Consider the following 576716-nt stretch of genomic DNA (forward strand, 5'->3'; position numbering starts at 1 on the left):
TCCATTGGTTCAAGATTCAAAACTTAGACTAAACTAAAAATCATAAAATAACACCAAACATCAGACTTTGCTCTGATTAACTTATAAACAGCAAATTTTCAATATTGTCCTCAACTAACATGAATGGAAGTTCTCCCAAGTTATAGTTGATTCTGGCTCAAGGAAAAAAAAATTAATTCTCTTGGAATATTCACTGTGTAAGAAATTGCTTGATGCATGATCAGTTATGTAAAAGCACACAGGAGTCAATGAAGTTCCCATTGACCAAGTGTGGTATAGTCTAAACATTAGAATAATGGCAGTAGTAGATAAAATGGAAACTTACGAGTTCACACTAACACAGAGTACAAAGCTCAATAAGGAACTGGGTATCTATGAATACGATACATATTCCTCATAATACTTATGAAGAAGAATAGCTTCACAGCAAAGAAGCCTGCTCTCACCACCATCAACAAGCTATCTAATAGAAAACATCCAGACTGAGACAAATAAGACCATCTACCAGCTGGTGCCCTGGGAACTGGTACAGCCCCTGAGAGCTTCCTGTGAAAGACACAGCTATGTCTTTAACTATGAAGAGACATCAGATGTGCTCACATTGAATGATGTTCTATGAGTGCAGAGTATCAGATGACTTCTGCCTTAGTCACAGAAGTAAGATAGAATAAGTTCATTCAGATTTGCACATCTGGCTTGTTGTGTTCCACAGATAGAAACGGAGGGCATGTGTGCTCATCTCTGTTCTAGATTCTGAAGATTCATCTTTAGCGGAGAGTGGGAAAAACTTTGTCCTTAAGGAACTCATTCCAGGGTAGGTAATCTGATATTCCACTAGTAGAAAATAGAAGGTAATGTTTAAAGCTGAACAATTCCATAAAGAAAATGAAACCAGCACAAGTGAAGCCTTAGAAATCTGTTTTCATGTTATCCACATTCTACAGTGTTTTTACAATATAGGCTCAGAATTCTGCCACTCATTATAATAAGAACTGGAATCTGCATCTCCACCCTTAAATTCTGGCAGATTTTTGTGACTCATTCTTCTGTCAGCACAAAAGGGAATAGAAGTTGTGAGGCTTGAGATGTATTGGCAAAGACTACAATGCAGCTTCCTCCTGGGTCTCTCTGCTGGGATGATTGCTCTTTGTACCCAGGCAAGGTGTGATGAAGTCAGGCAATGGGGAGAGGTCATGCACAGATGTACTAGCTAGCAGCCCAATGCTGACTGGAGAGCATATTGATATCCTGTTTCTGTGGAAGCTTCCAATAGAACTCCAAATTCAGACAGTGTAAGGCTGCAAATACTTAAGGGACCCAGAATCAGACCCAGTCGTCAACATCCAGAGCTATGAGAGATAATGATAAAGCGAGAGTTGTCTCCTAAAGCCACAAAGTTTTGGTGTAATTTAGTACAAGACATCGCTATTATCTTCATCAATAGAATGTTCATTAAGAATACAGATAACTGAGAAATGAGTGGAATGGAAACAGAAATACAGAAGATGTTGGGGGAGTAGGCGAGTTTGTGACTGGGCAACGGTTTTTTATTTTTATTTTTTTGAGTGGTTACCTTAATTTAGCTATGTAATTTTTTTTAATTCATTAGTTCATTAAAGTACAGTGATTTTATTTAATTAAATTAAAAACAAAATCAGGGGGCTGGAGAGATGGCCAGTTGTTAGGAACATCTGTTCTTCTTACAGAGGACCCACATTTGATTTCCAGCACCTATGTGTCATGGCTTACAACTGTTTGGACTTCAGTTTCAGGGAATCGGATGCCCTGCCCTTCATGGGCACCTAACACACATGTGGTCCACATACATACAGTTAGGGAAAACACTGACCTTCATTGGCACCTAACACACATGTGGTCCACATTATACAGACAGGCAAAACACTCAGACACAAAGTAATAAAATGAATAATCTAAAAAAATCTTGTTATATCATTTAGGCTGGTTATAGATTTTAGGTTATAGATTATGTAATTTATAATCTCATCTGCCTCACCTCCCAAGTGCTAACACTACAGGTTACCATGCCTGTGTCCTGAAAAGCACGAACATTACAAGGTTGTGAATGAGCACAGTATGTAGAAAACCTTTTTCTCAGTGCTTTTCTGCTCAACTAAAAAATCTCAGCTTCTGAAACTCTCTCTCTCTCTCTCTGTCTCTGTCACTGTATCTCTTACTCTCACATACACAGACACACACATACACAGGCACACAGACACACACACAGGCACACACACAGACACACACATACACAGGCACACACACAGACACACACACACACACATATACAGGCACACACAGACACAGACACACACATACACAGGCACACACACAGACACACACACACATATACAGGCACACACAGACACAGACACACACATACACAGGCACACACACAGACACACACATACAGGCACACAGACACACAGATACACATACAGAGACACATGAACACAAGAATGTCTTTCCTGCTCTTAGGAAAACAGAATCTGTATATTCCAAAAGTTTTAGATGATATGAAAACACTGCAACTGCCAGGCATAAATCTCTATTGAACACTGTTTAATCTTTAGTCCAAAAACTGAATATTTGGAAATAGATTTGTTGTGTCTGAATAGACTTTAATTTCTTAAATCTGAGCTAAATTGCCTTTAAGGTCCTTTTTTTTTTTTTTTTTTTTTTTGCATTATAAACGATGTTCAGTTTGATTTTTACTGAACGTTGCATTGAAATAAAACCAAAGCCAAATGAGAAAAAAGAAATGACTTCCCTGCATCTTAGACACTCTGTCTCAGGACTAATAAACAGGAAGGCTTGTTCATGCCTCTTCACCAGCATCCTCTCAGCGGGAACTTGCAAGGCAAATATCTTGCTTGCAGGAAAAACAGAAATTATCTGTTTTTCTCTATATATAAAATGCATGTTCTTTATTGAAACTTAGAACAAGGCTTCCACCACATGGGACCCGGGGATCACGCTTAGATAGATCATCAGGTTTTGTGCCTTTACCCAATAAACCATATTACCAGCCCACGTAGGACATTTTAAAGAGTGGATTTCAGGAAAGTTAAATGAACCCCTACTGTACAAGCATTGATTTGAGGCAGGCTGCAAACACCAGGAAATGGTGGGGTCATGGGAAGTTAAGGGAGTTTCTTGCTCAGAGTCTGCCTGGGGCTCCCACCAGCTGAGATGCATGAGTTCCCAGCACAGTTCACAATATTTGCTGTGAAAGCGGCTACCATAAAATATAATCCACTTTGGCTGGAGAAAATGGCTCGGAAGTTAAAAATACTAGCTGTTCTACCAGGTTGAATTTTCAGCACACACAGTACAGCTCACAACTCTGTAATTCCAGTTCCGGGGGATCTGGCACACAGACATACATGCAGGCAAAATATCAAGGCATATAAAAATAACTTATAAGAGAAAGTCATTGGGTTAAAAAAAAAGCAACCAAGAATGTTGAAATATATATATATATATATATATATATATATATATATATATATATATATAGTTTTTTGGGTTTTTTTTGTTTTGTTTTGTTTTGGAGACAGGGTTTCTCTGTGTAGCCCTGGCTGTCCTGGAACTCACTCTGTAGACCAGGCTGGCCTTGAACTCAGAAATCCACCTGCCTCTGCCTCCCAAGTGCTGGGATTAAAGGCGTGCACCACCACCGCCCGGCGAAAAATATTTTTAAGAAGATTTACTTATTTTATGAATATGTAGCTGTCTTTAGGCACACCAGAAGAGGACATCAGATCCCATTACAGATGGTTGTGAGCCACCATGTGGTTGCTGGGAATTGAACTCAGGACCTCTGGAGGAGCAGTCAGTGTTCTTAACCATTGATCCCTCTCTCCAGCCCCTGAAAAATATTGTTAATCATCAAAGCTGAAGATGTGTAGAGACTTACCACTTCATTATCTATATTAAAAGGTATTATCCACTTACATTATCCACATATATCTCTAGGTGGGGATGGTGGCACACTTTTAATTCCGGCATTTGGGAGGCAGAAGCAGGCCCATCTCTGAGTTCCAGACCAGTGTGGGCTACATAGTGAAACACTGTCTCAAAACCATAATTTAGAAAAACATAGACAAATAATATATATGGCAAAATCTAAAATATTCATAATCTCATCATTCACTTGAATGGTTAAGTATGTCTTCTTCAACTCTGGCAGTGTCTGTATTGTGCATTATTCTTCCATCCATAATTCACACATGACACTCATCACATCCTGGGTTTGACTGTGTTTCCCTAAGTGATGTTAAACATCCTTTTGTGTATTTGATGGCTACCAGGACTCTGGAAGATCCTTGTGTCCTTTGGTGTGATTTCAATACAAACCTTTGTCCAGGTATATTCTGGATGCCTGGCCATTGTAAGACACATGGTTGACAAATATGTTCTCTTATTTTGTATGTCATTGAAAGGGTTAAAAATTTTCAAAAACTCTTAGCAGGCTGAGCAGAACCAAGAGTGCAGGTCAGCTTGGTCATGAGCTCTGTGTTTCAGGAACTTGGCTGACCACAAGATAGATGGTTGGTTACAAATAGGCTCTTAGAGAATAGCCTATACAAAATGTTCCCCATGACTGTTCTTTGGACCCTGTCACAAACTGAATAATGGGCTGGGACTTTCCACAGGTACTCTCCAGTAACCCTCCTTTACTCCCCCTGGGTTGTAGTTTCTCCCCTGAGTTGTGGTTTTGGCTTTAAATTCTCTCTGTCTCCAAAGCCCTGGGGTCAAACCCCACTGCCCCTGTGTGGGTCATGGGTCTTGACCTCAACATGTTGATCAAAATATACCTCTTGCTGATTGCATCAAGTTCAGTGTCTGTATACCACTGTGTACCTGCTGTCACTGGAGGCCAGCAATAGGTGTCAAATCTCCTAGAACTAGAGTTGCAGATGGTTTTTAGCACCCTGTGGGCATTGGTAATTGAACCTGGGTCCTCTGAAAATACAGCCAGGGCTCTTAGCTGCTGACCCATCTGAGAAAGGGACTTAACACCCATTCTTTTGAGTAGACATTCCATTTGATCTGAATCAGGCATTGAAGAAACTGCAGGGCCCTGGTGGCATTGTGGAACATGTCTTAAACTAACAGCACTTGTTCAGGAAGATGAAAAAAGATCTCTGTGGGTTTCTGGCTAGCATGGTGTACATAGCAAGCTCCAGGACATCCAGAGCTATGTAAAGAGAAATGGGCCCTCTAACAGGCCCTGGTAGGTCTTGCTCTCTCCCCTTTCCTCTCCCTTGCTAAACCATTAGATTACATGACTAAGGTTAGCCCTCAAGGTCTATTCCCTTATTTGGCCACTTCCTTATGCTTGAATAAAACTTCAGGATCCAACTATTGACACACCAAGGTGAGCAATCAAAATTCATCATTGGCCTACACTGGCTAAAGTGTCCAATCACAACTTACCAACTTTTTCTAACACAGATGCATGTACATCCCTTTTTTCTCCTTAAAATCTACTGCTGCAGAAACACCTGCTGCCATCTTACCCAGAGCCAGTGCCTCCACTTCCCATCCCTCCATCCCCCCAACTGAATGGCCTTGGCAGTCTTGTAAAAAAAAATTAAGCCTGGCACACACTTTTAATCTAAGCACTTGTGAGGCAGAGGCAAACAAATCTCTGAGTTAGAAGCCAGCATGGTCTACAGAGCAAATTTCAGGACAGCCAGGGCTACATATAAAAAATGCTATCTCAGCATTGGTTCCTTCCTGTTTGCTCCTGAGCACTGAGCAGATCTTGGGCCCCAGCTCTAACCCCATTAGTAACAACCACCCCACACAGTTCTGTTACAACCAAGACAATAGGAAAGATGGGCTCCAGTCAGAGACAGGACAGGTAGCACTAAGGAGATCCAGATGGCAAAAGTCAAGCGCAAGAACATAAGCATCAGCAACCCAGGGTACTTGGCATCATTAGAACCTAGTTCTCCCACACTAGAAAGTCCTGAATTCCCCATAGTACTAGGAAAGCAAGATTCAGATGTAAAATCACTTCTAATGATGATGATAGAGGACTTTAAGAAGGACATAAATAACACTCTCAAAGAATTGGAGAACACACGTAAACAGGTAGAAGCCCTTAAAGAGAAAAAACAAAAGTCCCTTAAAGAATTATAAGAGAACACAGCCAAACAGGTGAAGGAATTGAACAAAATCATCCAGGACATAAAAATGGAAGTAGAAACAATAAAGAAATCACAAAGGGAGACTACCCTGGAGATAAAAAACCTAGGAAAGAAATCAGGAGTCATAGACACAAGCATCACCAACAGAATACAAGAGATAGAAGAGAGAATCTTAGGTGCAGAAGATACCATAGAAAATATTGACACAACTATCAAAGAAAACACAAAATGCAAAAAGTTCTTAACACAAAATATCCAGGAAATCCAGGACACAATGAGGAGACCAAACCTAAGGATAATAGGTATAGATGAGAGTGAAGACTCCCAACTTAAAGGGCCAATAAATATCTTCAACAAAATTATAGAAGAAAACTTTCCTAATCTAAAGAATGAGATGCCCATAAATGTACAAGAAGCCTATAGAATGCCAAATAGACTAGAACAGAAAAGAAATACCTTCTGTCACATAATAATCAAAACACCAAGTGCACAAAAGAAAGAAAGAATATTAAATGCAGTAAGGGAAAAAGGCCAAGTAACATATAAAGGCAGACCTATCAGAATTACACCAGACTTCTCACCAGATACTATAAAAGCTAGAAGATGCTGGAAAGATGTCATACAGACCCTAAGAGATCACAAATGCCAGTCCAGGCTACTATCCCCAGCAAAACTCTCAATTACCATAGACGGGGTTGAAGACTTATAGTCTCATAGCCAATCCCAGTTATTTACTTTGAAAGAAAAGATTTGAGAGGATGGTTTTCAGCTTACATTTATTCTAAAGCCAAGAAAAAAAGCCAGGTTCAGACCTAAGTCTTTCAGTTAGGAGGGATGACAGAGGTTCTGTTTAGTCAACAAAATGACGGACTGGGTATTAGGTCTATCTTGCACCTTACTGACATAAATTGGTATAGTTATGCTCTAACTGTACTTTGAGAGAAAAGTTTTATTTTAACAGGAAGGGTGATATGTAGGAGGAGCTAAGGTGGGAGGAGTAAGGAGAGGAAGAGGAGGAGTAAAGAGAGGAGGAGGAGAAGGAGAGGAGGAGCTAGGTGACAAGTGGGGGGACATGGAGGCAGATTTTCTCGTGTCTCTGACAGTCAAAGATAGTTGATATATCTAGGTTGTGTATTGGGTTACACTTCAGATTGTATGGGCATCTTGTTATTAAGCATTACCAAACTTATAAAGCCTTTGATTAACCTTTAAAAAATTGCATAAAAGCAAAAAGGAGAAGGGGGCATAAAATAGGGGTTTTCTAGGGAGGGGAAATGGGGAAAGGGGATGGCATCTGAAATGTAAATAAAATATCCAATAAAAATAAATAAAAAAAAGATTTTTAAATCCAGAGAAAGACAAATGAAGCAAAGGCTAGAACAGAATATGAAATGTTGATGTTTGTTTGTTTATATAAAAACAAACTTGTATGTGTAAAAACAAAATTGTATGTGTAAAGCACATACAATTTCTACCAATTTTCTCTACTATCACATAAAGTGTTGACATTATTTCACAAGTAAACACATTCAGAGAGTTAAAATACCCACAAGGCACTTGGTTAAATATCTCCAGGAACTTGCAAATAACTAAGATACTCATTAAAAATTACATTAAACTTTTATAAAAAAATACTGTCTCAAAACCACCAATAAATAAATAGATAAGTAGGATCCTAGATGCCTGTGTTTTATTCTTTTGATATAAACATATGGAAGTATCACACTGTGACCACTATACCATAGCTGTCAGAATTGAAATCAGAATTCCTGCAACCTTAAAAATAAAATATCTCAGCTATCCAGACCCTGTGAAATTTCATATGAAGTTGAGGGTTGCCTTTTCTAATTTTATAGGGATTACCCTGGATCTATAGATTGCTATGAGTGGTATTGAAATCTTAGGGATAATATCTTCTAGTCCACAAAGATGAGATTTTCTTGGTTTTACCATTGATTTTGGTCTACCTGAATTTCTTTCAAGATTTTTGTAGTTTTAGTACACAAGTAAATTGACTTCCTTGGCTGAATCTACCCTTAATATTGTATTCTTTTGGATGTTATAGCATGTGGAATTGTTTTGTTAACACATTATCATATAGATTAGTCTGTATCGACATTCATTAGCTCGAGTTGCATCTTTCACATATTTTTTCTTTTGGAACTTTCGACATGTGCACAGTGTATTTTGATCATATCCACTCTCTCCCCATTCCTTCTCCTCCAACATTTGTTCCCTCACATCTCTGTTCCAACTTTGTGTTCCCTTTTTATTTATTTATTATAAATAAATACTACTGAGTTTAGTTCATACTCTCTATGTGCATGGATGTAGAGCCATCCACTGGAGATAAGCTATAACATACCAGGGACCATATCTCTGAAGAAAACCAACTTTCTATCTCCCACTATCAACTACCAGTAATTCCTAATTCCTCAGTTAAGGGGGGCTTTGTGAGCCTCCCCCCAGCCATGCTGGAATGTTGACTGACCAGATCTTGCACAGGTCTCCGGTCAGCTATTGTGAGCGCATGTTCCAACAGCTCTGTAGTATCCAGAAGTCACTATTTTGCTGCAGTCCTCTGATCTTCTGGCTCTTACAATCTTCCTGTTCCCTCTTCTGGGATGTTCCATAGGTCTTGAGGGTAGGGGATGTGATATGAAAAAAAAAATCCCCGTTTAGGGCTGAGAACTCTACACTTACTTATTCTTTTCATTTTGACCAGTTGTATCTCTGTATTATTTTCTGTCTACCCCCCCCCAAAGAAGAGTCTCTGATGATGGGTGAGATTTGCACCAATCCATGGCTATTTCGATAAGTACTTAGAAGGTAGCTTGATACTGTGTTCGTTTAGTAGAATTACTACTGTGGATTCTTCCCCAGAGCCTATGAATTCCTAGCCATGGATTCTTGGTTAGTGTTACAGTGCCACACATGCATTCCTCCTGTGGGATAGGTCTTACATACCTATCCAGGTGATTGGTAGCTCCCATGACATTCATGCTTGTCTTTTGATATGATTACATTTATATCTTTTGATATATTTTTCCTGAGCCAATGATTATTGCAGCTTGCAAGGTTCATATCTAGTAGGTAAGATGACTGATGACCTACTACTGTCTAGGAGCCTGCATGGAAGTTTCTAGGACTCAGGGAGTTAGGCAACCAAGACAGAGTCGAGATCAGTACCAGTTTGATTTTTCTCTGTCCTGAGACCAAGGTATGGTATGTCCTGACCAATAGCTTCTTACTACCAAGTTCTGGTGGGTAATCAAGACCCATCACAACAGCTGTATTATATTGGAGAGATTCGGAACTTTCTAGTCAGATTCTTTGACCTTTTCTCTATAGGGTCACTTCATCTGCCAACTATTTTACTTATCTCTTCCCAGCTTGATTGCCCTCTCTCTTCTTGCCTGACTGCATTGCTGGAACCTCTGATACAGCTGTAAACAATGATAACAGAATCAGACATTCTGTGTTTCCTAGCTAAAGAAAAAAGTGTTCCACCTCATGTTAAGTCCTTCTGGAGGCTCAGGGACAGAGAGTCCCTCAGGTTTCTCCCTTGCAAGTGGTTTCTGTTACTACTCATTAACTTCCCAAAATGCTCATTTCCCCTTTATTGGAAAGTTTATTTATTTATTTATTTATTTATTTATTTAACTTTGGATCCTTCAAACAAAAATGATGTGGTTTTTATGTATTAGTGGAGCTTTGGGATGACCTGGAGATAAATGTATCTCTTCTTTAATCTTGGTCTGTATGAAGTTGGTATTGTTTCTACTTTTGGACAAGGAAACTAAGCTTAGGAAACCCACCATCATAGAAACAGTAGATAATTGAACGCAGGTTTAGTGGTCCTCAGGCTGCTAAGATAATCTTGTTAAATGTAGTATTACACAGCTTTTTTCTAATGTCATTTGGCTTCAAGCAAGTGTTCTGAAACAAATATTTTATTCTATTACAGTTTGTTTGTCTTTGTTTGTACATATGTAAGGGGGGCACATGTCACAGTGCATATGCAGAGGTCAGTGGACAATCTGTGGGAATCGGTTCTCTCCTTCCACCAGGAGGATCCTGGGAACCCGACTCAGGTCATCAGGCTTGGTAGCAGGTTCCTTTTTTCCACTCAGCCATTTCACCAGCCCTGAAACAATCTGATCTCAGAGTTCCTTCAATTCTATGGTAAAAACCCAGCAAGCTCATCTTCCTGGTAATTGTATGTACCTCAAGAACACATAACTTCATTAGTTTAATTAATTGCAGTCCTCCTATATAAACAAAACAATCTCTGCTGGAAGATTGCCAGCAAACGTTCAAAAAGACACTAAAAGAGGAAGGTGGAGACGGCGGCTAATAGTGAAGGGCTTTCAGAGCATGGAGAAAGCCAAAGGCGACTTGGATCTATCCAACTTTCTCTCCACAGCTGCTAGCGAATTCTATGGCCTCCAAAAGTCATACTTCAGAAACCTCATCCTCAATGTGGTGATTCTGTGCAGTAGGGACTAAAAGGTGGTTTAGACCATGAGAACTCTACCCTGTACACAATAGCTACACTGTACAAAGAATTTGTGGGAAAACGAAACATTTCAAATAGTCTACTTACTGCTTTCTACTTGAAATGTATCCTTTGTTGTCTCTGCTGCAGTGTTAAGACTTGACCCCTTTAAATGTGACAGCACATTTCAGGCCGGCGCAATGCAAAGCTTCATCACTAGAAGATGCTAGACAAAGAATGAAGAGTTTTTCTCTTGGGACCCAGTTTTAGTGTATGCACATGAGGTCTTTGCAGCATCCTGACTTCTCCAGCAGGAGGAGCTCCAGCATCACCATCTGTCAAATGCCAGGCCCCTGCAGTGTGCAGTGGTCAGCAGCTTGGTGGCTGAGGGCTTCTCTCTTCCTGCTCTGAGCAACTCAGCCAGTCTCTGTTAGTTTCTCTCAGGGGATGTCTTTTCTGAATAGCTTTCCTTGGAACTCCAGAGGACAGCACACTTCCAGTAAGATCCTCTGTAGTGATTTAGTGAGTCCTCTGCATTCTACTGAGGTGCAGTGTGCCCTCCACAGTCTAGATCTCAGTTCTCAGGCCTGACAGAGGAGGAGGTGGGCGGTCCAATGGGGTCTCAGCTGGGGGTGCTGACTGCTTCCTAAATAGATGGTTCCTGCAGGTCTTTTTTGGTTTTGTTCTCTCTCTCTCTCTCTCTCTCTCTCTCTCTCTCTCTCTCTCTCTCTCTCTCATAGCTCTACTTCATTTTCACCTAAAAGATCACTTGGCCCATCTCTTGAACCTCCTCCCTGTCCGAATGCTTCCTAGCCAGGGTTCTGTTCCCTCTGTGGTTGTGCTCCGCACTCTGAAGCTGAGAGCAACCTCTGCGATTTTAGCCTTGTGGGAAGTAGCCTTGGTTTATCCTTAGCCGTGGCTTCCACTCAGAAAGCTGCTTCCCTCGGCAGACAGAATCTTTGCCCAGCTTGTGCTGAAAGGTCCGGGACTCCCCAGAAAGGGGTCCACTTAAGTCACAGGATAGCACGCACCCAAAGGACACACGAGAGACCGTCTTGCTGTAAAGCACATGAGGTGGTTTATTAAATCAGAGCTCTGGGCCAGTCCATATCCCCATATCTCACATAGGGGATAAAGGGACTGACCTCGTGGCTCAGGGGTCTAGGGCTTATATATGGGCAGGGTGGGGAAAAAGCGAACTTTCGCGTGGGTGCACAGGATTGGTTGTTTTACCTTTTTTGAACACTAGTAGGCCGTACCATGGGGCAGGGTGTAGTTCCTCCCTTGGCCAGTCAGTTTCTGGGATGTTCTTAACAGGCCTTTGTCCTGTAACTCCCCCTCCTCTGTAACTAATTAGATGGGCCCAAACCTGCTGGCAGGTGCTTTTCTACCCAAGGTCTAAGGCGAAAAATTCACACATATTTCATAAAATGGCCTTTATAATTTTTCACTCTACAGAGCTATGTCCCTTTGTGGAGTTGGCACTTTCCATATTTCTTGCAAAAAGTGCAACAAGTTTTAAGAATTCATTCCTCAAGTTAGTTTGTAGGAGTTCTGCCAGTGCAGGAAGAAGCAAATCCCCACCCCCCTCTCCCCTCCTGTTGTGCTCTGCTCCCCCTCCTGCTCCCCCCCCTCCCTTTCTCCCTCCCTCTGTCCCTTTTCCTCCCCCTCTTCCCTCCCCGCCCCAATCTCGTTCAATCCATAATTACCCCAATCCTCTTACAAACTTCTGTCTCTTGCCTGGACCCCGAATGCAGGTACATTTTGCTTTCTGGTCTTTGCATTTTCTCAATAGCAACACTCCGTATAGTACATCAGTCACAGCCTTTAAAAAGATAAACGTCTATTGAGTAAGTATTTAGATATGAGGAAGAGTATGCTGTACTCAACTGCCAATGATCAATGGACATAGTGGCACACGCCTGAAATCACGACATTCAGGAGGTTGAGGCAGGGGATTCCACATTCAAGGGCAGCATGGGAAACCTTTCATTTGGGGGGTGGGGGGAGCTGGGGTAGGAGTGGGAACTAGGAGGAAAATATTTTAAGCCGTACTATTGACTTAGGCCATAATGATCTTACAGTATAGGAAAGGCAAAAGCATTTCATCTTTAAATCCAACTGTGACAAACCAGATGGGGCTCTCTGGATTAATGAGGACTTAAAGTCCAGAACGGAATCTGGTTTGTCAGGCCCAGTATAAGGCATGGAGTGGTGGGTACACATTCCTAGTTTTCAGCCAAAGGTCATGGCTTGGACACTTCATTCCCAGTGCAACGATGTTAGGAGATAGGCGCTAAAATAGAGGAAGGAGAGACAGATGTAAGAACTTTGTCCCCTTAAATGGTTTTAGAAATGAATCTTAATTATATATGTCTGTGTGGGTCTTGGTTCTGTGCACATGTGAGTACAGGTGCATCCAGAGTCCAGGAGAGAGCATCAAATTCCAGAGCTGGAGTTACAGGTGGTTATAAGCCACCTGAAATCCAGCCTATTATATTATATTATAAATTATATTATTTGTCTGTTTGTTTATTTTGAGATGGGGTCTCTACATATCTCTGGCTTTGTAAAGCAGGCTGGCCTTGAACTCATAGAGATCCACCTGTGTCTGCCTCCCAGGTGCTGGAACTCAAGGCATGTGTCAGCACGCCCAGCTCCAGCCTTTTAAATAAGAAAAAAGACTTCTGAAACACTAGTGAGGCATATGCTCCTGGCCTTTGCCCATAGTAGGTTTCTAGGGTAGTAAGTATGACAAGACACAGCCTGTAGCATTAAGGGTAAGTTAAAAAAAGAAAACAAAAAACAAAAACAAAAAACAAGCTGGTGGAGGAGGCTGAGGCAGGAGGATTGTAAGTGTGACGTTGAGCTTCTCATTTTTTCAAATAAGTGGTTTGTTTTGATTGTTCCCGGTGGTTTCCTCTCTGGAAGGAAGATGTCTTTGTCAAGTACAAGCAGGGTTGGTTTGTTTATTTATTTATTTATTTAATGTTTTGTTTTGTTTGGGGGCAGGGCCTTACTGTGTCCTAGGCTGGTCTGGAGCTTGATTTTCCTGTCCTCTCCTGAGCGCTGACTAGCATGTAAGGCTCCATACATGGCTTAGTTTTGATGGCATTCACTGCCTCTCTGCCTGCTCAGTGAACAGCTAGTGTTTGAACTCGGTGTTTTGAGTGCCACATGGCTGCCAAGTGACCCTTGAAATATTGATTTCTGAAGAGAGAAAAAGATGATGTGTTAGACGTCACAATGTTAAAAATATAGCCTTAGGTTTCAGTCATAGTTTTGTTTTGCTTGTTCCTAAACACAAAGCACAGGACATAAGCCAGAACTAGCCAAAGCCCATTCATAACTTTGGGTTTGTTTGTTTGTTTGTTTTCTAAGGGGTTTATTTTGTTATTTAAGAATATATATAATATATAATATATAATATATATATATAATATATCCATTTTCAATATTTAGAATAAAATACTCTTAATTATGAACAAATAGATTATCATCCATGAGTACACTCTCATTTATCCAGTCAAGACTTTGTGGAGCTGGGGAGCCTAAACCAGGCCTTGTTGGTGGGCAGACACCCTCCCACCTCTCACTCATAACTCTATTCAAAGATTCAGTAACAGCAGCTGTGGGACAGCATGTCAATTCCCTTAAATATCGATTTCACCATATTAACTTGAATTGCTGGGAACGTCTCTCCATTCTCCATTATGTATGTTAGCATGTTCTAATCCTGCCAAAATAAAAATTATTTTGACACTAATGTTCAGTTCTACTCGACTTCCAATTAAGAAAATTCACAAATAACTATTTGCCATCAGATACAGTGCTTTCTGGATGTAAACTTGGAAATTTGTGTAACAATTATTTGATTTACCAAAAAAACTTCCATCAGTACCCAAAGTAAACTGTACATTCAAAAGAATCTTGGGTTGGGGATTCAGTTGAGTGGTTGGGCACTTGCCTGGCAAGCTCTTGGTTATGCCCTCAGATCCAGAAAAGAAGTACCTTAGGAAGGTGCTTCCGTTTACTGCAGAACATACAAAATTTAACTTTTTTATGGGGAGACACTGCCATCTTGTGGCCAGATAGCAGAAAAGCACTGGAACGGCTTGGAAAGTGGTGGACTTCCTTAGTGAATTTCCCACTCCGACGTTTACATGACTACGATCATAAATAGTAAAAATAGTCATATTTTCCTTGACCCACTAGACAATCATTTTCCCTGAGATTATAACTAGTCAATTACTAGGAGATTAGTATTTCCATAAATTTGCCCAAATTCATTCATTTCCTAAAGGAAACAATGCCTCAGAGGGTTGCTTCTGTATGTACCAATTTCTATTGATTTGAAATCAGAAGGCATCAATTTGCAACAAAAGCTCAAAACCAGCCCATCTGGTATCGATTAAACCACCTGAAAGTGAACTTTTTCCTCACACCATTCCAGAACTTTTTACCTTGTTACTGTGTTTGCAGTGTTACATAGATATTTACTTGAATCTCACAATGAACTCAACAGGAAACAGTATCTCTTTCTCCTTTTAAGTAACCATCAGGGTGATGTTTTCTAGTTCCATCAATTTGCCTGCAGATTTCACAATGTCTTTGTTTTTAATAGCTAAGTAGTACTCTATTCTGTAAATGAACCACATTTTCTTCATCCGTCCTTTGGTTGCGGGACACCTAGGTGGTTTCCAGTTTCTGGTTATTCTGAATAAAGCTGCTATGAACATAGCTGAGCAGATTTCCCTGTGGACTGGTGGAGTGTATTTTCAGTTTAGGCACACAGGAGATAATTTGCATGAGATGCCAGTGAAGGGCTCCAGGGCTAAAAAGATGATGGCTCAATGGGTGAAGCACTGGCCATGCAAGTACCAGGATCAGAGCCTCAACAGCCATGTAAATACTAGACAGATATGGCAGCTTACCCATAATTCCACCACTTGGGAAGAAAGAGAGGAGTTATTTTGACTGTAACCCTGCTACAGTCAAATCAGTGAGCTCTGAGTTAGAATGAGAGCTAGCCTTATCTCAGGTGGAGAGTGACCAAGGAAGACAAGAGACTCAATGTGAACTTCTGGTCTCCATATGTATCTGCATTCATGTGGATGTACACCCGTACGGGTGTGTACCTACACATGGAAATGTGTACACAAACACACACAAATAAATATTAAATAGATTAGCCGCTGGGAGACTTCTGGTAGCTTTCTAGAGGGACAGGTTAGTTACAATTTACAATGTTGGTTTAGAACACTATGTCCTGGAGAAAGGAGAAACTCTTAAGCGCAAAGCAGTAACATCTTCTTCGTAAGTGATTGGATTTCCAAGCTGGAGTCTTTGTCTTTTTTAATCTTTGTAATTTTTAAGGAGGCAAGAATGTAGCTGACTGTGACTTTCTCTTTCCATATGACTCTTCCAGACCACCGTTGGTCTTGGCAGTGGGGCTCTTACCCATATAAATGGAAGGAAACTAGTCGTACCATTTCAGCACTCCTGAACTATATGACTGGGTTCTAAAGAACAGGAGTGTAGAGCATTATTGTGTTGGAATTAACTGGTTGTAGTTATCAGAAACTTTTATCCACAAGGCTCAGTGTTCAAATACCCTTGAAGGCAGCCATTGCTCTGATGTACCAAGTTTCACGAATTTCTTCCCCGGGATAGAATTTAAATAATTGAACATTGTTTTTACAGAAAGGCACATGTCACATGCCTCACATTTTCCCTTGGTTGTTGTTGTTTTTGAGACAGGGTCTCTCTAAGTAGCTGGCTGTCCTGAAGCTTGCTTTGTAGCTCAGGCTGACCTCAGACTCACAGAGATCTATCTGTGTCTGCCTCCTATGTGCTGCGATTAAAGGTGTGGCATACAACTTCTTTCCTTTCAGCTTTTGATATGACCTTGACAATTTTCCACGACCTCAGATGATAAGGTGGCATTTACAGCATTCATTCACAAGTGTCATTTAACTGTCCCTTACAGAAAACTTAAATTGTTTTAGTATTACATGACAGAATCTTCTGAATCATATGTATATAAATGTCTATTTTCCCCCAAATGAAGTGCTGAATTCTATTAGTAATCTTAACAATGTAAAATTAAGCACAAGAAATTATTTTAATCTACCTGTGGTGGTTTGTGTAGGTAATGACCTGGTAGAACTAATGGACCATCCTAGTAAGAGTATGTTGCTGCTCATGCTTTGAACTGTGGAGGCCTGGCTCAAGATTGAGATTTCAGAGGAGAATTTTAACATATTGCCTAGAGATTGTACTTGTGATATTTTGGTGAAGAATGGGTGCTTTTTGCCATTTGTTCAAAGAGTCTGCCTGAGGCTAAAATGAAGACATTTAGATGACATTCCTTGCATTGGCAAAGGAAATCTCAGAAAAGCCTAATTTAGACTTTGTCCTGTGGTTCACTCTTATGAGGAGCGTTTTCATCAAGCATAGAAAGCTTAGGAAGGAAAAATACAAAATGTATGGTTCAAGGATTAAAGGGACACCAGGAAGTAGAACAGAGCTCGATTCTTTGTCCAAGGAGATAAACAAATTAAGGATATTAAGTGGAATTAAGGGAGTGGTGATCTTGGTGCGAGATCCCAACCAGTTAAGCTTCCATCTTATAAAAAGTAATTAATGGGGCTATACAGAGAAACCAACCCTGTCTCGAAAAACCAAAAACAACAACAACAAAAAAAAGTAATTAAAGGAAAGCTTACATCCAGGCATGTTGGTACAGACCTTCATTTTTTTTTTTTAATTTATTTTATGTATATGAGTACACTGTTGCTGTCTTCAGACACACCAGAAAAGGGCACTGGATTTCACTACAGATGGTTGTGAGCCACCATGTGGTTGCTGGGAATTGAACTCAGGACCTCTGGAAGAGCAATCAGTACTCTTAACCACTGAGCCATCTTTCCAGCCCCAGTACACACCTTTAATCCCAGCACCCAGGAGATACAGGCATGTGACCTCTGAGTTCAAGGCCAGCCTGGTTTATAGAGCAAATTCCATGTCAGCCAAGCTTAGGCAGTAAAGTAAACCATGGAAAACAGAAAGTTGATGAATATGTAATTGAACGAGGGGAGCATATTTTAGCCCAAGCAAGCAGCAGAATTTAGAAGATTTGATCATTTGGTTCCGGCATTAGAATCAAGGATAGAAGAAAGGGATTATGGGATTTCTCTCTACAATTAAGGAAAGCTGCTGAGGCTGGGAATGTGTCTGGGATGTCTCTGCATGGAGGCCCAGAGAGGCCAGTGTGTGGAGCTGTGAAGATGAAGCTTGGGTTGCCTTGGAGACCCCAAGAAGTTAGAGGCATCTGAGCCATGGAATACCTGTCGAGGAGAGCTGCTGACAGTGAATGGACCCTGCCCAGGAAAAGAAGTGTCTTGCAGTTAATAAAGCTAAAAGGAGTTGGAGATCTGAAGAACATTTTGACATCAGACATGGAGATGCAGAGTTTGCCAAGCTGGTTTTCATTCTTGCTTTGGTCCAGTATTTCCTCACCATGTTCCCTTCCATATGTTTTGTAATGGTAATGATTCTCCTGTGTCATTGTATGTTGGAATTAGGTGATTTGGTTTTGATTCTGATTGTACAGGGAAGTTAAGAGATTGCATGAATCTCAGAAGAGATTTTGGACTTTCAAACATTGCTGAAACTGTGATAAACTATGTGTACTTTTGAAGTTAGACTAAATGCATTTTGTACTATACTATGGGTATAAGACTATGGGTGCCAGGGTGTGGAATGTGGTGGTTTGAATAGGTATGATCCCCAGACACGTGTTTGAATGTTTGGCCCATAGGTAGTGGCATTATTATGTGTGGTCTTGTAGTAGGTGTGTCTTTGTTGGAGGAAGTATGTCACTGTGGGGGCGGACTTTGTAGTAGGTGTGGCTTTGTTAGAGGAAGTGTGTCCCTGCGGGGGCAGGCTTTGAGGTCTCCTATGCTCAAGTTCATCTTAGTGCAGAACAGTCTCCTTCTGCTCTCTGCTGACCAAGTCCTTGTCTACCTGCAAGCCATGCTTCTTACCATGATAATGGACTGAACTTATGAAAGCCAGTCTCAATTATACATTTTCCTTTATAAGAGTTACCTTGGCCATGGTGTCTTTTCCTAAGACACCAAACTTCATGGGTCTCATTGAACTCTTGTCCAGTTTCACCTCTCTTCAGTTAACATGTATGGGTGTTTTACACTTGTGTGCCTGGTACTCAAAGGCCAGAAATGGGTGTCAGAGCCTTAGATGGGTGTGAGCAGCTATGTGGGTTCTTGGAATCAAACCTGGATCCTCCCTAAGAGCCACAAATATTCCTAACCACTGAATTTTCTACTTTCTTGCCAAAACCAACCAACCAACCAACCAAAAACTACATTTTAAAAATAAAGTTCTTTCAAGTGGAATAAATCAACTACAGCTTCCACACCTTACTTTGTTTCTGCTGGTCTAGAGAACTTCTGTTAAGTATGTATCTTATGTGGGGTTTGGTGTCAAGCTTTGATCTTCTTCACTTCTGAAAAACTCTCACGGCTTTTACAAGTTTTTGTTTTGTTGTTTTTCTAATTATAACTCTCATTCTTGTGATGGAAAAATGAACTTTTCCTCCCTTCACCTGGTTCTCGTTATTCCCTGTTTTGCGTTTTCGACCTTTGTCCCTGCAGACGGTCTATTATTGACTCTCACCTTACTCACTATGCACAGAATCAGTTTTACACTCTTAGAAGTCGTGATCACTGCTACGTAAAGGAGCCTTTGTGCTTCCAGACAACGCGGGCTGTGGTTTGACTTTACAAATCACTGGGATTGGTGTATTTCTACCATCCCAAATCACTTGTTCTGAAACTGCTTTAGTTTCACAGGCTTAAAACACGAAACCAGAACCTACCAGATCCAGCCAAGGAAACTCACTGTGGCATCTAAGACATGATTCTAGTAGATTCATACATCAGAACTTAACACACAGTAATTATTGTGCCACATGTGGCAGAAGGCAGATCACAACACCGAATGAAGTGTGCAAGTGATATGCTTTGTTTCACGAACACGACACACTGAATAGTCTCTGTAATGAAGGGACCCTGCTTCCTTAGTCATTGTCAGGAGTATTGACTCCTGACAAATACATAGCAAAAGGGGCAAAATCACAAACATGAAGCCTTTGAACCTCAGGACAGTGTAAGAACATTCTCCACAATACTGCCTTCTACCAGTCTGTGCTCCTAATCTCAAAATAAGCAACCTGGATCTAGCAAGTAGAATGATATCACCAACTTTGGCAAATTCTTAAAAACATTCTTTTCTACACATTGGGAGCAGAAACTCCATTTGTGGGTCTTCTATCACAACAATGTGTGAGTTTAGGTGAAAACACTTAAAATTCTATTCAGCTGCAGTGATTACCAAAATCTCAATGCCAAAGCATGCCGTTTTACTTCTAGAGTAGAAACCCTGGTTGTGATCATACTACAGGACAAGGACCAGATTTTGCTAGCTGGTTCATCTTACACGGACATCACAAGAGGGTATGTTTCTATAGCCTACAGTCTTTTGTGTATATGTGAATGGTTAGGGTACAAACAGTTGTCCCACCCAATCAGGCTTTCTCTCTCTCTCTCTCTCTCTCTCTCTCTGTGTGTGTGTGTGTGTGTGTGTCTGTCTGTCTCTTTCTCTCTCTCACATCGCACACACTGCTTCCCTTTTGGTCCCCTCTCCCCTTCTACCCTGAGCCACTGGGCCTGAGTGCCCCCCCCCCCCCCATCAAGTCTTTGAGGCTAGGTGAATCCTTTCCCATTGAGGCCAGATAAGGCAGCCCAGCTGGAAGATATGCAGACAGGCAACAGCTTTTGGCACAGCCCCCTCTTCAGTTGTTTGGGACCCACATGAAGACCAAGCTTCACATCTGCTATATATAGGTGGAGAAGCCCACTTATCTTCTTTGGTGGTTCACTCTCTGAGAGCCACAAAGGTCCAGGGTAGTTGACTCTGTTGGTCTTCCTGTGGAGTTCCTATCTCCTTAGGGGGCCATTTCAGGATTTCACCTTCCTCCTATGCTTCCATAAGAGTCCCCAAGCTCCATCTACTGTTGGCCTGTGAGTATCTGCATCTGTCTGAGTCAGCTGCTGGGTGGAGCCTCTCAAAGGACAGCCATTCTAGGCTTTTGTCTGCAAGCAAAAAAGTATTATTACTAGGGTCAGGGATTGGTGCTTGCCCATGGGATAGGTCTCAAGTTGGGCCAGTTATTGGTTGGACAGGCTTCTTTTTCAATTCACAATTTCCAATTTCTGAGTATTTGATTCAGTTCAAAAATAATTCCTTCATCCCAACTACAAAGTTTATGAATTTTGGAAATAATTTACGAAGTCCTAGTCTTCCCGACACTGGCTGAGCTATACAAAGTGACACAGTGTTATTTTTACTGCAATAAGAAACACCTATTAGAGCAAGTAAGCACTGTATAGATGCAGGGATGGTCTCTGACACTGAAATCACCTTCGGGTTGTTTCAGTCTTACAGACCATCAAGTCACTGGCTTGGAAAAAAGCCTTCATAATAAACAGACAAAAGACGATCCAAGTACAATTTTTTAATAAAGATAATTACAAAAGATGGAAAAATCAGCTCAGAAAGGCCAATTGTTTCTTTAATAGATCCGGTTGTTGACATAATAACACATCAATTTAAATACAATCACATAAAGCATGGTGGGAAAAAAAATTTGCTTCATAATTAGAAAAACTCACAATAAAACTTGCCAAGAAAAACAAAACCAAGCCATTTTGAAAATAAATACAGTCCATGCCAAAACAGTATAAAATGAAGCCAATGTCCTCAAACAGCGAAGGTTTATCCCAGACTCCTCTCACTTCGAGGTTCCTAAAGTTGGAGGTCAAATTCAAGGGTTGCTGAGTTGTTCTGATTTGGCTCTGTTGAAAGAGGATCATAAAATATTAAAAATAAGTCTTGGTTTAAGACCGCTGACCTAGCTACTTACGCAGTCTTGTAGATTCACACCAAGTAATTCAGTGTTTTTTTCCTCCAAACAATAAAAGCCTTAAAATAAAAGTTGTTTTATAACTGAGCATTCCAAGTTTTCCTTAAATATCAGCATTCAACTGTGTGTGACCAAGCACATAGGCTTGCTTCTAACAGACTCTCACTCTTCAGCCCAGAGTGACGATTTAAAATTCACTATGTAGTTTAGTGTGGATTTAAATTCATGGCAATCCTTTGGCCTCAGCCTCCCCAGTGTGGTGAGATTATGGACTCAAGCCTTCACCTACCTAGCCATACATGCATAAAATTCTGACCATAAAATTCTCACCCCGGCTCTCACTTAAGCCAGTGTTTCTCCCTTAACCCAGCCTGTCTCCTAACAGGAAGTGCTCCAGGCACAAGCTTATGAGCACTGAGAAAACCATGATCGCACACATAAAGGCCACATGTCGAACAGTCTAGGACACATTGCCCACACTCAGACTGGCACTTACAATAATGTTCTCAAGCTGAGCCATTATTTCTCAAGTATACATGCCCTTCCTCCAACCCCCAAGACATGCATGACCTTTGCACAGAGACAGAAGTGTCACTCACCCTTTGGTGTCTGTTTTCTCACCACTACTGTCCTTGGATTTGTCCTCTTCCTTAACATCTAAAGACAGAAGAGAAAGATGAATACCTCTTGTGAAATATAAGACACATATACATTGCTGTGCTCCGCAATCTCACTCCTTATGAACTGTGTCACTAGACAGTGTCCTGTCTGCTTCAGAGCTGAGTGCCGCCGTGCTCCCATAGCTTTTAGCTTTAGTTCAGAAGCATCACAGTGTTACCGGTACTGTCAAGAATTTCAGAATACAGAGGAATATAGCGCAGGTCAGGACAGCTGAAGTAGGGAAGGACACTGGAATGTGGGAAGCTAAATTATGTTTTCTAAAAAAAACATTTATTTATTTGGAGTGTGTGTGTATGTTTGAGCATGCTTGGCATGACATCCATAGGGAGATCAAAAGACAGCTCGTAGAAGTCAGCAGTACTCTCCAACATGCAGATCCTGGTGATCACATGTCATCAGGCTTGGCAGCAAGCACCTTTACCTGCTGAGCCACGTTGCTGGCCCACAATAGATAAATCCCATTGTTCTGACCTTAAAATCTTAATTACCACTACATCGAACTCTGTAAGTTAAACACAGTAATAGAAGTAACTGTTGCAGCTACTCCGAGAACTTTCTCCGTATAAATCAGTTATGAAGCAGTGGCCTGAGGGTCAGGCGCAGGACAGCAGCATGCTGTCGTACAAATCTACCCGCCAACAATGGAGGCTGCACACTTTAGTGTCTTGGCTAATTTTGGCTAAATTTTTACTCATAGTGCCGAAGAGGAGGTGGTGGTGGTTCTTACTTTAGGTTCGGATCAATAGATTTTTGTGTGTTTTTTGTCTAAAAGAGAACTAATTTTGCCTAAAATAGTAAGAGTCAATTTACCTCATCACTTTCCTATGTGGAAAACAAATAAAATGCAGAAGATATTTTAAAATAAAAAGAAACTGAGTTAGATTTCTGGAACTTCTGTAATCCCAGCACCCAGGTATCCAAGAAAGGACAACAGTGTGAGTCCAAGGACAGCCCAGTAAGTAGCCAGAGCAGACAGGTCTAGACAGTGAGCCCGTTTCACTTGACTAACAGGGCAACCAAACCTATATTATTATCATGTTTAAGAGGCTACCTCCAATTCCTTACCCCTGCATAGCTCAGCACAGCAACGAGACCTGTAAGATCTCTAACGAGGTGCTATAATGGCATGCTAAATAAAACACTCTGAAATACAGTAAGACACCAGAAACTATCCTCCTAAGCTCCTTCCTATCTTTTCTGTTTTATTTTCTTCAGTTCCTGAAGAGTCTTCACTTTTAAAGCAACTTTTCAAAGGATATGGAGCTTAACTTTTGCGTAATGAAGTCAACTTTAACCAGTTATAAATGATTTACAATTTTAGCCAGGTGTATTAACACGCGTCTACTCCTGGAATATTAGTGGACAAGACAGAAGACCGCTGAGTCCAAGCCCTCCTAAGCTACAGCAAATGTTCTGAGGCCCAACATCTGTAACCACTGTCATTCCCTTAACCCCATTCTTTGACATGTAACATCTACTATTTTTGTCTATATTATTAAGAGGAGATATTTCTACACCACAAAGAAAATGTGAGCTCACACTTTAAAAAGGTTTACGTCAACTCTGAAGCATTAAACAGCAAGTGTAAGTTGTACATATCACTTACACCAGGAAACGTTACCTGCCCAATGCCCCCACTGACCCTGTGTGACTGTAGGCTCTCTAAGAGACACAGTGAACCCTTAAGTCGTGAAACATCAACTGACCTGTCTTCCTGTCCTCTGCCTCCTTCTTGTCGTCTTCCATCCTAGCCTTCTTTGCGCCCTTCTTATGATCAGCGACATTCCTGCGACCTCCTTCACCTTCATCCTCAGAATCTGAAAACTCTTCATCGCAAGCTATCCTCTTGTCTGATGCTCGAACTGATACACAAACATTTTTTATAAATGTGGTAACAGCCACAGGCTCCACAATCATTACATAGATAGATAGATATAGATATATCAAGTGCCTACTTTCTGGACACAGCCATGTCTGTGTAGTCACACAAAATGAAACTGGTGATATTAATTCAGGCTTTGAGACATCAGGAAGCTAAATCTATATGTAATTAAAATGGAGAGAAGGAAAATCACAACATGTGCTGTGAACCATGACCTGTGTACCTTCAATTTTAAATCTTATTTTGATATACAAGAAAAATTTAAAAAGACACGGCAAGGGTTTTCTTACTGGAAATTCTCTTGTCTGGGTCTTCTCCATCCTCATCTCCACTGTCTTCGTGAACAGCATCTTCTGGAATAGCTTGCATTTGAACACCAGGTGCATGTGGTAACATACGTAGATTTTCAAATAAACGCTGTCTAAACAACACAATTTATTAGACAAAATCCACTGTATGTAAATTTCCTGTTGTACACAGGAGGAACTAAACAAAAGCCAGCGTTCATTTAGCTAACCACTGAATGGAACACCATTCAAGCATCAGATCATTGCATATATTAACTGACTGAACCCACAGGACACAAATAGGTTCCATTTCACCCCCATTTGACAATGAAGCATCAAATGTACTTGTCAATGTCATGCAACTGTCTATGGGAGAGAGGACACAGCTCGTTCTGATCAATATTTCTACATTCTGTAGACAGAAAGCATTTGATCTAATAAAAATGTGTTAACATAGCAGATTAAAAACACGAATATCCTTAAGCTTTCAAATCCTTCTATTAAAACAAAGGAAGTATCTGATGTATGCATCAACACAGCTTCCTTTATTTGACCTTCTACAGCCTCCTGAAATTTCAATAAGCCAAGGTGATTTCTTACTTTATCTTTTCCATATATTCTGGAGTGTTCTGGTTTGTCATGTTTGAAGGACTAATATGTAGCTTGAAGTCTGGTCCAAAATACTCAAAGTAATCATTATACGGTAACTCTATTAAAAACAATGAAAAGCAAGTTATACATTGAAAGCTTAGCTTCCAGATAAGCTCAGAAACATAATCCAGCAGATCCCGATAGAAGAGCAATTCCCAAAGGAAAGCTTGAAAGTGAGCACGGAATGCTCTCTCACAGATCTGCAACCTACCCACTCAACCATCAGAGGGATCACACGCTCCAGGGTGCAGCTGTAGACTCGCCCACTCACCCCTTTCTACACACCGGCTGTTCCTCTGGATGCTGCAACCTCAGACCTACCATTGGGGATTTCACAGTCAAGGGCGACCGCAGTCTCGTATGTCCAACATCGCGCGACGTTGCGGATGGTGTAGCCTCCTCCACCGAGCATCAGCAACGGCAAGTTAAAAGTTTTTACTACTTCTACACACTTAGCATGACCTAAGACAAACGAGATTTGCGTAAAAATTAAATATGTCGGTTGGGTATTTAGCTCAGTGGTAGACTGCTTGCTTTGCAGGCCCTGGGTTCAGTCCTTAGCTATGAAAAAAAAATGTATTCTTTAGCAGTTTAAAATGGGACCTTAAAAAGGATAAATACTAACAATTTTACTCAACCAAAAAAAGGTCTGTAGACAGCCAAGCAGAGTAGTATATACCAACAATCCCAGCTCAAGAGGCGAAGGAGGTGGATCAGAATGTGTAGGCCCGTCTAGACTATAAAGCATGACTACATGGCAGGCCACCTCACCCCAAGGTGGGGGCAGGGGGGACAATGATAGGGATGATGACAGGGACTGTATCCAGACAATAACTTAATTAGTAAAATAAACACACATGTATTTTACTAACATACAAGACATTCATGAGTGATCACAAAAGAGAAAACACTATGCAAATGCTAAATTTTGTATCTCCCACACAGACATGTGTGGCTTAACTACAGAAGGCAGTAACAAAAAGTTTGTCCACAGAGTATCTTTAGTGCTGGTATTATGGATACTTTTCTTAATTTACTTAAGAGTATAAACCTAATATGAGAACAAGTTATGAGTTATTAGTAACCTCAGTGCCATTATCACTCAGGCACAGAAGTCAATCATTAAACAAAGAAAGCCCCAGTGGCAACAGCACAGAATCAGCCATTTTTCTCCCCACACTTCCTCTTCATGGGTTTTAGCCTTAATTTAAAAAAAAAAAAAATCATTTTGCAGTGGGCTTTCACCTGGTATAGAGATGCTGGTTGCTCTAAGCATAGAAGCTATTGAATCTTAGGGTATGGTTAATTTCAGTGTGTAATTTTATTTTTGTTTGTTTTGTTTTTGTTACTTTTTAAATATCAGAGCTTAAAGTATTTGGAAAAAATTAAAATGGCACAAAAGAAAAAAATCCTCATTACCTAATGTGAGTTTATAGGGTCTAATTATTTGTTTTCTTCATGTAATTATCAACCAGGCATCTTCTACTAGAGCTGTGTTTCTCAGACAAAACCACCCGGCTATTTTTAAGGACAGAAGTTAACTTTCAGACAAGACCAACATTCTACCACCCAACAGCAGGCAAAATCACTACAAAGGGGTTTTATAAAATGGAGGCTAGAGCCCATAACAGGGAGCATGGAAAAGAACACCACGAGAAATAATTAAGGCGGCAAGGTGGACAGCAGCTGGCTGCTTGGCTTCACCAGGCCAAGTCACAGAAGTGCACCCTAAATCAGAAAACGGAAACTGCAAACCCACAAATGAACTTCTACCTGCTGAGAAATGGTGCAGATGTACAGAGTCAACGCAGTCTATCATGAAAGCTACCACTTAGATATAAGCATTATAAACGTTCAGTTACAAAAGAGAACACTGCCAACCTACACCGCTGGGGTCACAGCTCCTAGAAAGCAGGGAACTGGTGGTTGATGACTTCCAGAAAGTCTAATCTGCTCTGAAACACTAGACAGCTGTGAACACTTTATGGTCAACCTTAGGGCTATCAACTGAATGCTGACCTACAGGAAAGTGGGCAACTAATTTTGTGTGGCCCAACTCAATACAAAGGAGAGTACCAGGGCATGCCACAGTGCTGAGGCTGGTCTGCAGAGTACAATCATAAGTAGTTCTTAATATTTATATTTAGTTATTTTAAAAGTTCTGTAAGAGAATTCAAAGCAAGATGTCAACTTACTACTTCAACGTTCGCACAGAAAAAAGTAAAGCACGCAATGTGCATGCTAAGTCATTCCTAGTAAATATTATTAACTTTACTAGAAACATTTTTTTTTTTCTTTATGAGACAAGGTTTTACCATAAAGCCTTAGCTGGTCTGGAGCTTGCTATGCAAACCTGGCCAGACTCCAACTGCTTGTGCTGTCCCAATCCCGGTTTAAAAGCATGTGCTGCCACACCCAACTGTTTCATTCTTACACCCACAACAGCAATTTAAGACTGTTATTCCGCATTTGACTGCAGCCCTTTGTAAGGACTTAACAATTACAACTAAGGACACAGAGTACACAAGGATTGGAAGACATACAAAATAGAAGCAGAGAGCTCTCTGTCCTATTAAAGCCATGAAGATACTAACCCCAAACAGGAGATCAGGTCAGTGACAGAGCACCTGAGATAGTTGAGCAGAATATATTATAAATTCACAATTTGCCGGGCGGTGGTGGCGCACGCCTATAATCCCAGCACTTGGGAGGCAGAAGCAGGCGAATTTCTGAGTTCGAGGCCAGCCTGGTCTACAGAGTGAGTTCCAGGACAGCCAAGGCTATACAGAGAAACCCTGTCTCGAAAAACCAAAAAAAAAAAAAAAAAAAAGTACCCAAAGACCGCCAGGACTACACAAGAGAAACCCTGTCTTGAAAAACCAGAAATAAATAAATAAATAAATAAATAAATAAATAAATATCACAATTTAGTAATAGGCAAAGCGAAAACTAAGCAAGCAAAAAATTCAGAGAAAAAAAAAAAAGGTGAGTCTTACCAGGAAAGAAGACTGCTAAGCTAAAAACCGCTGCTGTTGAGCACTGACCACAGCAACGTCCTTACGTGTTGGGTATGGGAAGAGTAAGCATGCTAGGATAAAGAATGCCAAGCTAAATCCTCATACTCTGCAACAGTAATTTAATCAGACAACAAGGTATAGGTCTTCTGAAAAAAATGATAAAAACACTGACAACTCCCACCAGTGTTGAAATGGCAACAAACTATTCATGGGTAAATGTATAAACATAAATATGGTAACACATAAGAGACTTGGGGGTGGGGGGAACAACCAAAAAAAAGAAGGATAAAAATCCACCAATAATACAAGTAGAGAGTTTGGCATCAAGTTGGCAAGCAAAAGATAACAGTGAGAAATTAAAAATACTGTTTAAAACATGTATGGTATGCACCACATGCATGCAAATCCTTGTGCAAATCAGAAGGAGGTGCTGGATGACCTGAAACTGGAGTTACATATGGTTGTGAGCCACCATGTGGGAGCTGGGATCAACCCAGGTCTTCTGCAGAAGGAACACATGTTCGTAACCATGTATCTAGCCCTCAACAATAAACACTTTTACGGGAAGTTCTTGGGGAGAAGAAAAAGCACTCCAGAGGAACAGGAACTGCTTACCTTTGACAGTTAGATTGAAACATCCCAGCCTGTCCCCAGACAGGGAGTCTGCACCACACTGCAGCACCACGGCGCTAGGCTGGTACATCTCCATCACCTTTGAGATTATCTGGCCACAGAAGAAGACACCTTAGTAGCGAAGGATATTTTAAAACTCCATTTTATTTCTGAAAGCAGTACTTACAGGCTTAAAAATCTGTCCATATGATTCATCATCAATACCATCTCTCATGGGAAAATTGACAGCATAGTATTTTCCCTTTCCAGCACCAATATCCTAAAACACAAAAGTAGATCTTAAAAGACTATTTCATAACAAAAATCCTGACACGTTTTAAAATGACTAATGACTACAAGACCAGGTAACACACAATTCTGAAAAAATAAATAAAAAATAAGCAACTACATGGTCCAGTATTTGTAGAAGTACCTTTTTAAGCTCTAAGGCAGTTTTTAGAGAAGAAAGTTAACAGTGACATACAGTTAATACAAACCACACAGGTACTGTAGCTTAGGCTGATGAAATGACTGGGCAGATAAAGTGCAACAAGTTAGACCCCAAGTTTGATCTCCAGGATCCACCCACACGGCAGGAGCGAACTGACTCCTGTACGTTATCCCGTAATATGGCACGGGTATGCCCTGCCCAGGATCCACCCACACAGCAGAAGGACTCCTGCATGTTTAACACGGCACACATATGCTCCTACCTGCCACACAAAATAAACTAAAAAGTTCTTACAAACCTCAGTTTGATGAGGCATGAAATAATTTTATAGATGTAAAAGCGGAGACCACTTATTCCATCATTCTCAAACTGAGAGGAGTCCTGTGATGCAGACGCACAGGTAGGGGTGCTCAGAGCTTCTACATCCATTGCAACACTCTGGGACAACATGGAATCCTGTGACCACAACCCCAGGTAGGGACCCCCAAAATCAGCCTTCTACACTGCCCACCAGGACACCCTGGGACCCTGTGGTACTCTATGCCTTTGATCTCGGATAACGACCCTGCTTGACCTCACCCAACCCTCCACAAGATAGTGTGATATCCTGCATCCCACACCTATAGAACACAGTCCATTCCCATTGTGACCCCAGCCCCTGATACCCAATGACAACCTATGCATCTAGGAGAGGCCATCAAACTTTTCTAGGATCAGCACTTATGCCTAGCTGGGCTGAGACTATGTCCAATCCCTCGTTTCTACATAAACAAAGTAATCAAAACTGAACAATAAGCAGCATTCAGCAGATCCGCAGCCTGACAAATCCTAACAGTGAACAACAATCCAAGGAACTGCTCAACTAAGGTGAGGCCACATCTCCACAATCAGACAGACAGACAGACAGACAGACAGACAAACATACAGACAGACACCACATCCACCAGATGACTGGTCCCATCACAAATACACAAACAAAATGAACAAGATAACATGGCTCCTGCAGAAATTAGCAACCTCTTATATTCATCCTGTATTTATTCTGACAGAATTTGGTCTTACCCTCAAGTCTCCTGTTCCAGGAAAGTATTCCCCGTATTTATGGAATGAGACGGTCATCACTCGATCTGTTGTATAAAAAGCTTCCTCAACACCATCACCATGGTGAATGTCTATGTCAATATATAAGACTCTCTGATGATACCTGAAAAGGAAGCCAAGATTCAGAAATGGGTTCTTCATCTTACAATGAATGCTCAACCTTCTTATCCCATAGCCAGACTTCAGAACATCACGTCTCCTTTGGCTAACCAAGACAATCTAGTACTCTCTGAGAGCTACCCTGTTCTTTACACTTTAAAAACAGGCATACATTATCTATATATTCACAACTAAAGATTATGCCAATTGCTACATTAGAGAATTTCAGAATTGCTGGGCTTGGTGGCATATACCTTTAATGCCAGCCATCGGGAGTACAGGCAGGTGGATCTCTTGTGTTTGAGGTCAACCTGATATATAGAGCAAATTCTAGGAGACCCAGGGCTACATGGAGAAACCCTGTCGCAAACAAAACAAAACAAAACAAAACAAAACCAAAACAAACAAAGTGGGAGGAAGGGAGGGCCTGGAGATAGCTCAGTAGTTGGCAGTGATGGCCACTCTTTCAGAGGTACCAGGTTCAGTCCCCAGCATCCACAGAGCAGGCTCACAACTATCTGCAACTCCAGTTCCAGGGCACCCAACACCTTACAGACATATGTATAGGCAAAACACCATGCACATAAAAGGAAAATAAATCATTAAAAAAATTTCAGCAATATAAAATAATCCAGGGGCAACTGTATCCTACGTAGTGCAGCTACTGTCTTTATTCTTTAAGCAGCTTTGAAGTGAGCAGAGCTGTTGGTCAACTTCCTTTTCCTTGTGGTTGTTTGGATGGTTGTGCTCTCATCCAGGCTCATCTCAACCCTACCTGCCTCTGGAATACAGGTGTGTGCCACCCCAGCTCCCCAGTTTCCAATGGTTCAAGAATACAATCAACCTAAGAGTATTTTATAACATGACAGTTCTGTGACTTCAAATGTCCATATCCATAAACACCTTGTACAGCAAGATGAGCACGTACTCATTTAGACACCTCATACAGCACCCTCTGCCCTATACGTAAGACTCATGACTGTGACAGACCACAAGTGCCCCATCTTTCCCTGATGCTCTGTGCACCACCACACAGCAACAACTCAAATGGACTTCTGGAGTCATTCCGCCACAGAATGACATGACATTAGTTCCATACCTATGTCAGGTGACAATAGAAAAAAACTATGTATTAAAACAAAAGTTGGCCTAGTAGTTAAGAGCACTGGCTACTCTTCTAGGAAATCCAGGTTAAATTCCCAGCACCCGCAGGGTGACTCACAACTGTCTCTTACACCAGTTCTTAGGGATCAATTATTGGCTTCTGGCCTCCAGTGGGCACTGCACACGTGTGGTGCATAGACACACACATAGGCAAAACACGAATACATATAGAATTGAAATTCACTGTTTAAGGTAGTAAAATGACTATCTTGTCACTGCGGCTGACTTAAAACATTTTATTTCTTATCTAATGATGCCATGGCTGTGCTCAGACAATGACAGGTGGCATCATCAAGCCAGGCATTTATGCTCTCAAGGCACAGATATGCAACACTAAGAAAATCTAAAAGACTGCCAACAGCGGGCTTCATCATAGCAGAATATCGTCACAAAAATCAAACCTGATCCAACTGGGCAATGTGTTTTGATGTGCATGGAGAGCTGCTTGCCAAGCCAATGAAATCACGTCAAATCTTACCAGGTGAAGAAGTGGACAGAGCTGAGCTCGCTCAAGACTAAGCTCCAAAAGAAAAAGCAGCAAACCTCTCAGCGCTGAAGCCAGTGGAATAAGCTTGGACTCAATTAAGGTGATTTCAGGGATCTGTTGGTTTTGGTGAGTCAAAGCTGTGTCGCACAGACAGCATGTAGCTGCTGTTTGTTTAAGGTATAAATCAGTAAGTTAACTCCTGGAATGTACACAGGGAGCAAAAGCCTTCTCAAAGCCTACAGAACACAAACACAACTCACTACAGTATAACAGCTAACAGTGGACAATCCTCTAGTGTTATAACTGTCACATTCCTATGGACCTTCACACTTCTGAAACACCAGTGAAGAATAACTTCCAAACCCCTTCAGCAACTGGGCATCACTGTGTGTCTACGCGTCTATGTGTACCTGTGTGTCTGTGTAGAAGACAGAACCTCACTGGGTGAGGGAGCTGGGGTCAGCCAGGCTACTAAACGGCTACTAAATGGCTACAAACTTCTTATAACACGTTTCAAAGTTTTGTCTTCAAGTTACTTTAGCATTCACATTTCTGGAGTCCAAGCAGTCCGTTTCATTAGCTCAGACTACTGCAAACCTAAATCCACAGAGGCCATTTACCGTGGTCTCAGGCGCTGTCTGCCTCCTCACTCTCCCACAGCAGTGGTCTACTTCTCACACTTCTGCAGTGGCTCATAACGAGCCCGGGAAGACTTAGCATTAGTCTATTATCATTTATCTGATAACTTACTTTAGTAATTCGAGGATGGCAAGCACAATATCATTAACATAGCAGAATCCTGATGCTTCTGACTTCTTGGCATGATGTAATCCTCCAGCCCAGTTGACAGCCATATCAGTTTGTTGCCGGTTTAACTTCACAGCCCCAGCTATGAAGGAGATACATGTTGGGTATTTATAAAATATTTAGAATTAAAAAAAAAAAAAACAAGATTGCACAAAATACATATAAGCGAAGCCCTATTAAATATGCCATGTATGAGCAGAAAAGGTTTTGATATCCAAAAGCAAAGGATTATAATTTAGGAGTCTAAGCTTTCCTCAGATAACTATTTTCCTACAGTTTACCCAATTAAATCGCAGTACACATGGAAAGTCTTAGCAAAAATGGCAGAAGGAAAAAAGAGAGAAAAAAGGTCTCTGACTAAAAATATACCAACATAAAAACTGTGTTCAAGTATTGCTACTTTGAACCTGAAATGCCTCCTAAGAACCCCAGAGACCATTTAGTCACCAGGGTGGTACCATTGGAAGGTCATCTCTCTAAAAGAGCTGAGGTCTGATTTTAGTTTCCTGGAGGTCTGATCTTCCTTGAAAGGGATACTGGAATCCTCTTTTCTCCATTCAGCAGTCACAAAGTGAACTGGCTTTCCCCCCTAAATGTACATACCATAATGTGCTATCACAGTCCCAAAGAACAGGGCCAGTTAAGCCCCAGACTGTGAACCTAAGTAAACCATTCTTTTAAAAGTTGCCTCAGGTTTTGTTACATTAACAGAAGAGTGTCAGGAGCCACAATGGGACAAGCTAATAATTAGCAGGTGATCATCCTGAAATGCTTGCCTTGGATTATTATATAATCTGTGACAAGTGAGCCTTTATTCAGCAAGGCTGTGAGGGACTTATTTTAGGAAAGATTCTTGCTATTAATATGCTTTTCCTATTATTATTATTATTATTATTATTATTATTAAACATATGTAACAATCACTAAGCAATAGCACACCCCTTTGGAGCAAATCTCTGTAGATCCATGAAGATGTACTGTCTTTTGATGCTGTGTAGACAAACAGATGACTTCTTAAGTCTTAATGATGATCCTGTAAGAATTCCTAAAATTATATCAGTGATTATTAAGCTCTTTTATAACGGGACTGCTATTAGGTGATTTTCTGATAGTCAAAACTGCAGTGAGAACTCTGCCAGTCTCCCAAGTGTCATCAGTTTATTGCTCTTAGATAGTAACCAGACTTTCTCCTACTCAGAGCACATTCCAAGAGATTGTAAAACAATTAACCAAAGGTCACTAATAGGGAACTCACAATTTATTACAGGTGCTAGGACAGAAGATAAACTATTGCTTGGGTTTATCTATACAAAACTTCACTAGTTTCTTAGTTATGGTTTTAAACCTTCAGTGAACCTGTGGAGCTAGACAGGTGATGGATGTTTAGCCAGATAATTACTCCTAATGGATATGCATGTAAACATTCTCTGTTGTAAACTTCTGTTTCAATTTATGATTTTAATTTTTGGTGTGAACCTGTGATGAACTTTGTAACATGTGACCATGTGCTCTGAAAGATGCGTAAGTACTGAAGACAGAGTAGTAGCTGTAGTTAGCCATTCTTCCTTCCTTCCTTTTCCCCTGCCTAGAATTTTTTCCCTTAGAACTTTTCCCTTACTAGATTTTTTTCCTTTCCCCACTTAGGACCTTTCTGCTTTTCCCCTTAGATAGCTTTCCTTTTCTTTTCTTTTTTTCTTTTTTTGGTTTTTTCCGAGACAGGGTTTCTCTGTGTAGTCCTGGCTGTCTTGGACTCACTCTGTAGACCAGGCTGGCCTCGAACTTAGAAATCCGCCTGCTTCTGCCTCCCAAGTGCTGGGATTAAAGGCTAAAGGCGTGGGCCACCACTGCCTGGCCTTAGATAGCTTTCACAGAAAACTTTTTACACTTAGTAATAAACTCTATAATCACTTCTCTAAGTGTTTTTTCTTCCTCAGGCTAGCAGGCACAAAGTTAGGGCCCAGCAGTTCCTGCTGAGAGAGTACAAAGGCTATTTAATCCTTTGCTGTTTTGGGGCTGAGGTGCTAAGTGCAAGAAACTGCAGTTTCTGGCCTCAGGATCACAGAAGGCAGGTCAGCTACAGTAGCATAGTTATGTAGATAAGTAAACTTTTAATATACAGAAACCCTAAATATCTCATAAGACCAAGTCTTACCCCCTCCCCTCCCCACCCCTGCCGACGCTCATCCCCCTCGGCTGCCTCAAGAAGAACCAAGACACCTCCACCCACACTGGGGCTGGCCCCTGGCAGAAGAGTGAATAGCAATATCATAACCATCCACACCTCTAATCCCAATGATTGAGAGGCTAAGGCAGGAGGATTCCCACAATATCAAGGTAAGCCTGGGCTCCAGAGTGAACTACAAGACAGTGAACTACAAGAACTAGGCTACTGGGTGAGACTGTTTCAAAAACAAAACAACATATTGATCACCATTAAGTTGGAATGACAGCTCATGTCTGTAACCAAGCATTTGGGAGGTAGCCACAGCGGATGATGAGCTTGAGATAGCCCATGTCTGTAACCAAGCATTTGGGAGGTAGCCACAGCGGATGATGAGCTTGAGATAGCCCATGTCTGTAACCAAGCATTTGGGAGGTAGCCACAGAGCATGATGAGCTTGAGGCCCACATAGGAGATATAGCCTAATAAAAGCAAGATAAAGCAAACAAACCTTTACTACCATTACAACTTCTGCTTTAGACAGAAACTACAAGACACCGTAATCCCTTCAGGTCTTCTTCAAGTCTGACTAATTCAGGATACTCACCAACCGAGCCACCGGTGGAAAGCTGGCAAAACTCAAAGAGTCCATCAAACACCGGACAATCTTCTCCAACATTAACTGTAGAAGGTGAATTTCATTAAGTCAACCTATTACCAAGTCATTGAAGGCTTTTTCTTATAAACTATTAAAAATATTTCTTTCAGGCAATCATAGGTAGTAATATAATAAATATTTTATGATAGTAATATAAAACTTGTAAGTTTAAAACATTTCCTATGAATTTTAAAATTCACAGGGAATAATCTAAAACTTATAATTTTACAATATGGAATACCATTACCAAATCTTATTCGGATATTTGTTAAGTAACTCAACCCAACCACCATTAACAACAACAAAATAATCAAACGCCTTTATTAAAGTAAAATAGGCACAAATCTGATTTCCTCTTTAAATATGATAGTGAATTTAAACATTACAGATCAGGTGGCTGCAACTCCTTTCTAACTTATTTCACAGCCCCTTACACACTGTCCCAACCTTGAAGCATATCTGATGAATACCAAAATATTAACAGTTACTTTGTTTTTTTCTGTGGTTAAAACTGACTTTAGAAGATATTATGAAATTTCTTCTTTGTTCTATCCTAAGATTTAGATTTTTGCCTGAAATTACTTCTTTGTTCTAGCCTAGTGTCAGCAGTATTTCAGGCAGGAATCTAAATTTTAGGCTAGAACAAAAAAAAGTAGGCTTCAGGCATGAAAATGACTTTGGGCTAGGACAGGGAAATAGGCTCAGATACTTTGGTCATCCTGGTAAGTCTTTAGAAACAGTCATCACGGTAGTGTTCATGGAATTTTCCTTATTGCCTTGCTTGTTCTTTGACTATTTGTGTTTACTGTCTCACTTGTTCCTTGACTATGTCCATCTATTGTACTGCTAGTTCTTCATCCTAGAACTGACCTTAATACTTGCATGTAATTAAAATGGCATGAAAGCAAAAAGGAGAGGGGATGACATAAGGGGGGGTTCTAGAGAGGGGAAATGGGAAAAGGGGATGGCATCTGAAATGTAAATAAACAAAATAGCCAATTAAAAAAAAAGAAGATGCTATGAATTATTCAGTCCCATGGAACAAAGATACAGAAGGAAGGGTAGGTAAGACAGATGACATGACACACACAGGTAGGCCACCTGTACTGACAGGAAGGTGTGTGTGGCCCATTCCCAGTCACTCTTCACAAAGTGGGTAGGTGTTTTACAGACATACAAATTACAGGTACTATGAAAAAATCAGTTTTAGTTTTTTGTTGCTCAAATATGATTTAATATAAATCATCATTGTAACAGTTTAAACAAATCTTGTCATTTACCCAAAGGCTACCCATAACTCACTGTGTAAATCCCAAATTAAAAAAAAAAAAAAATAGCATCCGTTCTATTACAGTCCTGAATCAACCAAATGGGATAATCTATGGTAGGGAAATATGTAGGATCGTGAAAGGCAGCCTGATTTCTAGCCAAGGCTAGAAAACCCAGTGACTCTGAAGGGATGGTAGGCGTTTCGCCTGATTCCCCAGACACTAGGCTCCCGTTACTAGCCACAGCCCTCCATAGATTTGTGGCCATCAGTCACATAAAGGCAACATCCTAAGCCCTTCCACTTATAAAAGAGGTGACCCGTGGTCATGAAGGCTCAAGACAGATCTCCATAAAAGACTGGAGGATTTAACCAATAAGCTTTCCTTCCCAGACACTCCTCCCTGCAAAAGGTATTTCACCTCAGGCCCACCCTGAGAAATGGAGTTCTGTTTTACTCATCCACCTTTTGCCATGACAATAAATGTCTTAAAACCATGGACTGCCTCTTTTCATCAGGATCCACAGTGGGGAGCAATGGAGAAGACCTTGCCTACAGAGCTGCCTTCTAGTCTCCCATAAAAAAAATCCTCTCTGCGCTCCCAGCCACAAGGGCCACCCCTGAGCCAGCTCCCTGCTGTCCTGTGCCTCAGACTGTGCTTCCTTACCCCCAGCGGTGTCCCAGGGCTCCCTACAGCCCGACACCCAGGGTGGGGTAAACATGGTTGAAAGACCACATTCTGCCTCCCTGAGCCACCTAGCCCTGTGGCGGAATGGATGCCGAACCCCGCACCCCTACAGAAATATGACGTTCAATCAACTTGAGAAATCCTTATCACTGAAATAAATCCACCTCTCCCTGAGGAAGTGGACTCCAGCATTAAGCTTCAAAAGACAGCATCCCACATGGTTCAGGAGACTCGGCAACATTTCTTTCTTCAATACAACTGACTACCAGTCTCTAATAACAATACACTTTTACCTATTCAGGAAAACACGCAGAAAAATACAAAGAAACACTAACAGGCCAACAAAAGGCAACATCTCACATTACAGGATGATGTGCCTGGAGCACACGGAAGGTGAGACGGAGGGCTGTTAATGCAGCAGAGTCTGAGGCCACCCTGGTCTCCATTAGCACGCTCCAGGACAGCAGGTTATGAAGTCAGACTCTGTCTCAAAAAACTTATTAAAAAAAGAATGAATATATATATATATATGTAAAGCTCTGTGATCTCCCTACCAAGCCCAAATTTATCATGTGTGCAAAATAAAAAGTAAAAGAACTCAAATAGGTCTATTTTTTAAAGTAACATTAAGATAGGTCCAATGACCTTCTGAATTAATTCTTATACTAATATTTTAAATTACTAGGAAAAATACCTATTCAGGCAACTCTGAACAGAAACCTTAAAAAGACTGATTTACATTCAGAACTAGTAAAGTAATTATGTATGGCGTACATCTCTGCATCTGCTTACTGTACTCAGACATGTTATCTGGTCTTATTGATCGTAGAAACTTGATATACTCATCGCTGTGGTATTTTGTCATTTCTTCAGCAGTGGCTTTATGAGGCCTCTGAAAAGAAAAACATCAGGATGTTGGAAGTATCAGTCGTTAAATCAGAATTATCAAATGATTGTATTAGTTTCCACGATCAGCCTCTCCAAATGAACCAGATGCACCTGAGTAACAAGTTACAAAGCTAATTCAAAATTCAAACATCCGTCTCCCAGGAAGCAGGAAGCCCTTCTCCAAGCTGATGCCACTCTAGTTTAACAGAAACAGGTCACATGTTCACAGACTCTTTCCCACCACACCCTCGCTGCTCTCTGCCCGATGACTTTCATCACAGGTGTCTAAGAACATCAGAAACTTAGCCATAAGTTTCGTAAGCCTTAGCCTTCTTTTATTCCAATTTTTGTTCTGAAGAGCTCAATTTCATTTATCACAGACTTCTTCCACAAGACTTCCTATTTCTCCGAAATATCTGTATCTTAAAGAAATGCTTCCTGTCACACTGCCCAGCACTGTAACTGTTCAGGCCCTCTCTGCAGTAGTTTTGCACTGCCTTACTTGCACGTTTTATGTACACTCCTGCCTGTATTGTAAACAAAGGTGGCTGTGTATCTTACACTACTTTCTACTTACCTTGCTATTATTAACAGTATTTCAACCAAATATGTATTTTAACCAAATAAATATTTATGATTAATTTCTACCAAACGCTTGCAATAGTCCAGGTGAATTCTTTTTTCTCTTTTTAAAATTATACTGTGTTTACTTATTACTGGAGGTATGTCCTTATGCTCACGTGGAATTAGAAGACAACTTGGGGGAATTAGGTCTCTCCTTCCACTGTGAGAGTTCTGGGGGAGGAACACAGTTATCAAGTTGGTGGCAAGCACCTCTACCCATTAAATTATCTCACCAACCCGGGGCAATTGCTCTAGCAGCACAGGACTGTCACAACAGTACTTGTCTACCTGGGAGGTGTCTGAAGTGGTCAAAGCGAAGAGACTACTAATCCAATTCCTTAAGCTTTCTCTGAGGAACACAACCAAGAGACCTGTGTTTGTTTAGATCTTCTCACCCACTGCAGCCTAAGAGGAGCTCTTAAATACCAACGTAAAAGAACAGTGCCAATGAGTACTTACATATATTTCCATTTTTCGATACAACCCATAATTTAGCAGCAAGTTATGAGTCATCCGGATTCTATGTGGCTTCATGGGATGACCCTGGCCGTAATAATAATTTCCAATATCACCTAAAAGAGAAAAGATGCTCATTAAATACTACCACTGACCTGTGTCTAACATTAAAACATTTATTATTTAAGGAAGAGTTCTTAAAAATTATATTCTTGTAACATTCAAATTACATTAGAAATCTAATATACTATGCTGTCGGGCCATGGAAGGGTATCCTGGTTCTTGGGTTGTGGGTGTTCGGCCATGCCCCCAGAACCCAGGCTCCTGACGCGAGGTCTAATCTCCATTCAACCTGCACCCTTCAGTCATGTGGGGCACAGGTAGAGGGCGTGATTAACAGGCCTCAGGCCCTAGAGAGATTTACATACTAATGAGGTACCTGAAGGCCAGAGGGCAGAGCCAATTAAGCATTCTTTCCCAGCCTGTAGAAATCTCTTACAGTGGAGCTAGTACGACGGAAGGGCTTCAATGTTCAGTGACAACAAGAGGGGGACTCAAAGCATGTTTCAGGGTAATAAAGACACTCTTGTCCTCATTTCTCAGGACTACACAGTTGAGGCCTGTGCATTAAAACATCTTAGATGCTGTGGTGGTTTGAATATGCTTGGCCCTATTTAAAAGAACAGTGCCAGTGAGTACTGGGAAGTGGCAGTATTAGGAGGTAGGTGTGACCTTACTGAGGGAGCTGTGTCACTGTGTAGGTGGGCTTTGAGGCCTCTTATGATCAGGCTCTACCCAGTGTGGAAGAGACCTTCCTCTTGGCTGCCTGTGAAAGAGACTCCTGCTGCTGCCTTTGGATAAGGATGTAGAACTCTCAGCACCATGTCTGACTGGATGCTGCCATGCCTCCCACCATGATGATAATAGGCTGAACCTCTGAAACTGTAAGCCAGCCCCAAGTAAATGTTTGCATTTATAAGCGTTGCCTCTGTCATGGTATCTGTTCACAGCAGTAAAACCCAAACTAAGGCAGATGCCAATGCCTTAAAACACACAAAATAATGCCAAAATCTGATTTTCAACCACAAAATACTTTTAGGCAAGGTTTTACTACTTATCACAAAATGGTGACAGTGAGAAAGCTTGTCAACAAGCTTGGAAAAATTATGCATTACTTTTTCTAAGGTGAGGGACACTATTTACTTTTATGTGCTTGTGTGCTTGTGTGCTTGCTTATATGTACAAAAATAGACCGTATAGTCACCTGGTGCCTGTGGTGGTCAGAATGTATCAGATCCTCTGGAAATGGAGTTACAGATAGCTAGGTGCTAGGAACATGTGCCCTTCCCCCAGCCTTGAGCAGGCCTGAAAGACCTTGTTTACCACAATAGACCAAATAATATGACCTAGGTGGAGCTACCCACCTTGGCTGCATGCCTGCTACAGGAACCTAGAAAAATAGACCGCCCGCTGAGCTTGTCTTGAGATGTTGAGCTTGTCTTGAGATATCTCAGGCTGTGACAAAGGATGGGTTCCTCCACCCATCTCCTCATCCACCCATCTCTGACAGTGACCAAAGATGGGTTCCCCGACCCATCTCTGGCTGAAACCAGAAGGGTTATGGTGGGGCTTCCCCTTTAAATTGAGAGCTGAACATTAAACTTTAAGCTTTAATCAAAATACTTGTCTTGGCTCCATCTTTTCTCACCCTCCATCCTCCTTTCATTCCCAGCCTCACTTTCAGGTAAACCCAGTTGATGGTGGCCACAGGAGGCCACAGGAACAGAACCCTGGGTCCTTAGTAGGAGCCATGAGTTCTCTTAACGGCTGAGCAATTTCTCCATCTCTTATACTTTTACAATGGCCTTATCAAGTAAGAAATGAGAAATTACTATTAATATTGCAGTTTAACATAAGATATCCGTAACTTGTTAGGACAGGTGACCTGATTTTACCAGCCTGCAGAGCTTACTGTTTCTGCACAGGTTTAGACAACAAGACAGGCCCCAAGACCATGTATCTGCCCTTACAATGACAAAGCTTTAGCTGAGTACGGTGGTGCACACCTGCAAGCTAGTGTCTGGGGAAGCAGAAGCAGGGGAGTCTCTGAGCTCAAGGCAAGCCTTGTCTACCTGCACACAGAAATCCAGGCTGGCCAGACGACACAGTAAGACCCTCTCTCAATAGCAAACACCCCCGCCCCCTTTCAAACTCTCCTCTCATAATATCTTTTCATTTGTACAGTGGCAATCAAAAATGCAGAAAGTTTCATACTATCTACTTGACAATAATCCAGGAAACACTTGTTTTCTTTCCTCTTGAGACAAAATTCTAGTTATGCAGCCCAGGCAGGCACTGAACTGATCCTACTGCAAGACCACTTGCTTTTGCCAGTAGCCCCAGCTGAACATTCTGGTTTATGAAACCTGTCTTCTAGCAGTATGAATCTGTTGGTATAGTGCCTGAGATTTATTTAGTTTCATTTTCAACACAATGATTTACAAATTCGGGAGCATTCAGAATGCCAATTAGCTTTTCAAAGGTAAATGAAAACTACAGAGCCAGAAAACAATGCATCTTGTTGGCCTATGTAAAAATTTTGTTTCTTATTATATTACTTATTATTTAACTTTAAATTTAAATATAGTTTGATCCTATTTTCCCCTTCCCCAATCCTCCCAGATCCTCTCCCTACACAGCCAACTTGAAGTTGAAGTGTTTGAGAAGAGAAGTGAATATTTACCTAGTACTTAGCACGGGCCTTTATTTCTCAACTCTAGGATGTGCCACAATTTTATAACCGCCGAGAAGCATGTTAAATAATGTAGCCAAAGTTATACAACTAGCAGATCGGAGCTCCACTCAGATTCAGGAAGAGCAGAGCACAGGCAGTAAATATTCTTTTGTATTGTCATTGGCAGAGCAATGGCAGGGTCACAAGAAAGTAACAGCAGGACAAAGGCTAATGGGGAAAGAGTAGAGTATAAATGCTTTTCGTTATCATCTTTGTTCATTTAAAGAATATGAATTTAGGAAGGTAATTAATTGCCTTGTAACTATGAGGACCACAAACTTCTGTCATAATTTGAGGCTTCATTCTCACTAAGAACATTCATTCAGCCTAAAAGGCACATTCACAAGGGCAGCTGAGCCACACATGACAACTTTTTCAGAGAATCCCTCCCAAGGCCTGGGGTATATAAATCAGTGGTGGGACATTTCTCTAGCATGTACAGGCCTTTGGTTTAATTCCTCCACACAAAAGGGAAGAGGAGGGAAGGAAATGCAGAGGGGAAGAAGGAAGGGGAAGGAGAGGTAATGTAAGGGAAATGGAAGTGGGGCTTCTAACTAGGGAGCGAAAGGAGACAAACATAGGACAAGGAAGCAGGAGGGTACAGAAACAGTAAGGATATCTCAGTGATCAAGTACCATCATGCCATTGTCATACTGTTCCTATAATACACATAAGTCAGTGTATAAATATACACATGCTCCCTCCAGGAGTTATTATCCATAAAAATGCTAGGCGTGAGAAGCTGTCTTTGGAGTTGCTGGTCAGGACTGTCCAGGAGACTATTGCCCTTGGTTGCCCCATAGAGGTAAGTGCACGTTGCTGAAGGCATCATGTGCTTCAGACGCAGGGCCCAAAAGGCCCCTGAGCAGGACAGAACCAAAAGCCTAATCCTCCTTGAGGACTACCCTTCATACTATTAAACGGAGTCATACAAGGTTCCAGAGGATGGAAGCAACCAACAGTCCTACTCAGCTATGTCACCCGCGAACCACAGAAACAACTGCCATAGCACTGTAAATGTGCAGTAGTGGCATGCAGGCCTTTGCAGTAACCAATAGCTCTCTAATTAGACTTAATATCCATTCAGGAAGAGGGAAATCATGCCTAGTATGGAAACCTAGCCAACCCCTTTGGCCTACTGAAGTCATGGACCTTAGAACAGAATTTACAATTGCTATTTTACGAAACCAGCATAATCCCTATCTATATTCTACATACTTGTCCTTGTAAACACAGGTAAGTTTAGTCCTCACCCTTATAAGGGAAAACTTATCCTTGCAGCAGAGACCATTACAGAAAATCACAACCAACTGAAATGTTGAGTTGTGGAGCCCAGTACCAAGTGACACATCTGCAAAACAACCCCTGAACCTTAGGGTCTCGTCACTGGGTAAGAGGGAGAAGGGTTTAAACAACTTGAAGAACAAGAGTTTATGGTGAGACTGTGTCAACTAGACTGTCAGAAGCTACACCCTCAAAGCCTCACCAATAATAGGCAACACGGAGCCCTTGGTTCTGTACAATCTCAATGGACACTCTGAGGCCCATCTTATGCCCAGTCCAGAAATCACCATTCTCACCTCCAACCCCTTGTCCAAGCCACCAACAAGTATTTTTGATGTATTTTTTTCTTGCTTTATAAACCACTCTCAAATGTATCCAATTCTGTCTAAAGACAACCATTTCCTTTCTCTTTAAATAGACAAATATGTACTCAAGCCTTGCCTCTAGCCTACAGTCGACCTGTCACCAATTCTCTTAGGAGACTAGCCTCCACTTTAAAACCTTCAAGACACTCCCTATAGAAGACAAAATCTCTTTCAACCAAGCTTGCTGTACCTGTCCCCTTGGGGCTCAGCCCAGCGTCCCTATCTCTGGGTCTCCCTTCTCTTGGATATGACACATTCCAAGGACTTGGCCTCTGCGGTTTCGAAGGGAGGACTTTTTTAAGACTGGTGCATGTTCTTTCTTGAGATGCTTGTCTTATTACTCCACTAAGGGTGCCCTCTCTTACTCTATTACAAACATCCATTTCCTTCTTAAGTTATCTTTGTGTATACGGCACACAGCAGGGACTTACAACAATCTCATGTTTCTGAACCCCAAACTGACTTCATGTACGAGTATTCCAACCAGAGCGAGCCCGACTAATCAGCATGACCGCAGAACTTCAAAGTAATGGTAGTGGAGTGATGTCTCTGTACAGTGTGAAGCATGTCTCCGTCCTCCCCTGACTGCCTAAGGCACCTTCTGATGATTAAAATAAAAAGCCTATCGCCTATAGCAAAAGGCAGGGTGGTAAGGTGGGACATCTGGAAGACAGAGGGGAACTCTGGGAGAGAATTAGGCATGGGGATTCCCCACTCAGACTTGGAGGAAACTGAGACATATAACTGAGATAACTGGGCTGTGAGCCAGTTGGGAGCAGGCCCAGCTTAAGGCCTAGGCTTTCATTAATAAATATAAATAAGTCTCCGTGTCAGTATTTAGAGCAATGGCCGTTAGACTTAGAAAAGTCCAAACCGTTACAAAATAAAATACATTTTATTTTGCTAACATAAGAAATTTTGCTTTTCTTCACCAACTCTAAGTGTTTTAAGAATTTACTAACACTTAATTTTGCTAAGAAAAAAAAAACAATTATTAATACAGTTTTAGGGACAAAAGAACAAAACTCTACAAAAGAAAAAAAAAATCTGTATATTCTAGGTGCCATCTTTCCTTAGACATTAAAACAGAAACCCATGTGGGGAGTATGAAGTGTTTCCCTGTTTTTGTCTGTAAGTGGCAGAACCCTAACCATCCTCCTGGGAATGGAGGGGCTGGAGAGTAGGTTAAGAGCACTTACTGCTCTTCCAAAAGGCCCAAGTTTGGTGTCCAGCATCTATATGGTAGCTCACGACCACTCCTAACCAGCAAGGGCACCAGGCATACACAAGATGCACATACATCACGCAGGCAAAGCATTCATGTATTTCACTTCTTTTTGAAAAATAAAGAATATATATGAATTTTCATGTGAATGAGCTCTACCTACAATATTCACAAGAATTCACTAGTCATTTCTTCATCAGTAATTAAAAGTCCAGGTTTAGAAACTGTCCTCTTGAAACTTTAATTCTAGTGAAAAAAAGAAAAACCTCAGCCACAGAAGTGACAGGCAAAAAAACAAAAATGGTACCTGAGAACCAAGGAAAGCCTCTCTGGTGGGGTGAAATGTGAGGTGAGGCAAGGATCGGGGATTAGGTGGGAATTATCAACCAAATATGCATGCTATGTGTTAACAACATCAGTATTCACAGACTGCGGTATTAGTTCATTAGTCTGCAACCAAAAAACAATACTCCATTAAGAACAGTAAAGCAGTTAAAACCCCATGGAACTGTACTAGAAAGAACTACCCAGCCAGGTACTGATGCTGAGTGCCTTTAATCGCAGCACTTAGGCAGAGGCAGGTGGACCTCTGTGAGTTCAAGGTGAACCTGGTCTACAGAGTAAGTTCCAGGACTGCCAAGACTACACAGTGAAACCCTGTCTCAAAACAAAACAAAACAAAACCAAAAACAACAACAAACCTACCTAGCAAAAGACACTGACACAGTCCTTTCCGGTCTGGGCTCCAGCACTGAGCAGATCCCCTGCGGCAGCTCTGTCCCCAATCTCACAGAACCCAGAGGAAGCAGGCTTCCAAGGAGCTCTAACCTGGGCTGTATCTTAGGTAAGCAGTCAGCAACACCTGCCCCAAACAGGGAGGAACTGGGACCCACTAGGACCCAGGAAGTCACTCCTGGCCCCGAGCACTGAGCAGATTTTGGGCCCCAGCTCTAACCCCATTAGTAACACCTACCCCACACAGTTCTGATACAACGAAGACAATAGGAAAGACAGGCTTCAGTCAGAGACAGGGCAGGTAACACTAAGGAGATCCAGATGGCTAAAGGCAAGCACAAGAACATAAGCATCAGCAACCCAGGGTACTTGGCATCATTAGAACCTAGTTCTCCCACAATAGAAAGTCCTGAATTCCCAATATCAAAAGGAAAGCAATATTTAGATTTAAAATCACTTCTAATGATGATGATAGAGAACTTTAAGAAGGACATAAATAACACTCTCAAAGAAATTAAGGAGAACACAGGTAAACAGGTAGAAGCCCTTAAAGAGGAAACACAAAAATCCCTGAAAGACTTACAAGAGAACATAACCAAACAGGTGAAGGAATTGTACAAAACCATCCAGGACATAAAAATGGAAGTAGAAACAATCAAGAAATCACAAAGGGAGACTACCCTGGAGATAGAAAACCTAGGAAAGAGATCAGGAGTCATAGATACAAGTATCACCAACAGAATACAAGAGATAGAAGAGAGAATCTCAGGTGCAGAAGATACCATAGAAAATATTGACACAACTGTCAAAGAAAACACAAAATGCAAAAGTTCTTAACACACAATGTTCAGGAAATCCAGGACACAATGAGAAGACCAAACCTAAGAATAACAGGTATAGATGAGAGTGAAGATTCCCAACTTAAAGGGCCAATAAATATCTTCAACAAAATTATAGAAGAAAACTTCCCTAATCTAAAGAACAAGATGCCCATAAACATACAAGAAGCCTATAGAATGTCAAATAGACTAGAACAGAAAAGAAATACTTCCCGTCACATAATAATCAAAACACCAAGTACACAAAACAAAGAAAGAATATTAAATGCAGTAAGGGAGAAAGGCCAAGTAACATATAAAGGCAGACCTATCAGAATTACACCAGACTTCTCACCAAATACTATAAAAGCTAGAAGATCCTGAACAGATGTCATACAGACCCTAAGAAAACACAAATGCTAGCCCAGGCTATTATACCCAGCAAAACTCTCAATTACCATAGATGGAGAAACCAAGATATTCCACGACAAAACCAAATTTACACAATATCTTTCCACAAACCCAGCATTACAAAGGATAATAGCAGGAAAGCTCCAATACAAGGATGGAAATTATACCCTAGAAAGAGCATGAAAGTAATCCTCTTCCAACAAACCCCAAAGAAGATAGCCACACAAAGATAACTTCACCTCTAATAACAAAAATAACAGGAAGCAACAATCACTGTTCCTTAATATCTCTTAACATCAATGGACTCAATTTCCCAATTAAAAGACATAGGCTAATGGACTGGATACATAGACAGGATCCAACATTTTGCTGCAAACAGGAAACCTACCTCAGTGACAAAGACAGACTCTACCTTAGAGTAAAAGTCTGGAAAACATTTTTTCAAGCACATGGTCCTAAGAAACAAGCTGGAGTAGCCATTCTAAAATCTCCAGCCCAAGAACACAAAGGGAGGGACTCATGGCTCCACCTGTATAGGTAATTGAGAGTGGCCTTGCCAGGCATCAGTGGAAGTGTATGGCCTTAGTACCTGAAAGTTTGAATTCCCTAGTATTGGGGAATTTCAAGAGCAGGGAGGTAGGAATGGGAGGATGGGGTAAGGGGTTAGGCATCAGTGGAAGTGGAGGGCTTTGGTGCCTGAAAGTTTGGATTCCCTAGTGTTGGGGAATTTCAAGAGCAGGGAGGTGGGAATGGGAGGATGGTGGGAGCACACCCTCATAGAAACTCCCAGAATTATATGGATTAGACATGACAGAGGCAGGCTGCCAGAAGACTAGATTCCAGAATTCAAACAAAAAATTGTCTTAAAATTTGTTTTGAGAATTGTATACTGCAGACTACACAGCCTTGGTGTATCTACTCATCAGGCAAGCTGAGCAGACCTGCTAGAACCACTGATGTCCTGGAATTCAGCTGGATTCAGTGAAGACACAGCATCAGAGGCTTATCAATTTACTCTCCCCCCCCCCCCCCCTCTTCTAATATCTCAACGCCCTTAATCAGCTTGAAGAAGTTAATGAAGAGTCAATTCCCCTATTCCCTGGACTTGGGGACTGAGGTGGTTAATACTGGGCTGTCTTTCTAGGGGAAAGTAGTGGTTTTGTTGAAACAGGGAGGAATAGCTAGGATTTATTGCATAGCCATAACCTATTGGTAGAAATATGTATAATTGTTATTAAGATGAAGCTATAATTTCTTAAATGGTACAAAATTTACTTTGATTTCAAATTTAAGGTTTTCATTGGTACGAGCTTCTTACTGATATAAAAGTGAGATGAATATTGTTACTCTCATAGGCATTGAGCCTGTATAACACATTTTGGAATACAAGGCTTAGACCCAGTCCTTCTTTAACTTTTTTAACTGATTTGAGATGGTTAGCCTGTGAGTTAAGGGCCTATAGCAAATCCATGGCTTTGAGTTTATTGTTAGGGTGTTTTCTGTATTTTATTTAGAAATAGCTGAGAGGAGTTAACAGACAAAAGTCCAGATTGCCTTACATGAATAGTTGGTTTTCAAAACATCAGAAGTCCACAGAATTGACATTACAAACATTTCTGTAGTAATGTTCATTTTGATTAGAGATCTGTCAGCTCCTGACAGCTTCCTGTCTTGGATTCTAAGAAGAAATTGAGCATCTCTGGAGTTATTCCAGTTGTGGTGAGACAGCCACTAGGCAAGAATTGCCTCTTTCCATCTACAGACAAATTACTGTCCAGAAAAGGATACACTTGCAGAATTGTCGACTGATTATATCTGCCAAGACAGAGTAATCAGCCCATAATAATTCTGCATCACTAGGTCTGTCAGATGATCCTGGGCAAGAAGGTTGAAGATCGGATGCTCCAATGTTTTGTGGTATAGGGACTGTCCAGGTGTTCAATGGTCTCTATAAATTGGCTATGTTTTAGAAGCTACACTTTGTGCTTCCCATAATTTCAGTTAACTCAGTCATTCTGGATTTCTGATGGGGTATTTACTGGCTATTTACTTTGAGAGAAAAGATTTGATAGGATGGTTTTCAGCTGACATTCATTCTAAAGCCAAGAAAAAAGCCAGGTTCAGAACTAAGTCTTTTAGTTAGTAGAGATGACAGAGGCTCTATTTAGTCAACAAAATGATGGACTGGGTATTAGGTCTATCTTGCACCTTACTGACACAAATTGGTATAGTTATGCTCTAATTGTAATTTGAGAGGAAAGTTTTATTTTAACAGGAAGGGTGATATGTAGGAGGAGCTAAGGTGGGAGGAGTAAGGAGAGGAGGAGTAAAGAGAGGAAGAGGTGAAGGAGAGGAGGAGCTAGGTGATGAGAGAAAGAGGGGGGACAGACATGGAGGCAGATGTTCACATGTCTCCGACAGTCAAAGATAGTTGATATATCTAGGTTGGGTATTGGGTTACACTTCTGAATGATATTGAGCATTACCAAACTTATAAAGCCTTTGATTAACATTTAAAAAATTGTATAAAAGCAAGGAGAAGGGGGCATGGGATAGGGATTTTCTAGGGAGGGAAAATGGGGAAAGGGGATGGCATCTGAAATGTAAATAAAATATCCAATAAAAAATAAATTAAAAAGATACTGACATTACCATTTTAAATAAAAGTAAAATCAATCTGACAACAGATGGCCACTGTATAGAACTTGTATCTGCTAAGTGAGTTAGGAGGATGCTGGGAAGGATGATATTGGTAACTGCTATAGTCTGTATTTGTGATGCCAAGTGCTGTATCACTCTGGACTCTATCTCCAAACATTTTGATTATGATTATCTCTATCAGAGAAAATAAACAAAGCATAAAGCAATTGGTGTTTAATTATATAAATTATGCATACATTCAATTCTGTTATACAATATACATTAGAAGGCACTACATAATTGACCCCAAGCTTCACTCTAAACAACGCATAGTTTACATTTCTAGATAAAGTATTAAAAACATGAGTATTGCAATTAGAACTAAATGTGGCTCCATCTGCTAAATTACACTTAAGTAGAGAAAAAAAAAGAAAAAAAAACAGTGAGAAAGGATTGTAGTGTCCACATAATTAGCTTTATATCATTTGATGAAGCAAGCATTGGTCTTTTAGTAAAGTAAGAGATTAGCCAACATTCAGAAATGTGTTTCTGGGAATTATGATGACCAGTCAATAGTCACAGTCCACTAAGAACAACTCTGATTTCTCTTCTGAGGTTTAGGGATAGTTCATACTGAAAGTTCACAGATTAGCGGCACAGAGATCTAACAAGTACAGTTCTAAAGACTGCAGACACTTGGAGAAAACCATACTCATCTTCAGAAGCATTCTTCCTTAAGCACACAGAGCCAGCAGCAAAGCACTCGCTCTGAGTCGTCAAGAGGCTCTTTGGGTGTCCAGCACCCTGTTAAACCTACACTCCCTTCCTGTTTTCTTCCCCTACCAACCAAGTTAGAACCAACTTAGACTAGTATACTATTCAAGCCCAGTGCTACTGGCATGGTCCTCCACCAACCCAACGCGTGCATCTTCTGAAAGTCACGTACTTTCTTGGTACAAAAGCTACTTTACCTTTTGTTCAGAACTTAATGAAGACCAAGATCACTGCTACTCTTATAAACTAACAAGAAGCGGGTTTTGGTAATAAAGACAGATGTGTAGAGAATTTTCTGTAGTCTAGCATGTTATCACATGGTAATTTGTATATCTCAATTTATATATCCCTTCAATTTTTGTTAGCTTCCTCCAAATGCAAATATTCAGAATGAAAATAAGTCCCTTCCAAAAACAAGTAAGAACCACAGACAGATAACCCAGCAGACTTCCACCACCAATTGTTCAGCTAGTCACTCACAGCTAGGTGAAGCATGGGAGTAAGTCAAAAATCACATGACTGAAAAATACCTCCGTCTACTCATCGTCTGTGACCAGTGCCTAGCCCATCCTTCAGCAAAGGCTCATCCCTACACATGAACACAGAAAGAAGGAGCTGTTCAAGACACAGAGGACTCTGGTTCTCCATCAGGCCTGGTGAAAGCTGACAGCTGAAGAGACTGAGCTCAACCTTTCCCTTGACCCTAACATCTAGCAAGAGCAAACCTTTACTTTAGAAAGGCTGTCATTTCCAGTGGATCAGAGAATGCAGGTCAGGGGTTTGCCATGAATCCTACTTCTTAATGTAACTCATGTTTAAGCTGACATGATCTCCTATCTCTGCTCTCCATGATGGTGTAACTTCAAATAAACCTACACAATACAGTCCTCTCAAACTGTCAATTAAGCCAAGCCATGGTGGCACATGCCTTTAATCCCAGGATTTGTGAGACAGAGGCAAGGTAGATCTCTGTGACTTAGAGCCAGCCTGGTCTAGATATTGAGTTTCAGGATAGCCAGGTCAACTTAGTTAAAGCCTGTCTCAAAAACCAAAACAGCCATTTGAAATAGCCTTTTCCATTTTGACCTAGCTTTCTGTAAGGTTTTTGATTTTCCAGCCAATGACAGGTGGCTATATTATTTAAAGCTTGTATTAAAAGATTCTGCCAAATCAAGAAAACGCACGACTATTTTCAAGTTAAAGTCGGTTTCATTCAGTCTAGTTTCTCTAGACTCTAATCTACCTCTCCAAGACACTATGACTTCAAATACCACAACTACAGAAAACGCTCCCAACTTCGTATTGCTTTGTAGAGATCAAGCGTTGGGCCAATGAGATTGTCTAGTTCTGTCCAATGTCCTTATTCTCTCAATAGTTGTCTACTAATGTCTTGGGTGAAATCTGGAAGGCAGGGCACTACTCCTTTCAGTGGAACGGAACGTAGAGACTATTAACTGCTCATACTCCAAATTGGAGAACCTTACAATCACCTCGTACCGTTCACTGCATTGTGAGCTCAGCCCTGTTTGGAATATAAGTTTCCTGCAGCAAGGTCTCCACCACACTAGGACAGACTTCCTAAGCAAGATGCCCAGGCTCTTTACTAGACCCCTAGAGCAGGGTATAACTGCAGATCGAACAAAGAGCAACAAAGAAGTGGGTGATAATAACCTCCCATAGAGACACGTCAGGACCCATCAAACCAGAACAACTCCATTCCACTTCCCTCTCTCCTATCACTTCCCCACAGGCCTACCTCCTTCCAACTCAAAACCCCTTAATGGTCACCGAGGAAGTGCAGCCCTTCCATTTGAACCCTGAGAAAGTGGAGCTCGAAGAACACCACGAACAAAGGCGAGGGATGGAGTCCACGCAAAACACCGGCGAGACAGCGTCGCTCTGCGAACTTGGCCCCCGGCCAGCAGTAACTCCTCCGCAAGCCCCACCCGGGCGCCGGGGTCCCGGGTGAGGGTGGAAGCGCAGCGCGGACAGATCGGGGGCGAGAAGGGGGGAGGAGGGGGGATCGGGCGAGCGGGGGAGGGGACAGGGACGTGGGGCGGAGCTTCAGGCCGCCGGCTTTGTGCAGTCAGGCCGGGGGTGCCGACTGGGGTTCCTCAGAGACTGGTCCAAGGCAGTGCGCCCCAAACCTGCGCGTGCCCGAGCGGAGGACCCGAGAGGAGCGAAGGCGGGCGTCGCCGAGACGCGACCGCTGGGCAGGCCGTGTCCCCGCGGGCTGCCACCCTCGACACCCCACCGCGCCTTCCCCGAGTCCCCGCTGCAGACTCCCCGGCCACTCACCGTCATAGTAGTAGCACACTTTCTTCTTGCCGCCTCCTTGACTGTACGCCATGGGCTCCGGCCGCCGCCTCCCGGCTGCGGCTCCTCCTCCGGCTGCTCCCGCCCGCCGCGGCCCGGCGGCCAGACAAGAGGGCTGAGGGGGACAGCGGGCGCGGCGGCCCTCGGAGCAAGGGCAGCCCGGAGCGGGACGGCAGCGGGTGCCAGGAGGGCCGGAGGGCGCAGAGCGAGGTTGGCAGCGGCGCCGACGCGCGACACTCGGCAGGGGTAGGCCTCTGGGTGGTGGGGCTGCGAGGCGGGAGGGACCACTGCGGATGCCCGGAGGGGGGACAGAGCTACGGACAGAAGGAGGGACCGGATCAGAGTGGACGCCACCGGCCGGGGAAGCAGCAGTGCTCTGGTTAAAGTGTCACACACAGTCAGGAGGTGCGTACAAGGGGACTTTGGCCCCGCGTTCAGAGTCCAGGACGTGCAGCCGCCAGGCTTCCCCCTCGGTCTTGCGCGCATTGGTTGCGCCTGGGCCGAGCCTGCGCACTCCGCGCCTGCTCAAACGTATCCCGGGCAGTCTAGACCACTCCGTCTGGGCTCACGCCGCTCCCCTCCCCCACCGCCGCGACGCTCCAGCCGGAGCCCGCCACGTGCCGCAGGGACCCGAGGGGACACCCCGCTTAAGAGCTCCCCAGGGCTGCTCCCGGGCTACCTGGTGGTCGGGTATTCCCACGCGTTTTAATTCTCGTGTTCTCGTCGGCTCCTTATAACTACTCTTGAGTTACAGAGAGGTTAATGGCAGACTCCTGGTATCTCCTGGGTTTAATAAGCATTTCTTAGACTCAAGTATAAGTACGGGTCCCAGCATCGATACCTGTTTATAATAAACACCATGTAAAGCTGTCAGAAGTGCTGGGGGGCACATGCCATGTCCGTCTTCTAATAGGTGTGGGTAAATGAAGGAGTGTAGTTCTCTCAAGTGCTAAACAATAGTCAAATGAGGACCGAAGGGTTGTCGAACTTTTCCAGACTCCACGTGCTTTGTCTATTTTATTAGACTGGATGTGCTACTAGCCAGATAATCAAAAAGAATTGATTCCCTGTGTTTAATAGCTTGACGTTTATTGGACACCTGTCTAAGCCTGCCTGCTTAAAGGATGGGTAAAGGATGGAAGCTGTCTAATAAAACACTCACACATCTTAACTGTTATTATTTACAATTCCGGCTACATGCGCACACCGCTTCCTCCTTAAGACGAGGTGTTGAAGTAAGAACCGTACTGAGTCACTAACAAAAATAATTAGTTTTCTACTTTTTGATCCCTAGGACTCTTCATACTTAAAGCACCGATCTCCCAGACTTTACCCCCAAGAGACTTAGAATCCCTCCAAGGTACCCCTCACCACATCGCTTCTCTCCCAAGCCTGTATTTTTAACAAGACCCTGGGAGGTTAACACGGTTGGTTCAGGGACCACAGTGGTGAGACGATAGCTTTGATGTTAATGTTGACTACAGAGTGTCGCTTGCTTCGTTTTCTCTGTCAGTTTCCAAGTCAACTAGGGAAGGTTCTGAAAACAGAATGAGATTCTTATGCAGGCTCTGATGTTCTTCCACAGACCCAACACGGTGAAATATGAAATAAGACTTGATTTCTTCAGGGAGACTTCTAGCCCCTCTCCCTCCCCCATGTCTGTTTTCTGTGCTTTTTAAATACCACGTGCCCTTTTAGCTCACCAATTAACAAGTTACCGTTGCCCGTAACTCCTCAGCTTGTCTTAGTTGGACACAGTTCTACAAGAGAAGCCCACTTTACCCCGAACATAATTATTTCTCTAGTGCCTGTGACTTCCAGCAAGCCATTTGAATTTGTTATAAAGCGCTTTTCACTCATAAAATGAGAGACTTTCTTATGTGACTATTAAAACCTTCTTAAGAAAATCCACATGGAATAGTATTTAAACCATATGAGCAGATGCTATTGTGATCTGTAATATCCATTTTGATAAGAGCGATTACAGTCACTACTACACCTTGTATCAGGAGAACCCAACTTTAAATGTCAGGCGTGGTGGTACACACCTTTAATCTGGGCCACACCTTCTGCTGGAGACCCACATAAGGACATTGGACATAAGGACACTGGAAGAAGGAAGGCTCACTCCTTCACCTGCTTGCCCTGTGGGGCTGAGCAACTGCTAGATCCTTAGACTGCCATTCACAGCTGCTGCTGACCATTGGTGGGGAGTTGGACTAGAGACTGTCAGTCATCAACAAATTCCCTTACTATAGAGACTACCCATAAGTTCTGTGACTCTAGAGAACCCTGACTAATACAAGCCCCAAGAAGGCCTGTGGTGGCAGCAGCTGCTGGTAGTGGTTTATGCTGCTGCTTTTTCTGTTACTGGATTGCTGGTATACTGATGACAGAGACTGGGACTTATTCCAAGGAACCCTATGCCCCTAATCAGCAGGATGGAGTCTAAAGAGTTTTATGCCCCTTTCCCTCCACAACCTCCTTTCTCTCCTACCTAGTGTTGGGATTGGAAGAGATTAGGATGGAATAAGGGTTGGAAGGGTGGTAGTTAATAGAACCCAATAAAATAGCCCCCTAAATAGTCCCAAGCATACATTGTATCACTGATGAAATAATTATTGCTCAGATTCTTTTAGCGTGGTATAAAGTAAACCAGCCTTCCTGAGGGGTGGTCTCTTGGCTCAGATGATTGACAGGCTGCTGGATTAACTCTTAAGGGAGGCAGCAATAGAATGAAATGTCAGACCATAGGTCTGTAAGTGTAGCCCAGATCTCTCAGCCTGGATCAGGCCGTGTTTCCATACAGCTCTCCAGAGCAGAAAGTTAAGAGACTCCTGGAGGGCAGCTGGAGAGATGACTCAGTAGTTGAGGGCACTTGTTGCTCTTACAGATTACCAGAGTTGGTTCCCAGAACCCACAAAGTTGTTCATAATCATCGATAACCTCAGTTCAAAGGGAATCTAACAAGTATACATATGATGCACATGTATGCATGCAGGCAAACCACTAATACACATAGAATAAAATAAATCTTAGAAGAAGAGGAGGAAGATTATGATGATGAGAAGGAGGAACAAAGGGTGTAGGTGCCTATGGCCTTGGACAAACCAGGTTCTCCTGAAAGGGGGCCCTTTCTCCTTGCTCCTTTTTCCAGAAATTTTTGCCCTTGGCACTGAACTTCTCTTTTGCAATATAATTCATTATGCCTGTAGATATCATCTGGGCGTATTACATAGTCCACATGGGACTAGGAGTGAGGAAACTGTCACACATATGCTGATGTTCATGCTGCTCTCTGTGTTGTGAGTAGAAAATACTGACTCTCCCGCCCCAAATCTCCTGACTTCTGCCAGCATCCATGAATCTCTAGCAGGTTAGCTCAGTGGCTTGAAAGAAGGCTAAAAAAGAATCTTAGATGTTTTATAGCTCATGACAATAGAAAACCAAAGGCTCTCTACCCTGGTGGAATTCTTTTGTTATTCCCTGATCTCTGAGATAGGGTGGGAAATCCTTGAGTCTTCCTCCACACACTGAAGTTGCCAACAGAGTAGAAATTCTAGATTATTTTAACCACACAACTATGTTTTTAAAGTAGGTTCTGGAAATTTGAATTCAGATTCTCATGTTTGCTCAACAAGTCCTTTCACCCCATGAGACATCTCCAAGGCTCATTTTTTTTTTTACTCTTTTCATTGTATATTTAGGTGAATATATTCATTGTTGAAGTCAGCACCACCACCACCACCCCCCAGCATAGCTGTAGCCATTTTGTTCCATGCCTGCCAGCTGTTTCTTATTGTCATTGTAATATACCTGCCAGTCATTGACACAGAAAAATAACAATTCAGAGCAGGATCATCTTGACAATATACTGTGCTATATACTCTGTATGTTATGAGGCTTGTTAGTCTTAAGAAATTTGACAACTGTAAGCTCCACTTAGGACCAATCAGAAGAAAGATCAGATAGACCTGTTCTGTCTAGCTAGCCAAAATAGTTTGAATCAGAGCTGACCACTGGGCAGCACTTCCTGAACCTGCACAGGAGCTTATTGTGTGTGTGCTTTTTTTTCCTTTATAAGCTGGTCCTGAGAAATGTTTAGAGTCATAGCCTCTGTCCCTGAATTCTGAGCTATGGTCCTGATCAATCAGCTCTACTGTGTGTGTTCAATAAACCATCCTTGTCTGAGATAAGTGTTTGTGTGGTTTGTGGGGCAACTCCTGGACCTCAACATTCATAATCAATCCTGGATATTATGTTGTTTGGAGATGTGTTCAATTACTTTCAGATTTCACTCAAAATTTCAGGACACAAACAAAACACAGATGATTCTTCATAGGACTATAACATGACTATAACATGGTCTTTATCTGCATTCCCAGTAGAGTCTTTGTTCCTTTCTAAAACCACAAACATTCAGACTTGACTATCTGCATTTCTCTTGCTTTCTAATTCCCACCAGGATGAATGTTGAACTCCATGCACAGCATTCTAGGGCTTCTGTAGCCCAGAGCTCCAAACTCTTCAACATTACCCTCATAAAACAGTTCAGAAGAGCTAGGAACCTCATGGTCAGGATCCTTAGAGCAACAATGCTACTTCTTGCTACCAGTTCCCATATTAGCTACTTCTCTGATGGCTGTGATGAGCTACCTGGCAGAAGCAATTTCAAGGAGAGTTTGTTTTGGCTCACAGTTTAAGGGGATACAGTTCATCATGCTGAGAAAAAGATGGCAGTTAGAAAGTGAGCATCTGACCATGTTGCACCTTATAGCCATCAAGTAGAAAAGGATTATTGATGGTGCTTTGTCTGGCTTTCCCCTCTCTTTTTATTTTCAGTCTGTGTTCTTGGCACATGAGATGATATCACCCACACTGAGGATGTATCTCTCCTCCTCACTTAATTCTCTCCAGATATGCCCTTATAGATACACTCAGAGTATATCTTCCCAAATCTAGTCAAGTTGTCAGGACACGACTGATAATTGCAATGAAATTTCTTTATGTGAGGGATCTGATCATGATGCTGCTTTACACCGGACATTGTAAACTGCCAGTGTTAGCAGTGACATCACCTCCAGTGTCAGACTGTGGAATCATCTGACACCATCATTGTCAAAATAGATTCTTAGCTCCCTTCCTTTGCTGTGTTAGTCACTTCAGTATTAGCCATGGCAGGACCAGTCAATGAAAAGTTCTTAGATCATATTACCCTGCTGTTATGAATCACATGGAAAAGTGTGTGACCTCTTTAGTAGAAGACAAGATTTCTGGGTCACAGTAAAAAACATGCCACTGGCAAACTGCCCAGGCACGAGAGGATCAAGGTACTGGATAGTTAAAAAAAAAAAAAACAAAACAACAACAACAACAACAAAACTAGGTAGCTTGATTCAGATTGCTGAAAAGCTTATTATAAAAGCTTTGTATTATAAAAATATCCTGTTATAAAATTTTCAATCATAAACCCAATCATTTCTGGATTATACTTTGAAAAACTCACTGATTGACATCAGATCCAGGGTAGGTTATTTTAATGGCTGGATCATTGTGTCCATATAGATATGTCATCAAATATAACTCTGGGTATTACTGTGATATGGCCATTTTCAGATAACAGCTTGTTTGGGCCATGATATACTTAGACATTGGCCACAATATAAATAAATAAAATTTATTTAATGTCACAGTGCTATTCAGGAACAAAAATGAACTACTGATAAATGTGACAAATCTCAAAATTGTTTACAGTAACATAAAAGGCTGAATATAAGATGATGTTTTTAGATATTTTTGTTCCCACCTGCTTTGTTATAGTCTTCATCTTCTCTGGCTCCATCTTTGCATTTCATTCTCCATTTCAATGTTGAAAGCAAACGAGGCCAGGTAGGGTGGCACATGCCTTTAATCTCAGCATCAGGAGGTGTGGGGAAGAAGATTACAGATCTCTGTAACTTCCAGGCTAACCTAATCTACACAGCAAGTTCCAGGTCAGACAGGGCCATGTAGTGAGACCTTGTCTTTAAAAATAAATGTTACTATATGACATAATTCATCTGACACTCAAGAAAGTATAAAACTACACCAAAACAAATCAGTTCATTGCTGTCAACATCCATAGTTAAGAATAGGGTATTATTTTCAAAGGCTTTAAAGAACATTTTGAGTTAAGAAAAACAGTCTATATGTTGATTATGGGGATGATGTGTAAGTACACATGTATTGAAGTTCAGTGTGCCATAGCTCTCTGTATTAAAGCTTTTTTTCTGTCATCAGGACACTATAGAAAATAATGAAGGCAGTAACTGGATAGGTAGTCTAGTTTATATATTACATGTTGCTGCGGTACTATATTTCCAAGTACTTTAAAACAACAAACAATAGACAATAAAGGTTTTTGCTATCCCCAGTGGAAAATGACTCAGTACTTTTATAATAAGAATTTATCAGAATTTAGCTACTTTTAAATTTTTAAATATTTAATATTTATTATGATATTTTATTGTATATTATTAATATAATACATTATATCATATTAATATAACACAATAGATAATAGAGTTATTATTATATGTGCCATATATAATAGATTATAAGATATATTCTATATATTAAATATTTAATATTTAAAATAGAATATTATTTTTTCTATTTTTTTTAATTCTATCAAGGATCTTCAAGGCTGCTGCTGGATTTTCAGCACATTCTAGATCTCCCACTGCAAGGAAATGATTTCGCTGTGATAGAACAAATCTTTTGAATTCAGACTCCATTTTAGAGAACCTGACCTAAGGCTAAACTTGAGGTAGCTAACAAACTGGGACCTAGCACCAGTTTCCAGGTTAGCCCTCAGCAAGGCCTGTGTTTAACACCAGTTTCCAGGATATTCTCCAACAAATCTGTACCTCCAGGTTACAAGTCTGCTCCTAACACTTCACTTCTTAACAACCCCCAATCAGGTGGAAAGCAGAAGGTAAGTCTATGGTTTGGCTCCCAACACCAGCCAATTGTGTTAAAGGCCATTAATGGCTGCCCAGTCAGGTGTGTGCCACGCTAGATACCCCCTTCTTGCCGCTATAAATGCTTACCTAAAACTGGGCTCAAGGTTCTGCCTTCCCATCCTGCTGTGTCAGGGCTGGCAGGAGGGCCTAAGCTCAGGGTTATAATAAAGAGACCCTGATGTGATTACATCAGAGTCAGCTCCTTGGTGGTCTTCTGGGGCCTGATTGTCTAAAATGTTTCAATAACTAACTGTCTCTAGTGAAACACCACCCCACCCAGCTTTTCACTGCACACATAACATATTGGTGCCAAAGTATCCAAAGCTTGATAGATCACCATGCTCCCCATTGATCACATTATCAATTCCCAGTGCTGCATCAGCTGACAGTTCGGGCTTTGCCAAGACCAGCTTATAACCTCAAAGGTCCTTATGTAATCTATCTGGTAACTGGAGACATTTGGGCAAGTACACCACAACACCTCCTGTGCATACCATCCTCTTGTGGATGGATTCCACATCCCTTGTGGAAAGATTAACAAGTGACCAAATGCCATAGGATTATAAAAGGAATAGGCCTGCCTTTAGCCTCTGTGATGGGCCAGTTTCAACTGTAGGTAGGGCTGAGACTGATGCCCATAAATCTTTTGGGAACTACTTGCTAGTCTCTTATTCCATGTAGTTGTTTCTTTGGTTTCATTTTTTTTAACGTGTGTGTGTGTGTGTGTGTGTGTGTGTGTGTGTGTGAGAGAGAGAGAGAGAGAGAGAGAGAGAGAGAGAGAGAGAGAGAGAGATACAGAGAGAGAGATACAGAGAGAGAGAGATACAGAGAGAGAGAGATACAGAGGGAGAGATACAGAGAGAGACAGACAGACAGACAGACAGATCTCCCAGAATTTGAGTTATAGGTGGTTGTAATCTGTCCAATGTAGCTTCTGGGTACTAAACTCTGGTACCCTAGAAAGAGCAGCAAGTGCTCCATCCCAGTGCTGCATCAGCTGACAGTTCCTCTTAACAGCTGAGCCATTACTTCAGCCTCTTCCCCCTTTTTTTGACAGAGTCTTACTGTGTGGCTCTTGTTGCCCTTGAACTTCAGACTGGCCTCAAACTCACAGAGCTCTGCCTGCCTCTGCCAGGTATCAAAAGCAGGCAACCTTAAATGGCTTAAATGACTTAAATAACTTCTTTTTTTTTTTTTTTTAAATCATTTCTTCTCACACATATTACATCCTGGCAGCAGTTCCCCCTTTTTTACCCCACCCCCCACCCCAGTCCTCCTATGCCACCTGCCCTGTCCCCCAGATCCAGTCCTCTTCTGTTTCCCTTCAGAAAAGTACAGGCCTCCCAAGGATACCAAGAAAACATGGCATAACCAGTTACAATGAGACTAAGCATAGACTCATATAAAGGCTTGGGTAAGGCAATCCAGTAGGAGGAAAGGGGTCTCAAGAGCAGACAAAGACACCTCTGTGGTCCTTTGAATAGGAATGGCCCCCAGAGACTCATGTGTTTGAATGCTTGAACCATAGGAAGTAGCTCTTGTTGGAGTAGGTATGACTTTGTTAGAGGAAGTGTGTCACTAGGGGGTGGGCTTTGAGTTCACTTCTTTTTTGTTTTTAAAAAAAATTTTTTTTTGAGACAGGGTTTCTCTGTGTAGTCCTGGCTATCCTGGAACTCACTCTGTAGTCCAGGCTGGCCTCAAACTCAGAAATCCGCCTGCCTCTGCCTCCCAAGTGCTGGGATTAAAGGTGTGTGCCACCACTGCCCGGCTTAAAATTTTTTTATTGGATATTTTATTTACATTTCAGATGTTATCCCCTTTCCCCATTCCCCCAACCCAGAAATCCCCTATCCCATTTCCCCCTCCTCCTGCTCTATGAGGAATGGGTTCCTCCCTATGTGCTCCCAGGCTGGTGGTTTAGGCCCTGGTAGCTCTGGTTGGTTGGTATTGTTGCTCTCCCCATGGGGCTGCAAACCCTTTAAACTCCTTCAGTCTTCTCTCTAACTCCTCCATTGGGAACCCCATGATCAGTTCAATGGTTAGCTGTGAGCATCTACCTCTGTATATGTCAGGCTCTGGCAGACCTCTAAGGAGACAGCTGTATCAGGCTCCTGTCAGCATGCACTTCCTGGCATCCACATCAGTGTCTGCCTTTGGTGACTGCACATGGGATGGATGCTCAGGTGGAGCAATCTCTGGATACAATCTCCGGACAGCCCCTCCTTCAGTTTCTGTCAGTTCACTTTCTCACTGCCAAACTCTCAGCTATTTTCCAGGACCATGCCTGCACCATGACATTATTGAACTAAACCTCTGAATTGTAAGCCAGTCCCAAGTAAACGTTGTCCTTTATAAAAGTTGCCATGATCATGGTGTCTCTTTACAGCAATAGAAACCCTAAGACAACCCCCTCCCCCAAAAGCCAACTTCTACTCTTAGGACTCCCATAAAAACACGAAGCTACACAACCGTAACAAGTATGCAGGGGACCTAGGTCTGACTCATACAGGTTCAATGATGGTTTCTTTAGTCTCTGTGAGCCCCTGTGAGCCCTGCTTAGTTGATTCTGTGGGCCTTCTTCTCCTAGTGTTTTTTGACCCCTCTGGCTCCTATAATTAATCCTTTTCTCTCCCTCTTCTGCAGGATTCCTGAGCTTGGCTTAGTGTTTGGCTATGGGTCTCTGACATTTGGTTTTTGTTTGTTTGTTTGTGGTTTTTTTTTTTTTTTTTTTTTTTTTTTTTTGCCAGTTGTGCTTGTTTCTACTCTAAGTCTCTGGTTCCTGGTCATTTAGGCAGTGACAGGCATGGGCTCCCTCTTAATGGCTAGGGCCTCAAGTTGGATCAGTCACTGGCTGGCCACTCCCAGAAGTCTTTTGCCAGCATTACCCACAATGCATCTTGCAGGCAGGACCAAGTGTAGATGGAAGATTTTGTGGCCCAATTGGTGTATCAGGAAGCCTTGCCTGGTGGGCAGTGGAGACTCCCTGGAATCTACAAGGATGACTCTAGTGAAGATTCCTAGTAATGAAGAATATGAAGCCTGAATCAACTTACTTTCTATATAAACAAACAAACAGCCCTTGGAGGAGATCAGCTATGCTATCTATTATCCTTCTTAAGTTACTAAGCTCCTAACACTAAGCAGCCACAAGAAAGGGTAAGAAAAAAAAATCAGTTTCCTGGTACCTTCATTAAAAGTATAAACTCTGAAACCCTTCCCCATTTAGCTTCTTCTAAGATTGTAAAGAATTTCCTTTGCTAGATGGGGTGGTACTGGTCTCTACCAGGATCCAGGTTCCCCAGCTGCAATTGGCCAGTGTTATTAAAAAGCCCAATTGTAGGCATGTTTTTGCATACCCTGTAAAGTTTATCCTTGTGTTATTTAAATGCTAGTTTCTGTTGCAATCTGGACTTGGCATTGTAATGCTTGTTTCAAATATCTCCTGTGTCAAGGTTGTGTAAACAATGCTTATGATTTATTCTCTGCCTCGTCAATAAAAAGCTGATCAGCCAATGGCTGGGCAGAAGAGAGAATAGGGTGGGATTTTTGCCAGCCAGGGGGTGAGGGAGAAAGAGTAAAGGGAATTTGCCACAAGGAAGGGGTCCCAGAGACATGCTGAGAGAAAACACCTGAAGTCCAAAAAAACAAGATCAATTCTAAAATCTAAGTATTTGGGGGATTTTGGTTGGGAGTTAGCCAGATTAGCCTAGAGGATTAGAATAGGTCAATGACTGTCTGGGTTTTGTGCTGTAAAGATAGATTAAATACATCTAGTATTCTCAGTCTCATTCATTTGGGAACTAGCCAGGGTAAGGGTTAGAAAAAAAAAACGACACATTTTGAAAATTACTACTCTACCTAATTAACTCATAAAGCAGCAAATAAAACAAATGAATAAAAATAAAAACAAATAACAACAACCAACAAACTTTTCAATTAAATTATGCCCTTGGTCTATCACTGTTTCCCACTATAACAATTCAGGTGCTCACTCAGCTAGGTTAAGAGTGAAACCAGGTCCATTTGCTTACTTTTTGATCCTTATTTATCACTCTACTAAAATGTAGAATAGGTTGATATAAAGTGCTAGATTCCTTAACAGCTAACTTGTAAATTGAACGTAAAGATATTAATGTTACATGTTAAATCACTTAAAGAGTGACTTTGATGATATTTTCTGCTATCAAATTGTTTGCCATTTATACTCTTACCCCTTAGTTGACATCTAGCAAAACACCTATAAAATTCCCTTTCATCTCTTCTTTCTTCCTTTCTTTTACTGTAGCCGCCTGGGGCCACAGACCAACTGGGTTCACCTGAAAGGGGGGCTGGAAATGAAGAAAGGGACGGAAGGCAAGAAAAGATGAAGCCAAGACAAAGTTCTCTGATCAAGCCTCGGAGTTTAATGTTCAGCTCTTCTAATTTAAAGCCCCACCAAACCCCTTCTTGTTTCAGTCGGAGATAGGTGGGGGAACCCATCCTTAGTCACAGCCAGAGATGTCTCAAGGCAAGCTCAGTGGGCAGTTTATTCTTCTAAGTTCCTGTATCAGGTAGTTCGTGCAGCCAAGGTGGGTAACTCCACCTAGATCCTATTATTTGGTCTATTGTGGTAAACAAGGTCTTTCAAGCCTGCTCAAGGCTGGGGGGAGGATTTTACTATCTCTTTCAGAACTATCTGTACTTTCATTGCTCTTGTTAATATCAGATATGATTTTAGAATGTTTTCCTATATGATAAATTATTTAAATCTTTACATCTAAAATGTATACTAGGGATACATTTTATGATGCTAGGGAAATCATGGTGAACAGAATATAAAGAAAAATTATTATGTTTTTTAATTATTTTTTATTTTGAGAATTCCGTACATGTATGAAATGTGATCATATCTGCCCCTCTACTCTTTATAGATCTCAAGACAGCCCCTCCCAATTCCTTGTTGTAATTGTTTTGTAAACCACTAAGACCATGTCTTAGAGTTTCATTGCTATGAAGAGACAACATGAAGAAGGCAACTTTTATAAAAAAAATATTTTTTTTCATTTTGGCTGGCTATAGTTTCAGGTGTTTAGTCCATTATCACCATAGTGGGAAGCATGGCAGCTTCCAGGCAGACATGTACTCTAGAAGGAGCTGAGTGTTGTGCATCTTCATCCAAAGGTAGCCAGAGAAGGAGACTGTCTTCCCACATGTAGCCCGGAGAGTCTGTCTTCCACACTGTGTGGAACATGGGCACAGGACCTCAGAGATCACCCCTTCAGTAACACACTTCCTCCAACAAGGCCACACCTTCTAAAAGAGCCACTTCCCATGGGCCAGCCATATTCAAACCACTACATTCCACTCCCTGGCATCCATAGGCTTGTTCAAACACACGAGTTTAGTTTATGGGGGTCATACCTAGCTATAACATAATGGAAAATATATTAGTTCAACTTTAAAAGTACCCGTAGTCCATCACATCTCAACAATGTTTAAAAGTCTGATTTTCAATCCTTCCCAAGATTCATGCGATCTCTTAATTGTAATCCCCTATGAAATTAAAATCCAAAAGCAGATTGTGTACTTGCAACATCAAAGGATATATGTTACCATTCCAAAGTATCATAGTGAGGAAATGCTGGAGCAAACCAAGCTGGGCCAACTCCAACCTCTGCATCTCCCTGTCAGATGTCAAAATGCTCTTCAGATCTCCAATTTCTTCATCTTTGTTGATTGCAAAAAACTTCTTTCTCTTGGGCCGTTTCCACTCCCCATTAGCAGCTTTCCTCAGCAGGTATCCCATGGCTCTGACATCACTTACATCTTGGATACTCCAAGGTAACTTCATAATTTCTTATGCTAATGTCTAGGTCCACACATGATCTTCTGGGCTCCTCCAAAGGGCTGGGCCACTTTTCTGCTCTCTGTAGTACACTTAACTTCGGTTAATTCACTCCACTGTTGCTGCTGCTCTTGGCAATCATTCCATGGTACTGGCATCTACAATGCACTGGAGTCTTCTGCTGCAACTAGGCTTCACCTATATCCTTGCATAGGCTCTCTTCATGGTACCAAGCCTCAACTGTTTTGCATGCAGTAATCCCTTCAGTCCTGGGTTATCAACAGCAACTGAGGCTGTACCTTCACCAATGGCCTTTCCTGGCTTCCCACAATACCAAACCTTAGCTGCTCCCCATAATCCCTTCATGTCTTCAAACCTTGTACCACCTGGGTGACTCTTACACATTACTGAGTCTAACTGCTCGCATGAGATACAACCTTGGCTGGCTCTGGAATACAGCTTCTCTGTGCTCTCAGAAAACACTTCCAAGGAGATTTCACCTCAGTGCTGCTGGCCCTTTCTGAATCATTGTTAATTTCTTAGCTCCAGCTAAACAGCATAAATTGTCTCAGTAGCCCCATCTATTTTTGACTCTAAAACTAGAGTCATGTGGCTGAAGCTGCTGAATTCTCCTGCTTGCTGGGGCTGGAACATGTCACCACCCTCCCCTGTTCTATTACATGCTTCACTGCCTAAACTTGGCTGTCCTAGAACTTGCTCTGTAAATGACTTGGAACTCAGAGATCTACATGCCTCTGTCTCCTGAATGTTGGGATTAAAGGCATAGTCCATTACCCCTTGACCTAAGCTTTTCTCTACTTGGAACTTACTCTATACCAGGATGGTCTTAAATTCAGAGATCTGCTTATCTCTGCCTCCTGGGATTAAAGGCATATACCACCATGCCTGGACCTAAACTGTTCATGGCCACTATACCTCAATATTCCAATCAAAAGCATGTGTCATCTCATGTACAGTTCTGAATAAAAAGCCTGATCTTTCAGCCTCAACCAAGTAATAATAATGCCTAACATGATATAACTATCCTTTATTCAACTGGAAACACATAAACAATAAGCTTAGCTGGGTGGGATTTGCCCCATGGACACCATTTCCTTAATTTCTTTTAACATCCTCCAACACAGGATTTAGCTCCATTGCACTTCCTGGTTCTCTTTTAATACTTGGACCATACATTCTATAATTTTTCTTTCTATTCTTGCCATGCTTATTCAAAATGCTCCTCATAAGAGTTAACCACAGGACAGGGTCTAAACTTGGTTGATTTGAGACTTACTTTGTCAATGCAATTATTCTGAATCGCCTCGCCTTAACCTCAGGCAGACTGTTCAGACAAGGGCAAAAATAACCCATATTCTTCACCAAAATATCACAAAAACAGACTCATAGCATACTAAAATTCTACTCCTCTGAAGCATCTAGCACCAGATCTCCACATTTTCATCATCACTATCTTCCATGCTTCTACTAGTATGGCCCATTAAGCTCCACTTAAAGCTTTCTTCTGCTTTCCAAAGTTGCAAAATCCACATTCCTCCAAACAAAAACATGATCAAGCCTATCACAGCAACACCCAACTCCTGGTACCAATTGTCTTCATTAGGTTTCATTTTTGTGAAAAGACACTATGAGCAAGGGAATTCTTATAAAAAAAAACAAACAAAAAACACAAACAAACAAATAAACATTTAATTGAGGCTCGATTACAGTTTCAGAGATTCAGTCCATTATCATCATGGTGGGAAGCATGGCAGCTTCCAGGCAGATATGGTGCTCTAGAAGGAGCTGAGAGTTCTACATCTTGATCCAAAGGCAACCAAAGAAGGAGACTGTCTTCCCAAAGGCAGCCAGAAAGGACTCTTTTCTGCACTGCATGGTTCTTGAGCAAAAACCTGAAAGTCTACCCCCACAGTGACACATTTCCTCTAACAAGGCCGCACCTCTTAATAGTGCTACTTCTAATAAGCCAAGCATATTCAAACCACCACAACCAGTTAGTGCAGCCTGCATGTGCATGAAGGTGAAACATTGTAACCCAGAAGTAGTCACATCCTCAAAAAAGAATGATTCTCACTCTGTATATAGCTATGAGCTACTCATAGCTCTTCAGTAAAGACTTAAAGATCAACAATCGCACTCATGCTGAGATTTTTGGCTGCCTTGATCTTATACCATCTTGTGCAGATAACCACAGATGCTGTGGGTGTGTGAGTGTGACAGTACTGTCATGTTCAGATACTAACATTTCACTGCACTCACCTCTCCCTCCCCATCTTTCAGCTTTTAATTTCTGCCTCATTTTCTGTTCTGTTTCCTGGGCCTCAGTGGTAGGGAGGTGTGGGGAGCCAACAGAAGGCCTACAATAGCCTACAACAGCTGATCACACTCTGATAACATCTTGCTTTAGATACCCAAGATTTTCCCTTGGGTGTGTGAGACTTTAAGGTGTGTGACTTAAGGGTGTGACTTAGAGATCTGATTTAGAGACAAGACCCAAGGGCATGATTTAAAGGTGTGACTAAAAGGCGTGGCTTAGAAGTGAGACATATAAAAGGCAAGAGGCAGACAGAAGAGAGTAACAGAGAATCGGACACTTCGGAGTACAACTTACAGTCCAACCTGGGAGTAGGAATCAGACACTTCACAGAACAACTTGGAGTTAGTTATTAGACATTAGGCACTTGGCACTTGGAGGAAGAACTTGGAACTGAGAAAGAGACTAGCAACTGGAACTTGGAGGCACTAGGGACTAGGAACTAGGGACTAGGAACTTAAGACTTGGGACTTGGACTAGGAAGAGAGACTGAAGAATAAACGGGATTGAATCACACTCTGTCTGGACTCCATTCCTCATCTGTCCTCACTTTCTCTCTTGCTGAACCCCAACCCACGGACTGGAGCATCTTGGGGCAGTGCAGGCTCTAACAGTTTAGCCCCCAAAGCTTTTGGTAGTGCAGGTTCCAACATTGACAGAACGGTCCGAGACATTTCTGGCCCCCAAGTGTGGGGCAGCTTGGGCCACAACAGTGAGGTGTTGGGATTGGTCTGGGACTGCTGTGTATTCAAATGCTAAATACTGGCCTCTAAGATCTAGTTGACCCTTATGAAGAGATCCTCATGTACACCAAATGATGCTCTCACCACACATGTGCACAGCCTGCATTTGGGCACTTGCTGAGCAGTCAAAAGGTGTCAGGTCCCTGGTACTGGATTTACAGTCATTGTGAGCCACTCATTGTGGGTGCTAGGTACTGAATTCCTGTCTCCCAGAAGTCCAAAAACCACGTTTAATCATACCCTGGCTGGCTCAGAGCTCAATATCAATATATAGATCAAGCTGTCTTAGAACTCGCAGAGATCCACTTGCTTCTACTTCTGCCTCTGGAAGGATGGGGTCTAAGATCTGTGCCACAATACTGTGCTAAGTCTTGTTTTTTGAGACAAGATCTATTATTATTATTATTATTATTATTATTATTATTATTATTATTATTATTATTATTTTATGTATTCACTTTACATTCTATTCACTGCCCTCTCCCAGTCACCCTCTCACATAATCCTTTCCCCATTCCCCCTACCTTTCTGCTCTGAATGAGTGAGGAACCTCCTTCAATTCCCTCAATCCTGGCACATCAAATCTCTGTGAGGCTATGCATATCCTCTCCCACTGAGAACAGATGAAGCATCCCAGCTAGAAGAACATGTCCCACATACAGGCAACATCTTTTGGGATAGCCCCTGCTCCAGTTGTTCGGGACCCACATGAAGACAAAGCTGCACATCTGTTACATATGTGCCAGGAGGCCTAGGCCCAGTCATGTATGTTCTTTGGTTGATGGTTCAGTCTGTGAGAGCCACAAGAATCCAGGTTAGTTGACTCTGTTGGTCTTCCTGTGGAGTTCCTATCCACTTCAGGGCTGCAATTCTTCCTCCTATTCTTCCATAAGAGTCCCCAAGCTCCACCCACTGTTTGACTGTGGGTATCTGCATCTGTCTGAATCAGCTGCTGGGTGAGGCTTCTCAGAGGACAGCCATGCTAGATGCCTGTCTGCAAGCACGACTCTGTAATAGTGTCAGGGATTGGTGCTTGCCCATGGGATGAGTCTCAAATTGGTTTGGTTATTGGTTGACCATTCCCTCAGTCTTTGCTCCATCCCATTCCCGAATTTCTTGTAGACAGGATAAATTTTGGGTTGACCATATCCCCAATTCTGTGAGTCTCAGCTAAGAACACCCTTGGGTACCTCCCTTATCTCAGGTCTTTGTCTCTTCCTGGAGATGCCTCCCATCTCCTCACCCCAGTCAGTTGCAGATTTCCGTTCATTCTCAAGGCCCTCTGGCTATCTGTTCTGTCCCTCCCACACCTGATCCTGAACCTCCCATTCCCCTCCCTATTCCCTTTCCCACCCAGTTCCCTCCCTCCACCTGCCTTTTATGACTATTTTACTCTGCCTTCCAAGTGAGATTCATATATTTTTGTTTGTACCTTCCTTCTTGCTAAGCTTCTTTGGGTCTGTGGAGTGTAGCATGGTTATGTTGTATTTTATGGCTAATATTCACTTATTAGTGAGTACGTACCATGCATACTCTTTTGGAACTGGGTTACTTCATTCAGTATGATATTCTCAGGTTCCATCCATTTGCCTGCAAAATTAGTCATGTCTCAGTTTTTACTAGCTAAATAGTGTTCCATGTGTAGGTGTACTGCATTCACTCTATCCATTCTTCATTTGAGGGACATCTAGGTTGTTTCCAGTTTCTGGATACTACAAATAAAGATGCTAGAAACATAGTTGAGCAAGTGTCTTTGTAGGATGGTAGAATGTCTTTTGGGTATATGTTCAGGAGTGCTATAGCTGGGTCTTGAGGTAGAACTATTCCCAGTTGTCTGAGAAACTGCCAAATTGACGTCCAACTTGGTTCCAAAAGTTTCCACTTCCACCAGCAATGGAGGAGTGCTCTCACTTGAATTTTTGATCTTAGCCGTTCTGCTTGGTGTAAGGTGGAATTTCAGGGTCATTTTGATTTGTATTTCCCTAATGATGTTGAACATTTCTTTAGGTGCTTTTTGGCCATTTGAGATTCCTCTGTTGAGAATTTTGTGTTTAACCCTGTATCTCATCTTGAAATTGGGTTATTTGGGTTTTTGGAGTCTAACTTCTTGAATTTTTATATATTTTGGATATTAGCCCTCTATTGGATGTAGGGTTAGTGAAGATCTTTCCCCAATCTGTAGGTTGCCATTTTGTCCTATTAACAATGTCCTTTGTCTTACAGAAGCTTTTCAGTTTTGTGAGGTCCTATTTGTCAATTGTTGATCTTAGAGCCTGAGTTCTGTTCAGGAAAATTTCCCTTGCACTTCTTTTTATGGTGATTGAGAGGTTTGCTGGGTATAGTAGCCTGGGCTGGTATCTGTGGTCTCTTAGGGTCTGTACAACATCTGTCCAAGCTCTGCTGGCTTTTATCATTTCTTTTTAGAAGTCTGGTATAATTTTGATAGGTTGTCTTTATTTGTTACATGGTCTTTTTTTGTTCTGTACATTTTCTTTTTTATTATTATATGGCAGAAGGATTTTCTTTTCTTGCACAATCAGTTTGGTGTGGTATAGGCTTCTTGTAGATTCATCACCATCTCTTTCTTTAGGTTAGGGAAGTTTTCTTCTATTATTTTGATGAAGGTGTTTTCTGGCCCTTTGAGCTGGGAATTTTTACCCTCTTCTTTTCCTATTATTCTTATGTATGATCTTCTCATTGTGTCCTGAATTTCCTGTGTGTTTTGGGTTACGAACTTTTTACCCTTTGTATTTTCTTTGTCCAATGTGTCCATATCTTCTATGCATGAGATTCTCGCTTCCATCTCTTGTGTTCTGTTGGTGATGCATTTGTTGAGATAGGATTTTTACCTGGGCTCTCTGAGTAGGTTAGGCAGGCTGGCCAGCAACCCAATGATCTATTTCCTCAACCCCACTCGGCTCCTATTTTTTGGAGGGTGGGATTTTCTTCTGAAATCCTCAGGGTAGACTATGGCAGGTATTTTATCCACTGAACCATTTCTTCAGTCCTGTTTCCCCAATCTCCCATCCTTTTGTTTTTGCTTGTTTCTTACGGAACTTCTTTCCGCAGTAGTAGTTTCTCTGTTTGTAAGGAGTTAAACATTGTGTTTTGTCTTTTCTGAGAACTAGCGTCATTTGTCACACCTCTACAAGGATATGTAGAGAGGAAGTTGGATATCGTTACTTGATAAACTCAGGAAACAAGTACTCTTACATTACATATGTTTTCAGCTTTTTGTTTGTTTGATTGATTTTTGTGGGAAGGTCTCATGGTGTATCTGTGGTTGTCCTGCAACTCACTATGTATACTAGCCTGGCTTACAGCTCATTCCACCTACCTCTGTCTATTGAGTGCTGGTATTAAAGCACTACCATGGCCAGTTTATGTTACTATTTTTACAACTATCCAAGCAGCGCAAATTATTGGTTATTATTTATGGTTTACAATATTTGGTTTTTTTTTTTTTTAATGGAGCTTGGCTGCTTCAGCCTCTTTTGTGCTAGAACAGTTCTTGTGCATAGCCAGCTCCCAAAGGGATTTTATATCTTGTTTCTCTGCTGGTTCCAGATTGAATCCCAGATTGTCTGTAATTATACCTGCTTGTTCTCCTTTAGCAGGAGCCATTTCTCAATGTTACTTTTTCTCTCTTGTCCTTACCATTAAAGGATGATACAGTCTTTGTTTATTTCATCTTTGTAGAATGTCTTTCTATCTGTGTTTCTTTGTTTTCTTATAGTGAGACAGTGGGACCAATTGTTAGGTGATATCTGTGCTCACAGCATCACATCAGGAGCACCACATGTTAGCTTACAGATGACTTCACTAGGCCTCTACCAGGAACCTAGCAATGGCTTATGTCATCACCTGCCACCACCAGGTGCTTCAGGTGTGGGCCACATATAAAAGGACTGGCCTGCCACTGCAACGCACCTTCCCCCTCCATTTCCATATGTTCCTGGCCTGTCTCTATCCCCCTTTCTGTCCTTCTCTGTGCCTCATCCTCATCTCTACCCTCATGGCTCTGTTCAGATCTGTCGGCCTGTCTACATGTCTACTCATCTGCCTCTATCCATTCTCCAGGCCCTCACTCCCCTCTTTTTTCCCCAAATAAACCCCCTTTTATGTAGGAAGCTGTGGTCAGCGGTGATATATTCGCCATTCCAAGATGGCGCGGACATCGTGTCCTTCCCACTAGTAAACAATGGACTGCGCAGGTGCAAAGGCAGAAAGCCCGCCAAAGTCACTGGCCAATCCCGAGGTGTAATATTGGGTGATGAGTGAACAGCCAATCAGAAGTGAACACGTCACTCTAGGGTGTATTTAAGCTGTGCCTCTTCCTGTCTTTGGCCCTTCTGCGGTTTTGTCGCTTCTGCTGTTACAAGTAAAGCCTCGTCTGTGGTAATACCCGAATACTGTCCCACATGTCTCTCTTCCACGGGCGGAGGGGACACGGGAGGCACGCGGAACACTTTTACACCAGATCTGTTGCATGTCGTAATTTCTCAGCAACACACCTTGGCATGTGTCTGCCAGATATCTCCTTACCACAGCATTCTATTTCAAAACATTGGTGCTGAGACTTGGGGGTGTGGCTCTTCCAATATGTCTAGGCACGCTGAAATCCCTTGGCCCATATTTCATAATGCCATACCCTTATTTTCTCTAGTATTGGTCATGTGTAGTTGGCGTCCTTCAGTGTTTCAGTGAATGGTTTTTCAATTTTAACTTTTAAATATCAGGCCATCTGTGAGAAAATATGTTGTAATAAGTATTTAAATCCAAGCCCAAGGTTTCTTCTCCACCTTGGTTATTGAGTTCCTGGATAAAAAAAACCACACTCATAGTCTTTATATTTAAAATAAGCCTTAAGCACCACAAGAGCTGTGCAGATACCTAGCGTCTATGCTACTGGAATCTACTTTCCTATCGATAACCACGAATTATTACTTACTACTTACTATGTTTCTGGGCTGCTCTTAACCCCAGTTGGCTAGCCCACAGGGCCACGTTTTTAAGGCTCACCTAACACATGGTGGCACCTCCTTCTCCCTCGTGCACATTCTTCTTCTCAAGCTTCTCCTCTAATCCAAGCCAGGGGAAACCTAAACCCCACCTATGTCTCCTCTGCCTACTTATTGGCTGTTGGGATCTTTATTACCAATTGGAATTAACTTGTGGGTAGGGTCATAGGGACTATGAGCAGACTCCAGGTCTTGGGGGCATGCACTTAGCATTACAATGCCGGGCGGTGGTGGCGCAGGCCTTTAATCCCAGCACTTGGGAGGCAGAGGCAGGCAGATTTCTGAGTTCAAGGCCAGCCTGGTCTACAGAGTGGGTTCCAGGACAGCCAGGACTACACAGAGAAACCCTGTCTCGAAAAACCAAAAAAAAAAAAAAAAAAAAAAAAACCCAAAATAACAACAACAAAAAACCAATAGACAGTAAAAGATTACACTTCAATAAAAATACTTTAAGACTTCTTGTACAGTGCTCAGTGTTTCTAGATGTGGTTAGAATGGTTCTGAAAATGATGATGCCAAGAGAGCATGGGACAAAACAAACAAAAAACCAAAACAACAACAACAAAAAACCAATAGACAGTAAAAGATTACACTTCTGACAATTCTTATAACTACACTTGTATAGCAGCTTTATTCTGGTCATGGCACTTTGGTGTCATGGGACATAGAACCTATTTTCTGAATAATGGCATGAAAGTCACATTTGAGTAAGCCAGTTTAGATTTAAAGTATCACTAGTTATCTCTGAAAAATCCCACCTTTCTCACTGGGCAAGGAAGTGCATGCTAGCTTACTAGTACATCGTCCTAGCAGTGCCACAGGCTCGGCTCTGCCTCGGTCTGTTCACTTTCAGGCCTCTGTGAACACTATTGAGATAAAAGCTTTCAAGGAGTCCCAGCCTTCCCTTCCCTTCATCTTGTTGTGATATAATAAATGCATGTAACCATTGCTGCCTCCGTTCAGTGCAGATAAGATGCACCACACTCCGGTGAGCTGGGCCGACAAGGCAGAGAATGCAGACAAAAAGCCCCTTGTGTTCTTCTCTGTCCCAGAGCCACTTACAAACATGGCTTGACTTTCTAACATCTTTGATTTCCAATTCCCTTTACGCTTTTTTACTTTTGTATGAAAGGAATGTGTGCCCAGCAACAATTGATTTCTACCACTCTCTGGTCCAAGATGATTTGAATTCTACAGGGCTCCTGAGGCAGTATAGACTTGGGGAATTCTTATGTTCCAAACAGAATAGAACTTTCTATGCTCTATTCCTTATATGGGTGTCAAAGCCATAGCTTACAGAAAGCACCAAAGAAACCAGAATTGTTAAACATGCAGGCTTTCTTTTTTCAACAGAAGGGATACGCCTGCCTGTTTTCCATCCAGAATTCTGTGATTGTGACTGGAAGTGTTAATTGATACTTGCTGATCTTTTGCTATTCTATGGAGCCAGCCTTCACCTGAATTCCCCCCAATCCTGTGCATTGTTTAGGTGCTGATCCTGAGCATTGTCTCTTTGTGGACAAAACCCATCCCTTTTTTGTTTGTTTGTTTGTTTGTTTGTTTGTTTTGAGACAGGGTTTCTTTGTGTAGCCCTGGCTGTCCTGGAACTCACTTTGTAGACCAGGCTGGCCTTGAACTCAGAAATCCTCCTGCTTCTGGCTCCCAAGTGCTGGGATTAAAGGTGTGCACCACCACTGCCTGGCAACAGAACACATATTTATTGTTATTAGGAGTTCCACCTTAGGCCTACATTTCTGAGCGCCACTTGTCAGTCAGTAGAACTCATTCTTAGGGTTGAAAGTCACAGGTGCTTTGTATAGAGACACACTTTGCAAGGGCGTTTCAATGCAGTCACTCCTAACGCTTTGCTGTGAGAATTGTAACGTGGAAACTTTTTTCCTCAAAGTCTCACTGTGTGGAAATGTATAGGAAAAATCAACGGCTTGGTTAAACTCTAAAAGTTTTTGACCCAGCTCCGGCTAAAGTTGTTTTGTTCTTAACTTCACCCAGATTATTTCCCTGCTAGTTGTGATGCTTGCAGGCATTCCCTGCAAACAAGCTGATCATTTCCACATTTTATACTTGCCAAATACTTTAGCAGGTGTGGAGATATGGGATTTTGGGGGGCATTGATCTATCTTTCCATGTTGATCTTGTATGAATTAACAAAACATAAATCATTTTTGAGAGTATATATATATATATATATATATACATACATCTATATATGTATGTATATATATACATACATATATATTTGTATATATAACATATATATACATATATATATGTATATATAACAAATAGGCAAAAGATTTAAATCAAAGAAGACATGAATATGTTAATTAGGCAATCAAAAAAGTAATGTCTCCAAATAATCAATGAATTGACAATTAGAATTACCTGAAATTAAAACAACAAAGGAAATAAGGGTGAAGAGACAGCTTATAAAATGGGAGGAAGTCTGTCAGATATCTAACAAGATTAATATTTAGAACATGTAAAGAGATAAATTCCCTTTGTGGATGAAATGAGCCAATTCAAGCCAAATGAAAGTATATAAAGGCAGTTTTATTGGGAGACAGCTCATGGGTGGTTTTAGCAACCTTATATAGGAAGAGGTCAGTGAAGTCGCCATGGAGAGGGACACAAAGGGGACTGGGAAGAGAAAGAAAGAACATGCACAGGAAGGGAAGGAGAAAATGGGGGAAGGGAGGGAGGGAGAGAACGAGAGAGTGAGAGCGCACAAAATATGTGGGTTATATAGGGAAGATGTTAGTTTATAGGCAATTCTGATAGGTTCCTCCCAGGGACCTAGCAACGGCTGGCCGCTGTGGGTTGCAGGGCTGTAGGCAGAGTCCAATTCCGCCACATGGCTCTGGTCCTCTGCCTGCCAGTAGGGAACCACCCACCCTCTCCCATTCAGCTTCCTGGTTTCCTGCAGCTGGCCTGCCAGCACTAAGCTAAACACATTCTCCTTTCATAGACTCAGTTACAAATTGGCGTACCTGATTTTCAGATTCTCATGACCATAGACAAATGGTTTATATGTAAACTTGCCCTGCTCTATTCTAGAAGCTTTGCTTCCCCACTCTCAAAAGTCTTTTACCTCTTTCTTTAAACTCTGCTCTCAAAAGAAAAAAAAAATAGTAATATTTTAAGATCATGCTGTAAAGTCTTATCTAAGGATTTGTAAGTTGCTCATTGGGTATGGGTTAAAATTTATATATTCTGCAACAATATTTGGCTTTATTCAGTTCTGGTTAAAAATATGTGTATGTGTGCATGTAACTCAAATTCAACTCTGTGTAACTTGGATTTAACTTGGTAGTAACTTGAATTTAACTCTGTGTATGTGTGCATGTAATTTGCATATAACTCTCATGATATATATATATATATATATATATATATATATATATACACATACACACACACCCTGGTCTTAAACAGTATGCAAACACAAAGAGTGTTTTACTCCACAGAAGTCTAGCATGCTGGGGCCTCCCATTATGAAGATAGAGAGACAACCAAGTGAGCTTGCAGGCCTGATTTGAAGCACATTAGGGGATTGTGGGGTGGGTGACCTTTATCTTACTCTATCTCTAGGGACATTCCGTTACCTGGGCGTGGGGACTAGAAACTCTTGCTGACCCATTGCCCTTGCTTCAGGCCAGGTGGCAGGGGAGCTTCTGATGGCAGGGCAGTTTTTGACTAGCTGCCTGAAGCTTGGGGTTTTTCGTAGTAACTTACTTGCCTGGGCTTGGCTGGATTTGCCCAGTTCTTAGGCTTAGTTTTCTGGAATTCCAATTTAAAGCCTGTCATGGAGTCAGCCTGTCTCAATATATATGGAAAAACCAAATGTTTTTAAATAGCATCCATGTTGTTCACATGGCTTGCATCCTGCTGTGTGACTTCACCATCTTGGGATGACCACATAAAATAAAACACCAATTATAAAACATCTTAGTGCTAATGAATTCTTAGTTTATTACTGTATCTCCTCTCAGACTAAAAAAAGCAACAAGTCTCATATTTTAAGTTGGTAGTAATTTTTATATGATGATAGGGATTCAGTTATATCTTTACAACATACTGTGTATTTGATTCAATCCTGGTTTGAAATATTCTTATGATGATGAAATTTCAAGTTTATAAAGATCTATTCAGATTAACAAAAACTAATTTAAAATGTGTGTCAAACTACTTGTGTTTTGCTAACATGTAGCCAATGCCTGCTGTTTCAGTCCAGAATCACCTCACGAATCACACAATCACTGATCTCAGTCAGACAGGAATAGTTTATTAAGCATACTCCACAGGACTGTTCAAACCAGTACCATGGTCCAGGTTCAGGGACTAAATCATGATATTGAGTTAAAATCCTACCATGTTTTTAAGCCCCAAATCTACAAACATTGGTGCCAAGTTATTTCAACAATCAGGATTTAGGGATAGGGGATTTTTGTAGGAACATGTCTTTGTTGTATATTTATCCTGCTCCCACTGGTTGGGGTATTCAACTGTGTCAGGGGACTTGCCTTGTCCAACATTCATGTCTTGCCAACCAGAATGTCAGTTGCCCACATACATGTCTCTCTCTGCTAAGTAAGAAGTCAGTTCCCAGGGAGGTCTTTTGAACTTAAACTTTACTGGACCACTACTCAAAATGGAAATTTTATTCCAAATAGGTTCTTATGTTGGTGCCGGTCTCTCTTATGTTGGGGTCTATTCCAGGGGCAGTTTATACCATAAAGGCTTATAAAAAGATACAGGAAGTGCTGTTGGGTGGTTGGTTTAGGTCCAGGCTTATTGTGGGTTCTATTGTGATTAACATCCAAAGGCACAGAACATAACAGAATATGTAATTAATCTTAGCCTTAGAAAGTTTCCTAGTACCAGCAGAAGCATACGAAAAATGCTATCAGGCTAGCCAGGTAACAGTTCCTAGGCCTTAACATTTTACCTAGGCCTTAACATTTCATTTAGGTCTTAATGTTTTACCAAGTTCCTAACAGTGCTTGTTTCTGACTGGTCTTGAATGTGTGAATGGATGTTATTTCTTTCTCCTGCCACCAGCCACCTAGGCTCTCAGCTCACCTCTTGGTTTTCTGGCTACCGGATCAAATATAATAGGAATTCAAATATTATTTAAATATAGATAATTTTGAAGTTGTTTTATATTGTTCTACTTTATTGCCGGTTCTGAAAATGGGTTATTGTTCACCCTTTTGAAACACAAGGTCAAAAACATAATTAGCGACATAAATTACTGAATATGGTTAAAACTCATAACTTGGAGTTAATAATTAAAAGTCTGTGCTTAGATAATCTTAAGCCAAGTGACATGATTCCATTCTGGGGTATAAACAACACCTGGCTAGTTTCCATCTTTACTAAGGGCTGGAGAAGATGAATCATAACTTCACTGTCATATTGATAGCTGCACGACTGACAGCCATCTCTGTTAAGGGAAGTCATGGCTTCACCCTCATCTTGATGTGACATGAGAAGATCAGGGAAGCAGGTCTCTAAAGATGCTTTTAGATTGGGATAGCATTTTTGGATAATTTCTGCCCTGTCTTGATAAATTGTTTACACCGTTGCTCTATGTCTTTACTCTGAAAAGAGTACCTTATTTTAATTTTAGAAAAATGCAATTGAGAGGTTTTAAACTCCTTTTCTAAAAATTAGAAGCTTACAATATTAAAAAGGTTAAAAAAATCACTGCCTTAAAATATGTTTAGCCTTCTTTTTGTTAATGTTACTAAGCTATAATATAGCTTTAGATTTTTATAAAAGAAAGGTATCTTTTAGTGAAAGGAAAGTATTTTATTATAAAAGATTTTTATAAAATAAAAGTTTCAGCAAAGTTTCCAGTCTCTTTATGAACTAACTATGCTTATGGATTAAAAAGTTTTATTCGATACTAGAAGAGCTTCAATGCAAAAATCATGATTTTAAAGGTCAAACCTAACAGGAATAAAATCTAAAGGCCTAGCTTCATAAAGCTGCCATAATTAAGAAACGTAAGTTGATAGTAACTTTAATATATTTGATAAATGATCAAATCATTTAATGTGTTCAGAAATATATTTAACGTCATGCAAAGAACTGATGCCGTTAATTATAAGATTAAGCTTTATTTAGTCTCCTGTTTTATGTTTGCAAGGTACAGCTTAGAGCAGATAACTAAAAATAGACAAAGGTTGTTTAACTCAGATATGCTTAGTAGGTATCAGCCCTCAAATCTGTCAGAGATCTGTTGAGTATGGTATTTAATGTTTAACCTTACAGAGACTCCCAAATCCTAACAGTGATTCCCTCACCCACACCCCCAAGGTCTCCAAGAGGCTATGGGCACAACAACAAAGGATCCTACCTGGATTGAGGTACACCAACCACTGGGTGAGACTGTCCTAATGCCTTGTCTGCTGCCAGGGCCAGAACTGAACTGTGGACAAACAGACACACTCAGAGAGTTAACTGTCTCACATTGCCTAAGACAAGGTGAGGTCATCTTTCCCATGTTCCTCCTCCACAGAAAATCTCTCCTCTTCTGGGTGTGATGGCCAAAGACTGCTTCTGCCCGCATTGCCCTGGAGATCACAGGAAGCTGGGACAACTAGGTAGTATGCTATGAACTAATCGCTACCATCTTAATTAACATATGGCATTTAGATTATAATTTATTCTTCTCAGGTCTCTAATCACATTGACAGCTAACCTAAATATAGTTTGACAGCAAGAGAACAATAGTCAACTAGCTCCTTACCCCAAGGTAACCAACCCACTACCATGTCATTTCATTAGTCAATTTATTAGCTAGTTAAAACTACTAGATCTGTTATTTTAAAAGGAAAACAGGTTTGCTTTGCTCGAAGGCTTTATGTTAAAGACACACAGGTTTCAGATGTAACTTTTATTACTTCTTTATCTAAAGGGACTCTCTTTACAGTGACTGCTCCCAATGACCAACCACCTGTGTCTCATTCATGGTAAATAACTGGAGAGAAGAGATGTAAGTTTATGTAAGGTTTGAGGAGATGAAATGTTAGGTTATGAGGGTCTAAGAAAGTGTTTTAAGGTTGGTGAAAGCAAGTGAAAGTTTAAATGGTGGTAAAATGTGATTTAAGATACATAAAGAAGTGAAAAATGCTTTAGGGTTCTTTCTCCATGCTATGCTACTATTGTATTAAGACTTCAAAAGTTCAGAGTTCTACCACTGAGCAATGAAATTCTGATAAATTATTAGTCTAGCTCTAATAAAGACTTCCACCATATGATCCACTATCATAGACCCAAGATTTAAACTTTCCTCTGGTTGTCTTTTAAGTGTAGACTTAAAAATATTTCTCACTATACTAAAATTATATGGACCCAGTTTTTTTTTTTTTTTTTTTTGACAGAGGAAAGAAACCCCTCTTTCGCAGCAAGCAGTCATACTGAAAATCGAGACCATGTGAACTTTTGTCTCTTCTGCTCCACAGAAGGTCTCTGTCTTCCCTGAGCTCACCTTAAAGAGTGTTCACGCTTTTCACACACTGAAAATTGTTTAGCAAGCCTCTGTTATGACACAAATACGCATGTCAACTGCCTTTTTTTTCTATAATATGGATTTCAGTACAGATTGCAGACAATGGTAATGCTAACATAGCTAAAATGTATCTTTTTGTAAACTTAAAAAGATTCTTGTAAGCTTCAGGAAGTCCACTAGAGTCCACCTCTCATGGGTGAAATGGACTCCAGATAAGCAGCTCTGTCAAACAACAGCTTACGTTTCCTGTCTATTGCCTATTCCAGAGCGTGAGATTCCTGTCTCATTCCCTAGTTTTGGGATTCCTCTTCCCTCAGTTACCAAGACCATAGGCCTAACATTTCAATTGTACACCTGAGAAATGTTTTTTTCTCCCTGACCTGTTTAACTTTATCTTGTTCACGTACTTCCTTGAAATCTACATCCAGGAAGGCTCCAGTGTGGCTACCCACAGGTGCTCCAGTCTTGCCTTGAAGACAGCTTCAGGGGCACCTGCGCTTTCCTGGGAGCAGATACTCTTACTGATCCTGGACAGCAGGGAGGCAGCCAATGCTCCCAGGACTTTGGCCAGCATCCAATTTTTTTTTAGGGTCTCCAAAGACCACACCACCTTCAGTCAGGAGGAAGTTCCTCATTTTTAATTAAACAAAAAGAAAGGAATGTTAGCTTACAGGTGATTCTGCTTGGCTCATCCCAGGAACAGCTTCTGTCATCATTTGCCACCGTTATACTGTCAGGTGTCAGGTATGAGCCATGTATAAAGAACTGCTTACCACCCCAACTCTCCTTCTCCCCAGTGGTTCTTTCCATGTCCCTGTCCCTCTCCCTCCCTCTCTCTCTTTCTTCCTCCCTCCCCTTCTTTCCCTTCCTCACTCTCCCTCCCTCCCTTCCTTCCCCTCTTCCCCCCTGCCCTGTCCTTCTCTGCCGTCATGGCTCTGCTCCCATCTGTCTGCTTGTCTGTATGTCTGCTCATCTTCCTCTACCCCTTCTCTAGGCCCTTACTCCCTTCCCTTCCCCCAAATAAAACCCTTTTATACCAGATCCATTGCACAGTGTAATTTCTCAGGGGAATACTCTGGCATGGGCCTTCCAGGTAACCACTTGGTGCATTATGTTTTATAGCAATACGTCAAACAGAAGATTAATGTTCAGAATATAAAGTGATAAATTATCTCCACAGAAGAAATGAGCGAATTCAAGAAAAATTAAAGTATATAAAGGCAGGTTTATTGGAAAAACAGCTCTCAGGAAAATTCACCAACCTCATAGGAGAAGGGCAGTAAAGTCACCAAAAGGAGGAGGGAGACAGAAGAGAGGAGGAAGAGAAAGAGAGAAAGAACATGCACAAATGGAGGGAGAAAATACAAAGGGAGACAGTATGAGAGAGAAGGAGAGAGGAGGAAGAGAAAGAAGAGAGAGAGGGAGAGAGAGAAGAAGAAAGAGAGGGAGAGAGGGAGGTAGAGAGAGAACACAATTAAGCAAAATGTCTGGTTTATACAGGAAATTGCTTCTGGGGGAGGGGAAGCCTAGCTCCTGAGCTGTAAAGTTCAGCCAGCCATGCCCTGTAACAGGTAGGGACTGAGGGATGTTGAAGAACCTGAAGACAACGTCACCTTGTATGCTAAATAGGCACCTCAGCTGTTATTTTCTGGGTATGAAACCCAAGATAAAAAAACTAAAAAAAATAAAAAAATAAAAAATAAAAATAAAAGATAAATCAAACACTAAAATCCCCCAAATAATATAACCAATAAGTGGCTAAATGAATTGGTTAGACAATTCTCAAAAGAGGCAGAAATGATCAATAGTATATTAAAACACATTCAACATGCTCAGCCAGCAGCAAAGTGCAGGCCAAAACTACCATAGAACCCACCACACCCCAGTCAGAACCTGCTATCCTCAGGAACTAATGCCGGTAAGGTTGTGACAGAGGAAGAGCCCCCTTTTGTACCATTAGAAAGGATGTAAAGTAGAGAAGGCCCTGTGGAAGTCAACGGGGAAAGCCTAAGAACCAAACAAACGATCCAGCTGGATCACTCTGGGAATCTACCAGGACTGTCAGCATACCACAGAGAACACTGCATGTCAACACTTAGTGTGTCTACTCATAACAGTCAAGTTCTAGAGCCTGACTACATGCCCACCAACAGATAAATGGATAAAGGAAACGTGGCACACACAATGAATTTTATTCAGAGATGAAGAAGAATGAGAATTGTCACAGAGTTGGATCTGGAATGAAATAAGCTAGATTTAGAAAGACAAATATCATGTTTCCTTCATATGCAGAATACAGAGCCTAAAGTCATATACAAGACAGGAAGGGGACTAGCAGTGGGGAAGGGGTTGGGGTGGGGAACCAGGGAGGGTCTGGACTGAGTCTGATCAAAGAAACATATGAAAATGTCACTAAGAAGCCCGTTATTTTGTAAACTGAATATATCCTAATTTTAAAAGATCGATTTCATTAGTCTTTAGATTAATGTAAATCAAAGCCACAAGATGTCACTGCATGCATATTAGAACGGCCACACCGACTGGTGGGCTGTGGGTGAAGCTCAGTGGAAAAGGGCTTGCCTAGCGTATATAAAGTCTTGGATTTTTAAATGATCATTATTTCTTTTCTTTTCAAGATTCAAATATGATTACATCATTTCCCTTGTCCTTTCCTCCCTCCCAACCCTCCTACACATCTCTTTGTTCTCTTTCAAAGAAGTTCTTGAATTTTACTACCTGTATAGGATACAGAAAAACAAACAAACAAACAACAAGGATTGTCAGGGACAATGGTGGGACCCTGAAGCTCCACTGTTCTTTTTAGTGAGAGGAGAGTTGTGAGTTCAATCTCAGTGTGAATGACATAGTCAGACCTTATTTAAAGCCACAACCAAACAACCAATACAAAATCTGAGCACCCCAGGTTTTTGCACTCAGCCATTGCTGGTAATGTAAAATAATATAACCACTGCGTGCAAAACAATCTGACAGTTTCTTTAAAAGGTTATATAAATTTTATCTTTTGATCCGGTTATTATTATTCAGAAGAAATGAGAGCCTATAAAACTACAGGTATTTGCAGATAAGTAGTCATAAGGGCTAATTAATAATAGTCCCAAACTTGGAACAAACTGAACATTCATTGATGTGTGAATGAATGAACAAATTGAAATATGTCCACACAATAAAATACCAAATTATGGTTTATGGAGTAGCATGAGCGAGTGGCAAAATAATTGTTCTGAGAGAAAGAAGTCTTACAAAAATAAATAGGTGACTGACTCCACTTGGTAAAATTCTATAAGATTTACATGTACAGAAAGTAAATCAGGTGGGAAGGTGTTGGAAAGGAGCCTAGGAGAGGAGAATCTGGCGATGTTGTGAACATACACGTTCATTATCTCTCATGAGCATATAGAACCAAACTGATCAAAGTATATTTAGTAATATCAAAGTATATTATACGTATACATACACATATACACATGCAATAACAATGAGTCGAAGAAAAAGAGGCCATGAATTTGAAGGGAAATGGGAAAGGGTGTATGGGAGGGTTTGGAGGGAGGAAAAGGATGGGAGGGGAATGTTGTAATTCAATCATAATTTCAAAAGAAACAAAACAGAGACACCTGTACATCTAACCTTTAATGTTTCCAGGGTATGCATTGAGCTAAATTTACGAAATCTTCTTGGGAACTTGGTTCCAAAGGTCCAGAAATACCATTTTGGGGAAGCCAAATTGTTCACCTGGCCCCGTGTCCTAAGGCTGCTTACAGGAACAAGAAACAAATAAGGGAGGTTTAGACGTCAAGAGCCAAACTTCTTCAGCTCCTTAATGCTCGTCATGTTAACACAGTGTACTCATGCATGAGTGCATAGCAGTGCAGGTGTTAAGGAATTAAGTTAAAGAGATTAAGCAATCTAGCCCAGGTATCCTGCTTCTATGTAAACTCCGGAGTAGAAAAAGGGAAGGCTTCCTTTCCGGTGATTGCATCCACCACTGCCTGCAAACACAGGGACATCTGAAGGAACCTATGGGATTTCAGATCTGCTTCATTTTTGTCCCAATCATACGGACCTCTGTGTAAACATCTGACTCCCTCTTTGGTGCATGCTCAGATGCCGAGGCAGAGGCATATGCTGGGACTGGAATGGATGTGTGGTGAAGAAAGGCATCTCTAGGCTGTCTGATCCACTGCTGCCTACTGCAGATCTATAGGTCCAGTGATCAGCTGACACAGGTGCCTGCCCTGACTTTGTCCATCTGTGGTACCTGGTTTTGACACATTCAAGATGGATATACCACCAAAGCTGGTACAACCGGGCCATTTTGTAAGGTCTGAGTGTCACATATTCACAAAGAGCTGAAGCCCTGCAGGTCAGATCTCTCTGGACAAGAAGGCAAGGGGGGAGATGGGAAGAGCCTGGTGCAGAACTGTTTCCCTCCCATGAGCATCAGTGTTTATAAGAAGAGTTGAAGATGTCCCACAAGAGAGGGCAACATGAGAGCAATGGGAGAGAGGGAGCCATGGGATGTTGGGTGCATGATGGGTGGTTGCAAAGAGGGAGCAGCTGTATTTATGACTCCATCTCAGTGATGAAGATCTCCATTCACTCCATCACCATATCTCTGCCTCCTCTTCCTCCTCTTTCTCTTCTTCTCTTCCTTTTCCCTCTCCTCCTCCTTTTTCATTTCTTCTTTCCCCCCTCATTCTATGTGCAAGCATGTGTGTATGTATGTATGTTTGTGAGGTGTGAATGGATGATGGGGTGCATATGTAACTGTGTGCACATACAGCTATATGCACGAGGAGGTTGAAGGTTGATATTGAGTATCTTCCTTGCTTGTTCTCTACCTTATATATTGGAGCAGGGTATATCCTTGAACCTGGAGTTAACCGATTTGATTAACTTGTGCTGCTTTAAACTACACATTTGGCTGCCTCTCTTGGTTCACTTGCTGACTTCTGGGGCTCCAGGAGGCACAGTTCCACTTGAAATCCTACCTAGGCTTAGAGACAGATAGCCCACCAAGCCCTTGCCCCTGCTGAAAAGTTGGTACTTAATTCTTTCCATAGATCAGGTGCATATTTTACATTTTCAGGAATCTTTATTTAAAAAGAGGAAACATTTTGCTTCGTTTTGCAGATCTGAGATAGATAAAACAAAACAAAACAAACCCAAAAACCAATTACCCTTAGCAAACAACAATGCCAGGCAAGAATCCAGGTTTGCCCGGCCCTGAAGCAGAGATCTCCATACCTCACCCGTCTGCAGGGCCCCAAAAGGCCTTGGACTCATTCTCCATGCCCTGTTCTGTCCAGCTCTCACTGTCTAGATAGAGGGGGAAGTTGGGCAAATCAGAATCTCTGTCATTTCCTTCTCATCAAATCCGTCCATTTTTTTTTAAAGGAAAAAGAACTCTATACTTACATAAATATTATTAGAAACAATTTATAGCTAGAAAAATTAATTAAGGGATTAAGGATACTACCGCACCATTTAACTCAGAGACAGGTGCTGTCAATCCCAGGTCAGCATTGCTGGATGGCTGCCAAGTTCCTAAGCTTTTTCTCTGCTCACTGCCATGTGTTTCCTTCTCCATCCTCCTTACCAGCTGCCAGCGAGGTCCTCGGATGCTCTTGGCTAAACCTCCACATATTATGGTATTAAGGATTTAAATTGACCACGCAGCTCAATGTGTGATGAAAATATGAAATAGCTACCAGACAAGTGAAGGCAATTTTGGACTGCATTAATAAATAATTGTGCTGGAAAAGGTTCTGCAGTCGTTCAGATATGAAACTTTTATAAATAATTATAAAACAATGTGAGGCCATATGCTCAAATACAGTCACAAAGTAAAACAGAAAGACAAAGAGCCTAGAAGAGGAAATGACCTCGGAAAAAGGCACTGAAATATGGTTGGAAGTTTGACAGGTAGACAGTGAAGCCAGGCACCTTAGGCTGGGTTCACACTGATGGTCAAGGCAAAGCAAAAAAAAGAAAAAGAAAGAAAGAAAGAAAGAAAGAAAGAAAGAAAGAAAGAAAGAAAGAAAGAAAACCACACGTTGTATCTGTGGAAAAGTTAGATAGAGCCAGTATGATAGGTGTTTGCTGCCAAGCCTGATCTGAGGTTTGATCCCCAGAATTCACAAAAAGAGAATCAAGTCCCGAATGTTGTCCTCTCCCTCCTCATGGATACTATAGTTCTTGGCTACTTAGCTAACTAACTAACTAACTAGCTAACTAACTAAAAACTAACTAACTAACTGTGGTAGTTTAAATAGGTTTGACTTCCATAGACTCAGTGTTGAATCCTTGGCCCACAGGGCATGGTACTATTAGGAGGCGTGGCCTTGTTGGAGTAGGTGTGGCTCTACTTGAGGAAGTATGTCACTGTGGGGGTGGGCTTTGAGGTTTCCTATGCTCAAGCTCTACCTAGTGTGGAACATAGTCCCCTTCTGCTACCTGCAGATAAAAATTTAGAACTCTTGGCTCTTCCATGTCTGTCTGTATGCTGCCATGCTTCCCACCACAATGATAATGGACTGAATCTCTGAAACTGTAAGCCAATGCCAATTAAATACTTTCCTTTGTAAGAGTTGCCATGTTCATGGTGTCCCGTCACAGAAATGAAATCCCAACTAAGAAACTAACTAACTAAATATAAATGTTAATTTTAAAACGTTAAGAAATAATGTAAGATAAGTTTGGGTTGGGGTTATAGCTCACTTGGTAGAGTGCTTGAATAATAAGCATGAGACCTTAGGTCTGATCCCGGTGCCCAATAAACTTGGCATGTTATAAAGAGGCAGCTGTGGGGAGATCAGAAGTTCATGGCCATCCTTGGTTACATAGAAAATTCGAGGCTGGCTTTAACTACGTAAGATTTGATGTGTTAACTGCTTTTTAAATCGCTTCAATAAAGCACCATGAGCAAGATGACTTCTGAGAAAGAGTTTATTTGAGATTATGGTTCCACTGGGTTAGAGTCCATGATGGCAGAGTGGAGACACAGTAACAGGAGCAGGAAGCACAGAGTGCCGACTCCCAGAGACATACTTCCTCTCAGCAACTTCACATCCTCTAAACCTACCCAAACAGCGCCACCAACTGGAGACCAAGTATTCAATTCCCTGAGCAGATGGAGGACATTCTCATTCAAACCTCTACATGTTACCTGAAAACAGTAACATTAAAACCCCCAAACCAAAAATTCCAGGAGAGGTAAATGTGGTTTGGTGGCACATGCTTATAATTCTGGGACTCAAGAGAGATAAGGGCAGGAAGATTAGGAACTCACGGCCAGCAGAGGTGACAGGGAGAATTTGAGGCCAACTTGGGCTACATGACATTGGTTTTTTTGTTTGTTTGTTTGGTTGGTTGGTTTTTTTTTTTTTTTTTTTTGGTTTTGGTTTTTAAAGGTGGGAGAGGCCTTTTTGAAATTGGAAGATAATATTTTAAAGATTGCAATCTAATCATCCTTGTCCTTGAACACTGTTTCTTCTTAGTTGGGCAAGTGATAAATGGATGTTCTTGCTATCCTTAGTCATTCGTTAGTTTGGGAGATTGTCGATCTTTGCTGTTTGACTACCTCTAGCTGAACTGTAGAAAGCTATCCTTGCCCATGTGAGGCTAGCCCCATATATATTAGAGCTTTGGCTAACCTTCGTTTTACTGTCCCAAGCATCCACTGTGAGCACATCACTACCAGCCCCTGCAGCCAACCTCCTGCCACCATCACCCTGCTTGATTCACTCAAAGAATGCTTTCCTAAATCTTTTTTTGTTGTTGTTTTTAAAATAGAGCTTCCTCACTGAAGAAAAGGGAGCTTATTGAAAAGGGACTGTATTTTAATGGATTCGTATTAGAAGAACATAGGAATGATTGACAGGGCCAAGGGGCTAAGTAGCCTGGTGGTCCGGAGCTGAGACAGGAACCTGCCCTCTAGCTTTCTCTCTAGCCCCCTTGTTCCTTTCTTTCAGCTTCATTCATCTCCTTGTGGCCTGCCTTTCACTGCTCATTTGTATGTAGAATATATGGCTACCAGCAGCTCTTCTATCCAGGAGCAGGAGAAGAGCATCCTGTCCTTCCTGCAGCATTTGTGAAGAGACTCTGACTAGCCAGTTTTGGCACAACAACCATAGCAATTGTGACAGTCACCTCCTTATTACCCTGCCTGTGTAGTACCACCTGACTACATGTATGGAGGGGCAGTCATGGGGAAAGGAAGACCAGAGCAGAGACAGGCAGAAGACAGTCACATCTCTCTAGACTAAGCTACTTGTCAAATATGGCAGGCCCTGACCATAGGTGTGAGCTCTTGTTTTGTTTTGGCTGGTGTGACTGAAAATATGTTGTGGATTTGTGTGCAGGTCAGTGCACAAGTGTACTTATGCACATGGAGGTTGGAGGTCAGCCTTCATTTCTGTCTTTCAGCAGCTCTCCACTGGGAAAAAAAGGTGTGTGTGTGTGTGTGTGTGTGTGTGTGTGTATGTGTGTGTGTGTGTGTGTGTGTGTGTGTGTGTGTGAGAGAGAGAGAGAGAGAGAGAGAGAGAGAGAGAGAGAGAGAGAGAGAGAGAGAGAAATTCACCATGCATATACACAGCCTGAGTTTGGGTTCAAAAGAGTGTCAGATCCCCTGAAGCTGGAGTTACAGTCACTGTGAACCACCCAGGTTGGGTGCTAGAAACTGAACTCTTCTCTCCCAGAAGAGCTTAAAGCACTTTTAATCACTGGGCTATACCTTGGCTGGCTCAGAGTTCAGTCTCAGTATGTAGATCAGGCTGGCCTGGAACTCACAGAGATCCATTTGCTTCTGCATCTGCCTCCGGAGTGATGAGGTCCAAGGTCTGTGCCATTATGTTGTGCTGTATCTTGTTCTTTTGAGACAGGATCTTTCCCAGGACCTGGCTCACTGAGTAGGTTAGGCATGCTGGCCAGTAATCCCAATGATCTAGCTCCTCAATCCCCCTCTCCTCCTCCTCCTCCTCCTCCTCCTCTTCCTCCTCCTTCTTCTTCTTTTGGTTTTGTTTTCTTTTTTTTGGGGGGGGAGGGAGGTGAGTGTTGGGATTTACTTCTGATCTGCCTCCACAGATATGCACAGATGTGCATAGTCTCCTGGCTGAAGTAGAAGTTACTTAATTGTAGAGGCAAAGTTTTTAAAATTGTACATTCAGTTCCTTGGGTGCATTAACACCAACCCAAGGGCTGACGAGTGTTACACAGACTGGCTGCAGCACCGGGTAATGTGACAGAGAGAAAGCTCCCAGGATCGCAGTCCAACTACACAGGTTTCTTCCAGAATGCAGTCATTTCTGCTTCCACCTGAAGAAACCCTAGGCGTTGCAGCTTTGGACACAGCCTGTTCCTCATGGGTTGCGGAGTATGTAATCCAATCCCCTAGTAAGCTGGGGGAGAATTTCTAAATCCCATCTGAACACTGAGAGAGGACTTCTCATTACACCTCCATTTCTAGCCCTACTTATCTCAAAATGTCATTAGTAATTAATTCAATCACGTTTCTCCTTCTTGTCAGGTGGGGTCAGGAGGCTAGTGCAGTACTCCAGCCTGTGGGAACTGGCTGGTCCACTTCCCATATTATTTTTCCTGCGGCTGGTTCCTCCCCAGTCCTGTGTGTTTGTTATCCACATATCTTCTAGCTGCTCTGCAAAGTTGCATCTTTTTTCCATAGGATACAGAGAGATATTTCCAGGGATGGCAGCTGATCTAAAGCTTGGCCTCTCCAGCCCCTCCCATCTCCATATATGGTCCGGGAGCCAGTCCTCATCTGAATGTGGGAGACATTTATGTCACCTTTGGATTAAAATTTAAAAGCATCTCTGTTCTCCTGCTGTCTCACCCTGCCCAAATGCAAGAGTTTTTGCAGCTTCTGGGAACTGTGTAAGCAGAGGATGAAAGGAACTTGGATCTTCAGAGTATTCCACAGAGCACAGCTAGGGAGCAAGGACACCCACAAAGGAGGCTTGCCTGGGAGTGGGTGGGAAGCTGCCGAAACCTGGGGCTTACAGCCTTTGTGTAGCATCACCTCAAACAAAAACTAACCCCTTGCCTTCAACTCCCTCTGGTTGTTTGCTAGGGCCCATCCTTCCCTAGCCCTAGCCGATAGAAGAGAATCCTTCCACCACAGCACAGACCCCACCATGTTGGAACTTGGTCCTGGTGTTTCTTAGCTCCTTGTTGTATCTTTTAGGTCACTCTTCCTTTACAATTAATCCATCCAGCATTTCCCAGCATGAGGAACTGTCCTTGACATTATTATTTAGTCTGTGCTTAAAAAGAGAATTTGAAGGCAAATGTGACTATCAGCATCGGTATCCATAGCAACTATAAGAAATAGATGGAGTTATATGTACATCCATTTCTCTGATACCAAGTAGGAAACTACTAATCTTTTCCATGTGACCCCTCTCATTGTCTACACTCCTCTCCTTCATCCATCGTGTCTCTGGGGGATGTGAGGATGTGAGGCAGCATAAAAACCAAAGGCCAAGTGAAGGCTCACCTAGAAGTTACATTACTCCTTGCTTAAATCTACCCAAACTGCACTGCTCCAGTGTGTTAACCCTTTAAGTAAATATTTAATGATTTACTGACACTGCACTTTAGGACTGTAAAGAAATGAACCACATTTTCTCTCATATGTGGAGTCTAGCCCTATATGTATGTGTGTGTATAATATATATAATGTACATATATGTTATATATATATACTATATCTATCTATCTATCTATCTATCTATCTATCTAGTATATACACATGCGCACACACACACACATGCACAAACCAATGAATGTGTTCATACATAATAACATCATAGACAAAGAAACCAAGAGGGACTAAGTGTAAGGGGATGGTAACGGCAAGCATTAAGGGAAGATATGTAAAGCTAAGTGACCTCGAGTTCTAAGTCCTTCGTGGATTCCTTTGGCTCTGGCAGTGGCTAAGTGCATAACAATATATTTGATACCGAAAATGTAAAATTGAACACCAAGTTTCACAGCTTCTGTCTGGGACTCCAGTTCCATCTCTGTAAGCTCACTAAGTTGTATGGGTCTGCATAGTTTTAGTGTGTGATGATGTTTATTTATTTGCAAGGAGCTTTTGACTAATAGCTTATGTTTTAAAAGAAAGTCCTTGGAAGTTTATATTTTCAAAAGTTCTAAATGTATCTCCTCACAGCAATTCAACCCTAATGAAGACAATAGGTAAACATTTTTTGTTTGTTTTGTTTTTACAAGTCAATCACAATAGTCGGGGAAGTTGGTAATAGAGACAATCTGAGCCAAACATACAAGGGATGCGATTACTTCGGCCGGAGCATCTTTATCCAGTTCTGAGACTGTGTCTTGAGAGGGGAGTACTTCCTGTTCTTACACCTGTATTCTATCTGGGTCAGATACCTGCTATGTCTTTCACAAAGGAAGCTTAATTTATTCTTGAAAGGCAAGCTTTGTTCAAAGATCAGTGAGAAATACTCTGTACCACAGGCTCTTACCTCCTGAACGTCCCCGGGCTACCTTGTATCTTCCCACCAAGACCTTGCTGTATACGGTCTCAGAGGCGATTAGGCAAGCTTTTTCTGTTTGTTTTAATTTTACTTTATCTATCCTTTTGAGAATTTCATACATGTGTACAATGTATTTTTATCAAATCCCCCTCTCCTCCTTCTGACTTCTCTCACACCGTTCCCCACAACCTCTTTCTGACTTTGAATCTTTTCTTTTGCTTTAAACTCCTCTGAGTCCAATTAGAGCTGCCTCTATGCTCACCGGTGTAGGAAGCCATCTGCAGGTGCATGAGCAAAGCTGGAGGAGCCACACCCCTGAAGAAAGCTGATTCTTCCTCCTGTAGCCGCATAGACTGCCACAGCAATCAGCTAGGAATGGGGGCTTTGTGAGCCTTCCACCATCCATGTTAAGCAAGTTTTTTACTTATATATTTTAACTCTGTGTGTGTGTGTGTGTGTGTGTGTGTGTGTGTGTGTGTGTATCAGTGTGCATGTGAAGGCTAGGCTAGAAGACAACTTTCAGGGTCTTGCTACTGTATGGGTCCCAGGAATTGAACTCAGATCTTTAGGTTTGGTGGCAATTGCCTTTACCAGCTGAGACATTTGCTCAACCTGAAATAAGGTTTTTAAAGAACACTAAACCAAAGATTGACAGACGTCACCCTATGACCCTATGACTGTCACACATCTTGTGCACCACAGTCTAGGCGCTGTTGAAGCATGCTCTCTGAGGAGCTGATGATAATCACCTGTGCTGATGGGAAACTAACTCTGGAGATGGGACAGTGGGCTTGCATTATCAGCAGATCCCTTGACTGGGCTCTGGACAGCTTGCCTTCTGCCTTTTCAGTAAAGTTGTATTCATTTTTTGATATAGAACTTGGGGGTCATAACCTGTACTTCAAGTTGTTCTGGCCATCCATCCTCAATCGGCGAATTAGAAGAGCCAAATTAAAAGTGAACAGTAGAAAGAGGATATTTATTCAATGTGATCATGTTGGGAAGATGGATGGAGATCTAGGGAAACCCCAACTTCATCGGGAGACCCTAAAGTGAGAACAAATTTTAAATAGAGGGCCCATGTTATACACATCTAAGCAGTCCTGGTTAAGGTCTGGTCCTGCCTGTGAGGTGTGATGAGTTGTTAGAACTGGAAATCTCTTTCAGAGAGTCAAATGTGCTTAATTGTTGTCCCACCCCTACCCCCACCCCATCCCCACTCCCATCATGCTGCTGGCCATTGCCTTTTCCTCCTCCCAGCATGAGATTCCTAGTGAGAGTTTTATTTCTTTGGGGTTCATTGTTGTCTGATAGACAATGTCTTTTTAGAATATCCTCACTTCAGCCTGGCAGATTACATTGAAATCCTAGTCCATTGTAACTCTGCGGCTAGCCACTCTTGCTCCTCTCCTTACCCCCCAGCAGAGATCACCCTCAGCCTGCTACTTCTGGCAGATGTAGGCTGGCCATCCCTTGCACAGCTTTCTCTGGTATGGCTGGACAGATGAGCTATCTGCTTCTGGTTTCTCTTTTTTTCCCAAAAGGTCTGGTGTTTTTGGTCTGGCACTTGAAATTTACATTTGCGCCCTCTTTTTCTTCTGGGAAGGGCAACCATTGTAATTCTTAGCATTAAAAAAATTAAAAAAAAAATCACCACCAGTGAACTATACTAAAGCAGGTTTTATGCAGCACTGTTGACCACTGCTCAGAAACCATATGGGTCCTCAGCAGACATAGCCCACACCAGTAAAACCTGGGTATTCCCCAATTCTTAAAAAGGAAGGATGCTGAGCTAAGAGACCAATTTTACTTTTGTTTTTACAATTAATTTTTTCTAATATACTACCCAAATTAAGTTATATTGTTCCTGAAGACTTGTTTTCATAGCATTGAACAGAAATTTATCCATAGCTTTCTTACTATGGATTTGACTTTAGCTATATGACAGCAAATAACACCAAGAACATAGTGAGGGCGTTTGGACTTTGGATTTCCACCCTATTTCACGTGATTTATTATGAAACTAGCTATTTCCAAAGAGTTTTAGCTCCATTCTCCAGTCTTCAAGAAAATGATAATAGACTCTTTATTGCTTCCAGAAAGTTATCAGAAGATAGCCAATGGAAAAGCTTCAGCTGGGAAAAATCTTATGAAAAACCAAATGTGAATCAGAATAGCAGTTGGCAAGAGGAGAAAAGAAAGTGCTTCTGGTATTAGAGGAAGCAGGAAGCAGGAAGCAGGAAGCAGGAAGCAGGAAGCAGGAAGCAGGAAGCAGGAAGCTGGATGGACAGGCAGCCATTACAAAACTTAATAGTAAGAGGGTATGGTGGTTTGATGAGCACGACCTCCATCATCACGTTTATTTGAATACTTGGTCCCCAGTTAGTGGAACTGTTTGGGAAAGACTTGAGGGTATGGACTTGTTGGAGGTGTAGCCTTGTTAGAGGACATGTCATTGGGAATGGGCTTTGGGGTTTCAAAAGCCCATGTCAGTTCTGTGGAGTAGGATTTAAATTCTCAGCTACTGCCACAATGCCATCTGTTTGCCTCCTGTCATGATGATCATGGACCGACCCTCTAAAAGTGTAAGCAAGCCCCCAACAAAATGCTTTCTTTTATAGGAGTTCCCATGGTCATAGTGTCTCTTCACAGCAACAGAACAGTAACGAAGACAAGGGGTATATGCTCAAACATTAATACATTGTGTGCACTGATGTGCTCTGAACAGCTGCAGGAATTGACCTAACTGGGGCATGGAGGGAATGATGAAATGGCAGGTGCACATCTAGAGAGAAGCTGGGACCAGGTGGTTTTAGCTCTCAATGGGGAAGCCACGGCATCTGCCCCGACTCCCAGAAGTTAAGCATGTTTATCATATACAGTTGAAATGGCTCATGGTCTACAGCTGAATCAAGGAGGCAGGTTTGGTTAATCTTCTTAGGAGCAGTGACTACAGGAGAGAAGCCTTCAGGCCATAAATATTTGATGGTGGTGGTGGAGTGAGAAAGCTGTAGTGGATATTTTATGCTCCCACTGTTGGTGTTTACACATGGGCCAGAGGAAGGATTCATCATGTTTCTGAGCCTTACTGAAGGTCTTTGCCACTCACATGGGCTGAGACATGGAGGTCCTTGGCATGGCCATACCTGTGCCAACAATAGACATTCACATCCACTCTCTTCCTGCAGAGTGTGTGTGTGTGTGTGTGTGTGTGTGTGTGTGAGAGAGAGAGAGAGAGAGAGAGAGAGAGAGAGAGAGAGAGAGAGAGAGAGAGAGAGAGAGAGAGAATGCGATACAAGCACCTGTGCACGCACATGCAGACAGCAGGAGTAAATCAGGTGTCTCTGTATGTCTCTCTGTCCTATTCCCTTGAGATAGTTTTTTTTTTTTTTTCTTTTCCATGAACCCAAAGCTTCCTGTTTCATTCAGGCTGGTGGCTGGCCAGTGAGCTCTCAGGATTTTTGTCTCTGCCCTTTGATGCTCAGACTTTAGGCACACAGCACCATGTCTATTTTTTTCATGGGGCTCTGGGGATGGGAACTGAGGTTCTCATGCTTGCTCTTATCCACTGAGCCGTCTCCTGAGCTCTTACATTTTAATGAAGCAGAAGTAGATTACTTTTCATCATAGTACTCGATGCCACAAAACTACAAGAGGCAGATTCTTTATTAAAACCTGTTTTCCATAGCCCGATTCAGAGGCTATAAGCACACACTTCACCCTACACTAGATTTCACATGCAAAAATCAAGTTGAATGAAATCCATTTCTGTAGTCACAGCCTCACACCTTCAGAATTCAGATTTCTGAATCTTGGGCCAACTTAGAGCTAAAAGGAAAACTAGAAATAGATAGTAAAAGAACAAGGAAACCACATAGAGCCAGTCACATAAAGACAGGGACTTTGATGCATCCATACAAACACATGTAAGACTATAATACCGAATGCTCACCATTACCTATAAGTGGGGAGCCCAGCCTGTGTGACTCATTGGTCACAATTTTCTTGGTAGTAGGGACACGACAGCAGTGTTTACTTCACCTTGTCAGGCATTTCATCTCTATGCTGTCCCAAGGTAAATCAGAAACACACCTTCCAGCAGAACTTACCTAACCGTGCAACTCTGATGGAGTAGCTTCTACCCAGGCTCTTGTGGGACTTATCTTTTCACCTCATTCTGAGGATAAAAGACTCTTGATGATAATCAATAATGGTAGGTAGTAGTTTTCTACTGGATTTGTACTTCCATCTTCAATAAGCTGCAAGATACCTCAGACAGAAGGTACCTTGATTCTGGGCACTTGGGTATGCCTTTCTCTTTCTCTTCACATCTTATGACCTGTTGTCACTTATGAAGTACATGTGCAGCAGCACCAGACCTCCACTGTCTGTAGTTCCTGCCAGCAGGGGAGATGCTGGTCCCCTACTGCCTCAGTTTTGTTGCTTGGAGTGGGAGAAGGGTGTGGGGTAGGGGTGGGGAGTGATGTGAAACAACGTTCTGAGGACCAAGCATCAAACGTCACCTGGAGCCATTAAGAATTCATCAATCTTAGGAATCTGACTTAAGGCACCAGCCCTTGTGAGAAAGTATATTTTACACCAGATGCTTGAAGTGTCAAGTCAGCTCTGAGGCGTGACACACACCAGGGCAGTGTTGTTACCCACCTCCCTTGTGCCTTGTGGCAGACATTTGAACTTCAGGGATTGTCTTTTAAAGGGAATGTAGTAGTATTTAGGACAAAGGCAAATTTTTATTGTGGGTTCAGATTTAGTTTTCTTTATTTTAACCGCAGCGGCACTAGTTTGGTAGTTTGGTAGAGCTGTTTTGGGAACCCTCCCTGTTTAGAGATTCACTTTTGGGTGTCTGTTGAACAGTCTCTTTCCCTCTGTAGGTTGTGAGGGAGGCTTTGCAATGTGTTCCCGTGAGACTTCTCACAAGTGATAAATGAGATTCGTGCAATCTTCTCGTTCGCACAGTAACTGCCTGAAAAGCCAAGAAGTGGAATGAGGGGGTGGGGCTGAGCATGGCAGATTGATGAAGATGAGGAAAAATGAATCTGGAGAGGGAAGGTGGAGCAAACCCGGGAAGAGTGTAAAAACCAGAAAAGCAGTTCTAAATTGGATTTAGAAATGTCAGAATGACATGGTGAAGCTTTCTATGGGGACAAACTTGCTAGGTTGCTATGTCTGAGGCAGACTGGAGTTTCTGCAAAGTGGGAATCAAAAAAAGAGCTAGAACACATGTAGTTATTACAAAAGAGGCAGGGACTGTTACAGGTGAAGGCTGCCTATGGCAGCTTCTCCGGGTCTGCTGTCTTAGTTGAATATTGAGATTTGGACAAAGGAGCTGTTTGTTTACACATCATTAATTGCACATTAAGTGAATGAGTCCAACTTTTCCTGATGCTCCTGCTGGAATTTCAGATTTTAATGTACTTCACTTCTGGTCTCCTCCTGAAAGTTACTTAGTAGTGTTCCAGGTGATCCCTGTCTTTCAAACAACACCTCACACTGTATTCTTCCCCTTCTTCTTTGCACAGAGGAATTAAAGGAACAGTGACTAGAAACTTTATCTGGCCCTGAGAGAGAACCCTAGTATCTGGGTTCACTGGGATCTTGGGCTCCATATTTTTGTTTGGGGGTTTGGTTTTGGGGAGTGTGTGTGTGTGTGTGTCCATCATGAAACTATTGATACATTTGCTTCACCAGCCCTGTTGTCCTGGGCAAGGTAGGTATATTTAAATCTCAATTATGTCCAGGGGAATAGAATTAGGTGAACTCCATCACCTAGCTCTAAGGTTTCTATTGGGAACCAGATAAAATAATGAATACAAATATACACACACAGAACTGCTTTATAAAGTTGCAGAAAGACCATTTATATATAGGTATAATTATAACATTATTCTTACAAGCTGTGTACTGTATCACTCTTTATTTTAAAATTTCCCCTTTCTGTATATATTTATAGCATATGCATTTAAATCTTGGTAAGTATAATTGCGGCTTCCTCAGAAATTTTTTCTATATTGTCTTAAAACTTTTATACTGTTAAAGATTTCAATTAGCACCATTGTGTCTTTACAAATGTCTTCGGTATACATGAGGATTGAAAGATAGGATGTAACAAGAAACATCTATGAAGCTCAGGCTGACCTCAAACTCACAGCCCTCATACACAAGCCCCTGAATGCAGAGAGGCCAGGTATGGACCATCACATCCAGGAATTGCCCTTATAATGAGCATCTTTCTCCATCAGTTTCAGTATCCTCAGACAAACTGAATGTAGTAATCCCCAGAAGGCTCAAAGATGGACTTATTTTTTAAGACAAAGATGAACTTGATGTCAGGGTTGTGTGAGAATATTATTGCTGTCCTATCTATTATTACCATATATAGTATCTTCTCACTTAATAGCCAAAGGCATTTTACAAAATCTGATGATCCTCATCATGTCCCCATGGGCTGAAAGCTTCATTATAAATAATAAATAATAGCTGTGCTGTTTTGTGGAATGTCTCCTACAAAGCTATTTATCATGACCTCTCATGGATTTAGAGGGAAAGTTTATTCATGGAAATTAGGAGAGACTGAGGGCTTCTATCTGTTGGAGTTGTCTTTTTCCTGAAGAAGCAAATTGTTGAACACTCCTATACACTTGAAAGTTGTCTCTCAAAATTACCAGTTATCCTTTTAAGTTAAGAGAAATATAGACAATGGCTATAAAACATAAGGGAAATATGAACCAATCATTCCATTCACTGACTTTCTGTTGGTGGCCAATCCAAGCAAAGTTGACTACTGGTGTATCTAACAGAATTGAACAAACCTTGAACAGACACGCTTGCTACTGTGTATCCTGATCTCTGTGGACAAGATAGCTTCCTGAGGCAGATGCAGTCAGTACATGAGCCTGTTATTTAGACTTGTACAAAAGATGACCTTGGTTCTGTTTTAGGCATTGTTACTAGACTATTGTCAGGAGAATAGTGGGGTTAACTGTGGGAGGAAAATGTTAAAAAGAAATGGGGTTGATAGGCTGGATCAGATCGGATTGTGAATGAATTGCAATTCTATGTGATACTTGAGATGGGAGAATCACAGGTTAAAGGACAAAGAGGCCAGTTCATAGGAAAACAGGGTAGGGATGTGCTGATGAGCTGAAAATTGTAGGGCGTGGCAAAACAGATAGGCTGAGATAGCCAGGGAAGTCTTGGAGTAAGATCCACCTTTTAGTTCTACTTCCAAAGATGTGAGCATGGAGCCTATTGGGACTTCAGTTTCCATGTACTATGTCAACATTTCTTTCTCTTATTTGTATGTCCCACAAACTTTAATTTATTTAAATTTAGTTATTGGTATGTAGAAACCAAAAATACTCCCCCAAGAGTGGCTCTTCAGCCTTATATAACATATCACATGTTCACGTTACTCATGTCTGCATTGCCATCATATAAAAGCAAGCCATAGTTACTCACTTTGAAAACAACAAACACAACCACAAAAGCACTGCTACAAAATGATTCTTTCAAGGTCCTACTTCCAAGGTCCAAATAGCATCTTAAATTAGTATCTGCCCTGTAGATGCTTCAGTTTTTATCAGGGTATTACTGCCTTTTAGCTGTCAAGTGGGATTACATATTATCTTCATTATTATTTCTTTTTAATAGCATGGATAATGGAAGGGTCAAGAGTGCTTCCTGCTCTTACAGAGAAAAGGTGCTCTGTTTCCAGCATTCATGTTTGGTGACTCAAAATCTCCTGTCACTTCAGTTCCAGGGAATATGACACCCTCTTCTTCCCTCCTCAGACACAGATCCCCTCAGGCAGGCAGGTAGGCAGGCACGCATGCGCACACACGGACACAGACACACACACTGACACACACACTAAATCTTTCAGAAATGTATTTTACTAGTTCATTGAGTTTTTAATTTTATTTTTCCCAGCTCTTCCAAATCCACCCTCCCTATTCTATCTATCCACTTTTGTGCCATCTAAAAAGCAAGCAAACAAACAGACCTTTAAGATCAATTTGTGTTTTTCCCCAAATTTTTGGATGTATGCTCTTCCAATGGAGTATGATCAACTAACCAGGGACTACAAACTTAGAGAAAACTGACTACTTCTCAGCACCTAATGACTGCCAATTAGTCCATGGCCAGGAGTGCGACTTTCTGTACAGCTCAGAATGCATTTTGGAATTTGATCTGTCTTGGGTTGGCATAGGTCTTGTGCATGCTGTCACAATCTCTGTGGATTTATATATATGCAGCTGCAATGCTGTCTCCAGATGATGTTTCTTTATGTCATCTACTTCCTCTGGCTCTTAAATTCTCTATCCCCTATTCTGCAACTATCTCTGAGTCTTGGGAGAAGGGTACTGGATAGATGTTCCCTTTAGGACTGAAGACTCTGTTATTCTCTGAGCTTTGGCCAGTTGTGGATCTCTGTGTCGATCACAACCTACTGCAAATAGAAGTTTCTTTATTGAGGCTTCAGAGATGCATTTATCTATGGGTATAACAGTAAGTCGTTAGAAATTAGTTAAGACTGTGTCCATTTGGCAGCATAATAGTAGTAAATTCTTCCTTAGGACCCATTAGCTATCTATCCGTAGGTTAGAGATGTGGCTTTCATCTTGTAGAGAAGGCTGGGAATCCAAGCAGAATGTGGTTAACTACCCCCACAATATCCATGCCACTATTGTACCAGTGTCTTGCAGGGCCAGTCATCATAGCTTACAATGTTCACAGCTGGGTAGATTTGTTGATGACTTTTCTCCTCTGGTAGTGTGCATAACACCTTCCAGTACTATGAAAGCTATCCAGTAAGGAAGAAACTTCCCAGTCATTAACAGCATGAACTCATCATAGTTTATGACTTAGTCCTGGGGTGTCTTTAGCAACAGTGTATTACTATCAAATTCTGCAGGGTAGCCAAGAACAATGACAATAGCCTGTTTAGGGACCTATGGGATGTCACTGTTCTGTAACTTCAAAAGAGGTAACCACTTCCTGACTCTGAAGTATTTACTTGTTAGCCTCTGATATTAGTACAGATACTGTTGCCCTGTATTGGCTTTCTCTCTGTTTCTCTGTCTGTCTGTCTGTCTGTCTGTCTGTCTGTCTGTCTCTGTCTCTCTCTCTCTCTCTTCTTCCATTCATTCCTCCCCCTCTCTGTGTATATATGTGCTTTTATATCTTCTTATCTTTATATCTCTTGATGTTCTTACCTTTATATTTCACCCATATTTCATAGGTTTCCTTTTAAAAGATCTTTCTCTTCTTCTTCCTAAAATGACTAAAATTTATGATTCTACCAGGGCCAGCTCTTTATTCATGTGTTTATTTAAGAAATCTGGGTGATGTCATGAGTTAATGGAATGAGTGACTTCTGAGTATATAATCAGTTACTTTCCATTGCAGTGACAAACACCATGACCAAGGCAATTTATAAAATAAAATATTTAATTTGGGGTTCAGGGTTCCAGAGGGTAGTAGAGTTCTTGACCATCAGAGCAATAGCATGGCAGCATACAGACAGGCATGGTGCTGGAGCAATAGTTGAGAATTTACATCTTGAGATACAATCATGTGGTACAGAGAGCTAACTGAGAATGGCATTAGATTTGAACCTTCAAAGCCCACGACCAGTGACACCCTCTCCAACAAACCATACTTCCTAATTTTTCTTAAATTGTTCCACACACTATGGGCTAAATAGTCAAACTTTATCAGTTGGGGGGGGGGGGGCAGGAGGATTCTTATTCAAACCATCACAGATGGTGTTTTAGTTTCTTTTCCTATTACTGTGATAAAATATTCTGACCCAAGAAACTGGCAGAAGAAAGGGATTTTGGCTCATAGATTACAGTCTATCAAAGCAAGAAGGCTCTAGCAGCAGGAGGTTGAGGAAGCTGGTCACATCACATTCATAACCAGGACACAGAGCAATGATAACCACACATTTACCTTAGTTATTAGCTTATGCTCAGCTCAGTTTCCTTACCTTACATAGTCCAGGATTTTCAGCTTGAAGAACAGTCCAGTCCACAATTAAGATGAATATCACTGATCAGTCAATATAATCAAGATAATCACTGCAAGCATTCCCAGGCCTGTTTCCTAGGTGACTCTAGATACCGTCAGACTGACAGCGCAAACCATCATGATGTCTACAATGTATTATATGGTTTTCTTCCACCAATGATGCTTTTGAATAATTTTTCTTCCCTGAGTTTCTTAAGAGTCTTTTACATTTCAAAACTAACTTATATGTTTATATATTAATTTTTTTCTTAAGATTATGCTTGTAGTTCAGAATATAGCCAACAGCCAATATGAACTCCTGATTAGTGTGAGGGTGTTTTTCTTAGCATCCCAACTGAAGTCAACAAATACATCAGTTCCTGCTTACCTTTCTTCTGTTGAGTTCACAATATTAAGAATAGCTCAGAAATTCCATGAACACCATCTGGTATTTTGGGTACACAGGGTGTGAATCACTGCAGTTACTGTCTCTGTGGTGTTTTGAAATTTCCAGGGCAATCTTGATATTAAGATGCTCACTTCCCAGTAGCTGCACCTCAGGGTTTTGATAAAATGTTTGTTATCACCATAGCCAGAAGATTGTCCTGTCCTTTATTGCTGTCAGAATTTGTATTTGGTTCACTTTAGTCAAGGGAGCATCTGTTCCCTGGGAGACTGACTCCTTATCAGCCCTAATGAATGCTTTTTGAAGGGCCCAAGTTTGCTTCCCAGAAACCATGTTGATGGCTCACATCCTTGTGTTCTTCCAGGTCCAGGAGCATCCAAAAGTGCCAAAGGTGCTAAAGTTGTTGTGGCTTCTCTGGCACCTGAAGTACATACCACTCGTGTGCACGCAGACACACACACACACACACACACACACACACACACACACACACACAGAGACACACACACACTCATATATGCACACACTTAAACTAATAAAATAACTATTAACATTTCTTCATTCAAAATTTAATTGAAAAAGTTTAATTTAAAGATTCTCTATCCAAATTTTAAATAATAATTTTATTTTATGCATATGGGTTTTTGCTTGCATTCAAGAGAGACCCAGAAGGGGTTCAGGCAGCAAAGTGAGCCTATAAAGAGTGGAGAATGATAACCCAATTCAGATCAACTTTGTCAACTTAGATGAGATTTTTGAGGAGTCTAATGCCAGGTGGCTCATTGTTAGCATACTTAAAACACAGTAGAATTTGGGAAAAAGTTTTCAGACAACAGTCATTCAAATTCTAGGTGCACCATAAAGCTTAAGGTATGACTACATAGAAATTCCTTTACAATATACATATGACCATGAGGATGAGTTCTATAGCTAAAAGGCCTAGAATCTGGTGTAGTCGCTGACTAAGGTAGCATGGAGCTCAGCGGATGATAAAATGCATGTGACATCTTCCCTATGGATGAATTTAACTGTGAGCCAAAGATGACAGTCTAGGGAGGGAGACTCTGGAATAGGTATTCTAGGAAATTTGGGTTAGATCTGCCTCTATAGCAAAAGATAGGTAAGGTCTGCCTTTGTAGATAGCACAAAGGATAGAAAGTTCTTAAAGAACATCTACTCCCAGCTTTCTGGGTGGAAAAACAGTTATTTTATCTCCTCTATTGAGAAGAGTCTCCTGTGTGTTTAACATTCCTTGTTTCCCTAGTAATCTGTAGACAAAAGGACCTTTGTGCCTCCAATATGCATGTATGTTTCTGTACAACCTTAGAGCCCGAAGGAGAGTGTCAGATTCTGAGCTGCCATGTGGGTTCGGTGAATTGAATTCAAGATCTCTGAAAGAACAGTGTTCTTAACCACTGAGCCACCTCTATAATCCAGAAATTAAAACTAAAAAGATGTCTGTCAATCCATCCATCCATCCATCTATCTATCTATCTATCTATCTATCTATCTATCTATCTATCTATCTATCTGTTATCTATCATCCATATCTATCTATCATCTATCTATTATCTATCATCCATATCTATCTATCTATCTATCTATCTATCTATCTATCTATCTATCTACTTACCTACCTATCTACCTACCATCTATCTCTTTTATGCTCTTGCCTGCTAGGTGCACATGTAGAGATCAGTAGCTAACTTGAGGTAGCTGGTTCTCTCCTTCCACAATGTGATCCTGGGGTAGCACTCAAATAGAAAATTCCTGTATCTAGTTAGCCATCTTACTGATCCTTCTTTCATTTTGATTGACTTTATATGTGTGTTTGTGAGAAGCCGAATTTGCCATTAAAAGATGGCGCAGGCTTCTGCTTCCTGGTTCTTCACGGAAGCTTTACTTGAGAATGCGCCTGCGCATGGCGCGAAAACAGAGTATGACAATTGGATGAAAGATTTGAGCCAATGAGGGATCTGCACGTCTCACAAAGCTCTATTTAAGCAGCGGGCTTTCTAAGCTAGGGGTCCTTCCTCCACCTCACTATTAAGAGAGCTGTTTAATAAATGCTGTCAGAAGAATCCTGAAGTGTGGCGTGCTCCTTATCGGCGAGGCTGCGCGCTACATTTGGTGCCGAAACCCGGGGTTTGAAGCCGAAAGTCTCGGAGTTTTGACCAGTAACGAAGGACCCTGTAAGCTCGCAGAGGATTCAGAACTGGCAGCGCGGAGAGTCTAGACGCTTTTCTGCAAGGTATGGCAGATCTTGTTTGGCTTACCATTGCTCTTTCTGTTTGGGTGGCGATAGTCCTTGCTTGTTGTTTGTGTCTTAATGATTATCAAGAGGGGAAAGAGTGCACTTACCCCCTTCCCCCGCACCCCCCCCCGTGTTTATAGGAACTGTAAGTCACAGGTAGATAACTGTGCTAGTTCGCCCACTCCTGTAGATAAAGGAAGCATGGGGAAACAGCAAATAAAGCCATTTTTCGCAGTGATGCAGGCGTTGCTGCAGGAAAGTGGTTTGAAGATTCCGGGGAGGGTTTTGATTAATTTTTTAAAGGAAGTGGAACGAGTTGCTCCGTGGTTTATTACTACCACCGGATCCTTATCTAAGGACACCTGGGATAAACTCGGAGCTGACTTGATTAGTGAAAAGGAAAAAGGGAAGTTAAGACCAAGGACATGGCAAATATATAAAATGGTTAGAGCTTGCATAGAAGACGCTAATTGCCAAGAAAAAGTGAAAGAGAGACAGAAAGTTTTGGTGGAACAACAAGATAGCCTATCAGAAGCAGAAAAGGGAGAGAGCGCTAATAAGAATGAGAAGCGGAAAATTGGAAGCTGCTGTGAGAAGGAACCAGTTGTTGGGTTCCAGAACTCTCAGCGGAAAATTGGAAGCTGCTGTGAGAAGGAACCAGTTGTTGGGTTCCAGAACTCTCAGCGGAAAATTGGAAGCTGCTGTGAGAAGGAACCAGTTGTTGGGTTCCAGAACTCTCAGCGGAAAATTGGAAACTGCTGTGAGAAGGAACCGGTTGTTACGAAGGACGTTAAAGTCTTGGGGTTCCAGAACTCTCAGCGGATAGGGCGGTCAACCGCAAGCAGAGAAAAGGAGGATACCCCAAAAAGGGATCCTCATAATAAAGTGAAAAAACATGTAAAATTATTATATCCTGTTTTGAGTGAATTTAGTAACTTGAGAATAGATTCGTCCTATTCCTCATCTTCAGAGGAGACGTCCTCGGGGGAGGAGGAGGAGGACACATCATTAACTTCCTCATTGGAGGGGAGTTCCCCTGAGCCTTTCAATTCGGAGGAGCAGAGGGAACTAGAAGAGGAGGTGGCTCGTTATGAGTCCGAGAGATACGGACGGGATCCGCCTTACGCGCCAGGGTATGTCCCGTCTGCAGAGCTAAGCAGAATGATGATGATAATTGATTTAACTTTCAAAATGGGTGTGATTCTGAGTTATATAGTTATATTTTTCTGGATAAAAACTCAATGTAAAGGTTTTTCTGGTTACTGGCTTAAGGAAAAGTTAATTTGGAAAAAAAGGTTTTTCTATGTGTTTTCTGATGAGGTCATTAAGGTAGTAGTTATGTCTTCCAGAATTATATGGATCAGACATGACAGAGGTAGGCCTCCAGAACACTAGATTCCAGAGAATCAAACAAAATAATTATTTTGATACTAAACCTTGTTTTGAGATTTGTATATTGCAGAATACACAGCTGTGGAGAATGAATCTTATCACCTGCATGTTCATTGATGCCCTGGACTTCAGCTGGATGCAGTTAAGACAGACTTCAGATGCTTTCAATTTACCCTTCCCCTCATTCCTCTTCTAAAAATCAACGCCCATGTTCAGCTTGAAGTTAATGAGGAGTCAGCGCCCCAATTCCCTGGACTTGGGGACTGAGGTGGGGGTAGCGTTATTTGGCTGCATGATCTTTGGGGGAGTGCTGCTTACTCTCTGGTTGCTCTGCAAATTCAAACAACAACATCAAAAGGATAAAGTGATGATCACGCAAGCATTGCTTGTCATGGAGCAGGAATATCCCCTCAAGCCTGGTTGAATCTGCTTAAACAATGAGACACCATCACTTAATAGGATATCCTGAGGGCTCGTGTTCCCATTGCACCAGGTATCCTAGTGGTGGTCCTCCACACTTCCCAGGGCTCAGGTTCCCATTGCACGGGATAAAAGGTGTGGAGGGTCTCGTACTGTTTAACTGCCTTGAACGCCTACTGGTAGAACGGTGGGTTAGATCGGCGACCTAACAGACCTTGATTGTTGTTGCAGTTTAATAAGGAAGGGGGAGATGTGAGAAGCCGAATTTGCCATTAAAAGATGGCGCAGGCTTCTGCTTCCTGGTTCTTCACGGAAGCTTTACTTGAGAATGCGCCTGCGCATGGCGCGAAAACAGAGTATGACAATTGGATGAAAGATTTGAGCCAATGAGGGATCTGCACGTCTCACAAAGCTCTATTTAAGCAGCGGGCTTTCTAAGCTAGGGGTCCTTCCTCCACCTCACTATTAAGAGAGCTGTTTAATAAATGCTGTCAGAAGAATCCTGAAGTGTGGCGTGCTCCTTATCGGCGAGGCTGCACGCTACATGTGTTACTACTGCCAAACAAAAATGAAGAAGTCTGGTGATTTGCCTCTGTTATGCTAAGTGACGAAAGTTTCATCAACAAGGTGCTTTGAGGCTTGGGATGAGGACAGCCTAATGGCAAACTTTCCTTATTCTTAGAGACTGAAAGGAAGCAAAGGCCCCTTACCCTGCCTCGTCTGGTTTGCTTTGCCTGTGTGGGTGCTGTGCAATGATTTGATACCTACGTTGTTACTCTATAGGCTGCAAATAATTTTGACTCTGATGATTTAGATGGATTTATAACAAATATAGAACATCTGTTAACTCTGGACTTCACTTTCTCATGGCTCCACTGAAGCAAAATTTAGATTACATTTTCCTAGCTATTTCTAGTTCTCACAGCTAAATGTTATACTACACTGGCATTGTATAAGTAGTTCTGATTTGGGAGATATTAATGATAAAGAAGTATAACCACAGAATCTCAGAGGGGTGGGTGCTAAAGGCCATTTAATATGCTCATGCTATGCAAATTGAGAGTTTGGTGGGCAATCTAACCATCAAACTGTGACTGACAGCAGACTTCCATAGACCCACAGAATTGATGGACATCAACTGTAATAACTTCACATGTGGTGGTGTATTATTAATAATAAACAACCTGTTGAGGACAGAACTGTATCTGAATCATTGACACCTTGAAACGCTTAGGCATGTCCAACCTGCAACCTGCAGGCTACATGCAGCCAAGCATCGGTATGAAGTCAGCCCAGCACAAAACCACGAACTGAAAACACTGTGAGGCTTTTTCTTAGTTTGTCCTCTGTAACTCGATTGTGTGGCTCTGAAGATTAAACTTTGTGAATGACAGTATGCTGCAGTGCCAAAGGTCAAATCTTTAAAGTAAGAGGGTTTTAGGAAGCTAGGAAAGGCTCTGTTGTTTGGGCAAATTGGAGAGAGGGCTTAGACAGAGATAACCGAGACCAAACGAGTTCATGGAGATGAGATGGGGGTCTTAGTCTACATGTTAGACTCTACTGGGACTAGGGTCCTTCTGTAAGAGGAAGAAATGCTAGCTGGCTAGAGATACAGTTCAGGAAAGTACTGTGTAGCATGCCCAAGGTTCTAAGGTTAGATCACCAATGAGATGGGAGGGGGCTGTTTACACACAAAGAAAATGGTTTCTGGGGGACACAGCTTAAAATTGACTCTAAGAAAGGCCTCATAAAACTCAACCCACCAACATCTTGAACTTGAACTTCTTATTGCCAGAACTGTCTCTTGTTTAAGACACCTTATCTGTAGCATTTTGTTAAGGCAGCTCGAGAAGAGTTAAAAGAAAAAAAGGTTGCATAAATACCAGCAATGCTATATTCTCACATATCATTGAGAAGACATTTCCAGGGTTGATTAATTAACAGCTGAATAATAAGGACAGGGATGTGGGCTTTCCAGTCTTTCTGCTCTACTGTCTCAGCGGGTTGACTTTTAGCCTCGGCTTTATCTTTGCATGGAAAGAAGCGTTTGGTCAATTCCAGGCCTTATTTTGACACACAGTCCCATGCAACGGGAAAGCAGGCTTCTCATGAGAAACTCTTTAAGAGTGAAGCAGTCTCCTGGGAGCAGCCTCCTCAAACTCATTATCATAATATATGCTTCATTTATCTAAATTGTGTCATGTGCTTCTGCTGCCATACGCCTGATCCAGAGGAATGGGCTTACCAGGATCACATCAGTTGTGATTCATGGCCTAGGACCAGTGACTTGGCGGGAAGATGGCAGTGTCTTGGCTAGGCCACTGAAAGGGGCCTCCAGTGGTTGTTCTACTTCTTGCTCTGACCCAGTTGACTAACCTGGCATGTCTTCTGATCTGGGTAAGAAAGACAGGATGGCCAGGAATAGCCCACAAGGCTGCCAAAGTCACTTTGACCTCATTCCACATTTAGTAAGCACTTTCCCGATGATTACTCAGATTCCCTAACTACCTTGATATCTGATAGGAAGTACCCTGGATAGTGGCTGACGTAATTAAGTGTGATGGAGCCTTCCTGTGGTGAATTAATAACTTCACGTTCTGACCTCACACAATAGTCTTGTGAGTACAATTAGAGTAAGTCTGTATTTACCACCATTCAGAACAGCCTACTGTGTGTGTTCAAGACACACGGAGGAAGTCATAGCCTATGCCTCAGACTTGTGTTCTGTGGGATTGTCTTCCTACCAGAGCTCATGTCTCAGGGCAGCTGCTTAAGGGCACCATGTATGGAGTGTGTCCCAGGAAGCATGTTAAGAGCACACCTTGTTTTTCCACTTTGGCCCCTGATACTCCTCTTGTCTAACTTTCCCTTTCTCAATCTGCTTCAGTTACGTTTGTCCTTTAACTCATAAAGCAAATCGATTTCTCTTGTTATTCTGGGAGTAAGTTTCACAGAAGCAGGTAGCGCTGGGGGACAGTTCTGCTGAAGAGTTGGCTCTCTTTCTTTCTCTTCCAAAAATTAGTTGCATCTTAGTCTTATCACATATTTTAAAAGCCTGTTGAGCTTTTGTTACTGTTTTACTTTCCATACTGACCTGACCTTGAGTTTGATTTTTCTAGCCTTTCAGTTTGAGCTAACAGTTAGTCCATTATAATCCACCAGACCTGTGGGGAAGCAGGCACTTCCGTGTGCACAGATATTCAGAGACTTACTTCATTTGAATAAGGAAATGGTAGCTCTGACATTCCTCTCAACGTGATCTTGAAGTACCAGTTTATTAAAGACTACTTTTCCCTGCTCGTCCTGGTATTTGTCTGAAAGCATAGTCACCATGTCTCTCAAACATCGGCTCTCTTATCCTGCCAAGGGTGAGGATTCCGGTATCATGTTGATGCCTGTTCCTTTTAAGGCAAGCCATTTATAGCTTTGCTGCATGGACATAATTTTAACCTTTTCAAAAGCAGCAGGGCTGACTTCAGAGGAGAGGTGAAGTACATTACAGACAGCAGCTTCTTTCCTAGTCTGAACTGAACTGTGGTTTGGGTCAGACAGTTTTCTAATTGGTTTAGATTCTCAGTCCATTGCAGGAAAGTTCTGATTGCGTCTTACTGCAGTCCACTAAGCAAAAATCTGCTTCATCTGCACAGAGGCTGTAATTCCTTTACATATGACTACCCCTGGAGGACCGGGCAGCCAGCAGGGCATTCTCTCCAGCATAGCAGGCAGACTATTAGAGGGAGGCTACACAGTACTGTGGCTCATGCTTGTCTATCCACTTCATTATCAACAGCATCAGCCACTGATTCACAAACAGGGAAGGTGCTGCAGTAAGAAAGCAGCATTCATGCAGAAGGGTGCAGGTCAGTTGGCAGCATTCACATCAAGCTTACACAGCAAGCTCTGGGTTTGATCTGCAACCTTATATAAACTGGGTGTGGTAGCCCATGCCTGTAATCCCTGTGTGCAGTAAGTGTGGGAGTTCAAGGTCATCTTCAGCCTGGGACACATGAGACCTCATTCCACAAAAACAAAAAGTAAAACAAAGCAGTGTGCAACAAGATGTGCTAGTTCCCTTCTACAATGCCAGCATCCTCAGGTGTGCTAGTACCCGCCTATAACACCAGCATCCACAGGTGTGCTAGTACCCTCCTACAACACCAGCATCCACAGGTGTGCTAGTACCCTCCTACAATGCCAGCATCCACTGCTGTGCTAGTACCCTCCTATAACACCAGCATCCACAGGTGTGCTAGTACCCTCCTATAACAGCAGCATCCACAGGTGTGCTAGTACCCTCCTACAACACCAGAATCCACAGATGTGCTAGTACCCTCCTATAACACCAGCATCCACTGCTGTGCTAGTACCCGCCTATAACACCAGCATCCTCAGGTGTGCTAGTACCCTCCTATAACACCAGCATCCACAGGTGTGCTAGTACCCTCCTACAACACCAGCATCCACAGGTATGATAGTATACACCTGTAGTCCTGCATTCTGAGACGTGAGGAATGTGCATTCAACACAAGTCTTGACTACATAGTGAAGTTCCAGGCCAACCTGAGATGTACAGTGAGCCCCTACCTCAATAAACAACCAGACCAACTCAAAAAAAAAAAAAAAAAAAAAAAAAAAAAAGCAGCAGGTATTACAACTCAAGCCTAGTGTAAGCTTTTAAGCAACCCCTTGTCCATGTGGCAAAAGCCTGTATCATTCTATTGTCATAGCCGGCTGGCTGAGGAGTGGAGAGAGATGTTATAGGCTGGAAACACTGTACCGGAAAGCACACTTGCTGGACTGAATGATGAGCTGACATAATCAGAGATAACTGAAGATTGTACAGAATGGGAAGGAAAAGAAGTAAGGCCTTAAAAAATACAATCCTGTGAACCTGGAGGTTTTAGGAGGGTACCCTGAAATTCATAAACACCAATATCAATAAAAAATTATGTTCAAAAGTCACTTCCAAGTTTGACTCAGTGGTACACACTTACAATCTCAGCATTTAGGAGGATGAGACTGGAGGACCACTGTGAGTTTGATGACAGCCTGGGAAACAGTGAGTTAAAAGCCATCTTTGGTTATAGAGTGAGACTTTGTCTCAAAACAAAATCAGAAAGAAAAAAAAAACCCAACCAAACAAACAAACAACCGAAACAACAACAAAACAAAACAAAGAAAGATGTAGAAAACCTGAGTTAAGGAAAGGATACTGACGTCCAAGTGTGAAAATGTCATAGTAAACCCTAAATGTTGTATTGTAAATTTTAAAAAGTTAATAAAAAATACAAAAGAAATTGTTGATGGGGTTGGGGAGGGATGGGGAGACTTAGACACTGTTGGCAGGAATATGAATTATTATGGCTACAATAGAAGAAATTAAAGATGAGCCTAGTAAATCACTCAACAATCACACATGATGTGTGTGTGTCAGAGTGCTGTCTGCAGACATACATTTATTACGGTATTAGTCATAGTAGTTAAAACTTAGTAACATACACAGTAACTATGTTTAAAATGTGTATATTTATAGTCTATAATGTATATGTATTTCAACTAAGTATATTCTGAACAATAACTAAATTCAACAAATTTACATGTGTATTCAGCCACAGAGTTACTGAATGAAAAATGGAATAAAAGAAAAACAAAAAGGAAAGGAAAGGACTTTCCTGTGTATGATGGAGGAGGACGTTTATTATAGATAAGAAGGAGAGTGTACGTAGAGGCAGGGATGTCTGGGAGAATCCAGAGTAGATATGACCAGACTGAGGTGGGCCATGTGTGGGAGGTGAAGGGGAAGAGACAAGTGAGAAGCACCAGGTGCCACAGCCAAGAGTCAAAGGTACAAAAGGAGCAGTAACTGAAATGTCTGGATTATATAGAGAAGAGCCTCTGGGAGAAGGGCAGCCCAGACCGTTGCCTGGAGAGTTCAGCATAGAGGGTGGGATATGCCAGCCACACCTTGTAACAGGTAGACACTGAGGGATGCTGGGAGAACCTGGAGGCCAGATCCACTTTGATATTAGGCCTCAGTCGTTTCTCCTGGGTTTGAAACTTAACAGTTATCATTTCATAGTGAGAATTCATAGTATCCACTCTTTTAACATTTTTCTAGCCTGGAAGTTTACACCTGTAATCCCAGAACTCCAGAAGCTGGGGTAGGAGGCTCTTGAGTTTGAAACCAGCATGAGCTTCAAGGGGAACTTAAAAAGAAAAAAAACCACGTGTTATCATTAGCAGTGGTCACTTCGTTGTGCTGCAGTAGTGCAGGACACACTAACAGTGTCAGTGAAGGGGGACACAGAACATGGCATTCTGTGGCGAGAGCTGTCTTTCTTCTTCCTTCCACAGACTGTATTCTTTGAGGAGCTTTTCTTGTCCACTGACATCATTGTGTCTTCCATCTGAATGTGACAGCTTCACATGGTCACTTTCTATTGTAAATAAGAATGCAGTGCTGAGTAGTGCAGGCTAGAGTCTTCTGTGTGCACTTCAGCATGGCCCATCGCTGCCTCGCCTGTAGGGAGAAGGAGGCATGTTTTAGTGTGTGTGTGTGTGTGTGTGTGTGTGTGTGTGTGTGTGTGTGGTTTAATTTCCCAGAGACTTACCCTCATGAGACATAAGGCAGCTGGATAAATATTTGTAAAAAAAAAAAAAAAAAAAAAATTAAACCTTTTTAGATTAGGAGAGAAAGAGAGAGAGAGAGAGAGAGAGAGAGAGAGAGAGAGAGAGAGAGAGAGAGAGAGAGAGAGAGAGCCAAGCGGGGCAAAGTCTTATTAAAGTTGATACACGTGATGCCCATTACTGAAAATGGGGTCTTTTGTGGGCCATGCAAATGACTTTTGTCCTAATAACATTTTCATGGTGGTAATTTCAAACATTCTTGAAATAAATGCATTTCTTTGACTTTTACATTTTAAAAGGAAGCCTAATTTTAGGAATATACTTGATGATTAATTACACTGCCCTTTCTGTACTCTGATAATAAACCCACACACACTTTTTATACCCATGAAAATAATTACAGTGCTCAATTTCTCAACTGAGCCTTTTTTTCTGAAGCCGGTGTGCTTCAACGCCAGTGATATGCTACAAAGTTGCTGGTGCCAGCACGGGGCATTCCTTAGACTCTCCTCCAGGACTAATGCGTACTGTGTGCTTTAGAAGATAGAATGTGTCCTTCCTCAGATGCTGGCTGTGTGACACCAGGCTGCTACTGTGGCTGTGGGTAGAGATGGGGTGATTTCCAAGTCCTCCGTGGCTGCATATTCCCCACAGCCATCACTTTCTCTGTTTTTTTGTTTGTTTGTTTGTTTTTACCAAGGAAAGGCACAGGAGGCTCTCGGAGCATGGTGTAACCCCAGGACCCACTGGAGCCTATTCATCCCTTTCATTCATTTCAAATATCAGGTACCATGTCTAGAGATGTGTATGTGCGCTTGTGTGTGTGTGTGTGTGTGTGTGTGTGTGTGTGTGTGTGTGCGTGTGTGCGTGGAGGGGTGTTTTCCTGAAGTAGACACAGGTGAAAGACTAAGGCAGAGTCATGAAGGAATGTTTCGCTGAAGCAGACACAGGAGAGAGGATGTTCTGCTAAAGCAAGCCCCTGAAAGGACACGTAATGGAGGATTGTTTGTTAACTACAGGCATGTATTGGTCCGCTTTACCTTGTGTAATTGAGGTGCATAGTTTCATCTACAGACTCGGGCTGATTGGCAGAGTGATGTCAGCTGAGACAGACACTTGTGCTGAGGCAAGGCACATGCTGAGGCAAGACTCATGGAGGACCCATGATGTTTGGAGGGTATAAATAGGACTGGACGAACAAAGACAGAGGCTGAGCTTAACTTGCTTATCGAACTAGCTGCCAAATGTGCACCACAAAGGCCTTGAGGGTTTTGAAGCATGGGGCTGGTAGTGACCTGCCAGTGGGAATTTAGCAAGCTGGGTGAAGAGATTTTGGAGCTCTGAGTCAGAGAATATCCATGAGATAAGAACAGGCTGACCAGCCCACCAGGCAGAGAGTAGTTGCATGTAGCTCGGGAAATACTTGCTGTTTTTGTTTTGTTGTTGTTGTTTTTTTTTTTTTTTTTTACATTCCCCACAGCAGCTAGCTGTGTAACACTTGTCTCGAATCTTCACTGATCTTCCATTCTCTGAGAGAGGCACAGCTGAGAACTTCTCCTGGCATCCCCCTGGTCCCTCCTGCTGACTCGTGCTGAGGCTGAGGCCTGGCATTGTTGCTAATTTGTGTTTGCTATTCTGACTCTATAGAATTAGACTGCTGGTATATCCATGAAGTGTTTTTGAGTGGATTGAGCTGCCACTGCTAGCCTGTAAACTGAACCATTGATTTCTAGATAGCACAGGCAGGTGTTGCTCCAAAGAACCTTTTTAACTAGGTCCACTTCCCCCATTTCTAAAGTGTTTAAGAACCATCATTAAAAATAGGCGTTTGAAAAAAATCGAAGTTACAGGTGACTACTAACTTGTTTTAGACACCATAATGAATGTTCCCTTACTTAGAATTTTGTGTGAATTCAGCCTCATAACAAGTTCTCTTACTGGCTGGCCTCTAGGTTTTGGGTTTGTTTTTGCTCTACACCCTACCTCCCAACCCCAACTTTTGAGTTTTGTGTATTCCAGACTGGCCTCAAACTCACTATGTAGCCAAGGGTGACTTGAGCTTCTGATTTTCCTGTTTTCACTTTGAAAGTGCTTGGATCACAGGTGTGTGCTACCACACCTGGCTTATACAGTGCTGGGGTGGAACGCAGGACCTTGTGCATGCGAGGCAAACACTCTGCCACTTGAGCTATGCCTACACTCCTCAGTTTATCTTCATGGTTAGAATCAGAACACACTTTGTCATTCTCGTTGCTTATGTATTTTATTAACTTTGGTGTTTTCATACTACCATGAACTAACACAAGTAAAAGAACAAAATGCAATTTGCATATGGTTTATCTTCTTATACATCAGGCAAGATTTAGTATAGGCTATGGATAACTTAGACAGTTTGGTCCAATTTCTTTTGGGTCTATGAGCCCTTTGCCTTTAATGTACTCAGCGGTTGAGGGAGAGTTTGGATTGGGAAGAAAAATCCTTGTCACTGTCTTTGTTTCATGTCTTGGGCAACCTAATTTCTCTTTGCAAGACTATTTTAAAAATCCCATGTTCATGTTGTGAGGGCTCCTTTAGCTTAGCTAATATCAGCCATTAGTTCCAACTGGGTGTATCTTACTGACATATGCACTGTAAATCATGTGGGGTACGGGATGCCATTACCATATTTTAACATCCGAGAACTCTCTCCACTCCTCTGTCAGCACAAACACCTTGCAGCCCTCTGGCACACAAAGTGACAGTTCTCACATTCATTTGCATGTTAAACACTAGTGTGAGAGGAGAAAAATCAGGTTTAAAAAAAATCGATTGGGATCTACAGCCTGAAATATATATTCATCTTTTAGATAGAACCACAATAAAAAGCTACAGAGAACTGTAGTTCTCTGAAGTGGCCCTATCTGTATCAAACACTCTGCAGACTGCCACGTTGGCTGAGTGAAACATTATGACTGTGAAGAGATGGGAGGGTATAGGATAAGAGGCAAAGCTATCCTGGGTTGGTTTTTGGTTGCCTTTGATAACCATCAACCTTTAACTACCTGAATATCTACTCAACTTTAGATCAAACTTTTAAAACATATTGCTAAATTGGGACTATCACTGAGGCCCCACAAACTTCAAAGTTAAGACTACTAAACATAAAGTGTAAATACTATAGGTTTCACTATGATATGGTAGCCACCTCTGATAATACCACTTGTGGTTCTCTCGGAAGCAAGTTAATAGTTTTGGAGTTAAGTCTCACTTTATATGTTAGTGTTAGAGATGTTTTTCTGTGGGTATAAAAGGCTTTCCCATGGTAGGATATATAATTCAGGTCACCCTGTATCTATTTGCAGTCTTGGATTGTGGTCACTGATAGTCAGCCCAGAATAAAGTATGCTCTTAAAGGAGTGTCGGTGTGTATGTGTCAACACTGGCAAATCTTAGGTTTTGACTAAAGATATAATCAAAGCATATTAAAGGTTGTGATCTTCCTCATATTGTTTGGGATCCCTTCCTTCACCTCCTGTGTCACACATATCTCTCTTGAAGCACCACTGGTAAAACGAACATGACAGAGTACTCCAAACATTTGCTTTATTTTGGGGACTCATATTGTAACCACTGGGATTTATTGCAATCCTTCTGCCCCAGACTCCCAAGTGCTAAGATTACATAGTGAGCCACTATGCCTGGCTGTCTCCTAACATTTTGATAGCCACCTCCCCTACTTGAGTCCACCTTTCAGACTGCTTGGTTAACTTGGCAGAATTCAAATCTAATTAGTGTACTTTTCATGCCAACATTTCCTTGATATCACCACCCTTCTTTTCTGGCTCTTTAATCCTCCTGTTGCCTACATTGCCCTTCTTATTCTTAAAGAATTAATTTGTGTGTGTGTGTGTGTGTGTGTGTGTGTGTGTGTGTGCATGCATACACATAAGCATGTGTACATGCCACTGCTTACTGTGGAGGTCAGACAACAATCTTCAGGAGTCAGTTCTTTGTCCTGCAGATCTACCTAAGGTCACCAGGCTTGGAGGCCCCTGTCTCTTTTCTCTTTACTCTTGCACTTCATGCTGACTTGACTGCTGCCAGCTTTCCCTTTGTTGTCTTTACCCCTTAGGCTTGCTTGTTATCTGAGGACAAACCATGCCACCACAGCATTCTTGACTTGTTCATTTGGTTCCCCTGCTAAGAACGTCATCTTTCAAATTCTTTGCAAGGCAGACATTTTCTCTTCTTTCCCATCAGTTTTCAGAATCCATCTTTTCAGTGAAGGTTTCCCCTCCACAGTAGCATTTTAGTACCCATATCATGGAATTACAATCTGACCTCAAGAGTGACACCTACATTTGATCCAAACTGGATCTTTTTTTTTTTTCTTTCACAGTTGTCAAACCAATAATAACATTGAGCTCTGGTTCAAGAGTGGTGACTTTTATTCTTGCCCAAGAACAGGAGAAGCAAGAAGCAGGAAGACACACTCACAGATTAGCTTGTTAACCCCTGAAGGTCTAGATATAGGAATATAAAGTAAAAGAAAGAAGAGGCTAAGGAACGTTCATTTCCATCCACCCCAGCACCCATCCCCCACGCCGAGAATTGTAGTATAGCCCCTTTTGCTTTGTTGTTGTTGTTGTCCTTTACAATTGTCCTCATAGCAACTGGTAGCTACTGGCTGGTGAGATGCATCTCTCAACATTCAGATGGGATTAAAGTGACAGTAGAGAAGGTCTGCCTGGAAATTGGGTGGTCATTTTAGCATCATCCATGTTGTCTGCAGAGACGAACAAGCTTAGGGCAGCATGTAAGTCTATGGAGGTTAAATAGGTAGCACAAGGTCATGGCGAGGTAGCAAGACTGGGTCAGTTTCTGGCTCTGGTTCTTGCCATTCATGAGGCCTACCTGACCTGGGGTCAGTCAGACATCCCCAGTTTCTTAGCTTTCTTCTTTAAGATGGCTTTGCTGGGATTTTCTCTTTACAAGTCTAGAGCACTACTGGTCTCCTTTCTCATCTGTAACTATATTCCTAATGCCCCAACACTCCATCCAGACTACTTCCAGTGTCTCAGCACACATGTTCTCAGGCTTTTTCTCTGTGTAACTCTGAGTTGGAGGTCCATAAAATATAGATGTTATTTTTTAGCATAGAACTCAGAAGAAGATAAACATACAATTCTTCCCCCAGTGAATAATACTGGTCCTGAGATAACCAAGGCAGGATACTACAGGATGCTTCAATGGTTAAGAGTGCTTGCTGTTCTATGAGGACCAGAGTTCATATTCCAGCACTTATGGCAGCAGCTCACAGATGTCTATAATTTGTCTCTAAGAGATAGGGATATCTAAGGTAGCCATGTGAGTGCACACATACCTGTTACACAGGTACTAAAAATTAAAATAAATCTTTAAATAACCCAAATTATTTAGCACGATTTAGGGCCTGATCAGATGAACAGATGACTATACACACAGAAATTTTCTTTACTACTACTACAACCACTACTACTGTTGCGGCCCGCTCTGGCCCACGTTTGGGGGCCAAAATGTCTCGGACTGTTCTGTCAATGTTGGAACCCGCACTGCCAAAAGCCCTGGGGGGCTAAGTTGTTGACACCCACTGCCCCAAGCAGCTCCTGTCTGTGGGTCGGGGTTCAGCAAGAGAGAGAGAGAGTGAGGACAGACTGGAAGAATGAAGACCAAAGAGAGTGTGATTCAATCCCATTTATTCTTCAGTCTCTCTTCTTAGTCTAAGTCCCAAGTCTTGAGTTCCTAGTCCCTAGTTCCTAGTCCCTAGTGCCTCCAAGTTCCAAGTTACTTCTTCCAAGTGGTGTGCCTAATTCCTAATAACTAACTCCAAGTTGTACTCTCTGACCTAATTCCTAGTTCCAAGTTGTACTGTACTAATGTCTAATAACTAACTCTCTGTTCCAAGTTGTACTTCAGAGTGCCTAATAATCTGTTGCCTGATTCTCTGTTACTCCAAATTGTTCTGCTGAAGTGTCTGATTCTCTATTCTTCCTCCAAGTGTCTAATGTCTACTGATTCTCCTGTCTGCCTCTGCCTTTTATATGTCTCACTCCTAAGCCACGCCTTTTAGTCACACCTTTAATCATGCCCTTAGGTCTTGTCTCTAAATCTGATCTCTAAGTCACACTCTTAAGTCACACACCTTTAAGTCTCACACACCCAAGGGAAGATCCTGGGTATCTAAAGCAAGGTGTTATCAGAGTGTGCTCGACTGTTATAGGCTAATGTAATCAAATCTCTTGTCAGGGTATATGGCTCAAGATGGCTGCAAGCATGATAGCCGCCTTCTGTCGGCTCCCCACATACTACTACTAATTACTGTATAGTATTTTGTTTGTTTGTTTTTGAGAGATGGTTTTCTTGTGTAAAAGCTCTGGATGTCCTGGAACTTGCTTGGTAGATTAGCCTGGCCTTGAACTCATAGAGATCCACGTGCCTCTGCCTCCCAAGTTTTAGGTCTAAAGGCAAGTACCACCACAATATGCTTAATTACTCTATCTTAATACATTCATTTAGGAATTTTCTTGGTTGCATTGCTTCTGACTTATATGTCACAGAATCAAGCTAAGAAAATGGCTATGTTCTAGGCCTTGAAAATATACAGGAAAAAGTTTAATTTGCCAACAATGCAACAAGAACTTGTTAGCAATTTTTATTTTATAATAGTATTCATTCAATACCAACAGTATATGTTCTGAATTTAGAACCAAAAAATTCTAAATGAATAAGGTACATGTATGTGAAGGTTGGTATTGATCACCTTTGATACCTCTGAGTGTGTCTATCTGGATATTTCTAGAGAAGGTTAAATAAAGAAAGAAGACTCAACCTCAAAGCTGGTAGCACCTTCCAGTGGGTAGCCCAGATATAACAAGGTCCAGGAGGAAGCAGCAAGCTCTTGCCTGCCTTTGCTTCCCCTTTTGAGCTGGGGTGTCTATCACAGGTTGCTGCTGCTGCTGTCTTTCAGTGATAATGGCTCAGCTTCTTTTTTTTAGCCTAGACTCAATATCAGTGGCTCCCCAGGCATTGCCTTGACTTGCAATACCACATTGGGACTGTTGAGGTCAAAGTATCCAGAATCACGAATTGACGAGATGCTGGGATGTCTGCCTCTCCAACATGCATCCAAGTGCTGTTGTTGAACTGCCAACTTGTATGCCAATCTAATAGATCTGTTCTATCTATAATGCATGGATGAGGGCGCGCGCGCGCACGCGCACACACACACACACACACACACACACACACACACACACCATTGCTTCTTGTCCTCTAGAGATCTCCCCCTGCCTAGTGAAACAAAGTTTCCACCTTTGAGAAGCTGTAGTGTCATATGGGGATCATTATTTTATAAGCACAAGGCAGGACTCATTCTCCTAGAGCCCAGCCTAGTGGAATCACTCTTAATTTCCTGTTATCCCCTTTCTTCTGCCACCAGCACTTCCCTTTTTCCTCAGCACCTTCTCTAGCAGGGCACTCTTCAGGAAATGATGGCATTAAAATTGCCTGATGCACCACACTTAGAAACAGAGGCTTACTGGGTTTCAGACATCAGGATGCAAAGCAGTCACCTGGAAGGTTTTAACAACAGATTGCTGGATCTTACTCTCTCATCTTCTAATTTGGCTTTCTGTACCACCCAAAAGATTATTGCAGAAACATCTGTCAGGCCTCCCTTGGACTTGCATTGGTAGTGGTATAGCAAGCTGGTAGGGGTTTGGCTAGAGTAGTCATATATGGAATGATAATGCAAAGCATTTGTAAGAAAATGCTCCTTAGAAGCATTGGCAATCTATTTAACTCTAGCTAACTCTTTTGTAGAGCATTATCCTATGTCCTGAGAGATGCTGGAGGGTTTTTTAACTCATCCTCAGCCTGACTATTGCTTGCTTTTTGCAGTTTCATTCCTGAGTCTTTCCTCATCTTTCAATAATTTATGAATACTGAGCACACCCCCTGTCTCTGGATATAACCCCAAATGCCCCAAACATGTGTAAAACAACTTCTAGTTAGTTGCTACATACTATGCTATGAGGCTGACTTCAAAAGTAATTGATTAATTTGCCTGGTCGAAGAAATTTTATGACAGGATGGTATCCAGGTTGTCATGGTTACTGTTCTTGTCTTGGTTGGAAGAGGCACCACTAGGGGGACAGAAACAATACAAAATGCACATTTTGTGTAGAAAGAAGCAGGCAACTATAAAGTTGCAGATGGGGATGATTTGAGAGCAGCTGACCAGTTGTAATTCTTAAAAGATTAGCACTGTTCTCCTTAGGATTAGATACTATTGCTGTGATAAAACACCATAACCAACAGTGAGTTGAGAAGAAAGGGTTTATTTAGCTCACACTTCCACAGTGTAGTCCAACAATAAAGGAAGTCAGGGCAGGAACTCAAGCAGGGCAGAAATCTGAAGGCAGAGGACACGTAGAATGACTCATACTGGTTTGTTTTCCATACCTTGCCCAACCCATATTCTTATAGTACTCAGGACCACCACCCACAAGGGACTGATCCCTCTCACATAAATAACCAATTAAGAAAATGCCCTACAGACTGGTCTAGAGCCAGATCTTATAGAGACATTTTCTTACTTGAGGTTACCTTCTCTCAAAAGACTCTAATCTATGTCAAACTGACATAAAACTAGTCAGCACAATTGACCCCTTGTCAGTTCAACACAAAAACATATCACTGTTAAGCTATATTTCCTTTCTTGTTCACCCCCAAGATCACACATTAATATCAGCATTGTTATAAACATTCCCTCAGCCTTTAAAAATTCAAACACTTAAAGATGTAGTCTCTTTAATCTTTTAAAATCAAAGTTTCTTGAAATCAAATGTCTCTCAACTGTGGGTGCTTATAAAATCAAAAATAAATTAAAATGAAAAATTAAGTATTTCAAGAGGGAAGAAAGAAAGTAAGTCACAATCAAATCAAGCAAAACAAAACTCCAACTGTAAATAACTCAGTATCTAATATCTAGATCCACTCATTATCTTCTGGGCTCCTCTGAAGGCCCTTGGTGACTACAGCACACACAGCTTCTCTTCTAGGTACTGGCTGGCTACATTTCACCTCTGCTGCTGCTCTTAGTAGTCCTTTCATGCTACTGGCATCTCTGAAATACTGTAGTGTCTTGCTGAAACATTCACCAATAGACTCTCCTGAGCTCTCTTAAGGGACTCTTAACACAGTGCCACGCCTCAGCTGCTCTTCATGACCCCTTTATACCTTCAAAACCAGTACCACTTATATGACTATTATACAACCAAGTTTAGTTGCTAATCCAAGGTATAACCTTGGCCACCTCTAGAGCACAGATTTTGTGTGTTGATTTTAAAGAAACACTTCCCATAAGACTTCACTTCAATGATGCCAGATTCTTCTTAGTCACAGTGAATTCCTTAGCTCCAGTTGACCAGCATCCACTGTCCCAGCAAACCAAAGATTTTACTTTAGTGGTTCTGGTGTCTTGTTTATCACAACTGATTCATCAGCTCACCAGAACCACATATTTTTAACACAAAATAGAAAATGGCCCTGATTGAGTCATTAAAGTGTTGCTGCAGCAACAGCTGAACGGGTTCTGAAGACCTCCATACTCGGAGACCCTTCCTCAAATCTCAGGAAATCACGACCACCCAAAGATCACAAGAAACCATACCTGGATGCAATCAGCAGAGGTTTATTAGGGAAGAAACCTGGCACTACACACTCACGCAGGAGTGGAGTTCCACCCCAACATCCAGTCCGTGGAGGGTTTTAAAGAGAAAAACCACAAACCAGGGGAGTGGGAAGGGGGGTGAGGGGTTGTCAAGGATACATAACATAAGAATAGTGAAACATTCCAGAGAAACCCACCCTGAATGGTTTACCATGTCACTGTGTCCCACCCTGTCATTTACCAACTATTTCAGATTAACTATCTTCATTTCTTCCGGCTATAGCCCCACCTAGGGGGCAGCATCTTTATCTGTGGTCAGGAATGTGTCTTCCTGCCTTGGGCCTCTCCCACCCATAGGTTGGCCTACTGCCTGAGGCTTGAGGAATGTAATTCATCCAGCAAGTGTCCTGGGGGGGCCTGAAATCTTACTTTCAGTTCCGCATTCTGGGACCTGCATTTTTCTGCCCAGGTCTAAGGGCAAAGAAATCTACACATATTTCATAAAATGGCCTTTATAATTTTTTACTCTACAGTTCACCTGCAAGAGAGGCTGAGAATAGGGAAACGGGTGGGAAGAGATGAAGCCAAGACAAAGTTCTCTGATCAAGGCTCCAAGTTTAATAATTTGCTTTCACATATAAAGGGGAAGCCCCACCCCCAGAGTCTCTTCTCGGTTCAGCCCAGGGGCTGGGCAAGGAGATAGCAGTCTGGAAGGTGTCAAGGCTAGCTCAGCAGGCAGTCCATTCTTTTTAGCTCAGGTAGCAGGCTCCAAGGCACCAAGGCTGGTAATGCAATGCCTCTCCTAGGTCCTACTGTTGCTTGGTCTATTGTGGTAAATGACTTTGCAGGCCTGCTCAGGCCTGGGGGAAGGGCACATTAAAGGACTTTCAAACTTCCCTCTGAAACTTGACAAGCTAGGTTGCCATCATCTGCATTGTTCTCAACATTCATACTTTTCAAGCTTTCACAGAACAGTTCACCAAGATTTGAACATTGAGGGATTTTTTTTTTTTTTCAACCCAAAGATCCAGAAAGGGTTTGGATCTACAATTCTTCCCCAGACAACATGGTCAGGTCTTTTACATAAACACCCCACTCCTGGTGCCAATTCTTGTTCTAGTTAGTGTTGCTATTGCTGTGATGAAACATCATGACTAAAGCAACCGGGCAAAGAGAGGGTTTTGCCTTATACTTCCACATCAGAGTTCATCACTTAAGAAAGTCAGGGCAAGAAGTCAACTTGAAGGCAACAAGGTAGGAACATGAAGGTAGGAGTTGAAGAGGCCATGGAGGAGTTCTACTTAATTGCTTGCTTTCCATGGCTTTTCAGCCTGGTCTCTTATAGAATGTAAGTGCACCAACCCAAGGGTGAGCATACCCACAACGAACTAGGCCATCCCTCATCAATCACTAACTAAGAAAATGTTCTACAGATCTGCCTATAGCCTGATCTTATGGAGGAATTATCTCAGTCAAAGGTGCCTCCTCTCAGATGACTATAGGTTGTGCCAAGTTAACATAGGACTACTCAGGATACCTACTGAAGAAAAACCTCATGTTCTACAATAGAAAAGGCACCTGAGGGCAAAACAGTGAAGTGAAAAATTTCTGTTTTCTTTAGAGACTCAGTTGTGCCATATGATGTTTTTCTGGAAACCATCTTATGAGAGGATATTTTTGCTGAGAATAGACATGTGGTGTTTTTCTGGAAACAGCCTGGAAAAGGAGCATGTGATGTTTGATAGAGTGGACACTTGAGAGAACATATGATGCTTGGAAAGGGTATAAATATAATCCAACAGACAGTAGACATTGCTAGGTAGTATTGGTATGTCTTGCCATTTGCTGGTCATAGTTTGTCATGACTTTATAGAGAGAAATCCACCAAAGAACTTCTTGTAGTGTACTGGCAGCTTCTTGCTGCTTCTGCAGACTTGGGCTGATTGGCAGAGGCTTGTGGTTTCTTCTGGATAGAACTGCAGTTGCTCATTTGTGACTGCTGTTTGTGAGTAGACTGAGCTGCTGCTGCTGCTGATTTGTGTGAACTGAACTGCTGATATCCCGACAAGGCAGATTGTATTTGCTCCAAAGAACTATCCCTAAACCGGTTCACATTCTTCTTTGCTTTATTAACTCTTCCTTTCCACTACCTCTGGTGGATGGTGGGCTAGAATAAAGGCTCAAGCATTTAAGAACTCTTATTAAAAGTAGATTTTGAAAAATCTAAGCCTAAAGGACCTTAAATTTCTATTGATATACAATAGTTAAGCAAAAACAACCTTAAATATCTATCAATATACAATAATTAAACAAAACAACCCACTATGCCAGATGAAAACAGCCATAACGCATCAAATGACCAAAACTATACACCCCAACCTAAGGGATTGTCATGACAGTCTTCTTATATAATTCTTTTCTGTTGAATTGGTGTGAAGAATTCCTGTTTGGGGCACTAGAGGAAAAATGATTAGTTTAAAAAAAGCTAGCTGTAGCATGTTTTGCCCAGTTTCTGCATTATTTAGTCTCACTGTTATCTGTCCAGTCTATGTGTTGTCTGTCTGTCAAGTTTCTGTGTGATTGACCATTTGGGCCAGCTCTCTAGAAGTTGATTTGCATGCATATTTTGGAGAAATCACTAACTGAGACAGTCTTTGAGAGTAAATCACCTAGGTTGTTTGTTTGCTTTGGGAAGACATTCATGTTTCAGTGATAAGAGGTTTTCCCTCATCAGATCTAATTTTTTGTGAGTTTTGTTGGTAACTATATTTTTTCACTCCCTGTAGATAATAAGCATAACCACATCTCCAACTTAAAACTATTGCAAGTTTCCATTCTAATGTCAACACATCCTTATAGTATATTGTTTGGCTTAGTTCCTCAGTTTTTTCAATAACCCAGTGTCTCTCAGCTGCTGTTGTTCCCTTTTCACCAACATTAAGCAAATTTAGTTAACAAAGCATTATTTAGTTTATCCCAAGGGGTTTCTAGTTAATATAGAACTAGTCAGGAACCCACTGAAGAAAAACCTCATGTTCTACAACAGAAAAAGGTGCCCTGAGGGCAAAATCTCACTTTTTAAAATATCTACTTTGTAAAATTACAAATTTATGTGGCTTGAGAAAATGCCACAGAAGGGGGTCCCTGCTTTAGAACCATCAACTTCTCTGTACTTTTGTACATGTACATATTTTGCTATATGTATTAGTAATTTTTTTCATTGCTGTCACAAAATGGCTGAAAGAAATGGAGTTAAAGCAGAAAGTTTGCTTTGTTCTGTATAGTGAAAAATTATAAAGAACATTTTGTGAATTATATGCAGGCTTTTTCTTTGCCCTTAGACCTGAGCAAAAAAGAGTGCAGGTTCCAGAAAGCAGAACTGGATGTAAGATTTCAGGCCTTCACTGCCCCGGGATACATTCAGGGAAGAGCAACATTCCTCAAGCCTCAGGGTGGGAAGGCCCAAAGCAAGAAGACACATTCCTGACCACAGAGAAAGATGCAAGTCATCTGGGTAGTTCCAAGAACTAGCTAACTTTCCACTGTTCTTGGTTACCCCCCACCCCCTCAACTTGAGGTTTTCCCAGTGTTACAGCCTGCTGATGTTCAAAATTTGTAAAACAACCAATCATGTGTAACCACGTGAAAATTCCTCCCTTTCCCCACCCTGTGCTATAAAAAAAGCCCCTCAGTTTGCTGGCCTTTTGTCAAATTCTATTCCTGCATGGAAGAGCAGTTTGACTGTTGGCTAGCCAACTCTTCTGAATAAACCTCTGCTGATTGCATCCAGGTATGGTGTCTTGTGATTTTGTGGTGGTTGTGATTTTCTGAGACTTCAGTAAGGGTCTCCCGAGTTTGGGGGTCTTCATTTGGGGCTCGTCACGGATTTTGTGACCACCCTAATATCCAAGAACCCCACTGGGAGGTGAGGGAACACCCACAGTTTTCTGTCTGGTTGTTGTGTTACCATTTGTCTAAATTGTCTGATTTCTCGTGTGCCATTTTGTCTAGGTTTATCTAAGTTGTTTGGTTTCTAAGTTGTTTGTGCCCATCTGTGTGAATTATTTGGTTTCTGAAAAGTGTACTTTTGGTTTGGACTGGCAGCTGTTTCTGTCTCGTGAGGGGCAGTAAACTGTTTCTGTCTTTAGAGGAGATAAACGAGTGACTGGCATACGTGCTGTGGAGTCACTAGCTGCTGCACCCCCCAGAGACATCTAGGTGTCGGAGAGGATGTGGAATCCCTCTTGGCTGGCACTGGCGATTGAGACAGGCTTTTGCTAGTCTCTTTGTGTGTTAACAATGGGGCAGAGAGAAAAGATCAGAAATGGCCACCACAGCCTAGGGCAGCGGTTGTTGTGCTCTCGTGACAGTGTGTCTATTTTTGGGTTGTTCATTGCTGGCGTGTTAGAAATCTGGTAGACTTGGTCCAGCATAGGCTGGTCAAGTCGTCTGAATCTGTTAAATCTGAATCTGTGAAGACTGACCACGTTGTCTGGTTGTTATTGGAGTCTTACTTGAGAGGCAGAGGCAGGCGGATTTCTGGCTGTCTTTCTATGCTCTTATTGTGTAACTTGGTCTCTGTGCCTGTGGCAGGGGCAAGAACTGTCTGTATCACCTGGTTTATGTGCCGCCCGTGAGAGGGGTGAGCTATCTGTGTTGTTTGTGTGTGTGTGTGTGTGTGTGTGTGTGTGTGTGTGTGTTTTCTTGGCAAATTGTCTGTGTGTTAGCCATTAATCTGTGTTAAACATCCTGAGTTAAAAAGAGATAACATGATCCCCGGCAGAGAAAGAGATGAAGCCACCGGTACAAGAGTGCCGCTGCAGAGCAGAGAGGCAGGCAGGTCCTTTAGTAAGGGGCACCAACCTCGGTTTGGGTTTAGACAGCCCACCTACCACATGTAGGATGCTCTAGATAACACTACATGGAGGGCACCCTCACCCAGCCCGCACTTGGCGGAGACAGCTCGTGGTTCCCCAGCACAGCCCCCTTGAACCACCCAGCCACGCAAGTTGGCCAACACCTAATTTGGTGTGTATGACTGTACTGGGGACCTCAGGGTCACTGCTGTAACAAATCAGCGGCTTTCCATCTGCCACCTATGAAGATAGATAGGGCCCAGGTGATTAAAAACCTAGCAGTAGAGCCAGGGCATCTGGACAAACAGCCCCAGCAAGATTATTCACCTGAGAGTTATAATTATATATTTTTGAGTGAATAGCGCTGAGATTAAAAAAAAAAAAAAAAAAAAAGAAAAGTGAATAAGTAGCACTGAGACAAGTCACATAATGTGACTCCAGCTTAACGCTGAACCAACAAAACTGCCTGCAGACAGGTCAGACAGGTCAGACAGGTCAGACAGGTCAGACAGGTTGCCTACTACAAAAAGTTACAGGATGTCCTGAGGCAGAGAGCCAAAAGAATAGGCCTCTAGTTTGGTACAGATACAAATTTATAGTAAAATGTAATTTAGTTATCAAAGCAATAGATAGGCCAGGATCCCTCAGACACCTAGATCTAGTGCCCAATATAGTCACCTAGATAAATCTAGTGGAGGAATACCCTCCCCCCCCCCCCAAAAAAAAAAAAAGCCTTTCTTCTGCAAGACCCTGGTAGGTTCTGGTCTTCAGGAGTGAAGAACAAGAGAAGATACCAGAAAAAGAATGTTCCCTCAGACATGGGGACCCCATCAATTGATCAGGCTGTGGTCAACAGCAGGTTACAGAAGGTAAGGGACACCCAAAGGCCCACACCAGATCCCATTGATAGATCTTGAGAGAGAGAGCTACATGAGACCCCACTAATTTTCACCAAGGCACATGAGGTTAAGCAGGGATCAGATGAGTTGCCTACAACCTTTCTAGACATTCTGTCAGTATACGCAAGGCTTCAGAGGCTAGAGAGACTACAAGATAAGTCATTAAAAAGATTTAGTGTAAGTTGCTAAGAAAGTATAGAAGAAAGGAGTGGAAAAGAGGAGTGGAGAAGGTTTAGTGTAAGTCTAGAGGAGAGGAATAGAGAAGATAAAAGGTTTAGTGTAAGTTTCTGAGACTAGAGAGAGGTGAAGAAAAAGAAAGGTGACAGGAAAAGAATTTACTGAAAGCAGAGAAGAGGGACTCCAATCAAAGGAAGATAAAAAAACTCCTTGAAAAAGACCAGTGTGCACATTGCAAGTGAAGGAGCCAGTTTTGGGGTCCAAGAGGACCCCAACAAATAGAAGCCAAGGTTAGGAAATCCCAGGCCTTGAAAAAATGCCCCAAATGGCAAAGATATTAGCTCTGTATGAAGTGAAGACAGCGATTAAGATAGACAGGGTCCTCCTCCAGGCAAATGGGCCAAAATATATTAATGGACTACCTGAAAATGGTGGACTAAGAGATGGGCTGGGTATCCCATTCATTTATGGTCATCCTAGACTGTCCCTACCCTCTGTCAGGTCGAGACTTACTCCCCAGGATGGGGGCCCAGATACACTTCCTACCTGACTGGCTGCAACTAGCTGACAAGAACTCACAGGTAGAGGAAAGGCTTCTCCTACTGACTCCAGCCAGGAGCTGAGGTAACCAGCTTTACAGACTGGAGCAGTTTTCTCCATGCTGGTCAGAGACAAGCCAGAGCTACTGTGGTGGACACAAATGTCATCTGGGCTGACTCCCCAGCCCTGGAATCATCGGTGCAGAGAGCACTCTTGGAACTTGGGGCCGACAAGAAAATCAACATCTGCATGGACAGCAGGTATGCTTTTGCCACAGCCCATGTCTGCAGGGCTATATACCAAGAGAGGAAACCCTGATGAAGTCAGCAGCTATAAATATTCATTGCCCAGGACACCAAAAGGGAGGAGACTCAGTGGCCTGAGGCAATAACCGGACAGATCAAGTGGCTTGATACAGGAGCTCTTCCTGATTTTGGGCCTAAGAGATGGCCTCACTTAAAACACACAGTAAGAGAAAGAACTCAGATTACTAGCCATCCAGCCAGCTACTATCTAGAGGAAAAGAGGCAATGGTGCACACAAGAGGGGAGAACTATACTCCCCCCAAAACAAAAGACTTACCAGGCTAAATGCACAGATGGACTCTTAAGATATGAGTGCAACCAAACAGTCAAGAGATTTAAAGCATATAATGGACCTCAGGTTTTGGGCCAGAGAAATAATAAGACAGTGTAAGATATGCCAGCAAGCAAAGGCTTATGAGACTTAGAGTAAATAAGAAAATACCTAGGAGAAAACAGCCTAGAATAGAGACCTTCCCGAGGTTTCAAGTGTCCTAGGTAATTAGATCAGATAGCAGTTTTACTTTTGTTTTTAAGGTAAGTCAGGAATTGTCAGAGATATTAGAGACTAATTAAAGGCTCCACTGTTTGTACTGTCTCCAAAGCTCAGGACAGGTAGAGAGAATATACAGAACCCTAAAACTAAATTGCCCTTGGGAACTGGCACTGGCTAGAGTGTCCCTTGTCCTTGTTCCACACTCAGAATGTCCCTTTTGTGTGAAAAATGATTTTTCAGGCTACTAAGAGACTGTTCCTGGCACTGTTGACCATCTGACCTCCTTGAAGTTCACCAACACCTGTGCCTGATGCCAACAGGAGAACATCCAGAGACCTGAGCAACCCCCTGCTGTTTAGCTCAAGGTCACCTGCTATTCTACACGGCCAGAGAGCAGCAGGCCTTGACTCCTGAGACATCCCCACCCTAAAGACACAGGGGTAATGCAACCTTAGCAGGTGGGGCTTAGGGTGTGTACCCCCAAAGTTAAATGACAGCTTGTGATTCCAAGATTGAAATTGAAATGTGAATCTTGAGTTATATATATTTGTTCCTTTTGCAATTTCTCCTTATTATATATGTGATTATATGTGTATGTAGACAACTATGTGCCACAAAAGATGTAAAAGTCAGAGGACAACTTTGAAAGTGTGTTTGAAAGAAATAGAAACTTTTTGAGACCTCTGGCCAATAAAATAGAGCCCAGGGACCCCTGCTAACAGATTCTTAGTGCCTAAGATTGATAAATGGTGAGCTTGCAGTTCAAGATTAACCCTTTATATATCTACTTCTGTCTTAGATGAAGCCAAAGATTATTATATACTTGTCTAGCTAGTTCCTCGGGTTTACTACCACCTTACAGGTACTCTTGAATGTGAGTTTGAGATACACCCTAGATGCTTTCATAGAGAGCCTATTTCCTTGACACTAGCTGTCATACTGGGACTTGGAGTGGCCACAGGTATGGGAACAGGTACTGCTGCACTAATACAGACACCCCATTATTTCCATGAGCTAAGAGCTGCCATTGATATAGATTTAAGAGACCTAGAACAATCAGTATCAAGGTTAGAAGAGTCATTGACTTCCCTCTCAGAAGTTGTTCTACAAAATAAAAGAGGACTAGACTTGCTGTTTCTTAAAGAAGAAGGTTTGTGTGCTGCTCTAAGAGAAGAATGTTGCTTCTATGTAGACCATGTGGTTAGAGACCCTATGAGTAAACTCAGAGAAAGGTTAGACCAGAGACCGAAAGATAGAGAGGCGCAGCAAAGTTGGTTAGAGAGTTGGTTCAATAAGTCCCCTTGCATGACGACCCTATTATCCTCCCTTGCTAGACCTCTTGTGAATGTTTGTTAGAAAAAGGATAAGTGCTGTTCAGCTTTTTGTGTTGCGCCATCAATATTGAGCTTTAGGTCAAGAAAATGATAATTATGATGACACTGGAATTTAAACTTTTCTAAAGATCCACATCAGAAAAATTGGGGTGAGAATGGGCTTATTAATAATTGAGTTTTTATGATTAAAAACCTAACCTAATCAGAAAAAGTGGAGGATGTAGAGTGAAAAATTATAAAGACCATTTTGTGAATTATATGCAGGCTTTTTCTTTGCCCTTAGACCTGAGCAAAAAGAGTGCAGGTTCCAGAAAGTGGAACTGGATATAAGGTTTCAGGCCTTCACTGCCCCGGGATACATTCAGGGAAGAGCAACATTCCTCAAGCCTCAGGGTGGGGAAGACCCAAAGCAAGAAGACACATTCCTGACCACAGAGAAAGATGCAAGTCATCTGGGTGGTTCCAAGAACTAGCTAACTTTCCACTGTTCTTGGTTACCCCCCCCACCCCCTCAACTTGAGGTTTTCCCAGTGTTACAGCCTGCTGATGTTCAAAATTTGTAAAACAACCAATCATGTGTAACCACGTGAAAATTCCTCCCTTTCCCCACCCTGTGCTATAAAAAAAGCCCCTCAGTTTGCTGGCCTTTTGTCAAATTCTATTCCTGCATGGAAGAGCAGTTTGACTATTGGCTAGCCAACTCTTCTGAATAAACCTCTGCTGATTGCATCCAGGTATGGTGTCTTGTGATTTTGTGGTGGTTGTGATTTCCTGAGACTTGAGTAAGAGTCTCCCAAGTTTGGGGGTCTTCAGTTCCATCCTTTCAGAGCTTTCAGTCCATGGCAATCTGTCCCTGATGCTGAGGGAGGGCTGAACTATCAAGGTGGAAATACAGGATGGAACAAAACTGTCTACTTTATAATGGCCCAAATTGAGAATGGCCATTAATAGATAAATAGATTAATCTACTGACAGAACTATCCCTCTCATGATCTGGTCATTTCTCAATAGTACCACTATCTGGGTACAAGGCCTCCACCCTGAGTCTTTTGTTGGAATATTTTATTAGAAAATAATGTAAGCTTTGGTTCAGACCCGTATGTCTTCTAGAAAGTGGATGGAAATGCTAGATCGGGTGTTTGGGTTTCAGGGACTTAAAGTTTTAAGAGAAACTTGCTAAAGAAGCTCAGGTTATAGCATGAAATATGTATGTACCCTTTTCCCTGTTTTTAGAGATAAGATATTGTAAAGCTCAGACTGACTTTAAACTCCCTATATAGCTGAGGATGATCTTGATATTAAAGACATGTACTTATTGTTATGATTTCATGGGTGTCTCAGTATGACACTGTGCAGGCCATCTGGTGTATTTGGATGTCACAGGACAACTTTTTGTTCTCGAGTTCCACTTTGCTGAGCAGGGCCTCTCTCATGGCCTCTGCTGTGCTGTGTATTCTAGGCTAGCTGACCCGTGAGCGTTTACCTGATTCTTCGGTCTCTGCCTCTTGTTCGGTTATAAGAGTGCCAGGATTACAGAGGTATGCCACCACATCTGGCTTTTTATGTATCTTCTGAACATGGAACTCAAGTTGTTATGCTTTTTGGCAAACACTGTTACTCAACAAACCATCATAGGAGCTTTGATTTTGAGCTTCTGATTTTCCTACCTTCAGGTCCCAAGTTCTAGGATTACAAATTGTACCCTCATGCCTGGATGCTAGGCAAACACTCTACCCAGTTAGCCACATTTCCTACTCCAAATATTACAATTTTCAATGGTTTCAATTTAACTGAATTTTTCAAGAAGTATATTTAGGCATATGTTATTGCATACCATGTAAAGATTATCCTTGCATTATTCAAATGCTGATTCCTGTATCCTCATTGATTGCAATCCTTATTCTGAGAATCTCCTGTCTCAATGTTGTGCTACTCAATTATTCCCTTCCTGGTCAATAAAGAAGCTTAGTAGCCAATGACTGAGTGGGAGAGAATACAGCTTGACTTCCTCCTAGCCAGTGGAGTGGGGGTGAGGAGAGGGAGGAAGGTAGGGATTAGCCTTGAGGGAAGAGTCTAGGAGACACCATGAGAAAACACCTGGAGCCCAGAGAGTCAAATAACTACTGAAATGAAAGTATCACAGGGATTTTGACTGGGAGGTAGCCAGATTAGTTTAGAGGATTAGAGTAATACTGCTCTGTGGATGTGCCCTTGAGGGTTGTTAAATAAATATAATAGTTCAATCTCAATTATTTGGGAACTAGCTGGGTTAAGAGAAAAACTGCAATACTCTTTTACAATGACACTAACATGTAGGTAGGACAAAGAATCTCTTTAGGGACAGTAAATGAATGTAATTTGATTGTTTTGGATTCCTGAATAGTTTGCTTAGTGGTTTCTCTGTCTTCATTCTTTGAATTCAGCTTGTTTATTGCAATCTGCTTACTCTTTCTTAACCATCAGCTTTGAAAACAATTTTAAAAACTGATGTTGGGGATTGAACCTATGGGCTCACAAAAGTTGCTAAGTAGTTTACCCCTAAATCACATCCAAAATGACATTTTACTTACATTTTTCTTAATTAATTAATTAATTAATTTAGTGTGTGTGTGTGTTGCACGCATATATACCACAGCATGTCTAAGGGAGTTAGAGGAAAATTTACAGGTATCAGTTGTCTTCTTTCACCACATAAGTACTGGTGATCAAATTTAGATTGTTAGACTTGGGAGCAAGTACTGTACCCATGGAGCCATCTCCTGGCCCCCTATTCAACCTTTATTTGTGTGCACATATATGTGTGTTCATGTGGGTGTGTGCACATGTGCATGTGTGTGGAGAGCACTCAATGTTGAGTGTGAGTGCATTTCTTGCTCATTCTCCACATTATTTATTCATCATCATTATCATCATTTGTAGGGTTTTTTTTTTTTTTTTTTTTTGACAAAGTTTCTCTGTGTAGCCTCTGCTATTCTGCTCTGTAAACCATTCTGGCCTCAGTTATCAGAGATCCACCTGCCTCTGCCTCTGGGATTGAAGGGACACCACCACGACAAACTTTCTGCACTTTATTTCTTGAGAGTTTCTCACTGAACCCAGAGCTCATTGATTTTGCTAGACTAGACTAGACTAGACAATGAGCTCTAAGAATGTGCCTCTGCTCCTCTCTACTGCAGAGCTGGAATTATAAATACATACTGCTGTGCTCAGCTTTTTACATAGATACTGGGGATCCGAACTCTGCTTCATACTTGTACAGCAGGCCCTTTACTGACCAAAGCAATTCCTCAGTCCCCACTTTTATTTTTATTTTATTTTGGTGGATCTGGCTGGCCTTGAACTCACTCTGTAGTCCATGATAGCCTTCAGCTGGTTATCCTCTTGTGTCAGCTTCCTAAGTATCTGGCACTGCGGGCTTAATTTCATCAGCCTATTTACCTTCAGAATAAAGTATAGACTAAAACCTGATGTTCAAGAAACGACATCTTTTGTTAACTTGCTTTCTTCCTTTGTTTTCTGTCACACCTGCTATAGGAATTTGTATTATGTTTGATTTTGAGAAACCAGGTTAACTGATATCTCTAGACCCTTCCCCACACCCTAGCTTTTCATTTATTTAGGTCTTCGACATTTACAAATTCACTTCATGTCCTCATTGTTCATATGTTTCTTTCCTGGATCTCTTCAGACTACTGTTACCCCTCTCTGTGGTATTCATTGTCCTTCACATTCATTTTGTATGCACTTCAGAGTGCTTTGTTGTTTTATTACCTATTCTTTATGTGTGCTGGTTTTGTCTCAATAAATGTTTGGAGGTGGTGAAATATTTAGTGGCATATACTGCTTCAGAGTCTGGAAAATAAAAGAGCATGATCATCATAGATATACTGCTTAAGAAATCATTTGTGCCCTTGAATAATCCTGTGGCACTGTAATGAAATGTCAATACAGTTGGTAAGCCAGTCGCCTGGGTGCATCCTAAGACGTATGAGGCCGTGGGCTCAAACAGCTGGAAATGTTATTCCATGCTAAGATTATATTTGTAGAGTGAGTCTGTGACAAGAAAGACAAGATATTTATCTTTGTGTGGAAGCATCTAGATAAGTTCTTTTGCCTGCTTACATCTTCAGAAAAAAAAAAAATCACGGTTGAGAAACAGTTTCTATTTACCAAGTTGTTGGTTGGTTTGTTTCCCTACGCTTTATAGTTCTTAATATCATGTTGTCCGTCATACTGGAACATTTTAAAGGCAGCTTGTCATCTATTATTTATATTTAATAAGAACTGCTGCTCAGTATGTAAGAGTTTCACATCTAGGGTCTTGTGGTCCAAACCTTGTAAGATTCCAGTGTGATGACCTCTTCGTCCCCTCTACGTTCACACTAGTGCTGACCTAGTGTGCTTGGGGTCATCACCTGTATTTCCAAGGTGCTGCCGTTTGTTTCTATTCCCTGAGCGTGAAATGCTCCCATGCTCTTTGTGGAACTCTAATTACGATGTTGACTTTTTCTTTTTGTGGGTCCTAGCTCTAATATCTTCAGCTGACATTGCTTATTAACTCCATGAGTGAGAACAGCTGAGTTTTTTTTTTTTTTTTTCAGTCTGACTAGTTCTTTATAATGAGGTGAAACATTGTCTATTTGTATTTCTGGACAAGTTCCAAAAATAAAGCCTAATACTTTTTACAGGAAAGACTAAGACAGCGTACAATTTTTGAACACAGAGCATCCACTGTCCTTTATCTCTGGTCTTCATTTTCTCACGAATTTTTCTGCATCATCTCTTGCTTGGTTCCTCCAATTAAGTCACCTAGGTGATTAAGAGTTCTGCCAGGAATGTTCCAGTTTTATTGTATTCCATTATACTTTCACTTGAAGCTCTGAAGTCAGGGACTACAGGGTGGCAGCTTGAAACTATGATGGGAACATTTGCCCCACAAGTATCAGCAAATGTTGAAAATCTGGTCTAGTTATTACAAAGACAAATGGTGTTTGTTATTCATGTGCCACCATGCCCTTCAAACAAACAAACAAAACCACAAAACAATACTTTTCCTTCGTTTTTTTTCCTCATGAGACTTGCTAAGAGTCACATGGGGAGATTCGAACTCAGAAAGTCGGGCACAGTCTGCCCTCTGGTGGCAGGCGCCAAAGCTGTGCGCCACCAAACGCTGGCTCTTTTCTTTCATCTTAATGTATGTAAAAGTATCAGATAGAAAGTTGCACAGAATGTTTCTGGAGAAATTCAAGTCCACTTTGATCTTAAGTAGATTAATTTGACTCTTATGTAGTGAGAAGCAGCCTTAGGTACAATTCCCATGGATTTCCTAGAAGGTACTATCTTACTCAAGGTCATCCACTAATTGAGGGCAGCTATCATTACGGTTTGGATGTGAAACAAGCCCCACAGGTTTATATGCTTTAATGCTTGATCTCCAGTTGATGGCTTTCGTTGCATGCTTGTGAGATCTTAGGAGGTGGGGCCTAGCTGGAGAAAGTAAATCACTGGGCGGGGGTTGGCCCAACTTTTAGTACAGCTGTTTCCAGACTCAGTGGAATGTTTTGAAAAACTCTGAATTTCTTCTTGTTTTGTTTTTGTTTTTGTTTTTGGACAGTGTGGTGGTTTGATGTTGCTTCTCTATCCGACCCGCAGAAAGGAGCGATATAACACGGGATTCTTCTCAACGCAGTTTATTCAGGAACCTTTTACAACACCCCTCTCTGGAAGCCCCCGATTCCAGTTGCGTTTTTTTCCTTTTATCCCCAAGCCGTCCCCCTACAGCGCCTGCCACGTGGGGTAGTTTCATTGGTACACGTCAGGTGGCCTGATAATGCGGAGCAGCGAGACTGCGCTGTAGTTCTGAGGATGTGGCTCTTTGTGGGGTGTATAAGGAAGTCAGGTGCCAGTCCTGAGACTTGGCAGCCATCCTGGGTACCATCTTGGGTTGGCTGCCACACCCACTCCTCACACTTTGAATATGGTTGGCACTATTAGGAGAAGAAGCCTCGTTGGAGTAGGTGTGGCTTTGTTGGAGGAAGTGTATCACTTGTGAGGATGGGCTTCCTCCTAAATTCCTCAAAGCCAGTCTTCTTCTAGCTACCCTCACAACAAGAGTTAGAACTCTTAGCTCCTCCAGTGCCATGCCTGCCTGGACACTGCCATGTTTCCTGCCATAATGATAATGGGCTGAACACCTGAACCTGTAAGCAAGCTCCAATTAAATGCCATCTTTTATAAGAGTTGCCATGATCACAGTGTCTGTTCACAGTAGTAAAACCCAAACTATGACAGACAGGGTTTTGGTAGGTCTCAGTGTTGCTCACTCTGACCTCAAGCTCAGGAGCCACCTGCCTCTGTCCCTGTCTCTTCCTCTGCCTCCCAAATGCTGGGGTCATGAGCATGTAGCACATGGAGACACACCAGAGATTCTTCTACCATGCACAGGGACATTCTTCTGGTGCCCTTTCTTTAGACTGTTGTATCAAACAGCTTAATAGAACCGTGTTTCTCACATTCCAAAGTGGAAGTTGTACTGCTTTAGGTCTCTGGTGTTCTTTCAGTTCCTCAATCACATACAAGGACATCTTGTTTAGTTATCAATATGGCACACTCAAAAGGGGGCTCTATCTGTGCTATTTCTTTCTTTTCATATTTATTTTGTTAATTTTTTATTAATGGGTTATTTTATGTATCTACATTTCAAATGTCTCCCTTTCTGGTCTCCCCTCTGCAAACTCCCTATCCCATTCCCCATCTCCTGTCCTCTAAGAGGGTGTTCCCCCACCTACCCACTCACTTCTGCTCACCCCTCTAATATCCCCCTTTTCTGTGGCATCAAGCCTCTACAGAACCACTGATGCCAGATTAAGCAGTCCTCTGCTACATATATAGTGAGAGCCATGGACAGGCCCATGTATATACCTTTTGTTCTTGAATGGAACACTGTCAGCACAGATGAGAAATTTTCATTTAGAATATATCTTCAAATTTTATACTTAACATTTACTATAGTTTAATGTATATCAATACTAGAATGATTTATTATGAATTTTCACACACCTTTACTGTTATTTTATACTCATCTTCTATATTTATTTCTCTCCTTCCATTCTAACTTAATTGATCTCTCTATTTTTCTCAGTTCTTTGGTCAGATCACATACAGCCTGCTGTTCTTATCTTTTTTGCCCTCTCTGACCAAAACCTGAAATAGGCCATTTTTACTTTCCTAGTTTCTGTAGTTACTCCAGTATACACACTCACATCAGAACATTTGGGGCTAGACTCTTGGATGACAAGTAGCATTTCATATCATGTTTGTCTTTCTGGATTACAGCTAATTTATTCAACACCATCTTTTCCAGACCCATCCATTTATATGAAAAAAAAATCTTTCATAGGGCACTGCTTCCTTGTGTCTTAAAGTTTTCCTGCACCATGATCAAGGAACTCTTATAAGGATAACATTTAATTGGAGCTGGTTTATAGGCTCAGAGGTTCAGTCCATTATCATCAAGGTGGGAACATGGCAGCATCCAGGCAGGCATGGTGCAGGAGGAGCTTAGAGTTCTACATCTTCATTTGAAGGTTGCTGGTAGAAGACTGACTTCCAGGCAGCTAGGACAAGGGTCTTAAAGCTCATGCCCACAGTGAAACATTTTTTCCCAACAAGGCCACACCTACTCCAAATAGGCAATACCTCCTAATAGTGCCACTCCATGGGCAAAGCATATTCAAACAACCATACTTTGTAACACATCACACCAATAGTGGTTTTCAACAGATGCATTTTAGGTAAACCTACTAGCCAAGTTGCCAACAAGCATCTATCAAGTCTTCATGGTCCAGATGCTTCATGGATTATTTAAGAGCAGATGGTTGCAAACTGAAACCCACAGATAAAGTTCTGTTCCAAATACCTTTTGGAAAAAAAAAAATATTTCTTTTCTTAAACTTCAACTGCAATATGGCCATTCCCAACTGTTTGTGTCTTCACTGGTTGACTGCTTTCAGACAGTGCTGTGTCATTCTCACAAAGGCCACAGAGCATGCAGTACTCACTGTCCGCCCATTCCAGAAAAGAATGAGATGGCAACTGTTCTAGACACTGCAAGGGAAGTAAAACCTCTTGCTGCCTCCCTTCAGGAAAGCATAGAAACAACAGAGAAGCTGCACAAAGACAACAGGAGGAAGCCATAGAGCAATGTGACCCTTGAATATTGATGTTGTAAGTGGAAGATTAGCAAGTAAGTCCTCAGAAAACTCATTCATAGATTTGGACAGAAATTTAGTCATTTATTCAATGCCATATACTTCTTGGTTGTCATGTGGATTTTGGTTTGAGGTCACTTTGTTTAGTGTAAGAGATGCAAATAGAAATTGTAACTGATGCCCACAACTTGCTCATTGTCAGTCAAGGAAGTAGACACTGAAATAGCTCAGCCCCTGAGTAGTAGTACGTATTGGATTATCAGTGAAAGTAACTGTGAGACAGGGGTCAGGAAGTTTGCTTCTTAAGGACTAGGTCCCTTGCCCTGGGCATCATCATTTTGCCCATATCGATTCTGGCACATGGGTACTTAAGAGGAGACATTTTGTGCTGTGTACTACCACATCTCATGTGTCTAGCAGATAGCTTACTCTCAGCCTTTTTGGGGCTGGCATTTTGTTGACTGCCATTTTTCATGTGCCCAACAGGGAGTCTAGCAAAGACTGCCTTTGATGATAGGAGCTGCCCACTGTGAACTTTATGATTCTTGTGTGCAGCGCTGTGCCGACTCACACCAGTAAATGGAACAATTATCAGCTGAGCATTGGACAGTTAGCAAAGTTTACTCAGGTAAATGCAGAACACAAGAGATTATGGATAAAAAGGAGTAGCTTGCAAAAGATGTAGATACAATTGGTGAGACTTACATTCACATTTTGTGTTCATACTTCCCAGCTTTTCATTATTATTTACTATTATTAATTATTAGCTACTGTTTAAGTGGGTCATGAAAATATGTTGCTGGCAACATAGCTTCCAAGTTCCTTTGGAAGCTGTTTACATGGGCCCATAGTTGTTTGTTTTCTGATTGTATATTGAAATACCTGAGAAGGAGCACTTCCTGAAGAAGAGAGGTTTATCTAATTCATCATTCTGGAAGGTCTAGGTCATGGCACTCTCATTAGTTTTACTCTAGTGAAGTCATCAAGACAGTTGGGCTCACAATGGTGGGGATGTGGGCAGTAGAAAGAGCTCACATTGACAGGGGAGTTGAAACAATGGCTTCCCTTATAACAACTTGCTTTTGCAACAACTAACTTTAAGTCCTGTGAGAACTGCCTTAATTCCTTCTGAGGGTAGTACCTCCATTGGTCTAAGGGTATTCCTTTAGGCCCCACCACTTTAAAGATAATACTATCAGCAATCACATAGGATTAAGCTTTCAGTGTAGGGAACCACCCTTGGGAAATGAACCACATCCAAGCACAGCAGGGTTGCATTTCACACACAGTAGGATGTGTATCTTGTTCATTTTCCTTGAGACACAACTCAAGCAACCTTCTAGCAGGTGACTTGTTAGCCCAAGAAGAAGCCAACTTACTTTAACTCACTTTCACGTTTTCTCTCTGTTCTATCTGGAGAGAGATTTTTGTTATTTCATGGTTTGCTGATGAAAGATGTCACGGGTGGGAAAATCTTCAGCAGCCCTGAAAGTGTCAGAAACTTTCAAAGAGGAAGGAGAACATGCTTTGAAAGCTGAGTTAAAACCCTTCTCTTCTAAGCACCCTTCACAGCCTCAGGTCTGGTCTTTTCAATTTGGCTTTTGAAGTTCTGCTATCTTTCAAGCTTAATTCCTCTTGGAGTGTGACCAACTTACTAGAGAAGCTACATTTTTTTTTCAAAAGGAATATTGAAGTCAAAGTATTCCATGGGAATATGGATTAGCAACCCTGCATTTTTCTCTTGTTTGCTCTGTGCAAAAGTAGATTCTCTTGCTGGCCTGAGCTTCCCATGCTTTTGTTTCTTAAAATAATTGATAAAGATGAGCAAGGTGAACCTCTCCTACTACCCCACCCCCGCTCCCCACAAAAGGAGACCCCTTCCTTCCTTGAAATTCTGTTGTGAAAGAATTTATGACAAGAGATGACATTACGTATTCTCAGAGGTTAAAGAACAAATATCACTACAAGGTCAACACCTTGGATCCCAGGAAGGCCTTGAACGTTCAATCCTTCATCCTTCAGTTCCCTTGGATTACAGACCTACTCCAGTAGGCCTGGTTGCATCTGCTTTCAGTGTAGAGGCTTGATCCCAGGACTTGGCATGTGCAAGACAAGCACCTTCCTCCTGAGCTGTATCTCTGGAGCATGTGCTACCAGTTTTTGAAATCCAAAATGTGTTCAATTAAAGATTGGCATGTGTCAAGATGTGTGATGTCTTTGTAAGAAGATTAATGGAGCTTGGCTTGCAGACAATGCCAATAGTCAAAGTTTGGGCTCTTCGTTAATGTGAGGATTTAAGGGAATGGCTACCTCCATCTTCCTCCATACGAAGTGGGTATATTGAATACCAACCATAGCAGATACTCTCTGAATGCATTGTGCATTGGGTTCTGTTTTTCCTCAAGTAATGAATATTAGAGATTCTTGATACCATTTAATAGTAGATAATATTTTTATTTAAAATTTTATCATTTACTATGATCTAAGTTATGCATTAACTGAAGAAAGGGGGATACAGATGACATATTTGCTTGTAATACAGAAGAAATGTCAAATATGTCATTTTTATTAATTATGGTAAATTAATAAAATTATTGCCAAATCAGTAATGTCAATACTTACATTTTAGAATCTAGCTTTGAACCCAGGCTGTTTATCAGAATTATCTTGGGAGATTTAAAAATAAACATCACAATGACTAGGCTTTGTTCCAGATCAAGTATATCAAGTATATTTAAGAATGTACTTGAGGCATCAGTTTTCCAACATATCGAGAGTCAGGAACTGCTATTTTGACCATCAAGGCATCAGAGAAAAGCATTCACCCTTGTTTGGATAGCTTAAAGTTCTTATTTCTGAATTGTTCATACACCAAGAACCTCCTTATATTTTCTCATCTTTACATGTGTTTCCTCTACTTGGTATCTTTTTTCACATTTAATTCAAACAAGTAAAGGGATATTTAAATATGTTAGTTTCTTTAGATTAGGGAAGTTTTCTTCTATAATTTTGTTGAAGATATTTATTGGCCCTTTAAGTTGGGAATCTTCACCCTCATCTATACCTGTTATCCTTAGGTTTGGTCACCTCATTGTGTCTGGGATTTCCTGGATGTTTTGTGTTAAGAACTTTTTGCATTTTGAGTTTTCTTTGACAGTTGTGTCAATATTTTCTATGGTATCTTCTGCACCTGAGATTCTCTCTTCTATCTCTTGTATTCTGTTGGTGATACTTGTATCTATGACTCCTGATCTCTTTCCTAGGTTTTCTATCTCCAGGGTACTCTCCCTTTGTGATTTCTTTATTGTTTCTACTTTCATTTTTATGTCCTGGATGGTTTTGTTCAATTCCTTCACCTGTTTGGTTGTGTTCTCTTGTAATTCTTTCAGGTATTTTTGTGTTTCCTCTTTAAGGGCTTCTACCTGTTTACCTGTGTCCTCCTCACATTCTTTGAGAGTGTTATTTATGTCCTTCTTAAAGTCCTCTATCATCATCATTAGAAGTGATTTTACATCTGAATCTTGCTTTCCTGGTGATATGGGGAATTCAGGACTTTCTAGTGTGGGAGAACTAGGTTCTAATGATGCCAAGTAACCTGGGTTGCTGATGCTTATGTTCTTGTGCTTCACTTTTGCCATCTGGATCTCCTTAGTGCTACCTGTCCTGTCTCTGACTGAAGCCTGTCTTTCCTATTGTCTTGGTTGTATCAGAACTGTGTGGGGTGGGTGTTACTACTGGGGTTAGAGTTAGGGCCCAAGATCTGCTGAGTGCTCAGTTGCAGACAGGAAGGAACCAGTGCTCTGGGCCAAGAGTGACTTCCTGGGTCCTAGTGGGTCCCAGTTACTCCCTGTTTGGGGCCGGTGTTGCTTTCTTCTTACCTAAGATACTGCCCAGGTTAGAGCTCCTGGAAGGCCTGCTTCCTCTGGGTTCTGTGAGACTGGGGGCAGAGCTGCTGCCCAGGATCCACTCAGTGCTCGGGATCCGATATGCTAGTTTCTCACCTATGAGCCAAGGTGTCTGTGTGAGTTTTTGGTTACAGGTGTATCAAGAGGAGTTGGGCAGAGTCAGTCTACTAAGGAGGATCCAGAGCCTATGGTGACATCATTGACATGTGTTCTAGGTTTCTGAATGAATATGATCATGTTGTACACATGTTGCTACATTAAACAGTGTAAGAAGATTTTTCCCCCCACGTTGTGCTGTAAAACCAGGTTCTAAGGGCTCCTGCCTAACACTTTCAGGTTATAAATATGTCCTTTCTTAATGCTTGCTCCCTTTCTTTACCTATAATTTTGAGAAGAGTAGTTATTTCTGAGTGCAATCACAACCAGAAGATAAACTCAAGAAGAGAAGTGCTCCATTGATGGTGGGGCTCCATATTCTGAGGTCAGATCCCAGCCTTGTCACTGTCACCAAGCTTTCTGCCTCTTAGCTCTAACCTCTATCATATGAGGGGTAAAGTCTGATTTTAACACCTCTTTTCTTCTCTGAGAGAATTATCAACACAGGTCAATGAATAGATGCCAAGCTTACCTGCTTGCCTGTCTTGATAGATAAATGTAACTCTAGTGGCTTATGTGGCTACAGGTCAAGAGCTTTTCATGTATTCATAATTGTAGCTTCTTTATTTGGTGATTGTTCAAAATCATTCATGCATCCAAATCTGTTTCTAAAAGATTTGCCATATTGTCCAATCAGCCATCTGAGAGGCAGTAATCAACTAGACTGATTGATGGAACAATAATTTTAATTTGCAGCTAGCTTTACTATTGGAGAACAAGAATGAGTGGGTCATCCTTGGTTTGTTCACTTTATTCCCACACTTACAACTTTATTTCAATAATTACCTCCAGTCATTCTGTAATTATATTTTAATAGTTAGATTTCCTAAATGTGTCAAATTGAATATAAATGAAAAAGTTTCTCTTTTCTGATAATACCGGGGCATAGTGTATCTGTAGGTACCTGTCATTCTTTGGAGTATCTGCGTTCCCTTTTAGGCACTGCCCAGTTCTCATCTACCATCTTGTGTCTGGCACTTTCCCAGGAAAAGAGGCATTAACATGCAAAAGAGGTAGAATTCAAGTATAATTAACAACAAAAATGAGCTCTAATTTCTATGCCATTAGTGAACTAAGACTTTCCCTTGTAAAATTATAAAACAATGAATATTCAAAGCCTCGATTTAATGTGATGATAATGGCAATTACTTTATTGTTTTGGTCATTGTTTTTGAAACTTCAACTCATGCTTAATTAAGTATAAAATTTCGTAGTTTAATAGAGAGTATTTAAGGACCCATGTTACCGAGAGCCAAGAGTGCTAACATAAGGAGGTAGGTGTTGACATTTGCTGAATTGCTATTATATATCACAAATCATAGAGGACAATGCCATTTGGTAGATGACTCGAGAAAGTCTTAAAGAATTGGTTAGAATTTGCACCTTGCAATTTATTATAGTGGGCATTTAGAAGCCTAGAAAATTTTGCATTGAATCTAATGCTGGGGACCATGTCTGTTCAGTGAGTTGGCCCTCAAAGCCCAATTTGTATAAAGGATCTTAGAATCTCTTGGCTGAGAACCCATTACTGGGGAAGAAAGAAGTAGAGAAATAAGTTTAACACATCAGTAAAACTCTTATATCATAATGAACTAGTGTTTCATTCATTCAATGGAGCATTGCTTATTGGATATCTATCAACTTGTGACTGTAACACGTGGTCTATTACTCAGTTCTTCTTCTGCTACAGCCCAGCCTAGTCCTATCATGAAAGGATTCTGATTACTGACATGAAATGAGCTGCGTTGTTGAGTCTTCATTGGATGGCTGGGCTATTAGAAGGGACTTTCATACAAGGAAAGATGGCTTTGTGATCTCTCTCTCTCTCTCTCTCTCTCTCTCTCTCTCTCTCTCTGTGTGTGTGTATCTGTATGTGTGTGTGTATCTGTGTGTGTGTGTGTGTGTGTGTGTGTGCGCACGTGCGCTCATATGTGGGCACCCACATCTCCTGTCACAATGTACACTCATATGTGGGCACCCACATCTCCTGTCACAATATCTCTTTGAACATTTGGAAACTGGTGTGTCAACAGAGCTAACAGCTTTCAGGGGTTCCTAGGAACATTTTGGGACCACATTGCAGGGGCTGGGCCTGTGTAGTTATGAACCAGACAAAGAAAGTAAAAAAATAATTAAAATCATGAATTTTTATTGTATACTTTATTATTTTAAACATATTTGAAGGGGCTGGAGAGATGGCTCAGATGTTGAGAGCACTAACTGCTCTTCCAGATGTCCTGAGTTCACAACCACAGGTGGCTCACAACTATTTGTAGTGAGATCTGGTGCCCTCCTCAGGGATGCAGGCATATGTGCAGGCAGGTCACTATGTACACAATAAATAAATAAATCTTTAAAAATTATACTTTTAAAAGTGCTTAGAGAAAAATTGGGAAGAATAAAGTAATTTTTTGAGAATAGTCATAAAGTAAACAATAATTTGACCTTTAATTAAACAACACTCAAAATAATGGCTTGGCTAGGTTGTAGGTGTAGACCCTGAATATGTATTCAATTCTTTCTCTTACTTCAAGTTCTTTTGTTTTTGGTAATGTTTAGACCCTCAATTCGAGTTTCAAAGGCTATTTCTGAATTCCACAGGGATCTGTCAATTTCACACTCTCAGAATTAAAAACTATAAGTTTGTATCTTTAAAAGTTTTAATACCATTTTGGCATTAATGAGGGAAGCTTGAACATGAAAGATGGAGATGACCATAGCAAATAAAAACCTTGTTTGTTTTAAAATAACGGTGTTTTCAGAGAAACCTGATGCAATTCCAAGATGAAAAACATGTTCAGGTCAAGGCAAGAGTAATGTAATAGTCACCAAGGAACGAGCCACTATTAGTGAATTACTGGCAATCACACACACAAGATTGTATTTCCATGTGCACAGTCATACAATAATTATATACCACTGTGTCAGCATCCTTGGTTTGGATTTCAGGGCATATCTTTTCACTAGTGAAATTGCTTGTAGTATATAGATTGAAATTTTAGGCACGCTATGCCATTTTCCTTCGTTTGGTTTTTGTTTTGAGACATAGCCCATGCTGGCCTTGATCTTGAGATTTGGTCTCAACCTTCACAGTGCTGGGGTAACAGGAGCACATCATTAGTCCCCCTGGCTTGCAAGCTGTGTTCTGTTATCAAACTGTTTGTTACCAGGTTGATTAAGAAGGTTTTTGAAACATTAATATTCCGTGAATTTGGTTTTGTTTTTTTTCCTGTGCTCATCATTTGGCTGGACAACAGCTTTGGAATTAGCATTTGAAAGGCAGTTACGCAAATTTGACCAGTTATCATTAGCAAAAGAAACTCTTGGATTAGCCCCATAATGAGCTGTTATCATTAGCTTTTTTTTTCAATAGGCTTTCCAACACAAACACATATGTCAATAACTATTACCTGTGAATTAAGTCTGTGGATATTCTTACTGTAATGATAAGTCATATTTTTGTGTACACTCAATACATCTTAGTATTCAAGGCTTATTAAGTACAAGAAGTTGAAATGCATCCAGAAGAACATGATTAAAAACAATTTTTTTAATATACAGACTTCTTTATTTATGTATTTAAGATTTATTTATTTTATGCATATGAGTACACTATTGCTCTCTTCAGATGCACCAGAAGAGGGCATCAGATCCCATTACAGATGGTTGTGAGCCATCATGTGGTTGCTGGGAATTGAACTCAGGACCTCTGGAAGAGCAGTCAGTGCTCTTAAACACTGAGCCATCTCTCCAGCCCTAAAAAGAAATTTTAACAAGAAAATTGCCACTTGAAATCCTTTTAGGAACTAGATAAACATATACAATAAAAAGCAATTGTAAAGCTTTTCTTGACCAGTGGCCTTGGGCTGGAATTCTCCAGGGATGTTTTCTGTTTACATCCTCAACTCTTAAGCCTTCCTAGGTTTCTTTCCTAGTAACTGGTAAGTCTTTCACGAAGTAGGAACATATTAGATGATCAATAAGTGGTCTTGAATTCCATTAGCTTCAGGGAAAAGAACAAAGTACAGTGATTTCCTATAGAGCAGAGTTTTGAGGCCTTTTGGGCAAATGAAACAAAGCTGAAGTCTTGAGCACATCTTAATTTCTAGATTGTGTTTGGACTTATGGGCTTGAAAAAAAAGAAAGGACCCCCCAAATTTTTATATCTTTGAGATTAAAAAAAAAAAGCAATTTCAAATATGTTTAAAAATATTGGGCTAGAGAGACGTCTCAGTGGGTAATACATTTGCTGCTGCACAAGTGTGAGGTTCTAGGTTCAGATCCCCAGAACCCATGTAAATGTTGAATGGTCCTTGTAGTTCACCAGTAACTTCTATGATTGAGTCAGAGAAGATAGGGAATCCCAAGAGCAAGATGACTAGCCAGCCTATAATACATGAGTTCCGGGTTCAAGCAAGACCTCCTGTCTCAATGTTGAGAATAAACATGGAATAACATCTGATATCAATTTATGGCCTCCAATGTATGCATATACATGTGGTCCCATACACATGAGAACATGGGCACACGTACATGCAAAATAAAGAGGTATGTAAACCATACTTTGCCACAAAATTTTGTTACAGTCCCCATTATAACTATCTTTATATACTTTGAGGCTGAATGGAGAAGTCCAGAAGAAATAAAGTCTTTCCTTTTGTTTCTACCACAGGACATTGTTTCTGGAAGGGTCTCTATGTACATTTGATAGGCCCGGTCAACCTAGGAAGTGCTCAGGGTTCCTCCTATTTTTCAGAACTGCTGATTGCCATGTGTGGAAATGTCCTTGTGATCTATGTGTGAGAGCATAGACTGAATATGATCATATTGTGTGAGCATTAACTTCCCCTTGTGCTCTGGGTTAGTTTCATATGGCTGCTATAGCATACTGTCACAATTAGTGCATGAGAATGATACATTTGTTATCTTACATTTTTGTAGGTTTGTAAGTCCAGAACAGATTTCTCTGGGCTGAAATGAAGTTATTGTCCAGGCTGGGCTTCCATGTGGAGGCTCCAAAGAAAATTAATTTCCTTCTCCCCCAAACTCCCCACTTTAGTTGCTCAACATTCTCCTTGAGTAGGCACTGTCTTCCTCAACTTCAAAGCCTATAAATTCCACCTCTCTCTCATCATCCCTACCTCCTCTGTTGTCTTCTCATGCCTTGATCTTTCACTCTCAAGGACCCCTTTCATTTTATAAGGATGACTAAGATCCTCCGGGAGAGACGATACATGTTATTATCTTTAGCTCTACCAGTTTTTGAGTCCCTTGCCACGTGTCTTAATTTTGCTTTTAATGCTTGAAGAGATAGCATGGCCACCACAACTTTTATAAAGGAAAACATTTCATTGGGGCTGGCTTACAGTTTCAGAAGCTTAGTCCATTATCATCATGGAGAGAAACATGGCAACATGCAGGCAGACACTGTGCTGGAGATGAGCTGAAAGTGCTGCATCTTGATCTGCAGGCAGCCTGGAGGAAATTGGACTCACACTGGGTATAACTTGAGCGTAGGGGACCTGAAAGCCCACTTCCACAGTGACACACTTCCTTTAACAAGATCACACCTCCTAATAGTGCTAGTCTCTGTGAGTCAAGCCTTCAAACAGGAGTCTATAGGGGCCATTCCTATTAAACTGACACACTATGTAAGGGACTACAGTCATACGTTTCTGAGATTAAGGTAGATAGAGGCCTGATATGGGCCTCAGTAGCAAGGACATAGTATGACCTTTTGGTATGTGACCCTTCAGCATACCCACAGATTTGGTTTTGAAAATGGACATTTACCTCAGTCCAGGGAGAGATGAGGCAAAGACAGAAGACCTGTCAGTTACAGCGAAACACTAGATGAATAAATGAAGTGAGTGAAGAGAAGAAAGGGAAGAAAAATGCTCTTTTCTATTCAGCACTGATTATTTGATGATTTCCTCCTTGAAGAAAAACTTTTGGTCCTTTTACCATTTATTTTCTGTTGCCAAATCTCAATCTCATTTGGGTGCAGGCCTGGCCCGGGTCTGTCAGGGAACCCTCAGGGCTGTCTGTGGCAGTCAGACTCATTCAGGTCCTGGAATGCTCTAGTGGTAGTGTCACTTGTGAACCTTCACCTTAGTCTTGTTTGTGATTCTTGCCAGCTTTGCTGGCCTTGCAGTCACCTCACACCTCGCTTTTGCTCAGCTTTTTCTTCATCCTGCAGTTCACACTTCCTGGAGAGATGGAAGATCTTCCAGTGTGGCCTCAATCATGCCTTTCTGCATTCCTCCAAGCAACCTTTTGGCACTATTAATTCTACTTTTTGTGGCCAGACTGTCATCAGATATCACATGCATATATACATGTATATACATATACATGTACACGTGCACATATATGTATGCCATATTAATATAAAGAGCTATATTAAAATAATGGTCGGGATTTAAGTTCTCTTATCTGACAGGCAGTCATTCCAAGATTGTTTGTTTGTTTGTTTGGTTTGTTCCTGCTCTATGTCTAAACCTTTATGTGCGCCTGCCTTAGTGCTGATTTACCAAAGGAAAGGCAGTTTTGTCTGATCGGATTGTTCTCTGGTCTCTTGTTTGGGAAAGAAACACAATACTAATTCCTGTTGCTTTAGTAATGTTCAAGGCTAGCTTGTTCTTCAAAATTGTGCTACTTGCCAAGTTGAGTCTTCTTTCTAGAAGGTACTTTTAAAGGATAAATCCTTTCACCACAGATTTGGAAGCTTAGCAGCTCACGTGGTTCACAAACATCTGATAGAACCAGCCTGGGAAGAACAAACATGCTTCCTCTGCGAGACCGAGAGGACTTTCCTTTTTCACCAAGCTGCTTCAAAGAGATGTGATGTGATAATGAATCTGATGTTTTCTGTGGGGCATGCGTGTTGCTGTCCACTTTCAACTCTCCAGTCTATTTCCACTCACTATGAAATATAAGCGTGGATTCGTGGAAGGGACAATAACATTTAATAGCGTCTGGAGAGATGACTCAGTGTTTAAGAACACGTGTCACTCTTCCAGAGGACCCAGTTTTTGTTCCCAGCATCCACATGAACCTCTAGATTCAGGGGATCTGATGCCTTCACTGACTTCTGAGGATGCCAGGCAGGCACATGTTGGCATATACATTTATAAAGGCAAAATACTCACACACATAAAATAAAAAAAAAAACTTGAAAACTAAAGTTTTAATTTTCAACTAAAACTTGAAAATGTAAAGGAATTGTAAGGCATCATTAATTAGAAGCTTGTCATATGATCCTGTTTTGGAAACATGTCACCTTTGCACTTGCTGTTGGTGAGTGACTTACTATTAAAAATAGATCAGCAGATGTGAGGGGATCTGAGTATTTTCTTAAGAAGACACAGTGGTTTGAAATACCTGAATAATATCAATTTGGGCATTTGTTTTTTTTCCACTACACAGCTGTATAGCTTGACTCTCTTTGGCAAGATTTGCTCTAAATTTATTTTAAAATATTCTGCATTTCTATTTTACTGGCTTACATTGCTAAGATCTTGCTGCATTTTGTCAGTTTTAGAAGGGATGTTTCTGCAGTTTTCTGTTATGCTTAGACTGTAGACTCTTCTCCATTGTGAGAAATAGCCACTGAGTGTATTAAGAAAAAAATAAAAGAAGTACAAAAGTTTCCAGCAGCAAGATGCTGTCATCAGAACCCTAGCATTAGGGTTATGAAGACAATCTGATTCAACAAATAGCTAATGGGACACAACAGAAGCTTGTCAGCAGGGCTAGAATTTAGTTTGCCCTTGATTGCCATTATCGATCAAGGAGTCTGTAGGGTCCAGGTGAGAGTCTCTTAGTCCTCATCTTTCTACTCCAGGATAATTCTTACATCAGGTGCAACACCATGGACCATGTCCCTAGAAGGTTCTACTAGATCTGTGAGCCACCCACTGCCTGGCAAAAGACTATTGTTAATAGCCCATCAATATAAAACTAAATCTAAAGTCATAAATAATTATGAGGGACATATAACCCTTTGAGTCAGAAGTAGTAACTGTGGATCAAAGTATCTTAGCCATCTCCTTCATTGTTCTACAGTTAGTGGGCACTGTTAGTGCCTGAATCAAGTGTGGGTTTATGTGTGGTGGTTTTAGGGAGTGGGGGGATAGACTTGGGATTTGATGATATTTATCTTCAGGTTTGAGAGGCTCCTGCTCTCTCACCCTCTGCTTTGGGTTCTTTATATAATTATAATGGAAGTTACTTGGGTTCCAGAATGGCACTACAAGTTTATGATCCATTGGAAATGTCACCATTGCATAAATGCTTCCCTGTGTTTCCAGTTGAAACTGTCTGATAAAGCTGCAGTGTTGCCAAGCCTCTGGAAGGAATGTGGGGTTTTCATGATGGAAAAGCAGTAACTCATTAGTGAGAGCCCTAGCAGAGTGACCATAATGAGCTGTGGGTTTCTCTAGAGGTCTGCTGTCTGTCTGATGACAGCAGGACCCATTTTTCTAAACAGGGAGCCTTTTAGTTCACAGTGTAAGTGTACTATTAAGTCATATGTTCCTTATTTCTCTACCTGGCTTAATCACTGTTGCTGTCATTGCTTTTCTAGTGAAATGAGGCATGCCACCCACAAGTTCTGGCGTCTGAGACCCCAGCTTTGAAAGCATTGCATCAACTCATTTAAAGAGTGCAGCAACTAGAAATCACGGTGCGTTTGGTTTCCTGAACTGGTCGAGCTAAAACTAAAAGTTTAAATTTGGCTTAAGTCAGACAGAGTCTTAAAATAAGGTCTGATTATTCCACGTGTAGCATTTTAAACTTCCCTTAAGAGGAATAGTCTATCTGTTTTTTTTTTTTTAATCAAACACAGCATGCCAAATGGTATATACCAAATGGTACATTGGCACTGAGAGTAAGTTTCTAATAGTCTCACCATACAAATAGGAACAATTTGAGGTGATGGATATGTTAATTAGCTTAATTTGATCATTTTACAAAGCACTACAAACCCATAACATCATTTTGTATGTCCGAGGTATAACAGACCACAACTTGCCAACATATGACAAGAAATAAAAAGGAAGTGTAAAATGTGACACATTAGTACTGAGACATCTTAATTCATTAGCTGAGGCTGAATCTTAGACATGGCACCCATGGGACATAAGTCAGTATTCAGTCTACAGGTCCATGTTAGCGGGATGGTGCTCTTGGAGTAGTTCTGCGAGATTAATGCTAATCTAGTGATTACATCCTGAAATGGAAGGTTCAGAGAGTTTGCTGTGACAGCTGACAGTTGAGGGACAGGAAAGAACGAGGCAGGGTCTTTATATTGGCCCCCTTCCTGCCTAGGAAAGATATGAATGACATTTAGAAGTTCAGACTTACCCTCCAGAGTCATTATACAGTGAGGACCTGCTGTTGCTGTCCTGCCTGTGTCATTCTGGGGGACAAATATACTGGTAACTCAGACAGAAGAGGTGATGGCCAAAACTGTGGCTGGAGAGACTGTCTGTACTGATTACAGAGGGAAACGGGCTATTTATTTAGGGAAGATCACCATCAAGTCACTGGACAGGAGAAAGAGCTAAGAACACCAACTCTTATTACCAGAAGTGGAAACTCTTGTGATTCTCTATGCATCATGGCGTTAAGCAGAACATTCTCAAACATTTCCTCCCAGCTAAGAACCTACGAATGCAGACGAACCATTTGCTGATGCTGTTATAACTCTTTTTGTCCTTTTCTGAGTAGTGTTTATGTCAGGATTAGAGTCTCTGATGTTGTGGGGAGCACCTAATTTAGTGTTACTTTCTCTAGGTGGCAATGTGGGCCATCTCTTATTTTGTTTATGGCAATGTTGTGCGATTTGATCACGTTTGAGCAGATGTTGAAGAGAGTTCTGATTCCCGGCTTGCATCTGTTCTGCACCAGCAGCTCTCACGACAGAGACCACACAGGTGTTCTCTCTCTCTCTCTCTCTCTCTCTCTCTCTCTCTCTCTCTCTCTCTCTCTCTCTCTCTCTCTCCCTCTCTCTCTCTCTCAGCAGCATGTGAATTCTAAGAGCACACATAGAGGGAGAACAGCAGTGGGGTTCTCCGAGGTGGCTGTTGTGCCTTGATTTCCAGAGGGTTGAGATGTTTGTAAAGTGTTCTCAACCTCACTTTTTAAGTACATTTTCACAAGGGTTTGGAAATCCAGGCGTGCCCTCAAAAATCACACAGTTTCCTCGCTGGTGGCCAGCAGGGGGCGCACAAAGCAAAAGGCATTTTTAAGGAAAGTTGCACATTGTGTAATTTTAATCCATTCCGTTTTAAATACCACAATAAATTTAATTTTCACAATAAATTAAATAGCCATATTCAGTTTACAAAATAGAATTACTTAGTGTGAAACGGGTATTTACACCATTTACAAATATGTACAGGACATTTTTCTTTGTTGACATACAACATGGAAGTAAAAGAACGTGGTGATTCTCCAGCACGCGAGTGATTGACATGCTACAAATGACACCATGGTCCATATGAGGAAACAATAGTGCAAAAATCACCACAAGAACTTTGGAACAGTGTCAATTTTATGAGCTAAGACATTCATTTAAACTATAAGAAAATAGCATAATCTGTTTTCGTGGCAACAATCCACTATTTGAATTAAAGAGCTAATGTTAGCTTAGGACAAAAACAAAACAAAACAAAACAAAACAAAACAAAACAAATGAACCATAAAATTGAATCCTCTACTTCCTGAAGCTTTGTAGCCATTGGTACATTTTCACACATTCATCTTTTGGCTTAAATCTGACAATGGCGGGTGACAAGTTCTGAGTCAAAGGAAGACTAACTTGACACTATCTAAAGTCACTTTCCCCAGTCCCACCACCTCTTCTTTTTCCTTTTTTTTTTTCTTTCTTTCTGTAAATAGCTTAAAAGATGCAATTATGTAGACAGCCATTTATTATTTATTTATTTCTTGTAAATTTTCAGTAGAAAAACAATTGATCTTCTATTTGGTCACACACTGCGTATGTACAGCTATTCATGGAAAAATGAGTTGGGGGGCTGTGTCTGGGAAAGTGCATATTTTAATGTCGAGGGGACGCCATGCGTCTCTAGATACAACACATGGTGTTGTATGCTATATTATTTTAGGGCCAGTTCAATGTCCTCCCAGTGATCTGGTAAAATTTTTGATTAAAGGGATGAAAGAATTTGCGCAATTTGGTAACGACGGAGGGGTCTACCTCTGGATGGATGCGCCCCTTGCTGCCCGCCAGGCACTTATTAAAGATAATGTTAAATCGCAAACAGTAAAACCCTCTGGTAGCATTGAAATATAAATTGTACTGACTTATCCTTGGAGGAAGGTTTAAGAATTTCTCCACCAGCTGCAGTTCCGGCAGAGGCTCGGTGATGAGACGGTCTCCATCCACGATGTGGAACTGTTCAATGGGAAAGTACTTCAACCAGCGCTCCAGATGTTTCGTGTATATGCTGGTCCTAACCGCCTTGTATTTCGTGTTCACCTCGCAGGTATTAGGGTCTATGGCCAGTTTTTCAAACTTATAGTAGGTTTTGTTCTTCCGCTCCTTTCCTTCTAGCACCTGAGTGTAATCAGAAATCGCTCTTGTGGTGGGCTCCCTGACAATGATCAACAGCTTGATGGATGAGTTCATCTTGTAAATCCTTTCCGGAACCTCTTCTGTGATGAAATATGCCGGGCTCTTTTCAATTGTGATTTGCTGAGGGTAGGAAAAGGGCATCTTTTTCCTGTACCACTCAATGCCCTTGGCATAATTCTCATCATTGTCAAAGAAGTGGATCTCTTGGGAAGCTTTGACCACTGCAGGATGGAGGTTTAACATCTCTAGCAGGGCCCTTGTACCCCCTTTTCTCACCCCAATGATAATGGCTTTGGGGAGCTGTTGGACCAGGTCATGGAGGCGAACCTGCTCCTTGGAAGAGTTGCCCTTCCGGAACTCATGCAGCAGGCCTCTTTTAAACTGCAGGGCTCGGAGTGGGAATTCAACCTGGCTGTGTGCACCACCAAATCGACTTTCAACGGGACAAATGGGCTGGAGCCTGCAAGCAAAAGAGAAGGACTGTAAGGAACTTGTCACAAGGAACGTCTCCTAGTTCTGCATCTGTGCCAGACTCAAATTGAACATGCATAAATAAAGCCACCGGGTCCCAGGTTGCTGTAATCCATAATGAACATATGTTTGGGAATTTTTATGTTAAGTAACCTTGTATTCAGTGGAGCACACATAATTGATGGGATTTTTTTTTTTATTAGTGCTCCTTAAATTTTTTATTCACCAAGCACTTAATTAACTACAGCGTGTACTGATGCTCACAGTACAGGATAGACAAGTGACGCCAGCCATACTAATAGCTTTTAAACAGTTCACTAGTTAAAATCATTTAGAAAATCAGGAAGGCGGAAGATTATAATCTTCAGTTAGGATGCTGAAGGGCAAAGAGGAGATCATTTATTCCAGGCATTGTGTCTTAGCTCTTGTTTCCTTTCTCTCTTTCCTCTCTTCTGGCAGCCTGGCAGCATTCACATCGCCTGTAAACATCTTATCCTTTAGATATAATCTGAGAAGAGACTGTGGTCTCTGCCCTTGGCTTTCTGCACACCATCACATAGAACTTTATCCTTGCTGAACTTTCTGTTCTGTGAGAATTTCTGCCCCTTGGCCTTAGAGAGAGCAAAAGGAGCACTTTACTTCTGACTCTTTCCATTTCTGTCTGAAAGGGTCAAGGTTACACTTTCATCTTGCTGATTGTAGGAACGACCCCAAGCATCACTTTTCTGTGTATGACGAACTACTCCTGGGACCAGAAATCTGGATGAAAGACTCTTACGCGACCAGAAACCCCAAATCATAATCACCATGCAACTTAAGTCAGGAATTAGTAAAGAGTGCAATGGACAGAGTCAGAAAGGATGAACAGGCATTTATATTTTTCTGAGAGAGAAAGATGTGATAATAGCCACAATGACATCAGAACACAATGACTACGTTAACATGGCCTCTGTATATGGTTAGAAAATTGTGTTTACTTCTATACATAATCTGATGATACACTGTAATCAATGAATCAACTAGGTTGATTTAGGAAGTCATTTCAGGCTGCTTGGTGAAAGGGATAATAACAGTCAAATTGGAAATTAAAATACATCTTTCAGTTGAAATTTCTTAATGACTGTGGCGATTTTGAATCTTTCTCTGTTACAATGAGGGATCCTCTTGCTTTCCCAAGAGGTCCCATTGCATTCTTCAAGCTATGTTCAATTCATTATGTAGAACTTGGGAACAGTTTTGGGTTTGCCTTATTTATCTAGGTGTATATATAAGCTTTAAGGAAAATATAGATGTGTATTAATTTTTATTATTCATAAAACAACTCATACTCATTTCAGGAAGTTTGAAAACAGTGGAAATCTATTGGGAAAACAGGGCTTACCATAGTCTTGATTAGCATTCGTTTTGCTGTGATAAAACACCCATGGCCCACGGCAGACTTGGGGAGGAAAGGGTTTATTTCAGCTTACAGTCCTGACTCCTTTGGAAAGCAATTTACTGTCTTGTTCCTTACAGCTTTCCAAGCCTGCTTTCTGAGGACCGCCTACCCAGGGTGGCACTATCCACAATGGGGGTCCTCTGCATCAATCACTAATCAAGAAAATGTACTCACAGTTTGCCTATGGGCCAACTTTATGGAGGCACTTTTTTCAGTTAAGAGTCTCTCCTCCCAACTGACTCTATCTTGGGTCAAATTAACAAAATAAAACAAAGCCAATTATGCTTTGTTTTGTTAACACATTAGGGAAATGTAAATTTATGAACATATTTGGATTATTACACTAGGGTTCTAATTGGATCTTAAAAAGTTATCAACAAATAACATAGTTAAAAGTATTATTGGTTGTGACACCAATGAACATATTATAAATTAACTTCTCTGCTCTTCCTGGGTTTTGTCTATTAAGCTAGACCTAGTTCATTGAGGTATCCATTGATGGATGGACATTTCTTCTAAGCATCTACAAGGATGCTAGCTCTGTTTCTGTGAGTACTAACAAATTGTCTCTGAAATCATTTTCTGTAAGATTTAATTATCTTTCCCAAGGTTGGATAAAAGTGTTGACATGGAATCTCTTGGAAAGACTGGGTAGGGATGGAGTACCACACTCCAATGTGGAAAGGGCCACCTTCCTTCTGAACTTCTTTATTTCTGCTTCCTACTCTGGACTACCAAACTCTGTAGGAAAATTGCTTTCTGGACTTCAGCACTCAAGAGAACATCTAATGATAAGAGAAAACATTCCACTTCCATGTTCCCTGAAGAACAGTTCTTATCATGACTACCAGACCCTAAGCAGAGTTTAAACATTGTAATAGACAAGGGAAGTAACCCCAGCATCCCTCCCAGACAGCAGTCTTCAGTTTCTAAGGGCAAGCACAGGTCATTTCAAACACAATTTGTTTAAAATCTTCAACAAGGGATTGTGAGAAAGCCCACCAAAAGATGGAATTTCTTATACAAGCCATCCTACCAAGGAGTTAAGAAGGCTAGGGATGAAAACTATTATCAGCTGAATGATAAATGTGTTAACAACTATAAGACCAATCATCTAATAAAACATCAGTGATTGGAAGTTAACTAATGGTGTAAGCAAGACTTCCTGCTAAAGTTCTGTTGTGGACATAGGACAAATGTTGACCCTTTAAAGTTTCTCTTTATTAAATGACATGTCAAGAATAAACATTGGAGTGCCAGCACTCCAGTGATATGCTCTCAATTACATATGTCATGGTAACAAAGTGGAAGACATGAACTGAAAGGTAGCAGAGAGAGTTCATGTTTACAATTTAAGATGAACATTGAAGAAAAGCAGGGACTTTTGCTGGTTTATTTTAAAACATTTAAACTACAGGATACTGAGGAGAAAACTGAAGCAATTTTTATTTAAAAATGTAGATGCATTTTCATTGACTCTGGGAATGGAACTGAGAAAGAATCTAGTCTTTTCAGCACAAGAGTTAATTCTGAAGAGGATGGGTAGTGTGGTAAAAGCAGCTCTGTATTCCAGACTCCTCCATATTTACTATTCACCCTGACTGTAGAACCATTGAGGAACACTTTAGGGATGGATACTCAATTGTCATGACGGGGACTCCTGCAGGCTAGTACCTCTTAACTGTTTGTCTATCTAACTGTAGTATCCTCTTCATGGATTTTCCAGTGCCTCATGGCCAATCATTCTGTGTGACAGCATCCTTGCCAAGTACACTCAGTTCCCGAAAGCCAGAGCTAATTAACATAGTTAAAAATCCGTGCCTGTAGCCATCTTCCTAGGACAGAGGACTGCAAACTTGATGGGCTTCTTTATTAATGTGTACATAATTGTTCGCTCATAAATTTCAAAGCCAAGAGACATGGTCCTATCACTACTATGCTGTAATGGCTGAAGGTCAGCACTGGATGCACATAGGCTACATTGTGGTCTAGTCAGTGACAGTATTATTTATTCATTATTATTTATTGTTCACAGCTTTACGCCTTCTGTGAAAACAAGTAAGTGTCAGTACTCACAGAATACAGATGGATCTGGATGAAGAATCTTGGTCTGTGCAGTGTGGAGCGTGTTTCTATAAGGTCTCAATGAATCAAAATCAACAACACAGAAAAGTTTGTTTCTTGAGAGTTTTGAGGGACAAAGATGAATGGGTACACTAAAGATATAGCCCAAGGAAGTTGATATCAAGAGACACACAAAACTACATGGGTAGATCATACACTTAATCACCTACCTATCCAAGCTCCCAACTCTGGCAACTAGATACAGGAGGCTCCCAACGGCAAGACTTCCGAGCACCAGGAGCTTCTGTCTCAGCCACACCTGCTGTTTGAATAGCATGGCCCTCCATCAACCTTCAGGACTGCAGCAGCCTGAAGATAGAGAGAAAGCGCCCATCAGTAGTTGTCACAAAGCCAACCAGAGGTGGACACAGGCCATTAAGCAATGAGGAAATCGCATACCAACCATAACAGTTTTAATGGTGTACCTGATTTTAGTGAAACTTACCTTAAAAAACAAAAAACAAAACACACACACACACACACACACACACACACCTGGTCGATGCTATAAGAAAAACTATTAGTTCCATTGGAGAATTATACAGAATTTGCTTTGTCCTCAACAATTTCTACAGCACATAAAAATACATATATATGAGTATACATATTAAACTCTTAAATATAATTAGAGTTATAGATAGATAGATAGATAGATAGATGGATAGATAGATAGATGATAGATAGATAGATAGATAGATAGATAGGCAGGCAGATTGGTAGGGTATAGGCCATCTACAGAGTATTGAGAAAATGAGCACCCTGAGGTTTCACTGGTAAGATAACTAACTGGTAAACTGCAGTTAGAGCAGAGGCTGAAATTCTGGTTTAGTAAATGACCTTTCGAATATAGTGTGGCACCCTTAGCTTATACCACTTGCTTTGCTTCAGTTGTGAAGGAAAGAAAAGGACAGGATTCAAAGTGACTGCTTTCTGTCTAGCCCAGCTGTGTGCGAAGACACTGGCTCCAAGGGGCTTGTTGTTTGCTCTCATGTCTCCTCCCAGTCCATGATGATGGAAATACAGTTTGTCAGGGTGGCCCTTCCCCAGGCTCCTGGGAAAGTTGAATAGGTTGGGTGGTATCAGGCTTGCTTTTACCTTTCCAGCTTTGTTCTCTTATACATAAGAAGTGTAGTGTAAGGCTTTCCTTGTGCTGTTATTACATTCTGAAGAATATATATATCTCCCAATTCAGACTTCTTATTAAAAATAAATCCAATCCCCTTTCAAGATAAGATTGTTTGCTTCTTACTGAAACTGAAAATAGTAGTCTGAGAAGAAGGAGACTGAGTTCTGTCTGAAAGTGATCTTGCTTCAAAGGCATCTCTACGTTTTTTATGTGAAGACTCCCACTATGCAGAAGGGATATGCTGCAATGGTCAGGTTGGTGTATACTTGCATTTATCAAGAACCTGCTGAGAGACAATACCATTTTCTACTCTCAGAGTAGGTACATGGGAGATTTAAGAAATGTTCTGAAAGAGTTTCAGTCCTTGGACAACCAATCATGTGATCAGAAAATCATGGACTAACAGGAGAACACAACTCAATAATGTGTAAATAAGTGTCAGTGAAGGAGATTTAAGGAAAACACCAGAGAATATGGGCTCCATGAAATTCAGTTTGTATTTACCAGAAAGACTGCTGGAAGTCATCCTAAGAGCATGGATAAGAGCAGATGAAGGAGAATGTCCATGTGCCAAGTTCTGTGTTGGGTGCTACAGAGAATCATTGTCAAATAAATAGACACAGTTCTTAGCCACTGTGGAAAAGATATAACACACCTATATAAGATTGGAAAATACATTCAAATTGTATTAAATAGCACAAAAGAAAATTACAGGGAGGGGAGAGAAAAGGGTAGTCTGCTGGGAAATGGATGAGTTCACCTGTCGTTATGACTTATTAAGGTTTGGTTTGTAGGCAATAGCCTAGAAAAGAGAAAGAAGGTGAAAAGAAGTTTATTGAAGCCTTTTCTGTGGTAAGCACATTGTCAAGATGCTATTTTAGGAAATCCCAAAGAATAAACAAAAAAGACAAAACAAACAAACAAACAAACAAACAAACAAAAAGACCAACTGTGAGATAGAAGGAGTTTCATAGACTTGTAAAGGGAAGTCCACAGTTTGTCCCACTTCCTACGGCTACAGAATTGCCAGGCAATGAGAAGGCAAAGGTAGCGCCCATGGCATGTGTAGTAGTTTCTGGAATGTCTCTCTATATTAAGGGAATTAATATATTACAGTCTGCAGTTCAACTAACCCAACAATGGGCAGCTGTGAATGGGAAGTCCAAGAATCTAGTAGTTGCTTAGTCCCGTGAAACTAGGTGTTTCAGCTGGTCTTCTGTATAAGTTGGAATCCTGAAGAAGTAGGTTCCAACAGATGTTCTGCCAAGTAAGTGCAAGCAGGAGGAGGAGAATACAAAGTTCTTCCATTGTTCTAGGTAGGCCTTCAGATTAAAGGTGTGTACTACCTGGATCTAAGTTGTTCTGTCCCAGGTTGGCCTTGAGCTAAGAGATCTGCTTGGCTCATCTTCTGGGATTAAAGGTGTATACCACCTTTCGTGGGCCTAAGGTTTTCATGGCCACTGGATCTTCAGGATTCAGATCAAAAAGCATGCATCATCCCATGTCAAGATCCAGATCACGTGTGCCCTCCATTTATGGCTTGTAGTTAATTTCAGATACAGTCAAGTTGACAACTGGGAATAATCATCATAGCATGAGATTTAGAAGTATTCTGAAAGCACCGTTCGCCTTTCTCTGGGTTGATTCCCAAGGGTCTTAGAGACACAGCCTAAAGTGCAGTGCTCAAATGTGAACAGTGTTGCAGGATACACATCAGAGTGGAGAGCAAGGAGGTCCTGACATTCTCTGGACCTTTCTTTGCTTAGTCACAAGGTAGAACAGTTTGTGACGTCCCCACATGCACTGATTTGAATGAGAAATGTTCTTCACAGGCACAAACATCTGAATGCTTGGTACCCGGTTGGTGGCGTTGTCTGTGAAGGTTATAGAACATTTAGGTGGCAGAGGAGCCTCGCTGGAGGAAATATGTCCTTCTGGCTTTAAGGTTTTATAGCCTGGTCCCATTTCCTGTGTTGCCATGCCTCTGTGGACTCTACCCTCCACCGCCTATTAAATGATAAGCCAAAATAAATTCTTTTCTCCTCTAAGTTGCTTTTGGGTGACTGAATTTCACCACAGGAACAGAAAAGTAATGGATGCACCATGCTACAATGCTATAATAAGAAGGAAGTAAGGGTTCTGTAACAGCACTCCTCAAAGGCTTGTTTGCTTTCCTGTTTAAAGGATTACACATCCTCTGTGCTGTAGTATGAATGAACAAAACGTGCATTCAGAGAAGAACAGTGTGAGCCAAGGAGAGAAGCTGTAAATGTGCTTCATAGGAAAAGTTCATGGCTTCAGTGGGAGTCACCAGCCTTCCAGAGGAACAAGAGAGCAGGGTGAAGAAGCAGTTTGGCTTTTTCTGGGTATTTTCATATGCAGTCCACATCATATGCTCAAAAGGGTATAGGACAATGCTTTGTCTACTGTCCCAAATATCCTGTCCACCTTTGTGTTTTCGTTTTACATTTTAAATTTATTTATTTATTCACTTTACAACCCAGTACCAGCTCTTTCTCTCCTCCACCCAGTATCCCCTTATCCCCTCATGCATCTTCTCGTCCTATTCCAGTTCACCTTCCCTTTATCACTTGAGAAGGGGAAGCCTCTCTCTGGGTGTCACCCCCAGTTACCGCCCACCCCCATCAATTCGCTGCAAGACTAGGCACATTGTCTCCCACTGAGGCCAGGCAAAGCAGTCCATTTAGGGGCATGGGATCCACAGGCAGGCAGGCAGGCAGGCAGGCAGGCAGGCAGGCAGGCAGGCAGGCAACAGGCTCAGGGATAGCTCCTGCTCCAGTTGTTGGGAGACCCACAGGAAGACCGATCTGCACATCTGCTGCATGTATGCAGAGGCCCTAGGTCCAGCCTGTGCTCACATCTTTAAGTACACTCCACCTAACCTTTAAGAATCAAGATATGTCCTGGCTCTTCTATGAAGCATTCTCTGGTGGAGGCTGCTGTCCATCGTCTTCTTGAAGTGGCACCGATCTCTCCTTCCTGCACTCAAGCCACACAGACACTTCATTGTTCTTAAGTATTTGGCAGAAGTTAACCGTTGTCTTCTCTACATATCACTACCATGTTCTCGCAGGGACTAAGCCAATTGATGCAGTTTACAACTATTGGAAAGTTAACTGAAAGGCCTGGAGCCTGACTCAGTCTGCTGTGTTGTCTGGGCCAGCATACCTCTCAAGGAGCCTGACAGAGACATCTTTGAAACACACCTGCCCCCATCTTCAGGGGTCCTAAGCCAATGGGTCTCCATCAAGCTTGCATTTGCAATTCCAGGTTAGCAAACCACCTCACTTAATATTGCTCTCTATTACCATGTCTGGCCACTCTTGCCAGCGAGTTTCTTCATGCCTCCATCTGTCCAGGCGTTCAGCCACCCCCACATTTTTAATACTCACTTTTAAACACTTGTGCTCTCTGCACTCTTCCTATGGGATTACAACCCAGTTAATCTTCATAATGTAAGTTGTTTTGTCCCTGACCTGTTTGGGGTTTGTTTACTGGTCCCAGTCCAGTAGCCCAGACTGAGCATGATGGCCAGCTTCTTTCTCTTTCATGAGTTGTCCACATTCCCCTCTGTTCCCACTTGGCCACTTTTTTTTTTTTAACTGCTCTTCACTTTGTCCCTCTGTGCTTGATGTTCCCATTAGCTTCCTCACTGGCTCGGAACAGCTTTCCTATGTCTCTTCTTTAGGCAATCCTAAGTCTTACTGATTCTTTATAGGAGTGGAATTCATAGAGGAAGTATCTCAAGAAAGGTCCCATCAGTTGGTAGAAATGGATCTGGTCCATGATGCTGCTGGTTAGAGGGCCAAAGGGGTGTGTCTGGGCCTGGGACTTGAGCTTAGAGAGTATTTATATATGTGGGTGAGTGAAGGTCTAGCATGACCTCATGGTTGTTCCCTGCTTGAGAAGAGCAGGCAAGAAGAAGAAAGAGTGAAAGAGAGCGAGTGAATGCTGCTAAGGAGGTTGTCTGGGACTTAGGGGGTCAATCACATATTACATTTGTTAGTTTTCTGTAGAAGTGCTTACAGATGCCTTATGCATTAGGTTATTAACCTCACTGCCTTTGAGCCCATTTTTTTTGCTGTGACCCCCTTGGATCTTTCAATTTAGTCTATGCCCCAAGAACCTAAAATATAGACTCTGACCTCTGGACAAGCCCATATATTTTCATATAGGTTTTGCTTTATGGGATGTGCTGATACTACTGATATATGGACCAGTTCAGCCTCCTTGTGTGCAGGATGCCTTAAGCATGTCTGCTAGGATTGTCTCTAGTGTTTTTTTGTGAAGATCTAGTCTACTCCTCATACTGATTCCTTGTGTGCTCTCTGGGCCATCACACCAGTCATGTATGTTCAGGTCTGCTGTGATAGTGAGGAGGTCTGAATGTAAGATCTCAGCTTCTATGGGAGCTGCCAGGGATGCAGTGCAGATACCACAGTCTCAGCGCCAGGAGCACTTGTGAGCATTTTGGTTTAGTTTTGCCCTGAAAACCTTCGAAATATTGTTCTCTTCATCTATAGAGTAAAGACAGTAGTGTCTCTTTTGCAGGGTTATCATGACATGGACTCTGGGAGAGAACTTTGTGAACATCTTATTGTGTTACAATATTGAACCATAATGATTATCTTGAGGAGGCAAATAAATTAGTTCTTGCACTGCATTTTAAGGAGATGAAGAATAGAATAAATGTAGTTCTCATGAACAGTATAATTGGACTGTGAAAATATCGGTCCTTTTTTAAGCATAAAAACTTTTAACGGAATCTCCCATTAAATGTTCAAATACTAACACTGAAGTTTCTATTCAAACAAGATGGTGGTCATGGGCACGGGCTCATTCACACAGACCACACAGTCAAGGCTTGTCTTCACGCGCTAAACCGTCCTTGGACTTTTGAGGGACAGGGAAGTCTCATTAGCACATCCCGGTGAGACTCTTCAGTAGACACCTAAAGCAACATCTCCTGCTTTATAACCAATCTCAGGTGACAGGGATAATGAGAGCAGCCTCAGAATACATTTTCCTCAAGAAAAATAAAGATACTGGCTTACGAGTCAGGATGCATTTTTTTTTTCCCTATAGTATCAACAAGTGCTCAAGAGTCTACAAAAGTTGGAGGCTCAAAAGCTAGGAGTTGTACCTCTTAGTTTGGGAATACAACAAAATGGTATGAACTCAATCTTTATAGGTAATGATATTAAATGAGGTAGTTAACGATTTTTAGTAACAGCTCACCGGAGAAGTTGTGATGGTTAATTTTGGTTCTCAACACAGTTAGACCTGGTATTAACTAAGAGACAAGGCTCTGGGCAGATGTATGAAGATGTTTCCTGCAAGGATTGTCTAATGGGGAGAGAAGATCCTCCCTTAGAGAGGGCAACAGCCTAGACATAGAGGGGTCTGAGGGAAATGCAGTACTGTTTTTGCCTGCCTGACTTCACTCTGATGGTGAGAGCATGTACTCTGTTACTGCATTTGCAACCTTCATTAACATCAGAACCCAGCTTCCTCAGCCTTCCAATTTTGAGTGAAAAGGACTGGCTCATCAGGGGTCTTCTAGGACCTCAGCACCAGATTAGCAATCTGTGGTGTCCAGCCCCTTGGCCTGAGCAGCTCCCAGGAACCTACATATCTTGAACAACGAGGTTCTCAGCTTCTCTAGTGTGTAGACAGCCACTGTTGTAATGCCCAGTTAATACTGTACGGCTAATCTAATATGTCCCTTGTATAATCTACATTCATTCTATCAGTCTTGTTCCTCTAGAGAACTCTGCCTAAAGCTCTGTTATATTGGTAATGGGCAATTTAAAAAAGTTTTTAAGTGTTTATAAAGTATTTTTATGCACAAAAAGGCTAAAGGCTTACAGTGATATTTAAGCACTCGCGTGTCTCTAGTTTTTAATCTCTGTGTCTCATTTTGTGTTCAGCACAGTCACAGTTTCTCCAGACCATCAAAGTTTCCACAGACATAGTTTATTAGCTGAACACAACTGAGTATCTACAAGAGATTACGCAGCCAGAAATGACAAGCTGCAGAGACATCTGGCTGTTTTTGTAAAACAGCACTCAGCAAAGAAAGAAACAATTCCCAAGCTACAACAAAGAGACGAGGAGATTCAGAAATAATAATGTTATAGATATGTTCAAGTGTTGCTCAAAGGTTTGTTGACTAGGTTCCCACAAGCCTCTGGTAGCAGTCACAACAATAATGGGAATAGCAACACAGTTCATTAAAACAGCAGAACGAGTCCTGGAAAATCATAGCCCTCTTTTGAGTACTAGCTCAGTCGTCCCAAGCAACAACCTTCACAGGCAGACAAGACCCGTGTCTTTGGGGCACCAGGCTCTTCTGTTCACATTTATTTTCTGTCATAATGCAGCAGACTTGTAAAGTACAAGCTGGTTTATTTTATTTTATTTTTTGGATGGATAATGAGGAACAGAGAGATGTACGGATTTCTTACTCAGGGACCTGTAGCTAGCACACAGAGAAGGGCGGGGGGATAATCCGATTCAGAGTGATGTGATCTCAAAGGACAAGACCTCTTGACAGCAGTGCCACTTAAATCCTCAGATGCTCACCCAAGAGACTAGATAAATATTTGGTCACTGATGACCCATGCAAACAAAAAGAATTACTCCAAATAATATAACTTGTCCTTGAAACTTGAGATAGAGAATAAAGAGACATAAAAAAAAAAAACAATAAAGAAAGGCGTTTCTAAGGAGAAGAGAATTCGAAAGAGACACAATTGTGTGGTTTCAACTGGATTTAAGGAAGAGGAGTGTTGGTAAGCCAAGGCCAGCACTTCAATAGAAGGCGGCACGCCATATCTCTCAGGCAACTTCTCTTTCCCTGTGCTGTTCAGCATTACCATTCATCAGAACCATGAGACCTTTACTTGCCCTTTGCCTATCCTTATGAAAGATTTTATAGTTGCTGATGGAAACATTGCTTTTGACTGCCATCTGTTACTGACTTGGGTTATCATATTCTGACCTCCAGAAGAGCCTGTCGAAATCTGCTCAATACCTTGCTATACCTGCTCAGTCACTGCTATATCCTGTGGTCCCCACTTCCAGTCCTTCCTCTGAGTACTGTGGTCCATGGCTCTCCATCTGCTCACCAACTTGTCTTAGAAGAAGTCCTGGAGTTCGTCACCCTTGGCTTTTAGCTCAGTGCACTTGGTTCCATGTTTAATGCACTGTCAGGATCCACCTGCTTTTCTGCACTGTCATTTGTCACTGCTGTGGCTCAGGTCACTGTCTCTTTTAAACTAGCCATTATGGTCTCCTAAGTGGCCTCCTACTATTAGGTTTGTTTCTGGCTCAATTTATTTTTCACTCTGATGCCAGATGGATCTTTATAAATGGACATCCGATCTAGCTGCCTCCAGGCTTACTACTCTTTAATGGGTTCCTATCAGGGAGGTGGTTTTAAAGGGTCCTTTACCACTTTCCACTGCACCCCACCCCCAAATCTACACTGTGTAACTTCAGCAAGAAGAACAGCTTGCCATTCTTTTTAGTTGTGCATGGTCCCTGCAGTTTCAATGACTTTCTTCTGAGGATCTTATAGCCCCTAAACAGTAGCCCAGAGCTCTGTGAGGAGTACACCAGTCTTCACAGCCAGGCTAATGTTCCCTCTGTCTCCCCTAGGCCTAATGTTCTTATCTTAGTTCCTGGATTTCCTTTGTGGAAATCCAGGGTTGACTGAGGTGTTCTTTGCCTATGTCCCTACAGCATCCATCAGAGAATTCTATTTAACCACAAAATGGCTTACACGTCTGTCCTCTAGTGCCACTTTCCCAGATTAAGAGTGCGTCTTTTCATTACTGAATTATCACCAGCACTTAGAGCGGCAGATGCTCAGCAAACAATTGCTGAGTAATCAAATCAGTTAGATGGGGAAGGACTTTCATACCCTGAAAGCCCTGACACCTGGTTGCTGCCTCTCTTTAACTGAATAGAAACCCTTTATCCTTGTCCGGTGCCTGCAGGCTCATCAAGTGCTGTGCTTCTTCTGAAAGTGGCCTCATTTTCATGCCTTTTTGAGGAAACCTTATGTATCCTTTGTCTAGATTCCATAGTTGTTAACGTTTTTCCATATATCTGCTTTATGTCTCACTTATTGTTACGTAAACACATCAATTTTACTAAGCCATTTGAAAATAAATGGCCAATCTTAGCCTTGCAGGATCCAAAGGCCCCATATGATGACTACCAGACTTGGGCTGGAAGGAGGACAGTGACATTCCTGTCTCGGAGCCTTAGGGAGGTGACATGGCCGGGTTAGAGCTTCAAACTATGTCTTCTAATAACTGTAACCTGCCAGCCTTGGGATCCCTACAGCGCCACTCTTCCTTCCTCTTCCTTCCAGGAAAGCCGCAAACTTTACAGACCCCATTGGTAGAGTTGGTGTAGCCCCGCCTTTCCATAAATTCAACTTATCAAGTATGGTGAGGTGTGTTATAAAAATAAACAAAACAAAATTTAAAAAAGTAATGAAGATGAAAGTCAGGGATACAGAGTAGCATGGGATGGAGAAAATCGTCCCAGGAGAGTTTTTGTCTCGCACATTTTGCTTCCCCCTTTAATTTCTCTAGAGAAAGAAATCTGAAAAGGCAAGTTGCTATTCTAACATGAGTTACGAGGCAGGACAATAACCATCTATTGGCATTCTACAGCTGGCTCCTGCAGCAAGCCAGTTGATGTGTGTGTGTGTGTATGTATGTATGTGTGCGCACGCACATACACATGCACAACTCCATAGGCACGTGCATATTTTCCTTTCTGTCTCTGTCTCATTTTATCGGTCTCTTTCTTTGTGCGTGTCTGTGTGTCTGGTGTATGTGCAGGTCAGAAATAGACAATGGGTGTCTCAGCTGTTTTACATGTTATGTTTTCTCACACTGAACCTGGCACTCACTGATTCAGTAGTATAGCAGGCCAGAAAGCCCTGGGGATAGATCCTCCTGCCCCACCCCCCACCAGTGCTGGGATTGCAAGTAGGTTTTCATTTCACTTTAGGTTTCTACTTGGTGCTCGGGTTCTCATGCTTGTGTGCTAAGTACTTTACTGATGTAGTCTTATCCCCTGCCCCTTAAAGTCATTATTGAAATTAGATTATAGTCTGGTGAGGTGGCATACGCCTGTGATTCCAGCGCTCAGGAGACAGAGGCAGGAGGATTGGTAGCTAAAGTCCAGCTAAGGCAGCAGAAATTTAAAATGAAATAAATTGTAGAAGGCAGAAAGTACTGCAAGCTTGTCGTTGCTGAATCATCTTGGTGCATCTCACGAGCGTCTGTACTTTGGAGGTTAAGCCGATCTGTGTGGTGGAAAGACCAAAGATCTCCTTCCAACTCCACATCCAGTAAACTCATCCTCACCACTTAAAATTCCGCATTACTCCACTGGTGTTGGTAGAAGAGAAGTAGCAATGAGAAGATGGTCCTTGCAATAGAAATGGGTAAACATCCAAGCCATCCACCCTCGCTGAGGTCCACTTGAACAGCGGCAAGTACATCGTATCCGCATTACCTCTGTCTTTCATTATGTCTGTCTTTCTGAAGATCTAATTTCTAAACACACAGGGCAATACTGTTTGTATAAAAATGAGGCTGGGCTGCCCTCCCTTTCCTCCTCTCTTTACCCAGGTACTCATTCTCCTGACTTTTCCCATAGACCCACTCCCATTTCTAAGGCTCTTGTGATCCTTTCTTTTCCCCGCTGTGATCCTTTGTCCCTGCCTCCCTCTGACTCCATCTGTTTTCCCCTATATTGCCACTGAATGTGTTTTATAGAAGAGCTTAAAAAGCAAATAATGAAGAAAAGCAATTTTAAGACATTTATAGCAAAATGAAGTATAAATAAATACACTATAAACCTGTATTTAATAAACCTATAATAAGATCTATGGTTAGTTTGCATGCAGAATGATACTAAATCTCCTATTTATAATGTAGCAAGCTAATATTTCTTAAATTGAAATGTTCAATTTTATATTATTAATATGCTTCAAAAACTGAGGAGATGGCTCAGCAGATAAGAGAGCTTACTGCTATTTTAGAGGAGCTACTTTTGGTTTCCAGCACCCATCTCTAACTCTAGTTCCAGGGGATTTGCTGGCCACCACAGTACCAGGTATTCATATGATACACATACATAAATGAAAGGAAACATCCATATCTATAAAATAAAAAAAAACTAAATTTAAAAAAAATCAACTCCCCAGCCCTTTTCTTTTTTGTTACCAGGAGCACCTTCCCCTAAATGCCAGATCTCCCTTGACAGCTGTGAGAGCCCCATCAAATACTGAGTTAGGATAACCTCTTATGTTTCCAGTCATCAGCAAGCATCTAGTAAGTACCTACTATGTGTCAGGCACTGCAGTTGATGAAACAATATGGCATGAGTAAAGTGCTTGCTGCACAAACATGAGGACCTGAGCCTAGTAGATCCCTCAGCATCGCAGGTGCAGAACTGTTTTATCCTCAGTGTTGGGGAGATAAAGCTAGGCAGATTCCAGGGCCTTAATGGCCAGCAAGTTTATCCTAAACAATGAGTTCCAGGTTCAGTGAGAAACTATGAGAGAGAGAGAGAGAGAGAGAGAGAGAGAGAGAGAGAGAGAGAGAAAGAAACAGGGAAGTACAAGAACAATCTTTGTTCATGTACCTGCACACACAAGTACCCTCATGTGTATACCCACAGTTCCCCTTGAGAAATGATATTGAGAACAAGAGACATAAACACTGTTCCATTATTACACTCTTAAGTGTGAAGGAACACTATCTTCTGTTTTGTGCAGCGCTGACTCTTCTAGCCTGGCAGTGAAGAAAGGATCTCACAGGTCAGGGTCCAGTACATCTGCATGTTGCCCTCTGGCCTTCCGCTCTACATCTTGTTACCCAAGCAGCCGCCATCCAAGTACTTTCTCCAGCTACCGCTCTTCCCTCATAGCCTCTTGGGGAATGAAGATTATGCCGGGCACACGTGGACAAGGCTATGACAGTTGGCAGACCTGGGCTGTGACCTGGGTATCACATGGGATTCTCCGCTGCAAAGGGCACACTTGGCTTCCTCTTGGAACCACTAATCTCTGCTGGACTTCAGTGTTTTCTAATTGGTCCAAACCCCACGGTTGGTTATGTACACCCCGCTGCAGTCCCGGTGTTTGAAGACAGTTCCCTCTAACTTCACAGTGATGCTTCCTGCCTTGTCTCACACGTGACTTTAAAGGGCACACCCTGTCATAAGTCTATCACACAGGTCCATGACCTTTCCGCATCCTCTTCCAGAGCTGGATTCCCACTCCAGTGTTTCTCTGACTTAGTTCTGTGGTCCTCCCTGTGGCTCATGGCTTCCACCTCTGGGCCTGGGGTTGGAATCTGCCCACGGGGACAGAAGCAATTGGGTTTCCTATATGCACTCTTTAAAGTCGACTATGTGTCAATGAGGTTAGTGTGCGTGCGCGGGCACACACACACACACACACACACACACACACACACACACGCGCGCGTGCGCGCACACACATGCACTCACACTCACAAAGGGAGTTTCATTGTCACAAATTTACAGGGAAATTGCTTCGAGAGAAGTGAGAAGTAACTATCAGATAAGTAACAAACCACAGAAAGCTATCTCTGGACTTCCAGTTTCCTTTAAGGAAAAAAAAAAAAAAACTCAAACAGAAAGCTCAAACTATATCATAGACTTCCTGTGTGGATTTGAATAAATCGTGCCACTCCTAAAACCTTCTTGATTTTCTAAATTCCATGTTTAAAATTTTCCCCTAACATAATATTTTTATTAATTAGTTGGAAATCTTCCTGATTTTCACTTAAGAAACATGGGACTGGAAAAAGAGGAATGTAGTCAGTAATCCTTTTTTGGCCTAAAATTTTTTTTATTCGAAGAGATTTTTTATTACGATCAGCTCAGTTTGCACCTTCTGCTCCCATAATGAGATAGGGATACAGCAGGAGGGACACTACAAGGCTAGGGGTAGAATTCGTGCCTGAGGTCATTTTCAATTTTTAATGTCTTATTACCCCTCAGTTTTAAACAGAAGTAGCCTCGTTAAAGATGGTGCCATCACATCACACTGCCTATCACTGTGGAAAATAATCGTCGGCTCTGAGGCACGGCCTCTCTTCGAAAAGATCCTGACACTTGAGAAAGATTCTGCCGATTAGCTTTCAATTTGCCCTGCTGTCAGGAGCCCACTAGAAGCACATTCTGAGGAAATTAACTGAGGGTAGTTAGGAAAGACCGTCATAAAGAATCTGCTCTTATTGTATTCTGATAATCAAATAAGAGTGCAGCGAGGAGAAGAAATGTATGTTCCAGAGCACAAACCAGAGCAGGCCTGGGAAGCTCTGTTCGGCTTCAAGGCTATGCGCAGGTCTGTGTGGGTGCCGTTGGTTGGTTAATAGCTGAAGCAGAAAATGTCTCAGTGAAGATGTTGATAGTTGCCCTATCATACGGCCAAGGAGGGTATTAGTTCTTTTCAGTTAACCACAAAGGTGTCAAAGTTAGAAATGAAAAGGAAAAAGACTCCCACTGTAACGTGGGATGCGAGTTTGTGGTGTGTTGTGAACAGCTCTGAGCCTATTCTGACTTTTCCAATGATTCTTCACTCCATTCAGCATCTGATACCCTGCATCCATTATTTATCTCACTTCCCATCACCGAGTTATCGCGAGGCATCTGCGGGATCCACCTACAGCAGGATATTCAGGTTGCATTTGTAATAACCAAGCTTAAAGTCGGCTAGTTACTTGTGCAGGAGTCTTCTTTACTAGACAGGGAGGGAAACAGAATTCTGTTTTGGCCTGGAATCCTCATCTCTCTCAATCTCAGTGGCTCACTGGTGTATGCCACAGACATCTGCATCACTTTTAAAGGTCCAGGTTAAAATTTTACTGGGCTTTTACAACAAAGATATGAGGAACACAAGACCTTGTATCTTTCATCCTATAGGTGAAACAGCCCTGACTGGTTGAGTATGGCACTCATGCTCTTTCATCCTATAGGTGAAACAGCCCTGACTGGTTGAGTATGGCACTCATGCTCTTTCATCCTATAGGTGAAACAGCCCCGACTGGTTGAGTATGGCACTCATGCTCTTTCATCCTATAGGTGAAACAGCCCCGACTGGTTGAGTATGGCACTCATGCTCTTTCATCCTATAGGTGAAACAGCCCCGACTGGTTGAGTATGGCACTCATGCTCTTTCATCCTATAGGTGAAACAGCCCCGACTGGTTGAGTATGGCACTCATGCTCTTTCATCCTATAGGTGAAACAGCCCCGACTGGTTGAGTATAGCCCTCATGCTCTTTCATCCTATAGGTGAAACAGCCCCGACTGGTTGAGTATGGCACTCATGCTCTTTCATCCTATAGGTGAAACAGCCCCGACTGGTTGAGTATGGCACTCATGCTCTTTCATCCTATAGGTGAAACAGCCCCGACTGGTTGAGTATGGCACTCATGCTCTTTCATCCTATAGGTGAAACAGCCCCGACTGGTTGAGTATGGCACTCATGCTCTTTCATCCTATAGGTGAAACAGCCCCGACTGGTTGAGTATAGCACTCATGCTCTTTCATCCTATAGGTGAAACAGCCCCGACTGGTTGAGTATAGCCCTCATGCTCTTTCATCCTATAGGTGAAACAGCCCCGACTGGTTGAGTATAGCACTCATGCTCTTTCATCCTATAGGTGAAACAGCCCCAACTGGTTGAGTATAGCCCTCATGCTCTTTCATCCTATAGGTGAAACAGCCCCGACTGGTTGAGTATAGCCCTCATGCTCTTTCATCCTATAGGTGAAACAGCCCCGACTGGTTGAGTATAGCCCTCATGCTCTTTCATCCTATAGGTGAAACAGCCCCGACTGGTTGAGTATAGCACTCATGCTCTTTCATCCTATAGATGAAACAGCCCCGACTGGTTGAGTATAGCCCTCATGCTCTTTCATCCTATAGGTGAAACAGCCCCGACTGGTTGAGTATAGCCCTCATGCTCTTTCATCCTATAGGTGAAACAGCCCCGACTGGTTGAGTATAGCACTCATGCTCTTTCATCCTATAGGTGAAACAGCCCTGACTGGTTGAGTATAGCCCTCATGCTCTTTCATCCTATAGGTGAAACAGCCCCGACTGGTTGAGTATAGCACTCATGCCCACACAGCTAGTAATGGGCCATTAGTTTCAATGCTGGAAAAATAAATAATTTTTTTCTATGAAGATTAGGCCTTAATTTTTAGTTCTAGGACTCAGATACCTGTTAGTACACATCTAATCCTGGGATAATAAAGGGTTTGAAAGATCACCAAAATATGGGTCTCAGGACATGGTAAAGGACATGTAAACTAATTCTGAATTATTTTGATTCTCTCTGTCTCTCTGTCTCTGTTTCTCTGTCTCTCTGTCTCTGTTTCTCTCTCTCTTTCTCTCTCTCTCTCTCTCTCGCTCTCTCTCTCTCTTTCTCGCTCTCTCTTTCTCTTTCTCTCCCTTTCTGGCTGGTTCAGCAGTTTATCTCAGAAAAATATTCTTGTAGGATGAAAAGGATTATAAATACACTCACTGAGAGTAGCAAAATTAAAAAACCACTTAGCTGGATAATTTCCTAGAATAACAGTGTTGTAAAAGCTATGGGACCAGGGCACCGATTCTAGGTCCCCTCCCAACTAATACAACTTTGCCAGGAGTTTTAGTTTGCAATAACTTTGTACTTTTCCCTGAATTAGATATTATTATTTTATCCAATAATCATTTAGTTTTTTTTTTTTTAATGTTTCCTAATACTGCCCCTTGATATGATGCTTTGCCTTTTATTATTATCAGGTGCCCTGGGATACAGTCCACAGGGAATGAATCCATCCAAAGGGGTGGTTGGATGGGTTTTAAAATACTCATGGAAACAGAGTTTGTGTGGTCCTCATTACAGTCTGTTTAGATATTTGTATCTCTCCAGGAAACTTATACTTCCAGAAGTTTCTCTTCATGGAGCTCAACAATCAAAAGTTTTGCCATTGGAAACCAAATGCATATTTTGTTCCTACATTTCTTTTTCTCTCCCTCTAAATCCATAGAACTTTGGATAGTTTTTAATGGATGACCCAACCCCTGAAGGATTTGTTAGCTGTTAAAAGTAACAGTGAGCTAAAAATAGTAGTTTAAAAGAAAAACTGGCTAAAATTTTTCTCCTTAGAAAATTAGTCTTTCTGTGTCACTTCAGCACAGACTGGATGTTAAGATGGTTAGCATTCAGTGAAAACGCGTAACCTAGTAAGGAACCTGAGATGTGGTCCAAAGAGGCAGTGAAAGTCCCCAGGAGGCAAACTCTCATGCACTGAGGGTCAAGCCCAAAGCTGCATTACAGCTAGGGGCAGCAAAGAGATTTTCCTCCAGCATGGGGCAGAGTGACATCCATACTACAATTGTGTCACGGTGACAGTATCTCAAAGAGAAGATGAGGGCGGTGTGAGGTCAACTAAGGTAGAATTCCAGCAGTCAGGGAGTGGAAAGAGTAAGTTTTCCTTACAGAAAGTAAGAAGGGGGTGCTCAGAGTGATTTATGGCTTTACTAACTGTCATTTATCTTAAAGGATAAACAAGCTTCTCAGTATCCAGGACAATAGATTTGCAAATTGGAGAAGAAATCCATAGAAATTACATCCCTGCCCTGCCCTTTTCACAGGGACTGAGAAGGCATGAAAACAAGAAGGAGTTGAGGGGAGGAACTTGCTTGAGATGGCTCCCTGAGGTTCACATTTGAGAGAGACAGCTCTAGGTACTTGAGGAGACACTTGTGAGTGGTAGAAGATCTGTGTCTTAGACACTGGAGAGCAGAGAGAGGATCTAGCATCGCAAATTTCCTGAAATTACCACTCAAAGCTGGGTCTCCCGGGGACTGTTGTCAGTCAGAAACTCCTTTGGAGGCATCCAGCTGTCTCTGGCAGGCATTTTAAACAAGGCTTGTGTCATCCCGGAGACACAGGCTTCATCTAGTAGAAACATGCAGGATTTAAGTAATAGCTGTTCAGTGTCCTGTGCTCAATCCTGTATTTGAAAACTCTGGGGTCTGGGTGTTTGTTTGTTTGGTTCGTAGCCTGATCACTGTGCACACAGTGATCTGCTTGTTTGTTTGTGATTCATCTTAATTCTTATTTTATAAGGAATTGTATTGTTGGCGTTCCTTGGACTTGAGGTTCAACTGGATCCTTACGAGGATCCTTATGAAAACAGAAGGATTTTTATTGAGTAAACAGAAACCTAAACTCAGTTTCTTCAGGAATCTCCCGGGAGGTTTCTGTTTGTGGAGAAAGCCACTATTTCCTTTATCTGGTCCTAATGATCAAACACCTCTGGCCAAGGGCACCTAGTTCCAGATTAACTGAACAGCCTACAGCAAGCAGTCTGAAGTCCTCATGACACTTCTGGCTCCTACCTTCCCAATAAAACTAACAAAGTGTAAGAACCAAAGTTGACCTGTAAGCCCCATCCGCCCAAGGTATCTTAGTGGAATGCTAGAAGTTGCAGTTCCTGGAAAATTACAAAGCTACATGGGAAATGTGGTGGTCATATGGCTTTGTACTTAAGCTCCCACACACATGATGCGCTGCCACTTGCTGGGACTCCAAAGAGTGACCTGGCTCGAGTCCATCCAGGTCAGTGATTAAAGCTTTCTTCAAAGTTGACTCAAAATTGTGGAACTGGCTTTTCTCTTGCAAATCTCAGGTTTAACAAATGCTTTTCCTGTTGGGTGGACTTCTCTACTCTTTGACAGTTTGTCTCCCAATAAACTCTCTTTCTACCTACAAAGTGGTCTAGTTGGCTGGTTTCATTGTGCCTCACTTAAATTTTCTTCCGTCAGATGCCTTAGACCATGATCATCTGGGATCATGTGGGAAGCAAGGAGAGGGCACTGAAGTCCCAGAAGCTAGAGCCATAAGCAGTTGTAAGCTAACTGAAGTAGGTGCTGGGAATCGAACTTGGGTCATTCAGTACTTATTCTCAGCTGCTGAGCCATTGCTCCAAATACCACATCTTTTACAATGATTTATTTGTATTATTGTTAAATTATGAGTATATATGTCTCTGTGTGGGTATGCACACAAATGCCAGTTTCTATGAAGGCCTGAGGCTTTGAATGCCCCTGGACTTTAGTTACTGGTAGTTGTGAGGCCTCCCCTACCCCTGCCCCATGTAGATGTGAGAAACCAAACTCAGGTTCTTTGCAAGAACAGCACTCTATCTTAATTCTTGATCCAGCTCTCCAGACCTCTTTGCTTCATTTTAATCTTTTTATTACATTTACATATTTATGTATGTTGGGGGTGAGGAGGCCAATGATGTAGATGTCAAATGACAACTTGCAGATGTCTGCCCTCTTCCTCTACCTTGTGGTTACAGGGATTGAACTCAGATGGTTAGGTTTATTGCCTCCACAGGGAGGCAGGAATCTGTATGACCGTTACAACCTAAGCTTTTAGTGTTACTATGTCAACATGATACATTATCAGGCAAAAAGGAATGTGTATATGTATGTGCATGTGTGTCCATGCACGTACGTGTGTGTGTGTGTGTGTGTGTGTGTGTGTGTGTGTGTGATAGGTTCTCAATATGTAGCCCTGGGCTAGCCTGGAACTCATAGAGATCAGCCTACCTCTTGGCTCCTGGGTGATGAGATCAAAGTTGTTTGCCATCCCAGTGGGAAGGCAAAAGGATTTTGAAGCATGCTACGGCCGGGGCCGGCCGTTACTGATCAGTTGACCTTCTGATGGGGAGATCATCCAGGCGAGACTAGAATAATGAGAGGAGCCCTTGAATAGCAGGGTACTTTCTCTAGCCTGTAGCAGACATGGTTAGATTCAAAAGGCTAAGGCTAGATATACTTCTGCCAGCCTAGTGAGGCAAAGATGCAGAGAGCAGCCTCAAGGAGCAGAGAGCGGCCCCTGCCTGGCTAACACAGAGAACCAGGATTTCATTCTTTAGCCACGAGGACTGGATTGCATGCATTATGATAAGAGCCTAGAAGCATATTCTGTCCTGGTGTCTCCAGTGAACCTGAAACCTGACTCTCTAGCCTTGTGAGGCTCCCAGCACAGCATCCTCCTGAACCTGGGGGATTTCCTCACCCATAGAAGATGATAAGCCACAGGATGAAGGTTCTATTAAACTGGTATGGTCATGAGCCTTTTTTTTTCCATCAACAGATAATGAATACAGACCTATTTGTTAGTCATCTGTAGCTTTAAAGAGAAAATAAATCATCCTTTTTCTTGACGCTTCTTTCACAGAATACTAAGCATAGAAAAGAAAGCAGAAGCACACATTCAAGAGATACATTGTACCCACAACAACACCCAACAACACCAGTCCTTATGTTTAAACTATGAACAGAGAAGAGAATGCAATTGAGAGGGCTATTGGCAGGCAAAGGTCAATTCACTGAAATGTCAAATACTTTTTTCAGTGAACTGGCAGATCATTATATCTGACAAGTCAGTACTCCCAGTTATAATATTCAAGTCTCTGACTTTATCGTTCCTCTCTCAACAGCTGACCCCTTTGTCTCTTTTCTTCAGCCAAACCCATGTCCCTCAGTGCTGACCTGTGGATTCAGAAAGTACCACTCCATCCCATGATGCTCCAGGCTTCTGTACCAAAGTGGAGACTCTGAACATGTAGCTAACAGTTGATGCATCCTCATTTTTAACTTCTGCTTAATTTGTTTTCCAGCTTCATGTTTGTTTTTATTTTCATAATCTTGAACTTTTTTATTTTGAAACAGGGTCCCTAGTGGTCCAAGCTAGCTTTGAACTCACTATATAGCTGCATGACCTTGAACTGCTGATGCTCTTGCCTCCAACCCTTGACCAAAGGCAGTAGGTACTCATATGCCTGAGATGTGAACATCTCCACTGTGTTCTCTGCTCAGTGTGAACTGGTGTAAAAGGTCAACAACCACTAGGGGAATGAATGAATGAATGAATGGATGGATGAGTGAACAACGGGAAGTAACCTACTTAGTGGACTCAAAGTAGACTACATTTTGATTCATCAAGTAGTAGCATTTTCATTACCATACTCAGTGGGAAGCAAGGATAGGGAGCAATTGGTAATTATATTTAAAACAGTACTTCTATCTATTATTAACTAGCTTTTTTTTTTTTTTTTTTTTTTTTTTTTTTTCTCAAGACATGGTTTCTCTGTGTAGCCTTGGCTGTCCTGGAACTCACTCTGTAGATCAGGCTGGCCTTGAACTCAGAAATCCGCCTGCCTCTGCCTCCCAAGCGATGGGATTAAAGGCATGTGCCACCACTGCCCGGCTATTAACTAGCGTTTAAGAGAGCCCTTTAGCATTGATATGGAGGGCTAAAACATGGGTTTTAAGAGTGATACTCTTCCTCCTCAGTGGTCTCTCCAGCTGGTTACTGCTTTTTTCATTGTCCTTATCTGTGCAGAAGAAAGCACAATGTGGGTTCAGTAGTCTTCCTCATAGCAGTGATGATTTTTAATTGATTTCCTGTTTCTTTAATGTCCTGGACCCTTTCATATATTTCTTTATTGCTTGGTATTTTATAGAGTGCTCCACACACACACACAGACACACACACACACACACACACACACACACACACACACCATTGAACTCTCAAAGTAAATTTAGTTTTAATTTACACCCCTACTTTGAAATATGGAAACAAATAACTAAAGAACTTAACATATACTGACTTAACATCATGAAATGCTGAGGTGGAAAATTACCAAAAAGGACAGGAATTGTAGTTTCTTCTGTGTTTTTCCCAAGTATTCTGACAGTTTGCTCCAGTCCTGCTTAGGGGTTTCTATTCAGCTTATAGCTCCACAGCACAGTTCACCACCAAGACAAGCCAAAGCAGGGGAACTCCAGCATGGCAAGAGCTGGGAGACATGAACCTGGATCAGAACTGATGCAGACAGAATCCATGGAGGAGGCTTGGCTTGCTTCTCCTGCCTCAATTTGTTTACTATACCCCACAGGACCACCTGCTGAGGGCTAGTGCCACCCACAGTGGACAGGGCCCTCCCACATTAAAATCTGCCCCCCGCCCCCCAAAAATGCTCCTCTGGCAGACATGATAAGGGCATTTTCTCAACTGAAGTTCCTGTCTCTCAAATGACCCTAGCTTCTGTTAAGTTGACAGACAATGAGCCAGCACAACCCACTACTCCCCATTTTATTATTGAATAAGAACAGACATTCATCATAGCTGAGGGAGTGGGAATGACACTTGGCCCCTATAGAAAGGAAAGTTAATGGCATGATCTTTGTTACCAGCTAATTTCTTATTCTTCTGGATATTAATTCTCGTAGACTACTGCTTTTAAGGTTTAGTATAGAATAAGGAAAGAATACAAAGTTGACTGAGTTTATTAGAAATAACAGTAACCAGAATAATTGCTAAATTATTATGTATGCTGATAATTCTCTCTGCACTTACAGGATTCCACTGGTGGAAAAATCATTCATACACATGCACACACTGCTGAGGTACTTATGTGTGCCTCTCTTAACATCCACAGCGGATCCCATCCCTCTGGTAGTACACTGTCTTTCCCTTAATAACTGTCAGCAGCACTTTAAAAATAAGAAATTACGGATGCTAATATTGGTGGGAAGGATGCTGCCATTTGCTTAGAAACCTAACACAGGTAGAACTTACCCTGTGACAAAGATAAGGAGACTTGATTTTGAAACGTGGGACTTAGATTTCAAGATTTTCTCTTTCAAACAAGAGGCTAAACGAATGGCAACTGTGATTTTAAGCAGAACAAATATGTAGGACAAACTAATCTATAGTCTTAGTGGAGGTTGCCGACCACACGATGTGAGCGTCTCTCATGTTTTCCACCTGGATGAGGCCTTTTCCTTGTTGTTATTTCCAGGTGATTGGCATGAGCTGACAATCTGGGTTATTAGTATACTTTGCAACTAATTGTATGTAAAATCACAGCAATAGTTCACCAGCTGTAGCTTACCGAGGGGATTTATGGTGAAGTAGAAACTAGGGGGGGTAAAGGTTCTCTCTCTCTTCCCTTTCTCTCTACATTTGCCTTTAATTCACTGATGGAAGTGAAATGTAGAACTGGAGACACGGTGAGAAGATAGGTTGATGGGCCTGTCAGTTATGGGAATGCAGAGTTTTGTTTTTCAGTTTTAGGAGGCTTTAGTAACTGTCTCCCATTCCCCTGAGTTACCCTGCTCCTCCCTTCCCCCTTTCTTTGGTGTGTGAGGAGCAGATTGAAAATAAGTACACATGAAATAGAATGAGAAAATTCCAAGGTAAGCAGACCTGGATCAGGAAAGTGAGGCTATCTTCGTAAGGCTTTACTAAGTGAAAACCAAGAAAATAATAACGAAGCCGCCTTGCTCATTAGCTCCAGGAAAATGACTCCCTTCTCAGCAGTGTCCTCCACTAGCTCCACTGTTTCAAGAATGTTTATGCCAAGCGTGTGTTACAAATGCTAATACTTAGTTATTTAGAGAAAATAAAGCCATGAGTACTCTCCTCGTACAGAAAGAAGCATGCTCTCGGTTCAGGGAGCTTAATGAGAAAACCACTTTCTACTTCAGTCCCTATTTATTTTCCAATTCTTCAGGGACTAGATGGTATTTAACAATGAAACAAGTAGCGTTCCCATGTCTAATTAAGATTTTCTTGTCGGATTAATAAGTCATGTCTCATTAGACCGATGATCTGGAAGTCTTAATCTGCACCTTGGTTTGCTAATCTTGAAATGTGTTTGTGGATCAGTATTGAAGGATGTGGGACAGACAGATTGTCTCAGGTGCCACCCTCACATTGTTGATTCTGACGTAGCTCCGCCCACAAATGTTCCTTAGTGTCATTCCTGAAATGACTGTCGAGAGGAAGCCACAATCATGGATCACGTGCCCTTTCCAGGAAGCAGTGCAACCTGAAGCATCTTTCTGTTCTTCCTCCGTGACTTGTGTTTCTTTCTATGATGACATTCTTTTTTTTTTTTTTCCCTCTCTCTCTCACACAGGGAAACTCATAAAGTGGCCAGAGTATAGCTGCCGTAGAAAAATCATATTAGTTTTCTAATGGAGACTGGCAGGAAGCTATGCAACCACACCTATGCTGACGTTCTCTCAGAGGGGTGAACTTGATTTCAGTGACATAGTGGAAAGAAAAAAAAAAACCCAAGATATATTTCAATGTTCTATTTAGCCGACAATGTCCTAGACAGTTCTCCCATTGTTTTCTCAAGAGGACATGGATTTAGTAGGCCAAATATTGGCTGGTGGAGAGGAAAGCAAAACACAGTGTTATTTCCCTGATTCCAACCATACCATCATAATGTTGACAAGCAGGGCTATATTGTCTCCTAAGTGGATTCTCGTTTTAGAATATCTTTTCTTTAGTGAATTAATTTGTGCCTAGCTCCAGGAAGCCAAACATGTTGTTGTCTTCTCCTTCTCCTTCTCCTTCTCCTTCTCCTTCTCCTTCTCCTTCTCCTTCTCCTTCTCCTTCTCCTTCTCCTTCTCCTTCTCCTTCTCCTTCTCCTTCTCCTTCTCCATCTCCTCCTCCTCCTCCTCCTCCTCCTCCTCCTCCTCCTCCTCCTCCTCCTCCTCCTCCTCCTCCTCCTCCTCCTCCTCCTTCTCCTCTTCTTCTTCCTCCTCCTCCTCCTCCTCCTTCTTCTTTTGCTGTGATATCCCCAGTGAACCAGTAGGGTGAGTTCTTCACACAGATTTGTTGAACAACTGAGTGGAGCAGTATCTGCTCTGTAATTGCCAGAGCCAGCTGAGCCTTTACGATGAGTTCAACCCTAGGAAACCTGTCATTAAGGAGTTCACGCCATCATTTGGGAAATTAAAACAAGTAACCTGGAATGGAGCATGCCTATTCTGTCCGTGCTAAATTAGTGATGAAGGAATCGAATTTGGGGGATCCTAAGAAGTTGGAGGAGGTCGCACAGACCTCATGAAATGGCTGGCCAAAGGAATGTGATGGTTATCTGGATTGTCAACTTGATGGGATTTTAAATCACCATGAGTACAGATTTCTGGGCGTGTTCATGAATAATTATCTAGATTAGATTTACTGTGACTGGAAGACCAACCGTAAGTGTGGGTGGTACTGTGGCATGGCCTGGGACTGAAGACTGAATGAAAATGAGAAAGTGAGCTGAAGGCAGACGTTCATATCCTTGCTTCCTGTCTGAGGATGCAATGTGACCAGATGTCTCACCGTGCTACCACCCTGACTCCTGGTCATGAAGAACTATACCATCAATTACTAACCACCAAAACCAAACTGTCTTTTCATACATAGCTTTAGGTATTTGATCACAGAAATGTGCATAGTAACTCATATAAATTGTAATTTGGTAGCTGTTTTGGTTTTAATACCTGAAAAAATAAAAAAAATCAAATCATATTATATATATGTATATATATTCATATATATATATACATATATATATATATATATAATTTGATTTGAATTTAATATATATATATTATTCTTACAAGCTGCCTGGCATTTCATATGTACATAATCACATTTTGTTTTTATAACCTCATAAGACTGATGTGACTTTCCCCATTTGACAGAGCTAAGGCCTGGGCAAGCTTACCAGTGAGTTTAATGTTACATAGTAAACACAAGATGGAGTTGAATTTGAACTCTAAAAGATATAACTCTCATTTGGCTGACATCAAGTGCTGTGAAGCTTCACATACAATGTGCTGCTTAAACAAAACTATTCTGTATTATTGAAGAGCCTGGATCTCAGGCACAATGCCGAGTGTGCTTGGCACACATGCATCTCCTAACCTCGCTCTTCCCACAGAGCCTGAGAAGCTCCCCACCCTGAACATTTGTTTTTTAGGATTTTGTCTTCAGGATGCTTTGTTCTTTTTTTGTGTGACTCTTTTATGTCTGTCTGAGGTAACTCTCCTGGCTAGTGTTGGTTCTGACTTTTGGATGTCAAAATGTTCTTGCTCATCCCCCCCCCCCAATTGCTTCCTGAGTTCTGGCTCTATCTTGTCTTCTTCCTTTGTGTGTGGTCGTGGATCTGTCTGTGCCTCTCCGTTTCTGCTGTGCTGCTTTAGCTGTCTCGACTTATGATCTAGCCTCTTCATTCTACTATATCCATATCTTGTATCTTAAGTCATCTATGACAAAAGGAACACAGGCAACCCGAGATGAGATGGGGCTACGAGCTGAGCCACACTAAGGAAGTAGAAATAAGTTTACCTTAGGTAGGAGATGAAAGATGGTTTGGCTTGTGATAAAGGATAGAAATATGAGACTAGGGAAATAGCTTACACAGTGGCTAACATCTGATACCCCATTGCTGTGGGATGAAGAATAAGCAGGCAGATCCTAAAGGTTCTCTGGCCAACCAGTTGACACAAAATAGTAAATTCCAATTTCATTGAGAATGCATCTCAAAGAATAAAGTAGGAAGTGATTGAAGCACAGTCCTAGTAACAACCTCTGTGTGGAAGGACAAGCACACCCTCCTTCCCACATGAATATGCTAAACACAACCATGTGGGAAGCAGCTCTGCTCTTGCCATTACAAGGTGGCGCTTGGCATAGGCATCGCTTGAGAGAAAAGACAACTCCATATATGGAGTTGTATGCGCTGAGAGGTGTGGCCAATTAGTAGTGACATCATGGCAGCTGCTGATAGGATGAAGGCAATGCTTATAAGGGGCTGCGGGAGCTGGGGAGGAGAGAGAAGAGAGAGAGAAGAAGCTTGCTGTACAGGGATAGCTGAATAAACTACTTGAAGAAGAACACGGTTGCTGTTGCCTTATTCCGGACATGGGTAGCGACACAACCACACACACACAAACACACAAACACACATATGTGTGAGGAGGAGGAATGGAAACAAGAAGATGGGTGTGGTGGTAAAAGAAAATTTTATGGGTCCCATGAAAAACATATAAAAGAAAAGGGCCCTATAGATTTCTTCTCCCTAACCTGAGTAGCTAAAGCCGCCACCTTCAGGGTTTGCCAAGCAGAGGCCAGTTAATCCGTTAACAAAGAATGAAGAGTTACAGGACAAAGGGCTACTGAGTCATCCCAGGAATGAAGATAAGAGATAAACATCCGTCTGCAGGAACTGCTCCCTGCCCCCATGGACCTGTTTGGCCAGATGTTCAAAAATTGGAAAACAACCAATCATGTGCACCCATGCGAAAGTTTCTCCTTTTCCCCACCCTGAGCTTATATTAACCCTAAACCCCGGAGCCACGAGGTCAATGCCCCGTCTCCTACACTGAGACACGTGTCGGCCCGGAACGTTCCTCCATTAAACTACCTCGTGTTCTTGCAGCAAGTTGGTCTCTCATGTGTCCTTTGGGTGCGCGCCATCCTGTGACTCGAGTGGGGTCCCCTTTGGGAGCTTCCTGAGCCTTTCAGTGGCTTGTCTTAGGGATTTTTGTTGCTGTACAGAGACACAACGACCACAGCAACTCTTGAAGAGTAAAACATTTCATTGGGTCTGGCTTACAATTTCAGAGGTTTAGTCCATTAACGTCATGGAGGCAAGCATGGCAGTGCCCAGGCAGACATGGTGTCGAGAAGGAGATGAGAGTTCTACATCTTGATCCACAGTCAGCAGAAAAGGATTGTGTGCTACAATGGCAGTAGCTTGAGCATAGGAGATCCCAAAGTCCACCCCCACAGTGACACACTTTCTCTAACAAGGCCACACCTCCTAATAGTGCCACTCCTTATGGGCAAAGCATTCAAGCACGTGAGTTTACAAGGGCAGTTTCCACTCAAACTACCACATGGCTCATGCCTATAATTTTTGGAGGTTTAGGTGGAAGGACTGACAATGAGTTCAAGGCCAACCTGGGCAACATAGTCACAGGCTAGACAGTGCTTTGGGATTCGATCTCATCTCAGAAGAAAAGAAACAAAAAGAGGAAGTAACATTAGATAGATCTTTAGAAAGGTTAAACTCGAGAGTATGTGGGACAATGTAGGAATTAGAGCCAGAGTTCAAATGAGTGAATAAAAGCCCAGAAAAGCCCAATATGTTGAAGGAAATATGGTTCCTTAACAGCATTGACAGAGATGCAAGGAAAGATTATAATAAGGATATCAGATAGGGGACTGATTCTGATTTATCCAGACTGGGTACAACAACAGTTTGCTAGGTAGCAGCTGGGGAAAGAGATGTGCAAATGGAGAAACAGATGAGTACAGGAGTATTCTAAGGAAATGTCAGTGGGGCCCTGTAAAAATACAGTAAGATATGCACAATTTCATGGTTGCTACTAATTTTGAAAAAAAGATTTCGCTTTCTTTGGGAACATGTGGAAAGAGGTGTATAAAGAAAGACTAGCCAACTGAAGCATTCCGCCGAGTGTCTCCAGCAAGTGAGACTTCCTTGGGTGGGAGGACCCAAACAGGGTCAGCACACGTGGCTACAATGTCATTTGGGCTTAACTATTCTTGGATTTTTCTTCTTTTTAGTTTCAAACCCATGAGCTGAGATCTCTCAGAGGAATATGAAATGCTGCAAGACAAACTTTTATTGAAAACCTACAATAGAACTCTTTCTGTACAGGTATTAAATATAAAAAAGAACGGAGTTATTTTTACCTCTTCCCCAAATGGTAGATATATTTGGGATATACATTTTTATTGTAATAATCTTAGAAATGTGCCGTGATGATCCATGTTAAAGTGTAATAGCATTTTCTTGGAGGTTGGAGGTTGGAGGTTCCTTCCCTCAGAAACATTACATTCTGTACACATGAACTCTATGGAATGTTGGGGTGATGGCTATTTTTTTTTTTTTTATACCCTGCATTCCTTGAGTATGGGTGTGACCTATGACTATACCTGGCCAAGAGAATGTGGTAAATGTGATAGAGTATTGTAAGGCCGTGAGTGAAAGGGGTCTTGGTTTTGGTTGAAGCTCTGGCTGGAAAGCCCGGAGACCCAACAGGTGTCCATTGCCTGTAAGGGACGGGCATCTATTCTGCCAGGCTCCCAGAGTCCAGGCTCCTAACACATGGTGTGGAACTCCATTGACCCACACAGTTCAGTCAAGTTCAGGGCAATGCAGCCCCGCCCAAAGAGCACAGGTAGAGGGTGTAACTACAGGCCTCAGGCCCTAGAGAGATTTACATACTAATGAGATGCCTGAAGGCCAGAGGGCGGAGCCAATTAAACATTCTTCCCCAGCCCCCCCCCCCCTCCATTTAACTCAGGTCTGCCCTGTTCAGGGGATGCACATCCAGATTCAGCCATCATCCATCATGCCAATAAACCCGTTTTGGAAACCCAAGGACTTTCTTGTGTCATTGGGGCCATGCCTTGAGAACCGTAGAGAAGGCCTTTAATGACCCTCTGTAGCCACAGCTAACTTCTGTGCCTAACTTCCTGCCTGGAGGAACTTTCAGCGTTCCCAGCCACCCTACCCACAGAGTATCACTAGTCATTTTATGATATTGTATACAATTTTCTCTGTAATCGACTTGAATTCGTCTTCTTTGTTCATTGTTTTGTAAAAGAAAGTTCAAATGGACCTTTAGCTACAGGAAACTAAATGCTGTCATCAACCACATAAGGATAGATGGAATTCTCACCCATAGTTTAGATGCTAAGCAAGCCCTGGCCAATGCCTGGCTGGCAGTCCTGTGAGAACCTGAAGCAGGGACCCCAACTCAACCATGTCTAGGACTGCTGCAACCTCAAGTGCTCTGCATGCTTCCAGATCTGATTTCTTACTTGTTTCTTCTTTCCTATGATTCATCGACATTTTACCTCCAAAGAAGTGAGATTCAGACCTCACAATCCACGACTTTCTTCAAGGCTGAAGACTATTAGAGGCTCACGTGGACCCAGGCAGGGGGATGGAAAGAAGCGGGAGCTTTGTCAAGGACTGAAGAATGCAGGATGGGTGGGATGCTGACCTGAGGCAGGGTAGTATTTGGGCCTTTGATCAGCCCCAGTTAATTCTATTGTTGTTGGGGCCATCAGTGGTCCAGAAATTACCTTGCTTTACTACTGCAGGTGCACTTTAAAAACTCGAGTACCACTTCCTGCCTGAACTAAGTGTTAACCGCAGCTTGGATCTTATCTCCTCTCACTTTTCCTCCAGTAATTCCCTAGAATGAAGATCTGACTGATCCCATAATATTTCCCAGTGGCATCCAAAATAAATGAATCCAACCCAGTGTAGCACACAGAGGTTTTCCTCAGTCTGAGTGGCCCTTGTACTACTCGCCAGATTTCCTATGCTATGCAGCCACCACACAGACTATGTTTCTTTAAGGCCTAGTGAAAATTCATGCTATTTCCAGATTTCTATTCTTTCTAAAGTTGTTCCTCCCATGAGGCACACCCTTGTTCGTCATGTGTCAGGCTAAGTTCACCTTATTCTTTATTCTGAGTAAGCCTCAGAAAGACTCCACACACATTTTAAAGAAGATTCTAGGAGGTGGATGAAGAGGCTCGGTAGGGATCCAGCTGGAGGAGCATCAGAAGGACTAAGCATGGCTTGTTTCCTCCAAGTGGGCAACAACTAAGCGGTCTTAGTGAATACAAATGTAAACGAATTCCAAACACTGGGCCTGACTACCTCAGCCACAACGCTGTGAAGATACTATGTTTTTGTTTTTTACTCTGTGAACTTCTAATTGACTAGTGCATATTTTCTTTAAAGCTGTGAAGATACCATGTTTTTGTTTTTTACAGCCGTGAACTACTAATTGACTATGCACAGTTTCTTTAAAGTAGCAGATCTTTACATGACTTGGGGGATGACTGGGAATAGCACAAGATGAGAAAGGATTTAAAGACTCCAGCATCTGTGCAGTTGCCCAGCTGAAGATGTTATGGTTACATTTTTTGTTGCCACATTCTTGCCAGTGTGTGTGAGACGTAAAGGAGTCACCTTAGGCTAGGTAACTAAGTCTTTTGACTATGTTTAGACATGAAAACTGATCTAACTGATGAGTAAGGAAAAGGATCAACAGAGGCTGGAGATTTACTAGGAGTGTAGGTGCCACTAGGGGGCTGTCTCATATCCCACAGGTTCTGACCAACACGGCAAGGCAGCAAAATAATGACAAAGGGCTCTGTGACTGGCAGTATATGCCTTAGTCACATTACTTTTTGCATGTTCACATAAAACTTGAATATTCAACTTTATTATTTGAAGGTTTGCTATAGTTTAGAATGCATTTGTGCTGAATAATTTAGCAATGCAATGTAAATACGCCCCCGGCAGAGAATGGCACACTGCTGGGCTACACCCAGTCTCTTTGGCACAATAAAAACAAAAAGCAAGCAAACAAACAAAGCTTTATCTGGCTTCTGATTTCCTTTCTTCCTGAGTAACACACAGTAAAGTAATTAGAAAATTTCCCACCAGGATAATTCTGCCATAACAGTGAGTCCTTATTTGAAACACTCTTTACCGATATGAAATATTGACGTATCTGCATATTGAGACATATAAATCTATATGCAATTGAGGATTAAGTTAATTAATAAATACATGGAATAGATTTTAAGACTGATGTAGCATTTGGTGAATAAAGCTATGGAAAGCTGGACCTGCGTCACAGGGTTTGGGAAAAGGGTAACATGTTATTAGGAGTATTTCTCATCTGTTATTCTTAAACAACTCAAAAGAAAAATGTGCTTTAAACATTTCCCCCTACAACATTTAACCATATTTATGATCTTCTTTATTACAAAGGAATGAACTATTGGTTATTTATTTTTCTTTCTATACTATGATTTATGTTTGTTTCCACAGATTTTCAAATTATAAGAATTGAACTGTTTAATTTGTTACTATCCTAAGATCTTGTGGCATAAACACATTTTTAAAAACTGTGCATAGAATTGTAGAGTCCTTTGTGCTCTGAAAAGTGTGGATTCCTCAAATTGAATAAATCAAAGTTATTTAAGGCCAGGGGATATTAGAGATGAAAAAAGGAAGGCGATTTCCCCTGGATTTTCTTTTTAAATTCTTTTTTTTTCCTTTTTTTCTTTATTGCAGAATCTAGTTATACTCTTTTTTTGAGTTTGTTAATTATTAACAATTTTTTTTGTTTGTTTTTTGAGACAGGGTTTCTCTGTGTAGCCTTGGCTGTCCTGGAACTCACTCTGTAGACCAGGCTGGCCTCGAACTCAGAAATCTGCCTGCCTCTGCCTCCCAAGTGCTGGGATTAAAGGCGTGCACCACCACCGCCCAGCAATTATTAACAATTTTAATATCAAATTTAACTCTATTCAAAATGGAAGAAAAAGTCCTAGGGCAAAGTTTTGAGTCTGGTAAATGATCCTTTTTTTTTGTTTTTTCAAGTGTGAGTTTGTGAGAGTTTGTATATATGTGTGAGTGTGTGTGTGTGTGTGTGTGCACATGTTCACATGTGGGAGTGTGTGGTGTGTGCATGTTCACATGTACTAGTTCATGTATGTGTGTTTGTATATGAATGTTCAGATGTGTGAGTGTCTGGTGTGCATGTGAGTGATATATATATATATGCATGTTCCCATGTGCAAGTGTGTATGTGCAGGTTAACATGTGAAAGTGTAGGTGTGGTATGTGTATGTATGTATGTATGTATGCATGTTCACTTGTTTAAGTGTGTGCATGTGTGTGTGGTCTATATACATGTTTGCATGTGAGAGTGTGATGTGCATGTATGTATGTATGTATGTATGTACGTATGTTCACAAGTGGGATTGTGTTTGCATGTCTTTCTCACTCTTTGTGTGTGTGTGCACGTGTGCACATGCACATGCGCACCACGCTCATGCATGTAGAGACCAGACGTTGATGTTGGGTATCCCCCTTGACCATTCCTCATGATATTTACAGAGGTAGGCTGTTTTTACTCAGCACTTGCAGATTTGGCTGGCCTAGCTAGCCAGCTTCAACCCAGGTTCCTGTCTCTGGCTTTGAACAATGTGACTTACCATAGGGGCTTCTAGCATTTATATAGGTATTGGGGATTTGTATTCTGGTTATTTGGGGTTTATATTCATGTATTTGGTTTTAGTTTTACAAACACCAATGCAAGACTTGCTTGTGTGCCACCTTCTCCAGCCCTTTAAAATATGAGCATGTGTTCCAGAAGGCAGTGCTGGGAATTAAGTAGCAGCAGTTGCTTTCAAACTCGGACTTTTTTTGACAATCAAGAAAAGAACACTCTAAGACACTTAAGGTAGCTCATAGGTGGAATTATGATCTTTTGCTTAAGCTGGAGGGCTTTTTTTTTTTTTTTTTTTTGATGGTAGTTCTCTTGAAAAAATCTGGGTATTATAATATCAAACAGACAGACAAACTACCTAGGCCAAATAAACTTTCCACTTGATAACATAAGTCAAACGGAAAGATGAGATAGCTAGCTAAATCTTTGAAAACACAAGGTGGGCATTACATCTGATGGCAGAGATAAATGTCTAATCACTGACTGATACTGTATCAGATTGACTGATACTGTATCAGATTGACTGATACTGTATCAGATTGACTGATACTGTATCACACTGACTGATACTGTATCACACTGACTGATACTGTATCACACTGACTGATACTGTATCACATACACAATACTATATGCATTTTTCAGACTGCATGTACATTACACTGTAAAATAATTTTCATTCATTGTCTCAGACACATCTGAACAAATATTTTGAAACAATATTTGTATACTAAGCATTAGAAAAGGAAAACTAAGAATTACCTGACTAATGGCCATATTAAGCAGCTATGCCAATCATAACACCAAAGGAAAAGTATTTTTTTTTTAAATTCTGAACAGGATTTTCTGAGTAAGTTTGAGAATTTATTCTGAAATATACAATTATGTAATTTCATGGACACTCACTTTAGTGGTTTCAAAATGAAGAGTCACTACACAAGTTAGTGTTCCAGAAATGAGAATTCATCTTGAAGTTATGTATACACATACATATACCTAAGTCCACACTCACATGCATATTATGTATGGGTCCATATGGATGCCTTCCTCATTGTACAGTTTTGAAGTCATGTACTTCTGATAACACAGTGAATTGCAACCCACAGTCTCCATCTTATCAGAGCTGACTGTGCTGTAGGGTGTTTACAGATATGTATGACCACAAAGGTAGCAGCCCAGTGAATGACAGGAGACAGAGATGCCAGTGGCTGCTCTAGAATTTATGACAGGCAAAAGTGCCTGGCTCTGGCTTGCTTCCTTTCTGCAGGACTCCTCTTTCCAGCCCCAGGGAGATCCTGAAGAGCCACTGTAAGCCGTGGCATATTAGTTAACTACAGGGCCAGCAAATTCTTCTTGTCTTAAGAGCCATATGCTAATTGCAAGTATCTTAAGACAGGAGCCCATTCTAAAAGTCCTATGACTTAGGCCATGTGTCACATCATTTGCCTTCCCAGCTTCTAGAAATAAATGATCATCTGAAAGTTTCTACACATTCAGCAAAGTTTACAGATCCTAAAACTGAGGCCATTGCCAAGATCCTTGGCTAATCAACAAGAACAAAAAGTTTGAAAAAAATGAACCTTTCTTTGTGAGGAAGTGCCTAAGGCTGGAGAATCAAACTAGATAGATTTAGGTTCCCAAGCTACTGTTAAGGGGATGGCTGGGCCCCTTATTGGTTTATTAGGGTTTTCTCTAATCCCAATAGTTATTACAAATAATCCACACATATGGGTAGGTGATGACCTCTCTCCTCTTCCACACTAATTTCCCATTTTAATTACCTAATATTGGAGAGTACATACTGGCCAGCCTTGCCTTCACAGTAGAAATCCCTACAGATCTGCCCCAAAGCTTCATGATTATTATAACTCCTGGCCTTTTCTTCTATTGTTAGTCAATATTTGCAAGTGTCATGACCTATGAATAAGGCACAGCTTAGAAAAGTTCTATCAGAGAAGAGAAAATAGGGCCGTCTTTCTGAAGGGTAAAGGGGAAGTAAGACCATTTTGTGGTTTCTAACCTATACTGTCTTTGGCCTTTATTGTAGTTGTATATCAACAACAGCCTCTAAAAGGACAATTATTCTTCTATAGTGTTTTTTTTTTCTCTTGTGACATGAGATGAAAAATTTTATATTAGGGAAGTATGTATTATGAGCTATGTACAACGTATGTACAACAGGCTAATTGGCAAGTATGTAGCGTGAAGCTATTCTCACCCACACTCTTCCCTCTGACAGGAACTTTTCATTTTCTCTTGCATTTCTCCTGGACACAGGTACTCTGGGCCATTTCTTTCAAGCAGAGACTGCAGAAGATGGACTGACATTCTACCACACCTCTGCTAAAGAGAGCATTTTTGATGTCTGGACATGTTTAGTCTTGTGGAAAAGAACCTTATTTCCTTCATAGACAAGAGCAGCAGTATGGCTAGCGGTATTTCCCCAGAGATGGCCTGATTTAAAAAAAAAATCGATATCAACTCTTGACACATTTTCATTTACATCAGCACATGACTTTCAGTCGGGGTACAAATCAATATGTAGCTTTTAACACGACTCAACTCTTCCTATCCTGCTGCAGGCAGGCCATTTGCCTTAACATACCATGTTTCTGCAGGAGAAAGTTTAACTGTTTTTTTTTTTTCTTTTCTGTGACTAATCACAACAACCTAAACTGTGACATTAATCACATGACCGTTTCTTCATCCCCACTTACAGCCAATTGACTTTTTACTTAGTGAAACCATTTGCAGAAACTGACAGTTATTCTAAAAGGGTCAAGGGGCAGTGGGGAAAAGAAATGTCTAGTTCTAAAACATATATAATATATGGTTTCTTAGAGTAACGCGATGCCGGACAGTGTTACAAGCCTCAGACTTTGTGGGAACTACCTACAGGCAAGGTAGAGACTGAGACTTGTTTAAAATGGAAGTGTTACTGGGGGTCCTGGCGTTTGCTCTGAAGACAATTAACCTGTTCTTTTCTTGAAGCTACAAGTGGTGAAGGGTCACCAATGATTGGCAATGTGTTTTCTCTGACTTTTGAAACTGGGTTTTTTTTTTTTTTTTCTTTTGATTTTCAGGCTAGCTTAAAAATTCACTTAGATCTGATGCCACACGAACGTGGCAACCTCTGCAGTATTGGCAGTCTTCAGTAAATGTAACAAGTAGTTCATTACTGTAGCAACTCAGATTTCTAAATAATGAATCAAATTCGTACATTATTCAGAACCCACAACGGGGTCATTAAGCTGAATAAGCAGGGCCTTGCAGAGGTTTACAGCATATTTATCTAGGGCAGTTCCACAGCACCAAAGTAGCATGCTTTAAAAATATATGAAAAGGCAACCTCCTGTATTGCATCACGTTCTATTTGCAGTGGTATCTTTTAAGAGTGCTGCTCAGTAAGAGGTCTGTTCCCTTCTGATGCTCCCCCAGAGCACTTTGTTGATGAGTGCTGCATGTGGAACGCCCCTCCCATTGCTTTACAGGCCTGTTAAGTATGTAAAAGGAACACGCTACCTTTAGGAGGGAAAGTTGTGGGTGTTTCCTCTGTTGCCTCCATGTCCTGATATATGGATGAACTAGAGGCTTGCATATAGCTGGACTTAGCACATCTAACATCAGGTTTGGAACATTTACAAGTGGTGTAGACTCTGAGTTATGACATTGACTGAAACAGGAGATATTTAAAAAACAAAAACAAAAACAAAAACAAAAACGGCGCTCGGTCTGGTTTGTTCCTGGGTAGCTGCCATGTTCCCGCTGTTCTTGCTCAGACTGGGGTTCCAGCTAGCTAGACGAATCTGCCCTGGCACTCAAGAGATGCCAGCATGGCGGCTGGCTCTGCCAATCCATCACACTGCCCCCACAAAGCTCAGCTGAGCCCCTGATAATATCTTCCAGGCTCGGTACCCAGTAGAATGAAGACTCTTAAAACTTAAAGATTATCCAATAGATTTATATATTTGGAAATGCTCAATTAACAAGATGCCTACACTATTAGAATTGTTACCCAATATCTAACTTTTAGGTATAAATTGTTACCCAGGACTGCTTTCAACCCATCCATCTTCCTTCATGGTTGCTAACCCTCTTCTTTCCTCTCCTCCCTTCTCTCCTCCCTTCCTCTTTCCTTCTCCCAGCTCCACCTCCTCTTCTACTGCCCAATCATTGAGCTCCACTGCAAATACATGTAGCAAGAATCCTGCTACAATTGACATGGAACAGATCTGTTGACATCGGGAGTGTCCTCTGATGCTCCTGGTCTATCTTCTTGTCTTTCCACTCCAGAGATTGAGTGCTGCTGTTTCAGATGTTTGGACATCACCATGACAGGTGCCTTATGCCTGGGCACCTTGCCTGCATGAAGGAAGATGATGGCTGAGATAACTTAAGGTGATAAACCTTAACTAGAGTAACTACTCCCTAGGAATTACATATTACACTTCTGGCCTTGGTACTTATGTGTTATTCATTTCCCCATTTGGAAAGCTCAGTTTATGGCACTTGATACATGTGTCTAAAAGTAACACAATGTGCCTTTACTTCAACTCAATCTTTAAAGTTGTATCACCATGCCAACATCCTCATGTAGCTGTGACTATGTGTAAGAAGTCTGCCTTCTTAAATAGGCATTTTGAAAATTTCCTGAACTGCAGAGTGTAAGGCTCCCCTTTCTCTGAGAAACAGGAGTAGTCAGCCCAAGATAGATATTCCTTAAAAACCCCAACTCAAAGTTTTCTTCAGATTGCACACTTCCAGATGCCTGAATTATTTTGAAGGATTTTCAAAATAGTCTTTCAGCTCACCTTAACAACCAGTGCTGCCCTTGTAGGCGGAGTGAGTATGCTTGGAAAGAACCAAATAGCATATACTATGACCTCGGCCTCTGATGACTTCCATTCTTATCCCTGAGTCTTGTAACTTACTTCTCTATTAATGCCTTCTTATAAAGCAGTATTTAAGAGGCATGATATAGTGATTTTTTAGACATTTAATAAACATGCTTTAATTTTAACATGCTTTGAAATTATATAATAAACATAATAAGCTATGATTTTATGAATATCAGTTTCTGGATGAGACTGAAATAAGTACAGAGGAAAAAATGGGCTGATTTAAAGTGAAAGAAGTTTTTGGTAAAGATTTAGTTTGTGTGTGTGTTTGTATGTGCACCACATGCTTGCAATGACTGCAGAGGCCAGAAGAGGGCAGTAGAACCCTTGGAATTTGAGGTGCAGGTGATTATGCCACCATGTAAGTACTGGGTATTGAACTCCTGTCCTTTGCAAGAGCAGCAAGTGCTTTTAACTGTAGATCCATCTTTCCAGCCACACAGAGAAATTATTTTCTAAATAGGGTGTAGAGGGTAAGAAATTATCTGAACACTCTTGACCACTGAATGTAAAGAGAAAATTTGCAAGCCATTGTACAGTGAGTTCAGAGAACATGGGAGATGTTATTTGGGAAAGGGAGCAGGAGCCAGAGCGGGAGTGGGAGTGGGGGAGGGGGAGGGGGAGGGGGAGGGGGGGGGGGAGGGGGAGGGGGAGAGGGAGAGGGAGAGGGAGAGGGAGAGGGAGAGGGAGAAAGAGGGAGCGGGAGAGGAAAGGGAGAGGGAGAGGATTGTTGCTCTAGTTTCCAAATGATACCTACGCATTTTAATTTTTTTAATATTGAAAGATCCTGCTGTACAAAACAAGGTGCGGTTTTGACTTTTACTTTAAATTTACAGGTATTTCTTTATGTTATTCAAACATCATAGCAAGCAAATGAGAAGGCGTGGAACTGTACTCCATTTCCTCCAACCCTTACTAAGAGCTAGAGAAAAATGTACATTCAGATAGCCGGTGAACAGTCACATTTTCCCTCTAGTGAACAAGTATACTTTGAAGTTGGGTTTTGTGCTATGAGAATTTACTGTCTCTTTCCTGAGCACAGGGAGTGATAAATTAGCACTGTGTTTTAACTCCAGCCCCACAGCTCCTATACTATGGGCACTTTCTTTAAGTTTGCCCAGCCCTAGAATTTCCCAGCATTCCTCTAAATTCTGCTACTCCCTTGGACCTGCACTTGCACTCATGTCAACAGATTTCTTCAGAACTCATGTACAAGACTGATTTCATTTTAGTACTCCACTAGGTTTTGTTTGACTGTATGGAGGTCAGAACATGCTCTATGGAACATTCTGCTTCCCTGACGGCTACTGACATTTGACAAATATCTATACAAAGAAAATAGAGCATACATTGTCATTTAGATTACCCATAAAATAAACTTCATGTCATCACAGCATTTTTGTGGCCTGGAAGATTATGTTCCCATGTCAGACTTAGTTTAACCCAAACCTTATTTTCATCTTTTTAATCCATTCCCTTTGAAACCATAGGAGATCTTGGAGTGCATTCTCTGAGATCCTGCTCGTCCCTACAGTCCTCAAGAGCATTGTCCAAACACTGCATATCAGAGACAGAGGCAAGAAGAGTCTGTGTGAACAACCCAGTGAGCTTTAGAGAAGTACAATCCCTCTTGGTTGTCAAAGAAAGCTTCAAGGTCAACAGATGATTATGAGTGAAAATTAGTTTGCACGATGGACATATGTATTGGGAAAAGAAGGCAGGGTCTTGAATACTGATGGACAGCTCAGGAGAGCTGACATGCAGCATCCTCCATTCAAAGGCCTCCTAACAACAGAGTCAAAGAATGCGACTGAGATTTTCATTAAAACATGCTTCAGCTGATATGTACTACTTTCGGTTACCCCCAGGCATTAGCTACCTTTACGAAACATACACATGAATAACATTCCACATATCCTGTTTTATATGGGTCAAACATAATTCTACAACATTAGTTCACTAAGAATGGGCAACGGGCAAAGAGACACCTTGGTATTGTTGTTGCTCTTATATCAGTCAGGGGCAGAACAGATGTCAGTCCTTTGTTCATACTAGCTTGATGCTGGGTTTGGTAGATAAAACTGTTCTACTCCTTGGACACATAAAAATCAAATCAAATCAAATCAAATCAAATCAAATCAAATCAAATCAAATCCAGGCAACACAGCATAGGAGGAAGAAGATAGACAGAGACATGTTTTCCACCATGCCATGAGGTATAACAGAGGAAGATGCTCAAAGATTTTTCACCCCATAGTAAGGGCAGGCCATAGACACTCTGAGCCCTGCCTACCACCATACAGTGCAGTGCAGAAGGAGGCGGAGATCTGCAGACCACTCTATGCCACCCATAGATCTACCCTCTGGCCCACAGCACAGGTAGGCCAAGATGGGACTGAAAACACCAGTTTGCCACCACACCACAGCACCCTGCTTCTCACCAGAGTGGACCCAGCACCTTGCCTATACTACAGAGCACAGCAGAACTGAGCCTGGTGGTGAGAGCAGAGGTGAGCTGCACCGAGGGTGAGAGTGGAAGAGCTGGTCCTGCCACTTGTTTGCCATGAAGTAGTGTGGGTGTGGAAGTTATGCACTCCCCTCACCCTTCACCTCTTGCCAACTGCATCAGTTGGGAGAGCCGATTCCAAGGGCATGAAAGCAGGAGAGCTGGCTTTGAACTCATTATGCAGATCAGGCCGGGGTTTAATATACAGAGACCTATCTTTTTCTACTTCCCAAGTGCTAGGATTAAACTGTTTAACATTATACCATCTTGTTTTAAATTTATAAATGGGCCCAGGAGTCTTCTGCACTAAAAAATGCTGTATGATTCTGTACACATTTGCTGCCATACCTGGAACACAGCACATCCTCCACAAGGAGACTGTCCTGGGAAAATACTGTCTTAGTATCACAGAGCTGCCTTAGTGACAGCAAACTCTCATTAACTAGACAATACAGATTTGCGAAACAGGTTGCACACATGTTCTTTTACAAGTGGGTTTGATTACTTGTGGCATTAGCAAAATTTACATTGATTAACCAGTAAGCTGTAATGTTGTTTTCGATCTGGTCTGAACAAATCAATTTTACTTAACACTTTAAGTTTTTTTTTTTTTTTTTTGACATTGAGGTATTTAGGAGAAGTAGGTATTATATTGCCTGTGGGGAAACACTGCACTTGTAATTAAGCCAAGAAGGTAATTTTACCAAAAGTAGAGAAATCAAGTAAAGTTTCCCAGGTAATAGGAATCTCTGATATGCCAGGACTATTCCTACTTGAATGAAATCAATTACATTGTCATCTCTGATGCAGCTAATCTTAGTGTAGCCATCTCTCTGTTGAAGTTGGCCATGAGACAAAATGACTGTTCCATCATATAGGAGAGAAGAAAGGAAACTCAGAGACGCTGCTGATGAAAGAGCCTGGCATAGAGTCAGATTTTCATAAGCATCCCTTGATTCAAATGAGGCCTGTGTAAAACAGACCATCCATTCTCCACTCACAATATGTCATTTGTACTTTTCTAGAACCAACAATAGGGTTCAAAAACTCATATAATGGGTATGTTCTGCATTTCCATATGTATCTATAGCAACCTCTTGTGTGTGTGTGTGTGTGTGTGTGTGTGTATGTGTGTGTGCACATGTGCCTGTGTGTGGAGGGCAGAGATCAAACTTGTGTTATCTGTCAGGCATGCACTGTATATCTTTCTTTTGAGATGGAGTCTCATACTGTACTGGCTAATAATTCACTAAGTAGGGTAGGTTTATTGGTTGACAAGCTCCAGGGATCCATCTGACTCCATTTGCCCATGGGTGGTATCACATTCATGAGCTGTCATGCCTTGGCTTTATTTTTGGTGTATGTTTGGTTTATATTGGTGTATGTGTATTGGCACACTACATGGAGGCCAGAGGTTCATGTCTGGTGTCTTTCTCAATTTTCTTCCATCCAAATTTTTGAGACAAGATCCATATTGACCCCCAAGCTCTTTGATCCTGCTAGTCTGGCCAGCTAGCAAGCCCCAGGGACTAACCCTCCTGTTTCTACCTTCGTAGTGCTGAGATTACAGGTGTACACTGCTATACTTGGCTTTGTCATAGACTCCAAAGGCTGGCTCTTCTGCTTGCATAATAAGCAGCGGACCTATGGAGCCATTCCCCCAGTCCTACAGCTACCTTTTTTATGAGTACATATGATGTATTGATTTGGGGCAACTGTAGAATAGCTGTGTAGAGGCAAGTGTTCTAATTATGGGAGAATATTTAGGATGGAGTGGAACGTTTCACTTTGACAAAAACTCCCTCTTTACTGGCTTAGAGCAGATGCTTATGCTGTTACTGAAATAACACCCATGGTTATTTTGAAGGGCCAGGGACTGTGGAAAATTATAAAACTAAGACAAACTTCTATTCCTATAAATGACTAATGAGGAGAAGGTGCCTGGACACGATGGCTACTGGAAATCCATGTATGATACATATTCTATGATGTGTTCTTACCAACCCTTAGCTTTTGTTATTAGTGCTAGCGTCAGAAGACAAGTAGATAGTTTGCTGAAAAAAATGCCATGAAGCACATCTCAGAAATCTCATAAAAAAGGCTTTCACTAGAAGTAACAGTAAGAATAAATGAGAAGCAAACAGGTTTTATATGTTCTCTGAACCACATTACTTAAATGAGGAATTTTACAGCACTGTTAGAATATTCTTCTGTCTGTATTTTTCTTGATTTCCAAATCAAGAAAATATATTTAAAATATTAAAATATTTTACTTAATATTTATTAAAATACTAAAACATTTAAATTAAAATATTAAAACATTTTATTTAAAATATTAAGATATTTTAATCAAAATATTAAAAAAATAATTCCTGTGCATGTGAAAAAAGTCAGTTTAACATTTTAAAACCAAATAGTGTACTTGTCACAGTAATAGGCCAATATATATAATAATCACATAATCACAATTACTTCAGTAGATAGTATGAAAAGCATGTGACAAAATCCAGTGTTTTTTTCCCTAGAAACATTACCCAAATTAGGAACTGTAGGATATTTTCTTCTCTTAAATTTTATTATTGTGTTTTAATTTATGTGTTTGAGTGTTTTGCCTGCATGTATATCTGGGCACCACATGAGGGCCTGGTACCTGTAGAGGTAAGAAGGAGGCATTGGATTTGAAGTTACAGGTAGCAGTGAGCTACCTTGTGTTGAGAACTAAATCTGAGTCTTCTGGAAGAGCAGCCAGTGCTCTTAACTGCTGAGTCTTTGCTCCAGCTTCCCAAAGGAGCTTTTCTTGACTTGATCAATTTCATCCACATAATTGCAACAGCGAGGAAAAAAACACTAGCTACAAGCCTGGTGAGCAGAGCTTGACCCTCAGGTCTCACATGTGGAAAAGAGAAACCAGACTCCCACAACTTGTGGTTTCATCTTCTCCAGTACACTATGGCATATGCGAATCTCAGCAATGACTGACTGGATCCATGAAATAAAAAAAATACTTTAATATTCCAACTAACATTTTATGTATTAATGGTTTTCCCTTAAAATTAGAAATAAGATAAATATGCTGGCCATCTTTATTATGCCCACTTAATATTGGAATTTATAGCTAGTGAAGTGGGCCAAAAGAGGGAAGGAATATGGGAAAAGCAGAAGTAGACTGTCTCTTTATTTGATGATGGGATTATCTATGTAGACAAATGGATGGTGTCTGAGTTTCTACTCCTGCACAAAACGTTATGACCAAGAAGCAAGATGGGGAGCAAAGGTTTATTCAGCTTACACTTCCACATTGCTGTTCACCACCCAAGGACGTCAGGACTGGAACTCAAGCAGGTCAGGAAGCAGGAGGCCATGGAGGGATGTTACTTACTGGCTTGCTTTCACTGCCTTGCTCAGCTTGCTTTCTTATAGAACCCAAGACTACCAGTCCAGGGATGACACCACCCTCAATGGACCCTCCCTCCTTGCTCACTAATTGAGAAAATGCCTTACAGCTGGATCTCATGGAGGCATTTTCTCAACTGAAGTTCCTTTCTCTGTGATAACTCCAGCTTGTGTCGAGTTGACACACAGAACCAGCCAGTACAGATCGAACATAGGACGATGCTCTAAGAGGCTTTAGTGATGTTGCAGAATATAAATACAATTGTCTTGTACAGAATAGTAACCATAAGTAATATAAAATCAATGCCACTAAAATCGTATAAAATATATGGAAGATTTGGGAGATGATTTCTGTGAAACAGTTGCAATACTTTTCCAACAGTCACAAAACACTCAGAGAGAGGGTAAAGAGGAGCCAATAATGAATGAAGTAATGTAACCTAATTTTGTGATATGTAAGCTAATTTTGATTGTCACTTTCTCTGAATAAAGGGCCAACTAGGAGAGTACTAAAACACAGCCCTGTGTCCATTTCCAGGAATGAGGAGACTGTGAGGTTTCTTACATACCAGCATCCTTTTTACACCTTTTTATTTTATGTGTATGAGTCATTTGCCTACATGTATGTGCGTGTACTGTGTGAAAGACTGGTTTCTGTAAAGGTCATAAGATGAAGTCAAGTCCCTAGAAAGAGAGTTACTGACAGATGTGAGCCAACACATGGGTGTTGGGAACCCCAGTTTCCGTCAATCTCTGCTGTGCCTTCTGCCAACAGAGCTTAGTCTGCTGTTGAGGAAAAGTGGTAAAGGGTCCAGGTCCACTCTCACGGAGTAGACAGAAGAGCACTGGATCAGGAGCTAGCACAGACACGGTCGCAGAGGATGGTGGATGTGTCTTCATTGTGGTAATGGCTTCATAGATGGGTGTATATAAGACTGACCAAAGCTAACATGAAATATATGGAGTTTCTTTATGTCAATTATACCTCAACAAAGCAGTAAAGACATTTGTAAAATATCTTTTTTTTTTCTTTTTTGAGTAGATGTAACTCGTAGGGACTAAGCACTTAAGTAGAAGATAGTTGTATGCTTGTGTCTGAGTATGAATGTACAGATGTATTATATGCATGCATATATTTCAATTAAGTGACATGTTTGCTGACCATTAAGAAGCCGTCGACTTACTCAGAGTGAAATCTCCTAGGGGTCTGGCCAGTAGATTTACACTAATTATCACCCAGGAGTATAGTTTTAGGAAGTTGACTCTACCTGTCTGTCCAGTGGGGCAGGGATTTAGCTTCTCTTGTTAAAATTCAGTGTTTCAGGAGTTTGGCATGAGATCTAGTGCTCACAAACACTGACTGTCTGGCTCCCGCACAGAACCTCTTCCTCTGCCCTGATCTGTGTCTTGCTTTTTGGCTTGAATGGACAACCTAAACCCTAGTTTTCCTCTCAGGAGAATTGCTCAAGGTTGGCACTCACAGGGACATTTAGATATGCTGGACTACAGCTCAGTAGTGATAGTCGTTTACCTCACCTCCAGTCTCCTGGATGTTGATAATTTTACACCAATTCGATATTCATTTAGTTCCTATGATATGTGGGCATTCTGTTAGTTTAATTGGGCATAAATAAAAGACAGTACAAAAAGTCTTTAACTTTGTGGTACATACATTGTTCTTGGAAAAATAGCTGAAGAAAATATAAGCACAATACATAACATAGCTGATATAATATCACTTAAAATAATAGAAGATTCTTCTCCCAACATGCCATGTTAATCTTTAGCCAGGATTCTTCTAAGCTTCTAAGGGCAGGGACTTTGAAATGATGCCCCGTGGTGGTACCATTCACATGAGAACACTCAACTCTTCAGATAAGCTCAGGAGAGATGGATGCTTTTTGGAGATTTGTTTTTTTTTCTTCCTGTGGCCTAATTTAAATTTGACTGACATGTTTGTGAGCTCTGCAACGATAGCCTAGAGACTACTTACTGTCCCCATCGCTGTTACCATTGTTCTCATGAAGAAGATCAAGAGATGGAGAAAAGGGTTAAGATATGTATTAATTGTCAGTTCAATCAATCTTCAATTAATCAGTCAATCAAACATGTTTGTGTGTGTGTTCATTGTGATGTGTGTGTTTGTTCTGCATGTGTATCTGTGTGAACACATGTGGAGGCCAGTGGAAGGCATTGCATTTCTTTCTATTTTGCTTTCTACCTTATTCCCTTGAGATGAGATATCTCACTGAACCTAAAGCTCTTTGTTTCAATGATGCTGGCTGCCTAGTGAGCTCCTGAGTAATCTACCTGCCTCTCCTTTCTAGTGTTGGGGTTACAGGTATGCAGTGATGCCTAGTTCTTGCTAAACTTGGATCTAGGTGTTCATGATTTTGTGCAAGCACTCTTACTTCCTGGTTCAGCCCTCCAGCTCAAAATATGTTTTCGAACATGACTTTGTTCTTAGAATAAGGCCAGTCCTGTAAGGAGGTAGAAAAGCCTGTATAAATTCAGCTTGTCCTTACAGACCTTGGGTTGTTAAATGATAAAACTACTGGAGAGAGACTATCCATCTTTAGAACAGTGCTCGTAGCCTTGAGACCAAAACAAAATAAAAAAATGAGCACTGTGTTGGTCTCACAGTTCATGAAGTGTCTGAAGAGGTAGCTTCCCAGGATGTTCAAGAGATTAAAAATCTGAAAAGGATTTGAGGAAAGGTGGATTTGGATGTGTGAGTAAAGCCATGGGGAGACATATGTGGCAGACCACTAGAACATACATTAAGATAACAGTACAAACATTTAAGAAATTGCCACATGTATACTTCCTAGAATATAACAACTTCTACTCTTTCAGTAAAACATTTAAAAGGGGCGTGCAACTTAAGTACAAAGTTATAGCTACTAAAACAATTGAACATTTTGTAAACTCCTTTCAAAAGGAGTATGGCAAGTCCTTGCTTTCAGTATTATTTTGCAAAATGTTCATAGCAGTAATTATGTCAGTTAATAATTGAAATTAACCATAAAGTATCATTTTGTTGATCCTTTATTTTACTCAGTAAGTTTATTATACAACTTGTCTTCACCCCAAATTCTAGAGAACGTGGAAAACTGGCTGCTTGTTTTTAGTAAACTGTCATCTTGTACTGCCTTGGAAAAAGTAAACGTATGGGCCTGAAAGATGGTAATAATAATTTAGTAATATGGAAGCCATGCGCCTCTCAGACAATTCTGTAATGTTTGATAGAACAGCACCAATTCAATGCTTTCCAGGCACAGTGTGCCAAAGAGAAATCTCCTAATGAGCACAGAACGGAGATGACCTATATTTGTATTGGAAAATAAAGTATGAAACAGTTTCAGGTTCATAATAGAAACATCTTTAGCAAATTAGATAAACAATATTCTCCAGGTATTATAAAGACATTCCAGATAACTGTGGCACACCTTAATGAAATCATTTACACATTATTTTCGAAGTCATCTATTGGTCTGCAAATGGAATGGGCTGCCCCCACCTGAGTATCTGTCTTTGGATCCTGTACAGCTCCTCCAGCATCAGCGTCTGTCTCTCTCCATGCATAGCTCCCCCAGGCACTGTCTAGGTCAGGCTCAAGGAGAACTTATCTCAAGACAGAGCTAGAAGCTAAATCCTATTTAAAAGTGGCTTGTGATCCAAAACTGATCAGATATACTTATTTTCTCAAAAAATAAGTACACTAGACCTTTACTACTTTACTATAAATTTGAGGCCAATCATAGGTTTTCAACTTGTATGTGTGTGCCACCATGTACATGGATGTGTGAGTGTGTGTGTATGTGTGTTTGTGTGATCATGTGTGCACGCATGTGGTATGTATGAATGTGTGCCACATGAGGGTATGTGAGTACACGTGTGTGTGTGTGTGTATGTGTGTGTGTATATATCTGAATGTCTGCATGTGTATGACACACCAGGGTATGTGAGTACATGTGTGTGTGTGTATGTGTGTGTGTGTATATCTGAATATCTGCATGTGTATGACACACCAGGGTATGTGAGTACACATGTGTGTGTATGTGTGTGTGTATATATATCTGAATGTCTGCATGTGTATGACACACCAGGGTATGTGAGTACACATGTGTGTGTGTATATCTGAATGTCTGCATGTGTATGGCACACCAGGGTATGTGAGTACACATGTGTGTGTATGTGTGTGTGTATATATATCTGAATGTCTGCATGTGTATGACACACCAGGGTATGTGAGTACATGAATATGTATAGGCCAGAGACTAACATCAGTTGTCTTTCTTCTTCAAATGTTCCAAACCTTATTTTGAGGCAGGGTTATTCTCTTGAACTCAGAACTTACTGACTTGAGTAATCTATCCAGCCACTGTCTCTGCCTTCTAAATACTTAGATTACAGGCAGGACAGCCTACTTGTCTTCATTTGCATGGGTTCTGCTGATCCAAACTCTGGTTCTGATGCTTGTACAACAAGTGTTTCACCGCTGAGTCATCTCTCTACCTTCAGAGTCTTAGTTTGAAGAAAACTCATGAAACTTTTGGTCTCGAGAAACCATCATAACTGTGATAGTTCACTTAAAAATGCAAATTTCATGTGCCTGTGTGTGTGTGTGTGTATGTGTGTGTGTGTGTAAACCACAATAGTGCCATAGTCTACAGATGCCAGAAAAAAAGCATACATAAGATCCATTGGAACTTGAGTTAGGCAGTTGTTAGCCACTATGTGGGGGTCAGGAACTTGGTTCTTTGCAACAGCAGTAAACACTCTGAAATGTTAAATGATCATTCAGCACTTATTTTAAAATCTGTCTGTGGCCTTGACTTCCTTTTCCCTCTTTACCAAATCCAATATTCCTGCCCCAGCAATGTCTTTTTCTTCAACTTACAAAAAGTATTTATTTATTTATTTATTTACTTTTATTTTTTGAGACTGCATTTCATGATGTAGCCATGGAGAGCCTGGAACTTCCTATGAAGACCAGGCTAGACTTGAACTCTCATAGATTCTCCTGTTTCTGCTTCCTGAGTGGGTATTAAAAGCGTGTTCCATCGCTCATGGCAGGGATTATCTTTACGTTTATTTTATTTTGTTATTTATGTTTCTGTGTATCTGTATGTATACACATGTGTGTAGGTGGATATCCACAGAGATCAGAGGAGGGAGTCCCAGGAATTACAGGTACTTGTGAGCCTTCTGATGTGGATGCTTAGAACTGGACTCAGGTCTTCTGTAAGAGCAGCAACTATTCTCAATGACTAAGCCATCTCTCCAACCCAAATTCACAAATTTTCAATAAAACCCCCATTCTTTGGCACTGTTAATTTACCCTCTGATTATTCCTTCTTCTTGCCTCTTGATGTACATTATTCAGCTCTGTTATCTGGCCTTGGAAACACTATTAACATCTTCGCACTTCTCATTCTCCTTGCTCCATGTTACCTGGAAAAACCTCAACCCTGATGCAGTAGGGAGAATGCTGAATCTCTGAAGATGTTACTCTGTGGTCCTTAGATGTTAGCCTACGTGGTAAGAAGACTTGAAGCTGCAGGTAAGGCTAATGGTGCCAATGCACTGGGTTTGGGACGGAGAGTGTCCTGCATTACCCAGGTGAGAGAAGATGCAGATGCCTGGCAACCACTGTTATTTGAAGAAAGCAGGACGAACAGAGAACTCTAGAAGCTGAATGGACTCTTACCCAGAATGTCCAGAAGGGGGCAGCACCACTGACACACAAGGTTTTGCCCAGTGGCTCTTACCTACTTCTGGTGCTACACATGTGTTCAGTTTTCCACAGGTTCCAGTGGAAGAACTGTTTATGAGCCAATGAAAACCCAATCTCTTCCACTCCATCTTCCACTTCAAATTTATCTCTTTTATTTAGTACTTCTGAGGACCTCTCCCAAATGTGTTGATTTCTCACTTCCACTATTTCTTTCACTTTCCACCTCCAAATATACAGGTATCTGTCTTCATATCACAGTGTGCCCTGCCTCCAGTGTGCTTTCTCTTCTAGATATTACATCTGTCAACATTTCCTTCATCTGTCAGCTGGAGGGTGTGAAGACCTTTCTCCCTGTAGGTTCCATTATTCTTAAGGCTTCATAATCTTTTTCTAAAGATAAGAGTTAGCTTCTGTTTTAGTTACTATTTTATTGCCACGATAAAATGACACTACCATGGCAACTTATAAAAGAAGCATTTAATTGGGGGCTTACAGTTTCATAGTGAGAGTCCATGACCATTATGGAGGGAAGCATGGCAGTGGGCAGGTAGGCATGGTACTGGAGCAATAGCTGAGGGCTTATGCCCTGATTGCAGGCAGGAGGCAGAATGAGTGAGGCTGGGCCTGGCCTGTATGATTGAAACCTCAAAGCTTATTTCCAGTGACACACCTTCTCTAACAAGGTCATACCCCCTAATCCTTTCTAAACAGTTCTACTAGTTGGGAACTGAAGAGTCAAATACAGGAGCCTATAGTGGCCATTCTCATTCCAATTATCACTGGCCCTTCTGATCATAAGGTCCTTCCTCCACTTCCATGCTTGGGTATCGTTGTTTCCTCCTTATTGATATTTCAATTAAAGTGTTATCTGTCCTCAGAAGGATTGGCTTAGTTACCAAACAAGCCTTAATTCATTTTATTATACTACTCCTAAAATATACACTTGACATTTATCAATATCAAATTTCATTTCTCACCTAACATCCATTCATCTGTTTTTAATGTGTTTCCTACCACAATGCATATCAACATACATTTAAACTATTTTTTACAAGTAATTCTTCTCTGTTACTGTAATAGAATGATTAACATAAATAGTCCAGAAAGAGGAAATATTTATTTCTTTTTTCCAATAATTAATTTTCCCATTAATTAATTAATTTATTTATTCACTTTACATCCTGGTCACTGCCCCCCACCCCCAGTCTCTACCTCACTGCAGGCTAAGCGAATCCTCTTCTACTAAGGCCAGACAGGATGGCCCAGCCAGGGGAATGGATTCCACAGACAGGTAACCCCTTCAGGGACAGCTCCCACTCCTGTTGCTGGGGGACCCACATGAAGACCAAGCTGCACTTCCATTAAATATGTGCTGGGTGGTGGGGCTAAGTCCAGAGCATGTATGCTGAAAAGATTTACTTTATCTCATGTTTTTAGAACCTTCATTCTATTATAGCCAACTTTGACTCTGTGTCCATGGTAAGTACTATGTTGCTATTTCCCCTGAGTGACAACATTCCCTTGTGGAAAGAGGAAGGAGGCTCACAAAACCCAGAAAGCTGACGAAACTTACAAGGTTTAGGAAACTATGAAAACCTACAGGGATCAGTTAGCTCAGACAGTTATAAAATTAGTGAGCTCTCCACCTCCACCTTGTCAAACGCTATGCAAGAGTAAACAATTGCTGGGGCAGAGTTCAGTGGAACTGCCTGGGGATGGGTCAGAGAGACAGATCCAGGTGTGCATCTCTCATGAGTCATCACTCATGATGATGAGGGCTTTTGGGTAATAGTTGTCTGTAAGTCACCCACACTCCTATAGGAAACTTCAGTAAATTTCTTGGTTCATCAAGCAAGATTGAATGGGATTGCCTCTTTGGTCCTTCATTGGTTTCCTATCTGGGGTAAACAGACATGTTTGCTGTTTGGGAAACAGCACATAAAAATGATGTAGAACTGTGGTAGAAAATATTTAATCTCAATCTCAGGCTTCTACTCTGCCTCTGACCATTTATTTTCCAGATAAAAGACATACACAACCTTTTTATTTATAGTAAGCCTTAGTTAGCCTAAGAGCTGGGCAGATATCTATTCTTTATGCTATTAAGTCTATTTCCTAGTCAATTATTCCATTATACAATTTGCCATGTTTCATCTGGGCTGCTCTTAACTCCAATTAGCCAACTCACATGGCCATTATTTTAAGATTCTTACCCCATAATGCCTTCTCCCCTCTTCACCTTCTTTTTTCTACCTATGATTCTCCTCCAACCCCAAGCCCAGAAATCCTAAACCCTGTCTATGTCTCTTCTGCCCAACTATCAGCTGTCAGCATCTTTATTCACCAATCAGGTTAACTTGGGGGGCAAGGTCATATAGCACCACCTAGGTCTATATGCAGTCTCTGAGAGAAACCCGTATTTCACATAGCAAAGACCAAACCTCAGCATAGAATATCATGGTAGTGGCTCTGTGTGTGTGTGTGTGTGTGTGTGTGTGTGTGTGTGTGTGTGTGTGTGTATGTTGTTATCATACAACCAATAGGAAGAAGAGGAACACAGGAAGATGGAATCAGAGCAAGATAACATCAGAGATGTTTACCTCAACCTGACCCCACTGGCCACAGTTTTCTCCACCTCTGATAATCTATTTGAAATCTAAGCATCCTTTATTATCTAGACTCTAGAAAGAAGCTGGAACACACCTCTTAGTATGCTTTCTGATATGGGTGATTTTCAATCCAATCAAGTGGACAACACTAACCATCACTTCTCTTAGTGTATAGGTGAGTGGCCGTAGTTAGCTTTGGGGAGACAGGATGTGGGAAGGATTGCTGTCAAAGCCCTATTTATTCGATCACTTCCTTGTCTTTGGAAGCAGTTTGCCCTTAGGAGCCCTGTAACTCCTCCTATCTCTGCCCAACGTGGACACTCCTGGAAACCAAGCAGGACACATGCAGCAATTATCTTTGTTCAGCTTCTAATATTGAATCTATGACAAAACAAAAGATGGTAATAAGTACCCCAGAGGAGTAGCTTATGTCCTACTGAGAGCACTGTTTTACACTTCACCTTATGGTTACAACGGCTCGTTGTGCACTTCATCTGCACTCGGTACATATGCATTTGATTGGCCGCTTAGACTGAAATAGAGTAATCTCAATGGTGAATAAACTCTACTTAGTTCTTTAAACTGCCATTACACCAAGCATGTAGCAGGTTCGCTACAAATAGCTTGATTTGCTGATGGGCTTTCTAAGGAGTTGTGAATATTTCTTGTCTTACTGAAATTTCCTTTCCTCTGTGTGTTACAACACCCTCATTTCCACCTTATTCATCACCCTGTGATTTTTTAAGTGCCAGCAGTGAGCAAGGGGAATAATCATTCCCATTTCTGATTTATGGAGAATGTTACTGAAGTTTCCTCAGTGGTAAATGGTAATAGCATGAACTCTGAGAGGTTTTCCACAGAGTCTTAGCTACTGACGATCCAGCAGGACCCCATAATAAAGCGATCTCCCATGGCAAGGTTGCTCAAGGAACGCTACAGCAGGCTTCAGTATGCCCTTGGCATTAAAATCATATATTTCCAGTAAACTGCTTTTGTGAAACCTGATTACGTGCAAGTAATAGGTCTGTTTTGTTGTTAGACATGTGTTTTCCTGATTGATACAATATTCACGTTGTGATATTTCTTTTCTTCGCTGAGCTGTATAATACACAAATGAAGCAATAGATATTATTGAGGTGACAAGACAGAGTAAAGAAAAAGCTGCAGTTGAAGCACGGCTTCTGGAAGACGGTCTTATTGACCATTTAAGTTTAGATTCAACCCCAGGGAAACACGCTCCTTTTGTAGTAGGTGGGTATGTGAAGGCAGAAGTCTTTGGGTCATTGACTCATTCTGTAAAATGCAGTCTGCTATTGTTATTGCAGGCTTTATAAATGCAAGAATGGTATCAGCACAGCTATAAATGCAAAAGATATCTGCATAGCTCAATAGTGTTCCTTCTGTGAGCCACAGTGTCTGCACAAATGCTAAACACATATATGCCATGTAAAATGCATGTAAAATGTGCACTTTCTGTTGTTATCCATTCACAAACTAAGAGCTGCAGCATTTGCACTATGATATATTTGATTTTTTAAAAATTTCTTATAAACATCACTCTTTTTGTCCTGGAAAAGGTATGGAGTAACACACGAGGGTTAGCATGCTTGATGGTATGGGTATTCATGTGGTAAGGTTAAATTTTTCTTTAATTTTAATTCTTTTCTGACTAGACTAGAAGAGTGTCTCATATATACATTCAGGACCAGGAACAAAAGATATTCATTAAAGTTTGAGACTAAGTCTCTTCTGCAAGTATGTGTCACATGAAGCTGGAGGGTTTGACTCACACTGCTTTCTTTCTCTTATAAGCTAGCCAAATTTCCATTAGCTTGGGCTAGCTTTTCTGATAAGGATAAGAGTAATGTACTTTATCTGTCCTCTTATCATAGTAATGTACAATGACAATGGCTTATGCTTGGTGAAGTAAAGCAGAGAGCCACACTGGAATCCACCAGTTCAAAGCCCCAGCCTTGCCCCCAAGGCACACTCCTTCTACATTCAGTAAAGTACTCTGTGTGCTGTGATTTGATCCTATTTGTATTATTTCTCAAGTCCAAGGATGCTAAATAAGACCAGGGGCTGATCTTCAAAAAGGGAATTCTATTTTTGTGTTTGAAATTCTGTTAAGCACTGAAGCAGGCTTCCGTGACTGCAGGTAGTAAGTGACAGGCAGGGTTGAATAGCGGTCCACAGTGAAGACTGAGTATTTCAGTGTCTGTGACCTGATCCAAGGGCTATTTCTGGCAGTTTGTCATTTAGTGCAGAGAAGGTTAGTGAGGTCGTGCTGATATATGATCCTGTATGTGCTGAACTTCTCATTGTACTTGGCTTGTACAAGTCTCATTAAGAAACAGCCTTTGTCTTTTGATACTAAAGAACATAATAAAAAAACCCACAATTTTTTTCAGGTGGCTTTATTCTTAAAACTGCAATATAGAGAAAAGTCAAACTTGAATCTTAAAGTACTTAGCTAGAGGAATTTAGGGCGTCTTTATTTTTACCCACAGGAGGAGAAAGGAGCTTTAGAATTCTCAGAAGAAAATCAAATGAACTCGGGACCGTCAGAGAGAAGCATCTAAACACAAATGTCATGATAAATATTTGTCTCTAACAGGAAATGAAGTTTTCTTAAAAAAATTTTTAGTGTTTCAGCACACGTTCCAAAGGGAACAGAATTTGCTAAAGGAAGAAAAGTGGCTGAGGAGAGAGAAGACTGTGGGTGGGAGAAGAAACTTTTCAGTGTAGGGAATGGCAGTCCCAAGCTCTAGCTTGCCATGGATAGCTTAACCCTAGCACAGCAAAGTTGAACTCACTCGGCTCCTAATCTTGTCTTTTCATTACTCATATTCTCATGCTTGATTTCACTAAGGACCTCAAATACTGTTGTGTCAGACAGCCACAGTGCTAGGTCCTCAAGTCTGTCTGTCCCTAAGGCTTGTCTAAGTTGGCCAGCCACTCCAACATTAAGAAAGGCATTTACAGAAGGCCATAGACATCTGCCAGGTTGAGTTCCTGCTTACTCCTGCCTTGCTTCTCCCCCTCGTCTTCCAGCTCTTACTCAGTATCCAGAACTATTGGGGTAGCATCTTAACTGCCAGAGTTCCATTTTCCCTTCTGGCTTAACTTTTTCTTAAGTCTAAGTAATGGTTGATTTTACCTTAATAAATATCTTTCATTCTGAGTTTGATACCATGTGGCTTTTTAAAAAAATTTCATCATTTCCTGTATCATTAGGACCTATTTATTTATTTATCCTTCTGTTCCAGCTTTTGGGTGAAAGATTCTCTACATACGATGGTAAACAGATGCAAAATGGTTGGAAGAAAACCATCCTTTTTTGTGGGAACATTGTTTTGGGGAAGGGCAGATGGAGCTGAATGGTTGGTTACTATCATCATATGAACATCGTCATTATTTAACTGAGAATTAAAAATACCTATCCAAAGGGTTTGTGGAGAATAACTGATGAACTGAAATGTTTTTAACAATCAACACATTTAAAGTAATTTTGAAGAAACCACCTCTCCTAGTTCTAAACAAAACAATTTTGAAATTGGCTTCACAGGAGAGTTTCTTGTTTATTTTTTGTTTCTTTTGGTTTTTCGAGTCAGGGTTTTCCTGTGTAGCCCTGGTTGTCCTGGAACTCACTCTGTAGTCCAGGCTGGCCTCAAACTCAGAAATCTGCCTGCTTCTGCCTCCCAAGTGCTGGGATTAAAGGCGTGTGCCACCACTGAAAATTGTATTTTCAACCCATCTCTCCTCTGCTACTGTTGCTTGTCCTCACCTCATAGGATTTACACACAAGTGTCACCCAGTTCTATTGCTAAGCACGGAGGGAGCCTGGAATAGCAGAATAAAATATTGCTTCACATAAGATCAGAAAAGATGAGTGTGAGTTTGTCACACCTTAGTGGGATATCTCTGGATAACACAACAGTCTCTTTTGTTCCTGTCTCCCCTAAATTATCAGTTTCCCTTATAAAGTCACAGGAGGCTCGAATAAGATGACATGCAATGTCAAGCCTCTTTTGTTTTTGTTAATTTTTAATTTGTATTTATTATTCTGTGTGTATGGTCTGAGTGTGAGTACACAGGCATGATAGGTGTATAGAGGTCAGAAGGCAACTCTCAAGAGTCACTTTTCTCCCTCCTCCATGGGTCCCAGAGATCAAACTTGGATAATCAGATGTGTGCAGCAAGCCCCTTTCCCTGCTGCTGAGTTCTCTTGTTAACTTTTAACCAGTTAAATGCTAAACAAATATATGATTAAATATACTTTCAAGGGCAAATTAGCACTAAGCTCAAAGGATCACTTGTAATAACCAATTCCTCAGTCTAACACTTCCCAAGAGATGTGATACTAAGCACAAAAGGATTAGTTTCTATTTTATCTCCTAGGCTACATTAATGGAATGGAAACCCGAATAAATGCATAAAGAATGGGCGAATATTAGTTTATCAAGTGGCTTCTTGGATATAATCAGAACAGGAGTGATTGACCCTAGCTGGCTTGGGTTTTAGGAACAGTCATTTCTGCACTATGTAAGTGTCCCCAATTCACAAGTTTCTCTCTTTACATAGATAGTTGCCTCTAGGAGTGGTACTAAAGGCAATATAGGGAATCCAGACAACATCAAATGTCTCTTCTGTGTCCCATATCCTGAAAATGCCTATGCAATCAATTCTGCATATTATGTCTTGCAAGGAACTGGGGGAATATATTAGTATTATTGTTGGAGATCAGAAAAAAGGACAGCTAGCAATTAAGTGATCTGCTTCAGGTCACAGAGGCACCTAATGATGCTATTAGCATTCAGAATGCCCTGTCTGTGCAGCAAGGTCTCCTTTATTCCTCTAGTGGTGTCCACATTATGACAAGATTAACCAATCACCAGGCAGGTTACCTTGAGGCACAAATTCTTGAGGAGTGGTATGCAAGAAACTGAACTGTAGTCATGTAGGAAAATAAAAAAAAAAAAAAAAGGAAATAAGAGACAGACCTGTGGTTTGATTTAGAAGTTTCATGTTCTTTCTACAAGATTGGGGCCTCTCAAACAGCTCCTGTATTTCTTAAGGATCAGAGTTAACTGAACTAAAAGTAATCTACATTTGAAAAGCAAGTTAAAAATAGGAACTTTATTTACCATTATTTACCATTAGCTTAACTACTGTTTTTCAGTGCTCTCATCAAAAGTGTATGGCTAATAAAGTAAGTAAACTCATTGTTTTGTGTGTGTGCGTATGTGTGTGTGTGTGTGTTTGTGTTTGGTTTCAGTTTTGTTTTTAAAGCTCAAGGACAATTTCATTAGTATAGCTTCAAGATTTTAAATCATCTCACACATAGGACAGAAACGAGATTGGAGAAAACTGTCTTAGGCACGAACCTTTTGATGAGCTTTTTCTGGTTCGTCTTTGCACAGATGGTGGGAGGGTATTTCCCATTCTCTTTAAAAGCAGGCATGGAGTGAGACAATTCACTGGCTGGAGATACAACACAGTGGTAGAGGCTGTCTAACCTGCATGCAACCCTGCATTCTATTCCTGGTATCACATGAGAAAGCAGATATATTAGATAAGTGGCCTTCAGACTCAGGAGCTAGCTGCCAGTAAACTGCCCACATCGTAAACATAAGGACCTGACTTTTGGTCCCCAGCATCCAAATAAGAGCTAGGCAGGCATTGTAACCCCAAGGCCGTGGAGTAAAGAGAAGTCCTGCAGATCATTGATTGTGCAGCCTAGCTGAATCAGTGGATTCTGGTTTAGTGAGATATCTTGTCTTACTGGACAAGGGAGGGAGTGATAGAGAAGATACCTTTCATCCATGACAGGCCTCCACACACATGTGCACATTCACTCGTATGAATATGTATGTACACTGAAAACAGACAAGAGGAGAAAGGCAAAACATGATGAAGCAGATGGGAACCAGATGAACACAGAGTTACTAGAGGACGTGGAATGTAGAACATCTGAGGGACGATCTGTGGAAGGCAGTCTCATGGAATGCTTCTGTAAAATGCTCTCCTAGTACACACAGCCAGACTGAAATGATAGTCAGCCATATCAGGAGACAGTACCCATCTGATGGATGCCAAAAGTTGTAGAATATGATAAATTCTTGGATTTGCTAGAAAATAATGTCATCCATCTATCTTTCAAATGCTACTATGTGATCTTTTGGAAACTCGAGGAGCTGTGAAGGGATCTGTAAATTAGAACTAAGTTGGCTCAATAAAGGGACAACTGCTTAATGTTAACATGGACAATCTGGGAGATAAAATAATAAATAAAATAGGGAACATTGGTTATGAAAATGCTTTAGGGATGTTAATACAAAACATTGAGGGGCAGAATAAATTGTATTATTGTAAACGCATAAAAAATTATTACCTCAATCTAAACAGAAAACTATACTGTTTCACTAATTCATCAAATGTCTGTTGGCTACTGGCAGTTTGGATTTGTGCTAAAATATTGGGAGTTCAAAAGACTTCACAGTGTGGTGAATAGATTAAACAACAAACCAACTCCTATCTGACATTTATTAAGAATTTATCTGTAGTGGTGATGGGAGAGCCTTCACACATTCCATTTTTACAATATTCCTACTCAGAGGCAATGGTCTTAAGTTTAATTAGAGAGATAATGAAACCCAGAGAGATAAGACATATGTAAATGAAAGCTAGAATTCTGATCAAATTTCTGAGTTGAACCATACCTTGATGTCTTTTATATGCATCTCTAAGTTTACGTGATGATGTTTTGTATTCTTTAAAAGGCATATGTCTCTCTCTCTCTCTCTCTCTCTCTCTCTCTCTCTCTCTCTCTCTCTCTGTGTGTGTGTGTGTGTGTGACATGGACAATGGATTTGTGGCACAGGAGAATGTACTTTCATGTATTTGCAATTTGGTCACTTTTAGTTTAATTGCTTTTAGAAAACCATGGGATATTAATGATTAATCTGATGCATTCTGAGAATATTACTAACAAGTTACATAAAAATACAAATTTTCTTTTCAGAAAAGCTTTGAAAAGAGACATTCAAAGAAACATAAAAAAAAAAAAAAAAAAAAACTACCTCCAAAATATAAGCAATAGGTTTACAAACATAGAGCTCAAGCTAGATGCTCTGCGTTTAGGAGCATTTTGCTCTTTTCTTTCAGGATTGGAATTTTGAGACATTAAAAGGGAGGTCATACATGCCTTTCTCTGGATCCTAGAACTGTACACTCATAATTGGAGGAATTTTGGCTGCTGGGAATATAACTTACCATTTATTATAAGCCAGAGGAGAAAATTGATTTTAGCATTCTGGATGAAAAATTGTACCTCTGGTTCTGAGTTATTTCCCCATGAGCACAGAGCCAAATATTAATGTAGGAAAAAAAAAGGGGGGGGGGAGGAAAAAAAAGTGCTCAAAGCCTAACGTACTTCAAGCTCATAAACTGAAATTTATTCACCTTAAAATAAGTGGGATTTCACGAAGCAAAACTACTCCTATTATTTTTGTCTTGCTGCTCTGACCATGGTTTATGTAGCACAGAGACATGTCCTAAGCTGTTTGGGTGTAATTGGAACTGTAACTTCTATGAGAGGAGTCTCTGCAATGCTCCTCTCTCCTATAGCCTACGTAAGAGCACAACCCCATCTTAGGATTTCTTGAAATGTATGTCCATATCTTATACCTCACTGGTACAATTAGGAATAAGTATGCTCTAACTGTATTTTGAGAGAAAAGTTTTACTTTAACAGGAAGAGTGATATGTAGGAGGAGCTAAGTGGGAAGGAGTATTGAGAGGAAGAGATGGAGTAAGGAGAGAAGATGAAGGAGAGGAGAAGCTAGATGATGAGAGAGAGAGAGGGGGGGGCATGGAGGCAGATGTTCACAGGTCTCCACCAGTCAAAGATAGTTTTTATATCTAGGCTGGGTACTGGGTTACGCTTCCGATTGAGCATTACCAAACTTATAAATCCTTTGATTAACATTTTAAAAAATTGTATAAAAGCAAAAAGGAAAGGGGGGGGCATGGGACAGGGGTGTTCTAGGGAGGGGAAATGGGGAAAGTGGATGGCATCTTAAATGTAAATTAAAAAAATCCAAAAAAAAAAAAAAAAGAGAAATGTATGTCCAGTGGAGTTCGTTCTTGTAACTTTGTGCTTCAAAGAAGAACTTATTATCTATAGATTTTTTAAAAAAATTTGATGACTGGTAAAAGAGGGAATAGTTTTTTTTTTTTTTTTTTTTAATTGTGGTCATTGGTAGGTTGTCAATGCTCCTGTGACAGCCCAACACATTTGCATACTGGCAACACAACCTGGACTATGCACTTCATTTAAATAAAGGGCTTGAAGTTGGAAGGGGGCCACACTGGGAGGGGTCTGATGGGAGGCGTGGATGGCACTCAGGATAAAAATGCAATGTATATATTCATGAAATTTTGAAAGAATACTTAATAATGCTATAAAAAGAAAACAATCCAAATTGTAAAAGAAAAAAGGAAAGAAAGGAAAGAAGGAAGGAAGGGAGGGAGGGAGGGAGGGAGAAAGAGAGAGAGAGAGAGAGAGAGAGAGAGAGAGAGAGAGAGAGAGAGAGAGAGAGAGAACAAATTCTACTCATGTAACAGAAACCAATGCCAGTATCTTGGGTCATGCTTTTTGAACTTTTTTCTTTGTAAGTAATGAAATTGTCTTATGATTATTTTTTCCTTTATTTTTAAATTTAATAACATGTTGTTCTAGTTTTATTTCTGTTCCTGTGATAAACACAGTGGCCAAAAGCAAGTTGTGGAGGAAAAGGAATTATTTTAACCTATGGGGTGTAGCTCCTCATTGAGTGAAGTCACGGCAGGAACCCAAGACAGGAGCTTGAAGCAGAAACTAGGAGAGAAGTGTTGTTTATTTTGCTCCCAAGCTCAAGTTCAGCTCCCTTCTTATCAAAGTCAGGGCCACCTGCCCAGGGTGGCACTGGCCACAGTAGACTGGGCATTCTTACATCAATTATCAATGAAGAAAATGCCTCACAGACATGTCCACAGGCCAATTGCTTGGAAACAACTCCTCAGTTCAGGTTCCTTTTTTCCAAGTGACTCTAGATTTGTGTCAAGCTGACAACTGAAGTAAACTATGATACCTGTTAAGAGAATATCTATCAGTAAATAGTTTAACAAAGCCAGATGGCATCAGTGAGTGATTATACAAATTTTAAACTGACCATTGCCTTCGAATATTTAAGTCATTTCCAATATTTGGTTACTATACATCATTCTTTAAAGCTTTTTTGCCACAATTTTTGGAAAGTAACTGTGTACTTTTAAAAAGTTGGTATATAATGTTTTGAAGTATTACGGCGTACCCCCAATAGGCCATTTTTAATGTCAAGTAGAAAAAAGAAATAAGTTCAAGTTTAAGGTTATTGCTTATCTTGTGTTTACTTGCTCAGCATTAAAAATCATACATTGCAGTGGAGCATGATTACAGGTGATGAACAAGGACCGGGTTAGTGTTAGACCTTAGCTCCTACTTTGTAATACCTGCTGGAAGTCCCATCCAAACACCAGGGCTGGTCATGTTCTCCCTTTGCTTCCCTAAGTATTGAGATCATTTTTTCCCTCTAGGTTAGTCAAGCATCAAGCCTTGTTCCTAGAATGAGTCTAGGTTGCATCATGTTGACGAAAACATCCAGTGAGGATTCTCTGACACTCTTCTTAGCTTAGTCTTGCTAATGTCAACTCCTAGAATTCTTTTATTTTTATTGAATATTTTATTTATTTACATTTCAAATGTTATCCCCTTTCTGGGTTTCCCTTCCGGAAACCCCCATCCCATCCTTTCTCCCTCTGCTTCTATGAGGGCGCTCCCTCAACCACACACCCACTCCTGCCTCCCCCTCCCTGCATTCCCCTACACTGGGGCCTTCACAGGACTAATGGCCTCTCCTCCCATTGATGCCTGACAAGGCCATCCTCTGTTACATATGTGGCTGGAGCCATGGGTCCCTCCTTGTGTACTCTTTGGTTGGTGGTTTTGTCCCTGAGAGCTCTGGGGCATCTAGTTGATTGATATTGTTGTTCTTCCTATGGGTTGCAAGCCCCTTTAGCTTCTTCAGTTCTTTCTCTAACTCCTCCACTGGGGACCCTGTGCTCAGTCCAATGGTTGGCTGTGAGTGCCTGCTTCAGTGTTTGTCATTCTGATGAATTCTTAGAGTCGTGTCTTGGCTTGGAGGTTGTCTGTTGGACTTATGTTATCTCCCTGGAAAGAGTTTACCATCTCATTCACGACTGCCCATGTCTTTACCTACCACACAATTTACTCTCAGCTCTGCCTGTGGTAAGAGAACTTTCCACAACACATTCTTCATAGGTGCATGCTGTATTTCAGAATAGGATGCAAATCTGTGTCAGGAAAGAAAACCCTCAGAGCACACAGCAGGAATTCATCCCTGATATCCAGTTTTAGTAGTCTTGGTACTTGGAGTTATATGTTATTTAGATATTTGTGATATATTCAGTTCTGTGTGCTTGTAAACTTTCCCCTTCTAAACTTAAGACACTCTTGTCAGCTCAAGATTAAGTGGGAATAAGGAATAAGTTTCCATTCATATACATCAGAAACATCCCAAAGTAAAGAACCAGCCTCACCTTACCCGAATCCAAATTCCCTTCCATTGGATGGGCAAGGGTAATGTATGACCTGTGGGTTGTAATAATACCACTGTGGAATTTTATGTGGAAACAATCATTAACTCAATAAAACAAATTTCTTTTGCTTCACAGCTGAGTGTATGCATACAGAATTTTATTTATGCCATCAAATGAAAACTCCAGATCTTAAGGCACCTTGGAAATGGTATCGTCTATAATACTCACCATTGAGACAAGGTTAAGAAATTTCCATATCTGTATTTTATCCAAAGCAGTTAATAATTTGACTAAAATGTAAAGAGGATCTCTGCCTAAAAGAAATATTACCTAAAGAGTCATGAAAAAGAAAAGAAATCCTAATGGCTATTGTTGAGCTAAATAACATTGCAAACTCTTGGGCCTGGCATTCAAGGTCCCTGTTTATTCATTTATTCTTAACATCAGGTTTCCGTTCTAGCTTCTAGCCAGGTCAAGTTCAAGTATAACTAATATGTTTCCATGATGGTGTAGATATACCATGCCTTCAGGCATATTAAACTGTGGTGTGACTGTAACATTAGATATCTGAAATCTAGTCCCAGTTTCCTTCAGACAGATGGGTGCTTTCCAGACTATGAATCCCTGGCTCACATGTACCCTGTAATGTGCACGAATCCATTTACCAGGAGAGAATGGCACTTTACAAATGTAGTAAGTCCATCAGTATGGAGTGACTCAAACATGTTTTATACCCTTGCCTCAAGATAGTTTAAGTCTACTCAAACCGCAAGTGTGTACCAACGAGGAGCTTCTGCTATTGGAGTTTTCAAGCCTTAGATACAGCTGTCAGCTTCTTAGGTTATTCTTTTCTGTGGTCTCCATCTAAACTGCTCTCTAGGGCTGAAGTAAAAACTCACAGGGCCCTTCCCACTTCCTTCCCACTGATAGACAGTTTGCCAGCGACAGCCCCATTCTCAACCCTTCATTCTGCTTCTGGGTTGTTTTCTGACCCTCAACCCTAGCTTTGGTTTCTTATTTTCACCCCCTCACTCCATTCAACTCTTACTGTAAATGCAACCAGAGTGGACTTGGTATTAGAGCCCTCATCTGTCTCGATGTTCAGCAGTATAGTAAGCCATGACCTTTTTCAATCCTGCTTCCTAAGACCCCAGGCCAGGTCAGGCTTATCCCCAATCTGGAGGGAATGAGAAACCTGGCCAGACAAAAACACATTCATACCTGGCTTATCAAATTCTTTGTTTCTCTCAGTCAACAGCATCTTATTCTATATGTCTTTCAAGTGACCATGCCCACTTCCTGGTGCTCATACGCATATGTCACAGTTAACATGTTTTCATTACTATGGTCAGTAATTGAGCCAGCAAGTTTGTCCAGGAACAGCTCTTTGTAAATGATGTGCTGATGAAAAGTGCATCCAGATGGTGAGGAATATCACTCCGAGGGAAAATATTACATCAGCTTCTCTCTTTCCTTGTGCATTCAAGACAAGGTAACAACTCCACTTTTAAAAGACAAGGGTTAATATTATTAACAATCATCTATTGCTTTTCATATTTACATTGTTTGGGGCCATTTGATATGTTTTTATTCAGAACATGGCTTGTTTGTAGTAAAGAAATAGTCTGAAATGAGTAAATTCAATGTAATATTTCACAGCTTAGTCTAAAGGGGAAATCTAACCTGTGAAAATAAGCATTTTGTTATGGTGGCTACTTTTGCTGGAGATATTGTGAGGCAGGATATAAGTGCATATATATCAAATTTTCATTAAATTCAGTCTGGGAAAAGCAAATGGAATGTATTTAACTTTTCTCTGGAATATACAGTGATCCACTGAAACATGTAAAAGGAACATAGTCAATAAATCATATGATTTTATTTTCCCTTTTTTACAATAGAAAACACATTTAAAAAAACAAAGATATTTCTAAAGTTAAAATCTCTTTAGGAATAATTGGTATTTCAGCTTTGTAGCATTTCATACAAAGAGCAATTTCAGATGATACCTTTAAAATGGGGAAGCACGTACAGTTCAGAAGCTTGATGTTTTTCAGCAGAATTTCCAAAACATATGCTGACAATTCTAAAGGTGCCTTTGGCCGGTGTTTGAATATACTGAGAAATCCAGCTCTAAAAATTGGGCTAACATACCACATAGTTTTAAACATTTAAAACTTGATTTCAGTTTGTATAAAAACCACTTGATTCTAAGAAACCAGTCTTTAAATTTGTTTGCATTTTGTTAAATATTCATTTTAACTTCTGGAATTGTCTGTCATTATTTATTTATTTGTTTATCCTTTTATATTTTTTAGTTAAATTACTTTTTTGACAATTGCGTATATGTGAATAACACATTGTGGTTAGGTTTTTCTCTCCTCTCTCATCTCCCCACGTCTCCTACCAAACCTACTGTTTTCAATCCCCTTCTCAGATACATATGTTTCGGTCTTATTGTGTGGTCTATTTTATTTAATCAGGACCTCCTTGTTGGATAGGGACCATCTATTGGAGCCTGAGAGGATAACCAGTGGGAACAGTACTGAAGGTGATGCCCCGTCCCACTTTCCCTGAATCTATTCACAGAAAACAGTTCAGCAGAAAGCAGCAGGGGTCATGGAGTCCCTCTTGCATCCTTGCTTGGTTGCTCATGGGCTATTCTTGTGCAGACCCCATCAAGTCATCTACAGTTGCTAACAGTGTGTGATTACAATGTCTGGCATGGTCCATAAGATGACACCTCACAATCATCCCTTATCTTTCTGCTCTGCCAGTCTTTCTGATACCTCTGCTGAAATGTTCCTGGGACCTTGTTTAGGGCAGAACACTCAGTTGTCACTTATTCTGAGCATCTTGTACACACAGAAGAGTCTGTCAAAGGCAGTTATTAGGAAATTAATAACGAAACAAATTTTCTTATGGTACTGGAGCCTTATATACAGTCCTATTTAAGGCACCTACATAATAACTGGATAGTGGGAACTCTGAATGGTATTCCTCCCAATTAACCAACGTGCACAGTGTAGACAAAGCACTCAGCCGAGGCACTGCTGAAACAACCTCGTTTGGTTTCCCAGTAGCCTTTGCTGTGGACTAACCTCAGCACTTGGGAGCCTGCCTGGAATTGTTTGACTCCGTCTTTAAATGAAAATATAGGCAAGTTACCCAGCTCCCATTCTTGTTTTACAATTTTATTTTATTTTACTAAAATTCACATAGCCTGGAAGCCGACTACAGTATTCTATACACTAGAAAATAACTCCCCTCTCAAGATTGCTCAGAATATTCGCTCTCAGAAGACACTGAAACAGTCACTCTCTTTAGGGAAACTTTAATCAAAGAGCAGCATGAACCTTATGTTCTTGCTTTTCTCAGCGCAGTGTAGTTCATTCCTTAAGGCACTCATGAAGGAGTCACATTCCCAAACCATCCTCTGGATGGAAAAAAAAAAAAAAAAAGAAAAGAAAAGCAGCCAAGCCCACATTCTGCCTTAGAAAAGAATGCAGTGTAGCAGAAGGTGTGTTTACCAAATCAAATACAAGCAGGAGACATAGAGACTTTGTGCGCTTTTCTAAGAGAGCCATTCATAAATGGCAATTCAAGCTGGCTCTAGTGAACTTAGGTAGAAGTCTAAGTGGTTTCTCTTCCCCAGCTCCTTGCCTGCAGGTATCCAACTACCTGTCTTGTCCTCTGTTCGGGGGGCCTTGCCACGGAAGGAAGCCCTGTCTGAATAGTCAAGCAGCATTGGGATGGAAATGCATTTGCCCTCACTTGCTCTCTCTGTAACTTTGGACTTAAACCTTGTCAGTCTCACTTTATTAATTTGTAATGTGGGCAAAGCTTCAACTTTAAGAGACTTTTCTCAAGTATGAGAGGTATACAAAGATCTAGCATAGAATTTAGACATAGTAGATTTACTACTTGGCAGTTGCTGTACTAATATCAGCCTCCTCGTATAAGCATGGCTATAATTTATCCCCAGGGCATTTCCATTTCACAAGGCATTTCTCCAAAATTTCACAACTCTCGTGGCTCAAGTTGTCCATTTGCTTGAGGCATTTCAGGCATGCCAATTGGCTGCTGGGTGAGCCTGTATCTTTCATGGGAGCATTTCTTTCGCCCTTCAAATGAATGCACGGGAAGTTGTGAGCACTGAGCATGGCCTGAAAGAATTAGGTTCAAAGAAAGGTTTTGCCACTTGCCAGCTGTGTGACCTGGGGCTCACCACTACTTAATCTTTTATAGCCTGAGATTTCTATTGCTAAGGTGGGGATGATGATATAACGGGTTCTTAAGAGGATTACATGATACAAGGCCAGAAAATGGGTGCTGTCAACAGCCAGCATTATAATTGTAAGTTATTACTATGATCCATTCTTTGCCCTTGTCATGGAACATGCCCCAAGAATGATAGAAATTTAGCATTAAGCTACATATAATAATTCATTTGGCCAACTATAAGCTTGAGAAAGAAAGAAAACACACACACACACACACACACACACACACACACACACTAGAACACAGAAACATTTTGATTCAAATGCAGGTGTTTTACATTCAGCCAGCCAACAGAGAGCATCACCAAAATTATCAAAATAACACAGACAAAATGGAACAAGATGGTGATCTGTAAAACATGGATACAAATTGAGAGAGGCAAATACCTAAGCTCCCACTGAAAGAGGAGTAGACAGATATGTCATATATACTCAACAGAATATCACCCAGTTCTTATAAAATAAGAAGGGCATTTAGGCAGTATACAAATGATGACACTTGAGATCATTACAGTATGTGATATAAATTAGTTACAGAGAGTAAGTATTTGTTATATGTGCCTGTAGTATTCAGTCACATAAATGAAAACAGAATTGTGGACAATGTGGTTGTGGCAAGAAAAGAATAAGGAATTCCTCCTGAGTTAGCATGAAGACTTAGTTGTAGAAAATGAAAGGATCTGGAGATGATAGTGACCATGTTTGTACAGCACTGCACATATACTTAATGATAAAAACCAGTGTGCTACAAATTTGTTAAAATGGTAAATTTTAATCACAATAAAAAGGAACAGTAACAATAGCAACAAAACAGGCACAAATAGTCATTATGTATAACTTAATTTATAGAAAGTACTAGAACAGAGAAACATAGTCTATCACAACATAAAACCAACAACAGTTACAAAAGATTGAGAGATCTTTTAAAACTAAATAAAAATAAATTAATTTTTCAAATTTTTGTGTGCTTGTATATGTGTTCATATGTGTTCCTGTGGGTACATGCATGTCGCTGTGCACATCTGGAGATCAGAAGATACCCCCAGGTGTCCTTCCCCAATATCCAAGTATTTGAAACAGAGTCTCTTATACTTTTCTGCTGTATTCACTAAATAAATAGCCTGGGGTCTCTTGTTTCTACATTCCATGTCCCTTCAGAAGCACAGTGCCAAGTCCTGTATAGCCACCACAAAAGGAACTTCATGGCATGATTCCTGCCCATGGAACAGGGCCAGCAGGAGTGGGACTCCATGAGTGTTGAATATTGCTCTGAGCATAAGGCTTGTTTGTATAATAATATACATATTTTCATGTTCTTCCTCTGGGGAATGATCTCCCTGTTAAGGTTAATGATGCCATGATAATTAGAAGCAGCACAAGTTCAGGAGGCAAGGGTGTATCTATGTTCTTCAGCAAAATGGTGAATGTTATCAGGACAGCCCTTAAGGCTGTGAGAAAGAGCTCTGAAAACAGGAATATATATATAAAATATTATATATATAATATTATATATGCATATATATTATATATAAATGATATAATAATATTATATATGTATGTATTCCTCAACTATGCAAATACATGGATGCAATATTAATTATATGAGTACCTAAAAGAACAGAGGCAGGTGCATGATGAACAATGATACTAAGGAAGGAGATAAAGAGATTTAGGGAGTGGTGATTGGAGGGCAAGATCCCACCCAGCTAAACTTATTGTTTGTGCTTAAAAAGACAAGATTCCTTAGTTCAAGGTCAGCCTGGGGCAGAGATAGTTTAGGCTCAGGCATGGTGAGAATTGTAAACTTAGGACAGGATTCCACCCAGCTAAACTTATCTGTGTTTACAAAGGCGAGCAGATCTCTGAATTCATTTGCAATGTTATAAAAATATGCTTGCTCTCTTTTTCTAGGAGTCAAGGGGTTAAGGTCATAAAATGCTGATTCATGGAATAATTAAATGGGAACCTGAGGTAATGATTATGTAAATAAAAGACTAGGCTTTGGTTTGCAAGACAGAAGTACCCCTAGAGAACTGACTGAAGAATGGTCTCAAGCAGAGAACTGTCTGAGATCTATCTGGAGAGCCATTTAGGCAGAACACAGGATATCAGTTTATACCCCATGATTTGACTTTGAGTTGTTCTTTCACTGCTCCTAAACACCACTTTCTCAGAAGAACTTTCCAACCATATATTTGACCAGAATCATCTCTGGATATTTAGTTGAAGGGGCAGTTCTGATGCTAAGGTCCTGTTCTCCAATTGGTTCTTGATCTGTCAGTAAAGAAAGTCATGGGAAAATTGCTGTACAGAAGAGAAAGGCAGGATTTCTGGGTCCCTGGAGGCAAGCAGAGGGACACAAAGGAGGACAGACAGGAGTTTTGCCATACTTTTGATGGAGAAGGGTTGAAGAGACCTTTAGATCTCAAAATGGAGTGGCCACAGAGGCTGCTTCTACAGGTGGGTGGTCAGGGGCATTTAGCAGGGACTAGATGGGACTATCCACTAAAGTTTAAGGCAGGTGGGAGGTATGGAGCTAAGAGTAATGATAGGGACAAACTTTTCCAGGTGGGAGATAGTAGCATCCATCAATGTGCCAAGAAGACAAGTTGAAAATGAACAACTGTATATTCTTTTATTCATGGATTCAAGGGAAGCTGGGTGAGAGGACTGGTAGCATGGTTTGATCCAGGAGCTTAGGCAGGGTAGTGAGAAGCAACACACAACATTTAGTGGGTTGTTTTCCAGATTACATTAACTGTTGAGTTGGTTTATTGCATAAAACCAGCTGCCCATACAAATGTGGGTAGACCTCATTCAACCTTAATAGAATAGATGGAACCCTGCTTATGACATTTTCCTAGGCTGATGAAGTCTAGCCTTTGCACTCTTCACTAGCCTGTTGTGATGTCTGGAACATATGAGCTTCCAAATGGAACTTACATTATTAATTTCCTGAGGCCTTTGAACTTGGACGGGAACTACCAGCTATTGTGATTGCTGATTGTAGATCTTGGAACTTGTTAACCTCTAATCATGTGAGACAATTTTAAATATATCTCTCTCTCTTCCCTCTTCCCTCCCTCCCTCCCTCCCTCCCTCCCTCCCTCCCATTCACCATTGAAACTTTAAGCTTGTACATGCACGTGAAGTATGCTTGTGCTTGTGTGTGTGAGTATGTGTGTGCATGTGTATGTGTGTGTGTCTTTATTCCGAAAGACATATTTCTCATTGGCTTGACTTTCTGGTAATCCTGACAACTACCCTCTACAGTGTAGATGGACTTTGTGCAATAGTTAGAAACCTTCAGAGGAAAGGAAGGGTCTCAAGGAGAAAGGAATTTTGTCTCAAGAGCACCTTCCCAATCAATAATGTAAGCATCAACTTTTGTTGAAATTTCCAATTTGCTAGTTTGGCCTGGAGATTTGGGTCTTGCCAGGCCCACAGCAGTATAATATTTGTAGTCACCTTATATATCTAAATATGCACTATTATAAAGGAATTTATAATCCTAATAAGCCTATATAGAATACACACAATCCAGGTACTTTATTTACAAGTCATAAGCCTAGATTGGGCAGATCTAGAGCTATACTAACATGTTCCCCAGCTACAGAGTCTGTTGTTACTTGCTGTTTCTCCTGGCCATGTAGTTCTGACCCATGGTACCTTCCTCTTCCTCTGTCATTCTCCTTTGTCCAACTGCAAGCCCCTCACTCTAAACTCCAGGCCCACCTTATTCCCTCCACTACCCAATCACATGCTCTAGACTTTTATTGGCCAGTTAAATTGGAGAGAACTTTACCATGGAATAATTTTGAGCATGTGAGTATCTGTTCTTCTAGGTCAACCACATCTTGAAGAACCAGTATTTGGCATTAGAATACAAGCAGCATCAGACTAACCCACTACAATGCACAAGTACCTCTGATGGATTGTTTCTCTTCTTGGAAATTTTAACCAACAGTTCCATGAAGCTGCTTGTAATTATCTGGGAACCTTTATGAAAATACAGCCTCTTAGATTGCACTCTGATCTCACTGAGTCAGACTCTTTAGGGGTAAGACCTGATCATGAATAGTTTTCAAAAGCATTCTCAGGTAACTCTGATGCTCATTTCTGCCATGAATTAGAGAGATTCTAAAACATTTTAATCTAGTTAACTTAATACAGAGAATATGTCAGATGTGCACAAGCCTTGTTGTCCTTAGTCCTGAATATTTTGTTATATAAATAATGAAACATTTAAAAGAAGATAAAACTTGCCAAAATATAAGTGTCACAGAAGACCACAGTGTACCCATCTGAACATTTAGGACTTCAGCATCAACAAATACTGATTGTGTGCCTGTATCAAGTGTTGCTCCATATGATGGAGCTAAGGGCAAGTGCTGAAAAAAACAAAACCTGCTCCCAGGGAGCTTACACTAGAGCTGGAGAACCTTAGTGAACAGTGAACTGTATGCAAATCTTCAATTCAGGTTTTTTTTTCCTCACACACAAAAGCTGTTTAGCTGATCATTCATTGGACTCTGGCCATTAGATTAAAAACAAATCAAAATAAAATAAGCCTGTCGGTCACATGTACATAATAATTCACTGTTCTGAAGTTGAGTAGTGTGCTATCTGATGAAGCTGCCGAGAACAAAGAGTACAAGAAAACAGAGTAAGCCATTAGCTTCAGTCTGGTGTGAATGCCAACAAATGAATCTGGGCTTTCCCAAAGGTTGCCTTGCTCTTGGTGATAATAGATATCAGGTAGTTATGGGTTTTGCAACAAGGAAAAATATGTGGCTAGGTTCTTGTCACTGTAGAAAAGGCTGCTGATGGATTCTTTTTGTCCTTAGTAGGACAAACTCCAGGTAAGAAAAAGTCAAGACTCTACCTTGCTTCCTTGCCCCTTCACCAGGCATTCATTAAACAGGGATTTTATTGGTGTCTTTCTCATAGATTCTGCTAGAGGCAAATGAAAATATAAATCCTTCAGCAAAATGCCAGTTATAGGTTCAGCTCTCAGGAAGGCCAACTGATGTTAGTACATGGTGTCATCATTGACTAGGCATTCCTCAAGAAACTGAGATGAAAGACAAGAAAAAAAAAAAAGGCTCTGTCACAGAGCAACAATTCCAAGGTACAGCTTGGGAAGGAGGCGTCCAAAGGCAAAACATACAGAGGATGGGAGAGGGCCTAGGGGTGTCCCTGATGGGGATCCTTTGGGGTGAAGAGAGAGAAGAACAAAAGTCTGAGAAGATGTCAAGGAGAGGGGTTGGAATGACTGCAATAATCCAAAGGCATTTTCAGAACAAAATATTTGATGATGTTGATGATGATATTTAATTGATAAAATAACTTCTGATTTTTGTATGAGAAGTAGCTGTAACATTGATCATTTAAGCCTTTGTGCAAAAATTCCAATACATGGGATTATTATTAGTAATAGCATTAATGGTTCTAGGGGTTTGCCATTCCATTCTTCGATGGAAGTAAAACTGTGACGTGGGTGTAGTTTTGAGATAGAGGGAGAATTGGGCCAGCGAGGCTGGAGAGCGGTCACATAGACTCTACTCTGTTAGAAGAGCTGAAGAAGGTGCACATGACGTCAGTGAAAATAGCAACAGGCTCCTCTAGATGTAATCAAACACGTGCGGGGCGATCCAGGGGCACCTGATCCATGCTGTCCAGCATGGCAGCTATCAGCCTTTTACAATGAAAGTAGGTGCAAGTGGGAAAATTTTTAAATTGCATTACTTAGTTGAGCAGCCAAGATTTCAAGTTCTTAATGTGACAATTACTCTTTTGTCCAGCAGTCAGCCACATACGAATGCTCTCATGTCCCACAACATTCTGTCGGAGAGCACTGTTAGTTTTTCTACCCAGTATCTTTCCTTTACACTTAAAATCATTTCACAATGGGGAAAAAAAAACCAGACCAAAAAAAAAAAAAAATCAAACTTGTTTAACACTGTGATGGAAATTTTTTAAATGTACATCTAAAATTATCCAGGTAATGGCTGGCCTCTCTGGAACTCTAATTCAGCACTGAAATACCTCACAGCAGCCTGTAGGCCTTCTCACAGAGCACGTCCGTTTATACAGTAATGCTCTGTATGTGATTTGGGAAGTGGAAGCAGAAACTATCTTAATGTTCCAATTGTCTCACATTTCGGGAAGAACTGAAGGCAATTGTCTCACATTTCGGGAAGAACTGAAGGCAAATGTCTGCTTCAACAGCCATCCAGAAAGAAGGGTAAGGAGAATGAAGATTGAGTAGTCAATACTTAAAGTGTGAATTCAGAAGCATGGGAAAGAAAGACGAGAGTAGTGTTTGCTGTACAAAGTTGAAGAACGTGGCTTTTTTTTTTTTTTAACTGGGGAGGTGGCTCAGAGATCTCCCAGAGGACCCGAGTTCAATTCCCAGCATCCACCGGGTGGCTCACGACAGTATAGTCCCTGTTCCAGATGATGCTGTGCCCTCTTTTAGTCTCAGCTCCTAGGTACACAGGGAACATGTACACACAAGCAGGTCCCTAGGTACACAGGTAACACGTATGCGCAAGGTTCCTAGGTACACAGGTAACACGTATGCACAAGCAAGCAAAACTCTCACACATAAAATAAATACAAGTAAATCTTTAAAAAGAAAATGAATCAATGTTTATAAATCTAAGGAAGTAAAACTGTATACTTTTCCTCTCAACAATTTTTAATATATAAAATATTAAGCTTAAAGAAGTGCTTTGAGAGTATGAAGCACAAAGAAAAATGATTTCAAGCAAACAGTATGGTGTTTACCTGACCATTAAAAGCTGGGAGAGGACAATTTGAGATCTAAACTAAAAACAATCTTTTTTTGGGGGGGAAGTCAGGGTTGGCCTAGGTGCTTAAGTGCTCAAACATGAGGCCCTGTGTTTGATCTCTGTATGTGGGAAAGCCTGGCATACAGAATGGGCTTGTGGTTCCGTGCAGAGAAGGCAGAGATGGGTGGATCTCCAGGGTATGGTGGGTAGGGAGTCTAACTGAACCCTGGCCGAGCTAGGCTACAGTCCAGTGATACATGATTGCTTAAAAGCAATGTGGATAGTTCTTGAGGCTCAGCAGTAGACTTTTTATACATAAGTACATATATGCATCCTTCCATATGCACATGTCACAAATATACCTGAACACATATGTACTCACATAAATACACACACATACACATATACAATTGAACATACATGCAATTCTGTGTACACATACATACATACATATGCATCCCTCCTCTGACATTTATACTTGAACACACACACACACACACACACACACAGAGAGAGAGAGAGAGAGAGAGAGAGAGAGAGATTACCCCTTCCCACGACAAACATATACAGTTCTTTCAGAAACCTCACTTTTGAAAAGCTCATTTTTTATTTTTGAGTTTGTCCAGGCTTCAGACAACCATCAGATATGGTTGATTTTCTTTTCCCATTAAAGGCATATAAATATTGCCTTTACAAAATTAATTCTTATTTCTCTCTATTCTTTCTTTCTCTTGAACACAACTTATGAGCACTTGTCACTGTAAGACTTGAATATAATAGGTGAGCCTTCAGTGATAGTCCTGTGTGCCTTATTGATTCTAGGGCCACTGGGATGTGGTTTCCACTTGGAATTCCTTCTTTAGTGTTTAGTGTGTTTTCTTCTTTTATGTAATTTATTATTACCTTATAAATATTTTAGATTTTTTTTGTATTTACATCCTAAATTTAAGTTTTAGTGCACTAATATGGCATATTTTCATTGCTCTTTACCCAGTGAAGAAATTCTCTGATATCATCAACTAAAAGACACTGATGATGGTAAAGTAAGAATAATGAGTGACCTTCAGTGACCATGAATGTCTGTGGATGGCTAGAGAAGGCTTCAGTTCAGACCTTATACTTCCTAAGCAGTCTGCTACAAAGACTGGAATTTCCGCTAAAATTTCTCTGGGAAAAAGAGTCTGCATTTTTGTCTCTTGCACCTACAATGAATTACAACTTTTGACAAAGGTGTTTTTGTTTTCAAACAATACATCAACTCTTGCTACTTATTATACACAGTTCTCGCTAGAATACCTGTCATATCTTATTATATTGTAGAAGCACTGGAAATGAAAGGATCACAGTCTTGTTTGCAAAGCTGTTTGTTAGCCAAGGTAGTCAGAAAGGCAGCTCTTCCAGGAATGTGCTGTAGGCTGTCCCAAGCAGCGCATTCATGGGCTGCTCACCTCAATCCAGGAACAGCCATAAATAGCAGTGTTAGAGCCTGAAGCAGTGGATAGGGCCTGGCCCCAATACAGCAATGGCTTTGGCAGGGTCCAGGAAAAATGCACATTGATAAAGATTTACAGGCTCTGTAAATATTAAACAAAATCTGCATTAAATCATGTGTGCATTTGCTGTGAACAAAACCCAGGCTCTGCTGTGTCTGAGAGGCAGATGGAATGCTGGGACCTGGGGCACTGCCCCCATTCACTACCAGACACCCAGGCTCCCTTTTCAGGCCGGTCTGAGTACAGGGTTTAGTTTTCTTTTAGGAGCTTTTCAGGACTGGCAGAAAGTGACCTCCATGAAGTCCCGTTCCAGCCTGGCTCTTTTCTCCACAGATTTTTGTCATCCTGATCTCCAGCTGGCTCTCCAACAGCATCTTCTCCCTCTAGACCTAGTCATACTTTCTGTAGGCAGGTCCTTTTACCTTCCCAACCCACCACTGACTACCACCACTTGGTTGTTTCTGGGCCTTCCTCTTTCCTGTGCCCTGTCAAGTTTCTCTAAAGTTCTCATGATCAGAGCGTATATTCATGAGGTACTGAAAAAAGAGTGACCCTGAGGTTCTGTAGTCCATGATCCCACTGGTCATAAGGGAACACACCGACCCAGAGAGGCAAAGCTAGCTACAGAAGATAGGTCTTTGGCCTTCTCTGGTATCTTCCCTCTGGTTTCTCTTTCTGCCTCACTCCCACTTCAGAAATACTTAGTTGTATTTAAACTATATTTTTGGAATCTGTGTACGTAAACAAATGTTTATCCCAAAGAAATGATTCCATTAGTAGAAATTCTAATCTGAGAGGAGAAGAATGGGGGGGGGAGGGGCGTCTTCTAGAATGCTAGGAAAAATATTCTAAAGTATTTAGTCAATATTTATTGAGTACTTTTTGAATATTTCAAGTAGCAAGCATGTTAGTAAAGGCTTCCCAGTGTGGTCTACTGCTGTTGTTTTGCTTGATGGACATAGCATCCGACTACCTTCTAAATATTGATGTTTATATCCATGGATTAGTGTTATTCTCAACCTTGGCTTGAGAAGCTTCTTCTCCAGTGGGCAGCAGTTAATGCAAAGACTCACACCTGGTCAAAGTTCTGAGAGTAAGTGACTGTGTGGATGCTCAACAATAAGGAGGATATTTATAAATGTCCCTGTTCCCAAAGGCTCAAGGACCACTTGGGGAGAATGTATAGAAAGTGTAAAAGCCAGAAGATGAGGAGGTCAAGTATGAAATGATTGGCACAAGATTGAGCCCATCATCGCCTATGGAGAACTATGGAGGAGGGAGGGCTTCAGGAGGTTTGACCTCCAGCTGTAGAACTGTTGTCAGTGAACATTGGATATGAGAGGTGGGATTATTTTCTCCAATGCTGTAGCCTTCAGTAGGTCGCCAGCAGTGCAGTAGGCAACTTCATACTCATGCTAATAAAGGCAGTCCTAATTAAACTTGGGTCATAAAACTAAGAAAGGAGAGACAGGAAAGCAGAAGAGGAACTTCCTGGGAAGAGCAAGGGTTTTCAGGGAGGTCGATGAGTGACAGTATTTGCGGTGAAAACGATCAAAATTCTTTATACTCACATACGACATTATCAAATTAAAAAAAAAAAAAACCCACAAATGGCCAATAAATATATACTTGAAAAAACTTAAAAAAGAAATGTGTACAGGATGTTTGAGCTGCACCCAGAGGGATTCTCCAAGGGACAAAGTTGGAATATTCAGGGGACTTTTCTGTCTGGAGTGTACACAGGTGTTCTTACAGGCTGCTGGCAAAGAGGAGAGAGAGTATATCAGGAACTTAGGATGTGGGAAGCAAAGGGGGGATAGGTTAGAGGAAAAGGAAGAGGAGGAAGAGGAGGAGGGGGAGGGGGAGGAGGAGGAGGAGGAGGAGGAGGAGGAGGAGGAGGAGGAGGAGGAGGAGGAGGAGGAGAAAGAGGGGAGGGGAGGGGGAGAGGAGGGGAGGGGAGGGGAGGGGAGAGGGAGGGAGGAAGAGAGAGAGAGAGAGAGAGAGAGAGAGAGAGAGAGAGAGAGAGAGAGAGAGAGAGAGATTTATGGATGCATTGGATCAAGAACTGACATGTCCTGAGGCTGGAGAACTGAGTAAGGACTTGCCAGGGTCAGATGCGCTGTACCAACAGTGAAAAGCAGTCTCCCACTGTGGCCTGCTGGGCACTGTGAGAGCATTGCAACCATAGTCACTATCATCTTTATACGGGTGAAGGCCATAGTTAAGCACTCCATGCTGATCTGTGTCCTGAGTCTGACCCATGGTTCTTCACAGAAACCATTATGTACTAATCGCATTTCCCCCTTTCTCATAGCAACTTCAGCTTAGAGCTCAGTTTGGGAGGCTCAGAAGCACTAGGAAAGCAGGGAGGATACGGAATCCTGGGTTCAGCTGTAGGCAGGTCTGGACCCCCACGGGAAGGGAGGCAGCTCTGATTCCAGCTCAGTGCTTTACAGTCCTGGCTGGACACCAAATCACTATCAAACATCTTCCCGGGTCTCATATCAGGAACAGTCCTGAGCTGGGTTTGAGCATTAAGTTTTAAAAATACCTTAGATAATTGTTGTCTGTGACTAGGGCATGTGGGGACTGCTGGTGTTTACAGGGAGGTGTCATTATTTTACAAGTTTTCTTCTCCCTGCCATTTGTCAATCCCTCTTGAGTGTCTGATTTTTTAAGTCTACACCATTGTTACAGCTCACTTATAATTCGTATAAACTCCCAAGGATCTGCATTGGGACACAGATATAGAAGGGTGGACGGCTGAACTAGGCAAGCAAGCTCAGAGACCTAGCTAGGATGGGAGCTTGGGCAACCCAGGTGAGCCTGGAGACATACTAGTCTTCTCTGTTAAGTGTTGTTAGCCAGGGGGTGGGGGCTGGTGGGTTGGGGGGGTTGGGGGTGGTAGGGAACATGAGAAGGAAGAAAACCTGTGCCACTGAAGAGACAAATGTGGGGGCTGGGGGGGTACACTAGACGTGTTCTCTAAGCCCCTCTCTGTAGAAGCTTCGAGACTCTAGAAGCCCGTGTCTACTCTTGCAGAGGGCCTGTTTCCTACAGTCAGCTGTTTCTTCCTCAGCTCACCACACTTCAGATTCTAGGTTAGATGGTGACTAGGGACACCAGCCTGGAGACAGCCAGGACAGATCTCATTCAGTCCTTTAATTTGTTTCCCTCATAGTGCTGGCATTAGACCTAAGGCCTTGTACATGTAGGTAAGTATTCTACCGCTGGGCTATGATCCTAATCTAAGTTGATTGTTTGATACCAAGAAAATTAAGTCGTAAGAAAACAGATGAACTCCCTGGGACCCCGAATTGTGCTTACAGTGGGGAGGAGGGGGACGAAGGAGAGGAGGGAGAGAAAAAGGAGGAGGTAGGATGTTTATCAGAGCACTCCCCAGACAAAGAAAAAAAAAATCATACAAGGTAGAGGAACACAGCTGGGAGTGGCTGAGGAGGTAATAAACACCAGTAATCCACCAGAACCTGAGCAGTCCCCTGTGGGCAAACGTGGAAAGTTCCTAGCTGCTCTCCTTTCTCACACATGGGCTCCTGTCTGGGGCTGCACACACACCAGCCTCCTTCTCACCTATCAGACCTCTGCCCAGTCCTCCACCAGTTCTCATGGACTGGAGCAGACGCCATTGTTGGAAAACTGCCTCTCTTCCAGTCAGTTAATTTCATCTTCCTTTACACAGCAATGCCTTTATTGGCATTTCTTGCACAGGCCAGACATTCTCTCTATTTCTACTTCATTTTTCACCCCTGTCTAGAAGACCTTCCCTGATAGCCTTTTTTTTTCCTCGCTGGCTTCGTTTTTATCTGTATGCTTCTTTCTCAGCGAGGATTCCACTTTCCTGATTTATGACTGCAGCCAGCCCTGCAGCTCCCGTTTCTTTGTTTTTCAGCCTTGTAGGTCGTCATCATTCTGAAATTCCTCATGTTGGACTCCCATACCAACAGCAGAGACTTCTACTCTTAATGACATCGAGACCAATACATTGCAGGTTCTCTGTGCTTAGCAAGTCAGTGCTGCCTTATATGTGGCTGCTAGGGTAGGTATGAGCATCTCCTTAGATCCCAAGCCTCCCCCTTTCATCCTCGTATCTCTCTCAGTGCCTTATGATGTAATGCTTCTGTTGCTTTAAAGGAAATTGGGTATTAACCGAAAAACCCTCAGCTTCTTCCCAAGGGCCACTTCATTTTCCTTTTGTGGACTGTTGGCTACAGTTATATGTTATATTCTGGCACTGGATCTTGTCGTGTTGCAAATCAAGGGATTTCTGGCTGTTTAAAGCCTTGTTTAGTTCAAGTGCAGACTGCTCCTGGAAATTTCCCCTTTCATTTGCACATAAGACCTAGGGACATTATTGCTATTTGGCTCTCAACACCTCTTGCTTATTTTAATTATTTTATTTATGGAGTACTGAGAGTCCTGGTGATTTTATGAAGGACTGTTGAGGGAGAGAATATTTTTCTTCAATATTTTGCCTTTACAATTTTATTTACAAGGAGAGGATAATATACTCTTCTGTGGAACTGTTACCAAAGTATCTTTTACCTCGGCAATTGCATCCCAATGGCTCTGATGACAAGAGCATCCAATGTAGAAACCTGAGAATGCTCTATTTGAATGGGCTACTGGGAAACAATTTTTTTCTCCCTTAATAGTAAATTTTCACTCTTCATCTCTTAATTATCCCGTGTACAGTCTGGAAGTACAAAAGCCACTATAGGTGGAGTCAGCTCTTGGGTGCTAGGAAATGTCACTACATACTGGAAAAGACTTTGTTAAGGTAATCAGGAGGCACACACACTTACTGATGCCACAGAAAGATCTTCTAAGTTCTAGATTTAAGTTACACAGTGATTCGTTGCTCAAGGACTGAGTACAGTGCTTTGTGGTTGCATTGCTCTGTTAATACAACCCTGAATAGATTGACATAGAGATATAAAACTGGCCATAAGGAAGAATTAAATGCCAAATAATGACAACGAATGAAAAAACCTTTCTCATGTGACTACATAGAGGTCCTTCTTCAGGGTGAAAGGTCAACTGTCACGTGTACAAACTTCTAACAAGATGCTGGGTCATCCGTTTGTTTGTAATATGTGGAGAATAGACAAGACCAGCATTGCTCATGCATGTTAGTTAAACTTGATTGTCAACTAGACCATTTTGAGAATTGCATAGGAGATGGACACAGCACCCTTGTAGTTGTATCTGAGGGCTGTTCTACAGATGACTGAGTAACACTAAGGAACAGCTGCCTTGAGTGTGAGCAGTACCTTGCTAGAGGACAGAGGAAGAGGAAGCCAGCTAGGACAGAGACAGTCTCTTCTGCTCTTGTTGGCCACCATCATGTGAACCCTTCTGTTCTGCTGGACTATCTGCCATAAAGAGCTGAAGCCTCTGTGACCATGGACAAAACAAACTATTTCTAATCTACATTGTTCAGATATTTTGTCTCAATAATGCAAAGACTGGTGAGCACATCAAAAGACACAAAACAGTGGTTACTGAAAATAGTACATGAACATGGCATTGGGCAACATGGAATCACCCTGGATGGACTGCCTGCCTGCCTGCCTGCCTTCCTTCCTTCCTTCCTTCCTTCCTTCCTTCCTTCCTTCCTTCCTTCTTTCCTTCCTTCCTTCTTTCCTTTCTTCCTTCCTTCCTTCCTTTTTACCTCCCTCCCTCCCTCCCTTTTTTCCTCCCTCCCTCCCTCCCTCCCTCCCTCCCTCCCTCCCTCCCTCCCTCCCTCCCTTCCTCTCTCCTTCCTTCCTCCTTCCTCCCTCCCTCCCACCCTCCCTCCCCCCCCCTTCCCTCCCCCCTCCCTCCCCCTCCCTCCCTCCCTCCCTCCCTCCCTCCCTCCCTCCCTCCCTTCCACCTTCCTTCCAGTTCTCTTTAAGTTCCAGTCATTCAGCAGGACAGCCTCACTCAGAGGCTGTATGTCTCTAAGACCTCCCAGTGTTTCTCATATATAAGCATCAGAGTAAGACCGAGCTTGAAATCTCTGACATTAGACTAGAGTTTAATGACTTAACTTTGTATTGTATGGTTTTCACTTTTCTTTTTGACGTAGGGTCTTACTTTGTTGCTCAGGGAGGCCTGAAGCAACCCTCCAGTGTATCTCACATTGCTAGGATTACGGATTTCTTTAAAAAGGTTATCTTGAATGTATGGAAAGGACTGTTGATTTTTACCTGTAATAGTGTCGTAAAAATTAACTTCTAATAAATGCATTTAGGACAAAAGTTTATTTGCGAGGCATATTAAATAATTATAAAAATGCCTGTTGATCTGGCTAAAGTTTGAGATGTAGGAGATACATGAGATAGAGGGGAAGATTTCTGAGGTCTATGTGCCCCGATTTGTTATAATCTGAGACAAACATTGTGAACCAAATGAAGACTTAGAAAGCTGGGGACATTGCTGACTCCCTGTACCCTTATCCTGGCTGTGACTCTGTCACAGGGCACTTGTATCACATCCAGATCTGTTGCAGGTGCATTGTGGACAGAGAGGTGGCAAATGGTGAATGCAGAGAGGTTGCCCTGTTAGACAATGGCTGCTCTTAGTTACCAACAGGAAATAGTTTAGGGCAGAGACAAAAAGAAGGGTTTTGGAAGTAGGCAATTCTATGTTGACTCGCTGTGTGCTTCTTTCAAGATGTTTAAGTTTTAATTGCTTTCATTTTGTCACCTGCAACCTCTCAGACTGCTGTAAAACTTGTGAGTCATTCAAACAATAAAAAATGATTATATCACATAGGATGAGTGATTGTGCTTGGAACACATAAAGTACTACTTGACATGTAGTACCTATTATTTCTAGGAAAACATAAAGGTATTTTGAAAATGATGGCCTATATGCAACTATACTATCAGATGGATAATGTGGTTTCATTACCCCCATCAAATGAACAAATCAATTTCACCATCAGAAGCCCATGCCCCTCCACCTCCCTGGCCTCAGTGAATCTCCACTTACTAGAAACCAACTTCAACAAACTGTACAGATTCTAAATTCATTCTTTTCCCTTGTTACTCAAGGATCAAGCTATAATCAAATCATTGCCATGCAAAGCTAGGGACAGTTCTATGTATTAGCTGCAAAGTCTTATCATGTAAATATAGACACTAAATTTGTTCTCCAGTATATCAGTAAATCAGTGATGAAGAAGTTATTTTTCAGATCTCCAAATTCCATGTAATATTTATAGCCTCCGAATCTATTTAAAGCTAAGCATGGCAGGAATAAGAAAATGTTCCATAAGGAGAGAAATAAATATGCTAAATGTGTGCAGTATATCTGTCCTAGGAGGCCCAAGCATGCGTTATGCAGTGTTGAGGGTCTGGGAGTGAGAGCTGGGCAGGCAGCATTTGCTTGGCTGTTCTTTTTAACTATAAAGGAAGGTGATAAATTATAAATGTGCCTGAGCCAGGCAAGGATGACAGTTTTAATTTTCATTTTAACAATATGTACAATACCGAATGTATGAGCTGCAGTTGGAATATGACAAGATTACAGCACAATGGAAAGAAAGGCTGAGTTGGGGAAGTCAGCTCGATTTCCCTGCCTACTTACTTCTGTCCCGTGGGTACCATTTAGAGACTGCCAATATTCTCAGCATCTTGCCACCTTTCTGTCTATTTTCTATCAAACAGAAAGTTTGTTAGTTTTTCTGAGTATCTGAGTTTCTGAGTTTGGTATGCCTGTCAATGACCAATGGGATGTTTTAGTGGGTCACAGATTCCTATGTTAAATAGAATAAAACAGGTAACTTCCTGCTCCTTTTTCTTTTATGTGTTTTCTCCCTCATTGTCTATAGCTGGCTGAGTATAATTCTCTTGGAATTTCCACCTTTCCCCCTTTAGCTCTCACAAAATACTGAACTGCCCTTTAAATTTTCAAGAGTTATACTACCTCCTTTTCCCCATTATCCTTGCTCTTTAAACTCGTCTGCTTTCAGGCATCATGGTTTGGTTATTTCAAGAGTGACCATATTTTGCATTCTATCTTTATGAAGAATTGTTAACAGAGATGTGAGGAGAAAGTCACTTAATGGGCTTGTACAATTATAGCTAAGATTTAAGAACAGCAAAGAAGTCCTGGATAAATGAGGTCTAAAGTTAAAGCAGACAAACCAGTGGGAGGAAGGAGCGGACTAGAGTAGCATCAGAAAAGCATGGCACCCATTGTGTTGTCTTTCTCTCATTCCATATGGAGACTGAAAGTTGCCATGTGGTAGGCACTTGACACTTGGGAGGTGAGGATGGTTGACAGGAAGGAGGATGAGGAATGTGTGAGGGCTGGTGAAGACATTCCACGTGGAGCCAAATGAGGCTTTTGATTTATGTCATAAAGAAAGAAATCTATCTCAACACTGGGATTGTCTTTGTTAGGAAAATGAATGGCCCCATACAAGGACTTCTGATGAAACTCAAAGTTCTATTATGTGACAAAACACAGCCATAAAATGAGAGACTCCATCCAGAAGACAGTAACCAAGCAAATGCCTCTGCAGTGTTGTGATTGTTAATGTTCATTTACAATTTGACTAGACTGAGGAACACATAGGAGACATACTACTGGTATATCCATGAGGGTGCCCAGTGAAATTTACCTGGGGAAAGAAGCACTCAGATGCCAGCCTGAGTGTGGCAGGCACCACCACATAGGTTGGGGTGCCAGACAGAATAAAAAGGAGAAAGCAGGTTGAACTGTGACATTTATCTCCCTCTGTTTTCTGATTGTGGACTCAGTGTGACCAACTGTCTCAAACTACTGCTATAATATTTTTTCTACCACAATGGACAATTTCCCCATGAATCATGAGCTAAAGGGAACCCTTCTATCCTTGAAGGTCCTCCCCCTATACCCATTTTTTTTCAGCAGTCATGAGAAAAGTAACTAACACATAAGCAGAGAAATGGAAATGTCAGATGACAGGCTCAGAAAGTCCATGGACTACTTTCATCCCATGCTGACCCTTGCCAGACAAAAGGCGAATCCTCTGGCATCAAGTCAGGCTAGGAACTCATCACAGCTCCAAGATTCCTCAGTTTCCTCTTGGGTGATTGCTAAGAGTTGATGCCTCCTTCAAAGTGTTATGGCAGTATTTATACAGTTGTCTGTGATAACGATTAGCACACAGCATCTGTTCAGTAAATATATGTGTCTGTCTTACCCACTGCTCTTCCATTAGTCATGCCCTAAATAGTGGGATCATTTAGAAACAAAGGTTTGCCAGTGCTGATGGAGCTTGGACCCTTCTCACACACCAGTGGATATTGCGAGCACTTGTGGAAATGCCTCTCATCTGCTCATCTGCTCATTTGCTCATCTCTTGTTCACCCCAGTTTCTCTAATATCTTGATTTTGCCTTTAATACACCTTTTACTTCTTGACATCCATTATTGTTTATTCTGAGACTTTTGACTTTGAAATTGCCTTTACTCTAGATAAATTATGTTCTGGCACATTATCTGTGTTCCTTTGGACTGTAGACTCAGAGCCTGTCTGCATAACTCTAGATCAGTGGTCCTCAACCTGTGCATTGAACACAACCCCTTTGTGGGGGGTGGGGAAGATGACACAAATCGCTCACAGGAGTCTTAAGACATTGGGAACACACAGTATTTACATTATAATTAACCCCACACTAGAAAAATTATAGTTATGAAGTAGCATCAAAAATTATTTTATGGGTGGGGGGGTCACCACAACATGAGAAAATTCATTAAAGGGTCACAGTATTAGGAAGGTTGAGAACCACTGCTTTAGATGTACATTTTAGTGACATGTGATTAAAAAGCCACCTCATCAAAACAGAGCAAAACATCTAATATTGACCATTACCCTTTCAGGTATAGAGTTCCATTATTAAGAGATTCATTCTCAAAATGTTTTAGTGTTTCATATTTCCTTATGACTGTGATTTGTAATGCTTTCATGAATGAGCTTAAATCTATTCCAAGACAAAGGCTGAAATGTAGTGAAAATATCCATTTGAAAAAGCCACATCCCTAAATCAGGGATTGGGGGTGATGGACAATGCTCACTTAGGGACACAGGCTTCTGGATTAGAGAGAGAAATAGTAAACAATGGTCAGAATGGTTCGAATGGATGGTTCATATGGATAGAAGCTACATGGGAGGGAGGTCTCAGGTGAGTAGTTCAGTGAGTAGTGCTTTTGGCACAGGAACAGGGAAGTCAGACAACATGGCAGATGCAGCAGAGAGACTGTATTTGCAAGCTGTGTGAGGACTGCAGCTGAGAGTGTGCTCATGCAGACATGGTGGAGGAAGTATCATAGGACGTTAGCATGGCTATCTGCCACCAAGTCATGGCCCTATCTCCTGGGACCATCATTTCTGACTGCAGTGCTATATCAATCCTAGCTGAATTATAAGAACTGATGGAATACGATCTCAGTTGAGATGTTGCATTATGCTTTGTCCCCTGTAAGTCAGTGGACAGCTGGAAAGAAGGTTGATTTTTCTAAAGGCTGTATTTATTTGGATTATTGTGGCTCTAAAACCTTATTATTTTCCATGGGGAAAGTTCACCTGATTTGGATATAAGACTGCTTTCACAATTTACATCAAAATTGAAAAGGAAAGTGAAAAGTGGTTGCTTACAAACTTACTTCTTTTTTCATATTGCAAATTTTCTTCTGATGGCCAACCACTGAGATCCGATGTAGAAAGTACTGAGCACAATAAAGAGGCATCTATTTCCCCCCTCCTCTTTGCCTATCACCACCTGTGACAGGCAGGAGAGCTGGCCCTGCCCCTTACATGCTGCAACACTGAGGAGAGTGGGCATTGTACCTTTCCTAGGCAACGCAGTACAGTAGAGCTGACCCTGGTGACTGGGGCACTTGTGAGTCAGCCCTAAGGGCATTGTCTGCCATGTGTTGGCACAGTCAAGGGAGAGATACTCTAGACACCCCCCATACACATGCTGCTTCTGAACACCTATGGCAGGCAGGAGAGCTGGCCCTGTCCTTCTGCTACAACACTGGGAAGAGTGGTCCTTAAATCTCATCTGGGTAGCACAGTAGAGATGGCCCTGGTTGCAGGAGTTGCAGATGAGCCAGACCCAAGGTCACAAGAGCAGGAGAGTTGGCTTTGCCCCCTTGCTGGCTGTGGCATTGGAGGAGCTAGCTGTGCCAGAGAACTCACCCTGGAGGTGTAGGTATGGGAGAACTTAGATCTGACCAGCTCAGATACCTCCCCAGCCCAATCTAGTATTGAATTGGCCCACCATAACATCTACGCTAACAATGAACAGCTAGAGTACATGAAGGGTCAGGATCTCCATGACACAGGGCAATAACAGTATAACCAAGAGGAGTCCCATTGAGGACCCTGTATTGATAGTGTAACAAGCCAGAGGCCTCAAATCAGACCAATGGCTCATTGCAGTGAACATTTGCAAGCAAAAAAATGTGGACGAAAGCATATACTGTGTGATACACTGTGACACTCTACAGCTTCCATTATGAGTTTTTTTTTTCTTTTTTGGGGTGTTGTGTGGGTGGGTACAAGAGAACAGGGGAATAAGTGGGTTAGGGTGCATGATATGAATTCACAAGCAACCAATAAAAAGAAACATCCTTTTACACAATAAAATTAAATAGATGTATTAAATTTTGTCTCTTACAGAAAGACTATTAACTGGCCTAATTAACTGACAAAATTCTTAGGGAATTGTGTTTTTAAATAGTGTGCCACCTTGACTGCTGAAATCCCTAAACTAGACTCCAGAGAATGTTTTTCTCTCTATTTTAACTCAGATGTGGCTAAGGAGAAATACAGGTAATGAAGAATCTGTCAGAGTGGAAAGTCAGAGGCCGTGGACACCAATGGCCAATGGACTAGAGGGTTCTGTAGGTATAAGCAATGATCCAAATTCTTCCAAAAGACAGACAGTTGCTGAGCAGGAGAGTTTCATCACTACTCTGCATCATTGACTGATAAGTGTGTCCTACTCTTCGTTTTACAAAATATAGATTTTTGTTATAGTTATTATATTCCTACATCAGTATTATATTGTATGTACTGGGACTACATGGGAAGAGATGCAGCGTTTATACATCATCAGAATACAAGAGCCATCTCCTCCTGGTGGACAATGTGGTAACCAATTTGCATGCACACTGGGTGGAGAGAGTGGAAAGGATTTTGAAAGTACCTTATTTGGCTATTCAAAGTCATAGACTTACATGGAGACTGCTGAAGACTATTTTTCCTGCCTCCCTTGAAGCTAGATGTGGCCATATGATGGAATTTTTACCGGTAAAATATGAGCAGAGGTGATGTATGCAACCTCACTCTTTTAAGTGAGTTTATTATTATTATTATTATTATTATTATTATTATTATTATTATTATTATTCCTGTTGCCAGAGCAGAGACATAGCTTCAGTTCAGAAGATGAAAATAGCATTGAGGGCATCTTGGATTTTTCTTGGGACAAACCAATGGAGCACAGCTGCACTGTCAGCCTAGACTTGCCTAAATTGTTAAATAATTGAGAAACTTACACAAGCTGAGTACCCTAATTCAGAAATCCAAAATCCAAGACATTCTGAGTGACAACATGCCTTAGTAGGAAAATATGCACCATAAAATTTTGTGGCATTTCTAGAATTATTTAATATCTAAAATTACCACCTACCTTGGTAGAAAATGGATTTTACATATCATTTAAAAATGCAAGTATTCCCAAGTGAAAAAAACAGCCTTGAAATCCAATGAGATTGCAAACATGTCAGATAAATGATACTCAATTTGGCTGGGGTATAGTTTAATAGTAGAATGTTTGGCGTGAATGAGACCCTGGGGCTAATATCCAATATGCCTCCACCTCTCTTTAGTATACTTAAGCTATTGTCACAATTTGGCTCTGTCATGGCAAACGTACCCACTTTTATCTCAATGTATAAAAATCATTATTCCAGAATGGTTTGATGTAAGACTATCAATATAAACATATACTTCGAATGTTTTCAGTTTCAAGTTCCAGTTCTAGGTAACCAGGTCTCTTTTCTAGACTCAAATCTTTAGGTCAGGAGAATAAAGAGCATTATTTTTGGAGACAGAGTCAGTCATTCTACCGCCCAGTGTAGTCTCAAACTCATTGCAATCTTTTTGCCCCAGCCTTCTGAGAGCTTGGATTCTGGGTGTGAGCTGCTATGCTTGGCTAAGAGATGTTTTGGAATCTGAGGTGTATCTTTTAAAATCATATCTAAAAAGCTTAATACACACTTAGAAAAGGGCAATTATTTTTTGAGACAGCGTTTCACACTGTAGAGACAGGATTTTGCACGGCAGAGCAACCAAAGTGTCCAAGAAATCACAGCAATCCTCCTGTTTCTGCCACCAGCCATGTGCTGGGCCATGAGCCCACCATGCTTTACTTCAATATCACTTTCTTTGCTTTGTTATGTGATGACCATGGCTAGCCTGGTATTTGCTAGTTAGATCAGGATGACCTTAACCCTACTAAGTCTGGCTATAGAGGAATGACATAAAAATCTATAATACCGAGTTCCTGATATAGCAGGAATAGCAGATGCCTCATTAGCAAGAGCTAAAAATAACACACAATGGCTCCCAAGTCTCCTGCTCCCATGATATCAGCTGATTACAAATCAGCTATTGGCTTCCTATTGCAAATGCCTGTTTTGGTTGTATTTTGGGACCAGACCTGAGCCCCTGAGCTCTTTGAAACTTTCCTTAATGTCGTGAATGTTGGGATTGCAGGCAAGTACCACTAGATATTGCTAAACTTTAACTTTATCAGTTGTTCAGAATTTGTCATTAGCTAATTAAAGCACTGCCCAAAATTGTGTTAATTCCATATTCTTCATGAAATCCAGATTTAGAAAGTTGCTAGTAAGAAGAGGGAGAAGCCTTTATTATAGTTCTTCTTTCTTGGTTAAGTAACCATGTCAGATAAAGGTATAATGAGGCTGAACTGAAAGGATACTCAGGTACTTTTGGCTAGTCTTAGTTTTAGCTTTGAGAATTTGTAATGTATAAGGAACGGAAAATGGCTTATTATGCTTTTCTTGGCTGTTATCAAGCATTTGTACTGAAAACAGGCCTTTTGCCCAATAAATCAATAAATAGAATTGGCTTAATAATATTTCCAATTCAGTGATTTGCTTGGCAGTACTATGGCATGCCTTTGAACCTGTGCCATTATTCATTAATTCTGGGATAGTCTAATTCTAGGTGTCATATAACCTATGTGCACATAACCATCAACTGAAAGGACACAATTCAGTGCTCCAATCTCCAGTTGCGTACAGCATAGAAGGACTTGCCCAATGTGATTTGACATCTTTCTTAAAAGGCAACTTTATAAGTAAATGTGTAAGATCTAGCTGATGTTTTGAGCAGATATATCAAAACAATTAGTACTTTTATATACAAGAAAGTGCATGAACACTGTCTACAAGGAAGAGACCTTGAGAAAGCCAATACACTTGGAATTTAGAAGATTACATGAAAAAATCCTGGACCATTTTCATTCAAGGGAAGTGTGGGGGCCAGGAGTGCTGGCATATGGCCTTAACTCTAGCACTGGAGTATGTGTGTGGGTGGAGTATGGTCAATGTAGCTCTGTGAGTTTGAGTCTAGACTGGTCTACACAGTGAATGTCAAGCCATCAAGGGGTATTTAATGTGATCTTGGACAGAAGGTAGAGAGAGGAGAGAGAGAGAGAGAGAGAGAGAGAGAGAGAGAGAGAGAGAGAGAGAGAGAAGAGGAGAAGGACAAAGGAGAGGAAGACATGGAGAGGAGAAAGAGAAATAGAGACAGAGAAAGACATAGATTTAAAGAAAAATAATATAAAGGTGAAATACCTAGATGCAGGAAATATATGTAGTAATTGTAATAGAAACATAGCAGAAGAATTTTGGTCATGTTTGTTTATTCCTTATAAACATGAAGGAGAAATGCCTAAAAAGGATGATCTGGGTGTCATGTGTGAATCACAATTCAAAACAGGTTTGGGGAATTATCAGAGCTCAAAATATCTTGCTTTTTTTTTTTTTGAAAGTGGAAATGTCATTGTAACTTAGAAGATAAGCATCCTTAATGCCCTTCAACTTAAAATTATAGGGCTTCTTTAAGTTGTGAATAAGAAAACAGAATGCATACATTATAAATTGCAAAAGGACTTTTTTTTTCTAAAATTGCACAAAACCAAGTGTATTTTCATCAGCAAAGCACCTATATATGCCACTGCCGGAGGAATGACACATACCTTACCCACTGACTATATGAAGGAAGAAATTTTGGTGTTGTTTATTTTGGACAGCAGGATTTAATCCATAGCATAGCTATCTGAAACCTCATAATAGCAATCCTTTCTATGACTGGGTTCTTCTGTGTTGGCATTCAGATCAGATGTCAGTGTTCTTTGATCCTTGATGCTCAGATGTTCTCATTACATGGAGCAGAATTCAGCAGGTGTTTGATTGTTTAGCCAGCATTAGGGAAGGTGAGCTGGGATTAAATGGTTATGACACAGCTTTGTTTTAGGCTCGCTGACTCTGGCTGAATCTGGAATAATTGTGTTGCAGCAATAGCAATCTTGCTAAGTACAATAGGACTCTGGAAAGCTTGGCTCGGAGCTAATGGACTGCAGCTACCATCTGCAGGATGGAAACTAAATTCCTCTAAAAGAAAATACTCACAAATGGAACTAGCCATCTTGTTGATTAGCTTCCGGGTGGATAGGATTCCAGTTGCCTCAGTGAAGCAGCCCAGCCTTTCTCCCGAAGGCAACTGCGGCTGAACAAACACTTGCTTTTGAATACGCGTTTGCCTTCCAAGTTCCAACACATTCAAAGCCTCTTTGAAAGAAGACACAATCAAATTATGCAAAATGTAGAAAATTGTGTCAACATTTCTCCAACTGTAAATTAAAAGAGAGGAGCATAAGCTCCTGTGCCAGCGCTTAGTGTAAGGCGACATTCTCTCACCCAGTGCACTCAGCATAATCATATATCCCGTCCTGTGGGGCTAGAAATTTCAAACTTACATTTTAAAAATTTAAGCAAAATACAATTTTAGCGTCAATTCTCAGCATTAGCACACAGTTTTCTATTTTTTTTAACATTCGATCTTTGCAAGCACACACTTTTATCCCTTTTATCATGTTTATTCATACAACACATACGTTCTTAACCACATTACTTGTTATCATATATAAGTTCTTGGGCTCAGTCTCCTGCACCATGTACACATACACACACACACACACACACACAGACACACACCACACACACATACACATCTCACACACAACACACACCACACACACACCACACACACACACCACACACACACACCACACACACACATACACACACACACCACACACACCACACACACACACACACACACCTCACACACACCACACACCACACACACATCACACACACACCACAAACATACACACACACCACACACACACCACACACACACCACACACACACACCACACACACACCACACACACACATACACACACACCACACACACACCACACACACACATACACACACACCACACACCACACACACACACAACACACCACACACATACACACACACCACACACACATACCACACACACACACACACACCACACACACCACACACCACACACACACACACCACACACACCACACACACCACACACACACACCCCACACACACCACACACCACACACACCACACACCACACACACACACACCACACACACCACACACACACACCACACACACATACCACACACACACCACACACCACACACACATACCACACACCCCACACACACCCCACACACACACCACACACCACACACACACACCACACACACCACACACACCACACACACACACACACACACACACACACACACACCACACACACACCACACACACCACACACACACCACACACACACCACACACCACACACACACACCACACACACCACACACACCACACACACACACACACACACACACACCACACACACACACACACACACACACACCCTACATACTTGATCATTATTAACACTTCCACATTTTTAAATGTGGATGAACCTTTGAACCTTTCGCTTCATGATTTTCAGTTTTGGAGACTTCATTCTTGCCTGAAATTCAGCTCCAGGTAAACTTTGAGGTAATTAGGAATAAGTCCACTGCTACCTTAGCCAAAAATGGACTAGTTCTTATAAAGAAAAAGGGATCAAAAACTCTCAGGCAGTTTCCAGATTTACTTTCCCCATCATTCTTCAGGATTTGATCTTGCAGCTCAGAGAAATCCAGAAGCTAGAGTAGGCTCGCTGAGAGTGGTCAGGCTTCAGCAATGGCTGCTTTCACCTCTGTATAGTTCTTTTCTTGACTATTCTCCCTGTGCAGGGGCTACCCAAGCAACCTGCTCCTTGACCAATCAATTCCTATCTCAGTAAGAACAGGTACTGGGATTCAGCATCCTGTATTCTTAGCTGCTTCAGACTTCAGCACGCACTTTGAGCTATATGCTAGCCAAGCTTCTGTGTCGCTTTAACCCACTGGTTTTCAGTTTGTTGAGTCTGAGAATCTGCCTACAAAATTCCCTACCTTAGTTGCTATGTTGTACCAATCTTTCATTTCTCCTTGAGACACATTGTTATGTATCTTGCTTTAACTTGCTATGCAGCTGAAAGATGACACTGAATTCTGATCTTCCAGACTCCACTTCCCGAGTGCTGGAATTACAGACACACGCCACTTGTTGGTTTAATCAGTGTTGAAATTTAAACCTAGGACTTTGTAGAGTGATTGCCAGCCTACCAACTGAGCTGTATCAGCAGCACTTGCCGTAGCAATCCAGCACCACCTTAGTTGTGTAACATATATTCTCCATCCTGATTCCAATAAATTGAAGTATTGTCTTTGTGTTCTAGCCAATGCTTGGGATCCTGCATATCTGCTAAAATATCCTCAAGAGTAATAGTCGACTTGTTCTTTAAAGTATCTCCTTCTTACCCCTGTGTACCTACTTAATCATCATAACGTGGCCACTGCTGTTAAGATAGTCGCCTCAATCTCTGGGTTTCCAGTTCCTTAGAGTAGTTGCAACATATGTTCTTGTATGCTTTATATTGGTGAAGAAGTGTCATGTCCTGGTCTCAAGCCTGTCAGGCTCCAGTATATCCAACGTAATAGAGTAACCTTACTGAGTAACGATAGGTTGGATATGAGAATCGTTCTATTGAAATTGATTATACTTGCAAACATTTCAAACATCTGTTTGTACGTTTCCATCAACATACTCTCATTTCCCACCCATCTCTCGAAAATATTCCATTTTTTTTTTTTTTTTTTGCATGACAAGTTTTACCTGATGTTTATTTTCACGTTTGTTCCTACCATGACATTGTGGTGGAGAGATCAAGGTTGTGTCTTGGTCTGCCGTGCTTTGCTTTATGTAGATCTGATGAACTGTTTTACACCCAGGCAGGTAAGAGACTTGAGCTAAAATTACTGGCTTAGTTCCAAATACTACTTCTCACTCATTTCTTCGACATCTAATTCCTCAAGTCCACTTCTTTCAAAACATTTTATTCTGTCATATCAACAACTTACCAATAACTACTTTACAAATAGTTAATGCCTCATTAGTATTCAAAGCAATCCTGCGGCCTGAGCAATTTCAGACCCATTTTGAAGATAAGTAAACTAAGACCCAGATATGCTTTGATTACTTTACATCCTGATCTTTGGTGTTCATGTTATTTGAAGTGGCTGAGAGTGAGTTGAGAGAGTTATTTAGGAGACTGGAATGCATGAGGGTTCAGGGACCATTCACTGGGGGGACAGACATGACTTCAGGAAGGATAGATAGGAGGTCGACAGATGTACAGAGTCCTTAGTTTTGGATGGCACTGTCAGGGAACAACCAGGAGGCAAAATGAGAGGACAATATCCGAGTGTTAAATGTTATGTCTGGGATGTCTGGGATGGTGCATCTCTTCAGTTCTCACCCTTTACAGTGTGACTAGAGAAATCTGTGATCTCTTATTCCTGTCTGCCTCGGGAGGCAGGAGTTGGGGGGTTGGGAGTGGGGAGCAGAAATACACTTATTTTCTTATTCAGCTCATCTTGGTTTCAGATCAAATCTTTCTTTTTATAGCTGAAAGAAAAGTTAAGGATGAACGAACTAGAAAAATATGAATAGGATGTATCAAAGCAAGGTGTTTATAAATATGACTTGCTGACTATATTTGGCCAAAGTCTGCAAGTGGCTGGCAAGATCATCTTGTCCATTGCATCTAATTTTGTCTCTGTCTGTTATTCCTTTCTCTAACCTACACCACTGTTCTCCCTGCTTGGGGAAGGCAGTGGTCACAACACATAGCAGGTTGTTTCAGATACTTACTGGGCATATGTAGTCTTCCTGAAGTCCACTTCATTTAGGGATAGGCAACCAAGCCATAGTGGGGAGATGCAGAGTACCCCCCAAAACCCAATCTATTACGTTCTCACGTGATGTTAAACAGTTTCAAAAAGAAAAAGTTTCCCAAACAGGATTGCTCCCAGATCTCTTCTAAACACAAATGTCATATTCTAAGCTGGGCTTGAGCTTGGTGTAAAATGGGATGATGAACACTTACAGATGGAAGTGGGAACTGAGTTTTCACATGGAGTTCTTATAACACCCTCAAGTAATCTGCTGTGCTTTACCCTGGTGTGCGAATGGAAGCTGCTTGTGGAAATGAATGAGTGAGTCTAGGTGGAGGATAGTGAATAACAGCCAGCAGGAAAAACATCCTGAGGAAAATTAATTTTCAGCAGTGGAGGAGAGCAGGGGACACAGGACTACGCTGTTCTTGATCCTGATTTATAGCACATCCCCTCCTCACTTACGGCAATGAATCACTGGCTCTCCCTCCTCAGTCTGCTCTGAGTTTGACTCCACAGATATAGATGCAAGCACAGGAACTCTCCAGTTAGTATTTTTTTTTTTTTTTTTTTTTTTTTTTTTGCTATGCCTCACTACAGCCTTTCTCTATATTTAAAAAAAAATTACCAGAAAATAATTGTTTAGTGATGAAAAATCTATTGTGATCTAAAGTAATGTTTATACCAGTTCTAGTTTACTTTCTACTGCTGCGATAAAACACTAACAAAAATAGTTTGGGCAAGGGAGAGAGAGTTTTTGGTTTAAACTTCCATTTCACAATACATAATCAATGAAAGATAAGGGAAGAACCTGGAGGCGGAAACTGAAACAGGACTATGGAGGAATACTGCTTACTGGCTTGCTCACCAAGGGTTGTTGAGTCTCCTTTCTTGTACAGCCCAGGACCACCTGCCCAAAGGTAACACCACCAACCATGGGCTGGGTCCAGGTAATCAAGAATATTCCTCAGTTCCACTTGCCTATGGGTCAATATGATGACAGCAGGTCTTCACTTGAGGACCCCTGTTCCCAGGTGACTCTAGTCTGTATAAAGTTGACAAATGCTAACCAGTATAAAAATATGTATTTTAACAGATGAAAATCATTCAATTACTTTAATTTTATGTTTATAGAATGTGCTACTGGATTATCATGTTTGTTGAGAAATTCCATGGACTCTTTTTCTTTCTTTTATTTGCACCCCAGCTTGGTTAATGCTAACATCTTCTTATCAAAATGTCCTCAGATCTCATTGTCAAGACCAGAGGTTGTGCTTTCAGTGTTCACATCATTTCCCAGTATTGTAGCATCTGATACTGTTGGCTGTTTGAACCTTTCTTGTAATATGTTTTTCTCCATTGGTCACCACAACAAACATTCTTCTCATGTTCCCACCACTCTGAGATTTCTCAGTATTAACATTTCCTCTAGGCTTGGCCCCAAAATTATGTAGCAACTGCCAGGTAAGAGCCAGGAGCCAGGCATGATGGACGTTGGGCTCTGTCTGTCTGTCTGTCTGTCTGTCTGCCTGCCTGTCTGTCTGTCTTCTTCCTCTCTCCCCACTTGTTCCTTTATGTCTCTCTTCTCTTTTTCTGTCCTTCTCTGTTCCCTTTCTTTCTCTGCCTCTACTTCCCTCCGCAGTCTTCCTTCCTAGATCCCAAAGAAGCTTCCTTTTATACTGGGCCTGTCATATGGCTGATATTTCAGGGGGATACCTCAGCATGGGTCTACTAAGGCATCCCTTCCCTCCACATCATACGGCATTTTATAAAGCATATCACTCACTATCCTCTGAAATTTTCTTTTTCCTACATCTCCATATGGTTTTCTCATTGTTGATCTGTCTTTTCTCACTGTGGGCTCTGCTTAGGCAACTTATCCTATGCCCCTATTCCAATATTGTTGCTATTACTATATTAGCTATATCTTCAACTAAGTTTTATTTTCTGGACTCATAGTTATTTAATGCTTCTAGGTATTCAGAATTTAGACATCTCATCTTCTATCTCTTATCTTCCTTCTCTTACTGTTTTACCTTTGAGATGACATGAGGATGACAGGGCCATTCTAGATTGCCAAATCTCTTCACTATCTCCCTATTTCTTCTGCTAAGACTCAAATTCAGTCCTCTGTTATCTTCTCTTTCGTTTACTGCTCTGGGGTCCTATCCATTCTAGTCTTTTTTTTATTTTTCTATCCATTTTTCTCATCTTTCACCAAAATGGCTTTATTTATATTTTTTGTTGGAAATAGAATGTATCCATCCCATGTTGGTCCCAAACTTACTATGTAGTAAAGCATGCCCTTGAATTGCTGATATTCCTACTTCCAACTCATAAGAGCTGGGACTAAAGACAGGTGAACTACACCTGACTTAAGCCATGCTGAGATTAAACACAGAACCTCGTGCATGCTAAGCCAGCATGCTGCCAACTGAGCTATGTCCCAAGACGAAAAGTGGCTTTTATAACATACAAATTTGATTAAAGCACTTAAATCCATCCAATGACATCCAATATAATTCAACAAGTATTATAAAGGATACCAGGAGCTGGAAAGATGAGAATTGGAGCGTGGGGATGGGAAGTTGTGGGGTGATTACCTTTAATGATAATGTGTGTTACAAATTTCAAACTTTTGGGGGGAGTCTGATTTGTCTATTTCACATTGTAGCTCATATATCAAACCCTTATGTTGTATACACACACACACACACTCACACATGATTTTCCTTGTCAACTATGCACTACTAGAAAACAATTATAAGACTGTTTGATAACTGTTCATTTTCCTGATCACAAAGTCCCAAGTTCAGAACACGAGTCTCAGACAGGGAGGTCACTGCTTGCCTTGCAGCGTTTTCTCTTTTTCATTTTAGCTTAATGATTTATTTTGATATCTACTTAGTATCATCCTTATTAGAGCACATTGCATATCCAAGTCAGCGCATTTCACTCTGATGTCCCCAGCCGTGCAAATGTCACAGTCCTCTATCTCTCAGTTCTTGATGGATTTTCATTTTTTTTTCTATTCTAGCCTTGTAAGCTTCCAGCTTTCAGGATACCTACATTTTCAATGCTTTCTCAGGTATGGTTCATCCTGTTATGTCAGTTATCTCCCCTTCCTTCATTTGTGGATGCCTATGTATCTACTTGCCACGCTTTCCTTCCTCTAAGAAACCTTTGTGAGGTGAAGTCTATCTTCTGTACAGTCCCATGTTGCCTGAATTTTCCCTAGGTGCTGGTGCTACCCTTGTTTTTTTTTTGAGTTTCCACAGCTTCATGCTCCCCGGGTTACTGTCTGGATTATTTGTGAAAGAGCACGTATGTCTTTCCTAGTGCACAGTACATAGAGACACTCAAGTCTTGGGGCCCACATTAAAATAAATTAAAGAAAGAATAAAACTTATTTGTCAAGTTATAATCTACTTCTAAGCGTATGTGCCTACTGATAAATTTTGAAAACAGAACTTTTATTATTTTCAGGGAGAAGTCAGAAGTACACTCAGCCAAATGATACCTCTCTTCCTGGTTGCCAGTTTAGTTGATTAACAAGTTAATCTTTAAAAATTAATTAATTCACTTTACATCCCAATTACCCCTCATTCCTCCTCTCCTCCCAGGCCCACCCTTACAAATCCCTTTCTGCCCCATATTTTGATTTCTCTTTAGAGCCTATAAATCTTTCATCTTTTAGGAACCCCTTCCCCCACTATCCCCTCCCCTTCTCCTCAGAGAAAGGGAAGTCCCCCTTGGGTACCACCTGACCCTAGGACATCCAGTCACAGAAGGCCTAAGTGCGTCCTCTCCCACTAAGGACTGACCAGGCAGTCCAGTTGGAGGAAGGGAATCTCAATGGCAGGCAATCTTAATGAGAGTCAAAGATAGGCTCCGCTACAATCAATCCATTCACAAAACTTTAAACCCCAAATTTGTTCTGCCTACAAGATGCACAGGGATAAAGATGAAGCAGAGATTGAAGGAGTGGCCAACCAGTGACTAGCCCGACTTGAGTCACATCCTATGTAAGACAGCCAATCTGACACTATTAAAAACACTCGGTTATGCTTGCAGACAGGAAGTCACAGTTTTCAGAAAATAATGCTCAAAACACAGCCTAATCTCATCTCCCATGTCCTGTCTAGAGACTGGACTGGGGTGACAGCTGGAGGAGACACATGATTATCAGGGGAATGTGCCTTTTCCTTCTAGCTCCAGGTCTGTTTGCACAGGTGTGCTCCTTCTGTGGTGTATTTTAATAACGTCTAACCGCTGCACTGCTCTCACTGACCCCATACCCAGGAAAACTGGCAATCACATCTTCAAGATAAAATTCTGGCAGAATGGAAAAAAATGTAAAATATTTGTATACACAATACTTCAAAAATTAACATTTGCTCCAGATATCGTCAAAATAAATATTTCAGTATGAAAAATATGAGGCCCCAAAGACAAATATGCTTGATATGAAAACAAACTTTCTTTTGGCAGCACTTACCAGGGTGGAGGAAGCGGTGTGAAAGCTACTGAACTGTGGCTAACTTTGCTAAATGAGTAGGTTATAAAAGACCCTCTTTTTACCTTGTATTGCTTTAAAAAATGCAGGAGTAAAAATAATTGTACCAGAAATACAAAGGTTGGATTTTACATTGTTGTTTTTAATGTCTCAAATGTTGTAAAATGTCTGCCCCATAATATTATTCTCTCTCTCTCTCTCTCTCTCTCTCTATATATATATATATATATATATATATATACATACATATATATACATATATATACATATCATATATATGTATACACATATATGATATGTATATATACATATATATGAAGAATGGGGAAGGTGCAATGGGAAATGAATATGATAAAAATACAAGCTACAGTTGTATGAAATCTCAAGGGCTAAATATATTCAAAATGCATTTGCTTTTTTTTTAATCTTCCACCATTATCAATGTTATTTCCTTTGAATATATCTATAATATCTGTATCTCTTTCTCTCTCTTCCCTCTATCTATCTATCTATCTATCTATCTATCTATCTATCTATCTATCTATTTCTGTATATATATATATATATATATATATATATATATATATATATGAATGGATACCATGTATTAGATACTATTTGGAATATGTCTGATCAATCTTGTCATGTGGAAGCACAATGAATGTTTTTAATATCTGATTAAATGGGAAATTACATATTCTTGCTATCTTAGATACACTGTATGTATGAATGTCTAATGGGAAGAAATCTCTATCAACATTTTATTGTATCACTTTACAAGGTTTCTTAGGTTATTGTATATTTTCTAAGTGATTCTATGAAGTAACAAATCATTTATGATAACGGCATTTAGTTTCAAAAAGAGACTTGAAATTTATTAGGGTTTAGAAAATAACTTAAAATTTTCTCCTCCCCCATTACATTTAGGGCAAACATTGAAATCAAAGTATTATTCTCTCTGAGAGTAGTTATATATTAAAGTGCTGTCAAGAAACCTTAGAACATATTAGCTTTTAGGGAAAAACACTTCCAATTCATATTTTGTACTTTTAAGTAATATATTCTTACTATGACTCTAAAACCTGTCTAAACCACCATTAACATTTTAAAAGAAACTTCTCTAATTCTTACCAAACAGAAATAAATAACATCTGACAACCGCATTAAGGAGCATAAACATAAAATTACCCGTTATTAAAAACTGAGCACATTTTTCTCGAAGAAATATATGACTCAGCTATAAAATAGTATGTTTGCCATTCACACTAATGTTTCTACATTATGTTCAATCTTCTAAAAAGCTGACATGGAAAATAATGGTGTAATAAACTAATTCATCATAATGTGCAAAAGAAACTGCTGGAATAAATTGTAATAACCTTTCAAAAACTAGCAGCTTTTAAAAGTATTAATTTCTACTCCAGATAATTGGAAAAGACACCTGGGTGGGTGGGCAATATTTTTTATAGGATTGCTCTGTCAGGAGCTTGTGATTGTCTCAGGACACAGCACTGATCATTTAGCACTAACTGACAGCAAATCTTGCAAATGGGTCTTCCTAGATGGTGTTTGCCATAAATTACCAAACTCAACTCCCCTCAAGGTCAGCTGCACGAAAGGGCAGGTATGAAACGGCCTTTGTGGAGACCTAGAGTGGTCCTCAGGTTTCTCATAAATGGACAATAGTTGTGTTGGTTGCCATAAAATCAACTTAATGGACTGACGACATAAATTACCATCAAACTTTGACAACATTCCTCTTTCTGAGAGAATAGACACATGCTTTTATATCAAAGCTGGAGAAAATGGATAACTATATGTTAGCGTTTTTATTATAATCATAAATATTTTAACAATGTTAAGTGGGAAATGAATTAATACTAGGAGGTACAATTCGCTTTACCTGATGCATTTAAAACAGTACCTAAGTGACACTGGCTTTCTGCCTGTGTGTAGTTTCAAAGGAAAGTTCCATTGACCTGACAACCTTTATCCTGAACACAAATAACGAGAGCTAATAATCTTAGCTTCCTAGTCTATTTATCCATGTGATCTATGTGGCTTGGAAGAAAAAGCTAGATTCCTGAATCCTCACTACCTCAACTAAGCCATTGATTTACCTGTCCTAGGATTCTTGCTTCCTATCTGTACAGGTAAAATAAATGTCACACTGAGTCATCGTGAAACCAATTGAATTAAACTGGAGAAGAAGGTATCGTGAAACCCTCATCTTGGGTAGAATACCATATTGATGCATCTATAAAGATAGACTATTCTACTTTTAATTCATAATTTTAAAAACTCAATTGGTAGAAAAATATAACAGCTAAACTAAAAAAAGCAGGAATTTGGATGTAAATGAAACATCACTATTTAGGTTAGTTTTCTTTGTTCATCTAATTCATGGCATCCCTCAACCCTAGTTATTAAAAGGATATTGTGCTAGAATAAAGGTTACCTTCTCATATCAGCCAGTTTACGGGTATTCATTTTCTCTTAAAATGCAGGAATTTAACTGAATAGTTTGCCAAAATGAATGATGCAATGAATAAAGGTATCTTCCAAGGTAGAACTTCCTATTATGGCTACAATATATAATGTTTCAGTAACCATATACACATTGTAAAGAATACAAGTCCCCAAGCAGAATGTATTTCCTAGCTAGTCACAGGGCTGCTGGTCTTTCTTTGTGCCATCTTGCCTATTTATTTCTTTTGTCTGTTCCTATTGCCACTTCTGTCCGGAACCTCATCACCTTAGACCTGAATTATTGCAGCAGCTTTGTTGTTCTGGTCTCTTTCTACCAATCCATCCTGCCTTATCCTGCCAAATTAATCTTTTTAAAAGCATTACTTTAATTACGCCACTCCTCTGCTCAAAAATTTTCAATAACCGCCATCACATGGGGGCCAAAGGCCAGAGTCTTTAGGGAGAATAGAGTCTGTGAGTGTCTGACTTCATTTCCACTTCCAGATGTGTTTTCCAGAGTTTCCCTGCACAGAACTTCAGGACAAGGTTTTTGTTGTCTTCCAGCATCTAAAAGAACCTCTCTGGGCTGTGTCTTCAGGCTCTTTTCAGATGTAGGAGGGGACTTGTAAACCTCATCAACCCAAAGCCCTCCTAGTCAGGAACTTGGATCACTTTGCTTGTTTTGTTGCTTGTTATTAAACTTTAATTTCTTTCACTATTATACTATTATAGAATTTTGTGTCGTGTGATTGTTCACTAATTAATTTGTGTAGCTCTTGGAAGGCAGGGTTTTTTTGAGTTCTCATTATCTGCCAGTGACCCTAGCATGGAGTCAGGGAACAGCAGCAGCCATTAGACACTTGTGCAATGAATGAATGCAGTGGGCTGCCTAGGCATCTTGTATGTCATGATGGGCGTCACGGAGTTATGTCACATTGTAACTTCAGATGTTTCAGAACAACAGTTTATGCTTGTGAGACAATTTCCCTGAGTTTGACAAACTTTATTTTATAGTTTTGGCTGTTTGTGAAATTCTATATGATGAAGCACAAGCTGAGCCCATGGGTATGTAACCTTAAAATCTAACTTTGACACAAATATGTGCAGCAATAAAATCAACAAAAACTAGTGTATAGTAATTGAATACACAGTAACCTTGTGATAGTTTCCTGCTACCACAAAACCCATTCACTTCTAAATAAAACTGAAACCAATGGAGGAATAAAGCTGAAATCATTGAAGGAAGAGATTAAGAGGAAAATGTAAGAATGACTTGGTCTGAAAGCTTTATTTAGATTAAAATATTCTATAATAGAATAACTGATATAGATTAGCAAGAGCTGAACAGCCATCAGAGCTGTTTTTTCCTAGGTATATTTTCTTGTATCCACAATTCAATGTCCTTGAACCTTAATATTCTCTAAGGCAAATAAAACTCATATGAACTTCAAATTCATCTGGAAAAGCTAGCATGAATGTACCCTTTGAGTTGTTTATTAGGATGACAGATTTAAATCTCTGTGGGAATCAGCACTTGGCACATTAATAAATGATAGCTATTATTAATGACTGTTTTTGTTTTGTTTGTGTCTCTTTTCACTCATTACCACCTGACTTACATAAAAGTGAAAGAGCAAGGGTACTGGAGTTTGACAGGCATGTGTTGGCTTTAGTATTATTATCTTATTATTCATTAAACTACCTAAGCCTCAGCTTCCCTAGGTGTCTAACATGGTGAACTATCATCATGCAGCAATTGAACACACACACACACACACACACACACACACACACACACACACACCAAGAATCAAAAAATATTTATAAGTGCCCAGCATTGTGCTTGATCGTTTTATGTCAGCTTGACATAGCTAAAGTCATTTTGGAAGAAGGAACCTCAATTGAGGAAATGACTCCCCCACCAGTCTTGCCTATAAGTGAGCCTATGACGCCTTTTTTTGATTGATAATTGGCGTGTGAGGGGTCATTTCACTGTGGGTGATACCACCGCTAAGGTCTTAGAGTTTATAGGGAAGCAAGCTGAGTAACTCATGAGGTGCAAGTCAGTCAGCAGCACTCCTCCATAGCCTCTGCTTCAATTATTTCTTCCAGGTTCTTGTCTTAAGTTCCTGCCCTGATATCCCTCAACAAGGAATATGACTCGAGAGATGTAAAATGAAAAAACACCCCTCCAAGTTGATTTTGGTCCTGGTGTTTTACCACAGCAATAAAAACCCCACTAAGACAAGCACAAAATGGGAACCCCATGAGTAGCAAATATAAAGCCTGAATATTTTCAGACAATGCTGTCCTACTGTGTGCTGAAGAACATATGCTTAGGAACACTAAGCAAAAGCCAGAAACCTTTCTCCATTGTGTCTTATTACTTTGCAGTAGTACCATAAACTGGCATTATAGACATTTTATTTTTTAAAAGGGGGATAGTATTTGTATAGATACAGCTTACAAAACACCTTTGTAAGTGGGGACTACATCCCCCCAATATGCCATGATTAGTCTCTTGCTGTCTTCTTTCTGTAATCATTATCCTTGCATCCCATTCTTTCATCCAGATGCTTAATAAGTAACAATAATGATCAATACCCCTCCAAAGGAGGCTATTTAAGACCTTAGATGCATTGCCGCCATCATAGGCTTATATTTTTAGAAACACTTGACAGTCAGAATTGGACAGATGGAATTGAGCAATTGATCACAGACTCTCCCTCTTAGCAGTAGACTTCCGAAGCAGAGCATCCTCTGGGCAGGCTTTTACAGTGGATACATAAAGCTGCTTTTCTCATTTCTCTTTGATTACTAAGATACTGGTGAAGGTATCCTTGAGGTTACCTGTTCTCATGCAGGCTAAAATATGGCTTTGTAAAACAATCTAGTAGCTTGCATCTGAAACAATGGATAAACAAAAGAGTATAAAGAAACAATGGTAACTCTCTTAAATCTACATTAAATCTTTATGCTGTATGCCGAGTGAGTTTAATGCGCTATTATCTTAATTCAGTAGGAATGCAATTAAGTGCTAAGAAACGAAAAGAACCTCACAGTTTTCTGAGATTGAGATGTTTTTAGTATCAGAATAACTGAAGCTTGTACTTAAAAATTCAGTAAATATATTTACTTTTCAACAGTATCTACAAGGTCAAAACCCAGACTAACACAGTAAAAGATCTTAGGGTGTTCCAGGCATGCTGGGTGGTACACATGTAATACTAAGAACTATGTATTTATAGGTTGTATTACTCATGAAGTTTCAAATGGAGAGTTTGCCAAACAACCAGTCCTTAAATGAGACTCCACATGCAATAGTCTTGAGTTCTAATTTTGAACCCATTGATTTAGATTGGTTAAACAATGAGTTAGATGCAAAGGAATGAAAACACCTACAGATGTTTCTCATGACACTTAAAAAAAATACAAGTCCGTGGTTAAGCATCCTTGAAGTTGCAGTTAAGTTCTTCCTGTTCTACAAGGAGCTAAGGTACTGGGAGGATTTAGTGAGTCAGAACACAGGTAGGTCACTCCCCTTAAAAGACCTCATCTTCATTATAGTATCATTAACATTGTGATTTTTTGATGGCCTTCTCTCATGGGCTTTTAAGTGGAACTCAAAAGACGATCTGTTTTTCCATGATTTGTCATGGGAAGGTCACAAACTGAATATGCCACCTGTTTCATAAAAGATTTTTTTTTTTACACAAAATAAAATAAAAATAGGAAGCCAGAGATCAGTCAGGGCTGCTAACTTTCCCCATTCATCATCACCGGAGTACACTTGAATTTCTCCAAAGGTAATAAAAGTCTACCTTTTGTGTCTGCTGTTGAATTCTTGCCATATCAGACCAATGATACTTTGGGCAGTTCTTGGTTTATTGATTATGGCCATGTAGTTGCATTTTAAAACATGAATTATCAAACAAACAAAACTCCACTAAATACTGTAGGTGTTTGACATTTAAGCACTGATAGCTGCATAGCGCTGAATCAGCACTGGTACTGGCCCATTTCTATGTCTGCTCCCAGAATCTCTACACAGTGTGCTGTTTTAGTATCGTTGTCTTTGTTTTCTTTTACCATATTTTGTGTTTATATCTTGACCATTGCCTCCCAGGAGTTTGAATCATTTGTGGACTTCTTAACTCCATCAGTATTTATGTTTCTCTTACTCGCAGCTTCTTGGCCATTGTACTTTAAGTCTTTCTCCCTATTTTACCTTACTTAGTCTTGAGGGCAATCCAACAATACGCATAGCATTTGTCTTTTATTTCTCTTAGTAGGATGTGTCCCCTCAAGACGCATGTGCTGAGGCTTGCTCTCAGTAGGTAGATCTCATCACTTGGAAGTAAATAGATTACGCAAATTTTCACTCAGCCAAGACTAAATCCTTCAGTAGGTTATGGTAGGATATAATTGTTGGAACATGTTAGAAAGAAGAAAGTAGAGATGGGCTGGAGAAAGCAGGTAGTGAAAATGTATCTTTAAAGGATTCATCTTGTCCTGGACCCATCCTCCCATACTTTGTTTTCTGCCTGCCATGAGTTGCTAAATGTTTCCTCACCAAGCCCTTCTGCCATAGTAGTCTTCACACACAAACCATGGCCCATAATCACTGAGAATGTGGGCCAAAATCAAACTTTCTTTCTGAAATTGCTTATCTCTAGTATCTGTCACAGTGATGAAATCATAGCAACACTCTTATTATCCACTCTTGGAGATGAGAAAATTAATGACTAGAATGTTTTATCATACAGCCTTAACATGATCCACCAAATAGAAATTGTCTTAGTGAGTGATCAAACAGATCTGCTTCAAATTTATCTGTTCTTAATCTGTTCACCTTTTCTAAAGTCAAGCAAAGAGTTGTTTGGGAATGTATTTTAGCTTGTACAGACATCAAACACAAAGGCTTTCTATAGTCAAATAAATAATGATAGGCTTCAGCAAGGAGGAAATGGGAATGTTGAAGTTAGAAAGTGGGAGGAGATTGGCAGTCATATTGTAGAGTGTTTTAAAAGCTCAACAGACCAGGGAAGATCTCGTGCTTGAAGCACACTGAGCGGTTCTGCATAGATACTTCTGTGTGCAGGCAAGCAATGCTGAAGTGCCTTCAGAGTGCTGGCAAGGCAGCAGGTGTGGATGACCATTTGTGGTTGGAAGTTAAGAAGGTTAGAGGGAGTTCCTCCATTCCTCCATACACATACCTACATTCAGACACGCCTCAGTTACTCCAGAGAGGATTATCTGGCTAGTGGTTGTCTCATGGCTTCGCCTCACCTCCTGGTTGTCCTCTTCCTCCTTGTGAGCACCTGGAAAATGAAAATGAGTATTACAGTTAGATTTTTAAATCCTTTTCCTTAATAGCTGTATTTAAACACACACACACACACACACACACACACACACACACACACACATATGTGGAAAGAGACATACTCTTGATAATAGATAACATTTCTGCCATAGTCATTCTAGTTCTTTTTAAAAAAAACAATTTATTGATAAGAGCCATAAATCACAATGTGCAGTTTAACCCTAGAATACAACATACAATCACTCATTCTACTTGATCAGGTGGTGTGGTTAAACATGGAAGACTCCCACATGCACCCCAAATAATGTTCTTAAGGGGACTAGGTTTCTTATCTGGAGTCTGAGGCTTTGATGTGAGCATGGCTAAATGTATTCTCTTTAAACATGCTACATTTCCTGCATCTCTATGATGACCTTTTTATGGGCACAGATGACTCTCCACATCAATCACTCTTACCTTTGGCTACGGGCTACAAGGAGACTGAGGAATTTTCTAGCTAGACATTTGAATTTAAGACTAAAGTGTTGTATGAGAGAGACTGAAAACAAGACATATATGGCTTAGACTATACCTGAACAACCTTATGAGGGTGATAACTATTATATCTGGTTACTACTTCAAGCCTGCATGTCCTATACATAGATTATACAAAATTAACACATCCTTATAACTAATATAGATAAGTAATAGTGAATACTAAGATCCAAAGTGGCCCCCAAATCCATCTTTATTTGAATGCATGATATTCACATATATTTGAAATACAAAGCAAGCACACATCCAAACACACACACACACACACACACACACACACACCCCACCACCACCACCACCACCACCACCACCACCACCATTTATAAATTCCTTTTGATTGTTTTTATTCAGTTGATTGTGAGCTTCTTGTAACATATTTTGTTCATACTTACTTCCTGTTCCCTCTATTCTTCCCAGATCCAGGCTCTTTTCTCTATCTACTCAACTTTGTGTCCTATTTTTACAAAATATCCTTAAAGACAAATTTAGGCTACCCAAATTCTTGGATACGTGGCCTTCCATTAGAGAGTGGTCAGCTTACCTGGCTACACTCTTAGAGAACACTGTCCTTCCTTCTCCTAGCAGGTGAAAATTGATAATAGGAACCTACAGTTAAATACACAGGTTGTTTTTAAAAAAAAAATCGTGGGTCTAAGGAAACAAACTACATACTTGAATAATATTATCAATGGACCTTATTGAATTTATTCACTGAATAATACATTGTCATAAATGATTGACAATTCTATTTGAGTTCTTGTCAATCCTCTGCCACACAGTCTCAGTGGAGCTAGAATTCTAAAGAAATCTAAGAAGAAAAGATGAACTCAGTTACTTTGGGGCATTTCACATGTCTACTCTGCCTACTCAATAGCCAGAAAACTAGTCTTGGTGCTTGTGAGAACTTGGCATGCTACCAGGCCTGTTGACCTCAGCAAGTAACAAGACAAAACTCCAGCTACTCAGCTTCTCATTTTGTTTAATAATCTAGAATTATTTTTCAAAGATCTCAGATAAACAGAAATAATTATAATTACAAATAATTAAAATGCTAAGCTGAAGAGGGCTCTCAACATTCATTGCCTCGTGAGCTGATCCCCTGAGGGCAGCATCTTCAATTAGTTCAGTTTTACAACAAAAGATAAATGTGACAATCAGTGATTGCAGGTATTCAGTTCAAGTAAGAAAACAAGTTAATTCATTGTAAAATCATCTCTCAACTCGTGGGTGCTCGACTCTTTTTGGTGTTCAAGGTCTGATCTAATTCTAGAATACAGGAAAGCATCAGAGAGCAGAGAGAAGAATTCTGCCATAGAAGCTGTGAGTGGATGCATGCCAGATTCATCAGTTATTCCTACTGGACAGCAGAGAGAAGGTAATTGGTAACAATGTGTGGCTTTGAAAGCTAGCCCTGGGCTGAGACAATGGCTGAGATGAAAGCATTTGAAGTGTACATGTGAGGACCTGGGTTGTATCCCTGCAATGCACATACCCTGGACATAGTTGCATAGGAGGCAGAGACAAGAGCATCTCCATGAACTCACAGGTCAGTCAGTCAGATCTGAGTACACAGCAATGCATCACAAAGTGACCCTGTCTCAAACAAGAAGGAAGGTGAGGACAAACATGACGAGTTGTCCCCTTGCTTCTACACACATATAGCACATGTGTGCCCTCACTCACATGTACACATGACACACACATATTAGATAAAAGAAAGTTCTTCCAGGTATATCTCATACATTCTATGAATATATTTACTTAATTCACAATCTGTCTTTGATGCTTCAAAGCTAGATCTTGCTATGTAGTTCAGACTAACTAGCCTCAAAATAATCGTCTTTCTACCTTGACTCAAGTTCTGAAATTCCAGTCACCGTGTTCTGCACTATAGCATTTATTGTTAGTTTATGCTAGATGGTTGTTACATTGCATTTTTAAGAACTAGCAGAGTAGAAAAAAACTACATACAGATATATTTATATAGCTTCTCAGACATAACATTAGAGCACTGTATGCCTAGATTTTATTAAATGAAGTGGGACTTTTGTGTGTGTGTGTGTGTGCTATTCCTCGTTATTCTTCAATTGTAAACAATTTTTTTAAACAAATTAAATTTAAAGTATTTTAATATTTTTATTCAGAATTCTTTCTATAAATGTTTATATGTTTACACTCACACTCTTAGCAAAATGTATACATTTTCTTTTTGTAATATTAAGTGGTTTTATTACTGATTTTTTTTTCTTAGCTATAATGGGACAAAAATAAATTTTCAGTTGTAAGCACATTAGCAAGTAAAAAATGAAAGTTTACATCGACGTCTCCAGTAAACATATGTCTTCATTCATATTCAACATATGATTTGGCCACCATGACCCTGTAAAGATTATTATTTACTGGATGTCACACTGAAGAGACACCTTAAGGCATTCACTCAGTAGAGGAAAACCTCATCAGACAAGTGGTGCTCCCCTTGGCTTCTGAACAATAAACCTGAAATTATTGATTCTGCTTTTAATGATTGGTTGTCTGCTCCTTGTATTTAACTGAAATGGTTACTTAGATATCTAAAGATGTTAAACTTACACACAATTGGCTAAAGTTTGTTGCTACCTTGTCAGCCATTTTGAAGCTAATTAGTTTATAGGAACGTTCAAAGAAGGCTATAAAATATAATAGCAAATGGTTCAGAATCAATCTGTATCCTTTGTTGAGTTCATCTGTGTTCTCTCACAGTTTACATTAGGTGTGACTTGGGATCTTCAGCACAGCTATTGTGTAAGAGAGTAAAATGCTGACAGGCCCTTGACGCACTACTCAGGATATATACTATAACATTGTAAGCAGTCTATGACTACAAAGAAAACTATGCCAACTATCAAAAGGCTGTCAGCTTTAGAAATTAATTTTGTCTTAATACATTGAGGAGGACATGCTGGCCTTAGCAAATGATTCATAACAACAGTGTAACCAGAAAATGGTTTCAAGAACATTATTTTTCATAGGGCCTTCCCTGGAGTGTAGTCAATATACCTGGTATCATTCCATTGAGGAAAACTGATTCAACATCTCCTGGCATTTATCAATTGCAGAGAGCTGCTTTGCCAGGGCTGGGACTTTGTGCCCACTTTCCCTTATCCACACTGGGATTTTTTTCTAGTGTGAACTTGAACAAATTTTGAATTTAAGTTATGTAAACAAACAGCACCATCACGATCACATACGTGGGAAGTAGGAGTACGTAAGTCATGAGGCAGGACAAGTTTCCTGGTCAATAAACTCTGAGGATCATCCAAGCACTCCAGGAGTCAGCTAGAAGGGGTTTCCTCCTGCACTCAACCACAATCAGCACTGAGTTGAGAATAATAATCTGTGAAGCTGTGTGCACTTGGCTGTTAGGGCTCCTGGTACTGTTTATTAGGTTCTGAATATGACTAGGGCACTGAGTTAAATAAATACTTAATGAGGTTGTATTAGGACTATTTTCTAGATGATGGGTCAAAGCATCAAAGCTTGGAGGAACCAAGGCATTCCTTTTACCTTTAGAAATCAGTAAGGCATGGAGGTAGGAGTCGAAATCTCACTCCAGAGTTTACTGGCCCCAGCTCTGCTTCAGAGGGTTTGTCAAGCACTCTCAATCTTAGGGTTCTAAGAACTAACATCACCACTTCTTTCATGTCTGCAGCCTCCTCCGATGCAAAATGCTTCTTGCTTGCTATGATAATGGAAGCTAAAGAAGACTAAAGGTAACACATTTGTTTTGAGCATTAACAACTAAGGTTTGGTACTACGGTAGTCTTAGTATTCTCTTGTTTTAATTCAATTGCTATTGCCTTTATAATACACTGATCAAAAAAAAAAAGTTGTAGATGAATGAGTTTATTTCAGCTCACAGGTTACAGTCCATCAATGAGGGAAGTCAAAACAGGGATTCAACTGAACCTGGATGCAGGGACTGAAGCAGAGACTGTGGAGGAATGTTGCCTACTGGCTTGCACCCAGGCCCACATTTAGCTTCTTTTCTTATAGCTCCCAGGACCCTGTGGGCTGGGCATTCCCGTGTCATTCGGTAATCAATAAGATGCCACACAGACATGTCCATAAAGTGATCTCAGTTGAAATTCCTTTTTCCAGGTTTCAAGTTGACAGTCATCAAGGTTAGCCATCACAAGACTACTCCTGGTCAAATTCCACCTACAAACACATCACTTAAAGCCATAACCTTTCCTTGTCCCCAAGATTTCATGTTAATATAATTATATAAAACAAACTCATTGAATAATTTTAATAATTTTAAAGCTCTACATTCTCTTAAAAATTCTGGTACAGAGATTGGACTGTGGTGGTTGGAAGGAGAATAGGCTCACATATGTGAACCCTTGATTTGCACCTGGTGGTGCTGTTTTGGGGATGACATGCAACCTTTGTGACGTTCAGCCTCGGTGCAGGAAGTACATGAGAGTACAAGGCTTTGAGAGTTTAATTATGGTCACATTCCACATCCACATTGTTCTCCCTGCTTTGGGTTTGCAGTTGAAAATGTGATCTCTGAGCTTCCCGAGCCTGCCTCCATGCCTGCTACTTGCTGTCAGGCTTCCCTTGCCATGATGGACTCTTATTTCTCAGAAACAGTAAGCCAAAATAAAAGCTTTCTTCTCTGAGTTGCTTTTGGTTACAGTAATTTTTATCCCAGCGACTGAAAAGTAACACATATGCCCTTTCCTGCCAGTTTCCGCATAATTTTCTAATATTTTACTAAAACCTGAGTTTTTATAGCTGGGGAAAGAAGCATTTGTTCTCATCCTTCTACAGAAGCAGTTAAAGCCTTTGCACAATTCGTGCCTCTACCAGTAACACTTTGGGGGATGTTGATTGAGAGCAGGCAGCAATCAAATGGCTGGAATCTTTCTCTTTGTCACTTGGACTGTTCTGTGGCATTGCAGGGCATTTTTGAACTCTACTGAATCTCAAAGACCTCAGATACCAGCCATTTCTGTTGCTTCCCTTTGTTCTCTCTGCTTTCTACCTGGGCCTGTTCTTTGCATAGAATGTGGATAGCAGGTAGAAATTACCCTCCTAAGTAGAGAAAAGCTTATTTGGTTGAGGTCAGAGACAGTAAGCTATTGATTTTCAGCTTAACATTTTAAATATCAAACATTATCTTAACTCTGGACATCTTTAGAAGATTCAGAACATTGGAGCCATAACAGAGGAACTACAGGGGGACCTCTGAGGACACGAGAATGACATACAGGCACACCTGTCTTATTAATCTTGCTAAGGTCTTTACCACCCATCCTCCCAGTCTTTTCTGGCTACCATCTTACCAGAGGCTATAAGATTTTTAAATGACTGGAAAGGGACACTTCTAGAGAGCACAGGTCGAGATTTTAATTCTGTTCTTCATGGAGAGACAGTGCTGTTAGCTGCAACAGATGTTCCTAACAGATAAAGGTATGGTCACTTTCTATCATATTATACAGAGCCCACTGGTAGACAACAGTATCATCACCATGCTATTGCAAGTGTTAGCAAGTCTGAACAAAGTCCATTTAGAAGAGAGACAAGGCTAGTTTTATTTTACATCAAATTATTGTTATCATGAAATAATCCTTTGTGGAGACAGAGTTTTAGAGTCTAAGAAAACCTGGTAAAGTATAGACGAAGCTGACTGTGGTGACCAGCAGTGAGATCAGGCATTTTGTGTTCTTTTGTGTTTGCTTTGGAATGTTAAGCAGGTTGGATTCTTTTTAAAAGAAAACATTTCATTCAGAACATTCTCCCATGAAAGCTCTCTTTGACAAAGTGTCATTTTTTTTGATATATTAGTACATGTCTGCCTACATTTTATATTCAAAGACTGCATGCAATGTTTGAACAACTTTTGACAAGCCCAGGGATTTAAAGCACCATAGAGGCGACTCTTTTAATGTGCTTCTATAGCCCGTTTTGTTTTCTATGATGTACTTTAGGGCAAGCTATGACATTTTCAATTACATCAACTTATGTTTGAAAAAGTATAGAGCAATTAGAGGTGAGCAACGAGAGTGGCAAAGTCACCTCACCAGCAAAATAATTTTTAAGCACAAATTTCCGATAGTTGTTGAGAAAGAGAGCCATAGACATGAATGAATGAATGAATGAATGAATGATGAATGAGTAGAAAAATGAGTCAAAATGCTTCTAATAAAACATCCAGGGAGTCAGGAATTTCAGCTACTTCTTAAATACAGTTATCTACTAAACTATACATTGTCCTCTACTCATTTCTACTAAAAACCTCAGAAGGAGCCTCACAGGTACCCCAAGCCAGCCCTCACAGGGTCTATCACTCCAAATGTCCCTCCTGTGTCCTCTTTTGGTGAACCTATAGAATGGCCATCCTGACTATGTCCCAGCCGCATCTATCTGTATGTCATCTGTCCTTGCTCATCCACACGACACGCTTCCTCTCATTTCTTGACTGTGCTAGGCTCTTTCTCCATCAAGATCAGTCAGCTGATCCACAGATGGCTTTTCACTTGTTTGGTGGCAGCTGGATGCCACATGCTTTCAGAAAGATGTCTCTGTCCATTGTTTCACCTAGTGTTCCTTCTGTAGATCTTCACCATTCAACTCTTGTCTATCAAAGTTCTTATAATACGATGACACGATTGCTCTTTTTCAAGGACAGATCTTCAACAGACCCTAAGCTCCATGATGGCTTATGATTTTGACCTTTCCTATATTGTTTCAAACAGTTTTTGAGTTATTTCAAAAAGTTTGCTATGAGGACTAATGAACCATTGGAGCGAGACGTTTATGAATGAAATGCATTTTTATACTTTTTCCCTTTTCAACGATAGTACAGATTGCTAAATATAAGCACATTAAGAAGTAGATTACTTTGGCGTTTACCTGTTAACATTCTCGTTTGTCCATTTCATTTAGCTAGCAGTAAGTTTCACATTTTAGTCCATGGCATTTTCATAGTCACACCCTTCTTCAAATAAAAGCTCAAGTGGGATGGTTTGAGCATGAGGGCTGTTACCACAAAACACTGTGCCCGGGTTGAGGTTTAACATACACAGTGGAGACCACAGGGCAGACTAAAATGACCAGAAAAAAAATTACAGAAATGAGAGTCAACACCTGAAGTTGCTGAAGTTCTTCCCTTAAATGGTCAAGTCATTATAGTCTAAGAATGTTTCCATGAGACCTGTGACTAAAAAATGTGCGTATAGTACTATGTCAAGGAAATGGAACTGGAGACTAGATGGTTGTACGCACTGTTACCAGAGGATGAGGAGCTATAATAGTTGATATTCTCTTGAAAGAGTCTCAAAAACTAATGAGGCAACTGTGGATAACTAAATTATGACCATGACAAATTCAAGGGATCAGTTCAGGGCCCTTAGTATCCAAAATTCAAATAAGCAGTCAGAGTGGGATTGCATTAGCTGACCTCTGCAGACCACCTCTGATAGACAGAAAACATTAGTAAACAGGCCCAAAGGAACATCAGAGCTTAACAGTTGAGGAGGAGGGTGGACCAAGCCCCTTGGGGGTGGCTGTGTGAGACATGGGGGTGGGGACAGGTGGGCAATACTTGAAGGAGATCAGTACAACCCTTACTTTTAAACTCACCTCAGAAGTGTTTTCCTTAAGTCAAGATTAAAATTACAGTGAGGTTATGGAATGTTATCCTCTACAGCATAAAGTAATTTAAAAACAACTGTTTTATCCAGACATAAATTACTTAACACATCTGCTCTTAGCTTTTTAGACTGGTGATGCATGGATGGACTGTTGTATATAGAGGAGATTTTTTTTGTTTTGTTTTTGTTTGTTTTGTTTTTCCTTTGGTGTTTGCTTCTTAAGCAATCCTTCTGTTTTGAAACACATCAGAATATTTTCCCAGGCACACACAGAGGTCTGTTTGCATTTGCCCTTTTCTAGGCTTCCTGGGGCCATCATGTGGCTTGGAGCATAATGCTAAAGTCATGATGAATGGATTAAGCAGAGAGTATGTAGTTCCCACTGAGGAGCTAACTTTGCTTTATTGAACTATACTTTTTTTTCTAAAGAATTGTCCAACCCACTGCCCTTCCTTTCCAAATGTTCTTGACAGCAATTCTTATTTCAAATGGACTCTGTGGAAAATGAGGTTTCCACACTTTTTCTGGCAATATATCTCTTATCAGATCAGCAGAAACAATGTGAAAACATCTGCCATAGTCATTTCAAATGTCTCCCAACCGTCACATTATACATAAATGATCCATGGTTGCAACATGGCCCCTGAGGAAAGACTTCTTTCCTTTTTTTCTTCTTTTTTTAAAACCATGGAGGACATTTAATTTGGAAGTTTGTGGCTCAAGCCTTTGATCCTAGCATGTGAGAGGCAGAGACTGGAAGGTCTCTGTGAGTTTGAGCCCAGAATATAATAGACCTTTTTTCCTTGTTTCGGTTATTGAATATTGAATTAAATATCCAAATATCAAATATTGAACAAATATTATCATTTCAACAAAACAATAAATAAGTTCGGAATTTTAGCAGATAGACAAAAGTCAAGAGAAAGTTTAAGTGAGTGTGTCTGGACACAGGACACACTTCTGAGGCTGGTAACAGCAGGAAGGCCCTTTCCTGCCTGAGTGAAACCATAGAGTAATGTCAAAGTGGGAAGGGCCATGTTTCAGGAATGACTTTTTCAAGAAAGACAGCAAATGCTGTTGAGCATGTAAATTAGAGACTTTGTAAGAGAAAGCCTCACGTTTCATGTGAAACTGAGTTTTTATCTTTATCTTCACTCAGAGCCAAGAGAACAGTTGTGGGAGCTAATGTTGCTTTCCATTCCCACAGAGCGTTTTGTAGAGATGCACACTCACTCACAGGCATAGACAACACTCAATCAGACTCCACAGGGGAGAAGATGAAATGAATTAGATCGGAACCAAGGTCGTCACCATATGTCTACTTAAGGCACAAGATGAAAGATCTCCCCTCACCCCATGCCAAGCCCCAAAGCAAGGAAAGATAGAATTTTTGAACATATATTAGGTTTTCAAAAATCATTGAAAAGCTTATTCATAACATGCATTATAAACCCAATTTTTGTATCTTATGTACCAGTTCTTTTCTGTGTTCTTCACTTACACGATAGGTATTTTCAAGAAGCCCTGGCTTCCCAGATGAGTCTCTCATGCCTCCAGAGTTGAGAATTCTGTTCCCAAACCACCCTGTATTCTGCAGTCCAGTGACAGCCTCTCATTTGTAGCAACGGATACAACCCAAGTTCTTTCCTGAGTCTTGAAACTTGGCATGTGTTTTTCTATCCAATGTCCAATTCCCACCCTCACACCTTCAGTCCCAGACTATGGAGTCCCACACATGTATCATATTCAAGGAAGCAGGTATGTATCACAATCTTGTTTACATTTTTTTATGTGAAAGAATAGCGTGAGAAATAACAAGTAATAGAAACACATGCCCTGATATCTAGATATTTTCCTTCTTGAATTCTTCATAGTTCAGAAATAATCTATGATCACAAAGTGACGAGATACTAGAGTCACTTAGAGACTTCTAAAATTGGAGCATCTCTAAAGCATGTGTAGTACTCAAGTAGGTCTCCAGGAGATTTAAGCACTCTGTGGCCACTGAGACAGAGTCAAATGCAGCGTAGCTAAAGTTAGCAGTACTCTACCTTCATAGGAGTGGGGCAAAAGCTTTCACTGTGTTGTAGCCACATTTATATCTTCCTAGGGTCTCAAGAACGAAACAAACACCAAGGAGGTCTTAACTGATATCCATGTGTCTAGAACTTACTGTGCCAGCAAAGTCCTGAGAGAGATGCTGTTGTAAAAGGAATCTCTCTTTGGTAAGAGCGGCTTGACATCTTGAAAGGTTGTACTTATTTGCCATTTGAAATTATACACATGCATCTAAAGCAGCAAATTGCGAACTTATATTTGCCATGATCCATGGGCTAAACACAAAACTGAAATGATGCTTGTCTGTAGCTAGCCAAAGTCACACATTTGTGCAGTTATGCTGGAGATAAAAGGACATGCAAAACCTTGTTCCAAATAAGAAAAAAAAATGGAATAAGTCTAGTTGGCCTCTAACTTCAGCAATGTCTGTAGCAGTAATCTATTTACCATAGTTGCTTATTCATTAATATTTTGAAAAATATTTACTCTTACTTAAAAAAAATTATTCAAGAATACAATGGTAGGCAGGTGGTACAAATGCCTGACGTAGTTATTTTGATTTTGGATTTATGCATGAATGTAGGTTTCCCCAAGACAACAATGGAAAATGAGGTTTATCTGTAAAACCAAAAAAAAAAAAAAAAAAAAAAAAAAAAAAAAAGACCAATTTACTTTACTACATTTCCTATAGAGATATCCATTTATGAATGGATTTTTAGGCCATGAAAAGTGGTATATTCTTAAAAGTGGAACATTTTAAAAGTGTGTGCAATATGCAAGTTGGTCTCCAATTTGGTATTTATTTTGGAGGTTTATGCTCAAGGACTTGGCAGACGGAGCCATCAAAGTCTATGTACTAACTAACCTTGCACATGGCTGATAAGAGTGATGAATACCACAAACAAGGAAAATCATCACAAAATAAAACAAAATCTCCATAATTTCTTATGCAGTAAGGATTTAGCATTTTAATTTGCACCCAAAGTCAGGAGAGAAAATGAATGATGGCAAGAGGCAGCAATACAGCTCCCTTCTTTTGTGGTGTAGCCGTTTCTTCAGACATTAAAACACTGGGGAGCTCCATAAAACTGAAGTAGATAAGTCAAATAGCTTTAGAAAATTCCCGAAACTGTCCAGATTCCTGAGGCTCTTCTCTCTCCAAAAGTGTATAAGCAGTTAAGACTTCAGAGAGTCATTTTCAGATAAGACAAGCTGAGATACTTTTAAACAACACAAACTGAAAAGGGGGTGGAAGGGAGGAAGGGAAGAAGGGAGAGAGGAGGAGGAATATGAAGAAGGTGAAAGCAAGGTGAAGAAGGCAAAGAAGAGGAAGAGGAGGAGGAGGAAGAGGAGGAAGAGGAGGAGGAAAAGGAGATACTTGGAAAAAGCTTCAACTGTGCCATCTGGAAGATGTCAAGAGAAGTTAAATTGCCTAGGAGAAACTAACATCAGCTGAACTACCTGGAGAAGTTCAGACCAACTGAGCTACCGAGAAGGGACATCTTACAGTCTGTAGACTGCTTACAGGCTGTACAGTGTGCTCCAGGTTTTCCACTTTTGTGAACTGTCATCCATCGTGACTGGGTTTGGGTGATACAGATGTTTCTGAGTCATTTCTGCTCTTGTAAGTTACCCCTCTTTTATATTTCTGTAACCCCAATGCAGTTCATTGGTTTAACAAGTTGGACTTTGGTGATATTGGTACTTCGGTTGGGTTCTGGCTCCACATCATCTGTTCAGGATTAGTGTCACACTCTTACCCTATCAGAAGGCTCTGAAACTACCCAGCATATGCTTCCAGGCACACCCAGAGAGCAATCCTGTGGCACAAATGAGTCATGGTGAATTTTTACTTTTCTTTTTGTAATTTTTATCACATCTCTGTGTGGATATGTGTCTGTGTGTACACACATGCATATCACAGCATATGTGCAGAGATCAGAGGATAACTTGTGGGAGTCGTATCTTTCTATCATATGAGGTCTAGGGATCTGACATGGGTTTTTAAGGTTTGGCAGCAAGGGTCCTAACCTTGCTGAACCTTCTTACCAGCTCTTCAATGCATTTTAAGATAGTCTTCACCTCACTCAAGATGAAATTTTTCAAAGATAAGGCTTAAGAAAAATATGGGAGAACGATATATCAAGAAACACTTCTTGTGTGCTAATAGTTTTGGGTTTTACATAAGACTGTCTTTCAAAATGTTTATTCATTCCATGTGTATGGATGTTTTTCCTGTACTTCTTTGCACCATATACGTGCAGTGCCGTAGCAGTTCAGAAGAGAGTGTTACATTTCCTGGGATTGAAGACCTTTGTGAGACACCATGTGGCTGCTGAATCAAACCCAAGCTCTGTGGAAGAACAGCCAGTGCTCTCAACTGTTGAGCTATTTCTCCAGCCCCAAGGCTCTTAGCCTTTTTAAAGAAGATGAAGAGAGGCCTTTAGAGAATAAAGTTGATTGATACCTTTGTGCAAAATGCTGCAGTCAACAAGAATCTTTTTGCATTTTTGAAAAAGAACCATTTTTTTTTTTTAACCAAGTATGTGACAAGTATTTGCCAACTCCATACCAGGAGCTCTGTGAGTGACTTAGACAATGGCTCAGACATTGAGTGTGGGCATGCCTGGCCTGGGAGCCAGTCTACTTATGGTTCTTCATAGGAGCTTCGTAAATTAGGGATGAAAGCTCAGTGAAAGAAGTTTTTTGTTTGTTTGTTTGTTTTCCTTTTTATTTACTGAAATATGTCACTGTATTTGGGGTATGAACAAATGAGTACTGTTCAGACCCCATATTCACTAGCTTTGGCCACTACTGATGTTGATTGGTTCACTGGTATGTTAGCGTGTGCCAAATAGTAAACACATAATATATAAACAGAAACTATATAATGGAGGCATTGCCATCTCCATTTTGGACCTGGTAGTATTCTAATTAGGACGAGGGATTAAATAATATAGTAAAGCCTAGTAATTTGTAGAAGGTAGAAAAACCATAACTCCTATTATGCTAAATACTGGCTTGACCTTGCTTAGTAATCCTGCTCTATCCACAGTCAAAGAATCTTCTTAGATTTTTACCCATTTCTCACCCAGACCCCCTTCTCTCCCTGAGTATAGAGTTCTGGTTTGCAAGCCTTGCTTCTATCCATCAGTTTCACCAGTGCATCTTTCTCATAATTTCTTAGTCAGTCGGAGCTGCCATCATGTACTGTCATGTATTTGGTAACTCTCCTTTTCTTTTTTATTGTTTTCTTTGGGGTTTGGAAAGGTCTAGATTAGGATGCAGCATGGTCAATTCTTAATGACCATTTTCTTCTTCACTTACAGACTGCCAGCTATTCTTAGGGTACTTTGAATTAGGTTCATAAGTATATCCCCCTCTTCAACCCTCTTCTCTCATTTCCTTCCCTCCTTTTCATACCCTCCCTCCTCCCTCCACTTCTTCCTCCTTCTCTTCAGTTTTTTTCTGTCTCCTTCTTCTTCCTTCTTTACCTAAATTATCTCGTAAAATTTCAATCTCCAGAAACAGTAACCTTGGGAGATGTAGCACTTTGACATATGATTTTGTAATTCAGTCTATACCTGTTGTAACAACATAATTTATCACACTTGTCAGATCACATGACTCAATGACTCATTTAAAGAAACAATTCTTTGCCACCTGAAGTGTTTCAACTTTAATAGTTTTGAGGATTAATATGCATATCTAGGTCCAATATGTATTGTATTGGAAGCACTGTTAGAACTCTCTGTAGACAAGCCATTCTGCTGATGGGTTTTTTTTCCCCATGAAAATCTTTCAGAGTTGCTAGATTTTTCAGAAAATTCATTTTCACCAGCCCATTATCGATCAGAGTCGCACTGCATGGATGAGTATAGACTTAGAATCATAGGCACAAACAGTTTTACCCATGTGACTTGGAAAGCATTTGAAATTCAGGTAATACATCCATAAAATTATTGTTTTCCTCTGTCCACTGAATCTTTGATATACATTTCCCAAGGAGAAGTTTTATAGATACTATGTAACGTTGAAGTGTCTCTAACATATACTTATACACATAACTATTCATATAGTATTTTCTTATCTGCAACTCTGCTGAGAATGCTTGTGCGTGTGTCTGTGCATGTGTCTGTGCGTGTGTATGTGTGTGTGTTTATGGGTATGTGTTGCTCCATTGTTCCTATTGTGGAGAGGTTTTTAAAATGTGCTTTATTTGCTTTATATCTTAATGTAAAATAGTGAACTTTATTTTATAGAGCTCCCAATATACAAATAAGATTGTAAATGCACGGCCACCATTTAAAACAAATTTGAAACAGGTATGCCATCTGCATTACAGTATTGATAGGACCTTCTTGGAAATGATATAACAAGTTAGCGTTGTTAAATTTCACATTACTTATGAGTATAAAATATAAATGATTTAGACATGCTACCCCTAAGCTAATAGGCACACACTTAGGCAATATGCATGATTTCAGTAAATCGGTGTGTAACAGATATTTTTACTAAATGACTAAAAAAAGTAATTATTTGCAATATTCCTTTCATCATTAAAGTTTCCCGTTGCTGGGAAAAAGTGTGATAACTAGTCTAATTTAATTATTTTTTTTTTTTAGTTTTTCTTAAAAGGCCAACCGGTACGGGGAAAATGGTAGTGAGATGTCGTAGGTCCGGCACTGGAGATGTGAGTTACTGCCTTGCCTCTGGCATTAAGGAGCTCCGAGAATTGAAAAGATTACTTAACCCCTGGAACCGGGTTTTCTTGTCTTTGAAAGGAGAGGATAGCATAAAATTAAATGAGCTCCTAAAGTCCTTAGAGGTTTGCCCAATTTGGGATTCTAAGTGGCTATTCCTGGGCTAGACTCAAAAAATGAGCCTTCATGAGAAAAGAAGATAGGAAAGGTTATTCAAGATGAACATTATCTTTCCTATGGTGTCAGCAACTAAACTTTGTCATTATTAAGCAGAACACTCCAGGTAGCGTCCTGCAATGATTTTTCATGTAGTGACTACCTTTTTTTTTTTTTTTTTTTTTTTTTTTCATCATGACTGGGCCACAAGGTTCCCACATTAAACATTATTTTTTAATGTATCTTTCAGGCTATTTCCAAATGAGTTTAGCATTTGATTAGATCAGCTCCATAAAGGAGATTGGCCTCCATGAGGAGAACAAAAACATGGAAGTGAAGATATGTTTGCGTTCAGCCTGTATGCTTGAGTAGGGGCATTGATTCTCTCTTGTACATTTACTCTGATCATCTTCCCAGGCTCTGAGTTATTTGGACTCATGTTGAAATCGACCTTTTAGCTTCCATGGATGGAAAGGAACATTCTGACAAGATAGAAGATGGAAATGAGAAACACAGCCATGGATCACAGAGAATAAGTAATACTACAATGTGGCAAAGAAGCTATCTTAATTGTGGTCATGGTCAAGTATTTTTGTACAAGACAAGATTTCCAAGCAATGAAATTTAATAATTAGCTGGGAAGATTTTTCCCCTTTTATTAAAAATAATTTTTTCCTCACATAATACATTCTGCTTACAGTTTCTCCTCCTTCTACTCTTGCCGACCCCAGCTCCTCCCCATCTCTTCTTCCATCTGGATCCACCCTCTTTTTGACTCTCACTAAAAAGCAAATAGGCTTCTATGGTATAATAATAAAATAAAATATAATAAAATAAAACAAAAACAGACATAAAGGCAAACCCACATTCACACACCCAAGAATCCCATAAAAAACACTAAATAAAAGAAATGAGAATTCATTCTAATAAGGATGTAGAGTAGAAGGACATTTATCCATTGCGGGATGGGAGTGCAAAGTGGCACACTCACTATGAAATCAATGTGGAAGTTTCTCAGGAAGATGAGAATTCGTCTATCTTAAGATCCAGCTATACTGTCTTGGGCATGTTCACAAAGGATGCTTTGTCCCACCACAGAGACATTTGTGAAGTGAGAAATTTCTGGTTTCATTGGAAACTCAGTTGTGTCATGTGATGTTTTTCTGGAAGCTGTCTTGTGAGATGATGATTTGCTGAAGAAGACATGAGAGAGGGCATGTATTGTGTTGCTGGAGTGGACACTTGAGAGGGCGTGTGATGTTTGGAAAGAGTATATCTAGAACCCCGTAGACAATGAAAGTCTCCTCTTGCATTGTGAATCTGTGTAAGCATCACTGGTCTTTGTTGGTCTTTGCTGGTCTTCATAGAGGGAAGTATGCCAAAGAACTTCTTGTGATATTCCAGCTAATTCTTGCAACTTCCACTGACTCACGTTGATCAGCAGTCTTGCAGTTTTTGCCTGATCTAGTCACTGTTACTGGTTTTGTGTTTGCTATTAGACTTGACTGCTGGTATCCTGACAGTTAAGAGTGGAATTGTCCCAAAAAACTACCTCTAAACAGGTCCAAAAACCCCTTTTCTTATTAACCAACTTTCTTCCCAGTTTCTAGTCAGTGGATTAACAGGGAGGTTGAAGTAGTCAAGAACCCTAAGTAAAATAGATTTAAAAATTTTTAATTTTCTACACACTTCCTCAACTATGTTCATTGCTGGTCTATTCATAATAGCCAAAAATTGGAAACAACTCAGATGTTCCTCAACAGAAGAAGGTATAAAGAAAATGTGGGACATTTACACAATGGAATATTACTCAGCTGATAAAAATGACATCATGAAATTCTCAAGTAAATGGATAGAAGTAGAAAACATCATCCTAAGTGAGGTAACCCAGACCCAGAAAAACACATATGGTATGTATTTGCTTATATGTGGATATTAACTATTAGGTCAATGATAAGCAAGATATAATCTGTAGATATATGTGAGGAGCGGGTGCATGGGTGCGCTCGAGCGCTGCTTCTTGGCGGTTTATGCACTGCACACTTTTCCCTAACTAAGGCACAACCACAGAACTACTGCGCAGACTCACTGCCACGCAGGATCGGGCTGTTTGAGGTGCACCAATGAGGCATGCCCACATGGCAGGTGCTGATTCGAACAGGCAGGGGTATAAAAAGGATGGCCGTTAAGGTGATGGGACAGAAGGGCATCCAGAGAGAGGAGAGGACAGAAGGGCATCCAGAGAGAGGAGAAGACAGAAGGGCATCCAGAGAGAGGAGAGGACAGAGGGCATCCAGAGAGAGGAGAAGACAGAAGGGCATCCAGAGAGAGGAGAGGACAGAAGGGCATCCAGAGAGAGGAGAGGATAGAAGAGCTTCTAGAAAGAGAGGACAGAAGGGCTTCCAGAGAGAGAGAGAGAGAGAGAGAGAGAGAGAGAGAGAGAGAGAGAGAGAGAGAGAGAGAGAGGAGAGAGGCATTTTGAGAAAGAGAGAATGGTTAAGGATCCTGAATAAACTGCGTTGAGAAGAACTCTGAGTTGCGTCATTCCTGTCTGCCGGTCGGATAGAGAAGTGAGGTAAATATATCTCTCTAGGAAAGGAAAATACAATAAATAGTTATGGGTGGATGTGGGTACTAGGACAGGAGGATCAAGTGGGCAAGGACAGTAAAGAGGGATACAGGGAAGGAATACAGGGAGAGACAGCTAAAATTAGGGGGCATTTGAAGACTAGTATAGAAATACAGTAGAATCTTCTTAAAATAAATACATATATGAAGGCAACCTTAATAAAATCACCATGCTATGGAAGAGACCATTCTTGTCACCATTTGGTAATGTTGGCCATTTCTTGTCACCAAATGAAGCTAGAAGTTCAGGGATTATGTTATATCTAATTGCATTGTTGGTCAAAGAGTCTCTATGGAAACCTCCAAACAACCCAAGATTCTTGCCAAGACGATAGGTTGCTGTACACAAATTGGGAAGATTTTTAACAAAAGTATGTACGCAATAGCGTGGAGCATCATTACTGCCCATGTAGTAAAATGCAAGATGAGAGAAACTACTTAAAGACATAATTATTAATCAAAAAGAGATTAAACCCAAGGATTTAGGTAATCTCCAGGCTATGTATATTGGAGAGATGGAAGAGTGAGAAGCAGAGGCAGAGGTGGAGGTGGAGGCGGAGGGATGAGAGCTCTCTAGTGTAGTCAAGAGTCTGTTTCATTAAAAAAATAGTGAAGCATATTTGATCTGTATGTCTGCAATAATAGCACTCAAGAGGCTTTGGACACATAGCAATATATTCTATTAAAGGGAAAAAAATCATGTGTGGTTTCTGGGGCTGAGTTCATTTGTAGAGTTTGTTTAGCATGCACAAAGCCCTGGGTTGGTTCAATTCCTAGCACAGACTAAAGTGGATATTTTGGGTTATGCATGTAACCTCCAAGCACTAAGGAAGTGGAAGCTGGCACTGCAACATCTCATTTTCATTTACAAGGCTAACCTCAGCTACATAAAACTATACATAAAAAATAAGGGAAAGAAAAAGTTAATGAGTGAGAATCGTGGTCTTAATCAATGCCTGCTTAGGTAGGAGAACTGCTCAATTGCACTGAAAGATAAGATGATGGGAAAAGGATGCTTGGGCATCTTGAATTTTAGAGGCAGTGGCTACAGATTTAAATTGAACACTGAGCACAGCCTGTTCTGAGAATGAAAACCCCAAAGACAACCAAGAGACTATCAAGGATTCATTTCAAATAAAACTGGAGAACACTGCCTCACTTTCAAAATACTAGCTTATTACTGTAGTTTCTGACTGGCATAAGACACTGTCTACTACAACATGTCACTTTAGGGGAAGATATGTATGTGATACTCCACCTATTCTATAAGCTACAGCCTTTTGCATATAAGGAAAGAAAGAATTCCATCCTAGCAGTTAGCAAAATTGGTAGTTAATTGCATATTTTTGAAATTCTGTCCTATCTCATTTATTATGATGTAAATACAAGACCATTAAAAGTGGGTAGAAATTCTTGAGAATTCTAAAATGAAACATGGTATTGTGAAGTATGTCTATTTTTTTCACAAAAGACTTTTTCACAAAGTGGCAATTTGTAATTTCTAAAATGCCACTTTGTAAATTCTACACTAGAAATAGTTTTCCTAAATCCCAGTGCTACACGTGGGATACTATTCCTTAAGCTGTTGGTCAGGTTTGTCCTGCAGACCTTCAAGACAGTGCAGCCTGCTGATACTGTTGTTATTTGACCACCATAAATCAATGGTAAGACTGTATTACTGAAGACATTATACACTTTGGCCATGGGGCATGGGGGAACCAAGATAATACTGAGTAGGAATATTCCTCAGCATACAAAGTATAAGTATAGAATGATCTTATGTGGGGTGCTGGGAGGAAATTACCAACAATATTATTTCCAATGGAATCCTGTGAATTATAATAACTAAGGTATGCTCATGAGTAGAATAATAGTGTAAATATTGTGAAGGTAGCCAAGCACTTTCTGAATGGATTTAAGATTCACTCCATAGGAAAATGTGCATGCCCAGTACTGTAAATCTTCCTGAGAACAGGTAGCTAGAAAGTACATAGGCCTTAGGGGTAAGCTACTATTTTGTTTTGCTAAATATACACTGTACTATTAAATTCCATGCTCAACATGTATGTCTATACCTAGCTATATCTATATGCAACTCTCAGTTTTCATGAGAGAAGAGGGCAGTGAATAGTGGCCCATACAGAGACACACAACTGTTAACCGCAGACTAAGTGTCTACAGAGTGTTCAGCCATAAGAGTCACAGATGTGCCATCTCCCTCCGCTAAAGCTCAGGAACCATTACAGAATAGGAAGCAGGACGTTTGTAAGAAGCTGAAGTCTGGGTAGACTACTTGACTACTTGACTCTTTGACACTATGACTTCTTTGTGTGAGGAGCTACTACACTTATGGACTCACCACAGCTGTGGTTGCCTGCACAAGACCTGTACAAGATCAACCCAGCCAACATTCCAGCACAGGAGTGGTGTCTCATAATCCCCCTCCAAACCCTTAGTTGAGGAGCTATAATTGGCAGTTTCTTGGGAGAGATAAAGTCAGTTTTCATGAAGGGTGTGGATGGAGTTTGGTATGTCAGCCATGCCCCAGTGGATGGCCTCATGCCTTTGAGTGTATGGGAAATGCAAATTCAGTTAATGTAACTCCTTTGATGGTTTTCCTTTGCCATGAAAATGGTTTACTCAGGCTGGAGAGGTGGCTCAGTGGTTAAGAGCACTGACTGCTCTGCCAGAGGTCCTGAGTTCAATTCCCAGCAACCACACGGTGGCTCACAACCATCTGTAATGTGATTCGATTCTAGTGTGTGTCTGAAGACACCTGCAGTGTACTCATATAAATAAAAATAAATAAATAAATAAATTAAAAAAAAAAGAAAATGGTTTACTCATAAAGGGACATTCTTATCATTCAAATATGGCATTCAATAGGCAAGTTTTTAAATCTTCTTTATTTCCTGCCTTTCTGCCATTTTACCTATATTCACCCTTCATTCCATTTTTATTTTTTTTATAATTTTAGTTTCCAGACATAGTTTCTGCTCTGTAACTGCGCATCTGTTACAGTATATTCTTCTTTTGTGATTGACACAGTGTTTTATTTCTTTATTTTCTATGATACATTACTGTTTTGTGTCTGTTAAATTAAATTCATTCTTCAAACATGTGTGCTCTGCTAGTATCTTCTAAGTAGCAAGTTTATAACTGTGAAAGAGAAAGCTCAATTGGCTTTTCATTCTAGGGTGATCTCACTGGATTGTTATCTTAGGAAACTAAAGGAAACTTTAGTTATTAGTTCTTATGTATTTATTTGGGGTTGATTGAATTCCCAAAAGAAGATTAGTTGAATATATTTGCTGTAAAAAGCTAACTATGGATTATTTTAAGCTGTTGGAAAAGAAAATGTCTCCCTTGTTCTCTTTCCTGCTGTATGGCCCAAGTCCTCTGTCATTGTTCTTCATGAGGCATGAACAAAGCTTCATTTTATTCTGGGTGCACACACTACAGAAATGTCACAGCTCTTGGTCAGTTTTCCTACTATTTAGAGGACATCAACATCTCAGTTCTAGAAACATAAACCATCTCGATAGGTTTCTGAGGAGCCTTTGGTTGAAGCTGGCTTGATTCTGGACTTTTCTGGGTTTCATGGCTTCACAAATCAGCATTTCTGAGTTTGCTGTTAGCTTTCAGAATTACATCAAGTTTCTATATCTGACAATGTATTGTTGTTTATTGTCTGATCGATGCACTTTGGTTTTAAGATTTTTTTCTAAGCCTTTCAAAGTAGTTATTGCAACATAAATACTTTGCTCACAATGAAATGCTCCACAGGGTGAACTGTGTCAGATATTTTAGAAGGTGTGTATTTAAAGTGATCAACTGAGCAAAGGAGCCACTATATCTTTTAATTCATGTGACTAAGGTTCCACCAACTAAGCAAAGTCACTGGTTGATCCTATGTATGACAATAGCCTTAAGTATTCTTTACTATCTTAGTGGAGAGCTATGTGTGGATATCTCTGGTGTCCTAGAGCGCCATGCTTGTGAGGATATTTTTTATTAGTAAAAATACACCATCTAGAAGAGAACAAAGTTGCAGACTCCATAAAAGATAAAAAGCTCGCCTGTGGCCAATACTGCCATCTGTCCAGTTTTCACTGAACATGTGTATTTGTACTTTGAATAGATTCTTGGGTGGTGAAGGTCACTTTATGGTGTCCTTTAAGTATAGGGTCATCACAAATAACTCCAGTTTACAGCTGTGACCAAATTGAAAAATGGCTTGAATTGTTGACACTTGCCCTTGGTCCAGACATAATCGGGTCTAACAGCATTAAATATGGAAAACATTGGACAATAGAAAACATAGACTCACAAAACAAAAAATATTGCACATATTGCACATATTGCAATAGTTTTTTTTTTTTTTTTTTTTTTTTTTTTTTTTACGATAAGAAGGCCATCAAAATGTATAGTCCAGATGCTTGTGGGTCTCCCCCATATTCCCTTGATTTGTATAATTTTTAGTCACAAAGGCAATGTTTACCTGTATATAGTACTATAGAATTAGGCTTTATTCTTTGGTCAAAGGGAGGATACCCAGAAATAGGACTCATACTTTATTAGAGAAATGCATGAAAATGTAGCTATAAACTACAATTATGCATTTTGAAGTGAATTAAAAAGTAATAGTCAGTTTGTTACATGACACTCACTGTGATGTATCTTAGGTAAACATTACATGACAAAAATCAGTTTTGAAGTTAACTCCAAAAAGAAATGTCTTGAGGAAGAAGACCAACAGACAATTATTTCTGTTAAACACTGAAAGACACCGTGAGGGTAAATTTCTATTGCATCAATGGTGTTACAGCAGGCAATGTCTTGTTTTTGAAAATAAAACAGATATGAGAATGCTGTTTTTATCTCTGTAAAGAATTGAGTTGGAATTTTTAGGGGGGATTGCATTGAATCTGTAGATTGCTTTTGGTAAGACAGCCATTTTTACCATGTCAATCCTGCCAATTCATGAGCATGGAGATCATTCCATCTTCTGAGGTGTTCTTCGATTTCTTTGTTCAGAGAATTGGAGTTCTTGTCATACAGATCTTTCACTTGCTTCATTAGAGTCACACCAAAATATTTTATATTATTCGTGACTATTGTGAAGAGTGTAGTTTCGCTAATTTCTTTCTCAGACCATTTATCCTTTGAGTAAAGGAAGGCTACTGATTTGTTTGAGTTAATTTTATATCCAGCCACTTTGCTGAAGTTGTTTATCAGCTGTAGAATCCCTCTGGTAGAAGTTTTGGGATCAATTACGTATGCTATCATATCATCCACAAATAGTGATATCTTGACTTTTTCCTTTCCAATTTGTATTCCTTTGACCTCCTTTTTTGTCTAATTGATCTGGCTAGAACTTTAAGTACTATATTGGATAGATAGGTAGAGAGTGGTTAGCCTTGTATAGTCTCTAATTTTAGTGGGATTGCTTCAAGTTTCTCTCCTTTTAGTTTGAGGTTGGCTATTGTTTTCCTGTATATTGCTTTTATTATATTTAAGTATGGGCCTTGAATTCCTGATCTTTTCAAGACTTTTAACATGAAGGTATGTTGAACTTTGTCAAAGGCTTTTTCAGCATCTAATGAGATGATCATGTGTTTTTTCTTTGAATTTGTTTATATACTGTATTACATTGATGGATTTCCTTATATTAAACCATGCTTGCATTCTTGAGGCGAAGCCTACTTGATTATGGTGAATGATCATTTTGATGTGTTCTTGAGATTCCACCTCACACCAGCCAGAATGGCTGAGATCAAGAATTTAGGTAACAGCAGATGCTGGCAAGGATTTGGAGAAAAAGGAACACTTCTCCATTGCTAGTGGAAATGCAAGCTGGTACAACTAGTCTGGAAAAGAGTCTGGCAGTTCCTCAGAAAATGGGAAATAGTTCTACCTGAGGACCCAGCTACATCACTGCTGGGCACATACCCAAATGATGATCCAACATATAACAAGGAGACATGCTCTACTATGTTTATAGAAGCCTTATTTATAATAGTCAGAAACTGGAAAGAACCCAGATATCCCTCAACAGAGAAATGAATACAGAAAATGTGGTACATTTACACAATGGAGTACTACACAGCTATTAACAAACAATGGCTTTATGAAATTTTTAAACAAATGAATGGATCTAGAAAATATCATCCTAAGTGAGGTAACCCAGTCACAAAAGTACACTCACGGTATGTGCTCACTGATAAGTGGATATTAGCCCCAAATCTCAGAATACCCGTGACACAACTCACAGACCATATGAAGCTCAAGAAGAAGGAAGACCAAAGTGTGGATGCTTCAGTCCTACCTAGAAGCGTAAATATAATAATTATGAGAGGAAAAGGGAGGGTGCAATCTGGGAGGGTGAAAGAAAGAGGAGGATAAAGGGCAATGCAGAATCAGGTGTGGGAGGAGACAGAAAAGAAGTACATAGGGGCATGAAATTGACCTGTGTATAGCAGTGATGGATGGGGATCTGGGGTTAGCCAGTAGAAAATCTTAGATGCCAGGTAAGCAATAGTTTACCAGGATCCAATGGGATGATATACCCAAGACAGGAAAGATAGAATTTGTAGAGACCATAGCCAGTGGATATGCACAGCCCTGGTTGAGGGATGGGGCCACAAACCCATCTCAAAAATTTTAACCCAGAATGTTTCCTGTCTAAAGAAAATACAGGGACTAAATGTAGAGCAAAGACTGAAGGAAAGGCCATCTAGAGACTGCCTTACCTGGGGATTTATCCCATCCGCTTACAGAAAACCCATACACTTTTGTTGATGCCAAGAAACGCTTGCTGATGGGAAACCTGGTATAGCTGTCCCCTGAGAGGCTCTGAACAATACAGATATGGATGCTGGCAGCCACCCATCAAATTGAGCATGGGGACTCCAATAAAAGAGTTAGGGGAAGGACTAAATGAGTTGAAGGGATTGCAACCTTATAGGAAGAACACTAATATCATCTAACCAGACCTCCCAGAGCTCCCAAGGCCTAAACCATCAACCAAAAAGTACACATTGAGAGGAATCTATTGCTTTAGCCATACATGTAACAGAGAATGGCCTTATCCTTGAAGGGGAGGCCCTTGGCCCTGTGTAGCTCGATACCACAGCATAGGGAGATACTAGAGTGCTGAGATAGGAGTGGGTGAGTGGAGGAGCACCGTCATAGAGGCAGGGGGAGTGAGGATAGGATGAGGGTCTTTTAGAAGAAAAACCTGGAAAGGGACAACCTTTAAAATGTAAACAAATAAAATAACCAATAAAAACTGAAAAAAAAAGAAGACAAAACAGTGGGTGCTGGCACAAGGGTTAAGATTTGATTCTTCCTTTTATTCTAGTTCGCTGCATGATGGGGTTATAGCATGCATGGTCACACTGGTTTTATTTTCATTTCATTTAATTGGAAAGAAACTATTGAGACAGGGTTTCATGTAGCACAACATCGTCAAAGATGATCACAAACTTGTGATCCTCCTGAACTTATCTCATTAGTGTTGGGTTTCCAGGCATATGGTACCCAGCCTGGTTTTATTACTTTTTGTGTTGACAGTCTAACCCAGGGCTTCATGAGTGTTATACAAGTACCTTGCTTACTAAGCTTCATCCCCACCTTTTCATCTCCATTTCAATGGCTGCACTAAGAAAAACTAGAAGCTGCTCAAAATACCATCAGACATCTCATCACTTAGTGTCTTGAAGTGTCATCCAGACAAGATGTGGGTCTTCTCACTTACTTTATTTCATGTATACAGGTGACAATTTTCTGAGGTAAAGATGGCCTGGACCCTGGTGGCCGTCTGCCCACCTTAGCTCTAGGATCCACTGCTCATTTTTGAAACATGCTTTCTTAGGGGCCAAACTACATTCATCTGCTTCTTGATTTAGGGAATAAATGGTTTAGGAATACAGAACTACACACACACACACACACACACACACACACACACACACTACACCAAGAAACTCTAAAGGAAAAAAAACTGAAATAGTATTTGGAAAACTGAAGGATATTCTTGCAGATGAAATGATACATGAATCATATGCTGAAGGATAAGTAACAACTTGGTGAATTGTTTTAGGTAAAGGGAAATCTCACAATATAATGATTCTGGTATGTTTGAGGTTTGCAGCAATGGCTGTAGAAAACATGTGTGTGAAAAGGTGTTGAGTAGAGATGTCAGATATATTCATATCATTTTGTCGAATACTGTCATTACCCTTGTGAAATTCATTATTAGTTTTGCCATGTCTTTATTTTTTAATGTATATAATAGGGAAGAAAATAGTTTATAAATGCAAGATTTTTCAGACATGGGTGAAATAGTATTACAAATCCCTCAGCACAGTGAGCACACAAATGTCAGTGGAGATCCATAAGTGTTAACTGTTATTACTTTCCTAATGAGACATCTCAATTCCAAATGATAAATATCATCAGTTGAGTGACATTTTTTTATAACTATAACATCATAATAATAGTAAGAAATACGAGATTATTTTCCTATATTCTTTTGGTCAACTACTCTCTTCTGTAAATCAGAACGTTGTTCCTGTAGGGTAATAGCCCAGCATTGATTTCATCTCTGAACACATTCTGCTCTGTTCAAAGAAGCATCCTGCTTACTTTAATATATAGTTAGTAGAAATGCACCCAGACCTAACTGTAATAGATTCCTATTGCCATTAGATTTCTTGTGTATATACCTTAGAAGAAATACAAGGCATAATTTTAGAGAGAAAATCATTTTGTTAGAAACATATTCCATTTGGGATAGATAGCTTAATATCCAATTCTCTAATTTCAATTGAATTGATTTAGACAATTTTGCCTTTCATTCACAAAATCTGCAAGGCTCTAAATAATTAATTCTCTAAAAGCTAGCTCCCATTCACTAAATAATATTAAGTGCTCATTTTGAGACAGTAAACAAACACATTATCAGAACCTAATTGTCCTACAATAAAAAATCCTGAATTCCCCATATCACCAGGAAAGCAAAATTCAGATTTAAAATCACTTCTAATGATGATGATAGAGGACTTTAAGAAGGACATAAATAGCACTCTCAAAGAAAGTGAGGAGAACACAGGTAAACAGGTAGAAGCCTTTAAAGAGGAAATACAAAAATCCCTTAAAGAATTAAAAGAAAACACAACCAAACAGGAAAAGGAATTGGACAAAACCATCCAGGACATAAAATTGAAGTAGAAACAATAAAGAAATCACAAAGGAAGACTACCCTGGAGATAGAAAATCTAGGAAAGAAATCAAGAGTCATAGATGCAAGCATCACCAACAGAATACAAAAGATAGAAGAGAGAATCTCAGGTGCAGAAGATACCATAAAAAAATATTGATACAACTGTCAAAGAAAATGCAAAGTACAAAAAGTTCTTAACACAAAACGTCCAAGAAATCCAGGACACAATGAGGAGACCAAACCTAAGGATAACAGGTAAAGATGATACTGAAGATTCCCAACTGAAAGGGCCAATAAATATCCTCAACAAAATTATAGAAAAAAACTTCCCTAACCTAAAGAATGAGATGCCCATAAACATACAAGAAGCCTACATAATGCCAAATAGACTAGACTAGAAAAGAAATACCTCCTGTTACATAATAATCAAAACACCAAATGCACAAAAGAAAGAAAAAATATTAAAAGCAGAAAGGGAAGAAGGTTAAGTAACATATAAAGGCAGACCTATCAGAATTACACCAGACTTCTCACCAGATACTATAAAAGCCAGAAGATCCTGGACAAATGTCATACAGACCCTAAGAGAACACAAATGCCAGTCTAGGCTACTAGACTGCAGAGTTCTATCAGAACTTCAAAGAAGACTTAATACCAATTCTCTATAAACTTTTCCACAAAATAGAAACAGAAGGAACACTACCCAATTCATTCTATGAAGCCACAATTACCCTCATACCTAAACCACACAAAGTCCCAACAAAGAAAGGAAACTTCAGACCAACCTCCCTTATGAATATTGATGCAAAAATACTCAATAAAATTCTTGCCAACCGAATCCAAGAACACATCAAAACAATTATCCATCATGATTAAGTAGGCTTTATCCCAGGAAGGCAGGGATTGTTCAATATATATATATGGAAATCCATCAATGCAATCCATTATATAAAAAAAATCAAAGAAAAAACCACATGATCATCTCACTAGATGCTGAGAAAGCATTTGACAAAATTCAACATCTCTTCATGAAAAAGTCTTGGAAAGATCAGGAATTTAAGGCCCGTACCTAATTATAGTAAAAGCAATATACAGCAAGCCAGAAGTCAAGATCAAACTAAATGGAGAAAAACTTTAAGCAATCTCACTAAAATCAGGAACTAGACAAGGCTATCCACTTTCTCCCTACCTATTCAATGTAGTACTGGAAGTCCTAGGCAGAGCAACAAAAGGAGGTCAAAGGTATACAAATTTGAAAGGAAGAAGTCAAAATTTCACTATTTGCAGATGATATGATAGTATACTTAAGTGACCCCAAAATTTTCACCAGAGAACTCTTAAACCTGATAAACAACTTTAGCAAAGTGGCTGGATATAAAATTAACTCAAACAAATCTGTAGCCTTCTGCTACTCAAAAGATAAACAGGCTGAGAAAGAAATTAGGGAAATGACACCCTTCACAATAGTCACAAATAATATAAAATACCTTGGTGTGAATCTAACCAAGCAAGTGAAAGTTCTGTATGACAAGAACTTCAAGTCCCTGAAGAAAGAAATTGAAGCAGATCTCAGAAGATGGAAAGATCTCCCAAGCTCATGGATTGGAAGGATTAATATAGTAAAAATGACCTTCTTGCCAAAAGCAATCTACAGATTCAATGCAATCCCATCAATATTCCCACTCAAATTTTAGAGCAAGATAGAAAGAGCAATTCTCAAATTCATTTGGAATAACAAAAAACGTAGGATAGCAAAAACTATTCTCAACAATAAAAGAACTTTTGGGGAAATCACCATCCCTGACCTCAAGTGGTACTACAGAACAATAGTGGTAAAAACTGCATAATATTGGTACAAAGACAGGCAGGAGGATCAACAAAATAGAATAGAAGAACCAGAAATGAACTCACACACTTATGGTCACTTCATCTTCGACAAAGAACTAAAACCATCCAGTGGAAAAAGGACAGCATTTTCAACAAATGGTGCTGGTTCAACTGGAGGTCAGCATGTAGAAGAATGCAAATTGATCCATTCTTATCTCCTTGTACAAAGCTAAAGTCCAAGTAGCTCAATTACCTCCACATAAAACCAGCTACACTGAAACTAATAGAAGAGAAAATGAGGAAAAGCCTCCAAGACGTGGGCACAGGGAAAAAGTTCCTGAACAGAACACCAATGGCTTATGCTCTAAGATCAAGAATTGACAAATGGGACCTCATAAAGCTACAAAGCTTCTGTAAAGCAAAGGACTCTGTCAATATAACAAAGCAGTAACCAACAGATTGGGAAAAGATCTTTACCTGTCCTACATCTGAGAGAGGGCTAATATCCAAGGTATATACAAAGTACTAAAGAAATTAGACTCTAGATAATCAAATAACTCTATTAAATATGGGGTACAGAGCTAAACAAAGAATTCTCAACTGAGGAACCTCGAATGTCTGGGAAGCACCTAAAGAAGTGTTCAACATCTTTAGTCATCAGGGAAATGCAAATCAAAACAACCCTGAGATTCCACCTCACACTAGTCAGAAAGGCTAAGATCAAAAACTAAGGTGACAGCAGATGCTGGTAAGGATGTGGAAAAGAGGAACACTCCTCCATTTTTTGTGAGATTGTAAGCTGGTACAAGCACTATGGAAAGCAGTCTGGTGGTTCCTCAGAAAACTGAACATAGTATTACCTGAGGACCCAGCTATACCACTTCTGGGCATATACCCAAAAAATGATTCAACATACAACAGGGACACATGCTCCATCCAATATGTTCATAGCAGCCTTATTTATAATAGCCAGAAGCTGGAAAGAACCCATCGGTCCTTCAAAAGAGGAATGGATATGGAAAATGTGGTACATTATGCAATGGAGTACTATTCAGCTATTAAAAACCACGAGTTCATGAAATTCTTAGGCATATGGATGGAACTGGAAAATGTAATCCTGATTGAGATAACCAAATCACAAAAGAACACACATGGTATTCACTCATGTTAAGTGCATATCCCCAAAGCTCACAATACCTAAGATACAACACATAGACCACATGAAGCTCAAGAAGAAGATGGAAGAACAAAGTGTGGGTGGTTTGGTCCTTCTTAGAAGGAGTATCAAAATACTCAACCAGAGCTCTCAGGGTGTAAACCTCCAGCCTGGGAACACAAATGGAGGGACTCCTGGCTCTACCTGTATAGGTAGTTGAGGATGGCCTTTTCAGGCATCAGTGGAAGAGGAGGGCCTTGTTTCCTGAAAGTTTGGATTCCCTAGTGTTGGGAAATTCATTCGAGAGCAGCGAGGCGGGAATGGGTGGATGGTAGGGGCACACCCTCATAGAAGTAGGAGGAGGGGGGATGGTATAAGGGATTTGGGGGGAAATGGGAGAGGGGATAACATTGAAAGGTAAATAAATAAAATATCCTATTAAAAAAACAGATAATGGGTCTGGCAATTGTAGTCAAGCAGTCAAGACTTTTTGTCAACAATTTACTATGGGGGTTTTGTATAATCCTCAAAAACAAGGTATTGTGGAAGAGGCCCATGGAACTTTAAAAAGATTGGTGAGACATACTGTTGCTGAGACAAAGAATGATGCTGACCTGTGATCTTGCTCAGTGCCCTAACAAGGGTGACTAGGGATCTGTATTGGACTTAAGTTCCTGACCCATCTTTGCTTGACTGTCCCAGATGGGACAAGCTGCCTTGCCTCAAGTTTTTAGACCTTGTGTGTTGGGGGCCGACTTTTAGCAGAAAGCGGCTATCAGCTTTGCAGCCATCTTGAGCCATATACCCTGACATGAGACTTGGATTACAATAGCCTACAACAGCTGAGCACACTCTGATAATCTTGGTTTAGATACCTTGGGTGTGTGAGATTAAAGGTGTGTGAGATTAAAGGTGTGTGAGATTAAAGGTGTGTAACTTAAGAGTGTGACTTAGAAGTGTAGAGATCAGATTTAGAGACAAGACCTAAGGGCATGATTAAAGGTGTGACCAAAAGGCATGGCTTAGAAGTGAGACATATAAAAGGCTAGAGCAGACAGAGAGAGAACAGATTACTTGACATTAGGTAGAAGACACTTGGCTCTAGTCAGAACAATTAGGACAGTACAGGAGAACAATTTGGAGGAACAGAGAAGAATAATTTGGAGTAACAGAGGATCAGACACTTCAAGGAGTACAACTAGGAACGAGGGACTAGGAACTTAGGACTTGGGACTTGGACTAAGAAGAGAGACTGAAGAATAAATGGGATTGGGTCACACCCCGTCTGGTCTCCATTCTTCGAGTCTCTTTCTCTTTCTCGCTGCCCCACATTCGGGCGCCAAAAAACGTCGCGGCCCGAGCAAAATGTTGAGGCCCGGGCTGCCCCACGTTTGGGCGGCCACTATATCCTGGCCCAAGTTGCCGCTCCAGTCCGCGGGTCGGGGTTCAGCAAGAGAGAGAGAGAGTGATCTGGACATTGTCAGGCATATTTGGAAGTTAGCTGTAGTTCACTATGATGTTATGATAGCAAGAGATAAAGTTGGGACAGGATCTGGATTTCAAACAAGGGCTAGTGTATGTTTTAAGGCTCTTCTAATTGTCAACCTAAAATTGGTTTTGTCTCTTCTACAATATTTATTGTAAGTTGCATTGACTGTGTAATTTCTAATTGTGTTAGTGTGTTGAAACCTGGCATGTTTGTTATGGGGTCTATCAAGAAGCTTTTGTCTCACTGCCCTGAGTATTAGAAAACCTGGATTCTCTGAAAAAAGCTTGAAAGTGCTGGAAGAAGTGAGTTATGCTTTAAGCAGAAGCAAGAGGGTAGCAGGCTTGATTATTGCTGGTATAACAGCTTTAACTTCATTAATTGTTAGCACCACTGCTTCTGCAATAGCATTGACACAAGGTGTTAAGACAACTATTTTTGTTAATCTTCAAGCAAAAAAAAATGTTACTAATGTATTGAGTATACAAAAGAATTTAGGTATCTGGAACAATGGATGGTGTTCTATAACCTATTCAAATTATCTGAAGGAGGTTCAGGGTTCAAAAGTTAGGAGCCATCTCAAGTGTCATGACAAATATCATTGGAGTAGTGTTACTTCTAAAATTTACAATGATCATCATTATAATTAGAAAAAAATTAAAGACACCTGTAGGATATTTGGCATAATCCTAACACCTCTTTAGGTGTGTTAACTTTGCATAGTGAGATTATGAATTTTAAAGAATGCTGATCAGTTGAGCTTTGATGCTGCAGATAATGACAATAAAAATATCCATGGCCTGAGGTCAGTATTGCCATTTTGTTCAAACCTTAGGAATGGCATATATAGCTTGATCAGGCTAGCCCTTCTTGTCCTGGGAATACTTTTATTCCTGCCCATCATGTTAAAGCTTTTCTCTAACTACATCAACAGGCTGGCAGCCAAAGTACATGACTTGAAACTTTTTTGTTGTTGTTGTTTTGGTTTTTTTGTTTTGTTTTTGTTTTTCAAGACAGGGTTTCTCTGTGTAGCCCTGGCTGTCCTGGAACTCACTCTGTAGACCAGGCTGGCCTCGAACTCAGAAATCTGCCTGCCTCTGCCTCCCAAGTGCTGGGATTAAAGGTGTGAGTCACCACTGCCCGTCTGACTTGAAACTTTAAATGGATCCCTAGACAGAGTTATTAATTTAACAGGCTGGCAAGCCAAGGATTGGTAAGATTCTGCACAGAGCCTTACCAACCTAAAAGAGAAGTTCATTACTTTTGATAATGCATATTCTGTGATGAGTAAGGAAGGCATTCTTGTCAGAACAACCTCAGACAGGTTCAGTCTTGTTAATGAAATAAAAAAGGGGGAGAGGTAAAGAGCCTTTGGGGCTGCTTGGCAAGAATCTGACATGGGCCAAGGACAAGGAAATTGGCTGCTTGGCAGGAATATGACATTGGCCAAGGACAAGGAAGTAGGCTTCAGGCAGGAGTCTGACATTAGTCTAGAACAAAGAAGTAATTTCAGGTAGGAATCTAAATTTTAGGCAAGAACAAGGAAGTAGGCTTCAGACATAAAAATGACCTTGGGCTAGGACAGGGAAGTAGGCTCAGATACTTTGATCATCCTGATAAGCCTTTAGAAACAGTGATCATGGGATTGTTCAAGTAATTGGGTTTAATTCTTTGCTTTTTCTTTGATTATTTGTGTTTATTGTATTGCTTGTTCCTTGACTATTTGCATCTATTGTATTGCTAGTTCCTCAACCTAGAACTGACCTTATTACATGCATGTAATCAAAATGGTATAAAAGCATAAAGGAAGAAGGGGTATAGAATGGGGTTCTAGGGAGGGGAAATGGGGAAAGGGGATGACATCTGTATTGTAGATAAATAAAATATCCAATAAGGAAACTAAAACTAAAAAACAGAAAAAAATTAATGAATAAAAAAATCAATCTTTTGGTCATGAAAAATACATGTATAAAAAATGACTGAAACAAGATTATGTTTCTCCACATTTTTAGGACTTAGCCAAATCTTTATCAGGTCAATGTGACAACCTGGCATGTGTATTAATTTGTGGAATATTGGTTCTTTGGCGAGCTTCAATTAAAGCTAGTAGTCCTGGATCAAGTAATATTGAGAAACACTGCAAAATATATGCCTTGGAATTTGAATGCACACAAGCAAATTAAAGGCTCTGAGATGGAGCACTGGTTTGGAAATGACTATCTTTATTTTTCATGTGGAGCTAAGCACTGTGATGACAAGTGAAATTGTGAATACTGTTTTTCCCTGCTAAAAATAACAATAAAAATGATTTTCCCATCATTTATATCTTAAAGTACTTAATTTAAAAATAGCCTTATATTTGGGGGCTGGAGAGATGGCTCACTCAGTAAAGTGTCCACTGTGCATGCATGAGGACCACCCTTGTAAGAGCTGGGAATAGTGACACATGCTGGTAATGCAAGCACATGGGAAGCAGACAGAAGAGGATCCCTGGGGTTCTAAGACTTTCAATCAGGAGTCACAATAAAATAAGGTAGAGGGATTCTTGAGATGGCAGGGTGTAAAAGTGCTTCTCAGATTCCTTGTTGGGATTTGTCTATTAACCTACACACACACAAGCAAAATTTGAATATGAGTGCATACGTATGTTTATGTGTGTGTTTGCACATGTGTGCATGTGCATGTGTATGTCCACTCACGCACACACACACAAATCAAACATTAAAAAAAAAAAGAAAACCTACAATTTTAAGTGAGCACGTTTTCCTGTCTAAAATAGTATGTACAGCTCCTTCCTCACCTCCACGGTTTTAAAATGGAAAAATGGAGAAAGTAGGTGGTGGGTTTAACTGGTGAGAAGGGGAAGAGGACAGGACAGAAACAGAGGGAATAAGGATAAATAACACCAATGATGTTTAAAATAGTTATAGAGAGTCATATGGTCATATTTTATATTTATCTAAAATTACATATAGTGCACATATGTACATACACATATCTATCAATCATCTATCTATCTGTCATTTACCTATCATCTATCTATGTATCTATGTACCTATCTATCTATCATCTATCTATCTATCTATCTATCTATCTATCTATCTATCATCTATCATTATATATCTACTTAATATATATCTATAGTTTAAAAGAAGTTATGTTACTTCAAATGATAATATCTTCCCTAAGAGCAATAGCTTTTCTAACAAAATCCAGAGTACAAGACATGAGAAACTTCCTTTTGCACTGTTGGTCAGGAGAGATGGAGGGATTTCTAAAACCATATAGATTATTGCAGCTGCTGTTGGTTGTCTCCCAGAAACTGAAGGCAAGATCCTAGTGCTGAAGACTCCACATGTTTTGAACACAGACTCAAGAGAATTTGAGCTACATCTGACATGAAAGCCTCCTTCCCCAGGACTAACTTTCATAGTACTGGAAGGTTCTATGCAAGCAAGCAGCCAGGGGAGAAAAGTCATCTACAATCCTACCCAGCTGTGATACCTATGAACCACAACAAGGACCAACATGGCACAGTAATGTTATAATGAGACTTAAGAACTGCTTAACAGGGGGGAAATTATGCTTGGTACTGGAAACCTAGTCAACTACCCAGTCCTAGTGCAGTCATAGACCTTACAGAACAACCTAGTATTGTCATTGTACTAAACCAACATAATGTCTAACTGCGTTCTAAATACTTATCTTTATACTCACTGGTAAGTGTAGCACTCACCCCCCAACAAAGAAACTTAGCTTTGTAACAGATGGGGATTATTGGAGATATCTACAACTGGCCAAAATATACACAACAATGGACTGTGAGGTGTCCAGCCACAACTAAAATAAGTACAATGCAACTCCTACAGCTAAGGCTTATGGGATATCATAGAAGAGGGGATGGAAAGACTGTGAGATCTTGAGGACCAAGAAATCTGCTGTAAGATTGTGTCTTCCAGATATGATAGAGACACTACACTCATGGGATCTCAACACTGTGGCTGTTTAAACAAGTCCGGAACAATGGCAACATTAGTTGACATGCTAACAAGGATGGAAGAAGTCTCATGAGGCCCCACCCCTAGGTGAAGCTCTATAGGCAATTAAAGAGAATTGAGAGAAAGAGAATTATTGGTCCCCTGGGATGGGCCCCCTAATTGGTTATTCAATCCCGTGATAATTCCTAAAATATATATACACACAAGAAACACTAAACATGTGTGTGTGTATGTATGTATGCAACAATAACTAATAAGAGCCCATGAGTTGTAGATGAGGGTCATGAGATGGTTTGGGAGGAAGAAAGCAAGGGAGAAATGATGTAATTATGTTTTAGTTAAATAAATTTTTAAAATCATGCAATTGTTTTTCAGCTTTATGACCCAGGAATATCTTTTTCAAGAATTTAGGAGCTTTTTTGTCTTAATGCAAACATCAGAAAAAAAAAAAGAGAAGAGTAGTTTCTGTCCAGACAAAGGATCCCAACTCAAGGAAGCATCCTCTTCTAGTACCTGAGAGAAGGTGGAGTCTTGCTAGTATGTTTTACTAGTTCAGTAGTGCAGCAGCTTCTAGCTATAAAGACATGAGATTATTTTTTCTTCTGATTAAACTCAATATACTAATCCACATGGCCACTTCAGTTACCACACAGTCCATGGAAAACAATGCTACCAAGCCCTCTTACTTGAATACCAGTTATTGTTTATCTCGAAAAGACACATGTAATAGGTTGGATATGCTAGGCTATAGGAATGATGACGAAACTCCCCTCTATTTGCATAGCCCAGCAGACTACTGGTGATGTGCATGACCTTTTAATGTGCTGACTATTCAATGATACAAGTGTTGCCTGCTGCCCTTTTATAGAAGACTCTGGGGTGAGGGGAGACTTGTTTCCATTGTATTTTCCTAACACTACCCATTCCTCCATTGCCCTTTTTAGAGCAGAATTTAAATTTGTATATAATCAGAAACACTGGTTTTTTGTATTTTGCTTCAGGTTTAAGAATAACTGAACAGTATTTTTAAACTTCAAAATAGGAATTGAGGAAATTTGTCTAAAATGCTGGTCAGGAGCTTACATCTTTCCCTTTCCACAAGGCCTTTCTCCTTTGGTTTATTTAATTGAGCAACAAAATTAAAACATTCTCAATTATCTCAAGAATTCTGTACAACCAATGTCATGCTATATGCCCAGGAGAGAGCTTGAATACCCAGAACAGATAGATGCTTCAAGGCTTCCGGGCATAATTTCCTTGTGGAAAATCTATCTGAGAAAATACTGTTGGTTCTTAAGAACAAAGGAGCCTGTATGTTGATGGCTCTTCATCCAAACTTCAGACTCACAGATACAACTGTAACTTGACATTTCCACTTACAGTTTAATAAAAAATTCAACATGATGTACCTAACATTAAATTTAATCTTTCTCTAGCAACCACTTCTCAAAATGTGAATATTATGCAAGGTGATAGCTGGCCACCCTATTGTTCTAATTGTCAAGTAAACAACAAAGCCAAGCTTGACTCCTTTACCTCCAAGAGAGAAATCTTTTTGATCCTCCCTTGTAATTATGTCCAATGCTGTGCTTTTTTCTAGTTCCTCTGCTCTTCTTATTGGTCCTATCCTGTCAAGTCATGCTTGCAGGGCAACTTTGAATATCTGGCCTTATCCGGGCACACTTCTCTCCTTTTACTCAGGAATATCACACACTGTAACCTAAAGTCAAAGCAGCCCTCAGCCCATATGTGTCTCTCAGAATGTAACTCCTTTCTCTAACTTTGCTCAGGTGTTCACTTCTCCAAGAAACAATAAACTTCAGCTCCTTCCTCAATTCATGGTCACTGTCTTGTCATTCTCTCCCATACTTATTGCCTTCAGATATAATAGATAATTTGCTTCTCTGCAATATTTCTTGCTACTTTATCACTCATGTTCCAAGGTTCTTTGTTACACAAGAAGTAGTTGGTGAATACTTTAATATGTGGAACAAATGGAGTTTGAAACAGGCAACAAGATTAGGTTTTATGCATGGAGGAAAAATGCCCAAATAGGCTCATTTTCAGGTCAATGAGCAAAAATCACAAAGTTGTCTCCTAGGAAATCCCAAGTCCAGAGTATAGTCACAGATGGTTTAGGGTTGTTAGTGGAGTCAGCTTTAATAGAGAACAATGAAACAAGTGTCTGACAGATTCTGAGAACCTTATTTTAAGGAAGAGAAGAGGAGAAAAAAAGAACATGAGAACTATGTTTTTCTCTTGAAATAAATATGGAAGGTATCTACCAATGAGACATTCTATTGTCTTTAATGAAATCTATCCTGAAAAACCTACCAATAAGACTGGAGAGATGGCTCAGTGGCTATGAAGTCCTCTTCTAGAGGACCAGGGCTCAATTTCCAATACCCACTTAGTGGTTCAAAACCGCCTATAACTCCAGTTCCAGGGCATCTGACACCCTCTTCTGGACTCCAAACACATATGTGATGTGCAGACATATATGTAGGCAAACCACTCACATATATATGATTATTAATAAACAAACATATACATATGTGTGTGTGTGTGTCAAAGATTCCCGATTCCCTAACAAAATGCTGTTTCAAATAACTCCAATTCTGACATTATCTTTCAGTTTTGCAGGTGACATCTTAACTTTCTTAACCAAACCACAAAGAATAGCTGCAATGTAATGGTGACTCATTTTTTTTTTTTTAATAGGAACTGATGGTTGGCTGAATTGCAGAACTGCAAACAGCGAGAAATTGGTGATAATATACATTTTAGCTTTAGACTTTTGATAATTATTTGACAAAGATTCATAACGTTTTTCTGGATATGGGTCCGGTTTTGGGGTGCCTTATTTTCTTTCTTGCTAAGTTTCAGTCAATGTTTTGATATCTATAAATTTCAGTCTGTATATGTAGAATAAAATCTTGCTTGAAGGTTTTGTTAGTAGAGACTCTTTTTAATGTGTGTGTGTGAGAGAGAAAGAGAGGGAGAGAGGGAGAGAGAGAGAGAAAGGGAGAGAGAGAGAGGGAGAGAGAGAGAGAGGGAGGGAGGGAGAGAGAGAGAGAGGGAGGGAGGGAGGGAGGGAGGGAGAGAGAGAGAGAGAGAGAGAGAGAGAGAGAGATGTTGCAGATCAAACCTGGGACTTCATTTGGATAATAATAGATATTTTGAATTATTTTTGAAAGGTAGCATACATATGGAAAATGGTACATAGATGTGGTACAAACATGTGGCATTGTGTATTTCTGAGTCTGGATTGCTTTGCTTAACACATGATTTCTATCCCCATCCATTTTTCCTGCAAATGTTAAGATTTATTTTCTTTATAGCTGAATAAAATTCTATTGTGTGCAGGTGCTACAGTTACTTTTGGTCATCTGTTGATAGATGCTTAAGCTGGGTCCATTTCCTAGCTATAGTGAATAATGGAACAATAAACACGGTGTTCAAGATCCTGACTTAGAATCCTTCAGACATGGCTCATGTGATCATATAAAAATTTTATGAGAAAGCTTCATACTGATTTCTGTGGTGATTACATGACTTCCGTAGTGTCTTCACAAATTTGCATTTTCAGCAATAAAGTGTAAATAAAGGTTGGTCTTTTCTTGTGTATTCACTAGCTGTAGCTGTCAATAGCTTTCTGATGATAGCCATTCTGACCTGGTACGACTATATTTTAACGCAGTTAGAATTTGTTTGTCCTTTATAGTGTTGAGCATTTTCTCAGGCATTTATTGGTCATTTGCATTCCTGCTTTGAGACTGTTACTCAGTTCATTAGCCTGTCTATTGATTGTATGATTTGTTTATTCAGTGTTTAATTTATGCAGTTCTTTATATTTTCTAGAAATCAATCACCTGAATATTGTGGAGTTGTAAAAGTTTTTTTTCCATTCTGTAGGCTGACTCTTTATTCTAAAGATTGTTTTCCTTTGCTGTAAAGAAAGATTTTAATTTCATGCAATCCCATTTGTCAATTTTTTAAATTATTTCCACTGCTGTTGGAATAATTTTTAGAAAGTCTTTTCTTATATCTATGTCTGAAAATAATTTTACCTGTTTTCTCCAGCAGTTTAAAAGTTGCAGGACTCACAATAAGGTCTTTAATTCAATTGATGTTGCCTTAAATTTTTTCTTCTTTTCCCATATAATACATCTCAAATCCAGTTTCCCTTCCCTCAACTCTTCCCAGTCCTCCTCCCTCCTTCCTCTCCTCCATATCAACTTCTCCATTTCCCTTAAAAAGAGCAGACCTCCCAGGGATATTCACCAAACATGGCCTAACAAGATACAAGACTAGATATAAACCCTCATATTAAGGCTGTATGTGCCAACCCAGGAAAAGGGTCCAACCATAGGCAAAAGAGTCAGAGAGTTCTAGAAGAACCAGTCCCATTGTTGGGAGTCCTACAAGAACACCAACCTATATAACCATAAGGTATATGGTGTTGACTTTTGTACAAGGTAAGAAATATAGACCCAATATTTTTGTCCTGTGTATGGATACCCAGTTTTCCATCACCACTTGTTAAAGCAGCTTTCTTTTTTTCATTATATGCTTTTGGATCCTTTGACAAAAATTAGGTTTTTTAATTGTGACTTTATTTTTGGTTCCTTTATTCTGCTCTATTTGTTTATATATCTATGTTTCTGCCAGTAATTTAATGGTATTTATACCATGGGCAGCTTCCAATATTGGTTTAAAATATAAATGGATGGTTTAAAGACTATAACTTACACTAAAGTTAAGTTTAAACTATGATTTGATAAGTCCGTCTACAGACATTTCTTGGGTAATTTTGTATTACAGGGATAGATACGTATGGTTTTTATTCTTTCTGGAATTATTTTCTTTACTCTCCAAATTCATCCATGTCACTTTGATAAAACTCTCAAGAACTTTGCCTTAATTATTTTCAAAGAACCAAAATTTGTTTTCATAGAAATTACTTCGTTTCATAGTAATGTTTATAAGAGTTATTAGATACGAATACATAGCCATATTGAGAATACAACTGGTACTGGAATACAAATGGTTTGGAAAGAATATTTGTAGATCTTGGTAAGTTCATAGCATATCTTGCAGGCTCAAAATAGATAGTGATAGAATGTTCTACACTGGGTATACATGTGCAAAAGGCACTGAGTGGTGGTTAGCACTTTCTATAGGGGTAGTGAACAATGGTATTCATTTTCCTTAGAGGCAATTCTTTAATTCTCTTACACCAACTAGATGTTCAGTGGATCAATCCCATTTTGACACTGTCTGGAATGAGCAGAAATCCACATGTTAAGAATACAGTGCCACAAGTCTTTCTGAAATTCCATCTCAGTTTTCAGGTTCTGTAACTACTTAGCTTTTGCCTGATTTGGTTATAAATTTAGTAGTTCTTAGAATTGGCTAATAGAATAAATAATTTTCTAGGATGACTGGAAACTAAGGAAAATTCTATACTTATCCCCTTTTCCTCTTACTTTTTTTTCCTCCTTACTACTTAAGTAGTAGTAGGACCACACAAATGACCTTACATGTTCTGGGTAAGTACTGTTTTACATACAGAGCTAAAATTTCAGCTTCTATGTTGTAGTTAGGATTAATGATCACCAGCTTATTATAAATACTGCAACTTGGGAAAACACAGATGAAGAAAATTCATAAGGCAAGAGAATGGAGGTGCAGAGTTTCCTTGCCTGCTCTAGTCATGAATTCCCCATGTACGACTTTGCCAACTCATCAACATATTTCTCAAACAGAGGTCTTCTGTCTTATTTCAGAGTTCTAAGTTTAAACTTCATGACATACATATGAATGATAAAATAATCTGTCTTTGGCAATGTAGATCAATCTGCAGCTTTTTTTCTCCTCCCTGGACATTTGTAGGTAGGTAGTCTTTAAAGTTTTATGTTCTTTTATCACATGATTGTTTTTTTCATAATCTCTCAGTGCATCTCCTCCCAACACCCAGTCACTATCAAACAACAGACATTCTTATGATTATAGATGTGTTATAGTGTTCCTAGAAGCTTTGTGGGGGTCATGAGGGAAAAGACTAAACAAATGTATTAAAATGAAAAACATGGTATTTTCTATGAATACATTTTTCTTTTTGCCGTACTTTTTAGACTATTAATTTGATGGCATTTTTTAGCATGTTTGTTTATTTTAGTCTTTATTCAGAAGACAATGTTTAAATACTGTTAATAAACAAAGTTGTCTAAATGAAGAAAGACAGTTGCATTTCTTATTTTATGGTATTGCTCAGCTCTAGAAATGTAACAGAAGTAGTTGTTTCATCTGAAATAAAACTGCCATTTACGTTGTGGTAATTCACACAATAGCATTCTTATTAACTAAATTTTGGGATGTAATAAAACAGGCACCCAGCCACATGCTTGCCTATTTTGTTACAAGTGATTGGAGAATTCAAATAATTCTCCAAGCTAGCATGTTTTTCTTTTCTAAATATAACATACAGGGTAAATAATACCCTCTCTTATCACACACCTATATTGTGAGATTAAAAATAAGATAATGCACTAAAGCATTTGTAACACTAAAACATTAGAGTGAATGTATAATATTAATCATGGAATAAAAAATAATTTCTGAATAACAAGAGTCTTAATAAACATACAATAAGGAAAGTATTAGATATAAGTTTATTTAATCCTGAAGGATGTTGGTAAGTTTGGAAATATTCACACACAGCTCAACCTTCTCTTCCAACTCTTGTGGAGACGGTTATGGCTTAGGAACACGAGAGACAATGTGAAGTACATTAAAAATCTCCCAATTTTTAGTTCACATGCTTCCAGACTGTCATCAATGGGGGATTTTCTGTATAAATGCAGGAGGACCCAGTATATCACATCCAAACCTTTCCAATAAGGTTATTTACTGCAATTCAACTCGCAGCTCCCTCAGGTTTTGGCAAGATTATAGAATTTATTCTCACACACAGAAGCCAGCCAAGTAAATCACTTCACATTCTTCTATTGTCATGCTCTGTTCTTGCACAAAACCAATGGCTTTATTTCTTTGTGCCTCAGAGTCTCTTAAAATTTAGCTCTATGCACTTCCCTTTTATAATTTCATATTATTGTATCTTCCTAATATTTTTCAATAAAGTATATTTTAAAGTCTAGTGAGTTGGAAATTTTTCCAAAATTAAACCAGGGACAGGGTAGTAAATACTGTAAACAAATGTTTTTTTTCCTCATACACAAAAGGTACCAGCTGATATTGAAAGGAAAAATAATACAGTCCTTGCTTCAAGGCTTCAGAGCATTTCATTAGAAATAGTGAGATGTAAGAGGCTGTGCTGGAGCAGCTGAGTGAGCTTGCTGAAGGACCACCTCAGTGACTGTGACCACTCCTTGCAACAGGTTCAATGTGAGGCAGAAGCTCCTAAGGCATGCTATGGTACAGTGCATTGCCCCATACAAATTCCTAGTCTTTTAATTGACTTTAGTAGACAGATTTTTGGAGGAAGAGGGTAGAAAATAAAAGAGTCTATTATTTGTTATATCATTTATTCACACTTTCCTACAAGCCAAAATGGTATAATATTGCATTGTTCCCTATCATATGAAGCCATAACTGTAACAAATAGTATTCTATATCACACAATTACACTCTTCTCTACTATATTTACAGTGGGGTGATGTACCATGTTATAGGTGATTTCAGAAATAGAAACTGCATATATATATATATATATATATATATATATATATATATATTAGATTTATGAGAAGTCTACCTGTGAACCAAAATATATATAGTGATATGCCATATGTATGCATATACATATGTCTTAATATATGATTATTGCAAGTGATAGGTCAATATACTATTCATAAAATATAGATATCAGTAATTAATTAGCCCATAGTAAACTAAGTACATAACCAGTGTAAAAAAAAGACAATGTAGCAATTTTTCTTAATTCACTAACAATTAGCTTTTATAATCACCAGTAACATGCTTTCCTGAGTCCTGGGAAACTTCACCACCGTGTATGGGTTTGAAAAAGTATGTGTTACTTTGTTTTCTGATGGCTAGATTCTTAATAACATTCTCAATAAAATCTAAAAAATATCAATTTTACATTGTAAATGAGAAAATGGCTCAGATTAGTAATTGATCTTAGAAGGGGTTTTCAGCACAAGCACTGCTCACATTTGAGAATAAAGGTGCCCTCCAGTGTGGGGACAGGTCACACCTCTTGGCCACAACATTTCCTTCCCTTGTTCCTCGGTATTAAATATGATTAAATTAAATGAAATCCAATTTTTCTGGCTATGAAGAAAACCAACACAGCATGTTCTCAGAGTGAGAGCTGATGCTGAGAAACCTACTGCTTGCTACAAGGATCTCAGCAGAGTCTGTGAGTGGAGCACTGGGATGTCCCACTTCAAAAGTGCCTCATTGACTCAGGTCTGAGGAGGTCACATCCTATGTATATACGATTTACAGACATGCTACTTAGGCACGGTCATGTAAAAACAGATTGTCTGGCTTCTTCTCATTCCCCAATGACTTGGGATGAATTTCTTGACTTTTCTGATCTCTGTATTTTTAATATTAAAAAAGAAATGGTTCTGCACTGGGGATCTGGGGTGATGGCTGGGGTAACATTCTTGCTGTGAAAGCACAGTGAGCAGACTTTGATACTCAGCTCCCATGTGACACAGCGGGTTCGTAATTGTATGGAGTTATAGGCATGTTTGGAATTCTACTGCTGGGGAGGCAGAGACAAGAGGATCCCTGAGGTTTGCTGGTCTGCCAGCATAGTCAAAGTCAGTGAGATACCCTAGCTCACAAAACAAGGTAGAGACAGACACTCAGTGTTATAGACCCTTAATATTTAACACTGGCATCCAACTCATGAATTCATACATATATGTGCATATGTGCACATGAGCACACAGACAGACAGACAGACAGACAGACAGACACACACACACACACACACACACACACACACACACACACACACACACGATTTACCAAAAATTCAGGAGAAAGCTTGACTCTGGGGAGTGAACTGTCAGGCTTACACAGGCTCAGCCCACACACACTGGCTCTGAGCTAGCTCCTCCATGTCTGCTTTTCAGTTTAGCTCATTAATAATGTAGATATGTTTCCTTTTTACTATTTTATTTGAGGCATTTTGTAATCTGTAATCAAAAGTAAAATGGTAATCTTACTAGTTCTTTGGTTTGTCTGTTTTGGATCAGAGGTTACCTCAGATGGCATGCACATTCTCCAATATGAATACACCTGTAAGAGAGCATTTGTTATTCCTGAGCAGTGAATGCAACGAGGACAGTTAACACTGACTAGGGAGGGCAAGAGATAAAATCCAGAAGGGGCCTAACACAGCAGTGTCTGGCATGACACTAGCAGACATCAGGTAGTTTCAGCCTGTTGGAATTATGGCTAGCAGGTAGATTTTTCAGCATCATTTGATGCTTGCACTACATAATGAGTATAAGGGTCCCAGATTTTAGGTTGTCATTAAGCAGCAATTTTATTTTGCGAATTATTAGTTATGTATCTAAATTTTAAAATATTCATTTCAGGGCAGTGGCTTGATGGGTAAGCAGGGAGACTTCAATTCAAAACCCTATCTATATGTAATTCTTCGTGTGCCTGTACCTTACCCCTGTAGAGGATGAGGGGGGAAAGACATATTGCTAGACTCTGCTGGCTTCCAAACTAGCTTCAAGTTCAATAAAAAAAAGTGAATATATCATCCTGTGAACATGATAAAAATAGTATGGCAGATCACCTGACATCCTTCTGGGCCTCTCCATACACCCTTGCACATACATACACCACACACCTATACCCCAACTCACACATGAACACATATAAATATAAAATAAAATATTCACATTTAATGTCTATTTTATTTCTAAAAGCCATTTTCTCTTTTATATAAAAAACCCTTTTCATAACTTTAAGATTTTTTCCTTTGACCCAATTTTCTCATTTTATACGATCTCTCTTCCTACATCTTTTTTCTTTCTTATATTGTTTCAGCTTTTTCTACTGAGTTTTTCTGTTTCCTTTGCCACTCACTAAGTGGTCCTAGAAAAAAAAACAATTTGATATTCAAATTCGGTATCATTATAATAAATAGACAGTTGTTAAGCAGAAAACGAACACTGGTCCATTCCTGGTCCCATTTTTCTTTTGAATCCTTTAGAGGAATGGGGATGTGTGCATGCATTCAAATGGATTCAAAATAAGTTTGGCTGTATTGATTCAACAACATAACGTCAAGAATTATAGATAAATATAGGGAGTTATAAGGGGTAAAACGGGGTAAATTATGAAGAAAAGAAAGGTAAAGAGACAATTTAAACCAATTTTTGTGCATGGAGGGGTGGGTAGGCATTGGCTTTGAGTTCAAGTTTATCCTGTTTTCAATGTAATAAAAAAAAAAAAACCTCTTAGGCAATAGCATAGGGCAAGCTCCCAATGTGTTCTGAACTTTTAAACAAAATCCATGAAGCTTATGGATTTAACAATCACGTAGAATATTTCTGGGCTTTGATTTTTATGCCAAAGGCCAAGGTGGCAAAATTGGTGCCATTCAAGGCAAAACCATAACTACTCTCCTATGAATAGACTGGATGGAATAAAGTAGGAAGGTTCCTAACATGGTTAGATAAAATATTCATTACTAGCAGTAATTACAAACTGAAATTAGGAAATAAAAATTCCACACGAGCAGCAGGGATTTTGTACCTCCATTCATCTGTGCACGCCTCTAGGTATATTCCACATTTTCATCACATAATTTGAAAGCAAGAGCCTGTTGTAGCCTCCAACTTCAATTATATGAACCAAAAAATGCATTTAAAAGATCCACAATCACAATTCACGTCTTAAGGGAATTTAAGCTTTTTTTCTTTAACTATTGTAGTGGCTGCTCTGGTTTCTGAGAAAATGATGGACAAGAAAAGTATTAGAACTTCTCCAGCTTCAGCAATGGTATTGTGATCAACTAGCTGGACAGGAGCTGGTTCATTAGGGGCTGCAGTAAGGGGCTCAGTTCAAAAGTTAAACTGATATTTCATTACATTTCCAGAAAGCAAAAGGTTCCTCCGATGTCCTGATAAGACAATGTAGAAAACTCCATTAAAGTCTGGGGTTCTTTTGCATTATTTAATCCTGGGGTGAGGAGGACCTGAAGGCAACATACTACTGTCATTCAGCTGGGATTCATGATGACCAGACCAGTACTTTCCACCTTGCTGGCCACTGTAACTATGAACATTTTACCCAGTTAAAACAAGATTTGAATGGTTGTGTATTCCACTCTGAAGTTGAAGTTTCTGGTTATGTCATGTGATATAGACTCCTGTGGTATTTTGCTAATAGACTCATGAGGTGAGGTCACCTCATGTGGTGTTTTGCTGACGCAAGGCCTGTGGGAGGACACGTGATGTTTGGAGAAAGTATAAATAGGACTCAAGGAATGGCGACAGGGCACTTGCATAGCTAGCTTCGCCATGCTTCATTTGTTTCTTGTCTTTACTGATCTTCACTTCACTGAGAGAGGCACTGCGGAGGACTTCCGTCATTCCAGCTTGTCCTGGTTGGCCCCATTGACTCCTGCTAATTGGTGGAGGCTTGGAAGTTTCTGCTGGATTATGCCACTGATGCTGATTAGTGTTTGGTATCCTGACATTACTGAACTGGACTGCCGGTATCCTGTCAAACACAGATTGAAATCACCCCAAGAAGCTACTTCTAAACATGCCCACATTCCCGTGTCCTATATACCATCTTTTCTCCCCTACCTTTGGACAGGTGGCTAGAAGAGGGCTGAAGCATTTGAAACCTCTTATTAGTAGCAGGTTTTAAAATATCTAAGCCTGCTGTACTCTCTTCTTTTTGTCCTGCCCTGTGCTCAACAAGGAAGCTTTCTATCTCAAGGGCATCCTCTATTCTACTATGTCTTGATTTTTTGGGGGTTAAACATTCTCACTTCTTTTAGTACACCACATGTCCTTTTACAGAGATAGCTACTCTGAACACATTTTGTGTCTGCTCAGTGAATTGTAACTTTTTCTCTTTTTCTTTCTTTTTTTTTTTTTTCTCTCCTTGTCCCATTTAGAGGCATGGCTCCCATATGGCCAACTGAGAATAAGACAGGCTATTGTGCTCTTTGTCCTCAACACATTCTTATCGCAAGTATGCAGTGATATTATCATGAGCTTTTGACAATTGCATCAGTTCTCTAACTCACAGTGAGTTAAGAGAATGCTTACTACCCTCGTGAGTGGACTCTGGTTCCCAATGCACCCTCCCTTTAAAAACTGTTGATTAATTTTGTTCTTCAAAAATTGTATACATGTATACATGTTGTATACTAGTGTATAATGTATATAGTTGTGTATACTAGTGTATAATGTATATATTATGATTTTTCTCTCCCTTATTTTCCTTTCATCTCTATCAGGCCTATCTCCCACCACTACCAATCTCTTACCCAGGTTCATAACTCTTAGTCTTGTTGTGTGACACATTTACTTTAATCAGGGCTATCTCTGTGAGCATTTGGTTGGAGACCTCCACTTGAATCTGATGGAGTCACCAGTCACTGTATAACCAAAGGCAACATTCCCCCTTTTCTTGAATTTATCAGAAGCAAATCATCCATCAGTGAGTGGTAGGACTCCTCTGAGCCCCTTCATCATGCAGGACAGACTGTTGAACCCACTCTAGTGCAGATCTAGATTGAAATCTGGGCAGCTGCAGATGTTGTGAGTTTGTGTTCAGATCACCGTTGTCTTGTCCAGATGTTAGTATTGCACAGCCCTTATCTCCACCTTCTGTTCTACAATACTGCTTCTAACCCTGTTCTACAGTACTCTCTGAGCCTTAGAAGGGATGGCATAGATGCCTTGTTTGGATCAACCGTGTCCGTCATCTACCTCAGAATGCCATGAGTCTCCTCATTCATTATTGTTGACTTAGAAAGGCTTCTCTGATTAAAGCTAAGAGTAGCATCTGTCTGTACTCACAAAGCAATTCGGCAGTTTTAATTTGGCTAAACAACCTTTGTGCCTTTGGTTTTCATTGGAGGATGGGACTTGGTGTTCATCACTATTGCATTTCCACTGATATGGCCTAGGGATGGGAAGCCAGTCAAGATGATTCTGAGAGTCCATCCTGTGACAGATTTGTCTTTTCAGGGCAGCTTCATGCCTGATTTTCAGTGAGCCAGTTGTTCTTAAGATTCATTCTGGAAGGGTGTCTGAGGCCTCTAGCCTCCAGGGAAACTAGCACTTATGTGCACATATCCGTGTCCATACCTACCCTTAATATAATAATAATAATAATAATAATAATAATAATAATAATAATAATAATAAACACTTTTATAAAATAATGCTCATTTGTAATAAAAACCACCTTTACAAATGAGTTTTCTTTCTAGTAACTTATGTAATTTTTGAGTCTTACAAATATCTTACCTAAAATTATTTCATATTCTGTTAAAGATAACATTTACCATGACATATGTTTAACTTTATATAAAGAAAAATGTGTTAAAATCAGTTTTCATTAATAGATTCCTGGATTACACAGAAGGTCCAAAAATGGCTTCCATTTTTGATTTTTGTATCGGTGTGGGAAATACTTGGCACCACAGACTCTGGTTGCAAAATCCAAGAGAATTCAAAATAGATTGAATGCTCAAGGCTTTGGATGCTCAAGGCTTTGGAATGGCAGAAGGATCATACAAGGTAACTGCTAGTTTCTGGAGCATAATGAATGTGGCAAAAGTGTCCTCAAGTGACATGTACAAAGTCGTGTGCTTCACAGATTTACAGAAAGTCCCACAGAAAGATATGCCATCATCCATTGATTCACTGCGACTGTGTAAGAAATGGCAACTAGAGGACCATGCTTCCAGCATGGCATGAAGGAAGTCTGTAATGGCATCTTTCAGACCCAGGCCAGATGGCTTTCATTCACAGAGTCTTTGCTTGCCAAGAGTTAAGCGGTGCATTTGTAACCGTGTCTCTTAGTAGTCACCAGCTGGGAGTGGTAGACATATGACCACAGTGAATGTCCTTGTTATGACGACATCGGGATTCACCCATAGCACAGGTTCAACCTTTGGAGCATCGTGGGATGGTGATGGTGGAGGCTTAGTAGCTCTTTAACATGGGGAGCTCCTGCCACTTAGTTCAGAGATATGAAGGAGACTGTGTGTGGATACTGATGATTTTATTTAATCTTTTAAGAGGGAAAAGTCCAGCTTTCTGTTGATAATTGTCACTTAAAGTCTAAAGCCAAGGCATCCACAATCACAATCTAAAATAGCTGGGGAGGTGGGAAGAAAACTTGAGAAGCCTTTGTTTCCTCCCAGTAAGTACTAATTAGATAAGTGTGCTTTTATATCTAGGCAGTTTTCAGTGTTTAACTGCTGAATAGTTTTCTAACTAACTCAGAGTGATTTACTTTCACCATTTTGTCAAAGAAAATTCTCTTCATTTTATCTCCATCTGAGAATTCAGACAAAGGCGATTAAATTCAAACTCACTGTCAGATTTACACCTTCAGCTCTCACTAGTTCATGAATGAGGTTTGGTTAATGCTCCCGTTCAGCCTACCTTTCAAAATTGAGTTGTCTGGCCTTTAGAGTAAAGCACTGTCTGCATCTTCATCCCCAACCCCACCACCAACAGTCTTTAGTTTGAGATATTTTCTGCCGTACGCCTGTCCCTAGATCTCTCAACAGGAGTTAAAACATACTCTCGTGTGTGTTCATCTGTGTGATCCCCTCACCCCACAGTCTGACCATCTGTGTCCCTGTGTTCTTTTACTCATTAATCTATCCATGTCTTCCACGGCCTCAGACAAAGAAGAGGTGTGTCAAAATCCTCACTCAATATTCAAAATTCCTTCACGCCAATTTATCCCTATAAAACCACATCATCCTCGTTTCTCCACGCACAGTCTTGGTTTACATGCTGAACTCTAGCAAATCAAATGATCTTGTGGGGTCCAAGACCCCTTTTCCTCCCCCACTTTGCCTATGAACTGTACTGTGAATCCTTTCCTGTTTTCATGCCTTCACTTTCATTTACTCTTGGGTATCTATATACCTTCCTGAGAGGCTTTACTCAGTGTTTTCAACAGGAGTAATTTTATTCTTTCTTTGGACACATTGGCCCTTCAAATATCAATTAGCAACTTTTAACTGGAATAAATTTGGGGTTAGACAAAAGTTACAGAATTCTCATTGTACCTTCTAGTGACTTTCTAATGTCAACTGCTTACAAACTCACAACACAGAGATCAAAACGAAGTCTTATTTTTAAAAAAAAAAACTGAAATTTTTATGGATTTCACCATTCTTTTCAGAATGTACTCTTTCGGATTTGAGGTCAAATTTAAGTTCCCATAACACATCTAACGTGTCTCCTTTGTCTCCTCCAAATGGTGTTACTTCTTTAAACTTCCTTTTTTCTTACAGGAAGTCAGCAAGTTAGACTATCATTTTATTTTGTACAGGTCTATTTCTTCACTCTGCTGCAGATTTGCTGCCATGTCCATATTTTCTGTTATGAATAGCATCTATTTCATGGTGGACACTCAGTAATTACAACTTAACTTCAATGTCAGAAACAGAAAGGCTAGGGAAAAAAAGATGCCAAATTAAATACTGATGTATGTGCTATGCAGTTATCAAGTTATTGCAAAGGTTTAAGAAAAGAAGCTATAAGACAAAAGACTAGGTAGCATTTGAACCAATGTTTTATGTGAGTGCACTTCCCATAGATACCACAACAGGCTTCCCTTTTCAGTCCTGGTGATAATGGATGCATATAATGGCTTATAGGAAGGGCAGCCTTTTAAGCCAAGCATGTATCCTGACTTGCTGGAGCTCAGAGTTATGGACCTTTTGTGTTTCACATCAAGACTGGGCTGTGGGCTCATACACAGACTACTGAGTTAAAGTCATTATCCCTGCCTTCTGTGTTCTTTAGCTTATAGATTTATGTTGAAAACTCAGAGCAGAGAACTCTGGTCTTCCTGTCTAGGACCCTGTCACCCACTTGGTTCTATTCCAATTTTCTCAAACAGATTGCTGATGATGGTATCATTATACCTTAAACGATGATACAGGCATTCACTTACTCACTATAGTCCCTGTTGTCTGGGTTTTGATGGGTTCTGTTGTTAAGACATTTCTAGTACTATTGCACCGAGGAGAATCCTTTGCTCACAGACCCATGCTTTTTTAGTGTGTAACATCACATCCACTGGCTCTCTTTTTTAGTCACAACTTTCTATTGCCAAGTCCCAGAATATTTCAGAACTGTGCCCATCCTTTTTATGGTTCTGTTGTCCCCAGTTCACTGTGATAGAAACCTCAGATCACTTTTATCTCCTTAAATCTACACCTCCTCCTCCATCCCCTCCTGCTCTAAAGCCTGCATGTGCCTTTTTCCTCATCTCAATTTACTACCTTTGGCCTGCTGAAGAGTAAACCTACAGAATCTTTGGTTTAGCTTGAAGGGACCCAAAGCGGGGTGCTTTCCAATACGAATCCCATGTATCGTTAGAGGGAGGTTGTCCATGAAGATTACAAAGTGTTTGGGGGTAGGAAAGAGAACAATTGAACTGCTATGTGTTTTAACTGGAACATGGGTACATCATTATTTCACTTTCTTCTGTATGCCTTACTCAAAAAAAATAAATAAATAAAATAAAGGGACTGGAGAGTAGGGTCCTACAGAGGTGTTTTGACATTAGACTTAATAAAGCATGAAGAACTCATTAATAAATAACGTTCTGCTCGGTTAGCAAATAAAGCCGAATGCACTGGCCAGAACTTGAAGTAAATGAAATTGTACATGCAGCTGTATGAGTTGTTGAGTTGCGACAGCCTCTTCACAGCAATCTGGCAAAGCTCAGTGCAGCAGTGCACAGAAAGACCAGCAAATCCTCAGTTGCAGGCAACTCCAGTCAAGACACAAAATGTCAATTTTGTTAATACTCTAAAGACCTCATGTAATGAACAAACCTTCACTAATGTTGATCTAGGGACATTCTAATGATAGCCTTAATCTCATTAAGACAGCTCTATATAGCCACCTGTTCACTCAGTGGCAGACACACAGCTACACATATCTCATCATCTCATGTCTCTTGCCTTATAATCTACAGGTAGTTGACAAGAAGAAACTAGGGTACTCGGTCATGTGTGTGGGAAGGCCAGTTCATTCAGGTAAAATGGTTTCTGGTGAGCTTTTTAGTATGATCCAGAAAGCTTACAGTATTCAGAAATAAAAAGAAAAAGATAGAAAAAAAGTAAAAGAAAAAAAGACAAAATGAAAGAAAAAATAACTGTCACTTTAAAAACAAAAGTGAGGCGCGGTGCTCCTAAAATATACATTTTAGGCTTGGAGAACTGGCAAGGCTTTAGACAGAGATTCATGGCTACCTCATCAGTGATGGTTCTTGGAGTGGTGGCAGGTAGAAGGATGCTTGGGCCTGTAGGCCACTTGCACTGACGCTGTGCATGGCAGCTTCTGGTCCACTGTTGGGAGCTGACCTTTAGCAGAAAGTGGCTAGAAAGCAGCTATTCACATGCTAGCCACGCCTCCAAGGCTTGTGTCATATCCACGTGCCTACAAGGGGCGTGGCAAAAGTGTATAAATACCCTAGATTTCCCTTCAAATAAAGAGACTTGATCAGAGACTTGATCAGAGACTTGATCAGAACGTCTGTGTTGTCTCCATTCCTTGCGTCTTTTCTCCTCATCCTCACTCTCTCTCCCTCTAGACCCTGACCTGAAGACCGGAGTGGCAGTTTGAAGCCAGGCAGAGCGGAGCAGGCTGCAACATAGTAGCTAACCAGGCTTTTTTAAGTCTTTTGTCTCAAGCCAGGTAGAGCAGATCCGGTTCCAACAGTCCACAGAGCTCTTCTTATGATTATAAACTGATGGACAGCTGACCAGTGTCTATTCAGCGTAACTCACTGACTCCAGCTGCTCCACAATCTGGAGGGGCAGAATCTCTTGCTGCCTGCTCTTCTGGCTGGCCACACTCTCTACTTCCTAATGCTTTAGCTGAAAAGCCAACCACTCTGCAGTGGGATGCAGTTATTTCCAGGCAATTGTTTGATGAAATAACTTGTTGGGTAGGTTTAGTCAGTTTCAATCCAACCGCTTTGCCAATCATGCCCATATGCACAAAGTTACATATCATGCCAAGCCTGTTCACTGGTTATGATGAAAAAACCATTGAGCTTCTATTAAAATTCCTTTCCAAAGCTGTAGGTTGGAACACCACTCACCTGAGACTAAAAGAATTCTTTATTAAATAATACCATTTAAAAATGTGTGTGTGTGTGTGTGTGTGTGTGTGTGTGTGTGTACCATTTGTATGCAGTTTCATTATTTAAAACCTTTTCTTCTTCAAGTTAATGAAAATTGAAAATTCAGGACCAATTAGTGTTTAGGGTCACACAACAAGATTTCACTTTTGAGCAGTGAAAACGTGGGTGGTCTTTACTGTTGAGCCTTGCAATGCTTGTTACACGAGTCACGCCTTTCAAGTCCAGTGATTTATAAGGTCAGCAGTAGTTTCTGCATTTGTAGAGGAGGAAACTGACTTAGCAAGATTGCGCCCTAGTAATAGGAAGTAGGTATGTGAGATTAATCATTCTTATGCCAAAGTGTGCATTCTCTGTTGTTATTCCATATTATCTTGCATATTGTCAGAAAAGCTTTAACCTGGAAATGAGCAGGGCCTCCTCCCCATACTTGCCCTACACAGGAATGAGTTTAGAGTTTACCTAAATATATGTTACCTTCTGTATATTTTTTTTTTTTTAAAACAAACAAACAGGTTAATCTATGGGGTTGGAGAGATGGTTCCATGGTTCAAAGAACTAGATGCTTTTCCAGAGAACCTGGGTTTATTTGCCAACACCCACATGGCAGTTCACAACTGCAGGCAAAACACTAATATAGATGAAATAAAAATAAGTAAATAATACTAAAAAGTGAGCTAAATACATCAACATTTTGGATCCTGCAAGCCATGGTTATTATTCCAAAGTCCAATCCATAAAACAAAAGAACATTTTTCTTTTCATTCTCTGAACAATGGTGGAATTCCTGTTTTTTTTTTTTTTTAACAATCATATTTGATATCTACCCAAAACACATACTGGCATGAATGGCTTTCTTCTGAGCTGAATGCTCAAAACTTCAATATTAAAATTGGTGCTTGTGTCAGAAAAGAGGAAAACCAGGTGGTTACAGAACTCAGTCTATCTGTAGGCTGACATTTCTGAAGGGAAGACTGATTCCTGAAGAGCTGGGGGTCAGACAGCCAGAAGTGGAGATATACCATCCTTATGATGCCTTACCAGAGAGATTGTTTAATCTTTGTCAAAGATCAAATGTTGTAATTCTCTGTCCAAAGTCTCAGTAATATATTCTTGCTAAAAAAAATATAAGATTTAAATTGTGTTTATTAATTTATATCTGTATTTCTTCGTTCAAACTTCTGCTTACATGAACATATTTGCATAGAAAATGCAGGTTGTATAATGTCTATGTTAATCCATATAGAGATTTCTATTTATTAAGAGCTCTTGTACAGTTTCACATTTTATGCATCTATGCTGTATTTCTCACAAAAGACTTAAATTACATTTGGTTCTTTGTTATCCATAGAGCAGGAAGTAGATTGTTTTTTTTTTTTTTTAAAAATTCTACTTTCCACAGTGAATGATTTATTATTCAAGTCTGAACTCTACAGAAAAAGGTATAAATGCAAATACTTATTCACAATAAATGTGGTGCCCCAAGGCACTATTTCTACCTCATAAGTATTTGGATATCATATTACATTATATTGTCTGTCAAGCCATACTTCCCACAGCATTATTTTTATTTCTTCCTATTTACATAATGTGTAAAAAGACAATGAGAAAGAACGGTGTATTAGGCTTTACTCAGCTCAAGAGGCAAGCCATGACTACTGGTACACAGCTTTAGAGAGAAGGGACATGTGTCCCACAAATCCCCTTGTTGGTCAGAGGGCAAATCATCTATGAAGTGATTAAAAATTGGAAAAAATAATTTACAAAAAGAACATGCAAAAAATACAAACAACAACATCATCAACAACCACAAACCCTTATAAATCATACCCATGTACACAGGGGAAGAGGGAGAGAGAAGGGTGGGGAGAGGTGCCAGAGGACATTACAAGGACTTCAAAGAACATGACTCCAACCAATCAAATGTAAGCAAAACTTAATTGTTTTTACAGCTTTTCTTTCACTGGTAATTAGAACTGCACTGACTTTGTCCTTCAGTTAGTTTTAGTTATCACTGAAAATACTAATTAGTCTAAATATCCACTCCTAGCATGCTAATAGCCACCACATGAGTGAACATGTGTATTTTTCTGTTTTATTTAAAAGCGGGTGTAGGTTAGATAATAATTGTCAATAACTTGGTTACTAAAAGACTTTAATTGAATACCATCATGTATGCATGGAAAAATAGAAGCTTGGGCGTTCATTGTCTTAGTGTCACGGTCTTGTAAGAAGTCGGGTGCACACATATGCTGCATGTGCTTTCACTGTCAGATCAAACCTTGGACAGCTCCCAGAGTACCCGCAATGCCTTTGGCTCCAGACTGCTTACAGCTTCTCTCTAGAACCACTGTCATCAACCACTTAGAGCCCTGCACCTAGATTCCACATACTTCTTCCTTCACTTAAAATTATTACATTAATAAAGGGTGTGTCTACACATATATGTGAAATTATTGTTCTGTACAATCAGAAAGCTAATTTTCCCCCATTAGATGAAGTCAGGGTTATACCCTTCATGTCATAGGAACTTAGATTAAACCATTTACCACAACTACATGCATAGTATATTAAGATGCATTATAACACCTAAACTAAAAACTGTCTTTCAAATACATTGATTTAATTGTTTAAATCTTTCAGCATATGGAACTATCCAGGTTCAGTTGGCACTCTCTTTATAATTTCCTTTGTATTTTGAAAATATTACTCTTTTGTTCTAGTAAATCTACTGAAATGACTTTTCTAGTGAGTTCTGTAATTGTCTCCTGAGCTTAGAGTTGTCATGTGACTTGACATTAGTTCCTGAGAATTCTGATGGATTTCCATCACAGATGTCACTCAAGTTGTTTTCTATACTCAGCATTTTTCTAACAAGTCTTTTCTTCCACAATTCATTGAAAAACAATAAAATTGTATTTCATTTGTGCCAGATACATTGATTAATATTGGTTAATAATATTGATTAATAAGTCCTCTCATGGCTTTCTAAAAATTCTATTTATTTTCCCAAGAACAAAATCTCTGATGATCATCCTCATGAAAAAGAAACAACCTGTCAGCTAGCCCTGTGGAAGCAGTTATTAATATAAGGGAGTTCATTCTGGGGCTTAGAGGCATCTACCCACCAGGTCACTCTGAAATTCCAAGAGATGGTTAATATTCTTTTTTTATAAAAGAAACATCATTCTGGTAAAAAGCAGTGGAATCTAAGCTGGAGCATTGTACTTAGACACAGATGGGGCTGGGATTTACAAGAGTTTGTTTCTGTCTCAGCTCTACTACTAACCAGCATCCTGGACCTGAGTGCACAGTTGAATCTGCACCAAAAAAAAAAAAAAAAAGAAAAAAAAAAAAACAGAAAAAAACTTTCCCTGACACTTGTTTTTCACACCTGTAAAATAAATACAATTAGACTTGAATTTGACAGAATAATTTACACAAAAGCAATTCTTAAAGCAGCATCACAAAATGAACTAAATTAGGAATGGCTAGGTTTTAATATGTATTCAAATTTAGTTTCAACCACCATTCTTCTGAGAATGAGTGAGAATGAGAAATTTATCCAGTGGTTTCCTGAATAGCAACCTTCAATACCCACCTCTACTCTACAAATTAGCATGCTAGTACTTGCCTCCTAGATATTCTTAATTGGACTTTGCTTAACACCACTGACAACAATTACAGTTATATCAATCCTATGAACATTTAAAATTAATATATGAGTACGAAGTATAAGGAAGAAGAGATAGCATCTAGAAATCCATTGCATCACTTAGATAGCACTGGTTCATTGATGAATTGTAACAAAACTTAGTAAAGGAGACTGAGCCTAATGCTTATTAATACATGTAAATGCTTGCTCTAATATAGGGGAACAATAAATAAGAGTCTCAAGTATAGAAATGAATGTAAAAAGTATCATAATTCAGAAAAGTGTTAGTAATATAAGACTCTGATCTCTGAACTGAATTCATTTTGACTTCAGGACAATCGGAGTGGTCATAGAAAACCATTTGCCTGTCTACCAAGACTACCAAGTCATCTTGTTCCCCAAACACACTATCCAGTTCCTGAAACCTTAGTCCTCACCCATCTTGTCTCTTGTCTATGCTTCTTTTCTCTTATACTTCTCTTGATGCTACAGAATTTTTTTTCTTGTGTTGCTGTTTTATTGTCTGCCATTCCCAAACAGAGTCCTGAGAACAGAGATATGCTCTGTCATATTTCTTCAATGATACTTCTTGGGTCCTAGCATAGGCTAGAGGCAAACAATTATTCACTATTATTTTTGTATCTACTGAGGAAATGAAATGCTTATTTAATTGGTGTGTACCCATCCAGGTATGGATTTGGATTCTCAGAAAAAAAATCACCAAATCAAAAAATGGTCATTGTATACTTAAACACAAGGCATATCAGGCCAGTGTCGTTTATAGTGCTAACAAGGATCTTTGGGCATGTTATTATACCCTGTAATTCTGACACTGAGGAGGTAGTGGCAGAGAGATTTGAGTAAAGTTTCTGAGACACTGACTTGAAACAAATAGAAAAAAATGAGCTTATCTGGACATGTAAATATTTTGTCTTACAAATCTATCATTATGGAGTTGGTGAGTTGGTTTTAAGGTATTTGCCACCTCTGATGACTTGAGTTTGATCATAAGACCCCACATATATATGACAACTGATTCCCCAAAGTTGCTTTCTGATCTCCACATATGCTCTGTGGACACAGACACACAAATACACACATACCCTCCACAGTGTATTCTCTCTCTCTCTCTCTCTCTCTCTCTCTCTCTCTCTCTCTCTCTCTCTCTCTCTGACACACACACACACACACACACACACACACACACACAAAGGGGGAGAGGATGTAAATGAGTACAAATATAGAAAATAATAAAAAGTAACATAAAATAGACATTACCATGCTGGTCAGACACAGTGTAGGTGTGGCTGTTATGGCACAGTGCCAGTGTTAATGTGTTCTGTGTATAAAAAGCCAGTAAGGGAAGAGTCAGTTGAGTTCCTGATGCTGGGGTAGCCTGTAGCTATACAGTGTTGCCCAGACATGATCTTACTTGATTTTGACCAACTTCATACTTCTGATGAGAATCTGCATATTTTGGAAAAGGATGTGACTTGCTGCCCAAATGCTTGTGTAGCATGTACACATCCTGACGCCAAGGACTATAAAGCAAGTATTTATCTAAGGGTAAGACAAAAAAAAATCTCTATATGTATCCCTATGGCTTAGATAACATTCAAATATGTTTACTACAGCAGGACCAGACAACAGATGCTATTTGAGCGATCTTTCTTGAACAATATAGTATACTTCATATAGTTCAGACCTAGTATTTAGACAGCTGAGAGGAGCTAAGTGGCAAAGTGCTTGTCCTGTAAGCCTGGGGTCAAGAGTTCAATCTCGAGCCAGGATTACATCATGTCTGTAATCTCAGTTTTGGCCGCAGAGACAGGTGACTTTCTGGGGCTCATTGGGCAGCCAATGTAAGTACTAACGAGCTCTAGGCCAATGGGCGTGCGATTTCAAAGCAGGTAGGAAGCTTTTCTGCGGATGATGCCCAAGGCTGTCTTCATGCTTTCATAGTCACAAGTGCACATATGTATCACAAGTGCACACATATAATCAAGAAGTTGCAAATAAACTCATGAAAACTTACATAATTTAGAAAGACTGGGCAATCAAGGCAGACTATCACTGTAATACAGAATAACTTCATTTACATGTTTTCTTTCTCTGAAGTCATACATCATTAAGAGCAATATGTTAAGTTTTCAGTTCCAGGCATTTCCGTTTCATTGTATCAGGAATATGACACACAAACACACTTGTTTTTTTCACTGCCCTGGGATAGCTTCTTTGTAATTTCCCATGCTTTGTGGAGATTGTTATCATAACCACATTGCATTATTACAAACAGGAACTAAATCAGAGCAGCCATTGAACTGGATTCCACCCCACGGGTGAACGGCTCTGCATTGTAAGTGAGGTGAGTTGAAGTGTGAATGATATGTTACCTGGGCCTGCAGTTGTCCAGGTGTTTCTTTAAGGGGTCTGCAAAGGAAGGAAGAGGCGTGCTGTGCAAAGGATAGGAAAATTATTATCATCTGCTTCGTGAAATTGAAGGAGAATTTTTGCACAGCAGAAACCTCTTGACTGCAAAAGTCTGAAACTGCACCCTGCTGGTCAGAATGCCTGTTTGGGTGCTGGTAATTTGAACATTCTACTTTGGTTCAAGTCAAGTAAATTTTATTAGTTTGGAATGGAAGCATGCTATCTCTTGTTTGCAAAAGAGAAGTGGCTTGTGACCCCTATGCCAACACTGAAGAATAAATTCCAATTAGGAAAGTACTCACTTTTTGCTTAATAAGTAATTTTAATAGTTATTTTTAAAGGGAGAAATCTTTGTCTTAGACATAAATTTGAATTCAAATGTTTTATTTTAACACAGAATAAGACTTTTTAGACTTAATTCACCCGATGGACTTTCTGCTTATTGGGACCTTTTAGGAAGTTAAGTTTATTTTCTGGACAAATGCTTTTGGTCATTCATAGAATTCTGTTTATTCATGATTTTATACTTATGCTCTGGATCATGGCCATCAGCCTTTCTTAGTCTCTGCATTTATTTTGGTTAATACTTTGGGGGCCTGCATTTTAGTTTTTTTTTTAAAAAAATCTATTTTAAACTCAGAATTATTTATGTTTCACTATCTTTGTCTATTTTTTCACTTTTGTCTTGCTAAAGTAACTTGCTATGCATTGCATTCCTGTGTTTTGCACTGTGGCCTAATGTGCAAAATACTCTGCTTTTTTTTTTTTTAATAAAGAATAAGGATATATTTTCATTTATTGATACTGAACATAGATGTATTTTCTTTTTAAGATTTTGAAAAGTTTGTTTTTCTTGAACGAGGTATGTACATCTTTGAAAATTATTTATCACTCTGACAGACAGAATCCATGAATTCGAGACTAGCCTGGTCTGTAGACCAAGTTCCATGGGCAAAGCTTCCATAGAAGCTCTGACTCAAAAACTAAATCAAAGAAAAAAAGAGAAAGAGAAAAAATAATTAGCAGTGAGTGATGCTTCTTTTAACTTCCTATGTTAACCTGGTTGCTTGGGACATGAGAGTGCTTGCTATGCCCCTATGAGTAGATGGGGAAAGTATTATATATTTTTTTCTTTCTCCCATTTTTTTCATATAATATTCAACAATACAAATTCCATCCTTCTTGTTTTATTTCTATATTTCTTTTATTTCTTTGAAAACACAATGTCATGAAGAGCAGGATGGCCTTGAACTCTCATTGATAGCTTCTATCTCTACTTCCTAAGTGCTGGTGTTAGAGGCATGAACCACCACTTTAGGCCCAACACTACTTAGGATGTTTTTATATTCTCCAACATCCCTGTATTGGTTATATTTGTATAATTTGATTTGTTAAGTTTAAATGACATCTTCTGATTTCCAGGAATTTAGAAGAAAGCCATCCACCATATAGCGCTATACATTCAAAAATACTTGGTATTGCATCCTATGTTTCTGTGAGTCGTTTTAATTCTGTACTTTAATGGCATCACACTTCATGTTTGAGTCTGTCGTTCTGATCTTTAATTTTGGATTTAGCTCTCTAGTTGAATACATCCAGTGCTTTTATCTACAGTCAGGTTTCCCTGGCCCCCTTTAGTAGTTGCTTCAGAAGGGGTTTATGATGATATTGTTGCCAAAGGGCCTGCGTGGTCAGAATATTTGCTTCCGGTTTTTAAAATGTTAGGAGCTGACTTGACTAACAGGTCATCAAACTAGTGATTCTGTAATTTAAGAACACAGTCTGATAAATATGCTTCTGATAATAAGATAATTAACCCAAGGACAAGACTGTACTTGCCCTCACCTGCTCTATTGCTACGAAAAAGGAGGGGGGAGAGGGATGAAGAGGGAGAAGTGAGGAAAAAGGAAAAAAAAGGTATGTGTGGTCTTTTTGAAACTGACATATGACAAAAATTTAACACTAACAACTGTTATGTAATATTTTCAGAACCTTTGAAATTCTAAATTTATGTATCATAAATTTTAGGATTCTCATGATGTATAGTAAAGACTGTATATTCAGGTGTATTCATTGGTAATTCCAATTACCAATTACTTGTAAAATTATTATTTTAGTTAATACAATTCTGTAAATAATTAATCTTATCACTTACAAATCACTGCCTCATCTTCTGTATATAAATGTGATCCATTTTCTATGTGTGATACGAATGACTAATGTGTATAGCCAAAGGATGCCAGAGGAATGTGCTTCTTAATATTTTCTTTCTTTTTATATTTTTATGGACAAGAAACTCACTAAGTGTGAATGAGCACAGAGAGTAATAGTGGAAAATGTCAATCATACTGAAATGCAGTCCAACGCTCTTGATTACACACTTCACCCCTTACTATGAATACAGAACCATGTTAAGCCTTCAGGGACTCATCATAACATTAAGTGTTCCTATGGGCCACTTCTGTAGCTGAAATATAAAAAGCAACCCTTTTAAAACTTAAACTCACAAATAATAATAATAAATAATAATAATAAAGTTTTAAGTGAGATATCGGAGCAGAAATCAATAGTGACAGTCACCAAATATACATTTAATCTGCCATAAATACATCAAATGCTTTATTAATTTTCACTCACCAAAGAATGAAAGTGGTGAGGGGTGTACGAAACAGATTTCTTCTCTTGAAATCAAAGCCTGATTTCTCAAAAGTGAAAAAGAGCCCCTATTACACAAAAACTCTCCGGGTCAGCTCAGGAAAGGCTTACCATATTTTACTTTCCAGATATTTCTACAACTAGATTAAATAACTCTAAATATCTGAATATTTTACAGCATTCCACAAGACAGAGTAACAGAGAGAGACAGTAACGGGCTCTCCCATTGTGAAAGGGAGATGTAAGTTAACGCATCATCTTGATATTAAAAAAGGAATGTTAATGAGAATTAATAATTCAAATTGGGGCAACAAAAGGGAAGTGATCATTTATCACTTCTGTGCTAAAAGTCCCTCTACATATTCTCTGACTAAAGGAAACTACAGAAAAGCCCAATAATAACATTCAAATTATAAATTAAACATCAATGACTTTGAATTCCACTGTATAGTTTCTTAAAGGCTCCAGAGGGTCAGGGTTGTCATCAAGGGCAAAGTGTAGTCCAATCCCCGAGAATCTAAAATTCTGGAATATGTATGGAGGTCAATTCTACAAATATCTCTTCTCTCACTCTCTGTGACTCTTGTACACATTCAGGTTTTAGGGTGTCTGTATTAAGAATTTCGTGAGTAGAGATGGATGGTCACGTGACCCAGACTTTCTATGCACCCTTACCTCTTTGTCCTGGGGTGCTTACAACAGTTATAAATCCTGTTCTGCCCATTTTCTAGTTCTGCTGTGAGATGCCCCAAAGTGCTTATTTTTCTCATATTTAACTGCTTTTAGTTTGTGTGCTTTCCAATGACACAGCATTAACGTTTGATGTGATTAAAACTTACTCAAGTCTCACTTACCTTCACATGTTTATGCTCATCCGGGAAGCTCTGTACATACGGAGGAAAGACTTCCAAGAGTATGACAAAGTGGGTTGCCTAGTTTCTGAGAGTGTCAGTTGGCTGTCAGAGATCCAGAGGTGGGCAGCCAAAAGCACCAGTCTGAAGCCAGTGGGGCCTGGTTATCTCTAAACAGAGCAGAGACAAGAAGGATAGTTGATCACCTGTAATCTACAATCGACAGGATCTGCTGGGACAAGGTTACTCTCAGTAAACTGACAGTGTTACTAAATTTAAACTTGGCTGAGGCTTCCTGCTCCCCAATTTAGCACAGTTGTCATTTAAAATTTCATGACACTGTGAAGTCAGCATCACAGGCTGACTCTGAAGGCAGAGGAGTCAGCACGAGTTCCTATTGTGCTAACTGACTATTTTTTCAAACATCGAATTAAGCAGCATAATTACTAATTTTAATTTTGATGTGCAGGTGCTGGATTTATACTGACTTTCTATGTCAAGGATGATGAGATCCCTTGGAAATACATCTTTACACCATGTTATTTTGTGTTTACATCTTTACGTTTACATCCTGTAAAACATAAAGATGGGATATTTTTACTAAATTATCATGGAATCACCTGATAACTTTGCAACTTTCTTTCACACGGGCAATGCTTCGAAGATAATTAGGCATACACATGGATAAAAGTCCTTCCTAGTTCGTATGTGTGATCATATATGCTTTCCTACTCAGGCAAACCAAAATTCTCTGCTGTGTGAGTTAAGCAGACAATGATAAGAGTTAGCAGGAAAGGAGAATAAAACATCTTTAATATTTATAATCAACAATGCAATTGGGTTTTTTTGAAGGGGGAAAGGAAACAGAAAGTACCAGTAAATCTCAGATCATAAGCACAGGGGCAGATGCACACTAAACAGTGAGCACAGGAGACCTGGTGTGAGCACAGCTCGTGCAAAAGGCTGCAACAGCACCCAGCTACCTTCTTCTTCCCTGTGTCTCACAAACAGAAATAATAGGATAATGTGACCTTGACTTAGATCCTAAGAAATGCAACAGATACTGAATAAAAAAATGCTACCAGAACTTTGATTTATTAATTAGTAAATTGACTCTTGATGCTTTTCACTTGTGTACATTTATTGGAATAGGTCCATGATGCTTAAAGGTAGGTAGCTATCTTGTTTCCATAATAAAAAAAAAAAAAAATTCAATGAAACTTCAGAGTAGCAAAAATGTGGCCACCTATGGATGAGCAGCAGAGTCAATCCTGCCAATTTTAAGATGCCATGGGTTTGAAATGCCACTGGGGTTGGGGCTAGAGTGACGGTTCATAAGCCTACTAGTTGCTTTTCCACAGAGTCCAGGTTCAATTCCTAGCACACATATAGTGGCTTAGAACTATATCTAGCTCCAGTTTCAGGTGCATCTTCCAACCTCATCAGTCACTGCATACGTGTGATACACAAACATACAATCAGGCAAAATACTAATAAAACTGATACACTGGATTTTCAATTCCTTGCTAGGAGAAGCCTTGCTGGCTAAGCATGTGCCATGCTGTGACTAGTAATCTCTCTCTCTCTCTCTCTCTCTCTCTCTCTCACACACACACACACACACACACACACTGTCATTATTTTCTTCTCTTAGCATCTAGTATCATCTTTAAATTTTATGACTGATCATGCCAAAACTTTCAATCCAGTACCTTAGGCAGTTGCATATCATTTTGTGCTGCATGCAAATCTTGTGTTAATATCCAGTCTCTTGCTCTATACAATGCTGTACACATGTAACCCCAGCACTCTGGAGGCAGTGTCAATAAAATTGTAAGTTTGAGACAGGCCTAGGATGCATAGTGAGATCTTATCTCTCTCAAACAACCAAAAGGAAACAAACCACATCGTAGCCTTGTTTTCATAAGCAGTAGGGAGCCTTTTTTTTTCTTTTTACCTCATTTTTAGTTAAACAACATACAACGGACAGTTTAATAGATACTGAGCACCAAATATATCTAAATAACTCATAAACTGTGTCACCAAGCTTGCTTCGTGCTTTAGTTTCTGGATTACGTATAAGCCTGTTGAAGGTAAGGATATATCTAGTATATTTGTTGGGAACCAACAGCTGATGACTTACAAGCACCGGAGTTGAGAGGTATTTGATTTGTTGCTGTTGATTAATGTATAGTGGTTCCTCTTTCAAAGGCTAAAGTTCTTCTCTCTCATAAATGGGTAGGTAGATACTACCTTTCTACACTAAGATAAATAAGCAAGGGCAAACATAATATTATTTTGTCAAAAAAAGTTCAGAAAAATTGGAAGCATGTCTGATTCTATGGAAGAATCTTGATTCTATGTAAGATCTTCAGATTACTTATGAAGAAGCATGTGTGCATATTGACAACATTTTGACAAACTTCGTGTTAAGTGGATAAACTCTTGTGTTTTCAAATATGATATGATTTGTATTTAAAACTAGAGGCGAAATTCCCTATCAGTGATTATTAAAAAGCTCAATCTTTTCTTAGTAGATGTGGTTTGTTTGGAAAATTGTTACCTTTGAATATTTATCTGAAAAGAGCCAAAGAGAAATTCTGTCAATTCAAAGATGGATGTAAAGATATGTCTACTGTGCTATCCTATGTTATACATAGGCCACACTCTAAATGAAGGGACTATTCTCTAAACAGTTTAACACAAGAACTTCAGAGGAAGCCGACAAGCAGTGATACACCTGGGAAGATATATGTAAACAGGAGGATGGTGCCATGCTTGTGTCCTCAGGCTCCTGACTCTATCTATCATGGCTAGACAATGTTTTCCAAATTAGATACAGGTAGACAGAACAAGGAATTTAGAAATGCACAAAGCAAGGAGCCAGGAAATGAAAACACAGACAATGAAAAGTTCGTACTTGAACACTATTCTTCCACACTTCATTCCCCAGTCCTGCCAAGCGATGTTGACATTTCCCCAAGGTGTATTTATTTAAGAAGCAACTGCGTCTGTGTTTCTACAGACTGCTGTTCAGTCCCATATTCTCTCTAGATCACTTAGAACATCTACTTTGTTGGGAAACTACCGAGAGGGAAGGAAGGAAGGAGACTAGAGAAAAGAAAGTCAATCTTCAGGAAACACAGTTTGAAAATGACTCCAAAGAGTTCTTTAAAAAGAAAAAAAAAAAAAAGAAAGAAAGAAATCAAAGTGAAGCCTGTTTATACCTTTTCTCCAGGGTACCGAAAGATATTTTAGGAAGTTAGTGAATCATGACTTAATAATCAATTGTTTTTCAACAAAACAGATCTCATCAGGGTGTGAGTCACGCTTTCATTTCCCCTGTGGCTCAGGCTCCAAAGTGTAGGTTAATTCTGCACTGTTTACTTTTGTTCTTGGTGTGTTTGCATATTTATGTATCATATACATAAGAAATGAACTTAAGCGAGAAAGAATGCACACTGCTCTGTATACCTCTTCATGCCATCTTTCTGGTACAGTAAAGTTGACTTGTATCTACAGAATAATCCTCACACCAGGCTTTAAATTTTATTTCCTTACTGAATTACGAATCTACTGATAAAATTGAGTTTGTCTTTTTGCACTAAGCTGAAGCATGGGCCAGATAGTGGTAACACATACCTCTAATCTCATTGTTCAGGAAACAGAAGCAGGCAGATCTCTGTGATTTCGAGGCTAGCCTGGTCTACGGAGCTAGTTGTAAATAGCCAAGGCTACACAAAGAAACTCTGTCTCAATAAACAAACAGTCAGACTGAAGCATCTTCTATAATTTAACCTTTGTGATTCCTTAAATTTTTTATTTTGTGAAGACTAAGAGATAGCTGACTTACACTCACATTGTGTAGGTTTATTTCTGGCTACTTCTAGTTCAAAGATGTTGAGTGCCATTAGACAATTTCCATTACAAAATGGATATTTCTCCCTTATATTTTGAAAGCTCCTCAAGGAGGCAAGAAATACAGTACTGTAGTATGAGAGATGAATAAGTGAAACCAATATATACATGGCTAATCCCAGATGATCAATCAGTCTTCTATGATTTGATTCAGTCAGTAGGGGACTGAAAGGTTTGGATACCCCCAATGCACACTTGATGAAATGTGAAAATAAGATCATTCGAAGGATTCAGGGTGGACCATGACTAAAGATGCTCTTCATCTAAAAGCAGGAAGAAGTAGATGAATAAGAGTAGTTATTAATATTTAAAAAAACATTTTGACACAGAGCTTTTAGTCATTTGCAATGACGTTAGACCCACAGAGACTTTATGAATGAAAAAGAGAAAACCAGGGTCTCAGGAGTTGACCAGAATCCTGTGGCCACCTGGAACCTGTGCTGATGTCTCTTTAATTTTTCCTCTGTCTAGATGATTTATCTCCCCCCACCCCCCGCCACCACATGCACACATCATGTTTACTGATCAGTGACTTCCAAGCCATGAGGAGACCTTAGGGATGTGAAAGATCCAAGGATGTTGGAATATTGGAAATTGTCCTATCTAGGTGTGCTTCTACTCAGGTGCTGACATTATAGCTCTTAAGTGTCAGTTCCTAGCAAGTGTGGGAAAACTATTACCTCCTTCAAACTCTCAGAACATGGGAATCAGTGCCCTTGACCATGGCAGATTTCTCAAGGACAAACAAGTTACAGTGGTCATTCTACATGACCCTGGTTTACCTGATCTGTTCTGCACATTGACACTCTTCACTCTGGCTCTTTTTTTTTTTTCTTAGCTTAAAAAGGTGCCCACTAAGGGAAATGCCAGTCAGGGATGTCTTTATTCTGTGCATTGTTGTGATAACTTATACAAACCACACACAGCTCACAGCAGGTAGCATTCACTTTATATAGACACTCAGTTCAACTGTTCAGTGAGGCTCACAAGTATTTATTGAATATATGCATCCGGTTGAAAAATTGTGAATGTTTTTAATTCCGTTCATATTTCACAGAATATCCAACTGCCAAGCACCTTATTTTTTTCCTGTTTGTCCCTTTGCTCTTGATGAACTACAGCAGAGTGTTTCTCTATTTATGTGAAGGGTCTCCTGAGTCCAGGGACTGTGCCATATAAATCTCTCTTGCCTGCAAGAGAATGTTGGGCTGGGAACAGAAGCTTCTAATGCATGACGATGATCACAACATATGGTATTTTACATGAGTGCAAAAGAAAAAAATTACTATCCTTTATCTCCCATCATTTACATTTTTTTTTCTGTCTCAGGCAAGACAGGATGTTTGCATTACTTCTAAGTGTGAGCATGATACATTTAGATACGCGTTCCATCACTCTAGAAGATAAAACATATGCTTTGTAACAATCAGCACTACAATTTTATGCCGAATTGAAATATTTCAGACTTTGATGGGCTCAGTAGATACACGCACAGGGAAGATAGATGTCAAAGAACAGGCAAATGTTTAACTGTCTCCGTCATTGATACTGTTGGCTTTGGACTCACTCAGTTGGTGCTGCTTCCTCAGAAAGTGAATCACACATAGAAATTATTATGACTTTGAAAATGGGTTTATAGAGCTGAGGAGAAAGCTCAGTTTTACAGTGCGTCTTGTGTAACATTAGGATCCCCAGAAAATACTTCAAAAAAAGTTGAGTGTGTTGGCATGCCCATGTAATCTCAGGACTGGGAGGTGGAAATAGATGGAATAGGTCTGTTCACCAGCCTAGCCATAGACTACTGAGACACCTTCACTCAGGTGGTCTTGTGGCCTCTATACCCAGTACATGCATGCATGCATACATGTGTTTATATATACACATGTGTGCATGTGTGTATGTCACACACAAACAGAGAGAGAGAGAGAGAGCCACATGATATAGGCTAAACACTTTATGTAAGAGAAGTACATGTTCTTAATGACCGAGCCATCTCTATAGCCCCACAAATGAATTTATATATGATAACATTATTTAACTGTCTACTTATTTTATCTAAAATTGAAGTTATAAATATGTTTTTAAAAACTCTAGTAACCATTATAGACTTTTTAGGAGGGATGAGGATAAGGAAGCAGAAAATTCATGTTCAGTTTATACTACTGAAAATAATGTCCTAGTTGACAGAAAAATACTTTAAAACTAAGACGCATGATACCGAGGAAATGTTCAGATAAGGCAAGAATGAAGCAAAATATGATTATTGGATTATTAATAAAATATCTTTGGATTTATAGAGTGGGAGCTTTCTGTAATCCAGGCTATTTGATCACCTGAGATAAACCATCATTTCCTTAAAGTGTTTACTAAGGAACACTTTACAAATGCTATGCAAAGTGCTTGGATTAAATTATAGGATTTTAATCCTTGCTTTAAAAAAAAAACCTTAAAGATTTTTGTTCTAGTGAGCTAAGCTAAGTATCTAAAGCTTCAAACTAGAGTAGAAGTTTCAAAACCTTTAGCATGCAAGAGTGTGTGAATCTAGAGTTCTGGATGCAGTTCTGTCTCCTGCACATACCCACAGCCATGTTTGCACATACACACTGCAGTTTGATCTGCACTCTCCTTCCAGTCTCAGTACTTTTCTCAGGAAGATTGACTTTTCAACTAATACATCAGAACTCCAACAGTCTGCATACAAATTCCAAATATGAACTAACTGGGATGTAAGAGACGAAAGAGAAACACAGAAGTATATACAAGCCCATTGGAATTCTGACTTCCTAAAAACAATCTACTGTCTCTTATAAAATGTTTAACAAAGTCCCAGGTTAGTTGACTCTGTGGGTGTTCTTACTAGCTGGACCTACATATTTGTACCAAATGTGCAGCTTGGTGTTCATGTATTTCCACCAATAAGTGGAACAGCAACTCTCTCTCTCTCTCTCTCTCTCTCTCTCTCTCTCTCTCTCTCTCTCTCTCTCTCTCTCTCTCTCTGTTCCTTGCCATTAGATCCCCTTCCTCCCATTTGGTTTGCCTGGTTGGGCCTCAGTGGGAAAGGATGTGCCTAGAACTGCTGAGACTAGATACCTCAGGGTGGGGTAGTACCTAAGGGAAATTTCCCTTCAAAAAAGGGGAGGGGCAATGGGTAGAAAGAGTGGGAATAGGAAGAGAAGGAGGGAGGGGGCTGTGATTGGGACAATAAGTGAATAAACAAATTAATATAAAAATACACAAGGTATAGGCTACATGCTCATTTCAATTTTCACTTCTCTGTTTACTTTTTCTTAAAAGGAAGATAAATATAATTTAACTGTATTATATGTATAAAAATATCTATAAATGACTCAACGATGAAAAGAAAGAATTAGATAGGACAAACTCACTCATGACTTGACAAAACCACACAGTAGTGCCTATCATCACAATGCCTAACATCAAAAAATGCAAGAGAAACCACAGCTCTCCCAGATTCTGGGCTTACTTTGAGACCTGGGTTTTGAACTATTGACATTTTTTTTTTTTTTGCTTGCTTGCTTTAATGCTTTAGCATTCTTCAATGACTATGTCATACCATTCCTATTTTGATCATTTTATGCATTTAAGTATTAAGAAATGTTGAAGTCAGAGCTTAAGTCAGGATTACAAAAGTGCTGTAGGTAAGCTTTCAATTATCAACTTAAAATCTGAGAGTTTTCCCTTTCTTCTTTGAGTGACTATTACTTGTAAGATATTTATTTGTATTGTTCAAATCCAGGTTGAAAAGGATATCCCTTGATTTGGGTTCTGTTGTCAGTAAGTTTAGTTGTCACGGTGCACTAAAGCAGGCTTTCTGCTGTGTGGGCTGCTCACATAATAAATATTATAAGACCCATCCCTACGTTCATTCTTTAGGATTTCAGACCATGGGGAACAGACTGACAGTGTGGTTCAAACCTAAAGTGTGAGAACAGGGCCCCCCATTTTCCTGCTTTTATTTTCTCTGGCCTCCTTTTTGCAGTTAGGAGGCTTCACCTGATCACGAGGTACAGCCATAAGGATAGAAGTAACCGCTCACAGATGAGGAACCCACAGCTGTACTTGAAAGTACAAATTCCCAGGCCCTATTTTATTACTGAAGAGGCTTCATATCTCCAAATAGGGGAATTCATAGTCATTCATAAAATTCATTTCATTGTCGGTCGTCTATTCAGCCAATATATTTGTTGCAATTTGCGAGCTACGTTTTTGTTGACCTTAAATTGTTTTAAGTCAGGTCTGAAGTTCATATATAAACATTCATACTTAGACACATATATATCAATAGTCATGTAAACATGCACTCACATACACCCATACACACACATATACAACATACGTATATTCACACGTGTACCTAAACACACACAGACACACATGCACACACACAAACGTATACACAAACACACACACAAAGACACACATGCACACACACATATACACAAACACACACAGACACACACACACATATGCACACACTAATCATTGTAGCTGCGATTCATCACCCTCTCTGCTGAGTGACTTTAACTGACACTCATATTTTACAGGGCTTTCTCTGTCCTTGAGTTAATGATGATGTCTCTGCTGCTGGTAGACTTCATGTTGTGTTACATTAATCAATGCCACCTGCGCACCTCCTGACCCCAGAAGTAAGGGGTAACTCTCAATTTTACTGTTTGCTCTTTTACAATTAGCTGCCTTTCTCTTACTAGTTGTTAAGCATTAATTTATAAGTTTTACTACCGCTGGATACCTTTATGGTTATTTCTAATCTTCACCCAAAAATACCTCAATGGAATAAATTGCTCCAGAATATTTCAATATCAACACCCCAAATGTCAGATTCAGGAAGTGGGAGGAGAGACATTTGACATTTACTAGAGGTCAACCTTGTTATTGGAAATAGTTAACCAGAAATGATCCTTTGTGGCTAAACACCAGACCAATGGAGTTGCCCTGGTTTAATTCCTTCACAAAAAACTATGGTAAATGCACACACATTTGTGTGTGTGTGTGTGTGTGTGTGTGTGTGTGTGTGTGTGTGTGTGATTTAAAGTATAAAAAACGTACCATGTAATCTGGACTCTCTTTTCTATGTAATTATAGTCATTTTCTAAAGTGTCTGGTATGAAAACATACAACCACAACTGTAGTTTACAGTAATTTCTCACGAAAACATCTCTGAGATCAACATCCATTATATTGCTCTCTATACTCGACAACCCAAAACTACTTAAACTCTTTGCTGTTGAGCTGAGTATTGATCACAGCTAAGATGAGAGTCCATGGTGCTCTGAGTTCATTCATAATGTCACCCCAAGTGCCATCCCTGGGACCTGCTGTGCTGCCCAAGGAACAATGAAAGCAGAGGCCATTTGTGTGATGCAGTGTCCGTATCAATGGGCTGCACAAAGCAATGGCTCACTATTGATGAGGCACGCAAAATATGTAGAGGAAGATTTAACAAGAGAAAAAAATCACAGACAATTCCCAGCCTTAAAATGACATCCTTCCACCTACTTTAAGTTACATCTATATATTTTGAAGAAACATCAGAAGCATTTTAGACTACAAAGCAAATTCTTTATGTCCCTTTTCTGCAACTTCAAAAGTCAATACTTACTTTTAAGAAATTACTCTCTTCAGGAACTCTTACTTGGGTATTGCAGTGTAGGAAAGTCAAACTTTCTTTGGAGCAGTTACATGCTTTCCCAGATTAAGAACAGATCAACACTGCCAGTATTTGCCTTTTTACACACCACCTCCATTCTCTGCCTTTGTCATTCCATATACTGCTTGTGAACCAATGCTTTCCCTTTTATCTGCTGGAATTATGCATTCTTTCTATAACCACCTTTTTTTCTTTTTTTTTTTTAAGGAACAGATAAGCACCCTGGGAAACAACTTGCCATGCAGCTTTTCTTTTATGAAAAGTTAGGTTCTTATCAGGTGAAGTCATAATGTGAGAACGTGTTTACTTGGTAATAAGATCTCACACAATATTCTTTTCTATATTGGTTTTATTACAAAGTGCATCTTTGCGGGCAGACTCAGGAGCACAGAGAAGGCTCCCTATAAAGGTCTTTGAAAAGGTATGCTGAAATATGTCCAGCTAAATCATGCTGAGAGATCTAGGTGTTGATGAGTTTCGTGTGAGGGTGTACATCAGAGTGCTCTTAGGAAGAAAAAGTTGCAGAAAGTTGCGCGAGAAAATCCAAGACGGTTTTCCAAGGTTAGACACAAACCTTTTCCAGAGTAAGCTGAAATATGATCATCTCAGAAAAACAGTTGATGGTCATGCTGTTTAAGCTAATCGTTGTTCATCATTATTTTACTGTATTTTTCTTCTATCACGCCACCAGTTATAATTATTTATTCCTTTGTTTTTTTATTTTTGTTTTTATCAATTGGTTGTACATTCTATAAAGACCCGTGTCTTGTATTCTTATGCCATATAGTCTACAACTTTGCTGATAAAACAGGTATTAGCTATTTGGGACTATCCAGTACATGAAATATGGTGAGTCCAAACTGACATTGACTTTTTAAAGATGGTTCAGAAAGCCTTACTTAATTATTACTTAGTAAGTGATTCACGTGGAAATGGTAGTATTTTATTTGCTTGATTAAATACATTATTCAATTTACTGTACCCATTTCTTATATTTCATATGAATGTGACTGGTGGAATATCTGGAATGTTATATGACTCAAAATACACTTTTATTAAATATCACCTGTCTGAAGAGTTAAATATAAATGGATGGGTGCATGAATGACACATACACTTAGAGCTGATACTACCAAATTAATAATATCTAATTTTTCACACTCAAGGACCACTTATCGACAGTTGTAATAGGCTTCATCTAGAGCTCATGTTTTTCCCATTTTCAGAATCTCCTACCAAAAGCACATTGCAATGTGCTTTTGCTGTTTCTTTTCCTAGATTCCCATTTGGGGGTTGATAATGAGTTGTTTAGCCATAGGAATGGTACTGCACATGCTGTGAGGAAAAGTTCATCAAGGCTTACATTGGTTTCTCCTTAGCACTTTAGCCACTGTGAGGACTTGCCCTTGTTGACTGGATCCTTTATAGAGAAGACATGTAGGATAGAATCCAGCTGCTGCGGTGAAGTCTACCTGTAACACCCTCAGCTTTTCCCTGTCTAGAGGACCAACCCCTCTGAGATAATAGCAGCAGATCCTTCAGTAGGATTAATATTTATTAGCATAGCTGCAGATGTTGCCCTGTTGCCTAGCCAGACTTACCCAAAGAGCTTCTTGCAATGGACATGGGAACGTCAGAGCTGAGCTTTGAAACAGTTAACACTCCAACTCACATCTATTCTTAACCTCTCAGCCTAGTTTCTTAGGTAAATACTTTTACAGTGTTCACAAATATGAGAACAAGGAAAGATACTCTAAAAGGATATGGGCAAATTCCTGCCCCCCCAGAAGTGTTCCTCATTGATTATCAAGGAGGATCTTAGGGCAAATACCAGCTGGGATGCTAAAATGTAAATGAGACTGATCTATATAGAAAGACTTATTTTCTCAGGCCTGTGTTAATTTTTTTTAAATTCTCCTTTATAAGTGTTCCTTGATTTCTATTATTGGAGAAGGTTTATATAACCAGCTTTATCTTGCTATGCTACTTGCTGAGTGAATTTGCTTAGGGGGACCATCACTTTCTTTGTACCCAAAACACTGTTGGGAAGAAGGTCTGTGTACTGTCTAATTGGTTCTTTGTGCTTTGGTTATTCTGTGTAAGGGTAGTGAGCATGAAAAATGACATTATGGCTAGAGACATAAGAGGAGAAACGTGGATTTTTGTTCTTTCTTAGAAGACAGGGAAACTCCAGTGGGATGGGGGAGGGGTGTGTGACAGTTTGAAATGAAAAAAACTCCAAGAAAATGAGGTTTTAATGCCATAGACAGAAATGGGAAAGACGAATGTCTCTGAAAGTTTTGTCTACTTTGGAAAACCACACATTTGAAACATAGTTTAACATATTTATTTTTTAAAAACATACCACCATTCTGAAATGGATGTTATAGATCCTAAACTCACAGTTCAATAGCCCTCCTCAATCAAGGCTTTTTCCTGAGGCTTCAATTACCCATAGTCAACTGCAGCATAAAAAGGCTGTATGGAATTCTAGAAATAATTTCCATTTCAAGTTATACACTATTTGAATAGCAAAACAGAATCATGCTATGCCATTCTGTGTTCCAACCCTACCCTACATATCAGGAAGTAAATTATACTTTTGTCCAGATATTTATGCTGTGTCACCCATTAGATGCTTAGTGACTGTCCTAGTTGTCTGATATAGTGTCACAGAATCACTGTACCTGTGCACGAGCGACTCTAATTGTATTTAATAAAAATCATGAATGCAATTGTCAGAGGCACTGGGACTTAAATCTGGAAAGAAATGGTAATTCTCCAGTAGGTGGCAACACTGTGAGGCATATAGAAAAACTGCCCATTAAGCATCTAATACTAGTGTGACTTTAGGTACTCACTGAGGATTATGGTGTGCTTGTCCATAGAGAAGGTGTCAGCACCACAAGTGTACCAAGAAATCTGCTATGAACCAGAAGCATAGTGTGGTGAGCAGAACTGAGGACTCCCAGGATCTCCAAGGCCCTTTGTTGCCCATGTCATATACTAGCTGGTAACTGACAGTTAGCTCAGCCATACACTCATTCAGCAGAGAAAAGCGTCTAGTGGTGGAGTGGTCAGAATTCAGGACTCCTAATCTCAGGATTAGGTAAGACAATGACTATTAAGATATTTGGGGCAGTGCCCAGATAGAAACCTTAGCTGAAATACTGGAGCACAGTACTTCCTTTGTGAAAATTAAAAGTTAAGACCACAGTCAGTGTGAGAATTGAACTGGACCCCTGTGTTGCATTCTCTAAGCTAGGTTCCAAAATCCGGGCTGGCTGATTAAGCAGCTGCTAATTGGAAGAATTCTATCTTTTCTAAGGTCACTTCTGTGGAAGACCAAAGACACTGCTTGCCAGCTGCAATTGACAAGGAACTTTCCAAGTAAGGGAAACTTCAATGCTGAAAACTATAATCAAGTGGCTACTATGGACTTTTAAAATAAACCTCTGCAAGATTACCTTACATGTGATTTAATTATTGCCTTAGTGTACTTCAAAGGGAAGGCAGAAGAGGTAAATTTTTTAGCCAAATATTTACTATCTTGCTTTTTAACTATTTTCAGATGTTAGAGGTGAAGACATGCAGATGTTCTTGCATGGGGTCATGACTGCAGCCTCACAGAATCCTAGCTTTCACCAGCAATTCAGCCAGTGAATCACAAGGTGGCATCTAGGTTTTAGACACTGTTAGTGTAGAAGAACTATAGGTAAAATGCTTTGTTAATTTCGTGTTTGTGGCTTGAAATATATAAAATAATAACAATAATACAGCATAAAAATCTATAGCTAAAGCAATATTGGTAGTATGTTGCTCACGGTTGATAAGAAATACAAGAAGATTAAAAAGTAATTCTTTTCTTTTTTAGTAGTTTGAAATTATAAGACAGCACTGTGCTTTTGACATGAAAGGAAGTTTAGATTTATAGGATGTAATGTGTGTCCTCATCCACAGCTATGAGACAGAGATGGATGAGAAAAACCCTCTGGTTCTTCCTATGCACTGGGAGCTATGCTTAGTGTAAAATGGCAAGTCAGGACCGTCATCAGCAACAATGTCCTGGAATGCAGCCAGCCCAGTGGCATAGATTGCGACACTGCAGTTCTGCAGGTTAGAAGAAGAAATGACAACAGGACACCTGAGAATATGTAGTTTGATGAGCTGATACAGAGACAGTCACAAAAGCTGTGAGGACATACACACCTCTCCCATGATGCTACAGGAGAGTGTCAATGGGCACTTGGAGAGCAATGGACTGCTGGGAATAGAAAGAGCCTGGCAGATTGCTCTGACGTGGTACACTCAGAGAAAGCAGCCTTGTTTTCAAGGTAAACTATCAAGCAATCTTGATGAAGAGTAGACTCCTAGAGTCCTGACTTCTGACCCCTCCATCATAAGTCAAGAGAAACAAGGCAATCGCCACACTGGGGAAGGAAAGTATGCACATGCCTCCCAAGCCACATGAGTGCCATTAGAACCAAAAAATTAAAAGCACCATGCTTTATATTGATATATTTGGGGGGGGGGAGATGGGGCCCTGCAGTTAGTTTACAGCAAGTTTCATTATCCTGTGGATGATGGTAATGGAGCTAACTGTACCTGCAGGTTTCACCTGTAGGCACTGAGAAACACTGGTATGGTTTTTGGTCCTGATAACACCTAAAAATTCTCTATGTAACAGTGCACAAACAGATTGTTAAATATATGCACTATAGTATACTCTGTTAATAAAATGTCTTAATATAAATTTGCAGGAAGAGTATTTTTCCAGTGTTTAAATATTCTCATGATTACCAGCAAAGGAAAACACTGCAGAGAGCTGTATTTATGAACTAAACTACCAAGGGGGTTAGTGAAGGCTTGCAGGCTCAGTCATAGGAGTCTTGTAATTTTTCAGTTGTCTCTGCTTAAATCACGGTGTTTTTAAGAGGCCCAAAAGAAATGTTAGATATAGGCATGACTTGTAATTCACCATAACTACACACACATACAACAAGCTTTAAAAAGTAATCAAGGGGTTTCTTCCACAACTGTTCATGGCAGAATTACTATAGTCTCTCTTCTACTCTTCTCCGCTCTAAAAGACTATGATACGGTTTGTCTACAATGACTTAAACTAAGGCAAATAAAAAGTGGCTTTAATGATAAATTACACAGCTGCATTTCCATTAAAGGAACAAAGGGGTACCTCAATACCCTGGTTGCCTCCTTATTTATAGCTTCAAGAATGCCATCTTCCTACTCAAAGCTAAAATCATCTCTGGTTAGCTAGCTTAGACCTGATCCATCTGAAAATTACAAGACATATGTGACTAAGCCTGTAATCCTTTTGTAACTCTCCTGGTGATTTAGTTCATGGAATACTGAACAGTAAGGCCGGGCATTCTTCATTAACTGCAGTGACTACAAAGTGCCCAGTGGTGGCTTTGCTCTGCACCTTCAGAGAGGCAAAGCTTCCTTTCTAGCCAATCATCACTTCATGTAGATAAGCAAGAACTCTGAACGAAAAAGTGACTCGAATTTGCTTCAGAGTCTGGTTTTGTTTGTTTCTATAATCAGAAAGAGAGCAGGAAGACATTAAACAAAATTTCTTCTTTTCCTAATGTTATTTCGTTTTTAATCAAAGTTCCTGTCCCAGTGAAGTCATCTTCATGTGTTTCCTCCTTAATTCTGTTTCCCTTCCCATCCTTGTGGAATTGGTAATTCACTCAACTGTGAGCTATCGAGTCTCATCTTTCAAAATGTCTGCTGCAGTAAGTCCCTCCTGTCATTACTCTTGCCGCTGCCATTAGATATTCATCTTTGGTGGATTGGACACAAGACACCACATGAGAGAACACTCTGTTTGCTGGCAGAGTTGTCAGTATGAATTGGGGACAGCGGCTATCCAGACAATATGTTAAACAAATGGCCATCGATAAAAGAAGCTGTGCTTTACCTGTTTCTTTTGATGAACTCCTGAAAACAGTGGACCTTCATGAGAGGAGACAGGTAAAGGATGTGGAATTTCAAAGAGTAGCAGATGACTGGATTTGAAATGAGATTCTGGTCCGAAGTGTCAGGGCAACAGGCAGAAATGTGACTTGGAAAATATCTGCAGATTGCAGTTTATAAATCTTGTGATTACAAAGTATCAAAGCTTATTCCCCATAGATATATGGACCCATCAGATTCTTAAAGTTTCGCTGGGTCAAAATCAATGGAGAAGCCCCCCTTGGGCTTAGGACTTTGGTCTGCCACTCACTTTTGCCCGTGTCCTTGAAAACCATTGCATGTCCTCTTGGCATGCTATCCTTTAATATCTGTTTCCTCCTTGGTTTGTATAATGGATAACACTGTGAATGTAAATATAAACAACATTTACTGGATCTACAAACTTAATGTGTTATTTGGTTAGGTTTTTTTAAGTCAACAAAAAGTGTTCCGGCTAGTTTTTTTGTCAGCTTGATAAAAGCTTTAGTCATCTGAGGGGAGGGAATTTCAATTGATGATGGCTCTCAGCAGGTCATTAGTATATTTTCTTAATTAGTGATGTTGGAGGGACAAGCCTGTTGTGGATCTGGCCTTTCTTATGCTGAGGGCCCTGAGTACTACCAGAAAGCCCGGCCCAGCAAGCCATGAGGAACAAGCCAGTAAGCAGAACTACTCCATAGCCACTGAATCAGCTCCTGCCTCCAAGTTCCTTCTTGATTTGCCTTCCTGCCTTGGCTTCCCTCACTGGACTGTCATTCAGGATATATAATCAAATGAATATTTTCTTCTTCAAGTTGCCTTAGTCATGATGCTTTGTCATCATCATCATCACCATCATCATCATCACCATCATCACTATTATAATTTTTGGAGACAGGGTTTCTCCGTGTAGCACTGGCTCTCTTGAAACTCACTCTATAGAACAGATTGGTTTCAAATTCAAAAATCCTCCTGCTTCTGCCACCACAGTTCTGGGATTAAAGGTGTGCACCACTACTGCCTGGATTGCCACAGCAGTATTAACCCTAAGACAGGAAGCTTATTTTTCTAACTGAATTTAAGAAATTGGCCTAGTTTGGTTAATAAAATATAATAAAATTTCAATCTGACTCCAGAAATCACACACACATATACGGGGTGGAACTGCTTTTAGAAGTTAGATCTATAATGAACCAGTAGAAATGGAAGATTAATTTATGTTTTGAATACCATCTTGGAAATGAATGCTGTACAAGTATTTGCTGCTAAATAAGTGAGCACTAACAGTTTACTGTGCAAAGTCCTGTTTGCTTGCCAAAATTGACACAGTAAACAATTCAGTCACCCATCAGGCAGCGTAAGGAGAGGGCATAGTCACCAGATTGCTGCACATAATTAAATTATTTGATGGATAATTTAGGCATTCATTTGCCAAACAAACGTCTGGTAAGGCAATGTGTTAGTCTATAAGGATAAAATTCTCAGGTAATATGAACGGGTCTTGTCTTTCATGGTGCTTAGTCTAATCATTTAAGCAATTGAATAATTGCCATGATCAAGTTAGGTTCTTAAAGAACATTCAGTATTTGAAATAAAAGTTTGACCTGATATGATTGTTCATTAGGTGAAAGTGCTTGCTATTGAGCCTGCTGGCATGAGTTTGATCTCTGCATTTCATGGTAGAAAAACAAAGCCAACTTTGCAAAGTTGTTCTTTAATCTCTAGCCACCACACAGATACTGTGGCACCTGCACACTTTAGTGTAGTGTGGCACCTGCACACTTTAGGGTGTAGTGTGGCACCTATACCCTACTCCAACCAATTATATATGACTATAATCATGATAGTCCTGAAGTTTAAAAGTTAAATGAGATAACTGTCACCTTTGGTTCTAATATGAACAGGACTCATTCAACATAGGTGTGGTGGTGCTTTACATATGCTTTGCCCTGGGAGTGGCACTATTAGGAGGTGTGGCCTTGTTGGAATATGTGTGGCCTTGTTGTAAGAAGCATGGGCTTTGAGACCCTCCTTCTAGCTCTCTGGATGCCAGTCATTTCCTGTTTTCTTTTGGAACAAGATGTAGAACTCTTAAGTTTCTCCAGCACCATGCCAGACACTGTCGTTCTCCCAGCTCGATGATAATGGACCTAACCTCTGAACCTGTAAGCCAGCCCCAATTAAATGTTGTCCCTTATAAAAGTTGTCTTGGTCGTGGTATCTTTTCATAGCAATGAAATTCTAACTACAACAGGATTATGCAATACAAGAAGTCTCTACAGTTTTACGCATTTCAGTACAGTAGCAGACTCCTAACCTGCAGGCCATTCTCATGCAATTCTTTGACTATTGCCTTGCAGTGTATACAGTTATACTTTTGGTGGTCCCTGCTAATAATGAGAATGCTACCCAATTCTTCATAATCTTGTTCAGGTTAGACCATTTAACCAATAAAACAAAACAAAATTATTTCCTTGTGATTTCCCCATTTTTCTTCCTGCTTAGGAAGAAAAGGACATCTCATACCAAACAGAATCTGAACACGCATTGCCTGATTCTATGCTTCTTTCATTAACATTCTTTTCACACTCTTATACTAATTAAGAATTAATCTTATTGACACGGAGAACCTCTAAGAAGTCGCATGCTTTTCTTATTCCATCAACCTTCCATTTCTTGTACTTTCATTGCTATATTCAACCATGCACCAAAGTTCCCAGAAATAATTTGTGTGAATGACCAGTAAGATAGGAGGCTGAAGTCTTTTATCCCCTCAAATACACCCTTGTCAGTCTACTCCCCTGAAAATCTTTTCTGGGCCTGAGGGGGACAGTGTGCTACTGATCGCCCTCTACAGATGAAGCTCTCATAATCCCACCTGCTTAGCACATTGGCAGCAGTGGTTCAAAGGAAGGAGCTCTTTTCCTGGCACTATCTCTGATGGAAAGGAACTGCCTGGTCTAAGGTATGTCTCCTCTCCGTGGCTGTTACTGTCCATCCAGTGTCTGATAACTGTGGGGCAGGAGGGCCAGGCCCCCTTTCATCTCATTAGGACAATTCTTATGAGCTACCTCGGTCGAAAGATACAAGACGTGGCTCCTGCCTTGAGACAGGTTTGCTGCTGAGGCCTCCCTCTGTTTAACCTTGCTTCTCCTACTGTCTTACCACAGCCCATTCCCAAATGTCGTCCCAGACTCTGAGTTCATAGGCTCCCCGAAAGCCTGTCTTCAGTGAAATTAATGAAGACTGTGGTAAGAATATTATTCATCGTTTAAGACTGGAGCTTCAAGATTTTAATCATCCAATAGAGAAACAAATTTTATAAACCAAATACTCCAATTTGACAAAATAAAATGTTACGTTTAAGACAGAATTTGTATTTGAGTTACTTGAGTCGAGAACACATGTGATCCTCTTTCCAAATGATACATATTTTGAAATATGAAGGCTATAATATAAGTTATAGGGAGAGAAGAAAGTTCATGTAAGATATGGTCATAATAAACATTGTTAACTTTAGTATGAATTGTCCTTTCTATGTCGCTACCCACATCCGACCCGCGGAATAAGGCAACGTCAACTGTGTTCTTCAAGCGGTTTATTCAGCTATCCCTGTACAGCACGCTTCCTCTCTCTCCCTTCTCTTCCCCGTGCATCCTTCTATAAGCATTGCCTTCATCCTATCAGCAGCTGCCACGAAGTCACTGGTGATTGGCCGTTCTCAATGATGCGAGGTGGGGTGATCGGGTAACCACACCTCTCAGCGCATACAACTCCATATATGGAGTTGTCTTTTCTCTCAAGCAATGCCTATGCCAAGCGCCACCTTGTAATGGCGAGAGCGGAGCCGCTTCCCACATTTCTCCATCAAAGTTTGTCTTGTTATTATTGGTGTTTGTCCTCAGACCGTGTGATAGATTTTCATTCAGGTGAGCAGGAGGCTGGCTGGAAGGACAGACACACTAAGCCTGCCTAGCATCCACATCTGCACACCCTCTTGCTGTCCAGAACTTCACTTGCTTATGCAGATCCTCAGAGTTGGTCTTTGAAGTCTCGCCAAAGCAGAAATTATTTTTTTTAGTGCTGTTAGTGAATAAATGGAGAAGGAAGCGAGAAAATCTCTGTGAAATGACTACTCTCAGAAAGATATCAGAAGCATGAGAAAAGAGCTCATGAAATGAAATTTTTAGCACTAAGATCTAAGCGCCCAGCAATGCTGCCCCAGTATTTAGATTCGGCCCAGCTAATTCTGGGAAAAGCACTGTAGAAATAGGCATCAGCCCTTGAATCTAAAACAAGTCACATGTAAAGTGAAGGCATGACGAGTGGAAGCGAAGCACCATCTTCAAGTGAAATCTAATAGAGAAACAGCAAAGAGACAATAGAGAAGCTGGATGTTTAATTTTGGAGGCATGGGTTGGGCATGCAATGTTCTGTTCCCCTCAGATCTGAGATCTCAGATCTGCGATACCTCTAGATAATATTTAGAACTCCATGGCTCAGAGTACAGAAATCAATTAGAAAGCTCTCAGCAGTAAGCTTGTATTTATTTTTTGTTTCTTAGGGTTCTCTTCTTAGCTTCTCCATACACCGAGAATATGGTTTGGAAGGAATTGACTCTTTCTTGCCTCTGGGAGTGGACCCTGATTGGCATAAATCAGATAACGTCTCATCTTGAGGTCACACTAATTGGTTCAGGGTTGATTCACTAGGTTAGTATCTGAAAACATGCAAACAGAGGAATAGGGAATTGTCATGTTATGACAATAACAGAGGAAGGAAACAAGGCTGGAGTCAGCACTGAGGGACAACAGTGAGAATCAGAGATGAAGTCATCAGAATGAATTCAACACTGCACTGTATCAAGAGTTCTCTAAAGCCAGCTGATTACTGTTGGTACTCCTCAAACCAACTCTTAATTGGGACTTCTGTAGTATGGGAGAGCATTGTGACTACAGTCAATTGTGTCTCAGTACCCACAAGAATACCCAGCATGAACAGGTAGCACACTAATTGCTGACTAACAGAGGTAAGAACCATGGCTCAAATTCCCTGCTTGGCATTAAGTGGTAATTTTATTTAACAACTCCAAATCTCATTTCCTTTATGTGAAAGACAAAAGAGTTCCCCAGGTTCCTCATAAAAATAAAGCCGTTCCTCTGCTCACATGAAGTCTCTGTGACTTTATGCAGATTGTTGCTTTAGTGTTTCTAGATACACTAAAGACTGAGAGCTGATGTACCATTTCAGCATTGTGTGAGCTAAGCCCTCGGAGAATTTTCATTAGCCAAGGGTTAAAACAGTTCTGTTCCTGCCTCAGCTGACCGCCAGAGTGTGAAATTATGGTGGTCTGTAGATGATGCACACCAGAAGTCTGGGCAAAACAAGTAGGGTTATCACTGTTTGTTTAATCATTTCCTGAACATGCAACTGAGGCTCAGGAAGATTGTTGGACAAACTTTTGATTCTTGAATTATTAATAAAAATTAGAACTGGTTATGAGTTTTTGTTCAGAACACGGAGAGGAATGCTTTCATTTGGGAAACTGCACTCTATCGGTAGTTTAAAGCTGAGTCTGTCTGAGACTTACGGCAAAGCACCATCAGATCTCTCATCTTTGACCTCAGGACAGAGTGAGGGTAGAAGCTCTGCCTTTTAAAAATTTCCATGGTTAAGGTTGTTCTAAGTCACAATCTGGAGCAATCTTATCAGATAACAATAAAATACAAGTGAGATACACATGGAATGCTATTTTTTTTTTTGCAATTTTAAATTTCTGATGGATGTACTCAATAAAAAGAAAACAAGTTAACTTAATTTTAGTAATCTTATTTAGCCTGCTATATGAAAGCCCTAGTTTGAATATATAACAATTGTAAAAATAGGGAGATATTTTGAATCCGTTTTGGTGCCATATCTTTTTGCTGTTGTTTATCTTATTTTATTATCATCACTATTTTCTGTATGGTGCGCGTGTGTGTGTGTGTGCGTGTGTGTGTGTGTGTATGTGTGTATGTGTGTATCTGTGATGTGAATGTGCTAGTATGTGTACAAATATAGCACAGCTCAAGCCTGGATGTCAGAGGACAACCTCACAAGTTAGTATTCTACTTCTACCATAAAAGTTCTTAGTCAAACTCAAATAGCTATGTTTGCAAGGTAAGAGCCTATACATGCCGAGCCATCTTACCAACCCTGCTTCTCAATCTTTAAAATCAGAAATGACAACAGTGTTTAATAGCCCCAAAGAAATGAGTTCCTCCCTCATGCAATTTTGATGTCAAGATTGAAGGAAAAACAAAGACAAGTGCTACTTTTGGCATTTGTTCATCTCGAAGAAGCCAGAATTCCTCTTTTCCAAAAGCAATGAGACTTTAATATGGTCCAACAAACACTAGGAGAAAAGAAAGAATTGGCAAGTGAGGAGGGTGGAGGAGGTTGACAGCTTTGTTGAAACTTGCCCAAACTTGTAGACTTGGTCCAGATGTTTACAACTGCCACTGTTCACAATCAGAAGTCACAAAAGTGTTCACATAAGGAATGAAAGAGGTCTTGCAACCCGTTGACATATTGACTAAACGAGAAGACAATATTTTAGCTATTAATCACTGTGTTTTTCTCTGTAACTCATCCTTTTTCCTTCTCTATTTAAGCAGATAGCAGACCTTCTGCTTTCTGCTGCAGGGAAACCGTAAGGCAAGGTGAAAAATAGAAATGTTCTCTCTGGTTCTTTTCATACAAAATTCCCTTAAGGCCATTTAGAGATGTATGCAGTAGGAACCTGGGAGAAAGTGTGGATACATAGAGCAAATGGTTTGGACAGAAATGGAAACAGGAAAGGCAGCCTCCAGGCACAGAAACCAGAGAGCTCAAAAGAAAGGGAGGCATGAGAAAGAAAGAAGAGAATGTGTAAGAGCCACAGGAAGAAAAGACAAAGACCCAAGAGGAAAATTATTCTGTATAACAAAGATGTGCCCACAGGGGGCCCAAGAGACAGTTGGGTATTTGAATATAGAAAGGGCTGAGGATAGCCTCAGAGTGATGCACCATGCATGTCTGTGTCAGCCAGCACAGCCAAGAGTAAGATGCTCACTTGTCCCTGTTCTGATAAGTTGTCAAGTGAACCTTGTAAGTGAATAAATTTACATATCTGGCTATTCTGGAAGGGTCAGCTTATCCTTAAAACAGCAGGCAGCTGCGCTATGGAAAAATAGTGTGATGTCTATCAGACAAGTATGCCTGTGAATTGAGAGCCAAGCAGGCTGTGACAGCGGCTACAGAGTCCACAAAAATGATGGCTGTAATTCAAGGGAGTGGTGAAGTCTGCCCTGGGATAGTAGTCCCTCCTGAGAGATGAAATCCTGTCAAACTCTGCTGCGGAGGCAAGACTGGCAGTGTTCGGTGAATGGAGGTGGTTATGGGCAAAATGTAAAGACAGAGCATATCCCAAATTGTTGAGCTAGAACTTTTGAAATATGATTATTTTTCTGAGGTGCGTATTAACTCTAGCACTGTTCTAACTCGACAACTCATTTAGCCCAAAGACTCCTTCTCTGTATACAATCCTTTCATTGTCATTTTCTAGGTGGGAGACACTGTTTCAGAGATGCCAAGTGATGTACCCCACATCACAGACTGTGAAGAAAAGAAGCCACAGTTTTGAAAATGCTGGGTTCAGCATCTAGCCATACATCTCTACTGTCGGGTGAGAGGCCAAACAGAGCTCTGAAACTGATTAAGCCAGGAAAAGCCTACTTAATGCCAGGCTGGGATTTTGATATCAAGGTACCAGATATTTGATAACTTTTGTCCAAATGCCAAGCCTGTCTTTATCCCTTTATTTGTATATGTCTTATAGATGGGTTTCCTTTTAATAAGCCATTATGGAGTTCAGATCCAAATATAACTGTTCTTAAGCCCATCTTCTAATAAGTTTAGCTTCTGAATCATTAAATACAGAGGCTCCCAATTGCCTCCTCTTATTCCCAATTAAAAGACAGTGGCTGACTTAATTTGCATGAACCCTTCTTTGAACGACCAGGTTAACTCTGTGAAGAGAGCATGAAGATTTTTTTTCTGGTGCTTCAGCACCTGAGAGGAGTCAGGATTTTCTTGATGGGAAATTTGAATTTAAATAAAAAAAAAAATCCATTCGAAACCACCATGTCTGTGTCAGCCAGATGATGACAAGCAGCAGAGTGGTCACTAGCGGAAGCAGGTCAGATCGACACTGCTTCACACTTGGGGAGTAGCACGAGGTCCAGGATCGGAAGGAAGACAATGTGTCTACAACACGCAGTGAGCTGCAGGCTTTAAGATCAGGGTCCACACCGGGAGCCACGTGGGGCAAGGCACCCTTCTGCTGCTCCTCAGCCTTGTAATTGAATCCGTTTGCCCCATCTCTTTTCTCCGGCTCGTGATCCTTGCTGGCAGGCAATTTTCCTCCAATTTAAAAGCCGTTGCTTGTCCTCATCTCACGCTATATTCTTCTCAAGCCTGGAGTCCCAGTTTTGATCTTCTCAGTGCTGACCTGCCCTGCACACATTGATTTCTATTTGATAAGAATTTAGAGTCAGGGAGTGTAGAAAGCAAGTATTTACACAGAGGTTTTGGGCGAAGAACCTCCTTACTGAGGTTCAGACTCCCATCTAGTGGAACATTTATTCTTGTATCATCCATCCTGTTCACACCACACTGTCTGGCCACTAGCAGTGGATAATATCAGGTGCTGATACTGGTGTTGTGTTATGGAGTTGAACCTTCAGATTAACTTCAGTTTTCCCTGATTCTCCCCAGCATCCTTTATATTCTGTGTACTCTTGCATATTTTGACCAATTGAGAGAAGTTCTAAATAATCAAGGACTCCTTGTTTATAGCCAGTAAAGCCATTTTATACAAGATTTCTATAAATGAGCTTTTGTGTTTATATTTCATGATATTGTTGCCTCTTCATTAATCTTGGACTAAATCATATGTCTACACACACACACACACACACACACACACACACAACATCACTGTGATGAGATTGATAAAAACACAGCATTCTCTCCTTACTAGATTTCAATCACTAGGCAGGACTATTTCTCTTGGTGTTTTGTGCCTCCACAAATACATCTATCTATCTATCTATCTATCTATCTATCTATCTATCTATCTATCTATTATCTACCTATCATCTATCTATCTATCTATCTATCTATCTATCATCTATCTATCTATTTATCTATCTATCCATCCATCCATCTAACCATCCAGGTTTGAATTCAATTAGAATTGCTTGAGTTTGTATTGCTGGGTGTGTGTACCACAAGCACACTCAAAATCTAAATTAGGATCATATACTTATGAATATACTTATGAATTATATTTGTATCTCATGAGGTAATGTGTTAAGAAAACCAGAGGAATAGGTATCAGGCCTAGGATAAAATGAGTCCTCTCTTATATCTTTGTACTGTACTGATTGTATAGAGGTAACATAGTAGATTAATACCCAACCTATTAAATATGCAAGTTAAAATCAATCAGTGTAACACATCAGTGGTTCACCTTTATATACTAGGAGTTCAATCACTAAGATTCTTCAGGAATTTTTATGGAGTCTTTAAATATAATGATCTGCAGAAAGGCAAAGGTTGGTCTCTGAAGAATGATTTAGCAAATCAGTACACAAGTGATAGTCTTCTCTAAACATCTTAAAATGTAAGTTACTATCATGAATATTTAACAAAAAGCAACCAACTGTAGTAAAATTCTGTTAATAAGTTCATGTTTTTAAAATATAATTTTTAATATTATTTATGTCATAAAATCCCAAAATCAATTAAATGAAGCAGCTTATTTTGAATTATTATATATGTTTATTACACAAGGAAATGGTATAATTAATAATCTAAAGGCCAGTATAGATAAAGAGGAGAAGGTCAACGAAGGGGTAAAGTCATAGGAAGCTGAGGGATTTTGCACATTCACACAAGTAGAGTCAATGGTTCCCCAGTAGCCTACCCAGTGTGTCCCTCCTTGTTAGCGTACAGACAATGTTTTTGAAGCCATATTGAGTGCATACTTAGAGCCCTGTGAGCAAATAGTAAGTCAGAAGACTTCCTGCCTCCTGCATCCCCCCTTTCTATAGTCCAATAAAATTCCGTTAAGTGGTTGTCATACATTATTGCTTCATGTCGTAAGTCAAAGCATTGAAATTTCTCAATATTTTATTGACTTAATTTGTAAATTATTTATCTGAATAATTGTGGTAGAGTTCACCTCCCGAGGAGTGATTTATAAGCGAAACTGTTGAAGGGCTCAGACTGACAAGTCTGTCTTGTCTCTGACTTAGAGCTGTGCTACCTCCTTTAGCAATATTTCATAACACGTAATTTTGATTAAGTTATGGTGACATGCTTCCTCTCATTTTGAATATGAAATAAAAAGCTCTAGCATTGTTTCAAGTAGTTTTATATTTATACATACTTTAACAACAGAGTTAATGAAATATCAGTACAGTAACATCAAGTATCAATATAGATAAAAATATAGATAAAATATAGATAAAAATATAGATAAAAATTTAAAAATAATTATTTGGATTCAAGGAAAACTGTAAACTGTTGTCTTTCTAGTTAATTGATATTCAGTCTCTTAATCATTTTTATTCAGACAATTATGGCTTTTTATTATTCAAAAGAAGAAAACATACTTGTAATAGAAAAAGTCAACCTTGTGCTTTGAGTTCTTACTTTATACTATGTTTTCTCATTAAATAGTTAAAACTTAAAAAATCCTCACTAGCTAGTTAAGAAATAAGTTATGCAGTCATTTAGACAAGAAAAAGCTATTTGAACTTCTAAAGTATTTTCTGATCTTCAAAGTCTTGAAATTTCTAGGTCTCTTTCTGCCTGGCTTGTCTTAGATGGTAGTTCACTTCTTTCAAAGTTTCTATAATCAATTTCTAGCTGAAAAGTATAAACAGAAAGTTGGTATCTGACAATTTGACTCTAATTGAATCAGTCAGGGTGTTCCCTAAAGGTCTTTATAAGCCACTGGGTAGGCACTAAGCAGCAGCCTATTCCTCCTGAGAAGGCTAGGCAAAGGCTGGCATATCACCATGGTCTTCTTGAAATTTGGTGCTAAGAATAAGTATACATGGAGAGAGCATCACTGTTCCAGTAGCTGTTAAGGGTCAATCCTAGTTAAAAATGAAAAGTGACACACTCACTCACTCAGAAGTGTAAATTTGTTTGGATTTGCTTATTATTTATTTTCATTGTCAGAAAGAAAAAAATCTCACAACACAGTTATGGGGAGAGTATTGAAATATATAAACCACAAGAAGTGCAGCAGTCACCACAAAACCATCACCCAATCATCTACTCTCTGCTTAGTCTTGTATTTCTTTCCATATTGTTGTTTTTAGGGAATGACTGAAAAATTTATTTATTTACTTATTTGTTGGTGTGAGACTTAGTCAAGGATCTTGGACATAAAAGACTACTGAAAATATATATATATATATATGTATATATATATATATATATATATCCAACCTCAAACTATTCTAAAGTATTTTCAAAAGCTTCATTAAAAATAATATTATTATTTTCATGTATGTATGATATATTCCCATGTAGATCACATATACTTTATTTAGTTCATTCTTGACCTGTTGAGATTCAGACTACTTACAGTTTTGCTCTTAAAAACTATAGTGGAAAACATTGTCCACCTATCATACATTTATAGAAGTGTCTATGTTCAAAGGACATTTGTGATCTGCCTTTGGTCCTGTATTACAAGCTACTCTTTTTACATGCAATAAGGTATTTCTCTCAATGTGATATGAAAGTGCTCACTTCTTCAACATTACTCATGAGCACTATATTAATTTTCATCTTACTCCAAGACAATGTTAGCTCAATTTTTGATTGCAAGTTAGTTTTAACACGTGTTCAGGTGCCTTTTTGGGCTATTTTGACATTTCCTTGTCCTTTCAACTTCCCAGTGAGGTTCCTTTCTTCTTCACAGACTGGGAGTATTTTTTATGGTCCATTTGGTGGGTGTTTGTGTATCAAATGTTCAGAGCAAAGCTTGGGCTAGCACTGTAAACCTAAGAACTTCAGCCTATGGGAGGCATTTAAAGTCCACGAACAGATGTGATCACCACTAAGAAACCTTATGACAAAGTAAACCAATGGTGTCTAGGACTCAAAACGAGCAAAAGCAGTGACTTGTATAAATTGAATAAAGGAGAACGAAGCAAAAGATAACAAAGAAGAGTTAGTAATGAGGGATTAAAACGACCATAACAGTGTGGGTTTGGGGGTCTAGTGACCTGAAAGGTGCTGTTAGAAAGACAGGGAGGCAATGGAGCAAGCCAGCTGAAGCCCAAACGGCAGAGAGCCTAAGCAAACTTTTCCATGTGGTAGTCTGACTCTGAACACAGGGGACAAAAAGGAACTGTGACTGGAAAGAGGATCTGGGTTAAGTTTGGATTCATTAGCTCACTTCAACATAAAGAAAGGCAAGAGACAATGTGCATAATGTGTAACATAATGACTGTCATCTCAGAAAAAAAAAATCTTTGGCCAAGGTCACCAATGACCTTCACACTAAATAAAGGATCATTTTTAATTCCCATCTTAGTAGACAACAACTATCACAGGGGTCAATTATCCTCTCTAGTCCGACTTCCATAGCATCTCTCTTGGTTCTCTTCTGTCCTTTCAGACTGTATTTTCTAATTTCTACATGGGACAGCTGAGCACTTATTTTTAGTGCATTTTATTACACATTTCTCCCTCCCAATCTACAGGCTCTTCCAAGATGGTATCTTTTTAATTATGCATGAATCATCATTTTTGTGACAATCGTAGGCATATTCAAACCTACTTACTAAGTAGGTACAGCCCCTGAAAACACACATCTTACTTGATGGATTGATATATACTTTGACACAAATATGCCGCAGGAATCTGGAACTTAAGAATCCCAACCTAAGCTTTTCTGGATTTATCCCTGGTTTCTACTCTTCTACACTGGTAAGTACTAGATGTCATATTTGGAAACTTATATGACACCCTTTAACAGTCATATGTGAAGCACAATCATATTGCATTGCTGATTTGAAGAAATCACTAGAGAGTAAAGGGTTAATGATAAAGTAAATTTGATTATCTTTAAGCAAGAAATAAGGTGGCCTATCCAGATAGAGTTGATACGTGTATGTCGTATGTGATGGCAGCAAGTGAGTTAAATTTGATCTTCTAATAGAGAACTAAAAGAGCTCATGAATCGTACTGAGATTACGTGGTTCCCACTGAGTACAAGGAAGACCACTGATACAATCCTGTTATCCGTAACAGTGTTTAAAGAGGTTTACCATCTGGTAGCTTCTAATACTCAATGAGAAAATCCTGGTATAATTTTGGCAATAGTTCTAGATGAGATTAGTTATTATTAAGCTCTGGGCTCTTCAGACTACTTCAGGTCATCAACCTCAAAAGGCAGAAGACCAGCTCCTGAGCAGGCCTGATGATGAAGAAAGCAAGTAGTTTGATTTTTTAAGTATTAGTGAATTTACGCACCACTCAGATTCTCTTATCTAAAGCTCTTTGGTATCCTTATTTTGTCTAGAGGAAAATGCTTGAATTTAGACATAAGGTGTATAAACTGGGGAATGTGAGGCAGTGGGGCGGTGGGCTGTGAGAAGCAGCTGGGTGCTTGGTTGAACAAAAGCCTGGAACCCGGGACCATTATTAGAAGGCAGGAGTTCAGCTCTGCTCCTGGGTCCTGGTTCTTTTCCTTTAGCTTCAACCCTCCACAGCCTCTCCCACAGAGAGGTCTATGGCCAACAGGAACAGGCCTCAGGCCCTAGAGAGATTTACATACTAATGAGGTACCTGAAGGCCAGAGGGTGGAGCCAATTAAACATTCTTCCCTAGCCCCTCCTCCTTCTTTCCCTATTTAACTCAGGGTTTTCTGGAGGTGCATCCAGGTCCATCTACCATCCACCATGACATTAAAGCCTGTAAAAACCCATGGACTTTCTTTTATCATTGGGGCCGCACCATGAGGAATCATAGAGAAGGCCTTTAATGAGCCACTGTAGCTGCAGCCGCAGTGCCTAACTTCCCCCTTGAGGAACCCAGCCAACTACCTACAGGAAAATGCTTGAATTTAGACATAGGGTGTATAAATTGGGGAACACTTAGCAAAAAAAAAAAAAAAAAAAAAAAAAAAAATTGAACTTTAAAAGTTGAAAAAGTTTTCACAAGTAAATAAGAGCCAAAATTTCTTTTTCATTTTGAATTTCTTGGGTTAAATGGAGAGGCATTAGCTGACTATATATGTAAGGTAAGAGAAAATCAAGTAAAGCAATTATTGACTTGACTGTCACTGTTGTATTATAAAATGTAATGTGTGGGTTTCTTTTCCAAAAATTCCCACAAATGCATCAAATCATGAGGGAGAGGAAACAACAGTACGTCTTATCATGCAGTTTTGAGAACAATAACTTGCCAGTGCTCATTTTTTTCTGCTCTACAGGCACATCATCAAGAAGCTTTTGAAAATGACAAGGACTAACTTTTTCCAAAGAAAATGTATAATCCAACTTCTACTGATCAAAAGGCAACTAAACAACTGCTCACGACATCTGCCCTTGAGCATGGTGAAGTGATTGGCTAAGCTAAGCATCTGGTTCATAATCAGGAGACAGTGATTGGTTCAAAGTCAAAATACTCATGGCAAAATTTCACTTCTAAAAATCAAGAATACATAGCTTATGAATGCTACCCCTGAAAACTTTTGTTATTCTCTCTCTCTCTCTCTCTCTCTCTCTCTCTCTCTCTCTCTCTCTCTCTCTCTCTCTCATAGTTCTCATGATGTATGTAACACCCCATGTTCACAATTAGTGAACAGGAAAAAAGGTAATTACAGAATTTTGTTACTCTTTTTATGTACATGCATGTAACGTTAAGTCTCTGTGTTCTATGTAAGTCTGAAGTTTATGGCAAACGGTCATCACCGATGTCCATTGTCTTCAACTACAGTCACTATGAATGGGATGGAGAACCTCTGGACACTGACTCCTGGCTTTGTGACTTTGTTTATCTGTGACTCAGACATTCAAACTGCACTCTAAGTTCTCAGGCAGTCTTCATGTTACAGTATGGGTTGATTTGTGTTCATCCACACGCCAAAGTAGATGAAACAGGTAGAGAGGTTTAATTGATTCTCTCAGTCAGGATTTAAAACACAAGATATTATTTGAGGAATATCAAATACTGAAAAGAAAATGTTCTGACTACTATTTTGTGCTGGAATGTTAAATACTGAAACAAAGACATGCTGCCTCAATGTGTCCTTGCCATCGTTGTTTTTCTTCACGAATTAGAAAAATGGAACCCAAGTAAGAAGTATGAAGACAGGATATAGTCCCAAAGCAAGCTCCTAATATTTTTAATAGTGGTAACTTGAACTCTCTAAGTTTCTTCTAGCATCACAACAAGAAGAAATGCATCTGACTCATGAAGTATGAACCCTACTCTCAGCAACTTTCCAGTTTCCTTTCCTCAGAGTGTAACTTTCCTCAGAGTGAAGGGATACTCATGTATGTTTGCTCACCAAGCAATGCCTTAGTAACACAGCACTAAGTTTCACTCATTTCCTTCCATTTCTTTGGGCAGCAAGTACAGGAGGAGGAGTGAAGGAGGTAGAGGCCAAGTAAGAAGAACCTTCTTATCATCCACATCTTCCTAGTTGAGATGGGCTTCCATGAGAAGGAAAGCAGAGATGAGTGTCTGGACTACTTCCTGAAAAGCATGGAGCACTCACTGGGTCAGAGCTGAGCAGGACTCTCAAAATGCTGCCTAGACCACAGGCCAGCCCTCCAGCATCCCAAGTTACAGAGATCAATTACATTTTGAAGTTATATTTTTATTTCATTATTTATTTTGTGTTGCTGGTGGCGGGGAACAAACGCATGTACACATAAGGAGGGTAGAGGACAATTTGCAGGAGTCAGTTCTCTTTATCCTACCAGGTGGGTTCTGAAGATTAAACTCAAGCTTGGCTGGAGGTGCCTTTAGCAGCTGAGCCAACCCATTGCTCTTTGGAGGCTAATAATATGAGTTAATAATATTTATTATTCTGAAATATCATTAGTTGCTTTTCAAAGCTTATCTAAAACACATGTTTTAAAGGAAGTAGCCATTTGTTGATGCCTATTATGTGACAAGTACCAGTTTAGACAATGTATGAATTTGATATCTTGTAGCCCACAGGCCTACAAAGGAGTTGTCTTCCTACTTTAAGTGTGAGACAACAGTTTCACTGTGATCCTTTCATATTTTACAACATTAAGTAATCAAGCTTGGAGATCTGATTACTTTTGTCACATAACATGACATTGTGAAAAGCTAACCATATAATAATCAAATCAGTGACACTGGGGACACAAGGAATCCTAGAGATGTTGATATTCTCTTTGAAGTTAAAATGAAGTTTGAATGTTTATGTGTCTTTCTTCTCTGTAAAGGGACAATTCATAATTTTCATCATGTTCTCAAAGGGTTAACTCATGAATTTGAAGAGCCATTGTACTGAGTAGACTGAGAAAATGACCACCATTTCCCTCCAGTTCTACCATATGGCATCTCATGCTTATTCCCAAAATGCTCAATTTTCTCCACTGATTGGAGCAAGGATGGAAACCTTAGAAATAAGGAGATTAAATAATAATGAAGTATACGAAAGTCCATTTAGCTCAGTGTGCTATTTGGCAGCTGCCCATAGCCCTTCTGGTTATCAGCACACCCCAGAGGCTACTGTAGATTCATTAATACAATTTTAGACTAGAATATTCTTGGAGATCATATAATCTAATTCCCTCAGTTTATGAAAGATAAAAGAAGACCGGAAGAACTATAGAGAGTCCTCCACCCTCACACAACCTTTCGTTGGTTTGATAATAGATACATTTGCCCAGGTATCAGATGCTATTGGCCATTGTCAGTGCTTCCATTGTCAATGAAATGAGAAACTTTGGGATCATGTTCAAATCGACCATTCCAGTTCTTGGATTGATTTAGCATAACTAGATACTATTTAGCTCCAGGGCTTTTAATCCTATTAGCCATGGTGGCACCACATCTGTCTGGCACCAGTGTGGTCTGTAGAAGATGTCAGGAAAGGTTGAAATGATGCTGAGAATTCTTGTATTCTAAATCTGTAAACCTGAAAAAAGAAGATGCCCTTCTCAGATGTAGCTTAATGAGGCAGACATAGCCAATTTCACTAATATCAGCCAAGCCATAATGACAAAATCAGTAATTTAATTAGTCTATCACAAAGAAAAACATTCCATTCACACCATTATTTGAAGCATTATGATTTCATTGGTTTCTACTTCACTGGAAATGTAGAAAAAAAACTTTTGAAAAAAAATTCCTATAAAAGTCTAGACTTTTAGACCCTTGACAAGAGGAAATGACTAAAATACCATTTTTAGACGACATAGAAAAGCTTTATCTCAGTGTATGCTCTTGGTCATCTGACATGATTCTAAGCCCTGAGATCAATTGTGTTTTCAGAATGAAAACATTCTTGGAAGCTTCCTTTAAATGGACAGGAGGTAATATGTGTGGGAAGAATAGCTCTTGAAACAGGACAAGATGTGCAAAGTGTGTTGGAGAAATCGGCCTCTGCAGACTTCTGTTTTCTTCTGGAGAACTGTTCACAGTTGTATGTATAGCTTTCTAAAGCTAATACATTAATCAAATAAAATTAATTAAATTAAAAATTGAAGTGTATGATTCTATTCTAAAAGTCTTATATATCAATATGAAGTTAAAGTGATTGTGTTCATTATAGGTAAAAAAAAAAATAAAACTTTAAATCATCCAAGCAGCATTTAAAATACATTGCTAAAAAAGTCTGTGAAGAATTAACACTAAGGTTATGGAGCTCAGTAGTTAAGAGCACTGACTGCTCTTCCAGAGAATCAAAGTTCAATTCACAGCACACACATCTGTAACTTCAGTTTTAGGAGACTCAGTGCCGCCTTCTCTATCCATGGGCACTAGGAATGCATGGGGTACCCAGACGTACATGCAGACAAAAAAACCCACACATATACTTTTTAAAAATACAAGTAGCACAAAAAGAAGAATTAAAATATCTGTATATTTTGGGTGGGATTTTGTGTTTCAATAAAATATTCTAAACAGACTCATTTAGGTTGTGATTTTATGTTTCAAAAAATGTTCTAAACAGACTCATTATTATAGTTTATCTTGAAGTCAGAGGGGCAAGTAACAGGCTGGTACACAGTATCACTCATGTTAAAATTTCCTCAAGTATAAGACAGATATAATGCTCAAACATTTCAATTAATTAACGTTACAAGGGAGTTCAACTGGTCAAGTATAATTGTCACGGAGTTCATTATAGTAATTAGAATTGGTACCCAGCCATATTCTATTATTTACCCTATTCAGTTCTGTGTGTGCGTCTCTTGGATGTAGAGGGTATTGTAGGTGGAGTATGTATCACTTTTTGTTTGCTTGTTTTGTTTTTAATGATTGTGGAGGAGAAGTGTGCTATCACATCATGCTTGTGTCTTTGCCCAGTCTACAGGTCCTCACTGGTACCTATAATTTTGTTCCTAATATATAATTTTTAAAAATTTCTAAAACTTTTAACATATATGCATCGTATATTTTAAAAGTCCATTTGAATCAAACTTTTGTTTATTTCTTACCTATTCCTGACTCATTTTTTTTCATTAGATTTGTATCCTACATCTTTTTTTCTCTACTTTTACTAAAATTTACCCTATTTTCTTTGTGATCTGTATGGTTGAATGAATCTAATATGGGGTTTCAATTAGGCTTTCTCCTAGAAAATAAATATTTACCTAAAGATAAACCTTTATTCTTTTCTCTATTTGTTCTACCTGGGGGAAGGAGTCCTCTTCTTCCAAAAAAAAAATTTTTTTACTTCTAATATGATTCCTGCCTGCCTACAGGAAAGCCTTGTTCCACTAAGCGTCATCTTTATCTCAAATCTTTTTCCTTGCTTGGCGAACTACTAACATGGTATCAACACACCCAACAGGGCAGGAAATGGCAATGATTTAAGTAGATAATGAGTGATATATATCAGCTATGGAATCACCCATATCTGTACTTTTTAAAATATATTTTTCTTTAATTTTTTGAATGTGTGTGTGTGTGCGCGCGCGCGTGCAAGTCTGTGCATGTGTACATGAGTGAAGATGCCAGCAGAAGCTATAAGAAGATGTTGGAACCTCCAGACCTGGAGTTACAGATGGGTCTGACCTGCTCAGTGTAGGTACTAGGAACCGGACTTTGTCCTGTGGAAGAGTATAAAATGATCTTGACTGGGATCCAACCCCCCAGTTCTCAGTTCTTTAAACTTTACTGGGTTCATCCACATCACCTAGCTGTTTCCACAGGTTCTTTGTTTCACTGTCATGGTCCACATTTTCTCTCCATGTATAAAAATTATTGGTCCAATTCTGGTTTTACTGGATAGTATTCACACTTGGGAGATATTTATGTTAGCGTAGTAGAAAACTAATTACTAATTGATTACTTTGACCTTGCATTGGGCAAGAATAACAGCTCACAGTTATCTATATACCTTCTCACTAGAGAAGACATAACTGAAACACTATCACCTTGAAAGTCCTGTCCTATCTTTTTACATGCATCACAGAAATATGTATGATTCCAGTTGCTTTCTAGTACAGCATCAGATGTTAGAGCCATAATGAGGTACAGAGCAAACACTGAGCTAGCTAAGATGAAAGTCTGGAGCTTCCCCAGTTCAGTTCTCAAGCTCACTGTGGCCACTTAGCTCCATGCCTGAGCCCCCCACTTACCTCTGAGTCCCTTCTCCAGCCCCAGATTCATAGGAGACTCCTACAGAGACATGTAGGACTCTATTTCTGAATTCTCTTCTGCTATGACACATACAGTATATTTACCGAGATAACATTAGACTAGTGAGACCACTGAGTGAGCCATGTAGCATGTAGATGTCACAGAAAAAAAAAAAAAAAAAAAAACCATTCTAGAAGCACCAGGTGCAAAAACCTTAAAATGTAAAAACATCTGGTCAACATGAAGACTTACAAAGTGGCCAGTGTGTGACTACACTGGGATTTCACTAAGATTAGCAAGGGAGTCATATCCAGAAACTTGTGATAGCAGAGGTTGGTATATGAACTTCCTTGCAGACCACTACCAAGCCCTGTACATTGAGACAAAAATGTTAGCATTTGAGGGGTTGATTATGTTGAAAAGTGATCTTTCTGGCTTCTTTGTTAACTGTAGGCAAGTAAGGAAAGAGGACATAGAAGAATATGAAAGCAGAAAGATTATTGTGTGGAGAACTACGGTAACATGGCAGGCATTTGTGGGAAGCAATCAGAGTGTGTTAGGGACATAAGGGAAAATAATCAGGATAATAAGAAAGACTAGCAAGTGTCCTGAAAGACAAAGGAAAAGTCAACATGTTTCAAGAAAAAAAAAAAAAATGGAGCAACTGACTGTGTCAAACCTGAACAAAACATAGTGAATGAACAATGAAAAAATGACCAGTGTATTACAGTGATCCCAAAAGAGCTATTTTTTAGAACAGTTTCAAGTGGTAATATTCAAGAGAACCAAGGAGAGGAACTAGGAGTGGACTCATTATGACTGCAAAGAGAAGTCCTATTCCACATGTAGTAATTAGATGAGATAGACCCTGTTGCATATGGAATGGCTGTAGACTATGAGTAAGAATTAAAAGTGGGATTGTAGTTTGACAGAGAGTAAGGCATAATGGAATCAATTAAGTGTGAAAGGGAAGACAGCAAGGCTACATGCTGTGGAATTATCCTTGAAGGCGCTCCTTTGGTACTTCAAGTTAGAGAGAGAGAGAAGAGCTTTGGGTAAAAGATGAGATGCATGAAATGACCTCAGCATGACAGTTTTAAATTTTATGTTTATAGCTCATGTTTCATAAAAATAGGACAACTCTAAATCTAAAATTGGGGTCTAAATGGGCACAAATAAGCCAATTTTCCAAGTGCACACATTTATTATGGTTTTTTTTTGGGGGGGGCACATAATCCATCTTAGATCAAGCCTTTTTCTCACTCATATCCTTCTATTCCTACAAGAGAGAAATGAAGCAGGGGCTTTCCAGCATGTTACTAGTTTAGAGATTGCTGAAAGACACTGTGGTCCTCTGACCACCTTAGGATAATCTGTACTTCCTGAAGATACAGTTTTAGGACAGTGGCTCACTTGGCAAAGACGTGGCATCTATATGGCGTTGTCTTGATTTTATTTCCAGGTTGGCTTTCCTTTGCAACAGAAAGATTATATACAGAAAATTATATAAACACATCCGAAAGGGAGCTGGGAGTGGCTGAGGCAGGTGGATAGAGAATATGAGGTCAGCCAGGAATGTATAGTGAGACTGTATCTCAAATCAAACAAGCAATAGCAATGCAAAATTCACAAGGTTCTGTTTTTTTTTTTTTCAGCTTAAATTCTCAACTATTTACAGGTTTCCATCTATTCCTAATAGAAATGCAAGCTATTAATCATCTTTAATTCTTGGTTTAATTGCTTTCTCTCTGAGTTCCACAAGGTAGGATGGCTGATAATGGAAACAGACCATAGACTGCCAGTGGTAAGTTAAATGCAGGTTTGGGAAAAGAGAAAAATACATTTCGTTCCTCTTACTTCTTTACAACAGGGTACATACTGGGGTTTATAAAAGCAATTATACGCACAGTAACAGTTATTATATCAAAATAAAGCTGTTTATATAAATGCAAATTTCAGGGATTTTTCTTCTCCCTCCCTTTTAGCTGTTACCATTCTGTCTGTGTGTGCTGCATAAACAGACATGTTCCTGAGCATGATGTTTGTTGCGCAAAACATTTCATAGGTGAAGAGGTGCAGGGAGGAGTTTCCGATAAGGGAATTCATTCCATACGGCTCTATGCTTGAGTACACATGTGGAAATTTCATCGACTTCGAGGAAAAGCCATATGCAGATATTATTCAAGGGCGGTTTGAAAGGTTAGTCCCAGAGGTTTATTCTTATATCCTTTCTAGAGTAAGAAACGCTGGCCTGAAAGGCTCCCTGGCCTTAGATTGCATATGGAATCACAGCTGAATGGCAACCGATGGCTGTTTTCCCATCACCTCTGCTGTTTTTAAAATATATTTGAAAATTCTGCAAACATGGAAAGGTCACCATAATTATGGTTGATGAGAACATTACAGCTTTCATTTCTTACCTTTGGGGAAAAGGCCTGGGATGGGTTGTGAGGTGGGCAGGTTAATGGGAGGAACAATGGATGATTAAACGCAGTCTGACTGACAGCTGCTTCTCGACATTTGGGTTAAGTCATGAGGGAGGCGCCCCAAACAGGGCAAAGGAGCAGGTTTACATGTGCTCTTCAATTACTCTTATGAGATTTATACAGCTCCATAAATGAACACCAGGCTGTAATAAAAAATATGTCAAAATCAATAGAAATCCTTGCTGTTCAATTCATCTCCTGTGTGGATTTGAATGTAGGCAGTTTAAGGCATTATTCTTTTTTCTTGTCATTATTACTAATTTCTCTGTAGCAAGAATTACCTTTTCTGCATAATTTTCCTTGCAAATTTAACAGTCCTCCAAGGACATGAACAGAAAATTTTCTCTTTAGTAAATAGTAAAATAGAACAAAATGAGAGTTGAGGTGAGTTGAAAAGCATGGAGGCATATGGGAGGCCTTTATATGTTCATTGTAAACAATAATGCTTCAGTGTTCCTTTAAAAATTAGTAAAGCTGGAAGCTTATGCTCTTACAAGGAACCGCCTATGGTTTTAGTCATCAGTCAGCTGTCTTCAGATTATTGTATCCTGATCTCCAGAAGTCTGGAAGCTGACAGGAGAGGGTGGGTGGATACTCACTTTAAGTAGAGGTTAAATAGACACAGTGAGAAGAAACTCTGCAAGGATTTACATTAAAAAAAAAAAAAAGAGGAAAGCTAGGAGAACATCCTGTTTGTTTTTTTTTCTGCCTACAATTTCATGTACACACAGAAACCTCAAAGTATTCCCATTGAAAATAAGGAGAAAATGTGTTTGCCATAGGAAATAAGAGGGTACAGCTAACTAGATCACTGGTCAGGAAACACCCACAGCCTGAGCAGGGTACCAGCCTCAATGGGGAGTTTGCTGCTTCCATTCCACATAGAGAAGTGGTTAGCAAGATGTGGGTTGTGATCTCTTGGAGGGGGGGGGCGTTGAAAAACACTTTCACAGGGGATGCATATTAGATATTCCTCATATCAGATATTTACATTACAACTCATAACAGTAGCAACTTAACAGTTATGAAGCAGCAAAAGAAATAACTTTATGGTTGGACATCACCACAACATGAGGAACTGTATTATAGTGTTATAGCATTAGGAAGGTTGTGAACCACTGACATAGATAAATAGACAGGGTAATGAAGGACAGCTAATGAAAACCAGGCAATTTTAATGGCAAGAAATCAGCTATCATCTCTTTAGGTGACTAATCGCCAAAGTTCTGGAGCTCCTTAAAAAAGCAAACTTCTGGATTATTCCAAGCCCATTATTTCCTCCCAGAAGAATCAGCTTCTAAATCAGAACTGAGATGTGTCTGCTTGTGTGTTCACCTGAGTTGAATTGAAAGATGATGTATTTCTGTCTGTATAGTGTAAGCCAGAATGTGCATAGAACAAGGGCGCGCTGTTTCAGAAAAATTCCCCATTATTCACTCTTCTCTTTAAAGTGGTAAAAGAGAAATAAGGAAGATGGAATGGCACTATGGGGCTCTGCAGTGGAAGCACGGTGTCAGTGCTAAGTATAGCCCAGTCCGTCTTCTTAGGGGAAAATTGTGGAATCTGAGCTTTGTGTTTCTGAGACCATACAGTGATGCTGCATGGTCCAGGTGTATGCTAGAATTGAAGGATGGGGTGCTCCCAATCTAAGCCAGCTCACCCTTCTATGAGCTCCCCCAAAGTGTTCTCATTCCATTACACACTTGAAACTGCCTCATTATGTTTGGACATGGCTCAGTATGGTAGGGTTTACCTCAACTGACAGCGCAGACTAGAGATAAGGCATGCCTGTGGCAGTGGCAGGAGAGGTGGAGGAGGGGTATCTTTCAGAAATTTAAAGATTTGGGGCAGGTTGTCTCCCAATAGTTTTTTTCATTCAGATCATAGGTATTTACTGAGAAATTACTATCTGTAGTAAGTAGAGCAGGAGGCAATCACTATGGTGATTCATGCTCCAAAGCCTCAAACAGCTTATGGAGTAGATTAACTGGGAAAAACAAATGTTGTTGTTGTTGTTGTTGTTGATGATGATGATGATGATGATGATGATGATGATGATGATGTTTTGTTTGGTTCTGAAGCTCCCACATCAGTTGACAACTCCCAGGATATATGCCATCACTGAAGGAATCCAGGGCAAGAGATTGACCAGGAACCTGAAGGTAGGAACTGAAACAGAGGCCAAGGAGGGATGATGATTGCTGGTTTGCTTTCCCTGGCTTGCTCTGCCTTCTTTCTTATACAGCCCAGGTCCACATGCCCAGAGGTGGTAGAGCTCACAGTAGGCTGGGCCCTCCAACATCAATCACTAATGTAGGCCTGCCTACAGGTCAGTCTGAGAGGGGCATTTTTTTTTTCAATAGAGGTATTCAATAAAAGGCATGTTCAAAATATCTTCCTGGGTGACCCTAGCTTGTGTCAAGTTGACAAAAAATGAAAACACAGCAAAACAAACCAATCAACCAAACAACTGCCAGAATAGCGGGGAATTTAAATTCAGAGTGAAAAGGAACAAAACTAAAGAAATGGTATTAGAACTAGATAAGGTTTTAGGTAAGCAGGTCATGCAGGTAAAGTGTTAAATAATCCGGCCCTGAACTTTCTAGGATAGAAGTATATACGTTCATTCATGCCTAAGTGTGTGCATGTATCTTTGTGGGGGTGTGAGGACCATGCAGATAGAGATAGTGGAAGAGGAAGGATGTCTTAAAATGTATTTTAGGCAGAGAGAAGGAAACCGTAAAAGGTGTAAGAAAGGAAAGATTGTGTAGGTGACTGAGGCATGGAAAATTGAGGTGCCACAGGGAAGAGCAGTTTCAGAAGGCCAATGGCTGCCTTATGTCAGGATGAAGACTCTTCACCTACTTCTCTGGAATGTAATAATTCAGGGTAAAGATGGTAACTCTGGTCTCTCCACATTTAGCCCTCAAGGGCACATAGAAAAGTTTCAGGAAATTGGTGATCTGAGCCTGAGTGAAGACTCTGGGTCAGCATCACAGAGTATATCACATACAAGACGAGTGCTAGGAAACAGGCTAAGATTCAGGACTCCCTACTATCAGGCAGAGGGAGGGCCGTGCACGAGACTGGGAAAGGGGGCCGAAGACTTGTCACTGAAATCCACTTAGTGAGAAATCTCAGAATCTGATTGTCCTAGTTACATACATAGTTGATTGTTAATAAGTCTTGTAGACATTGATCTACTAAATTGTGTCAGATAACATTCTATCTTCCACAGGGTGAGTGGAGTACATAACGTTTATCTCAGTATAATTTTGAAAAACTTCAAAAGGTGTGATTCTTAAAAAATGTATGAAGGCAGTAAATATTACGCTTATTCCCTTCATTTTTGAAGAAGCCTTCAGAGACACACTTTCAATTTGTATACCTTTGAAGATAATCTGACCTGCTTATTCATAGTTCAGTATTAAAGCCAAAGTAGGGCACCACTAGCTGTAGACAGAGCCTCTAGGAATTATAACAAGTAACAAGTAATCATCATGAGACCTAGAGTCATTGTTAGACTACAAGGTACTTGTCGATGTCGGTTTTAGGTTATTGGATTTACAGAATTTGCTCCTGAGAGAAATTTCTGCTCCTTTGAGTAACTTAGTAATCTTCTAAGTTTGGCAAAGTTCTTACTAAGCAACATTTTTTTTTTTTCAGGATGAAAACAAGGGTTTAACATTTAACTTCCTAATTCAGAATCAGAAAACATATTCTAGACTTTATTATAAACCATTTCCCCAGTGGTACAGATCATCACCTCTCAATGATTCATTAAATCTTATCACATCTCTGTCAATGGAACTTACACCTGTGGCACGTAATGGCACTCCTTAAACTCCTGAAAACGATGGGTTAAGATAACTCACACTTTGTGAAGTCTGTGTAGTCCTAAGACATCAAAAGTGTTTCTTTTACTGTTGGTCCTATGTAACAGAGTTTTATCATGAACATTATCATGAACCCTAAAGGAACTGAAAGTTCCTCTGAAAAGCCACACAAGTTTTCTGGTCAGCTCTTAAATAGCTTGACAACAATAAGCATCTTTTCTCTCAGGAGCTGTAACCATCAGATTCTTTGTTTCCCCATTTCTATTTTGCAATCTCCCGTGGCCACTTGAAAAACAACTGCCACTGCCCTAGCATGGGGGTGGTGAGGGAGTGGGAAATCAAACTTGAAGAGAGGTAAGCTTTTAAAATCTGCTGTCAAGAAGGAAAATACTGCTTCTCCCTCCGCTTCCACCTTTCTGAGTCTGGGCATTGCGTGAGGTCCCCAAGGGAAAAGTACTGTGTGTTTTAGCTCCTCTCAGTGTGGCAAGACCCCAGGAAAACACTGAATTGTTTATTTCAGATAAGCCTTGTACTCCTCTGTTCAATCCCAGCCAAAAAAGGAATGTTGATTGGCAGTCTTGCTGAAGACACCAGGAGGTGGCAGTACGTTGGAAGCAGGAAATGCCCTGGAGGGGAAAACCATCGCCTGTTCCAAAAAAAACAAGGTGCTGATGATATGAACTGAAATCACATGGGAGTTTATAGTTCAAAGGCACGAGTGGGCTGCTGGAAATTTGTTGTGGTGCAGAAGTATTTCTCAAACTGAAAGTACCACATCCAGGCATCGTAAGTGGCAGAGAGGGCAGGCAGTCCCAGTAACTCTGGCAGGCAGCAATGAAACCACAGGACCTTGACTCTGAGACCAGTATATGTATGGATGTGTATTTGTTAATCTATCAAGCCTTCGTTTGTCTGTCTGTCTACCTATCTATCATCTGTATATCTGTCCATTTTATATTTTGAAACCATAAGTTTCATATATGGAGATATTATGTGAAGACACAAGTCATTCTAACATGAGTTTTGTAGTGATACCAAAACCAACCAACCAACCAAACAAAAAAACACCCCAAACCCAAAAAAACAAATCCAAGCCTTGCATTTTCTAGGTCCTCTCTGAACAGTAAATGCACAGCCACTGGCATTTTTGCATCTTTGAACTGAAGATTCCATTTTCAGGCAGTCTCTCAGAGTTGAATCCTGCATTCTTGCCATATGCCAGGGGTTAGGCCATTAATATGTAAAAGAAGCTGGTATCCAGAGAATTGACTTTATAATTGGAGAACACCAGAATAAACCTAACACTTCTCCTACAATGCCCTCCACAGCTCCCTGTTCTCTAGGCTATTAGGCCATGTCCAATTTTCTCGGTCTGTTGGAGGAAGCAGCTGCCTTCGTGTGCTGGAGAAACTTTAATTATGGGGGCCTTTTCCTCCCACTGGAAAGCCTCTTCCTGTGGTTTGGAAGTTTGAATTATTCAAGTTCATGTTAATACACTGTGCTGAATGTGCAGCTTGCTTTCGGAGGGGCTCGTGAGGCTGTTTGCATTCTGGTTTCTCTCTCTCCTCTGGCTTCCTTTTCTGTCTTCTGTCATCCCTTCTCTTCCCTTGGTAAGGCAGGAACCAAGGAAAACTGGGACTCACCGAGCTCGTTTCTGGTAGAAATCATGGGCAGAACAATCGCCCAGTGGGTGTTTCTCAAGTACAATTCTCTCTCCCTTAAAGTTCCTTTGCACAGGAGGTGGACATAATGTGTACGCTTTGATAGGCATCCTCAGAACATCTAAGTATATTTCTTCCAAATCCAAGCTACATAACTGTGGCTTTTTTCTCCCTAAAAACTGCAACCAATAAGATAACACTTCAGCATCCCTCTTGATGCTACAAAGTTATTAGTGAGAAGCTATGGATTCTGGCCTTAACTTGATCTTCCTCTTTCAAAAAAACATTTTTTTTTCATTGAATGTTCTGCAAATAGAAACTCAAAAATTTCAGGTTTTGATTAGTCTTTTTAAAGATTTGTTTAAAGCCCCAATCTTGCTCTTCCCTTATTCTGTTTTTGGCGGGGGGGGGGGGTCTAGATTTTGAGTTGTCATTTTGACTTCCCCACAAACAAAATCAGGATCAAAGTACTCAGTACTATTCCTGCATTAAGAATCACTGCAGTCTCTGGGCTTGGTTGGTCACTCAACACTTACAAAGCCTCCTAGGCTTAGTTTTCTTGTTGAAAACATAGTAGTAACAATGTAACCACTATCAAGAGATCACATTAATACAGTAAAATTATACCTACTGGAGTTTTTCAAAATTTCAAGTATGAATTCAGGATTTTGCCGTCATATTCATGTTACAAAGTCAGCATCCTTGTCACACTCTCTGTTCCAGTTTACTGAACAGAAACCACAGGTTCACAGTGCCAAATGCGCTTCCCTCCCTACAAATTAAATCTGCTCCATGAAGAGAAAAGCAAAAAGGCAGGAAAGGGATGTGATCCCTCAAAATGACTAAAGAGATCTATGGGAGCATTCTCACACATAACTGAGGGCCATGGTGCACACAACTAAGAGCCATGGTGCACACACAACTAAGAGCCATCGTGCAAATGACTGGCAGAGTCAAGCTGCTAGGGGTTATTTTAGGGTAGCAGAGAAGGGGAAATCTGCAAAAAGAATCACAGGTGCTTTTGTTGTTTGTGTGTTTGTTTGTTTTCCCAAAAAGAGGTATATTATTCGGGCAAAAAAATGCAGACAAAAAGAGTATATTCAGACTACCATTACAAAGATTTTTTTTTTAAAAAAATCAACCAATCTTTTGAGTTTTTATTGTCAAATCTTAAAGCATGTTAAAAAAGCGAGTCTTAGCCAAGGGAACACATCTTCATCATAACTTGGTATCAAAAATCCCTTGGTATCAAATATCTCCTCAATCATTTTCCAAGGAATATAGAATTGTCCAGATTGTAAGTCTGTGTTTATGATCAGAGAACCCTGAACATGGGGTGGAGGTAGGCAAAAATGTATCTCAAGGGTGCATAGCCAGAATACACTCAAAACATATGATAGTAAGGGACTCTCAGTTGTGCTTTGTGCCCAAACTATATCCATATATCCATGTGGCACATAGTGATATTTCAGCCTATGACAGCTTGACAGCCACATAGACAATGGGGATACCATAAGTTTTTAGTCTTTTGACACAGAGTCTGACTATGTAGTCTAGACTGGGCTGGAACTCAATATGTAATCAAAGCTGGCCTTAAACTCACAGAGATCCTCCTGCCTCCACTTCCCAAGTGCTGGGTTTCAGAGCATGTGCCATCACATGCAGGAATCCCATAAGAATATAATGGGGCTGAAAGCTTCCTGTCTCTAGGGACATTGGAACGATAGTGTCACAGCATGCTGGTCGTATTTTTGTGATGATACTAGAATAACCAAACCTAATCAGTGACAATTATACATAAATAGAGCAGTTATGCACATGTTTAGCTATATGTGGTACTCGATCCTTATGAGGAATAACAAAATATGGCCTTCAACGTCTCATAGTCACCATGTTCCTTGATTTCTTAAAGAAGTTGCATTAAGTGACTAACCTGTATATACTATCTAGGATATCTCATATCTGCAGTCACACACATATACAACATACACACACATCCTAAATACATACCAAACCTTCACAACACATATACTCATACTCACACACACTGACATTCACACATTCTGATACACACACACACACACACACACACACACACACACACACACTCTCACACATACTCAAATTCACACACACTCACAACATACGCACACCGTACACTTACAACACACACGTTTGCGCGCACACACATACACTCACAGTCACACACACACACACACACACACACACACACACACACACACACACTATCTGAGTATTATTTGGCCTTTGAAAGGAGAGGAATTCTTTCATTGGTGGCATCATAGTGAACCCTGAGGCGGCCACACTAAGTGAAATCAACAAGCTACAGAAACATAAGCACTTCATTGCTCTACTGATAGAACTTACCCAACAGTCAAACTCCCAGCATCATAAAGAAGCATGGGAGTCTCCAGCCTCAAAGAAGAGGGAGACATGGGGATTTGCATCAATGGTCACGGAGGTGATGGTCAGCGACAGGAGTCAGCTCTAAGACCTGATTTACAGCACCACAGCCTCGTCAATGACAATGTACTCTGCATTTTTAGACTTTCCAAAATGTGGAAACCTCATGTCAAGAGTTCTCCTCAACATAGTACTTGAAAAGAATTCAGTGGGTATTAGCCAAGTACATCACATTGTATTGTTTAATTTGCTCAACACAACAGACTGGTGGCCATTCTCTCAGGAAGAGCCTGTGTTTCTTTTCAGTCAAATGTATAATCCCTAATTTTGATTCTTCTGTTTTATTATCTTGCCTTGAATCAAGAAAGAGTTAATAATTTTTTCCTTAAGAGAACAATTTTTGTTTTACATTTTCCCGTGTCTCATTTCAAGTTTAAATAAATATATTCTTGACTTTAGAAAGCCTGGTAGAAAGCCCAAATAACTGATGTCTTAATAGGTCAGATGGCTTACTACTCATTGCAATGCTTTCTTCTTGGGAGTGGATGGAAGGGATGACTTAGATGGCAAAGGTTGCCAAACTCAATGGCCTGATGTAATCCTTGGATTGGAGAGAACCAAGTGTTGCAAGTTTTCATCTGACTTCCATGTGTGTGTTATGCATGTGCTCCTGCCTTATACACCAAATAATATATGAATAAATACAGAATGTAATATTAGTTTTAAAATAAAACTTTCATTTTTGCTCACTAACAATTCCTTGTGAAGCTGTTGAGATTTTACTAATTAATATTGTATCACCAAGAAGAAAAATAAAAATGAAACAAATATCAGGGTAATGTAGAGTAACTCCTCTTCAGAGGGGGTTAAAGGTGAAAGGAACCGGAGCATTCAAACTTTAGAGTATTAGTTTTTGTTTTCTGTTTAAACCATACCTGCAACCTGTATTTGTATATACTTTAGACACATTAGGAAAAAAATCACACAATTAAAAAGGAAGTAATCAATCACCTTTAATGCTAGTTTGAGAGCTAATCACTAAGATTCTGCATGGATAGTAATAATATAACTTTAGCAATATTGAATACTCATTTCAGCCAGTCTTGGCTCTGGATTATTTATATATCTTCAATTTTATCAAGCAGATTCTCATTTTTATTTTTATTTGAAAAATGAGGAAATTAGGTCATAGAAGTGCTGCTTATCTTTCTCAAGGTCTTAGCTCAGAGAACCTGTCACCTCATCCAGAACCTTTGCAGGAGATGTAAACATAACCTTCCCACATAAGACTCTGTACTATAAGTTTAGCCTATTTTACGTACACATAGAAATATGACACAGAAGTATAAAGGGATTATGTTAAAAACAGTGAACAGGACAGAACAATGTTGTATGAAGATGGGCAAAGTATAGGATATGTCAGAATGAAATGTCAGATGAAACTCATTACTACACAGTGGGTGTATGCCAATGACATCTTTTCAAAAAAAAAAATATAAGCAAGGCTGAAGTTGGTATAGTCACAACCTTCTAAAATCCATATGATTCACTGCTAGCCTCTGATGTGTTATCCAGCAGGGTTCTGCTGCAGAAATAGGAAAAGCAGCATCCCAATGAATAAGCAACATAATCATGGCGTGATTCTGGAGACCTAAGCCAAAAGAACACTACAGATTTTCTAACACGTGTCCAAGTCAAGCCCCTCCTTCTCTAAGCCTACAGAAATCACCATGGCAGAACTGACCAATGGCCGGATTACTCCAATATCCTATTTCTAAAATGTGCTCTGTGTTGCCTAGTTTATCGAAAGACATTCCCACCCCCACTAAATACCTAATAGTATGCTACACTGAAATGTGAAAAATTCCGCTAGAGTAGTGGCTAACTAACTCCCATCTAAAAGATGCCCAGGGAATAGTCCTTGAAATCCTCTTCTACTGACACTAGAGTATGTGAAACTTTTATTCCAACACACAGGCATTCATGGTTACATTTACATGGTCCATAAAAGAAACTCCTCTATTCCTGTATAACTTAAGAGAGTTGGGAATTACCAGAGCTATCTTTAGAAATATGTGATACAAAGGATGCACACAAACGATCAGTCCGTTAGAATCACGAGCTCATACTTGCTAAGGAATGTGGAGCAACAGTGAAATCTTTGGTGAGTAACAATAGGGACCCACAAGGGCAATTGCTAAAAGACAAAAATCTACTGGGTGTGTTTTAAATCAGAAAACATATGCAGTGGTCCAGTTCATTTTGTTTTGTACATACACTCCACCAATCACAGATATTCCATTCAGAATTATGTGGTTTTAGAAGACGCCACTAGTATGCTGTTGTGTAGCTAAGTAGACACATGCCACAACAAGATCTCTAAAAGCATTCTTTGCTGAGATTTTTGCCTTTCCTTAATACAGAAGGACATAAGACCATAAGAGACCTATGCTTTTCACTTCCTATATCTCTTAGCACTTGCTCTTAGAGCCCTGAACTGCTGTGCTGAGACAGAAGATGGATAGGCAGAGACCTAGATCCAGATGTATGACACGTTTGGTTTGTTAGCTGTAACAGTTATCTGTAGCAGGACAGACCACTGCAGGTTTTGTAGAGAAGGCATTTATGCCATCAATACTTCAACTTTTTCCAGAATATGCCTCCTGTGGTAGCTCTTCCCAAGATGACCAGGAAACTAGATATAATCTGTAGCCAAAGAATGAAAGCAGTTAATTTTGATGGTGATGAGTCTTGTGTCCTGTCCAGTTGGAGGTAGCAGCAGTAACATCTCTCTCTCCACTTCAGATGCAAAGAGCCACAGTTCCTGAAAGGCACAGACTGTGCTGTGGACATTGTAGTCTAAATGCTTTGCTTAATTATTGAGACAGGGAATTATGTTTAACTGACTAGAATCGTACCGACACACAGTAGGTCTTCAGTGAACAAGACTAATGGAGTACTCGAATGGATGAGTGAATATATTTTATCACGGACTTGATTTTTCTCACTAACATTCTCTTATATGTTTCAATCTGGCATGTACACATTTTCAAATATATCCCATAGTCAGGATCGCAGTATCGTGTTGAGTTTTTACACTAAAAATATACACTCTAAAGACAATTCAGTCACCAGCTAAAAAGAGAACTCATATGGGGCACTGATCAGGGCTATTTATAAATTTTCCTTGGGTAGGAAAAATGATGCCATAGCTGCTTCCAAAGCAGAGAGTGGCGCCAATAATTCAAGAGGAGAAAACTGCTTTGGATATTCATATTAAAATTAAAGACAAACTCTCCAGACATCCTACCCACATCTTTTCCCTTGCTATTTTTATATGGCCTCAGCCAGTAAGAAAGCACTTTGGATTTAATCACCGACTGTGTCCCCCATTTTTAGCACCTTGATCCTGCCTGAGGCCATATGCAGAGACCCCATTTCTTAGAGCTCTTCAGATGACAAAGTCACAAGCTGTGGTGTAATTTTTAGCTGATGAGATTAATGCATGTTAAGTATTTTCCTCAGAAAGGCTGTGAAGAGCAGTATGTTTTAGAACTCTCTCTCTCTCTCTCTCTCTCTCTCTCTCTCTCTCTCTCTCTCTCTCTCTTTCTCTCTCTCTCTCTCTCACTAAGCTCCTCCCAGAGAACAATTTGCTACGTACAGGTTTTATACTTTGTAATCAATGAAATCAGAAAGCTTAACCAAGATGAAGTTTGCAGGTTGCAAACTACTTTCCTATGGGCTTTTATATCATAGCTGAATGCTTTATGCTCTGGTCGCTCTCTTGATCACAGTCTTTTAAATACAAAACTACCCTGTAGGTAGTATAATAGCAAGCATTGTAGCTTGCACGAGGAACGAAAGATGATAAAACTTCCTTTACAGTAATCATTATAGGAGTTGTGGAGAGCTGGAAGGGTTGTAGCATTCATTATGGTACAGGATTACCATTGTCTCAGTTATAAATGGCATCTTGCCTTAAATGCCACACTAGCCTACAACAGCATACAGTTTTCTACATTTGTAGAATCTAATTAACAAAACAAACCCTGTCCTTTGAAAGCCATTGAACACTGTGAATCAGCTATTTCATTGTAACCTCTACCAAAAGTACTTCCTATTGTTCTCCGTGCAGGCCAGAGGAAACAGTTTGACTGCTTTGTTCCCCTCTCTTTTCTTTCATTTTCTTATTCTTCTCTTTTGTTTTTTCCTTTCTCTCTCTTCCTTTGGTTTCCTCCCTCCCTCCCTCCCTCCTGCCCTCCTTCTCTCTTCTCTCTCTCCTTCTTCCTGAGCATCTGAATAATTGCTGGTTGATCAAGTCTAAATGAAGAATTCAAAGGTGCTTTAGAGCCATCATGGAAAGAGCCTTAGGCAGCTGAAGTTCTGTCCTGCAATTTCTCCTATAAATTATGCCCCTCTGATACAGATCAGACTGAAATTGGACTCTGACAGAGGGGATCAGACTGAACAGTGCAGCCCAGAGGGATTCTACTCTCTCAAGGTTTCTCAGTTCTGTCTCCTGCTTCTGGACAGCTTTGTCTTAGGAGGACTGGCACTACTGAGAAGCCTTCATTGTTCGGAGAGATTTAAGTACCAGATGGTCTCTCAGAGCAGATGCTAATTGTTTTCCCTTTTGATATATAGGCTTGCTGGGGATGCATTTATTTTTATTTTTAAAATCACAACCTGACAATATCTAGGTGATATTTATGTTGATTCTGCCATATCTACTAAGGATGTTTAAAAATATTAAAAGGAGATAGCTCATGTATCATACTGTGTGACTAATTTTTTTAATTGCAAGACATTAACTTTCATGAAAAAGGATATCACCAAAACTGTGTTGTAAATGACCCATTTTTATTTTTTTTTTTTCCTTCTGCTCCTGTTGATGACATTATGAAGGAACACGTGTAAAGGCAGACCTGGAGACCTCAACGCCATGCCCGACTCTGGGGACCTGTTCTCATCAGAGCATTTCTCTCTGTGTAACTGTCAACGGGCACTCACTCTCAGGCTCCCTAGAAGCAGACTGACAAGCCTGTCCTCTGGAGAGGATGGGAGTCATGTGTTCAGTCCACCTACCATGACACTCAGTGCTTTAGCACTACAGCTAATTGCACTTGTGATGTCAGAGATCTGTGCTAGGGAGCAAACGGCAGACTAATTAAACAGGGCCACAGTCACAAATGTTTCATACAAGGGAGCCAGCCAATCTCTGAACAGAGTTCGGGTTTTGTCTTCACCTGTCAGTATGCTAGCACAGTTAAGGCTTCGAAGAGTAATTGCTCTCAGCATCTAAGCAGCTGCAGGTCAGCAGTGAATACAATGGAAAGAACAGGAAACAAAGTCAAGTCAATCATTAATTTGACAGATATTTATGAGGCTGAATGTTGGGCAGGCACCAAAGCTCGGGTCCTGTAGTCCACTTTCCCAGCTGATAGATGATAAGATGTCTGTGCCATATCTAGGGGGAACCTTATTTCTGCAAGGCATTAGGAAGCTCTTATAATGCTCTTGTGGACAGGATGAAAAAAGGTGGGTTGTCTCATAGGAAGATTGATATGAATGTCTGATAAATGGATGGAGCCACCGGCAAAGAGATCCATAATGCCAGGTCCGGGAGCTCAGAGTTCAGCCATTTCTTATTCCACATTTGTTGTCAGAGCCTTCAATGAAGACTTTACAAAAGGTCTCTTTATCACCTTAGTTTGAAAGTGCTTTGGTTCTAGGTTTGAGACTATGCTTTGACAGAAGTCAGGATTTAAATCTTACAAATTTCTCTTTTCTTATACAAAAAAAAAAAAAAGACTATCTTATACTACCCTTATGGAGTTACTCTGAGAATAAGATGGATGCGTGTTAACTGAGCATGTGCCTACTAACACAAAACATGTTTTAAGAAACAACTACACAGACGACACTGATTTCCCTTGGTATACACCGAAATCAAGGTTAAAATGATCTTAACTAGTAGAATAAGGAATATATTAATAACTAAAGGCACATAAAGACATTGTTTAAGTTGTTTTTAAGTTTCTCAAATGTGTCTTAACCTTGCTTTTTAATTAATTCTATTAGAAATGTGACAGATAGAAGTGTCTCGGTCCCCTTAGTACTGTGATAATGGAGTGTGTGTGTGTGTGTGTGTGTGTGTGTGTGTGTGTGTATTTTGTCTCCGGGGTTATTTACTTCTGATGGTTCTGGGGACTGGGGCATATAAAGCTGAAGACAACCATGTCTGTTGTATTCTCAACCATCTTTCTGCTGTATTCTCATGAAGACTTTCTTTATTCAAGGAGTGCTCACTTTTTCTTAGTCTCCCATTTTTCCAATACTGTTACATTTAACAAAATAAAGGATAGAGGTTAGCAAAACAAAACAAAGCAAAAAAAAAAAAAAAACCCAGCCCCCCCAAAACTAATGGCAAAACTATTTTAAATCATAATTATCTACTCTCCATTGTTTCTTTTCAAGTCAGAGCATATATATTTTCATAAAATAATACATTTTTGTGCACAAAATAGTAATAAGTAGCTCTCAAATGAGTAGGCATCTCTGGTGAGTATAATGTTAGGTGCAGAAAACTCATTCAGAAACTCAAGTTTCTTTCAGTAAGAGACAAAGTGCTTCACTAGCACAAGAGAAATAAGTCTAAGACCAGAGAACCACACATTACAATCTGCCACAATCACAGTTATGTATGGGTGGCTAGAACGTCCTCAACAGCAAAGTGCATATTGAAGTCATACACAGGAAGCTGATCTATCTGTATCTTGAGAGATACAGATAGACTGCTGCTTTAGAGATGGGTTGCTATGGAATAAGGCCATATTCTTCTTAGGACCACACACATCCTTTGCTGAATTGACAAACAATAAAAAATGTACTTCTTCTCACCATTTCAGAGTTTGAAAAGTCCTGAGTGTCTTTTAACTCTGTCTTCACCTGAAAGCAGGGATGGAGACGTAGAAATGGACCCAAGTCAGTTCCTTTCTGCAGTTTTTATTTTTAAAACCATAACCGGACAATTTCTAGCTGACATTTGTGCTGATACTGCCATGTCTAAAAATATTAACATATTACCATAAGAATATTAATAAATAATATTTTTAAATATTAAAAGGAGATCGGTCATATAACAGACTGTGTCACGAGTAGAACTTAGCATTGTATAAAGGCAAAAATAGTGCAACCATACTCTACTTGTTAGAGGTTTCCAAATCGTATCCACGCGGTTCCATCACAACTTTTTTCAAGTCTGCATCAAGTGGCAAATAATACAGACATAGATGGGAAAGGGAGTCATTTATTGAATATTCTCATATGTCACTTTCACATGTCTAATAGATTTTGAAGTTCTTTTTATGGTGTATCTGTGCTCCAAGTAGCTAACCATGCAAAAGACCACTTTAAAGGCAGAAACAGTAGAGGGTAAAATGGCCATGCATTTCTCAATGTAATGGGTAGAGCTCTGTCAGCACAGAAAATATATTTACAGAAGTTAGATTTCCTATACTTTTAAGTATAACATTCACAGTGGTTCATCTCATTCTTCACGAACTACTCTGTTATATTCGGATTTCCCGAGCAGTGGCCTTTAAACGCCACCCAAACACTAATAAATACTGACCCATGTTAACTATACTTTCATCTGATAACCAGCAATCTTTACCAAACAGTGACTCGCGGTGGTAAATAGATTTCAAGTAAAAGACTCGTTAAAACTTGTACAAAATTTTGTGTGTGCTTTTGTCTGAAAGAAAAGAAATGCTAGTGCATGCTAGTGCATGTGCCTATAGGCACATACAATTATGATGTGCCTATAGGTCATGTGTATTCATGCATATTTCTGATAAGGTCATGGGTAGATCAGCTTTATAGCAAACACCAAGATGATACTTAAATATATTCTTAAAGATACTTTTGGCTGCAACATTTGATCTCTTATACTATCCTGACAATTAGAATCTTATAAGATCTAATAAAATACCAACACAGTAAATGCAAACACATATAATCACTTCTGTCAAAGTGCAAGGCAGAGTCAAGAGCAGGCATTTGTAAGCTTGGCAATTCATAGAAAGAGTTAAAGCAAAGGATCTGTAAGAGGATAAGCATGTGGGATATATAAAGAGATGCTTGAAATCATGTATTGTTTTAAAAGGCACCACCATTTCAAAGGTTCTGCTCTGAAAAGGTTCAACTCCGGCTGAAGAATGACAGTTTCCAGAACCTCCAGGAGCCAGTGAGAGAACACAAAACACTGAGTAAAACTAGGTATCTTGCAACAAGATGGGAGTGCATGGTTCTTTGGGAAAAATACACAAAGAATGTGACCAAAAGCACCGCAATAGGTAAGCATCAACAAGTGGTACTCTGTTGAAATCCATCCTTATATTTTACAGCTTCGGAGAGGCCAGCCCAATGCACTCCCTGGATTCTCCATGATAACACTACTAGCCACTAGTAGGGTTAGCCATTACTTCAACCAATCAATCAGCAAACATTTGAATTGTGACACTGTACAGCATTAGTGAGAGCTGAACAAAAGCAATATAACACAGGACACGGGTTGCTTTGCTTCTTGCACAACTCCAGTTTATGCACTTAAAGCAACTCATCTGTGCTATGAGGAAAAGAAAGATGTCGTGGGAACATGCAAGCCAGGGATGACCTTATGCATCTCTATGCTGGCAACTTAAGTGAGGAGATAAGAAAAGAGATTTGAAAACCCAAATGCATGAAAGAAATATAGCTCATGGGAAAAGATGTCCTTGAATACTTGTGTCATGTCTTTTAATATAAACTTAGCAAATTACTTTTTGAAATTACACTCATAGCTCCAAAATTGTATGGTTCTGTAGGAGTCTACTAAGTTCTCTCTGTGGATAACATACTGTGTTAGATCTGAGAAACAGAATGAGTGTAGTTGATGCCTTCCTTCCAGGACTGGCAGTATCACAGAAAGCAACAGGCATGCAATGGGTATGTGCATAGCGTAAGTCACTATTGTGCACTAATAGGAGTTAGTAGGAGCAGATCGGAAACTGCCACAATGTGTCAAAGGAATGAACGTAATAAGACATTCTGGCAATAAAAATTGAAGCATTGATTTTTAAGAATCTTAATGTTTCTATGACTTCCTAGCACTCATTTACAACAGGCGTGATTATTTAAAATGTCTATTCTCTATGGGATGGTGGAATCTGTCACTTTTCCTTTCTTAAATAAAATATTAATGTATTTGTAGCAATTGAAATTGAAAGTAATTGAAAACTCTTTTGATTAGTTAGTGCGTGTTTGTTTGTTTATGTGTCTGTCTGAATAAGTTTATGTGTACCACATGTGTATGGTGCCAGGCATCTAGAAGACATCAAGGTGCCCTGGAACTGGAGTTTAAGCCCCTTGATATGGGTACTGGAAAATGTACCCAGATACTTTGCAAGAGCAATAAGAGTCCTCAGATGCTGAGCCATCTCTCAAGCCCTATTTGTGTGCTGATTTAATGACTAAAATCAAACACATTAAAAAACAAAGACTAAGGTGATTTCCCCCTATCAGAAGGTATAAATTATCTTTTTAAGATGAAAATATCTTAATAAAATAGAAATATGTGATTAATCTTGATTTATTTAATTTTTATTTCAGATATGGATGTCTAGTAGGGATCATATTCTAGGTACAGTTCATTTTGCTTTTTAGGAAATCATTTAACAGTAGAAAATAATATTTATTAGAAGCTGCTCTGGTAGGTTTTCTGCATAAGTTAATTTTATAACATTAAATTCACAATACCATCTTCATCTTGCGATACTCACAGGCACTTCTTGCCTATCAGAAGTGCCAAAGTCAATTTTCCTGTAATATTCCAGTTAGTTATCTTAACCCAGTAAGGTTTGGAATATTGTTAATCTAGTTTCATAGATGAGAATTATGATGCTTATTTTTTTGTGATGAACTTGACTGAACTTGGAGATCTAAATGAGGGGCCCTAATATTTTTGGTAATATTTTCCTTGGAAAGACAGCTTTCTTCTGAAGGTTGGACATGTGCATTAGCAACTTTGGGGGAGAGGTAAAGTGTTGGATGGAGAATTAATAAATATATTAATAAATTAATTTGCTTTAATTTCCTCAGGTGGGAACTTGTGCTCAAAAGTTTTCAGTCAGCTCATGTGAGTTAATGATGAACAAAGAATATGTGATTTAAAGAGCCCCATTCCCAGGGGTAAATAAAGTTTGTATTTAGTCTTTGGTACTGGTTATAAGTACAATGGGCAATGTCCTTCAAAATAGTCTTATTTTAAGGTCACCCGGATAATGCTCCTGAGAAGCTGACAGCTTTCAACAATGCTGAAAACATTATATGTTTAATCACTTATGTTACCTGAATGGTGGCTGAGGGTAGGAAGACGTTTGAGGAGACAGATGACTGGCGCCACACCTGTGAAGGATACATCCCTAAATCTTTCTTCTTGCCTTTGATTCCTGACCACCATGAGGCTCTGAGCAGCCTCATTCTGACAAATCTTTCTGCTATGATACATTTACTCATCTCACACTCCAAGCAACAACCCTCTGCCTATGAACACAAATCTTTTATAGCTTTAAGTCCTTTATAACAGATATTTGGTAACACCAATAATATATAATAACACAGTATTCAGGGTATTAGTGTACTTTTAAGGCATCTTTATTCCAAATAAGCCATTCTCTATTCTCCCTACACTACATGACTCCCTAAATATAGTAAATCTTAGGTTCCTTTCTTATCAGCTGGAGCTGAATCCTTGACTTGAACTCAGTTTCAGGACACGGTCACTCTCCTCATCTTTCTCCCAGGAGATCTGAGCATATGGCCAAGTTCTCCACTGCATCCTGGGGCTCTATTTAGAATGGGCTAGGTCTCCCAGGACCATGACGCAGCCCTGCCACAGGCCACTCTCTGCTCATCACCACTTAGGTGATGTCTGCCAAGTTTATGAGAATGGAAGGGCAGTCAAGGACTTAGAAGGATCTTTTTAAAGGAAAAAGCAGTCTCATGGATAATTAAACACCATTCCCAATGTTAAAATGTCACTGTGTATTCATTAGACCTGTGTAGGCATTCCATACCATCAGTGACTCATCAAGTTTGCCATCCAAGCTGCAAACTATCTGTTGCTGCTCTTCTCTCCAACATTAGCCAGTGTTTGACTTAGCAGAATGAGGTTGAGTTATTCCTGCCAAAGTGTCATTCTGAAGGCTATACTTTAGAAGTGTGCATTCATCTAATGGGAGATAAGTCTGGATATATATATATATATATATATATATATATATTGAAGGAGGTCATAAGAAAGAAAGATCACGATCACTCATTTTAGTGAACATAATCTTTAAAATGTCGTCTCAAGGTAAGAGTAACCTAGGCCTGCTGGGAGCCACAGAAAACAATTATTAAGTGATCAATGGACTATGGCAGCATGTGAGAAATACTAAGGGAAGGTCATGCTTAAGTTTATAAATGATAGAATTTACCTGGCTTTATTTCTTCACTGTGGCTATAAGCAAAATTAAACCATCGATCATCTTCCTACTTACGTAAAACCTAGGACAATAATTCAGATACATAGATGCCAGGCTAAAATATATGAGACCATCTGAAAAGCAATGAGAAATAATGAATATTCTGTACAAAAACCAGGGAGCAGATATTTGGGGTATAATATGTGTTGGGAAACAAAAATTTGTCTTTTTTTTTTTTGCGGAGGGTGGGGGAGGTAAGATTTAGCTCAGTGATTTAGTGAGCAAAAGCTTCTTTCCAGTCTCCTTCTCATGTTCTTCATTGCCATGAGAGCATTGGGCTGTATTCTCAGCCTCAATCCTTCCCTGCATGCCCAAATCACACTGTCTTCATTGTTCATATGAAGACTATGTCACACTGTCTCAACCAAGAATAAAAAGATCACATAGGGAACCTATCATTAGATAAACAACATTGACACTACTCTTACTGAATTAGGTTTGAACGTATTTAAAACATAACTAGTTAGGAAGAGGACTAAGAGAGAAGGGAAGACAAGAGTGTAGACAGAGTGCAATGATACTTACATATGGCAATGCAGAAAAATAAAATGAAAGAAAGAATTAAAAATGGAAGGAAGAAAGGGAGGAAAAAAGGAAGGAAAAAAGAAAGGAAAAATGAAGGAAGAAAGGAAGAAAGGGAAGGAAGAGAGGAAAAAAGTGATTTAAGGGTTTTTTGGGTTTTTTTTTTTGGGGGGGGGGAAATTTAAAAACCCACTGGAATGATCGGTTTCAGTAGACACGTGAGTCTCTGTTGACTTCAGAAAAGCCAAAGTAACTTATTGAATGACAATTCTTTCCATAAGCTTAGCCATTTCAGTGTAATAAATATAAAATTCCATGGGCAAAACACAAGATGTAAGAAGTGTTTCTGACTGATAACCATCCAACCAACAGTTAAACACAAGTCAGTAACAAGGAAGAAACATCATTTTGATATGGTATGGGTAAGGATGCCATGAGAGGAATACATAATGCGTTCTTTCCATATGGCATCATATGTTAAGAACTTGTGCTGTTTTGTTCAGTGTCTTCTTTAGTGAATGAATTCTTTGGCACAGTATTGGCCTACTAACGAAATGCAGCATCCTCACAGGTCAATTTTATTGCCCGTCCACTATGCATTTATATAAAATGGAAGCGCCCTCTAGTGGCTAGTGAAGATTTATTTTAGATTTGAGTCCCGCCCTCCATAGCTAACACTTAATGGTTTGTAATCACTAATTCTCAAGGGGAATAGATGGGGACATCCTCTTGGAGACTGGGGAGAAAGAATGGGATGAGGAACTGTCAGAGGGCAGGCTGGATAATGACTGAACTGAAAAAAAGATTAAACATAATTTAAAAAATGTTTTTGATTGTATAGATATTATCCATCACTGCTATGATGATAGACATTTAAACCTATATAACTTACATTTTTAAAAAAGTAATAATAAACCTGTTTATTATATATTATCGTCATCAATAATATTGCAAAAAAAATAATTACGTGTTCAAAACAAAAAAGTATAGGAGGTTAAGAAGCTATCCACTATTTTATACACTTACAGACCTATTTAACACATATATGGCTCATTTGAAGTCTGTCATGAATACGTCAGTAGTCAGTCTGTTATAACATGCCACTTGTGTTGGTAGAGAAATAAAAAAATAGACCTCACACGATTCTGCAGGTAGAAAAGGAAAGAGTGATTTAATACCTTTCATGTAATTTTGAGCATCAGTCTTTCCTACTACAGTAAAAGTTGACAAGCAATAGTGTCTTAGAGTGTTGTTGTAATGTGGAATCTGAAACTATATCAATCAACTCCAGCATATTAAAATATATCAACCTATTTTTCACATTGAACGAATGGGTTTTTAGCAAGCACACATTATAAAGTAATACATTGGACTCTTACAAAGTACTGGTGTCGTTTCTGAGGAGTTTGTAACCGTTGACACATTTCTTTATTCAAAATTCACATTCATTAATATTACTAATTACCTCATCAGAAAGTCTGTCACACCAAGGTTGGCATAAACGTAGATTTTTCTAGTAATTTTTCTTGAAATCTGGAATGCTGTCTTTATAAACAAGTATTATCCACTTTGATCATTTCTTGGCAAAAGATCCGTAAAATATCTAAGTATGAATAACGCTACATTGCTAATCTTTTATGGCGAAATAACTAGTGCAATGAAGATATGGCTAGTTCAGCTAGCAACTCAAAAAAATCTACCTGAGCCTTTCTCTCAAGAAAATATTTGTACTGGTTTATGCAGAGCAAAGTTTTATATATATATATATATATATATATATATATATATATATACATATACATATACATATATATATACACATATACATATACATATATATACACATATACATATACATATACATATATATATACACATATACATATATATACACATATACATATACATATATATATACACATATACATATACATATATATATATACACATATACATATATATATCTTTATTTTTTACATATACTTTATTTTAGTACATAGCCTATTAATAAAAGCACACTTGGGGGCTCATAATATAGTAAGTAATTTGTACTGTTTCATTATATTTCTAAGTAAAGTTGTTTCTTCTTATGCTCCTCTCAGTATGGATGCACGACAATCAGTTTGGAGAAACTCATCACTGAGTTTTGTGCCAATCATGCAAATACCAAGGTAATGAAAAGAACAAAATTACCTCGGTCTTTTTAGAATCCCTGGACAGTGACTAGAAGAAATCAGGAGTCTATGAGCCATACTTTGAAGGGTTTTCACCTATATGTTCACTATTAATTGTTAACCATCAAAATGATTATAGACTAAAATAGTCTCATTTGACCCTAGAAGAGAAAGAGATAACTATGCTAAAAATGTGCCAAGTTTTATTCAGATACCCAGTGTAAATAAAAATGTAACAAATGATTTATAACATGGGAATCCAGTAGAAAAAAAAAAAGAATCAGAGACCTGATAATCCTTATCTGTTTCTGAGTTTGCTAGAAGTCATCATTACCAACAGAAGTCCTGTATTTTCAATACCCACTCCCTGCCTGAGAAACATAGCATAAGATTGCTTCTTTGCTTAATTTCAAAATCTCTTCATCCCTCCTGAAACCCAGTTCTAACTACCAGAGAACAGGTAGCAGCAGTAACTGATGGAGACTGGGGGTGGGGTGGTGGGAAACTATATACAATTAGCAAGAGCAAAATAAAGATATTCCATACTTGTCAAGTGAGGGATATTACCAGGAAATGCCAATTGGATTTCCATACTTGTTGATATAGGAATTTGATAGTAGTAAGGCTGTGGGTTTCGAGAGAAAATTCTATACTTTGATCCCTAAGTCCACACATTCTATTGTACCCATATTTTTGTCTATGTCTAAGTTTGCTAGGACATCTTTCTGCTTGTTATATGATGCCTGTGGCTACATATTATGGTCAGTGCTTAAATCATATCAAAACTATCGTTCTCTCTTTTATGTGAACAGGACAGAGTGTAACATTTGAAGAATGTGTATCACAACTGGCCTCACTATTTTTCCTCACATAATAGTCTATTGAGTATTACACTCAGATTTTTAAAAACTACAATAAAACCCCTACTGCTGTTTGATAGAACCAACAGATGTCTAAGGATTTAATTGCTATATTAAAACTTAATGTAGAAACTAGGATAAAAATTGGATGTATTGATGGTGGTCTAAAATAAGAACTCAGAGGACATTCATACAATAATTTTGATATCAAAGCCCATGTAAAATAGAACATATCATATATTAATGCTACTTTAATTTATCTCCCCGTAAAGGTAAAGTGTGAAAAATTTTGCACTTACATGTAAGAAGCAGATGAATGGGCATTTACTAGTGAGATGAGATTGGCTTTCTTTTAATGAACAGCCTGATATTGATAGAAACACAGCCTAGAAAACATGAACATATCATTTTAATTAACAGGAATGTGAGGTGAGGTCGCATTTATCCTCAACAATATACATGCTCATCGGCTTTGTGTTGTGTGACTTCTGAGTGAGTTATGAGTTTTGACCATTTTGATACATACAATATTCAGATTTTAAGGTAATTACTTGATTTGCTGTATTACCACTGATGCAGTAAAAAGACTTACTGAGTTGATTCACAGTGAATGCTTAGAAGTTGTATGAGAGAAGCGGATTAATTGGGACAACATATACCCTGCCACCGATCATGGGGAGGAAATAAGCAAATAACAGAGTAGTTTTTATTTCATGAAGTAAAACTAAATAAACATGTAATCAAAATGTTGAGTTGAATTTTATCCACTAATAAGTACCTAATATATCAGGAATAAACTGAAAATTTACAAGCTCTTTTTCGATCCTAAGTCTATTGATAACTTTCTTATCCTTGTTTGACTGGTTTGCATAGTGTGAAATAGTCTTGCTTTATACCTACTCTATGGTTCACTGACCACTTCATTATCAATACAAGAAGGAAATGGCTCTTTCAAAATATTTTGACTTGGCCACTGAAATGCCTACGCTTTGTTTCAGAAGCAGGAAAAGCCCAAGTAAAAAGACAAGCCCTAGACATGGCAGTGAAGTGGTTCTCCTAGTGTTTCCCCCATGCCAGGAAAACCCTGATAGGTGCTTGGAGACATCGTCATCCCCCTGGTAGCTGAGGCCCACTTGTCATAGAGGACCTAGGATTCTCAGTCAAGAAGAAATAAACCAAGAGGGTAGCAGTCTGCAGAACACGTTTGCATAAACTGGCAAAGTAGGAAGCAAGGTTGAGACCTGATTCCACAAAGCACTTTTCCTGGAGAGAACATTGAATTCCTTTGCCATGTGGCTAATGGTACCAACGGAGCCTCTCCTTTCACGTTAATAAAGCAGACTTAGAGGACGTGAGGCCAAGGAGGCTGACTTTTCACAAGAAGTCTCCCGAAGGCTGAAAAGAGAGTCTGTTTGGTCATGGTCTAAGAAATCTTTTTTCATTATCCACATATGCAGCAGAGGAAATTAATTCTCTACAAGGTATTTTCTTCAAAATAACTGAAGCTTGTAAGATACAGTACAAAGAGAATTGCCCAGGGCATGGACTTAAGTCGTTAATAGGTGAAACTTCTTCCTATAGAACTGACTTGTCAATCAGAAACATATATGTATATATAAAGTATAATCTAGTGTAATGAATTAAATAGTAACCTTAAGTTGAAAATGTCATAAATCCTTTTATATTAAGCATCATCATTTTTATTTTATTTATTATTATTTATTTATTTATACTTCAGATTTTATTCCCCTCCCAGCCCCTTACACTCTATGACTGTTCCACATCCCATACCTCCTCCCCACCCCCCTGTCTCCACAAGGATGTCCCCACCACTCATCCCCTACCCAACCAGGCCTCTAAGTTCCCTGGGGCCTCCAGTCTCCTGAGGGTTAGGTGCTCTCTGATTGAAAATTTTAATATGAGGCACAAAAGACTGGAAAAATATAGCACTACATTTGTCTTTGCACCAGAATTGAACATTTTAAGCAGAAAATTAAGTTTACATTAAATATTGCCTGCCAGGGCATTCTTCCAATATTTATTTCATAACTATAAAAGGCAATCTAAAGAAAAGAGTTTCTAGATTTATTTATAGTTTTCAACAAGCTTTTCACCAAGGTCTGAAGGGTAATGTGTAGAGAATCAAACCTCTGAGCTGATGAAAGCCCTGTGTGTAAACTTATTCTTTCCATCCCACAGGAGCAAGGAAATAGCACTTCACCATGGAATGGTTGGAAGAAAAAAATAATTCCGTAGTTTCTACAGAAGACAAATCTAACTGCAGACTTAAATTCTTATAGCTAACAAAACCTTTACAAGTTTTCAAGGCCCTAGTAGGTGGCTTCTTGAGGATACTCAATACATTTATTACATAATACCACTCAATGCATTATTTACGTAACAGGACCCTGAGGATGCTCAGTGCATTCATTCCATGAAACACCGGATGCACAAACACTCTGCATGTACCAGGTACCAATCAGTGACTGGGGAGAAGTGGTTCCATAAGAAAATGTTTGGAATTCTAGTTACTTTTCAACAAAGAAAGAAATAACATATTTAGGCTTATCATGTAGTATGTAAAGGCTCTGAGAAAAGAATGTTTACAGCAGTGCCAATCCAAGTTTTTAGACTCATAAGTACTGTAAAGAGTAAATATGCCCAAAGTATTAAAAATGCTTTTGGTAGTAGAAGAGGCAACTGTTTTTTACTAACCAATAGCTTTTTTTCTCCTCTTTGACACTCAGAAAAATCTATTGTTTTTCAAGTAATTTGTATTGTAGATAAAGCCTTGGAGATGATCAATATGTGTTAGATGTATGTTTAATGATAAAATTATATTCTCTCATAATTTCCAGTGATAAGTGCATATATCAGTACTCTTAGCATATTTCAACTTATATAAACTCATTTAAGCAATCAAATGTCCTCTGAAAAATAGAGTTTGGCAACTCCATAGTTTAAACTTGCAGACTATAAATATCCTCTGAGGTTGAGTAATGCTGATACAGGCAAAGGCACCAAAATTAGATGTTCAGGCAGAACAATAAATTATATAAATGAAGAAATGGAGAAACTCCCATTTTTTATTCATTGAGACAAATATTTCGATTTAAAAGACTCAAACATGAATGCAAAAATTATACATAGGAGGATGCCATACTAACTCTACAATGTCTCGAGGGAAACATTACAAGGTGGGTCATGCTTTCATTTTGGCATTTTGATTTCATTTTTGGAAGTACATTATGAGGGCTTACTTCTGAGCAGAGGGATTATGGTTAAATTAAATCATTCTCTGCTTATATCATAATTTAAAAATAGAGCTATTTGAAATATTACTACCAGTTAAAAGATATCCACGTGTAAAGCACTTTATATAGTCCTTACTAAATCATTGCATGTTTTCATAATTCTTTCATTATTAACTCATTTTATTTAAAGTTTAACATCCCTCTTTGAAAATCAGTAACATGAACATTTTCTTCTTTCCATTCTAGGAAAAACTGGAGCAAGCTAGTGCTTATATTTAGGCAAATACTAAATTCTTCAAGAATAGTTGACTCTCTTGTTAAAGCTTTAAAACTAACATCAAGTCAAACATCTGTTCAAAAATCTAAGAATGATGAAAAATGTTTTAAAATTTAAAAAGAAATATAAAATATTTTTGAAAGATAAAGAACAAATAAACAAACAAAAACGAACCAACCAAACAACAACAACAATTTAAAAAAAAAAACACATGCTTTTCTGAAGTTTTACACATGTGCTGGATTTAGATACCTAAATGGAGACAGAGAACAAACAAAAAACACTGGTCTTGATATCTACATTCTTCATAAAATATGATTAGTCCTAAATACAATGCAAGCTATATCCATTAATATACCAGTTAAATATGTGTCTTATCCAATATACATCACAGAAGATTATGAAACAGATAAAGATTTCTAAACTAAATGCAAAAATTAAACACACACCAAAAATCCCAGCAGATATGACAGTCTGCACCTACGGAGGCTAAGGATAGGTTATTGTTAATTTTAAGTCTCACTTGAGTGAGACCCTATTTGAAAGTAGAATGTGAAAGAAGTTTGGGGTGTTGCACAAGGGTAGAATATTTGCCTTGGAAACCCTAGATCCAATTATTAGTGCCATAAAGGAAAAAAAAAAGAGCTTATATATTGATTTCATTAGAATTATAATTGTTTATTTCAAGACATAGTTATGAAGAAAATGAAAAAGACAAGTTACAGACTAGGAGAAAATATTTATGATGCATATAATGCTAAAAACATGAATCCAGAAACAAAAAATATAATTAAAAATATGATTGAATAATAAGAAAATCATCTGTGCTGGCTTGTTTTATGTCAACTTGACACAAGCTAAAGTCATCTGAGAGAACAGAACTTCAATTAGGTAAATGCCTCTATAAATTCTGGCTGTAGGCAAGCCTGTATGGCATTTTTTAAATTAGTGATTGATGAGGTGATGGTATTGTGAGTGGTGCTATCCCTGGGCTGGTGATCTAGGAATCTATAAGAAAGCAAGCTGAGTAAAGTGTCTAAATATAAAATTAACTCAAACTCAGTAGCCTTTCTTTAAACAATTAATAAACAGGCTGAGAAAGAAAATAAGGAAACAACACCCTTCACAATAGTCACAAATAATATAAAAATATCTTGAGATAACTCTAACCAAACAAGTAAAAGATCTCTATAACAAGAACTTCAAGTCTTTCAAGAAAAAAATCAAAGAAGACTTTAGAAAATGGAGAGATCTCCCATGATCATGGATTGGTAGGATTAACATAGTAAAAATGGCCATCCTACCAAAAGCAATCTACAGATTCAATGCAATCCCCATCAAAATTCTAGCTCAATTTTTCAAAGACACAGAATGAGTAATTCTCAATTACATATGGAAAAACAAAAAACCCAAAATAGCAAAAATTATTCTTAACAATAAAAGAACTGCTGCGGGGGGGTGGGGGAGACTCACCATCCCTGATCTCAAGCTATACTACAGAGAAATAATCATAAAAACAACATGGTATTAGAGCAGAGACAGACAGGTTGTTCAACTGAATAGAATTAAAGACCCAGAAATAGAACCACACACTTATGGAGACCTGATCTTTGACAAAGAAGCCAAAAATATACAATGGAAAAAAGAAAGCATTTTCAATAAATGATGTTAGTCTAACTGGCAGTCGGTATGTAGAAAAAATGAAATAAAGATCCATATTTGTTACCTTTCACAAAGCTCAAGTTCAAGTGGATCAAGGACCTCAGTGTGAAACCAGATACACTCAATTTAGTAGCGGAGAAAGTGGGAAAGAACTTGGAATTCATGAGCTTGGGGGCAAATTTCATAAACAGAACTACAATGGCTCAGGCACTAAGATCAAGAATTAATCAATGTGACTTTACGAAACTGAAAAGCTTTTCTTAGGCAAAGGACATAGTAAATAGAACAAATTGGCAACCTACAGATTGAGAAAAATCTTCAGTAACCCACATCTGATAGAGGGCTAATATCCAAAATATATGAAGAACTCAAGGAGATAATCTCCAAAAACACCAAACAACCCAATCAAAAAATAGGGTATAGAACTAAACAGATATTTCACAACAGAGGAATCTGGAGTGGCCAAGAAGCACATAAATAAATGTTCAAAGTCCTTAGTGATCAGGGAAATGTAAATCAAAACTCCCCTGAGATTTCACCTTACACCAATCAGAATGGCTAAGATCAAAAACATAAGTAGCAGCACATGTTGGCAAGGATGTGGAGAAAGAGGAATACTCCTTCATTGCTGATGGGATTGCAAACTGGTACAACCACTCTGGAAATCAATCTGAAGGTTTCTCAGAAAATTGGAAAGAGATTTACCTGAAAACCCAGCTATTCTACCCCTGACTATATACCCAAAAGGTACCCCACCATGACACAAGGGCACATGTTTCACTATATTTATAGCGGCCTTATTTTTGATAGCCAGAAGCTGGAAACAACCCAAATGTTCTACAATGAAAGAATGGATACAGAAAATGTGGTTCATTTGCACAATAGAATACTATTCAGCTATTAAGATCAAGGATTTCATGAGTTTAGCAGGCAAATGGATGGAACTAGAAAATATTATCTTGAGTGAAGTATCTCAGACCCCAAAAGACATGCATGGCATGTACTCACTAATAAGTGGCTATTAGCCAAAAAGTACAGAATACTCAGGATACAATACTCAAAAGCCACATAACTCAAGAAGGTGAAAGAGCAAAAGGACCCAAATGAGGATGCTTCAGTCCCAATTAGGAGGGAGAAGAAATCAGAGGGCAGAGGGAGGGATGTAACTGGGTGGGAGAGGGGAGGAGTAAGATCAGGGGAAAAGGGAAACATGATCAGAAGTATTTGGGGAAGACAGGAGTGAAGCCCATGGGCCAGCAGAAAGAATGGAAACAGGCAACCAGGATCCCTTCACAGCCTCTGCATCTTTTCTGCCTCCAAGTTCCTGCCCTGTTTGAGCTCCTATCCTGACTTTCTTGAATGATGATGCTTTATGGTGTGCAAATGAAAGTCAAATTGACCCTGTCCTTTCCAAAGTGTTTGGTTGTGGTGTTTATCACAGCAATGCAATCCCTAACCAAGTTTTCATCCCAATGAAAAATGGCCAGAAGAAGTGATCAGAGACATTATAAAGGATAAACTTATGGCCAACAAAAACATGAAAGAAAAATTAAAAATCTAAAACCATATTCAACAGCAAGGAAAATATCAGTTTCAATAACAAAACACTTAAGATATCCAATCTGGGTGGCAATGTGGATGAACATGAGATTCTTATGCTCCTATTGAAATAAAGTCACTGTAGCGTACGCCCTGAAACAGCGTTCAGTAGCTCTAGCTTTATCTCTAGACAAATAGAAACATACCTACCAGGCTTACAGAAGAATGGTATACAGAAGAATGCTTTATTCACAAGAATCCAAAACTGTAATCAATGCAAGTGTCTAATGACAGGTGAAAAGATGAAGGCAGTGGCGTATTCATTCAGTGCATCATGACTAAGATTAATGCATTTTTAAATTAATAATGAAATTGAATGAGTCAATTTCAAAACAAATTATCTTAAGGAAATAAAGACTGATTTCATTTGTATGAAGTTCCAAAATAAACAACAGTAATCAATGGTGGTAAGAGTGAGATCACTTGCTGGGAGCAGATGGGGTTTCTGACAATAAAAAAAAATAAGGGGCATGTAAAAACATTCAACATCTTGACTTTAAGAGTCATTAAAAGGGATAGGTTAATTTTCCAAAACTGACCAAGGTGCATGCTTGATGTGTTTCCTTTATTATGTAAATTAGATATTTTGAAATGACTGAAATAGATTCCTCAATATGAATTAGATGGAAGAAATTCTCACATCACTCAGTGGGAGGGCTACTTACTGAAGACTGACAGACAGACTTTCTAATTCAGCAGGTGCAGCTCTGTAGTTCTCAAGACTGTTGCTGTTGCTGCTGCCCAAACACCGCAGTTGAGAACATCAGCTTTATAATACACAGGGAAGTTTTAGAAGAAACTACAGAAGGAGAACCTAGGAGCAGATGGGTAACAGCGATCATTAAAGCTAAAATGTCTCTAGATTTAGTGGAATAAAATCTAGGATTTTGAGTTATTTCTGGGCAGGAAAGTGAGGTTTTCATTAGCTTTCATGGGGTCAAGAATGCCTTAGAAGCTCATGTGACTACCTGGCAGATGTTTGTGCTCTGCCTCTGGAAGTAAGTCAGAGCTTTCAACAAATTCACAAGTGAATGTGACCAGAAAAAATTTAATCCAAAGAACTGAAGTGACTCCTGACCAAATCTCTTTTGTTTTAAATTTTCACTTATACACATTTTCTTCATCCGTGAGCAGTAGGCACACATAGATGCTCACAACTCCATTAGTTATTCATGCCTAGCACTCAGAAGTTTCAGACATAAAGACTTGGCACAGATATTATGTAGGTCAGTAACTGCAAAGAAGATTGATAGGCACACACCATCTAAGGAGTATTGCAAAGGACCGTCTGGGGCTGCACACTCCCCAGTAAGGACAAATATTTTTCCAAACAAGTTTGACATGAAGATATTCTCAGTTTTCCATTTTTTCCCCACGTCTATCCTTCACTGTTCCCAGTTTCAATGTAAGTATACATTCGTGTAAAGTGAATAATTTTAGCTTGAATAACATATGAACAATACAATGTTTATGGATGTATGATCATTTTTATTTGTGAAAATAAAATTTCATGTGGAGGCTATGTAAGCAGTAAACAATGGCCAGAATTATTTATCAGCCTTTTGGCAAAATTTCCCCATCTGTACTAGGAAATGGCACATCATGAACTCATTGTCTTCTACAAGCCTTATTCCTTACAGAAATGCAAGATGTGTGTTTTTAGTTTTCGGCTTCATTTGATCTCTATCCTAAGGACATATTCAGGGGTCATTTTAGCTTTCCAACAAATTACTAGATACCTCACCATATTCAATTATCATCCCCTAAATCGAAAATGGTGAATACTCTCACAGATCTATTATTAGTGGACTCGGTACACACATTTCACAATAAACATAGGGCAAGTCTTCACATGCGTGGTCCACTGTGCACCGTGAGTTCAAGGATGGAAAGAAAACAATATGAGTGTGAGAAGTCATGAACACCATTCTTTCCTCCCTGCACTGTTTTATACAAACAATCTGGTTTTTTTTTTTTATTGATTTATGTTTTTCAACAGGTTTTCCAACAATCTGTGCTTTAGATACCATATGCACATTACACTATGATAAAGGTGTTTCTTTTATCTGAATTTTGTTTTTTCTCCACTTGTTAATGTTTGCATAAAATCACCTTGCAGAGTGATGCTCTTTTTCTCTCTGCTCTTGTCTGGGCGGTTGCTGGCGGCTTTTAATTTGGGAAGTCTTACCGCGCCTCACTGGTTTCAGCTCAATTGTTCCTCTAGCCAGCAGAGCCTTTCATCCCGACTGAAGGTCACTGCGGGCTGCCACAGCTTTGAAAACATACCATCTTTTCATTCATGCTGCAGCCTACCCCTGCAGGGTCATTAAGAGAAATGGAAGCAGGCATGCGACTTTTTCTATTAACCATTATTGAGTTTATTGTAATATAAAGTGAATTGGGCCATCAGTGAGACAGGATCCTCCATAGGAGTTATTTTTGTATTTAAGCAGTTTGCCTGTGTACTGATAATTATTTGTGTAAATTATACCATGTCATCTGCTTTTGGATCCTACTCTTCCAACCATATCACTACCAGTTGCAATAAACCAGTGATGCAGGAAGCAGCCTGGTCTAAGGACACCCATAAAGCAAATACCACATTGGCCATCTGTTGGAGGAGGGATGGCACTAAACGTAATGTGGACCTGGAACATACCCAGTATTGTTTATTCTGTCACATATCAAATGAGCACTGAAATTAAATTGATGATTTTTTTTTTCTATTCCGAGGGGACAAGAAATGGAAAACAGAAATGGAGCTGAGTCTAGCTAGATCTACTAAAGTGTTTAACAACTTGATGCAAAAGGTAGGAAAAATACAGAAGGGATGATAGGACAGGCAGATTGCCCACATTTTACAGGACAACATTTAATCAGTGGATAACAGGTAGACTGAAATATTATTTAAATACTCTGATATTAATATTACTATAAAATCAAACTCTCCCATTTAAGTAAGTTATATAAAACGTCAGGACAATTTATTTCTAAAACTTTCAAAGCAATTTTTAAAATTTACATTTTTTTTTGTTATGAAACCTGTTTTCAGATCATTTTGTAAGTTAGTGTTTTAGGTTAGCTTATATAAAAGTAACAAGCTATGGATCAGGAAGATGTGTTCATGTTTTGTTGCCATTTTTAAGTTTTAAGCCAATAAAACTGTTGCATAGAAGTTACACAGTCAGATTGAGAAATGAGACTTTTCTTCTAAAAACAAGTTGTGTGTTTAAAAGAGAGAATCACTGAAAGTTGATAGAGACATCTGATTTAAGATCTTAGAAATGTCTATAAACGGTACAGTGACTGTGTAAGTAATTAAATTTCTAATTCTCAGTCTTTAAAATGTGAAAATGCCAAGCTGCAGATAGATGTCTGACATGTTCAGAAGGCTAAAGCTTCTTTTGAAGTTAAATCTTCTTATTTTCATTTTTATAACGCACATGAGTCAATGTTAGAAGAGACTTCCCGATGACAGCATGTTGTCAGGTAAAGGTGGTATTGTCAGGTACCAGTGGTGTTCTCTTCCCTAAGTAATGCACTTTGCACTATGGCACTGAATAAAGCTGCTGGTGACGTGGTTGGAGTCCAGCTGCAGGTCTTCCTTAGAATGAGGGCTCTTATGCCTCCTCCTTGAGGACTAGCTTTCTTGGTATTAGAAAGTGCCATCCAAAAGAGGGAAGGCCACCAAAAGACCTACTCACTTATAATATCTATGAATTACAACAATGACCAGTGTGGCATGGTAACCGTAAGGGTGCAGAAGTAGCATGAATACCTTGGCAATAACCAAAAGCTCTCTAATTGGGCTTATCAACCACTTAACAAGAGAGAAGTCATGTTTGGTATTGGAAACACAGCCAGCTACTCAGTACTTGTTGACTTCATGATTATTGGAGAAGAACCTACAGTCACAACTTTACTAAATCAGCATACTGCTTAACAACAATCTAAACATTTGTTCTTAGACCCAGAAATAAATGTGGTCCTCACCTCTCATCAAGGAAACTTCTCTTTGAAGCAGACAGAGATGTTACTGAAAAACATAACCATCAAAATGCAGAGTTGTAGATCCCATTAGCAACTGACAATCTACAACACAACCCCTGCCCCTAAGAGTCAGGGAATATTTTGGAAAATGAAGCAGAAATATTATAAGAGCTAGAGGACCAGGAGTTTTCTTCCTGATCTCTTAATTACTAGGATACACCTAGTAATGTCAGAAGCTACATACATAAAGTCCCACCAACATGGCTGTTCAAAGATGAGCTGAACAAAGAGGCTGCCAATAAACACGCTGATGTGAATGGAGGAGGAGGGAGCCCACAATGCTTCATCCCTACACAAAGAACTACAGGCAACTAAAAAAAAAAAAAAAAATGGAGAAATAGTCTACCCCAGAAAAGAGTACGCTAAGAGTTATTCAGTACCAAATGGTCAGTCCTGAAAACAAGCATACAAGTAATACTATATAGACTAAGCAGGTTTTATTTATGAAAACAGAATAATAATTAGTGGAAAATGGTTATGAATTTGAGCGAGCACGGATGATATGTGGGAGACTTTGGAAGGACGAATGTAATTATATTATAATCTTAAAAAACAAACAAAAAATAAAGGTTATTGTTGCAAACATGAAGATATTTCTCAGCAGTTTTCAAATGCTATAAGAAAAACATTCTTTAGCATGGTGAGTTGTCTATAGATATGATACTTTAGTAGAACGCTGTAAGTTTTATTATTCAAGGCTTAAAAGAAAACATTTTATTCATTGATCTGTTATTTAACAGATACTCCAGAATACTCAGAGCAGTAGCCTTGGAGCCAAGTTAGGAGCAAGATGTGACGTGGTGCCTTACTTAATAGAGCTGATGTATTTTAATTGGGAAGTGACACTAACAGTAGGCACACGGAAATAATCATAAATGATCTTACGGACTACTGATGGTACCAGTGGGTGGGCTGGATAAAAAGGAAGGATTGGAGAAGTTTATTTTAGAAGGTACGGCTAGTGATGGGCTTCCAGATCATCTAAACATCAAAACTTACCAAGAAGGAGGCAAGATGTCCTTGCTAACATCACTGTTAATTCAATTTGAAACTTAGAATACTTTATTAGATGAAGTGAGGTTCTCTTCCTTTGAAAGTTCATAAAACTGGCGAGAGTTGAGCTCACTGCAGTGTGAGCAGATGCCACCTCAGATCCCATACCATGACCTGCCAAGGCTCATTAATCTCTACCATTTAATGCCTCGATATTTGTGGCTTGCCATTCTTGGATATGCACTATATCCTGCCCTCATCATATACGTTCCATAGCATAAGGTGATTAGAAAAATCTTTAATGTCTATACTAACAGAAAGCATAGCAAATATTTTTATAATGTTAGCAATGCTTCAACTGGATTTAAGTCTTCAAAATTTCAAATTCCAGTTGGATTACTTTTACAAATGATCTACCTAGTCATTACTGGTCTGCCCAACTTACTGTTTTTCCTTCTTATTAACTATGTCTGAGATTAGATTTCTGAGACAGTTTAGGTGGCTTTGCAGTTTTTTACATACATTTATTTAGTGTATACAGACATGCCTTAGCATATCATGGCATGTGCATGGAGGCTGGAGGGCAACTTACATGAGTCAGTTCTCTCCATTTATGTGGGTTCCAAGGGATTGAATTCAAGTCATTTGAGTAGAAAGTGATTTTACCATGATAAGATGAGCCATTTTTATCCCAAAGCAGATTCTTTCTTAAAAATAACTGTCCCATAATAAAGACTTTGCTGGGTGAATTTATGTCAATCAAATAGAGATCATTGATACTGCACATCAAAACCTTGCACAAAACCATCTTCTGTTCCTACACATGACTTGACCCTTTTGAGTCACTGTTCTTCTGACTTTGAATAACTTTTCTATTACCATTTCCCTCCTTCAGTTTACACTGAAGCTTAGAGCAGTCAGCATCTTGGTCACCAATACTCTGGGATCAGTGTACCTAACCTCAAATGTCTGCTTGGTTTCTTGGATCCTGTGGAAGCATTGAGCAATAAGGAGACTTCGTGGCTGCCATGGGAGCATGGGGCAAGAAAGAGACATTACAGAGCAAGAGCAGCTCTTGCTTCATAAAGTCATTATGAGAATTAACTGAAAAGAAACCCATCAAGCACCACGCTGTGACCTAGGACATTTTATTAGCTACTACGACCACCAAATGACTATTTTATCAGCTCCTATTAGACCTCAGAGAAATATTACACACATTGTCTAATGAACTTGGTGACTTCTTTTGCTTTGTTATATTTATTGCAAAAACAAAAACAAAAACAAAAACAAAGAAAAGCAGAAACAAATGAAAAACCCAAAATAGTGACCATGAAGAGATGCATGATGTAAGTATTTATTGATGAATAGACTGTATAGAAGGTGATAACAACTTACTGATACCTTTGAAGTTCATCCATTTTAACATTAGAGAAGGTAAGAATTGAAAGTGTTTGCAAAGCAGACTCATTCATACCAGAGCCCCATATACAGTTACTAGCCTTTACTGATAATTTCCATAATATCGGGTGTAACCATGCGAAAGCAGTGTAAAGCTTACTTTAGAAATATTAGCTGTAAGTGTGGCAAAGATGATTCAGTCATCTTAAGATTCCGAGTGCAGGTCTCTAGAACCTACATACAAAGCCATGCCATCCATGATGTCACATGCATGCCTGCGATCTCAGCAATGAAGAGACAGGCTCAGGAGGATACCTGTGGTTTGCTGGCCAGCCAGTCTACTCGAAATGGTGTCCCCCAGGTTCAGTGAGAGACTGTTTTATAAATAAAGTAGAGGGACTGAGGAAGGTATCTGACATCAACCTCTGGCCTCCACATGCACTTGTACACACACATATACACACAAAAAAATACTAATTGTATTTGTGTGAACATTTGTTTTCTCTGTGGGATACCTTCATGATATTTTTCTGGAGAGTGCACATATTGATTTTGTGCATTACAAGTCATTTCATATTTTAAAGCTTTATATTTTAGTATGCTTTAATAAAATTTGACTGTATGGAAAATACTCAATTTGTTCAGCTATATGGATAGACACTGAGGGCTTTTTATCAGTATTTATTTCCAATAATCCACATCACATTAACACAGCTCCTTTGCACACATGCTGTCAGTAGGTTTCTAAAAGCCTGTTTTATCATTGTTATTGTTGTTTTAAAATTTCTTTATTAGAAACTCCACCATTTTCCAGATAGTTTAGAGTCTCATCATGTTTCTTATCCCTTATAATAAAAGATGGTACATCAAGTCCAGCCATTCTCCATTTGCATTCAACCATTTACTGGATAAAAAAATAGCAATTCTATTATTGTTGATGATGATGAAACTGACAGAACTCTTTACAGAGCATATGTAAAACATTCCTTAGAATATATATTTAGGAATTCATGGTGGGAAAGGTATTTTGTAAGAGACTACACTATTCATGGGACATTATGCACATTTATTTAATTCTTTGCAGGTTTTTATATGCTAGAGAGGAGACTGAGACTCTGGTGAAACTAAGAATTTGACTAAAGTCATAAACAACTAAGGCCAGGCCAGGCCAGACTAGATCCTTAGGCTCTCTATTTTCCAAACACTTCAATGTCTGATAGACAATGCCTATGTTTTTCTTTCTTTTATTTTTTTCTTCAAGAAATATAGCTTCTTTATGTTTTCCATGGTGATTCTAATTCTGGACATACTTGATCCTCCTGCCTTAGCTTCCTGAATAGTTTGAGATCATGTGTGTCACATGTCTCTCTAGATGTGATATTTAATGGTTTCATGTTTTCTCATGACGTCTTCTGAGCTTTTTTGATCTTTTTTTAGTGTGCACTGGATCATGGATGTTCATCTAATAAACTTTAGTGGGGGCTTCCGACTTCTACTTTAACATCAATATAGTCGTATCATCGTGTGGCTCCTTCAGCCCAGTACTCCTGCTCCACCATCTGTACCTTCTTCCTTTGTTTCTAGCAGATACTGACACAATTTGCAAGTGATCTCAGCATACATGTGACATGAAGAATGGGGAGGTTGATATCTGTAACGTCAGCTGCAACTACACAGACTTCCTTTATCTGATTTGCATAGAAGAGAGCAGGATGCATACTGTACGAGTTAAAACCCCCAAACCCAAACTATGTATTCTTTAGAAATACTAAGTACATAAGGATGAACAGGTTTAGTTTTCCTTTGGTTCGCTGAAGTGTCCTCAGCACCTAGAACAGTGCCTAGGCAAGAAACAATAAACACTGTGTTGAACTATTAGTTGAATTAATTAGGGATGTGTTTCTGTACTGACCAAAACATTGAGCAACTGACTCAACTGCTGTGAGTCTCTCTCTCAGTCTCAGCTTCATCCAATAGCGTGGAGTGAGTAAGACTCAAGTATCAGGTACAGTGTGTGAAACATTCCGGACCTTGGGGTGGGGGAGAGGGCAGGGTGTCACTGCCTTCACTATATCTGAAGCTGCTCGTTATTTCTTAAGTCTACCTGACTACAGATTGTTTTCTTTCTCTGCTAGGTCCCTCCTTGCTGATGACATCAGGTACTTGCTTCTAAGTCCTCCTCAGTTACCCTTATCAGCTCCTCCTCTCGTCTACTGTTGTTCTTTGCATCTGGGCTCAACATAATCCAGCCTGAGCGTCTGCTCTTAGGCTCACATGTCCTAGTAGATCACCAGAAGATGGGCCTGGGGACTTCTTTCTGGTTCTTGGTGCCATTCCATTGAGTGTTTGCTATTTGTTACATAGTGTAAGTCAACTGGCTATAAAGATCTTTACAGACACACGTGGCAAAGTATCAATATGATATTGACACAATATAATATGAACTCTATTCAGCAATCTTAGCTTTGACACAGTGTAAAGTGTTCTGAAGAAATTACACACATGTATAATTTGTTTGGCAGTTGGCTATTTATCTGATTGTAGCTTCTGCCTGTATTTTGCTAATGGGAGGCAAAAAAAAAAAAAAAAAAAAAAAAAAAACAGGCAGTCTGCTACATTCTGGCCACTTAGTAGCCCAATGATAAGATAGAACGCTCTCTCAGATTAATTATTAAAATCATACTTAGGGGAAAGCCACTTTTAATATGATCACTGTCCGATTTGCCCCTTTTATGAGGTTTAGATTAACATAATACACAGTATATTTTCATGCATGCAGTCCTGAGAGCATAAAGGTCTTTGCTGACAGAATGCTCACTCGTATTTGTAGCATTAACACAAGTAATGCAACTGTTCACCCTTTTGGAAGTTCTATCACCAAAACCAGACAAGAAAATTTCTCTGTGCTATAAATGTACTTCCTACGCAACTGAAAAAATAAATGCATTTTTAAAGTAGCTACATATGTGTCTTTGGAAAGTGTATATAGTTTCAATTTGTTTCACACTAGCCCTCAAAATAAATAAACCTACCATAGCTGACTGGCTTTAAAGCAACTTAACCTTAATTTGAAAGACCATACTAAAAATATTGTCGGCATAGCCTTCCCTAATCAAGTCTGAAGGAGACAGACTGGCCCACCTTTTCCTTGAGCTGTGTTTATAGTTACAATCTACATTTGCTCACATAACACATTAAAAAAAAAAAGTCAGCTGCAGAACTGGCATCACAGAAAGTGATTCCAGATTCTAAATATAGATTATGAATTCAAAATGACAGTAGGGCAGGCTGTGAGTTCTCTGTTGACAATGACCCATCTCCATTTAAAGCAAAGCAGTAACTGTGACAGGACCTGAATCCTGCAGACCCCTGCTTTGGAGACCAAGAAAGGGGCATTTGAAAGAATTCTCTGCAGCATGTCTCCCTTCTTGTTGTCATCTAGTATGCCTTGTATTTCTTAAGGTTCCCTTGACTTACCTAATAAAGTGACCATGTATGCTGCTGAGATTCAAGTAAGCATTTGTTTAGTGGTACAGACATGATGGAAGTCCCCAAATACTATGTTTCTCTGAATGCCTTGTCCATCAGTGTCAGACCTGGACCTAGAAAGGGATTTGGTTACTACAGACCGAATGTGATTTGTGTAGCTTCCAGGGGAATCTGATAGAGACAGGCATCTTTATCTTTGCTCTCCTGGGATGGGCAATGTTTCTCCTAAATGTTGTACCAACCACTGGCCTCAGAATGTAGACAATTTGAAGAACAGCCTTCCAGTTGTAATGTTCACAGCCAGCCAGAGGGTGAATTTTTTTTTTTTTTTTTTTTTTTTTTGGAGAGGTCAGAGAGCATTGAGACTGATCTTTTGCCAGGATGTAATTTAGCATGCTCTCTTCCAGGACCCAGAGTAAAGAACAATATAGCACAATGAGGGAGCCGCCATCCTCCTCCTCCACCTCCTCCTCCTCCTCCTCCTCCTCCTCCTCCTCCTCCTCCTCCTCCTCCTCTTCCTCCTCCTCATTATATCTAGAGTGACAAGGGAAAATTGTAAACTAATTTGTTTGGGGGACTGGGAAAGGAGTATAGGTAAGTTTGCCTGAAACATGGTTAATGACAAGTTAAGTGATTAAGGATTCTTTGTTTAGATGATCATCAAGAATGTGGGGATGGGGTAATAGAGGTGAGGTCTTAGACCTGCATGTTTGCACCATGTGTAGGAATATCTACATTCTTCTCCAGAATCCAAAGCACTTATAAGTATGGGCAACAGCAGATCAGGTGACTGGAAACAGGGGCTATATATTTATGGAACATGAAAGATAGGTATTCAATTCTCAGCTGTCCACCTTTGAATTATTTAGTTACGCTGGGACTTCTTTATGTGTAAAAGTAGGATACAGAACTCCCTCCACAGGATTCTGGTGAGGATAACAGTCAATCCATGCCAGGGATCCATATGCTATATGTCTTTTTCAGTGGTTTCTCAGTATACCATGGTTCCATCTCACTAAACAAAAACTAAAGAATGTAAATTTATCAAAAGTTCTGGGTTTATTTTTGTTGTCGCTTATACAGGCTTTTACTATGTAGACCAAGCTGGCTATGTGTCCATTTCAAAGATTCACCTTCAGAGTTGAAGAGAACTGGATAATCTGGAGAGAAACTGAGCCAGGGTCAGCTATAGTTATGCTCCAATCTGTCAGCAGAGACAACACAGGAAGGATGATTCCAGCAGCACTGGACAAGGCACCAACTGTTTCCTGTTCCTTCCTAGCCCCCAAGATTGCAAGACTCAAAGGAAAAAGGAGTGAAGAGATTAATGTGAAACAAATAGAACCAGAGAAAAGAGTTGCTATGGACACCTATGGTCATCATTGCATATAAAATAACTGCATGGAAATGCTTATCCACTCTGGTTCCTCTTTAGATTACAGGCTGCCAGGTCTCATTGGCATCCAATTTAATGCCTGAGTGAGAAAACTAGGAAGCCACTATGCTATACTCTGTGAGAAAGTCATACCTGTGTCTCCTTTAATATCTTTTCTGAAAACTCTCATCTCTAACCTGGCCCTCGAGGAGTAAGGAGTTTATAATGTGGACAGGCTTCTGGATTCAACTAGTCACTTTTATTCATCATTTATAAGTGACTTTTAACATTTTATCACAGTACAGAGCAACAGAATACTTGGACCTTTCAAAAATGTGTTATGATGTAACATTAGTGTAATAGTTCTGACTCATTTTTAAAATATGTAAACGCCCTTCTCCACAAATTATTTCATTAACAATGAGCTAGGGTTTACTTGCTACAATCCTGTATAGGTACTCTTCCATTGAAATAAATTCCTCTGTGCACGTGAGGTACCACTTATCAATTATTTTCTTGTCATAATGTTCTTGCCTTTTGCAGCCAACATCTACTTGAACCTTTGAAACAACTGGTCCAAATGCCCCTCTCCAAAAAGATATTTATGAATAGACTCTCCGTGCAGTGATGCTCTGAGAAACTCTCAGCGGGTATAATCAAAGACAAGGTGCAGACAAGGGATGAGCTGTGAATGAATCCCCATAGCAGCCTCTTTTCACAGAGATTAGTCAGGATGATTAAAACCAAGGCTTCACAGTGATTCCAGTTACTGATAAGGCTTTAGCAACCTAAGAAATATTAAAGTAAAAAACAACTTTAGCCATAGATCTGGGTAACCAGCTATGAATTCCACAATCAGATAATGTTTGCGATTGATTTCAGGATAATAACTATGAGAAAGGAGAATTTAAACACCTAGCAGACTTGTAGGACTGACCCTGAGTAGGACCTAAATTCTGAATGTGTGAGTCTAATCTCATAGACTTGGAATGAATGAACAGCTAAAACTGGCATCGGCACGACACCCACACAGTCTTTGCATCATCACATGTGTCTTAAGGATGAGCCTCACAAGGACTCCATGCTGTGGGTGGGTTATTTTAGCCAGGCACAACTAATGATGGTTAGAGTAAGAACCTAATTAAACTGCAAAAGAAGCCTAGATTCATGTGAAAGGCTGGAGATGTAAATATGGAATATGGAATAAAGGTAAGTTAGCCTAATTTGTATCCATTTTTTTTTTTTTTTTTGCAAAGGCATGTGGCATGAGACAGTTGCATTAAAATTTAGAAGGTAAAATGGGTCTGAGTATGGAATCAGCCCATGTGAACCATGACTAGAGGTTGAAGCGTATTCCAAGACTTGCTGTATAGGAATACTCAAATTAGTTATTGATTCTGCTTCCTGATCAGGATAGGGTTTCTTCAAATCACCTATAAAACAGATTTCAAGACAAACAGCAGCCCAGCCGCCTAAACTTTTGTTGGATTTCACTGGTCCTGTGACGGAGGTACCAAGGGAGACACTTACGCACTCACTGACCTGAGCTGTGATTTTAGTTCATCAGGACTAAAAAAGCAGGGCAGAGCTCACCACAGCAGGAGATTCCTGAAAAGACAGGGGGCCAAGAAGCCCAAGACAGGGCTAAAACCTTCAAAACCTCTGTCTTCTATTCTTCCCTCACTAAGCAGGCTATGTCTCTCAAAGCTTCGACAACCTGCCAAAATAGTGGCCCACACTGGAGAATGAGAATTCAAGACATGGATGTTGGGGGGATTTCAGAGTCAAACCAGAACACCAACTAAAATGAAAACAACACAGAGAGGGGAGTAAAGAAAGAAAGGAGAGGAAAGGGGGAAACACACTCAGTTTTGTCCAGTATCTGTAGTGTCATGGTGTGATGGTACTCTGGTTAGTCCTACTCGGTGTCTACTGTGTAAACTTTCCCTCCCCCCAGGGCACTTTCTCTTACTTTTCTCTTATGCCCACTTTCTATTTCTCTGTTCTCTCATAATACCTTATACATGATTTCATTCACCAAGCACTTACCGAAGACCTACTGTATGACGAGAAATAGCCTACCATGCTGAGGAGGCATTGGAGAACAAAATTTCCTGCCTTCTCACATTAAATGATGAAAGGGAGAGAGAAAATAATGAATTAATCCTCATTTAACCTTAGGTAATGGTTTACACTTTTTTCCCTGATTCACTGAACACAAAGGAATGCTTTGTGCATGTCTGAGACTGGCTGTAGGCTCTCAGTCATTATTTGCCTGACTTTTTACTCTGGCGCTGTAAGTAACAACAGTGTCGAAAGTAATCCCTAAAACCAAGCATCTGAGTTCTCTCCCCTCAGTACCGATTTATAAATTAGCACAGTAATTAGAACAGTTGGTTGGTAGTCTCCAATTTTAGGTCTAATTTGGGCAAGTTTTATAATTGAGACACTGAGTTGTCAAACATGTTCAATTCCAGTAAGCAAAATACTTTTTTTTTTCCCTCAGTCAAAGCCCTTGGCTCTTATAAGCCTACAGTGAAGAATAACCATTCTCCCCTCATTTCTAAATCACAAAACAGGAACAAAACTCTGCTATAAAGATGTAGTTCTGAGAATACGATGAGATTCAGCAAGGCTTCTCATTCCGGGTGTTAGTGAAGCTTTGTGGCTTATTATTCAAATGATTTAAATCATTCTAACTCAATACCTAAGTTATTGGTACATAATATCCACAAAACAGCTATGTCTTAGAAGTTACTTACATTTAATAAAATCTGCTAACTTACTGGAAGGCTCACGAAATGTTTCCCTTCAAGAGAAGTGTTCCTGTTTTCCAAAAGGATAACATATTCTTTAGCTTATACACATTGATTTTGTCCTCAGACTGCAATTGTGAATAGAGAGGTCACAGAGTTTGGATGAGTGGGTATCGCTAGACACAGCCTCTGGGATGCTCTTCCTCTCCCAACAGCTTTTGCGTACTTTCCCCTTGCCCTTTAGTTTACGGACACTGGAGGGTAAGAAGAAGTAAAAGCAAAGATAAAAAGCAAACTGCTGGAGAGTTTGATGCTCAGTTCTTTTGAAGATCAGTTTAGGGTTTCTTTATGCACATTCACTTTCTCTGCAAGTGCCATAAATACAGGATCTGGCTTTATGATTGTAGCATATAGAAATGCAAATTACAAGATGGTAGTATTTTTGACTGAGGCTACTTTTACAACTTGATAAGTAAATATCTATGTACCTTAAGAGAGTGCTATGAAAACACATTATACCAGCTTCATAACAGCAACTTTTAAGTATCTTTGAGTAACATGTTTAAATGGTAGAAATTATATAAATGAAGGATCGTAGGGTTTTCTTTTGCTACTTGATAGTCATTTTTAAAATAGCCACAACCAGTCATCACTGGAGCTAAAACCCTGTACTATAGGATAGGTACTACTCAAATATTGAACACAAATTGCAATGTTTCAAGTTCCAGAAATGTAGGTTCACTTGTCATAAAAAGGGTAGTGCCTACAAATGTAATAACAAGGGCAGGGGATAGCAAGTCAAATGAATAGACATTGCATTTGATTTTGAAGTTTTTAGAGTGTGTACAAATTCTAAGTTCGACCATAAATGCTTTTGAAATACTCTGCAATCAAGAAATGTCTTTAGGATTAAAAGAGGGAGAAGGTGAGTAGAAGAGGTGCAAGAAGAGGAAGCAGGAGAGGAAGAATTAAAAACTTACAAATGAGCAAGGATTATGTTTCTATTTCTGATATCCAGATACTCCCATATTCCTATCCAACACACACACACACACACACAGGAGAGAGAGAGAGAGAGAGAGAGAGAGAGAGAGAGAGAGAGAGAGAGAGAGAGAGAGAGAGAAACAATGGCATACAAGTCCAGAATCAGAGCCAATTGTTGGCTTTGACTACTTTTTATCCTTGTACAATCTGTCTGTTTTCCTAAAAAGGGAGAAGGGAAAAGAAAAACACTTCACAGCTACTGTTTTTCTGTCTTTTTGTAAAACCATAGACACTCCCACGCAGCACGAGCTCAATTCCAGCCAAACTGTCTCTCTGTGTGTGTGTGTGTGTATTCTCTCTCTCTCTCTCTCTCTCTCTCTCTCTCTCTCTCTCTCTCTGTGTGTGTGTGTGTGTGTGTGTGATTTTAAATAGAAAAAGCAGGTCTTCCATTTCTGTTAGCAAAGTCACCTCACACTGCTAGAGCTAAACATGTAATAATACTTTATTGTCATGAGCAGGAATCTGCTTTGCTAATTAAATGCAGCTGTCAGTAATTACTCCTTGTCAGTATAATCTATTTTTGGTTGCTCTACTTTAAATGACAAAAGAGGGCCTAATATTGAGAGGGTGGGAGAGGCAAGGTGACTGCTTACTTCTTCAGATTAGAAACTCACTATTTTACAAATGACAAATGAGTCACTCTTTTTATTTCAGTGCTATGCTAACTGGACTATTCTGGGTGATTTTTTAACATATGCCATGATTTTAAAAAAAGTTACAATTAAATTGTCTTTCCTTTAAAATTTGAAATCTCGATACTATCACTCTTTTGTGTAATACCAATAGATCTTAGCATTTTTCTCAACACTACCACGGCACCCTCATGACACATTCTGAAGGTACAGCAGGTGATAGTTGGCAAATCCATAAGAGAAGCAGAAAGTGAAGTCTGCGAAATCTCCATCAGTTTGCATGTGTCTTCTTATTGCTATCAAACTGGATTAGAAGAAGGAAGAATCCATTTGAGGAAGATCAGGAACTTTGCATACTTTTTCACTGAGACTCAGTCAGTTTCTTTTGGGGAAAGACTTAGAATGGTTTAAGCCTGTGAATTTGAAAAAAAAAAAAAAAACTTTCGTGATCTTTGTATGGAATATCAACAGACCTGCATCTGTAATACTAACACAAGGTCAGGACAAAGTTAATGTACCCCGACTCACTGCATGAGATAGGTACTGAAGCAGCCACAGATGCTCACATCCTGTCCAGGGTAAAAGAGACGCACATTCCTGACACTGCAGATGGATGTGGTGAGAATGGAAAGTGGAAGCTGGAGTCCCAAGGAGTTACAGGATAGACTGGAAGAAGGATCACGAAGAAACATAAGCTCAGCAGGATGTGCGGTATGAGGGAAGCGTGGCGTGCAGGTAGCTGCGCTCTACCTGGGATAAAGGACTTCTGACAGCCTCAGAGCACCCTGGCTGAATCATCCTTCTCCCACCATCTGGTTCTCATACACCACTCCAGTAGGATCCCATGATGCTAGTTATTAATTATCTTGTAGCTTTCCCCACAAATCTAGCCACTACTCCTCAGGATGCACCGTGTTTCTTCAATATATACGGCATATAAGATATATTCATGTAAATATATATTCATGTTAGCGAAAGGAAAGTTTTTCAGAGGTGAAACAATGAAAAGTAAAATAAAACTATATAAATGCATGTAAAGATATGTAGACAAAGGAAGAGCTTACATAGTATCCATAGTCCATTGGGAATGGTATAAATGTCTGGTTTTCCCATACACTCTCACTTTGTCTACTGAGAAAATGTGAGCTATTCCTAAACATTCTTATTTCAAAAAAAAAAAAAAGATAGTGACAATAATAGTAATAGAAATTAAAGGACACTGAAGGCCTTACAAAATTGGGGTGGGGGTGGTATTTAAAGATAAAATTCCAAGAGATGAAGGTGAATCGTAGGTGGAGTCTAATAGTTTGTTTTAATTTTAATGGGTTCTCTCACCTACCCCACTGAGTCCATAGAGAGGCTGGTGCCTACTGTCATTTCTCTTCAGAATCAGTTGGATTGTGGTCCTAGAATATTTTGGATTCTCAGTAGTCAGCTGGCTAGTTTTGAGTTATTGCCATAAGACTGGTGAATGTGGTAAGCACTTTAGGAAGATTTTAGGCAGCACAGCCAAAGACACACCTTTGAACCTTTGCATTGATAAACATGGATTTTCTTTTTCATCTGAGCAGTCACAGGTTCGCCAGGCCCCACAGCCACAGAGATTCTCATGTACCTTTGGCTCCTCTTCCTTCTCCAGAACATCCTTTTCTAATGTTGTAACCCATGATCTTCCCTCCCCTGCTTCTCCCAAAGAATTGGGAAACTTTTTTTTTTTTCAAGCTTGCTGTATCATTTCATGAGGGCCTGGCATGGAGACTGTATTAGGATAGTCGCAGGATATCTTCCCAACTTACCCAGGCTAGCCTCCCAGGACTGGTCTCTCTCTCTGTACAGGGTATTGTTATATTCAGGGATGCAACATGACCTCAGTCACTTAAGAGGCTTTATGGAATTTTCTCACAGAATAATTCCAGTTTCAAACATCTTCAAGTTTGCATGGTTGTCTACTTACAACACACAGAAGGCATTTGTTCAATTTTTCCAAGACTTCAATACTTTGAAATATTTTAATTATTACATATTAATCATACACAATAAGTTTTACTAAGATATGTACACAGACACACAAACATACACTCAAGTACATCTAACCCTGGTTAAGCAACCTTTTAAAATGTGGTCGGATGGCCAGCAATATGGCTCAGCAGGTAAAGGCATTTGCTGCCAAGGCTGATGACCTGCATTCAATCTCTAGAGAGTTCAAGGTGAAAGAAAACAACTGATCTCTACAAATTGTCCTTTGACCTCCACATGCATGTACTACATACACCCAGACAGACAAAGGAGTTCACACATGCAATCAACAACCAAACAAATATAAATAAAGTAATTAAAATTTAAAATACTGTTACATCTTCACAATGAGAATTTCAAAGTAAAAATGTTGAGTGAAGGCTGGTAAGATTAGCTTAGTTCTCTCCCATCGGAGCTCTCTCTGGGTAAAGATATAAAATGAGATACTTGTATCTCCTTAGTTAAGAATGTTTGTTCATGTTCTATGTAATTTACAAAGAAAGTTTAAAAAATATCCAGCACTTTACTTAACTGTGTGTTCTTGCTTCTGATTTCAGAACGGATATATCAACTATGCCAAATAAGTGTTTATTCAGGCGCTGGATTCCTTATCTGAAGAGCTTGAATTCCAGATATCTCCCAACTGTGAATGGTTATTTATTTATGCATTTATTTATGTTGGGGATGGGGGCAAGTGTAAGCTGAAAATTCATTCATGTTTCACATGCACCCTGTTCTCTCCTTCCAGCTTTACACATTGTATTAGGACACTCGTGTTTTAACTGATTTGTAATGTGAGGTCTTGATGTGGAATTCTGTGTCTGTGGCATCATATCATCACTTAAAAGCTTTTCCACTTTGAAGCACTATAGTTTCTGGATTTTCTAAATGGAGATTTCCCAGTCCTTAGTTTATATACTATATTAAATACGTCAATATTTTCAGAGTATAGTAGAGTATACTTTGGATTATTTTGAAAGTTACATTTTGTTTTATATATCACTGAATATTTTATTTCATTCATAATTGTGGTTATTTACTAGGAAATGGTCACACACATATAGAAAACGTGTTTTCAAATGTTGACTGTGAAATATGTTGACCAGCAGGTTGCTATTTCTTTCTTAGTAGATAAGTATGTATAATGGAGTTATTATATTTCATTCACTTATCTTTTGGTATTACTGTGTTTTCTAGACACTTAAAATTGCCAAAATTAATTAATTATATTACATTACATTTACTATGTAAACAGATACTCGGTTCTTTACCAATTGGTTTTATTATCAAGCCTATACCTTTCTTAGGAGAGTTAAGTCCCTGTGATGTCAACCTCAAGAGTACTTCCTAGCATACAGAAGTCACTGAACAAGTGAGCACTAAAATCAGTCAAAGAATTTGCCAAGCAAGAAAAGGGAATGACAATGGTAGGCCGAGAAAGGGATGAAATGGTTATTTTTTCCATAAAAATGTAGTTAGTGCTTCCTTTATTCCAGATACATTAGAGATACAGGTTTAGGGTTCTTTGAGGGGAAGGTGGGTGCATATGAGTGTATGATACGGAAATATGAAACAACCCTCAAACAGCCTGTGACTAATACTATAGCAGATGATCAAAAACCTAGTCCGTTCTGGCTTGGAAATGAGCTTAAATGAAAGACACGGGTAGTAAAATAAGGAGTGGTGGTGATGAAGATATAAAGTTAGAAGAGCAATGAGCATCTATATGTATGTCTACAAAAGAGTGAACATATGAAGGGACATGGCCCATTGCTCCTTGGAAACAGATACACAATTGTTGTGACATCTTTGAAGAGTGACAGGAAATGACTCCCAAACCTTATCACTGGAAAAGTAAGACTGAGCTAATAAGGTCAATGAGTAAGTTTACATGTTGCCTGGGATACCCAGGAATTAAGCCATGGGGTTTGTGGGTATAGTGGATTGTGGGGTCGGGTTTACAGTTATAAGCTTTGCAGAGTACCGAAGAGGAGGGAGACTAAAAGCTGATGGACAGGCTATCATGATTCAGGTGAGAGGTCTCAATGGCCTGAACTAAAGTGGGAGCTAGTGTCAGTGGTAGATGTCATTGCTCGGGAGGTCAGGAGGTCACAACAATGTGGAGCAGGAGGAGCAATACCAGGTTATGTCAGGGACACAACAATGTGGAGCAGGAGGAGCAATACCAGGTTATGTCTGTTTCCCATTATGATCCTTGTAACTATTCTGTTTCCCACTGTTCTCGGATATCTAGGGAGACAACTTTTCCAGCACAAGAGAAAAAAAATAACAAAGTACTTGAGAAGAAGTAACATTAAGAAAGTAATAGTTCATAAAGTTTCTCCAGCCCTTTGTTGGTGTACAGAATTGGGAGTCCATTATCTTGAAGAATTTCAAAGCTTTAAAACTAGATGCTGCCATAGCAACCCCTGAGTGTCTCTACTCATCCATTTGAAAGGGCATAGGGTATAATACTAAGATAAATATTTAATTATGAAATTCTACCAAAAGGAAATCAGGAATAGCAATATACATAATACTAAAATTTTTGGTATACTTGACATTGCTATTAAGACAATGGGGAATGGCATGCTCCATTTTCAAGAGTCAAATATCGATGTTATGTTGATTCTATGCAGCTCATGAAGATTCAGCAACAGTGGTATAGAATGATACTTTACAAGAATAAAATGAATATAAGACTTTTAACCAAACATCTACTTGCCATGGCCCACGAGTCTCTCACACAGCCTGAACCTGTCTTGCTTGCTGTCTCTGTTCTCTTTCTCTATCCCATCCCCATCCCTCAGTCAAGTGTCTCTGGGTTCTCGGTTTCCTACATTCTTAGAGGTCCACAGAAAGAAGCCCTGTCTTTTTATAACACACGTTGAATGCCATGGGTGTATGGGTGACAGATCACAAACCAGCTGAGCTCAGCCCTAAAGAAGCATAATCCATGATCAGAAAAGTGAAAGTCAAAGCCTTGCTGGGTACCCTCTTGAAAGGAAAGCTCAAGATACAGTAGGCTGACACTCACAGAGGACTGTCACTCACAGAAGCCTGTCACTCACAGAGGCCTGTCATTCACAGAAGCCTGTCACTCACAGAGGACTGTCACTCACAGAGGACTGTCACTCACAGAAGCCTGTCACTCACAGAGGACTGTCACTCACAGAGGACTGTCACTCACAGAGGACTGTCACTCACAGAAGATTGTCACTCACAGAGGACTGTCACTCACAGAGGACTGTCACTCACAGAGGACTGTCACTCACAGAAGACTGTCACTCACAGAGGCCTGTCACTCACAGAGGCCTGTCACTCACAGAGGCCTGTCACTCACAGAAGCCTGTCACTCACAGAGGACTGTCACTCACAGAGGACTGTCATTCACAGAGGACTGTCACTCACACAGGACTGTCACTCACAGAGGACTGTCACTCACAGAGGCCTGTCACTCACAGAGGCCTGTCACTCACAGAAGCCTGTCACTCACAGAGGACTGTCACTCACAGAGGACTGTCATTCACAGAGGCCTGTCACTCACAGAGGACTGTCACTCACAGAGGCCTGTCACTCACAGAGGACTGTCACTCACAGAGGCCTGTCACTCACAGAGGACTGTCACTCACAGAAGCCTGTCACTCACAGAGGCCTGTCACTCACAGAGGACTGTCATTCACAGAGGCCTGTCACTCACAGAGGCCTGTCACTCACAGAGGACTGTCATTCACAGAGGACTGTCACTCACAGAGGCCTGTCACTCACAGAGGACTGTCACTCACAGAGGCCTGTCACTCACAGAGGACTGTCATTCACAGAGGATTGTCACTCACAGAGGCCTGTCACTTACAGAGGACTGTCACTCACAGAGGACTGTCACTCAGAGAGGACTGTCACTCACAGAGGACTGTCACTCACAGAGGACTGTCACTCACAGAAGCCTGTCACTCACAGAGGACTGTCACTCACAGAGGACTGTCACTCACAGAGGACTGTCACTCACAGAAGCCTGTCACTCTGATTGGACTGTCACTCACAGAGGCCTGTCACTCACAGAGGCCTGTCACTCACAGAAGCCTGCCACTCTGATTGGACTATCACTCACAGAGGATTTTCACTCAGAGGCTTGTTACTTCATTCTTGAGAAGAAGGTTCCTTTTGGAGCCTTCTTGTCTTGTTTGGTTTTGTTTCCTTTAGCTCAAAAATAATAGATGCAGTTAGCAACCTGAGATCTTGGCAGCTGTCTGGCCAGGTGAGGAAATCCTACTTGCAGGTAAGAACAGTTTCCACTACTGTATCCAATGCAGTTCGATCAGCAGGAAACTGATGAGCCTTTTAGAACCTACTTAAAAATGGATATAGAAGTTTGCTAAAACTAATGTGATTTAATTCATTGCTTATGCAGGTATTATATACACATGATAAAGTAGTATGAAATGACAAACCAAGAAATGAAGTTTGTTTTTTTTTAAGGGGAAGAGGTGTGGCAAGGAAGGCACAAGAAAATAAAGAGACATAGAGGTAGACTTTGGAAATATTGCCTAAATAAAAGTTGAATTTACTTTTTAAAAAAGTAAGCTCTTTAATGACCACAGTCAAAATAAAGCTTTTCTCTTTATAAAATGAATACTGTCTATACTGTGTAAATTAGAATCTAAAGAATATCTGTGTATCTCACGACTTTTAGCTGATATTGACAATAAAGAGAGTAACAAATTAACTGGTGGATTTAATGGAAACTTGTTTTCTCCCCTTACTATGCCTGTGTCAGAGGACATATATTGCAAATCTCTGTCAGAACAGGCTCAGCAGGATTTTAAGCTGGACATTGTGGCACACTCCCATAACCACAGCACTTAGGAGGCAGATACAGGGGGAGAAATCTACATTTGAGGTCACCTGGGTTGTGCATAGTAAGTTACAGTTCAGAAATGCTATGTTTCCATAGTGAGACTCAGAAAGAAACCAAACCAAAACAAGAGAAAAACCAAAGGAGCTATAGCTGGGCTTTGATAAGAATGTGAATTAGCTCTCCCATGAGCCTTTGAGCCTTCTATCAAATTCCATATCCCTTCCTCACTTTATGGTGGTTCTTAGGGTGGAAACCAGGGCCTTAGGCATTCTATGTAAATGCTCAAGTCATTGAATTACACTTCCGGCTACTCAACATTCTATGCTAGACATAGGCCTTTAAGTCGAGAAATCAAACTTAAGTTTTGAAACATCTTTCCTTGTGTTCCCTCATCAGTAAAAGGATACATAGAATCTGTTCTTTACAGCCTATGACTCAGTCCTATGCACATCAGTCATAACACGGCTGTTTCGTTAGATCATCCCGATGCTGTCACAGTGATACAGAAGATGATGATGCTGTCAGGCAGGATCAAACACTGAGTCATACCTGATACTCTGTGTATTTTGTATAAGCTGTTATGAGAAATTCTATAAGTGATATTTCTTCTACTACATAACATCTAAAGTTAGGAAGAATTAGAATCGTTAAGTAACTTGCTCCACGGTGTCCTGAAAACAGAGTCAAAGCGCTCACCCAGCCCTAACCAATCGGTACTTGTACTATGACAAATGCCCACATTGAGGCATGTTTGATTACTGTGAGTTTCTTTAGGGACTTGAGTTAGCTAACTATGGCAGAAAGCATCACTGTGACATTTTAATATGTTTGCAAATAGTTCCCCAAACTATACTCAAATAGCCTGATGACTAATATGTATGATAGGGCATTGTGCCTCCTCATTAGCACTTTAAGGATTCTGTTATTTAATGTTAATTATGCCTTTCTATGTCCTTTTAAAAATAAAGGGCACAACTACAGGCACTCTTCCCTATTTCTAAATGCAAGTATTTGAATGAATGTTTTTTAACACTCTGTATACTCTCTTGCTTTGTTTTGCCACACCATTTCACAAGGATTATTTTTCCACATGGCTTCAGAGATGATGACTGGGACCAACATGAAACAGAAAGTGTCTCTTAGACAATGCCTGCCGTTATGATTATAAGCTACACAATATAATCATGAAGATGTTTGCAAGGTTCTTGTTTTTGTTTTGCCTCTGGACAGACAACTTATGGAGTAGCCTGCTTCAGTCCATAAAGCAAACAATAACAGAATACTCACTGTACGCAGATGAGACTGAAAAAGTTACAGTACATCTCATACCTTTTATAAAACTCAGATCTCTTTGGCATGTACTTTAGAGTAGCATGTAACATTGACCTCTGCGCAAGAAGTTCACATTATAAGGATATTATGAGACACATAAAACATTCAGTATCAGATCTTCTATGCTGTTAAAACTGCTTAAGTGTGGCATCAGTTCTTAAAGTTAGCCAATATAAAAGTAGCTGAACCTTAGGAAATTATCCAGTTCATTAAAACCTACGTCAAGGTGCAGTACTGCACTCCAGTCTCACCTAGGTTCAGGCTAGGCAACTGTTGTCATTAAATTCCTCAAGGATTTACTCCAAGTTAAAAATCATTGTAAATCTCAGAAGCCACAATGCGTTTCACTTTACAGTTAACTTGCTGCTAACTTGCTGTCCACTAGAGCCTTGGCTGTTTGCTGTTTAGTCATATGATAATGGAGAAGAAAGAGTTGATTTGGTTTAAACTTCCATATTACAATGAGTCCTGGAGGGTAGGAACAGAAGGAGCTCAAGGCAGAATTCCTGGAAGCAGGAACAGAAGCAGAGACAGTGGAGTAAAGCAGACCAGGATTGGCACCACCCATGTTGGGCTGGGCTTTTCCACATCAATCCTTATTAATGACCATAAGCCATGGGCATCTTCACAGGCCCAATAGATGGAGGCAATTTTTCAGTTGAGGTTTCCTCTCCCTAGGTTACTCTATTTTGTGTAAAGTTTGAAAACTAACCAGCATAAAATTTATTTAAGTAAAAATGAAAAAAAAAAAAAAAAAAAAAAAGCCCAATTCGAAAGCAGTGACATAGGAGGCCGCCTGGGATCAAGTATCTGCTTTGCCATTTGGTACTTATGACAGAGAGGTTGTAGAAATAAGTGAGTTATTATCACTAGAGTATTTTATAAAGTGTTAAGCACACACCTGTGGCTATTATTTCTTAATAAAATTGCCCATAAAGGCTTATCAATCCAAAATTCTTGTACCAAGCTTCTGAAACACTTGTATCTAAAGATGAAGCTCATTGACAAATCACATGTCACAAAAGATGTTGTTCCTATCAGTCAGTTATTACAGCACAGAGCTATACAAAAAGACTAATATAGAAATAAATGCTTTATATGCATATATTATATACACATAAATACATATCCGAACATTTGTATATAGAAATATATTTGCATAATTTACATATAAAATTTGGTAAAAACCACTCTTCAAACACTTCTTAATACAGACATAGTTTCCTTTCATGAAACTTTTCAAAATAATGGAAGATAGCCCATTGTACAAAGTTTTAATAAATAAGGCAGATAATGAAACTTGCATAAAAGATTCAGAAAGGTTATTTATCTTTACCTGTACATTGATTAGGGGGAATTTCAAATGTAATATTTTTTAACAATTGATAAGTGTTAACTATCTTGAACTGTGTTAAATCAGTAGCATAAAATATTGTCATTTATATCTTTCTTTAATTAAATTTCACCTGTAGAATCAGGTAATATCAATGTTTCAGAAACAAATGGATTATACAGTAAGAAAAACTTGCCAACAAGTAATTGTATTCCAGGAAAAAATATAATTTAGCATGCTTTAAAGAATTCATAGTAAGTTGATAAAAAAAAATTATCCATCCCACTATTCTTAAATAAATAGCAGGATTCCAGCATTCCAGTCCATAAGGAAAACTGAACAGGTCATGGCTTTGACTTGCCTCTGTGTTGGGGATAGGACTTGGGTAAATATCAACCTGTGAACGACTATTCTTTTTTCTTATATTTGTGTCCCCATGGTACTCACTTCCCCTAAAACAGATTATAATCCATTACCAAAACAAACTACTCAATTACAATCTTGAAGTATTATAATAAAATATTGTACAGAAGTGTAAAATTATGCACATACAGCAAATAAAATCTATAAGTACTCAAATGATTTGTTACACACTTTAGCACTGAGCTCACATTATGTCCTTAAATATACTACAGTCAGTTGTAGTAAGCACTCTTGCTGTCTCTGTCAATAAATAGCATCTTTTATTACAAAGAGTTACTTTAGTTATGAATAAAGGTCACTACTGTAGTAAAAAAATTCATTCTGCCAAGATATGCCCAAGATTCTCCCAACTAAAATCTCTATAAGAAGTTTCACTTTTTCCCCAAGAAGCTAAATAATCGGGTTTTTTGTTAACTTCCTCATTTGCATATAATTGCATTATTAAGAGGTGTTACTGTTTCTAAGGTTGGAAAAATGTGAGGATGAGAAAATGTGGAAGCAAAACATTGCTCTATGAACTCAATTTGCTTTTTCGAGGCAACAGGATGATTTGCATTTATTCATAAGTGAGTACTAATGATGTATTGAGACCTGGCACTACTCCAGAGAAGTATACAGAAAGACAGAGCAAGAAATCTGACCCAGTACAGATTCATGATTTACTCCTAAGAACTCAGACACCTACTCTAAAAAAACAGCCAGGAAGTTAGAGACAACATCAGTTATCTGTAGTTGAGCCAGCTAAATGACACATGGGTTAAAAATAATGGCAGGATTGGGGTGGAGATCAATGACACTTTAACATCTCATGTGACTTTTGAGTCAACAGCTCTTTGTTGGTTGATCACCTATTTTGGGGAAGATGCTGCGTCCTCAGGAAAGCCACTGTTGCACAGCTCCATTTGCACAGCGTAGGAGCAGACACACTCTCTCAGGCAATAACCCTCCCTTGATTGAAATAATGGCCCAGCTCAGCTATGTTTATTGTGTGTGCTCATGTGCTCAAGAAATACTATTTGAATGAGTGCAAATTCAGTGAGGAGGAAAGTTATTCATTCAAAAACATCTGTGCAGGCCTGCAAGCTGGTAAGGAGAGTGAAGCCAGCATGTCATCCAAACATTGAGCCTGTAAAGCCTCTCCAAACGGACTGACTTCAAACATTAAGCTTAAGGTATGGTTTATTCTAGAAAGCAGGACCGACCCAGTGCCTACTGTGGTTAGTGAGGGAGTGCTCTGCTGACATTTTCCCTCATAAGTTGTTTAGACATATATACTTGAAAATACTTTGCATAAGTAATGGAGCCTATCTCTCTTTTATTAAGTGAGGACAGAACATGTTTAAATAGCTCTGGGTAACTTGGAGGAGAGGCTAGAGCTATTATGCTTACCCCAGTTAATACACAGCAGTGAAGACAGTTACAGTCAAACAATAGTTTCCTGCCGGTCATTGTTTCTTGTCTCATTGCCTTGTGTTTTATGGCAATTCACTAACAAATAACTATTTTCTCACAGAAGCCAGTCTGATGCTGATACAGTCATAGCCAATAGTACTAGTTGTCTATAAACAAGCATAGTGAAAAAGGTAAGGAAAGGCGCTTTCATTTCTCCTGCTAAGACCATCACTAAGAATAAAGAGGGAAAAAATCGTGAAGAGAAAGAACAGAGGTAACTTTAAAACATGCTGTAATTAATAGCAATAAAATATTTTTTTAAATATAGTTATATTTGCTATCCAGATTTGGTAATCCTTTTTTATCGTCTCCAACATCTTCTTTGAAAAGTAGACAGGAATTGAGTTGTAGCAAGAAAACACCTGTCCAAAGCTCCGAAATATGGAGCGAGCACTGAACAGCACCATTTAGAAGGACCCACTTTTAAGACTGTCAACAAATCGGTTTGGATAGGAACAGTGTCACAGAGGTAGAGGAAGCCTGGCCTTTATGTTCCAACCCAAGACCAGGCTCAGTTTACATCAATCAGAGGAGAGTCACAAGGCAATTAAATATATCCACGAAGTAATTGTAATATGATGTAAAGCACTTTACAAACATTAAATGTTACCTGAAGAGACTAGCATTTTCCAGAGATAGACAGAGATAGAGACACAGAGAAAGACAGAGAGAGACAGACAGACGCCGGGGAAGAAGGAGAGAGAAAAGGGAGAGAGAGAAAGAGGAGAGAGAGAGAGAGAGAGAGAGAGAGAGAGAGAGAGAGAGAGAGAGAGAGAGAGAGAGAGAGAGAGAGAGAGAAAACGAATTAAGGAAGGAAAGAACCACTCAGAACACACATGCTCCAGCAGTAGCTTTCTTGGGTCGAAGCACTAAAGGATGCCCAGACCTGCGCCCACCAAGCTGGAATGACTCAGGAGTAGTAGCGCTAGAGGTTTCCTTGGTGTGTACCTGGAATCCTAAACACCCAAAGTCATCCACACCAGGCCTGTGTTTGGGGGTGGGGGGTGTTCCTTCCTCTCTAGACAGTGTACTAAATCCAGGAGGCAGGAGTCTACGCTGTAGTGGGTCACAGCAGCTGCAGATTTGTTAGAAATAATGATTTGACCACCCCTTCAATTGCACCCATGCCGTGTGTGTGTGTGTGTGTGTGTGTGTGTGTGTGTGTGTGTGTGTGTTGTGTTGTGTTGTGTTGTGTTGTTTTGTTTTGTGTGTGAGTGAGAAGAGTTAAGCAGGCTGAGGCTTGAGGAAATGGATATCGACATTAGGAGGGGTCGGGTCTTCTCCGAAGAGTAGGCACCCACTTCCGTGGTAATGTTACTACTTCTTTCCATCCTGCCTGCCTTTTGCGTGGACCTCGGTGTAGCCCACTCCCCTTAAAGCCACTATATCACTTCAAATAACAGTACACAACTACCCCAGAAGTGGCTAAGCAGGAATCCCCAAACTCTGAGCGATCATCAGTGACCGCCCGCGTACTCTGCATGTGATTCTAGGGGAGCGCTGGATGTAGGTCTCTGAGCAAGACAGACAGACAGACAGACAGACAGACAGACAGACAGACAGACGGGAGGGCGGGCAGATTGGCAGGCTTGGAGGCAGACCGCTAAATTTGCTTAAGCAATTGCTCCCCCTGTTTCTCTTGTCCTATTAGTTTAACCCCTACCCCAATCAAGGGGCTCAAAGTCTTCCCCAGGAGGTGTCTAGGAAAGCCGCACCCCACAAAGTGCGTGGGGCAGAGGAATGCCTCCTCTAGGTGACTCCCCTTAACACTTTCTCCTAAATCCAGAAGATCAGAGCCTCGAGCCCCCTACCCTCTTTCCCGCGCGAGGCGAGCAACGCGTGGTGCTCACTCACCGTAGTCCCTAGTGGTGACAGCCTCCGCTTGGAAAGTGCTGGCCCAGACCAGTCGCGCCGGGTCACCGAGTGGTTCCTGCGATGGCAGTGGCAGTTGTCCAGTAGTTTGGGATGCTCAGCAAGGAGGGAGCCGGCGAGCAGAGCAAACAAGCAGCACAGTACTTGGGCTTCCACTCTGGGGCGGCGACAGCGGGGGCTGCGGTGTCGGGGCTGGAGTGGCAAGCAGAGGTGGGGAAGAGAAGTAGTGGAGTTTAGGGCGCGTTTCCCGCACTTCCCTAGGAGGCAGGAGCCAGGTGCGGCAGGGCGCGTTCTCGCGGCGCGGGCACGTCTGGGACAGCCGCTGGAGCCCGAGTCCGCGTAGCTAAGGGATCCGCAGGAGCTCTGCGGGAGGAGGTTCGCATTCTCCTCACCCGGCGCGGGCACCGGAACCGACCCGGACTCCGCACGCGAGGGGCAGAGCCTCGGGCGTCCGCGGTGACAATGTCTGGAAGCTCAATCTTTGGAGATGCCTCCAAAAGAGCAACAGTCAGTGAGGCTGAGATCTTCCTTTCCTGCGTCCTCAGGCGACCAGTGCCAAGCTGTGCGGACCGCGGACTCCCCGCCGCTCGCGCTGTCACGGCCGCCGCCCGGTCCCTGGCGCGCTTGAGCTGGCTGCAGCCTCCAAGAGACGTGCCCAGCGGGATGTGCGCGCGCGTGTGTGTCTAAGAAGATATCTTCCCCTCCATCACTTCGGCTCGCGGGAGGAACCAGGTCCCCGGCGGCCAGCTGCAGAGTGGCTGCCAGTCCACACCCTCCCGCCTCTCATCCCACCCACCCCGCCCCTTCTCCTACTAGCGTTCCCCTCCTCCTTCTGCTCCTCCTCCGGTGGCCGCTCCTGTGCTCCTAAAGGCAGCAGAGAGACCCAGAGGAAAGCTGGGGTGGGGGGTGGGGGTGAGAAAAAGGGTGGGGAAGGGAGCGCAGGTGTCTTTGGAGCGGAGGTGGGAGCAGGCAACAAAGCTCTTATAGACAGGGGCAGGGCCGGGCCTTAGAGGTTGAAGAGGGAGGAGGATATACTGGGAGGTGGAGGACGTGCGGCTGAGCCACAGCTTGTCCCACCCAGGAGTGGAAAGCTTTGGTTAGCACGATGTAGCTGCAAGGTGGGTGGTCAGGGTTCCCGAGCAATCTAAGATCACAGCTTTGAGAACCTTGAAGAGGTTACTGGACTGCCAGGACCCGATTTAATACTTAGAGATCGAAGGGATCCAGTGTCTGAGGAGGCGAGACAGATAGATCTCTTTGCTGTGATAGTGGGGAGCTAGACTCAGAGCTTGAGAGGGGTCGCACAGGTGTCCAGAGAGACCACATTGACTTCAGCATGCCAAGTGAGAGTGCTAGAGGATAGGAGGGGCTGGTGGCGTCAGCCGCGCTGCTTTGGGCTGCTGTGTGCCTTCAGAGTCACAGGGGGCGATCACTGCCTAGCTGGGAAGAGGAGCTGTGGGCTCAGCTTTCATTCAGGTCTGGAGTTCCAAAACCCAGAAGCACACTCACCTTTCCAATTTAGTCCCTCTGTCCTAGCTAGCCTTGCCTCTCCAGCAAAATGGCAGGCCAGGGAACTGAGTCTGTTTGCTGGACTCAGCTTCTTCGCTGGTGGAAGAAAGCCCACCTGGAAGCTTATTTATGGGGCTTCCCTCCTAACTTCTATTCTCAAAAAGCATCCCCTACTAACCACAATTACAAAAAAATTGTTACTACCCCCCTCTAATGGGGTTTGAATGAACAAACGAACAATTAAACATGGTTTCTCCTTCCATTCCTTCATTCCCTGGTTGTTTATGTAGAGGCAGTCCACTTCTTGAACACTTTTCATTGCACAAATGTGCAAGTCCTTTAGGAAGTCATCACAATATTATTGCTCAGTGAGCTAGAGTAGAAAGAATTGTGCCATATCAATTCCTTCTTTAATGTCAATCACATTGTGTTAATTCTGTCTATCTGGAAACGAAATGTCGGTAGCAATCCATAAGACACAGTATTTCTGGGTTCTCGTTCTGAAGCAGCCCCACTTCCTTTCGGGGACCCATCTTTACCATCACCTCCAAAGATCATGAGCTCAGATTTCAAAGTATATATATTGGTGTTTCGAGACGGGGTTTCTCTGTGTAGCCCTCTCTGTCCTGGAACTCACTCTGTAAGACCAGGCTGGCCTCGAACTCAGAAATCCGCCTGCCTCTGCCTCCCAAGTGCTGGGATTAAAGGTGTGGGCCATCACTGCCTGGCTCAAAGTACATTTTTAAGTTATTGGTCAATCGCCTGAAAGAAAGAACTGTTGAGTTCCAGAACAGGTAAGTTAAATTTCCATAAATTTATTTACCATCTACTCAAATAGAAATCATAAGCTCAGCAGCAGCAGCCACATGTATATTGTGTAACGTGAGGAGCAGGAGGAGAGATGGCTGTTTGCCGGCTCGGCTCGGCTCTCTGTGATCCACTAACCTCTTTAGCTCATCATTGGCGACAATAGCACCCAATCACATTCTTGTGTTTGAAAGACAAGGGATTTCTTTTTCATCTCAAAATCACAATGCTGCAACATTATAGTCTAAAAGAACTCTCAAACAATAAAAGTAATAAGAAAGGAAGAAAAACAGTTTGCTTTTTTTTTTTTTTCTGAACAAATGTTGCTATTTTGTTTTTCTTGAGGGGGAAAATGCTGATAAGCAGTAAAGCTCAGAAAGGCATGATTTAGATTTTCAAGAATACATTATTCTCTCTATCAATTAGCAAACTATCTTTTACATGTTTATTCATATAATCTATTTATTGATAAACACATTATTTGGAAGGAGGAAGATCACAGGGAAAGAGGATAGGTAAAAATGTATTTATTTCATTACTCTCTCAGAGTAATGTCTAGCAGGACAGAACCTGCCAGAAGACTATGCATTCTCAGAAACTAACCTTTCCCCAGAGAATTTTTACCCTGGGTATCGGATGAACTTGGAAAGTGTTCCTCAACTTTTACCCTTCAACCTGGTAGATCCAATAATCTGAAGCATGGTCCAAGCCAGGACCTTTTAGCTTGCTTAGTGAGGGAGGACTAGGTTAAGGGACACAAGGTTAAACTCACAGTTCACACTAGCTAAACTCCACACAAAGTGGCACATCCAGAAAATATTTTTAAAATTTAATTTTGAATGCAGTCACAGACTTGATGTTGGTTTGAAAAAAAACAAAACAAAACAAAACAAAACAAAACAAAACAAAACAGCTTAATCCCAAAGGTCAAATAAAGCACGTCAACAAAAACACTTGGTTAATTAGACTATTCATCTGGTAATGAATTTTTCCCCTGAACCATCACACTTTCTTGACTCAAAAATACAACCATTAAGTATTATTCAGGTAACAACTCCTAACAAAAATTGCCCACCCAAGGCTTTGTAAATGTTTATCATTTGTAAGAAACTGGGGAGGGGTAACTATTTTACCTTCCAAAATTGATTTTTATTTCTTTCAATGAGTTGTAACCAGCACCTGGAATCAGTTGACTAAGCAGGTATTCACTGGAAGAGCCTTCTCTGTGCCAACCATAGATAATTAAAACATGAACAAAGAGATGCCAAATTCCATGAAGGGGGGCCTAGAGCAACCTTGGGAGATGTGCTGGTCCCAGATCTTCTCTTAGAAGACACACTCTATACCTGCTTCTTCATGCTGAATCTAGTGGAATATTTTTATATGAAAGAATAGATTTTTTGTACTATGTTTTGCTGTGTGTGGTTGTTTGAAAGAGATAATGGTCATATAGGTCATATGTTTGAATGCTGCTTCCCAGCCTAACTGCTCCCCAGTTAGTGGAACTAGGGAGTTTGGGAAGGATTAGGATGAGTGGCCTACTTGAAATGGGTGTGAATTTGTTGGAGGAGGTGTGTCAATGGGTTGGGTTTTGAGATTTCAAAAATCCATATCAATCCCAGTTAGCTTTCTCTCTGTCTCTGTAGAGGAATTTTTATTCATCATCATGGCTGCTCTGGTAAGGGATCATATCTAAAGATACAATCTGACCAGAATGCAGACATGCCCTATATTACAGTATGATCTGGCTGTAATACAGATGTATCTTTAGTATAGCCCTACAAAGAAGGTAAGGTTAGTTTGTAGAAGGAAGCAACGATATTTGAAGTGATGTCTAGTTGAGGGGCAGGCAAGGTGACAAAACAGATAAAGATCTAACAGAGTCAGAGATGGGATACACCTAACTCACCTGAGAAAATCACAGGAAAGAGAGGCTACTTAAGATCAGAGAGAAAGGACACACACACACACACACACACACACACACACACACACACACACAGAGAGAGAGAGAGAGAGAGAGAGAGAGAGAGAGAGAGAGAGAGAGAGAGAGAGAGAGAGAGAGAGAGAGGTATGTGTGTATGGCAACTTTACAAGGACAGTTTTACAGATACAGGTTACAGAGAGAACAAGCTAGATATAGGTAAAGACAGAATGGGCCAGAAAATGAGAAGTCGGAAGATTTGACCATTATTGCCAAAGTTAGTATGTGGCCAGACAAAGCAAATCAGTCAAAAGCAAAGAAAATTCAGATTGAATCAGTAAGCTTGGAAGATTAGATCATACAGAGGCTAGAAGCTTCCAGTCCTAGGCATAAGGATATTGAGGATGGAGAAGGAAATGCTCTGGGCTTAGCCCAAGCTGTGTATTTGTACAGTGTGGGTATGGCTCTCATCTCATCACTTTGTCTGAGGAAATTGAAGTGACATTTCCATGTCTCCAATTTTCAGATCAGGATGGAAACTCTTAGCCTCTGTTTTAGCAAAGTGCTATGCCTAAAAGAACACAGTCAATAGGACAAAATGGCAGCCTGCAGATTGTGAAAGGATCATCACCAACCCTACACCTGACAGGGCTAATATCCAAAATTTTCAAAAAATTCAAGAAGTTAGACATCAACAACCCAAGTAACTCAATTAAAAAATGGAGTACAGACCTAACAGAGAATTATCAACAGAGTAATCTCAAATGGTCAAAACCCCTTAAAGAAATGTTCAAAGTTCTTAGTCATCAGGGAAATGCAAATTAAAACAACTCCAAGATTCTACCTCACACCCCAAAACTCAGAGGACAGCACATGCTAGCAAGGTTGTGAAGCAAGGGTATGCACTTCCATCGCTGGTGAAAGTGCATACTGTACAACCAGTATGGAAATCAATTTGGCAGTTTCTGACAAAACTGGGAATAATTCTACCTTGAGACTCAGCTGTACCACTCCTGGGCATATTCCCAAAAGATGCTTCAACATACCCCAATGATACTTGCTCAACTATGTTAATGCCTCATTCCTAATACCCAGAAAGTGGAAACAACTTGAATGTCCCTCAGCTGAATAACGGATAAAGAAAATGTGGTACATCTACCCTATTCAGCTATTAAAAAGCAAAGACATCGTGAACTTTGTAGGCAAGTGAATGGAACTTGAGAATATTATTTTGAGTGAGGTAACCCAGTCCCAAAAGAACATGCATGATATGTACTCATTTATAAGTGTATATTAACCATAAAATACAAGATGCCCATGCTCCACAGACCCAAAGAAGTTAAACAAGAAGTAAAGCCCAAGTGATGCTTGAATCTCATTTAGAAGCAGGAATGAAATAGTCATAAGAGGCAGATAAAGAGGAAACTGGAAGGGGAATGTGGTGGCTCAGGATCAGGTGTGGGGAGGGACAGGAGAGATGGCTAGGTGACCTTGAGAATAAATAGAAATCTGTAACTGGACAGAGTTGAGGAGGTAGGAGGAGCATTTCCAGGACATGACATAAGGGAGGTCCCCAAGAATCAATGGGGGTAACCTTAGCAATGACACACAGCATTGGGGATATGGAATCTGAAGAGGCCACCTCCTGTAGCCAGGCAGTAAGCACAGTAGAGCAATGGGAATACCAACCCACCCACAAAACTTTCAATTCCAAATTTATTCTGTCTACAAGAAATGCAGGTATGAAGGATGGAGCAGAGACTGAAGAAATGTCCAACTTGAGACCATTTCTAAGGGCAAGCACCAATCCCTGACCCTAGTAATAATACTTTTTTGCTTGCAGACAAAAGCCTAGAATGGCTGTGCTCTGAGAGGCTCCATCCAGCAGCTGACTCAGACAGATGTAGATACTCACAGCCCAACAACAGTGGGCAGAGCTTAAGGACTCTTATGGAAGAGTGTGAGAGCCCCGAACAGGATAAGAACCCCATAGAAAGATCAACAGAGTCAATTAACCTTGATTGGGGTTCTCAGAAACTGAACCACCAACCAAACATACATGGGCTGGATCTAAGCCTCCCTGCACATATGTAGCAGATGTGCAGCTTGGTCTTCATGTGGGTCCCAAACAACTAGAGCAGAGGTTATACCAAAAGCTGTTGCCTGTAGGTGAGATGTGTTCTTCTAGCTGGGCTGCCTTGTCTGGCCTTAGTGGGAGAGGAAGTCCCTATCCTTGAAGAAACTTGAAGTGCCTGGGTGGGGGGATATCCAGGAACTTCTCCACCCATTCAGAGGAAAAGGGGAGGTGAGATAGGGGAAGGATTGTGGGAGGGGCTGACCAAGAGGGGAGAAGTGAGTGAGATGTGAAGTGAATCAATAAAAAATATTAAATTAAATTTTAAAAAGTGTCATGCCTACTAGCTGCTGCCATGTTCCCTACCATGATCATCACAGAAGTGTGAGTCTCTGCCTCTGCTACTATGAGTGTCAATAAATATTTCCTTTTCTAAGGTGTCTTGGTTAAAGTGTATCTTCCAATCGGTAGAAAGTTAACTAAGACACTGTGATTATTCTGGAAAACCCTAAAGGTTTAAAGCCAAACATTATGGCAAGGAAACCATCTCCAATGGAAGATAGAATGCCCAAGATGGAACTTCAAAATCTATGGAGATGGTTAAGGAGACTTTTTCCACTTTTGAGCCTTTGAGTTCTAATGCTGAACAATACAAAAGTGGTGCAAGACATACATATGAGCCATAAAGGAAAATTAAAATATTCCAGCAGCTCAGAAGCAGGTAAACTAGGTTTAGTTATACATTTCATTTAAAACATTAGATTCTTAGTAATATAATCTTAACAAGTGATCAAAAATTTTTAGAAAACCTTTTGTATTTTCACAGTATTGTAGCAAATTAGCTTCTAAAAGCATGCACATGTTAATCCCTAGAGCCTATAAGTACATTGTCTATGCTGTAAAAAAAAGAATTTTTCAGATGTAGCTAAGGTTACAGACTATGGTTGAATGACATGAGTTCCTTTCTTAAATAGTAAAATAGTGTTTTTGTATAATACAATTCAGGTAGTTACAGTAAAAGTTACATACATAACCTGTGAACAGCTGCTGGTTGTATATAAAAGGGTAACAAATCCTCTTTATATGATGTAAATACTTCAAAATCGTTCTAGTTCAGGGACATCCATACATTTCAAGAATTTGCTTAAATATGACTTCAGTCAGAGGCATGTGAACATTTGGTGACTGTTGAACATACAATTAATCTGCCAAATTTTCTATATTCCCAAAATACACTCCAATTGGGTCATGAATCAATGGTTTAATATTAACAATGCCATTGAACACCCTTTTGCATCTTATTTTCTATATAAATAACTCTTCTGGTTAACTTTATGCTACTGTTACCTGCCTCCTGGAAAAGCTTCCCTTCAGGGAGGGGCATATCATGATATAAAGCGAAGCAAATAAAATGCAAACAAGACGTATGTGTGTGTGTCTGTGTGTATGTATGTATATATATATGTGTGTGTGTGTGTACATGTGCACATACATATAGTATGGGTATGGTACGTGGGTGTATATGAGTTTTTATATAACATATACATGAATCCAAAACTGAACCGTATTTGTGTTGTACAGATTTATCAACTGTATACCCTACATAATCCTCATGTGTTATGTAGTTTTATGATTATGTGTCTATTTGATTATTTCTATCACTGTTATTAAGAGCTAAGCTCTGTATTCTGCTCTATTTAAATAACATGACAGTAAAGTAAATCCAGATATACAATGAATTTTACAAGTTATTCTTTACAGCAACAGTTCTCCATAGTTATTATTTTCTAGAGCTACTGTTTTGTTTAATGATGAAAGATCTTCATGGAGATTAACACATGTACCTAGCACATCTTTATTACTTTCCATGCTTGTGATTGAACCTAGAGTTTGTACATAGTGAGAAACTTCTCCATCGCTGGGCTCTATCACTAAAAAACAAAATTTGGAGACAGGGTCTAAGTTGTCCAGAATGTCCTTGAAGTCACTATGTAGCCAAGACTGTCTCTTAACTCACGGTAATTCTTCTGCCTCATCTTCTTTAATGCTGGGATTTAAAGTATGAACTACCATGATGGACAGAGAGAACTTTTAAAGGTATTTTGTAAGTGTTACAATTGTTACCTGACTATGGGGATTGAACCTAGAGCCTCACACATGTTGAATATGTGCCCTACCTCTGACCTGAAGCCCTGAGTTTTTATGAGTTCTTTGTTTGCTGGTATGCTTGTTTTGGAGGCAGGGTTTCATATAATCCTGAAAGCTCTCAAACTTACAAAGACTTTACCGCTTCTCCTCTCACATGCTAGAATTACAGTCATGTACCATTATTCTACTGTAAACTACACTGGGCTTTTATACAGATTCTTAACATCATAACATCCAAGGGTTTTCTTGGACTGGAAACAAGATCTAGCAGAAGGAGAAACCAGACAGCTTCTCTCAAGCTTGGGATAACGTATGTATCTGTTGGTTCGAAGACAGAGGTAACAATGTGACAGAAATGCAGTACCTTAGGTGCTGAGAAGCTCCTAGCTAACAAACAGGCAAGAAAAAAAAAAAAAAAAGATTCCTTTTCTACCACCCAAGTAATTTAGTCCAACAACCTGGATGAGATTGGAGGTAGACTGTGTCCAGAGCTTTAAGAAAAGGGTGAAGCTGTGAAAAGTTTTATGTTGACCTGAGACTCTAAGGTGAAGAAACTCTAATATTTCTGAGTAGAATAATATATAGCTATTTTACATTACTAAATATATTCTAGAATTTTATAGGAGCCATAGAAAACATACACATGTAAGAAGACTTGAAATCTGGTATGTATTTTACATGTACAACACATTTCAATTTGGAGCAGACTTTTCAAGCAACCACATGTGGCTAGTGGCTAAGTACCAGACAGTGTAAATCTACACAAAGCCTCACCATGTCTGAGAAGTGTCAGGTTTTTGGCTGGCTATTTCATCATGTGGAAAGAGAAAAGGAACAAGCAAGGAATGAGGTTGGCAATATTTTCATGATCCCCACCCTACCCCATGTGAATGGAGTTCTGTTCATCATACAAAGAGCAGGATAAATCTTACAAGGCATTTTTCTTGGATTCATCACCCCTGATATTATGGGTTGTATTAATTCTAGGCTAATAATAAAAAAATCTTTCAAAATATTCTTTTAGGTATTAGGTAAGTCTTGGAGCAATCAAGAGAGTGTTGTTGGTCTCCCTTTAAATAATATTTAAGATGAAACATTTGTCATTTATTCTCAACACTATGGCATGAGGTTGGTAGATAAATGTCACAGTGAAGAACTCCTGAATGGCCAGGCCAATTGAGTCAGCATCCATGGAAAGGTTGCAACTCCTTACCAGAGAGTACACCTTTCAGCCCAACCCACAGTTGTATTTTTATTAAAAAGGGTAGTTGTTAGACATGAGGGTAAACTGATATGTTGCCTAGTGAATTGCCAGGAATGACTTGGCTCCTACAGTTGGTTAGGACCCTTCCTACATCACTAGTTCATGTGTACCTTTCTAGACATTGCACACTTTGGAAATAAGACTATTATTCAATAAAAAAAAAATCCGTTCCCTGGCCAAAGGTATACAAGTAGCTGTGCTCCATGGCTCGGATCTTCAAAAACCTGTCAAGATGAGCACATTTTTTTTTATTCTGCTTTTTTCCACGTCTAGACACTATCTGACAGCATCTTCACCATCTTCTTCAATAAACAAGAGTATAGCCCACAAAACCTAGACCACAGGCCAGCCAAGCGATCTGGAATGAAAAGTATGAAGATTTTTTTTTTCTAGACCGGCACAAAATAGAGAAAAACAATACCACAAACAGTAGTATCTATTTGTGTGTGTGTGTGTGTGTGTGTGTGTGTGTCTGTATATGTGCGTATCCTTGAGTCATTCCTTGCATCTGGAGATGAAAGAGTTTGTGACCCCCATGTGAGTGTTATGCATTGAACTTGGGTCCTTTGCAAGAACAATATTTTTTTCAGTATGATCAAATTATATTCCAAACATGCATGACAATGTCATAATTAATCTCATTATTACGTAAAATTAACACACAATAATAAAAATTGGAAGATTTCACTTAGTTCTCTGACTATAAGACAAGATATTGAGTACAATTTTTAATTTCTTACTTATTCACTTTACTGCCCCCTCCAAGTCACCCCATCCCACAATCCTTCCCTCATACCCCTCAACCCTTCTCTGACTAAGTGGAGACACACTGGGTATCCCCTCTCCCAGGCACATTAAGTCTCTATGAGGCTAGGTGCTTCCTCTCCCACTGAGGCCAGACACAGCAGTCCAGGTAGAAGAAAATATCCCACATACAGGCAACAGCTTTTAGGCTAGCACTGGCTATAGTTGTTCTAACCACTGAGCCATGTCTTGAGCCCCAGAAAAAGAACTTCAGATTAACTGTTAATTAACTCCCTGTTTTAGAATTAAATTTAATTTTATACAACATCAAATTATACATATTTATGGTTAATGCTTTTAAAAGATGTGTTTAAACCAAGTTACACATCACAAATATATTTATATTCATTTTGTTTAAATTGTTTTTACATTTAATCATTATTTATGAGGAGTAACATCAGATGCATATTATGGACCTGTGTGTAGAGCACAACTTAGCCAAATTGATTATCTGTTTCTACATGTGTCTTTGGGACTAGAATTCAGGTCTTCAGGTTCAGTGGTAAGTGCCTTTACAGGCTGAGCCATCTCCCTGTTTCTTATCATTTCTTTTTTGTACCAATACCAAACTGACAACTCTCTCTTCCAGGTGTTTGAAATACATAGATTCCTTTTGACTGTAGCACAACATTTGTGTGAAAATCTACAGTTCATATTAGTACAGAGAGGTTAGTAGTATTTCTGCCTTCACTGTCTATACAGTGGTAGACCCAGCCACAAACACTTATAAAATACTAGAATATGTTTAAGGAGGCTGAGAAGTTTGTGAGTGTAAATTAAAAAAGAATTTAAAAAATACTGTAAAACATTTCATTAATCATCATATATTTGACTGTTGAAATACTATTCTGAATACCAGGAGCTAAATGAATTACATGACTAAGTTATTTTTAACTTTTACAAATCTTTGCAACAGAACTGTGTGCTGTCTGAATTAGACATGTTCTTTGCATTATATTTCTATTAGTTGTACTAAACTGAAAGCCCATAGGAATCAACTGTAAAGTTACCAACATAGACAATTAGGCCCTCATAGGCTGAATGTTCCTACTGGTTACAATGTCATACTCAGAGTAGTAAGGTGCAACACAGATGCATTTAGGATGTTTTAAAGTTACAATGACCCTATCACTGCACCCAAAATCAATTAAATAAAAACCTATATGGTATAAACTGGGACTGAAAATTAATTATATATCTCTAGATGAATTTAATATAGCACATATATGAGAATCACTGCTTCAAAACATCTTAAAAACAAGCAAACAAAGGTAACATTTATTTAAGAAAAGGTAAAGGAGTTATATAGTTGGGACAATTAATTTTTCAATAATGAATCATCATTGATTTGTTAAGGAAGCCATGAATTTGCAAGTCACTGTGATTTAGATTACTTTGCTTTCAAGGAACTTAAAAACCAGCTACAGAGATGTGTTAACTACTGAAATACCTGCAGAGCAACATGGGAGGGGTTTAGCATGGACAATTGTCTCTAGAGTCTGTAGGATTCTAGAATGGGAGAAGCTGATGTTGGTGAAATAGTCAATCCTTTAGGAAATCCCTTGCATCGTGCTCTGTAAAGCATGGAGGAGGTTGCTTAGTGTCATCTTCTCAGAGGTTGTAACAGACGCTGTACCTGAACATCAGTAGGCAGAAGAGAAGGAGGAGCCATGGACTGGGAAACTCCTAAATTCTCCACATTTTGGGGAGGGGAGAGGGGGGTACCAGGGTTACTGCATTAGACACGAATGAGTGCTAATCTTCAGGAAAGTCTGGTTAGAAGAGTATGAGGGTTTCCACTGTGCTTCTGTTATAAGTTCCTGAGTTGGAAGGAGAGAGTGTGTGTAGGGCTGGAGAAAAGAAAGAGAAAGTGGAGAGTGGTGTAATTTAAGAGAAAAAATGGCAAGGGGGGCGAAGAGATGACTCAGGAGTTAGAAGAACTTGTTACTCTTCTAGAGGATCCAGGTTCAATTCCCAGGACCCACACTCTAGTTTGCAAGTATTGATAATTCAGTTTCAGACGATGTGAAGCTTTTTTATGACTTCCACTGGCACCAGGAACAAACCTGGTACACATGCATACATACAGGCAAAACACCCATACACATAAATTAAAAATATATATTTAAAGTAATAGTCAGTAAATATTTTTGGAAAATAATGGACAAATATTTTTTTTTTCTGGCACAAGAAAGACTGAAATAGACCTAGAGAAGTCTGGGGGTGGAGGCCAGGGAGGAGAGTAAAGCAAGAATCCAGACTGTTAGAACAATTTGCCTTTGTTTTGTCTTTTCCACTGTGAAAGGAAAAAAAGTTCCAAACTAAGATTACTAGTACTGATTTGATTCCCCCCCCCCCAAATGCTCGCAGTCCTAAATGCACAGTGCTTGTCACATAAAGTCATGGCACAAATACTTAAGTAAATATACAATAAGTTATAAATCTCTTTAATTCATCAATTTGGAAAGTGATATAGCCACAAGGAGCACAGCTTCACAATAATGGTGCTGTGGATGATGGGACGTGGGGTGGGGGTGGGGGAGTGTTTCTCAGGTGATACCGCAAGGGCCTCCAGCAGAGTAAATCTACTTAATCTGCTATTGCTTCTTTCTTTGCTGAGAAAACAAAAATGGCCTTGCAATTTATCATGTGCACTGAGATACTTAAGAGAGAAGAAAAGGGGGCTATTAATAATGATGGCAGGACAGGACCCTCAGAGTTTTGGGCAAAGTGGGGTAAACCATCATCTGAAGGATAGCACCTGATGTGAACTGCACATTTGACCGAAAGAAATGAAGAAATCATTGTCCATGTCCTCCAGAATTTATGAGAAACTATGGAAGTAAAATGGTACCAGTTGCAATGGTTAGTTTCTTTCCAAACTCATACAAGGTTTGGGGGTAATTTATATCTTGGCCAAAGTAGATTCTTGTCTATCAAGGAAGGTGGAACATGATGATGGTAGAAGATTACTTAAGAAATACATTCTTAATGTACTCCTATTTTTTCTCTGCTGGATTGGATGTGGTTATTCTGGTTAGTGCTTCTACTACCATCTTGGGTCATGAGACAACATGCTCAAAATGGTGGAATAGAAAAAACAAAGGAAGAGTTGGATCTCCAGTGACGGAAGATTGACACATGATCCACATCTCTACTCTTGGTCTGTTTGGTGAGGATAAGAGGATAAATATTGACCTGACCCTTATAGAACCAAGAATCCAGGTGACATGGCAGGGGTTCAGTAAGATAAGAAGGAAGACAGAAAGAAAGCAGGAGTAGATGATATATGTGAAGATGTGTAGGCATAAATTTTTCTCAACTTACCTCAATAGACATCCAACCCCCCTTCTAGCCCACCACCCATTAGAAGTAGTGGAAAAGAAAAGTTACTATGTCAGGGTAGAAGTAGACCTGTTTAGAAATAGTTCTTTGGAGGTGAGTCCAATCTTTGTTGTCAGAATATAATCAGTGCAGTCCAGCAGCAAACACCACACACTTATCAGTAGCTGCAGTCAGTCCTCTTAGCAGACACCACACATGAACTGAACCAGCAGCTGCAGTACAATTCATGTGGCAGCCACCACACAGGAACCAGCAAGGGCAGTTCAATCCAGAAGAAACAGCAAGGCTTGCCAACTGGTCTAAGGCCACAGATGTATAAAAAAGCCACAGAAACCTCATGAGAAGTTCTTTGGCAAATTTCTCTCTATAGTGTCACCACAAGCTGAGCTCAGCAATGCAATGTAAGGTGAACCAATACATGTGTGTTCTTACCAGAGAACCAATGCTTGAGCTTCTGCTGTCTGTGGGGTTATATTTATATTCCTTCTGAACATCATGCATCCTTTCATGTGTTTGCTATAGCAAAACATTCTCTCACCTGTGTCTACTGCAGGAAAACATTCTTTCACATTTCTGCTTTAGCAAAAACATGCTTTTGCCTGTGTGCCTCAGGAAAACATTATTTGACATAATTAATTTCCCAAAGAAACCTGAAGTTTCTACTTCAGAGATATATGTAGCAGAGACCATGGGATTTTAGTGGGTTATATGGATAGCACCAAGAGTAAGAAGTGCAGGCACAGGGTTCGTCCTCCAGGAGATAATTTTAATTCTCCTACATTGTTTTTCTGTACTTCATATGTCTTTGTTCACTTGTCTGCCTGCACTCATCTAATTTGTAACACAGGCATTTGATGTGTTGTGTGTTTCCTTTTCTTTCCCAAGACATGGCTAGGTTCAGATTACCCCTGGGTTTTACATCTTCAGGTAGTACTTATTAACCTTACTTGTATTATGGGAACTAGGGTAAGAACAGGGGCATATAGTACTTATAGGTCATGCCATCAAGGAACTTGGAGTTACTTAGAAAGAAGACTATAAAGCATGGGTTCTATGACATGATAACCAGAAATGGGGCATTAGAATCAAATAACTGAGGTAATTCTAGCAGCAGCATGGGGTGGGCATCCAGTGTTTATAGCAAGGATGCAAGCAACTGACTCATCATGAAACATAACTGTGTTTAATAAACCATATTTAAGGAGGCAGGATATGAGTAATTCTTGTTTTGAAAATATTCCATTTAAAATGATGAAAGCTAAAGAATTAATTTCCCTGGTTTGGTTTTGTGGAAAACCCATTAATTTCTAGTGGAACACCTTATTCTCTGATATATCAAATAAATGAGGCATTGCTAAAGTGACAGATGAGAAACACAAAATAGGGAGTAAGAACAGAAGAACTGAGAAAGGAATGGAAATATGTCACCGCCAGAGTGCCTCGTGATAATCAGCCACTTCTGGAGTGAGTCTTTCTTGAGGTGTGATTTCATCTTCTCAGCATCTTAAACCTGGTGTTGTTCTCTTTCTGTTTGATGGCAAAGCTTAAAGCAAAGAAGGGTGTTACTTGTCCAAGGTCACATTGTCAGTTACACAGTAAGAGGTAAGGTGAAAGTTCTTTCACACACACACACACACACACACACACACACACACACACACACACACACACACATGTTTATGCATAAAATCACTCCACGCATAGTTATGTTTCTGAAAAATTTTATCTAAGGACATGAAATGTTGGGAGCTGGGGACAAATGTCTGAAAAGTGATCTGGATTCCCAACCTGTGTAGGAAATGCTCTTCTAGAGCATGGTTTCTCTGCCATCACTTCTCCCTTTCCTCTTCATCTTTCCTGCTTTTCTTCCCATTCTAGATAGATGAAGAAAAAGAAGAAAATATGAAGAGGAGAGAAAACAGCAAAGTGGTGAGTGGAAAAGAGACTGAAGAGAATAGCAGATATAGTTGTGTAGGAAAAGCTTCATAATGTATGTCATATGCCTCTGATAGACTCAATGTTTGCAAATAACATCAAACTAAGGGTGTGGGGAGATGGCTTAGTAGGTAAGAGTGCTTGCCTTATAAGCAGGAGGAACTGAGTTCAAATCTTCCCCACTTGTAAAATTTTGGGCATGGCTATTTATACCTGTAATCCCAGGACTGGGGCATGAAGGCAGGTGAATCTCAAAAACTTATCTGGTGGCCAGCCTATCTTGACAAGCTTTTAGTCAGTGAGAGAGCATGACTTAAATGAATAAGGCAGAGATAAGTGGAGGAAGATACCAAACATCATATCCTGACTTGTACATGCAGACACAGGGGCACATGCACCCAACCACCTCTATACGTGCCATACACACACACACACACACACGCACACACACACACACACACACACACACACACACACACGGGCACACACACACATGGGCACAAACACATACACACATGAACACTCACACACACACCACAAAATAAAAACTCCAGGAAACATGAGTGTGGAAAGGGGTAAATAAATCAAACTCTTTAGTTGTTGTCTGTGCTACCAGTCAGGGAAGTGGCTATTGAGATGCAGTGGAAAGTCTTCTCTGGGCCTTGTTTGTTGCTATTACTTAGGGCAATAGCCTTCCAACATACCTGATTCACAACCCAATCATTGTAAATACCATCCAGAACTTGGTGCTTCTGGGATGTGAAAACATACAAGAGACCAACTCAACTTCTGGGGAAACAGAGCATGTGAGGAAGCAGCATCCTCTTTCACTGTGACACTTGCACTCAGCCACCTGGAGTGTCCACTTTTTCTCTGCTTAGGCACAATCACAGGACACTTCTTGAAGGTCATTGTGAATGGTCATGCGAGCATCTTCAGAGAGAGGTTGGCTCATAGCAAGTTTCCACTAACTATTAGCTCCCAAAATCAGCTGCTTCTTTCCTTTAAAAAATTAACATTATTTGTCCCGTGTCAAGTTTTATTGAGTTCTCTGACCTAAGTTATTTCATGAACTATGAAAAATAAGAGTTCAATCAAATTCTGCTATTTATTATTTTCCATTGTTCAACACAGAGATTTCACTATTACAGGTAAGTGGCAAATATCTGCAGGCTGTTGAAATGCCTGCCTTAAAAGTTTTACATGGTTGTGGGCTCATGCTGGATTCTCCTGTCATCTGGGGAAGGATTGCTCCATGGATCTAGGCCTGTAAATATGGAATTTAGTTTTTATTTCTCTAAGCAAAATTAATAAGAATATAATTTTGCAAGTAGGTGTCAATCATTACTTTTATATATCTAGTGCCGTAAATGTGAAGTCTCTAGGACCTTAGTCATTTAGAATGCGGGGAGGAAAATAATAAGAAATGTGCCCAAAAAAATACATGAGAAGAAGTTGAGATTTTTTTTTTTTTTAATTTCAAGGAAAGTTAATGTTGTAAGCTAAGATAGAAAAGAGTTTGGGGTGGAGGGACCTCAAGAAGCAATACAGTCCACAAAACACAAAGCACAAATGACTCAGGTTGCTTTACACAACCACTGGTGTAAGATACTTTGTAACATAACATAGTTACCAGAATAGTAAAGGACTCCTTATCAAGCCAAACAAACCAATTTGAGCATACTTTGCTTACTGAAATAATTTTATAAAGATTGATTGGATGAAGTCCTAGAATTTTTGATTATATGGAGTTTAGTTGGTTAATTTTACAGGAGACTGATTAACTGTGAATGGATGGATTTTATTGGATAATACAAGTTAAAACAGTAGCCTCATGAAGCAAACCATCCAATTATCTGTTTTATATCACAGCTTTCAAACACCTAAGTCTTTATTCTCATTTATGCTTGGTTATGGATGGGTTGCATTCTATCAAGGGTGTGTGTGAGGCTGTTAGCTCTTCCCACCGAAGCAACTGTAAAGGGAGCCATTACTGTTAACAAGGGGGGCTCATATCATGTAATAATTCATTCCCTTAGGAGGTAAGAGCCTTCTAGCAGAACATATATTACTGGGATCTGGAGTAAGAACCAGCCTTGTGTTTATTCAAACCCTGTTTCTTCTTGCAAAGATTGTACACCTGGAGAAGTCCCTCCAAGTCCCTCTGGAAGATAGACATGGTTCTTCAATTTTTCTTTTACGGATACTGAAAGATGCATGTTTACCACAGAACCTGCCACACTGTGTTGTCATTGTGATGAACACAGGGAGGTTTGTTTAAGTTTGACTCACAGTATGAAAACTATCAAGCCCAAACATAGATTACTAATTTACCTGTACAATTACTAAACTATTTCATGTTTTTAAAGTATTGAATCATTTGACTTTTGTAAAGTTGGCCTTTGTATGTGCATGTTACAAAATGCTTTTAAAACTCTCTTATGAAATATAGCTGACGTCCAGTGATGATATCATCTATGCTTTAGATGATGTCTCTGCACCTCTGAAGATAATTAAATTTGTTGCTGTTGGAGTCTCATGATGGTTGAAACACTACTGTAAGATGTTTCCACAGACTATATTAACCTTTTGTAACATGGTCCTAGGCAGCCAGTATCAAGTTCTAAAGCCTTAATTTCTCTTCAGTTGCCCTCAGCATCCCATATGTTTCCTATAACAACATAATATAAACATTTCCTTTAAGCATAGCCCCACCCTTCCCATCAGCATCAGTCTCTTCATTTGTCCTCTTGCCTGGGCTACTATGAAAGCTTCCTAGATGGCTGGCTTTCTTCCACCCCTCCTCTCACAAAACCAATTCTGCATTAGATCGAAAAGCACACAATGAAACTTGTGAATTACGTATCTTGGAATCATATTGCTCTACTGGAAACTTTCCATGGCCATCTTATCTTGTATGTGAAGAAAGTTAGAGTCCAGATTCTGTTATAGTGTTGTCTTTGCTCTGACTACTTTCTATAGCTTTCCCTTGTTTTTGTGCCTTCTTGGTTTAGCCATTGTACCTCAGCATAGTAGCTTTATTTCTGGTTCCTGGTCATGCCAAGTTTATTGCTCTAGAGCCTTTCTCATAGCTGTTCCTTCTACAGGGAGGACATTTTTTCTCATAACTACATCTTTCATGCCCTTTGGATTTTGGCCTGAGAGGTGCCTTGCAGCATCTACTCAGACAGTCTTTATTATATTGTTCATGAAATATCTAGTACAGTATTTATTATCATAACCTAGTTATTTTTGCTTGTTAGCGTTCCACTCATTTATTTGCATCTGGTATCAGCCTTGCTCTTGCTGGAATAGGAATTCTGAGTAGGCTGTTAAAACCTAGAAACATAGGGAAATAGAACTTCCAGGAATCTATGAAGGTGACTGAACCTAGGTAAGACTCCTAGCAGGGAGGTATATGGAGTCTGAGATGTCTATCTCCTGTAACCAGGCAAGGCTTCCAATGGAGGGATGGGGACACCAACCCAGTCACAAAACCTTAGATCCACAATTTGTCCTATATACAAGATATGCAGGAGTAAAAGATGGAGCAGAATTTGAGGGAATGGCCAACCAATGACTGGCCCAGCTTGAGATCCATGCCATAGAGAAAGCCCGTACCTGACTTAATAAATCTTAATGATATTCTGCTAAACTTGTAGATAGGAGTCTAGCATAGCTGTCATCAGAGAGGCTTCACCTAGAAACTGATGGAAACATGCAGAAACCCACAGCCAAACATTAAGTGGAACTTGGAGAATCCTTTGGAAGAAGGGAGGGAAGATTTAAAGGAGTCAGAGGAGTCACCACAAACAAAACTAGAGAATCATAGTTGGCTTATAGAGACTAAACCACTAACCAGAGAGCATGTATATGACAGACCTGGGCCCTATGAACAAATGTGACAGTTGTTCATCTGGGTCTTCATGTGGGACTCCTGTAGCAGGAGTGGCTCTGTCTCTGACTACTTTTCCTGCCTTTGAATCCTTTTCTTCTAACTAGGCAGCCTGTCTGGCCTCAATAGGAGAGAGCTTTTCTGAGGAGAAGGGGAGAAGGGATAGATGGGGCCAAGGGAAGGTAAGAGGAAAGAACTGAGCAGAGAGGAGGGAGGGAAAGCTGCAATCAGGATGTGAAGTAAATAAATAATTGCATTAATAAGTAAATACAAATAATGAAATTTTAGAGTGGGAGTATCATCTGTTACATCATTTTGTGATAGTCTTTGTGTTAGAACTGTTTGGCACCTAACAAACGTGTTGAATAAATGAATTGAATGGAAGAATTCTTACGTTGCCCAAGGGAAGAAGTTCCCTGCATTCTGACTAAAATTTTGTCTGAACATCCTCAATTCTAAGTTCTACCCAGGATAATACCATTCCAGAGCTCAGCAATGTGTGATGTCTTCATTTGTCAAGAAAATAGGTTATAAGTGCATAGTCATTGTTTTACTGTTATTTTTTTTTTTTTTCCTGAGACAGGGATTCACTGTGTAGCCTCAGCTGTCCTGAAACTCATTCTGTAGACCAGGTTGGCCTCAAACTCACAGAGATCTGCCTGCCTCTGACTCCTGAGTGCCACCACCACCTAAAACTGCTGCTCATTTTATCTCCAGCCTCTGATTTCTTTTTTCCTTATATGAATGTCTTTGAAAAAAAAAAAAAAACCTTATTCAAATGACAAGTAAAATTAGTTCTTGTCTTGTATGGGAGAAGAGAGTGACTCTCAGAGGGGCTATACATTTGTGATAGTTCTGAACTCCACTGCCAAATATCAAAGCTCGCAAAGTGTGCTGGAGCCATCGCTCAGAGGTTAAGAGCACTGGCTGCTTTTCCAGAAGACCTGGGATCCTTCTCCAGAACTCACACAGTGACTCACAGCCAACTGTTACTCAGTCTCAGGAAATCATATGCCTCTTCTGGTCTCTGAGGACATTGCACACATGTAGTGCATAGACTTTCATGCAGGCAAAATATTCATATATACAAAGTAATAAAGTAAAAATATCATAAGGTCATAAAGCTTTTTAATTTTACTTTTGGAGATAACATATCTCATCAATAATCATGGACTCAAATCTTACCGTAGTCTTTAAGCTGGTCAAATTGTTCTCAAACTAGTTAAATCATTTGGGAATTCCTTATTCCCTGTAGACTTGCAGAATAAAAATCTGGCTAAGTCTTAGGAATCTAGTTTTAAGCTTTCCCCCATATGATTTTAAACAACACTAGATTTAGGTCCCACTGAATTAGATCAAACGAAGAAAGAAAATAAAAACTGGGAGAGACTTGTCAAACTGAATACATATTTATCTTCAGAAGTCTTTGAAATAGCATCAAATATTAGTTACCTCAGTGGTTTACTGACTCTTAGTGACTATAGTCGATGGTGGATGAAAGAGGTTGCAGACCCTGGAGCTGTTGGTCTAAGAAGCATAGCATGTGAAATTTCCTAAAGAAATCACAAAGCCAGATATAGGTGTTGAGGTTTAGTGTGGAGCAAGTACCAACTATTGGGTTGAGAGAATGTTTTGAAGTTGCTAGGAAACCCCACCTCAGCTGACCTCTGTCCATCATCCTTCCAAGCCTTTTAACTCTGCATAAGTCATTCAGCATGATTTTAACCCAACAGTTAATCATTCCTTCTAGAGTGGTTGCAAAGGGAATTAAAGCTCTAATAATTGGTTTTTATAAGCATCTTCCCATAACCTCCCAACACTTAGAAGCCTGGTTTGTGTTAGAGTCATGAGGCGATGACAGAAATGCAATGTTTTTAAGAACATTCTTTATTGGAGAATATCAAATTTGGTCAAGCTCGCCTACCCTAACAATAAAATACTGACTCTTTCTGCACCCTGCTTGTGAGACTTGAGCCTTATCCTATAGAAGAGATAAATGGCCTTCTGAGGATGAGAGACTATGGAAATTCACATCTGGTGGCTTGCACCTGGCTAACCTAATCATACAAAAGGTCATTTTAGTGCTAAAGAGTCTCCCCAGCCCAACTCTGCTGGAGGGAATTGGGCAGCTGTTAGGGGAATGGGTTTGCATGATTTTAAACCATTCTGCTTACAGAATAAGCTCCTGCAATAGTGGCTGAGAGGATCATGCTCCTGGCTATTGTAGGCTGCCCCCTTCCCTTCCCTTCCCTTCCCTTTCCTTACTACTGCAAAGTTAGAAATTAAATCATCTCTACTTTCCACATGCTGTTTTGTTGCCAAAGTTAACAACCAGAGTACTTTTTAAATTTTGTTTTGACAATTACTGTAGTATGGCCTTTTATATTTCGCACTTGTTCTAGTTAATAAATCAAGCTCTTTTGAATGATTGGTTATAATTTGTTATGATTTTTTAAAAAGCTTAAGTGAAGAGTATTTATTCTGTTCATTTGTAGGCAAAACACCAGGAGAAATCTACAAAAGTAACTATTGGCTGTCAGTACTCAGATGCTCTTGGCAATATGCCCCAATGTGGAGTCAAACATAAATGGGATTTTTTTTTTTTTTAAACCACGTTTCAGAGTTTTGAAACGTCTGGATTCTACAAGTGCATGTTGGCCTGAAGGTGCTAGCTGTCCTGTGTACAGCAACAACCAGAATGTCCGCCATATTCGGTTACAAGGGTAGCTGAGAAGGGGGGGCTTAATATCACAGTTCTCACCTCTAATCCATCCATTTACGATGCTAATAACATCTGACAAACACATATAATAATATCTCTAACTCTATGAAAACTCGCAGTCACTTACTTTTCCCATTTCTTTGTTCAGTTTTAAATGGTCTGAAGAGAAAGGCAGGATCTACCCTGATAATGCAGAGATTTGCTCTTTGATGTTTATGAAGCCTAAATCCTCTGTCACTGCTGACCTGGATTTTTAGCTTATCTATTAAGTGCTGAGCTCTCACATCCCCTCATCCCGAGGAGGTAAGTCTGTACTAAAATAATTTGCTTTTCGTAGAGAGCAACACATGCCTGTGCCCCAAATGTCAACCTTCCAGGTAGAGAGAAGTTAAATTTGCTTAATATCATTACATGCAATTATTTTATGTTTAGTTAAAGTACTATTTTTTTTTAATAAATCTTCAAACACACATTTTGGATTTTAAAATAAATATTTTATGTACTGTTGAAATATTTAGTTCAGCATGCTTGTATTTCAATGATTCACATCAAAACAAAATTATACATTAACCAAACAAGCCTGACACGGAGATGAGTCAGAGCCTGGCTCTTCTGGCTTCATCCTCAGGGTAGTGTAAAGTCCTGCTCATTACATGTGATTTCCTACAGGGTTCCCACACTTAGCATTCACACCATAGGCTTGGGCTGGGGTGTGCTAGAAATATGGAGAATTATCTCTGTTAATTTATCATGGCTGAATTGACATAATGAATGGTAACAAATGAGCCCCTTTTACCCAGACACCAGTTACCATTACATTTTCCATGGCTTCTGTTTGAGTTGCAGGAATGGAAGCTAATTACACAAAAGCTGGTGGAGGCCCATGGTGAGAGGTTGATGTGATCACAGGAGAGGCTGCTGGACATCAACTTTGATCCTGCAGCAAGAGATAATGGGACAGTAAACACACATATGGCATGAAATAAAATATTAGAGATTACTGAAGCCATTTGGAAATTTAAGGATCAGATTAGTGCTCTTCTCAGTAGAATGCTTGCTGTATTTGAAGCAAAAACAAACCCTGAATATTGTTCCTCAATTTCATTTTGTCATATCTTGAAAATTCTAGCTACATATAGAATCATAATTTTGCAAGCTATCTTTAACATGATTTCCAAATCTGGTGCTATTTTATAAGATAACCATTGTTTTATAAGAGAACATTTCATTATGGTATTATTGGTTGGGTAGTAAAATTCTTATATGTAAAAATATACTTGACAAAATGTGGCCCTACGATGTAATTGTTATCACCAGAAAACCATTTAGAGTGACATTATATCTATTATGTTTCAATAAATCGAAGTGGAGCTGGGTCACAAGCATATAAAAGATTTTTCTTCACAGCCCATACTTAATATATTATTTCTTAGCCTGCTTGATAGATTATGGCATTATTTTTTATATAGTTCCATTTCTAGGAAATAAAAAAATTAATATTGATAATAAGAGAAGCCATTTTGGCAATCATTTTGCTATGAGAAAAGCAGTTCATTGTCTCTTAACAATGGGGAGCATGACTTATTTTGACTTAGTATCGATTTTCCTTAGATATCAATGAAATAAAGTTTTTTAAAATCCAAATCATATACTACTTTATCTTTATTTTATTTTAAGGGTACAACTACTTGAAGACTATCTGGTATAACCTTACTCAGGTCTAAATAAAAATTGTTATGGATTTTACTTTATTATTTGAATAACGGTGCATAAATGAGCAATGAGTTATATAATAAAATCATATATCCTGATTATCTAATGTTTGCTTACACTTAAAAGTTATTTGTAGTTTTTAAAATTGCAGCAATAGGATACTACATCTATCTAAGACCTATTCAAGACCACCCTGTCCAAGGGGCTTCAATAATATTTGGCTGCCTACTTTCTAAAGCATAATTTTGACATCAAATAGGTAATTTTCTCTTTTACAGGTCTATGTGATAATTCAGAAATATTTTAAGAGAAAAGTTATGTTCTTGCTATTTGTTTATTGAATTATAGGTTTAATCTTTATATTCTAGATGAATTATGTAAATACTTTTTAATTATTGCAATTTAATTTAATACCAGATATTTTTAACCTGTCTGACTACGTAAAAGCTAAAAGTACAAAGAGTTACAGATAGTGCAAGATAATTTTATTTTATTTTCTTAGTTTGTAAGATGATACAGGTGAAAAGATACCCTGTTCTTAAGGAGTTCACAGTAGTTTGTTGGAGCTAAAAAATGACACAGCTAGCATTTGGGGGAGCTGAGGCAGGAGGATTGCTGTAACTGTGAGGCCATGCTGGAACTGCATAGTGAGTTATCAGGTCAGCCAGGGAAAAAGGGACACCTTGTTTCAGAAACTGAAAAATACAAAAAGTAGAAAAGATGATGTAATTCTAGGCAGACACTGTGTCAAACAGTTATGGACTATCAGGGGTGGATGAACGCTCTCAAAACCACGTGTACCCCAACGTTTAAGGCATCAAAGGGAAGAAGACTGATGATTATGGCCCAAGGAGCAGAATTCTGCATCCTTGTGTGTTGACAGTGATACACTTTGGAATATTACCACTTTGAATGTTTTGGCAGTGTCAGTTACAAAGAATTAAGAGGTTCTACATTTCTCCAGTGCTAATCAATCTTTCCGTAAATTCCTTTTCAACTTTTAGTATCATAGAGATTCTAGAACACAGAGCCCTCTCATAGCTTCCTTCCTTCCTTCCTTCCTTCCTTCCTTCCTTCCTTCCTTCCTTCCTTCCTTCCTCCCTCCCTCCCTCCCTCCCTCCCTCCCTTCCTTCCTTCCTTCCTTCCTTCCTTCCTTCCTTCCCTCTTAGTACTTACACATCTAACTTAAACATCTTAGGGAGAATCAGTGTCTCAGAATTTACAATTTAGGAAGAACATTAATACATGTATAGGGTTATATGTACATATAGACTTAAAGATTAACCATGTAATAAGAACACAATCAGCATAAGGAATTTTTGAAAATATCACAAACATATGATACTTTGTATATCATTACAATCATTACAAGACCCAGGTCCCCTGTATCTCAATAGAATGTGTAGAAAATAGGAAAAGTGAATGTCCTGAGATGGTCAAATAGTGCCTAGAAATAATTTCCTCTGTTCCTGAGGAAAACAGAGTTTTTTTAATTAGAGGAAAATGATATAATTCTGAATAAATGTTCTCTCAGAGCATTATAATTATATTTAACATATAAATATTAATATACTTAATATTTAGATCTTATATTAATCCCTTATATTATCCTAGAAACTTCTTTTGACTTCTACATGCTCCAGTTAATTTTTTGGCCTAAAATTAAACGGCTTCATTTTTCCTCCCATGGAGGTATACTCATGGACCCACGATGGAAAGTTATTTGCTTTAATATACATGATTCAGCAGAGCATTTTATGACTCGCAAGCGTTGCAGCTTAAGTGCATATCTTCTGTCCATATAGAGGTCAGAAGTAATTTGCTTCATGGTATAGGAATTAAAATCAATACTCTTACTTCCTTAGGAAAACAAACATAACATAATGTAAATGTGAAATGAGTAAATTATTAATAGATGGGCTTATCTAAAATATAATACAGGCTAAGCAAGGTCACCCGGAGAACTGAGTTTAGGAAGAACAAGTTACAGGAAGCATGGTGAAGCTAAATAAATCAGCACAGCTCTGTCTGTAGAGACGTGCTTTCATCTCAGTGTTTTGGAGCCATATTTCCAATGCCCTGGTAACTGTCTACTTAAATAAGTGTCTGCTTGGTTGACTGCTTGAGGGTGAGGAAGCTGGAGAGCTAGGAGTCTTGCTTAAAGTATATTTTGAGGCAGGGTTGGGAGGCTACACCCAGGATTCTCTTTAACCCCTAATTAGCCATCAAAAAGTAGATAATTCTATCAGATGTGATCTGTGTTTCCTGAACTTTACATGCTTTGCTGTTTTATTCTCTCTTTTTCCTAGGACTGAGTCAAGTTCTTATCCTCCAGGATGCTCATCTTTCCTTCTGTGCTGAGTATGTTGCCAACTTTTGAAAATGTGATGAGAATAAGCTGACCTGGGGAATAACAAAGGGCATTTCCTCCTGTCTGCCTTCCTCATCCAGTGCTATCGATGAACTCCAGGGCGTGTGCATGCTGGGCAAGTTTATGCTTTGGGAGGATGGAGTCTTTCAAACTACTATCTTTCTGAATCCTGCTCTATTTCTGATTTTTATACACTATGTAGTCTCTAGGTCTTATTTCCCAAGCCAAGAATGTATAGTTGTTTGTGTGTTTGTTTGTTTTGTGTATGTATATGTGCACATTTGTGCACCTGAACATTTGTGGAGATACATGTGCATGTGTGCATCTGGTGGGAGAGGAAAACTCCAGGAATTTCTCCTCTGATTTTTTCCTCTTTCCTTCTTGCTTCCTTCCTTTCTTCCTGCATTCCTTTCTTCCTCTTTCCCCCTTTTCCTTTTCTTTCTTTCTTTCTTTCTCTCTCTTTCTTTGTTTCTTTCTCTCTCTTTTGTTTCTTTCCTCTCACTCCTCTCTCTCTCTCTCTCTCTCTCTCTCTCTCTCTCTCTCTCTCTCTCTCTCAGCACAGTCTTTTACTGGCCTAGAACTTAGCTGGTAGATTACAATAGCTGATAAATAAGTTAATTTCCACCTTTGCAGCCCTGAGATTAAAACCTATACTACCATGACGATTATTTTATTATGGGTTCTATGGATCAAACTCAGGTTCTAAGAGTTGTATAGAACGACTAATCAGCCAAACCATTTCTCTAGTGTGAAAATAGATTGTTCTAAGCATCTGGACAACAGTTCTTCCTCAGAAAGAATGCTCTAGGGTCTCTTGAAGAATCCAGGAATGTACAACTTGTGAATAACAAATTGAAATCTCCTTCAATACTAGCTTTCTTATTCTCATCTGTGTAGCTCATGTGTAGAATCTTTTCTTACTGCTGAGTTATTACTCACTGTAGAAATGTGTTCATTTACCTGCTCAACCTACATCTGAACATTACTTTAATGTCAGTGCTGGTGATAGAAACATATAACCCAAAGTACTTATACTTTATACAAAGTGACAAACAGTACTGGATATATTTCTAAAGTTCTATGGACATGGAGGGGAAGCTATGATTGTTGTTGGGTATTGAGCACTTACCATGGCATTAGTTGCCACTGAAGGGATAATCAGTGTGGCTTTCCAAGTTCCTGTGATACTTTAATGTTGAGGTGATTCTCATAGCAGACAAAAGGACTTTTATTGAGATGGATATAAGTCACTATATGGTACTTGAGGTCCTCTTTGGTTTCAACAGGAGATAACACTTCCTAAAAAGTCTCCACCAGTACATCAGTGATGGTAAAGCTAAAGCTAAGCAGGAGAGAGAAGCTATTACCTCGGAGGCTTGGGGCATTGAGGGTAGGATCACGGAGTTTTGATGCTTTTGTGGTTCTGCACATATCATAGAAGATGGTTGTCGAACATACTTTCCTAATTATACACAAAGTTATTTGCAGTACAATGTTATTTTTCAATGAATCCTTCTAGAAGAAATCATATTAGCATTTGACTATTAAAAACTAAAGATATCTCTATCCAAGAGGGTTGGAATTTGGGGCCTCTCTTTCATGCTGGAGATCCAGTTCAGAACAGAGTCTCATTGGAACATATACAGCTTTAGTAGTTTATCGAAGATTAAAGGTCCATGAAAAGGAAAGTTTGTTAACAGATATACAGGCACATAAGGGGGAGATTGTGCATCCTAATGGCTTGCAGGACCACATGGGAAAACAGAAGTGAGAATGACATTGTTTTTATCACACCTGTCCCCAGAGAAATCCAGGAGGCTTCAGTCTTATGTAATGGACAGCAATTCTCTTCTCTCTGTTTTGCTTCATCCCTAACCCTTACTCGACAATAATAAAGAATCCCTGAAGACTGTTAATTTGTTCTTATAACAAAAATCCCTCCCAGGTGTCTGAAAAACATGCAGACCCTGAAGAAGTAGTTTGCTCTGTAAGCCTTAACTGGCATTACTAGTCAGGCAAACCCCCTTTCTGTTACACAGTTGCACATTGGACATTTTCTCTTTTGAGTGCTTTCTCATTGTCTTTGTAGAAGGAAGCATTCTTCTTTCTGTAGTCAAATGAAACTGCATCACACTATGCCTGATTATTCTCTCTACTAGAGAGGCAGGGTGGATGCAGCACATGGAACCTGGTAGGATCAGATGGGCTACTATTGTTGTTTTCCTTCTGTCTTCAGTTAGGGAGCATGAACCTGGATGACCATTTTGTTTCCTATGCTTTCATTTTCTTCTTTAGCAAGAGCAAAGGCAAAAACAAACACTACATTAAAGATATTAATATAAAATTGAAGATATCTTAGGTATAACGTGAATCTAAAAATCATTTTTTTTGTATTTCATTTTGAGATTATATTATGATTGTAACATTTTTCCTTCCCTCTCTTCCCTGTAACCTTTCCATATTTCTCCTTAAAATCTGTGGTCATTTTCTTTCACTAATTGTTATTGTATGAATATATGTTTATGTATATACATATACATTCTAAATATAGCCTGTTTAGTCCATAAGATGTTACTTGTATATATGTTTTCAGGGCTGAGTGTTTGCCACTGGACAACCAATTGGTGTGCTCCTCCCTGGGGAAGACTACCTCTCCTACTCCCAGCTTTCCTCAGTTGCCTCTAGTTCTTAGTGAAGGTTTGGGGCTTCGTGGTCTTTTCCCCCATTCACTTTGGCATGCTTACTGGCCTACTTATTCAGCTCACAATGAGGCAGTCCTGTTCGTGAGACTTTATAGGAGTAGCTCCCAATATTACTAAGTGACACCAACTCACAGCAAACTCCCTGAACCTCTGGTTCTCACAGTCTGCCTGCTCCTGCAATACTGCTGAGCCTTAGGTATGGGGGTGTTTTGTAGAATGCATCCATTGGAACTGGGTTCCACAGCTCTATATTTCTACCAGTTGTGGATAAGTCAGTGAAGGCATCTGTGCCAAATTCTGACAAGTTAGACTGAAGACATTACAGAGACACAGCAAAACAGTCCAGTGTTAGCCACCTACATACGTTTTCAATATTTGTTTAGTAAGACATATTTACTTCATGCATGTTAATACATAGTTTTTAAATGTTGGTAGTAGCATGTTATGTCATCAATGACCTATGTTGCTATTTGGGCACTATTACATTGAAATCTTTGTTACGGTGTCTGAGCCAAAGAGCAAATTTCAGGGAACCTGCATTCAAAGGTTTTCTGTGTCACATAGTAGTTTGGTGATAGTGGACATGCCACGTATACTCACAAATGAGTTTCATCTGTAAGAAGAAAAAATTTTGGAAAATAGTTCTTTTAAGTGTTAAAATGATATGATGCTTTTAATATTAAAGAGGGCCAACGTTATGTCGTGCAATAACAAATCATACCTAAAATTGAGTGTATGTGTATTGTATACATATGCACATATTTAAATGTGTATACTTTTATGAGCATGTTTAATGTGTGTGTTGTATGTATATGTGTGTGTGTGTATAAGAGAAATCCAGGTTAGGTCTCTTTTTCAATCTCCCTTCATCTTAGTTTTTGAGACAAGATCTCTCACTGAGCCTGTAGCTCACTGATTTGGTTAAAGTACTACTGTCCTGTCTCTGCATAGTTAATATCAGGATTATAGGCATACATTTCCCTTTTATGGCTTTTTTTTTTTTTAAATAAATGTGGATGCTGAAATGCTGAAGGATTGAACTCAGTTCCTCCTGCTTGGGCAATACATTTCTTATTGGCTGAGCTAAATCATCACAAGTCTTGTCACTTGAATTTTCTACTCTTAAAGGACCTGCTTTCAGGTTTGAAGATGCTGACAGCTGAGTACTTTCCTGCTGGTCTCTCCGCTAACCATGGTGCTTGACCCTGTTGATTCTTTCTATATGAAAGCTCTATCATGGCCACCTAGCTATTTCTGGCAACCTTGTCTCTGGTCACATTTCATTAGCTAGAAAAAAAGTCACCCTGCCCTACCTAGCTGTAAGGTGGGGAAGTGGATAGTATTATGTTTTTGGTTGACAGCCATTCAAAAAAGTCTAGTAGTCATAAAATGGATAGCACTAAGTCAGAACAGAGCAGGGGCCACTCTGATGCGAGGCTGTCTCTCATTTGTAATACAGCTACATCTAGAATGATTTCATGAAATGTTTCCCGAGTATGCTTGAGATTTGGTTTAATAGGCGATATCCTTTTTTTTCTTTGCTTTTAGACAGAAAGAATGAATGTTGGAGAAGAAAACAAGAATAAATAGTGATAATGCACAGTCAGGGATGCAGCTCGAGAAGTCAAGCTCTCAAAGGGAAAGCTACCCTTACTGAAGTCTTGATGGACTCCCTTCCAAGGGGGCCTGGGTGGTTTATGCTGCAAAGCAGATGATGACAGATAACACTCTTAGGGATGGTAATGTGCAGAGAAAGATTTTCCCAGGGAGATTTGCTCCTGCCCACTAATTGTGGTCATGTATTTTACAGCTTTGGGAATACTGTGGGTACTAGCACAGGTCTCAGTGCTGCCTGAAGCGGTGTTTGTGTCCGATTCAGCAGAAGCTGCAGCTGCAAGGACTTCCCAGGGTGCTGCTGAAACTGGTCTTGATAAAGTCCCCAGTGGCTTCTTATGGCTTCTTAACTTTTCCACCCAATCATGTGCTTTCCTGCTTTGCACAGCATAATTTGCTTACAGTCCCTGCTACTGACCACATCTCCCATTTAAAACTCTTCCAGCTCTATGTAGAAGCTTTCGGCTGGTCCTTTCCAAGTGCATCCTTCCACCTGGCTGCAATTGTTTACCCGCCATGCTGCCAGGAAACATCATTTCTGCCAAGTCTTTAAATATTAATGCTGCCTGAAACTTGGTTCTTCTTGCTTCCCCATCAATGTATTTTCTACAGAGAACCTCGTACCACTAAAGGTCTTTGAAAGGAGAAAAGGAAGGTCAATCTGATCAATTCCTCCCACTGCAGCACAGTGGCAGTCCCTGGAGAAAGCAGAGCACTGGGTGCTTCTAAACCCTCAATGCTGCATGGCTGCCTTTCTACTTGCTGTATGAGCTGGCTTCTCATAATCTCTGCAAGGGCAATTATGAATCTTCATATTGAGAGATAACTTCACATTTTATTTATAGATTTAAAATAGGCCCATTAGGCAGATGAAGTAGCTGGTTAACTTCTTCAGATACTGTACAGTATTAACCTTAGAAATAAGGACACCATTGGTTATTAAGGTTTTCAGCAGAGGAAATAGAGAAGAATTACACTCTAATGGGGTTAGCACAGCTGCATGGGAGCTTTAAAGGGACGATGGCATGGGTGAAGGTTGTTTATGTTAACATTTCATTTCTTTTAAAATTTTATATATATTGGGTGTTTTGTTTATGTATGCACATATCATGTATATGACTGCTTCCCAGGGTGGGGAGCAGGGAGCATCAGATCCCTTGGAACTGGAATTACAGAAGGTTGTGAGCCACCATGTGAGTGCCAAGAACTGAACCCACATCCTCTGAGAGAGCAGCCAATATTGTTAAGTACTGAGCCTTCTTTCCAATCTTGCTCAAAGTTTTGTTTACGACATTGCTACTATAAAAAGAACAATTAGGTTGGCAGGAGTTAGGGGAAAGGGAAATCCTTATTAAAATATATTTTACGAAAAAGAATTTTTAAAAACAACCTGCCCCAAACAACAGCAAAGAAAATGCAATGGTTGGAGAGGCCCAGGTGTGGAAAGATGAGAGACAATCCATGTGTTTTAATCCTAATAGGAAGTCGGCCAATAAAGACAAAAGTTAGCAAGCATATCTTTTTTTTTTCTCAGAAACTTTATTCCAATTCCTAACTTGCTTCTCTAGACTCTTCTCTATAGCTTGGGGATCTGCTTAAAGGCTGATGCTGTTTTCTGAGTTCCACAGTTACTATTCTCACATTATTTGTGATAAAATACTAGCTTTCACTTCTTCTTTTTGTATCCTGTAAAACGAAACCAAGATCTAAGGGTAAAAGCAGCCCCGTGAAGTTATAAGTTTGTAGCATTGTTAAATAGCTGTGAAAGTTTTTAAATGCTTATTCTGAGATTTGGTCCTGACTTCATCATGAACCAGTTCCAATCAGCCCTGACCATCGCTGGTCCTCTAACATTTTTAATCACCTTGACCTAGAAGATGCACAGAGATTAACAGTGAAGCAACGGTGATTAATTGCACTCTAGACATGGGGGATTTGGAGCCCATCTGCGGGCATCCAAACAGAGACAGACATCCAGTAGATAATTAGAGCACATAATAGCTGCCTTGGAGAAAAGTTAAAGATCCATAAAATCATGTGATGCTAAGGAGTTGTAGAATGAAGAATGAGGTAGACATAAAACAAACCTGCATTAAGGTAAACTATTCAGAAAGAATGCAAGCTTAATGTTAAGAATCCCAATATAGAACAAACTCCAAGATGTGTTATTGAGTCAAGAAAATGTCAAGATTTTCTTTAATGTAAACCTTCATGGTTAAATGAAACATATATCTGTAAGTTATTTTCCTTACAATCCTGGGTCCTATATCACGAATTCAATTAGGAAAATACTTTTATTCTTGCTCCTCAACTTGTTCGATGAAAAATACACTGAAATATTTTATGCCTGACCCCTCATATTGAGAAAAGAGTGAACTTGACAGAAAGAAGGAGGCTCGAAACTCCTCTCTGAATGATAATGGGAGAAATATATGGTGTGTGGAGAGGTGGGGTGCATCCCACATAATGAATCATATGCAGAAAGTACAACGGAGAATTCAATACAGCACTGCTAAAACCTCAATAGTGCTTACTGTAAGTGATATTTTTGTGGCCTTTTCTTTGTCCAGATATTTGTCATTCTGTAGTTGATTTAGAAAGAGATTCATGGAAAGTCATAATTATTTAAAGAAGGGAACAGGCAGAATGCTCTCTTGCCTTGTCTATAAATCTTTCCTTGTGTGTGCTGAGATTTCTGCTCTGGCTGCCTGCTTTGCCCAACGTGGCAGGAGTATATCATGATGCCAGCATTGTCAGACCCCTAGAACCCTCTTCACTGGAGGACTGTAACCAGAGACAAGTCTACTGCTGAATTCTAACCACACAGCACAAATACCATTAAGTTGTTACATTGACATCAGCTTAGGAATTTTCCATCCTTATATTTTAGGTTTGTTGAGATACTTAAACATACTAATTTAGACAAGGCTGGAATAAGAAAATTAAAACACAACGAAGTACCAATGTCCATAGAAAAGCAGATGCTTAGAAGGAAATATGAATCAGAAAACTAATGTACAGATTACCAAAACATTGAAGATGGTGGTACATGTATTTTCAATTATGGTTTCATCCATTCTATTAGTCTAAGACATTCTCAGAACAATTTAAGATGTAGATATAAAATGGTCACAAAGATGAAGATTTGAAAATCCTGTTGAGAGACCTGAGAGACTATGATGAGGTCATTAGGTGGGTGTTTCGTTGCTGATTCTTTGGTGTGCCCATGTGTCTCACTGTTTTGTCATAAGCCCCGTATTTAAACCAAAAGAAAAAAAAATCCTCATGCTTATGTATACTCAGGTGCAAAAGTCAGCATTAAAGCTATCTTATCTTTCAGAGTGATAATATATTTCTGGGACTTCTTAAAAATTATTATTATTTAATGGCATATAGAATGGGCTTTGAAATGAATTCCAGAAGGATTATCTTCTTCCTAGAAATGCTTCACTAAAGTCAGCTTTATGCTTCCTCACCTCCCTATACAGCCTGGATTCTCTTGGTTAGAAATTCACAAACACCTCGGAGATTTTCCCCGTGGAGCCAATCTTTCCTTAGTGTCATCTGGAAGAGGCTTCTACAGAGAGAGGCACCAGCACATTCACTGCAGGCAGGGAAGAGATACCACTCTCTCCCTCCATTACCAACTGTCTCCTCTCTCTGAAAATCAAAGAGGTTTGTAGTGGTTTGTAGTGGCTTCTCACCTGCTAGCGTCTCAGAAATCTGGGCTTTGTATCAGGCACAGTCTTCCTCCCAACATAATATGGTATTGAGGAATGGGCCACAGAAGTCAATAGGGCCTCTAAATAACAAACAATTTCATTTTAAACTTTGGAGAAGACTAAACTTCCTAGTAGACATAAAAATATATATTTTGATAAATGAACCATCAATTTTTATGTATGTTTATGATGTGTGTGTATAGTGTATATGCATATGAGTGTGGTATACATGACACTGCATACATGTAGAGGTCAAAGGACAACCTCACTTGTCAGTTCTCCCTTTCTGCCTTGTTTGAGATGGGTTTCTAGTTTGTGCTGCATATGCCAGGCCATCTGGCCTGCAAGCTTCCAGGGCTTCTCTGCTCCTCCCATCTCCCCATGGAGATATTTGCATTACAGGGGAAGGATACCATACCTAGCTCTATATATGTTCTAGGGATCCAGATTCTGGTCCTCACATTTGCGAGGCAAGTGCTTCATTCAGTGAGCTACCTCTTTACTCTTTAAACATCTTTGGGTAAGCTGAAAATCAGACCTAAGTATATGCTTTGATTGCATATTTGAAAATTCTCCATCGTTTATTTAAATTAGTGACTGTACTAGGCTCTTTTATTTTTCTGCTGTTTCTTGCCACTTGAAATAAAGGCACTAATGTATTTAACTCTGTTCATTTGTTATTTCCCATTTTGCTGACAACATATTTTTAGATTAAGATAAAATCTGGTCAGAAAGACTTAGCCACAACAGCTTTTGTCATTAAATTTTAGACTTATTAAAGGTTCATCCTAAGATGACTTTGACTTTTTCATCTGCCCTCCCCAGGAAGTCTCATGTGGGTCTGTGGTTAAGTAGCTACATACTGTGTTTGTTTCAAGCCTAGAGTTCCTTTCTGAGATCCAGAGTGGTCCATGCTTGTATCTAGCTCAACTTTTCAGAGTGATGGGCATGATTAACTTAGTCTAGACTGTATCCTCATCACGGCTATCAAGTTTAGACTTTCAGTTGTGTCCTGGGTAAAGTGGCCAGTGTAAGCCAAATCTATTTAATCATTCTGTCCTTCCTGGCCTAATTAAAAATACACATTTTTTAGTGAGGTGACTGTCAGATTTTATGATTTCTTATTAGGCTGAGCCTCTATAAAAATCATATTAGGCTGAGCCTCTCTGAAGAATATCCTTTGTCTTTAGTTCTAACTCTTAGTGCAAGTGTTTATCTTGCCTCTCTGGTTTTAGAAATAAAGGACAAGCATTGCAAACAAATGTCACAAAAATACCGAACCCTGTGAAATATTAAATTTCATTTTCATTGGTCACTTGCTGTTGCCCTTTCAAAATTTTTGCCTATTTCTCTTTTCAAGTTTAATAACAGGGGAAGGGACAAAATGACAATCCGTAAGATCTGTAAATTGCAGCTCAAAATAAAAATGCTGCTCTTCTCAGAGTAGAGTCCTTTCAGTACTTTTAAATCTGCTGGCATTTTATGCTCGCTCCATGTGGTTTGTTCAAGCATAAGGGGGTCATTGCATTAGAGATCTAGCAGGCCAGGCACTGTGTGCAAGCCTGTGCTACTGCTGGTGGCTATGGAAAGCAAGAGTTTTCAGAGTGTGTGTGTGTGTGTGTGTGTGTGTGTGTGTGTGTGTGTGTGTGTACTTCTCATGACTGGAAAAGGGAAAACTAGATATCTAGCTGGTTTGAGTACAGAAGTGTCTTCTGGAAAAACTGTTTACAGCTTGCTTTTATTCTTTCAATAAGGGATTGGAAGAACCTACTATGATCTAAGCACTTTGAGAACATTGTCAGGCCTTGAATATTTACGAGTTTCCACCCTTGCAGTGGTCAGAACATTCTAAATAGAGTATGGGAATACAGTGAATGCTCATCAGATAGTAAAACAAAGCTTGCTAGAGGCAAACCTTTATGTACTAGGCTGTTGTAATAAACATCATAGACAGTTAGCTAAAAACAACCGAAACTTATTTCTCATAGCTAGAAATCATGGGACGTCTATGACCATGTTATCAATACAATAGTCTTCTGTAGAGGACCCATGTCTTCTTAGATGCATCTGCTTATTGTGGGAGGAAGAACAAGCAAGATTTCATAGACCTCATCCATAAGGACAGTTGCCATAATCATAAAGTTTATACATTATAATCTTTATGAATATTTATGAATGATAATCTCCCAAAAATTGTTCTAAGTATCAGAAGCAAAGACAAAAGATACCACCCATAACCTAACATCTTATTACTTCGAAGCATATAATAATGGTGGGGGCATTAAACATTCTCTTTATAGAACATCAAAGTTTTGAGCACAAAAAACTCTATTCAGAATAAAAGTAGAAAATAAGAAGTCATGAGGCTTGCCCAAGGTTATTCCTAACTAGATTCACAGTACTGTTGTTCGGCTGTTTGATTTCCACTATTGTACGTGCTACAGAAGTATGATCGTGTTCTCTTACTATTAGCTGGGTGAGTCTTTCTAGTTATGTTTATTATGATTCCAGGCTATTACTCTTAGTAGCCAATTGTTAGTAATGCTGAAAAGAAAAACAACAAATAGACAGTACACCACAGATCAGGTCTAGTCAGAGCCTCTTCTGTAGACACCTGTACTGCCTTGGAACTTGCTAGAAAAACAAAGTCTTAAGTTCTACCCTGTACTCCTCCATTCATTTTTACTAGGTGCTACATTATTCAGGTTCTACATGCAGGTTCAGAATTTTTATCAGATTCTGCAGTTCGTTCATAAATGCTTGAAATTGTTTTCAAGAATCTTTCACACAGCTCAGAAACCTTCCAACTTCAATGTGTCAGGAATAGTTGGATGGTTTTTGAAGGCACATGTTGTTAACCCTTAGACCCAAGCTTTCAGCTAGGCAGAGGGAGACTTTCCAATTTCCAGCAGTTGCTGATATTGCTGACTGGAGACCACATTTTACAAATCGTTGCCAAAACAGTCATTCCCAGTCTACATGGCTGCACAAGAAAATCTTCTAGGTTATTCTTCAAACATCACAGATTGTCTTTAGTTATGGATACTTTTGGTTTTGTGTGGAGCTTTGTCATTTGGGAGATCTAAGTTCTGATAAGCAACTCTGGTTAAGAACCACCCTCGCAGAAGATAGGACTACATTTTCTGTGACTTTCTAGAAACTTCCAGGGGTTTTTCTTCATTTATATATCCACGTGTATTCAATCAATTGTCCACTGTTGAAGAGTCAATCAGATCTGAACCTCAACTTTGGATCAACTGTATTGCCTTGCTTATGTCATCTTTGAAGTTTAGCATTGACAGAAATCATTATAATTTGAAATGAGACCTGTCCTTGGAATATTAAAGTACCATGGATTTTATACTTTATATTATATATTTTAAAATGTCAATAGTCAATATTTTATAGTAAATATAATTGTTTCAATTGCTTGTTTTGTTTTACTATATGTGAAAGGAGAAAATGTCTGTTTACTACAAATGGGAATGAGACCTTAGGAATGAGACCTTAGGGAGTAATATATTTCATGGTAATACAGATATTTATTGCTATTAACTCTTAAGGGTTAAATCCATCCAAACAGGCATGTGTCCAAGTTCAATGTACAGTGTGCCAATCATTTGTAATGTTTTATATGGGAAACAATATCTAATGGAGAATATTCAGGTATATAATTTTTACTGCAATACTTGAACGGATGATTTGAGACTAGCAGTCATTTTTCACTCTTTCTCACATGAAAGCATATATTCTAAGAGTATGAGAACTGTAAGTGGCCTTTGAGAAATTCTAGTGCAGCCTGCAGAGTTCATAGCTGGGTTGTGAGTATCACCTGTAAGAAGTAAAAGACCTATCTCCCAAACTCAAATAGGAGTCATGCTTTCCTAGAGTCAAAATTTGTTGCTTATTGCTAGACTGGCTAGCATTAACTGTCAGTTTGATAAAACTAGACTTGTCTGAGAAGAAGAGAGTCTAAGTGAGGAAATATCCAGACCAGGTTGGTGTGTGGACATACCTGTGGGGTGTTATCTCAACTGTTAATTAATGCAGGGAGACAATGTCCACTGTGTTGTACCGTTTATGGGCTGTGTCCTGAACTGTGTAAAAGCCAAGAGGCAAAACTGAGCATAAGTGTCAAGCAAGCAAACAAGTAAACATCCATTTGTTTCTCCTCTTGACGGTAGATGTGATGTGTCTAACTGCTTGAGTTCTTATCTTGACTTTCTCTCAACAACTACCATAATTTGCATATGTAAGCTGAATACACTCCTATGTGGGCTGCAATAGGATTTCCTCAAGACTATCTCCAGTTCCCACGCTATTAGAGCATATAAAACACTGCTTTTGGTCAGGATATTTGTTGTAGCTACAGAAATGAAACTGAAACATTTCCTCTTATTATTTTTATTATGTGGCCATTCTTAAATTTATGATGGCTATGCTATCTTTGTAAGATGATATTTTTAATATGGTCACAGAATATTTTACAACTAAGAACTCATCTCTTAAGAAATAATGAATATAAGGCATATGTCTTCAATGTATGATTACTTTAATTATTTGCTATCTAAAACAAATGTACATGTAACTTGATGTGTTTATTAGACTGTGCATTTAGGTGCTGTATAGACATATGAGAATGATTTAGTTATGTGTGAGGGTACATTTCATAGTGTGTTAGCATATGTATGTATATAAATAGGAGACTAATGGGTTGTTTTCCCATAACTCTTTGAGATGTATCCTGCATTCCTTAGCAAATAGTAATATTATCCTTCATATTCTTGCCAGATTCTGGGCTAATAGAAAGTTTGCCTTATTTCCAACTGTGTTAATCTTAAACTGAAATAGTTCTTCCTTATCCAATATAATTTTGATATCAAAAACACTTTATTAACTTGTAGTTTTCACAGTCAGTGAAAATAAACTTTTGTTTCCTTTCTGAGAGCTGCAGTATAGTCTCTATCTAACCATGGAAGAAAAAGGTACCCACAAGGAAATGTCAGTGCATTAGTAATGTGAACCAATGAGACTGTTGAACTGTACCACACACTACACTCTGATGTATGTGCTTTTTAAAAATGTTTACTCATTTAAAAATAAAACCCACACAAGATGAGTGCTGGAAATGTCTGAAGAGCTTACTCATTATTTCCTGGAGTTCCTTTTCTAAAATAAGGGCTTGGACTTATTTTCAGATATCATCTTTCTGTTTGCTCTTACAGAAGAATCATATTTTAGGGTTTATGTTTATTTTATTTATTTTGAAAAGTATGTGAAGGCAGATAATCATGACATGGAGCATGTTACTTGTTCTGATCTCAGAACAAAATGTCTCATGTGGTGCTCAATTCTTCTGGAACATTACTATGAACCCATTGTTCTGTGAAATTTCAGAGACACAATACTTACTGTATTTCTGACACTTCAGAAATAAAACTATATAGTTTTAAAATAGTGCATATTAAAGTAACTTTACACAATGGAAACATGCAGATGAATTTTTTTATAGACAGGAAAATGGTTCTTTTACAGAAGGTGATATGCTAAAATCTAAGGAAAGATCTCTTACAGTGAATGTCCACAAGTATCAGCAATAACTTCATTGGCAGAACTATGCAAGATATTTAGATCTAAGTAGTTCAACAGAAATACATAAAGTTTTGAATAAAGTTCAACATTTTCTACAACATTTTCAGAGTGGATAACTCATCTATTATTATTATTATATATTTACAAATTTTAGACCTATATGTCAACCCGGTGCTGAGTTAATAGAAAAAATTCTACCATATTTCTCTTTTTACCATTCATATTGATATTACTGGCTTATTTTAGTGCAATCATTACATAGTTACTACTTTATTATTTCCACATCTGTAACAAGTTTGGTGGAGTCTCTGAAGTGGTGAGATAATAATATCTCACTTGCCCAAAAATATGTTAAATAATGTTATATTTATCATCGTTGAGAAATAGAATATTTCTGTCTGGAAGAGAAAAAGTCTTATGAAAGAAATCAACAAACCAGAGGATAGTGACACTGACTTTACTGGTCACTTCTTTGATGCTGTGATAAAACATCATGACTGAGGCTTCTGACAGAAGGGAGAGTTTATTTGGGCTTATAGTTCCAGTGAGTTACGGTGCATGTGGCAGAGAAAAGGCATAGTATCAGGAGCCTGAAGCTGAGGGCTCATGTCTTGAACCACAAACAGAAAGCAGAGAAAGCCAAATAGAAATGGTGTGAGTCTTTAAATGATCATAGCTCGTTCCCAGTGACACATTTCCTCCAGAAAGACCACATCTCCTAAGTCTATACAAATAGCACCACCAATTTGGAAGAAGGATTTAAATATCTGAACTGAAGAGGAACATTTTCATTCACCACAACAAAGGACGCTGAAATTAAATTAAAACTGAAAACAGGGTTGGAGGGATGTAGAGCACATCTAAGTATTTCCCAAAAGGCCTTTCCACCACTCATCTCCATTGCTTGTACTTTCAGAGGGAGTAATTCACGACCCCAGTAAACACAGGCAGTAAAGTCCCAGCAATCTTTCCTGTGGTTAAGAGGCCAGTAAAATTCTTAATAGGAAACATAATAAATATTTTAAGCTTTTCTGATCAAGAGGCAAAATCAGAGAGCTTATGCAGGTACACACATAACCATTTAAAAATGTAAAATCATTTTTCCCTCATGGGTGCCACAGAAGCAGGAATAAGCACCACTAATTTTTTATAAGAGAGGAGAATTTCAAACTTCTGGCCTATATCAATTATAGCATTGATGCTTAATGAAAATTAAATAGGTAAGAATAGATGTTTTAAATTTTCATATATTTTTGCCCCTCAACATCACTATTATTTGCCATTAAAGTAATTATATTAAAGTCGGACCAGAACGGTACTAAGTTCAACATGTTTTTCACATTGCTTGCACTCAGACTGAGATACATAGCAAACGATCAGCACATATCAGCTGACAGTGTCAATGAAAACAGCATTGTGAAGTGTGACAGAAGATAGAGAACTGAGACAATCTGAAGGCTAAATTAATATTTGATTTAAAAAATTTCAGAAATAACTATTTAACATTTTATGCTGGAAAACTACATGAAGTAATTATCAAGATATTGAAATGTGCTGTTTGGAAGGGAATCAAATAGTTGTACATGGAGATTTGGGGACACAGAGTCAACTCTAGAATAGAAATACATGATCTTGGAGGGTAGAACATTTGGAAATCAAGCATAGGCTTAGCTCTCTTGCCTTTTTCCCTGTGCTTTTATCTTACAAACAGCAGAACTTAGTGAGATTTTTTTGTTCACATTGGCATTTATGAAATTATGTAGTTTGTCTTAATTAAGCACATAAAGAAATCTTGCTATGTTTTCTTAAATCTGTGTAGGTGGTAAAATATATAAACAAACACGAAAAGATGATACACACGATAAACAGTCTTTTCAAGCAAATTGGAAGGTGTGAAACACTGTATGTCATAATGTTGGATACAGTGAAGTGTGCCAAATTATGTGTCCAGACACTGGTGTCAGCAGCGGGTGAAGACAGATCTGTATTGCTATTGGTGTTGTAATGATTTGAATATCAATGCCCCCCCCCCCATAAGCTCAAATGTTTGAATGCTTGGTACCCAGTTAGTGGAACTGTTTGAGAAGGATTAGAAGGTGTGGCCTTGTTAGAGATGTATCACTGAGAGATGTCTTTTGGGTTTTAGAGATTCAGTCTAGGACCAATGTCTCTAACTATGCCTACTGCCTGTGACATAGGATGTAAAGCTCTCAGCTACAGTTCCAGAGCCATACCTGTCTGATTCCCAGCATGATCATCATGGACTAATCCTCGACAATTGAAAGCAAGTCTCCAATCAAATGATTGATGTATACGAATTACCTTGGTCATAGTGTCTCTTCACAGCAACAGAATAGTAAGTAGGACAGAATTTGGTGCCACAAGTGACAAAAGTGTGACAGCATTGACCATGCTGTTGCTTGGAGGGATATGGAAGACTTTGGGACCTTAAATTAGAAAAGAAGTTGAATGGCACATAATAGAATATTTTTGTAGGAACATTGGCAATGGTAGTGTTATGTGCTTTGGACTGTGCACATAGGTTAAGAGGTTTCAAGGGGATGAATATTAGCAGCTGACCTCTAGATCATGCTTGTGATGTTTTGGCAAAGACTTTGGCTGCTTTTGCCTTTGTCCTACAAATCTGCCTAAGATTAAATTGAAGAGTTTTGGAATAATGACTTTGGAAGAAGAGATTTCAAGATACCCTAGTATAAACTAAGTCACATAGGTATTACTGATCACTCATATGGAGATCTATAATGAAAAAGAGGGAACTGGACAGAGCAATATGAAGTATACAGTTTGAGGAAACAGAAGTACCAGGAAATGAAATGTAGGAATCAAGTCTTGTGCTCAAGGAGATGAAAAGTTTAAGGAAAATCATGATGCTAAATGGAATAAAGGGAGTGGTGACCTCAGGAAAAGATCTAACTGAGCTAATCTTGCAATTTGAAGAAGAAAAAAAAAAAAACCAATAAACAACAACAACGAATGCAAGCCTGAAGCATTTCTTTGAAATCATCAACAAGGCAAAGTTAGTCCAAATGCAAGTCATACAGAGGACCAGGTTCCAGCTCAAGTAAGAAGTAGAACTTGGCAGCTACAGCCACGTGATTCTGAATTGAGAATTAGGAAGGGTATAAGGAAGTGATTATGGAATCTCCTTCCATGGTTAAGGAAAGCTACATAGGCCAAGAATTTAGCAGAGTAGTCCCTGCATGGAGGCCTAGAGAAGCCTTTGTCAGAAGCTGTGAACTAGTTAGATTGTGTTTGTCAGGTCCAAAAGAAACAAATGGTTAGCTGTGGTCGTCTTATTAGCATATCAAGGCACATGCTGGCCTCCAGGTTCTGTCAGTATTGAAAGTACCTGCTACAGTCTATCCTGGATCTTCTCACCCAACCCCTACCTAACTTCCCTAACTCAGGAGCTTTAGTTTCTTCACATTCTTATATAATCCTGCTATTTGGCCATGAACACTTTTGGCTCTCTCTTGGTCTTCCTCTATCCCTCTCCTCTCCTCTCCTCTCCTCTCCTCTCCTCTCCTCTCCTCTCCTCTCCTCTCCTCTCCTCTCCTCTCCTCTCCTCTCCTCTCCTCTCCCCTCCCCTCCCCTCCCCTCCCCTCCCCTCCCCTCCCCTCCCTTCCCCTCCTTCCCTCCCTTCCCCTCCTTCCCTCCTTTCCCCTCTCCTCTCCTCCCTTTTCTCCCCTCCCTTTTCTCCCCTCCCCTCCCCTCCCTTTTCTCCCCTCCCCTCCCCTCCATTTTCTCCCCTCCCCTCCCTTCCCCTTCCCTCCCTTTTCTCTCCTCCCCTCCCCTCTTCTCCTCTCCCCTCCTTCCCTCCTTTCCCCTCTCCTCTCCTCCCTTTTTTCCCCTCCCCTCCCCTCCCCTCCCCTCTCTTTTCTCCCCTCCCCTCCCTTCCCCTCCCATCCCTTTTCTCCCCTCCCCTCCCCTCCCTTCCCCTCCCCTCCTCTCCCCTCCCCTCCCCTCCCCTCTCCTCTCCTCTCTTCTCCCCTTCTCCTTTTCTTTCTGCATACTGCCTATGGATCAGGATATAGAGTTCTCAGTTAATGATTCAATTCCGTGTCTGACTGTTTTCATCATGAAAATCATAGACTAACCTTCTAAAACGGTAAAGAATCTTCAAATTAAGTGCTTTCTTTTGTAAGCGTTACCTTGGTCATGATATTGGTCTTTAAACCAATAGAAAATTAGTTTAGACAAGTATGCTCTAGATTGGAGTCTTTCAATGGGAAACACAGAACCTAGTATAAAACCTAACACATTAATATTTTTATTTTCATAATTTTCTACTGCAATCTTGTTACATTAGAGATTGAAATGGAATATTAGCTGTTTAAAGAGAGAAAGATAGGAAATAAAAAGAACAAATCTCAGCACTAATACAAGATATCCTTTTATATGAGTAGGCATTCTGACACATTGACAAATTATCTTTAACGCAAGCTTGCTTCTTGTAAATTTGAAATGTGAAAGTTAAACAAGTTTGAAGTTTCCAAAAGGTGCCTGAGTGATAGATACTTCACTATTTTTTCTCACTATTTCAAAGACACCTATTTTTCAAAGTTATTTATTTCATATTAAACTTTTCTTTTAAAAAATATGAACCATTTTTGTCAAATTCACTGCATATAGTGATAGACTTCCTGAAGGCCTTTTTCACACAAGCGTATCATATCTATAATATGCTTTGACCATGTATATCTACATTTCTTCTCCCCCTGCTTCCTCTAAATATCAATATTAAATTTAGAATATATAAACATGTATTATATTTGTCTTTCTGAGTATGATTACTCATTTCACTCACTACAACCCAAATTGCTTTAAATTTTCTTCAAATAAAATAATTTTATTCTTTGGTGCTGACTTAAATTTATTACACACACACACACACATACACCACACACATCACAATCTTTTTCATCTGTGATGACACCCAATATAATTCTGTATATAAGTCTGTCACTAGTCTGTTGTAAATAATGCTATAAAATCATAGATGTATAACTAACATAGATGTATAACTATCTGTTGTGTGTTGAGAGCTTGCTATTTTATACAGACATAAGAGATGGTGTCACAAACACAGAGCCACATGGAAATACAAACTTTATTGCCATGTAGTGATCAGGCTCCCTTGCTGATGTGAGAAAACATATGCTGCTTGTTAATTCTTTCTGATTTTGCATGTAGTTCTTTGACAATGGTAAATACAGAGGTCCTATAGACTACCCCTGGAGCAACTACAGTTTATCACTCACAAGAGAATGTAGCACAATACCTCAGCTATCAGATAGATGGCCTGAAGGATTTGAATCTTGATGACAAGTGATATCCATATTGTTTTAAGGAAAGAAATATTAATTTAAAAATATACTTGCTAGGGAAAATATTGCCAACAAAATCTCTCATTGTCTCTGAAGAGCTATGTATTTATAATAAGCATCAAATCACTTTTACATACATATCGATTTGTTTTTAACTGTTTCAACACACACAAATGACAACTCCTGCACTACCTAATATGAAAAATTCTAGGTGGTCAATTTCTCTGAAATAATTATTTATTTTATTCTTTAAAAGTAGTATCCACGAAACCTGACAAGCTCACTTTGGTTAACTTTCTTTCTATAGCACTGACAGCAGATGTGTTTGTTCTTTGGACGTCACCTGAGACTGTGGTTTCTTTTAGGAATGGGCCAAGAAGGGAGTGGAAAGCATGAGAAAGGGGGAGGAAGGAGGGAAGGAAGAGGCAAGAGAAATGAGTTTGGAGTGAGAGTGAAGAAGAGAAGAAGGAAGAGAGTGGAGAATGAGGAGATGAGAGAGAGAGAGAGAGAGAGAGAGAGAGAGAGAGAGAGAGAGAGAGAGAGATTTAGTTGGATACAATTTCTGTCTGGCCTCAAATGCCCATGATGGTATTTAGAGGTAGAGCTATGGGAGTCAAATAAGTCATGAGAGCAATATCGTCATGAGGATGATGGGTCCTTTTAGAAAGAGGCTACAAATCCAATAGATCTGTTGACAGAGGTTGGGTTTCGACAAAACAGGCAGCGAGGAAATTCCGATGCCACATTAGTGAAGATTTGCAGAATACTTCCACGAATGTACTATTTCCAATCTTTACTCTGGGTGTTATATTCATAACCTCTAGTTATATCCCATATGTGAATACTACACTTTATTCATTACACAAGTCACTGGATGTTGTAACCCAGGAAGGGGGCTTAAAATTAGTCAAGATGGTACTCTCCAAAGACAATTTTAGGAAAACATGATCAACAAATTCTAACAGGTTAGAGTTCTAACAGGTAGGGGAATAAAAGCCAGAATTCTGAATGAATTCTGAATGAAGTCGTAGGCAGCTTGTCATTTCAACATTGAAATGAAAATGGATTACTTTTATTTCTAACCTAAGTTATTCATTTTAAAATAAAGCCTTTGCTTTTTAAATTCTGCACTCACTGGGAGTATATAACAGCTGCTTTTCACTGTAGAGAATATGTACTTCAACCATTGTGAAGAGTGGGTTTTCTAAGTAACCAGACACCAGATGAACAGGCTCATGACCCTTTTATCTCAGGTTCTGAAACTATTTCTCTTATATTTTATTGAATAAAATGGTCAAATACTGAAAACTGCACCAATTCTGCAATGGACTGCTTCACGGATTATGCCTAGAGGAAACACTACATATCGGAGATGGGAAGATATTCTTATAGTTTAACTACTTGGAAAGACCAAATTTTCATAAGCATAGTATTTTCATTTCACTCTGAACTGTTGACAAATTTAAGCATAAATTTAAACACATTTTGAGAACAGAAAATAGATTCCCAAGCTGTATGTGTTACATTCAGAGACAGGGGCCTAGTCTTTATGGAAGAAGAGAATTATCTATTTGTTTATTAATGTGAAGAACAAAGGCTATTTGGTAAAACCAAAAGCTCTAAGATGTTCAGGGACTTCCATTTCCTGTGAGAACAGTAAACACAGTGGCCCTGCTCAAATGGCCAAATGACAGTAGGAGCCACAAAAGCCAGGGTGCTTCTCCTGACTTTCTGGTTTTGAGACTACTAAGGAACCTTGCTACCTAAATGCCTACCATAGACCCCCGTAGTTTCTTTTAACTAGAAGGGAGTTATAGACTCTCCACAAATGTTTTAATGATGGCATTACTTCCCTTCCTTCCTTCCTTCCTTCCTTCCTTCCTTCCTTCCTTCCTTCCTTTCTTTCTTCCTTCTATCCAGCCGTTCTTTTATAATCCAACAAAAAGTACAAGAACATAGCAACAGAAATACATGGCTTCATATAAAGTGAATTCCTAAGGAAAATTGTTCTGCTATCATAGGGAAAATATTTCAGATTTCATGCATTCTTATATTTTTGTAGAGATATACATAGCTTTCAAATCTGCTTGTATGAAAAACTATTATATCTTCACTTTTTAAGGAGAAGTAAGAAGCAGTTTACTTATTTTTGGTTTCAATGACTATATAAAGCATTGCCCTGAGGATTACAAGCTGCCCATTCCAGCGCTTCATAGAACAGTGGGTATTTAACAGTCACGGAGATGGGCAAGCCAGAATTATAAAACTTGATCCATCAAGTTATAGGGTGCTTGATAGCAAAGAAATGAAAGACGCTTTGAAACTGGGTAGGCAAATAAATGTCTTTTAAAAATGATTCCTTTCTAGAAACTATAGCCAGGCTTGCCTGTGTAAGAGAGAGTAGCACAGTTCATTATGTAATGTAACCCCATAATTTTTGTTTGTTTTTGTTTTATTCAACTTGAAATAAGAAAGTGAGCCTTTTGGCAAGGTTACGCTTTTTGCGCTTCTGTGTCTAAAATGGCCTGCAAGCATTTGTGTAGACTCATTCTCTAGGTAGAAAGAAAATTGTTGGACTTTTATAGGAAGGTTAGCCTCTAATGTATCCTTCCACTCAAGACTGCAAGTTCTTTATCCTAAATCTTGAGCACAAGTGTGAACAGTTCCTCTGTAGGACCGTGAAAAGCAGCCTGGTTGAGCTCAGGCTGGAAATCCCAGTGACCCCAAGGAATCCTGCGGGACCCCAGGTCACCCTAAGGGACAGCAGGCATTTCGCAGACTCCAGGCTCCTGCAGCCCTCCATAGATTTGTGTCCTGAAGGACAACCATCCCAGCCCCTCCACAGGTGCCCTCAAGACAGATTTCTATTTTAATGAGGTACCTAAAGGCCAGAGGGACTTATCCAATTAAACTTTCCTTCCCAGACCCTACAAATTGTATTTAACCCTAGGCCCACCCTAAGAAACTGGGGTATGTTTTTTTCATTTACTATCTTCCATGACAATAAAAGCCTTCCATGGACTGTCTCTATTCATCCGATCCGTAGTGGGGAGCCATAGAGAAGGCCTTCGCCTACAGAGCCGCTGTCTAATCTCCCACAGAAGACCTCTCTAGGATCCAGCCACTGAGATCACCAACCCAAACAAGCCTCGAGACCAAGCCAAGGACTCCCTGCCTGGAGGATCCTGTCAGAGCTCCTCTCTCTTTCTCCCCATGGTTGCTGTCTGGTCCAGCCCGTGGGCTTTCACTTCATTCTCAGCTTTTTCCCGGCTCTCAGCCGTGCCTGGGTGCTCAAGAGCCTGAGAAGCAGACGGTCCATGGCCACTCTGCAGGCCCTGGGACCCTCGAGCTGCTGCAGCTCCCCCCAGGAACACAGACTGCACTCCCTCAGTCCAGAAGCAGTGTCCCCATGGAGGCTTTTCACAACTTGACACCCGCCAGCATCGGTGTGGGGTGAACATAGTCAAACTCCCCACTGCCCGCCTCCATGAGTGGCCTGAGCTCCGTGGTGGGATGATTGTGGGAACCCCACTTTAACCCAACATTCCTCTACAGCTGTGGGAATTATCGATTGCTTAGGTGTAGACAGCATGTTTTACTCAACAGCTTCCACACACTGCCCTTCCACGTTTTATCTGCTTTAGGTACGTAAATGGCAACTGTAAGAGATACAGTTAAACTGCAAATACTTGTGCTAACAAGGCTAATAAATATTTTAAAAATTATAGTAATAGTGCAAATGGATTGTGTCTATAAACCCATATCCTACATAAGGAGTATTAGCACCCAGTTATTTTCACTTCCACATTAATTAGCCACACTCTCATAAACTTTGGGATAATGAGATAAATTTTCTCCTTTTCCATATCTGCCTTTGAGTAGTTACAAATCTAAGAACTATGGAAACCGTGATGGATCATTACATTTCCAATTGACTTGGACTAATAAAAAAAAAAAGCTAATTGTAAATTTTTTTTTGCAAGATTTCAAATCAATAACATCTGCTATCTTAGCCACGGATGATTTAATTTTTTAACACGTGCTTTCAACCTTTAATTTTCTCCAAAGCAGCCACATCAATTATTAATTTATCTATATTTCCTCAAAGCGAGTCAGACTTAAGATCCTTCATAAATATTTAAGAATACTGCTGCAAAATAAACAAAAAAACTTTTACTTAACTTTTAATTGCAAGTTTCAAAACCTGTGATTGAAGAAAACAAAAGAAAGAGAGAGAAACATAGTCTTAAAATTTAAGAGACACATAAAACAAAACTAACTAAAACAAAATAAGAAAAAGAGATTAGGAGACGTGGGAGGCAACAATTTTGCCATAACCCACACTATATGCTTTACAATAGTAAAGCTTGCTACACATTGATATAACACATAAATAGATATGACCGAACTTAATTCAAGCACACAAACATACTTAATTTCCGATAGCTTACATCTCCTCCAAAAACACATGCACTTTACATATACTCTTAATATTAATACCTAACAAAGTGACTGAAATAAATATCAGAATGTATAAAAATAGACCGCATGCAATTAAAACCATGCTCAACCATTTTCATGATCATTAGCAAGTCTTTTGAGATAGCCGGTGATATCTATTGCTGTTCTTCTTAATTTGTTCTGACTTGGAAGTAGGCTCTACACTGGCCTCAAACTGAGGTCACATTGAATTAGGGAGAGTGCTAATAGATTATGACTATATGTTTCTGGAAGAGATTTTAGAGAAGCCACAAAAAGCCACAGGGAGGATACTGTGTGATACCCAGCAAGGCCAGCAATGGCAAGGATATAAACTGTAACAGTAGCTCTAAGAAGGACCAGTATTCTCCCCTAGAGACTCCAGAGACAGCGTGGCCCCAATAAAGCCCTGATGGCAGACTTTTAGCCTCCAAAACCATAAGGATGAACTTCCACTATTTCAAGTTATCCAGGATGTGATACTTTTGTTTCAGGAGCCCAGGAGAGTGATACAGACTCAATATGCAGTATTCTCTGTATTTTACAATGTGAGCTAAGGCATGCACACTATAAGCAGAACATACACAGTTAAAATTTCAAAGCAAATGTCCATTTTACCTCCATTAGCAGCAGACAGCATGTTGCTACATCCTTAAATACTCACATGTGCTCTTTTCCTGCCACATTTTCTCCTTTCCCTCACATAAGTCCTTCCTATCACAGCCTTTCCCTTTCTCCCTGTGCTCCCATCTCTACCATAGCCTTCTTGCTTTCCCCACAGCCTGTAAAACGCAGGATAGCTTTTCTTTGTGGTTCTCCTATTTAATCAGATTGAAATCAATATAGCTTGATGATCTGACTTAAAATAAAATCATTAAATGAGAAAATGAATCTACCTGAAAGGCTCTGCTTAAGCAAATTCACAAAATATTAATAAATATATACTGAAACTGTTACAAATAGGTACATTTTAAATAAACATATTTATTCAGTTAAGTTTATTTTATGCAAAAGTTATTTCCTACCAGGGCCATGCTGTATGAACTTTATTTTACCAAAGAGCAATATACTGCTAACCATTCCACTTTACCAAGACATATCATTTAAAGCAAAAATTGATTATCATCTAGTAATAATAATTTTTCACATATGCATGAGCATTTGTGAGATTTAACAAAGTTTCTTGTACTATAGAATATTTGATCAATCAAACAACATATTTTTAAAAATCAATGTAAAAATTTACTTAGCCAATTAACATAAACATGAGATGCTACCCTTTTATTATTTTTACTGTATCATAAAGCTTACACAAATGTGCCTGGTTACAAAACTTGCCTACTTTAGGCATATGAACTCCTGTTGACATGTATGTGTGTGTTTACTAAGAATGGAAAATATATAGATTTGGTTGGGGGCCAGTTATTATCACATTGCATTACAGTGGGCTACAGAAGGAGGTAAACAGATACACTGTAGCTTATTTCATTAGTATTGAAATGCCTGCAGATGTGAAACTTGCAGATATCTTGTAGCATTATAACCTGAGTGTTTTCTGCTTTCCAGTAAGCTCACTGTTCTCAGAAGAAATAAATAGACTAGCCAATGAAACTGTTGCTTTCTGCAAGTTAGAAAAATTGGAAGATTTATTTTAGATATAAAATACAAACTACATTCAGAGGAAAAGAGATTGATTTCTGTGGGAAAGGAATTCATAAATGTTCTAGCTGGGAGTTTTGACACATGATTGTAATATTAGCTCATGTGAGGTAGATGGAAGAGTATCAGAAATATAATATAACATGACCCTTAGCTACTTAGCAAGTTAGAGGCCGGGCCTCAGTGATACAAACAACCACAGAACTAGAATTTTCAAGCAAAGAATCCTCATGATCAGAGATGAAAAAAATTGCATTGAAGGGTTTTTTTTTGTTGTTGTTCTAAAGAATAAATATAAATAATATCACTTAGATGTTTGATACCTTACTTTTGACCCACTAGAATTCTTCTTAGAAAAATGTATCATATACTTATATATTAAATATTGTTTAGTGAAGGGAGCATGTAAGTGATTCACCATGAGTTCATTTACTCACCAATAATTCAGGTACTATTTTTAAATTCAAAGACCCTAGGACTGCACAAAGGTATTCTACAAAGCCTGTGGTTCTAAAAAAAAAAAAAAAAAAGTTAGTGGAAAAGATAAGACAGAGGTTTCTGATATTTTAGAGATTACATCTCTCAAGTAAAATAGATGAACTAAAAATTATTATTAAAGATTAGAACAATTTGTTCTAAAACACTTAATTCAGCCTAATTACAAAAATGATTAAAGATCTAAACCCGTTTTCTTCAACCTTTGATTTGTCTACTGCTCAGCACCACATTCTAAACCATGGAACCTTTATGAAACTTACCATATTTGTCGGGGGAAACTTTTTAATATTTTATGGTTTTAAAAATGTTTATAAGAATATGAAATGAAAGTATGGGAAAAAGTAGCATTTATAAATTATACTATTCCTTTATAAACTGTCATATTAAAATTCTAGTTATAGCAATGTTGCTACATTGAAGAACCTCAACAATAGTTTATGGTCAGTTTTCCACATTACCACCTTTGTGCTTAGGGTTTGTTGAATAAAAGAAAATTTTGTATTAAAATATCATGTGTTCCTAAATATAAAAAGTACTTCTGTATCCTTTATATTTGGGTGTATGTGATACTTGGCTCTTTTGCAAATATATCTTTTAAGAAGGTGTTCTCTCTTATTTCTTCAAGGATTCTAGCACATTTGAAAGTTTATTTTATGCTCATTTTCAATTTTTAAAATATAAATTTCTAGGAATATGAATTTTCTTACTGGATTTTTTTCTGATTAATCTTAACAGTAGATTATCTATCTTTATGTAACTCTTGTGCTACTTCAACTACATTACTTTTTAAAAATCTCCTGTGAGTTGTAGAAGTGTTCTTAGGTGGCGGTCTCTTGAAGCATCTTGACTTTTCTCAGTTGTATTAGTTTTTTATGTTAATTTTCTAACTTGAAGTTTCCATGCAACACTAGTAGAATAAATTTAAATTTTATGCCTATCACAGCTCAGGTTTTACAGTTCTCTGTTTTCACCTGCTGTCTCCCTCTGTCTCATATCGTTTAACACTGGAAGGGATAAACTTGCTCATAGACTCCATAAACTATCGATCACTTCACTCAATGAGTTCTTTCCATGTTTTTGGCTTTTAAAACAGATCTTACTTGGAGCCTTCTGCCTTGCACATGCTCAAGGTCACTTTACCCCCTCCGTGAGTGGCAAACATCTTCAGGACAATATTTGACTTTTTTAAAATATTTATTCTGTATTCTAGCTTTGTCACCTAGCTTCATTTACATAAGACTCCTGTTACTTACCTCATCCTTGACAGCATTTTAAAGACTTTGACATGCTTCTTAATTTCTATATGCTAGTCATTAAGGGCTGAGGAACAGGATGAGAAAAGAGGATGTATAATTTACATTAGTAACTTTACATAAGTTTGAGTAGGGGCGTGTGAAGAACAAGGTCACTTTGACCTTCTTAGGGATAACTGTAGATAAAAACCTCATAAATGATGATGGCTGAAAAATGGTAGAATAAGTCAGATTTGTGTGACTTTTCTACAGACAGCAGGGAATTAGAAAAGAAGATAGAATTTATAGTCTTAGTGGGAGAAGGTTGTAAAGAAGGTACTGCAGGTTGGGATGCCAGGGGGAGACAGAGAGGGTATAGCTTGAGAGAGAGAAAGAAAAAAATGGGGAGTCCCAGGGCTCTGTTGCAGTAAGCAAAGTAGGGATAATATTAAACAGTTTGAAGGAGCAAGCCCAGAAAAAGTGCACTGGATTTGGTACTTGGTTACGCAGTCTTAATCTCCATCCATGACAGCCAGTCTAGTTTCTCAGCTAAAATCCTTGCAGCTATCCTTGACTTTACAGCCATCCTTCACAAGATAAATACTCAGTTCATGAAGAAATTGTCTTTAGCCTTCAAGTCTGAGCACAGGTTGACCAATCCTCACCCCCTCCCTATTTAAAATCGCATAACAAATGATCTTGTTCTCTTGCCTTCTGCACAATACTAGTACTGGATATTCTGCTCTGTTATCTTTCCACAGCACCTCTTACCTTCCACGTACTGGATAAAGTCACCACTTACTATGATTGCTTGTTTGTAACTTTTCACTAGACTATGCACAACCCTTCCCACAGCATGTTGGCAATCACCACATCCTCGACTTACAACCCACACACTACTCCAAAAAAAGTTTTTTTTTTGTTTTTTTTTTGATTTTCTTGGTGACTGTAGATGTTAAACAAACTTTGAACATGAGATTACACTACTTTACTTTTTATTTCTTCTGGACAAAGCATTCACCAAATAGGTAAAGACGTTTTAATTTATAAAAATAATTGCCCATAAACAAGGATTCATGGCATGGCATTTCTTGTTATGTTTTTATGGGAGTTTCACCAATATACCACAGGCTGGCATTGAACTTACTAACTCCTGTGTCTGCTTCCCAGGTACTGGGATTGCAGGTGAGAATCACAATATATCAATGAGATGTATGGTTTTTTTGCATATGTTCTATTCTATACACACAACTTGGAAGTATGTTTGTATACACTCATAATTGCGGCATACTCAACTTTTCATTGATGAATAATAAAAATCAATTCTATTATGTCAGTAACTAATATAGAATCAACTTTTAACTTTAAGTTAAACATAATTTAAAACAAAATGTATTTAAAACTTTAAAACAACATACATATATACATAAATTGAGTATACATATTTATGGGACACTGAGTGAGGAGCTGATGAACGGACATGTGGCATGATGCTCAGGTGTAGTTATGCATTTATGTCCTCAAACCTTTATTGTTTCTTTCTGATGACCCTTTGAGATCCTTTCTTGTAGCTTTTTAGAGTTATGTAGATTATTCTCATTTTCTAAATTCAGCCTGTTGGGCAGTAGTGCACCAGAACATAGTCCTAACTATAACTTGGTATTCATTGATAAACCTTTTCTTGGCTTTCCTTTTTCCCTATTAGGATTCTTAAGCATTCCTGGTATACTAATTTGTATGATAAATTCTAGTATGAATTTCTAATATTTAGACCGTGAGCTTTAAAATGGACCTCTTTCCTTCCTTCCTTCTTTCTTTCTTTTTCCTTCCTTCCTTCCTTCCTTCCTTCCTTCCTTCCTTCCTTCCTTCCTTCACACTTGGCTTGTGGTTCTTCCTTTTAGCCCCATGTTTTCTGCCTCATTCTTATTCACTGAATAGTCATTGCCAACCCACAAAAGCCCCCAAATGGAAAGGCAATGACCTGATGTGCTCAGTGTGTTCTACAAGTCCCACTGCACATCTTGAACCATCATCTTCTACATAGACATTCTATTCTTCATTGAATTCAGCTTTATGTTTCTAAGAAATGAAAGCTAATAAGACAGCAGATCTTTGTATATGCATAAAAGAGTAATAGAATGCTTTAAAAAAAATCTTCAAAATGACATATACAGAAAAAAAAACTGTAGGATTTAATAGAGTTGCATGACGGTTTTCTAAATCATCCTACTTCTCCAAATGTGCTGCAGATGCAGATGACCATTTCATGAATAATCATCAAATTCTCTTATTGAATGGAATCAGAAAAGTCAAGGTACTCAGTTCTCACACTTTGTTGTTTTTTTATAATTTAAAATAGTTACCTTTGAATCAAAATGAAAAGTTTCAGGCTACAATGCAGTTTATGATGAAAAAGGTAATTTTTTATGATTTTCTATTCCCTTTCCTGGCATCTTGTTTGTTTGCTTTGGGGAGTAAAATTAAAGCAGTTGTGAGGCTGAAGTGTAAAAACCCAATTCTTAGAAGTTCATATTTTGCAAATCAAATTAATTGGCAACAGGTCATCCAGGAATCTCAAAATTTCCCAATGAGTTCCTTTTTTATTCAGACAGGGTCCATTTTGTGTGACTGTACAAGTGATAGACTGTACACTCTCAGGCTTTGCTGGAATGTGTCCTCCCCAGTCTTATGTGGATCCAACATTTCAGAGAGTATGGAAAGCAACTCGGTAAAGTTCCTAGTCTTACGCCTGTGGCTGTGCAAATATTTGCTGATGAATTTAAAGAAAAAGTAGATTTGACCTTTAGCCTGAAACTGTTAAGAGATTCAGAAAGAAAAACTACCTTGTATCAACTGAACTATTTTTAGCATCAATATCCATATAAACGTATTGTGTTTATTATTAAACCACTTTAAGTTTAATCATCTCTATAACTTATTTTTATTTTCCTGCTATAATCTCTAGATCTTAATCACATGCATGTTTTAAAAATCACTAAGTGATGTTTATAAGCTATAATTATACAGAGTAAAGGTGAGCAAATCCCAGAAACAAAATGATTCTGGGGAGAACACCTGATACAGTGATATGGCTTATGATATGAATTATAATAGTTTTTATTCCTGTGGCTACAGAATCGTATATTTTTTACTTTGTGATTTTATAGATAAAAAGTAAGTAGGTAGAATGTTTTCTATTTTCCAATTTAATTGCCCCTATAGGATTTGCAACAAAAACTAATCTTGCAGAAAGAAAACCTGAGACTTGCTCTAATTTTTTTTTATTTTACCTTTGTGAAAATGTAAGTCACAACCCAGCAAACAGTACAAAATGATTTTTATTTTTTGTACCTCATTATAGTACACAGGATAAATAGAACGGGTCTACCATTATTATTTCTACACATGACTTGTTAATCCAAACCTCCAATCCAGATTTTTCACTAGAGAAAAATAGGGACTAGAAATATGTTTCAGTGGTTAAGTGTGCTGGCTGTTCTTCCAGAGAATCCTGGTTTTATTCCTAGCACCTACATTGTAGTTCACAACTATCCTTGGCTCCATTTCTGTGCCTTATTTCTCTCTTCTGATTTCTGTGTTCACTAATGACCTATAAACAGACAAAACACAAAAAATAAAAGTAAACAAGTAAATCTTAAAATGCCTACTGCTTGTATGTCTTGGGATTTACAGTTTTCCATATGTTTACAAATTTTTATTATTTTAATATACTTTAGTTAAAATATAATTACATAACTTTTCCATTTTCTCACTTCAGACTCTCCCAGTTCCCCTTCCTCCAACATCTCCCATGGCTCCCACTCACTTGTAAAATAATGGCCTCTTTTTCTTTGACTATTATTATTTTACACACACACACACACACACACACACACACACACACACACACACAGAGTAATTCAACCTGCTGGGTCTCTTTGTGATGTTTGTGTGCATAGAATTTCAGAGATGACTTTGTATTGGATAATCAATTAGGGGTTCATCCCTGGGTGAACCTAACCTTTTTTTTCTTTGCAGACATTGTTTACAGGTAGTTCTTTGTCTAGGGGTGAGCCCCCATGGGATTTTCCCCATGTCTGCAGCAACAGGTCTTGTGTGAGCAGCCATTTCTAGGAGGCACCTTTTTCAAAGCAGCATTCCTTGTCTTATGGCTCCTATAACCTTTTCTGCTCTTACTTTCATGATATTTGCTGAGCCCTGTGTCTCAGAGCTGTATTGTAGACCTATATATTGGTGCTGGAATATTTATGATTATTTGACCTTTTACTTGTGTCTAACTATGATTTTTTTTTTTGCAATGGTCTCCATTAAGTATAAAGAGTATTATTTATTTAGTTTTTTTATTTTTTGAGGGCAAATTAGATTGTATACATGAAAATAAAGATAACTTTTAGAATGCATTTAGGAGTTATGCTGGTTTAGTAAAATGACCGTATTAAGTTCTGAGATCCCTGACATTATTACTCCCAGGTAGTTTGGAAATTTCTGATATATGATATGATTTCCATCCTATTGAGTGTGCCTTAAGTCCAATTAGTCATCTGTTGCTGGTCCCCATAGTACCAGAAAGTACTATATGGCCAGCAATGAAGGGAAGCAACTAATAGTTTTACCCAGTCATGTCACCCATGAACTGCAATAATGATCAGCATGGCAAGGTATCGCTAAAGGTGTCATAGTGGCATGAAGGTTGGCAATAACCAACTTTCTGTAGTTTCAAAAATTATACTTTTCTTGGGGTGGGAAAAATTTACTTGCTGTATAAAGAGCAAAAATCATGTTTACAAAACCCAACTTTGTAAGTATAATAGTACTTTGTCAGTTTTAGCATGGGCAATTTGTATAACAAAAGGTGTAATTTATCCAATTATGTAAATAGCTTGTTATTGAGTACCCTGAGCTATAAATACACAGTGACAAGTCAGGACTCTGCCTTTAAGGATCTCACAGTGCACTACAGAATTACAAGTGCACATAAAGAAGGAAAATCACTGAACTGATAGCACAAGCTATTGGGGGCCGACTTTTAGCAGAAAGCGGCTATCAGCTTTGCAGCCATCTTGAGCCATATACCCTGACATGACAGCTGAGAACACTCCGATAATCTTGGTTTAGATACCTTGAGATTAAAGGTGTGTGAGATTAAAGGTGTGTGACTTAAGAAGTATAGAGATCAGGGTTAGAGACAAGACCTAAGGGCATGATTAAAGGTGTAACTTAGAGGCGTGGCTTAGAAGTGAGACATATAAAAGGCAGAGACAGAACAGATCAGAATTCAGACATTAGGGAGACATCAGACTAGAGAGAGAGATTCATACATATCAGACATTAGGTAGAATCTGCCGTCACCCTCGGGCTTGCTGAACCCCGACCCGCAGACCGGAGCGGCAGCTTGGGCCGGGATACAGTGGCCGCCCAAACGTGGGTCGGCCCAGGCCTCAACATTTTGCTCAGGCCGAGACATTTTTTAGCCGCCCCAACGTGGGACTAGTGCGGTCCCCAACAACAAGCGATGGGGAAACCAGCCAGTTTAGGGTAACAGTACTTCTTGTTGGGTGCAAGTACCAGGAGAAGTTACATGACTACTCTGGTTTTTATACCTCATTGAGACAGGAGTTTGCATCCAGAAATGCACCCAGTTATAGCAAGGGATTTGTGCTTAATCAAGCTTGCTATTATGAAATGCTATCCTCTAAGCATAAAAGCCGTTATTAGCTTACTTAGAGCTGCCATGATAACTTGCAAGAGACTCACACTAGATCAGTCTTTTTGGCAGTCTCTTCAGCAGATCAGTCCTCATTTATAAAATGAAGTACTCATGGGAGTTGTTAGCTCCTCATCTTAGATTCCAGTCAGTTACTACTGTGTCCTTCTAGCTGCATGCAGTTCTGCCACAGCTACACATGGTCTAGGGAAGGCACAGCAGGGTCTATAGAGGGTAGAAAGAGAATTGAAGGCAAGGTGAGAGGTAGAGGATTGTCCTTCAATATAACGATGAGGAAGTTATCATCCATTCTGGGTTAGGACTTTCTATGATGTAGCTTTTTGGAAATTCTGGTAGTCATTGGTTCACCAACCTACACCTGGGCAGTCATTACTTAGTCATGGATACCCTATCAGGGCGTGTAGACTTTTGTTCATATTTCTGCAGGGAATGTTAGCACAGCACATGGCTTCATCATTTGAACAGACGCTTTCTTTCCAAGGTGCCAAGCAAGGTGTGGGGATAGATAAAGTCCTGAGTGGATGTGTGGGGGATGGGGAGTGGATGAAGCCCTGAGGGAATATGTGTTATTGATAAAGACTCCAAAGTCTCACAGCCATGAGAACTGTCCAAATCTTCACCAGTTCAGGCTCAGGGAACTGACGAAACGTCTCCATTCTTCTTTTCATTCCTTTGGTGTTTATTGAGTGATTTTATTATCTTTATTTTCTTGAGTCTCCTCAAGTATGTCTGACTTTTTATTATATTGACATTTATGTATATTTCCAGAGGGCTGAAATTACCCAAACAAAACAAACTTAACCAATCAAAGAGAAAAACAAACAAATAAACAAACAAAACTTCTGTTATTTTATTCTTTAGAGGGTACCATGTTTGATTTAGCTACAGTTTCTTGGATTGTATAATTCCTTCTTCCCCACTTTCTTCACTTTCCCAAGTCCTGTGATTAAGGCTTAATTCAAATAATATCCTCAATGAAGGGTTATTAAGCTTTATACTGAGAATAAATTTATTCTCTGACTGGCTTCTTTTAAGCTTCTAGTTGTTAAGTGCTAAAGCTCCTGTGTGTGTGTGTGTGTGTGTGTGTGTGTGTGTCCAGGGATACCTGTCATCTTTGAATTTTCATGTTTCTAACTTCCTTCTCCACCATTAGTGTTGTACTGTTCTTATCTCACATCTAGCAAAAGGATTGGTTAATACCTTTTATGTGATAATTAAGAAATGGAAAAAACCTTACCTCAACACTGACCAATGCTAGGATTGCAAGGAGGTTGGATTTCACCTTTATATAAACTAGAGATAGTGTTTAAATTGTTTAATTGTTTTCTAAACAACACCAATAGAGTTATATAGTAAATTCTGGGCACCTCATTTAATATTTTGTGCCTGAATTTTCTGTCTTAATGAGCTTAACATAAGGCTAACTAGCTTCAAGACTATAGCTGGGGAGCTGGAGTGAGGGCTCAGGGGTTTGTGAGTGTTTGCTTTGCAATCATAAAGACTGGAGTTTATGCGCCAGTACCCATATAGACAGCTGCACATCCCATGCCTGCCTCTGACCCTTATGCCAGTTTATGAGAGAGAGAGAGAGAGAGAGAGAGAGAGAGAGAGAGAGAGAGAGAGAGAGAAGAGAGAGAGAAGAGAGAGAGAGAGAGAGAGAGAGAGAGAGAGAGAGAGAGGCAGAAGGATGAGGACTAGGAAGGCGATGGCCTTACTTTGTCTTTGTACATGTAAACAAACACAGGTGTGCTTGCCTGCACGCATGAGTTTACAAATATTAACACACAAACACAAATGCACTAAATACATTATATTTTAAAGAAGACAAGAACTGGAAAATTCTAATAGCGTTAGCTACAAAGTCGGATTTTGGAGTACCTGACTCCTGTGAATATTCACATATTTCTTCTCACTTCCACTCTATCTCCAACTAAAACTCACCAATTACCTTGTAATTCAAAACTCTTCTTTTTTCCCCCTGAAAGAATGAAATGAGTTAATATTCCAGTAAATTATAACTGACTGCTTACGGACAAGATGCTTAAGCTTATCATACACATTTTCTGTGTTCCCGTTTTCTATTTGCTTTCTTTTGACTTTTATTGAAAATAGTATTTTTTCATACAGTGTATTCTGATTACAGCCTCGCCATCCTGTACTTCCCCTGTTCTACATCCCATCCAGACACACATACTCCAGTGTCTTCTTAGAAAACAGGCAGCCAAGAAATAATAATAAAATAGAATAAGATAACCCATTCTCTGTGCGGAATTTTTACATTGGTGATGTGAGACGTCCAGTTCAGGATCTGCCTCTCTTATGGGAGATATTGTTTAGAATATATATTTAGTTTTAGATGTGCCCCCACCTGTATCCCCTTTCACCTTCCTTCCTCTCCCCTGTTTGATGTTCTCCTTTCAGTGGCAGCTCCATCATCCACCCTTACGTGTTTTTGTGTTTTTTCTATTTCTGTTTCCTAGGGAGATCCACCTTCCTTTCAGATTGATGGGGGCAACAGAGAGCACGTTCCCTTCAAAGTCCTTATCTGCCACAATTTTAGACCTTTTGAGTCTCTCATTGCCTCCTGGAAAAAAAAAACTGTTTTAAATGTTGAAACAGGGAAACTGTACTTAAATGATTTAGGGGATATCCAGAAAAGGATCACCTGTTTATAGTCATTCAGAAACACTGGGGGTGATTAAATTATACTTTCTCTCCTCCCTTCTTCCCTTCTTCCTTTCTTCCCCCTCAGGTCCTCCCTTCTTCATCTTCCTCCTTCCTTTATCTCCATTTCTTTCTTTTTTCCTCCTTCCTTCCTTCTTTCTTTTCTCCCTTCCTTCTTTCCTTCCTCCCTCCCTCCCTCCCTCCCTCCAATAGTACAGGCTAAGTTTTATGGAAAGATCATTCAGTCCAGAGAGGGGGAGGGGGGAGGGGGAGGGAGAAGAGGAGGGGGAGGGGGAGGGGGAGGGAGAAGAGAAGGGGGAGGGGGAGGGGGAGGGGGAGGGGGAGGGGGAGGGAGAGGGAGAGGGAGAGGGAGAGGGAGAGGGAGAGGGAGAGGGAGAGGGAGAGGGAGAGGGAGAGGGAGAGGGAGAGGGAGAGGGAGAGGGAGAGGGAGAGGGAGAGGGAGAGGGAGAGGGAGAGGGAGAGGGACAGATTTCAGAAAGTGAATACTTATCACATAGGTTACAAGCAAAAAGAGAAGAATTACTTGTGAGAGAAAAAATGCTAATCTGATAATCTGGTAATGTGTTGCTTTGATCCATCTCTCAATTCTATTACCTTCCACCATGTGTGAGTCTATCATGATCTTGCCTCCGCCTCAAGGTTGGCTGTAGGACATTTGCTCTGAGCTAATGTCACACCCGAGATCAGCTATTTCTCACTGTGGCTCCCCGTGGCACGTTGCAGGGAGCTTGTTTATTACGCTGCCACAGCAAGGACTGGCTTATCGCTACACAGTCAGGCTAAAATAGTGCTTTGTTCTGCTTCATGCCATCAAACACTAAACATTTCCCTGCTTAGAGGTGGGATATCTGAGAAGTGCAATCAATATCTTGATTCAAGAATAGAAATTAAAATGGATTTCAGCTTAGATCATAACATAATGTGGTAGCGTTTTTTTTCCCCCCAAGGTTTTGCCGCTGAATTCCAAGTGTTCCGAATATGTTGAAGAGAAGGAAAAAAGTGTGTCTAGGGTTTAGGCTGGCTTTTTTGTTCTGAAAAAAGAAAAAAAAAAAAGAAAAATCGCTGATTTAACTTTTTTTTCTTTTGAATAAAATAAAAAAGGGTTTCATATTTGAAGAGCTTGTGACCTTTTACAGAAATTAGACAGGCAGCTGTGTAGGACTTTTCTCACAGTGATAGGGTGGGACAGCTAGTTTAGCTGGGTCTTGAGGCTTCTAGGCTGAAGGACGAGTGACTTAATAGTTTTTCAGGAAACAGATTTGATAGAAGATTTTTACAACAGTCTTAGGTACTTAAGTATCAAAGGAGGATGTAAGGGCAACTCCAGAGGTTGTTCAAGTAGATGCAGATGTAGCGCAAATAGCAACACCTGCAACCTGCTCCACTCCAGAGGCTCAGGGACTGCTGCACAGAAAGCCATTTTGGGTTCAAACAACGGAGGTGAGAGAAGCTGCTGACCCCTGTGGTTGACTTAGGGAAAGGTTGAAAGAAGCTGAGGAGGAGGGCTAGCCTGTAGGAGGATCAGAAGTTTCAATTAATCGGGATCCCGAGATCTCTCAAACAGAAAACCACCAACCAGGCAGCACACACCAGCTGATATGAGGCCCCCAACACATATACAGTAGAGGACTGCCGGGTCTGTGTTCAATCAGAGATGATGCACCTAATCCGCAAAAGACTGGAATTTCTAGGGAGTTTGGAGGTCAGGTGAGGTGGGGGTGGGGGATGGGAACAGCCTCGTGGAGACGGGTGGGTTTGAGGTATGGGATGTGGAACAATCTGAGGGTGGATGGGGTGGGGAATAAAATCTGGAGTGGAAAGAAAGAAAAAAAGAAAGGAAGGAAGGAAAGAAGAAAGTAAATTTCACATAAAAAAACAAAACAAAAACCAAGATGTGTTCCTTCTGTTTCACTTTTGCATTTTTTTCTCATCTTTCTTTCTTTCTTTTTTTTTTTCTTTTTGGTTTTTCGAGACAGGGTTGCTCTATGTAGTCCTGGCTGTCCTGGAACTCACTCTGTAGACCAGGCTGGCTTGGAGCTCAGAAATCCGCCAGCCTCTGCCTCCCAAGTGCTGGGATTAAAGGCGTGAGCCACCACTGCCCGGCTTTTTCTCATCTTTCATCCTACTTCCGTATTAACACATTGTCACATAACATCCCGGAATACAGAGTGGGGGAGCTTGTTTCCGTCTGCCATTGAATCCATTGGTGGAGCCAGAGGGTCACCGTCCAAGTAGGGCATACTGAAATGTAGCTCTCATACTGGTCCTTGTGTCCTGGAATATTCATGTACATCTCCAGTGTAAATGATGATGTATACGTGTTACCATGGGATAATGTTATATCTCAAAGTTAGTATTACCTGGAATCTTGAATTTTTTTTTCTGTTTCTTTTTTAACGGTAGAGTTTTATTTTTCGTCCTACCTGCATATAATGTGTTTTGATCAAATCCACTCTCTATCCTTCCCTTCTAATTCCTCTATTCCTGCTCCTATCTTTTCCCTCTAATTTAAATGCACATTGTTTTAAACCCAATGAGTCTGCTTTGTATCACCTCGCTATGGGTGGTGTGGAATCAGATACTGGGGCATGGATAGTGTGCTTAGGGCCGCATTCCCAGAAAAAAAATTGATATTCTTGTCTCTAGCAGCCACTATTTACCTGTAGAGCCACAGTCTAATGGCTCTCTGTGCTGCGTTTGTTTCTGGCTACAGGTTGTGCAGACCTTGTGTTTACTGTTACAGTCACTGTGAGTTCTGTATCCTCTTGTCATGTCCAGTAAATATTTTTGTGTTCCATACATCCACTAACTCTGGCTCCCTTGCAATATGAGGTGTAATATAAATGCCACATTTAAGGCTGAGTACTTCATTCACAGTTTCTTATTTTCTGCACCTTGACCAGCTGTGGGTCTCTGTTTTTTTTATCACACACTACTGTGAAATGAGCTCCTCACAGGAGGGTTGAGCAAGTCACTGCTCTTTGTGTGTAAGGTTAAAGCCTAGGGGTCAATGTATCGTTTATGATCATTTTATGCTCGTTTATTAGAATAATTGTGGTAAATTCTCTCCTAGGAACAAGACCCATCCATCCATGTGTTCATGATACAGTTAACCGCACTAGATATGAATTTTGTCTTCTGGAATGGGCCTTAAATCCAATCACAAAATGGTTGGCCACTCCTATAACATTAAAGCCAAGATTGTACCAGTGAGCATTATCTGGCTATGATACTCACTTTTGTGGTCTTTAGGGTTCAGTTAGGCTAAGAGTGCTGATTACTTCACTGCCTTGGTAGTGTACATAGCCCTTTCTATCAATATGCAAGCTAACCAGTAAGAGTGAAGCTTCTATGTTGGTGCCAGCTTCATTTCTCCGCCCTCTGTGACTCTAGTATATAATGTCGACAGCAGTGGCCTTACCATCAAGTTCCAGACACTGATCAAGAGCAATAAGGATAGCCTGTAATTTATGGGGCTCCACTGCTCAATGACTCACAAAGCAGTTACCTATACCTGGCCCTAGAGTTTTTACTTGAGAACCCATATTGTTCAGATGAGGCACTGTCTCCCTCTTACAGAGTAATATCATTTAAAATTTTAAAATATAAATATTTGTATATTTTAGCAAAGGTCTTTGTTAACATGCTTCCATATGGCCTCCTCAAAGGTCTTTAGTGATAATTACCCCTGTTTACACTCATTTCTCTGCTAGGTCCTTCCAACTTCACCCCATCCATCCCTTCCTGCTCTATTATTATTCCTTTCCCTTTATACCTAACCAATGTTCTATTATCTTCGTTTGAAATACATCCCACATAGACTATTAATGGTTTCCTGACTTCCATGGATACTCTGATTTAAGCACACTTGTTTAAAGAGAAGATTGATGCCACATATACTCTATTTTATATAGATGAATCAACATTAATATCTATCCCACAATGTGCTGTTGATAGGTTGGGTAGTGTAGACAGAACAGATAGCAGAAATTCTCACATGCGGTAAGTTCTCATTGACTTTTAAATGAAAGAAGCTAAAAGTACTTTTCTATTTCACAATTATTTTATGAGATAATTAAACTGAATTGAACTTAAAATATTCTCAGTGTGTTGTATTTTCCTTGAAAGAACCAGTGCTTCCATCAGTTGATATTGCTTAATATTGACTGTGAAATAAAACAAAACAGTATTTGATGTTTGATGAGCTAGAGGTAGATAGAAGTTGAAGTTGCATGAACCAGAAAATAGTTCTAGAATTAGTTTAGAAAGTGTCTTGCCTTGGGCTAGGGCTTTCTAGATTCTTATGTTACTCTTATTATATTTACTGAAGAAAAAATTCATAAAATGATTTTTACAAAACTGTCATTTTGCCATCAAATAAAACAAATTCTTCCTAACTTCACCCTGGGAATTGGTTTTGCTTTTGACAAAGGCTTTATTGTATCCTTTTAAAATTTAATGAGGTATGTCACATATTTTATGCTCCAAATAAAACATATTGTAACAAAAAACTGTATAAAACCAAACTCATGACAAGGCAGAATCATATTGATATCATTTATGGTCCTATTGTCACACTTTCAATGCCAGAGCCAATAGGAGATAGTTATTAAGACAATTGGGCTACAGACATATCTACTACAGAGTACAGGGAGAATATTGCAGGGTGAAGTCAAAATAATGTAGTCATTAGCTCAGCATTCTACCTGGTCTTTGACTATCTTATGTAAAATTGTTCATTTGCAAATACAGGTATACCTATAAGCCAAGCTGTTCTGGGGGTTGAAGCAGAAAGATCTCTAGAGGCCATGTGTTCAATACTAGCCTACATAACATAGTGAGGCACTTGTTTTCTCTGTTAGAATCCTATTTCTGTGTTACATATGCCACAAAGCAATTTGGGAGGAGAAAGTTCATTGATTTCATCTTATGGGTTAGAGTTAGTTCATCATCAAGTCAAAGCAGGAACTCAAGGCAGGCACCTGGAGGCAGAAACTGATGTAGAGGACAAGAAGGAATGATACTTACCTAACTTCTCATACAACTCAAGAACACTTTTGGCATGCCCAAATCAATCTTTAGAAAAATACCCTCCAGACTTCCCTAAATATTACAGCGGCATTTTCTCGGTTGAGATTCCTTCTACCCTTATAACCCTAGCTTTTGTCAAGTAGACAAAATAGTAACTACTAAAATAAGTGACTCAACTCTTCCTATTTGACATAAAAAAAAACATGTGCAGATGTTATTGTAAATTATGTATAATTTATCAATAGACCAGTATCTCACCTTTCCTCTGGAGAATATATTAAAACTTTTAAGAAATCTTCACAACACTCTAATTTTAGATACATTAAGCCTAAAGAACTTAAGACAAAACACTCAATTAAGCATTGAGCATTAACTTTCCAGTAAGTGTCCATCCAGAGCACTCTTGAGTTCCTATATTGCTATTCATGCTATGTCCATTAATAACAGATCCCAAAATCAGCTGCTGAGGATGAGTAAGAAGATACTCCCTACAAATTTTATGTTGATCTCAATAGAATGAGCAGAAAGCACTTGTTTTGGCTTATGCTGCTTCCCCTCCCCCCCCCCCCCCACTCCAAATCCTATTCAGGGGCTTAGCCACAGATAGTAGAGTGCTCTAAAAAATTTTAAATCATAAACCAACAATGCATGCCTATAGAAGACAGTCAAAGAATGAAGAAAAAAGATAAGACTTAGCCCTGTGATAAAACTCTAGCTGCCTCTGAGCAAGTCCAGACCAGAGTTTCTCTTTAATGCTTCAGCTGGGTAGATTCCTTTGACATGCAACATTCCTTCCAGGAGGGGGTGGACATAAGAGGAGGCCAGCAAAAACTTACAGGAGTCCAGAATCTCAGAAAACTATGAGAGCTACAGGCCCCTCTACAGGATTGCAATAGCAGTAACTATTGCTGGAGACTGGTGGAGTTGCCTGTAAGTTGTTTAGAAAACTCTAGCGATACAGTTTTTGTGCATTAGGACCTATGCTCCAGTGGGCTTTGTGTGATCCTGTAAGTACCCCTCCCCCTACTGGAGTAACTCCAGTAGACTTGACTAGCTTAGACATAAGTAGAAGTTCTTCTTTTCTCTGACACTCATATTCTCTTATACATTTATCAAGATGAACAAAAATCTATGTTCACTCTAAACCCTCTACATAAGAAATGAACCAGAGGCATTGCTCATAATCATTCAGAATTGGAAATAACAGCGTGCCTTTCAATGGGTGATTGGGCAAATGTTCACACACATAGAGGGATACAAGAGAACTAACTTATGAATAATGTGTGTTTACTCTACTTGTATCTCCCTAGGAAAGGTCATATGACTGCTGCTTGTAGCAGGGACCTTGACTTACAGGGCTTTTCCTGCATCTGTGTTCATCTAAAGTTGTCATAGCTCAACTTGAGGTACAGAAATGCTACACTTGGCCGGGCGGTGGTGGCACACGCCTTTAATCCCAGCACTTGGGAGGCAGAGGCAGGTGGATTTCTGAGTTCGAGGCTAGCCTGGTCTACAAAGTGAGTTCCAGGACAGCCAGGGCTATACAGAGAAACCTTGTCTTGAAAAACCAAAAAAAAAAAAAAAAAAAAAAAAAAAAAAAAAAAAAAAAAAAAATCTAATATAGTAGACCCATTGATTTCTCTTTCTGAATCTGGCACAGTCCAGATTTTCTGAAGGACTTGACAGGTTTTTAAGGTCACCTGGTAAATTAAAAGTACTTTATATAAAACTCTTTCTTTAAAAAGCAAAGAGACTTGGTTAATTAAGCAAAATTCACCAACATGTTTTTTCTTGCAAGATCGCCATATAATAGGTAGTTGTCACTAACTTGAAAATACCAATGAATCATTTGAACCATTACCTAATGGTTAATAGAACAAGTAACACCAAAGATGGATAATTACCTCGCAGTTTGATTATTTAGCAACTAAGTGATTTGAAACGTTAGAATTTGTTAAAATTAAAGTTAACAATTTTCTGTACATTAACTTTAACCACAGACTGGTATAGTTACTACTACCACAATCAGGCTGCACAACCATTGACCACTGGCCCATCTCTTTCACCCTGCTAATGACCTACTCCGATTATGATGTTTTTAATTTCCAAAGTAGCATCTAAATAAGACAATTTCATGCATAACATCTAAAAACTAGTTAAGAAACTCTTTGACAGCCTTCCATATAGATGTCTACATTAGTTCTTTAGTCTGTTGTATGGCTGAGTCATATCTCACTATATGTGTGAACATTTGTCGAATCACCCATTAAAGACCCAATGTTATTTTTGGTTTAGGATGATTATGAATAAGGTCCCTGAAGGAACACTTACATACAGGATTTAGAATGAATGTAGATTTTAATTTTTCTTGGTAAATACAGAAGAGTGGGATTTAGGGGGTCACATGGTTGAGAGTATACTAGAACACATCTTAGACATGCTGTTCTCTTTATACTCTCAGAGCAATGCATATGATTTATCGTAGTTTTGCATTCTTGTCAGCACTTGGTATTGTCAGATTTTTTTAAGCTATGGCTATTCTCATCAATGCACACAGCTATCTCATCATGGTTTTAATTTGCATTTCCCTAATGTTTAATGATATTGAACATCTTTTTACATGCTAATTTGCCGCTCCAGCATCTTCTTCGGAGAAACATCTGTCCCTTGCCCATCCCCTTAGTTTAGGTTGTTTATTTTTATCATTTTATTGAATTTGAGGGCTCTTTAAATTCTGTAGATGTGTTGTTAGTTTGGTGATGTGCGATTTTCTTCCCATGTTTTTTCATTTTCTCTATAGTTTCAGAGAACAAATGTTTTGGTGGGTTTTAAAGTCCTCATTTCTACTACGTTCATCTTCTACCCCATAGCTGTATATAACACTGTGAGCAGCATGCAGGGAACTGAATCTAGTGATTAGTGGTGTGTGTGTGTGTGTGTGTGTGTGTGTGTGTATGTGTGTGTGTGTGTATGTGTGTGTGTGTGTGTATGTGCATTCATATTTCAAAAGTGGATTAAGTAACAAGTGTTTATGGTCAGAGAGAAAAAAAAGATAAAAATTTATTTAAACAATTAAATGAAAAAATATTTATTAATTTATTCACACTTGCTTCAATTCTTCCACTTACCCTTGATTGGGCTGCCCAAACAAAATTCCCTTTTCTTCTACACTTAATCTCAGTAGCCACATAAAAAGGGAGCTGACAAATTTTACATTATAAAACAGTCTCAATAGGTGACATCAATTTCAAGATTAATGTGTTCATCTCCTGAGAATAGGTTTCAGAGAGGAAGAAGCATGTGTGTGTGTGTGTGTGTGTGTGTGTGTGTGTGTGTGTGTGTGTGTGTGTATGGTGTGTGTGTGGTGTGTGTGTGTGTGTGTGTGGTGTGGAATAGGTTTCAGAGAGGAAGAAGTATGTGTGTGTGTGTGTGGTGTGGTGTGTGTGTGTGGTGTGTGTGTGTGTGTGGTGTGGTGTGTGTGTGTGGTGTGTGTGTGTGTGTGGTGTGTGTGGTGTGTGTGTGGTGTGTGTGTGGTGTGTGTGTGTGTATGTGTGTATGGTGTGTGTGTGTGTGGTGTGTGTGTGTGTATGTGTGTATGGTGTGTGTGTGTGTGGTGTGTGTGTGGTGTGTGTGTGGTATGTGTGTGTGGTGTGTGTATGTGTGGTGTGTGTGTGTATGTGTGTGTCTGTGTGTGTCTTTGTGTGTGCCTTTTCAATGATTAGGGTGATTAGACCTTTGAAAATGTTCCCCTCTTCCTAGAAGAGCTGGGTATAGCTGACGCAACCTCATGTTTACACACATTTAATCCTATCCCCTAAAGCAACTGCTACTTATTTCTAATTTCCAGATGCCAACATCTGCAATTAGAAGCTGGCAAAATGATTATCCTAACAGCTGCTGGAAACATATAGTTTACAGGAAAATGTCAAATCTCTTTTTGAATGTTGAATTATTCTGAAAGAACACTCATTCTCATCTTCTTTGTTACCTAACCTTTCTCTCATTTAATTAACATCCTACTGAATAAATTTACAAAAAGATTACATTCTATTAGTCTTCAACACTTTTACATTTTGTGAGGCCTTAATAGGACTACATGGGGCTTCAGTGGTCCACATGAGATTGAATTATGGTATCTGAAGGACTGTTGTGGTCTCTTCTTACTTTTAGGCCCTTAATTACAAGGAAAGGAAGGTCTTCCCAGGTCTACTAAAGAGTGACCATCCTCACTGCACACTTCTAGCTTCTACTTAAAAAAAGACTTTTTGTTGTTCCTCTTTTTGTCACATAATACATCTAACAGCAATTTCCCCTCTCTCTAGTTCTCCCAATCTACTGTCCCCACACCACCTTTTCTCTCCATTCCTTCTCTGTTTCCCTTCAGAAAATAGCATGCTGTCCAGGAATATAACTGAACATGGCATAACATGTTACAATAAGATATGGCACAAACCCTCATATCAGAGCTGGAGGAGGCAACTCAGCAGGAAGAAAAGGGTCCCAAGGGCAGGCAAAAGAGTCAGAGACACCCACACCCTCTGTTAGGAGTCCCAGGAAAACACCAAGCTATCAACTCTCACTTATTTGCAGAGAACTTAGCACAGACCCATGTAGATGCTGTGGTAACTGCTTCATTACCTGTGAGCCCCTATAAGTCCTGATTGGTTGATTCTGTCAGCTGTGTTCTCCTGGTATCTTCTGATCCTCTGGCTTCTACAATTCTTCTTCTTCCTGTTCTTCCTCTAAGTGGTTTCCCAAGCTTCACGGAAAGGAACCTGATGGAGTTCTCTAATTTGGGCTCTCTCTGTGACTAATGTTTGGCTGTAGGTCTCTGCATCTGCTACTACCAGCTGTCAGAGGAAACTTATCTGATGACAATTGAGCTAGGCACTCACCTACGAGTACTGTAGAATATCATTATGATTAACTTACTGATTATAATTATATATATATATATATAATATATATATATATATATATATATATATATATATATATATATAGTGGTCTGGGCTGTCCAGATTCTGGTTCCTGGTTGTACAGTGTCAAGCATGGGCTCCCTTTCTTGGTGTGGGCCTCAAATTAGACCAGTCATTGGTTTGCTATTCCCAGAAGTTCTGCACCTCCACTGCTCCCAAACATCTTTCATGCTGGATAGATTATAGGTCAAAGGTTTTTGTGGCTAGGTTTGAGTTCCAATCATACCACTGGAAGTTGCTTGGCTAAAGAAAGTGGACACTCAGGCTCCACATCCTCTACTTCTGGGAGTCCTAAACTGCCATCTACAGAATGGGAAAAAAGATTTTCACCAACACCACATACTATAGAGGCCTTGTATTCAAAGTACATAAAGAAGTTAAACTAGCTAGCCATCAACAAACCAAGTAATCCACCCCCCCCCCAATGGGGTACATATCTAAATAGAATTCTCAATAGAAGAAATGTGTTCAACATTCCTAGCCATCAGAGAAATACAAATCACAACTACTTTGATTCCTGGGAGTTTCCTTTGTCCTAGGTTTCTGGCTCCTTCCAGAAATGACATCATGGTTTTCAGAGTTCAGTTCTCTCTCCCTTCCTCCTTCCCACACTCCATCCCTTCTATTTTCCTCCTTAGTCCCTCTCCCACTGAGTTCCCTCCCTCCCTCCACCTCTGATATCTATTTTACTTCCCCTTCTGAGTGAGATTCAAGCATCTTCCCTTCGAACCTCCTTGTTACTTTGTTTCTTTGTGTCTGTGGATTGTATCATGTTTATCCTGTACTTTATGGCAAATATCCACTGTGAGTACATACCATGCAGGATAATATTTTCTAGTTCTATCCACTTGCCTGCAGATGTCATTATGTCCTTGTTTTTAATAGCCAAGTGATACTCCGCTGTGTAAATGTGCCACATTTTTTTTTTTTATCCATGTTCTTTGGTTGAGAAACACCTAAGTTGTTTAGAATTTCTGGCTACCATGAATAAAACTGCTATGAATGTGGTTTTCTAACTGTCGTTGTAGGGGGAGTATCTTTTGAGTATATACCCAAGAATGGTATACTTGGGTCTTGAAGTGGAAATATTTCCAATTTTCAAGAAAAAGCCAAGTTAATTTCCAAAGTGGTTCTACAAGTTTGCACTTTCATCAGCAATAGAGGCGTGTTTGCCTTGTTGCATATTCTGAACATGTGTCATCATTTGAGTTTTTGATCTTAGCCATTTTGACAGGTATAAGATAGGATCTCAGAGTTGTTTTGATTTGCATTTCTCTGCCAACTAAGTACATTGAATATTTCTTTATGTGCTTCTTGGGCATTCCTCTTTTTAGAATTTTGTTTAGCTCTGGCCACCATTTTTTTTTTAATTGGGCTATGTAATTCATTGATATCTAATCTCTTGAATTCTTTATATATTTTGGATATTAATCCTCTGTTGAATATAGAATCAATGAAGTTCTTTTCCCATTCTGTGGGCTACTTTTTGTGCTACTAATGGTATCCTTCACCTTACAGAAGCTCTTCAGTTTCATGAGGTCCCATTTATTAATTTTTAATCTTAGTGCCTGAACTGTTGGTGTTCTGTTCAGGAAGCTGCCTCTTCTGGCAATGTATTCAAGGATATTCCCCACTTTCTCTTCTATTAGATTTAGCACATCTGGTTTTATGTAGTACTCTTTGAACCACGTCAACCTGAGTTTTGTGCAGGGTGATAAATATGGATCTATTTTTATTCATCTATATGCAGACATCCAGTTAGGCCAGCAACATTGGTTGAATATGCTATACTAGATATGTTGAATTCTGCTATACTTGCTGACAGGGTCCTAGCATAACTGTCCTCTGAGAGGCTTCACCCAACAACTGATAGAAACAGATGAAGAGACCCACAGCACAGCCAAATATCAGGTTGAACTTGGGGAATCCCATGGAAGAGTGGAGGAATGAGTGAAGGAGCCAGAGAGGTCAAGACATCACAAGAAACCTGACCTACAGAATTAACTAATCTGAGCCCATAGGAGCTCACAGAATCAAAAACACCAACCAAAGAACATACATGGGATGGACCTAGGCCCCCCATACATGTAACAGATGTAACTTGATCTTCAGGTAGGCTTCCTGACAGCTTGAATAGGGGCTGTATGTGACTCTGTTGCCTGCCTTTTATACTATTCTAATTACATGCAAGTATTAAGGTCAGTTCTAGGTTGAGGAATACAATAGCAATACAATAGATGCAAATAGTCAAGGAACAAGCAAGACAATAAACACAAATAGTCAAAGAATAAGCAAGACAATAAACAAAATTTCAAGGGTTTATCAGTATGACCAAAATATCTGAACCAACTTCGCTGTCCTAGCCCAAAGTCATTTAAAAAGGGGAGAGGCAGAGAGCTTTTGGGGCTGCTTGGCATGAATCTGACATGGGCCAAGGACAAGGAAATGGGCTGCTTGGAAGGAATATGACATTGGCCAAAGACAAGGAAGTAGGCTTCAGGCACTAATCTGACATTGGGCTAGAATAAAGAAGTAATTTCAGGCAGGAATCTAAATCTTAGGCTAGAACAAAGAAGTAATTTCAGGCAGGAATATAAATCTTAGGCTAGAACAAAGAAGTAATTTCAGGCAGGAATATAAATCTTAGGTAAGAACAAGGAAGTAGGCTTCAGACATGAAAATGAGTTGGTGTTCTTATCTCTTCATTGTAAGCCCTGCCTACATGAGGTGACCACCTCAGGCTCCATATTTCTCACTAGAAGTCTCAGCTAAAGTCACCCCCAAAGACTCCCTGGAGCCTTCCACATTCCAGGTCTCTGGCACATCCTAGAGATGCCCCCTCCACCCCCCACCGGACCAGCCACTGATTTCTGTTCTCTCTTCTAGCCCTCTTCTGTCTCCAGCTCTTGCTACACCTGATTCCCCCCATTCTTTTCCCCTTCCCATCCTCTCTCCCAGGTATGAGCTTCTGCTTTTATTTAGCAAAGTTATAGATACTCCTGAGATCTCCTTTATTTCAGAGATTGTTCAAAACACTAGATTTAAATCAAATCAGGTAATTTTGCCTGTCAAGTCAGAATCCTAAACTATTTCTGAAAGTAGTATCTTTTGAGTGTAAAACATGAAGCAGTTATACCATTTTTGTTCATAAAGAACAGGGGGGAGCAGAATTATAATATTTAATAGGCCATAGAAACTCACATTAATGAAAAGATTTCTGAGACAATTAAGGTAGGCGAGTTGCTAACACAGAAAATTACTCTTAAAAAGTGTTAGAGTGACTGGGAATGCATACTGGGTCTTAATTCACAGATTCTCTAAATTTACCCTATTGCTATTTTCCACAGCAGAAAGTTGCAATGGAAACATTAATCCAGTCTATTGGTATCTTTTAAAATTAATTAGACTTTATTTAAGAATCCTTTGAGCATACTTTTTCAATACTGTGTGGCTTTTAAGTAGATTGAATTCTATGGAGTCATGGAGAGAATGCAGCAGAGGAGATAAAATTTCAGATTGTTCAAAGTACATCTCACATTCTTCCCTGAATAAACATGTGTGTACACAGTCTGAGAAATGTCACGCCCAGAGCAAGAGGGTTTAGCACTTTCTTTAGTATGTGAAAAATGAAACTTACTGATAAGATTTATACTGGTTTGATATGTGAGCTCTATAGCCAACAAAGCAATGAATGAAATTTATATGTATATTCTAATATTATAGTGTTGATCCATTTTGAATTGCTACATGATGATTTTGAAGCATGGATTATGTACCCATTCTATGAAATTTATTGCATGTTTTTTCTTAATAGTTCATTAGTATAACATTATGTATGTTTTGTGACTCTGATTTCTTAAAGCTTCTGCCAGTTTCCCAACTAAGTCTTAACATGCTAATTAGAAAGAAATAAAATACATGAATGTTTAAATATAGTGTATGCAATAAACACCTTTAATAACAAATATCCTGTGTAAGTTTTGTGGGACATTTTTGTGTGACAATGTGAAGAGCTTGGCAAACATTTATTCCTAAGAGAATGGAGCAAGAAAAAAATAGTTATGTTCTTCACATACCTTAGTGAGGTTTCCCCTATCCAATAAAATATACAACAACATACAAAAAGAGTAAAAATAATAGGTATAAAATTTTAAGTAAAACACAGTTCAGTACAAAAAGAATGCACAAGATAAATGTTAGGATAGCAAAAATATTCTGTATTGTTCTTCAGTGATGGATACTTGTGAAAATCTATGGAATTATACATAGGAGAGAATGAAGTTTATTATATACAAGCAAAACTTCTCCAAATCAGTCAGAATGGTGAATGTACTCATTGTCAGGCTGTGGAAGGTAGAGGCAGAAGAATAAGATGTTTAAAGTCATCCTTGTCTATGTAGTGAGTTTGAGAGAATCTGTGGCCCCATCTCAAAAAAATAAATTATTGACAAGTAACTGTACTTATTTTTTTTTTTGCTAGAGATTCTAAGACTTGAAAAAAATCTTTATATAAATACTGTAGTCTTAGTGAAGAATTTACTTTATTCCCTCATAAGAATATAAGTTAAAAAATTTAAAACCAGTTTATCTATATGTATACATAGATATAATTGGACAAATATAGAAACACTTTTTTATATGTATTACATTATAATATAACATGTGGCATATATTCACAAAAAGATGTCATATTAGCTTGTGACACAAAAACATATCAGAGTCATGCCAACACAAACAAATGATCAAGTTTATTTATTTTTTTGGTTTTTCGAGACAGGGTTTCTCTGTGTAGCCCTGGCTGTCCTGGAACTCACTCTGTAGACCAGGCTGGCCTTGAACTCAGAAATCCGCCTGCCTTTGCCTCCCAAGTGCTGGGATTAAAGGTGTGCGCCACCACCGCCCGGCAATGATCAAGTTTAGATGTGGGGAGAGTGGCAGATGTTTCTATAGAGGAGTTCCAATATATGTATATTGGAGTATGTATATGTAGATATAGATATAGATGATGCAGATGTATGTGTATATATATGATGTATATAATGTATATGTGTATGTATATGTGTATATATATGTACAAACTGCTCACTGCAGGACACAGGACTTAGCCCCTCTGCTTCCCTGCATATTTTATACCTTGGAATTCATTGGGAAAGATAGTGTACGAAGAGGTAGAAGTGCTATATTTACTGGAATGAAGCACAGCAAATACCACTTTAATAAAGTGTTAAGGGTTAAAGTCACTCTGGTGTTGTGTGGACATCATGTGTTTCCTATCATCATGTGGTTGAGTCTCTGATGCAAACTGTCAAAAAGCAAATTTCCAATGTGACATTTTGACATGTTTATTTGACTAAAGTATACTGTTTAATTATTCAGTCAAACAGTGGTGTGATGCTTTGAATGATATGTCCCCAAGGTCTGAGGCATTTAAATACTTGGTCCTCAGTTGTTGGTGCTATTTGGGAACTTAGGAGGCATGACCTAAGTGGAAAGTCAATCACTAGGGGTGACTGTGATATTTTAAAAGCTGTGTGACGTTCCTAGTTTGCTCAGTCTACAATTTGAGATGGGAGTTCTCAACTGTCCAAACTGCCAGTGTCTACCTCTGCCATGCTTCCCCCTGTATGATGGTGATAGACACTTATCTCTCTGAAACTGTAAGTGCCAAAAAGCCTGCCTTTCTATCATCTGCCTTGGTTATTGTTTAATCACACTAATAGAAAAGTGACTAACATAATGAGTCTGGGTCTTTTGGTCCTGATATTATATAGATATAATTAAATCCTATTACCAGTTTATGTTAAACAAAAATGATTATACTTCTAGTTTTATGGGAAGAAATACTATTTCTTAGTGAAAGAAGTTATTCTGTAATGTGCGTTCAACTCCTGAGTTTCTAGTACCATCTCCTAATACCCTGTCAAACAAATTCAGTCTTGGTGTGTTACCCCTGGGCACATAAGTCAATTCAGTCTTGCCAAACTAACCCATGGTACATAAGTCAATTTTTTTGCTATCTGTCTATTCATACATCCAGTACTTTTCTCTGGTAGACATAAATCAGTGTTGGAGAACATATTTCTACCCCTAGGCCACATATTTTTTCAAGTGAGAATATTTATTGAGTGTCTACTCATCGTGACAAGGATGCCTGATATTAGGCCAGGACATTTCAATAGTTTTAGAAATATCAAAAACAAAGAGTTGCCAAATTTCAAAAAAGATTAATATACTATAACTTTAAAATACAATGTAGTATGTTGGGTGGGATCCTGGTACAAAGATTTGACATAATTGGAGAAACGTAGTAAAATTCATATAAAAGTTTAAAGATAAATTCTGTGCCAGTATTTATTTTGTACTATGATGCGATAAGATAAAACAGGAAAGATAGAGGGAGTTTGGTATATGTACAAGAAGTTTTGACACTAATTTTGATATATTGTTACTAAGTCAGAAATAATGCTTTTCTTTTATGTTAAAAGTGCACACATGTGTACATGGACAAATGGCTACTATTTACAAGAGATTGACAATGCTATGGATTAAGGTAAAAATATGCCCAGACTCCAGTTTATTTCCAGTCTTGGATCCATGTAGCAAAAAATTACCTTTAAAAATGAGCCATATTTTACACTTTCCCTCTTACATCTCCAGCTTCTGATCTATGAAATGCAATGCGGCAAGCATCAGCCTGGAAGACCTTTCAGGTGATAAACTGTGGGTCACTCTGGATAGGTATTTAAAAGGCTCAGTGTAGCAAGTGGAATGTAGGGTTGGGGTGACAGAGAACTTCCTTAAGAAGCATACAAATAACTGCACATTTTCAATGTTGCTTTTGAGGACCCGCCTATTTGGTCAGTCTGGCCAAACCCAACTCATGGCCTGGCAGCTGAACATTTGTGATGCATTGTCTGTTTGTGTGAGACCATGTGCAGGAGTATAGAAGTAAAAAATAAAAAATAGACAAGGCCCCCTCTCTCCAACAGAAGTTGAACCCCATCTCTCAAGGAGAAGTTGTATCCTAGTCAGGGAAAAAGAAAATAAGTAAATAAATAAAGAAGAATAAGATATTGATCCCAATAAGCATTATGCAAACAGCAAGAAAAGAAAGATTCATACAGTATCTTCCCTTGAAGCTATTTTAGGAAAGCCTTACTGGCTCAGACAATGTTTAAGATCAAATAAGAAATAAAACCATCAGACAAACCCCTAACATTTAATGCTGGGTAAGCATGGAAGAATAGAAAAGAAATAATTGACATAGCAATTCAGACACAAACGTTATCTTTGTGTGTGCCAGAAGTCCATTAATAAGAAAGTCCCAAAATAGAATTATATCAATCATCGTATAGGGCCTGGGATAGATTTTGGCAGTAGGATAAATATAAATGAAAGTAGAGTAAATGAAGCTGAATGGAGGAAAGCCAAGAATTCTGAATTTGAAACATTTCTAAGGATTATGAAGTGTCAAACATCTCTTGGTAGCAAAGATCCAGGAAGTGCCAGGGTTGAAGAATGATTAGCAATGGCTTTTGTTGGTCATATTAGATTTCCTTCGTTACTATTGGGAAGTATTGGGCATACAATTATATCAATGTGTCTTCCATTCTCAGGAGCAAATATAGAGTCTGTAACTACCAAGATAGGAATAGTTGCAAGTAAATACTTTTCAAAAGGCAAATACAGGTCCTGGAACAATGCCAACACTAGCAAATTGAAAGTAATGACTAAGCAATAGAACAACCTATGAAGGTGCAGCCAGTGAGGTGGTCAAAAGAAAGGAAGAAATCCCAATGGGGTGAATGATCAACTGAGGAGCTGATATCTGGAAGAAAGATTTGGACCGGTGTTCCAAGGTCTGGAGAGGATACTTGAAACATCTCTCATTAAGATCAATCTCTCAGTTAAATGCTGAAATGAATACACTTGAATTACTCAAGGAAAAGAAAGATGTCATAACAGAACATAAGCAGTGATAATGGAGAGATGGGAAGGGAACAGTAGGTAATGGAGGGTGTGAGAGAGGGAGGGGAAAAAGAGAACCAGAGACAAGAATGTGAAGCCTGTGACAAGCTCAGCAGGACAAAAACCAAAAGACTAAGAATTCTGAGCTAGCATACTTCAGATGACCTCAGCAAATTATACTTCAGAAAAATGATTTAGAACCCTCAAAAGTACAAAACACTACGTGTTTATGTAGCTGGGTTTGCTATTATGATACCATAATGCTGAGCAGAAAGACAACACTCCGTGATGACTAACTTACAAATGGAGATTATTACATGATTAGCAAGGAGGTTGTTAAACAGACAGGAAATAAAAAATTTTTATATTTGATGGAAAATACTGACAACTGACCTCTGCACTTGACATGCAAAATTGTGTGAAAGATCACACACAAGCACATGCCTACATCTCTTTGGCACCAAATAAAACGTTTTCAAAGGAAAATACTGCTAGAATGAGAAGTAGGAACATATTTTGTTTTTTGTTTTTTTCAAAATTAATTTATTAGATCTTAAAGGTGAAAGGAAAAACTGTTGACAATATGTTCACAGAGAGAAAGAAAGCACCCTCCAGATTTAGTGAATTTCTCTCATAAACAAACAAGCAAACAAACAAATAAAAATGTGAATAACAGGGTGGAGACAGAATTAAGGATGCAATCTTGATATCCTCTCTTGCCTTCACATGTACTTACATGGACAAACATAGCTCTTCTTGTGTTTATACATGTGTGTATGTATACTCCCCTCCAACATACATTTGTTCAGGAAAGCTTTTGTTGGAAACAACACTGAATCTAGAATATGACGTTATTAAACAAGAACCATTGAAGCAGACAGAAAGCAATGATGAATAAATGTGGTTGTGTTTAGGTAACTTGATAAGTGAAAACAGCCCATGTCTTTTTAGAAACAGTACCTGGCACTGTCTCTGGTGTAAATAAAATTCTTAATGAATACACATTAGATAAACGAATGATTGCAGTAGATGGTACAAGAAGTTTGCCTTTGATATTTCTGTAAAATAGTTAATACCTACAGGAAAGGAGCAGGCATGTAGGTGAAGAGTCATCTGAGTGGAAGAGCATGGGGCCATCCCTATGAGGAATAGAGGAGAGACACAAAGATTGCTGAGAATTCAGTAGTATCACTCAGTAGTGCCACTTTTCCCATTAGCATCCATGGAGAGATGAAGATGGCAGCAATTCAGAAAGATCATTTCTTTCCAATGTATCCTTTGTAGCTATGGCATATCTTCGTAATCTTTCATTGCCTTAAGGGTGTTTCATTAAATTGAGGGTATTCCCTCTTCTGCACAATCATCTAAGGCTTAGAACAAGTATTTTACTCACCACCTTCACAAACATCCATGGCTTGTTTGGTGCCACTTGTGCCCTTGGTACTGCCTCCATATTAGGAACACAATCCTAGTTCTGATATCCATTGGGTCTCACTCACTACACAACACCTCTCTCAGTGAGGCATTTGCCCCTGAGTCTTTTTCCACTAGAATCTTTATCATGCACTAAGAAACCTTCGCCAGCTCATTAGAGCCAAGCTGCAGTTTGCTTACATGGTGCTTTTGTGACAATTAGAAAAAGAAGGGTACTTCAGCCAGCAATGAGACCCAAATTCAAAGCAAGTAGGAAAGAGGATTGCTGAAGGGCTAGGGGTTAAAGGAAATGTGAGAACCTGTAGAAAGATAAGATGTACTATTTTTTACCATACATACAGCATATTGGTGCAGGTAGGCTCCCAGGCATTCTAGTGCATGTGAACTAGATACACATGGGGATAGGTACATACGATACTTCAAGGTAAGCATACAGGTTTATAAACAGACACTGACAGGTAGGCTGGTCAGGAATCAGGTAAAGGCTCTAGTTTTGACCTTAAGGTTGTATATAAACAGAATCACACAAATGGTTATATAGCACACTACACAGTTTACTTGTATAATCCCTGGACATTTGGTGTCATCAGTGTGGGGTGACTCATAGTCCCTTGAATAACTAACACAGGCACTCTTGAACATAGTCGATATCAATATTAGTGCCATGTTGTCTACCCATAAGTTGTCCACTATGGACTTCCATTCCATTTTTCTGTGATGAAAAAATGTATCCCATAGACCACTTCACTACCAAGATGTATCACCAAGAGCAGATAGTATATTTATGTTGAAAAAGATATGGAAACTTGCTTTTCATCTGTGTCTACAAGTAGAAAAGTAACAATAATAACATGTCTTGGTGTTAGTCATTACTTTTGTCTTCTTTAAATGACCAAAAACTAAATGTTTTTGCTTATGAATGCTAGAAGAAAGAGAAATCCAAAATACCACACAACCGTAAAAGCCCATTGTCCTGAATAATAAAGCTTCCAGTGAAGGTAAATGACGCAGTGGTGGTTATTTAAAGGAAATAAAAGGCAGTTTCCTCAAACTCTCCAATAGGCACTAAATCAAACCACAAATCATAAGTAACAGGTATTAAATGCCACATGCCTGGGTCACTAATTTGTCTCTTCCTTTCCCTCATGTAATTCATCTCAGAACAAGGGAAGAAGAGCAAATCATAATGAATTTACAAAGGCAGAGTCTTAGTTTTACAATCCTGATAGAGATGTGTAAGGTAGCAGTGCCCAACATGTTGGGATATGAAATAGTTTCTCTCTGGAGAGAGATTGAAAGGGAAGAAGTGCAGAAAGTATGATATGATGTGGCTATTTTTTTCATTAATATTGCTTTCAGATTCCAACACAGACCTAAGCCTTTGAGAGAACATTTTGAGAACATCATGAAAAAATGGCTATTTATTTTCATCTTTGCTATTTTCAAAGTTGCTTTATAAGTCTAAACAAATACTGTGGTGAAAATTTTCAGTATAAAGTTTCAACAAATTCTACCTTAATTTCTTACAACATTTTAAGGCCCAAAGTAGAGCATTTATTTCATTTTTTAATCTCTCAACACAAATATAATAGAAAATGAATAAATCTTCAGTTCCATAATGTCATGCTTACATTTTGGCCCCCTCTATATATGGAGAAAAAAATACTCCCTTAAACAGTACTTTTTATATATTTTAATAGTGATTCAATACCAAATATCTGAAAAAATACTCAATTAAAGTTTATTTTCTGAACACAAATTATTGTCCTGCCAAGAATAAGCTCTTTGTCCTACAGTCTTTATTTTTCAAGGAAGAAAATAAAAAGTTGAGTGGACTGATATGTATATAGACAAACTAATGATAAAAGAATGCATTCTGAAACTACACACACACACACACACACACACACACACACACACAAAGGCTAGTTTGTAAAATATATTTTAAGAATCAGAACTTGGAGGAGTTGAGCAATTTCAACTTGAATGATAACTTAATAATCACCTTGCTGGGTTAAACAAGGATAGTGGAATGAATCAGAGCCATCTATGTTGAGTCTACAGTAGATAATCTACTCAAAAGACAGAAGGGGATAAAAATAATTCTAACAGGAAGCAGGTGAGATGAGTCACTCACAAGAACAAAGTCAATGAGTTCACAAGGGAGTACTCACATGCCTTTGAAAATAGAAAAAAATCTGCAATAGTTTGAAATTTAACATTGGATTGAAAGATGAATAAGAGTTAGAAGAAAAAAAAAACCATTGAATCTCTAAAGAAAGACACAACCAAAGAGAGAAAGGGACTCCACCAGAAGTGGTCAATTGAGTTTTGGTTATAGAAAACAGCATTAAGAACTAAGATTAGAGTTCATTTCAACTTCAGAGAAGCCTAGTTTAACGTGAATGGATGGGAAGGAATAGAGGAGAGGAAGTTGGATACTGGAGCATACTTGAAACAGAGACCAAGAAGGTAAGAAGAACTACAGTTAAGGTGCTAGCAGTAGGTAAAGAAATGGAAGGATGAATGGATGGATATAAGGATACTCTAAAGGAAGGCTTACTTATTGCATTTGAAGTGGCGAGTAGCCTTGTCCCAGGCAAATGGAACCTGAGCTTAGAGACGAAGACAATGGTACTGATGAGCAACAAAGACAGGGATGTTAAAAGGTTGAACTGCCCGTGAAGAAAGTACAAATTTGTGTTTGAGAATTTGCTTATTTGAATACGTGGCAGAAGAGTCAGGAGGAGGGGAAATATATTTTAGTCATATGTCCATGTGTTAAAGCCATCAAAAAGCCACCATGGTTTTAAACTTGGACCCTGGCTTCTCAGCTCACTTTGACTGAAGAACTTCAAGACAAGCTAGAGAGCAAGAAGGGCTGGTTTTGATAACAGCATTCAAGAGAACAGAGAGTGAAATGCTGGAAGTGGAGTCTAGAAAGAAGTGCTCAGCATGAGAATTGGGTAGAGAAAGATAGAGACTACCACTGAATGGTAATATGCTGACAAGATCAGAACTGGGTGGTGTGGCTAGGTATCCTTGTGGACCAGGACTGTCTCACTTCATCACTGACTATCTGCATCTGAGGAAACATTTTAGTACTGGAAAAACTTGAATGTTTGGGTATTTTACACATCCTAGTACAATGTGTGTCACTTAGTAGGTTCACAGTATTTGTTGAGTGAATAAAAAATATGTGATAAATAAATCGTTTCTGAGGCTTATTTCCTTACTTTTATAGTGTTGGTAATATCCATTGTGGCAAATAAAACTGTGAAATAATGGATGTAAATGCATGAAAGGAAAACAATGTACAAATGTGAAATTTTATTAACTTGTATATAGAGTTTACTTTATGTAAAAATAATGTATCATTTGTTGAAATTTTCACCACTCTGCGTTTTCTTTCAATGGAACTTTCAGTGCCAGTGACCTGATATTGGCACTGAAATTAGTAATTAATTTTGTTTATATGACACTCAACACCCAAGAGCCTCTAGGCACATAGCCAAATTTTCTTTTAAATATAGTCATTAAATGGAGGAAAGGCGCCAAACAAATTCCTAAACTCGTAAGTGAAAAAAAAAAAAAAAAAAAAAAAAAAAAAAAAAAAAAAAAAAAAAAAAAAAAAAAAAGAGCAACTAGAAAACAGGGAGAGGAAAAGGTTGAAAATCGGTATCAATGAAGAGAATGCCATCTCATTATCTAGGGACAAAAATCTTCACCCGGACTCAATAGAGAACTGATTGTGTTAAGTTAGCCACTCCTTCTCTGGACATCAGGGTTTTAAGAAAAACAGTGTTCTTTATTGAAAATACAATTAAGCTAATCACTTATAAAATTCTCATATGGAGCCCTTGCTGCTTATAAACACACACACACACACACACACACACACACACACACACACACATATGTATGTATAGCATTTTAATTACTCTTGTCTCTAGTCTCTCTTATTGTCTTTTTCCCAACTTTTTCAACATTCCTACTTCTCTAAAAGTCCACTCCCAGATTCAAGTTTTAACCAAGGATATCAGTGTAACCATGGGTTTAAAACTATCTGATCGAGCTTGGCAGACTCAGCAGTGATGACACAACCAAAGACAATGATTCTTTCTCTCCCATAACCTCTCATTAGCCAAGAGCGCAGCAGGGAGAAGGTGGATCCCAAGAGTCCGTGCTCCAGGGCCAGTTTTCTTCAGGTCCAATGTAGTAAACCTAAGATACTGGTGAAGTCTGTCCTGCTCTGCACAGGAGATTTCAGGCTGTACTACAACAACATCATGATAGAAGAAAGTGTTGTCTCTCTGCTTTACTTCAAGTTATGCCATAGCATTGTTGTAGAACAGCTTAGTACCAGAACAAATATAGACGCGGACCAATGACGTAGAATCAAGAATCTGCAACTACTTTTTTTTTTGACAGAGATACTCAAAATATACATTGGAAAACAAGGCAGCATCTTTGTCAAATGGTTCTAGGAAATCAGGGTGTCAATACATAGAAGAATGAGACCAAATCTTTATATATTATCCTGCATAGCACTCAACCCCAAATGGATCAAGGGCCTCAATACTTGAATTCTTTCATTGTAAGTTTTTTTTTTTTCTGTAGAAAGAACTCTGGGAAATATTCTTTCAATAGTCTGAATAAGTGAAGAGGGCTATTTCTTATGAGTCAGAGGCTGCAGGTACCAGAATGTAGATGAGTGATGGGAATTCTATTGACTCTGTAAATCCTTCCACCTCCTGTCATACAGAATCACAGTCTAACCTTCTGGGACATTTGGATTCAGAGCTATCTCCAAGGAACTTTCTTTTCTACATTCCTTGTGGGTTTGTCTCAGGTTTTGATGCTTTCTTTTCTTTTTTCTTTTTTTTTTCACTAGTAATATTAAGCATTACTAGAAATGTTGGAAGTAATACGGGTCTGAGATTTACTAATCAAGGACTTTGTCTAAATAATTTAGCATGTTTCATCTTTTTCTTTGTCTCCCCCCTTCAATGTTGCCTGAAATAGTTTTTTAAAAAAAATATTCGTCATTTATACAATACAAATTGTCTGCAGCTTACTCTCCTTCCACATCTCCCAGTTCTACTTCTTCCACTTCTCCCCACTAGGTCCACTCTGTCTCTCCCCGAGAAAAGAACAGACCTGTTAGGGACATCAGTCATACTTGGCACAAGACACAATAAAACCAGGCAAAAGACATCACATCAAGGCTAAGTGAGGAGAGCCCTTAGGCAGAAAAAGGGCCTAAAAGAATACAAAAGAGAGACACCCCCACTACCATTATCAGGAGTCACCCCAAAACACTAAGCAAACAACCATAACATACATGCAGAGGACCTAGTACAGACCCATAGACTTCATTACTGCTGCTTCAAGAAATGTGAGCACCAATAATCCTTGCTTAGTAGATCCCAAGTCTATTGATTTCTCAGGATCCTCTGTACCTCTGGTTCTCACAATTCTTCTTCTCTCTGTTACTTTGGGTTGCTAGAGCTTCAGGTCTGAGGAAAGGTACCCATTGGAGTACCCTAGGCTGTCTCAGCACTTAATGTTATGCTGTGGGTCTCTGCATTTTTTCCCATTATCTGCCAGAGGCTGGCTCTATGATGACAACCGGGCCGGGCACCCATGTATGAATATAGCAGAACTCCAGAAGGAATCATTTTTGCTGATTTCCTTTTCTTTTTCCAGTTGTGTTTTGTTCTATCCTAGTCTCTAAGCTATCTAGCATCTGCTTTCTTGTCCTGAGGCAATGTCGGGCATGGGCTCCCTATTGTGGGTGAGCATCAAATTAGACCAGTCATTGCTTTGCCATTTCCATAAGTTCAGAACCACCATTGCCACAACACAGCTCACAGGCAGGAACAATTGTAGGTGTAAGGTATTGCGCTGGGTTAGTGTTTTAGTACAAGCACTGGGAGCCTTACCTTGTTATAGATGATGGATATTTCAGCTTTTGTATATTCCATTTCTAGGAGTCATCACCAAGTTTACCCTCATAGATTTCAAAGCATTTTCACTGCACAAGTTTTCCACCTCTTCCCAACCACCCTCCAATTCCAGTAATTTCTTCCCAAACTCTCTTCCTCTATTTTTCTCCACTCACTTGATCTCTCCTATTTGCAACCCCACTTTCCCCCAGTATGTGGAACTGTAAAAGGATAGCTTGGTTTCTAGTGGAGCACTGGCTAGAGATGGCCAGAGACCCTGCAAGGGACAGCATACATTTTGCCACACTCATAGGCTCTAGGCTCCTGACTCACGGCCAAAGACCTCCATTGAACAGCACCTTTGTAGGGCAACACCCCTACCAGCCCCTCCACAGGTAGAGGGTGTGACTACAGGCCTCAGCCTCAAGAGATCTCCATATTAATGAGATACCTAAGGGCCAGGGAGCATAGCCAGTTAAGCATTTCTTCCCATACCCTTCTCCTTTCCTATTTAACTCAGGTCTGCCCTGAGGAACAGGGAGAAGGTACAACCACATTCACTTTCCACCATGACAATAAACCTTTTAAAACCATGGACTTCCTCGCGTCTTTGGGGCCCCACAGTGGGGAAAGATGGAGAAGGCCTTTGACTACTGAGCTGCTGCTTACTCTCCCACCTGGAGGACTTCTCTACGTTCCTGCAGTGAAGGCTACCAACTCAAGCAAGCTAGCTGACCCAGCCAAGTGAGTCCTGGTAACCAAGAGTCTCTCACTCAGTGGGGCACCCCCAGAGATCTCCCTCTCCTCCCTCTCCTCACTCCCAGGAGTGTCTGGGAGCTCAAGGACAGAGATCACCAGTTTTCTGGTCAACTGCTTTGGCCCAGAGACCACCACCCAGGATCTCTCCCCCTGTGGGACTTCAGACTGAGATCTCCCCACACCCAGGCTGAGCCCTGCAGCTTCTCACAGCCCAGCATCTGCCCAGTGCAGCAAAGAGGGAACTCAGTCAAATCCCCATGCCTTCCTGAGCCGTGAGTGACAGACATGCAGGAACCACAACTCAGCCCAACAAGACCCATGTCCACGTGCGAGCTACAGCCCCACACCAGTATATCTCCAATCTATTCTATTTCTCCTTCCAAAGGGGATTCATTCATACATCCTACTTAGAGTACTCCTTTTTGTTAACCTCTCTGGGTCTGTAGATTGTAGCATGATTATCATAGACTTAACAGCTAATATCTACTTATAAGTGAGTACATACCATATTTGTCATTCTTGGTCTGGGTTACCTCACTCATAATAACTTTTTTTTTCTAGTTCCATCAGTTTCACTGCAAATTTTATAATTTTTTTTGTTACAGTTGAGTAATACTCCATGGTATATATCTACCACATTTTCATTATCTATTCTTCAGTTGAGGAACATCTGGCCTCTTTCTAATTTCTGGCTACTATGAATAAAACTATTCTGAGCATACTTGAGCTAATGTCCTTGTGGTAGAATGTAGGATTCTTTAGGCATATGTCCAAGAATGGTAGAGCTCTGTCTTGAGGTAGATCCATTTCCAGTTTCCAAAGAAACTGCCATATTGATGGCAAGAGTTGATGTACAAACTTGAACTCTCACCAGCAATGGAGAAGTTCTCCACTTGTTCATTTTTTAGCCAGCATGTGGTGTTACTTGTGTTATAGATTGTGACAAGTATAAGATGGAATATCAAAGAAGTTTTGAGTTGTGTTTCCTTGATGGCTAAAGATGTACATGATCTCTCCAATCATCCAATTCAGGTTTTTTTTTTTTTTTTTTTTTTTTTTTTTGGTAGGTACTTAGTGCTATAAACTTGTCTCTTAGACATTATGCCCTGTAAGTTTGGATATGTAAGTTTAGATATGTTGTGTTGTTATTTTTATTCAATTCTGGAAGATCTTACTTATTTCATAATTTGTGTCTTTACCCATTTTCCAGTCATTAGAGAGCTGTTCAGTTTCCAGAAGTTTGTAAGTTTTTGCTATTACTGGTGTTATTGGTCTCTAACTTTAATCCATGGTGGTCAGATAAGATACAAGGTGTTATTTCAATTTGCTTTTATCTGTTGAGACTTGCTTTGTGTTCAAGTATGAGTGTGTGACTTAGGAGAAAGTTCCATGAGGGTCTGAAAAGAAGGTTTATACTTTTGTTTTTGAGAGAAATGTTCTGTAAATATCTGTGATAAGTTTATTTGGTTTATAATATCAATTAAGTCCAGCATTTTTTACTTCCCTTTTATTTTGATAATCTATCTTTTCATGAGAGTTGGGAATTTAAGTCTCCCTATCAGTGAGTGTCAATATGTGATTTTAACTATAGTAATGCTTCTTTTATGAGCATGATATGTAATATATTTCTATATTTCTTCTGATTCATTTTGGTTTGAAGTGTATTTTTATCAGATATTAAAATGACTATATTAGGTTAAATCATAAGTTGAAAGACCAAAACTGCATGATTATTTCAGACCTTTGCCAACCTTCAATACTCCTTCATGATAAAAGTCCTAAAGAGATTAGGAATAAAAGGGGAATACTCCAACATAATAAATGCAGTTTAAAGCAAGCCTATATCTAAAATCAGATTAAATAGAGAGAAACTCAAAGGATTGCCACTAAAATTGTGAACAAGTAAAGATTGTTCACTCTCTGTATAATTGATCAATGCATTACTTAAAGTCTTAGCTACAGAAATGAGGCAACTGAAGGAGATCAAGCAGATACAAATTGGAAAGGAAAAAGTCAAAGTACTTTTATTTGCAGATGATATGATAGTATATATAAGTGATCCTAAAGATTCCACTGAGAAACTCTAAGAGCCCATAAATATTTTTAGCAATGTAGGTAGATACAGAACTAATTCACAAAAATCAGTAGCCCTCCTATATACAAATAACAAATGGACAGAGAAAGAAATCTGGAAAATAGCGCCTTTAAAAACAGCACCAATGAAGTGGAAAGTTAAAGGTTCTTTGGAAAGTCAGCTGTGTTGGATGATGTTTTGCTAAAGCAAACAAACATGTGAAGGAATATTTTACTGAAGTGTACACAGCTGGAAGACCAAGGCAAACTCATGAAGAAATGTTTAGCTGAAGAAGACATAGGTTAAAGTATGTTCTGCTAAAGCAAGTATGTGGAAAAACACACGATGAAGGATTTCTTTGCTAACAACATGCATGTATCAGTCTACCTTACATTGCATAGTTGAGTTCCATTTGTTGGGACTCCATAGAAAGAAATACACCAAAAAAAACAAAACAAAACAAAACAAAACAAAACAAAAATAAAACCTTCTGGTGGTGTGCTGAAGTTTCTTGCAGCTTTCTTGAACTCGGGTTGATTGGCAGAGTGATGTCAGCTGAGACAGGTGCATGTGCTGAAGCAAGAAATGTGGAGAACACATGATGTTTGGAGGGTATAAGTAAGACTGGACAGACAGTGACAGAGGTGGAGCTTGGGATGCTTGTGAATCTCCAGTCTTCACTGATCTTCACTTCCCTGAGAGAGTCACATCTGAGAACTTCTGGCATTCCTTCTGGTCCCTCTTGCTGATTTGAGGCTGAGGCTTGGCTGTCTCTGTTAGGTCATGTCACCCACAGCTGCTGATTTGGGTATGCTATTCCGACTCTACAGAACTAGACTGCTGGCATATCCTTGAAGTGTTTTCAAGTAAAACTGCCACTGCTAACTTGTGAACTCAACTGCCAATTTATGGACAACAAAGATGGGAGTTGCTCTTAAGAATTTTTGTAAATAGGCTCATTTCCTTGGTATCTTTTTTCCCCCCACTATTTCTGGTGGGTGGTGTGCTAAAATGGAGGCTGAAGAATTTAAGAACCATCACTAAAAATAGGCTTTGAAAAAAATTAAAGATACACCCCAATAAATATAAATACAAAATATCTTTGGGTTACTCTAACCAAGCAAGGGAAAGACTTGTATGATAACATATTAACACATTGAAGAAGGAAATTGAAGAAGATATCAGAAAATGGAAAGATGTTACATGTTCATGGATTTATATGATTAACGTGGTAAAAATGGACATTCTAGCAAGTTGAAATATGGAGATATAGAAATGATGATAGCATGTTATTGGCACGCACATACAGTTAAACACACACACACACACACACACACGACCCTAGACATGTTGATTAATGCAACAGAATTGAAGACCTTGATATAAATCTACAAACATATAGACATCTTATTTTTGATGAAGAAGTGAGAAATACAAGCAGGACAAACGTCAACATCTTCAACAAATGTCGCTGACCAAATTGATCTCTGCATGTAGAAAAATGCAAGTAGATCCATACTAATCACCCTGTACAAAATTCATCTCCTAACAGAACAAAAACTTCAACATAAAATCAGATAAACAGAACTTGATAGGAGAGAAAGTAGGCTGAACACAACACTACCATTAACACCGGACTAAGATAAAAAATTAATCAATGAAATCTCATGAAACAGAAAAGCTTATGGATAATGAAGGATACCATAATTTGGACAAAGCAGCATCCTACAAAAAGGGAAAATTTTTATCAACTACACATCAATGAGATCTAATATTTTATTTAATATTTAATATTTTTATCAACTACAGATCAATGAGAGCTAATATTTGAAATATATAGAGACCCCCAAAAGCTAAATATCAAAAAATAAACTAACCCAGTTACAATGGAGTACAGATGTAAACAGAGAATTCTCAATTGAGGAAACTCAAATGGCTGAGAAACACTTAAAGAAATGTTCAACATCCTTAGCCATTAGGGAAACGCAAATCAAAACTACTATTAGATTTCATAGTACACCCATCAGAATGGCTATGATACATAAGACAAGTAGTAGTTCATACTGCTGAGGATGTAGCATAAGAGAAACACTCCTCCAATGATGGTGGGAGTAAGACTTACACAGTCACTATAGAAATCTGTGTGGTGATTCATCAGGAATATGGTAATCAGTCTACCTAAAGATGCAGTTGTACCACTCTTTGGCATATACCTAAAAGATGCTCCATCCAACCACAAGGACATTTATTTAATCATGTTCAATGCTGTTATTTTCATAATACCCAGAAATTGTAATCAACTTAAATGTCCCTCAACAGAGGAATGGATAAAATAATGATATATCTGTACAATAAACTATTACTCAGGCATTAATAAACTAAAATAATGAATTCCACAGATGTGGACTTTTACATAGATGTGACTATTTAAAAGTCATCCTGAATGAGGTATCTCAGATTCATAAAGACAAATATGGTATATATTTGCTTTTATGTAGATATTAGCTGATTAGTCAAATGATAACCAAGTTGTAATTCATATAACCATGGAAGTTAGGTAGAGAGTAAGGGATTAAGGGGAACAGATAGCTCTCATGTAGGTAAAAAAAAAATTAGAGTAGATAGATGTGGGTACAGGGGGAACTGAAACAGGAAGTTGAAGTGGGGATTGGAAGTGAAGAGGGGAAGAGGGAGGGAATATATAAAATGACTTCTAAAACAGAGGACCATTTGAGGAAAAGTGAGGAAACCTAATTCAATAAAAACCTCCTAAAATGTATACATATATGAAGGTGACCTAAATGAAATTGTCAAATAATGGGGAGAGAGAGAGAGAGAGAGAGAGAGAGAACTACTGTCCTTATTACCAAAGGAAGTTAAGTACTGGAATTGAATTATATTTAATTAAGTTTTTGGCTACCAGGGAACCACAGAAATCTCTACAAAAGTCATGTTATTGCCAAGAACATAGGTTTCTCTCCACAAACTGACGATAAAGTCGCACTGCAGAAGACAATGTTTACACAGTTCATTGAACATAAAGATGTTGAGCTGGTATCTACATAGATCTCCCACCACTATATTCCAACTGCTATTGTACACTCTATCAAAATAAACATCTAACCGCCCACAAACTCTTTATTTAATGGTGTCCTGCTTGCAAGATATGGTAGGGCAATGGTGGCACAATGCTTGTTGCAGTAACCAACAAATATCTGATTTGACTTAAAGTCATCTTCTTAAGATGGACCCTGCAACTGACACTCCTTGATTGACCAAGAACAGGAGACTAGATAGAAAAGATGCCTAGAGTAAACCCAAATCCAACTGTTCTAGAAAGCAAAGCAAAACAAAAATATCTTCTAATAACATTTTGCTATACTTACAAATTAGCACCTTGCTAAGCCATCATCAGAGAGGCTTCCTCCTGCATCAGAAACCATAGACATTATATAGAGAGTAAGAAGCTTTGGACACCCATTCTTCAGTGGGGTTTCTCCATGTAATACCTCCTGCTAGGGTTCATAGAACCCTTTAGAAGATGAGGCATAAATAGTATAAGAGCCAGAGGGAATAGGGGAACATCAATGAAAAAAAGGCCCTTTAAATCAACATGATTGACAGAGAGACTGAGATAGCATGCACAGGGCCTGCACTGATCTATAGTGGATGGGATTCTAGAATAGAAAGAAAATGTGGACACAGCCTCACCTCTAACCTAGAAACTATAATCAATTGATAACCACTTGTGAATGAAAAAAATCCTTCAGGGGCGTCTCACCAGAGAAACAAAGTACTCTTAAGAGTAGGCTGCATATCCAGCAATAGATGCCAATAGATAACAAATTAAGCCATAGCTGTGGAGGATTCTTGTTTCAGTCTTGTATCATCTGTTTTCAAATTTAGCTCAATTTTAATTTTTTATTATCTCTCCTCTCCCTCATCTCTTTCCTACAGGTCATTTGTATATATATTATGGTTATTATGGTTTTCAGTTTATTGTTTTTATGACAGTCCTTAGTGTGTGAATGAGTAGTTACCTATTTCTTGTACATTCTCTTGGAGCCTTTATCTTCTCTTTGCTTAGCTTTTCTAATTTAGATGTGTTAGTTTTGTTATATCTTATTATAACTTATTTCATTTTTTGTTGTTTTTTCAAGAGACAGGGTTTCTCTGTGTAGTCCTGGCTGTCCTGGAACTCACTCTGTAGACCAGGCTGGTCTTGAACTTAGAAATCCACCACCCAAGTGCTGGGATTAAAGGTGTGCACCACCACTGCCCAGCTCTCATTCTTGTCTCTTAGAATTCTGATTATTTTCTGATAAGATACAGAAAGGGGGTGGATCCATATGGAAGGAGAAGTGGGTAGTGACAGGGAAGAGTAAAGTTGGGGAAGCATAATCAGGATATATTAAGTGAGAAAATAATATAAAATACCTCAGTGTGACTCTACCAAGCAAGTGAAATATCTGTAAGACAAGAACTTCAAGTCTCTGAAGAAAGAAATCAAAGAAGATCTTAGAAAATTGACAGGTCTCCCACTCTCATGGATTGACAGGATTAATATAGTAAAAATGCCCATCTTGCTGAAAGCAATCTACAGATTCAATGCAATCCCCATCAAAATTTTAACTAATTCTTCATAGAGTTAGAAAGAGCAATTTGCAAATTCATTTGGAATAACAAAAAACCTAAGATAGTGAAAACTATTCTCAACAATAAAATAATTTCTGGGAGAATCTTCATCCCTTACCTCAAGCTCTATTACAGAGCAATAGTGACAAAAATTGCATGGTATTGGTACAGAGACATGCAGGTAGATGAATAGAATAGAATTGAAGACCCAGAAATGAATTCACACACCCATGGTTACTTGCTCTTTGGCAAAGAACTAAAACCATCCAGTGGAAAAAAGACAGCATTTTCAGCAAATGGTGCTGGTTTAACTGGATGTCAGTATGTAGAAGAATGTAAATTGATTCATTCTTACTTTTTTGTACAAAGTTCACGTCCAAGTGGATCAAAAACCTTTACACAAAATCAGATACAGTGAAACTAGCATAAGAAAAAGTAGGGAAGAACCTCAAACACATGGGTACCAGGGAAAGTTTCCTGAACAGAACATCAATGGCTTATACTCTAAGATCAACAATAGACAAATGAGACCTTATAAAATTGTAAAGCTTCTGTAAGGCAAAGGACACTGTCAATAGGAAAAAATTGCAACTAACAGATTGGGGAAAAACTTTTATCAATCCTACATCTGATAGAGGGCTAATATCTGATATATACAAAGAACTCAAGAAGTTAGACTCCAGAGAACCAAATAAGCATATTTAAAATGGGGTACAGAGTGAAACAAAGAATTCTCAACTGAAAAAAACTCAAATGGCTGAGAAGCACCTAAAGAAATGTTCAGCATTCTTAGTCATCAGAGAAATGCAAATCAAAACAACCCTGAGATACCACCTCACACCAGTCAGAATGGCTAAGATCAAAAACTCAGGTGATAGTAGATGCTGGAGAGGATATGGAGAAAGAAGAACACTCCTCCATTGTTGGTGGGATTGCTAGATGGTGCAACCACTCTGGAAATCAGTCTGGTGGTTCCTCAGAAAATTGGACATAACATTACCTGAGGATCCAGCTGTACCACTCCTAGGCATATGCCCAGAAGATGCTCCAACAAAAAACCAGGACACATGCTCCACTATGTTGTTAGCAGCCTTATGATATCCAGAAGCTAGAAAGAACCCAGATGAATGAATACAAAAAGAACAACAGAGGAATGGATACAAAAAATGTGGTACATTTACACAATTGAGTATTACTCAGCTATTAGAAACAATGACTTCATAAAATTCTTAGGCAAATGGATACAATTAGAAAACATTATCCTGAGTGAGGTAACCCAGTCACAAAAGAACACACATGGTATCTACTCACTGATAAGTGGCTATTAGCCCAAAAGCATAAGATACATAAGATACAATTAGAGCACATGAAGCTCAAGAAGAAAGGAGATGAAAGTGTGGATTCTTCAGTCCTTCTTAGAAGGGGGAACAAAAAACTCATGGGAGAAAATATGGAGACAAATTATGGATCAGTCACTTAAGAAAAGGCCATTCAGAGACTGCCCCACCTGTGGACTATTCAATATGCCAACACCAAACCCAGACATATTGTGGATGCCAAGAACTGCTTGCTGACAGGAGCCTGATATAATTGTCCCCTGAGATGTTCTGCCAGAGCCTGACCAATACAGAGGCAGATGCTCACAACCAACCATTGGACTAAGCATGGGATCCCCAATGGAGGAGTTAGAGAAAGGACTGAAGGAGCTGATGGGGTTTACCACTCCATAGGAAGAACAATATTAACCAATCAGATCTCCCCAGAGCTCCCAGGGACTAAACTATCAATCAAAGAGTACACATGAAGGGATCCATGGTTCCAGCTACATATGTAGCAGAGGATGGCCTTGTCAGAACTAAGTAGGAGGAGAGGCCCTTAGTCCTGTGTAGGGGAATGCCAGGGCAGGGAGGTGGAAGTGGGTGGGTGGATGAGCACTCTTATAAAAGCAGCGGGAGGGAGGATGGTATAGGGGGTTGTGGAGGGGAAACCAGGAAAGGGGGATAACATTTGAAGCATAAATAAAATATCCAGTTAAAAACAAAATACAATTAAAAAGAAGAAAGAACAGCCAGTGCTCTTAACCCTTAAGCCATCTCTCCAGCCTGTCCCAACAGAGTATCTTAAGAGTGTTTTTTGATTATGATAAAAATCTAATGATCTGACTTTAGCTAGGTAGTTGTCCTGCAAGCTTAACTTTCCTTATATGAAAAAGAGCATTTTGTAAGTAAAACAGCTAAAAGCATAATGTAAATAAATCATGAATATATACATTCTTTTGTTAGTAATTGTTTTCTTCTAATGTTTTTTTTTCAATTACCTGTTAAGTAATGTTTTTAAAAATGGCTTCATTTACTTTGTAGACTAAGCCAAACATAGCCACTTGATAGATAAAATTGGTATTTAGGGGAGTGGAATTTTAGTAATATGGGCTTGCATTAGATTTTAGTTTTTAATTTTATTGTTGATTTAATTTAATTTAATTTAAAAATTTCAATTTTTAAAAGAAATGTGGTAATTTTATTATCTGAGGAAGATTGTCCTTTGGTTATCTGGCATCAAATATTTCAAGAGAAGCTTGTAATACTTGTTATTAAAATGTGAAACAGGATGGCATTTCATTCAGTGCTTGAGTCTTTTATTTTTATTTTACAAGGATGATTTTGGTCAAACTCAAGTAGCCTTGTTCATATTAGTGTTGTCTCTGCCAAAATTTGGCACATAAGATACAAATATTTCTTTTTTCAAGTACATAAAACCAAGGAATTGTGCAGCTACTTATTCAACTTTGCCTTGGAAATGAGCATTTCTCTGTGAGCATTTCACTCTGCTCCCTTTTCTTTTTGGCAAACAATACTGTGAAATCATTGTCTGCACGGACTTGAGATAGATTTCTATTTTTAAGCTTTTTAGAAAAATTACTTCTGTTCTCTGGGAATCTTAAGGGATTTATTATGTGTAGTTAAAATACGCACTTGGGTGATTTAGCACCTGATAAAACATAGTAACAAAACTTTTTATTTCTTTTCTCCAAAGAAATATGTCCCTTTGAAGTCTTATTTCGAACCCTGTTCTTCCTTCTTCAAATTCCGTGAAGGTGTTAGGTTTTTATAAATAAATTAACTGCATAAATGCGTTCTCTGTCTTAATCCCAGTTGCTGGGCCAAATGCATTTAAAATATAAATAGACCCAGGATCTTTGGTTTTCACTTTTATGTCAAAGATTTCTTTATAAATCTGTATCAGTAATCATTCTGGGTAAATGGCACTGTGTTCTGTTCATAGCCCACAATGAAGGGAAACTTTACTTAGTTCTTTCTACATTTGACTATATTACTAGAGAGAATCAACACTCCTACTGAGGACATATACCAGACCATGGCTGGTGGGCAAAACTCTTGTGCTTGGCCACATTCTTCTTGCTTCAAATATTTTTTGAATCATTATTTAATGTGGCAGCAGATGGCATGTCTCTCAGTGAAATCAAAGGCATATGGCAGACTGTTTTCAATGGTGCCATGCCACCTAAGTTGCAGTATTTATATTCCAAAAAGAAAAATAATTTAGGTTCTGAGACTAACTTTTGAATGTAGTCAAAATTAATATGTAATTCTTAAATATTATATATTTTGAATTTTTAAAGATATTTTATGGGAAATCATTTTGTGAAGTTAGTAGGTAGGAAAATTCAGAAAGACAGATGCTGGATCTTAAGTAGAAAGTTGTAAAAAGGAGACCAAGAGAATTTTATTTTATTAGTCAACTGATTACATTCTAAAGTGTAAATAAGATATTACATGTCCTAAACTATGTCACACGTTTGACTTAAGAAGATGATTCACTTATTTTAACTGTGAGCATTTTATCAATTTCAAATTTTTTCTATGTATAAACTTGAAATTAAAATATTCCTTATTTGTTTGCTTTATTAGTTGTATACAAATGATTAATATCAGAATAGGAGTGGTTAATCACAGAACAGCAATGACAAACATGAGATTTCTCAGGAAAAAAAAAAGCAAGTATTTTTCTTCTTATGGTGCCATAAACCTATGTACATCAGAGGCCAACATTCAGACCTAATGTTAACTCGCACTGGCATGTCCCTCTGGAGTCCTCAGGTTTTACACACAGAAGATCACTACCAAGCAACAGGGCCAGCTGCTGTGATGGCAACCCTGTAATTGTCCGGGGCTGAGCTCCCAGGAGAAGGTGAAAGGATGGTCTGAGGGAGGAGGAAGCTCATGCTGAGTCTTTACTTCAAGAGCATCAAGACACAGTCTGAGTACTGCAGATATTATATTAGTCTACTTATTAAATAAATAAATGCTCCAAATTCCTTTCTTCTGAAGACGTATGCATCTCTTTCCTTTAGCAGATTCGGTGTTTGCTAACAAAGCTTGTGACTTCGCAGAGCAAATCAGAACTCAGAAGCACTGTGGCCACCTCTAGTCAAAAAAGACTAATCTCAGACTTCCTCTGCCTCAAATTAAATGAACTCACTAGAAACTAAGATACTGTATATTTAATCCAAGAGAATTTAGTACTCCATTTTATTATGGAAGATTTACAATGTGGCATACCACCTCGTGTACACTTAGTTCTGATCAGATTACATTTATCTTGCTTCATCCCAGCTATAAGGTCAAATTTAGAAGAGTCAGCATAGTGAGCATTGTGCTTAGTGTCACCTTCACCCCATCATGATTGGCACTTGCTGATTATTCCATGCCATTTAGGTCTGCTCAGGAGTCTAAAATCTTACCTTTATGTGTTATAAAATTCTCAGAATTCTCATACAGCTAGGTACTTCTGATGTCTAGTGGGTATCTCTTCCCTGTGTGTGGCAAGTATAATGGGGTGTTAGTTTTTAATCAAATAAAATTACATTGATGTTGTTTCATTTTATAGTAATAGGAGCATGGAGTTTCACTCTCTTAATGGCTAAAAATGTCTAGCTTGAACCTATTTAATGTTTATATTCCATCCTGGTTAAGGCTGCCTATTTTGAAACCAATTACTTGTGTTAAGTGATTGGTCCTTCATTTATCAGCTTTTCAACTTTATACATGTCTCAGCATCTCTACTTGCAGTGACACTGATGATGATGGTGATGGGTGGTGATGATGTTGTAGTTACAATTATACTTTCTACACAGAGTGAGTTAATACAAATAAATCACTAAAAACAACATACAGATACAACTATATACATGTTGCCTCCATGCTATATTAGTTTATTTTGGTGCTAGAAATTTAACCCAAGTGGTCATATATACTAGGCAAGTGCTTTAACACAGAACAACAACCCATTTAACTGACTGCTTTTAAAATGTAAAATGTGAAAGGCAAAACCATAGACTCCTATCTTAAAACAATATTTCTAGACCCCTATCTTATTTTTAACTGTGTTGTTGACCAAATGATTTCAGCATTAGGTGAACTGCTGAACTTTTCTGGACCTTAGCTTCCTATGTGTCTAACAATGGTAATGATAATAGTTATGTATGGAGAATTGTTATGAATTTAAGAAATAAAGTACAAAAGTTTTCATCTTATTCCAGACAGTAAATTATATATACTATATGTATATATGGGTTATATATGGGTGGTTGTTGTTAGTTATATTTTCTGAGCTCAATACTCTGTAACACATGGGAAACCAATTTTAGAAAAATAAACTAAAACTGGGAATGTGTTCATTCTGTCTATCAATTGGAGGCAAACTCATGAGGAACATACTGGGGGAAATTCGAAAATGCAGAGCAGCTGATTAAGCTAATATTGAACCTTTTTATCAGTCTGTCCTGGCTATGTATGTGGAAGCTCAGGCCAAATTCCTTAGCTCAGATTCCAAACCAGAGCCAAGGGAGAGATCATCATGATGTGGGCTAAGAGCAGTTAATGTACATTCACATATGGTTTTCCTCCTTCCTCAGTGAGATTATTGCATTAAAACTGCTGTGTTCCCAAGGTCAATGAGAAGTTCCATTGTAGGCAGGTGTGCCTGTTCGTTATGACTGGGATGGGCTTACAGAGCTCAGTTGCAAGCCTTGGTTTGGAAGAGGAGAATCAAACTGAGTGAATGAAATGCTATTTATTTTAAAATTGATAGAACTTAAAAGTACAAGTATAAATACTGATTATGTTTCTCTGGACAATTTTATCCAAAGAGACAAAACAGAACACACTTTATACATAGAAAATTTCCAACTACTTACTGAGAGAAAAAGTGCCTATTTTGTACATTTTCTTTTAAAGAACCCTGTTTTGTTATCTATGTAGACATGCAAAATTCCTCTTTTGAAGGCCAGACATTTTTAAAAATAGTCTTAACTTATAGTTTTATGGCCTTGCTTAGTGACATTGAAGTATATTAAACAAGTCACAGAGTTTTCTTTAATGAAAGTGCCATTAATTAGAACGCTTAATAATTTTAAAATAAAAATTTGAACATTTTTACCCTTTTCTCCTTATTAAAAATATGAAAAAAAGAACAGACAAGTATATACAAATATAACAACTGAAGAATATTCTTTTATTTCAGGTTCCATTTTTCACAGTTTTATTTTTTTTAAAACAATGAATCTTAACTATCTAGTCTTTTGAGTACATCATGTGGGTCTAACAGAATAATTTAAAATATTCCTTTAGCAGATATTGGATAACAACGAAATACTAAGACTATTAATCACATGCAGCACTAAAGGATATTAAGATAAATTTACAAAATAAGTCAGTTTTATAGACATTTCTGATGTATTGTTGATTCAAATAGTTGGTGTGATGTTACATAGCATCAACCTGTGAAATATTAATGCAGACGCTTAGTGATTTGATTGACTGCTGTATGATATGAAAATCACTCATCAGAACAAGCAGAATCTCTTCGAAAATGCAGGTTCTTAGTTCGCACCTTGTAAATTCAGATTCCCTGCATTATGAGCCCAGACCTATGGATGGATATGTCCACCAGAGCCGTAGGTAAGTTTAGGGCACATGAAGGCATGGGAAATAAGGGCTAGGGATCAGCATATCCATGCTTTAGATTTCCTAAGCTATGACTGAGTTATCTGTCAGTCAAAAGACGGACATTTCTGAACAACAGATCTCATGAGTAGATGCACTTCAACTTGATTAGTTTTCAGAAAAATGATTTTCCTGGAGTAGTATCTGAGGACGTCAATAATTCGGTTCACTGACCATGGGTTGCATAACTGTAATAGCAGCTACTAGGGAGGATTGCTTGAGCTCAGAAGTCTGGGGTGATCCTTGGCACCACATCAAAAATGTGTCTAAGAGATATATGGTCCTGGGGATCCAGTACTTGCCTAGGATGCTCAAGGCTTAGTGTGTCAGCATCATAAAAACAAAACAAAAGCTCAGATTCGCACCTTGTGACTTGGAGCATATTATTCAGTGAGCATCGGTTCAGATCAGCAACCTCTTATGCCATGGTTATTTTCTAGAGTTTACTCAATTTACATGAGTCATAGTCTTCAATGCATATAACTCTTCCAATAGTGGTATAATACACACTGTTCAAATAATAGTCTGCAAAATAGAATTGGACAAGAAAAAAGAAGTTAATAAACACAGTTTGTCAAATATAGTGTATTTTAGGACATTGAACAATGTGGAATACGAAACATAGACAAAATGTCCTAGCCAGGAGCATGAAACTTGGTAGTGTACAGTGAGCTTGAAAGCTGTAGACTAGCAAAGTTTTCTTTTATTGAGGCTTGAAGAAAAAAAAAATCATGGTTATGGCTGCCTATGCTAGTGGGCATCTCTGGGGGTAAAGACTTTGTACCCTTCAGGTGCTTCAGTTTACAATAGGATTAGTGTTAAGAGATGGAATTCACATTGGCCAATGGTCATTAATAGGTCACTACTATGAATCTTTTATTAATATTTTGAGATGTTAACCTATATTTTAAATTATTTTATTTGAGTCAGAGTCTTGCTCTGTAGCCAAAGACTGGCTTTTAATTCATGGTATTTCTACTTTTTCCTCCTGAATGCTAGGATTACATGCATTCCCCTTTGGCTGCAATCTGCTTTGCTAAATAATTTTTACATGTTAAGAACCTGTATTTCAACTAGCAAGAATCAATTGTAGAGACTTAAATTGGTGCTGTTTTTTTTAAGTGGGGGATAATTTGAAAGTCTTTTTTTTTTCTCTTTGGAGTTTCTACAAGCTTTTTTTCTTATGTCATAAGCATTGTAGGTTGGAGTTTAAGTAGAAACTGTAAAGAGTCCTAACAGAGCACTGGGGAGGTTATAACATCCCCTTGTAATGGGACTAATTTTTGTGTCAAATACAAATAATTTATTTAAGATATGGAAATACAGTCATTAAACATAAATACAGAAATACAATGGCATATAATCTAGGGCAGGAAAATTATGTAGAGGTAAGTAGTAGCTATAACACCTTTTAGGAAGATTATTATATCACTTAAATATAAAATATATTAAATAATGAAACCATCATCATACAATAATCCTCTAACTGAAAAAAGATAATGAGCAATCCTGAAGCTTAACTCAGAATGGCCTTTTGCCTGTATCATCAGGTAAATTTACTTGGTTAATATTAAGTTTCTCTCCTTTCTACTCAAGATTTTTAACTATTCTGATTTTCAATTTGTTACTACATGGTCATGCCAGTTCTGATTCTATTTAAAGACAGCAAACATAGAACTTCTTCATGGAACTTCTGAGTCAGAGTGCCAAAGTTTACAATTTCATAAAACACACAAAACTTTAATTGCGTCCTTCCCTGAGAATCCCATCTTGTTCCTAAGGAGCCATCATTTTGGTGTAAACCTCACACATGTATGCAGGCAGAAGGAAAAACTTGACCACATGCTATTTGAGGGAGGAACATTGAAACTGTAGCCAAGTTACCCACCAAGTACAGAAAACTCCAATCCAACACTCCCCCGCAGTTTACATGTGGGACAGAGTAGGTCTTTGCCAGGGAACTGTTTCTCATGTGAGATACATATATTTGCATCAAGGGAAAGTAAAATGAAAACCTGCTACTTTAGTCTCAACTACATATTAGGTGTGTCTGATTGAAGCCCTACCTAGAGAAGGATGGCTTTTCTTCTTTTCATTTTTATTTTTTTAATTTTTTAATATTTTTGTATTTTTATTGGATATTATATTTACATTTCAGATTTTATCCCCTTACCCCATTCCCTCCCACCCAGGAACCCCTTATCCCATCCCCCCTCCTCCTGCTTCTATGAGGATGTGCCTTCACCTACCTCCCCACTCCAACCTCCCCACCTCAAAGTCCCACCCCCACCTCAGTGTCCAGCCTTCATGAGACCAAGGATCTCCTCTCCCACCTATGTCCAACAAGGCCATCCTCACCTACATATACAGCTAGAGTCATGAGTCCCTCTCTATGTGCTCCCAGGCTGGTGGTTTGGACCCTGGAGAGCACTGATTGGTTGGTATTGTTGCTCTCCTCATGGGGCCACAAACCCTTTCTGCTCCTTCAGTCTTCTCTCTAACTCCTCCATTGGGAACCCCTTGATCAGATCAATGGTTAGCTGTGAGCATCTGCCTCTGTATATGTCAGACTCTGGCAGACCTCTAAGGAGACAGCTATATCAGGTTCTTGTCAGCATGCACTTCCTGACATCCACATCAGTGTCTACCTTTGGTGACTGCACATGGGATGGATACCCAGGTGGAATGGTCTCCAGACAGCCTCTCCTTCAGTTTCTGTCCCACATTTTGTCTCCATATTTTCTTCCTTGAGTATTTTGTTACTCCTTCTAAGTAGGACAAAGGCACCCACACTTGGTCTTCCTTCATGGGCTTCTTGTGGTCTGTGAGTTGAATCTTGGCTATTTCAAGCTTTGGGGCTAATATCCACTTATCAGTGAGTAAATATATTTGTGTTCTTTTGTGATGATACTTTCTAGTTCCATCCATTTACCTAAGAATTTCTTGAATTCATTATTTTTAATAGCTGAGTCATACTCCATTGTGTAAATGTATCACATTTTCTGTATCCATTCCTCTGTTGAAGGACATCTGGGTTTTTTTCCAGCTTCTGGCTATTATAAATAAGGCTGCTATGAACATAGTGGATCATATGTCCTTGTTATATGTTGGAGCATCTTCTGGGTATATGCCCAGGAGTAGTATAGCTGGGTCCTTGAGTAATATTATGTCCAATTTTCAGAGATGCTCACTTGATCTTTGACAAAAGATCTAAAACCATCCAGTGGAAAAAGAACAGCATTTTCAACAAATGGTGCTGGTTCAACTGGACATCCCCATGTAGAAGAATACAAATCAATCCATTCTTATCCCCTTGTGCAAAGCTCATGTCCAAGTGGATAAAGGACCTTTACATAAAACCAGATACACTGAAACTAATGAAAGAGAAGGTGGGGAAGACCCTTGAATACCTAGGCACATGGGAAAAGTTCCTGAACAGAACACCAATGGCTTATACTCTAAGATCAAGAATTGACAAATGGGACCTCATAAAATTGCAAAGCTTCTGTAAGGCAAAGTACACTGTCAATAGGACAAAATGGCAACTAACAGATTGGGAAAAGATCATTACCAATCCTACATCTGATAGGGAGCTAATATCCAATATATACAAAGAACTCGAGAAGTTAAGACTCCAGACAACGAAACAACTCTATTAGAAAATGGGGTACAGAGCTAAACAAAGAATTCTCAACTGAGGAAACTCGAATGGCTGAGAAGCACTTTAAGAAATGCTCAACATCCTTAGTCATCAGGGAAATGCAAATCAAAACAACCCTGAGATAGCACCTCACACCAGTCAGAATGGCTAAGATCAAAAACTCAGGTGATAGTAGATGCTGGCGAGGATGAGGAGAAAGAGGAACACTCCTCCATTGTTGGTGGGATTGCCAGCTGGTACAACCACTCTGGAAATCAGTCTGGTGGTTCTTTTTTTTATTTTCAAAGCAAGACTTGAATCTGGAAGCTTCCAGTTGTGGGTTAGATCCCATTTAAAGCTACAGCTGTTCTTTTGATAATTAATAATAAAAGGGAAGATTTAGGCATCCAAATAAGAAACAATATCTTGCTTTTATTTAATTACATGAGATTTATTGATTAATATTACAGTGTGTTTAAGGTTCATGAAATTGCTGAAAAAATATTAAGCATGTCATTTTCAGTAGCTCTAAAGTTTACCAAAAAGAGTGCTGCATAGGCACATAAATCCAAAGAGAAGGAACAAAAATGATTGCCCGTCTCTTAGACTGTCAATCAAAACTGAGGTGAATGAAACAAGAGAGAAAAAAAGCACATTCTCAGGATCATCTCCCATTGCTCTTCATAACTGCTTTTATCATAGCAACATTTTATCCAAACTGTTCTTCCTATAAGGTTATACAGACTTGAAAATGTAATTTTGGTAGTTTATCATTGCTGCAAGTTTATTTATAAGTAATTTTAAGACTTGACAAATATACTTCGAAAGTATCAAAATCAAATAAATTTCTTAAAACTAACATTTGACTACTTTTTATGATTCCATCATGACATATACCTGGAGTTTGTTGTTCCAATATATTTTTTGAAGTTAATTAAGACTACGATATCACTATCATAAAAGCACAAGCAAACCAGTGGCTGATTTAGCAGACTGTCTTCAGACAATTCTGCTTTAATTAATATAATTACAAGTATGGACTTAGTAGAGGGGTTTTGGATTCAGAGTTCATACAATGATACAATATTGTGTATCATTGTACAATATTGTGTATCATTGTGTATCAATGATACACAATATTGTGTATTTCAAACAAAGATACTTATTGTATTAGAATACATGTACATGGTCTAGTTACATTTATAAATATATTAGTTAACGGGCATGTTAAATGTGTTGTAAAATATTAGAATTGTGGACCTGAGTAACTCTCTAGACTTCCTGATTGTGTAGTAGATGGCCACACAGTCATTTTGGAGGTCTGACTCTATCCCTGGAATTGCATTTAAGAAGCTTACAACTTATTAAAAGAAGACAAAGTATAAAACATGGGTATTCCAGGAAATGGTTAGTATTGTCATGACAGCTAAAGTCAAGTGGACAGAGGACAGATGAGCAAGAAGTCCTTATTAGAGCTGTGCAGTTTCTAGAATAACCTCAGGGCTTAAAACAGAGAGCCAGCATGAGCACTTGCTCTTGGAAATGGCCTTGCATAGAGAATCCATGTAAGAGGAATTCTCTTTTGGTGAGATTCCAAGAATATTTTTTATCCTAAAAACATTTATTAAGCACCTTTTAAGTCCTAAAGATTGCACTCAGCAGGATTACAAGGATGAGTGAAACACAGTTCTTATCATCAGAGATCTCTAAGAAAAAAACACAGAAAAGCCAATTATACTAAAAATACCAATTACCCTAATGGGGCCATGCACAGGGCATTCAGGTAGCATTTCTCCATTTTGTCCTGATTATACTAACAGTGAAATGACTCCCTTCTCTAATTGGCTTCTGATGAAGAACTATAGTAGCCAGGATGGTTCTATAATCAAAGGGCATGACTCTAGTTCTGGCTCTAGTATTGTTCTGATGTGTTCTCTGTTGCATTAGCAAAGCCCAGCTCTGCTTTTTGTTCTGGAAAGTCTGAAGATGTGCATCAGCTGCACCTGCAGCTAGACTCTAAGCTCAAGCTCAGAGTCCCACCTCTCAAGCATTGCTTTCTTCAATGCTGGCTCGATTAGCAGCAGAATATATTTGTGAACACGCAGAAAATGCCACCATTACCCTGACGATACAGGTCACCAAGAGTCCACGATTTTAAAAGAAAACGAGGGTTTTTTTTCCTCCCTCCTGTATCCAATGAGGTTGCCTGACACTAGAAGATAAAATGTTTACTTCTAGCCAATCTTCCAGTTTCTTTGAACTCTCTACTCTGGTGTCTTAGATCGAAGAAGGCCAAAACCATAGAATAGATATAAGAAATAAGCAGAATCCTATCCAGTGTTCGGTAGACCAATTCTGTTATCAGGAGATAGGGGAGAAACAATACTATCAAAGACAAAAATAATCTTTTGTGAGCATAAGTTGATGACCTTGATTGAATCATGCCACTTCTCTGCATCCCTGTTTCTTCATTCAGAAAGTGCACACCATGGGTCGAATTGTGTGAGGTAAATTGTGACGAAGGTTAAGCACATAGAAAAAGGTGCTTAATAAATGACATTATCCTACTGTTATTGATGACAGAAATTCAAGTTTGTAGCGAATTTAAGATTGAAGACACAAAAGCATGTGAAAAGATTGAAGGTAGATTCTTTCTCACCAGGAAAACAAAAATGTCAAGGCTGGCCAGCATCTGTGTGCTCATGGGATCCCTGGGAACTTCTGCAAGGGGGAAACAGAACTCATCACCTGCACAACAAAGGATCAGCTGAAATGTAGGATCCTGAAGAAGGATGAGTTGAGGTGTAGAACATAAGGGTGCCATAGTGTATTTTCTCAAATACACTAACACCACTAATATTTTCATGACATAAGAAATGAATGCCTGACAGGGCTGGAAAGATGGCTCAGCTATTAAGAAAGAATGCCTGTTCAGGGTGTGTGGCTTCTCCTGTGCCATTGCTAAAGACTCACTTTAACATGGGTGAGTTTTTCATTTTCATCTCCTGCCTGTGCAGAAATAATTCTATTCAACCAACCATTATTTAAGCTGCAATGATGCTTATCCCCCTTTTTGGGAGAGTTACAAGATAATTTCATTTGAGAGAAATACAAATGCAGAACTTTTACATTTCTCACATAGCCCTCATCACTCACAGACTTATGTGACCATGCAAAACAGCCAACAAGAGTCTGGCATGGATCAGGGACGTAGATTTCTGGCTAACACCTTTGCAGGAAAACTTTCCTTTGCCACTCCAAAGCTAGAAAGTGGGGCTTCTCAGTAGTCTATTGCTCATGATTTAAAGTCTGTTCTTCTACGATTTCTTCTCGTAGGTTTTCTCATTTCTAACTTGTCTATAGGCCATCTGTTCAAAATGCTGCCTCACAAATAATTTTTCTTGACGGCTGCCACAACAGTAGGGGGAATGCTGAGCCTGGCTGAGCTACCCTTCTGGGCGGAGCCCTTTCTCTCTAGCTGGCAGCCAGGACAGGGCAGCAGTTAGTCTCTAGTTCCTGTCAAGAATGTTGATGGATGATGTCTGGTCTCTTTAAACAGAATGCCCTTCAATGACTAGCGCTTCCCTTTGCTTGGTGTTCTTTAACATGTCAATTAAAGAAAGGAACCTACAGAAAATGCTTTGTAAAAACTAGGATGCATCAGAGATGCTGGGCTTCCATATGTCTCATTTTACATATCTTTCATCAATCAGATGGTTTCCACTGTCTACTTTAGATATGTTTTGTGTGTGTGTGTGTGTGTGCGTGTGCGTGTGCGTGTGCGTGTGCGTGTGTGTTTGCTATGGTGTTTGCTGTGGTGTTTGCTTCTGTGTTTAGGTAGTAACTATTCTAGAAGCAGATAGCTTAGATGTTGTGTCCACTGTTTATCAAGATCCTAAGGGGCGATAAAATAAAGGTTGTCTTTCAGTGCTCTCAGGTATAAAGGGGGGGAAAGCATTTGAAAACGCTGCTTCTCTCAGATCTTATATAACGATATACTTAACTTTCTCTTTACACATTCAGACTCCTTTGAACTCACATGAGTACACTTAAGAAATGAATGTCAGCTTTCTGATGAGTTCTTGTATTTTTGATTTTTTGTATGCAGAATAGAGTGACCTATTGGACTTGTTGAGAAATAAATGCAACAAGAGAATCTAAACTCTTTTAACTTATGAGTATGGGTCCTTTCTTCTCAGTTTCTAATCCTTGGGAGAGCAATGACTATGCCTTTCAATGTACAGAGATCCACAGATGCTCTCATGTGCAGCTCTTTCTGCATGCTGTTTGGTGTTTTAGTATGTGGAAATGGTTTTAGAGTTATTTTTATTAGAACGTTTCTAGAACACATATTCTATTTAAAAGCATTTCTATCTTTTGAAATTACAGAATAATATGTGTCTTTTGTTCATTCAAGAGGGACATTGTACTTGAATAGAATAAGAAAAAGTTCTAAGGAGGAAAACACAATGGTTGTACTTTCTTGAATTCTAGAACATTAATAATTAATTATAACACACACACACACACACACACACACACACACACACACAGAGAGAGAACAAAGCCTGGGTCTTATTCTTGCTAATCACATGTTCTACCACTGGGTTGCATCCCTACCTCAAGTGTCTGTATTTATGTTACTATTGATAGATTATGTACAACATTTTATGGGTCTAAAGTAAAATCAATTATTTTCTACGAAACACATGTGATATTGGGAACTAATATTTATACTAAACGATTAGAAGAAAAAATTGTAGTTTTAGTGAGAACTTTTATAAAAAGAAAACTGCAAACCTAATTAGGGAAGCACACCAAACTGATCTTTTCTATAACGTATATGACCTCTGAATTCTGAAAAATTTGCAAATCTATGATAAAATATTATTTATTTAATATTATGTTTAATTTTTAAATTTTGATACACTATATACACAATAAATATGTTTTAACAAAAATAAGAATCTTTCCTTTGGTTTGGGGGAAGTTTTACAAGATTTAAGCATTTGCTTTAATTTAATTTTAATTTTAATTTTAATGATTTAACCATTTTGGTTTTAGCATTGGTTTTGATGTGATATTGGATACTAGTAAAGGAATTAAAGAGTGTAAGTTAAGAGAATCTGCAGAAGCAAAGAAACTCGGGCATGAAAGAGGTGGTCTGCAAAGAGCCCCCACTGCTAGGGTGGCCATGTGCTGTGCAGGTTTCCCTTAGTCTCAGCACATGCTGTGTTGTTCTTTATCTTTGATCCACAAATTTGAAGAGCATAATAAGCTTGTTATTGAAAACTTATATCATTTTTGCCATTTGTACCAGAGTGAATTATATAATCTTAAATTTACGCTGATCTCATTTGTGAGAAAATATAGGTCTGTATTTTTTTCCTCTACAGACAAAGATTTATTAATGACAGTTGCCTTTGTGGAGTGAGTTTAAGGAGAAATTCCCTTCACTGTTTATCATTAATTTTTAAAACTGATAACTAGTGTAAATTCTATAATCTAAAACTGTTGTAAGTTAGCAATTAAAGACAGGTTATTTTTGTGATTTTGTTTAAATTTTAATGATATGATTATTGTAAGCATCTATATCACCAACATTAATAATCTCTAACCACCATTTTAATGTGTTTACATTAAGTAGAATACCTGTGTAATTTACTCTCAATTCAGGATGGTGTTGAGGGGACATAGTTACTCGTGTCAACTGGACGGATGCTGTTCCAGGCAAACCAAGGCATGTGAAAATGATCACTTCATTAATCAAATGAAAGCAAAATGCTAATAGACACAAAACGCTTGTTAAAATTTGACATGATGAATATTATTTAACTTTTCATGTTCTAAAAAGGAAAAAATATCTGTTTAGGTATCAGTCATTTCTTAAAGTAGATTTGTGGAAAAATATCACAGCCTGGTTGGAATAATGCAAAATTGAGTATAGTATGTATAATTCCAAATCAGTGATCTCCAGAGGCTTCATAACTAAGGGACCCAAAGGGCCTCATTACAACTAGTGTTTTGTTTGCTTTGATTTTTGTTTGTTTGTTTGTTTTAGTACATTACTAAGGACCCGATGATGTAACTGAGAGGGAGGTATAAAGGTTTGGGCCTTGTAGAAATACTTAGTGTCCATAAAGCAGAGGGAGAAGGATAAAGAGAGTACAAGAAGTGATGGTAAGGTTTAACTAAGTTCCAAGACAACCCCCAAAGTAAAGAGTAATATATTTGATAGTATCCTTGATATTAGCCCCAAAGCCAAAAGCCAAAAGCAAAAACAAAGAAACAAAGAAACAAACAAACAAAAAAACCCCACCAAAAACCTTCAAAGTTTGTACTTCAAAAGACATTTTTAACTCATTCTTTTTTTGCTGGTAAGTGGTAATACTTGTCAAGTATTAAATGAGACAAATCAATTTCCTATTAGATGCATTAAAAATTAAAGGTTTAGAAAGAGAAAACAATTTAGCGCTAAAGCTCCTAATGAACTTGCTTACATATGCATACGCACACACTAAACCATATGTCAAATAATAGCCCATGTATCAGATACATGGGGCCTTTTAAGGCTCAGTAGAGATGAGCCTTGTAACATGGTGGCAACCGTTTAAAATCTAGAAATTGCTGCAATCTGATTGGTCATTTTCTCATCTCAAGAGCTGTTGGAAGAGCTAATCAGAGGCGTTATCAGCACAGACTGCTACTGCTTTTGTGCAAAAAGTTTGCAATAAAAATATCATTATATTCAGAACTATTCTTTGTAGAGGTGTTGTCTCATGCTTAGAAGATTAATGGAGAATTCATCATCTACTGTTTATTAAAGATACCACAATTCTATAACATTTTAATTGTAAGTACGCTCTTTGACATCTTAAGTAATGGCTCCTGGTAAATTAATAAAAGCTATGTATTAAGTTTAAATCCAAGATAAGGTAAAGATTGCCATTTTAATATCCCATCCATATCCTTTATCTTTCTACAGGGGCTTTCAGGCCAGTAGTTTTAATAACATGCATGAATGAAGATGCTCTTTTTTAACTCAAATGGTGGCAAAGAGTTTTTCCTTTATATTAGCAGGCAATCAATTCCAATAGCTTTTTAATGCTTTCTTAAAGAATCAATTTTAAAGCAGCCGCTCTTCAGGGGACCCTCTTAAACTTCCTCACAGCCGGTCTTCTAATTTTCTATTACAATGCAATCTAAAGCAGCTACAAAAATAATGCAGATAATGTTTGCTGGGTAATGATTTCCAATTTCCCCATCCCATGTACCCTGTTATTAGGAGGATCATCTTGGTTGTGTAAATTAATTTTCAATTCACTTCAGGGGAACATTACAATGATTTATTCAACACTGGTGTAGAAAAAAAGTGGGGGGGGGGGCTTTACCAATCTTAGAAACAAATCAATTGGTTCTGATTATCACCATGTTAAAGAGGAAAGAAAGAGGAGGACAACCCACAGAATCATCTGAACATGTTCATCGAATGTTATGTGAGCACCATCATCATGACGCAATGCTAGGCTGTCACATCACATTATGCGATCTTAGAAAAAGAATACTGCTTATGACTCACCTCTATTTAGAGGTTAAAAAATTAAATTGGCAGGCAGATTCTGTTATAGAATATTTCAGTCATATTCCTTTAACTCAAGATATATAATGCATGCAATAAAAATTAGTGAAAATAAGTCCATAAATTTGAAGGCAAATGGGAAGGCATATGTTGGAGGGTTTTGGCAGAGAAAATGGATGGGAAAAATTTATAATCATATTGTAATCTCAAAACAGTTAAATTTATTAAAAATAAGCTTCCAAGTCCATTATAGACAGCAAGGTAGAGCAATATAAAAGTTTAAAGCCAAATTTTCATATCAGTATGGCATAACTACAAGAAACAACTTTCTTTCATCATTACTTATTTCACACAAATTGCTCCAGGATTGCTTTTATTTGTTCTTATAATATTTCATAAAAGTATTTTTTTCTGTAAAACTTTTACTGACCTGTGCCTTAATCATCTCATATGTGTATTAGTCATTGGAATCAAATTTGGCCATGTTCATGTGTAAATGAAACAGCATCACCGTGACGCTTACCCAAGTAAGTCTATGAGCTCCTGCCCTGCCATAAGCACTGTTATGGAAGCCAGAGAGTATGGAGAGCAAAGAAAGCACTGAGGGGACGTGTAATGAATTAAAGAAGCCATGAGTGAATGTGAGGGACAGATGAAGTCTAGAGTGTGTAAAAAACTGGATGAAATCCTGAATGAACAAACATTGTTGACATAGCCATTAAAGTAAAGAGAACTTAGTATGATTCCTGAAGCTAGACTGTAGAATATAAATTGTACAGACATGACAACAACAAAAAACAGTAATAATAATATAATAATAAAATATTATTTACTGTATATCATATATCACATATCATATATTATATTGTGTAACATATTACACATTATATCATATTACACATCATATATTATATTATAGAGTACATATTAATATTAATATATACACAAAATATTTATAGTTTATATATTATATATTTAATTATACTTGATATTATATATTGTAAAATATACTATTAAATATATAATCTATCATTAATACATAATATAATTAAAATATAATATAATGCATGAAATATAATATAATGAATAGATCATATAAAATGAATGTGTAATATGCAATAATATAAATAGATTATATACAATATGTAATATATAGTATGTAATACATAATAAATATATGCTATTATTGTGTACTGTATACTGTGCAACATGTAACATATGACACATGGCATATAACACAAAACCTGTAACATAAAACATATGGCATATAATGGGATTTTATTCACCTATGAAAGGAATATGAAGGATAGCAGGGTAGTGTGTGGCAGGAGCCAGGGGAAGGGGATTCTACTGAAACAGACTTGGGTTAAAAATGCCATAATGATATATAATGATTTGTATGCTAATAAACGTACATAATATTTTTTAAAAAGAGAATCTGTTCTCTCTGCGAAAAATTATGCCAACAATCAGTTGCGGATTAGAATAACTTACAGCAGAGGAGGGCCACAGAAAGATTCAAAAGCCTGAGTTTGATTTGGATGGCTGAATTTCTATGAATGTGATAGACAGTATTTTAGAAAACCGTTCAGAAATTTTTTTCCTTTCCATATAACATTTTTAGATATAACACACAGTCTGTGTACTTGGCTTGGTGCTATTTCCAAGTCAGAGCCCAGCTTTTCTCTGAAGTGAGAAAGGATCTGGTGAAGTGGTCATGTACACACAGGTTGTACTCAACACTGCATGTGCAACAAAGCCTGGTTCTGGTACAACTACCGTAGTGTGTATGCACTGAGTCACAGTCTTCTCATCTACAGGCTGAGGACACTCATCTCCTACAACTGTGTGGAGATCTTGTGTGGAATAGGAGAGAAAATGTATTCCTGCCAAATTTGAAAGTAGCAGTCATCTAGGGTTAAGGTCATGAAATTGTCAACCTAGGTCCAACATACTTAAGTGCTATAGGCTTGGCAGTGGCATGCTACCCAGCATGAATGGATACCTGGAAACTAGAAACCACAGATGTAGAAAATCGAGTTTACTGAAGATCTGCAGTAAGAAACTCAGTGTTATCCCTAGGGAGCTAACTTGTATCAGGATCCCCTTGTCAAGAACCGTGTGTCATTCATAATGTCAGAGATTGGTTCTTGGCCATGGAATGGATCTCAATTTGGGGCAGTTATTGGTTGGCCATTCCCTCAGTCTCTGGTCTATCATTGTCACTGCACATCTTGTAGGCAGGACACACTAGATACAAGGTTTTGTGTGTGAGTTGTCCCTGTCCCTCCACTGAGAGTCTTGTATGTCTACAGGAAGAGGCCACTTCAGAATCCATGTCTACCACTGCTAGGAATCTCAGCTAGTGCCACCCCCATAGACCCTCTGGGATCTCTCCCCATCCCAGGTCTCTGGCACTCCCTAGAAATTGCCCCCCCCCAGCCAATCTCCTTTCTCTCTTTTCTGCTCTCTCTACATATGATTCCCTCTACTCCCCCTTACCCCACTCCTCTCCCCATCCCTTCTTCTACCCAGTTCTCTCTTTCCATCACCTCCAATATCTACTTTGTTCCCCTTTCTGAGAAAAAAAATCAATTATCTTCACTTGGTTCCTCCTTGTTATTTGGCTTCTTTTGGGTCTGTTGATTATACCATGGTTATTCTGTGCTTTATGGCTGATATCCACTTATCAGTGAGTACATACCATGCATGTCCTTTGGTGTCTGTGTTACCTCTTTCAGGATGATCCCTGACACTGTTAATGATATGCTTGAAGATAGGAAACTAGAATAGCTATCCTCTGAGAGGCTCCACACAGCAGCTAATGGAAAGAAATGCAGAGAGTCACACTGAATGTTAGATGGAGCTTGGGGAGTCTTAAGGAAGGGTTGGGAGAAAGAATGAGGAATCCAAAGAAGACAAGGACTTCACAGGAAGACAAACATAGTTAACAAACCTGGACCCTTGGGGGTGACTCCCAGAGACTCAATTACCAACCAAAAAGTGAGCATGGGCTTGACTTAGGCCCCCTGTACATGTGTAGCAGATAAGCAGCTTGGTCTTCATGTTGCTTCCCCAGTAACTGAAGCAGGGGCTATTTCTGAGCCTGTTGCCTGCCAGCAACTGGATCACACCCCTTCTTCCTGCAGCCCCACCACAAATGGACAGCCTTGTTTGGCCTCAGTGGAAGAGGATGCACTAGTCCTGCAGCAACTTGATGTAGGGTTTGTGTGTTGGGGTGGGGGGTTGGCTATTAAAGTTAACACCCAGATGGGGACTTCCCAAACAGAAGGGGAAAGTGGAACTGCTGGATAACTTGTGTGACTTAGAGTGTTGTAAGAAAAGAAAGGGCTGATATCGGGTTGTAAAGTTACTAAATACATAAATTTCATCATCATTGTCATCATCATCACAACAGTAATAATAATAAAGAACTGAGTGTCAGTAGTCAGTCAGACCAGAGCTTATGAGATTTCTTTCTCTTTACAGTAGCTCATTGTAAGATCTGCCATCCTAATACATAGACTTTTCCACTGTTGTATAACTAGACCTTTTACACCCTAAGAATTCTAACCTTGTAGGCGGCCAGAAATACAGAAGAAAGTGCCAGAGTACTAGATCTACAACCTGGGTGCCAGTGCAATGTTCTCATGTTTGGGGTATAAAGATTCAAACAAGTCCATTCTTTTCATTATAATGTACCTTGAACTATTTTCCTATTGTTTATAGCACAAGATAATTGCTGCAATCAATACCTTGAAGAAGCATAAGGATTCAGAAAAATGTACATAGTCCTATTATCCCTTTGAAAAGTAATTATCAGTGTACTGCTCACATACTGGATTGAAAAACATACGCAGTGACAATTAAATACATACTCTCTATCTCTCTTTATTGATGCTCTATCCAACACAAACTTGGAGAAACTCTGCCTGTGAATGCACGTGTCTCCAAGGTTGAGATGTTTAATAGCAGAGGAAAAAAAAATTAATGCTTTAAATTGTGCTAGCGCTAAATGATGTTGTGGCACATAGAAGCATTGTATATTTGAAAACTGCATTGATCAGAGCTGATAGTGTAGATTTTGAAATGTCGCCAGGGTTCCCGCATACATTAGAATATCTATTATCAAAACTGTTGAGGAACCCATCATGACATTAAAGGACATGCAAACTACTGTTGTTAGTCTCCTGCCTCTTGTTGAGTTCGAACAGCAAACTGACAGCTTGAGTCAGAAGTAATCATAACTAAGTCTTCTCCGGGTGTGAGAGACACTACGATGAAATTCAAATCTGGGCAAAAGTGCAATCAGTCTGCAGATTTACCAATGCTTTGTGTGAAAATGGAGATGTGGAGTGTCACCTCATTTTTACGGAAAACTGTGATGGCCTGGTGTGAAAACACAAGCGGTAGCCACAGCAGCAGCCACTCAGAAGGGTTTGAGGACAACCTCAAGCAGGAGGCCGTTACCATCAGTTACACTGAACAAGAGGATGGACATTTTTTTTTCCATGAAATTAGGAAGATAACTGCAAGATAATGCAATTTAAAAATAGATCAGTGCCAACAAAACAATGCAGCAGGTAAAAGCACCGAGGTCTGGTGAAGAGTTTGATCAGAAGAACTTACATGATGGAAGGGGAGGACTGATCTAAACATTGTCCTCTGGCCAATGTAAGTACATGGTGGTGAATTCAACACCTCCCCCCACACACACACGGACATGAACACACATGGGCATGAACACACATGGGCATGAACACACATGCACTGATGCATGCTCACATGGCCAATAAAATAGCTTTAAAAAAAAAAATAACCCAGATCATTACATATCTGAAATTCTTTCTGAGAAAACCCGGGAATGCTATAGACAAAATTCAAGCTCTGGACACCGACAGCAGAGTTTCTAGGGTGCCCTGTGAGTTCCTCAGTGGCACAGAACCGTATGCCATTTGAAGAACAGTACATGATAAAGCCAGTGGTTTCAACAATGGGACAGAGATTGGTCGTACATCTCCCACAAGTAACTCTCTTATTGAAAGGTCAACTACACAATTATAGCAGGATTTTAAAACAGAATCGTGGCTAATGAATTGTCTAAGGAAAGAGAGTAAGTCTAAGGAGTAGGTCTAGTTGACTGTTGACATAAAAATTCCTCACAGCTCAATTTGTCCAACAACTTGAAATAAGAATTGAAAAAAAAAAACACTAGGAGCAGTGGTTTAACATAGATTTTGACTTTAAGGGGCTCAGAAGTAAAGCAATATAAATGTAAAGTGCAAATTATAGGGGCCAGTTCTCTGAGCATCCTTTTCTTGTTGAATTTCTTATGTTTCTGTCTTACAAAGTTTCAACTTGAAATACAAACAGGGCAATGAATGGTCAAATCTAGAATAAAAGTGAATCAGTCACAGGTAATAAATAACTAATGGTATTCATTTTGAATTGGTGTTGAATTTACCTGGTGTAATTGGGTGCAGCAAGGAAACATCAGTGGCTGTGAAAAGAAACAGAAAAATAAAAATGAAAAAATGAAAGAAAGAAAGAAGAAAGAAAGGAAGAAAGAAGAAAGAAAGAAAGAAAGAAAGAAAGAAAGAAAGAAAGAAAGAAAGAAGAAAGAAAAAAAGGAAGGAAGAAAAGAAGAGAAAAGAAAGGAAAAGAAAGAAGGAAAGGAAGGAGGGAGAGAGAAAGAGAGATACAGAGACGAAGACTGAGATAGAGAGAGACAGAGAGAGACACACAGAGAGAGGAACAAACAAAAACAAAACCCTGCCTGCTTGGCTGCTCCAGATAGTAGATGGCAACACCAGCCTGAAAGAGTTTGTTGGGTTCTAGAGGGGTAAATAATGGTGTGTGTGTGTGTGTGTGTGTGTGTGTGTGTGTGTGTGTGTGTGTGTGTGTGGTGTTGGTGGGGACAGCTTATACACTGAAGCAACTACAGGGCTAGCTTGGGACTCTGCCAGGCTGGGAAGATGTCCTCAGAGGCAGCTTGGAACACTCAGCTGTGAACTGCTGCAGTCAGGAGTGTTCACCTCCCATATGAGGCTTCAGAGATATGCTTAAGGTTTCTGCATCCCAGCTAAACCAAGTCTCCTAGTGAGATCAAGACCAGGTAAGATCTGGACCACAACCTTAAAATACTGCCATCAACACTGCCATTTTAGAGTTTGCTTCGAAGACCTAACACTTAGAAGTTCATAAAAACAGATTATGAAGTTTTGTTTCACTTTGCCTTTTTTTTAAAGAACTCTTCTTCTTAGAACATGTAAAAATTTTATAATTGGCTGTCAATCTACAATAAAATGACACTAGTTCTGCCAAAAAGTTAATAATTCTTAGTTATTTTTATAATATACTTAGGATTATTCTCATCCTTAATGCCATAGCTAAAATCCCTTGACAACATAGTTTTGTTATTACCATGAACATGCTAAATTAATAATTATACATATAAAAACTTTTAATTAGCACAAAATTATTACGAGGAAGGAAATATTATTGTTCCCACTTTAAAGATGAGAAAACTGAGGCATGGAGAGATTCCTTGGCAGAAAGACATTAAAGTAGTAAACACTGGAACCATAGACATGGAACTGTGATGTCAGGGTTTATGTTCTTAGCTGTTGTTCTGTTCTATTCATGTTTACATCTAAAATATTCAGACATATTAGTGTGCATCTATATATCATTAGGTGGGTGTACAGCTATACATACAGAATATAATAAAACTATATTTAGATCACCTGTTGTTCCCTGTAGAGAAGCCAGAATGCATATTCCACAGGTCACTTTCCCCATGTAGCTTTAGTTCACAGCTGCTGTGTGGATGCACTACATGGGTGGTGGACAGAGAAGACTGTTCTGGAGACATGGTTGCAGACAAATGCATGAACAGATGTGAAGGTCATAGAAACCCTCAAGCAGGGTTTCCTCCTTGATCCTTGGAACGCTGATGAAACTTTCTGGAAACCTGGCAAATTGTAGAAGCTCCTATGAGACCCACCTGCTCCAGACCTGTTCATTAAGATGCATCAATGCTCCTTTGGTCTTCTGACCTTGTTAGAGCACCTCCAGATCTGATTGTTAAGTTTGTCACATCTGGATTGCCACGAGCATTACTTCATCTCATAACTGTGGTGAATAGAATCATGAAGTGCCTTTAACATGATAAAGATGACTCAAGGTATCCAAATCTTAACTTACTCATTTGCAAAATATGGACTGTAATAGTGCTTTTGGTTCAATGACTTATGAATGTCAAATGTAGGGAGCCATGGACTTAGTGTAGAACTGGATATTGCCCCTGTTACGAAGATTTAGCTGGATTTTTGCCTTAGAAACCTTGTTCACATTTGTGTGTATGTGTGTGTGTGTGGGGGGGGGCTGTGATCACATCTATAAATACAGAAATTTAATGCTGAATTTTAACTCTGCAAATTAAATGGAACTAAGGTAATTTGATGCAATCTATTTTTTGGTTCATCTTAATGAATAAATCATTCCCCTCAAATAGGAAAATAATGTAGGTTCATCCTAAAAAGACTAAAAATATAGAAAAGTTTCAAGTCTGTGATGGCATCCTCGCCACTTAATATCAACCATTTATAGTTCTGTGCCTATCTTTATACAATTTTCTGTTCATTTGTATGTTTATAAGAAGATCAAATTATACTCGCTTTTTTTTACACTTTTAGCTTAAGATAGTACAGATTTATATACTAGTCAAAGCTAGGTTAGCAATTTCTTTGTATCTTTTTATTCTTTCACAGTTCACACACACCCCAGGTTGGTCATCTCCCTCTACTGTCCTCTCTTATCCCCCCTCCACTCGAAATGAACCATTTTCCATCGACTTTTGACTTCTCTAATCCTGATTCTCCTTGGTCTCCCTTAGGTTTTTTTTTTTTAACCACTAAATTAGAGGACACACTGCTACCTCTGCTGTAGAAATCACCTCTGGTGTGTAAGATAGGGTGATCACAGTTGCCAGCAATGACTTCAGTTATTTTTAGGGTTACATGCTACTCCATTGTGTCTCTTGTCAGCGGATGCTATTTACTTCCAAGTTATGTGCTCTACAAAGATGTCTCAGATATTATCCATTTGAAACTTTCAAAAAAAAATCAAATAATTTTACATTACTAGAATAAGAATCTGAACGTGTAGTTCTTGGGTCACGTTCAATAGGCATTTTCAGTTTCAGATCATATCATTAAACACCCCAAAGAAACTGGCAATAAGTTTCTACATTCAATCAGAAAATATAAAAATATTGGTTTTCCATAAACTTTTGATATGTTTTGGAGAGTAAAGGCAGAACTATCATTCTATTTATTCCAGTAAGTTCAAAGATGATTAAAATGTCTCATCCAATCTTTGTCCAATGTTCATTATCTCCAGTGAGTTTCTGCTAAATCTCGGATGGCAGTCAGAGAAATCACCTACTGATTGTGCTGTGGGCCAGAAATTTTTGTTACTAATACAAGGAGGGAAAAAATTGCATGCTTTAGATGGCAGCCTTGGACATGGCAGACCCGACACGCACATGTACTGCAAGCAAACAGGAGCCTGAAGTAAGTTTCTGTTCAGCTACAGGATGTTTTGACCAAATGGAAGTAAGATGTCAGCATAATGAGAATATAAATTATTTTTTTTCTAGAAAATAAAAAAAGGCTTAAGAACATTGACTCATATTTATTTGAGTCATTAATGGTCTATGTTAGATATTAATAAGAGGTGATTTTATCTAGAAATGTACTTTTATCGCAAGAAAATAAAAAAAAATTCAAGGTCACAAATTAAAATGCTGTCTTTTTGAGTGAGACTAAAATTTTCTGCATCCCAAAAACTTTTATGGGCTTTCAAACTGTTAAATGATAAGAACTTTTCTGTAAAATTATTTAAATTTTGGTTAAGTTGTTGTAAAACTATGTGTTCATTGATTGATGGTCGTGAGAGAAAGCAGATTCATTTACTGTCCTGGGCATTCATAATTGTGAAGTGGGGCCATGGGCCAAGAGAGAGAGAGAGACTCTTCTGATAGCTGTGACTACATAGAAGGCCCCTGCTTCAAGACTCATGTCTACTAATTTAGTATGAATTAGAAGTTTAAGATGGGCCAAAGCTGCTTTACGCTGTTTGAAATGGAACATTAATTTGTCAAAAAGGCAATTCTTTGCCCTCTAATTACGGTTGTAATACTGTGTGCAGCTGAGGTTGAGATCCCTATTTAAAAGTTATATGTCTAGGACATCAAAAGTAGATACAATGAAGGTCTTTTCTTTCTTTTTTTATTGGTTTAATATTCTCATACTTGACATTTTTTCTATAGTGTTCTTTAACTGAATCTCTATACATTCAATTAAAAATAGATCTAATAAAAGAGCTCTAGGGTCGCAAAGGATTTTGGGCAAGATGTTCCTAGTAGACTCATATTAATTTGACTTTTTAACTCTGTGCTAAAATTAGTCTGAAGACTGTGGGTGTCAGGAGAGGACTATGGGAATAGACTTTGCAAGAAAACTCTGGTCAATTTTGATTTAGAACATTTTACAAAAAAATGTAATTTATGTATTAGAAAGAGAAAGTTAAAGAGATGGTACCTTTGTAGAGAAAGAAAGCCAGGTAAAAACTAGTTTTCATAGAGTCATCTATGTCATAATAAGTCATAAATAAGAGTCATCTGAACACATGTCACATACACTATAAAGCAGCAGCATAGTTTTCTATTCTTGTGCCAGCCTAGGGCTTGGATTTATCTTCAGACATGACAACTCTCAAGAGCTCTTCCAGTTGCAAGACATACCTACTAAACTGTGTCAGAGTTCACGTCTCTTCTAGTTCAGCATGCTTTGCTCATCTTTCATAAGTATTTGCCATAGAAGATCACTTCCCGGTAGCATTTCAGACACAGACTTCAAGTTTCAGAGACTGTCAGGATTCCAGAAACTTCACACTATGGTGCTGAAGACAGGCAGAACCCTTCCTATGTTGTGGCAATACATTTCCACGGAATTTCTCTTCACATTTAGGTTTGTTTTTTTTTTTATAATTTATTTATTTTATGTAAGTACATTGTAGCTGTCTTCAGACACCCATATGAGGGCATCAGATCTCATTATGGATGGGTGTGAGCCATCATGTGGTTGCTGGGATTTGAACTCATGACCTCTGGAAGAGCAGTCAGTGCTCTTAACCACTGAGCCATCTCACCAGCCCGAGGTTTTTTTTTTGTTTGTTTGTTTTGTTTTTACTATGCCTTGGGTTTTGAGGCAGAAGTCAGTGTTTTAAAACTGGTCCTGTAAATAGAACAGTGCTGCTTCCCCCATAGCATCCCTCTTTCAGTATTCAGTGGATCACAACATCAGAACAGCTGATATTAAGGGAGCAAGGAGGAAAAGAAAATGATAGAATTGTCAGTTATCTTTAACCATTCATATACACTTATTGAACTATGTGTTAACTTTAGAGGGATTTTTTCCCTATCTCTCTCTAATAGAGTACAGAGTTAGCACCTTTTAATAAAACCTTGTGCATCTTTGTTAGTGTATAAAGAAAAAGTTAAGAAGTCCTCCTGGGTCATGTGTGAGTAAGCTGTTGATGAAGAAGGCCATACATGGGAGGAACATAAGGGGTGCCACTCTTTTTCTGTTTAAATACTCAGTGGACTTCGTATTAGTGGTATACTCTTTCAATTTAAACAACTAAGAATTTTAAAGCAGCAGAAAACAATGGCAATTCATTAGAAATTAAGAACATAAGAACTGAAGTGCCGTCAGTCTAGAGTTGCATTTCTTTTCTCTTTGTTGTTGAAAAATTGGGGGAGTGCTGGTATGCAAAGCAAGGACATCCCTTTTCCACCTGGGCAGTGGCAGTGATGATGCTTATCTCCGCTATTTGAAAGACAGGTAAAATCAGATTCTTTCTAAAATTATTTGTACTTTGTGCAAGAACGCTTACAAAATAATGATAAAAGTGAAAAGGAAATAAAAATGAGCAACAATGGTAACACAAAGCTAAACAAACCAAAGTAATGGAGAACTAAAGCCAAATTAATCAAATCAAATAAATCAAATAAACACTCTTTAAATATGTGATAAAGGCCACTAGTAATTTAAAACAAAAACAAAAATCCAAGCACTAATCCATAAGGTGCTCACAGTGAGTTTCGGCATGTGCACGGGGTATGAAAGGAATAGAGACTTTCTGTTGGAAATGATAGATTTTAGTCCTGAGGACAAATGGACTGGAGTCTGAACCAAACATCCTTCCATTACAGAGTGCTCAGCGGGTGCAAGTAACTTAATATCTTAAGCTCACAGTGTTGGAAAATACAATGGGCTTAAATATTTACTCTCCTGGTTCTCCCAAGCTTCTGGGAAATCTCATTTTCTCTCTCACTGCTGATTGCAGGCTCCATTTGAGGTAAAAATCTGAGCTGGTTTTTGTTCTTGGACTTTATAATTTTAAGATATTTTATTGACTTTTTTGACAGGACACAGAGAAGACGAAAACTTGGTTCTAAGAAAGTATGAGTACCAACCCATCTCACCCATTAAATATTGATAACTTCTCATTACTGATCTAAGGCTACAAGGTATTATTGCTCCTGGATAAACTACATTGAGATGGAAACAAACATGTTCTCTTTCTCCTGAGGTCTGCATGATGTGTCTGGACAAGCAGGCAAGTTATTTGTTAAAGTGGGAAGCCAAGTGAGGGTGGGATGTAGTTTTGTCTTCTTTTTCAATTAAAGACATTTAGATTACAAGAACAGCTCACCTGGTTCAAACTCTACTTGATAACTATGTCCATTATACTGCACATTGACCAAAGCTTTTAGAAAGTTTAAAGAGAAAGAATGGATCCCTTAAAATAAAGAATACCAAATATCAGTATTGATAGGGTGGAAAGCAGAATTGTTCTGTGAAGGTTATTTTCATCCGTTAGCTATTAACATGACCTTGGTAACATCACTTACTCAATTTATCTGACCTGCAACCTCCTCTCTAAGTATGATGGATGGTACCACTTGATTGACTTGCCTGACATGTCTGTGAGGCACAAATGAAATTATGAATGAGGAAGAGAGTTAAAGTACCATGTAAAGCTTTTTTCCGCCTCATTTTTGATTACTACTTTAAAATTAAATCTATATAAATTTATAGCATTGTGATATCTGTTTGCCTATCCATGACCACAAATATTTCAAGTATGAAGTTGTAAAGGAGTCACTCAGAGGATCATTATGCTCGGCTTCTAATAGGCAATGACCTACTTGTTTTAAGTTATATACTCACTATGAAATAAAATACATGTAAACATATACATTAAGTAATTTTACTTAATATGCATATGGTATATATTATAAAAATTCAAATGATTCTTAAGATTTTCCTTTAGAGAATGACTACAATTGTATTTGGAAGCTCTCGACCCTTTCCCTGTGTTCTCTCTTAATAAATTGGTTTTAATATATTTCTTGTGCTTCATCCCTCAGTTTTGTCTAATAATCTTTTATGCATTGTCTGTTATAATTAGTGTTGTTTCTACAATATAATTGATTAAGCAATTGTTATTTCTACACACATAAGAAAACATAGTTCTTGAGTTTTTTGTTCATTCGAGGTATTTCCTGTCAGACGTAGAGGTGGCAAAGATTTTCTTCTATTCCATAGGCTATCTCTTTCTTCACTAGATTAATGGTTTCCTTGGCTATATAGAAACTTCATGGGTTTTGATGTCTTGTGATGATTGTAGGCCTTATTCTCTGACTGTACTTACCTATGGCAATTATATCAGATGTTTCCTTCATCCACCCCTCAGCAGTTTCAGTGTTTCAGGCCTTATTTTTAGGCCATTGATTTATTTGTATTTGACTTTTGTGCAGGATTAGCGATGAGGAACTAGTTACACTCTACTGCTTGTAGATGCTCAGTTTTACAAACATGATCTGTTAAAGAAGGTGTCTTTTTCCCTTGGGGAGTATTTGTCAAAGATATAATTGCTATAGCTGTGTAGGTTTGTGTCTGGTTACTCTGTTCTAGTTCATGGGCCTATGTGTTATAGGCTTTTATGCCAGTGCCATACACTGTAAATTTTTATAACACATTTCAGGGAGGAGTAAGGAGGTGTGATAGTAGGCACAGGATGGGTTGGGGCCAGGGAAATTATTAGGAGGGAGATGGAGCAAAGACAGTGAGTCAGGATCGGCCAAAGTTAAGTATATGTGGAAACGTCACGAGGAAAACCACTACTTTGAGACAAAATTAAAAATCAAAATAAAAAAAAACCATATTTTTCTAATTGTATTAGTTTAGTAAATGTAAAGCAGTGACATTTGTGGGGGCTTTAAGAGACATATTTTAAGCAAGTTCCACATAAAATGTTCCTGGAGGACTAAGTTCTCCAGATAGTTAATAAATTCTAAGTATGAGCCATCAAGGGCTTTCTAAGAAAGCCATGGAATACATTCTGTACCTCGTTCATATAAACTGTTCTGATCAGAACAATTCTGATTACATTCTTTTAATTTTCTTCCTGCAATTTCTTCATTAACTTTGTCCATTTCTTTACATAGTTGACAGATTGGCTGATATTTCTGCTTATCTTCATGGCCAATTATGCATTGATCAGCTGATTGTATAGCAATTAGACTTTGTTGTTAAGAATAGCTGCACACATCAGATTGTCTGCTGCAACTGTAAACTTAGTGGTAGAAAGCCATGAACAACTTTTAAACTGTGTATAAAGTACCTCACATTTGCAAATGTTTCTCCAACTGTTGAATCCGAACATTAAATAGAGTTTAATCTGGGTAATTCTTGTTTTCACAAACTGCACATTGAAAGCAAAAATTGATATGAAACATAATCTAAGGTGTTCTGCCATAAGAAGTAGATGACTGTAACATCTATATCAAACAGGTGGATGTGACTGCAGGATGCAGAGTTAGATTTCTTAGTACCTGTTACTGTCCATCGGTGTGAACGGGAATGCTGCATTTTACAATAGTGTTGTTTTTATTATCATTATCATTTGGGCATCTAAGGGAAGGTTTACTGACTCTTGTTAGAGGCGGTTCGTCTCTGTAGCTGTCCTCTACCTGCACCATCAGTCTCCTCTCCATATCACATGAAAGACTTCCCTTTGCTTTAAACTGGAGCATTAGGAATTCTTCCACGGCACTGGTGGGGCAGGAATTAAGATGATGAAACTTTGGATAGACTAAGCAAAGAACTTAATATCTCTGTTAGTCATAGAATGCCTATCCTATTTATTTATTTATTTATTTATTTATTTATTTATTTATTCCTAAATATTTATTTACCCTTAAATATTTATTCCTAAAATAAAATATGTTTTAATGATCCTTTGACAATTTCATTCATGTAGACGTCTTTCATTCATACACATGGCAATCTCTCATTTCCATGCCACAGAAACACCCCTCCTTCTCATTTTTGTCCTCTCCTTTAAAAAAAAAAAACTAAGCTTATTTTACAATTATTTTATGCATATGGGTATTCTGCCTACATGTATGTCTGTACATCACATGTGTGCTTGGTGCCCTTGGAAGCCAGAAGAGAGCATTGGATCACCGAGAACTGGTGTTACAGACAGTTGTGACTCATCATATAGGCTCTGGCAATTGAACCTTGGTCTTCTGCAAGAGCAGCTAGTTTTCTTAACCAGGGGTATTTCAGCATCTCTCTCTCTCTCTCTCTCTCTCTCTCAGCCCACTTAGAACAATTGATGCTGCCTGTTGGAATATCGACTGACTGCTTTTATTGGCTTGAGTTTATACAGATCTTATGCAGGTAAGAGCTGTAGTTAGCTCATGAGTGCAAGGAGTTTGTTAAGTCCAGAGGGTAGTGTTTCCCAGCGACCCTCTCCATCCTGAGACTCTCACTTTCTTTGTTCCTTTAACTGTTCTTGGTGTCCTCTGCTCATGACTGTTGTGAAGGGGGTTGTTTTTATAGACATCAAATTCAGAGCTTAGCACTTGATACTCAGTTATTATCAGCTCGGCTAAGAGGTATGAGTCTGCATTAGCTGCTCACCAGAGCAGAAAGAAACTTCTCTCCAAGGCTTAGAACAGCCTTAATCTATATGTTCTACATGCATATATAAACACATATTTAGGAGTCATTTTGACATGTTTACTTAGTATGAATACAGTAAAAGGTCTCTCCTTGGACCTGTAACCTCTTTTGATTAGGTTGATAGTATTAATATAAACTTTCTCCAATGAAGCGCATGTCAAACCCAATCCCAATGCAGTCGCTTACCCTCCATAAACTGTGCCACAATTGTCCCAGTGAGCACTCCTCGTCTAGCATATCAATATAGCACATGGAGGAGGTTTCCACACTGGCTAATATCAGTGATAACTTTACTTTCCCAGTGATCTGTATATATTGTTTTCTGATATTATGATAGTTACCCAGCATGGAGAAGGGTCAGGGTGTTTTTCCTTTGACCCTGGTCTCTCTGCCACCAATTTTATTGTCAGGGGAGAATTTGGTTCAGCTCTTCCTTCTGAAGTTTGTAAGGTAAAGGGTCAGCCGGGCAGTGGTGGCCCACGCCTTTAATCCCAGAACTTGGGAGGCAGAGGCAGGCAGATTTCTGAGTTTGTGGCCAGCCTGGTCTACAGCATGAGTTCCAGGACAGCCAAGGCTATACAGAGAAACCCTGTCTTGAAAAACCAGAAAAAAAAAAAAGTCTGAGTTCATTTCTGAGTTTGAAAACAGACCAAAACCCACCAATCCCTGAGCAGAAAATACCACCAATCCCCATCCTTGTCCCAAGTTCAGGACTTGAAATCTCATCAATCCCTACTTTGGAAATTTTGACCCTGGAAAACTCCTCTTTAAAACCCTTTAAGCCTGTATCATGCTTCTTGTCCTAGCAGGGGTAGCAACCCTCTTGTGTGTTTCATAATAAATTCCTTGTGTTGTGATGGGAGGCTTGTTTTGTGATGTGACTTTATGTATTGACTGCCAGGAAGCCTTTCTCTTCAGAGCTGTAAGACCTCCATTGGGAAAACTTTTACCCCAGGGCTATAACACTGACCAAGTTTTCTTCTATTTAAAAAAGAAATTGTAGCAAGTTTTCTTTCTTATTTCCCTTCTTGCACCTCAATCCCTTATTTCTCTCTTTCTTTCTGTTTGTAAAGATATCAAGCACATGTTGCTGAACATCATGTTTTCTTTTTCCTACTGGTTTTGTATGCATCCTTAGGCAGACAGAAGTTCATCTACATTTGACATTTTTCAAGGGGTATCTCTCAGTGTCATTAACACAGCCCACTCTTGCTTTCTATAAATCCAGGAGCATAGAGGTGTGTTGAGATTTAGGCGATATGGTTCTGTTCTAAGTTCAGAAGGAGTGAGCCTAACATTCTTTCCTTTGAGAGAATGGCTTCTTGGCCAGTGGTTCACAGCAAGTGGCTCTGATGGATTTGGGTTCTTTGACTAGACATATGGGGCAGGCTCTGCTTGTCTTACAAAGTGATAGGCATTTTTTTTCCAGTGTAATTTTTGCTTTGGTTGGGGGTAGGCAAGAGAGAATAAATCATATTTCTTGGTTCAGGTTCTTCCTCATCTCTTGTACCTATGTGAGAAGCTGTGAAATAGAATTTCTCAAGAAGAGCATGATTGAGAGTGATGGGTAGGGATGAAGTAATTTGTGTGTCACAGGGTGTTTTACATTTGGGGAAACTTCCTTTAAAATCACATACTCTTTTTTCTGAAGTTGTGGTACATCCACACCTTCTTCTCTGCATAAACATTTAATGGAATATAGAGTGAAATTCTTGGAGGAATTACTTTTTGATGCCATATTATTTATTTATTTATTTATTAGTGAAATAATTATTGGACATACAATAAATTTCTTCCTGGGTTCTGAACAGCAAACTAACACTTTCCTTGCAGATTATTGTCTTTGTGTAATTTATCTAGTTTAAGGAATTTACCTTCTTCAAATTTCTTGCCCTTTTTTTTCTTTCTTAATAAACATTTTGTTTCTTTCCATATATCTTTTCTAAATATAAAACTTTTCAGAGCCTTTAAAACGGTAATATGATGTGTAAATTTTCAAGTGATGTGGATAAAGCAATGGATGTGCCTTGTTCTTATTCATTGCAGAATCCCACTTTCTCTAGGACATTTTATAAAATGACCATTCTGAGGTCTATGCTTAAAAATACTTATTTATACATTTCTAAATATGAATACTGCTGAGTCTTTCCAAATTAATTTCTTTAATCCTAATGCTCTACACTCCTTGACTATCATATACTATGTATACAGCTCTATAAATATTCCAAATGCTGTAGGCCTTCGAAGGCACAGCAGGTCTCCAAACTAGAGTGTGGTGAATAATCTGTGCTGTACCTTCAGTGCTGTCCTAACCATGCCTTCATGTAACTTAATAGATTTTCACAGCACTATTTCTCAGAAATCAGATGCAGGGAGGCTAGGTCTCCTCTTCCTAAGAATTTGTATCTTAATGGTAGTCAGCTATTTTTTTTTAAAGGTTGAATTTGAGGTACAAATTCCCAGGCAAAAGATAGTACTCTACATACTAGATAGTATTTTTTAGGTGAACCTTTCACATACTTAAATTGGAGTTTGGAACAGATTTAATGGTCTAGAAACCTGAAGTGAAGCTTGAAAGAAGTAACTGCAAAACAGCAACAACAACAAAAAGGCACAAAAAAAAAATAATAGGATTTGCCAAACACAATGTGTGTGTGTGTGTGTGTGTGATACTATTATCAGTGTCTTACAATGAATTATGATGTGTATTTTATTTTATTTTATTTTATTTTACTTTTCTCGTTTGCAAACATGTTTCAGATTGACAGGGATCCAGTATGATGATTAAACATTTATTTCTGAAAAGAAATTGATTCTTTTCTTTTTCTATGTTACTCAATTCAAGATTGAATCATGAAAGAATTTGGAAGAATGTACTAAAGTTTCATCTGGTGCACTGTAAACAATGTATCACTGGATAATCATTGCTTTGTAACAGCCCCAAAAAGCAATAGCTTCTTCTTTGTAATTAAAAGGTCCATATGATACCTCTCACTAAATAAAAACCAGAATAAACATCAATGAATGTTCAGGAGCTGATGGGATCTCTCTGATACAATTACTTGCTAGTCTGGAGAATGCCATTTTATTCTCTTCCTTCAGATATGGTTGTGTTATGGGTACATTTATCTTTGTGTTCAGGCGCAGTGAGACAGGATGAAGAAGACAATCAGCCAAGCATCGGGGAACAATATTAAGCAGGCATCTTGAGGAAACTGCAAAATAGTTTCTACCTATCACGATTTTCAATTTCAGGTATCTTCCTTTGAAACTTTTATATTACTCTTATATCACTCATAAAACGCTCCTTTTTTGAAACTGCCAGGTTCTGCAGAAATCACTATCCTTTTTGTGCAACCTATGGGAAGAACATAGATTACAATCTAAAGATTGTAAAAATAAATAGTTTGATTTTCTCTGCATGGCTATTATTTCAGTCTGTTCTTCATGGGGGAAAAGTAATCTTTTAAGACTGGAAAAAGACAAAGAAGCCTCAGAAGCCCCAGCATCATAGGAAGGTGGACCTCCTTCATTGGGTCCTGTCTGTATATGTAACTAGAATTATTCCCAAATTAGATGTTGATGTTTTAAAATAGGGCATATTGCTTTTGTAATATTTACTTAGACATCCAAGGCCAGTACACACTCAATGTGACAAAAGACCAAATTAGACTTCTACATGCACAGTGTAGTAAAGTGCTTTTTTTAAAAAAACATATTTATTTTAAACTCCAAATTTTATTCCCCTCCCAGTCCACCCTCTGACTGTTCCACATTCCATAGCCCCTCCCTATCCCCTGTCTCCACGAGGATGTCTCCAACCCCTACCCCACCAGACCTCTAAATTCTCTGGGTCTTCCAGTCTCTTGAGGGTTATGTGCATCTTCTCTGACTAAACCCAGACCCAACAGTCCTCTGCTGTATATGTGTAGGGGGCCTCATATCAGCTGGTGTATGCTACTTGGTTGGTGGTAGAGTGTAGCAGGATATTTTCCTGCTACATTGTATTTTCAGTGGAGCTCAGTGATTGAGCAGTAGAAGAGGTAGGTGCAGTGAGGAGAGAGGAGGAGAAAGGACAAGGAGGAGAAAGGAAGAGGGAAGGGAGGAGAAGGAGAGGCTGGCAACATGGAGGAAGACATGCGGGTTTCTAGCAGGCTTGGGTAGCAATTCTTATCAAAGGTTTGATATCGGGTAACAATTCTATTTGTGTGAACATCTTGTGTGTTGAGTATCCATTGAATAATCTTAAAGCTTTTAAGAGTCTTATTTCTACCGAGTACTAGAATTGTTATATCTACTGCATGGGTGTGACGGTTATTCCCTGAGTTTTGGGGCATGGTCTCTACAGAGCTGATTGGCAGAGACAGCAGTCATGCTAACGTCTCGTGGAGCCAGGGCCGGAGCTACTGGGCTGGTGCCTCTACCACTGCCATTAGTATGAGAACATAGTGCAGGAACATACCTGTGGCTCAGGAATTAGGTGAGCCATGCGCAGCTTTTAAAAATTCTCCCATTACAGTCCAGTGTTTGAGAGATCTCAGGGGTCCAGGTTAACTGAAATTGCTGGTCCTCCTACAGGGTCGCCCTCCTCCTCATCTTCTTCCAGCTTTTCCCTAATTCAACCACAGGGATCAGCAGCTTCTGTTCACTGTTTGGTGCAAATATCTAAATCTTACTCTTTCAGCTGCTTTTTGAGTCTTTTTCAGGGCAGTCATGATAGGTCCCCTTTTATGAATGCTCTATAGCCTCAGTAATAATGTCAGGCCATGGGACCTCTCCTTGTGCTTGATCTCACTTTGGGTCTGTCACTGAACTTTCTTTTCCTCATACTTCTCTTCATTTCTATCCCTGCAGTTCTTTCAGACAGGAACATTTATTGGTCAGAATTTTGACTGTGGGACAGTGACCACCTCCCTCACTTGATGCCCTGTTTTCCTGTTGGAGGTGGGCTCTATAACTTCACTCTCCCTGCTGTCAGGCATTACATCTAAGGTCCCTCCCTTTGAGTCTTTAGAGTCTCTAACTTCCCAGGTCTCTGGTGTATTCTGGAGGGTCCCCCCAACCTCTTACCTTTCAAAGTTGCCTGTTTCTATTCTTTCTGCTGGCTCTCAGGGCTTCAGTCCTTTTCCCTCATCCAATACTAGATCAGGTTCCTCTCCCACCTCCCCCATACTCCTGTCCACTTTTGGGCCTGAGTTACCTCACTCAGGATGATATTTTCTAGTTACATCCATTTGCCTGCAAAATTCAGGATGTCCTCATTCTTAATAGCAGTGTAATATTCCATTGTGTAGATGAGTGACATTTTCTGTATCTATTCTTCTGTTGGAGGACATCTGGGTTGTTTCCAGCTTCTGGCTATCAGAAACAAGGCTGAACATTGTGGAACATGTGTCCCTGTGGCATGGTGGGGCATCTTTTGGGTATAGTCCCAAGAGTGGTATTGTTGGATCTTCAGGTAGATCTATTTCCAATTTTCTGAGGAACCTCAAGATTGATTATACCAGTTTGCAATCCCACAATCAATGGATGAATGTTCTTCTTTCTCCACATCCTTGCCATCATGTCCTGTCACCCAGGGTTTTTATCTTAGCCATTCTGATTCTTACACCAACCATTGATTGGTGTAAGAGGAAATTTCAGGGTATTGTTTATTTGCATTTCTCTGATCACTAAGGACTTTGAACATTTTTTCAGGTGTTTCTCACCCATTTGGGATTCCTCTGATGTGAATTCTCTGTTTAGTTCTGAACACCATTTTTTGATTGGGTTGTTTGGTTTTCTGGTGGTTAGCCTCTTAAATTCTTTATATATTTTGGATATTAGTTCTCTATTGGAGATTGTAGGGTTAGTGAAGATTTTTTTCCCAATCTGTAGGTTTCTAATTTGTCTTATTTGTTATGTCTTTTGCCTTACAGAAGCCTTCCCATTTCATGAGGTCCCATGTATCAATTCTTGATCTTAGAGCATATACCATTGGAATTCTGTTTAGAAAATTTCCCCCTGTGCCAATGAGTTCAAGACTCTTTCCCAGTTTCTCTTATATCAGATTCAGAGTTATTCACCACCACTTAACTTGCAGTGGAATGTCAGGTTTATGATTAGATTAATTTGAAGTGGACTCCAGAAAGATGATGTTCTACAGAAGGAAATGAGATGTCGGTAAGAAATAGTAACCTAACAGACTTACTTTATGGTACTTTTCATTTAGAGTATATCGTGAGAACTGCTGTAATAATGTTGACTTTGGATGATGTCAACCAAATGTAGTTATGGGCTCTGTTATTTACTAATGTAAATTAGATAAAATTATTTAAGTTTTTAAACTGCAAAATTTTCAATTGTAAGCTGCTTACAAAAATTAATCAAAGACTATGTTAAGTATGAAATAATCTATATAAATAAATATATATACAACCAGCTCTTATACTTTAGTAGGTCCCAAGACCTTTGCAAAACTGACTCCATGTTAGGCATATCATTCAGGCTGTAAAACACAGCATGTAAATAGTACCACCTGCCAATAGAAAACAAATACTATTAAAGATCATTGTTATGATAAAGTTTCTAAATGTATCAACCTTGCTTTGTGGCTTCTATAGTTTTACTTCTGGTTAAACGTTCTTGTTAACTGAAATATGTCAATCCAGGAGATAGATTTTTTGTTTAAAATCTCATCTTGAGAAAGGCTTGCTGCTACATTGGGATCTTGAACACCCAGAGCAGTTCCTGGCCAGCTGATACAGAATTTTTATTGTCTTAAAAACACATCCAAGTTTTATTTAGTGAATGTCTTACAACAATATATATGCAGTGTTATATTTTAAAAGTAGATGTTACATATAATTAGTGTCAAGAAGTAGACTGTACAAATGTAGAAACTGACACCTTGAGGATATCCACATACTGATCTTTTAGCACATGTGGCTATGTTAAATAAAATAAATACAAGATATACAGGGGCAAAGATAGAGCAAAGATGGAAGGAATGGCCAATCAATGGCTGGCCCAATTTGAGACCAATCCATGATATTATTAATAGTGTTAAGAGTTGAGGGAAGGACGGCTGAGGAATCTAAAGAAGACAGCGACTCCATCAAAGGATCAAGAATCAACTAACTTGGACCCTTGCAGGCTCCCAGACACTGAACCACCAACCAAAGAATAAACATAGGCTGAGCCTAGGCCCCCTGGATATATGTAGCAGATACGCAGTTTGGTCTTTGTGAGAATCCCCAAACAACTAGAGTGGTGCTTGTCCTTGAATCTTTGACCTGCCTGTGAATCCCATTCCCCTAACTGAACCACCTTTTCTGGCCTGTGGGAGAGGATGAATCTAGTCCTGCAGAGACTTGATGTACCAGGGTGTGATGAAACACAGCGGGTTGTTCTGAAGGGAAGCTCTTTAAACTCAGGAAATAAACAACTCAAAAGCTTTAGGAACCCCATAAAACTGACTAAATTCACCAAACCTGCTACCTTCCATACAGATTTCCAAGCTGTATGGAAGACATTCATATCAAGTGAATGACCTAGAATGAACATTCTTCAACCTGTTAACCTGTTTGAAAGTTGTGTAGTATGCTCCAGGTGTGAAGGGAGGAAAGCTGTGTAGATTGATTCAAATTTCAGTCCTATGGAGAGTTTAGAAAGCTTCAGTCCCAGGGTCTCATTACCTTATCTTGCCTAGGTCTGGCCCTCCCTCAGGAATAGCCTTTCTTTGTGTGAGCATTAACATTTTGTGGTCAATAGACAGAAACCTATTGAAATCTACTAATTTAGTCGATTACTAAGGTCCACAAATCAAAATGTCAACGGTGTTGCCAGATAGCATTTTGAATCTTTAGAAAAGTTTCATCTTGCCATTCCTGCATCTCTGATGTACATTGTATTTTTTAAAAAGTTGCTTGATTTATGACTTTGTTCCATAAACCTATTAAAAACTTCATGAAATTGCTTCCAGTTTGCAACACAGAATTTGGGGTAACCTAAATCTGCATTCCTGCATCACAATTACTCAAAATGGCTCTAGAGTAAACCTTCTCTTAAAAGGAGAGGTTTGGTTATGCATTGACACAGTTTTCGAGCTTTTGTAAGCTGTTACCCATGCTAGGGTGGTCTTTGGTGATACAGCTATTTTTGAGTCATTTCTCTTCTTGTAAATAATCATAAACTCACATTTTTAACCCCAATATAACTCTTTGGTTTGCCATGTTGAACCTTAGTAGTTTCCTTACTTTGGTCTCGTTTTGTTTTGTTTGTTTGTTTTGGGTTTTTTTGTTGTTGTTGTTGGTTTTTTTTTGTTTTGTTTTTTTTTTCTTTTTTTTATTAGATATTTTATTTACACTTCAGATGCCATCCCCTTTCACCATTCCTCCCCACCCCCCTTAGAAAACCCCTATCACATGCCCCCTTTTCCTTTTTGCATTTATACATTTTTTTAAAATAATGTTAATCATAAGCGTTATAAGTTTGGAATTGTTCAATCAGAGGTGTAACCCACTGACCGACCTAGATATAACAACTATCTTTGACTGGTGGAGATACATGAATATCTGCCTCCCTGTCTCCCCCCTCTTTCTCTCTTTCATCACCTAGCTTCTCCTATCCTTCTTCTCCTCCTCTTCTTACTCCTTTTCTTGCTCTCAGTACTCCTCCTACCTTAGCTCCTCCTACACATCACCCTTCCTGTTAAAATGAAACTTTTCTCTCAAAATACAATTAGAGCATAATTATGCCAATTTGTACCAGTGAGGTACAAGATAGTCCTAATACCCAGTCCATCATTTTGTTGACTAACCAGCACCTCTGTCATCTATCCTAACTAAAACATTTAGTTCTGAACCTGGCTTTAGGATGAATGTCAGCTGACTACCATCCACTCAAATCTTTTCTCTTATGGTAAATAGCTATAAGTTTTCAACCCCGTCAGAAATCCAGAATGACTGAGTTAACTATAATTGTGAGAAGCACAAAGCATAGCTTCTAAAACTTAGCCAATTTATAGAGACCTCTGAACACCTGAAAAGCCCCTATACTACCGAATGTTGGAGCATCAAATCTTCAGCCTTCTGGCCCAGAATCATCTGACAGACCTTGGTGATGCAGGATTATTAAGGACTGATTACTCTGTCTAGGCAGATATAATCAGTCGACTATTCTGCATGTGTGTCCTTTTCTGGACAGTCATTTGTCTGTAGATGGAGAGAGGCAATTCTTGCCTAGTGGCTGTTACCACACAACTGGAGTAACTCCAAGGATGCTCAATTTCTTCTTAGAATCCACAACAGGAAGCTGTCAGGAGCAGACAGGTCTCTTATCAATATGAACATTAATATATAAATATTTGTAGCGTCAGTTTTATGGACTTCTGATGTTTTGAAAACCAACTATCCATGTAAGGTAACCTGGGCTGTTTTCTGTTAACTCCTCTCGGCTATTTCTAAGTAAAATATGGAAAGCACCCTAACAATAAACTCAAAAATATGAATTTGCTATAGTCCCTTAACTCATAGGTTAACCATCCCAAATCAGTTAAAAAAGTTAAAAAAGGGCTGGGTCTAGGCATTGTATTCCTAAATGTGTTATACAGGCACAATGCCCATGAGTGTATCAATATTCATCTCATTTTTATATTAATAAGAGGCTCGTACCAATGAAAACCTTAAATTTGAGATCAAAGTAAATTTTGTACCATTTAAGAATTTATAACTTCATCTTGATAATAAGTATACAGATTTCTACCAGTAGGTTATGGCTATGCAGTAAGTCCTAGCTAATCCCCCCTGTTCCAACAAAACCACTACTTGTCCCTAGAAAGACAGACCATTATTAACCACATTAGTCCCCAAGCTCAGGGAATAGGGGCGCTGACTCTTCTTTAACTTCTTCAAGCTGATTAAGGGCGTTGAGATTTTAGAAGAGGGGTTGGGGGGGAGAGTAAGTTGATAAGCCTCTGATGCTGTGTCTTCACTGAATTCAGATGGAATTCCAGGACATCAGAGGTTTGGGCAGGTCTGCTCAGTATGCTTGATGAGTAGATACACCAAGGCTGTGTATTCTGCAATATACAATTCTCAGAACAAGTTTTAGTATCAAGAAAAAAAAAATTTCCCACCCCCAGGGGGCTGACATTTTTTTTTTAAGATGTTGGTTCTGAAGACTTTTTTTTTCCCCGCTTCTTAAAATTGGTTGTAGTATTTACGTTTCAGATTTTATCCCCTTAGCCTACTTCCTCCCACCACCCAGAAACCTATCCCATCCCCCTCCTCATGCTTCTATGAGGCAGTGACCACACCTACCCCCCTCACTATCCCCTCCCCGCCCTCACATCCCCCCCCCCACTGTGTGTTCATTCATTCATTTTTCATTCATTTTTTTCGTGGGACCAAGAAACTCCTCTCCCACCTATGTCTGACAGGGCCATCCTCCCCTACATATACCTCTGGAGTCTTGGGTCCCTCCCTATGTGTTCCCAGGCTGGTGGTTTAGACCCTGGGGGGCTCTGGTTGTTTGGTATTGTTGCTTTCCACCTGGGGTCAATAACCCTTTCTGCTCCTTCAGTCCTCTCACTAAGTTCTCCATTGGGAAACCCCTGATCATATCAGTGGTTAATTGTGAACATTGTCCTCTGAGTGTTTTAGTCTTTGGCTGACCTCTAAGGAGACAGCTATATCATGTTCCTCACATTATGCACTTCCAGCCATCCACAACAGTGTTTAGATTAGGTGACTGTACATGGGGTGAATACCCAGGTGGAAAGGTCTCCTGATGGCCCCTCCTTCAGTTTCTGTTCCATGTTTTGTTTCCCTATTTGCTCCCTTGAGCATTTTTATTTCTCGTTCTAAGTAGAACTGAGGCATCCCCTCTTGGTCTTCCTTCTTCATGAGCTTCATGTGGTCTGTGGGTTGAGTCTTCGATAATCCAAGCTTTTGGGCTAACATCCGTGGAGATATGTTTGTGTAACTCTCTTCTTTTGGGGTTTTTGGAAGATTACTTTCTTGCTTTTTCTAGGTTGTAGTTTCCCTCCTTGTGTTGGAGTTTTCCACCAATTATTCTTTGAAGTGCTGGATTTGTGTTGAGATACTGTGTAAATTTGGATTTGTCATGGAATATTTTGGTTTCTCCATCAATAATGATTGACAGTTTTGCTGGGTATAGTAGTCTGGGCTGGCATTTGTGTTCTCTTAGGGTCTGTATGATATCGGTCCAGGATCTTCTGGCTTTTATGGTCTCTGGTGAGAAGTCTGGTGTAATTCTTATAGGTCTGCCTTTATATGTTACTTTGCCTTTTTCCCTTACTGCTTTTAGTATTTTTTCTTTGTTTTGTACATTTGATGTTTTGACTATTATATGGCGGGAAGTATTTCTTTTCTGGTCTAAACTATTTGGAGTTCTGTAAGCTTCTTGTATATTTATGGACATCTCTTTCTTTAGGTTAGGGAAGTTTTCCTCTATAATTTTGTTGAGGATATTTACTGGTCCTTTTAGTTGGGAGTCTTCCCCCTCATCTATACCTATTATCCTTAGGTTTGGCCTTCTCATTGTGTCTTGGATTTCTTGTATATTTTGGGTTAGTAGCTTTTTGTATTTTGCATTTTCTTTGACAGTTGTGTCAATGTTTTCCATGGTATCTTCTGTACATGAGATTCTCTCTTCCATCTCTTGTATTCTGTTGGTGATACTTGTGTCTATGACTCCTGATCGTTTTTTTAGGTTTTCTATCTCCAGGGTACTGTCCCTTTGTGATTTCTTTATTGTTTCTACTTCCATTTTTAGATCCTGCATGGATCTGTTTAATTCCTTTTCCCGTTTGGTTGCATTTTCTTGCAATTCCTTAAGGGATTTTTGTGTTTCCTCTTTAAGGGTTTCTATCTGTCTACCAGTGCTCTCCTTAAGTTCTTTGAGAGTGTTATTTATGTCTTTCTTAAAGCCCTCTATCATCATCATGAGAAGTGATTTTAATTCTGATTCCTGCTTTTCTGGTGTGATGGGGTGTTCAGGGCTTGCTCTGATGGGGGAGCTGGGTTCTGATGATGCCATGTAACTTTGGTTTCTGTTGCTTACATTCTTGCTCTTGCCTTTTGCCATCTGGTTAACTCTAGTGCTGCCTGTACTTGCTATCTCTGACTGAAGCCTGTCTTTCTAGTTATCTAGCTTGTGTCTGATCTCCTAGGGGTCCAGATGTCTCTGTGATCTTTTCCAGCTGCACTGATTATAGTGGTACCTCTAGGATGCCTCAGGATATGGTGCCTCCAAGGTAGTAGTCCAGCTAGGTGTCTGCTGTTCTGGGTGCAGTGTCTCCTCTAGAATATCTCAGGATACGTTGTCTGAAGCTCTGAGTTCATTTGTTCCTCTGTGGATCTGGATTGAGTGGAACTTCCAGTATGTCTCAGGTGGAATCCGGGGTCCACACAACAGCAGACCTGGCAGAGGTCTGATCTAGGCCTCAGATCTGAGAACTAGTTTCTAAGATACTGTCCAAATTAGAGCGCCTGGGATCCCTGCTTCCTCTGGGTTCTTGGAGGTTGGGGACAGAGCTGCCACCCAAGATCTGCTCAGTGCTCTGGCCCAGACAGGAAGGAACCAGTGTTCCGGGCTGGGAGTAACTTCCTGGGTCCTTTTGGTTCCCAGTTACTCCCTGTTTAGGGCAGGCCCTGCTGTCTGCTTACCTAGGATACTGCCTGAGTTCCAGTGCCTGGGATCCCTGTTTCCTCTGGGTTCTTGGATGTTGGGGGCAGAGCTGCCACCCAAGATCTGCTCAGTGCTCTGGCCCAGACAGGAAGGAACCAGTGTTCCAGGCCGGGAGTGACTTCCTGGGTCCTTTTGGTTCCCAGTTACTCCCTGTTTAGGGCGGGCCCTGCTGTCTGCTTACCTAAGATACTGCCTGAGTTCGAGCACCTGGGATCCCTGCTTCCTCTGGGTTCTTGGAGGTTGGGGGCAGAGCTGCCACCCAAGATCTGCTCAGTGCTCTGGCCCAGACCAGAAGGGTTGTTGGTTTTTTTAACCTATGTGTGTTTAGTAAATATTTTTCATGACTCCCTGAGAATATAATATAACGCACCATTGTTGACTGGGGGACTAGAGAAAATGAACCATACATATGCAGATAGTCTTGAATCTTGGCCTTTAACTGACAGAAACATAGTTGAGATGTCAGCATCATGGCCACAGAATGAGACAGAAGACAGACTAGAATGTTGCGGCTCTAACATGAGTCCTAGGAGACCACCAAAATGATACTTCTACTTGTGTTGCTTGACAAACTCTGGTAAAACCAACCCAACACTAACTTTCATTACCAAGCCTCAATTTTAAAGTCTAAACTTTAGGTACCAGAATATCTTAACGAGCAGGCTTCCATAAGATTAATCTCATGACTTTGGGGGAATCTCAAAAATGAGCAAACATTTTTTAGTTCAAAGCAGTTCAAAGTAAAAATATTGCCAGGTCATAATTTCCTTTCTTCCCAACTTCCCACTTTCTTCCTACCTCTTCTTTCATCTACTTCTTAGTTTTTTATTAAATATTTGTCAGGGTATGATATGTATAAGGTTAAAACATGATTCCCAAGGACTCTAAATTAACAGGCAAAGCATACAAGAATAGATTTGCAATATAAACTGCTGTTTGGAAAGCAAATGCACAGCACAGCTGTATCTTTACGTGTCTGTTTTAGAGGCTATGCCCCCAACCTTTGCAAATCATTCTACATCTTGCTTTGCTGGTGCCAGTATTTTTATCTTTGTATATCTAACATGATTTATTTTTACTATCTTGGAATATAGATCTAGTAAGTAAAAATTCTTTAGTATCTAGACAGACCTCACTATTCATAAAATCATTTCATGGTGAATAAGTTTTACAAGGGAGAGGACTGTAGCTATGAAAATCACAATGGGTTTCACATTGAGGATGCTAAAAGTGACCATTAAGGATTTCTAAAGAGAGTGGCAGCGTTTCCATGTTAGTATATTGACAAGGGTTTTACACTTCATTGTGGCAATTGCATGTTGGGAAAATCAAAATAATTACCTAATTAGACTCATTTGTACTCAGTTCTGATTTATATTTTCTGCAGAAGAAGAATCAGGATAGATGACACACCTGGGAACAGTAAACTAAAAATTATGAGAACTGTTGTTCGGGACTTACAATAACAGTTGGACTATGACTTTTAGTGACTGACTCTCAGAGAACCCACTCTAATCACTGGATAATTCTAGTATTCCACACCTGCTATTTTAATCAAGCAGAATAAAAAAAAATGGCTTGATAAAGGAGCATTTCACATTTTCCTTCTATAGGAGAGCGATAATATGGTCCAATGAAACCTGTCCACACTTCAAAACATTGTACCTTAGGAGAATACTTCTGATGAGGTATGTTTTGATGGAGAGATAGGCAGTTTACAGTTTTGTACTCATTGACTTAAAGATCTCATTTTACAGAAGGGCAGGCTAAGGCATGAGGAAAGTGAACTGTCCTTACTAAGATCACTTAACTATTGAATCAACAAAGTGAATGCTTTGAGGGAGACATTTGTGTAAATGAAAGTTCTATAACATTCAAATAATAGTGGTGTGATTGTGAGACAGTTGGTCTTCATATTTCTAAAGCAGGATCCTTCCAGAAGATTGTTTTTTGTTCACTGTATACAAACTACTTTCTGAAAGGATTACAAGTAGCATGCTTTATCATTACATTAAAGTTATTTTGTGACATGTATGAGCTCTGGAATACCAATTGGACATAAAAATGAGAGGGTGTGTATTCATATTTTATTTCAAAATGGTAAAAGGAGGTATATTGGGACTGGAGAGATGGATCAGCTATTAAGATCACTGGCTCACAACCATTTGTTATTCTAGTTCTAGGAGATGTTAAGATCTCTTCTGGAAGCTGTGGTCACCAGGTATGACATATGCCAAACATAAAAACATACATGTGGACAAAACATTCAGACACAAAATTTTTTGAAAGATAAATATTCATACAGACAAAATACACACAGAACTTTTTAAAAGATAAGAAAATGGAATGTTTTGCTATCAAGAAACTGGAGGCTTGAAGAGATAGTCATCTTTATCCTGATTTAAATACATAATGCACACATGTCCAACTGTTACATGATAGCCAAAGAATGTACATTATTTCAGCTTTATATATCAGTTAAATTTGAAAAAAAAAAATAAAGGTGAGAAAGAAATGTCCTGTGGCAGAAAATGCCCTCACATGTGACTGTTCTTGGGGGGGAGCAGAGGAATCCCCGAGTCAATGAAGTGCTGAGAGAATGAGTACTGTTGGCATGAACATGACCATGCTTTGAACCTACAGCAATGCAAAGCCTTCTCTAGGTGAGGCACAGAGGGCCAGAAAAGCCTTGATATGGGATCTGAGTATGAATGCTGATAGTATGTGCAGAAAATATCCTCTGTAGCTTTCTGCTACAGAACATTTAAACCCTGAAGCCTCTTCCTTTGTAGAGACTGCTCATATGTAAGTAAGTTATCTAAATTTGTCTCCTTAGTTCAGCTATATATTATAAATCTTGCTTCCTTGATTTAGCTATATGTAATAGTATACCTTCATATTTGACTGCGAGACAGATATATTGTGCTTATGGTTGCTAAGGTTACTTCATTAGAAATTGTAATCTTCCTGATTCCAGCTTTTCTGTGTATTTCCGTGTTCTTCATTTCTTCCTAACACCAATCAGGTTTATTCTTTGCTCCATGTATGGAGATGGTACACTCTTATTCTGAAAGATATGATTTTAGAAGACACTGCTTACATATTCTATACATTTGCTGCATCATCACATCTACCACTAGAATAAATAGTATTATATACTCCTGAATTTTCTTTCTCCTAGATATTTAACATTAATATTTATAAATTATTCCCACTTCCATTTCTTTATAATGCCTTATCTTTAAAATCTCCCCAGATTCTTTTTATTATTTAAACTTCTAAAAGAATTGGTGGTGGTGGCACAACTTTTTAATTCCAGCACTTAGGAGACAGAGACAGTCAGATCTCCAAGTTCAAGACCAGCCTGGTCTACAGAGTGAGTTCCAAAACAGTCAAGGCTACACACAAAATACATGTCATAAACACACACACATACCTCAAAACGAATTGGCAATTTTATACATGACTATTGTATTTACATTATTTCTACTCTATATTTTCTTCTCTCTTTCAATTCTCTGCACACCCCTACTCTCTCTCAAGTTCTATTTAGCATTGCTCATATGTGTATGTGGCTAGAGATGACCACTTTTGATTGGATAATATCAGGCTTGGCCTACTAGGGAAGATTTATTCTTCCTCTTTCAGTAGCCATTAATTGTCTATAATTTTTCATCCCAACAGTAGAATCTTTTTGAGATTTCCTCCATTAATGTTGGCATATTAAATAGAATTTTATTTGTGCAAGTCTTGTTTAAAAGCCCATGTTTTGTCATATAGGTTTTTCACTTTTCTTGGTTAGAGTTACACCAAGATATTTGATATTATTTGTAGCTATTGTAAAGGATGTTGTTTCTCTAATTTCTTTCTCAACCCACTTATTTGGATAAAGGAGAGCTACTGATTTCTTTGAGTTAAATTGCATCCAGACATTTTGCTGAAAGTGTTTATCAGATGAAGGAGTTCGTTGGTAGAATTGGAGCAAGAGGAAGACTCTACCATTGTTGGTAGGAGTGAAAACTTGTACAACCACTTTGGAAATCAATTTGGTGGTTTCTTTCCCAGAAAACTGGGAATATTTCTACCTCAAGGCCCAGCTATACCACTCCTGTGCATACACTCAGAAGATGCCCTGTCATCCTACAAAGACACTTGATCAACTGTGTTCACAGCAGCCTTATTCATAATAGTCAGAAACTGAAAACAACCTAGATGCCCTTCAGCAGATAAAGACTGGGGTACATCTACACAGTAGGAGTCAGCTATTAACTGAAAGAAATCATGAATTTTGTAGGCAAATGGATATCATCCTGATGATAATATCTTGGTGATGAGAATATCATCCTGAGTAAAGTAACCAAGACCCAAAAGGACATGCATGACAGGAGTCCAGCACAGCTTTCCTCTGAGAGGCTCCATTCAGCAGCTGACTCAGACAGATCAAGAGACCCATAGCCAAACAGTGAATGGAGCATGAGGACTCTTATGGAAGAGTTGGGGGAAGGACTGAAGGCCTCAAATGGGATAGAAACTCCACAGGAATACCAATAGAGTCAACTAACCTGAACCCTTGGGGCTCTCAGAGACTGAACTAGCAAGCCAAAGAGCATACACTAAGTAGACCTAGTCTCCCCTCCCCAGCACATATGTAGCAGATGTACAGGTCAGTCTTCATGTGGGTCTTGACCTACAGAAGCAGAATCTATCCCAAAAGTTGTTGTCTGACTGTGGGTTATGTTCTTCTACCTGGGCTGCCATATCTGGCCTCAGTGGGAGAGGAACTGCCTAGCCTTGCAAAGAATGAATGTGTCGTGCCGGAATGAGGGAATTATGGGTAGAAAGGCTCTATCTTCTTATAGGAGAAAGTGAGGGGGAATGTGGAAAGGATTGTGGGAGCTGGTGACAGGAAGGGTAGCAGTGATTGGACATAAAGTAAATTTTTTAAAAAATCCCATATTTTTTAAACCTCATGGGTATAGCTTCCCTGTGATATATAGAAGACATTATCTCACAGGACATCTTCTAGTCCTCTGCTTTTTACAGGCTATCTGCTTCTTATGTAATGTTCTTTGAGTCTGGGTTGCATTGTAGACCTATCAGTTGGTGTTATGCATCCCACAGTTCATTGTTGTTACGTTTGATTGGTTATGGACATTCTATAATAATCTCCATCTGCTGAAAACGAAGCTTTGTTGATGAGTGCTGAGAGCTACACTTACCTGTGAGAATACGGAAAAGTGTGTAGAGTGTAGTAAGGAAATTTAATGGTTTAGGAAAGTGGTGGTAGTAAGTTTCCATCTAGAGTTTGTGACTTCATCAGCCATATATAGTTGGCTAGGTTAAGAGTGATAAGAAAATTTTCTTCTATTGAGTTGCCTGAAGTCCAACGAGACAGCTGTTGGTTATCTCCTGAGGTGTAAGTTCTACCATTGCACCTTTGGGAATACATTACCAGCATGGTCACTGTTTGGAGTCATAGGCTTTACACCTGGACAAGATTATTAATGTTTTTCTTGACAATTTGCATAGGATCTTCAAGTACTAAGAGTTAGTCTTCAGGGATAAAGCTTCCTAATCCGTTCTAGCTTGATCCCTCTAAGTCTTATGTCTGAAATGTGTGATATCACCATCAGCAATAGGATCTCTGTTACCTGAGTCCTCTATCCTGTCCAGAATCCCCTTGGAGACAGTGGGCAAGAAGGCACAGAATCAATGGCTTAGACTCTGTAAGTATGTAAGAATGCACCAGCAAGCCTGTCTTCCAAGTGGCAGTTCCCGACTGGCTGGTGTTGTCTGTGTCAGCAATCTTTAGGCGCTTAGGAAATCGTCAATTAGGTCTTCATGCAGGTGTTATTTCCATGGCTTCGAAGCCTCACTTATTGTTTACCAACCATTTATGCAAAAGCAGTCACTGCCCTGGCAGTGGGGTCTTTCTGTTCATTCTTCAGATCTCACTTTCAAGTTCTGTGTGGTGACCAAGGGCAATAGCCATAGACTTTCACATTCTTTCATAGTGTTTTTATGCTTGTTCTTATTTCAAACACAACAGACCAAAAAAAGGGGAACAGTTAGACGTGTAGTGGTGGCACACGCCTTTAATCCCAGCACTTGGGAGGCAGAGAGGCAGGTGGATTTTTGAGTTCAAGGACAGCCTGGTCTACAGAGTGAATTCCAGGACAGCCAGGGCTATACAGAGAAAACCTGTCTTGAAAAAATAGAAAACAGGAAGTGGACCTGTTTAGAAATAGTTCATTGGAGTGGTTCCAAACACAAATCAGTAGCAGTGGCTCAATCCAGAAGGAACTGAGAGGTTCCATCGAATTGCCAGGATTCTGCACAAGTGTCAAGTGGCAGCCACAATACCACAAGAAGTTCTTTGTCACTCTTCTCTATATGAAATCACTACACCTGAAAATCAGGGAAGACCAGCAAAGTGTTGAAAGGCTAACCAATGCAGGAGTCTTGTTCACTGTCTGTTGGGTCCTACCTATACTTTTCAAAAATCATGAGTCCTCTTAATGTCTGTTCCAGCAAAACATTACATATCTTTTCACAAGACAGCTTCCTGAAAAACACCATGTATCTGTTCTCAGTAAAACATCCTCTCATGTGCTTGCTTCAGCAAAACATCCTCTCATAAGACACTTTCCAGAAAATCATTACATTAAACAACAAAGTCTCCAAAGAAACCAGAAATTTCTACTTCAATACATCTTAGGGTTTTAACGGTCACAGCATCTTTAGGCTTCTGTCTTGCTCTCCAGCTTTACTTGATATAGATTATCTTTTTGTGCCCTCATTTTTTTTCCTTTCTGACAAAGCCTGTCTACTTTATTTTCTGTCAGTGTTATGTTTACCCAATCTGTTTTAGCAGACCCAACTCGAGTAAAGATTTTATTCCAGAATCCATTTATCAATGGCAATGCCTCTTTTCTGTTCTCTGTGTTTACTCAACACTCATTCATTAGTCATTTCTGTGATAGGAAAATTGATCACAATAAAGAATCACATTTGTGTTACAAACCTACTACTAAGAATTAAAAAAAATAAATTCAGTATGTTTAGAATCAATGAAATTTAGGCTATTTCCAATTTCTGGCTATTATGCGTACACTAACAATGGACATGGTTGAGCAGATTTATCTGTAATAGGATGGAGAGTCCTTTGTGTATATGTCCAAAAGAAGCATAGCTGGATCTTGAAGTAGCTTTATACCTAGCCTCCTGAGAAAGCACCACTCTGATTTCCACAGTGGCTTTAAATGTTTGCATTCCTACCAGCAATGGATGAGCTTTCTTTACTCCACAGCCTCACCTACACATGGTCTCATTTATTTTATTGATTTTGGCCATTCAGATGGGTGAAATATAAAATATTGAAGAGTGGATTAAAAATATATTAATACAATGAAATATTACTGTTAAAAAAAACTGATATCAGACCCAAACACCACCTGGGACCTAAAGCCCAGATGAGCAGGTACCACTACAATGAACAAATATCAATGGAGAGGTGGGAAAGATAGAAAATGGAGCTATGCCTGTGATATTAAAGAGAGACAGAAGTAGAGACATGATGGTGGTGACAGATGAGAGAAAAAAAGCTGAGATCAACATGTTTACAATGCCCAGTATGGTTGGCAAAGTAATATGAAGCATCCTAGAGCTTATGCAGATGCAGATGTGACCCCTGAACCCGTTGCCCAGTAGCAGGATCCCTCTGGCTCTGGGCAATGATAGTGGCACAATATGAGGAATGGCTCATTTACTGTATTGGACCTCCTCAGAGGGCCCTGTGGTCTGTAATACCACCAGAGGCCATGTTAGTGTTCATGGTTCATGCTGCTGCTTCAAAGCACAATAAAGCCTGGCATCCATGTGAGCATATGCAGTCTGTGATTCTGCGTGATGATGAAGTGATGCCCTCAGGCTTTGTTGCCTCAGGTATTCATGAGTGGAATGTATAACTATGTGAGACCACATTGAGGCTAATGGCCTATGAAGCTACTGAGGGTCATGAGTGGGTCATTGGTCCTGAATGTAGCCAAGGACTGTGTGGATGTCTAAGGTCCTTGTTACCACTGAAGCCTCTGCTGCTGCCTTTGCTGCCATCTTACCCCTTGTCAGAGATGTGCCCCACCCCTGCCACTTGGGTGAGCTAGCCCTTCCCTTCACTGGCCTCAGAATGGCTCTCCTCAGCTGATGATTTCTGACATGGATACAGACAGAGAAAGACAGAGATTGCCACTAGGTATTTGATCATGATCAAGGAATATATGAACAACCCAAAAGGGACCTCTTTTGTGGATGGGGAGGTCATCAGGGAAGGGAGAGGGAAATGGATGATTTGGAGATGAGCATGATCAGAGTGCTTGATGTGAGTTTCCCAAACAATCAATAAAAGTAATTAAAAGAAATGAAATCATGAAATTTGCCAGTCAATAGATGGAGATAGGATAAAAAGTCATCCTGATTGAGATAATCCAGATCCCCTGAATACAAATATGGTATGTATTAGTAGACATGTGAATTTTAGCTGTTAAGTCTTAGATAACTAGGCCACAATTTCTACAACAGCAGTCAGATGTTAGGTATGGAGTAAGGGACTTGGGAGAGAATTGGAACTCCCTAGGAAGGCAAAGTAGAATATATATGGGGGGATCAAATAGGGAGGAGGAAAAAAAGGGAAAGTTAAGGGAGGAAATACAGAGAGGGACAGATAAAACTAAGCATCATTTGAGGAGCTGTATGAAAACAATACATTAACTAGAGGCATCTCTTTCTCTCTCTCTCTCTCTCTCTCTCTCTCTCTATATATATATATATATATATATATATATTTCATATATATTATGATATATTATATTATAATATATTATATAATATTATATAATATATATTATAAATATTATATAATATATAATATATTATATAATATATATTATATATATTATATAATATATAATAATCATATATATTTTATATATATAATAATATATAATATATAATAATAATATATATTATATATATAATATAATATAATATATAATATATTATATATTATATATATAATATATATTATTATATATATTATATATTATATATATTATATATTATATATATTATATATTTTATATATTATATATATTATATTTCATATATA

The 576716-nt window shown here is 39.5% G+C and overlaps 2 protein-coding genes across 6 annotated transcripts; both read right to left on the minus strand.

Annotated features, from left to right (window-relative positions):
- Positions 1-21262: 21262 nt before the first annotated feature.
- Positions 21263-53405, minus strand: Hdac2 (histone deacetylase 2). The gene is made up of 14 exons (XM_034524493.2): positions 53011-53405; positions 39670-39782; positions 38473-38590; positions 35693-35767; positions 32868-33006; positions 30329-30470; positions 29003-29095; positions 28819-28927; positions 25508-25648; positions 25136-25244; positions 24539-24669; positions 24073-24228; positions 22285-22342; positions 21263-21617 (listed from the first exon to the last, which is right to left on the minus strand). The coding sequence occupies exons 1-14, from the start codon at positions 53060-53062 to the stop codon at positions 21587-21589; spliced, it is 1467 nt and encodes a 488-aa protein (XP_034380384.1). The 5' UTR covers positions 53063-53405; the 3' UTR covers positions 21263-21586.
- A 102087-nt stretch (positions 53406-155492) lies between these two features.
- On the minus strand, positions 155493-427653 carry Hs3st5 (heparan sulfate-glucosamine 3-sulfotransferase 5). 5 transcript variants are annotated; one of them, XM_076916478.1, is made up of 6 exons: positions 426876-427652; positions 391378-391464; positions 330076-330240; positions 266567-266671; positions 160532-160670; positions 155493-156788 (listed from the first exon to the last, which is right to left on the minus strand). In XM_076916478.1, the coding sequence occupies exons 5-6, from the start codon at positions 160636-160638 to the stop codon at positions 155855-155857; spliced, it is 1041 nt and encodes a 346-aa protein (XP_076772593.1). In that variant the 5' UTR covers positions 160639-160670; positions 266567-266671; positions 330076-330240; positions 391378-391464; positions 426876-427652; the 3' UTR covers positions 155493-155854. The 5 variants fall into 5 exon arrangements, with proteins under 5 accessions (XP_076772593.1, XP_034379617.1, XP_076772592.1 ...); XM_034523726.2 differs by lacking the exon at positions 391378-391464 and having other exon boundaries at positions 266571-266671; positions 330076-330242; positions 426876-427653; XM_076916477.1 differs by lacking the exon at positions 391378-391464.
- Between the last annotated feature and the right edge of the window lie 149063 nt (positions 427654-576716).

This window comes from Arvicanthis niloticus, chromosome 20, assembly GCF_011762505.2.
Source record: "Arvicanthis niloticus isolate mArvNil1 chromosome 20, mArvNil1.pat.X, whole genome shotgun sequence".
Lineage (NCBI taxonomy): Eukaryota > Metazoa > Chordata > Mammalia > Rodentia > Muridae > Arvicanthis > Arvicanthis niloticus.

Coding starts and splice junctions, on each gene's coding strand:
- Hs3st5 (XM_076916480.1), bottom strand. CDS start 160,638: ATGCTATTCAAACAGCAGGTGTGGCTGAGACAGAAGCTCCTGGTGCTC. Junction 156,789..160,531: donor AGAGTTGGGAGCTTGGATAG/GTAGGTGATTAA, acceptor TTTTGCTTGCAG/GCTCCAGCCCATTTGTCCCG.
- Hdac2 (XM_034524493.2), bottom strand. CDS start 53,062: ATGGCGTACAGTCAAGGAGGCGGCAAGAAGAAAGTGTGCTACTACTAT. Junction 28,928..29,002: donor ATGGACAGATTTTTAAGCCT/GTAAGTACTGCT, acceptor TTCTGTGGCCAG/ATAATCTCAAAGGTGATGGA. Junction 21,618..22,284: donor GAGAAAACAGACACCAAAGG/GTGAGTGACACT, acceptor CTCTTTCAACAG/AGCCAAATCAGAACAACTCA.